Below are 501797 nucleotides of genomic sequence, written 5' to 3'. Positions count from 1 at the left end.
AGCGCCTGGCCATGTTCTCCCCTTTGAGCCCTTGACTGTGTCTGGGATGCTTTTCCCTCTACGCCTTACCTGCCAAATTCCTGGTTTTCAGCACCTCTAGTAACATTTTCTTTTGGCTGGGCATGGTAGCTCACACCTGTAATCCCAGCACTTTGGGGGATCGAGGTGGGAGGATCGCTTGATCCTAGGAGTTTGAGGCCAACCTGGGCAAGATGGCAAGATGACCTCTTCTCTGCAAAAACCTTAAAAAAAATTAGCTAAGTGTAGGCCAGGCGTGGTGGCTCACGCCTGTAATCCCAGCACTTTGGGAGGCTGAGGTGGGTGGATCACGAGGTCAAGAGATTGAGACAATCCTGGCCAACATGGTGAAACCCCATCTCTACTAAAAATACAAAAATTAGCTGGGCATGGTGGCGCATGCCTGTAGTCCCAGCTACTCGGGAGGCTGAGGCAGGAGAATCGCTTGAATCTGGGAATCAGAGGTTGCAGTGAGCCAAGATTGTACCACTGCACTCCAGCCTGGTGACAGGGTGAAACTCCATCTAAAAAAAAAGAAAAGAAAAGAAAACTTTTTGGCTGGGTGCGGTGGCTCATGCCTGTAATCCCAGCGCTTTGGGAGGCCAAGGCGGGTGGATCACGAGGTCAGGAGTTTGAGACCAGCCTGGCCAAGATGGTGAAACCCAGTCTACTAAAAGTACAAAAATTATCTGGGCATGGTGCCAGGAACCTGTAATCCCAACTACTCAGGAGGCTGAGGCAGGAGAATCGCTTGAACCTCAGAGGTGGAGTTTGCAGTGAGCCAAGATCGCTCCACTGCACTCTAGCCTGGGCGACAGAACAAGACTCCATCTCAAAAAAAGAAAAGAAAAAAAAAAAAAACTTTCTACAGTGCAATCAAACCGGAACTCAGGATGAAGAAACTCACTCAAAACCGCTTAACTGCATGGAAGCTGAACAACCTGCTCCTGAATGCTGAGACCACAGTGCAAACTTTCTGTTTGTTTTGTAGAGACGGGATCTCACTCTCTTGCCTGGGCTGGTCTTGAACTCCTGGGCTGAAGCAATCCACCCGCCTCTGTGCTGAGAGGTGAGTGATTACAACTCTCACCACCCAAAGTGCTGAGATTACAGGCATGAGCCACCATGCCCAGCCAGTACATTTTTTTTGTATGGCTAAGTTATATTCCACTGTATGACTAGAGCACCTTTTATGCATCTGCTCATCCATAGGTGAACATTTGGGGTGTCTCCTCCTTTTTGGCTGTTGTGAATGGTGCTGCTGTGAATGGTTGTGTGGTTGTGTGCCAATGTCTGAGAATGTGTTTGCATCTCTTGGGTAAATACATGGAGTGGAATTGCTGGGCTGTAGGAGCGTTTAGCTCCCTTATGCATGGAGTCCTCACAATGACTCCAGTAGGGAGGAATCACCCTCATTTTGGAGAGGAGAAAACTGAGGCTCAGAGATGCAGAATTGCATGTGGAGGGCATAGGGCTAGAAGGTGGTGGAGCCCAGGGTTTGTTCAGCTCTAGGCCAGGCCCCATCCTGCTGGGGCTCCACCTGCCACTGATCATGCCCCTTCTGGTGAGGTGACTACTCCCCAGGCAGCCCCTGCACCCCATAGTCCTCCTCATCTTCCTCTCGAAGTAGACAGGGGCTCACTAACCAGGCTCCTTTGGGGCAGCTTTGGGGAGTAGAGGTGAGCATGTGGGCTTGGATGGCTGGGAGAGGAAGCGCCTTCGAATCCCAGCAGTGTCTGGAGCAGCATAGACCCAGGAGCAAAGAGCAGGAGACAGGGTGGGGCTGAGGCAGGCTCAGCCAGGTGCATGGAGTCCCACGTGTCTCAGGGCCCTGCACTGTTTGCCTTTTCTGTGGGGCCTCTGGGCGGCACATGGGGGCTGAGGGCAGGGGCCAGCTCTGGGAGCCTGCATGTGTCCCAAGCCTAGGGGAAGCTGACAAACCGGGCACAGCCCCAACCCAGCCTGAGTAGCTCCTGCATTTCTGTGGGGCAGGAGGCTGGGACAGTGGTGCATGGGGGTCGATCCTCGGTGATGGTCCGGGCCCCAGCTCAGTGCTGTTGCAGGCAGCATCACAAGAATGAGAGGAGCCACGGCAGCCAGCCCATGGGAGGGCACGTTCCTCATGCCCATACCAGAGCTTTGGGGGCTTGGGGGACCACCAGGGAGCCCCTGAGCAGACACACAGCCAGTGGGCAGAGGAAGGGGCTGCGGGCTGGCTGGCGCACGCCGTACATCTGGGAAGGAGGCCAGCCCAGGCTGCAGTGAAGCCTCCGCCAGCTCCATTCCAGGCTGAGCCTCAGCAATTCTGCTGGCTCAGCGGCCCCCTCCCAGGATCATCCTTGGAGGCCTGACTTCCTGGAGGGCTGCCCGAGTCCCACACCTCTGCATCCTCATCCCCCAGCAGGAGCGGCCGCCTGCCCTGCTGCCCCCATCCCCAGGCTGCAGGGACCCCAGGCAGACACACATCTGTTTTCATGGAGACTTTCCCGTCAGCCCTAGGCTGCAGGCGGAGCTGCTGGCCCATTTCACAGATGAGGCAGCTGAGCATGGGGGACTCACCCAAGGTCACTGGTTACAGTATCAGATCCAAGGCTTCCGTGTCCCTCCTGGGCTTATCCTCACCTAGCAGAAGGCTCTGGTCCCCTCCTGCCACACTGCACCCCATGGGGTGAGGAATCTCTGAGGTCCTGAGCAGGAATCCACCTGGAGCCTAGGTGCCCCTTCTAGACCACACTCTGAACACCTAGGACCCTGGAGTTCCCTGCCCAAACAGCCCCAAGCCTACTTCCAGGATCCGCACGGCCCTCTGCCCAGTCTGTCCTCCTGAAGGTGGGGCACGCAGCAGGGTGCCCACCCTAGCTCTGAGGAGCGACTAAGGGGGTGCCTGTTCATGGGGTGTGGACAGTGCTGGAGCTGAGCAGAGAACAGGTGAGGTAGCTACAAATGGGGGCCAGTTCATCACCCAAGGAATCTGAGAATTCTCAATTCGAACTTGGGCTTTCAGACCATGATGAAAGTATATTTGTCAAGGTAGGAGGATAGAACATACTTAACAGGTTACTGGCGTGACTTGTAGCGTTTAAATATTTGAACATTTGGTGTGTGGGCCTCTGTTTGTGTGTTAAGCACAGGTCAGGGTGGTTTGCCTTAACATGTCCAAAACATAAAAATAATAGTAATGCCAGTAGCTATCTTATTTTTGGTTTTAGTTCTTCCTATGTGCTCTTCACACTGCAAGGTACCGTAGATACAAAGATGCACAAAACACAGTTGCTTCACAGGCAGAGAGGCCCAAGAATATCACAATATCTACAGCAGCCATTTTTTTTGAGCACTTACCAAGTCCTACCGTGAAATGCCTTGTGGACAGTATCACAATTTATCCTCCAGTAACCTAAGGGGAGGTAGCATGCATATTCTCATTTTACAGAGGGAAACAGACACTTAGTGGGCTGGATGTGGTAGCTCACGTCTGCAATCTCAGCACTTTGGGAGGTTGAGGTGGGAGGACTGCTTGAGGCCAGGAGTTTGAGACCAGCCTAGGTAACATACTGAGACCTCATCTCTACTAAAAATCAATAAAATTAGCCGGGCGCTACTCGGGAGGCTGAGGTGGGAGGATCGCTTGAGCCTGGGAGGTTGAGGCTGCAGTGAGCTATTATGGCGTCACTGCACCCCAGCCTGGACGACAGAGCTAGACCCTGTCTCAGAAAAAAGAATGACAAAGTGACCAGCTCATGGTCACAAACCACTAAGAGGGGAAATAGGACACATCCAGAGGTGTGGGTGCAAAGCCCAGACTCACAACCTCAAGACTCTGGGACCCCAGGTGAACCCCTTGGCTTCTCTGAGCCTCAGTTTCTTCATCTGCAAAATGGGGACAGTGAGTCCAACCTCATCTAGGAGGTGACCAACACAGTGCCTGACCCAGCAAGTACTCAACTGGTCGTTGGAAAGGGCAAGAGGAAAGGCCCTAGCATTTGGGGACCCCCTCCAGGAGTGCTGGAAGACCAAGGGCTGCTACTTGAACCTAACAGTAGACCCCACGGAGGGAACGGGAACAGCCAGCTGCCTACAGGATGCCGGGACCCCAGTGCCTGTCACCTTCCCTGTCCCTGCTCTCTGACCTCCTCCGTCCCCCTGGAACTGCTCAATGGTCTGGGGCCACACACAGTGGGGTGCCAGGCCACGCCTCATAGAATGGGTGCGAGCCTCCCCAAATTCTCCAAACGGCCTTGCCCGCTTGGGTGATGAGGGTAACGGAGCCTGAGCCGGGACTCAGACCCCCACTGATCTGCCTCTAGAATGCCGCAGGCCTGACGGGAGAGGGCCTGAGGCGCAGGGTGGCCCAAGCCTTCAGCCAGAAGCTCAGAGGGTGACAAGTCGGGGCCTCCAGCACCCAGGAAGCAGGACCCGCCTGCCTGGGCTGCAGGCTGGAGAGTGAGCAGACGTGGGCCGGGGTCGGTTGGTACCGGCGGGAGGTTCCAGCCCCATGTGGATGGAGATGGAGGCGACCCCCAGTCGGTGCCGGGAGTGGGGAGTTGAGCTCCCTCAGTGGGGGTGGTAGGGGCTACCTTGGGGTCGGGCTTCGGGCTGAGGCTGGGGGAAGCTGTGGCACCCGCATTATTTGCGGAGAGGAGCAGGAGGATGCTTGGGGGTTGGGGGTGCGGGTTCCCTGACACCGAATTCATTATTGGGAGATTCCTCTTCACAATCCCTCAACACCTCCCACGGGAACCCCGGGCCAGGAACGCCTGACAGCCTGGCGGGCCGGCTCCAGGGCCACTGGCGCCCGGGTCTCTCGGCGCCCGGTCCCCGCCCGCCCGCTGCCTCGGAACCCTCCCCCGCGGGTCCCGCAGCCTCTAGAAGCCTCTCTGGGCTCAGCCCCGCGCCGCCGCCGCGTCGGGGCTCCGAGTGCACCCCCGGCGGCCGCGTCCCCAGCCCGGCTAGCAGCCCCAGGCCGCCCGCGTCCGCAGAGGCCTGGCCTGAGCGCGCTGCGCGCACGTGGGGAGGGGGCGTCCCGGGGCGGGCGCGAGGAGGGCGGAGCCACGGGCCCGGGCGCGCGGCCGGCGCGGGCTGACGGAGGTCGGCGGCCCGGGAGCGGACCCCGGCGTCCGGGAGGCGGCGCCAGGTGCCGCGCCCCCGCCCCGCGCCCGCCGCGCGCCCCCGCCCCCGGGCCGCCCCCCGCCCGTGACGCGCTCCCCGCCCCCTCCGCGCCGGGAGCCCGAGCCCAAGCCGGAGCCCGAGGAGGGCGAAGGGGCGGCGGGCGGCGAGGAGGCGGCGGGGGAGGCGGCCGGTGCCGCGGGGCCGCCGCCGCCTCTGAGCCGCGCCGAGCGCACGAGCGCAGCCGCGTCGCTGCGGCCCCGGCCGCGCCATGGGGAAGGAGCAGGAGCTGGTGCAGGCGGTGAAGGCGGAGGACGTAGGGACCGCGCAGAGGCTGCTGCAGAGGCCGCGGCCCGGGAAGGCCAGTGAGTGCCGGGGGCGCGGGGCGCGGGTGGGAGCCCCGGGGGCCCCTCCCCGGCGCGGAGCCCCCCACCCGACCCGGCGCCGGGCGGGGAGAGGACGTTGTCGGGTCCCCGGGGGCGGGGCGGGGCCAGCAGTGCCCAGACCCTCGGTCCGTGCCACCCACCCGCTGCCCCCAGCACTGGAGATGGGTTGGCCCCGAGAGCCGGCCGTCACCCTGAGCTCCCCAGCGGGCATCTGGCGGCACCCGCCTCCCGGGCCGCGGGCGTTCGCATCCCTCTCTCCCTACCTCTGTCCCCCTCCCTTCCCAGGCTGCGGGCTGACAGCTGGAGGTCTCTGCTGGGGCCTTCAAAGGGCGAGGCGGATGCCCCCCCCACCACACGCACCGGGCAGACAGGGAGGGGGCCCCTGCGGCGAGGGGTGACCCGGGAGCTGACAGTCCCTGGCATACCCCCTCCCCGCCCCACGTTTAATAACACGCTTTGCAGGGAAGGTGGGGGCAGGACCACGCTGGGGGTGTGGCTGCCCTGGCATGGCCGGTGGGGGGCCATTTACTGATGGGAGAGCAGAGGCCCAAGGTCGCCCAGCCCAGGGCAGGCTGGACTCCAGGCAGGGCCGGCCTGGGGGCAAGGGCTTGAGGCCCTGCTCAGGCAGGCTCCAGCAGACTCGGGTCTCCAGCTTCCCTGCTGGGAAAGGAGGCGATGAGGGAGTCGGGGACCACCACTGGCCATCCCTAGCTTGCCCTATGGCCCGCCCCAGGAAAGGACTGGGAGCTTAGAGCCCTGATCCCAGCACTCATCCTGGCTCAGCGCATAGCCTCCCTGGGGGCCGCCGGAGATGGATGGATGGGCGTGTGGACCAGCGGCGTGTGCGGCTGCGCACGTATAGCCGTGTCAGTGTGTCAGGGCACCTGTGCGGGCACGGACAGGGCTCTGCAGGTCGGCAAGTGGGGTCTGGGCGTCCTCCCTCCTCCCTCCACCCCCACAGACTGTAAGCCAGAGAGTCCCCCTCCCCTTCCTCCAGGGGGATGCCAAGAACTGGGACTGGCTTCTGGGAGGTCGGTGGGGGGCACCTGGAGTCCCAGGAGGACCCACTCCCCCGCACTTCACCAGCGGCCCATGACTGGCTAGCTCCTGCCCACTGTGTGCAGTAAGAGAGAGGGGGCACCGGTGCCTTGCAGGCTGGCCCTGAGCTGATTTCTGGTCCGGGAGATCAGAAAGGGAGAGCTTGTGGGCAGAGGCAGCCTCAGCTCAGCCGGGAGAGCAGGTGCAGGGCTTAAGAGAAGGCAAGGTAAAGGCTTCCACCTAGTGGCCGCATGACCTTGGACACAGACAACTCCAGCTCAGTGGACCTCAGTCTCCTCGTTTGTAGGATGGGATGTCAGCCTCACGGTGGGGTCCTAAGACCAGTGAGCCTGGGCACTTGGAGCCCAGGCATTCAGTAAGTGCTCAGTAAATGCCAGCGATGACCGCAGCCTTAGACGGCCCAGGGCCAGGGGCTGGGGAAGTGGGGGCTTAGCTCTGGGGAGGTTCCTCCTCCCTTCTATTGTGGCCATTCTGGGGAGGTGTGGGGGCTTCCACCCTCACCTGCGTGTCTGCCTGTCTTGCCTGGCCTCTGGGGCAGGAGAGACACCTGCCCTGGCCCCGGCTCCTGCTCTCTGACTCACAGGGGCGGGTGTAATAAATCAGAGAAGAAATCCCTCCATGAATTAGCTCCGTCGTCATGGCAACGCTGGCCTGCTTTGGAGTAAGATGTATTTTGATTCAGTAAAGTACAGCTGAGTTTGGGCCACGAGGTGAGGGGTGTCCCGCAGTGTCCTCCAGGGCCCCATGAGCCTAGGGCTGTCCCCATGAGCTTTGCTTCCATGGTCCCCTCTGGGTGCCCGGTCCCTTCCCTCCACCCCCTGCTCCAGAGTTACCCCAGGCTCAGCCAGCCCCCCACTCGCCCTGCCCTAAAGGGAGCCTCCTGTGCCCGCATGCACACACTTAGCAGCTGTCCTTGAGGGGAAGAGGAGCCTGTCCTGGGGGAGATGTTGGGGCAGGGGCTGGCCTCCTGCTGGCCGGGCGGGACCCACTGTTCCCTCTGACCCGGACCCTATCCATGGAGGCCCCCTGTCCATGGAGGCAGGCCCAAGAATGCCCTGGAGGACACCCCTGAGCACCGAGGGCCAGCGCCCCATCCCCCTCTCACCTTCTAATAGCCCACTAGTAGCTCCCTTCTAGCCTGGGATATGGACTGGACCCCAGAGGTGGGGACAGGCTCAGGATAGAAGTGAGAGGGCTGGTCGGGGGTAAGGGCTTTACCATCATAGAGTCACAGGGCTTAGGGACCTCGTGGAGAGGGAGGGGGGCTCCTGGACTTTCATCCTGGCCCCGGCCCCCTCCAGCCATGCTCTGCTCCTGCTTCATCCAGAGAACCCGTTTCCAGGTGAAACAGCCCCCAGCCCCAGGCCCTTCTCAGTTCTGGGACCTTCCTGGGTACCCACTGTCCCCCACAGGAATTGGGGTTAGCGTGTCCCAAGACCTCAAGTTGCCTCCATCCAATTTCAGCCAGTTTCCCCCTTGAGGAGACCGTGGGTGGGGAGAGGGACGAGATGGCTTTAGTAAGGCACCCCTCCTCACATGGGAGTGGTCCCCTTCCTGAGGGAGACACCCTCCCCCACTGGCAGATGTTACTTTCTGGGTTTTGACCTCCAGCCCCTCCGATATTTCAGCCCATGCAGGTGTGGCTGGGTGAGAAGGTTTCCACGCTGGCTGCCTCAGCTGGGGGAGGGAGAACAGGGCCTGGCCTGGGCAGTCCTGGGGACGTGCTGAGGTCTGGCCACCCTGGAGCTGGGAAGAGCAGGGGTCAGCGTTCTGGGGGGAGAACCTCCTGAGTGTGGTCCTGGCGGGGATGCACGGGACAGTGACACCTGCGCTCCCTTTAGCTAATGGCAAGGGATGGTGGCAGGCTCCACGACATAATTCCCAGGTCCCCATGCAAAATGTAAACGTGGGACCCCTTGCTCAAAAAGAAGAATTTCAGGCCAGGCATGGCGGCTCATGTCTGTAATCCCAGCACTTTGGGAGGCTGAGGCAGTCGGATCACCTGAGGTCGGGAGTTCGAGACCAGCCTGACCAACATGGAGAAACCCCGTCTCTACTAAAAATACAAAATTAGCCAGGAGTGGTGGTGCGTGCCTGTAATCCCAGCTACTCTGGAGGCCGAAGCAGAAGAATTGCTTGAACCCTGGAGGTGGAGGTTGTGGTGAGCCGAGATCGCACCATTGCACTCCAGCCTGGGCAACAAGAATGAAACTCCGTCTCCAATAAAAAAAAAGAAAAAGAATTTCAAGATGGTGACAGGAGAGCATCCGCAGGCATGGGGTCCTTCTGAGCCAAGCACAGGCCGCACACCCATGAAGTCGCCTCAGCGGCCAGGCAGGGTGTGGGGGATGAGATCGATCCAGTCCGCAACTGAGCACCTCATCTGCGCGGGGCACCATTTTAGCCACCGAGGATTCCTCCGTGAGCAGAACAGATGACGGCCCTTGTCCACTTGGTGCTGGTAGTTGAGTGATGGAGATGGGTAGGAGCAAGAGCAGAAGGAGGTTGACGTGGCAGGTGGTGACGAGGGCTGCAGAGCCAGGCACAGCAGCTGCGGGGCGGGCAGGGCCACTTCAGATGGGGAGGGCATGCTGAGTGAGCAGCCTGTGGGTAAGGATCTGAAAAATGTGAGGGAGGCTGTGGGGTTGACTAGGGAAGAGGAGCCCACACATGCACACAGGGCATGTGGAAAGGCCCCGGGCAGGGCAGCCTATATGTTGGAGGAAGGTCTGGAGGCCTGTGTAGCTGCAGCAGGAATGAGGGAAGTAATGATAACTGAGAGCAAAACAGGAGCCCCACGTACGGCCACTGTCCAATCTCAGCCTCCCCTCCCAGCACAGCCACTGTCCAGTGTCGGCCTCCCCTCCCAGTGAGACCAGTGCTGCCAGGGGGTCTTCAGGAGAGGAGTGGCAGGATCTGATTCGTGTTCTCTCTCCCTTTTTTTTTTTTGAGACAGGGTCTTGCTCTGTTGCCCAGGTTGGAATGCAGTGGTGTGATCCCAGCTCACTGCAGCTTCAGCCTCCTGGGCTCAAGTGATCCTCCCACCTCAGCCTCCCAAGTAGCAGGGATCACAGGCACACCCCTCCGTGCCCGGCTAATTTTTTTTCCTTTATGTTTTGTAGAGACAAGGTCTTGCTGTGTTGGCCAGGCTGGTCTTGAACTCCTGGCTACAAGTGATCCTCCCACCTCAGCCTGCCAATATGCTGGGGTTACAGGTGTGAGCCACGGCACAGAGCCTGACTCATGTTTTCCCAGGGAACCCTGACAGGGGTGGGTGTGGAGGCTGGACCAAGGGATGTGGCAAGACCTTAGTGACACCAGTGGGGAGGGGATGGCACTTATCCTGCCAGAGATGCTGGCCTGGACCAGGTTGGTGACAGTGGCTGTGGGGAGAAGGGCTAGGGTTCCAAGTGTGCTCTGGGGATGTCTGGGAGGCAGAGCTGACAGACAAGCTATAGGTGTGCGGGAAAGGCCCCAGGGCTGGCTCCAAGGTTTTGGCCTGGACCATGGTCAGGAAGGATGGCATTGCCACTAACCAAGAGGGACACTGGTGCCAGCAGTGTCTGAGCAGAGGGGGAGGGGCCGGTGAGGCTGGAGACGCCTTTGCTTGCCAGGAGAAACCCCCGGCTGGAGAGAGCTGGGGGTGGGATTCCTGTACGGCTGATATTAGTAATCGCCATGCACCGAGTCCTGACTTGTGCCAGGCCGTACACACTTTGTGTCTGGGAATGCTCTCACACCTCCGGGAGGCCCTGTTAGCACCCACGGCTCCAGCTCAGGGAGGGCGCCAGCAGCCAAGGACGCAGGTTGGTGAGTGGCAGAGCAGAGATTCGAATTCACAGCAGTCTGGCTCCCTCGGCCAGCCTCGTGGGTCATCAGGGGACCCGCACCCTGTGTCCAGTGGCTGGGACCGGGGCCGGGGCAGCAGGGGCTGCTGTGGGTCACTGTGCAAGCCCTGCAGCCAGCCCTGTGCCTCGACTCCCTCAACTCCCCTGCCCTCAGCTCCTGCCCCCACCCTGTCCTGGGCCTGGACAAAGGGGCTTCTGTCCTGCCAGCTCCCCTCTCAGAGTGACTGACCCACAAATGGGTTATGTAACCACGGCCCAGATAGGCGGGGGTTTGGCCCAAGTCTGCTTGGACTAGAGCCCACTGGGAGGGCATCGGTGGGCTTCCCTCCTCTGGCAGCCGGCTGGGGGAGGCCAGGATGCGGGGGGCCCCAGGAGGACGCTGGGGCCCTGAAGGGAGGGCGTGGGCCCCTCTGGCCTCAGGTGCTCCGAGTCGCCAAGGAGCAGGCAGCCGTTCGCGTGAGGTTGCTCAGAGGTGCCAGCCCACTCGCCTGCCTCCCACTTCTGCTCATCCACACTGGCTGTGGCCCAGGGCTGGCAGTGGGGGTGCTGCACGGTGGAGACGCAGATCCTCCCCCAGAGATACCCCCATTTCCGGGTGTTCCAGCCTCCCTGGCCACCCCCGGCCCCATCTGGATCCTTCTGAGAGACAGATTGGGCTGGCTCTCTCCCTCCCACCATTGGCAGGTGCTCAGCCAGTGTCCCAAGGGAGGGGTGTGTGTGCACATGTGTGTGCCTGTGTGGGTGCACAGCCTTGCCTCCTATCCCCAGGTGGGGACAAGGACTCCAGGCCGGAGTCCTTAGTACTGTGAACCCCCACATCTAAGGACAATGGGTCACCAAGGCCCGAGCAGCTGGCACCTGGGGCAGGGTGTGGGGCAGAGCTGAACGCGTGAGTGCACGAGTGGACGAGTGAGTGCAGACTGAGAGCCCAGCAGCTTTGTGCCTGCCGGGGAGATGGCTGGCTCCCTCTCCCTGCCCGCAGGCCGCCTGGAGGGGCTGGCACAGCCTCCCCTCACCGAGTCTCCTTCCATCCCCAGAGCTCCTGGGCTCCACCAAGAAGATCAATGTCAACTTCCAGGACCCGGATGGGTGAGTTCTGAGCCGGGTGGTGCCTGCCTGGAAGGGAGGGTGGCTCTTAGGGAGGCCTAGGTGCCAGGGAGGGCAGGGTGCCGGGGAGGCCAGGGCGTCAGGGCCTCTGCTGTATGTGTCCTCTGCACATGCCAGCTTCTCGGCTCTGCACCACGCGGCCCTGAATGGCAACACGGAATTGATCAGCCTGCTGCTGGAGGCCCAGGCCGCTGTGGACATCAAGGACAACAAAGGCAAGACTGGCCGAGGGCCTCTGGTGGGGGCAGGGGCGGGGGCAGTGACGGGGGCTCCCCAGGGCCTGCATGGGTCCTTGGCTGAGGTCTCAGCCCAGGGTCTCAGTCCGATTTCAGGCAGGTCCTCCTGGGATCAGGGTCCTGGAGGCCAGGGGTGGGGTTGGGGTCAGGGGTCAGCTCCTAGCACTCCCCAAACCCACAGGGTTGGGCTTGGGGTTAGGGGTCAGCTGCCAGCATTCCCCCCACCTCCCAGGGTTGGGCTTGGGGTCAAAGGTCAACTCCCAGCAACCCCCACCCCCCAGGGTTGGGCTTGGGGTCAGGGGTCAGATCCTAGCACGCTCCCACCCCCTAAGGTTGGCCTTGTGGTCAGGGGTCAGGTCCCAGCACTCCCCTATCCCCCAGGTTGGACTTGGGGTCAGTGGTCAGCCCCCAGCATCCCCCACGCCCCAGGGTTGGGCTTGGGGTCAGGGGTCAGCTCCCAGTACCCCCCATCCTCCAGGGTTGGGTTTGGGGTCAAGGGTCAGCTCCTAGCATCCCCTCGCCCCCCAGGCATGCGGCCGCTGCACTATGCGGCCTGGCAGGGCCGGAAGGAGCCCATGAAGCTGGTGCTGAAGGCGGGCTCGGCCGTGAACATCCCATCTGATGAGGGCCACATCCCCCTGCACCTGGCGGCCCAGCACGGTCACTACGATGTGGTGAGGCCCGAGGGGGGGTGGGGGCAGGGGTGGGGCAGCAGGGGCGGGGCAGCAGGGCCTGAGGATATGCGGACCTGACTGCGCCCTCGGCCCCCAGTCTGAGATGCTGCTACAGCACCAGTCTAACCCGTGCATGGTGGACAACTCGGGGAAGACGCCCCTGGACCTGGCCTGCGAGTTCGGCCGCGTTGGGGTGAGTCTCCTGTGGAGCCCTGTGGGGTGGGGCTGGGGAGCCCCACATCAGGACCCCCTACCCTGACCCCTCCTTCAAGGTGGTCCAGCTGCTCCTCAGCAGCAACATGTGTGCGGCGCTGCTAGAGCCCCGGCCGGGAGACGCCACCGACCCCAACGGCACCAGCCCTTTGCACCTCGCAGCCAAGAACGGCCACATCGACATCATCAGGTACAGCCGGTAGCAGGGAGGGCCCAGCCTTAGGGTCCCCAGGGTTCAGCAGCAGCCGGGGGCTCAGGGCACCAGCTTCTGGCTTGGGGATAGGGCGGGAGCAGGCAGGGTCCCGGGTCCCTGGTCAGGCCTCTGGCATGGCCTCCGGGGCCCACGTACAGGATGAGCTGAGGGGCTGGGAAGGGGGCTTCTGCGACGTCTCTGTCCCAGCGCCGCCGCTCCTGGGTGCGCTCGAGGAGGTGCTGAACTTCCCTGAGCCTCACTTTCCCATCCGTAAAGTGGGGTTCACGGCAGCGCCTACACTAGCATCAGACAAGATAACAGCTGGGAAGTCTTAGCACAGGGAGGGCCCTTCGACAGTGCTCACTGTGGGCTGGGTGCCCCGGTGGCTCACACCTGTAATCCCAGCACTTTGGGAGGCCAAGGAGGGAGGATTGCTTGAGGCCAGGAGTTCGAGACCAGCCTGGGCAACATGTCAAGACCCCATCTCTACAAAAAATATAGAAACTAGCCGGGTGTGTTGGCACACACCTGTAGACCCAGCTACTTGGGAAGCTGAGGCAGGAGAATCACTTGAGCCCATGAGGTTGAGGCTGCAGTGAGCAGTGATTGTGCCACTGCACTCCAGCCTGGGTGACAGAGCAAGACCCTGTCAAAAAATTAGCTGGATGTGGTGACGCACACCTGTAGTCCGGCTGCTTGAGAGGCTGAGGTGGGAGGATCGCATGAGCCTGGGAGGTCGAGGCTGCAGTGAGCCAGGATGGTGCCACTGCATTCCAGCCTGGGTGACAGAGAGAGACCCCATCTCTACTTTTTATAAAAAAAGCGGCTGAGTGCGGTGGTTCAAAATGCTGCAATCCCAGTATTTTGGGAGGCTGACGCAGGAGCCCAGGAATTTGAGACCAGCCTGGGCAACATAGCAAGACATGGTCTTTACAAAAAATAAAGGCAAAAAAAAAAAGCTGGGAATGGTCACACATGTCTGTAATCCCAGCTACTCTGGAGGCTGAGGCAGGAGGAGTGCTTGAGGCCGGGAGTTTGAGGCTGAAGTAAGCCATGACTGTACCACTGTACTCCAGTCTGGGTGACAGAGTGAGACCCTGTCTTAGAAAAAGTAGGCCAGGCACAGTGGTGCACGCCCGTAATCCCAGCACTTTGGGAGGAGTTCGTGTCCAGCTTGGCCAAAATGGTGAAACCCTGTCTCTACTAAAAATACAAAATTAGCTGGGCGTGGTGGCAGGTGCCTGTAATCCCAGCTACTCCAGAGAGTGAGGCAGGAGAATCGCTTGAACCCGGGAGGTGGAGGTTGTAGTGAGCCGAGATCGCATCACTGCACTCCAGCCTGGTCAACAAGGGTGAAATTCCGTCTCAAAAAAAACAAACAAACAAAAAGACCGCTCAGCACTCAGTGAATGTCAGAGACATGGGGCAGGGCTGGATGATCCTCAGCCCCCAAGCTGACTGCTGGGGTACCTGGAAATGGAGGCCTGGCTTGGGGGTGCTGGGGCCGGCCTCCTGCTGGAAGGCCCCGCCTGTCCACCTTGCCTTCCCGCCAGGCTCCTCCTCCAAGCTGGCATCGACATTAACCGCCAGACCAAGTCCGGCACGGCCCTGCACGAGGCTGCGCTCTGCGGAAAGACGGAGGTGGTGCGGCTGCTGCTGGATGTGAGTGTGGGGCCCAGGGGCGCTGGGCCCAGTGGCCTGTAGGGGCTCCTGACAGAGCCTCATCTGTCCCATGTGCAGAGCGGGATCAATGCCCATGTGAGGAACACCTACAGCCAGACGGCCCTGGACATCGTGCACCAGTTCACCACGTCCCATGCCAGCAGGGAGATCAAGCAGCTGTTGCGAGGTGGGCCCAGGCAGGGCAGAGGGGCAGTGGCTGGGGCTGGGGCTGGGCCAGATCAGCCTGCAGGACTCGGGGGGCCCCCTCCTGTATCCCCAGAGGCCTCAGCGGCCCTGCAGGTCCGGGCGACCAAGGATTATTGCAACAATTACGACCTGACCAGCCTCAACGTGAAGGCGGGGGACATCATCACAGTAAGCATGGCCCCAGGGGCCGTCTCGGCAGGGAGGGGGCGGCACCTGGGCGTGCGCACCCCAGAACACCCTCCCACCGCAACTAGGGGGCACTGAGCAGGAGACTCTGCGAAAGGGGGCATCTCCCTGAGCGCCCCCCACCTTACTGGCCAGGTCCTCGAGCAGCATCCGGATGGCCGGTGGAAGGGCTGTATCCATGACAACCGGACGGGCAATGACCGGGTGGGCTACTTCCCATCCTCCCTGGGCGAGGCCATCGTCAAGCGAGCAGGCAAGTTCCACCCCACCCTGGGGGGCAGGCAGGAGCCATGCACCCTGGGCTTGGGGGCTGGAAGCAGCGAGCTTGCTAAGGGTGGGGGCCCAGCAGGGCTGGGTTTCTGGGTGCCAGTGTGGGGTTGAGTGGGGAGCATCAGGGTGCCCCAGCAGCCGTCTCCTCGTCCGTTCCCACACCTATTCCTTCGTGCGTTCCACCAAGCACTGTGTGCCGCCACATCTGGTTCTGAACTGGCCCCCAGGACAGATGGGGACCCAACTCCCAAGGAGCTCGTCCTGGGGCAGGAGGGGGCACGGGACAGCGAAGTAAACATGAAAGGACATGTACTAACCAGTGACCCGGAGCACAGGGAGGGCCTGCTTGAGATGAGGCAGTCGCAGAAGGCCAGAGAATGCTCTGAGAGGCAGGTGGCTTCCAGGTGGCAGGAGCTGTGCGTTAAAAGGGGGCGGCGCCAGGCGTGGTGGCTCATGCCTGTCATCCCAACACTTTGAGAGCCCGAGGCGAGAGGATTGTTTGAGCCCAGGAGTTCGAGATCAGCCTGGGCAACATAGTGAGATTCCATCTCTACGAAAAATAAAATTAGCCAAGCATGGTGGTGTGCGCCTATGGCCCCAGCGACTTGGGAGGCTGAGGTGGGAGGATTGCTTGAGCCTGCGAAGTGGATGCCACGGTGAGCCAAGATTGCACCAGCCTGAGTGACAGAGCAAGAGCCTGTCTCAAAAAAATAATAATGATAAAAACAAAGGCACTCAAGTGTTTGCTCTTGGTGAAGAAAAAAGGAAAAAACCAAAGGCGCTGAGGCAGGCAAGAGCTCGGCACATCTGAGGAACAGGAGGCTGAGGAGAGGGACTAGGCCAGGGGCCCAGGCCGTGAAGCCCCACGTGGCGGTTCCAAGGGACCAGGGGCCCGTTTACTTCTGATAGAGGACATGGAGGTTGACAGGCAGGGCCAGCCCCCCACCATGGCCATCTAGCTCCTGAGTGGGAGCCTTGGCTCCAGCTTGTGGGGGTTTCTTGCCTGCCCCTCACTCCCCAGTACAGAGACGTTCACACCGTCCAGCAATCTCTGGCCCCTGCCCGCAGGACCCCAGGGCCACGAGCAGGATGCCGGGGCTTGGCTGTGTCTGCCTCTCTCCTGCTCTAAACGTCTGAGGTGGGAGGGGTCTTCTGAGGGGCTCTCAGCTCCCTGGAGACAACGATGGGCAGAGAAGACCCCGGGCTGTGTCTGCGCCGGCCTCTGCCCCGCCTCCCCTGCGTCAGCACCCGCCCTCGCTGGCCCAGGACTCAGGAGGCTTTGCTTGACCCACAGGTTCCCGAGCAGGCACTGAACCAAGCCTGCCCCAGGGAAGCAGCTCATCGGGACCCTCTGCACCCCCAGAGGAGATCTGGGTGCTGAGGAAGCCTTTTGCAGGTAGGCAGGGTCCCTGAAGGGCAGAGGTGGCAGGACTTCCACAAGGCACCACTGTGGGGCCAGGCAGGGTCCGGCACTGGCCTCATTTTGCTCCCTTGTGCTGGCAGGTGGGGACCGAAGTGGCAGCATTAGCGGCGTGGCTGGCGGCCGGGGCAGCGGGGGCCACGCCCTACACGCGGGCTCTGAGGGCATCAAGGTAGGTGGGGTGGTGGCCGGGGCCAGGGTGGCCAGGGCTGGGAGCAGGCGACAAGCCGGTGTTTCTGGGTTGCAGCTCCTGGCAACGGTGCTTTCCCAGAAGTCTGTCTCCGAGTCCAGTCCAGGGGACAGCCCTGCCAAGCCTCCAGAAGGCTCTGCAGGTAAGAGCAAGGATGCTGCCATGCAGCCCGACAGAGGAAAGCAGCCCAACAGCCCTTGTCCCCCACCCACTCTCGTCCTCAGGTGCGGCCCGGTCCCAGCCTCCAATGGCCCACGCCGGGCAGGTCTATGGGGAGCAGCCGCCCAAGAAGCTGGAGCCAGCATCGGAGGGCAAGGTACAGGGCTTGGGGGTGCTCTCGGCGTGGGCTCCAGGGAGAGGCTGTAAGGCTGATGGGTTGATGGGTGCCTACACGGCCTGCCTGGCCTGGCTGCGGTGGGGTCGGGGGCATTGCCAGGCCAGACCCTCTCCTCTGTCTGTCTGTGTGTGTTGTGTGTGCGTCTGCCCGCGTGTACGGGTGTCGTTGTTGTGCAGGCTGTGCATGTGGGCCAACCTGTGCCTCCGTGTGTGCATGTGTGTGTGTGGGGTGCGTGTGTGATGGTGTGACTGCGAGCCGGGCACGCGTGTCTGTGTACAGGTGGAAGGGGCTGGGTATGAGGTGGTGCGGCGCGTGCATGGGCGCGGCGTGTGGTGTGTGAGTGCATTCGTGTGCCGGAGAGGTATAAGCTGCTGGCTGAGTCCTGCACGGTGGAGGAGGCAAGGCACCCCTGCCTGTGGGCACAGAGCCCACCTTCCGGTCCAGCCCGAGGCCCCTTTCCCAGAGCCCCCTTCCAAGGGGCCACACCACCTGCATCCCCAAGGTGGCGCGGGGCGTCCCTGGTGCGGGAGCAGGGGACAGTCAGGGAGGCGTGTGGCAGACAGTAGCAGCGGCCCCACCCCCCTCCCCCCACCGGTGGAGATCCCAGAAGGCGGCGGAAGGGTGGAGGATGCTCCAGGAGGCGCCTCGGGGACTGCGGACTGAGGATCACTCACGGGCCAGGCTCACCGGGGCCTGCTGCAGATGGAGCAGCGGACAGCGGACGCAGTGACTGCACAGCTGGCCGGCCAAGCAGAGAAGGAGGCGCTGTGGTGGCAGGGCGCGGCCGGGCAGGCGAGCCTGCAGTGGGTGCCTTGTGTCTTCCAGAGCTCCGAGGCCGTGAGCCAGTGGCTCACCGCGTTCCAGCTGCAGCTCTACGCCCCCAACTTCATCAGCGCCGGCTACGACCTGCCCACCATCAGCCGCATGACTCCCGAGGTGAGCTTTCCACACGCCGCCAGCGCCAGCTGCGTCCCACAGATGGGCCCAGCCCCTAGCTGACAAGCCTCCCCTCTGCCTAGGACCTCACGGCCATTGGTGTCACCAAGCCGGGCCACCGGAAGAAGATTGCGGCAGAGATCAGCGGCCTAAGCATCCCCGACTGGCTGCCTGAGCACAAACCCGTAAGGCCACCTGCACCCCAGGGGCTGGGCCCAGGACGGGCAGACAGACAGACAGAGAACCTGCCTCCCTGGCCACAGCCCCCACCCGCCCTCAGGGGCTTGAGGGAGAGGAGAGTGGAGGATGTCCTGCTAGCAGGGAGCCTCCCAGTCAGCCCCTGTTCTGTCACTGGGGCAGGGGCGAGGTGATGTTGTCCAGGGGTCATCGTTGCTGAGGGAGCCTGAAGTCAGGAGAGTCCCCTCCCTATGTCCATGCTCTCACCAGGACTCCCTCCACATGCAGGCTGCCCCACAGGGACCCCCAGCCACCAAGCCTCCAAGCACTGCCACTCACATGCAGACTGCAGGGGACCATGCTTGCTGCCTATGCTCATGCACCCAGGCACGTGCCAGCCACACGCACGGCAGGCGTGCATGGAACACCCTGCAGGCGTTCACCAACTTGTGTGTGTGCACACATGCTCCACCGCACGTGTGGTCCTCACCAATAGTTGACACCCCCGTTTTCAGCGATACCTGCACACGCCATGGCCAGCCGTCATTAACAGGGAGGTGCGGCCGGGCGCGGTGGCTCACGCCTGTAATCCCAGCACTTTGGGAGGCCGAGGCGGGTGGATCACGAGGTCAAGAGATGGAGACCATCCTGGCTAACATGGTGAAACCCCGTCTCTACTAAAAATACCAAAAATCGGCCAGGCGTGGTGGTGGGTGCCTGTAGTCCCAGCTACTTGGGAGTCTGAGGCAGGAGAATGGCGTGAACCCGGGAGGCGGAGCTTGCAGTGAGCCTAGATCGCACCACTGCACTCCAGCCTGGGCGACAGAGCGAGACTCCGTCTCAAAAAGAGCAAAACAACAGGGAGGTGCCTGTGCGGTGGGATGGGTTCTGGGCCTGAAGAAGGTGGGCCCAGGCCTAGCCCAACCGAACCAGACTCTCTGGGCCTCACACTGAGCTCTGGGCTCCCAACAGGAGAGGTGATCGGTGGCTGTGAAAAGCCACCTGGTGCGTGGGTCTACACTCACCCTGCCTTGCCTCACTCAACTGGCGGCTCGGGGGTCCTCCTAGGGGTCAGGTCCGGGTCCCATGGGCCTTGCCGCGCACCTGGGGGTGGCTGAGTGTGCGAAGAGCAGTTGCATGAGTGAATTCCAGCTGGGAGTGTGGACGCCTGGATGCCGCTCGGGGAGTGATCGGGTGTTTCTCGGTGCAGATTGCTGTGGGTGTTGGCACGTGTGTGTGTTGTGGCTGTGTGGCATGTGTGTGGCCCTGTGTCTGATGTGGGTGAGAGGTTAGAGTGTGAAACGGGACAGGGTGCTGGTGCCTGTGCATGGCTGGGAGCGCAGCGTGCAAGTCATGTGCGTGTTCCTGTACCAGGTGTGGCCCTGTACGTCTGTGTCCATGACTCTGGGGTGTGTCTCCCCATGGTGCTGTACTAGTGGCTGCCTGGCCGGGTGGGAAAGTGCCTTCTTCTGCGCCCCCCAACAAGGGTGTCCTGTGGATGTGGTCAGCCCTGTGTGTGTGCGCATGTGCTCGATGTGCGGCGTGCAGTGTCTGGTACCTGAGCCGAGGCTCTGCCTACATTTCTGGTGCCAACACCCTGGCCTATCCGTTTGTCCTCCTGTCTGTCTGTGCCCTGCTGGCCCCGTGACCCCTCCTCCTCCAGCTCCAGGTAGATGGGCAGGGTGCGGGCAGCCAGCCCAGGTGGCCCCTCTGTGTGTCTGCTCTGTAGGCTAACCTGGCCGTGTGGCTGTCCATGATCGGCCTGGCCCAGTACTACAAGGTGTTGGTAGACAATGGCTACGAGAACATCGATTTCATCACTGACATCACCTGGGAGGACCTGCAGGAGATCGGCATCACCAAGCTGGGTGAGGCCCCAGCCCCAGCCCCAGCCCCAGCCCCAGCTTCCAGCCCCAGCCCCAGCTTCCAGCCCCAGCCTTCGTCCCCAGCCCAACCCTCAGCCCCAGCTCCAGCCCCGCCCTCAGCCTCAGCCCCAGCCACCAGCCACCAGCCCAGCCCCTAGCCCCAGCCTGCAGCCCCAGGCCCAGGCTCAGCCCCAGCCCCAGCCCCAAGCCCAGCCCAGCCCCGCTCCTAGCCCGGCTCCTGCCCCTCTGCCTCCTGGTCCACCTGACCTGCCCCCTGCGCCCCACTCAGGGCACCAGAAGAAGCTGATGCTCGCTGTGAGGAAGCTGGCAGAGCTGCAGAAGGCTGAATACGCCAAGTATGAGGGGGGCCCCCCGCGCCGGAAGGCGCCCCAGTCTCTTGAAGTGATGGCCATTGAGTCGCCGCCCCCGCCTGAGCCCACACCGGCCGACTGCCAGTCCCCTAAAATGACCACCTTCCAGGACAGCGAGCTCAGTGACGAGCTGCAGGCTGCCATGACTGGCCCGGCTGAGGTGGGGACCACCGCCGAGAAGCCCTCCAGCCACCTGCCACCCACCCCGAGGGCCACCACGCGGCAGGAGTCCAGCCTGGGTGGTCGGGCACGGCACATGAGCAGCTCGCAGGAGCTGCTGGGAGATGGGCCCCCTGGGCCCAGCAGCCCCATGTCTCGAAGCCAGGAGTACCTCCTGGATGAGGGCCCAGCCCCCGGCACCCCGCCCAAGGAGGCCCGGCCCGGCCGCCACGGCCACAGCGTCAAGAGGGCCAGCGTGCCCCCTGTGCCTGGCAAGCCACGGCAGGTCCTCCCACCAGGCACCAGCCACTTCACGCCCCCCCAGACGCCCACCAAAACCCGACCAGGCTCTCCCCAGGCCCTTGGGGGACCTCATGGTCCAGCCCCAGCTACGGCCAAGGTGAAGCCCACCCCGCAGCTGCTGCCGCCAACAGAGCGCCCCATGTCACCCCGCTCCCTGCCTCAGTCACCCACGCACCGCGGCTTTGCCTACGTGCTGCCCCAGCCCGTGGAGGGCGAGGTGGGGCCGGCTGCCCCAGGGCCTGCGCCCCCACCCGTGCCCACGGCTGTGCCCACACTGTGCCTGCCCCCGGAGGCCGACGCGGAGCCGGGGCGGCCCAAGAAGCGGGCCCACAGCCTGAATCGCTACGCGGCGTCCGACAGTGAGCCAGAGCGGGACGAGCTGCTGGTGCCTGCTGCTGCCGGCCCCTATGCCACGGTCCAGCGGCGCGTAGGCCGCAGCCACTCGGTGAGGGCGCCCGCAGGTGCCGATAAGAACGTCAACCGCAGCCAGTCCTTCGCCGTGCGGCCCCGAAAGAAGGGGCCCCCGCCGCCCCCACCCAAGCGCTCCAGCTCGGCCTTGGCTAGTGCCAACCTGGCGGATGAGCCGGTGCCAGACGCCGAGCCTGAGGATGGCCTGCTGGGGGTCCGGGCACAGTGCCGGCGGGCCAGTGACCTGGCCGGCAGCGTGGACACGGGCAGTGCCGGCAGTGTGAAGAGCATCGCGGCCATGCTGGAGCTGTCCTCCATTGGGGGTGGGGGCCGGGCTGCCCGCAGGCCTCCTGAGGGCCACCCCACTCCCCGCCCTGCCAGCCCAGAGCCGGGCCGGGTGGCCACCGTGCTGGCCTCAGTGAAACACAAAGAGGCCATCGGGCCTGGCGGGGAGGTGGTGAACCGGCGCCGCACGCTCAGCGGGCCAGTCACCGGACTTCTGGCCACTGCCCGCCGGGGGCCTGGGGAGTCGGCAGACCCAGGCCCCTTTGTGGAGGATGGCACTGGCCGGCAGCGGCCTCGGGGTCCCTCCAAGGGCGAGGCGGGTGTCGAAGGCCCGCCCTTGGCCAAGGTGGAGGCCAGCGCCACACTCAAGAGGCGCATCCGGGCCAAGCAGAACCAGCAGGAGAACGTCAAGTTCATCCTGACCGAGTCCGACACGGTCAAGCGCCGGCCCAAGGCCAAGGAGCGGGAGACCGGGCCTGAGCCACCACCGCCACTGTCCGTGTACCAGAATGGCACTGGCACCGTGCGCCGCCGACCGGCCTCGGAGCAGGCTGGGCCTACGGAGCTGCCTCCACCGCCCCCGCCTGCCGAACCCCCGCCTACCCACCTGGCGCACCTACCCCCATTGCCCCCGCCCGAGGGCGAAGCCCGGAAGCCGGCCAAGCCTCCTGTCTCTCCCAAGCCGGTCCTGACGCAGCCTGTGCCCAAGCTCCAGGGCTCGCCCACACCCACCTCCAAGAAGGTGCCGCTGCCAGGCCCTGGCAGCCCAGGTAGGTGCATGGGCCCAGCCAGGGTGGGGCGAGGGGGCGACAGGACCCTGCTCCACCTCTTTACTCGGTGGTCTGAGGGGTTTTCCTTTTCTTGGGTTTGATGGAAGCCCAGGTGGGGGGGGAACCTGTCCCCAGACCCTCTCATCCATTCAGGGCTGGGGGCAAGGTGAACAGGGTCTTTCCCGGTCCGCTGGGGAGGAAGCCGCGGGAGGCTGGGGCAGGGGGCGCGGCGGCGGAACTCGTGCTCGCTCGGTACCAGCGTGGTCCTCCCCGCAGAGGTGAAGCGCGCCCACGGCACGCCGCCGCCCGTGTCTCCCAAGCCGCCGCCGCCGCCCACAGCGCCCAAGCCCGCCAAGGCGGTCGCGGGGCTGCCTTCGGGCAGCGCTGGCCCTTCACCCGCACCCTCGCCCGCGCGCCAGCCGCCCGCCGCCCTCGCCAAGCCGCCCGGTACGCCGCCCTCGCTGGGCGCCAGCCCCGCCAAGCCCCCGTCCCCCTGCGCGCCCGCGCTGCACGTGCCCGCCAAGCCCCCGCGCGCCGCCGCCGCCGCCGCCGCCGCCGCCGCCGCCGCCGCCGCGCCCCCCGCCCCGCCCGAAGGCGCCTCGCCAGGGGACAGCGCCCGGCAGAAACTGGAGGAGACGAGCGCGTGCCTGGCCGCGGCGCTGCAGGCGGTGGAGGAGAAGATCCGGCAGGAGGACGCGCAGGGCCCGCGGTAGGTGCGGGGCGGGGCCGGGCCTGGCGGGCGGAGGGCGGGGCTCGGCAGAGATGGGCGTGCCGTGAGCGGGGCTCGGCCGAGGTCGTCTTGCGGTAGGCGGAAGCCGACGGAGATGCGGGCCGCGGGCGTGTCCTGGTCGAGGTGGGCGTGGCCAGACCCGCCCCACCCGCTCACGCCCCGCGCCCGGCGCCCCGCAGCGACTCGGCGGCGGAAAAGAGCACTGGCAGCATCCTGGACGACATCGGCAGCATGTTCGACGACCTGGCCGACCAGCTGGATGCCATGCTGGAGTGAGCGCCGCCTGGCCGGGCCCGCCTGCGCCGCCCGGGCCCTCCCCGCACACTGACCTATACCTCAGGATGGGCGCGTCTGGGCGCGGCGCGAGCGGCCGGGCAGGGCCCTGCACAAGCACAACTCCGGCCCCTGGGCCCGGGCCGGGGCGCCCACCGGGGACCGCCTGGCTGGGGGCTCCAAGGGCTCTGGGCAGACCCTGCGCCCGCAGGTCCTCCCCACCTGCTGCTCCCCGTGCAATACCTGCTGGGCCTCCTGCCCGCGCGGGAGGGGAGGGCGCCCCGGGACCAGGGATGGGGCAGCGCACAGGCCCGGGCCCAGCACAGAACTGCCCATCGGGACGCCCGGCCAGCCGCTCGGGCGCAGCACAAGGGACAGGGGACCAAGGTCAGGGCCCCCCTGCCCCGCCGCACCCCCAGAATATAAGCTATCAAGAGTATTAATTTATTGGGAATGAGCTGAGGCGGATTTCCCCAGAGAAACAAAAAGGTATAACTTTAACAAATATATATTTAAAGAAAGAAATATTATTGATTCTATAGAAAACCATTTACCAACTGAAAGGACACGAAGTCTAGCTCCGGACAAAAGCTGTTAGAGGCCCAGGCTGTCTGCCTGCGGTCCTTCCTCCCTCCGGCCAGAGTGGAGGCCCCAGGCCGCTAGCACAGGTGGAAGGCTGGGGCCCCGGGGGCGGGTGCTCTGCCGGGGGCTCCTCCGTGCTTCTCTCCTAAGTTCTCTGCGCCCCAAGAACTCGAGGTTGTGCCTTGCTCTCGGCGGCCGTGTCCTCCTCCTGGCCTGGCTGCGTCCCAGGGCGCGGGTGGGTTTGGTGAATGTGGGTGTGTCAGCGTGGCAGCCACGTGGAAGCAGGGCATGTAGCAGGCCAGGCCACGGGCTTGCAGCTCCTGAGGGTGTGCCTGGCCCCCTCTCCAGGGGCTGCGCAGGCAGCCCGTCCACCCCAATGGAGTTCCCACGGACGCTTCTGCTCATGGTCCAAGGCTGTGTCGTGTGGTCATTCTTGCCCTCCCTTTTCCTCTCTCTCCCCCTGCCCCCTCCAAGAAGTACTGACTGGTCTCCTCTATCGTGTTTGCTGATCCACAGTGTTGGGCACAACTTTGACATTTCTTAAAAAAAAAATTTTAAAAAGGCCGAAAACCAGCGATTGTGCTGTGGGGCGGGTGGAGGCGGCTGGCGGAGGTGGCGTCCGGGCATGCAGGGCCCCTTCCTGCTGTCTCACCCAGTGTTTCCCTGCGAGTGGACGTGCCCAGCTGTCCCCCCAGGCCTCTCCTCAGAGGGTGGCCCAGGCTGGGCTCCAGCAGGTGGGCAGCGGAGGTCTGGGCAAGGCGCTGCCGTCAGCTGTCAATAAACAGCAGGAAACAGAGGTGCCTGGCTCACTTTTTGGGGGCACGTGTTGGGGGAGATGGGACTGGAGGCCAGCAGCTCGGGTGTGACGAGTTGCCTCCTAGCAGGGAGGGGAGGCCCCAGAGTGGGCCGAAGTCCTGGGGTCCACCAAAGGAAACCGCCCCATGCCCCTTCACTCACAGCAGCCACTGCCTGTGCACACCAACCTCAAGGCCACACACAGCCCCCTTGTCCCGAGGAGCTGTCCCCACTCACAGCCACAGTCTGTGGAGCGTTTATTTCAACCAGGAAGTAACCAAATCTACGTACAGTCTAAAAACAGTAGAAAAGGTGAGTAAAAAGGCCCTCGCTCCATCTAGGGTGGGGATGGAGGGTGGGCCGGGGCAAGCGTCGTACCTGGCACCCAGAGAGGGGCTGGGCAGCGAGGACAGTGCCAAGTAGAGGGAGGCTTGCCGAGCATGGGGCAGGGAGGGCACTGCCCGGCTGCCAGAGCCTGTCCACCTGTGCCCACGGGGCAGGCAGAAACCCCGAGACCACCCCACGTGGCCAGCCTGGCTCAGAAAGGTCCAGGGCTGGTTCAGGGGAAACCATGGCCTGGCCTGGGTCCTGTTAGCAAGTCCAAACCTGCAGAGAAAGGGGCTGCTTCACCAGGGTGTCCTGCGGCCGGCTGCCCTGCCCCAGCCACACCTGCCACACATACCTGCCCTTCACCACTTCCTGCTGGGGCTGCCAGCTCCTCATCCCCACCCACGCTCCGTCCTGCGCAGCCCCTTTGAATGGCCCGAGCCACGGGCACTGACCTTCACAGTGCTATCCACAGCCCCTGAGAAGAGTCGGCCCCGGGACACAGCCAGCGCGGTGACACTGCCCTGGTGACGCAGCAGGGTCTGCGTGCAGATCATGTTGTCCATACTCCAGACCTGGGGGCACATGGGACATGAGGGCCCGCCGGAGCTCAGCTGCCAGCCCTCTGAGCCTCCTGCCACCGCTGGGCCAGCACGCACCCTGAGGGACCGGTCGTAGGATGCACTGAAGACTTTGGTCTGGTCTGGCGTTGAGATGACCGCCAGGGCATACACGGTGCCCACGTGGCCCGTGAGGGTCCGCACCTGCTCCTTGGACTCAATGTCCCACACCTGGGAGGGGTGGGCACAGGCAGGTCAAAGACACTGAGCAAGGCGGGGGAGACGGGGCCACAGTCTGGCCCTGCACCCAGATGCCCAGGCCTTACGTGGATGAGGTTCTCGTAGGTGCCACAGACAATGTGGTGATTTGTCACAGCAATGGAGTAGACGCTGCCACCAGACGTCTGCAGGACGTGGATGCAGTCGAGGGTTCGGATGTCCCAGATCTATGAGTAATCGCAGGCCAGTTGGTCCCAGGCCAGGTGCCTCACCCCCAGGGACCCTGCACCCCCAGGGCTTCAGCACCGCTGGGCAGCCCACCCACCCAGCCAGGGCATGTGCGAAGGTAGGAACAGGGGAGATGGAGCCCCAGGTGCTGGCCTGGGAAGTGCTGGTAGGGGGCAAGGCCCTGTGGCCACCAGGTGTGCCCAGGTGCACCTTGATTGTCTGGTAGGAGCCACTGTACAGGTAGCTCTGGGCAGCCACCAGGGCCCGCACCCAGTGGTTGAGGCCTGTGAGCTCCTTCTTCAACTTCAGCTCAGTGCCCACGATGTCCCAGACCTGCAGGGATTGCTGCAGCTGTGGGCTGGGCAGGCAAGGGATGCCTCAGTGACTCACACACGCAGGCACACCCTCCCCCCGTACCTTGATGGCCTTCAGGGAGCCGCTGAAGAGCATGTTGTGTGAGGAGACCAGCGTGCACACAGGGTTGTCATGGGCCCGGATGGTGTTCACCTTCTGCAGGTTCTGGATGTCCCACACCTGATTGGGGAAGGACCGGAAGCCTCAGGGCACCAAGCCCTGCCACCTGGAGTCTGGAGTCTGGAGCCCAGATGGGGAGAAACACGTCCCTGGGGCACCTACATACTGGGGCAGGCCTGGGCCGCCTCCTACCCACCCGCCTGTAGGCCCCACTCACGATGATGGTGCAGTCTGCAGAGCCGCTGTAGAGTTTGCACCTGGGGAAGCAGAGGCAACATGTCAAGGTGGGAGAAGCTGTGTCCCTGCTGACGCCGCCCTGGCAGGGCCCGAGGTCCATGCCAGCCATCAGGAACCAGCAGCATGGCCCAGGACCAAGGCTACTGCTGTGTCCCTAAGCGTCAGCCTATTTTCCAGTCTCCACATGGGAACCTTCGAAGGGGTGGGCCAGCCCCTGATGCCTGCCTGGAAAGCGTTTGACAGCGAGCCGGGAGGTAATTACCCACCCGTTAGCCCTGAGTCAATCCCAGGGCCGGCTGCTGGCAGTCAAGCTGCCGCCTCCTGAAAGCGAGCATCTCTCACACACACGCTTACTTGCTCGCTCCCACAAAGCCTCACGACAGGAGACAGGAGGCAGGCAGGCCACCTGGAGGCAAGAAGATGGCCAAGGTAGTTGCTCCATAGTCTCTATGCCCTGGGCTCTGCCTGCAGACCAGGGAGAGCTGAGCTCCTGCCTTCACCCCCTAAGGTCCCCCCATCTTCTGGTTGCGCAAGGTGCACCGGGGCCAGGACGAGGTTCTGCTGGGAGGCTAGCTGCGCCAGGTATTGGGAACACACAACTTTGGAGATGGTGTAGGCCACACAAGGGCCCACACACTGCTACCCAGGGAACCAGTGCTGCTCCGGGTGGAGGGTGCCCTACAGGTGGGGCACACACATAGCTACACAGGCTCGAGCTCATGGCTCGTGGCCCACGGGGTGGCAGCGCCACGTCTCCTGTCCTGGGAATCACTGATCACACATGTTGCCTGAACTCACCCCTGGATGCAGAGAGCCAGCACGATGCCATCATGGCCCTCCAGTGTCTTCTGGCACTTGTAGGTGGTACATGTGTCCCACACCTGCAGAGACCAGGGCCACAGTGGGTCCCCGCAAGGTCAGCCCAGTGTCAAGGCGCAGCATGACAGGAATGAGTGAGGGAGCCCCGCCCATGGGAGAAGGCCCGTCCATGGGAGAAGGCCCCGCCCATGGGAGAAGGCCCCGCCCAGAAGGTCCCACCCATAGGCAGGCTGGCAGTGCCAGGCATGCAGCAGTGCCCAGCCCAGCCAGGCTGCGGAGACTGAGGTAGGACCCTGCCCACCTTGATGGTCTTGTCAGAGGAGCCGCTGAAAAGCAGGTCACCCATGGAGTAGACGCAGAGACACCACACGGGGCCCTGGTGACCCACAAAGGTCCCTTTGCACTTGAAGATCTGCTGAGGGTCGTAGGCTGCAGAGATGGGAGCAGTGGGTGAAGTCCCAGTTGGGGCCTAGGGGGAGGGCAGCTGGGAGCCACGGCGGATCCATACTCACAGCCTAGGATGCCCATGTTCAGCCGCGCGTTGATGTGGGACAGCTCGTCCTGCAGGGCCAAGGGCAGGGCAGAGGGCAGGTGGGCAGGGCTGCTGTGGGGCCAGTGCAGCCTCTCTGCCCCTGCTGCCCTGGGCCAGGGGTGGGCAGGGGCAACAGCAGCCCTGCCACACATATGACCCCTGATCTCGACTAGTGGGGCCAAGGCCAGGGGAGGCCTCCCTGCCGGGGCCGCCAGCCTCCCTGGGTCTCACAATCCAGCCCCTGCAGCCCCGCCCACTCACATTTAACATGGATGCGTCCCGCCGGAACTCCATGAGGTCCTCGCTGAGCTTGCTCTGGTTTTCGTCCAGGACGTCTGAGTAGCAGGAGGAGAGGGGGTGTCACTGGTGCCCAGAGCAGTGGCCAGGCTCCCGCCTGCCCTGGTGCCCACCCTCACCAAACTTGAGCTCCAGGCTCTTCTCTAGCTGGTCGATCTTCTCCGAGAGCTTTCCCAGCATGGAGCGCAGGAAGGCGATCTCCTGGTCCTTCTGGGCCAGCGCCACGTGCATCTCGTGGAAGCGGTCGTCCGTCTGCTGCAGAAACTCCTTCAGGCCCTCGAAGCGGCAAGTCTCCAGGTGGGTCTCGTAAGTGTCCTGGTTCCCGATGAACGTGCACCTGCGGGGACAGGACAGCTGCCTGCCTGGCGGGCCCCTGCCGGTGTCTCCCCATCCCCAAGAATCCCCCTCAAATGCTCCAGCCCTGTGGCCGCTGCACCCCAGGTCCAGCTGCCCCCACCCACACCTGCCGTCCTGCCCCTCCTCCCCACCCAGCTACCCCCGGTCTGCTTCACAAGTGAGGTCCCATCATGTCACCCCCGCAGAGCTCTTCAAGGGGTCCTCCCTTCCTGAGGATAAAACCCACGCTGCTCGGCAGCCTCCCTGCCCTGAAGAACTGGGCTCCTGTCCCTCCTCCCACCCCCACCTCCCTCTCCAAAGCTCTCAACCCCAGCATTTGCTCAAATCCGCCCATGCCGGGCCGGCTGCGGGGGCGTCCACGCCCACCTTCCTGGACGCCCTCGGCTACCCCTCTGGGTTTCCAGGGCCTTGGGCCTCAGAGAGGATTACAGACCCTGGTGTGGCCCCAGCTCCGGCCTACCTCCCCGGGACCAGCAAGCGGCAGCTCTCAGCGGAGCCTGTGGAGGGCCTGCGCCCACCCCAGCCCGCCCCCGCCCGCCCCCCACTCACCCGTACTTGGAGTGGGGGCATTTGATGTGCTCGCACTCCTTGAGGTGGGCCTCCAGGTTCATCCTGAGCAGCGGGGGGCAGCTGGGGTTGTTGGGACACCGCACAGGCCTGTAGTCACAGCTGCCCTCGTGGTCCCTGTGCCAGGGCAGGATGAGGGGAGGCCTCAGCCAGAGACCTGAGAGGCAGCCCCCAGGGAGGCAGAGGTGCCCAGGGAGGGGCACTTACTTCCGGGCGCTGAGCTTGATGGTGAAGGGGCACCCTCGGGGGTCCACCTCAAAGATGGGGGGCTTCCCGCCGCCCGCCACCCGGCAGCCGTGCCGGCAGTGGATGAAGAGCTCTCCGATCTGCTCGGCCACCGCGATGTTGTTCACCACCACGGTCAGTTTGACGTTGTCCACGGGACACTTCTCTGGGAGAGGAGGGCATGCTGACCCTCACGGCCTGCCTGGCACATGCTCCCTCACCCGGCTGGGCATGAGCCTCTAACGGGGGCCAGATCTGTCCATCTGCGCCTCTGAGGCACGCAACGTGGAACTGGGGCACAGGTGGGCCACCAAGAAGGAGCAGCAGGTGCTGAGGGAGTGTCACCTGTGACACTCAAGTGTGCCCGGAAAAGTGTGGGGTGGGGCCAAGAAGGCAGAGGGCAGAGTGTGGAGAGGCAGGCAGGAGCGGGCGCCATGCAGGAGGACGACAGCCTCACCAGTGAGAAAGGCCTCCCCAGAGGGTGCCAGCCCTGGCCTGGGGAGCCTCGGCCCACACCCACTGTGGGGTCTCTGAATCTGGACACACTGGAATTTGGGGTGTCCCCACTCTGCTCATGGAGGTCCTGAGCCTCAGCCTGAGCATCCCCAGGACTGCTGCAGCCCCATCCCAACCCCAGCAGAGGCCGAACAGGCACAGATGCTGTGCAGGGGACAAGGGAGAAGCCGCCCGCCTCTGCTTGGCAGCCAGGGGCACAGTCAGTGCCAGGCCTGGACCGGGGCACGAGCCTACCTGACTTCAAGGCACATCTTCTACAGAACGTGTGCTGTGGAGGCAAAGGGCGGATTTGAGGGTGGCCGCAGGGTCCTCTTTTTCCCGAGTCCGTGGCCATGGCAGCCACAGGCCTCACTGTACCCCAAGCCCAGGGCAGCCAGAACAGGCCTTGACCAAGGCCAGGGCGCCGCAGCCCTGGCCCCCGAGAGCCCTGGGGTCCTGTGGGGGCCTCCGGCAGCAGGGGGGCTGGGAAGGGCGGCGGGCTCACCCCACACGTGGTGATCACGGGGTCTTTGAAGACGCTGCAGCAGAGCTGACAGCACAGCTTCACTGAGGGCTGCTCCGCAAACACCAGTGGCTCCTGGAACCAAGCAGGAAAGGCAGGCGATGGCGGGAGGCCACCCTCAGCTCCGCCACCACCCAGGCACCCAGGCGCTCTTGCTCCAGGCCTGGCTGTCCTCTGAGGACAGGGTCACGTCCTGAGAGAGGCCTGCTTAGAGCTGGGGGGCTTGATCGGGGCCCAGGAGGGACAGCGAGGTCTGTGGCCCCAGAGGCAGGGCCCAACCCCGGAGGATGAGTCCAGCCACCCAGTCTCGGCCGCCCTCGCCCGCTTCCTTCCTGGGGTGAGACTAGAAAGGGCCCTGCTGGAGCCCTGTGCTTCCCGCTGCCAGTTCCCGGGCAGCCCTGAGAAGGGGCAGTGGGGGAACATGCCCAGGGGACCCGGCATGGTCCCTCGAGTCCCCACCACGGACCAGCAAGCACTGCAGTTCCTGTCAGGCCCCAGCCGCCCTCTCCCTGTGAGCTGGGCTAGCATGGCGGAGGGGAAGGTGCCTCCGTGCCACTGCTGCGGTGACAGCCCTGGAAGCCACTCTGCGCCGAGTCCCCCACACCTACCGGCTCCTCCTCCTCCTCGGGCAGTGAGAATGTGGAGCGCAGAGACATGCTGGACTCTGAGTGCAGGGAGCGGACGGAGATGGCGGAGTCGGAGCGGCGGGGAGTGCTGATGGGGGGCTGTGTGGAGGGAGAGGCGCCCGTCACGGGGCTCCGCACGGGGTCAGAGCCTCCGGGGAGGACAGGACCCAGCCCGGCGGAAGCGGGAGGGCAGCAGCGCCCCTGGGGCCACCCCAGTCCCCGTGGGCGCTCTCCTTGTCCACAGGGGCCGTGGGTGGGTGTGAGGAGCTGATGCAACCCAGGTCCCTGCCTGCCCGCCTGGGCGGCCTGGGCCAGGGTGCTGGGCTGCCCGCTCACGCCTGCCACCTCTCTTTGTGTAAATGGAGAGACTTCCTGCTATTCAATTCCACATACCCGGGCTGCTTCCTGCTTCCCGTGAGGGAATGTGGGCCGTGAGGGGGCACCTCCACCAGCCAATCCTGGGCAGCCGAGGCCGTGACCGCAGGATGGAAGGGCCAGGAATGCTGGCAGGGAGCGACGGCTGGGCTCCAGGTGCCCCCCGGGCCTGGCTGCTTGTCTGGCCTTGCTGGTGGGGGACACCAGGCCCAGCTGGGAGGCTCAGAGGGAAGGCAGGGCCAGGCCCCCAAAGAACCTCGGCTGCGCTTCCTGAGGGCAGGAGTGAGGGCTACAGGTGCCTGCCTCTGGCTGAGCCATGGACAAGGGAGCCTGGGGGAGGGGCAGACACTGTCCCTTCCTCCCCTCTGGCCTGGAAACCTCCAGAAGTTTCCAAGAGCCACACTGCCCAAGGCTTCTCTCCCGGCGCTCTGACCGCAGAGGGGCCCAGCTGCTGCTCTGCCGAGCCTCTGCCCCCTTCCCGGCAGCCTGGGTATGAAACCCACAGAGCACAGAGACAAACCAGTCCCAAGGCCAGCAGGGGGCATTCTGTGCCATGTGCCCACCTCCCTTCGGGTCCCAAGGGCTTGTCTGCATGGAAACAGCACGTGGGGAGCAGAAGGGAGTCAGAGAAAGTGAGTCACAAGGGCCCCACGGCAGCAGGGGGAGCCCCAGGGGCGAGAGCAGAGCAGGAGCTGGCACGGGAACCACTCTCCCCAGCCTGCCCACTGTTATCCCAGAGTCTCCCACCCTCTTGGGCATGGGGGTTGACAGCAGGCAGGCCTGGGGGACGGGGGGAGGGCAGGAGGGGGACTCCCTGTGTGGGCCTGTCAGCAAACAGAGAAGGTACCCGCCTCTCTTGAAAGCCACCGTGACCCATGGGGATAGCAGGTGATTATGGGAACCACAGGCATGGCGGACTCGTGGCCTTCGGGTTGTGGAGACCGAGGCAGGCAGAGGCCCAGGGGATGGGGCCCAGACATACCCAACTCGCCCTCGGCCTAGCACAGCGCCTGGCACACAGGTGTGTTTGTTCAATTAATTAAAAACTTCTTTTCTGGCCGAGCAAGGTGGCTCACACTTGTAATCCCAGCACTTTGGGAGGCCGAGGCGGGGGTCGGATCACCTGAGGTCAGGAGTTCGAGACCAGCCTGACCAACATGGAGAAACCCCGTCTCTACTAATTCAAAATAAGCCGGGAGTGGTGGTGCACGCCTGTAATCACAGCTACTCGGGAGGCTGAGGCAGGAGAGTCACTTAAACCCGGGAGGCGGAGGTTGTGGAGAGCCGAGATCATGCCATTGCACTCCAGCCTGGGCAGCAAGAGCAAAAGTCCATCTCAAAAAAAAAGAAAAAGGAAAAAAGAAAAGGCCTCGGTCCCAAGAGGGCCAGCAGGGCCGCCACACCTGGTGTCCAAGCACTGGAGAGAGGCAGCTGCCAGGGAGGCCCCACACGCCCCCACCCCCCGCTGGCTAGTCCTTCATGCCCAGGGCAGAGTTGGCCTCTGTCCCCTGGGTAAGCCCAGAGCTCAGCAATGAGCGCCATTGACCAGGATGGCAGGGAATGGCCATTGAGACCCTGGCTACAGGGCTCAGGTACCAGCAGCCAGCCCGACTGCCCTGAACCTTTCTGCACCTCACACAGCCAGCAACAGGGAATTCCCTGGCTCCCCCAGCACTTGGTGCAGGTTCCGCAGCCCCCACCCCATTGCCTGTGGTGTCCCCACAGCTTAGGTCCACACACCTTTCCCCTCCCTCCTCTCATCAGGACCCCTCCTCAAGCCCTGCCTGGACCCAGCAACCCCGCTCATTCCCTACCCAGCAGCAGAGCAAGCTCTCAAAGCATGCATTTTATTGTGTTATCCTCCCGACTGAACTTTCTGTGACTTCCACCTCCCTTAAGATGGAGCCAAATATGCCTCATCCTGGCCTGTAGGTGCCAGGCCCTCTGACCCAGCTGCCCTCACTGGCTGCCCCCTGCCACCCACAGTCCAGCCACAGGAGCCTCCTTTCTCACAGACTTGCCATGTCTGCCAAGGCCTCAGTGTATCCACAGGTGCTGTTCCTCTCCTGTGCCTCACCAGCTCACTGTCAGCTCCTCCTGGGACCTGGTCCCCCAGGAGGGAGGGTGAGGGGAGGCTGAAGCTCACACAGGCTCCTGGGGGTAGGGACCTACCATGCTGTCCTCCTCGTCCCGCGGGGAGTAGGCAAGGGTGCTGGAGGAGGAGGGTGTCCTGCAGTGCTGCTTGTAGGTGCTGGTCCCGTCAGCTGCAAGGCAAGAGGGCTGGAGTCTGAGTGGGGGCTCCCTCAGCAGATGTGGGGGAGGTGGGGCCCGTGCTGGACACCCGGCCCTGTGGGTCCCCTGTAGCTCACGGCCCTCCCCAGGGCCAGGCAGGCAGGAAAGCATGCAGGGATGGCGCGGGGGAAGCTTGGGTTCCCTCTCAAGGCCAAACCAGTGCCAGGAGCGTGGACGCTGGGCTCGATCTACATCTGGCAGCCCCTGCCCCAGCCCTGCCTACCCCAGGCAGGGTCTTCTTTCAGGGCCTCTACAAGCTCCCCAGCACCCCAGCTTGAGCCAGCTGAGGCCCATGGCCAACACGGAGCCATCACTCTGAAGGCTGCCTGGCAGCAGCTGGGGGTGCCATTTTATTTGCCTCTTGAGGCGCCTCTGCCAGGTGAGTTCCCTGACAGCCTCCACTCACAGAGGGGGAAGCTGCGGTCGAGGTGTGGGGCTGGGATGCAGAAGGGCCAGGACCGCATCCTGGTGTCCCTGGCACAGCCAGGACCAGGAAGTGGCCCCAGGCTTGGTGGCCTCCTCTGGGGCAGGAGCTGAAGTGCCCTCCCTCCTCCTGCCCACATGTCAACCCAGCTTGGCCAGGGCCAGAGGGCAGGACTACCCTGGGAGGGGCCGGTCAGTCCACGTGGGAGCCAGAGAGAGACACCTCCCGGACTCAGGACCAGCCAGGCTGGGATGTCACAACGAGTCCTGGGCTCGAGATTGAGGCCGCGAGAGGCTGCCGTGTGACTGGGCCTTGGTTTCCCCATCTGTCGTGAAGGGCCAGGTGAGGCACCTGTGGGCGCCCTGCAGCCTGGCTCTGCCCATCCCTGCCACCGAAGGGCTAGGCACAGCAGCCGTGCCCTGCCCCATCCTGGGCACCTTCTGCTGTGTGACAGGGGCCATGGGGCTTCTAAAGGTAGATGAAAAGGCACCATTTTTTGGGGGGTAGGATTAGAAAAAAAAAGAGGGCCCCTGGAGAGCCCCTGAGGGGGTCACTGGCAGCAAACAGGCGCTACTGTGAGCAGGTGTCCTTGGGGGCCCTGTGACCCCATGGCCAGGTTTATCAAAGCAATTAAAAAGCTAATTAGCAGCCAGTGTGCTTCTACAAAGGGCAGAGTGCCAGAAAGGAGAGAGAACAAAGTCACCACAGAGCGCCCCCCCCGGAACGAGGGTCCCTGGCCCTGCACCTCGGGAAGAAGGCACTGCCACTTCCCCAGGGTCTCCCTGAGCATGGCGCTTGCGTTCAAAGCGCAGCACTCTGGTTCTTAGGGGATAGGACTGAGAAGCAGCAGGGAAGCTTCAGGTTTCCGTCGTGTATCCCGCCCAGTGGTCTTGTGCAGGTGGAGATTTATTGGGCTTGGCTTGCTGGCTCATGCCTGTATTCCAGCACTTTGGGAGGCCGAGGCAGGAGGATCACTTGAGCCCAGGAATTTGAGACCATCCTGGGCAACGTGGTGAGACCTCATCTCTACCAAACATAAAAAAAATTAGCCAGGTGTGGTGGTGCCTGTGGTCCCAGCTACCTGGGAGGCTGAGGCGGCAGGACTGATCCCAGGAGGCACAGGTTGCAGTGAGCCAAGATTTCGCCACTGCACTCCAACCTGGGTGACAGAGTGACACTCGTCTCAAAAAAACAAACCAGACTTATGGATCTCTTCCACTCTCTCTCTCTTTTCCTATTAATATTTTACAACTGTAGCACTGTTACTGAAACCCTAGGGCCAAACTCGAGAGAAGACCTCCAGGCACACAGGACCTTTTGAAGGCTGGCCAGGAGCCTGAGACTGGGGACAAGCTGGGGGTCACTGTGACAAGGGACAGGGCTGTGTGGTGGTGCTGGAGATGTCAGGGCAGCCTCCCTAGAGGGGATAAAGAGGGCAGGGAGAGAGGGCACAGCACAGTCACCGAGGCACAAGGAGCAGCACACCTGACTCCCGTCCAGTGGAGAGGCCCAGGGCTGAGAGGCTGTGAGGACACAGGCTGGGGTGTGAGGCTGCCCGCGCCCAGCACTGGCACCCAACACCAGCTCACCGGGAAGCACCCTTCAGTCCTTAGCAGGGTGGGCGTGGGGGTGCCCCAGTTATTGCCAGCTTGGGCTGGCCTTGGCTTAAGGGCTCACCTTTTGTGATGGTGGTGACGGCCGAAAAGGCGGGTCCGAAGGTCGTTTCCATTCTGGTCTAGAGGGAGGATGGAGGAGACCTGGCCTCATTACCGGACAGAAGGAGGACATGCACATGTGGAGCCCACTCACATGCCTAACACGTGACCAGGCCAGGCCACGCAGCACTCACACACCTAACCATGCAATCAGGCCGCGCCATGCAGCACTCACACACTTAACCATGCAATCAGGCTGCGCTGTGCAGCACTAACACGCCCCAACCACACAGGCGCACGCACGCACGCACGCACGCGCGCACACACACATACACCCACACACCCCAGCTCCCCCAAGACCCAAGCTCGGGACGGGACTGCGCTGGGAGCTCTGCAGGCAGCACCAGATCCCTGGGGATGTTGGGCTTGCAGAGGGGCAGACCCTTACCCCTGTGGTGACGTCTGGGGTGGGAAGATTGCTGGGCCCCCCGGAGAAGCGGTTGTAGCGGGCACTCTTGCCTGAGCTCATGCTCTAGAGAGGCATCTAGGGTCCTTGGGCAGCATCTCCTGTGGGTGGAGCACACATGAGGGGCTTGAGAGATGGAGCCCAGGCCCCTGTGAGCCAGACGGGCTGCTGTAAGTGTGCAGACCTGCTCTGGGCCACCGTGGGGCCGCCGCAGCAGCCTTCCAGCACCAGCACCGGCTCAGGCAGGCCTCTAGGAGGCAAAGGTCCTTCACCCCGATCCCAGGTATGCAGAGGCCTGGGCAGGCAGGCGGCTCTGCGTCACCGTCCCTCAAGGCTTAGCCCTTCTGAGCTCCTGAAGAGCCCATCCAGCTCTTCCCTGAGGTGGAGGGACCCCTGCCTGGCTCTCTCTACTCCTCTGGGTCCTGAGTCACAGCCAGTCACCTCCAGGCTGAATGTCCCTGGGGCCAAGGCTGGGCCTTGGTGGGTAGGCCCAGGGTGTGGCCCACGTGGCGGGACCCAGTCACACAGGGACCAGCCAAGGCAAGATGAATGTGTTTCCTGCCATGGCAGGTGCGGTCAGGACGCAGCCAGCACCAGGCTGCAGAGGGGGAGACACCAGCCACACCCCAGAGAAAGAACCTGCAGGGTGAGTCACCGGAGCCCAACTCCGCACAAACTGCACTGCACGGAAAAAAGCGCAGGAGAGAGACGAGCCCGCCCCTGGAACCCGCGCAGGTCACCCCCACTCCCAGCCACGCCACAGGGGCTCAGGGGCTGGTGGGGGCAGGGGGGGGGCAGGGAGAAGGCATGCGGGAATCACCCTCCCCAGAAGAGAGGGGCTGGTGGGCCTGGGGGAGACGTGGCCCCTCTGTGGGTGCTGGGAGTGCTGGCCGGGCCCAGGGACACCTGCAGGGGCAGGTAAACATTAGAGGGAAAAAGAGACCCAGCCAACAGGTCACACCCAGGACAGAGCCCGGGGAAGGGGCTGTCCATGCCGGATGACGCCCACTCTCCCCCCGTGAGGCACCAGGCTCTGTCAGCAGGTGCCCCTCCTCCCAAGCAGGTCCCACTTTCAGGACCCGGGCAGCCTGGAAGCCAGGAGCCTGGCAGAGTGCAGCTGGGACAGCCCTGTCTCCTGCTGGCTGCGGATAGAGCCGCCAAGCCCCGGCTTGAAGCTGAGCTCCCTGTGGGGAGGAAGGCCACACGCCCAGGACTCCTGCCCCAGGCCCACCAGCACTGTCCACCTCGAGGCCCATGTGCAGCACCCCGTGAGGACACACCACGGGCTCAGCTCCCAAGGTAGGAGCCCTCAGAACAAGCTTGCTCTGGGGGCGGTGCAGCAGCAGGGAGCCCACTCCTGCAGCCCTGCTCTCACCCTGGGGAGGCCGGGCTGCAGACCAAGGCCCCAGGGGCCTGAGAGGAGTAGGACAGTCCCAGTCCCAGGCCAAAGTGGCAGAGCTGGTCTCTGCCCCCACCCAGTGGGAGCACGGCTCAGGGGGCATCTCTGAGCCCAGCTGGCTCCAGTACCTCCTCCATCAGTCCCTCCTGACTGGGCCCCTCTAGCAATGCCTGCCCTGCATGCGCCTTCAAGACGCCACTCATCACCCACCACCGTGGCCACAGTCTGGCCTGGGGCCCCCCAGCCCGGCCTACAGGTGTGTAGGGAGGGGCTGGCTCTCAAGCCCTTGGTTCCCTGCACCTGAGCTCCTGGGCTGTGTACCACTCCTGCTGTCTCCTCTCCCCTTCTCTAGGCTGCCCAGGCCCACCTGTCCTTTCCAATGCCACCTGGAAGGCCACCCACCCTGGAGCAACTCAGCCTTCAGGACTCGGGCTCAACCCGACATCTCAGCCCCTGCAGTTGGCAGTGCCACAAGCTACCTGGCCCCGCCTGATCTTTGCGTCCCGTGGTCTCGGGAGATGGGGCCTGGCCAAAGCCTTCCTCGGCCTCCCCCAGGCCCCACTGCGACTCGAGGGGCTTGGCCCTGTGTGACCCAGACTAGGCTCTCGGGGGACTTCTCTTGTGTAAGAGGCAGGGGCTCCTGAGTGTGGGCAGTGCCACACACCTGCAGCCAGGCTCAGAGGAGTCAGCCCTGGGACAGAGGTGTGGTCATGGTGTGTCTTGAAGGCTGCTCTGCCCTGGCACACGCCTATCCCGTCTCCAGCAGCTCCCGGCAGGAAGGTCGGGGAGAGCTGGCCAGGGCTTGCCTTTTGCCATTGTGCTTGGGGTGAGGATGTCCCAGCTGGGGTAAGGCCCCGATAGCCTGAACCGCAGGGCTCCACGACTCGGCACGGGAGGTTCGGCCCTTTTGGGAGCCCCAGGTTGGTTCTGGCCCTATGGGAGCAGGGAGGGGATCACCGGGCAGCCGCTAGGAGACACTGACCTGCATTTTACAAACCCATCAGCTCCCTGCATTACAAGCTTCCGGGGCCCCAGGGCCAGCTGCAAGCCCTGCCAGTGATGCCTGCCCGGGGGCCCAGGTGGCCAGGACCCCAGCAGGCACTCCCCCGGGATGGGTCGGGCTGACCTCAGTGCCTGTTGCTCACAGTCTGGGAGAGCAACTGTCTGGCTTCCCCCTCACTCTGAAGTGAGGTGAACAGAAAGGCACGCAGGGCAACGTGCAACTCAGCCAGAAAGTCCCAGCTGGCCAACAGCAGCTGGGCCATGGGGACAACACCACAGGATCTGTGGGGTGTGCACAAGACCCCACTGAGCGCCAGCTGAGAGGGACGGAGGGAGGGAGGGGGTGGAAGGAGGCAGGGACAGAGGGAGGGAGGGGGCGAAGGGAGGGAGGGGATGGAGGGAGGGACGGAGGGGACGGAGGGAGGGAGGGAGGGGGATACTCTGCACAGGAGGCTGCTTCCCAGTTCACTCGGGTTCAGTGTTCAGCCCCAGCCAGGGACACAGAGGTAGGCGGGACCCCAGGGCTGGAGGCCAGAGAACGTTTGTGTCCCGCCCTAAGACAGGATCCATCCCCCGCACCTCGGAATTGAGCAAGATGCCCAAGGCCTCCCCTCAGCCCAGTCCCCAGGGGCTGGGTTTTGCAGTAACAGTTTCCCCAGTAGGGAGAGGACCCCTTGGGCCACAACTGGGAAGCACAATAGCTCGGCATCCCCCGATGGCTGGGAGGCTGTCCTGGGGGCGTGCCCTGGCCCCACAGAGGGAGAGTGCCTCTTTCCCCACCCCACAGTCATCGAGGCTGGGGGATGGCCGGGCAGGAAGTTGTCAACCAGAGTGAGAATTCCCCTTCAACTCTCTGGCCTCTCTGCCTTCCAGTTCCCAGTGCTGGGGAAGTGGGGGTGTGTTCCCTAGAATCAGAGACTCTTCCCAAACTGGGAAAAGCCATGGGGCAGCTAGGGGCTGAGAAAGGGCTTTCCCCATCAGCCCCCCTACCCCTCCCTTCCATGTCCCCACCACGCCTGCCCGAGCACCACCTGCCCGTCCATACCGCCTGCCCGAGCACGCCGGGCGGTCCACACCACCTGCCCATCCACACCGCCTGCCCGAGCACCTCCCGCCCATCCACACCGCCCGCCCGTCCACACCATCCGCCCGTCCACACTGCCTGCCCGAGCACCGCCTGCCCGTCCACACCACCTGCCCATCCACATTGCCCATGCTGGATGCTCCAGGGGGATTCGATCTTTGAAAGAGAAAAGTCCTTGAGGAAGCGCAGCATCCACCCTGGGGAAGGTCAGTGCTGATCTTCAGGAACGAGGTGCGTGGGTCAGCACTGTGCAGAGGGGAAAGGCAGGATTGGCCCCCCACCGTCCCCTCCACCCGGGGCCAACGCAGGGCAGCCCCTCCCAGACCTCTCCAGAATCTGGGATTCAGGCCCCGGGTCTTTGTCCACCCCACATTCACATAGGAGGGATTCCGGGGCCCTGGGGGCACCCACTGCGCAATAAGGAAGCGGAAGTCTCCCTCAGCTCCTCTCTGCCTCCACCCCAGCCCCTCTTCGGCAAATCCCTCAGGAGCCCCTCCCTAGCTGCCACACGCTGGGCTTAGAGGGCTCTGCTGGGGCATCGCCCTGGGGGCATGTGGCATGCGGACACCCACCCCTTTCCCTGGAGACACACCTGGAGGGGGTCTGGGTCAGCGGTCCCCGCCCACTTGGCAGCAGCCCAGGGTGGCCCTGCTGAGTAGGGGAGATGGGGGCTTCCAGATGCAGCTCCCTGCTGGGGCCAGGCCCGGCCTCAAAGCAGCTCCTCCAGCAACCCGGAGCAGGTGGGGTGTGGGGGTCCCCTGAACATGTGTGGGGCGCGAGCCATGGGTGGGTGTGCCTGTGAGGCCTGCAACTGCCCTGGGAGGAGCCTGGGACGGCTCCTGAAGCCTCTGCCCCGCCTGCCACAGGGCTGTGTGTGGCTGGCTGGCTGGACTGTGGCCAGAGCTCTGAGCATGGCCCCTGGCATCATAGAGCCTGCCCAGGGCACCCACAGACTGCCCGCCCCAGCCCAGCCCCTGCCTCAGCCCCCTAGCCCAAGCCCAGGCCGCTAAATTCTATAGAAACAGGCCTGGTTGCCATAGCAAAGCCACACGCACTTCCGCTGCTGTTCCCTGACGTCCCTTAGAACGTTTTTTCCATCCCAAATAGGCAGGGTGTGACGTCGAAGGCTCCTGGGGTGCCCCTGGCCTCTGCCTGCCTTGGTCCTCAGGATCCCCTCAGAACCCCAACAGGCCCTGGTCTGAGGCCGGCTTGGCCCTGCTTCCCTCCTAGTACCGCGCCCCCCTTGCCTGTCCCTGCCCCCAACACCCACAGCCCCAGCTCTGTAGAGGCCTCTGAACTCCTCCCCCAGCTCTGCTCCTACTGCATCCACTCAGCCTCCAGGCCTGTCTTGCCCTGGCCAAGCCCTCCAGCATCCATAGCTCCCTCTGCTCCAGGGAGGGAGTCCCCCCAGCTCGGCCAAGGCTTTACCCCAACTTCACAGTAAGGATGCCTTTTGCTGCCCCTCCGACCCCTTGGGGGCCGGCAACATCTCTCAGTCCTTTCTTCCCCCGTATCTCATAGCTGTCTATTGTGTGGGGACCTGGCCCAGTCGAGGGGAAGTCCAGAGGGCTTCCTGGAGGATGAGGCTGCTGGGATCCAGAGTGGGGAGAGTATCCTGGGGCACAGGAAGAGACCCCGGCTTCACGGCCCTGGGCTGGGGAATTGCGTTCCTGGCTCTCACCCAAGTCAAGTGGGCCTTAGACTCTCAGAAACAGGTCGTGAGCTTTGCCCAAGAGCCAAGGGTGGCAGTGTCCGCCCCGCCGAGGCCACACTTCCCAGTGCCATGCTGTGTTCTCATTTGCTTCCTGTGTGGCTTGGTCTCCTGGGCTCCCTCCTTCCTTCTGCCCTGCAGCAGGTTGCTGACATAAACACTGGCCATATCTGGGCCCGAACAGGCAACAGGAATGTGAGGGCAGAGACCACTGACCCACTCAGTCACCCAGCGCCCTCATGCCAGCGTGCCACCGCACGGCCACCTCCTTTCCCACACCGTCCCACGGCCCTCAGTCCTGGCCCTCTGCGTCGCTGCCTCCCACTTTCCACCTGGGTGCTTCTGGGGTTGGGTCACCTCCACCCCGAGTTTCCAGACAGCCGGCCTCCTCCAGCCTGGTGAGGGTGTCCGGGTCTATACGTGACCAGCCCCAGCCTCCAGTGCTCACTTTCCCCTCTCACCTGCCCCATCTGGCTGCACCCTCCTCCTCCAGGGAGGACTAAGGGGTTGGTGGGTCCCTCTCCACAGGTTCCCCCCGCATGAGCCAAGCAGAGGGGCTGGTGAAGTCCTCGGTGCCCACCCACCAAGAAGGCCGGACTGAGACACACGCAGCCAACAGCTCTTGGCCCTCCCCACATGCCCTCCCTGACCCCGCAGGGTGTCCATCCAGGAGATGCTGTGACACCGTGGTCAAGGCCACGGGCACTGGGCTCAGACAGAGCTGGGTTCAAATTCCACTTCTAGCACTTCACAGCTGTGTACCTGCCCTCCCGGCCTCGGGCTTCTCGAAAAACAGAATAGAGCCAGACCCCCGTCTGGAAGGAGCCGAGAGAAGACGCACCCGTCAAGAGTGAAGGCACCCCAGACAGCAGCTCCTCTGCTGAGTGGACCATGGAGGCTGAGGAAGGGGGAGAGGCCGGCCCAGGGACACAGCCAGCAGACTGTGCTGCGGTGACCAGAGTCCCATTCCCTCTGCTTCATCCATGGCCGCCACACATCCAGGAGCCCCAGCAGCGCCTGAGCCAGTCCCATGCCAAGCCGGGTAGTGGCTGCATCCTAGAGCCAGGCTGCCCATGCCTCCTGGCCGGAGGCTCTTCAACTGCATCTTCCTCCTTTCCCCAAACTGCTCATTCCTTGTCCAACCAGCTGGCCGAGAGTCACACCAACCACGGGGTGCCAGGCCCCATGCGGGAGGGTGGGGACGTGTGATGGCTGAACACGAATCTGACCCGGGAGGAGCTAGGAGCCTGGTGGGGGACACAGGCAGACAGAGGGGCAGGAGCCCCACCAATCGCCACTCAATCTGCCAAAGGCACTTTTCGGTGAGTGCCAAAGACCCTGAACTTTTCCATTCACATCCAGAAATATCGTGATACTCGGCCCCAGTGGGCCACAGTGGAAGCCACTTCACCAGAGACCCTCAGGTTGGGGTGTCAGGTTGGGGTGCCGACTCCCAGCCCCTCCCCTCCTTCGGCCAGGCTGCCCATACCACTGCTCTCCCTCAGGACATGGGGCCCGAGGCTTCCACAGAGAACTATGAATGCCCAGAACGGTGAAGTCAGGATATTCGCAACAGAGAGGCACAGGGAAGGGGTCTAGGAAGGGAGAGGCCCAAAGAGAAGGAATGAGGAAGAGGGAGGCTCCTCACTTGGCGAGGGCTAGGGGGCCTGTGTGTGCCCAGGAAGGGGTCTAAGGGGTAGTGAGAAAGGTGGGCAGACAGGCTGGGCAGCATGAAATTCCTGAGCAAGCGAGCAGCCCCTCACCCCCAAGAGCAGGGTGGGCTCCAGCAGGCCCCTGCCCCTGGACTCCAGACTCAACCCCAGCTGACCACTCTGGCCTGGCTCAAGACAACCATATCTTGACAGCAGGACCCCAGTAGGGACTAGGAGACGATGGCCTAGCCTCGCTCTCTCCTGCTTCCCCAGTGAACTCCAAAGTCTGTGGTCCACACACAGTTAGAAAGCTCTTTACTGGACCTAGGTCGGACCGCCTCTCCAGTGCTTCCTCAACCCCAAGTCATCTGCCAGCACAATAACCCCCGCCCCACCCCGGCCATGCACCCTGTGACCCTGGTCCGGCCTCATCGACTTCACCTCTCCACTTGCCAGTGCTTGCTGGGGTGCGTCAGGCCCCTTCTCACCCCAGGCCTATGTACATCTGGCTCCCTCTGCTTGGAATGCTCCTCCTGCATGTCCTGGGACTGGCTGCTTCTCCATCAGGCCTTTGGCTAACGGTAGCGCCGCCCCTACCCCCGGCCAGTACTCACTTTTTCAGCACACTCTTTCTTTCTGTCACAGCACATACCGCCGCTCCCCATGATTTTAACTATCTATTGTCAATCCCACCACCCTGTCTGTTTAGATCGGGGATAGGAGGGAGTTGTTCCGCAGGAGACATTTGCCAATGCATGGAGACATTTGTTACCGCAATTGAGGAACGGGTGGTGTTTACTGGTATCTAGCGGCCAGGAGCCAGGCAGGCTGCTCCACATCCTACAATGTACAGGGCAGCCCCTCGCAGCAAAGAGCGACCCGGGCCGCGTGGTCGATGGTGCGGAGGTTGGGGAACCCTGCAGCAGACGTCGAGCACAGGAGAACTGGGACCGTGTTCTCCGCAGTCTCCCAGTGCCAAGAACAGTGCCTGGCACCCGGGAGTCTCGGGGAATGCAGGAAGAAGGAATGAGTAAAGAACGCGCGAGAAAAGGACGGAGCGAGGGACGGACTACTGACAGGCGGACGGACAGCGACGCGGACCTCGACCCCGACCGTCTCAGCCCCGCCCCCCGCCCCCGCCCCAGCCCGACTCCTCGCCTCGCCTCGCCTCGATCTCGACGCGCCCGATCCCTCCCCACCGCGCGGTCCCCAGGCGGGAGCCCCGGGCCGGGCGCGCCGCGGGGACACTCACCCGCCCGCGGCCGCCCAGGAGCGGCAGCGCCGCCAGCCCGCTTCATGATGCCCCCTCGGCCGCCGGCCGGGAAAGGGACTAGGCGCGCGAGCCGGAAGCGCTAGACCGCTGCGCCCGCCGGGAGGTGTAGTTCCCCGCCTCTCAGGGCCCGGGCGGCTGCCTCACGCGCGGCATTTCCGAAACTACGACTTCCGGCGGCCTTGTCGTCGCGGGGCGGGATTGGCAGCTTCAGAATCACTCTATGTTGCAGATCGAAGACTGATTGGCTTTGTTCATCCGTCACTCACCGTTAGGCTTCGCGGACTCTGCATAAGGGAGGAGCTGCGGGTCCGGGTCCGAGAGACCGCCTCCAAAAGAAATGCCACGGTACGATTGGTGGAAACAACGCGGCAGGGAGCGGAGCGTACCAGCGGCAAGGGAAGGCGGGCACTTCCGCCAGGATAGCCCAATGACAGAGGTGGGAGAGTTTCTATAAAAGCTTGAGCCTCGCCTGCTTCCGTCTTTTTGGGGTCGAGTCCGAGGCGGAAGAGGTTTGTTAATGCGTTCGCCATGTGCTACGATCCTGGGACGAACTGGGCCACGAGCGTGGCGTCGAGGGCGGTCCGAACGCTGCAGGCCGGCCAGGTCCCCGGGCGTCCCGGCCTGGCCTACGCTCCACTTTGTCCCTTAGCGTTTAAACGTTTCTTCCCGAATCGCAGGCCCCCAGCTACCTGCAGGTAAGACTCGGCCGGGCCTGGGTTCCCTTATTCTCCCAGTCTGTGATGAATTGCTTTGACTTCTGACACCTCGTATGAAAACTGCACGTGCAGTCTGATTATTTTGCAAGACTGAGGCTTGAGGGTGCGCACTCCTGACGGGGGGCTGAGAGTGGAAACAGGTGTTGCCCGAAACGAAGGAGTGGGGACTTATGTCTACATTTTGGCGCTGACTTTCAGGTTTCGTCGCGAGCCGGCTGCAAATTTTGAACCTAAGTAAACCTCAATCCGGAGGGCCTAGCGGTAAGGTGGGCGCTGTGTCTGTTGAAGTGCTTAGCAATAAAGCAAAGGTAGTGAGTTGATTCGGTTTTCTCTCAAGTGTCTTTATTTTCCTATTTTTCTGGCACCCCAGAGGTCTGGCTGATCCACAGGCAATCTTGGAAAAGGGTAGAGACATGAAAACGGAAGCTCGTTACCAGTGACTTTTCATCTCTTGGGATTGTCTTCTCCATTTCTGCCCGTGATTTTTTTTTTTTTTTTTTTGAGACGGAGTTTTGCTCGTTTCCCAGGCGGGAGTGCGATGGCACGACCTCCGCCTCAAGCGATTTTCCTGCCTGAGCCTCCCAAGTAGCTGGGATTACAGGCGCCCACCACCACGCCCGGCTAATTTTGTATTTTTAGTAGAGACGGGGTTTCTCCGCGTTAGGCTGTTCTCAAACTCCTGACCTCAGGTGATCTGCCCACTTCAGCCTCCCAAAGTGCTGGGATTACAGTTGTGAGCCACCACGCCCAGCCAAATACTGTTTTTCATGCCTTTTGCCCCAGGGTGAGTCCAAAAAGGCTTTTGAGATTTGTGGAGGGAAGTTGATACCACCTAGGGTTCCCATGTGCCTTCCTAGGGAGGCACCCACACACCTGCCGAGGGTTCTGGGCCTTGCTGAGTCTCTCAAACTCCAGCATCCTGCTCTAGAAGTGGATTTTTTCCAACAGATGAGACAGAGGCTCCAGAAAACACAACTTTATTCACTAGGACTGAAAACAAAGGCTTGCAATCAAAAGGCCAAGTTGAGTGCAAGGTGGAGCGTGCTCGGAAATTACAGACCTCAGCTGTGGCCAGGCCAGGCTGGCAGTTGTTGTTTCTGGTGTTTCTGTGATTTCTCACATTTTATCACAAGGCCACAGGCATCCTCCAAGGTCACTGAGGAAGACCCTATTGCTGTTTGAGCCAGAGCCTCCTAGAGGGTGGGCCGGGAGCAGGCGTCCTCCCTTCGCTGCCTGAGCAGCATGTGTGGCTGAAGACATGGCTTTTCTAGGGTTAGGCACTGTGCCTGGTGCCAGCCCCAGCCCTCCCTCACCTGGGCGTGCCCAGGAGGGGGCAGCAGAGCACCGTGGCAAAGTCTGTCCACTTGCCGCTCCCCCTCCCGTGCAGAAGGCTGCTTTTCCGCGGCGGCCAGTGTGCGGCCACGGGCTCTCAGAAGCCTGCTTGTTGGGACTGTTGCTGGGAGGAGGAAGGGACAAGGCTTGACCTGGGGCTCCTAAAAACAGACACTCAGGCGTTGGCCACTGGGCAACAAAGTCAGAAGGGCCTGGAGACCCTCTGTCCAGCCTTCTAGGGGCTGGGCGGCTTCCTCCAGAGGACTGAGCTCAGCAAGGTTCAAGGGCGGCAGCAGGAGGCCCTGCGACCCTCCCTCTTAACGTAATCGTGCAGCCGGAAGCGTGGCTCGCTGGGAGCCTTCATGGAGCGCTGCTTCAACTCCCTGTGGAGTGGGGGTGACAAGGGGACACGATGGCCTGGACTCCAATAAGAGGGTTCAGGCCCTGGGCTGGGGGAGTCCTGGTGACTGGCAGGACTTACTTTGCTATGGCTGTGAAGGCCAAGTCCACGTTGAGGCCCGTCTTGGCGCTGGTCTCCATGAAGGGCAGTCCATACTCCTGTAAACAGCTGCTGCCAGCCAGGTGGTGGCCTGGCGGGGACAGCTCAGGCTGGCAGCCTCCAGGGGCACCCCCTCACCACCCCCCTGCCCTGACTCACCTTGGCCAGCTTCTCCCCGTCCTCCCTCTTCACCACACGCTCATGGGCAGAGTCCACCTGGCCCAGGCACAGGGTCTTGGTGACAGCTGGCCCATGGTTGACCCCTGCCCCCTCACCTGCCCTGCCCTGTGGCCCAGGTGAGGACAGCCGGGCCTCCCACCTTGTTCCCCAGCAGCATGAGCGCCACGTCGTGCTGGGCGTACTCATGGATCTCGGTCAGCCAGGCCTGTGGGAGGCGGCAGACCAGGCTAGGGCTCCCTGCATGGCTTGCCCCATGCCCCAGAACTTTAGCTCTCCAGGTCACACTGTAGAGGGCACCTGTCTTTATCTTTTCTTTTTTTTTTTTTTTTTTTTTTTGAGACAGTCTCGCCCTGTTTCCCAGGGGGGAGTGCAATGGCTCCATCTCGCCTCACTGCAGTCTCCATCTCCTGGGTTCAAGCCATTCTCCTGGGGTTCAGAGAACCTTGGGAGGGTTCAGCCTCCCAAGTGGCTGGGATTACAGGTACGCACCACCACACCCAGCTAATTTTTTGTATCTTTAGTAGAGACGGGGTTTCACCATGTTGACCAAGCTGGTCTCCAAGTCCTGACCTCGTCATCCACCCACCTCAGCCTCCCAAGGTGGTGGGATTACCAGCCACCACGCCCAGCCCATTTTATTTTTTTGAGACAGTTTTGCTCTGTTGTCCAGGCTGGAGTGCGGTGGCACAGTCTTGGCTCACTGCAACCTCAGCCTCCTGAGTAGCTGGGATTACAGGTGTGTACCACCACACCCGGCTAATTTTTGTATTTTTAGTAGAGATGGGGTTTCCCCATGTTGGCCAGGCTGGTCTCAAACTCCTGACCTCAGGTGAGCCGCCATGCCTGGCCAGGATACCTGTCTTTGGAAGTGATAACCCACCGTGTACCACATAGGGAAGCCCAACTTACAGGTCCCTTACGCAAAGGTTCCTGCTGAGGGAGCTGGAATGGCACTCAGGTCCGCTTGGGCCACCTCCAGCCCAGAAGGCTGTCATTTCTCCCTCCCCGCTCTCAGCGGGGTCCTTTGGAACGCTAATGCCATCTACCAGAAGGAGGTTGGGATGGGTCAGGCCCTATCAGGGCCCTTTCACCCCACCAGGAAAGCCACTGACCTGGATGTTGTCAAAGGAGGCTTTGTTGGTGACGTCGTAGAGCAGCAGCAGAGCTGGGGACAGAGGGCAGTGAGGACATCCACCATCACCTGCACCCTCAGGTGCTCAGAACCCCGCCTCCCCACCCACCCAGCCCAGGTACCCAGGGGCTCACCATGAGCATCCCGGTAGTAGGCGTGGGTAACACTGCGGAACCGCTCCTGACCGGCTGTGTCCCACATCTGCAGCGACAGGCACTGGTCAGGCTGTCCAGCCCCTCCCTGGTGTCCCCTGTCTCCCAACTTGCCCTCTGCCAGTCACCTTACCTGCAGCTTCACCTTCACGCCATCTACGTCCAGAACTTTGTTCTGAAACAGACAGAACCAGGCAGCTCTGGCAAGGGCCCAGCCCAGCCTCTGGCCCCACTAGCTTCACTGCCTTCCTGTCCCCTAAGACCTCCCAGCTCCCAGGTCCAGCCCAGCCCCTGCAGGCTTCCCTTAAGCCAATTTGGCCTCACCTACACCTGCAAGTGCAGGCCTCTCCCCGCAGCCTCCGCACTATTCCTGCATAGAGCCTCCATGCTGACTTATTTGAACTCATGACCCCACCAGGCCTCTTACTGACACTGCCTCGGTTTCCCCATCTGCAAATGGGTGCAGTAACTAACAAGCTGCAACGCCTCAGCCTCCCCAGTAGCTCTTTTTGCTAATTCGAAAGACTCTCAGGATGGCTTGAACCCAGAAGTTGGAGGCTGCAGTCCACCATGATCACCACTGCACTCCAGCCTGGGCGACACAGTGAGACCCTGCCTCAAAAGAATAAAAAAGCCACTCCTTGGCTGGGATTGTCAGGGCTGGGCCTGGGCCTGTCTGACCCAAGGCAGTAACCACAGATCCCAGAACTGCCTGGCAGCCTCCCCAGCCGGGCCCTCCCAGTTAACGATTAGACATAAGGCAGGGAGTGGTCTAGCCCCAGTTCCATCTGCTGGGGTGGGGGTGGGGGGCTTCAGCCGCAGTCTGAGGCCCTGGGCAGCTGGAACCTGTGCCACCTCCCTCAGCCTGAGCTCCTGCTGTCAGAGTGCTTCTGGGTCTCCCGGGAACCAGGCAGGGCCATCTGCTGGGCTGGGGAGGATACCGCCTTCCCTGGCACCCTGAACAAGAGGGAGGGGGGGAAGTGGGGACCAGATAGGACTGGCTTGCCCCTCTCGGGCACTTCAGTCCTCACTCCATCCCAGAGGATTTGAGGGGACTTGGAACCCCCAGACGGGGTAGAGAACATCTCCCCAGACTGGAGGGAGCCCCTTTTCCTGTCCCTGGAACAGCCCTTCCTTCATCCTCCCTCTAACTGGCTCTAATTAAAGGGTGAGAAAAATGCAAATTTAAGATTTGCTGAGGGCAAGCCAGCACCTCAGCACGAAGAATTCCAGCTGGGGGGGGGGGGCGCTCCTCACCCAAGAGCAGGGTCCTCTCCCCTAGGCAAGCCCTGGAAACCCTGGCTCAGGCTCTGCAGGGAGCACGTGCTTCTAGGGCCTAGCAAGGCCTCTGTACCGAGGCAGCACTGCTGGCCCCAAATGGACGTGGCCCTTGACTTTCTCTGACCCACCACCCTGTGGGCAACAGTGTCCGCCTCCCCCAAGGCACAGGATATGGTCCCTGGGTAATGCCAGCCCCTGGCATAGGGCAACTAACTATGCTTGTCGGGTGTAGCCACCAGCCCAGATGTTGGAAGGTCGAGGTGGGCAGCTTGGTGGCTAAGGCGTTCCACCTGGGGTCCAGGCCTTGAGCCTGTCAGTACCACGGGGATCACAGAGAACGTGCTGCTCAGGGGTACCAGCAGGACTCGGTGGGCTGATGTGGGGCCAGGCCGGGGCCTCCACTCACCCGGAAGTCAATGCCTACGGTGGAGATGAAGGTCCCTGCCAGGAAAGCGCCGTCCTTGAATCGCACCAGCAGACAGGTCTTCCCCACGCCCGAGTCCCCCACCAGCATGACCTAGGACAAGGAGGAGGGTCGGGGGGAGTCTGGTCTGCCCTGAGCTGGCCTGGTCAGAAGGGGGCTGCAGGTGAGGAGCAGGAGTGGAGGGAGGCAGCCCAGGCCTGCAGGCTCAGTGGGGCCAGGGACCCTGATGGGCTGGACACCCAGCGTCTGCCTCTGAAAGGCTCGGGCTGCTCTGTCCTTCTGCACAGTGGCCATCTCAGTAAGTGGGGAATGAGGACAGCCACCTCCATCCTGGACCCTCCCTAACGTCCATACCCCCACACGGTGGACAGCATGCTTCATCTGGGAGGGGAGCAGGTGGGGTGGCAGCTGGGTACCTCCTAAGAGACTTGGAGAGGCCTCTGCCGGGGGCTTCTCCACATCCCAGTAGGGACATGACCCCAGCAAGGCTCAAGAGGAATTTGCCCCATTAGGATCAGATCTCGATCTGAGGAGGGACCTGGGCCAAGTCTGAGGTTGGGGGGAGGTGCAGGTGGGGGGCAGTCAGGCCTTCCCCCCGAAACCTGTGCTACCAAACCCAAAGATGGTCCTCCCAGCCCCCTGCCAAGTCCACACAGCCTCTGCCTTGGTCTGGAGTCCCAGGGTTCCCCATCCATCTGGCAAACCTCTTCCCCCCAGCAAAAAAAAAAAAAAAAAAAGGCCCACAGCCGCTGGGTTGAGGGAGGGCAGCATATGGTAAATGCTGAGACCCCGGGCGGGGGCCAGGGCATTGGGGCGCGGGACCCCTTGTGCCACCATGCCGCCTGGGGGTGGGGGGCAGGCCCTGCCAGCTGTTGGATACCCCAGACCTGGGAGGGACAGCTGTGTGTGCGCACGATGCACCCTGCAAGCCCCACGGGGTTCCTCCCGCGTCAGCTCCGCGCCCTGGGGTCGCGGGCCCTGCACCCCCTCTCCGACCCCCAACCCTTGGCTCAGGCCGGGCGCCACCTGCTGCGCTGGCCTGGGGGGCGGGTGCCTGGCTCACCTTGAAGGCGACGTCGTAGAAGTCGCCACCGCCGCCAAGCGAGGGCCGGCCGGGCTGCAAGGGCCCGTTGGGCGGCGCGTCGGGGCCGGAACGCGCAGTCCCGGAGTGCGCCGGTCGGGCCCCGTTGGCGGTGGGCAGCGTGGAGGCAGCGGGGGTGCTGGCCCCTTTGTTCTTGGGGGTCTTCTTCCTGGACATGGCCGGCGGGCGCTCAGTGTGCTCCCGCTGCAGCCGCCGTGCCCCGGGCCGTCCCGCTCCCCGCGCCCGCCGAGCCCGACCCGGACCCGAACCCTTCCCCTGGCTGCAGCGGCGGCGGCAGCGGCATCATCCCGGGCGCCCGGCTCGTGCCCCGCCCCCGCTGCTCCACGGGCGCACAGCCACTCAGGCCCGGCCTCCCGCCGCCGCCGCCGCCAATGCCGTGCGCGGGGTGGGGACATGCAAATAAATACACCCCCGCTCGGGGCGGGGTCAGGAGGTCCGGGTCCCGTCCCGCCCCCGACCACGACCCCTGCCCGGGGCCTGGAGCTCCAGCTGCCTCGGGGCCTGGAGCCAGCTGTGGGGTGGCGGGCCTGGGCCAGGAGTCACCCCGGGATCCTGAATCCCTTCTACTGGTTGCACACCACCCCAGCTCGGTGACCCCCAAACTGGACCGCCAGACCTGGGAGGAGGGGGTGTCCTGAGATGTGGGTGCTGGGGCAGAGGGCCCGCAAGGACGGGCTTCTGTCTCCTTAGCCCCAGATGCCTAGCGCTTGGCCCGCTGCCCTTCATTGCTCCATCCCCTCCAGGGTAGGCGGGTCCAGGAAGCTCCAGCCCTGGCTAGGCAAACACACCAGGCTGCTGGGGCAGGCGCCCTGGGCTCAGGTGACAGCTGGTCACCGGGAGGACACAGCGGGCACGGGGATCTCCCCCACAGCTTCTGCCTGCTGCACACGCCTGGGGATCTGCGGGAAGGGGGAAGTCGCTGTCACAGCCAGCCCCCGGCCCCCTCAGGGTCCCCTCCCACGGGACTCTGCCCTCAGGGTCTGAAATGTGGAAGGCAGGAGCCCCTGCCCAGGCTGTGTGGCTGGCCCCTTGTCCTTCCCCTCCAGGTTCAGACCTTCAGGTGGCCGGGGCTGATTCTCCAAATCCTAAGCTGGTCCCTGGCAGACTCACCTCTCCAACCTGGGCTGCACTGGAACTCTGTCACCCCTCTCACAGAGAAGATGGGACTGCAGTGGTCAGAGCTGGGGCACAGTGGTCCAGAGGGGTGGTGTCCTTGGCATGCGGGGGCTTCTTGGTGTTTCTCTGGGAGCTGGAGAGATGACCCGGCTGTCCCCGGAGACCTGACAGCTGTCACCAGGACCTTGGGCCCTTCAGAGACCTGAGTCCTCCCAGCTGGCAGTGCCCAGAGTCCAAACAATTGGCTACCTCTCGGGTCAGAGGCCTGAGAAAACACAGATGGAGGGGCATTGCCCAGCAGAGTGATTCCTCGAGAGGGCCTGGCAGAGGCCGTGGAAGCCTGCCCTACAGCAAGCACTGTTGTGTGCCAGGCACATGACCTCTTCAAAGTTATCCTGCAAGGTGGGTACTGCCCTCAGTGTCCAGATGAGGAAACCGAGGCCCAGAAAGGCAAGGAGTGCTGTGCAAGGTCAGCAGTCTAGGAAGGGCAGAGCTAGGATTTGTTCCTGGGAACTCCAGCTCCAGAGAACATAAACCGTCCCATGGCAGAAATCCCCGTAGACTTAATCCCCAGGAACCTGGCAGAGCTGGGGGGCAAACCGGGAAGCCCTCTCAGAACCCTTCCTTGTCTCACTCCTCTGGCCCCCCAGCTTTTCCAGACCAACCGCCAGTGTGTGTGCACTGGGCCTGGACAGAGGCATTTAGCTTCTGCAGCTGCAGCCCTGGGGACTCCAGGTGTCCACCCGCGCCACAAGGCCTCTTTCAGGATGGCTGGCCCAGGGTCTGAGCTGGGGGCTTCAGCAGCTGCTGTGCACTGGCCCCAGGGTCCTGGACAGTGGACTCCCAGTCCAGTGGACCCCGTCCTGCCAGCTGCTGCTCAAGTACCCCCAGGGCACGGGCAGGAGGAGGAGTTGGGTGCAAGTAGGGCATCCTGCAGGGGGAGGAGTGCGGATGGGGCCCCCAGGAAGAGAAGGAGGCAGGCGCGCCGGAGAAAGTGGGAGGCCAGGCGGGGAGGGGAGCCTTGAGAGAGCAGAGGAAATGGGCTTGCGCTGGCAACCTTTAAAATTAGGAGAGTTTACATAAAAATCCAAGTCTCTGGTTTCTCTTGAAAATGGGGAACTCTGGGTGCCTGCATCACAGACCCCTCTTCTCGGCTTCCAGCAGGCCTCGGAATCTTTGATCATTATGTCTCTTCGTTGCTGTGTTTGCCATCTGTTTCACCCTCTGGAGTGTAAGCTCTCTGGGCACAGGAAGCAGCTTGTCTTGGTCACTGCTGTCCCCAGCAGCCAGCTCTGGGCCTCTATAAGCAGTTATTAAATTGGTGAAAGAGGCCAGGTGTGGTGGCTCACGCCTGTAACCCCAGCACTTTGGGAGGCTGAGCAGGCAGATCACTTGAGGCCAGGAGTTTGAGACCAGCCTGGCCAACATGGTGAAACCCCATCTCTACTAGAAATACAAAAATTAGCTGGGCATGGTGGCATACGCCTGTAATCCCAGCTACTCGGGAGGCTGAGGCAAGAGAATCGCTTGAACCCAGGAGGAGGAGGTTGCAGTGAGCTGAGCTTGTGCTATTGCATTCCAGCCTGGGTGACAGAGCGAGACTCTGGGGGAAAAAAAAAAGAAAGAAAAATAAATGTGACTTAGGAACACAGGCCTCACTTCAGGAGGACATGTCCTTGCTAACAAAGATTTAAGACAAGTGTGATCAGTAGTGAGGGCAAGCCTTTTGGAGGAGGGGGGGTTTGCACTGGGCTTTCAGGATTGAGCTAGAGTCCGATATGAGAGACAAAGACAGTCGCCAGGTGGAGGGAGTCAATATGCATAGACTGAGAGCGCTAGGAGGTGGGCACTTTGCACCGAGGTGGCCAAAGTGTGGCCCAGTTCCTTGGAGGAAACGGGAGGTAATCAAGCTGGTAAGGTAGGACGAGGTCAGCTGGGAAGGGAAACCTGAGTGTTGTTCCTAGGAGCTTAGAAATTGTATAGCGGGAAGTAGAGAGCTGTGCATGGCTTTTGAGCAGAACAACAGAGGACACTGTGCTACAGGAATATTGGGGACTGGCAGGAGGGGATGGATGGTGGAGTCTGTAGGCCTGGAGATGAGATTGATGGGGGTTGCAGTCACCCAGGGGAGGGGCAATAAGAACAGAGAGGACCTTCAGGAAAGAAGCTGTAGGCCTGGAGACAGGGAAGGGAGGGTCAGAGTCCATGCCCATGGGCAGAGACCAGTGGGGTGCTGCAGTGGATTAAAGATGGATTAAACCCCAGCACTTTGGGAGGCCGAGGCAGGCGGATCACCTGAGGTCAGGAGTTCGAGACCAGCCTGGCCAACATGGAGAAACCCCATCTCTACTAAAAATACAAAATTAGCCAGGTGTGGTGGCCGGCACCTGTAGTCTCAGCTACTCGGGAGGCTGAGGCAGGAGAATCGCTTGAATCCAGGAGGCGGAGGTTGTGGTGAGCCGAGATCGTGCCATTGTACTCCAGCCTGGGCAACAAGAGCGAAACTTGGTCTCAAAAAAAAAAAAAAGGCCGGGCACGGTGGCTCACGCCTGTAATCCCAACACTTTGGGAGGCCGAGGCGGGCAGATCACGAGGTCAGAAGATCGAGACCCTCCTGGCTAACACGGTGAAACCCTGTCTCTACTAAAAATACAAAAAATTAGCTGGGTGTGGTGGCGGGCGCCTGTAGTCCCAGCTACTCGGGAGGCTGAGGCAGAAGAATGGTGTGAACCCGGGAGGTGGAACTTGCAGTGATCTGAGATCGCACCACTGCACTCCAGCCTGGGCAAGGGAACAAGACTCCATCTCAAAAAACAACAACAAAAAGTAAAACTAGAACAGGCGGCCAGCGAGGGCAAGGCGAGGGCCAGTGAGGGCTAGGTGGGGGCCAGTGAGGGCAAGGCAGGGGCTGGCATGGTGGGAAAGTTCAGCAGGGAGGTCTTGGGATGTCCAGATTATTGGCATCTTCAGACCTGGAGAAGAGAGGAGTCCTGTGGGCCAGGGCAGGTCCCTGAGACAGGGTCCGAGGTTGAGATGGGCCCTGGGAGCTGGGGGCGGAGAGTGAGGTCCGTGTTCCCCTAGGAGGGGTGCTACAGCCCTCCACCCTTCTGGGGCGGAGCTGGCTCTGCCAGGGAGGGGAAGGTCTCCACGGGTTCCTGTCCTCGAGGGGAGAGAGCGCCCCGGGTCTCCTTGGGGCCTTGCTCTGGGACTTTTGCTCCTGTTACCCTCTGAGAGCCCGGCCCCCTGGCACCCTCACACCGTGCCCTCTAACTCCTGCCAGTTCCTTCTGACTGTCCTGGGTGTCTGGAGGGATGTGTGCTGTGAGCCCCCAGCCAAAACGACCCCTGGGAGCCATGGATCAGGACAGTCTCTTTCTGGCCCCCATTTTCCAGCCTCTTCCCTACACTCTGCCCCCAGAGTGGGGCCCTCAGGCTGGCCCTTGTGTGCCAGGAGAGGGGGCGCAGGCACGAGTGAGGCCTCCTCAGGCTTCCAGACTCTGCCTGGAGCCCCTCCCTCAAGGGAGCCTGCCCTGGCTCCTCCTGTCCCACTTCTGGCTCCCTGGATGCTCTCCAGCCCTTCCCCAGCGGCTTCATGGCCGCTGTACCAGCCTGTAAGCCTCCTGAGGACAGGGCCCTGTCCTGCCTACTCCTGTTCCCACCAGGCACTCGAGGGAGAGCTCTGTGGCTGAGCAGCAGAGAGCTGGGCTGGACTTCAAGGGGCTCTTAGCAAGCCCGGGAGTAGCAAAGCCGTCACGGCCTGTGCCCCCAGGGCACCTCCCAAGACCGTCCTCTGGAGCTCAGCGGTCTGTGCCCTCTGCGGGGTCCCCGGCTTGTTATGTGCCCCTGGGCGTGTGGCATTCCCTGTCTGGGCCTGCTCCCCTCTCCATGAAATGAGGGGGCAGGACGAGCCGATCTCTGAGGTCCCTTCCAGCTCAAACACCTTATGTTCTATGAAATACGTGTGAATGTTGCCATGGAGACGTCGGAGGAACTGCGGCAGCACTGAACGCAACTTCCACCCGAGAGAGGAGCACTGAGTCACCCCAGCACGTGGGTGACATCACAGGTAAGCTCTCCCCGGTGTCCAGGTGTGCAGCAGTCTGGTGTCCTCCTGAGAGGTCACTCCCCTTCAGCCTGCTCACCATGGTGGCCCTGAGGCCCTACCGGGCGGGTCGTGACAAACAGGTGTCCATCCCTGCCCGAATGGGGACCCTTTGTCTGTTGCCTGCAGATGTGAGCACAGTGACTCAGGTACTCCCAGACGGGAAGGCGGCAGAGGTGATCTGCCACACAGAAGATGAGCTAACGGGGGAGTCATGTGCGCCTCTGTGGCTGTCAGAGCAGTATCCTCACTCCTACGGAGCCAGTTGCCTGCTCTCAGCAGTGCTGGCTTCCTGCGCCTGAGCTGAGTGAGGGCGTCCACTTAGCCATTGGAGGAGGCAGCATCAGGGTTCCTGGCTGCAGGCTCTCCCGGCAGCCTCAGAGTGACACACATGGCCTCACGGCAGGTGCAGGGATCCCTATCGATGAACAAAACAGACCCCTGCGTAACCATAACAATCACAGACTACCCCGGACTGCGCCAAGTGCTTTCCTTGCAATGTTTCTCTCTTTTTTTTTTTTTTTTTTTTGAGATGGAGTCTTGCTCTGTCACTCAGGCTGGAGTGCAATGGCGTGATCTCGATCTCTGCTCACTACAACCTCTGCCTCCCAGGTTCAAGCAGTTCTCCTGCCTCAGCCTTCCGAGTAGCTGGGATTACAGGTGTCCACCACCACGCCCGGCTAATTTTCGTATTTTAGTAGAGACAGGGTTTCACTATGTTGGCCAGGCTGGTCTTGAACTCCTAACCTCAGGTGATCCACCTGTCTCGGCCTCCCAAAGTGCTGGGATTACAGGCGCCCACCACCATGCCCGGCTAATTTTTTTTTTTTTTTTTTTTTTTTTTGAGACGGAGTCTGGCTCTTGCCCAGGCCGGAGTGCAATGGCGCTATCTCGGCTCACTGCAAGTTCCACCTCCCGGGTTCACACCATTCTTCTGCCTCAGCCTCTCGAGTAGCTGGGACTACAGGTACCCGCCACCACACCCGGCTAATTTTTGTTTTTGTATTTTAGTTGAGACAGGGTTTCACTGTGTTAGCCGGGATGGTCTGGATCTCCTGACCTCGTGATTCACCTGCCTCGACCTCCCAAAGTGCTGGGATTACAGGCATGAGCCACTGCACCCTGCCTTTTTTTTTTTTTTTTTTTTTTTTTTTTTTGAGATAGGGTCTCACTCTGTTACCCAGACTGAAGTGCAGTGGTGCGGTTCCGACTCATTGTAGCCTCGAACTCTTGGGTTCAAGCAATCTTCCCACTTCAGTCTCCCAGCAATTTTTTAGTTTTTTTATAGAGATGGGGGACTCACTATTGTCCAGTCTGGTCTTGAACTCCTGGGCTCAAGGGATCCTCCCGCCTTAGCCTCCCAAGATGTTGGGATTACAGGTGTCAGCCACCGCGCCCAGCCTTGTTTTCTAAGAGTCTAAATTAAATCACAAGTATCTGATTCTTCCACATTTGATAGAACTTGTCCACAAAAAGATCTGGATTAAATGTCTTTTCCTGACATGGCTTTTGATACGTTTTCAATGTGTTCTTTTGTTATTGGTGTATTTGGGCTTTTAATTTTTTCTAGAATTGGTTTTTACAGTTTGTAACATATAAGCATCCCATATAGATTTCAAAAATGTAGGCAAACAATTGCACATAATTTTCTTTTATAATTTTTAACTTTTTTCGTCTCTGTGAATAAACCTTCATTCTTCATCTGAATGTCCCATATTTTCTTTTTCTCTCTCCTTTTCTCTCAGTCACACTTACCAGAATTTTTTCCTAGAAAAATCTTAGCAACTATATCTATTAAATAGCTCGATTTTATTCATCAATTCTACTCTTTCTTTTCTTTTCTTTTTTTTTTTTTTGAGAAAGGAGTCTCTCTTTGTCGCCCAGGCTGGAGTGCAGTGGCGTGATCTTGGCTCACTGCAAGCGCCACCTCCCGGGTTCATGCCATTCTCTTTCATCAGCCTCCCGAGTAGCTGGGATTACAGGCATCCGCCACCACGCCCAGCTAATTTTTTGTATTTTTTAGTAGAGATGGGGTTTCACTGTGTTAGCCAGGATGGTCTCCTGACCTCGTGATCTGCCCGCCTCGGCCTCCCAAAGTGCTGGGATTACAGGTGTGAGCCACCGCGCCCGGCCTGCTCTTTCTTTTAAAGTAACTAATTTCTGCTCATTACTTTCTAATTTCCTTCCATCTTTTTTGGGGGGTTTATTTTACAGGTGTTTTTCTAGAATGTTGAAATAAATACTTAATTTATATATTGGTTTGATTCTTCATGCTGACTAATAAAAACAAGTGATGTTATCCATTTCTCTCCATGTATAACTTTGACTGCATCCCCATAGATTTTCTATGATGTGTGCTCATTACTATTCATTTCCTTTTTTTTTTTTTTTCTTTTTTGAGATGGAGTCTCGCTCTGTCACCCAGGCTGGAGTGCAGTGGCATGATGTTGGCTCACTGCAACCTCCACTTCCAGGGTTCAAGTAATTCTCCTGCCTCAGCCTCCCTAGAAGCTAGGATTACAGGCATGTGCCCCCACGCTCTGCTAATTTTTGTATTTTTAGTAGAGACAGGGTCTCACCATGTTGGCCAGGTTGGTCTTGAACTCCTGACCTCTGGTGATCCGCCTGGCTTGGCCTCCCAAAGTGCTAGGATTACAGGCATGAGCCACCCCATCCAGCCTATTCATTTCTATATGCTCTAATTTTTATTTATTAATTTTTTGAGCAGGGTCTCACTCTGTTGCCCAGGTTGGAGTGCAGTGGCACAATTTCAGCACACTGCAACCTCCCCATCCCGGGTTCAAGCGATTCTCCTGCCTCAGCCTCCCAGGTAGTTGGGATTACAGGCGTGCAACCCCACACCCAGCTAATTTTTGTATTTTTAGTAGAGATGGGGTTTTGCGACGTTGCCTAGGCTGGTCTCAAACTCCTGACCTCAAGTGATCTACCTACCTTGGCCTCCCGCAGTGCTGGGATTACAGGCGTGAGCCACCGCACCCAGGCATTTATTTATTTTATTTTTTGAGGGGGTAGACAGGATCTCTCTGCATCTGTCACCCAGGCTGGAGTGAATTGCACATATTTAAAGTATAGAATTGGATAAGTATTGACGTATCTCTACATCCATAAAACCATTGTGGGTATATGTCAATCAAGATAAGGTACACATCCATCACTTCCCTTTTTTCGTTTATTTCTATATTTTTTGAGACAGTATCTCACCCTCTTCCCCAGGCTGGAGTGCAGTGGTGTGATCATGGCTCACTGCAGCCTCAACCTCCTGGGCTCAAGCAATCCTCACGCCTCAGCCTCCTAAGTAGCTGGGACTATAGGTGCACACCACCATGCCCGACTAATTTTTCTGGTTGTACAGACGGCGGTCTCACTGTGCTGCCCAGGCTGGTCTCCCTGTCCTGAGTTCAAGTGATCTTCCCACCTGGGCCTCCCACAGTATTGGGATTACAGGCATGAGCCACCACGCTCAGTCCATGATTTCCATCTTTACCTTTCGGTGATCTGGGCTGTCAGGGTGTCCAGCTGTCCTGTGACCCGCTGCAGATGGTTCTTCAGGCCTCTCTACTCAGGTGGGAGTCCCTGAATTAGGGTGTGCTTGTGGGAGCTTCAGTTTTGATCTGGTTTCAAGATTTGATGCAGTGAGCAAGTGAAAGTACCCAAGAGAGCCTCCAGGGGGCGGTGGTGTTTAAGGCCACGGTTTTTTTTCTTTTCTTTCTTTTTTTTTTTTTTTTGAGATGGAGTCTAGCTTTGTCGCCAGGCTGGAGCGCAGTGGCGCCATCTCAGCTCACTGCAACCTCCACCTCCTGGGTTCAAGCTATTCTCCTGCCTCAGCCTCCCGAGTAGCTGGGACTACAGGCACACACCGCCACACCCAGCTAATTTTTGTATTTTTAGTAGAGATGGGGGTTCACCATGTTGGCCGGGATGGTCTCCATTTCCTGACCTCGTGATCCACTCACCTCGGCCTCCCAAAGTGCTGGGATTACAGGCGTGAGCCACCGCGTCCGGCCAAAGGCCACGTTCTTATCTAAGCTTTTCCTCTGACCTTGCCTAACATCTGTAATGCCAAAATAGTTAACAAGCCCTATTTTGTGTGCAATACAGCTTATTAACTGTGCTACTCAAAGTCTCTATATCTTTACTGACGTAAAAAAATTGTCTCTTTGGCCGGGCACGGTGGCTCACGCTTGTAATCCCAGCACTTTGGAAGGCCGAGGCAGGTGGATCACTTAAAGCCAGGAGTTAGAGACCAACCTGGCCAGCATGGTGAAACCCTGTCTCTACTAAAATTACAAAAATTAGCCAAATGTGGTGGTGCACGCCTGTAATCTCAGCTACTCAGGAGGCTGAGGCACGAGAATCACTTGAACCTGGGAGGCAGATGTTGTGGTGAGCTGAGATCATGCCACTGCACTCCAACATCCTGGGCAACAGAGCGAGACTCTGTTTCAAAAGAAAAAAAAATTGTCTCTCTCTCTCTTTTTTTTTTTTTTTTAGGCAGGATCTCACTCTGTCATGCAGGCTGGAGTGCAGTGGTACAATCATGGCTTACTGCAGCCTTGACCTGGGCTCAACTGAGCCTCCCACCTCATCCTCCCAAATAACTGGGACCACAGGCGAGTTCCACTATGCCTGGCTAATTTTTTGTTTGTATTTTTTGTAGAAATGGGCTCTCTTGGCCGGGCGCGGTGGCTCACACCTGTAATCCCAGCACTTTGGGAGGCTGAGGCGGGTGGATCACGAGGTCAGGAGATCAAGACCGTCCTGGCTAACACGGTGAAACTCCGTCTCTACTAAAAATACAAAAAATTCTCCGGGCGCGGTGGCGGGCACCTGTAGTCCCAGCTACTTGGGAGGCTGAGGCAGGAGAATGGCGTGAGCCCGGCAGGCGGAGCTTGCAATGAGCCGAGATCGTGCCACTGCACTCCAGCCTGGGCGACAGAGCGAGACTCCATCTCAAAAACAAACAAACAAAGAAAAAGAAATGGGGTCTCTCTCTGTTGTCCAGGCTGGCCTCAGTGATCCTCCTTCTTCGGCCTCCCAAAGTTCTGGGATTACAGGCATGAACCACTGTGCCCAGACAAAAATTGATCTGTAAACTTTTTGAGACAGCATCTCACCCTGTTCTCCAGACTGGAGTGCAGTGGTGTGATCATGGCTCACTGCAGCCTCAACCTCCTGGGTCTACTTGATCTGTAAACTTCAAGGGAAGGTGTAATAAACCCTCCCGCAATGTTTTTGTTTTTCAAAATCTTTGTATTTCACAGTTTAGCTTTGTGGGCTGATGTTGTATTTTGTTTTTGTGGTTTTTTTTTTTTTTTTTTTTTTTGAGACACAGTCTTGCTCTTGTTGCCCAGGCTGGAGTGCAATGGTGTGATCTTGGCTCACTGCAACTTCCACCTCTTGGGTTCAAGAGATTCTCCTGCCTCAGCCTTCCGAGTAGCTAGGATCACAGGCACCCACCACCATGCCTGGCTAATTTTTGTATTATTAGTAGAGACGGGGTTTTGCCACGTTGGCCAGGTTGGTCTCGAACTCTTGGCCTCATGTGACCCGCCTGCTTTGGTCTCCCAAAGTGCTGGGATTACAGGTGTGAGCCACTATGCCTGGCCAGGTTTTCTTGTTTCTTTTCTCCTCTTCTAGTTTCCCCCTTTTAGGCTAATAATTATTAACTGTTAATAAAAACCCTCAGGTCTGTATTTTATCAAGAAACATTTCCCTAATGTCTTCTTCCCTGAACCATAGAAGATCTCTGGCACATTTTATTTGCTCTGTCTCACCACATGGTTTTTGTTTTTTTGTTTCTTTGTTTTTTGAGATGGAGTCTCACTCTTGTTGCCCAGGCTGGAGTGCCATGGCACGATCTCAGCTCACTGCAACCTCCGCCTCCTGGGTTCAAGCGATTCTCCTGTCTCAGTTTCCTGAGTAGCTGGGATTACAGGTGCGTGGCACCATCCCCAGCTAATTTTTGTATTTTTAGTAGAGACGGGGTTTCACCATGTTGGTCAGGCTGGTCTCGAACTCCTGACCTTGTGATCTGCCCACCTTGGCCTCCCAAAGTGCTGGGATTACAGGCATGAGCCACTGCGCCTGGCCCACATGGTTTTTCAAATAGTTTAGAATTTCATTTCCAGGTAATTAATTTGCTTCTTTAAACATATGTCTTTTCTATTTAAGAAATCCTTTCTAAACAATTGCATTTTATTCCACAACCACCTTCAAACAATCATTGAGACTTGGTTAATCTGTTTTGCTTATTTGGCAGCAGTTTCTTGTGGCTGTTTCTTCCCTCCACTCGAGTCCTTGAATCTCACATCTGTCATTTGACTGCAATTAAAAGCTGGGTTTGGAATACAATCGCAGCGTTACCACCCACCTGCTGTGTGACCTGGTAAATTTCTTTCTTTTTTTTTTTTTTTTGAGACGGAGTCTTGCTCTGTTGCCCAGGCTGGAGTGCAGTGGCGCAACCTCGGCTCACTGCAACCTCTGCCTCCCAGGTTCAAGCGATTCTACTGCCTCAGGCTCCCGAGTAGCTGGGATTACAGGTGCCTGTCACCATGCCCGGCTGATTTTTGTATTTTTAGTAGAGATGGGGTTTCCCCATGTTGGCTAGGCTGGTCTCGAACTTCTGATCTTGTGATCCGACCGCCTCGGCCTCCCAAAGTGCTAGGATTACAGGCATGAGCCACCACTCCCGGCCAGTTCTTTTTTTCTTTTTTTTTCGAGACAGGGTCTTACTCTTGCCCAGGCTGGAGTGCAGTGGCACAATCACGGCTTAGTGCAGCCACTGCCTCCTGGGCTCACGCGCTCCTCCGGCCTCAGCCTCTCGAGTACCTGGGACTACAAGCATGAGCCAGTTTGGCTAATTTTGGCTAATTTTTGTAGAAACGGGGTCTCGCCATGTTGGCTAGGCTAGTCTCCAACTCCTGGGCTCAAAGTATCCACCTTCCTCGGCCTCTCAAAGTTCTGGGATTACCGGAGAGCCACTGTGCCCCGCTGGCAAATTTCTTAAACTATCTGTGCCTCAGTGACCTCATTTAATAAAGGGAATAATTGTAGCACCCTTTTCCTAGAGCTGTGAAGATTCAATGGAATAAATAAGGCAATAAATGAATGGATGGGGAATGAAGGATGTAGGTTTCCTCCCTCTTGTCTTTCAATAAGTTCTCACCATCAACCTCCCATTGCCTGTTCTCTCTCTTCCCCCTCTCTCCCTCTGTCTCTCTCTTAGCCGGGAAACCTGGGGTAGGGAGGCTTGGAGCCAGCGGGTGCGTCGGGAGGCTGTGGGTACTGACTGGGGACGCGCACGGAGATGGAGCCGCGGGAGAAGGATCAGGGTGGGGCCTGTTGCTGCTGCAGGAGGAGGAGCCCGCGGCCCGGCCCACACCACAGGAGAAGGGCGGAGCCAGATGGCACCCTGCCCACCGCTTCCCGCTCACGCACTTTAGCCTGCAGTGGGGCGGAGCGTGAAAAATACCTCGTGCGCCTCGGCCGACTCTGCAGTGCGGCGGGCGGAGCTTCCAGACGCCCCGCCTCCCGCTCCGCCCCACGTCGCATGCGACCCGGGAACGCGTGGGGCGGAGCTTCCGGACGCCCCGCCCTGCTACCGACCCTGTGGAGCGGAGTGTGAAGCCTCCGGATGCCCGTCCCCCATCGCTGGCCCGGTCGCGCTGTAGCGAAGGGGGCGGAGCCTGCACCCGCCCCGCCCGCCCCGCGCCGCGCTGGGAGGAGAAGGAGGAGCTGCGGCGGGGCCCGCACTGCAGCGCCAGCGTCCGAGCGGGCATCCGAGCTCCCGGAGCGGCCTGGCCCCGGGCCCCGAGCGGGCGTCGCTCAGCAGTAGGTCGCGGCCGCAGCCCCATCCAGCCCTGCGCCCGCCATGCCGTCCGCGGGCCCCGCCTGAGCCGCGGCCTCCGCACGCGGGCGGGCCTGGGGACGGCGGGGCCATGCGCGCGCTGCCCTAACGATGCCGCCCGCCGCGCCCGCCCGCCTGGCGCTGGCCCTGGGCCTGGGCCTGTGGCTCGGGGCGCTGGCGGGGGGCCCCGGGCGCGGCTGCGGGCCCTGCGAGCCCCCCTGCCTCTGCAGCCCTGCGCCTGGCGCCGCCTGTCGCGTCAACTGCTCGGGCCGCGGGCTGCGGACGCTCGGTCCCGCGCTGCGCATCCCCGCGGACGCCACAGCCCTGTGAGTAGCGGGCCCAGCGGGACCCGGGAGAGGCGGCGGGGCGGGCGGGCGTGGGCGCGTTGCCTGGCCCGGGACGGGAAGCAGGACGCGGGCCAGGACGCTCCCAGGGCGAGGCTCCGGCGCGGGACGGCGGCTCTGCTAAATAAGGAACGTCTGGAGCCGCGGTTGGCACGGCCCCGGGGAGCCGAAAAACCCCGGGTCTGGAGACAGACGTCCCACCCGGGGGCTCTGCAGACGCCAGCGTGGGCGGGGCGCGGAGGCCGCGCTCAGCTGGGAGGACAAACAGTCGCTAATTGGAGGAGAATTGGGATGCGGCCTGGGGCTGCGGGGTACTCGGAGAGGTGGGGATGGCTGTAGGGGGCGGCAGGGAAGAGTTCCAGGAGGTATCTGGACAAGGATTTGATGGGTGTGCAAAAATTGGGCTGATGCTTAGGAAGGGGCGGTGAGGTGGGTCCAGAAGAAGGGGGGGTGAACGGTGTTAGCAAAGACCGTGAGGCTGGAGTCTGGCCACGGGAGGTGTGAGGGGTAAGGGCAGGGTGGGAGGTGGGCTCGCGGGTGGGCTGGGGTCATGAAGGGCCTCAGGCGCTTTGCTATTGGGTTCCAAGGCTATCCTGAGAACAGGGGTGAGGGGGGATTGCCGTGGGAGGTTAAAGCCTTGTCATGTTCGCTTTCTGGAGTTAAAAACAACAGGTGGCCTTTATGGAGACGCTGCCCAGAGCCAGGTCTGTGCCAGGCTCCTGTTGGGGGTCGTCATGCGGAATCCTGACTCTGACCGTCCGAGGCATAGGGACCGTGGAGATTTGCGTTTCACGGATGAGGAAACAGGTTTGGAGAGGTGACACGACCTGTCCCACGCATCACAGCCAGGACAGGACCTGTCCCAGGCATCACAGCCGCGGTGTGCATAGCAGGGGTTTGGAACTGTGAGGTACCCAGGACCCATGGTTGGATTGAAAAGGGTGCAGGGGACTAAGATAAGCAGACAGTTGTCCCCAGCGCTGGGGAGAGTCTCGGGGCCAGTCTGATGCCTTGTATTTCCCAGGCTCCAGGCTCCTCGCCGGGACACTGTGTCTCCTTGGGTGCGTGCTGGATCCCTGGGGAACGTGGCACATCCCCAGGCTTGCTAAACATTGGGTGGGTCCTGGCTTTTGGTTTTGTAACGTTTCTGGGTCACTCCCGCCTGTGGCCACCCTTCCTTAGGGGAGCCATGTGTCCTTGGGGCTTTGCTGGGTGGTCTCGAGGGTGGGGGAAGAATGGGTTCTCCTGGACCAGTGGAGTCCATGCCCCTCGGGGCCACATTGCTCCTGCGCTCCCAGACTGCGGAAGCGTGTGTCTGGCGGCTGTCTCTGTGGAGATGGCCTCCTCCTGCCTGGCAACAGCGCCCACAGAATTGCATCAGACCTACCCCACCCGTTGTTTCTGATGCTGTAGCTGAGGGCTCCTCTGTCTGCCAGGCCGGTCACTGGGGGCTCTCTCCAGGTCCTGGTGGTTCCTGCTTCCCAATACCTGATGGTGTCTATGTGAGCAGCCCCTCAGGAGCTGTCCAGGAGAGAAGGGCGTTGGTGCCTGCTGAGCGGAGAACAAGGCCCGGGCTCTCCAGGCCCTCGGCACAGCAGTGGAGCCCCCGCCCCTGCCTTGTGTTGTCCCCTTAGGCTCTGGTCCTGGGGTTTGGAGGAGGGGGACCCTGGGAGTTGGTGGCCTGTCCCAGCCTGAGCTGGCAAGATTCCGAATGCCAGGCCCCTCAAGTGTGCAACAGGGCACAGGGTGACCTCGTGTGGGCAGGTGGGTCCTGTTCTGTACACACCTGGAGCCGCCGCTGGGAGAGTTCTGGAAGGTGGGGTGAGGGGACCCATGGGAAACTAGGGCCTTAGGAAGGATGTTAAGGCCCTGGCTGGCTCCCCAGGCCACCCTCTGTGCTGTGGGGGCTGCCCAGCCATTTTGCTGTCTACCCTGCAAACTCCTCCTCCGGGAGATGGCTGGGTTTTCCCCGGGGAAGAGGGGTCAAGCTGGGAGAGGCGAAGGACACAGATCACAGCTGCCGGCAGGTGTTTAAGGGCCCAGGAGCGTTGCTGTCTGGGTGTCACCAGCAGCCTTCCTGGGGGGCTCATGCAGGTGCCCCTCCACTTGTGGCTCCCCAGCTGCTGAAGCTCAGCAGGGACAGCTGTGTCCAGTCCCAGGTGGAGCACAGCCCAGGCTTCTGAGGCCACAGCCTTCCTTGGGTTAATGATGCTGCCGAGAGGTGGTGGCTTTTGGAAAAGATGGCATACTGCAATAATGTGCTGCTGTGTGTGGCTCGAAGCTTCGTGGGGAGACATGGGCAGAGCCGTGGCTGACTCACAGACCCCCCACCCCAGAGCCTGCCCTGCCCTCCCTGCCCCGACCCTTCTCCCTCCTGACCCATGTTTTGTTTTTTTTTTTTTTTTTTTTTGAGACGGAGTTCACTCTTGTTGCCAAGGCTGGAGTGCAATGGCACGATCTCGGCTCACGGCAACCTCCGCCTCCTGGGTTCAAGTGCTTCTCCTGCCTCAGCCTCCCAAGTAGCTGGGATTACAGGCATGCGCCACCACGCCTGGCTAATTTTGTATTTTTAGTAGAGACAGGGTTTCTCCATATTGGTCAGGCTGGTCTCAAACTCCTGGCCTCAAGTGATCCGCCTGCCTAGGCCCCCCAAAGTGTTGGGATTACAGGTGTGAGCCAACGTGCCCAGGCAAAAATATGTATGTGTGTTTTTAAGGCTGGTCAAGCAAAGCAGTGGGACTGGAGAAAGAACGAAGAATTCTACCTGGCTGTGATCAACTCGTTGTAAACACCACTGTGCTTGGACCAGCCAGCTGATGTCTTTTGTTTTGTTTTGTTTGAGACGGAGTCTGGCTCTGTCACCAGGCTGGAGGACAATGGTGTGATCCTGGCTCACTGCAACCTCCACCTCCCGGGTTCAAGCGATTCACCTGCCTCAGCCTCCCAAGTAGCTGGGATTACAGGCGCACGCCACCACGCCTGGCTAATTTTTAAAAATATTTTTAGTAGAGACGGGGTTTCACCATGTTGGTCAGGCTGGTCTCGAACTCTTGGCCTTAGGTGATCCGCTTGCCTCGGCCTCCCAAAGTGCTGGGATTACAGGTGTGAGTGATGTCTTTTATTTATTTATTTATTTATTTATTATTATTATTATTATTTGAGATGGAGTCTCACTCTGTTGCCCAGGCTGGAGTGCAGCGGTGCCATCTCGGCTCACTGCAAGCTCCACCTCCTGGGTTCACACCATTCTCCCGCCTCAGCCTCCCAAGTAGCCTGGACTACAGGTGCCCGCCACCACGCCCGGCTAATTTTTTGTATTTTTAGTAGAGACGGGGTTTCACCATGTTAGCCAGGGTAGTCTCGATCTCCTGACCTCGTGATCCGCCCACCTCAGTCTCCCAAAGTGCTGGGATTACAGGCATGAGCCACCGCCTGTCTTTTAAATGTCCGATGATGTCTAGGAGCTTCCCTTCCTCTCTTTTTCCTTGTGCAATTTGTTGAAGAAACTAGCTCCTGCAGCCTGGATTTCCCGCTGTGTCTTGGGGGTGCCACCTCCTTGGTGTCACCTCCGTGGTGCTGTGAGTGTGTCCTTTGTGTTTCTTGTAAATTGGTCGTTGGAGCCGACATCCCATTCTCCCAGAGGTTGTCCTGGCTGGCACTGATGTAGGTGTAGATGTCATTAGCTTAGGGTCCCCTACTCTAAAGGCCACTTCTGGTGCTGGGTGCCACTCACCCTGGCTGGGGGTCACCTGGGTCTGCTGCCGTCTCGCAAATGCTGGGGTCCAGTACTGGGCACATCGAGGGACTTGGTAGGTGCTTGGTTCACTGATGTAAAATGTAGGAGCACCCAGGGCCTTGCCCTTTCCCACCTGCATCCCTGAATGACAGGAGAGTGTGAGAGAGTGTAGGGGCAGGAGGCGCAGACCCCCGGGCCCCTGCCTGGGATTGGCGTCAGGGAAGACAGGCATTCTGGAGCGACCCCTAGGCCTGATGCTTTAGAGCGCAGCTGCCACAGACACAGCTTCCTTGGGGGCTGGCCAGGCCATGGAGGGGCCCCTGGCTCCCATTTCTGGTCCCTGGATCCTGAGAGCGAGGACTAGGGATTGTCAGCAAGGCCTCCATGAGCCCTCACAAGAAGGAGGGCCACCCCTGAGGGCTGCGTTATCACTGGAGCCTGCGTTCAACCAACACGCAGATGATTCTCCAAGGACAGAGATGGATGATGGGTAGGGGGCTGGCCTGGAAGGACCCCCAGTGCAGGTGACACTGAAACCAGGTTTCAAAGCTCTCACAGGGAGCTGCCCAGAGAGAGTCCGCAAGGGGCAAGGTGACTGGGGGGCAGGGGTAGGGCCTCTGTCAGGAGAGCCTAGGAGAGGCCCGTGTCTTCAAGGAAGAGCTCTGGCAGCCAAGCGGAGGCAGTGGTGAGGACCTGCATCCTGCATGTCCAGCTGGCCTCACCTGGGGTCCCTGAGCCGGGTCTCACGTGGCTCCCACACTCGGGCATTCAGAATGTGCCTGCGTGAGAAACGGTAGTTTCTTTATTAGACACGGATGCAAACTCGCCAAACTTGTGGACAAAAATGTGGACAGGAAGTCACACGCTCACTCCTGTATGCGACTGCCGGCAGGGGTGGGGGAAGAGATGGGGAGGCTTTGATTGTGTCTGCAGCAGTCGGGAATGTGGGGCACCTGAGCTCCCTCTGCAGAGGCGACTGTGGAGACAGTGAGCACCTGCAGGTCATCCATGCAGTATCGGCTTGCATCCAGATCATACAGGGAACACTATGACTCAACATCAGACAGGGACCCCGTTTAAACACGGACAAGGGGTCACTCACGCCTGGAATCCCAGCAGTTTGGGAGGCCAGGGTGGGTGGATCGCTTGAGCCCAGGAGTTTGAGACCAGCCTGGGCAACAGGGTGAGACCCCGGTCTCTAAAAAATAAAAGAACATTGGCCGGGCATGGTGGTGTGCGTCTGTGGTTCCAGCTACTCAGGAGACTGAGGTGGGAAATCACTTGAGCTGAGGAGGTCAAGGCTGCAGTGAGCTGTGATCACACCACTGCACTCCAGGCTGGGTCACAGAGCAAGACCCTGTCTCAAAAAAAAAAAAAAAAAAATCACAGGATCTGAACAGAGATTTCTCCAAAGAAGACGCACAGATGGCCAACAGCGCGTGAGAAGATGGTCGGCCTCATTAGTCATGAGGGAAACGCAAATCAAAACCACTGGCCGGCCGGGCGCGGTGCCTCACGCCTATAATCCCAGCACTTTAGGAGAGCAGATCTCTTGAGGCCAGGAGTTTGAGGCCATCCTGGGCAACATATCGAGACTAACAAATAGATATTAGTGGTGGCTCCTGTAGTCCCAGCTAGTTGGGAGGCTGAGGGGGGAGGATTCCCTGAGTCTATGAGGTTGAGACTGCAGTTAGCTGTGATTGTGCCACTGCACTCCAGCCTGGGCGACTAGGAAACGGTCTTTAAAAAAAAAAAAAAAAAAAACAGGATGGGTGCGGTGGCTCACGCTTGTAATCCCCAGCACTTTGGGAGGCCAAGGTGGCGGGATCACAAGGTCAGGAGTTCGCGACCAGCCTGACCAACATGGTGAAACCCCGTTCTACTAAAAATACAAAAATTAGTGAGGTGTGGTGGTGGGCGCCTGTAATCCCAGCTAATCAAGAGGCTGAGGCAGGAGAATCTGTTGAACCCGGGAGGCGGAGGTTGCAGTGAGCTGATACCACACCACTGCACTCTAGCCTGGTCAACAGAGCGAGACTCTGCCTCAAAAAAAAAAAAAAAAAAAATGCTGAGCATGGTGGCGCATGCCTGTAGTCCCAGCTACTTTGGGGGCTGAGGCAGGAGAATCACTTGAACCTGGGAGGCAGAGGTTGCAGTGAGGCAAGATTGCACCATTGCACTCCAGCCTGGGAGACAAAGCGAAACTCTGTCTCAAAAAGAAAAGGTCTGGGAAGAGCCCGCACCCTCTCCTCTGCGGTGGCCATGCCGGGCCCCACGCTGAGCCCTCTGTGTTCTTGTCTCTCCGTGCCTCATCATGGCGCTGCAGGGTTGCAGCCACTCCTGGTCCCATTTTACAGTCCTGGAAATTGAGGCTCTGAGAAGCCGTGGTGGAGGTGATTCCATCAGCACGCTCTGGGGCAGACCCCTGGAGCCGCACAGGGGACCTGGGGCCCACACCAGTGCCCTGGTTTGTAGACAGACAGAGGTGGCAGTGGCGCTTCCGAGTGGGGCTGGGATGTGCTTGCACTCCCCAAGGAGCCGAGGGGCCCTGCGCCCAGGTGCAGCTGCTTGGGTGCTGCCAGCCCCTCCCACGTCTGCCTCCCTGGCTCATCCCTGCTGGGTCCCTTCCCTCTAGTTTCCTGTTCAGTTTCAGGAAGGAGGCTGGGAACCCAGATGTAGGGAATTTGGGCCCTGGAGTCAGACCTGGGTTCACGTCCCAGTGCCTCCACTGCTGTTGTGACCTTGGTTCAGTCTCTCAGCCTCAGTTTTCTCACCTGTAAAGTGGGCTCCATGATTAGATGTACGCTGCAGGGCAGTGTAGCAGTGACCTGACTCAGCCACTGGCAGCCCCGACAATCATAACTTGTTAAAGTAGCTCCATCGGTTCCCTCAGGGGTTCCAGGGGCCCATTCCCCTGTCCTCCATGCACTGTGAGACCTGCCCTGCTACAGAGCAGAGTGTAACAGCCTGAGGGTGAGAGGCACCCAGAGCCAGGCACTGTGCCTGTGCTTAGACCGGACACTGGACGATGGAAGCCAGAGCAGCCTGGGTGGGTGGACTCCTATGGACCCCTCAGCACCCAGCCTCGGTGCCTTCAGCACAGGGCCGCGTGGCTGTGGGGGCTCACAAGACCCGGCCCACTCCTGCTTGCGCCTGCATCTGGGTGTTTGCGCATTGGTGCCTTTTGACGCGTTCTGGTGTGTGTGAGACTTGCAGGGCTGGGAAGCCTTGGCAGAGCCATGAGTGCCATCCTCACTCCTTTTGTTCTTTTGACGTAAGCTGGCGTGTGGCACTGCCTGAGTTCCGCTCAGTGCTCACCCCGACATGCGGACCCTGCTGCAGCCTTGCTGTTAGGTGATGGCGGTGTGCGCTGTTGCTGGTGGGCACCGAGGGCCTTTGGGAGCTTTGGGGAGGTTGTGCCAAGCCTGAGCCTCGACGTCCCCCTTCCCGGCTTTCTGTGGGCTCTTCTGAGGCCAGGGCGTCTCTGTGAGGGCCTCCTGCTGGAGCCGTCTCCGTGGATCTCCTCTGCCATCCTGGCCCACGAGCGGCTGATGCCCTGGCCACCATCTTGTGACAGTGGCCGGGCACCGCTGCCAAATGTGGGTCCCGCATCTGCAAGCCCCTCCCTGGGTCCCCTAGGGTATGGGGTGGTTCTGCCACTGCCCTTGCTCCCCCACCTTGGGGTGCCTCTCCCCCTGCTCATGGGAGAGACCCTGCCTGGGATCTGCTTTCCAGCGAGGAATACACTTTGGAGGGAGACACACGTGTTCTTTTCTGGAGCTCTGCAGTGGCCATGGCAGCCCAGCCCGCCAAGCGCCCTGGAATGAAAACATCCCGCTGCCGTCTGGGCCTGGCCTGCACTCTGCTGCCTGCGCTCCAGCTGGCTGAGGCCGGGCACGTCTGCGGGCACAGCGGCGGGGGCGCCACAGTCTCCCTGCAGAGTGAACGCAGCTGGAAAATGCAGCTCACGCCCTTTCCCAGAACACCTCGCTCTTCATGGCTTGGCAGCTGTCCTCGCCTAAGGGCCGGGGTGCCCAGGCACCGGTGGCAGGAGAAGGGCTACATCTGGGGCTGAGGCGGGCTGGGTCCTTTTCTCCCTGCATCTCCCAAGGCCCAGCCCTGGCCCAGCCTGGCGTTCTTGACCTTAGCAGCTCCATGATCTGAAGACAGGCTGGCTCCTGTGAGGCCACCTCAGAAAGGGCTTTGAGCCCAGGCGGGGCGGAAGCCAGCTCTTCCTTCTGGTTGAGGCAGGAATGAGGCCAGCGCTGGGGCAAGCCCATGCCCAGGGAACATCACAGCTGTGGGAGTACAGGGGCTCCGGGTTCTGAGCCCATCCACTGTGCATCGTGGCCTCAGGATGTCTCGTGCCGTCATTGGCTGTGCCCATAGCTGAGTGGGTGATGGGATTCCTGCTGCCCGGCCGGATCTGTGCTGCTGCCCTCTCCAGGGCACTGCTGCCAGTTTGCCTGGCCCCCCCCCCCCATCCTCTTTCTGCCTTGGCTTCCTCCATTGAGACACTGGACCCTGCTGGCTGCCCGGGGAGGTGTTTGGGGGATGGTGTTGGGGGAGGAGGAGGGCCCCTTGAGCCTCAGTGTGCCCATCAGGAACATAGGGCCAGTGCAGCACCTGCCCACACCGACTGTGAAGGGTGGGAGTGGAGAGGGATGCAAGGGGGTCTCAGCACCTGGCTCCATGTTGGCTGCGTGCAGGGTCACCAGGAGCCGGCCCTCATTCTCCCCTTGACCTGGAAGGGTGGCCCCGACCCCAGTGGCAGGTGGACGTACATGTGAAGCACCCTCCTTCCTACACCCCGCAGGTGGGCTCGTCTCCAAATGGCCCTTTTTGAGCTGGCTGTGTCTTTCCATCAGTGTAGGCAAGGACATCGCAGACTCCCCTTTCTCATCTCCCTCGTTCAGCCTCCGAGGCCGGAGTCTCCATCCCTGTGCCTGCCTGTGGGTTCCGGGAGGACCTGAGGCTGCCCATGTCACCCCCAGCGTCTCATCCCAGGGACAGTTCAGCCGTGGGAGGGATCTGTAAGGACAGAATGCCGCTGGGCCTGGGGCTCCCCGGCTAGTCTCACACCCCGGGACCGGGACCCAGAGACCCTTGTGCAGGGCTCCGTTGCCTGGGCCCTGGCAGCCTCGTCCTCTATCAGAGGCTGCAACCCCCACCCCTCGTGGGGCCAGGGTTGTGGCCGGCCTCCCGGGCCTTGTCCTCTATCAGAGGCTGCAGCCCCCACCCCTCGTGGGGCCAGGGTTGTGGCCGGCCTCCCTGGCCCTCCCCATGGAAGTGGTGGGTGGAGCCAGCAGCCGTCTGCCCAGCCCAGGGCTGCACTGTTTTCCTTCAAATGAGCACCATCCCAAACTGCAACCCGTTAATTTAAACAGGATCATTTCCGGCCCTGGAAGCCGCCTCACTCTCCTTAAATAGAAAGGAGCACAGCGCAGAGGGAAACAGATGAGGTCATGGCTCGGCTGGCCCAGCGAGGAAGGGGCCGCGGTGGGGGTGGCACTGCCGCCTGTCCCCTGTCCTCTCCAGCACCCGCACTGCAGCCCATTTCCTCACCCTGGGCCTGCTCTAGGGAGGGACGGGCCTGGGGGTCCTCTTGCTGGGCTGAGGGGAACTGTCTCCTCCAGGAGGGGACGGGGCCTGGCAGGGGGCATGGGGCCTCCCCGGGTCTGGCGTCCTGTCCTGCCCCTGCCGAGGGAGGAGCAGTTACATAAGCTCCGCAGGCCGCCCCTCCAAGCCGGTCCCCCCAGCCCAGTTTCCAGTGAGGCGGCCAGCGCGGGTGGGGGTGCCGGGCCTGGCGCACGCCCGCCGCTGACCACACGCGTCTGGAATGTGCAGATGTTTCTTTGGGGGCTCCGTCCGGCCCCCAGACCCCACTCAGCATCTGGTCTGGGGAGTGGGCGCCTGGGGCACTCAGCTCTGAGTGTGGGGCTCTGAGGCAGGTCCGGTTTGTCTGGGGCCGTTCCCTCTGCTGTGGGTTGGGAGGGCTCTGGGAGCTACCCCACACCCAGGGAAGTTCTCCTCAGTCCCACTGTTGCACATCCCCACCCCGGCTCCCCCTGCCCAGGAGCGCCTGTGGGGCAGAAGGCCCAGCCCCGAGACTTCCCAGCCCTGCCAGCCTCAGGCTTCACCCACCCTTGCACCATCTGTGGGCAGAGCCCAGGGGGAGGGCAGGAGAGCCAGCGCCTGGCTGGGAACACCCCTGAGGGGCCCAGGCTACAGGGCGAGGGGGCCCAACCTGGAGTTCACACGCCCGGGTGGCGGGCAGACCAGCTGCAGCATGAGACACGTGTCAGCTACCTTGGGCCGGCAGGCCGGCCCTGCTGCCCACAGCCCTGGGATGTGGCCCCACCTGCGACAGGGGTGTGGAGGGGCAGCCTCCAGGCCTGGCCACACCCTCTGCTGTTCCTGCTCCTGCTCCAGGATGGGCAAGGGTGCTGGGAAGGGGTGAAGACCCGCACTGTGGCCACACACCTGGGACTTCCTGCCACACACCTGGGACTTCCTTTTCCACCCAGTGGTGCCCCAGCAGCCGCTAAGGGGCCGCTGGGTCCCACGCTAGGATGGTCCTAACTCCTCCTGCCTTCCAGATCAGACATTCGGCGCTGGGGGCCCCTCGTGTCCCGGGGCTGGGGCACCGTCCTGCCCCCCCGTGGGGGTGCACTCCTCCCAACAAGCTTAGCTTCAGCTTCCCTGGGAGCACATCCTGGCCCTCGGGCACCCATCAGGCCGTCCCTGTGCACCTGGCTCCCACCCTTCCAGCTCACAGCAGGAACTGGGGTGAGGGGTGCATGGAGCAGCAAGGCCTTGGGACCCCAGAGGACCCTGCACTCCGCTCTGTGCTCTTGCCTGGGCTTGGGGCCGCTCGGTGGTCCTGCTGCCAGATGCCTGGGCCTTGCCGTGTCCCCCATCCTTGCAGGGAACCAGAACGTGGGGGCAGGGCATCAGACAGCGGCGATGATGTCACCTGGCGGGTGTAGAGGAAGCCCGAGGGGTAGGGTGGGGGGGCTGGCGCGAGGCTGCCTGGCTAGGCCTTGGCGTTCCCCCAGAACGGCGATGGCAAAAGCAGATGGAGACGTGGAAAAGTACGGGAGCAAGCGGGGTGAGGACTCCACGGGGACCCCTGTGCTGGTCCCTGTCCCTGAAGCCCACACCTGAGTCTTGCCCAGGGCAGACGCTTCCACACCCAGAGGGCACCTGAGTCCTGCCCAGGGCAGACGCTTCCACACCCAGGGGGCACCTGAGTCCTGCCCAGGGCAGACGCTTCCACACCTGGCTCCTGTCTGGGCCCCAGCTTCGTTGCACTGCCCTGGGCCCTGGGATCTCGGCTGAGCGGGGACCCCCAGACCTTGCTGCATTTCTGGGCCTTGGGCTGGGGTGAGGGCCGGGAGAAGGAGCCAGCCTGGAGCCTGGCATGCAGGGAGTGCGTGGCCAGAACCGGTGACAGGCGGGGCTGCCTGCTGGCGTGGAAGAAGTGTCCATGGCACCCCCAGGCCTGGTCCACACTGGGATGGGCGGGGAGCAGGGGGCCTCTGGGGTCCTCAGCTGACCTGCCTCCACCCCTGCCCTGGCTTGTCAGCTCCAACAGCAGCCACTCTTGATGGATTTTCCGGAAAATGAGGTGTGGCCAAACATCTTCAGGCTTTTTCTTCTTTCCTTTCTCCCCATGCCTGGGGGCACGTGCAAGAGCCTGTGCCCCTCCCCGGGGCAGTTTCACAGCTGTGTCCCTTCCAGGGGGCCTGCCTGTGTTCACCGTGGCCTCTGCAGCACCCCTCACCCCCTAGGGCTGCTGCGCCTCAGGTCCCGCTGCCTCATTTCTCCCTGAAGCATTGGTTCTGCTGCCGCCACAGCCGCTGGAAAGTCCCTCCTCAGGTCTAACTGCAGTTCCTCACGGCAGTGTTCTCCCTTGTGCATGGTGCTCGGGCAGCAGGTGTGAGTCCAGCTGCCTCACCCTGTCTCGAGAATGGCCTCTTGCTGGTCTCGCAGCCACCAGCCTGTCCCAGCCCACGGCGGGGATGGTGTGGATGCCTAGCAGTGTGGCTGTGGGCCCACCCATCCTTATGGGCAGTAGGGAGCACCTCAGCCCGTGTCCCTACGTTGGTGTAGAGGAAGGGACGGCAAAGAAGCTGGGTTCGGTTAGGGGGGAAGCGGTGGCCCTGCCAGAGGGGCCGTTCCCTGTGTGCCTGGCCCCCAGATCCTCTCCCCTCCTGGAGCCCAGGGCACTGGCACAGGCTCTCTGAGTGTCCCACAGCCCCTGGGGGAAGGGAGCTGCACCCCCAAGCGTGCCCCCCATCCGCAGATGGAACAAGAAGCTCTGGGAGCCAGTGCCCAGCGTCTCGTCTGTCTGGGCGCCCAGCCCAGGTGAGGGCCCGGCTCCACCGTCAGTGGCTGGTGCTGCTTCCTGGCACGGAGAAGGCCTCGGCTGCTGCTGTATCCCCTCAGCTGGGGTGGCCTCTGGTCCCCTTCTTTGTTGGTTCCCCTCTCAAGCCCTTGCCCTGGCCCCGGGCACCACTGGGCAGCCTGTGTGTGCGTCTCTCCTGCACTGGGTAGGCTGCTGCAGGAGCGGATCTCTGATAGGAGGAGCAGGGCTGGAGGCTGGCAGGGGCTGGGTGGGTGTTCAGGGATGGGGGCTGCCCCGGCCTGGGCCTGGCTGCCGGGTGCTCATTTCTGGGAAGAGCAAGTCTAGGCGTAGGCACCTGCTCGGTCATGCGTGGAGAGGGTGACACCTGGAGAAGTAGAGGCCTGTGGCAGGAGGCTAGGCCTCGGGGGCCTGGGGTGCAGGGGGGTGGTGTGCAGACCTGCCGGGGAGGGAGCCACAGTCCCTGTGCCAAGAGCACTACTGGGAGTGCGTGGGACCAGGAGGGGTGCCCAGGGTGGGCAGCAGGGTGACCCTGGAGGTGCTTGAGGCTGAGGGGACGTGGAGTTCTCGGTTTGCCCTGGCTTTCTGGCTTCTCACCTCTGCATCACCAGCTCCAGGACCTGGTTTGTAACTCGGGCAGCTCTGAAAAGAGAGACATGCTGCCGCCCTGTGGTTTCTGTTGGTTTTTCTTCACTGACTACTGACATGGGATGTCTTTCCCACGGCTGTGACCAATTGTGCTTCTTTTGATTGCCTGGTTTTTTTTTCTTTCTTTCTTTTTAGAGTTTTCTCTTTCTTTCCTCCCTCCCTCCTTTCTTTTTTTTTTTTTTTCTTTTTTGAGATGGAGCTTCATTCTTGTTGCTCAGGATGGGGTGTTGGAGAGCAGTGGTGTGATCTCAGCTCACTGCAACCTCTGCCTCCTGGGTTCAAGTGATTCTCCTGCCTCAGCCTCCTGAGTAGCTGGGATTACAGGTGCTTGCCACCACGCCCGGCTAATTCTGTATTTTTAGTAGAGACAGGGTGTCTCCATGTTGGTCAGTCTGGTCTTGAACTCCTGACCTCAGGTGATCTGTCCGCCTCAGCCTCCCAAAGTGCTGGGATTACAGGCAGGAGCCACTGCACCCGGCCCCTTCCCCTTCTCCTTTTCTTCTCTCTCTCTCTCCTCCCTTTCTTTCTTTTCTTTTCTTTTTTTTTTTTTTTGAGATGGAGTCTCGCTCTGTCACAAGGCTGGAGTGCAGTGGCGTGATCTTGGCTCACTGCAACCTCCGCCTCCCAGGTTCACGTGATTCTCCTGCCTCAGCCTTCCGAGTGGCTGGGACTATAGGCTCCCGCCATGATGCCCAGCTAATTTTTGCATTTTTAGTAGAGACGGGGTTTCACCCTGTTGACCAGGATGGTCTCGATCCCTTGATCTCATGATGTACCCACCTTGACCTCCCAAAGTTCTGGGATTATAGGAGTGAGCCACTGCGCCCGGCCATCTTTCTTTTCTTGCTTTCTCTTTCTTTTCTTTCGAGACCGGGTCTTGCTCTGTCGCCCAGGCTGGACTGCAGTGGCACAATCATAGCTCACTGCAGCCTCGACCTCCCTGGCTGAAGCGATCCTCCCTCCTCAGCCCCCCGAGTAGTTGGAACTACAGCTACACACCACCATGCCTGGCTGATTCTTTTTTTCCTTGTAGAGACGGGGTCTTGCTATGCTGTCCAGCCTGGTCTCAAACTCCTGGCCTTCCCAAAACACTGGGATTACAGGCATAAGCCACCACACCCAGATTCCTTTTCTTGTTTTTAACTGGAATAGTTGACTTTTTCTTCATTAGCTGTGTGTCGGGAGGGTATTTTTGGCCTTGAGTGTGTCATCTAAGTTGCTAGTGCTTTTCTCAGATTGTAGTTTGTTTTCTAATTTTATTTATATTTTGTGTAGAAGTTGTGTATTTTAGATGGAGTTAGGTCTCCTGGTCTTTGATGTTTTATGTATTAATTATGTATGTATTTATTTATTTTTGAGGTAGAGTCTCACCCTTTGACCCAGGCTGGAGTACAGTGATGCGATCTCAGCTCCCTGTAGCCTTGACCTCTCTGGGCTCAAGTGATTTTTCTCTCCTCTACCTCCCGAGTACTTGGGACCCCAGGCGCATGCCACCATGCCAGGCTAATGTATATTTTTTGTAGATACGGGGTCTCACTGTGTTGCCCAGGGTGGTTTCAAAATCCTGGGCTCAGGCGATCCTTCCGCCTCAGCTCCCACGGTGCTGGGTTACCGGCGTGCGCCCCAGTGCCTGGCCGTCTTGGAGGTCTTGTTTCTCTGGGTTTATGCCTCAAGGTGGCGCCTGCTCCCCTGTGCTCCCTGGTAGCCTGGTAGTGAGCCTGCTTCTCACACAGTCATACCTGGTTGTGGTCCCACAATGGGACCACCCTGCTGGGTTCGGAACAGGAGATGGGGGGCCCTCAAGTCTGTGTGGGGCCTGTGAACAGGGTTTGGAGGCCTTGGCTCTGTGGTGGGACTGTGGACAAGGGATGGGGGGCCTTGGCTCTATGGGGGACTGTGGACAAGGGATGGGGGGCCTTGGCTCTATGGGGGACTGTGGACAAGGGATGGGGGGCCTTGGCTCTTTGTGGGACTGTGGACAAGGGATGGGGGGCCTTGGCTCTTTGAGGGACTGTGGACAGGGGATGGGGGCCCTTGGCCCTGCGTGGGATGGGTTGGGGGTCCGTGCCCATCTTGGCCCTGGGTGGACAGGTCCGTGTGGCACTCAGCATAGGGCTGAGATGGGTGCAGAGGACTGAGGCCCCCAGGCCTCTCCTGGGTTGGTTTCCCCAGATAAGTGTTCATGTGGGTCTTTCATCAGAAAGGCCCCTCCTGACCTCTGGGAGTGGGGAGCTCAAGGGTGGGAGGCCATAGCTTGGGGGTGCTGGAAATGTGTGGGGTGGGCCCAGGGATGGCCTCCTGGCCTACTAGGGGCTCTGGCCCTGACCCACGGTCACTCACTCCTCAGGGACGTCTCCCACAACCTGCTCCGGGCGCTGGACGTTGGGCTCCTGGCGAACCTCTCAGCGCTGGCAGAGCTGTGAGTGTCCCCCAGCCGTGCCAGCATGCGGGGCTCACTCTGGGTGGGCCGGTGGCGCCGCCGCCTCTTGCTGCTCAGCTGTGGGGGCTTCCGTCAGCTTTGCCGAATTCCCCCTTTCTTCCAGGGATATAAGCAACAACAAGATTTCTACATTAGAAGAAGGAATATTTGCTAATTTATTTAATTTAAGTGAAATGTAAGTTGTGGTTCTTTGGGTGGGTGTCCTGGCTGGACCCCAGGCCCCCAATATCCCTTCTGCCCTCCCAGTTGGTCCGTGTCCCCTTCCAGGCTTGAGACCAGATCCTGGGGGCAGTTCACTGCCTGCTTGGAGCCCCCCAGTGCCTGCTTGGTTGGGGCAGGGGAGGTGGTGCTGTCAGGGTGGCTCCAGGGCCTGGTTGCCGGTGGGGGGCTGGCATAGACCCTTCCCACCAGACGTGGTCCCCAACACCTGCCCCTGCCCCGCAGAAACCTGAGTGGGAACCCGTTTGAGTGTGACTGTGGCCTGGCGTGGCTGCCGCGATGGGCGGAGGAGCAGCAGGTGCGGGTGGTGCAGCCCGAGGCAGCCACGTGTGCTGGGCCTGGCTCCCTGGCTGGCCAGCCTCTGCTTGGCATCCCCTTGCTGGACAGTGGCTGTGGTGAGTGCCGGTGGGTGGGGCCAGCTCTGTCCTTCCCAGCCAGGTGGGACCTGGGCCCTGCAGACACTGGGCAGAGCTCAGGAAGTCCTCTCTAGGGAGGGCCTCCGGGCCAAGGGAACAGCATGGGAGCCTGTGAGTGTGGCAGGCAGTTGGGGGGGCGTGGGGTGGAGCCAGAAGGAGCAGAACCCGGGGTCCAGCGGCTGCCTCTTCTAGGTGAGGAGTATGTCGCCTGCCTCCCTGACAACAGCTCAGGCACCATGGCAGCAGTGTCCTTTTCAGCTGCCCACGAAGGCCTGCTTCAGCCAGAGGCCTGCAGCGCCTTCTGCTTCTCCACCGGCCAGGGCCTTGCGGCCCTCTCGGAGCAGGGCTGGTGCCTGTGTGGGGCAGTCCAGCCCTCCAGTGCCTCCTTCGCCTGCCTGTCCCTCTGCTCCGGCCCCCCACCGCCTCCTGCCCCCACCTGTGGGGGCCCCACCCTCCTCCAGCACGTCTTCCCTGCCTCCCCAGGGGCCGCCCTGGTGGGGCCCCACGGACCCCTGGCCTCTGGCCAGCTAGCAGCCTTCCACATCGCTGCCCCGCTCCCTATCACTGCCACACGCTGGGACTTCGGAGACGGCTCCCCCGAGGTGGATGCCGCTGGGCCGGCTGCCTCGCACCGCTATGTGCTGCCTGGCCGCTATCACGTGACGGCCGTGCTGGCCCTGGGGGCTGGCTCAGCCCTGCTGGGGACAAACGTGCAGGTGGAGGCGGCACCTGCCACCCTGGAGCTCGTGTGCCCGTCCTCGGTGCAGAGTGACGAGAGCCTCGAACTCAGCATCCGGAACCGTGGTGGTTCAGGCCTGGAGGCCGCCTACAGCATCGTGGCCCTGGGCGAGGAGCCGGCCCGAGGTGAGTGTCTGCTGCCCACTCCCCTTCCTCCCCAGGGCCTTCCAGATGGGGCAGAGCCTGGTACCCCTGTCTCAGGCCCACACTGACTGTTGACACCCTCGTTCCCACCGGTCTCCAGTGGTGCACCCGCTCTGCCCCTCGGACACGGAGATCTTCCCTGGCAACGGGCACTGCTACCGCCTGGTGGTGGAGAAGGCGGCCTGGCTGCAGGCACAGGAGCAGTGCCGGGCCTGGGCCGGGGCCGCCCTGGCAATGGTGGACAGTCCCGCCGTGCAGCGCTTCCTGGTCTCCCGGGTCACCAGGTGCCTGCCCCCACCCCCCGAGGGGCCATAGGTTGGGAGATCTCCGAAGCACTGGGGCAGAGCCCGCGGCTGGGGAGTCTCAGGAGGAGGGAGGTGGGAGCTGGGCCGGCCCTGGTGAGCAGGTGGCGCCGGCCGGTGGGGCCGTTCCTGTCAGCTCTGCAGATACAGAGGCGGATGCAAGCTGGGGGCAGCCTCTGGACACTCCTGGGCACGCCATACGGGAGGTGGCCTGCACGGAGATCCCTGCCGGTGCCCACAGGCCCCGTGGGTGGGTGCTGCTGTGAGCCTGGGCTGGTGGGCCCTGCTCTCCGGGCTCTGAGCCTCAGTTTCCCCATCTGGAAAGGGGGACAGTGATGGGGCTCCCAACGGGCTACTGTGACAGTGGGATGATGGAGGAGTGCCCTGAGCCCCCTGCCGTTCCACACCCGCCCACAGGAGCCTGGACGTGTGGATCGGCTTCTCGACTGTGCAGGGGGCGGAGGTGGGCCCAGCGCCGCAGGGCGAGGCCTTCAGCCTGGAGAGCTGCCAGAACTGGCTGCCCGGGGAGCCACACCCAGCCACAGCCGAGCACTGCGTCCGGCTCGGGCCCACCGGGTGGTGTAACACAGACCTGTGCTCAGCACCGCACAGCTACGTCTGTGAGCTGCGGCCCGGAGGTGTGCGGGGGGCCAGGCAGGGGCCTGAGACGCTGGCTGTGGTTAGGGGCCTGCCGAGCGCCTGCGGTGGAGCCTGGGCTGAGGCGGAGGGGCTGGTTGGGGGGTTCTCAGGCGGCTCAGTCCCCAGTCTGTTCGTCCTGGTGTCCTGGGCCCTGGCCAGGCGCCTCACTGCGCACTCGCCACCCCAGGCCCAGTGCAGGATGCCGAGAACCTCCTCGTGGGAGCGCCCAGTGGGGACCTGCAGGGACCCCTGACGCCACTGGCACAGCAGGACGGCCTCTCAGCCCCGCACCAGCCCGTGGAGGTAGTCGGCCCCCCACGTTCTAGAACCCCCCCTCCTGCCTGCCCCTGGAGGCCTTGCCTGCCCTGCCCACTGTGGGTCTCACTAAAAAACTTGGGAGCCTTAACGTTGCTTGTGCCCAGTGAAGATGGTTGGGAAAATCCAGAGTGCAGAGAGGAAAGCGTTTACTCACATTACCCCCAGGCCTTTTCTCTGAGTGTATGTGAGTTATTCCTGAAAGGCAGGTCAGGGGTCCTCCCCATGGACAGTTTCCATTGGAGTCTTCCTCTCGAGCGACAGGAGCCAGGCCTGTGGGGGTCCGATGGCTCACTCTTCTTCCCTCCCCTCTTCCTGGGGAAGTTTCGGTGGGGGGAGTCTGGGCTTCAGGCTGGCGTGGGGTCTGTGGAGCTGAGGCAGCCCCCTGTCCACCAGGTCATGGTGTTTCCGGGCCTGAGTCCGAGCCACGAAGCCTTCCTCACCGCAGCTGAATTTGGGACCCAGGAGCTCCGGCGGCCCGCCCAGCTGCGGCTGCAGGTGTACCGGCTCCTCAGCACAGCAGGTGGGACTCGGGGGTGGTGGGCGCCACAGGACTTGGGGTGGCCTCTCTGAGCTCTCACGTCTGCTGGTCCTGTGGCCACCAGAGCGGTCCCCAGTCTTAGGTGGACAGAGCAGGGGTTCCAGAGACACCAGCTCATTCCAGGTGTCCTGGGGGTGGATTGGGTGGGGCCTGCCTTGGGGCCGGCCTGGGTCAGTCGGCTGGCCGGAGACAGGGATGCAGCACTGGGCTGGGAGTGCTGCCCGAGCGGGGAGACCTGTCCTCACAGCAAGGCCAGGCTTGCCAGTGCAGGCAGGTGGGCATCTCTGACGGTGGCCTGTGGGCGAATCAGGGCCCCAACACCCTCCCCTCCTTGCAGGGACCCCGGAGAACGGCAGCGAGCCTGAGAGCAGATCCCTGGACAACAGGACCCAGCTGGCCCCCGCGTGCATGCCAGGGGGACGCTGGTGCCCTGGAGCCAATGTCTGCTTGCCGCTGGACGCCTCCTGCCACCCCCAGGCCTGCGCCAATGGCTGCACGTCAGGGCCGGGGCTACCCGGGGCCCCCTATGCGCTATGGAGAGAGTTCCTCTTCTCCGTTCCCGCGGGGCCCCCCGCGCAGTACTCGGTGTGTGGCCCTGACCTGGGTCTGTCCCCTGCATCTCCTCAGGCCACCTTCCTGTGTGCTGCCCAAGGTCTGGGTCTGCTCACCAGACACACCCAGCCTGCAGGCCACTCCCATGTCCCTGCCACCTCTGACCTCCGACCTCCAACCTCCAACCTCTGCAGTGCCTTTGCCCCTCTCCCAATGGGAGAAGCTCTCGCCTGGGCCCTTGGCACGAGCTGTGCCTCCTCTTTCTCTCTCCCGGCACAGCCACTCCTTCCTGTCTGCCGGGTCTTGGCCTGTGTCCTCTCCCCGTGTGTCCCCGTCTGCAACTGTCCTGCCTGTCCCTGTCACGAGCACCGTGGGGAGGCTCCCTGAGGTGTGGCTGACGAAGCGGGGAGCTGTGCCTGTCCACCCTCATCCCCCGTGCAGGGGTCCACGGGCCATGACCGAGAGGACGTGTTGCAGCCCTGCCTCCCTCTCCGCAGGTCACCCTCCACAGCCAGGATGTCCTCGTGCTGCCTGGTGACCTCGTTGGCTTGCAGCATGACGCTGGCCCTGGTGCCCTCCTGCGCTGCTCGCCGGCTCCCGGCCACCCTGGTCCCCAGGCCCCGTACCTCTCCGCCAACGCCTCGTCATGGCTGCCCCACTTGCCAGCCCAGCTGGAGGGCACTCGGGCCTGCCCTGCCTGTGCCCTGCGGCTGCTTGCAGCCACGGAACAGCTCACCGTGCTGCTGGGCCTGAGGCCCAACCCTGGGCTGCGGCTGCCTGGGCGCTATGAGGTCCGGGCAGAGGTGGGCAATGGTGTGTCCGGGCACAACCTGTCCTGCACCTTTGAGGTGGTCTCCGCAGTGGCTGGGCTGCGGGTCATCTACCCTACCCCCCGCGACGGCCGCCTCTACGTGCCCACCAACGGCTCAGCCTTGGTGCTCCAGGTGGACTCTGGTGCCAACGCCACAGCCACGGCTCGCTGGCCTGGGGGCAATGTCAGCGCCCGCTTTGAGGCTGCCTGCCCTGCCCTGGTGGCCACCTTCGTGCCCGGCTGCCCCTGGGAGACCAACGACACCCTGTTCTCAGTGGTAGCACTGCCGTGGCTCAGTGAGGGGGAGCACGTGGTGGACGTTGTGGTGGAAAACAGCGCCAGCCAGGCCAACCTCAGCCTGCGAGTGACGGCGGAGGAGCCCATCTGTGGCCTCCGTGCCACGCCCAGCCCCGAGGCCCGTGTACTACAGGGAGTCCTAGTGGTGAGTATGGCCGAGGCTCCACCACCAGCCCCCAGGCAGGTGCCTGCAGACAGGGTGCCCACACAGGGCGTGAGGCCTGGCTTCCCAGTGAGGGCGGCAGCCCAGTTACTGGGGACGTCAGCCCCGGGCAGGTCCTGCTGGCTGGCTCCTTGGGCTACCTGGTGGGCTTTAAATTCCGGGAAAGTCACAGCTCTGACAGCGGCTCTGCTAACGCATTCCACTGTCTCATTTCACGAAATGAATTTAAAACTCTGCCCCCACGATCTCACGCGAGCCCCCGTGAGTCTCTCACGCCCTCTGCTGTGTTCTCGCCTGGCTCAAGCGAGTGGCTTTTGAGGTGGAGTCTGAACCCCTGATGGGAAACTGCAGGCTGCCCGCGGTGCCACCATGCTGGGTACATGGGGGACAGGGCTGTCTCCGTCTTGCGGCTACCTGCCTCTGCACCAGGGGCCTTGGGAGGAGCCGTTTCTGATGGCCCCGGTGTGACCTGTGCAGCCTGTCCTGGGTTCTGTAAGCCAGTGTGGGTGCTGTCCCTGTGAGGCCCGTGTGCCTCCCCTCACTGCTCCGAGCTCTCTGGCTGAGGAGCTGGGGCAGGAGCCCCGGGAGGGTCTGAGAGGACTGAGAGAGAGGTGGACTCTTTGTAGCTGGTACTAGGTTTGCTTTACAGATGGGAAAACTGAGGCACAGAGAGGTTGAGGCGTTAGTAGTACCACATGGCTGGCTGGAGAGCCGGACAGTCAGTGTCCCAGCCCGGGCTTGGCTCCCGTGGCACGCAGAGCCCCGGGCACCTCCTCTCCTCTGTGCCCCGCGTGGAACTCTCCAGCGCGATGGGAGGTGTGTCCAGGAGGCGACAGGCTAAGGGCAGAGTCCTCCACAGAGCCCAGGCTGACACTGGTACCCCCGCAGAGGTACAGCCCCGTGGTGGAGGCCGGCTCAGACATGGTCTTCCGGTGGACCATCAACGACAAGCCGTCCCTGACGTTCCAGAACGTGGTCTTCAACGTCATTTATCAGAGCGCGGCAGTCTTCAAGCTCTCAGTAGGTGGGCGGGGGGTGGGGAGGGGAGGGGATGGGGCGGGGCGGGGGGGTGGGGAGGGGAGGGGATGGGGCAGGGCGGGGTGGGGGCGGGCTCCACCTTCACCTCTGCCTTCTGCTCTGCTTCATGCTGCCCGAGGACGCTGCCATGGCTGTGGGTGAGTGGAGGGAGGGATGCCAAGCAGGGCCAGGCCTCTCACCTGCCACCTGGGCCCACTGACGCCTGTCCCTGCAGCTGACGGCCTCCAACCACGTGAGCAACGTCACCGTGAACTACAACGTCACCGTGGAGCGGATGAACAGGATGCAGGGCCTGCGGGTCTCCACAGTGCCGGCCGTGCTGTGCCCCAATGCCACGCTGGCACTGACGGCGGGCGTGCTGGTGGACTCGGCCGTGGAGGTGGCCTTCCTGTGAGTGACTCGGGGGCCGGTTGGGGGTGGGCACCAGGCTCTTGTCCCAGCCCCAGCCTCAGCCGAGGGACTCTACACCAGGGGGCTGCTTTTCTGAGCCTCGGTTTCCGTGTCTGTTGGGAGGTACTGGGTGCACAGGAGCCCTGAGGCTGCACGGGAGCCAGGAGAGGCCTCAGCACAGCCGGGTGGGCCCTGAATGGAGGCCCGGGGCGTGACTGCAGAGTGGAGCCTCGGCTGGGTCCCAAGCACCCCCTGCCCCGCCACCGCGCACCCCTGGCCCGCCACCACGCACCCCTGTCCTGGTCCACTTACTGCCTCCCACCGCCCCGGCAGGTGGACATTTGGGGATGGGGAGCAGGCCCTCCACCAGTTCCAGCCTCCGTACAACAAGTCCTTCCCGGTTCCAGACCCCTCGGTGGCCCAGGTGCTGGTGGAGCACAACGTCACGCACACCTACGCTGCCCCAGGTGAGGGATGAGGGGGTGAGGGGGCCACTGCCTTTCAGGCCCTGAGCATGGGCCCCCCCAATCCCCCAGTCAAGCTGCCCCCCTTCCTCCCCAACAGCCCTTACTGTGACCTCACCTGGGCTGATGGCTTAGGCCCCTACTGGGGTGAGGGAGGGGCCGGGCGTGGGGGGAGCGGACAGGGAAGCTGGGCCCCCTGAACTGCCCCCCAGCCTGGCTCTTGCTGCTCTGCTGCCCCGAGTGCAGCTGCACTTGGAGGCGGTGCCGTCCTCACCAGGCAGCCCTCAGTGCTGCTGCACCTGTGCTGCGTCCCGCATGTGGCTTGGGAGCCTGGGACCCTTAGGGCTGGGCCGCAGGTGCAGCCGTTCACCCCGGGCTCCTCAGGCGGGGACTTCTGCCGAGCGGGTGGGGAGCAGGTGGGGGTGCCGCGGCTGCCCCACTTGGGCCTGTCCCCACAGGTGAGTACATCCTGACCGTGCTGGCATCCAATGCTTTCGAGAATCTGACGCAGCAGGTGCCTGTGAGCGTGCGTGCTGCCCTGCCCTCCGTGGCTGTGGGTGTGAGCGACAGCGTCCTGGTGGCCGGCCGGCCCATCACCTTCTACCCACACCCACTGCCCTCGCCTGGGGGTGTTCTTTACATGTGGGACTTCGGGGACGGCTCCCCTGTCCTGACCCAGAGCCAGCCGGCTGCGAACCACACCTATGCCTCGAGGGGCACCTACCACGTGCGCCTGGAGGTCAACAACACGGTGAGCGGTGCGGCGGCCCAGGCGGATGTGCGTGTCTTCGAGGAGCTCCGCGGGCTTAGCGTGGACATGAGCCTGGCCGTGGAGCAGGGTGCCCCCGTGGTGGTCAGTGCCACGGTGCAGACGGGCGACAACATCACGTGGACCTTCGACATGGGGGACGGCACCGTGCTGTCGGGCCCGGAAGCCACAGTGGAGCATGTGTACCTGCGGGCACAGAACTGCACAGTGACCGTGGGTGCGGCCAGCCCCGCTGGCCACCTGGCCCGGAGCCTGCACGTGCTGGTCTTCGTCCTGGAGGTGCTGCGCATCGAGCCCGCCGCCTGCATCCCCATGCAGCCTGACGCGCGGCTCACGGCCTACGTCACCGGGAACCCGGCCCACTACCTCTTCGACTGGACCTTTGGGGACGGCTCCTCCAACACGACCGTGCGGGGGTTCCCGATGGTGACACACAACTTCACGCAGAGTGGCACGTTCCCCTTGGCGCTAGTGCTGTCGAGCCGCGTGAACAAGGCGCATTACTTCACCAGCATCTGCGTGGAGCCAGAGGTGGGCAACGTCACCCTGCAGCCAGAGAGGCAGTTTGTGCAGCTCGGGGATGAGGCCCGGCTGGTGGCATGTGCCTGGCCCCCGTTCCCCTACCGCTACACCTGGGACTTTGGCACCGAGGAAGCCGTCCCCGCCCGTGCCGGGGGCCCTGAGGTGACGTTCATCTACCGAGACCCAGGCTCCTATCTTGTGACAGTCACCGCGTCCAACAACATCTCCGCTGCCAATGACTCAGCCCTGGTGGAGGTACAGGAGCCTGTGGTGGTCACCGACATCAATGTCAATGGCTCCCTTGTGCTGGAGCTGCAGCAGCCGTACCTGTTCTCTGCTGTGGGCCGTGGGCGCCCCGCCAGCTACCTGTGGGACCTGGGGGATGGTGGGCGGCTCGAGGGTCCAGAGGTCACCCACACTTACAACAGCACAGGCGACTTCACCGTTAGGGTGGCCGGCTGGAATGAGGTGAGCCGCAGCGAAGCCTGGCTCAATGTGACGGTGAAGCGGCGCGTACGGGGGCTCGTCGTCAATGCCAGCCGCACGGTGGTGCCCCTGAATGGGAGCGTGAGCTTCAGCACCTCGCTGGAGGCTGGCAGTGATGTGCGCTATTCCTGGGTGCTCTGTGACCGCTGCACACCCATCCCCGGGGGTCCTACCATCTCTTACACCTTCCGCTCCGTGGGCACCTTCAACATCATCGTCACGGCTGAGAACGAGGTGGGCTCCGCCCAGGACAGCATCTTCGTCTACGTCCTGCAGCTCATAGAGGGGCTGCAGGTGGCGGGCGGTGGCCGCTACTTCCCCACCAACCACACGGTACAGCTGCAGGCCGTGGTCAGGGATGGCACCAACATCTCCTACAGCTGGACTGCCTGGAGGGACAGGGGCCCAGCCCTGGCCGGCAGCGGCAAAGACTTCTCGTTCACCGCGCTCGAGGCCGGCACCTACCACGTGCAGCTGCGGGCCACCAACATGCTGGGTAGCGCCTGGGCCGACTGCACCGTGGACTTCGTGGAGCCTGTGGGGTGGCTGATGGTGGCCGCCTCCCCGAACCCAGCTGCCGTCGACACAAGCGTCACCCTCAGTGCTGAGCTGGCTGGTGGCAGTGGTGTCGTATACACTTGGTCCTTGGAGGAGGGGCAGAGCTGGGAGACCCCTGAGCCGTTTACCACCCACAGCTTCCCCACACCCGGCCTGCACTTGGTCACCATCACAGCAGGGAACCCGCTGGGCTCGGCCAACGCCACCGTGGAAGTGGACGTGCAGGTGCCCGTGAGTGGCCTCAGCATCAGGGCCAGCGAGCCGGGAGGCAGCTTCGTGGCGGCCGGGTCCTCTGTGCCCTTCTGGGGGCAGCTGGCCACGGGCACCAATGTGAGCTGGTGCTGGGCTGTGCCCGGCAGCAGCAGCAAGCGTGGCCCTCACGTCACCATGGTCTTCCCGGATGCTGGCACCTTCTCCATCCGGCTCAATGCCTCCAACGCAGTCAGCTGGGTCTCAGCCACGCACAACATCACGGTGGAGGAGCCCATCGTGGGCCTGGTGCTGTGGGCCAGCAGCAAGGTGGTGGCGCCCGGGCAACTTGTCCATTTTCAGATCCTGCTGGCCGCTGGCTCAGCCGTCACCTTCCGCCTGCAGGTCGGTGCAGCCAGCCCCGAGGTGCTCCCCGGGCCCCGTTTTTCCCACAGCTTCCCCCGCGTCGGAGACCACGTGGTGAGCGTGCAGGGCAAAAACCACGTGAGCTGGGCCCAGGCGCAGGTGCGCATCGTGGTGCTGGAGGCCGTGAGTGGGCTGCAGGTGCCCAACTGCTGCGAGCCTGGCATCGCCACGGGCACTGAGAGGAACTTCACAGCTCGCGTGCAGCGCGGCTCTCGGGTCGCCTACGCCTGGTACTTCTCGCTGCAGAAGGTCCAGGGCGACTCGCTGGTCATCCTGTCGGGCCGCGACGTCACCTACACGCCCGTGGCTGCGGGGCTGCTGGAGATCCAGGTGCGCGCCTTCAATGCCCTGGGCAGCGAGAACCGCACGCTGGTGCTGGAGGTCCAGGACGCCGTCCAGTATGTGGCCCTGCGGAGCGGCCCCTGCTTCACCAACCGCTCGGTGCAGTTCGAGGCCGCCACCAGCCCCAGCCCCCGGCGCGTGGCCTACCGCTGGGACTTTGGGGACGGGTCCCCAGGGCAGGACACAGATGAGCCTAGGGCCGAGCACTCCTACCTGAGGCCTGGGGACTACCGCGTGCAGGTGAACGCCTCCAACCTGGTGAGCTTCTTCGTGGCGCAGGCCACGGTGACTGTCCAGGTGCTGGCCTGCCGGGAGCCGGAGGTGGACGTGGTCCTGCCCCTGCAGGTGCTGATGCGGCGATCACAGCGCAACTACCTGGAGGCCCATGTTGACCTGCGCGACTGCGTCACCTACCAGACTGAGTACCGCTGGGAGGTGTACCGCACCGCCAGCTGCCAGCGGCCGGGGCGCCCGGCACGTGTGGCCCTGCCCGGCGTGGACGTGAGCCGGCCTCAGCTGGTGCTGCCGCGGCTGGCGCTGCCTGTGGGGCACTACTGCTTTGTGTTTGTCGTGTCATTTGGGGACACGCCACTGGCACGGAGCATCCAGGCCAACGTGACGGTGGCCCCCGAGCGCCTGGTGCCCATCATTGAGGGTGGCTCGTACCGCGTGTGGTCGGACACACAGGACCTGGTGCTGGATGGGAGCGAGTCCTACGACCCCAACCTGGAGGACGGCGACCAGACGCCGCTCAGTTTCCACTGGGCCTGTGTGGCTTCGACACAGGTCAGCGCGTGGCAGGGCCGTCCTCCCTGCCCCTCACCCGTCCACACCCATGAGTCCAGAGAACACCCAGCGTGCCACCAGGGCTGGCCCGTCCTCAGGGTCTGGTGGGCCCCGTCCCAGCATGGGAAGGGGGTCTCCCGTGCCGTCCCCTGGGCCGGGATCTGCTTTGAAACTGGGTGGGGCTCTCACGCCACGTCTCCCCTTGTTCTCGGCCTGCAGAGGGAGGCTGGCGGGTGTGCGCTGAACTTTGGGCCCCGCGGGAGCAGCATGGTCTCCATTCCACGGGAGCGGCTGGTGGCCGGCGTGGAGTACACCTTCAGCCTCACCGTGTGGAAGGCCGGCCGCAAGGAGGAGGCCACCAACCAGACGGTGGGTGCCGCCCACCCCTTGGCCACATGCCTCGGACAGCCCAGCATCCCCGCTCATCTACTGTTTTCTGTATTTTAGTGCTTGTGGAGGCCGTACGCTCTCCGCTTTCTGTTTTTGATGCAAATTCTATTTAACACAACAGCCTGCTTCAGCTTTGCTTCCTTCCAAACCTGTCACAGTTCCATATACAGTCTTCAAGCCACATATGCTCTAGTGATTGACAAAAGCTACACAGTCCCCCAACGACACCAACAGTGAGGAAGAGCCCCTTGCCACCCCGGAGGCAGCCACCGTCCCCAGCCCATGTCCCTGTTGCTGGATGTGGTGGGCTGGTTCTCACCCTCACGCTCCCCTCTCTGGCCCGGCCAGGAGGCTTGGTGACCCTGAGCCCGTGGCAGCTGCTCCTGCTGCTGTCAGGCGGGGCCTGCTGGTGCCCCAGAGCGGGTGTCTGTTCCCCAGTCCATGCTTTCCTCAGCTGGCCTGATTGGGGGTCTGCCCAGAGGGGTCGTCTGAGGGGAGGGTGTGGGAGCAGGTTCCATTCCGGCTCAGCCTCCTTACCCAGGCCCCCGCTGAGGGCTGCAGGAATCTGTGAGTCAGGCCTGTGTGGCAACTGCGGTCCTCACGCCCACACATACGTCCATTCCCACACGCACCCCGCCAGGGGCCCTCAGTGAGCATTGCCTGCCTCCTGCCAGGCTCCAGCTGGGTCCAGTACACCAGAACACACACCCCAGTGTCCTCTGCCCTGTGTATGCCCTTCCGCCGCCCAGGTTGGGAGGTGGAAAACCGGATGAGTATCCTGGGAGGGGCTGAGCTCACCGGCAGTGGCCAGGCCCCTGGGAAACGCGGATTTTGGGAGCAGCATCCTCCACGGGTCCCCCAGACCTTCCAGCAGGCCAAGTAGACCTGTGTTGGAGGTAACCCCACTCCCACCCCAGGTGCTGATCCGGAGTGGCCGGGTGCCCATTGTGTCCTTGGAGTGTGTGTCCTGCAAGGCACAGGCCGTGTACGAAGTGAGCCGCAGCTCCTACGTGTACCTGGAGGGCCGCTGCCTCAATTGCAGCAGTGGCTCCAAGCGAGGGGTGAGTGTTGCGCGGGGCGTGGGCGGGGTGGGGGTGGGTCCCATGGCCGAGGGAATGGGACCTGCAGGCAGAAGTGGGGCTGACAGGGCAGAGGGTCGCATCCCCTCACCACCCCTTCTGCCTGCAGCGGTGGGCTGCACGTACCTTCAGCAACAAGACGCTGGTGCTGGATGAGACCACCACATCCACGGGCAGTGCAGGCATGCGACTGGTGCTGCGGCGGGGCGTGCTGCGGGACGGCGAGGGATACACCTTCACGCTCACGGTGCTGGGCCACTCTGGCGAGGAGGAGGGCTGCGCCTCCATCCGCCTGTCCCCCAACCGCCCGCCGCTGGGGGGATCTTGCCGCCTCTTCCCATTGGGCGCTGTGCACGCCCTCACCACCAAGGTGCACTTCGAATGCACGGGTGAGTGCAGGCCTGCGTGGGGGGAGCAGCGGGATCCGCCGACTCTGTGACGTCACGGAGCCCTCCCGTGATGCCGTGGGGACCGTCCCTCAGGCTGGCATGACGCGGAGGATGCTGGCGCCCCGCTGGTATACGCCCTGCTGCTGCGGCGCTGTCGCCAGGGCCACTGCGAGGAGTTCTATGTCTACAAGGGCAGCCTCTCCAGCTACGGAGCCGTGCTGCCCCCGGGTTTCAGGCCACACTTCGAGGTGGGCCTGGCTGTGGTGGTGCAGGACCAGCTGGGAGCCGCCGTGGTTGCCCTCAACAGGTGAGCCAGGCTGTGGGAGGGCGCCCCTGAGACTGCGACCTGCTCACCACCCCCCTCTGCTTGTAGGTCTCTGGCCATCACCCTCCCAGAGCCCAATGGCAGCGCAACGGGGCTCACGGTCTGGCTGCACGGGCTCACCGCCAGTGTGCTCCCGGGGCTGCTGCGGCAGGCCGACCCCCAGCACGTCATCGAGTACTCACTGGCCCTGGTCACTGTGCTGAACGAGGTGAGTGCAGGCTGGGAGGGGACCTCACATCTGCTACATGCGTGCTGGGGACCAAGACCTGTACCCCTGCCTGGAGCTTTGTGGAGGGCTCATCCCAGGCCCCAGAGACAAATCCCAGTGACCCTGAAGCAGCACCCTGACCCTCCGCTCCCAGCAGCCACACCCACCGGGTCCTCTCCGGTGTCTGCTTTCCACAATGCAGCCCCCACCCAGGAGGGCCCCTGTGCTTACCCTGTTTTGCCCATGAAGAAACAGCTCAGTGTTGCGGGTCAGTGCCCACGTGACGCAGTATCTAGCACGTAACTGCACCCCGGGAATCGTGGGCACCTGCTGGCCTCCTGCCGGCCTCCTGCCCTGCTGACAGTTTGCTGTGCCCCCTGCCTGCCCCAGTACGAGCAGGCCCTGGACGTGGCGGCAGAGCCCAAGCACGAGCGGCAGCACCGAGCCCAGATACGCAAGAACATCACGGAGACCCTGGTGTCCCTGCGGGTCCACACTGTGGATGACATCCAGCAGATCGCTGCTGCGCTGGCGCAGTGCATGGTAGGATGGCCCCACATGCTCACCCCACCCCGCATGCCTGCCAGGGCACTGGGTTCAGCCCCCCAGGGCAGACGGGCAGCTTGGCCGAGGAGCTGAGCCTCCAGCCTGGGCTCCTTCTTGCCGTGGCGTTCCTTGGTCTCTGACCTGTCTCAGTAGCCTCAGCTCTTTTGCTGTCCTGTGTGAACGCAGGTTGCCTCTCGGGGGACCCAGGGTGTAAAGAGGGGCTGAGATGTGGGGAGGGACCGAGAAGATGCTGCTCTGTGCCCTCCACTCTCCCCTCCCCTAGCCCCTCCCCTCCCCTCCTCCCTCCCCTCCCCTCCTCCCTCCCCTCCCCCCTCTCCTCCCCTTCTCCCCTCCCCTCCTCCCCTTCTCCCTTCCCCTTCTCCCCTTCTCCCCTCCCCCCGCCCCTCCCCTCCCCTCCCCTAGCCCCTCCCCTCCCCTAGCCCCTCCCCCCTCCCCTCCTCCCCCCCTCCCCTCCCCTCCTCCCCTCCCCTCCTTCTCCCCTCCCCTCCTTCTCCCCTCCCCTCCTTCTCCCCTCCTTCTCCCCTCCCCAGCCCCTCCCCCCTCCTCCTCCCCTCCCCAGCCCCTCCCCCCTCCTCCTCCCCTCCCCAGCCCCTCCCCCCTCCTCCTCCCCTCCCCAGCCCCTCCCCCCTACTTCTCCCCTCCCCAGCCCCTCCCCCCTCCTCCCTTCCCCCTTCTCCCCTCCCTAGCCCCTCCCCCTCCTCCTCCCCTCCTCCTCCCGCTCCCTCTCCTCCCCTCCTCCTCCCGCTCCTTCCCTCCTCCTCCCGCTCCTTCCCTCCTCCTCCCGCTCCTTCCCTCCTCCTCCTGCCTCCTCCCCTCCCCTCCCCTCCTCCCCTCCCCTCCTCCCCTCCTCTCTTCCCCTCCTCCCCTCCCCTCCTTCTCCCCTCCCCAACCCCTCCCCCCTCCTCCCCTCCCCAACCCCTCCCCCCTCCTCCCCTCCCCAGCCCCTCCCCACCACTTCTCCCCTCCCCAGCCCCTACCCCCTCCTCCCTTCCCCCTTCTCCCCTCCCTAGGCCCTCCCCCTCCTCCTCCCCTCCTCTTCCCTCTCCTCTCCTCCTCCTCCCGTTCCTTCCCTCCTCCTCCCGCCGCCTCCCTCTTCTCCCCTCCTCCTCCCGCCTCCTCCCCCTCCTCCCCCTCTTCCCACCTCCTCCCCCCTCCTCCCCTCTTCCACCTCCTCCCCCTTCTCACCTCTTCCTCCCACCTCCTCCCCCCTTCTCCCACCTCCTCCCCTTTCCACCTCCTCCCCTTTCCACCTCCTCCCCTTTCCACCTCCTCCCCTTTCCACCTCCTCCCACCTCCTCTCCTCTTCATCTCCCTTCCTCCCCTCCTCCTCCCCTTCCTCCCCCCTCCCCCTCCCCTTCCTCCCCCCTCCCCCCCTTCCTCACCCTCCCCTCTTCCTCCTCCCCTCCCCTCTTCCTCCCCTTCCTCCTCCCTCCTCCCCTCTCCTCCCCCTCCTCCCCCCTCCTCCCCCCTCCTCCCCCCTCCTCCCCCCTCCTCCCCCTCCTCCCCCCTCCTCCCCTCGCCTCCCGTCTCCTCCCCCCTCCTCCCCCCTCCTCCCCCTTCCTCCCCCTTCCTCCCACCTCCTCCCTCCTCCTCCCCCTCCTCCCTCCCCTCCTCCTCCCTCCCCTCCTCCTCCCTCCCCTCCTCCCCTCTCCCCTCCTCCCTCCCCTCCTCCTCCTCTCCCCTCCTCCCTCCCCTCCTCCTCCTCTCCCTCCTCCCTCCACTCCTCCTCCTCTCCCTCTTCCCTCCTCCCTCCTCCTCCCCTCCTCCCCTCCTCCCCTCCTCCCCTCCTCCCCTCCTCCCCCTTCCTGTCCCCCTTTCCCTCGTCCTCTTCTCCTCCTCCTCCTCCTCTACTCCTCAACCTCCTCACCTGTCTCCCATCACCCTCCCATCCATCCACTCCCCTCCTTCCTCTCCCCTCCCCCACCCCCTCCCGTCTCCCCTCCCCCACCCCCTCCCCTGTCTCCCCTCCCCCTCTCCTCTCCCCGTCCCTTTTCTCCCCTCCCCTTTCTTCTCTCTCCTCCCCTCCCCCATCCCCATTCCCTCTTCCTGTTCCCCTCTCCTCTCTCGGTCCCCCTTCTCTTCTCTCCTCCTGTTCTCCCTCCCCTTCTCTCTTCCCTCCCCTTCTCCCCTTCTGTCTTCCCTCCCCTTCTCCCCTTTTGTCTTCCCTCCTCTTCTCCCTTCCTCTCCTCCTTCCTCTTCTTCTCCCTCCTCCTCCTCTTCCTTCTCCCATCCCCCCTCCTCCTCTTCCTCCTCCCATCCCCCTCCTCCCCTCCCCCCTCCCCCCTCCCCTCCTTCCATCCCCCCTCCCCTCCCCTCCTTCCATCCCCCCTCCCCTCCCCTCCTTCCATCCCCCCTCCCCTCCCCTCCTTCCATCCCCCCTCCTCCCATCCCCTCTCCCTGTCCCCGTCTCCTCTTTCAATCCCCCTGCCCATCTCTGTCCCCTTCCCCCTCCCTGTCCCCCTCCCCTCTCCCCCTCCCCCTCTCCCCTCCCCCTCCCCCCTCCCGCACCCTTCCTCTTCCCCTCCACCTCCCTCCCCCCTGCCCTCCTCTCACTTCCCCTTCTCTCCCCTCCCCTCTCCCGTTCTCTCCCCTCTCCCCTCCCCTTCTCCCCCCTTCCCTTCTCTCCCCTCCCCTTCTCTCCCCTCCCCCTCTTCCCTCCCCCCCTTCTCCTCCCCCTTCCCCTTCTCTCTCTTCCTCTCCTCCCCTCCTCCCTCCTCCCATCCCCTTCCTCTCCTCCCCCTCCCATCCCCCTCCTCTCCTCTCCTCCCCTCCTCATCCCCCTTCTCTCTTCCCCTCCTCATCCCACTCCTCTCTTCCCCTCCTCATCCCCCTCCTCATCCCCCTCCTCTCCTCCCCTCCTCATCCCCCTCCTCTCCTCCCCTCCTCATCCCCCTCCTCTCCTCCCCTCCTCATCCCTCCTCCTCTCGTCCCCTCCTGCCATCCCCACTCCCCTTTTCCTCCTCTCATTCCCATTCTTCTCTTCTCCTTTTATCCCTTCTCCTCTTCTTTCCTCCTCTTCCTCCCTTCTCCCCCTTCTCTCTCCTGCAACCTTCCCTCTCCCCCCTCCCCGTGCCCCCTCCCCCTTCCCCCTGCTGTCCAACCTCCTCTCCCCCTCCCCCCTCCCCTCCCCTCCTCCCCCCTCCCCTTCTCCCCCCTCCCCTCCTCCCCCTCTTCCTTCCCCTCTCCCCCTCCCTTTCTCTTCCTTCCCCTCTCCCTTCCCTTCTCCCCTTCCCTTCCTCTTCCTTTTCCTCTCCCGTTTCCTCTCCTGTTTCCCTCCTCTTCCCTCCTCTCTTCTCTCCTCTTCCCCTTCTCTCCCCTCCCCTCTTCTCTCCCCCTTCTCTGCCCTCCCCTCTCCTCTCCCCCTTCTCTCCCCTCCCCCTTCTCACTTCTCTCCCCCGTTCTCCCCTCCCCTCTCCATTCCTCCCTTCTCTCCCCTTTCCTTTCCTCCCTTTTCTCCCCTTTCCTCTCCCCCCTTCTCTCCCCTCTCCTCTTCCCCCTTCTCTCCCCCTCCTCTCTCCCTTTCTCTCCCTTCTCCTCTCCCCCTTTCTCTCCCTTCTCCTCTCCCCCTTTCTCTCCCTTCTCCTCACCCCCTCCCCTTCTGTCCCCCTCCTCCTCCCCCTTCTCTCCCGCTTCTCTTCTTTCTCCCCCCTCCCGCTTCTCTCCCTTCTCTCCCCTCTCCCCTTTCTCTTCCTTCTCTCCCCCTCTCCCCCCTCCCCCTTCTCTCCCCCTCTCCTCCCTCCCTTCTCTCCCCCTCTCCCCCTCCCCTTTCTCTCCCCCCTCCCCCCTCCCCTTCTCTCCCCCTCCCCCCTCCCCTTCTCTCCCCCTTCCCTTCTCTCCCCCCTCCCCTCCCCCTTTTCTCCCCCCTCCCCCTCCCCCTTCTCTCCCCCCTCCCCCTTCTCTCCCCCCTCCCCCCTCCCCCTTCTCTCCCCATCTCCCCCCTCCCCCTTCTCTCCCCCTCTCCTCCCCACCCCTTCTCTCCCTCTCCCCCTCCCCCTTCTCTCCCCCTTTCCCCTCCCCCTTCTCTCCCCCTTTCCCCTCCCCCTTCTCTCCCCCTTTCCCCTCTCCCTTCTCTCCCCCTTTCCCCTCCCCCTTCTCTCCCTCTTTCCCCTCCCCCTTCTCTCTCGTGAAGAGGTGCCTTGTGTGGCCAGTGGGCTGCATCATGTGGTCCCCAGGTGGAGGCCCAGGGTCATGCAGAGCCACAGAAAATGCTTAGTGGGGAGGCTGTGGGGGTCCAGTCAAGTGGGCTCTCCAGCTGCAGGGCCGGGGTTGGGAGCCAGGTGAGGACACCCGTGTAGAGAGGAGGGCGTGTGCAAGGAGTGGGGCCAGGAGCGGGGCTGGACACTGCTGGCTCCACACAGGGGCCCAGCAGGGAGCTCGTATGCCGCTCATGCCTGAAGCAGACGCTGCACAAGCTGGAGGCCATGATGCGCATCCTGCAGGCAGAGACCAACACGGGCACTGTGACGCCCACCGCCATCGGAGACAGCATCCTCAACATCACAGGTGCCGCTGCCTGTGCCCCATGCCGCCCGTCCACCCCATACCGCCCTTTCCTCTGTCTCCCTCCTCCCCCCAACCACCTCGCCTTTGCCCCATCCCATCTTCGTCCCCCTCCCCTTCCCCCAATTCCCATCCTCATCCCCCTCCCCCAATTCCCATTCTTCTCCCCATCCCCCTTCCCTATTCCCATCCCTTTTCTCCATCTCTCTCCCCTTCTCCATTCCCCCCCATCCTCCCCATCCTTTTGTCCATTCCCCTCATCTCCCTTATTCCCCTCATCCCCCTGCCCCTCCCTTCCCCCTTCTCCTCTTCCTCTCTCCTTTCTCCTTTCTCTACCCTTTTCCTTCCTTTTTCCTCCCTCTCCCCATCATCCCTCTCATCTTCGTCCTCATCCCCATCCCCCATTCTCCAGCTTCCCCCTTCCTCCTGCTTGCACCTCCCTCTCTGTCCCCTCAGGTTCCCCCTTTCTCCCAGCCCCCACCTTCCGGCTCCCACTTTTTGCCCGCCCCCACCCTCCCTCTGCCTCCCTCTCCCTGCACTGACCTCGCGCCTGTCTGCAGGCGACCTCATCCACCTGGCCAGCTCGGACGTGTGGGCACCACAGCCCTCAGAGCTGGGAGCCGAGTCACCATCGCGGATGGTGGCGTCCCAGGCCTACAACCTGACCTCTGCCCTCATGCGCATCCTCATGCGCTCCCGCGTGCTCAACGAGGAGCCCCTGACGCTGGCGGGCGAGGAGATCGTGGCCCAAGGCAAGCGCTCAGACCCGCGGAGCCTGCTGTGTTATGGCGGCACCCCAGGGCCTGGCTGCCACTTCTCCATCCCCGAGGCCTTCAGCGGGGCCCTGGCCAACCTCAGTGACGTGGTGCAGGTCATCTTTCTGGTGGACTCCAATCCCTTTCCCTTTGGCTATATCAGCAACTACACCGTCTCCACCAAGGTGGCCTCGATGGCATTCCAGACACAGGCCGGCGCCCAGATCCCCATTGAGCGGCTGGCCTCAGAGCGCGCCATCACCGTGAAGGTGCCCAACAACTCGGACTGGGCTGCCCGGGGCCACCGCAGCTCCGCCAACTCCGTTGTGGTCCAGCCCCAGGCCTCCGTCGGTGCTGTGGTCACCCTGGACAGCAGCAACCCTGCGGCCGGGCTGCACCTGCAGCTCAACTATACGCTGCTGGACGGTGCGTGCAGTGGGCGGGGCACACATGGCCCCCTGGCCTTGTTCTTGTGGGGAAGGCGTTTCTCATAGGGCTTCCATGGGTGTCTCTGGTGAAATTTGCTTTCTGTTTCATGGGCTGCTGGGGCCTGGCCGGAGAGGAGCTGGGGGCCACGGAGAAGCAGGTGCCAGCTCTGGCGCAGAGGCTCGTATGGCCTTTCAGGCCTGTGGCGGAGGGTGGACTCAGGAGGGCCATCGTGGGTGTCCCCCGGGTGGTTGAGCTTCCCAGCAGGCGTGTGACCTGCGCGTGCTGCCCCCAGGCCGCTACCTGTCTGAGGAACCCGAGCCCTTCCTGGCAGTCTACCTGCACTCGGAGCCCCGGCCCAATGAGCACAACTGCTCGGCCAGCAGGAGGATCCGCCCAGAGTCACTCCAGGGTGCCGACCACCGGCCCTACACCTTCTTCATTTCCCCAGGGTGAGCTCTGCGGGCAGTCCTGGCAGGGCAGGGCAGGGCATCATGGGTCAGCATTGCCCGGGTTACTGGCCCTATGGGGACAGCAGGCAGCGAGGGGATTGGACCAGGTGTGGGCTCTGGGACCCTGACATCCAACCTGGCGGAGCCTGGGCTCACGTCCACTGCCCCTTCCCTGCCCAGGACCAGAGACCCAGCGGGGAGTTACCATCTGAACCTCTCCAGCCACTTCCGCTGGTCGGCGCTGGAGGTGTCCGTGGGCCTGTACACGTCCCTGTGCCAGTACTTCAGCGAGGAGGACATGGTGTGGAGGACAGAGGGGCTGCTGCCCCTGGAGGAGACCTCGCCCCGCCAGGCCGTCTGCCTCACCCGCCACCTCACCGCCTTCGGCGCCAGCCTCTTCGTGCCCCCAAGCCATGTCCGCTTTGTCTTTCCTGTGAGTGACCCTGTGCTCCTGGGAGCCTCTGCAGAGTTGAGAGGGCCTGGGTGGGCTCAGCTCTATCCTGAGAAGGCACAGCTTGCACGTGACCTCCTGGGCCTGGTGGCTGTGTTCTCACAGGAGCCGACAGCAGATGTAAACTACATCGTCATGCTGACATGCGCTGTATGCCTGGTGACCTACATGGTCATGGCCGCCATCCTGCACAAGCTGGACCAGCTGGATGCCAGCCGGGGCCGCGCCATCCCCTTCTGTGGGCAGCGGGGCCGTTTCAAGTACGAGATCCTCGTCAAGACAGGCTGGGGCCGGGGCTCAGGTGAGGGGCGCAGCGGGGTGGCAGGGCCTCCCCTGCTCTCACTGGCTGTGCGGGTTGCACCCTCTGGGAGTGAGTCTCATTGCAGGTGTCAGAACAAGGCAGTTTTTGCAGTGCTGTGTGAAGGGCTCATGTGTTAATCCTGGGAATGACCTCGTGGGCACTCACTGTCCGTGAGGACTAGGATGGCTCCTAGCTGGAAGTAGGTGCCAGTCAGTCAGGGTGGGCAGCCCACGTTTTGCACAGTAGCGTGGCCCCACAAGTGACGTGAGCATCGCTACCACTGTGGGAGACTGTCGTGATCCTAACTGCATAGCTCGTCTCTCAGACGGAGGCGTCAGCACCCTCCCCGTGGCTGTTTCTTCAATAACTCCATTTTCCTTTCATTGGAATTGCCCTTCCGGCGTTCCCTTTTTGTTTTTTTCTTTTTTTGGAGACGGAGCATCACTCTGTTGCCCAGGCTGGAGTGCAGTGGCGTGATCTTGGCTCACAGCAACCTCCACCTCCCGGGTTTATGCGATTCCCCTTAAGCAATTCTCCTGAGTAGCTGGGTGTACAGGTGTGCGCCACCACACCCAGTTAATTTTTCACCATGTCGGCCGGGCGAACTCCTGACCTCAGGTGATCTGCCTGTGTCGGCCTGCCAAAGTGCTGGGATGACAGATGTGAGCCACCACACCTGGCTGTGTTCGCATTTTTTATCTCTGTGCTGTGCTTTCATTTTCATTGGCCAGTTCTTTCTTTTGATTACCTACTTTTAAAAACTGTCGGCCAGGCACGGTGGCTCACACCTGTAATCTGAGCACTTTGGGAGGCCAAGGCAGGCAAATCACGAGGTCAGGAGATCGAGACCATCCTGGCTAACACAGTGAAACCCTGTCTCTACTAAAAAATACAAAAAAATTAGATGGGCGTGGTGGCAGGTGCCTGTAGTCCTAGCTCCTTGGGAGACTGAGGCAGGAGAATGGCGTGAACCCGGGAGGCGGAGCTTGCAGTGAGCTGAGATTGCGCCACTGCCCTCCAGCCTGGGCGACAGAGAGACTCCATCTCAAAAAAAAAAAAGAAAAAAAAACTCACCTGGGTCTGTCACTGGGAGAGAAGGAGGTGACAGAGCTTCACGCTTTGCAGTCTGCATGAACTGAGGGATGGGTGTGTGGTGCGGGTCACCGGTTGTGGTGTGACTGAGGCGTGGACGGGTGTGCAGTGTGGGTCACTGGTTGTGGTGTGGACTGAGGCGTGTGCAGCCATGTTTGCATGTCACAAGTTACAGTTCTTTCCGTGTAACTTAATCATGTCCTTGCGGCCCTGCTGTTTATTGGACAAATTGCAGTAACCGCAGCTCTCCTCGTGTATGGCAGAGCCGTGCAAAGCCAGGACTGCCCGTGTGGCTCCTTGAGTGCAGGGAGGCCAAAGCTGAGATGACTTGCCTGGGATGCCAGACGTGTTGGGCAGTAGACCAAGCCTCCCACCCCTCCCTCTTGCCCCCCAGGTACCACGGCCCACGTGGGCATCATGCTGTATGGGGTGGACAGCCGGAGCGGCCACCGGCACCTGGACGGCGACAGAGCCTTCCACCGCAACAGCCTAGACATCTTCCGGATCGCCACCCCGCACAGCCTGGGTAGTGTGTGGAAGATCCGAGTGTGGCATGACAACAAAGGTCTGTGCAGACCCTGCCAAGCTCTGCCCCTCTGCCCCCTCATCGGGGCGCCCTGCGAGCCTGACCTCCCTCCCGTGTCTCTGCAGGGCTCAGCCCTGCCTGGTTCCTGCAGCACATCATCGTCAGAGACCTGCAGACGGCACGCAGCGCCTTCTTCCTGGTCAATGACTGGCTTTCGGTGGAGACGGAGGCCAACGGGGGCCTGGTGGAGAAGGAGGTGCTGGCCGCGAGTAAGGCCTCGTTCCACGTTCCCACTCTGTGGGAGGTTGGGAAGGGTGGTCCTGCCCCGTGGCCTCCTGCAGTGCGGCCCTTCCTGCCTTCTAGGCGACGCAGCCCTGTTGCGCTTCCGGCGCCTGCTGGTGGCTGAGCTGCAGCGCGGCTTCTTTGACAAGCACATCTGGCTCTCCATATGGGACCGGCCACCTCGTAGCCGTTTCACTCGCATCCAGAGGGCCACCTGCTGCGTACTCCTCATCTGCCTCTTCCTGGGCGCCAACGCCGTGTGGTACGGGGCTGTTGGAGACTCTGCCTACAGGTGGGTGCCGTAGGGGTCGGGACAGCCTCTTCCTGCCCAGCGCTTCCTGCCCCTCAGCCTCACCTGCGTGGCCTCCTCTCCTCCACACAGCACGGGGCGTGTGTCCAGGCTGAGCCCGCTGAGCGTCGACACAGTCGCTGTTGGCCTGGTGTCCAGCGTGGTTGTCTATCCCATCTACCTGGCCATCCTCTTCCTCTTCCGGATGTCCCGGAGCAAGGTGGGCTGGGGCTGGGGACCTGGGAGTACTGGGAATGGAGCCTGGGCCTCGGCACCATGCCCAGGGCTGCCACTCTCCAGTACTGCAGCCAGAGGGAAAGGCGCCCACCAAAGGCTTGCTCTCGGGAAGGGTCAACACACTTGAGCAGCCTTAGCTAGACTGAGCAGGGAGAAAGAGAGGAGACTCAGATGCCAGAATCGTGAAAGAACGAGGGCACTTCACTGCCAACCCTGCAGACATGAACAGAACCTAAGCAGACGCCACGGACGGCTGCACAGCAGCACGCCAGCTAACTCAGAAGAAGCAAGCACGCGGCTGTGCACATTTCCGAAATGCCCTCCAGAAGAAAATCTCAGTACATCTGTAGCAAGTGAAGAGGCCGAGTTAGTCCCTTAGAAACCTCCCAGTGGCCGGGTCGGGTGTGGTGGCTCACGCCTGTAATCCCAACACTTCAGGAGGCCGAGGTGGGCGGATCTGAGTCCAGGAGTTTGAGACCAGCCTGGGCAACATAGCAAGACCCCATCTATGTAAAACATTAAAAAGGGCCAGGCATGGTGGCTCACGCCTGTAATCCCAGCACTTTGGGAGGCCGAGGCAGGCAGATCACTTGAGGTCAGGAGTTTGAGACCATCCTGGCCAACACAATGAAACCCCATCTCTACTACGAATACAAAAAATTAGCCGGGCGTGGTGGTGGGCACCTGTAGTCCCAGCTACTCGAGAGGCTGAGGCAGGAGAATGGCGTGAACCCGGGAGGCGGAGCTTGCAGTGAGCTGAGATCGCACCGCTGCACTCCAGCCTGGGCAACAGAGCGAGACTCCGTCTCCAAAAAAAAAAAAAAAAAAAAAAACTCCCACAAAGAAAAGCCCAGGCTCACAGCCTTCACCATAGAATTTCCCTAAGCAGTTAAGGAAGAATTAACACCAGTCCTTCACACACGCTTTCCAAGAGTACAGCAGGTGGGAGCTCTTCCCATTCATACGGAAACGGTAGCCTGCACCCCTTAGGAATACGCACGTGGGGTCCTCAAGAGGTTACATGCAAACCAACCCCAGCAGCACACAGAGAAGGCGCATATGCCGCAACCAGGAGGGGTTGCGCCCAAGTCCATGGCAGGAACCAGAGGCCACATGTGGCTGCTCATATTTAAGTTAATTAAAATGAAATGATGGCTGGGCGTGGTGGCTCATGCCTGTAATCCCAGCACTTTGGGAGGCCGAGGCGGGCAGATCACTTGAGGTCAGGAGTTCCAAGACCAGCCTGGCCAACACAGTGAAACCCCATCTCTACTAAACATAAAAAAAATTTGCTGGGCATCGTGGCAGGCGCCTGTAATCCCAGCTACTCAGGAGGCTAAGGCAGAACAATCGCCTGAACGCGGGAGGTGGAGGTTGCAGTGAGCTGAGATTGAGCCAGTGCACTCCAGCCTGGGTGACAGAGCAAGACTCCATCTAAAAAAAAAAAATAATGAAATTTAAAACTCTGTTTCTTAGTTGCACCAGTCTCCTGTCAAGTGCTCAGTGGCACACGTCGCGAGGGGCTGCCATCACGGACAGTGCAGATGTCCGATATATCCAGCATCTAGAACATTCTGTCGGATGGCAGTGGGCTCTGTCCTGTCTGCTGAGGAGGTGGCTTCTCATCCGTGTCCTGAGCAGGTCTGAGCTGCTGCCCGCTGACCACTGTCCTCGTCCTGCAGGTGGCTGGGAGCCCAAGCCCCACACCCGCCGGGCAGCAGGTGCTGGACATCGACAGCTGCCTGGACTCGTCCGTGCTGGACAGCTCCTTCCTCACGTTCTCAGGCCTCCATGCTGAGGTGAGGGCTCTACTGGGGGTCCTGGGCTGGGCTGGGGTTCCTGCTGCCTTGGGGCAGCTTGGACTCAAGACACTGCACCTCTTAGCAGGCCTTTGCCGGACAGATGAAGAGTGACTTATTTCTGGATGATTCTAAGAGGTGGGTTCCCTAGAGAAACCTCGAGCGCTGGTGCAGGTCACTGTGTCTGGAGTGCCGGGGGTGCGCGGGCTGTGTGTACTTGCTGGGTGTCTGTGGCTCCATGTGGTCACACCACCTGGGAGCATGTTTGCTCGGAAGCCCAGCGTGTCCATGCGTGACTGGACGGGGGTGGGGTACGTGTGTGACACATCCCCTGGTACCTTGCTGACCCGCGCCACCTGCAGCCTGGTGTGCTGGCCCTCCAGCGAGGGAACGCTCAGTTGGCCGGACCTGCTCAGTGACCCGTCCATTGTGGGTAGCAATCTGCGGCAGCTGGCACGGGGCCAGGCGGGCCATGGGCTGGGCCCAGAGGAGGACGGCTTCTCCCTGGCCAGCCCCTACTCGCCTGCCAAATCCTTCTCAGCATCAGGTGAGCTGGGGTGAGAGGAGGGGGCTCTGAAGCTCACCCGTGCAGCTGGGCCCACCCTATGCCTCCTGTACCTCTAGATGAAGACCTGATCCAGCAGGTCCTTGCCGAAGGGGTCAGCAGCCCGGCACCTACCCAAGACACCCACATGGAAACGGACCTGCTCAACAGCCTGTGAGTGTCCGGCTCTTGGGGGAGGGGGGATGCCGGAGGAGGGGCCGGGACTCGGGCCAGGCAGCCGTGGTCCCCGCCTGGGGTGGGGTGGGGTGGGGTGCCAGGGCAGGGCTGTGGCTGCACCACTTCACTTCTCTGAGCCTCCGTCGTCTGTGGAAAGAGCCTCATGGGGTCCCCAGGGCCCCAGAACCTTCCCTCTAGGGAGGGAGCAGGCTCGTGGGGCTTTGTAGGAGCAGAAAGGCTCCCGTGTGAGGCTGGCCGGGGCCACGTTTTTATCTTGGTCTCAGAGCAGTGAGAAATTATGGGCGGGTTTTTAAATACCCCATTTTTGGCCGGGCGCAGTGGCTCACGCCTGTAATCCCAGCACTTTGGGAGGCTGAGACAGGCAGATTACGAGGTCAGGAGATCGAGACCATCCTGGCTAACACAGTGAAACCCCGTCTCTACTAAAAATACAAAAAAATTAGCCGGGTGTGGTGGCGGGCACCTGTAGTCCCAGCTACTCGGGAGGCTGAGGCAGGGGAGTTGTTTGAACCCGGGAAGCGGAGGTTACAGTGAGCTGAGATTGCGCCACTGCACTCTAGCCTGGGCGACAGAGCAAGACTCCGTCTCAAAAAAAAAAAAAGAAGAAGAAAAATACTCCATTTTTTTCTTTTTGAGACCATTTTTGATTATATGTATTTTAAAGAATTTATTGGCTGGGTGCGGTGGCTCACGCCTGTAATCCCAGCACTTGGGGAGGCAGAGGTGGGCAGATCACCTGAGGTCAGCAGTTCGAGACCAGCCTGGCCAACATGGCGTAAACCCTGTCCCTACTAAAAATAACAAAAAATTAGCCAGGCATGGTGGCAGGCGCCTGTAGTCCCAGTTACTCGGGAGACTGAGGCAGGAGAATCGATTGAACCTGGGAGGTGAAGGTTGTAGTGAGCCAAGATCGCACCACTGCACTCCAGCCTGGGTGACAGAGTGTGACTGTGTCTCAAAAAAAAAGGCCGGGCGCGGTGGCTCACACCTGTAACTCCAGCACTTTGAGAAGCTGAGGCGGGCAGATCACCTGAGGTTGGGAGTTCAAGACCAGCCTGACCAACATGGGGAAACCCTATCTTTACTAAAAACGCAAAATTAGCCGGGCACAGTGGCTCACGCCTGTCATCCCAGCACTTTGGGAGGCCAAGGTGGGCCTCAGGGATCACCTGAGGTCAGGAGTTCGAGACCAGCCTGGCCAACATGGCGAATCCCCATCTCTACTAAGAATACAAAATATTAGCCGAGCGTGGTGGCGCGCGCCTATAATCCCAGCTACTTGGGAGGCTGAGGCAGGAGAATGGATTGAACACGGGAGGTGGAGGTTGCAGTGAGCTGAGATTGCGCCACTGCACTCCAGCCTGGGCAACAAGAGCGAAACTCCCGTCTCAAAAAAAAAATTCCTCAATTTCTTGGTTGTTTTGTAACTTATCAACAAAGGGTCATACAGAGGTTACCTTGTATGTAGTCACATACATGGCAGCTGGCGGCGGAGCACGCCCACGGCGTGTTCCCATGTGTGTGAGCCCGGACTCTGCCATGCCCTCGTATGCTCAGGTGTGCTGAGGTGCACACGGCCCTGCCGTTGCACTGCAGCTGCCTGCAGGATTCAGTGCAGTGGCATGCGGTTCAGGTGCGGTGCCCCGGAGCCATAGGCCACACCACAGGGCCTGCATGCACAGGGGCTGCGGTGTCTGGGTTTGGGTTTGGGTAACTACACCCTGTGACATTTGCACAGTGACAGAATTACCTAATGACCTATTTCTCAGAACATATCCCTGGCACTAAGTGGTGCATGACTGCTGCTTTTCCATCCACATCTAGTTTGATTTCTGTGTTCTCATTGTGCTTCTCATTGTTAAGCAACCAGGAACTAACGAGGTATGAACTGCCCCTGGACTCAAACAAAAAGGAAAACTTCCTGATTTATAAAAGGCAGATAACCATGACATGAGGGCATCTTTATGAATAAATTGCCAGTCGGTTTTAAAAATACAGAGTATGGGGAAACCCGGGGGTGGTCACTACACGCTGACCAGCCCCAGGTATCTCCGGCCCAAAGCTCTGTGAAATCCAGATTCAGTGCTTCCGCGGGGATTTCTGGCGGCAGCTCAGACTCCGCAGCCACACAGAGCGTGTGGCCCTCACCCTCCCAGCTTCCTCAACCCTTGGCCGTCCCTTGCTCAGACAGTGCTTTGGGCTGACCAGGTCAGAGGCTTGGGTTTGTCCTGGACCCCTCTGCATCCTTCCTCACTCCAGCCTCCAGCACATCCCGTGGCTCCTTTCTCAACGCAGAGCATGGCCTTCCCTGCGCCTGCGCCTGCACCTTCCGTCCTGGCGGTGCCTCTGCCCTGGCATTCCCTGCCACTCCATGCCTCCCTATCGGCTATTCTCCGTCTCTGCCAGCAAGAGCCCACTCCCTGAGTCAGACCCTGAGTCATTTGTGTTGCTATAAAGGAATAGTTGAGGCTGGGTTATTTTTTATTTTTATTTATTTTTTTGAGACGGAGTCTCACTCTGTTGCCCAGACTGGAGTGCAGTGGCATGATCTCGGCTCACTGCAAACTCTGCCTCCCAGGTTCAGGCAGTTCTCTGCCTCAGCCTCCCAAGTAGCTAAGATTACAGGCGCCTGCCACCACAGCCGGTTAATTTTTTGTGTGTGTTTTTAGTAGAGATGAGGTTTCACCATCTTAGCCAGGCTGGTCTTGAACTCCTGACCTCGTGATCAGTCTTGAACTCCTGACCTTGTGATCCACCCGCCTCGGCCTCCCAAAATGCTGGGATTACAGGCGTGAGCCACCACGCCTCACCAAGTTGAGGCTAGGTCATTTTTTAATTTTTTGTAAAGGCAGGGTCTCACTGTCTCCAACTCCTGAGCTCAAGTGATCCTCCTGCTTCAGCCTCCTGAAGCGCTGGGATTACAGGCTTGAGCCACCGTGCCCAGCCAAGAGTGTCTTTTATCCTCCGAGAGACAGCAAAACAGGAAGCATTCAATGCAGTGTGACCTTGGGTCAGGCCGTTCTTTAGGTGATGGGCTGATGAGGGCGCAGGTACAGGAGAGCGTCCCGGTGTGTCGCAGTTGGTCTCGTCCTCCCCCTCAATGCGTCTTCACTGCCTCTATACCTCTTCTCTAGCAGCTCTGGGACTGGGCACATCAGCATGGTGCCCTGATGCAGTGGTAAAGCCTCGGTGTTCACTGGCTCCTGGAGACACAAGCAGATCTCTGGCCTCAGGGAGCCGTACACACTGTTGGGATTTGAAAGGCGTTTATATGTTTCTTTGTCCAAAAGTTAATTTTAGGCCATAAAACTGCATGGGACAGACACACTGGCGTCTCTAGATTGTGGAATGCTTGTTGGATGGTTGAGACCCAATCATAGTTTGCAGGGTTGAGCGGGGCTCGTTGCACCCTGAGAGACTGTGCACCGCTGTAGGGGCGGCTGGTCAGGCTGTGGGCGATGGGTTTATCAGCAGAAAGCGAGCGGGAGAGGGACGCAGGCGGACACTGACTTTGGCGCCTGGAGTGGCTCTTGGTTCCCTGGCTCCCAGCACCACTCCCACTCTCGTTTGGGGTAGGGTCTTCCGGCTCTTTGTGGGGGGGACCCTATGACCCGAGAGGCTCAAGAAACTGCCCGCCCAGATTAACATGGGCTTGGCTGCCACTGCCTCCTGGAGGCCGGGATGAATTCACAGCCTACCATATCCCTCAGGTCCAGCACTCCTGGGGAGAAGACAGAGACGCTGGCGCTGCAGAGGCTGGGGGAGCTGGGGCCCCCCAGCCCGGGCCTGACCTGGGAACAGCCCCAGGCGGCGAGGCTGTCCAGGACAGGTGCGCTTGTGTAGCCCCGCGATGCCCCTAGCCCCTCCCTGTGAGCTGCCTCTCACAGGTCTGTCTCTGCTTCCCCAGGACTGGTGGAGGGTCTGCGAAAGCGCCTGCTGCCGGCCTGGTGTGCCTCCCTGGCCCACGGGCTCAGCCTGCTCCTGGTGGCTGTGGCTGTGGCTGTCTCAGGGTGGGTGGGTGCCAGCTTCCCCCCGGGCGTGAGTGTTGCGTGGCTCCTGTCCAGCAGCGCCAGCTTCCTGGCCTCATTCCTCGGCTGGGAGCCGCTGAAGGTGAGGAGGCTGCCAGGGGTAGGCTACAGGCCTCCATCATGGGGGACCCCTCTGAAGCCACCCCCTCCCCAGGTCTTGCTGGAAGCCCTGTACTTCTCACTGGTGGCCAAGCGGCTGCACCCTGATGAAGATGACACCCTTGTGGAGAGCCCGGCTGTGACGCCCGTGAGCGCACGTGTGCCCCGTGTACGGCCCCCCCACGGCTTTGCACTCTTCCTGGCCAAGGAAGAAGCCCGCAAGGTCAAGAGGCTACATGGCATGCTGCGGGTGAGCCCGGGTGCGGCTTGTGCCCCTGCCACCTCCGTCTCCTGACTCCCACCTCCCACCCATGCACACAGGACACTCCCGTCCCCCTTTCCTCACCTCAGAAGGCCCTTAGGGGTTCAATGCTCTGCAGCCTTTGCCTGGTCTCCCTCCTACCCCACGCCCCCCACCTGCTGCCCCAGTCCCTGCCAGGGCCCAGCTCCAATGCCCACTCCTGCCTGGCCCTGAAGGCCCCTAAGCGCCACTGCAGTGGCCTGTGTGTCTGCCCCCAGGTGGGGTTCCAGGCAGGGTGTGTGCTGCCGTTACCCTGGCCAGGTAGAGTCTTGGGGTGCCCCCTGCCAGCTCACCTTCCTGCAGCCACACCTGCCGTAGCCATGGCCCCAGCCGTTGCCAAAGCCCTGCTGTCACTGTGGGCTGGGGCCAAGCTGACCACAGGGCCCCCCGTCCACCAGAGCCTCCTGGTGTACATGCTTTTTCTGCTGGTGACCCTGCTGGCCAGCTATGGGGATGCCTCATGCCATGGGCACGCCTACCGTCTGCAGAGCGCCATCAAGCAGGAACTGCACAGCCGGGCTTTCCTAGCCATCACGCGGTACGGGCATCCGGTGCACTGGTCTGTCTTCTGGGCTTTAGTTTTGCCTTTAGTCCAGCCAGACCCTAGGGGACGTGGAAATGTGTAGATGCCTTTGTGGCTGCCAGAACTGGAGGTCGGTGCTGCTGGCATCAGTGGGCAGAGGCGAGGGACACAGCTCCGCGTCTTGTAGTGCACAGGATGGGCCCATGACAGACAACTGTCTGCCCCAGAACATCCCCAGGATAAGGTTGAGAAGCCCAGGTCTAGCCGTGGCCAGCAGGACACCCATGTTCCCTGGGTGTCTGGTGGCCACTCACTCCAGGCGGGTATGGGGCAGTAGGGGCTGGAGTGCGTGACTGTGTCTGATGCTGCGGCAGGTCTGAGGAGCTCTGGCCATGGATGGCCCACGTGCTGCTGCCCTACGTCCACGGGAATCAGTCCAGCCCAGAGCTGGGGCCCCCACGGCTGCGGCAGGTGCGGCTGCAGGAAGGTGAGCTGGCAGGGCGTGCCCCAAGACTTTCCTCTTGTTCAGAGAGCAGCCTTTAGCGGAGCTCTGGCACCAGCCCTGCTCCCTAGCTGTGTGACCTTTGTCCTCTTAACACCGCAGTTTCCTTCTCTGTATATGAGAGATGGTAATGTTGTGTAATTGACGGCTCCTGGGAGGGTTCCCTGGGGTGGCGCTGAACCAGAGCTCAGGCAAGCTGGCCAGCAGGAACCACCCCTGTTGGGTTTTGATGACGCCCTGGCCCCGGCCTGGGGCTCTGTGTGTTTCAGCACTCTGCCCAGACCCTCCCGGCCCCAGGGTCCATACGTGCTCCGCCGCGGGAGGCTTCAGCACCAGCGATTACGACGTTGGCTGGGAGAGTCCTCACAATGGCTCGGGGACATGGGCCTATTCTGCGCCGGATCTGCTGGGGTGAGCAGAGCGAGGGCCCCAGGCGTCTGTGCCAAGGACAAGGGAGTAGTTCTCCAGGAGTGTCCCGGCCTCCTGACCAGCCTGGCTCCGGGGTGCCGGAAGGGCTGGGGTGCGGCACCAACGCCACCCCCCTCCGGCAGGGCATGGTCCTGGGGCTCCTGTGCCGTGTATGACAGCGGGGGCTACGTGCAGGAGCTGGGCCTGAGCCTGGAGGAGAGCCGCGACCGGCTGCGCTTCCTGCAGCTGCACAACTGGCTGGACAACAGGTGGGAGATCCCTCCCCTGTCCTCTCCGGGGTGGCTGCAATCACCAGCCGAGAGCCCACCCTCACTCCTCCGGCCCTCGCTGGCCTAGGCGGCCTCCACAGCCCCTCAGCCACGCCTGCACTGCGCGGTCCCCGCAGCTCCCGCCCTGCCACCCGCTCCTACTGACCCGCACCCTCTGCGCAGGAGCCGTGCTGTGTTCGTGGAGCTCACGCGCTACAGCCCGGCCGTGGGGCTGCACGCCGCCGTCACGCTGCGCCTAGAGTTCCCCGCGGCCGGCCGCGCCCTGGCCGCCCTCAGCGTCCGCCCCTTTGCGCTGCGCCGCCTCAGCGCGGGCCTCTCGCTGCCTCTGCTCACCTCGGTACGCCCGCCCCCGGCCAGGCCCCGCTCCTCCCACCGGCAGCGTCCCGCCCTTCGCAGGGCCCCGCCCCTCGCAGCGTCCCGCCCCTCGCAGGGCCCCGCCCCTCGCAGGGCCCCGCCCCTCACGGCGTCCCACCTCTCGCAGGGCCCCGCCCCTCACGGCGTCCCACCCCTCGCAGGGCCCCGCCCCTCACGGCGTCCCACCCCTCGCAGGGCCCCGCCCTCGCAGCGTCCCACCTCTCTCAGGGCTCCGCCCTCAGCGTCCCACCCCCTGCAGGCCCCGCCCTCGCAGCGTCCCACCCCTCGCAGGGCCCCGCCCCTCACGGCGTCCCACCCCTCGCAGGGCCCCGCCCTCGCAGCGTCCCACCCCCTGCAGGCCCCGCCTTCGCAGCTCCCCGCCCGCCCTCCTGACCCCGCCCCCCACAGGTGTGCCTGTTGCTGTTCGCGCTGCACTTCGCCGTGGCCGAGGCCCGTACTTGGCACAGGGAAGGGCGCTGGCGCGTGCTGCGGCCCGGAGCCTGGGCGCGGTGGCTGCTGGTGGCGCTGACGGCGGCCACGGCACTGGTACGCCTCGCCCAGCTGGGTGCCGCCGACCGCCAGTGGACCCGCTTCGTGCGCGGCCGCCCGCGCCGCTTCACTAGCTTCGACCAGGTGGCGCAGCTGAACTCCGCAGCCCGTGGCCTGGCGGCCTCGCTGCTCTTCTTGCTTTTGGTCAAGGTGAGGGCTGGGCCTGTGGGCGCGGGGCTGTGCGCAGACCCCAGGGCTGCAAGCAGACAGACTTCTCGTCCACAGGCTGCTCAGCAGCTACGCTTCGTGCGCCAGTGGTCCGTCTTTGGCAAGACATTATGCCGAGCTCTGCCAGAGCTCCTGGGGGTCACCTTGGGTCTGGTGGTGCTCGGGGTAGCCTACGCCCAGCTGGCCGTCCTGGTAGGTGACTGCGCGGCCGGGGAGGGCGTCTTAGCTCCGCTCAGCTCCAGCTGCACGCCTTCACTGGTGTCGCCTTCCCCACAGCTCGTGTCCTCCTGTGTGGACTCCCTCTGGAGCGTGGCCCAGGCCCTGTTGGTGCTTTGCCCTGGGACCGGGTTCTGTACCCTGTGTCCTGCCGAGTCCTGGCACCTGTCACCCCTGCTGTGTGTGGGACTCTGGGCGCTGCGACTGTGGGGCGCCCTACGGCTGGGGGCTGTTATTCTCCGCTGGCGCTACCACGCCTTGCGTGGAGAGCTGTACCGGCCGGCCTGGGAGCCCCAGGACTACGAGATGGTGGAGTTGTTCCTGCGCAGGTTGCGCCTCTGGATGGGCCTCAGCAAGGTCAAGGAGGTGGGTACGGCCCAGTGGGGGGGAGAGGGACACGCCCTGGGCTCTGCCCAGGGTGCAGCCGGACTGACTGAGCCCCTGTGCCGCCCCCAGTTCCGCCACAAAGTCCGATTTGAAGGGATGGAGCCGCTGCCCTCTCGCTCCTCCAGGGGCTCCAAGGTATCCCCGGATGTGCCCCCACCCAGCGCTGGCTCTGATGCCTCGCACCCCTCCACCTCCTCCAGCCAGCTGGATGGGCTGAGCGTGAGCCTGGGCCGGCTGGGGACAAGGAGTGAGCCCGAGCCCTCCCGCCTCCAAGCCGTGTTCGAGGCCCTGCTCACCCAGTTTGACCGACTCAACCAGGCCACAGAGGACGTCTACCAGCTGGAGCAGCAGCTGCACAGTCTGCAAGGCCGCAGGAGCAGCCGGGTCCCTGCCGGACCTTCCCGTGGCCCATCCCCGGGCCTGCGGCAATCACTGCCCAGCCGCCTTGCCCGGGCCAGTCGGGGTGTGGACCTGGCCACTGGCCCCAGCAGGACACCCCTGCGGGCCAAGAACAAGGTCCACCCCAGCAGCACTTAGGCCCCCTCCCTGGTGGGGGTGGGCTGTGGAGTCAGAGTGGACACCGCTCAGTATTACCTTCTGCCACTGTCAAGGCCTCGGGCCCGGCAGAATGGCTGCACGCAGGTTCCCCAGAGAGCAGGCAGGGGCGTCTGTCTGTCTGTGGGCTTCAGCACTTTAAAGAGGCTGTGTGGCCAACCAGGACCCAGGGTCCCCTCCCCGGCTCCCTTGGGGAGGACACAGCAGTATTGGACGGTTTCCAGCCTCTGAGATGCTAATTTATTTCCCCGAGTCCTCAGGTACAGCGGGCTGTGCCCGGCCCCACCCCCTGGGCAGATGTCCCCCATTGCTAAGGCTGCTGGCTTCAGGGAGGGTTAGCCTGCACCGCCGCCACCCTGCCCCTAAGTTATTACCTCTCCCGTTCCTACCGTACTCCCCGCACCATCTCACTGTGTGTCTTGTGTCAGTAATTTATATGGTGTTAAAATGTATATATTTTTGTATGTCACTATTTTCACCAGGGCTGAGGGGCCTGCGCCCAGAGCTGGCCTCCCCAAACACCCGCTGCGCTTGGTAGGTGTGGCGGGGTTACGGCAGCCCGGCTGCTGCTTGGATGCGAGCATGGCCTTGGGCCGGTGCTGGGGGCACAGCTGTCTGCCAGGCACTCTCATCACCCCAGAGGCCTTGTCATCCTCCCTTGCCCCAGGCCAGGAAGCAAGAAAGCAGCGCCCAGGCCTGCTGGCATCAGGTCTGGGCGAGGAGCAGGACTAGGCATGTCAGAGGACTCCAGGGTAGTTAGAGGAAAAGTCCTCCTGGGGGCTGGCTCCCAGGATGGAGGAAGGTGAGCGTGTGTGTGTGTGTGTGTGTGTGTGTGAGTGTGTGCTGTGTGGCCCAGGCAGCCTCAAGGCCCTCGGAGCTGGCTGCGCCTGCTTCTGTGTACCACTTCTGTGGGCATGGCCGCTGCTAGAGCCTCAACAACTCCCCCCCCCAACCCCCGCACCAAGCAGACAAAGTCAATAAAAGAGCTGTCTGACTGCAATCTGTGCCTCTGTGTCTGTGCACTGGGGCCAGGACTTTATTTCACTGACATGCAATACTGTCCAAGGCCAGCGCAGCAGGGGGAGCCCCGGCCTCACACGAACTCGGTGAAGTCCTCCACGGAGGAGACGAGGCGCTTCCGCTGGCCCATCTCGTAGCCAGGTGTGGGCTCGGCTGGAGTCTGTGCAGGGGCTTTGGTATGGGACGGGGGGTGCACCAGAGGCAGGCTGGGGTTGGAGTAGGCGGCTTCCTCACAGATCTGAAGGCAGAGGCGGCTTGGGCAGCAAGTCTGGGAGGTGTGGCAACCACTCTGTCCACTCACCCGCCCCACAGCCTGGGCAGCCAGCACACCCCGCTGAGGGAGCCCCATCTTCCTACCCGCTGGCGGAGCCTCTTGATGTGGCGGAGCCGGGCAATCCACTTGGAGGGGTAGATGTCGGTGGGGTTGGAGCGGCTATGGTGCACCTGTGAGGCCATCTGGGGACATAGGCAGGGGTGAGCTCACTATCAGGTGGCACCTGGGCCTGTCCCACCAGCTCACGCCTGGACCCACCCCCACTCACATTTGCGTGCAGGGCCATCTGGCGGGCCACGAAGGGCAGGTTGCGGTCAGACACGATCTTGGCCACGCTGGTGTCCACAAGGCCCTCCATGTCTGGGGAGACTTGGTGGTCACGCCAGGCCCAGGGCCCTTGGCGCCACACTGCCGGGTCCCACCCGGCCCTACCTTTCCTGCACTGCAGGGCCCCACCCGGCCCTACCTTTCCTGCACTGCAGGGACACCAGGTTGCACTCATAGTCCAGCGGGGTGACGATCACGTGGACAAAGTTGAACTGGCCCTGCCCGGACAAGAGAAGGGGGGTCATCCCCACACACAGCATGTGCTGAAGGCTGCTCTCGGCCACCGCCTGGTTGCACTGCTAGACGCCTGTCGGCTCCACGGGCAGCATCTGCCCCTGGACTTGCCCTCCGGCAGCGGGGCTGTGTTTGTCTGGCCTCCCCCAAGCCAAGCCCCCTCCACATCTGGGCCCAGCACCCACATATGCTGCAGCCACACCCGGGGCACCTCTAATTGCTAGGGCACCTCCACTCACTGGGGCCCCCAGGGTGTCTGCAGCCACGTCCGAATCTGCCCAGCCATGAAGTGTGCCGTGCACCCCATCTCGGCACCACCACACCCTCCTCAGCCTCCCAAGTGCCCCCCAACTGGTCGTCTTGGCATCTGGCAGAGCCCACTTCCCCTATGCTCCTGCCCCTCCTGGGCTCTGACTAGCAGCCCCAGGGTTTTGGTTCAGTGGCTGCCTCAGCATCCTGGGGCCCTTGGAGTGAGGCCTCCAGCCCACCTGCCCTGCCTGGGCCATGCCAGCTCTCCCCGCCATGCTGGGGCTCACCCGGACCGTGCTCTGTGACACTGGCCGACCCAGCCCACCTCCAGGAAGAGGGTGACGCTGGTTGCTGCCTAGTGGTGCGTGGCGATAACCAAGCGAGCAGCCTGACAGCTGCCACTGGGGAGATTGTGGGGGCCCAAGGGCTGCGCCGGACAGACAGGAAGCACCAACTACACTGTGCCCAGCCTGCACACCCAGTCTGTACTTGCCAGTTACTCCTGACAAAAACTCAGCAGCAGGGGCCACAGGATCCATGGCTCAGATGACGAAACTCAGGCTCAGGTGTTGAAGCTCGTGCCCATGGGGCCCTGAGCACTGCGGCCTCTCCTCATGCTCCTCGTGACCGAAGCTCAGGGAGGAGGACCCACCACCAACCCAGGACACAGCAGTGGGCACCTGCCTGGGGCCCAGCCTCACTGACAGCCCCTCACTCACCTTGATGGTGCCGAGCTTAAAGTCCTCGCCGGAGTCATTGTAGACAATGGACACAAAGTCATTGCCCAGGTGGCGCTTCTTGTCGCAGCGGTGCCTGTCCACGTCCTTGGTGGGCATCAGGGTCGCGATGTGGAAGACGGCTGAGGGTGAGCAGGGCCGGATGGGTTTGTGGGGCCAGTGCTGAGGCCCTCTGCGCCTTGCACTGGGGCACCTCCTGATTACTCCAGAGGCTCTGGGGGCCTGCGGGGGCCACATCCTCTGGTGCCTGGCCAGTGGCCCTCGGCTCTCCCCAGGGGCAGGGCTTTGGGACACAAAGCCACCAGCCCCATCACTGCCTCCATGCCCATGCTCTGTTAAGCTCGGAACCTGAGGCGTGGGGAGCTGGAGCAGGTGGGGGTGCCGGGGGCCATGCCCCAGGGCGTGGGGTAGCAGGACTGGATGGGAGCCGTGCCCTGAGGCCTGGGGCAGCAGGAGCGGGTGGGGGCCAGGCCGTACCTTGCATGATGTCATCGTGCCAGCAGTAGGTGAACTGGCCATCCTCACCACACACGTCCAGGCCTCCCAGGTACACCTTGTCGGGCTGGCAGTCTTTCAGCTCGATGAGCCGGCCCAGGCCCGTCAGGAACTCCGTGTACCTGTAGGAGCCATGCTCGTTGGACAGGATGGCGAGCTCGCTGTTGCTCTGTGGGGAGAGGGCAGAGGCAGGGTGGCATCACTCTCGGGCCAGGCCCCGCCCCACAGAGGGTGGGGGTGCCCAGCAGGCTCTGCCGGGAGCCCCACTCTGATCCCTGAGGCAGACAGGACCATCCATTCCAGCAGCCACCCAGACCAGACACCGGGTGTCATCCTTGACTCCCTCTCTTCTCTCAGCCCCGTGTGTGCCTGGCGAGCAAAATCGGGGAGCTCCACACTCAAAGCACACCCAGGGCCCTGGCCCCTCAGCAGCCTGCCCCCAGGGGCCTACCCCACTCCCACAGAAACCATCACCACCCACCTCCACGAGCCACACAGCAGGAGGGACTCACTGAGACTGGGCTGAGTCAGGCCATTTGCCCTCTGCTCAGAAGCAGCCCAGGCCCTGCCCTTGCCCTTGGGATGAAGGTGCAGCCTCTAGGGCGCTGAGGCTGCCTACCCTGTCGGCTCCCGTGCTCGCCCAGCACCAGTGCTCAAGCTGGGCAGGGTGCCCCTGGCCTCTGCACCTGCTGCTGGTGTGTGGGATGCCCCCACCTCTTATGCAGGCTCCCCCTGCCCGCTCCCTCACCACTCAGCTGTCGGCTCACTGACCAACAGCACCCTCCCCAGCCCTGTGACCGGTGCCACCTGCCCAGTCCTTCCCACTCCTTGGTGTGCCGGGTGCTCCCATGCTGACCTCACTCGCGCCGGGGTCCCCAGCACTCAGAGCAGCACCTGGCATGGAGCTCAATGAGCACTTCATGCTCTAGGGGACCCAGCAGTGTTGAGCTCTGTGGGGCGTGGGGGAGCCCGGACTCCCAACCCTCTGCAGGCTGAGGCCCAGCTGGCCCTGTCCAGGCACCTAGGCTGGCCCCGCAGCCTCACCTGGCCTTCTCCAACATACAGGACGGCGATCTTGTGGGTGTCGTATGATGGGATCTGGTCGAGGAGCTGCACCGACCGCTCAAAGGACTGTGACTGTAGCACACAGAGTCCTGCCTGAGCCCCAGACGCCTGTCCACGGGAGGCCGCCCCACCCAGGCCGGTCACGGCAGGCTGCCACAGGGAGCCGAGGCCAGAGCCCTCTGCAAGCCTGAGCTCTGAGAAGCAGAGCTGGTCCCCCCACCATTCACCCTAGCCACACAGCTCCAGCAGACTGCAGGAGAGGGAGGCCACGCCTACCTCATTGGGCAGCAGGATTGGCTTGTTTGACTCGTCGCCAAAGAAGGGGGAATGGTAGAGCTGCAGGAACACGAAACTGCCCAGAGAGGGGACGGTGGGCACCCAGGTGAGGGCCTGGCCAGAGCAGCCACAGCCCACAGGGAGGAACACAGAGCCTGGCCATCTCCCACTCCACCGCCCTCCCAGGGGCTCCAGCCAGCCCTAGGGCACAGGCCACGAGGACCCTACCCCAGCCTGCTCGGCGTGGGGCAACTGAGGCACCAGGTTCTCGCAGGACAGGTGTCAGGAGCCCCACCCGGAAGCAAGAGGCCCACCTGGGGTTGATGCCCGGCACTTTCTCTGCATTGGAGGCTGTGGCTCTGCTCTTAAAGGCATCCCTCTCTACCCTCTTGCCCCTCCGTGATGGGGCCGAGTCGGAGATGGTGTAACCTCGGGGCCGGAGGCCACTGGGCGAGCGGGGGGAGCTGGAAGGCAAGGGACCCTCCGGCTGGCCCCGACTGTCTTCGCCCGAGGCTGACCAGGCAGCACTTTCCCCGTCCAGGGTCCCTGACTGTGACCGGGCCTTAACCTCAGGGCTCAGCCGGCCCACGTCGGCCTTGTCCCCAGGGTCCCCGAGGATGTCCTGCAGGGTCTGCAGCTCGGGAGAGGAGCTGGACTTGCTCAGGGGCTGCGAGGGCTGGAAGGAGAGGTCCACAGAGGGCCGGCCACCCTCCGAGGAGACGGCTCGCTCGATGGGGATGCCCCTGGCAACCAGCTCCTCCGCGTGGAGCGACTTCTCCTCCTGGCTGGAGACTGAGGACGACTAGAAAGGACCATCCCAAAGAGAACCCCCGTCAGCAGGCACCCTCGAGCTCACCTGGGGTTGACCTGGAGGTGGTGAGGCCCTATCTGTCCTCCGTCCCAGGGCCACAGACCAGCCCGAGCACCAGGCTACGGCCCCCACCCGTGACGCAGCACCACTGCCACCAGCTGTGCCCCACACTGCGTGAGCAGAGGTATCAGCATCCCCTGAGACCACAGGCTGTCCAGCAGCCGGGGCCGGCCCAGGTGGATGGCTGGAGAAGTGCAGATCGTCTGTGCACGAGGGATGTGGAAGAACATCCCACTCAAGTTCAGAGCCAGTTCCCAGGGTGCAGGCACACCCACGCAGAGCCCTGCCTCCCCTAAGGAACCCCCCAAGCTCAGGAGGGTCCAAGCTCTGAGCCACACTCACCCTGCTGTAGGCATCCGTGCGCCTGTCCATGCCTAGCGCTGCCTCAAAGTCCTCCAAGCCTGGGGGCTCCACTGGCACAGGAACCTCGCCAGGACTTCCCTCCTCCACGACCGCAGCGGAGTCTGGGAGGACACAGACGGGGTTGCTGGATGTGGGGCTGGGCCAGGCCCTGGTGCTGACGTGGCCTCCGAGAACCAGCCTTCTCCTGACCAGAGGGACAGCAGCCCTGCGAGCCCCCCCAGGGCTCTGCTTACTGCCGCCATCCACCGAGCGGGCAGGGAGGACGCTGGGAGGGCCTGGGCGTGACCCCGACACAGGCCTCTCCTGCATGAGCTCCCAGGGGTTGGGCAGGCAATCGGCTCTGCCCACTCTAGTGTCCACCAGCAGCCACCCCTGTGCCTCCAGGTAGGCAGGGGCAAGACACTCTCCGCCCGACGGGCCTCAGCTCTAAAAGAGCGAGAGCCTGAAACCAGCCCTCTGTAACCGAGGAGAGCGGCGGAGACTCCGTGACGTGAGGGAAGTCCCTGTTTGCAAACAGACTTGGGAGCCTGCTCCCAAGAGCAGAGGCTCATCCTCCAACTCCAAGCCAGACCCACAGCTGGGGACGCTAAGGAGAGAGGGTGGGAGGCCCCAAAGCAGCATTTCCTGTGCCAGTGTCAGGGCAGGGGAAAGGAAGTAGAAGCAGCAACAGAGGGGACCATCACAGCCCCCGGGCGCCCACACAGCCCTGCACACGCGCAGTCATCCGCCCCAGGGCCCGTCCCACGCAGCCCTTCCAAACCAGCTCCTGTCTGCACGTGGAGACCTGGCGGGGGAGCACCATGCAGGTCACAGCACTCCCCACCAGGGCTTGGGGCAACAGGCAGAGGTCGGTCTGCAGGGCCCCTGGTCAACCTGGGACGTGAGGCAGCCCCATCTGTGGGTGCCAGAGGCCAGAGGAGCCACCAAACGCCAGGGCAAGGCCCACTCGGCGGAGGCCCAGGGGCGGGCTTCCCCCTAAACAGCTGCCACCCATCAGAGTCTGCAGCTCAGCTGATGTCACCATGGAGACTTAGGCCACCCCCACCCCTCAGGCCTGAAGCTGGGCCGGGAGTGCTTGCACAGCGCGGGAACAGGGCTCAGCCACAAAGGGACCAAGTCAAGGGGATCCCGCTGGCCAAGCCAAGGCATTCTGCACAGACGTCCTCATGCGAGTCGGGACCTGCTCCCCAGGGCAATGGAGGCAGACGGACCACGGGGTGGGCGGATGAGGCGATGAGCACAGCATCTATGAGGCAGAGTGGCGCTCTGCAGCGAACCGCTTCCCTTTGAGAGGCGCGCCAATACCTGCCCAGGAAACGCTCCTGTGCAGCTGTCCTTGGCAGCTGGACTGGTACAAGGAGGAGAAAGAGGCCACTGCAAGGGAAGCCCGTGTGCGGCCACGTCAGCAGGAGGAGGGGCTACACACAGGTCGAGCAGAGAGCACAGGCCCCGTGCCTGCAGAGGAGAGAGGGGAGGGCCAGCGGCCGGCAGGGGCGCGCACGGGGCCCAGCGCTAGAAGCTGCTAGGGCGGACCTGAGGAGGGCGGTGCCTCCCTCCTCCCATGAATAGACGTCCTAGGCCGCTAAATGCCATCTGCAGCCACAGGGAAGAGCCAGAGGATCTGGCGAGAAGCACAGTGCCGAGTGGGGTGGGGGCCGAAAGTGCGGGCTCAGGTGTCCAAACCCGGTCCCAGGCAGGGAGGGAGACTGCCGCAGAGCCTCCTGGAGCCCGCAGTGCTGGACTCCCCACGGAGGGTGCTAGGCAGAGGCTCCACAGGGACCCTACTGCTTCTGACGCTGCCAGCCCCAGCTTCCTGAGCAGGGCAGACACCTCCCACGGGTCAGCCTCCTCCCAAACACCGGAGGACAATGGTGCTGAGGCAGGCCAGGGACCACTCCCAGCTGTGTGGGCGCCCTCAGCAGAGAGGAGCCACATTGCCGTCACCAGGAGCACCAGGCCAGTGGGAGCAGAGCCCATGCCAAGGCCCGCCATGCCACTCACCTGTGTTGGAGCGAGGCAGAGGAGGGGGTCTGGCCGTGCTGGCCGCCGGCACCGACAATGACTTGTACAGGGCTGTGTCCCGGTGCTCCTTGAAGCGCTCAGCCGCCATGAGGGCGTTGGACAGCTCCTGCAGGGGCATGTTGTTGATGTCCGAAGAGAAAGGGCTGAGCGGGTTCTCCAGGCTCATCAGCCAGCTGGTGTTCCCTGCGGAGGCGGCAGCACCTTTGGCCTGAGGCCAGCGCCTCCCCTTACCCATCCCTGGCCCCCCGGGAGGCCTCCTGGCCTGGGCCCTGGCTTTGCCCTGATGCTCCCTCCCACCATCCTCAGGACCACGATGTCAGAGCCAGCGCTACTCTGGCGGCCACCCACCCTGCTGCCCCCATCAGCCCCTGCCCCGAGGCCGGGCTCGGCCAAGCACCTCAGAGCAGCAGGCTCCAGCCCACAGCCTCACAGTCCGGACCCAAGGCCTCCACGAGGGCTAGAACCCCTACTCCTCGCACCCCTCAGCCACAGCACACCCAGGCGCCCCTGGGCTCTGGGCCTCTGCAAAGGCCTCCCTCTGTCCCTGGGCTCTGGGCCTCTGCGGAGGCTCCCTCTGCCCCTGGGAACAGGCTGAGCTGTGCCCCCATGTTGGTGTGCTTTAGTCCCAATCCCAGGAACTCAGAACAGGACTGTCTCTGGAAACTGGGTTTCAGAAAGGTAATTAAGGCTAGCAAGGCACCAGAGTGGACCCTAAGCCACGACTGGTTTCCTCCTAAGAGGAGATTAACATGCAGACATCCAGGAAAGACCCTGTGAGGACACAGGGAAAAAACCGTCTGCATGCCAAGGATTGAGGCCTCTGAGGAGCACCTCCTGCTGAGGAGCACCTTGATCTCAGACTTCCAGCCTCCAGGCGGGGAGGGCAACTCTCTGCCGTGGAAGCCACTTGGTTCGCCACAGGCCCCTGCCCCACCTCGGCCACCTGGATCGCCCCTCACAGCTCACCTCTGGAGACTTAAAAGTTACCCCCAAATGGCCGGGTGCGGTGGCTCACGCCTGTAATCCCAGCACTTTGGGAGGCCGAGGCAAGCAGATCACAAGGTCAGGAGATTGAGACCATCCTGGCTAACACGGTGAAACCCCGTCTCTACTAGAAATACAAAAAAATTGGCCGGGCATGGTGGCGGGTGCCTGTGGTCACAGCTACTCCGGAGGCTGAGGCAGGAGAATGGTGTGAACCCGGGAAGTGGAGCTTGAAGTGAGCCGAGATCAGGCCACTGCACTCCAGCCTGGGCGACAGAGCAAGACTGTCTCAAAAAAAAAAAAGGACCCCCAAATACCCCAAGAGGGCCAAATCTGCAATCGCCCCTGAGTGGCCACAGCTCTGTGGGTGACTGGCAGAGGGATGGGGCTCAGGCCAGCCCCGCCCAGTACCTGTGGGCCTCCGGACCAGGATCTCCGCCCAGCCCTGGGTCAGCAGGGGTACGTAGGCCGCCAAGTTCGTCTTCTCCTGCACAGGAACCCGGGTGCCAGCTGACGCCTTCTCAGGCTTCGCGGCTGGTGCAGTCCGTGGTCCTGGAGAAGTGGCACTGCCCAGGAACTGGGAGGCCGGCATGTCCAGGGCGCCAACTCGAAGACCATGGCCCCCTGAAGAGGAGGGCAGAGGACTGGTGACCACCACTTACCTGATGCAAAACCACCAGCCTAAAGCTGAATGCTCCCCCCAGGCCTGGCAGGCTAGTGCCACAGGGAGCCAAAGAGGGTGGCAGCTCTGCCCTCGGGGCACAGCTCACCACAGCGCTGGCCTCAGTGGACCCAGGGCCACAGGGAGGGACCCAGAACCTGTCCTGCAGTCAGACCACGGCTCGCTGGAGCAGAGAGGGGCTCCAGGACTGAGCCGAGCTGAAAACCCGCAGGCAACACCAGCTCCCAGAACAGGCCCCTCCGCAGCAAGAGGGCCACACTCCACCACTCCATGGCTGTGGGGTGAGCTGTGCAAGCCTCACCCCAGAGTCAGGACGTGGGCCGGGCCTGAAGCCAGCCACCCCGGCCCCTGGGCTCAGGGCCTTCCTGAACACTGGGACCAGCAGCAGCAACTGAGGGAGCCCTGGTGCCTGTGTGGAGATGGCTGGGGCCAAGGCTCACCCGACATGGAACGGACCCGGTCCCGGGCCCCACGGGACACCTGCTGCCCAGCCTGGGACTCCAGCTTGGCCGGCGCCTCCTTTGTCTGTCTCACATGCACGCCGGGGCTGGAGCTGAGAAGAGAATCCCACGCACAGGGTGGACTCAGTCCCCAGGCTGGCACGAGGGTGCCACGTGGGCGTGGGCGTGGGCGTGGGCTCGGGACAGCCGATGTCGAGGCCGGCAGGTGCGGAGGGAAGGAAGGTGCAGTCACCTCGACTCTGGGCCGGACTGCAACTCCCCCGAGTCCAGGCCTAGTAACGACCGGGTCCCGGTTCCCACGCTTGTCGTCACAGTGACAAGCTTGTTCCCAACCAGCCAGGTTTTGGTCCTGCCACCCGCCAGGAGGAACTCGCCCACAGGAGACCTAGAAGACAGGGAACGTGAAACCCAGCTCGCCCGTGGGGCTCCCGCAGGCCCGCCCAGCCCTGGAGTGCCGCCTGGACCTCTTCGGGACAGCCGTGAAGTTGGAGAAGACGTATCGAGCCATCATGTCCAGACAGGTTTCCGTGAGCTCCAGGTGGAGGTTTTTCAGGCTATCGTCAGCCTGGGCCACGGAGTTCTCGTCTGCAGACCCCAAGCTGGCACTGGTGAGGGACGTCTGTATCCTGCTGGAGGGAGAGGCCGTGACCAGGGTCAGGGTGCCAGGCAGGGCGGGCCGAGCCACCTATCACCAAGGGGCCAAAGCTCAATGCATGCACGGCCGAGGACCTCGCTTGGAAAGACCCCAACAGGGCGTGGGCGGCCCAGCGAGCCTCAGCTTGAGAATCACGTGGACCACATCGTCCCAGAGAACGGGGAGACGCTGGGTGGGGAAGACCAGGCCTATTGGTGGGAGCAGACTCAGGAGGCTAGAGAGACCGACATCCCCCTCACCGAAGCCCACGGGAGCACTAGGTTACGGCCTCGTGGCGAAACGGTGTAGTCATGCAGAGAGGCGGAGGCCACACAGACAGGCCCAGATTGCATTCTGCCCGCAGGCTTCCTCCGGCAAGCACACAGAGGTCTGGGATCCCCGCGTGGCCTTTCACCCTCACCCTCAGGCAGGCGAGCGGCTGCCTGAGCTCCACACCCAGTGACAGGGAAGAGGCTTATATGGGGTTCATTCTGATACAAATTTCACAGCCCCTAGGCAATATTGTGCTCATGATACAGAATGTGCTAGAAAATGGCTTTAAGCCTCACCAAGCACCCCTACCACCCCAACCCCTGGCCAAGTCCCACCCAGCAGAGGCCGGCCTGAGGTGAGGAGGTGGATGGACTCAGGGCCGTGGGACCCCTTGGCCTGCAAGGGGCTTCCAGGAGGAGACAGGTATCCCCTCTGCCAGTGCCAGCAGCGATGACCCACAGGCAGGTGACAGCCGAGAGCCCGAGAGCCCACACTTGCACCCAGACACTGCGGGGAGGACTAAGGCCGTGGCCTGGGGCCCGGGCCTATGCTCTGGAGGATCCTGGCCCCCACCCAGACCCTCCCAGGCTGCTCCACCCCAGCACCCTCCACAAATGCCCCTAGTTCCCTTTCAGCTACAACAAAAAATAAACCTTGTTGGGAAGAAAGCCCAAGGAAAAACGTCCGTTCTAGAGAATACGAAAAGGCCAAAACCAGGAGCGGTGTCTCCCCCAACCCGCACTGCGGCCCTTGGGGACAGCCTGGGGAGGCTGCTGCCCGGCACACCTGGCTCTCTCGGAGCGGCACCCCGAGGGGGCCTGGGGATGCGTGCAGCCAGCCCGTGCTCATACGGGGCCTGGGGACAGAATGCAACCTTTCCACCCCTCGTCACCGGCTCCCCCTGGGCTGGCCAGGGAGGACACGGGCAGACGATGAGGTCATGCAAGCAGCCCCATGCACTGCCACCCAGGTGCTCACGGGGCCAAGCTCCAGGGTCCGTGCCCCCCACCCGACAGTCCCGCTACCTGCGGACCACATGTTCAGACACACTGATGCTGCGGCACCGGAAGGCCTCGGCTGCAGAGCTCTCCTTGAATTCTTTCACGGGTGGAGAGTTATTCAAGCCTTGTTTGGGGGGTCTGGCTATCCTCAGACTATCGGGTGAGGAAGGAGCCCCAACGCCCCAGAGAGCCCAGCTCCCGGGAAGGGGAGAACAAGCCAGTGGAGGGGTGAGGAGGAAAGGTCCCAGGCCACAGGGTCAGGATGGAGAGATCCCGTGGGTGAGATGAGCAAAAGAGCCATGCCAAAGGGCAGTTAGCGGGGAAGAGACAGAAAACAAAAATGCATGATAATACGTCTGGTAAACATGACTGAGAACAAGTAAGGCTTCACGCATGACACCAAAACAAACAACGTCAGTGCAAATTAAACGTGTGTGGGTCACCCCCACGGCAGATTCCAGGCTGTGCTGGCCAGGCAATCCCACCCACCCGCGGAAGGCAGGCACCGCCCAGCTCTGACCGAGGAGGCACCGAGGCCTCAGTGGCCAAGCCCTGAAGGTCACTAGGAAAAGAGACCAAGACCCCAGATAGTAGTCTCTGGCCGTAATGGCCGAGCTTGGCCCCCGGCCCCCAGGGGCTGAAGAGAACAGCTTCCGAGTTGAGGTCACGCTGGAAAATGCCGTATTCCCATCTAGGGAAAGCCAGAATAGCTTGGGCAGGAAGGTGGGGGACAGGAGGAGAAAGCCGTTCAAATGAAATGCAAACAAGAACACAGAGGCCAGCTCAGCTCTTTGCGATCTGGCAAGGCGGCGGTGATGAAGCAGAGTCCCCGGCTAGCAGCAGGCTGGGGGCTGCAGAGGAGGGGGCGGCCCCAGACAAGGCCGGCTCCTTCGAGGGGCTCAGGCGCCTACAGCTTGCATCCCAATCCCCAATTCCACAAGTAGGTGCTTGCGGCACACGCGGCCAGGACCCAGGCCACGGTGCTACTGCGCTGCAGGCCACCACGGCCAACCTGCTGAGGGGCTGAGGGGTGTTAGCGGCCCTTGCAGGTCCTGCCCTGCCTCACATACTCCAGGGCACACAGGACCCAATTCCACTCACTGACTTGGAGGCACCGTCAGCCAGGCCACAGCCCCATGTCCTTCCCACCCCAACACCGACACCAGGCACACCCCCGCAGGCCGTACCTCTTGGGTCTCTCGTTGAGACTAGTACTCCGGGCCCTGAAGCTGTCCTTCTCGGGGGTGTCATCAAAAGACAAGAGGACATTGGACCGCAGGCCCTGGCAGAGTGAGCAGGCCCAGACAGTGAGGGGTGGCCATGGCGGGGTGGAGGCCCTCACCAGGCCTGCCGGGTGCCCCCTGGCCAGGGACGAGCTGCAGGCTAGGGGCAAGGCGGTAGCACCCAGCTCCCACCCCTCAACGCCCGCCGCGCAACAAACCCCTGCAGGCTGCCCAGCAGAGCCCCCAGCGCCACAGGCACAGCCCCAAACACCCTCCCACTGCCCTCTGCCTGCCTGTCACTCTGCCCTACCATGGACAGCCAAGTGCAAAGCAAGCCCTGGCCTACCAAGAGACACAGCCTTCACCGGCCCTGGGCCCACCTTAGTGATGAAAGGGACGAAATCCTTCCGGAAGGGCAGGCGGCACCTGATGAACCACATGGCTATGACGTGATGGGCCAGACACACGATGTACTGATTAAACCTGAGATGAGAAGGGGGTTGGCACTCCATCCTGGCAGCAGGGAAACATCCCCAGGGCATGAAGTGCAAAAAACCGAGGCACTCAGGCCTTGGGGACAAAGGCTGCCAGGGCTTTCTGCCGCAAGGCCTGGCCGGGGCCATGGCTGGGAGGCACAGGGCCTGGGGTGACCACTCACTTGGAGGGGTTGGTGTACGGCAGGGAGATGGCGAACACACTGGCATACTGCTCCGCGGCAAAGTTCCTGTAGAGGTGCGGCAGCCTGGCCAGAGCTGCGGTAACAAAGACGGTGGTCAGGGAGCCGGGGTCCCACGCAGCGCCTCTAAAGGCCAACAGAGCTGCTCTGCCCACGGCAGCGATGGGGTGCTGCAGAGGAGGGCGGGCCACGGCCACACAGATGTGGCTTTCCCGACCCTGGCCTCGGCTCTCCGGCCCATGGCCAGCCAACCACAGCTCCTGGGCCAATTCGAGCTGTGGCCTACCATTTGTGTGATCCGTGAGGAAAGGCTTCCGCACTTTTTTTTTTTGAGATGAGTCTTGCTCTGTCACCCAGGCTGGAGTGCAGTGGCGCAATCTCGGCTCACTGCAAGCTCCACCCTCTGGGTTCACGCCATTCTCCTGCCTCAGCCTCCCAAGCAGCTGGGACTACAGGTGTCCGCCACCACGCCCGGCTAATTTTTTTGTATTTTTAGTAGAGACGGGGTTTCACCGTGTTCGCCAGATGGTCTCGATCTCCTGAACTCATGATCTGCCTGCCTCGACCTCCCAAAGTGCTGGGATTACAGGCGGGAGCCACTGTACCCAGCCTCACTTCTTTTTTTTTTTTTTGAGATGGTGTCTCGCTCTGTCGCCCAGGCTGGAGTGCAGTGGCGTGATGTCGGCTCGCTACAAGCTCCGCCTCCTGGGTTCATGAGATTCTCCTGCCTCAGCCTCCCGAGTAGCTGGGACAACAGGCACCCACCACCATGCCTGGCTAATTTTTGTATTTTTAGTAGAGACGGGGTTTCGCCAGGTTGGCCAGGCTGGTCTCGAACTCCTGACCTCAGATGAGCCACCCACCTCAGCCTCCCAAAGTGCTAGGATTACAGGCCTGAGCCACCGCACCCGGCCAGGCTTCTATGCTTCTAAAGGGTTATAAACAAAACAGAAAGACTGACAGGACCCGTATGTGGCCCACAAAGTGCACAAGATCTAGTCTCCAGCCTCCACACCAAATGCTGGCGCAGCAGTGCCCTTCTGCCATCTAAACACTGAGGGCCTGCCCAGATGCACACTAGGCAGTGAGGGGAAGGGGCAGGCACCTGAGCTCCTAAAGTCACAGTCTGGGGGAAGCGAACAAAGCCCCCCTGAAGCGGCGTGTGCTCTGATGGACAGAGAGGAGGCCCGGAACCAGGGGAGGGCCACTGCTCGGCGGGGAAGAGGCTTCTTCAAGGAGGGACATTCATATGGACACTAGAGGGGTGAGAGGAGCCGCCCCTCAAGGCCAGGAGGGAGAGCACTCATGGCAGCCGGGCAGAGACGCCCAGGCCCTGAGGCAGCAGAAGGCAAGACACCCAGGTTCCCCAAGGAGTTCTGAGAGAGGGCACCAGAGAAGCCCGCACAGGTTACATAGCCCGAACCTCAAGGGTGCATGTGCAGGCAGGGTGGGGACTCACTGGACAGGAACTCCAGCAGTGGGACGGCCATGCTGGCTGTGGCCGAGATGTGTGTGAGCTTCACCACCAGGACGGGCAGCGCCTTGATGATGATGTCAGGCATCTCCACGCTGCAGATGGACAAGGCCACGACGCACTGGCTGGCACAGCGGTGGATGAGGCCCTGCTCCAGGCAGTAGACCATCTCGCGCTGCAGGAGACAGGACACCTCAGGCCCCACCCGCTCGCAGCAGAGGCAGCCTCACCTCCCCCTCACCAACCTCGAGTGCTCCACCGGGAGAACAGCCGAGGCTTAGGAAGTCCCTGAATGCTTGTGGGGCAGAGCCAGCAGCGCTGAGCTACCCAAGCAGACTCTGCACAGCAGACTGCTCCGGTCAGTTGCATTCCGACACGATCCCACAGGCCAACAGAACCCAGATACGCTGGGCTCTCATCCCCTGGTTCTGGGCCCTTAACAGGCTGGCTCTGTTGCAAGGGGCAGTGCTGCCTGAAGTGGCAAAGCCGCCAGATCACACACCAACCCTGGGCAGTGTCTTCTATGAGGACAGCAGAAGATAAGTGGCGCTCAGGCAGAGCCTGGGGCCAGATGGCCTGCCAGGCGGTGTCCGGGGAACAGCTTCCATTTCCCAAAGCCGGCCTCACCCCTCAGATACACTGTGGGCCAGTAAGGCCTCAGAACCTGCAGCCCAGCAAGGCTGGCTTTGCTTTGAGGCAAGACCCATGAGGACCCAGTGAGCCTCTCAGAGGGGCTGAAGGGGCCCAACAGGGTGGGGCTGAGCCTGAGGGATGGGAACCCAACATCAGCTCCCTACAGGGCCACCATCAGAAGCTGAGGCCCGGGGCACTGATGGGCCAAGCCTCAGAGTCAGCATCTCCTGGCGGGCATGGCCCTGAGCGGAGGCCAGAATCTCTAGGACACCAGCTCCACGTCCCGGAGGGCCATGTCAAAGAGAGGTGTGGAGGAATGCAACTGGGACAGGGGGCGTGAGGCAGATCGGAGGTGAAGGGACAGTTTCCGGCACCTGATGGTGGGTGTGGAGGGAGGCAGAAGCCAGAGCCTCTGGCCTGCCCGCCCTGCGCCTCAGAACCAGCCCAGCTCCATCAACCGGCATGGCCACCTGCCCTATGGGACAGCAGGGACAAGCCAGGCAACGCTCCACAGAGAGCAGAGACGCTGTCCGGGGTGGACAGGGAACACTGGACGGCTCCCAGGCCCCAGAGAGAGCTAGAAGCACCAGGGAATCAGACGCCCCTGCTCTGGGCATCTGGCAGTCACCCAGGGAAGCAGAGCCAACTCACTCATCCCTGGCCTGGCACAAACTCGTTTATGAGAAAAACGTGTGGCCTACCTGGGCCAGGCCCTCGAATCCCAGGCCCCTTCAAGCTCGCCTGTCCTGCTCTGACCTCCTACCTGTTTGGTTTTGTCCAGGTAGTTATGGTAAGAGATTAATGCTGTCAGCACTGGAACCACAGCCAGGTGCAGGTCAGTTCTGGAGAAGCCTTCTGGGGCGCCTCGGAGCCGCTCCAGTGTCTTTGGGCCTGAAAGCTGATGACCAAATCCAGGCATGAAACCCCTCCCCAGCGGCCAGGTCATGGGGTAGCCAGAGGGGCTGGGGAGGCCCTGGGAACGCAGGCCCAGGAAAGGGGGCCAAAGGGCTGGGGAACCTTCTTGCCTCTGTCCCAGGAAGGGCCTCCCTTTCTGAGCGGTGGGAGTGCCTGCCAAGCAACACACCAGGAATGCGATGTGAATGGCACGGGAGCCCCACTTAGGAAAAGGACAGATGGAAGACGTCCACATTCAGTGACATGCCCTTGGCTGGGGACCTCTGACGTCAGTCCCAAAAGCTGCGAGTCGGGGCAGGGGTCCCTCCACCCTGCCCGAGGCACAATCTGCACTCCAGAGTGCAGCTGAGTCTGAGGGAAACGGAGCCCCAGCCCAAAGGGTCTCACTCACTCTGCCCAGAGGCTCGCAGTCTTTTGGGGAAGAACCCTACTAGGTCCCCCACCCCAACCCCAGGCCGGCCACGATACCATGGAGCAGAGAGCAGAGCACAGCTGGTCCACACTGCAAGGGGAAGTAAAGATGAGCACTTTGTAGCGCAGGGACTCGGGCAGCCTGCCCAGAACCAGCTTCAGCACCTTCCAGTCAGACTCCTGCGAGGAGAGGAGGTGTCAGGACAGGGCCTTCTGGACCCTGGAGACAGAGGCGGAAGCTCAGCACCTGAGGCTCTGCTTGTGGCTGGACAGCGGCAAGGGCCATGGAGCCCTGTTCTCAGCCGGGGGAGCCTGCCTAGCGCAGGCCTCTGTCCCTGCAGCTGCTCAGGGAAGGGGGAAGGCTCAGCTCTGAGGGAGGGCTGCCCTCCACAGGCCAGACAGGGAGGGAGGCCCAGCAGGCAGGTGGCGGCTCCCTGTCTTCCTGGCCCAATGTGGGATGGATGGTCCCTGCCCGGCCCCACTCACCTGCTTCAAGCACTGCAGCAGGACACGGAAGAGCAGGGAGTAGGGCAGGGAACCCAGCCGCACGGCGGGACCTGCAGGCGCCGGGCCAGGCGGCCCTGAGGGAGGAGAAAGGGGGCCGCTGGTCTTCTTCTCAGAGCCTCTCTCTGGCTCCCTGCAGAAGCAAGAGAAGCAGCTGAGGCCAAGTCCCCGCAGCAGGAATAGAACAGAACAGAACAGACTTGGTTCCTCCCGACCCTGGGACATCCCTCACACATGCAACCAGTGCCACCACGGCCCCAGCGCCTCTGACGCCCCAACGCCCTGAGCCTCATGGGCCGTGGGGGAGGTCCCGCGTACATGTAGTCGCAGACGCAGTAGGGGCTGAACCGCACGACTCCATCCTTGTTGGGCAGGCCGAGGCGGTGCAGTGAGTCGGCCCGCAGCAGCAACAGGAAGTCAAAGGCCTGTCAGGGAGAGGACGGTGAAACCCAGAGCCAGGCTCATGCAGGCCCAGGACAGGCGGCGTCCCACCTGCTTGGACCCACGTACAGCACCACAGGCACTCAGAAAAGGCCACCTGCTGATGTGCACACAACCATGTCCCAACACAGACACAGGCTCTGTCCTGGTGACACCGGAGGCCCAGCACCCACAGCCTCCTCCCTCCCTTGCCTTGGAACTCACAGAGCCTGACGTCCCCACCACCACAGCTGGGCCCGCCTGGGATGGAGGGGATGGGCGCCTCGCTCCTCTGGCAGCACCACATGCTCCCAACTGCCAGAAAGCGGAGCTCAGCTCCCAGCCCTGCCACTTCTTCCATCGACAGGCTGAACAGGGCTCTGAGGCCACAAGGGTAGCCCCAGAGAGCACCTGCTCTAGGAGGGAGGGCTCTCATCCCAGTCACCTCTGCTCAGCCTGGTGCCGACATCCATAGCGCAAACTCAGCGCAACTCCTCCAGCCCTGTTCTGCCCAGCCCTGCCCTCTCCAGCCCTGCCCTGCCCTCTCAGCTCTGCCCTGTGCTGCCCACCTGCCCAGCCCTCTGCTGCAGGTCCTTCACAGATTCTGCAGCACCAGGAGCATTAGGGCCATGTACTGCCCCGGAAGTCGCCGTGCTTCCTTTTCTCTGCCCCAACCTATGCCACCGTGCGGCTTAGAGCGACAAGCCACAAATGTGTGGACTGCAGGCAGAGGAAAGGACACCAGGACTGGGGAGGCTGTGGCCACAGTGGGTGCAGAGGAGGGACAGTCAGCTGAGGCCCCATCCTGGGGCCGTCTCTGCAGCTTCCGGGAACCGCACCTGCCAAGATGGGGATACCTGGCTGGGCCCCCAGGAACTGGCTGCCCACCCCCGGCCACCATACCTGCAGCCGGATGCTGCTCGCAATTGGCAGGGTGTAGCTGTGCTTGTAGTGGAGCTGAATGTGGCTGACCAGCATCTCATACACGCGCGTGGCGTGGCTTGCAGGCAGGGTGTACAGCTTGGTCTGCAGAGAAAGGACGCAGCTCACCACGGAGCAGGAGGTGAAAACGTAGCCCTAAGACAGCACCCTTGCCCCGGAGCAGGGGCCAGGACAGCTTCTCTAGAGTGCGTGCTTCAAAACACATGACCTTCAAACCCAGGACCACCAGGGCTCTCTCTCCACAGCAGCAAAAAGTAAAACCCAACCTCGTGCCCATCTCATCATCAGGGCAGCAATCAACAGGCGAGGAAGAGTCCATTCAATGGAGAAGCTCCAGCTGCATGGCAGACAGGGCAGAATGGGGCGGGGAGTGTGCTCTGCAGGGCAATCCCAGGTGTAGGCAGCCCCTCCCGAAAGGTCAAGGGCACCTCCCAGACAGGTGAGGCAAGGTGTGAAGAGCATCCGGTGCCTCCAGCAACCTTGGGGCCGGGGCCAGCAGGAGCTGGGGGAAATCTGGCCTGAGGGCCCCTTCAAGGCATTCGGGAGATAAGTGGTTACACTATTATTCTTTTAAGGAAATGATTAACATCTTTAAATGATTAAAGAATCATTTAAAGAAATGACTGAGGCCAGGTGTGGTGGCTCACGCCTGTAATCCCAGCACTTTGGGAGGCTGAAGTGGGTGGATCACGAAGTTAGGAGTTCAAGACCAGCCTGACCAACATGGAGAAACCCCATCTCTACTAAAAATACAAAATTAGGCCTGGCACAGTGGCTCACGCCTGTAATCCCAGCACTTTGGGAGGCCGAGGCGGGCGAATCATGAGGTCAAGAGATCAAGACCATCCTGGCTAACATGGTGAAACCCTGTCTCTACTAAAAACACAAAAAAATCATCCAGGCGTGGTGGCGGGCGCCTGTAGTCCCAGCTACTTGGGAGGCTGAGGCAGGAGAATGGCGTGAACCCGGGAGGCGGAGCTTGCTGTGAGCCGAGATCGTGCCACTGCACTCCAGCCTGGGCGACAGAGCAAGACTGTCTCAAAAAAAAAAAAAAAAATTAGCCAGGTGTGGTGGCGCATGCCTGTAAATCCTAGCTACTCGAGAGGCTGAGGCAGGAGAATGGCTTGAACCCAGGAGGCGGAGGTTGCAGTGAACCAAGATTGCGCCACTACACTCCAGCTGGGGCCACAGAGCGAGACTCCATCGCAAAAAAAAAAGATGATTAAATGATTAACAGTTTCTCCTCGTCTCAAAATATTATGACATAAAAGCAATATCCCTTCCTTGGACAAAAAAGAGGTGGAGGTGGGGGTTCACACAGTGCCTGGCACCCCCCACTCCGGGAAGGCCACATGGGACCAACAGCAGCTGCCGCCCTACCAGGCCCACTGGGCAGGCAGGAAAACGGGAATCAAACTTGTCACCGTGTCCATTGTGCAAACTCTCTGACCCTCGAACAGCACGAGGCTGGCCTTCATGGGTCACTTATATGCCAATTTTCTTGTACCTCTCCCACCCGAGAGAGCAAGACCATGTGTCTCCTCTCCTTCCTCCTCAGTCCCCTCAACATGAGGACGACAAGAATAAAGACCTTGGTGATGAGCCACTTCCACTTAAGGAACAGGAAATGTATTTTCTCTTCCTTATGATTTTTTTTTTTTTTTGAGACGGAGTCTTGCTCTGTTGCCCAGGCTGGAGTGCCGTTGCACGATCTCAGGTCACTGCAACCTCCACCTCCCAGGTTCAAGTGATTCTCCCGCCTCAGCCTCCCGAGTAGCTGGGATTACAGGTGCGTGCCATCACATCCAGCTAATTTTTGTATTTTTAGTAGAGACGGGGTTTCACCATGTTGGTCAGGCTGGTCTCAAACCCCTGGCCTCATGATCCGCCCGCCTCGGCCTCCCAAAGTGCTAGGATTACAGGCGTGAGCCACCATGCCTAGCATCTTAATAGCATTTGCTTTTCTCTAGCTTACTTGACTGTAAAAACACAGAATACATAAAACACACGAGCTGTACATTAATCGACTGTTATCAGCAAGGCTTCTAGTCAACAGAGGGCTGTTGGTAAAGTTTCTGGGGAGTGAAAAGTTAGATGGGGATTTTCACCTGCACAGGGGCTGGCGCTCCCAGCCCCATACTGTTCAAGTCAACTGTGTTACTTTTCAATTATAACAAAAGAAAACATGCCAGGCACGATGGCTCACGCCTGTAATCCCAACACTTTGGGAGTCTGGGGTGGGTGGATCACTTGATGTCAGGAGATCGGGACCAGCCTGACCAACATGGTGAAAAAATGTCACTACTAAAAATACAAAAATTAGCCAGGTGTGGTGGTGCGAGCCTGTAATCCCAGCTACTCGGGAGGCTGAGGCAGGAGAATCGCTTGAACCTGGAAGGCGGAGGTTGCAGTGAGGTGAGATCGCGCCGCTGCACTCCAGCCTGGGTGACATAGTGGTTAGACTCTGTCTCAAAAAAATAAAGAAATGAAAACAGCCAGAACCAGGACTCTGCCTCAACTAGGAAATATCTCAGTTCTGCAGCCCAGACCCTCAGGCCTCCAGTGCTGGAGTTCCAAGTAAGGGCAACAGAACCTCTTTCCTTCCCTCTGCAGAAGCAGGAAGGTTCTCAGTTCTTCCAGGCCATAGGCTCCCACAGCCCAGCACACCCCTTCCCAACCAGTCAGTAAAGAGCATGGTGCTTGTGTGGATGAGACACCAAGGAGGTGATGCCTGTCTTTGTTTTGTTTTGTTTTTGAGACGTTGTTTCATTCTTGTTGCCTAGGCTGGAGTGCAATGGCGTGATGGTGTGATCTGGGCTTACTGCACCCTCTGCCTCATGGGTTCAAGTGATTCTCCTGCCTCAGCCTCCCAAGTAGCTGGGACTACAGGCATGCGTCACCACGCCTGGCTAATTTTGTATTTTTAGTAGAGATGGGGTTTCTCCATGTTGGTCAGGCTGGTCTTGAACTCCCAACCTCAGGTGATCCACCCACCTCGGCCTCCCAAAGTGCTGGGATTACGGGCATGAGCCACCACACCCGGCCGATGCCTGGTTTTTAATCAAACACCACGGCCAGGTGTGGTGGCTCATGCCTGTAATCCCAGCACTTTGGGAGGCTATAGTGGGAGAACTGCTTGAGGCCAGGAGGTTGATGCCAGCCTGGGCAACATAGCAAGACCCCATCTCTATAAAAAATGAAAAAATTAGCCAGGTGTGGTGACGTGTGCCTATGGTCCCAGCTACTCGGGAGGCCAAGGCAGGACGATCACTTGATCACAGGAGTTCAAGGCTGCATTGAGCTATGATCACAGCACTGCACCCCAGCCTGGGCGACAGAGTGAGATCTCGTCTCAAAAAATTAATAATAAAAAAAAATCAATCACCGCTTTAAACTTCCATGGCAAGAAATAAAAACCCATGACATATAAACATTACAGGAAATTGTTCTACCATCCAACATCTTAAGGATGAGTTTTTGAGCAAACTGATTCACACATTATATTTTACACGATACTGACACCGACAGTCACACGTAAGTGATGCTGTGAGGCTTTGAAAACTAGAGGCAGGCTGGGCGTGGTGGCTCACACCTGTAATCCCAGCACTTTGGGAGGCCAAGGCAGGAGGATCACCTGAGGTCAGGAGTTTAAGACCAGCCTGGCCAACATGGTGAAACCCAGTCTCTACTAATAATACAAAAAATTAGCCGAGCGTGTTGGCAGGTGCCTGTAATCCCAGATACTCAGGAGGCTGAGGTAGGAGAATTGCCTGAACCCAGGAGGCGAAGGTTGCAGCGACCCAAGATCGCACCACTGCACTCCACTCCAGCCTGGGCGACAGAGTGAGACTGTATCAAAAAAAAAAAAAAAAGATAAATCAGAACCCTTACATGCTGCTCGAGTGGATGGAAAATGGCACAGCACCGGTGGAAAACAGCCTGGTATCGCCTGGAAACATCAAATGCAGACTAAACCTAGGGCCCAACAATCCACTCCTAGGTGCAGACCCAGAAGTGAAAATGCAGGCCCGGCGGAGCCCTCATAGGAGAAGGTTCACAGCAGCACTACTCACCGCAGCCCCAAGGTGGACACAGGCCAAATGTCCACCAATGGAGGAGCAGACAGACAAAATGTGCTCCTTCCAGATGATAGACTACTCAGCCATGAAAAGGAGGGGAGCACCAACAGCTGCCACAACCTGGATGAGCCTGGACACATGGCGCTGGGTGGAACAATCCAGTCAGGAGACAGGAAAGTGTTCTACCATCCAACATCTTATGGATGAATTTTGTGTGACTCCACTTCCATGAAATGTTGAGAGTAGGCAAATCCAGAGACAGGAAGCAGCTTGATGGTACCCGGGGGTACGCGACCAACGGGGGATGCGAGCGTGTGCTGCTGGCATGCTCAGGAAGTTCTCAAGCTGACTGTGGGGATGGCTGCAGAGCTCTATGAATTTACTGAAAACCACTGAGCTGTTCAGTGTGAATGGGTAAACTGCATGATACGTGAATTAAATCTCAACAAAACAGCTGCAGGGCGGGAAAGGAGGGCCACCCTTACTTCCCAGGTGCTGTGCTGGGTGCCGAGGGCAAGCGCCACGCTGAGGATGGTACATGGTTCCGGCCCTGACTCAGGAGCACAGAGACAGGCTCTGGTCAGGGCATACAACAGGGCCTCTCGCATCCCTGCTGTGACCAGGAGAGGCAAGCCACGGAACCTCCTTCCATCCCTCCACAAGACCAGGAGGAAGGTTCCGCTGCCTGCCGGGACCACCGCACCTTCAGCAAATCCAGGGAGGCTGCGGGTCCCACTGGGGAACAGACTCCAACACAACGCAGATGCAGCTGGTGGACACTAGCCACGCGCGCCCCAGGAGCAGAGGCCTTGTGCAGAACACCTACCTGAAGGATGACCAGAAGACCCAGGACAGCTGTCTTCACATCCTCCAAGGAGGCTGAGTGTGCGGCCGCATCCCTTTCTTCCAGCTCTGGGGGTGGGGAGAGGGAGCGGGCCGCCACCTTTGAAGGGAAAGCCAGGGCTTACACACGGGCTCACGGTTCTCTGAGGCAGTAGCCGTGAGAACACTTCCTACCACAAACACCTTCTCTTTTTTTTTTTTTTTTTTGAGACCGAGTCTTGCTCTGTGGTCCACGCTGGAGTACAGTGGCAGAATCTTGGCTCACTGCAACCTTCACCTCCTAGGTTCAAGCGATTCTCCTGCCTCAGCCTCCCGAGCAGCTGGGATTGCAGGTGCCTGCCACCACGTGTGGCTAATTTTTATATTTTTAGTAGAGACAGGATTTCACCATGTTGGCCAGGCTGGTCTTGAACTCCTGAGCTCAAGCAATCCACCCGCCTCAGCCTCCCAAACTGCTGGGATTACAGGCGTGAGCCAGTGTGCCCGGCCTTCATCTTTATTTCTCAAAAGCAAAGATGCCCTTTATACCTGAGTGACTGTGCAGAAACCAAAATGCATCTGAAAATCAAAGAGCAAGCTCTTGGCTGGGCAGGGAGGACGGCAGGCCAAAGCCCCGGCCCCAGGTCTGGGCTCCAGCATCGGTACAGGAGGCCCAGCCCAGCTCCCCCAGAGTGTGGCAGGACACCCATGTCCAGGACTTTCAGTCAGGACACAAACCCAGCAGTGGCAGGCCCGTCACAGGCCTCGGGACACCCATCCTGCAGGGAGGGGAGCCTCACCTACGGACACAGCCATCCGGTCACTCAAAGAAGTGGACAGAGGGCCCAGAGGCCATTTCTGCCCATGGAGCTCTGGCACCCTAGCACCCGGCCCTGGGTGCAATGGCTCTCACCTTCTCGATGATGTCCAGCAGGCTGTTGAAGTGGTGTGTGTGGCAGCCCTCTGCCAGGTCCACCAGCAACTGGGTGGCCAGCTTTCGGACCTGGTGGTCTTTATCCTCGGGGATGTGGGAGAGCTGCGAGATGACCACTGAGTTAATCAGCTCCTCCTGCACAGGCATAAGGGAGGCCAATGAGCACCAGCCCAACGAGGGCCACATCTCATGACACTTCCAATTCCTCAGGAACCGACCCGGAAGCAGCGGACATGTCCCTCAGGACTTCAGCACAGCTGGGCACGGAGCACAAGCACCCGCTGAGCACAACTCAAGAGACCCCAAGGCCCTTTCCCAGGGATCCTGTCCAGTTCCTCGTTCAGAAGGCTGGTGAGCACCGCAAGGCGGCCTGGCACAGGCACAGGGCCCACGACTCACAAGCAGCAGCCGAGGTGAGGCCCTGCCCTTCACTGTCACAGCCGAGAACCCTCCCACATGGTGCTGCGCATGTGTGCGTGAGAGCGTGTGTGGCTGTGTGCACGCATGGGCACGTGTGAGTGTGGCTGTGTGCGCGCATGGGCACGTGTGTGTGTGGCTGTGTGCGCGCATGGGCACGTATGTGAGAGTGTGTGTGGGTGTGTGCACGCATGGGCATGTGCACGTGTGTGTGAGTGTGGCTGTGCGCACATGGGCACGTGTGAGTGTGTAGCTGTGTGCGCGCATGGGCACGTGAGAGTGTGTGTGGCTGTGTGCGCGCATGGGCATATGCACGTGTGTGTGTGTGGCTGTGTGCGCGCATGGGCACGTGTGTGAGAGTGTGTGGCTGTGTGCGCGCATGGGCACGTGTGTGTGTGTGTGGCTGTGTGCACTCATGGGCATATGCACGTGTGTGTGGCTGGGCGCGCATGGGCACGTGTGCGAGAGTGTGTGTGTGGGTGTGTGCGCGCATGGGCACGTGTGTGTGTGGCTGTGCACACATGGGCACGTGTGTGAGAGTGTGTGACTGTGCGCGCATGGGCACGTGTGTGAGTGTGTGTGGCTGTGTGCATGCATGGGCACATGTGTGAGTGTGTGGGTGTGTGCGCGCATGGGCATATGCACGTGTGTGTGTGGCTGTGTGCGCGCATGGGCACGTGTGTGTTTGTGGCTGTGTGCGCATGGGCACGTGTGTGACTGTGTGGCTGTGTGCACGCATGAGCACGTGTGTGAGAGTGTGTGGCTGTGTACGCGCATGGGCACGTGTGTGAGAGTGTGTGTGGCTGTGTGCGCGCATGGGCACGTGTATGAGTGTGTGTAGCTGTGTGCGCGCATGGGCACGTGTGTGTGTGTGTGGCTGTGTGCGCGCATGGGCACGTGTATGAGTGTGTGTAGCTGTGTGCGCGCATGGGCACGTGTGTGAGTGTGTGGCTGTGTGCGCGCATGGGCATGTGTGTGAGAGTGTGTGTGGGTGTGTGCGCGCATGGGCGTATGCACGTGTGTGTGGCTGTGCGCGCATGGGCACGTGTGTGAGTGTGTAGCTGTGCGCACATGGGAACGTGTGTGAGTGCAGCTGTGCGCGCGCATGGGCACGTGAGTGTGTGGATGCGTGCGCATGAGCATATGCACGTGTGTGTGAGTGTGTGGCTGTGCACACATGGGCGCGTGTGTGTGGCTGTGTGCGCGCATGGGCACGTGTGTGAGTGTGTGTGTGGGTGTGTGCGTGCATGAGCATATGCACGTGTGTGTGTGTGGCTGTGTGCACGCATAGACACGTGTGTGTGCACAGCTGTGTGCGCGCATCGGCACGTGTGTGTGGCTGCGCGCAAGGGCACGTCTGTGAGAGTGTGCGTGGCTGTGTGCGCGCATGGGCACGTGTGTGAGTGTGTGGCTGTGTACGCGCATGGGCACGTGTGTGAAAGTGTGTGTGGCTGTGTGCGTGCATGGGCACGTGTGTGAGAGTGTGCGGCTGTGTGCGCGCATGGGCACGTGTGTGAGTGTGGCTGTGTGCGCGCATGGGCACGTGTGTGTGTGGCTGTGTGCGTGCATGGGCATGTGTGTGTGTGTGTGGGTGTGTGCGCGCATGGGCGTATGCACGTGTGTGTGGCTGTGCACGCATGGGCACGTGTGTGTGCGCGCGCGTGAGGAAGTGTGTGGCTGTGGGCGCATGTACACGTGTGTGAGTGTGTGGCTGCGCACATTGGCACGTGTGTGAGTGTGGCTGTGCACGCGCATGGGCACGTGTGTGTGGATGTGTGCGCGCGCATGGGCATATGCACCTGTGTGTGTGTGGCTGTGCGCACATGGGCACGTGTGTGAGAGTGTGGCTGTGCGCGCGCATGGGCACGTGTGTGTGTGTGTGGCTGTGTGCGCGCATGTGCATGTGTGTGTGTGGCTGTGTGCGCGCATGGGTACGTGTGTGAGTGTGGCTGTGTCCGCGCATGGGCACGTGTGTGAGAGTGTGTGGCTGTGTCCGCGCATGGGCACGTGTGTGAGAGTGTGTGTGGGTGTGTGCGCGCATGGGCATATGCACGTGTGTGTGGCTGTGTGCGCGCATGGGCACGTGTGTGAGAGTGTGTGTGGCTGTGTGCACGCATGGGCACATGTGAGAGTGTGGCTGTGTGCGCACATGGGCATGTGCACGTGTGTGTGTGTGGCTGTGTGCGCGCATGTGCACGTGTGTGGCTGTGTCCATGCATGTGCACGTGTGTGTGTGGCTGTGTGCGCACATGGGCACGTGTGGCTGTGCATGCATGAGTATGCGTGTGTGTGCCTGCTGTGCTGGGGACAGCATGAGTTTTCACAGAAGCAGGTAAAAGGTTCCACAGGAACAGAGACCAGGACAAGACCAGCCCTGATGAGAGAAGCCAGAGGACCCAGAGGAACTTCTGGGAGGCCCTTTCCTCCCTCAGACGGAATGCGGGATCGCAATGCCCAGCAAAGGGCAATTCAAGGAGAGTGGATGATGGGGAGAGGAGCAGAGCAGCAGCTCTCAGAAGGGCAGGACTGCGAGGCTGCGGGGAGGGGTGCGGTGGGAAGGGACAGCCTCAGAGCCTAAGCTGCGCCTCCTGGGAAAGGGGTATGGCTGACAGGCACACAAGTGTCTCTCAAGGAAGGTGGACCTGGGGCCACAGAGCTCCCAGAGGAGGGAGTGGAGAAGGAGAGCCCGCAGAGGAGAGACCAGGCAGGGCTGGCGATCAGGTAGGTGCACGGGGTGAACGTCATGACAGAAACGGAAGACAATATCCCCATGCAAGACTGGTCTAAATGAACTTGCACAGAATTCTTAAGAGGCTCCTGTGTTCGGTGACAACCTGGCCAGAGCTCCCTGACGGCAGGCACTGTGCCTTCCTTGCTACTTGGCCACGTGTCAAGGCCTGGCAGAGGCACCCAGGACGAGCAAGCCAGTGAATGAACAGGCGTAAACAGACCACGCTGGGGGCTGCAGAGGGTCTGGCAGGACCGAAGTCCCAGGCAGAGCCCGGCTCTGTGGGAGCATGTGCACAACGGAGACAGCCCGCCCCACGGAGAAATAGCCCTGAGCCCCCAGCTGCGGCCGCCCTGGACACGCACCTCATAGAACTGCCTGTTGATGAGCAGCACAAAGGACAGCACGTCCAGCACCTTGATGCGCACGGCGCCTCGGGACTCGCTCCTGCGGGACAGCAGCCTGCTGGGGTGGGTGGGGAGTGCCCGGCCACAGCCCCACACCAGCCTGTCTGCCTGGCGCAGACCAGCCCAACTCTGGGTCCTCCCGCGGCCAGGCACACAGGGCACAGAGCTCTGCCTCCCAGGGAGCATCTCTCCAGACGACCCCCCAAAAGAGGGAGCCCAGTGGCGTCATGAGAGGACCTGTCCTGCTGGACTGGAAAGCAAGCCAGCACCTGCTCACCCAGAGCCAGGGCTCTCCAGAGGCAGAGAGGAGGGCCCTGCTCATCGGGCATCCTGAGACCCAGCCCGGGTGGGCCCCAGACAGAGACAGGGCCAGGCTCCAGGTGCCAGGCAAGGCTACAGAGGACCCCCTACCTGAAGAATCTCTCCATCAGCGCCTGCAGGTTCTGAATCCAGCCGTCCTTGGCCGGGTGGATGGACTGCGCTCTATAGGAGATCAGGTTCAGGAGGGAGGACTCCTGTCAAAAGAAGAGCCGGTGTTGCCCCTCTGCCCCTCCAGCGCTCTCCTCCACACTGGGCTGCTGATCGAGAGGCTGGTTTGCTGTCAGAGCCCAGCCGCCTCACAGCCTGCAGCCCACAGCCCAGACACAAAGGCACTCCTGGCAGCGGGGAAGACTTGTGTCCAAACCTATGGAAAAGCCGGGGCCCTAAGCTGAGTGTTCCAGGCAAAATGACTGCGGCCGCCTGGGAGCCACAGGACTCCACAGAGCCGGATGGAAGCTTCCTCCACACAGGTGGGAGGAAACCGACGGGTGGGCTAGCACTGAGCTTATTAGCAAACACGCGCTCTGCCCACCAGCGCCCTGGCAGCCTTCCCTGCCCGAGTGCAGAAACCTGGAAAGCAGGCGCCCACCTGGCCCTTGGCTTCTGAGGCTCAGAAAGCTGCACTTCACCCAGCACCCGGCCCCTCCCCACCAGCCAAAGCCCAAAGGCCCCACCCAGGAAGGGGTCTCACCGGCCTCTGGTCCGCACATCTCTCCACCAGTTCAAAGTATCTCTCCTGAGACCCGTGGAACTCGTTCTGGTCACACAGCTCCTCCACCGTGGTCAACAGGTCATGGACAACGGTCCTGAGCTCCGGGCTGTCCAAGGTCTGCAGTACCAGGCACGACACATGCTGACTTCCACTCCCCACATGGACTCGGCACCAGAGGCGTCGCTACACACCCACCGCATGGAGACGCCCCCAGCCCTCTCAGGCCGCTCTGGGCCGCATGGGGACAGACGCCCCCAGCCCTCTCAGGCCGCTCTGGGCTACACGGGTTGAGACACCCCCCAGATCCTCTCCAGGGGCCACCCTGACCCGCATGGCCCATGACACTCCCAGATCCTCTCAAGGGGCCACAGTGGCTGTGATGGTAGCTGCTGTTCCTGCCCGTACCCCACCCCCAGGGAATCTTGGCTGTGTCCATGCAGCTGGGCTAAGAAGGAAGCTTGGGCAGGAGGGCCAAGAGTAGCCACAACTACAAGCCTTTCTTGCCTCTCCCAAGTCCAGCCTCTTTTAGAAGCCCCAGGCTATGGCCTCTGCCATTTCCACCAGCGGTCAGGGGCAATGCTCTGGCCCAGCGACAGACTCTGAGAGGACTTCAGTCCCTGCTAAGTCCCAGCCAAGTCCCGGCCTCCCTTCTGCTGCCTGGCCTCCTGTACATCGCCCGCCCCAGGCTCCAGGAAAAGGCACAGCCCTGAGGCTGCTGGATACCAGCCTCGCCTCCCCAGGGCCCCTGTGCTGATGAGCTTGTGTGGCTGTGGAGTCCTCCTTAAAGCTGTGGTTAACAGACTCGAGCTAATGCGGTCCTCCAAAGTCATGCCGAAGCCACACTGGCATCCCTCTGGGAACTGTGCCGGGACCCACTTAGGCCACGAAGGCAGCCTGCAGGTTGCTCTGCAGACTGTGGGCAACCCTGGCCCAGCCCCGGCTCACCTACTGCATATTCCTGTCTGGGGCCAAAATGATGCACCACGTCTGGAAAAATCAGATCTGTCTCCGGTGGAAGGTGGATGAGCACCACTGTGAATCACCAGAGAACACGGTTCCGGCAGTCTCTGCGGGACCCCCAGAGATGGGGCCCAAGGTACCATCTTCCGAGTGGGCCAAGCCTGCCTGTCTGGGGTCCCGGTGCTCCCTGGAGCTCCTGCCCCCACCCCACCTGGAGCTGCTGAAGGAGCCGTTCGATGATGTTCAGCAGAATGTCCCACGTCACCACCTGGAGCTCCTTCCTGTACTTCTTGATGAGCCTGGTGATGGACAGGACGATCTCATAGGACACCACCTCGTTCGGACATACCATGGCCTGGAACACGAGCCCGGCCAGCACACAAGGTCAGAGCTGCTTGCTTGCTGTGGGACGCCCTCCCAGTCACCCTTGGGACCGGGAGTAGCACGCCTGAGCCCCCAGTGCCCACCACACGTGCATCGGGGTGGCAGAAACAGCAGGTGGGGCACCCAGGAGGGGTTTCTACACGCTCCAGCACGGTCAGGACCCAGTCCGGCCCCACCCCCATGCCTGCTTGCAAAGTCCCTGACTCGGACAGACCAGCAACTGAATCCTGGGCACCCGGCGGGCCAGCCCAGCAGCACCTGAAAACTGCCCTGAGTTCTGTTGCAAGCTGTGCACAAAGACAACATCCCCCCACCGCCCCTACGGGGAGGGGTGTAGCAGGAAGAGCAGAGGATCAGGAGAGCCCTGTGACCCGCACCGCAGCTCATCACTATAAAACCAGGATGACGCAATCGCCCCACCCTCCAGGGAGCTGTGAGCACAGAACGAGGACGGACACGAAAAGCGCTCTGTCATCATGGGGCACTGCGGAAACTAAAGCTGTACCACCGGCATCTGTGCCACGGCGTCATTGCAGAGACAGGGCAAGATCAGCACTTGACAAAACAGAGCCGCCAACAGCAAGAGAACGGCTACCCCAGAGGCGGCGTTCACCCCTCCACTGCCAACTCCAGAAGGTGAAACTCCCAAGATGTAAGGTTTGCTTGAGAATAAAGCCTTTGGGCCGGGCACAGTGGCTCACGCCTATAATATCAGCACTTTGGGAGACCAAGGCGGGTGGATCACCTAAGGTCAGGAGTTCAAGACCAGCCTGACCAACATGGTGAAACCCCATCTCTACCAAAAATAGAAAACATTAGTCTTGGCCGGGCACGGTGACTCATACCTGTAATTCCAGCACTTTGGGAGGCCGATCACCTGGCGGATCACCTGAGGTCGGGAGTTTGAGACCAGCCTGACCAACATGGAGAAACCCCGTCTCTACTAAAAATACAAAATTAGCTGTGCGTAGTGGCCCATGCGTGTAATCCCAGCTACTCAGGAGACTGAGGCAGGAGAATGGCTTGAACCTGGGAGGCGGAGGTTGTGCTGAGCCAAGATCGCACCATTGCACTCCAGCCTGGGCAATAAGAGTGAAACTCCGTTTCATAAAACAAAAAACAAAAAACAAAAAAAAAACCATTAGCCAGGCATTGTGGCAGGCACCTGTAATCCCAGCTACTCAGGAGGCTGAGGCAGAATGGCTTGAACCGGGGAGGCAGAGGTTGCAGTGAGCCGAGATCGCGCCATTGCACTCCAGCCTGGGCAACAAAAGTAAAACTCTGTCTCAAATAAAAAAAAGAGAGAAAAAAGCCTTTGGCCAGGCATGGTGGCTCACGCCTGTAATCCCAGCACTTTGGGAGTCTGAGGTGGGTGGATCAGTTGAGGTCAGGAATTCGAGACCAGCCTGGCCAACATGGCGAAACCCTGTCTCTACTAAAAACACAAAATTAGCCAGGCATGGTGGCAGGCACCTGTAATCCCAGCTACTCACGAGGCTGAGGCAATAGAATCACTTGAACCTGGGAGGCAGAGATTGCAGTCAGCCAAGCAGGAAGAGCAGAACTCCTTCTCAAAAAAAAAAAAAAAAAAACTAAAGTCTTCACAGGGCCCCAAACCTCACCTCCAGCTGCAAAGCAACTGCCTGGAAAGGCCTAGAAATGCCACCGCAGCCCCCGCAGCAGGACCCCCAGTGGGGTGGGTGGGCAGGCGTGAGGGGAGCTCTCCCGTTCCTGCCAGCTCACTGTGCACAGAAACCGCCTTACCTGGTAAAATGATGGTAGCACAGATGTCGGCGAGTTCCTCAGAGAATAGAGCCGGTGGGCTCCCCAGAGAGCCATGCCCACAAAAAACACGGCTCCTCTCAGCAGGGGCGCGTCCTCCATGTAGGCTCTGAAAGTGTTCCCCAGAGAGACGGAATGTGAGCAGGGCCCTGGCCCAGGGTCCGCCATGGATGTGTGAGGTTGCCGAGGCTCCTGCAGCAGCCTCGGAGGTCCCTGTGCGTGGGGGGCAGGAGCACCGCTGGGGAAGGGCAGGGAACAGAGGCCAGCAGTAATGCTCTCGTTCACTCTCATGCACGGGTGGCAGCCCATCACTGCTGACCACACTGTGAGCTACAGGTCATGCCAGGGACAGGAAGCAGGCAAGAGGGATGGCCCACAGCCTCGCAGTCTGGGGGAGACAGGCGCCAGCCACACAATCTCCCAGGTAAACGCAAAATCTCTTCCTCCAATCACAACCAAGAAGGAAAGCCACAGCAAAAACTACTCAGTGAGGTGGGGGAGTTAGTGACCACGCTAAGACCTCAGTAAACAGAGTAACTCGGCAGAGGTGGAAGAACCTGCTGGCAAGGGGAATCAGGGCATGCACAAGCCCTTGGTGGATGGGAGAAGGCAAGATGGAGAGGAGAGATGCAGGGGTTGGGGCAGGGCTGGCCCCCAGGGCCTGGTTCTACGGGAGGAGGGAGGGAGAGATGCAGGGCTGAGGCAGGGCTGGGAGAGATGCAGGGCCGAGGCAGGGCTGGGAGAGATGCAGGGGCTGAGGCAGGGCTGGGCCCCAGGGCCTGGTTCCATGGGAGGAGCCTACATCCCGAGGGCACTGGGAACCACCTGGCTTCTGGCAAAGGGTGACACGGACATATCTGTGTCAGAAAAAAGCCACCCGGGTGCTGCACGGAGTGGGCTTCAGGAGGCACGGATGGATACAGGAGAGCAGGAGGAGGGGGAGCTGGCAGCACGGGTGGGAGGCCAGGGTGTGGGCAGAGCTGAGCCATCTCTAAGGGCTAAAGCAACTGAAGTGGCCACAGCCTGGCTGTGGGGGTGAGGGCAAGGGCAGCGTCAAGGCCAAGACCTCGAGCCTCGCCTTGTAACAGGCTAAGCAGATGCGGAGCACCGCTGGAGGACGTCCGTGGGGCAGGCACTGAGCTGGGTGTGGATATTCTGTCGAACTGATAGAGGAAGGAGAGGACAGGGCCTCACTCTAGTGGCAGCCTCTGGAACAGCTGCCCGAAAGGACAAGGACTCTCTAAGCCAGTGTGTGCTCGGGAAGGGACACTGGGGCTGCCCCGAGGGCTGCGCTGGCCTCCGCTGCCCTGCGCCCCGCCCACCACACTCACCTGTCCTCCATGAGGTGGCACATGTTATAGATGGCGCTGTGGCCCAGGTGGGTGCCAAGGAGGTTCCGCATCAGCTGCGAGACACGATGCATGTCAGGGGCTGGCAGGCACAAGCCCTGCCCCCAGCCCCAGTCCCTCTGCTGGCCCCGCCTGGCTGCTGCCCTATAGCCACCATCTCCTCCCAAAGACAGAGGCAGCAGGGTTCTCAAAATGCCACCAAAACTCTGACCTCAGCTCAACTGCCTGGGAAAATGACACTGGCCGTCCCTCAACGGGCCATTGTGTGGCCACCCCAAGAATCAGACAGCCATTCATGGGAGACAAGATGGCCCTTGTCCCATCCATGTGCCCTCAGGAACCTTCCAGAGCAGTTTCAGAGACCCCACCTTCCAGCAAGGCTCGCAGAGCTCCTTGACGTTGATGGTGCGACAGAGAGTAACGATGAACAGCGGGAGGCTCTCAGCCGGCAGGCAGTTGTAGCAGACCACAGCGTCCAGCACCTGCAGGGAGACCTGGTGGAGAGGGAGACAGCTCACGCCCGTCCTACCCCAGCTCCTCCCCACAGGAGAGGACACCCAGGCCTCCTTCCCACCTCCTTCAGCCTGCGCTGCCACCTCTCCCCGCTGCCATGGCAGCCTCTCTCCAAGCCACAGGGCAAGCGGGCATGTGGGAAGCATCTGACGTCCCTGTCACTGTGGGTCATTGATGCTGTCATCCACCCTGAGCTACATCTCCACATGGAGGCGCCTGGCTATCCTGACTTACATGGGGGACTCCTGAGGCTCAGAGAGACCGAGCAGCTTGCCCAGGGCTACACAGCCAGCAGGTGGCACACAGGGCTCAACCCCCAAGCCCCAGCCTCCCAGAAACCAGGGTGAAATGGGCCGGCCCTGGGGAGGGGAGGCACTGACCTCTATGTCCACAGAGGATGCGGTCCGGACGCAGAGCAGACAGATCATCCTGCAGGGAGCACCGAGCTCAGTCCCGGCAGCACTGCCTGGATGGCCGAGCCACCACGGGCTGTGGTCTAGTCACTCTATGACATCAATAACACGCATGGCTCATCCTCCCTGGGGGTCCCACCCACCCAACAAGCACTCAGGTGCCTGCTGTGCGCCAGCCACTGCTCTCGGTGCTGGGTGTTCAGCATGAGTGAGACAGAGCTCACGCAACGTTCTGAACAAACAACAACAAAAAGATAACCAAGACATCAGATGAGAGCTAAATAGAAGACAGCTATGTACGTCTCTTTTTTTTTTTTTGAGATGGTGTTTTGCTCTTTCACCCAGGCTGGAGTGCAGTGGCACGATCTCCGCTCACTGCAACCTCTGCCTTCCGGTTTCAAGCAATTCTCCTGCCTCAGCCTTCCGAGTAGCTGGGATTACAGGCTCCCACCACCATGCCCGGCTAATTTTCCTATTTTTAGTAGAGACAGGATTTCACCATGTTGGCCAGGCTGGTCTCGAACTCCTGACCTTGTGATCCGCCTGCCTTGGCCTCCCAAAGTGCTGAGATTACAGGCATCAGCCACTGTGCCTAGCCCAATCTCTATTTTTTTGGTGGTTTCAACTTTATTCACTGCGGAGCTGAACTTAGGACCATTATCAGAACAGGATCTCAATTCTTTTCTTACTGAACCATCCTTGCGATGTACTCGTCGAGGTAACAGCTATTGAATTTGACCAAGTTCACCAGCACCAGAAGGAATTCCGAGGACAAGCCAACATCCATCCACTGCAGGACAAAGTCAGCTGGGGGAGAAGCGGCGGCAGTTTGTGAGGACGCCGAATCTACATCTCCCACTCACCTCCCTGTCCCCACGCAGGACAGTGTGTCCAAACCCGTCACTGCCAGAAACCACATCATCAGTCCCCCGGCAGCAACAGACAGATCACACACTTGGCCCGAAGAGGCTCAGGGGAGCCCAGGCAGGCCGGCTACGCACGGACGGTAGGATCTACCGCCCCTGGGGCTGCACAGAGGGTCTGAGCCGAGGCGGCAGCAGAAGTGTGTATGCCGTACACTCAGGGCCCAACCCGAGGCTGGGAGACGCCGACATCACCAGACTCCTGGGCGTTCCCCACCCCCACCAGAGAGCAGCTCAGAGGAGACGTGTGCACACTTGGCTGCCGGCCACGTCACCTCAGACAGGAAACCTGATGGTAGGCACCTGGCCGGCACCTGTCCTGCAGGCAGCCCAGCCCCTGAGGCCCTTTTCTGGGCGACAGAACAGCACAGCGAGAGTCAGACTGATCTCTTCCTCCTCTTTCTCTACTTCCCAGAATCATGACACAGAGACCCAAGACTAATGGAAACCTCCCACCGCAGGATGGCAGGAGGAAGGTCCACAAAGTGGAGAATGGAGGAGGAAGACGGGACCACTGCGCTCTGGTTGAGACCAGGTCAGCAGCACCACCTCCCAGTGACAGAACTCGCCCAGCTCCTGCCGCTGCAGAGGTGTTCGTAGGCCCCAAGCCCCAGAGACTCACCGTCAGCAGGACTGGGGTGAAGGCCAGGACTCTGCATTTTTAACACGTGCCTCAGGGGCACTCCGGCCACGCAGGTGAGCCCAGGTGCATGGAGCAGCAGGGGCATACCCGCTGCAGGCCATCCCTGAGAACTGCAGTCCCACCCCAGCTCCAGGTCCTTCCCACCCCAGGTTACACTTGATCGTCAAGGCCAGAGAAACCTCAAACCCAATGTGGCACCCACCCAGCTCTTCCTCCAAGTAGGTGATGTGTCTCCCATTGTCTGTGAGGGCCTTGAAAACTTCCAGCCTTTCGTGAAGGTCTTCATTGGAAGGGTAATCCTTGATGACCTTAAAGAAGAGGGCTCTGAGGACCCCCAAACGCTCGCCCTAAAGACAAAAGCCACAGGATCAGCAGAGCCTGCCAGCGTCACCCACATGGCTGCCAAGAAGTCCCTGAAGTGCAGGGGTGCCTGGACTCCAGCCCTGGACCCCTCTCCTTCCCACAGAGGTGCCCTGCAAGGGACAGGTCTGCAGCATCGGTGGTGTACAGGGCAGGGGGCCGGATGCACCGGCCAACCATAGCGCGGCATATGGGGAGCAAATGCTGTGTGTCGGGACCTGGCACAGTGGGTGGCGCAGAGCAGGGGACGACACAGCTCCTGCATGACCCCTGCACTCGGTGCGGGGCAGACAGCCTTGTGCTCAGAAACTGAGGACAAAGCCTGAGTGGGGGAAGCCCAGGAGAGCCTGTGAGAGTGGATGGCCCTTCTGAGCAGCTGGGACATGAAGAAGTAGAAGTGGCTGACCAGGGGAGGCAGGAACACCAAGAGGTCTGGGTGTTCAGGGTCAGCCAAGACCAGCACAGCTGGAACGCAGTGAGTAGGGGAGCAGCCCCGAAAGGGTGCAAGGGCAAAACAACACTGTAGCCCCACACCAGCTGCCAGGTACGGTATCAGCACTCTGCGAGAACTGCCTCATATGATCCCCAGAACATCCCATAAGAAGAAGGTGCAGTGACTCTCTGTTTACAGGCGAGGAGGCAGTGCCCACGGTCACACAGACCTCATGACACCAGGAGACCCCACAGGCCGTCCAGCTCCAGAGCCCATCAGCCCCTAGACCCTGTGCCCAGCAACTCACCGAGGCAGGAGTCCAAACATGGCCCAGCAGGGACAGGACAGTCAGTGGGCGGCCTGACATCACCCATCCCAGCGTCGCCCCGGGCCTTACCTGTCCCTGCACGATGGCCTTCAGCAGAGCCAGCACCGCGTGCCGGGCCTCCAGTGGCCGCTCCGGCTGCAACAGATCCGCGACCGCCTTCCAAAGTGCTTCCACTGCGTGCTGTCACCAGCAGAGGGGACAGCGGTGAGGATGTGCTCTCCAAGAACCCTGGCCCCAGCAACTGGAACAGTGCCATGAGCAGAGGACAGGGCGGAACAACGGGGGCTTGTGACTGAGAGCCCCACCTCCAAAGCTCATATCTCCTGTGTCTCCTGCAGCCCGAGATGACCACAGGCTTCATATGGGGAATGGCTCAGAGCTGCCTCAAACCCCAGCAGGCCCCTTTAACCCCCACCAGGCGACAGACTGGGGGCTGAGAGGACAGCAGCAAGCCAGGGCAGCAATGCTGGCCTCACCTGGACCAGCCAGGGGTCCCATTAGAGCTGCCAGAAAGCTGGCAGAAAGTCATGGGACAGTCTCAGAACCACAAGCGCACACTAAGCCCTAGGCCTGCACCTGACCCAGAATCCCTGCTTGTGGCTTTCCTCTAGTGAACACATCAGCATCGGGCCCTCAACCCCACGCCCCTGCCCGACCTTTGCTGTCTGCCTGACCTGCTGAGAAAGAGCGCTGCGTGGCCTTCTGAAATCTGCCTCCTCTAACTGCCACCCAGCCTGTGGGGTACTCATCCCTGCTCCCTAAAGCTGCCAGAATCAGTCTCACTCGGCAGGGGTTTTGGGCTGGCTCTCACCACCTTCCCTTCTCCACATTAACCAACAGCCACGGCTTTCGGACCACAGGCTCATTCCTGGCCTTACTCCTCTAAGGAGGGGAACTAAAACGGCCATGTTCTGGCCAAGTGCAGTGGCTCACGCCTGTAATCTCAGCACTTCGGGTGGCAGAGGGGAGAGGGTCGCGTCAGCCCAGGAGTTTCAGACCAGCCTGGGCAACACAGTGAGACCCTGTCACGACAAAAAATACAAAACTTAGCCAGGCGTGGTGCTGCATGCCTGTAGTCCCAGTTACTTGAGAGGCTAAAGTAGGAGGATCACGTGAGCCTGGCAGGTTGAGGCTGTAGTGAACCATGATTGTGCCACTGCACCCCGGCCTGGGTGACAGAGTGAGACCTTGTTTCTAACCAAATAACAACAAAATGGCCATGTTCTTTTAGATGTCATCTGACTAACATCCCAACCAATTCAGACAACTGGCACTCTCACCTCCTTTGTCTCACTGACAATACTCTTACCGTTGCAACCTGAGCTGCTAAGATCCGTGGACACAGGGCCCGGGACCATCCCAGCCTCGGAGGCCTATTCATCTACTCACAGGCTGCCCCGTACCCACACAAACAACTTTCAGAACAGGACACAGGACGCTTATTCTTTTTTTTGTTTTCTGAGACAGTCTTGCTCTGTTGCCCAGGCTGCAATGCAATGGCACAATCTCAGCTCGCCGCAATCTCTGCCTCCTGAGCTCAAGCGATTCTCCTCCCTCAGACTCCCAAGTAGCTGGGATTACAGGTGCCCGACACCATGCCCAGCTAATTTTTGTATCTTTAGTAGAAACGGGGTTTTGCCACATTGGCCAGGCTGATCTCGAACTCCTCACCTCAGGTGATCCATCCACCTTGGCCTCCCAAAGTGCTGGGATTACAGGCATGCGCCACCACGCCCAGCTCATCATCTTTTAGTACAGACGGGGTTTCGCCATGTTGACCAAAGTGGTCTTGAACTCCTGACCTCGTGATCCACCCACCTCGGCCTCCCAAAGTGCTAGGATTACAGGCACAAGCCCCTGCACCCCCGCTCGGCATACAAATCCTTTCTGGTGTGGCTAGAAAAGCCTAATTCCTTCGCTCCCCATTTCCACGCTTGATTGGCCCCTCAAGGTTGTATTCAAGGCATTTCCAGTAGTTTCCCCATCACTACGATGACAACTAAATTTCCCTAAAACAGTGCAAACTGGCCAGGCGCGGTGGCTCACGCCTGTAATCCCAGCACTTTAGGAGGCCAAGGCAGATGGTTCACAAGGTCAGGAGTTCGAGACCAGCCTGGCCAACATGGCAAAACCCCGTCTCTACTAAAAATACAAAAATTAGCTGGGTGTGGTGGCACGTGCCTGTAATCCCAGCTACTCGGGAGGCTGAGGCAGGAGAATTGCTTGAACCCGGGAGGCAGAGGCTGCAGTGAGCCAAGATTGTGCCAGTCTGGGCAACAGAGAAAGACTCCATTTCAAAAAAAAAAAAAAAAAGTGCAAATCAGATCATCAGCAGTCAGCTGTCAACCATGCTCCTAAAAAAGGCAAACTCAGGCTCTGAATAGTTTACGTGCCTCTCTCTAGTAGCTCAACTGGGTAAACCTACCTCTTCAAATTTCTTGGTTTTTGCAACTTCACAAATCTGCCCTATCATCCGGATGCGATTGTTGAGGCCACATTCCATGCTCAGTTCCTGGAGAGAGATTAAAGAAGTAAAAGGGGCCAGCGCTCAGGCCACGGTCTCCTTAACTGCAAGTCACAAACCACCTAAAGACTCCCACTGCATTTTCCAGACTAGAGACTTAAAACAGATCTTTCTGAAATCAAGATTCACGTGACCGGCCGCGGTGGCTCAGGCCTGTAATCCCTGCACTTTGGGAGGCCAAGGCAGGTGGATCACCAGAGGTCAGGAGTTTGAGACCAGCCTGCCCAACATGATGAAACCCCGTCTCTACTAAAAATACAAAAAATTTGCTGGGCGTGGTGGTGGGCGCCTGTAATCCCAGCTACTCGGGAGGGTGAGGCAAGAGAATCCCTTAAACCCAGGAGGCGGAGGTTGCAATGAGCCGAGATCGCGCCCCTGCACTCCAGCCTGGGTGACAAGAGCGAAACTCGGTCTCAAAAAAAAAAAAAAAAAGATTAACTGAGGGGCTTTACTGCTCTTTCCCGAGGAGTTGAGAATGTGCAATTTTTTTTCACAACTGCAAATGTTGTATTGAGATAAAACATAACATGAAATATAATTTCAAACTGCACAAATTTTTTTTGAGATGGAGTTTTGCTCTTCTTCCCCAGGCTGGAGTGCAATGGCGCGATCATGGCTCACTGAAACCTCCGCCTCCCGGGTTCAAGCAATTCTCGTCTCAGCCTCCCGAGTAGCTGGAATTACAGGCACCCACCACTATGCCCGGCTAATTTTTGGTATTTTTAGTAGAGACGCGGTTTTGCCATGTTGGCCAGGCTGGTCTCAAACTCCTGACCTCAGGTGATCCGCCCGCCTCGGCCTCCCAAAGTGCTGGGATGACAGGCGTGAGCCACCGCACCCGGCCCGGATGGACTATATTTTATTCATCAGTTGATGAACGTTTTAGTTGTTTCTAAGTAGAAAACTTTACAAGTGCAAAAATTCAGCATTTACTCATGGGCAAAACACAATGCCAGGCATGTGTGACAAAGACACAAACACACATAAAAGATAAGCACCTAGCCCACGTGCAATGGCTCATGCCTGTAATCCCAGCACTTTGGGAGGCCAAGGCAGGCAGATCACCTGAGGTCAGCAGTTCGAGACCAGCCTGGCCAAGATAGTGGAACTCCGTCTCTACTAAAAATACAAAAATTAAATGGGTGTGGTGGCATGTGTCTGTAGTCCCAGCTACTCAGGAGGCTGAGGTAGGAGAACCACTTGAAACGGGGAGGCAGAGGTAGCAGCGAGCAGAGATTGTGCCACTACACTCCAGCCTGGGCAACAGTGCAAGACTCGTCTCAAAAAAAAAAAAAAATTAGCCAAGCTTGGTGGCAGGTGCCTGTAGTCCCAACTACTCAGGAGGCTGCATTAGGAGAACTGCTTGAACCCCGGAGGAGGAGGCTGCAGTGAGCAGAGATCATGCCACTGCACTCCAGCCTAGGCAACAGAGCAAGACTGAGTCTCAATAAAAAAAATAAAATAAAGAACCTACTTCTCCCAGGAACTCATATGTTATCATGTAACACCTGACCATATCCTTACCTGTGGAGATGATGATACTCAGGCCTCATCTATAAAATGGGCTTTCTTTCATCAACATCTGAATAGTAACTCAAGTGTGCCCGAACCAGGTCACCAAGATCCTGACTTTCGAAGTCTCCTGAGGAAGGACATGTCGGCCTCCAAGTACTGGAGACAGCATTCCTGTGCAGAAAGTCGCCAGCAACCCATCTCCCACAGAACCTGGTGCAAGACCAAACCCAGCCTTCTCTACACTTCCCTCTAGCCTAGTAAAGACACAGGTAGCTCACTCACTCTCAGTATTTCCGCGGTGATGATAAACTCCGTCTGTTTACCCTCTGCAGACCTGGGATTTGGCCTCGGTGTTCCCAGTCCCAACAGAATCTTAAACTTCTCCTTCAAGCCTGAATCTTTGCTTGTTGGTTTGGCCATGGTGGACCAGGACGCACCAGAAAACCCCTCTGTGCAAACGAAACAGGAATGGGGACATCTGAGCAACACCTCTGCCCACCTTCCCCACTGCAGACCTCCAGCCGTCAGGACCCTGGGTCTCTGGTGGGCATAACCTTTCCTCCCACAGTCCCTGGGAGAACTCAACTACAGCCCAGCTGACCAGGTCGCAAATAGGCACCTAGGAAAGCCCGGGAGACACCAGGCCTGGTCTAGGGAGCTCTCTGCTCAGACGCTGCCGCCCGCCCCGCCCGATTCAGTGCACGGGTTAGGACTGCCACCGCGAAGTCCTGGGAGCCCCGACGTTTGCCGTCTCTCCTCTCCCCATGTGGAGCAGGAGCTGTCACGGAGCCGCCTGCAGCAGAGACCCATTCGCACCCGCCATGACTTAAAACTAAGGGATGCTCGGAGCTCCGGAGTCGGGTTACAGTGGGCGCGGGTGAGGGCCCGGAACCCGGACACTGCGGGGTCCGCCTCTCTAGGCCGCTGCCCCACTGCCCCGTGGGGACCGCCACTCACCCCGCGCCGCGCCACCGGGCGCCGGGCCGCCCCGACGCGAAGAAAGGCGCACCCCCCTGGCCCCAGGACGCCGCCGGAAGCGCGACCCGCGCTTCCGGCAGCGGCATTGCGCGGAGGGCCGCCGTGGGGCTTGCTGGGAGTTGTAGTTCTGGGCCGCCCTCTGGCTGAAAGGCCGGCGATCCTTGCATCACGTGACGGGGCCGCATGGGCCGCCGGGATGTGTAGTCCGCAGGAGTCCGGCATGACCTCCTTGAGCGCGAGGATGCTGACCCGGAGCCGGAGCCTGGGGCCCAGGGCTGGGCCGCGGGGATGTGGGGAGGAGCCCGCGCCTCTCCGGAGGAGAGAGGCTGCAGCAGGTAGCGCCGCGCCGTGGCTGGAGCGTGGGAGGAGGCAGGATAGAGGCTGCAGGCTGGAGTCCCGGGCCTACTCCTACGGCTCCCAGCTGCGCGGGCAGGGGCTGCAGACCCGGCAGCCGCGAACGGTTCCCACGTGCGGCCCAGCGTTCCCACCTTGCGCCTTTTTCCCAAAGATTGCGGTCCGCAGGGGCTGGGTTTCGGGCGCTCCGCTCGGCTGCCCCCTTTCGCCCCAAGCAAGAAAACGCTTCCTTTCCCACCACTGTCCGGGACTCTCCACTCCAGGCTCTGTGGGTCCCATCCCCGCACTCCTGCAGTGAACTTGCTTCCCTCAGAGAGGCTGGGTGCCAAGGACACACCCAGCCAGAAGCCTGCTCCCCCAGCTCGGGGAAGGGTGCCTCTGAGGGAAAACAGGAAAGGGCATGGCACTCATTATATTTATCCTGCAGCCGTTGAGGACCTGCTGGGGGCCCAAGCACTGCAGTGAGCAGTGAGGGACACGGACAGGGCCCCTGCGCTAGTCCCGCTGGGACTTCTGCAGAAGTGGCCAGAGCGGGATTCCCATAGGCACCCAGGGACCCCAGGGGTAGTCCAGACTATGGCAAGAGGAACTGGTGCGGCTGGGAGCAGGCAGGGGGTGATGCCAGCCAGGGGGGCAGGAGCTTTGATGCCAGGATAGAGTTTGGAGTCTATTAGGACAGCAAACGGAAGTCAATTAGGAGGTTTTGTTTGTTTTGAGGTAGAGTCTTGCTCTGTCACCCAGGCTGTAGTGCAGTGGCGTGATCTCAGCTCACTGCAACCTCCGCCTCCCAGGTTCAAGCAGTTCTCCTGCCTCAGCCTCCCAAGTAGCTGAGACTATAGGCCCCTGCCACCACACCTGGCTAACTTTTGTATTTTTCGTAGAGATGGGGTTTCGCCATATTGGCCGGGCTGGTCTTGAACTCCTGACCTCAAGTGATCCACCCACCTCGGCCTCCCAAAGTGCTGGGATTACAGGCTTGATCCACCGCACCCGGCCGGCCAGGAATTTTTAAAAGGGAGTGACACAACCTGATGTGGGTGTTAGCAGATTGTCTCTGGTGCAGTATAGAGAATGTACTGGGGGCACCTTGGTACAGGCTGTTGCTAGAGTCCTCATGAGCTAACATGGACCTTGTCAGGGTCCCTGGCATAAGGAGGGCCCACATACCCCAGACTGCAGAGGGCAGAGCACCCCAAATGTATTAGATGATGGAGAGTTGTGGCATGAACGACTGAGGGGTAAGCTAGCAGGCGGGATGGCACCCCTACCCTATCTTCACCTGTGGCCCCACCAGAGGGACTGCGTGGTGTTTTTTGCAGAAGCGAGGAAAAGCCACAGCCCCGTGAAGCGTCCGCGGAAAGCACAGAGACTGCGTGTAGCCTATGAGGGCTCGGACAGTGAGAAAGGTGGGGGGGCTGAGCCCCTCAAGGTGCCAGTCTGGGAGCCCCAGGGCTGGCAGCAACAGCTGGTCAACATCCGTGCCATGAGGAACAAAAAGGACGCACCTGTGGACCATCTGGGGACTGAGCACTGCTATGACTCCAGTGCCCCCCCAAAGGTAGGCAGGGGCCCCATCTGCCCAGATGACCCCCCCTCTTAGCAAGGTACTTGTTTTCTTTCTATCCGGTGGCTCTTGGCTGGCACCCTCCCCTGCAGACAGCACCTTGGGAGGATGGACACCCGGTGCCCCAGAGCATCACCTGCGTCACTGTAGCCACTCAGCAGGTCAAGACACCAGTGGTTTAGGGCCTCGTGCTCAAACTTCTGCCCAGTGCAGGCGTGACCTGGGCTTTGTGTGGTATCAGGAAGGAAGAGTTCCTTTTGCTTCACAGTCCCAGGGCCTGGAACCCTTAGACCAAGCTGAGTTCTAATCCCTATTCTGCTACCAGCTGGCTTGGATACAGGCCTCTCTGAGCCTCAGTTTGCTTGTCTGTAAAATGGGTAGTATGGGTCAGGCATGGTGCTTCAGGCCTGTAATCCCAGCACTTCGGGAGGCCAAGGCAGGTGGATCACCTGAGGTCAGGAGTTCGAGACCAGCCTGGCCAATGTGGCGAAACCCCGTCTCTACTAAAAATACAAAAATTAGCCGGGTGTGGCGGCAGGCACCTGTAATCCCAGCTACTTAGGAGGCTGAGGCAGGAGAATCGCTTGAACCCGGGGGGGCAGAAGTTGCAGTGAGCCGAGATCACGCCACTTTACTCCAGCCTGGGTGAAAGAGAGAGACTCCGTCTCAAAAAAAAAAAAATTTTTTTTAAAGGGTAGTGTGATCATTCACGAAGCAATCATAATAGTAGTGGCCAATGGCTGTTCAGTAGTGATGGGCCAGATACGATTGTTTTGGGTTTTTTTTTTTTGGAGACCAAGGTTTGCTCTTGTTGCCCAGGCTGCCGTGCAATGGTGAAATCTCGGCTCACTGCAAACTTCGCCTCCGAGGTTCAAATTATTCTCCTGCCTCGGCCTTCCGAGTAGCTGGGATTACAGGCATGCACCACCACACCCAGCTAATTTTTGTATTTTTAGTGGAGACGGGGTTTCACCATGTTGATCAGGCTGGTCTCAAACTCCTGACTTCAGGTGATCCGCCTGCCTTGGCCTCCGGAAGTGCTGGGATGACAGGCGCGAGCCACCGTGCCCGGCCACATACGATTCTAAGCACTGAAATAATTCATTTAAGCTTCACATTACTCCAGTGAGTCGGGTACTATTATCGTCCCGGTGTTGTAGATGACTAAACACACCCAAACCAGACCTCCCCACCCCACCGGGGGAGGTAGATGGCTCAAATGTGGCCCAGAGTAACAAACGAGGGTGTGTCGAGGGCGGGGTCGGAGCCTGGCCCAGGGAATCACCCAGGACCCACCGCCACCCTGGTCCCTGTCACTGCACAAGCAGGTACGCAGGTACCAGGTGCTGCTGTCACTGATGCTCTCCAGCCAAACCAAAGACCAGGTGACGGCGGGTGCCATGCAGCGACTGCGGGCGCGGGGCCTGACGGTGGACAGCATCCTGCAGACAGATGATGCCACGCTGGGCAAGCTTATCTACCCCGTTGGTTTCTGGAGGGTGAGCCCTGCTTGTGGCAACCGGGGCCGGGTGGCAGTGGCCTGAGAGAGACTTCAGAAGGCTGAGGGGTGGCAGTGGCCTGAGAGAGACCTCGGAAGGCTGAGGGGGGTGGCGACGGTGCAGGAGGTGAGGGTCAAGCATCTCAGGCTCGGGGGTCCCCCTGAAGCCTCCATCCCAGGCCGTGGGGCCCTGGGGCCTGACGCCGAGTCCCAGCAGCTCCTTGGCCTTCCTGTTCGCATCCTCCCTTCCTTCCTCTGCCTCCCCGCCTCGCCGCCTGCCCACCCTTCCTCACCACCAAGGCTGCCTGCCCGCCCGCCTTTCCCTTTGTTTACTGCTAGCCTCTCCCGGTGTGTCACCCCCTCCTGTCCAGAGCCCCTCACCCTCCGGGAGCCCTGGGGAGGCTGTTCCCCAACCCCGCCGAGCACTGGATGGTGGTGGGCGGATCTGTTGAAAGCAGCTTGGTGGGTGGGGCCGCTTCCCCTTTGCACCCGCGTGGGCCGCAGTTTCTCAGATGAGTTTTAAATAGCCCTCTCCACTCAGGCACAGGATGGGAACCACCCGGCAGGCCTGGCAGCTGGTGGGAAAGCCCCAGCTCCAGCCCTCCTTCCTGAAGGCGCAGGTGCAGCCAAGCCCCACTCCTGGGAGCGGCTGGCCTGCTTGGCCTGGCCTGGGTGCTGGCAGGGAATGACAGGCAGGGGAACCCAAGCCAGACCCCTACACACGCGTCATTGGCCCACATGGGTGGGAGGAGGGGGTCAGGCCTACCTTGGGCCTCCCTGCTGCCCTCCGCTTGTTCCTGCCTCCTGGGGGGCGGGGGCTGAGCTTGCACATGTCCTCAGCAGGTGCAGGTAGCTCGGGCTACCTGTGGGTCTCCTGGGGGCTGCGTCCTCCCAGGTTGGGCTGTGCCCCTGCCTCCAAGGCTGAACCCACCCCTGTCTTTCAGAGCAAGGTGAAATACATCAAGCAGACCAGCGCCATCCTGCAGCAGCGCTACGGTGGGGACATCCCAGCCTCCGTGGCCGAGCTGGTGGCGCTGCCGGGTGTTGGGCCCAAGATGGCACACCTGGCTATGGCTGTGGCCTGGGGCACTGTGTCGGGCATTGGTGAGTGGCGCACACGTGCAGGAGGGCGGGGCTGGCTCCAGCTCACTGGCTGCTCTTGGGATTCCCCACATCCTTGTGACCTGTGGCTCCACTTCCAGCATCCTGATCCTCCACCCAGCCCATAGAGTCAGAAAGGTGCTCCCAGGGCTGAGCCACGCCAGCCCCACTCGCAGACAGGTGCTGGGGCAGGAGCTCACATGGGCTGAGCACCTGCTCTGTGCGGGGCTCTGAGAGAGGCCCCAGAGCTGGACTCCATCTGCGTTGTATTCGGGACAAACGTGGAGCGAGGAATTCCCCACTCGTGGGGTGGCAACACTGATGGTTGTGCAGGGTGCTGCTGGGGCCTGGCCTGGGCCCAGGGCCTCTGGGAAGGCCCCCAAGGTCATCCTTCAGCTGAGAGCTGCAGGGCAAGGTGGGGTGAGCCAGGCCAAGAGGAGGAAGTGTGTTCCCAGCAGAAGGAACAGCATCTGCAAAACCATGACGCGAGAGAGAGGACCAGGAACAGGAAGTTCTGGAATGAGATGAGGGCAGAGTGGGGAGATAACGGCTGAGGAGGAAGGAGGAAGAGTATCCCCTCAGCAGGTGGGGTGGGGAGGGAGGTGCTGGGGGGAGAAAGGGGGAGGGTGGGGAGGGAGGCTCTGGGGGGGACAGGAGGGGAACGGTGGGGAGGGAGGCGCTGGGGGAATGGCGGGGAGGGAGGCACTGGGGGGATGGGGGGAGGGTGGGGAGGGAGGCTCTGGGGAGAGAAGGGGGGGATGGTTGAGAGGGAGAAGAGGGGAGGGTGGGGAGGGAGGCGCTGGGGGGAGGGCCCTCCTTGAATCCTTTTACCAGGTCCTGGTGTGTCTTCCTAGCACCGGAGACTTCTTGGCAGTTGGGTGAAGACAGACCCCTGGGTTTGGGGTGGGGCTGCCTCCTCCTCGGCTTTGTCCAGAGGATTTGGGGCTCCTAAGGCCACACGCAGCCGGGCCCAGCCAGTCCAGAAACCGGGGCTTGGCCCTGCCCTCTGTGTGCCCCCATCCCAGGCCCCTTTGGGACTCCTGCAGGGGGCCTGTGCTGGTGGGGGGGCCTTCCAGCACCTTCTGGTGGACAAGAGGGCCACCAGGGGCTGAGGGCCTCTGTTCTGAGCAGGTGGCCACCTGGTGAGGCTGAACAGCCGCAGCAGCCCCAAAGAGCCAGAGCCAGAGCCAGAGCCAGGCCAGGTGCGCCAGGGCAGGGCCTCCTCCCCACTGAGACTCCCAGCGTCACCACCTGCCAGCCTCTCAGTGGACACTTGAGCTTATCTGGGCGGCTGTCCTCAGCTGCCCGTGTCCCTGGAGTGCTGCATCGTGGTTGGGCAGGGCTGTGGGGGAAGGTCCCTGCCTGCAGCCATGCAGGGAATGGGCTTTGGGAGCAGCGGACACAAGAGACAGGCATGCGGGAATACCTCCCTCTCCAGGTGTCTGTGGGCCTCACCACCTGCAAGGAGACCCCAGGGCTGCCTCCTAGGGGTTCCCCGAAAGAGAAACACTCTCAATTAAAACGTCAGAGCTGGCTGGGTACAAGGGCTCAAGCCTGTAATCCCAGCACTTTGGAAGGCCGAGGTGGGTGGATCACCTGAGGTCAGGAGTTCGAGATCAGCCTGGCCAACATGGTGAAACCTCACTACTAAAAATACAAAAATTAGCCGGGTGTGGCCAGGCACGGTGGCTCACGCCTATAATCCCAGCACTTTGGGAGGCCGAGGCAGGCGGATCACAAGTTCAGGAGATCAAGACCATCCTGGCTAACATGGTGAAACCCCGTCTCTACTAAAAAACACAAAAAATTAGCCGGGCGTTGTATCGGGCGCCTGTAGTCCCAGCTACTCAGGAGGCTGAGGCAGGAGAATAGTGTGAACCTGGGAGACAGGGCTTGCAGTGAGCCGAGATCACGCCAGTGTACTCCAGCCTGGGCAACAGAGCATGACTCCATCTCACAAAAAAAAAAAAAAAAAAAAAAAAAAAATTAGCTGGGTGTGGTGGCAGGAGCCTGTAATTCCAGCTCCTCGGGAGGCTGAGGCAGGAGAATCGCTTGAAACCCAGAAGCGAAAGTTGCAGTGAGTTGAGATCGCACCATTGTCTGTATCCAGCCTGGGTGACAGAGCAAGATTCCGTTTAAAAAAAAAAAAAAATGCCACAGCTATAGATTGCTGGCTCCGGTCCCAGCTCTGCACCTCCTGGCTGGGTGACTCTGGGCCAGGCCCTTGGCTTCTCTAAACTCTGGCCACAAAGTGGGTGAGGCAGTCCTCCTCATTCACTGTCCAGGTGGGCAGGAGGCTCACACAGCATGACGTGGCCTGACTCAGCCTTGAAGCATGGCCACTTCCGTGTTACAGAGGAGGAAACTGAGGCTCAGAGCCCCAGGGATGTGACCCCTCAGGTTTTGTGGTCTCTCCACACCCTCGGACACCTTTTTCCAGGCAGCAGCGAAGGAGCTGGTGCAGGGCTCGGCTTATCTCTTTGGGAAACACTGGAAGAGGAGGCAGGGCTGGGGCTGCAGCTGGCCGGGGCCACCGGGTGGGAGAAGGGAACCCCGATGAGCAGGCGCCTGGAGTGGTCAGCTGAGGGGAGCAGGAGCCAGAACCCAGGTGGACAGCAGCTGTGGCTGGCCAGGCCATGCTCCCGCTCTGTCCCTGACGGCTGCAGTGGCAGGTGCTGGGTCTACAGGCAGTGACCTCATGCCAGCCTGCCGGGCAGAGCTGTTGCCACCCAGCCTGGTGCCCAGAGCCAGTGCTTATGCCGAGAGGAGCCTCAGGCCACAGGAGACAGACAGAGGGAAGCCTGGATGGACCCTTCCCGGGACGGGGCCACATTCCTGGGGAGGCTGAAGGCTGAGAGGTGCTTCGGAATCGGGATCCTGCCAGGCCTAGGTTTCGGCATCCGTAGGACCTCGTGAGGACTCACTGAGCTGGCCAATCTCTCTGGCAGGGTTTGGCCCCCAGCAAGTGCTTGTCCAAGCAATCCAAGCGAGCTGTCGCTGTTATTGTGGGGAATAGAGCTCCAAGCAGAGCCGAGTCATCACCCCCACGCCCTGCCCAGAGCAGAGACCCCACCACCCACACACCCATCTGGCAGTGTTGGCAGGAGTGGGCGGCCCAGAACAAAGCCCCCCCAGGCTGGCTCAGGTGATGGGAGGGAGGCCTGCACCCCAACAGACGGTTCAGCCCCTACCCCAGCACCTCAGGGGCAGCCAAGATGGTCACATGTAGTCTTGCAGCCAGGGCTTTGCGGTTCCAGTGTCTAACTGGAGGGCCACGGGGTGGTGGCAGACTCGCCTCTGGGCGGGGAGGGGCACGGGCTGGGCTGGTGGAGGGTGCCCGTTCACCCCGCTTGGCCTCCCAGCAGCAGTGGACACACACGTGCACAGAATCGCCAACCGGCTGAGGTGGACCAAGAAAGCGACCAAATCCCCAGAGGAGACCCGTGCCGCCCTGGAGGAGTGGCTGCCCAGGTATGAGCATGTGGGGGGCTTCCTAGGGGAGAAGAGCTCACGCCGCCCTCCCTCCGTCAGCACTGAGAGACCTCCCCACCCCCACAGGGAGCTGTGGCACGAGATCAATGGACTCTTGGTGGGCTTCGGCCAGCAGACCTGTCTGCCTGTGCGCCCTCGCTGCCAGGCCTGCCTCAACCAAGCCCTCTGCCCAGCCGCCCAGGGTCTCTGATGGCCGCGTGGCTCCGCCGAGGTGCCGCTGTGGCCAGCGTCTGTGAAGTGCCTTTACGTTTCAGGAAGCTACGCCTGTTAAATAAAGCTTTGGTGTGTTTGCAGATGGGACCTGGCTGATGTCTGTCCCTGAGGGGGCAGAGAGCCTGGGAATCGCATACAAGGGTGTGTGCGTACACACCCGTGCTCGCGTGTCTGGAGCAGGGCTGCCTGGGAGGCTGGCTGGGGACGTGACAATCTTTGCTGTGTACTCAGGGAGGGGGAGGGGGTGTGCATGAACGTGGGAGGGAGGAAGTGGGGAAAGCCAGCTGCAGCCAGCTGTTGGAAGTCCGCTGGGGAAGCAAGCAGCCCCCGGGCAGCTGGCTGAGGACCCTGGCCCCTCATGCTATCCATCACCAGCCCCCCAGCTTCCCAGCCCGGACACCGCCAGCTCCTCAACTTTCATGCCCTCAAAGCCCAGCCTCTGCCAGGGTCCCACCCCTGTTTACAGAGCTACCCGGCCTTGAAAGGGACACTGGGGACCCAGGCAGGGCGCCACAGGGTACAAAGCTTGACCTGTGACTGCTACGGGTCGCAGGGTGAATTGGGCAAAGGGTGGCCCGTGTGGGTGTTGCGTGGAGCCAGATGGCTTCACAGGGAAGGTGAAGGTGGGAGACTGAGTCTGCCAAATAGAGAGATGGGCATGGGCCCAGGATGTGCCACAGGGCAGGGGGTCCCATGGGGGCCGGTGGGGGAGATGGAGCAGGGCTGGGAGCAGATGGATGCAGGGCACGGGCTTAGGAACGAGACCGTTTCCAGCTGCTGAGACTCGGGGAGGGGGCTCCCTGGAACAGCCTCATCCCTCCACTCCTCTCACCCCTCGGGGAGGAGGCTCAGAAAAGACAGAGGCGTGTGGGTCCCAGGCAGGGCCTGTTTATTCTGAGAGCGCGCATGCGCTATGGCTTATGAGGCAACAGTGGTGCCGGTCGATCGGTGGTCGGTTCAGGGGTGCAGGGCTCGATCGGTGGTCGGTTCAGGGGTGCGGGACTCGATCGGTGGTCGGTTCAGGGGTGCGGGGCCCGGGAGGGAAGTGCAGTCAACAGGGTGTCCACGGGGGAGCCTGCCAGGCAGGGCTGAGCCAGAGGCCAGGAGTCCTTCCCGGGTGCCGCTCTCACACACCTACGTTCTCCAGGCCTGGGAGGTGCCGTGCAGAATGAGGGGCCTGTCCAGAGGCCGCCCTCCTTGGGGACGTGGGGCCTCCATCCTCGGGCCTCTAGGAGAGCCCAGGTCCTGCGCTTCAGACCCCCAGCAGGGCACAGACGCACAGGGTAGCTGGGTGGGGAACAGGGTGTAGCGTAGGGACCCCCACACCAGGGCAGGTGGGGAGGGGCAGCTCCTACGGCCACATCAGGCCTCCCTGGCCTTACCCAAGGTCCCCACGAACAGGCTGGGGGCCCCAGCTCGGCCACTGGGAAGTCCCAGGGACTCCCACTCAGGACGGCTGCTGCTGAGGGGAGGGGGTGGGGAGGAAATGGTTTGCAGAGAAAGGTTTGTTTTATTACAATTATTTAGAGCGCGTCCCAAGGGGGAGGGGAAGTTGGCGGCGGGGGGGGGAGGGGGGGCTCTGGTATTAAGTGGAAACATGTGTGGAGCTGGAGATCTTTTTGGAAAAAAAGCAAAAACACAAATTCCTTTCAGTCACCAGGCCCCGGCAGAGCAGCAAAGGCCTTCACCCTGCGGCCGCCGCGCTCTCTCTCTCTCTCTCTCTGTCTCTCTCTCTCTCTCTCTGTGTCTCTGTCTCTGCCTTTCTCTCTCACATCTCTGGGTCTCTCTCCCCCCATCTTGCTGCTGCAGGCCCCCAGTACCTGGCGGGCAGGGACAGGATGGGGGCTCACGGGGGCTGGGGCTGATTTCTGGGCAATGGCAGGACCACCCTCCAGTCCACTGAGGCTGGGGCAGCTCGGGGCAGGCTGAGGCCCAAGGTCTGTGCGGGAGGGGTCCCAGGGCCCCGAGACAGGCAGGAAGGGGCTCAGAAGTTGCTGAAGATTTCGCGCTTCCTGTTCCAGTCCATCTGTGGCGCGCGCTTGTTGACTCGCGTGGCTCGAGCCTTCTCTTTGGCCTCGGCCGCCGTGGGGCTCAGGTGGAGGCCGCTCTCCTGGAAGGGATCTCGCTTCCAGGCACTGCCATCCTGGGGTGAGCACGGTGGGTGAGGTGTCTGCAGTGAGCCCTAGTCCCACACCCCAGACGGTGGCCCCTCCCAGGGAGCAACCAACAGAGGCTGCCTGCTGAGGCTGGGGCTCACGAGGGCTTCCTAAGCAGAGACCCCACTGCCCGGGCTGACATCTCCACAGACGCCCACCCCAAGGCCCCTGGCAGCCCTACGTGTGAGCTCAGGAGTGGAGGAGGACATCCATACCTCAGTGTCCTTGTCGGAACCAGGCAGGTCACTTCGGGACGAGCACGCAGAGCCACCAATGAGCTGGGAAACCAAGGGCAGGTTGTGGCTTCACAGACAGACACGACACCTGCACGCGCACACACGTGCACAGAGGCACACGCCCCACCAGTGTGTGCTCCTCCACTCAGCAGGGGGCCTCAGGCCTCTGGTGGACTCCAGATGTGGCGGGGCAGGCACCGGGCACCTGGCAGTGACAGGCAAGTGGCCTGGCCGGCTCATGGTGCAGAGGGGGTTCGGGTGCAGGAATGGCCGGCGTGAGCAACGCCTGGGGTGAGGCCACCGCCAGCTCCCTGAGGAGGCAGAGACTGGAGGGCAACTCCTTACCAGGTGGTGCCCAGGAGAGGACGGAAGGCAGTGGCCCCGACCCCAGGCACCCCATGTGGCTTGTGTGTGGCACTGACCCAGGACGAGACCCACAGGGGCATTAAAGGGAAGTGACAGGGCCAGAATCGGATGTCACTAGCACACCTCGAGGATGGATCTCCAGGGAGAAGGGGGCCTCCGTCGGGCCTCAGTACCCCCAGAGGCACCCTGTGTCTCATGGGCACCCACCCTCTCACCTGGGCAGGGCTGGTTCCATTGGTGACGGGTGACGGCAGAGGACCTGTGGGGACAGCGTGTCAGTGGCTGCTCAGCCACCACACCGCACCCACCCTGTGCCCTGGGCCGTGGCCCACCTTCCACGTGCTCCTCGGTGGGTGTGACCCGAAGCCGCTTGAAGTGCTCATCTGTCTTGGGGTCCACCACCAGCAGCCGGGCCTCATCCTCCTGTGCCTTGATGCTGGCCACCACATCAGCGTGGCGCAGTCCCTCCACATTCTGCCCGTTCACCTGCCACCACCAGCACTTATCAGCCCCACCGTGGGCCCAAACAGCCCCCGACGCCGCATGGCCAGGTGTGGCATCAAATATTCATCACAGCCACCGCCCACCGAGGCAGCAGGAGGCGCACCAGCTCAGGTTCCCAGCGTCTCCCTCCTCCCTGCAAGGACCCAAGGCCCCAGCGTGGACAGGCGCGGGGCACCCAGCACCCTGCAGCCCTGGTGGGCCGGTACCTCAATGAGCCGGTCCTGGGCGCGGAGGCCAGAGCGGGCGGCAGGTGAGCCCGGGTCCACGGAGCGGATGTACTGGCCAGGCCGGGACTTGTCGCTATGCAGGTTGAACCCATAGCCCTGAGGTCCCTTTCGCAGGTGGCAGAGCCGAGGGCGCAGCTCCCTCAGGGGCCCACTGACATCCTGCAGGCCCGATGGACAGGGTCAGTCTCTGGCTCCAGCCTCCCGCCTCCAGAGTCCACTCCCCGGTGGCGCCACCACTGCCCAAACTCGGTACCATGCCCCCCACAGGCAGGCCTAGGTCTCAGTGGCAAACACTCCAGGCACCCAGGCTGCCTGGGACAGAGCTTTAGCTGTGGGAACTTGGGCAAAGCCTGTTTTCAAACCCAGAAGCCTCCCCGACGGGCCCAGCCGCCTTCCTGGGTTGCTGGGAGAATTCCTTTGGCTCCAGGCCAGCGTGGCACACAGGCAGGGTGGGAGAAAGCACCAGGTGGGATGAACTGTCACTGTCGGCCTCCTGGGGCGGTTGTCCCTGAGGGCTCTGCCTGTGCGTCCCCCTGCCCCGGGCTCTCCTCCAGAGCGTGGGGCAGGCGCTCCTAGGCCAGCAGTTTTGTTTTCTCTCCAGAGGCCTCCGTGAGGCTGGCTGCGGTGGCGGCTCTGTTTGCTTTCACATTCCGGGAAAATGAGCCGCCCCACCCCCGTGGGCCCAGCAAGCAGGGGCTGGGGCAGGAGCTTAGCGTGGACGGGGCACAGAGGACCTCCTGGTGCCCGGAAGGACCCCCTGTACCATCCCAGGCCCTGCCCCATGTTACCTCCGGCATCCTGCAGTAGGGCTCTGGGCCAGGGGACCATGCAGGCAGGGCCAGGCCCAATGACCACCTCCCAGCCAGGGGGTGGGCCAGGGTGCGGAGGCGGTGGCCAGCGGCTGCCCGTGCTCAGTTAAACATGGCGGTGGCCGGAGCAGGCGGGAGGCAGCTCAGGTTTCCAGGGAGCGCCAGGCTTGAGGGCGTGTGCAGGGGAGAGTGTGCAGGCGGGCTGGGGGCTGCCAGGGCCCTTCCCTCACCTCCTACCTCCCTGTGTGTCCCTGAGGGACCACAGGCCAGGCCAGGGCTGGGGCGGCATGGCAAGAGGGGCGCTCAGACCTCAGGAGGGCAGGTCTCCAGGCCTCAGACACCCCAAACCCCTCCAGCCACCCACCTTCAAGCTCACTCCAAACCCCAATGGACAGGAAACGGCCACATCAGTGAGGGGGGGGCCGCCCCGCCAAGGGAGCACGGGGGTCCTTCTCCACACAGCTAGTGCTCTGTCCCCTGGGCTCAGGACCTGCCCTTGGTCTGGAACACCCTTCTCCTGTCCAGCCTGCCAGATGCCTCATCTGGAGCCTCCTGCTCACCCTCTGAACCCTCTCTGCGTGGCCACCACTCAGCCCCTGTCACACCAGAAACTCCAGGGACAAGGCTGTGGCTCCCTGGCCTCACAGGAGCTCAGCTGGGCCACATGGGCTGAATTGGAGGGTGCAAGACCCCCAAAATCTCCAGGGCCCCACCACATAGACCCACTCCTCCCCCAGACACACCTGGTGGCACAGGCATGGGGCTTCGAGGCTGACCCTAACACCTGACACTGAAGTGCCCCTCAGGGATGCAGTCGGAGCACAGCCCCCAGGCTGGCCTGGGACGGAGGGAAGGTGTGGGGACAGGAGCCCAGTTCAGGAGGGGAGGTGGAGCACAGCCCCCAGGCTGGCCTGGGACAGAGGGAAGGCGTGGGGACAGGAGCTCAGTTCGGGAGGGGAGGTGGAGCACAGCCCCCAGGCTGGCCTGGGACGGAGGGAAGGTGTGGGGACAGGAGCTCAGTTCGGGAGGGGAGGTGGAGCACAGCCCCCAGGCTGGCCTGGGACGGAGAGAAGGCGTGGGGACAGAAGCCCAGTTCAGTGGGGGAGATGGGAGCGTGACATGGGCCCAGGCGGCAAAGACACATCACACAGCCACCGACACAAGACGTCCAAATACACCTGCAAACATACACAGCCGCCCACACATGCGGCCAGCCCCACAGTGCTGGCCCGGCAGCCCTTCCCACGCCTGCACAGCAGCCTGCAGGGCAGGGTTTCTCAGGGCACCAGACAGGAAGCAGGATCTGGTGGGTGTCTGGGGCCCTGAGGCCAGGCCAAGGACCCCTCAGTGTTCTCAGGGTCATTCTGGCCACCCCTCTGCCTCTGTCCAGAAGCAGCCTTCTTTCACTCTACAAGGCAAGAAGTTCTGCCTATCATCAAGCCTAAACCCCTTCATTGTCAGCAGGGTCCCGGTGGCGCCAGGCACGGCACTAAACCCTCAGGTGGAGGGGCTGCAATGGAGGGGCCAGGGTGGGCTGCTGGCAGCACGTGGGCTCATGGGGAAGGGGGGCCCAGAGAGCCGAGGAGCTCGGGCGGGGTTCATAGCTCACATACCTCCTCCCTGCCCTGGCACTTCCTGCCGCCTCCCACCAGGCCCTCTGGCTCCCACGGGCTCCAGGCTCCCTCCCCGCCGGCGGCCAGCACAGAGCTGGACCATCCCTGGTCCCCCAGCCATGCCTGTGTCCGGACAAAAAGGCTGGCATGGGGGTACCCTGGGCACCCCCCCAGATGGTGACGCACCAGCCCTGGCAGAGAAAGGCCTTCATTGTTGCTCAGGGACCAGCCTGCTTACATCAAGGTCCCGGAGTCCCCTCCTTCCACCCCGGGAGGCTGAGCGGCTGCTGGTTCCTCCTAGCCCTCCTTTCCTCCCACCCCACCTGACCTGTACCAGCCTCTGGGGCGGGCTCCGTGGAGGGGCTCCTGGAGCCCGGGCAGGTGGCGTGGCACTCCCGGAGCGCGCCATGACAGCGGCACAGCAGCAGCGAGTGGCAGGCGTCCGGCCGGGGTGGCCTGAACTCTCTGGCCGACCCAGGCTGCCACCCCACTTATCTACCTTCCTCTGCGTCTCTGGCTCCCCGGGGATGGGTGGGGACGTGGGGGCTGAGTCACTCTGGGGAGCAGGGTGATGACTGAGCCCACTCCCCTGCGAAGGCTCCAGCCCGGCGCCCCCCACCCAGCTAGGTTTCCGTCCCAAGAAAGGAAGGAAGGAAGCTGCTGGAAGGCCCTGCCCTGCCCCAGGACCCAGGGCTGAGGGGACAGGGAGGAGTCCCGGCCCCAGAACACAGGACAGTCCTGCTGAGGCTCCAGAGGAGCAAGAGCCGGGAAGCCCGGAAGCCCCCGCAGGCACTGCGCCCCAACCACACAGCCACCTCCCGCAGAACTGTCACCTTTCACCTGCTCTTAGCCCCCAAGGCCCTCCAGACGGGGGTGGAGACATGGGCTAGGTGGCTCAGGGTCTGCCACCACCTCTAGGGCCTGGCACCGCTGGCCACCCCATCTCTGTTTGGGGGCTGTCCTTTGTCATCACTACTAGGATCAGCTGCACTGCAGCTGCGGCCACCCCCAGCCTGGTGTGGCCCAGGGCTGAGTCATCACTAACTAGGGCTTCACGGCCCCCAAAAGGAGGGGCCAACCACATCAGTGTCCTCCTCTGCCCACCTCCCCTATCCCCAGCCAGGACAGAGGACACCAAGAACCACCCTTAGTTCCCAGGGGGCACCCAAAGTTGGGCCCTCTCCATCCTTCACCAAAGACAACCTACACACATCCCTCCCAGGGCTCTGCCTCTCTGCCACCAGCGCCCCCACTGGAGCCATCCCCTCAAGGTAAGCTTTGCCCTCCTGGGCTCCCTGACCATCTGAGGCATGCCCTGAACCCAGGCTGAGAAGGGCAGGATCTGAGCCTGCTCTGTGGAGGTCAGGTGAGTCCCAACTCTTCCTGCCCATGCTGGGAGCTCAGGTGAAGAAACCTCAGGTCTTGAGCCAGGCGCAGGGGCTCACGCCTGTAATCCCAGCACTTTGGGAGGCTGAGGCAGGCGGATCACTTGAGCCCAAGAGTTCAAGACCAGCCTGGCCAACATGGCAAAACCCTGTCTCTACTAAAAACACAAAAATTAGCCAGGTGTGGTGGTACACGCCTGTAATCCCAGCTACTCAGGAGGCTGAGGCATAAGAATTGCTTGAACCCAGGAGGAGATTTCAGTGAGCCGAGATTGCACCACAGCACTCCAGCCTGGGCGACAGAGTGAAACTCCGTCTCAAAAAAAAAAAAAAAGAAAGAAATGAAACCTCAGATCTCGGGGGCCGGGTACAGTGGCTCACACCTGTAATCCTGGAACTTTGGGAGGCCGAGGAGGGCAGATCACCTGAGATCAGGAGTTCGAGACCAGCTTGAGCAACATGGTGAAACCCCGTCTCTACTAAAAAACACAAAAATTAGTCAGATGTGGTGGTGCGCGCCTGTAATCCCAGCTACTGGGGAGGGTGAGGCAGGAGAAGCGCTTGAACCCAGACGGCGGAGGTTGTAGTGAGCCAAGAAAGAAAAAGAAAAAGAAACCTCAGGTCTCGATGCCAGAAGAGAGAAGGGGAGACCCTGTTCCTTGGGTGCCCCCTGACCTCCTGGAGCCCCTGTCCCCAGCCAGACTCATGCACAAACGGACCTGCCACTCAGGCCACCCTTTGTTCCTCTAAAAATACACCCAGAGGAAGCCCCTCCTAGGGCTTCCTGCAGCCCCCAGAGCCTGAAATAGCAGTGGGGGAAGGTCCCACCCAAGGCAAGGTGCCTCGGCCACCGCACCCTCCAGATAAAGTCCGAGGGCCGGATTTTTCCACAGGAAGGTGAACCATGCATTTGTGTCCAAATCAATGGACAAACGCCTGATGCAGAGGGGGAGCTTCCTCCTGGGGGTGGGAAGGTGCCTGGGAAAGAGGGAGGCCCCAACCCTCAGCCTGGAGACAGGGGCCTGGGACCAGCCAGCCCCCCTGCAAGGCCAGCCCCCCCACCAGCCCTGGGCTGGGCACCTTGGCCCTGAGCACCACCGTGGCCTGCCCTCAAGCCCCAGGAACAAAATGGGTCCCACAGGTCCCATGGGCAGGCCTGTGCCCAGGCTGGGCTCCCCACAGGGAATGCTGTCTCTCTGCTAAGCCGTTCCCCCCGGACTCAGCTCCCAGGGGCAGCCACCTTCAGCAGTGATGTCTGGGAAAGGGAGAAAGTGGAAGTGTAGATCCCCTGCACCCTCAGAAACTCCAGATCCCACACTCCGTGAATGGGTAGATCCCCTGCACCCTCAGAAACTCCAGATCCCACACCCCTGCCCCAGGTGCGGTTCTCACAGTGGGGTCTGGCCAACCCCTGGACTTATATCCCCTGAAGGGATTTCTTTCTTTTCTTTTCTTTTCCTTTTTTTTTTTTTTTTTTTTTTTGAGACAGTCTCACTCTGTCGCCTAGGCTGGAGTGCTATGGCAGGATCTCGGCTCACTGAAACCTCCGCCTGCCGGGTTCAAGCGACTCTCCTGCCTCAGCCTCCCAAGTAGCTGGGATTACAGGCATGCACCACCACGCCCAACCGATTTTTGTATTTTTAGTAGAGACGGGGGTTTCACCACATTAGTCAAGCTGGTCTCAAAATTCCTGGCCTTAGGTGATCCGCCCACCTCGGCTTCCCGAAGTGTTGGGATTACAGGCGTGAGCCACCACACCCGGCCAGGGATCTCTTTGAAAATGAAAAAAAAAAAGGAGAGAGAGCGTGGAGATAATGCCATCAGGGCCTCCAGGAAGACAGGACAGCTTCAGGCTGTTCCTCCTGGCCCCCAAGGCCTGCCAGGCCGCCCCTCCCAGTCGGCCACCTAGCAGGAGGTGGAGCAGGCCGCCCCTGTACTTTTCTGGGTCTCCTGGCTGAGAGCAAGGGCAGAGAAAGGAGGAACTGCTACCCAGCAGGAGTCCAGGAGGAACAGCAGACAGGGTCCCAGGGCCCTCCCTTGTATCTAGGGGGAAGAGTGGGCTCACCCTGGAGCCTCCTGGACCCCCAACTCCACTCCCATGCTCCCAGCTCCACCCACGCCAGGCCTGGCAGAGTGGCCTCCTAGGCTTCCCCAACCACGGCGCTGCCTGCGGAGGCCGGCCGTCTCCCAGGCCTTCCCAGCACGCAGGCGCCTTGGACAGAGACAAGGACAGAGCCACGGATGACACCCAGCACAGGCACAGAGCTGGGCACACACAGACCTGGAATGCCTCTTCCCAGGGTTCCTCAGCCATGAGGCTGGGGGCTGCGGAGGCGGCAGCTTGTCAGAGTGACCCTTCGATAGGGCAAGTGGCTCTGGAGCATCCTGGTGAAGAGGAACAGGCCAGGCTGCCCTGACCCTACCCAGTTTAAAACACAGGCTGAGGGTAGAAAGAGTGGCCCCCAATGGCCAACAGGATGGTCCCTGGGGCAGAAAAGGAGCCCCAAAAGGCAGAAGAGACCAAGACTTCTGGAGGTGACCAGAGGCAAAGATCGTCGTCAAAAGTTGAGAGAGCCTCTGGGAGAGGCTAGGGTGGTCCCTGTGGGCCGAGCCCGCCATACCTTCTTGCCAGCATCGGAGCTGCGGCCGCCCGTGTGTGCCCAGTCCGGCTTCGGCTCCCAGGGGTAGTGGGCGGGTGGGAGCCCTCGCTGGGCCATCTCCTCCGTGCAGGTCAGCTGCCGCCGGCGGAGCTCTTCATCTGTCTCCTGGTCCACCACCAGCAGCCGGGTCTGCCCCTCCACAGCCTTGATCCTTTGCACCACCTGGGGCAAATGGGCGGCAGGAGCGGGTCAGTGGCCCGCATTCCAGGCAGCACATGGGCACTGGCACCACTCTGGGCTGGCCCGGGTGTGCAGGCAGGCGGCTGGTCTGCATGGGCGGGTGGCTGCACCAAGAGGCCTGCCGGCCCCGCCCCCCACCCCCGGACTCCAGCGGCTCCCTCCCTCTGCACCCGGGCTCCGGACACTGAGGCCCAGGCTGTGAGGGCTTCAGGGTCCTCCCAGAGCCTTGCCCTTAGCCCAGGGTCTTCTCCAGGCGGGGCTGGGAAGGGGCTGCAGGGTAGGGCCACTGGGTAAGTCCTGTCTGGAAGTGACAAAAATGGTGCACAGTGGACCTTCAGGTTTTCAGTCTGCCTGTCCCTGTGCGTGCATGCATCCATCTGTTTCAAAGTCAGTGTCTCCGTCCAGGTTTGAAGGAGAGGGGTGTCTCCCTGGGCCCCAGTTTGAGTGTGTCTGTGCCCATTCCTGTCATTCTCTCCTGTGCAGCGCGGAGTCTAAATCCCTGACCCTAGGTCTTGTATCTACCTCCAGGCCATGGCCATGGGCCCATTCCCACTGGACCTGCAGAGAGGGGAAGGGCTGGGCTCCTGGCTCGGGCACCCACACACAGCCAGGGAAGCAGGATTCAGGTGCAGCCGGCGAGGGGGAGGGGCAGGTGCACCTGTGGACAGCTGTGGCATGGTGGCCGTCGGCGTGTGCGTGCGGGTGCCTGTGAAGTGTCTGGACCAAGCGGGGGGCCAGCACACACCCGCAGAGAGAAAGCAGTGCCCACTGGGAAGCAGGCAGGAAGAGGGGCAGCCCTACTCCCACCTGCGACCTGGGGGAGGGTGGACAGGGCTCCCCACCAGCTGCCGGGCTCAGCAGGGGTGGTGAACAGATAGGAGGGACTGAGCCAGGCCCATCTTCCTCCAGCCCTCCTCTCTCCCCATGACCCAGAGTGAGACAAGAGGAACCCAGTGTCCAGCTGCTTCTTGACTATGTGTCCCAGACAAGTCACCCTCAATCTCTGGCATCAGTGTCCTCAACTGTCAAATGGGGCAGTAACTGCCCCTCGCCCTCCTGGGGCAGTGGGGAGAGTCCACCATGGTCTGTGTGTCCAGTCCTCAGAGACCAGCACCACAGGGCCTTGGAAAAGCAGGTGTTCCCAGGGCGAGGCTGGCAGTGACTATCCAACAGCAGCCTGGACCCGGCCCTGCCAGCCCTACCCTCAATCCCTCAGGTCCAGGCCCCTGGCCTGATCCCCACCTTCTTCAGCAAACAACCTTACCCAGCGGACACTCTGGGTGGAAGGCATGGGGCCGGCCCACAGAGGGACAGACAAGGTACCAGGTAAACAGGAGACCAGCTCCAGGCCCAGCTGAACCAACCTGCTAATCTCTAAGTTCCAGGACCAGCCATGTAGACAGGTTATGGATTCATCGGTGCTGTGAGGGACAGGGGACCTGGAGGACAAGGGGTGTGTGGACGCTGGACCCCAACCAGGGTCTGAAGGGAGTCCCTGGCCTGTGGGAGACAGACACACCTCAGGGGTCAGAACCCACAGAGAAAAAGCTCTGTTCTCCTTAGCCAGGAGGCAGGAGGCTCCGGCCAGTAACCCCAGCCGGGCTAGGCAGCCTCTGAGGAGGGGCAGTGCCTTTGTAGCTAAGGAATGTGGTTGCCACCAATGGCCAACTCAGCCTGGTCCCAGACACACCAGCTGGGACACACTAGAGTACAGACACACAGACTCACCGGCCTGCAGACACACAGTGATGAGTACACTAGCCAGGCGTGCACACACACAGAGCCCAGCTCTCACACGCCCAGGAGTCCAGACCTGTACACACACGCACACGTGCAGACCTGTATACTCACACACACACTACAGCACACACACAGGTGCAGACACACTGATGCCCTTACTGCGACCTCTCCTGGGTACACACAGGCAGGCGCGTGCACACATGGCTGACCCCAAAGGGACCTGCACACACACGCCCAGCTGTGTTCACACGCACACGTGTACACGCACACCCAGGCAAAAGCACCCAGGTCTTCACCTTTCCGGAGGGGCTCCAGGCTGCCCAACACCCTCTTTCACGGCACACTGAGGCCAAAACGCGACCAAAGAGCGAGGCCAGCGGCCAGGAGCCGCAGTGCGGGCCCCTCCCTGCCAGGATGCCCCCCCAGCCCCGTGCAGGACTGAGCTTCCTGCGCCGGGACTCCGAAGGCGCCGGGCCGCTGCCTCCCGACAACGTCCGCGTCCTCCCCGCGGGAGCCCCCTCAGGCCCCCGTGCGACCCCTGCTCGCCCCAGGCGGACGCGCTCGGGGAGGGGGCGGCGGGCCGGGGGCGAGCGCTGGCCCCCACCTGGTGGTGCGTCTCGCCCTCCACGTTGACGCCGTTGACCTCGACCAGGCGGTCCCCAGCGCGCAGCGCGGCGGCCTCGGCGGGGGAACCGGGTTCCACGCGCCGGATGAACTGCCCGCGGCGGCCCTTCTCGCCGTGCAGGTGGAAGCCGTAGCCCTGCTCTCCGCGCACCAGGCGGCACAGGCGCGGCCGCAGCGGCTCCGGCGTGGCCATGGCGCCCGCTGCCCACCGGCCGCCCGCGGGCAGGGGCGCGGGGGAGCTCTGGGGCGGCGGCGGCGCTGGGCACCCGGCGGTGGCTTCGGCGGCGGCTCCGGCGGCGGCTCCTGTTCGGCTCCCGTCGCTTCGGGATCCGGCTCGGGCTCGGGCTCGGGCTGCGGCACCGCCCCCGCGCCCGCCCCTTCCCCGCCCCCGCCGCCCGGCCGCCCCCGCCTCCAGTCCCAGCCATCCCGGCCGGGCCCCTACCTCCGAGCACGGCCAGCCGGAGGCGGGGCAGGGGGAGGCGGCAGGGCTAGGGGACCCCCTAACCACCGGGACCTCTCTGTCTCGCCCCTACTCTGGGCAGCCGCCTTGGTGCCAGCGCCTTTGCCTTCTAGCCCAGGAACATTTATTGGATACCTACTGTATGCGCAGCATCGAGGCAGGTCTTGAGGTGGGCGACGGGTTGGACAAAGGGTCTCCAGGCTAAGGGACCCCGTCAAAGGGGCCAAAGGGTAAGAACAAGGGCCACAGCCCTCCCCACCCTCCCCGGGAAGCCCTCCCAGACCCCCTTGCCTGTCTCCTCTCGGCTGTCCCTGATCTGGATCCCTCCTGCAGCCAGAGCTGCCCTGGCCCAGGGCAGAGTCTCAGGAGGGCCCAGGAGGCAAAAAGGGCTTTAAAAGTGACACGCAGCAGCCCCTCCCTGCATCCTGGGGGCCAGTGGCTGGGAGACTCCCTGGCCTACCCGCCGTGTTCGGGCTATCTGCACGGCGTCCATTCCCGTTCCCTCCTGCCATTCTTTCCCTTGGCCGGGCCGGCCCCCTCACTTGTGTTCTAGCCCACCCCAGGCCTGGACTGTGACTTTGCAGGGTGACAAAAGGATATGAGCCTCGAGGGTCCCTGCTGCCCCCCTCCTGACATGGGCTACAATCCACTGAATTATTTGGGCTCTAAGCTCTGGGTGTGCACAGGCGCTGCTCCACAGTGTCCACAGGCCGGCAGCAGGCCTCCCCTCCCCTGCCCACAGCTGTCCACGTCCCTCAGCCTCTACCTGAAGCACGAGTGTCCCTCCTTCCCCAACAGGACAGTCACCACCACGGTGAAATCATTTATACCTGAGTGCATTTTACCTGGAACAACCCTAGGGGACCAGCCACTTCACAGACCTGCAAACAGGCCTGGAGAGGGAAAAGACCCACGAAGCTTCCTCAGCTCCATTTGGGCCCAGGGATGTGAGATTCGGAATCCATGCTCTTCACCACCCAGCTCTTCCTCTGTCTCCAATATAGGAAGGTAGCTGAGTCCAGGCACAGCCCCAGTCTGCCCTCCTCCCCAGCCCAGCCAGGCCCCCTGCACATACCTGGTTCCCAGGGGTCAGGCACAGCCAGCCCAGGCAATTCCCCATGTGAGCCGTAGAAGCAGGCTTGGCGCAGTCCTCCTCTCCCTCTCCTCTCTCCGGGGCCCTGGCCTGGGCTCCCCGGCCCCCACCCAAGCACAGGGCTCGCCTCTGGGCAGCCTCCTGGGCCATGGCCCCCTGGGTGCCCATATCCCGGCAGCTGCCCCTAAAAGCCACTTAGGCTGAGGCGCCATGGCTGCTCGCCACCCCCACCCCTGCGATTCCTGGCTAAGGCTGCCTCAGGCTCCCGCCCGGCCAGCCACTTCCATCTATCTGTCTGCATGTCCACAGGCTGCCTGTCTGGCCTATGGCTGGCCTCCCTGGACACAGCCTGATGCTGCCACCCTTGGAGTCTATGAAGATGGCTGTGGGCAGTGTGAACCACCACCACGCACCCCACATACCACACCTGTTTGGGCTTAGCGGTCATCCCACACCAACCAGGTCTACCCAAAACCTGGCAGGCTGTAGCTTCGTGACCACACTAGAGTCGAGGGAGGTGGCTGGATACCCCCTGGGTAAGGGGGCTTGCAGACCTTACCCCCCCTGGGTGGGGCAGACTCCTGATCAGCCTTGGGCATACACCATCCTTCCCTGGCCCAGGACTCAGCTGATTCCTACTCCCAGTGACTGAAGATGGGATGGGGGGCCGGGAGCAGTGGCTCACGCCTGTAATCCCAACACTTTGGGAGGCCGAGGCGGGTGGATCACCTGAGGTCAGGAGTTCGAGACCAGCCTGGCCAACATGGCGAAACCCTGTCTCTACTAAAAATACGAAAAAAAATAGCCAGGCGTGGTGGTGGGCACCTGTAATCCCAGCTACTGGGGAGGCTGAGGCAGGAGAATCGCTTGAACCCAGGAGGCGGAGGTTGCAGTGAGCTGAGATTGCGTCACTGCACTCCAGCCTGGGCGACAGAGCTAGACACCGTCTCAAAAACAATAAATAAATAATTTAAAAATAAATAAAAAAATAAAAGATGGGATGGAGAACAGCATGGCGGAGGGAAGGGCCACAAGGGACATGAGGTCACAACCAGGGGCAGAAACCAAGAAAATATCACCAGACACACTGCTGCTACAGAGTAACAAAAGAGTCCCCAAAGCCACGAAGGAGCTGAAGAAGGGCTGAGGAGAGTAACAGAGTAGCAAAGGGCCGGGCAACAAAGGAAGTGGGCCTCGCAAAGCAGGGAGCAGGAGGAATGAAGCAGCCGGAGAGGAACCAGAGGTCACAATTTCAGAGGAGGTGCAGAGTCAGTGAGAGGGGACAGTGAGTTCAGGGGCCTGAAGGAACAGGCAAGGAAGGGTGACCTAGAAGCTCTGGGGGGCAAACCCTTCCAGGCCTCTTCTCCAGCCAGCCTCCGGAAGCTCTCAGCCCTGGTCTGAGGCTGACCTTGGCCCCCACGGGTGCTGCACTAGAGGCAGAGAAAGGCGAAGGGAAGCACTTGGGCAAAGGTGTTCAGGGGCCGCCAAGTGCTTGGTGTCTTGAAGAGAGGGCTAGGGAGGTGGACGGGAGGGAGTAGGGCCGGCATTGAGAGGAGGGTGGACTTTATTTTCCTGGTTCTGTGGGGTGCAGATGGCGTGGGGGTGACGTGGGCTCCCAGGGCAGCAGCAGGAGGGAAGAAAATCAAGGCAGGGGCAATCAGAGGCTTGGGAGATCCCCCAACTCTCCACCCAACCCCCTTAACCCAGGCCTGCCAGCATGCTACCCAGGCGTGAGTCCTATCCAGCAGAGGGAGAGCAGGTCTCAGCCGTTCCCCTGGGCTGTCAGTGGGAGGGTCCACCGGGGTGGGGGCCGCCCCTGCACTCCTGTTTCGGCAGGATTTTCCTCCGGGCCTTGAACCCGCATCCCTCCACCAAGGTCCCAGCGATCTCAGGGAGCCCGAGCCTGGACCTGGACGGGGGCTCCGGGGTGTAGCCGTGGCCTGGGGCCCTGTCTGGGGGTGGGGCCACTATTCCGACTCCCGGTAATGGTCCAGAGCTGCTCAGGCAGGCGGGGCTTCCTAATGGACATTAATGGCCCTGCAAGCATAACCAGACCGCGCTTAGGGCCTCTTCCCTCAGGCTGCACCGAGCCTCTCTTTACATTTCGAAACTGGAGCAGGCGGAGCCAGCGCGACAGAAGGAGGTGACCAACAGAGACCCACAGACGAGAGGGAGAGAGAAGGCGGGGGAACTGCGACGACCCAAGAGGGAGGGAGAGGCAGGAAACCGCTGCCGCCGACGGGGCGGCCCCGCCCACCCTCCGTGGCCCCGCCCACTGCGGCTCTAGCCCCGCCCGTTGCTGGAGGCGCGGGTCGGACGCTACCGCCCGGAACAGTAGCCGCGCAGCGCCACCTGGCCGGAACTGGTGGCATTGCATCGTGCGAGGAGTTGCCCCAGGATCCTGCCCATCTGGCTTCCTTCCACTCGATCCAGTCCTGTGGGGTGGGGACCGGGGTGAGGCTGGCGCCCTAGGCCTGGTTGCGCTGCAGGGGAATAAGGGTGTGGAGTGGGGGAGGCAGAGAAGCCCCTTATGGGCTCTGCCTCCTCATCTTGGACCAGGCAAGCACCAGGGAACATCACTGAACCTCCCCCCCGCCCTGCGAGAACAGAGCTTTGAGCACCTTCGCCTGCGCAAGGGGAGGCCAGAGCTGAAGCAGCCCCAGGAAGAACACTTAACCCAGCCTGGGGCCCTGGAGTCCTCCTTCGGGGAGGGACGTCCCGGGCTGTCCTGGAATCTGCAGTCTGGAGCAGGCGGTGGGGAAGGGGGAGGAGGCAGTGGGAGGGGCGGTGAGAGCAGACAGGGCCAGCCCTGCCAGAGCACGGGTATCGTCCCATAGGCAGTGCGCAGCCCTTGAGGCGTGCTGTGCGGGTGACGAGGTCAGGACATCCATGTTCTTAGAGGTCAGGTTCAGTGAGGAACAGGGGCAGGAGTGGGAAGGAATGAGCTCGCAGGGAGGAGAATGAGTTGCCCTGTGAGGTGTGTGACCACCTCTTCACCCAGCACAGAGCCGGAGGGAGGGCTAGATGGAACCAAGGGCTCCATAAGAATTGGCTGTTGGCCGGGCGCGGTGGCTCACGCACTTTGGGAGCCAGCACTTTGTAATCCCAGCACTTTGGGAGGCCAAGGCGGGCGGATCACGAGGTCAGGAGATCGAGACCATCTTGGCCAATACGGTGAAACCCCGTCTCTACTAAAAATACAAAAATTAGCTGGGCGTGGTGGCGGGCACCTGTAGTCCCAGCTACTCGGGAGGCTGAGGCAGGAGAATGGCGTGAACCCAGGAGGCGGGGCTTGCAGTGAGCCGAGATCGCACCACTGCACTCCAGCCTGGGCGACAGAGCAAGACTCCGTCTCAAAAAAAAAAAAAAAAAAAAATGAATTGGCTGTTGAGGCGGGGCACGGTGGCTCAAGCCTGTAATCCCAGCACTTTGGGAGGCCCGGGCGGGAGGATCACCTGAGGTTGGGAGTTCGAGACCAGCCTGACCAACGTGGAGAAACCCTGTCTCTACTAAAAATACAAAATTAGCCGGGCGTGGTGGCCCATGCCTGTAATCCCAGCTACTCGGGAGGCTGAGACAGAAGAATGGCTTGAACCTGGGAGGCAGAGGTTGCGGTGAGCCGAGATCGTGCCATTGCACTCCAGCCTGGGCAACAAGAGGGAAATTCCGTCTCAAAAAAAAAAAAAAAAATTGTCTGGTGGGCCGGGTGCTGGGTGCATGGCTCATGCCTGTTATCTCAGCACTTTAGGAGGACAAGGTGGGCGGATCACCTGAGGTCAGGAGTTCAAGACCAGCCTGGCCAACATGGCAAAACCCCATCTCTACTTAAAAAAAAAAAAAAAAAACGCAAAAATTAGGCCAGGTGTGGTGGCTCACGCCTGTAATCCCTGCACTTTGAGAGGCCGCGGCAGGCAGATCACAAGGTCAGGAGTTCGAGACCATCTTGGCTAACATGGTGAAACCTCTTCTCTACTAAAAGTACAAAAAATTGGCCGGGCGCGGTGGCTCACGCCTGTAATCCCAGCACTTTGGGAGGCTGAGGCGGGTGGATCACGAGGTCAGGAGATCGAGACCACCCTGGCTAACACGGTGAAACCCCGTCTCTACTAAAAATACAAAAAATTAGCTGGGCGTGGTGGCAGGCGCCTGTAGTTCCAGCTACTCCAGAGGCTGAGGCAGGAGAATGGCGTAAACCCGGGAGGCGGAGCTTGCAGTGAGCCGAGATCACGCCACTGCACTCCAGCCTGGGCGACAGAGCAAGACTCCGTCTCAAAAAAAAAAAAAAAAGTACAAAAAATTAGCCAGGCATAGTGGCAGGTGCCTGTAGTCCCAGCTACTCAGGAGGCTGAGGCAGGAGAATGGCGTGAACCCGGGAGGCGGAGCTTGCAGTGAGCGGAGATCACGCCACCGCACTCCTGCCCGGGCAACAGTGCAAGACTCTGTGTCAAAAAAAAAAAAAAATACAAAAATTAGCTAGGCGTGTTAGCGGGCACCTGTAATCCCAGCTACTGGGGAGGCTGAGGCGGGAGAATCATCTGAGCTGGGGAGGCAGAAAGGTGGAGGTTGCAGTGAGCCGAGATAGTGCCTCTTCAGCATGGGCTGGAGACTCTGTCTCAAAAAAAAAAAAAAAAAAAAAGAAAAAGAAAAAGAATTGAAGGGGTGGAGATAAAAAGCACCCACATTTGCGAGACAGACACAACTTGGAGATGGAAAGGACCTACCAGCGAGGGGAGGGGGGCTTCCGAAGTGGGGGTGGGGAGCTGGTTCCACAGGGCATCCTGGAGCCAGGCCCAGGACCACCTCTCCCCCAATCCTTGCTGGGTGGCTCCAAGGGGGGACCCTGCCACATGGCCACAGGAGGGCTCCAAGGGTGGGCTGCATCAGGGCATGTGACCTTGGTGGTTTGGGGTCCAGGACAGTCGTTGGAGTCGCAGAGAAGATTAGAGAGGGTTGAAGAGGCAGCGGGAGGGAGAAGAGGCCCAGACCCTTGGGAGGGTAACTGGAGGGGGCCTGGTGGACGGAGGTCCTCGGTGTTCAAGATGGCAGGGCACATTTATGTGGGGGGGCTGGAGCCGGTGACCAGAAGCGCATGCAGAGGGGGATAAAAGGCAGAGCAGCAGGCCGGGCCCGGTGGCTCACACCTGTAATCCCAGCACTTTGGGAGGCCGAGGCGGGTGGATCACGAGGTCAGGAGATCGAGACCATCCTGGCTAACACGGTGAAACCCCATCTCAACTAAAAATACAAAAAATTATCTGGGCGAGGTGGCAGGCGCCTGTAGTCCCAGCTACTCAGGAGGCTGAGGCAGGAGAATGGCGTGAACCCCGGAGACGGAGCTTGCAGTGAGCCGAGATTACGCCACTGCACTCCAGCCTGGGCAACAGAGCGAGACTCCGTCTCAAAAAAAAAAAAAAAAAAAAAGGCAGAGGAGCGGCCGGGCGCCGTGGCTCATGCCTGTAATCCCAGCACTTTGGGAGGGAGGCTGAGCTGGGCGGATCACCTGAGATCAGGAGTTCAAGACCAGCCCGGCCAACATGGTGAAACTTTGTCTCTACAAAAATACAAAAATTAGCTGGGCATCATGGTGGGTGCCTGTAATCCCAGCTACTCAGGAGGCTGAGGCAGGAGAATCGCTTGAACCTGGGAGGTGGAGGTTGCAGTAAGCCGAGATCGCGCCATTGCACTCCAGCCTGGGCGACAAAGAGAGACTCCATCTCAAAAAAAAAAAAAAAAAAAAAAAAAGCAAGAAGCAAGGTGGGGCTCAGGTGGAGGGGCCCCTCCTCCCGGGGCATGACCCAGAAAAAGGGGACCAGGGGTTCTTAATCCTCTGCGGAAGCCTTTGGCTAAGGGAGGGAGGGGGTGCCGGGAGATCCAGGTTTGAAATGAATGCTGAGTGCCCCGCGCTTCCTCTGGTCGGCGAGGGAGGGGCCCCTGACATTTGCCAGGGCGTGGGCGCGCCTGTCTGCGCCCTGAGCTAGACGGCAAAGTACACAAGCAAACGAAGGGGTCGCATGCGGGGGCGCAGAAGTCAGGCGGATTTTATTGACCGGACGGCAGGCCGGGTCTGTGAGCGGCTCCTGGAAGCGCGCGGCCACTCCTCCTGGGTCAGGCGCGGAGGCGCCGGGGGCGGGGGACGCTGTCAGAACGGTCCGGGGGCCAGGCGGGGCAGGCCAAGGCGGTTTGCTGCGGGGGCCACGGCTGGGCGGGAGACGTCTCTCCGAAGTCTCTAGCGAGAACACAGCAAGGCCGTGGGGAGGAGGCTATGGCCCTCCACCACCGCCCCCGGGTGCCAGGGTCGAGCCTGCCCAGGGAAAGCTTTTCTGGGCGCGGAGCAGGGGATGGAAGGGCCCGAGGGTGCCACCTGAACGCGCGGCTCCGTGCTCCGGCTCAGACCTCCCGAGACCCCCTTGCCCGCGGCGGTCCAGGCCTCCTCCCCTCTCACGTACCTGGCCGGCTCCGCTGAAGTCCAGGGACTCCGGTTCCAGCGCAGGCTCTGGGGCGCGCGGGCTCCGGGGCGCACGGACGGGGATCCCTGCCTGGGAGCTCCTGCGTCGCGTCTCCCACAGCTCCTGAACCCACGAGGGCAGCAGGAGAGGAGCCTCGCGGGCGGCGGGTTCGGGGGAGAGGGTGTCCCTGGCCAGGGGCCCGGCGGCCGCGCGCAGCGCGCGGCGCCACAGATAGGGTGAGCGACGCAGCCCCATGAGCAGGCCAGCGGCGCGGCCCACCGTGTGGTAGCGGGGACTCGCCACGTGCTTGTACCACGCGCCGGAGGGCAGCGGCAGCAGGAGCAGGAGCAGCAGCAGTGCCAGCCGCGGCCGGCTCGCGGGAGCCCCCCGCTCCCCTGGGCCCCGCGCCAGGGCGCTCGCGTCGACGGCCGCCCGGCGGGGCGGGCCACAAACCGGCTCGGCTGGGTTTGGGCGCGCAGTGGAGTTGGGACGCCCGGGTACCGGAGCGCAGGAGGCTGGAGGCGAGCCGTGGGTCCCCTGCAGGCCCAGCTATAACCGCTCGGTGGCCCCGCCTCGTTCCGCCCCCTCAGTACCGCTGGGCTCCCCAGATGGGGGGAGGGACGGAGGGAGGAGAGGGAACCCTGGCAGCTGGCGGGGGACGTGGGTACTTGAGCACCTCACTGAGTGGGCCGCTGGCTGGAACTGGGCTGGAGGCTCCTCTGGGGGGACACGTCCCATTCTCTGCCTGCTCAGCCTCCTCCCCCCAGGAGTGGAAGTGCCAGGGAGGGGGTACTGGGAACACTGATGAGGGAGTAGGGCTGAGGGATGCCCCTTTAGCCAGACTCCTGCCGGTGGGACGACAGCAGAGCAAAGGCCCAGGTGCAGGCAGAGCTACAGTGGCTATAGCAGGAGGGCTGTCGGGGGCCTTCAGCACCATTCAAGACCCCTCTGGGTGACTCCCCCCAAGAGTTGTCCCTTGTCCTTGCCTAGCACAGCTCCCAAAGCTGTCCCCACACCCTGTCCTGTCCACTGCCACCCCCAGCTTCTCCCCACCAACCCATCTCCCCGCAGAAGCCTTAGAAGCCTCATGTTGGCAACACCAAGCCATCCCTGGGGTCTGCGGTTCTGTGAGGCTTCCAGGAGAAAGAGTCAGCCCCTCCTGGAGCCTCTACCCCTGGAGGGGCAGGACAAGGCCTTGCAGACCTCCAGCGCCTCTTCTCTGGTGATGGTCCCCCAAGACCACTTTATCCAGCCAGTCTCAATTTTTGCCTAAACCAACAGCCTGTGGCTTTGCCTGCCTCTGTGTGTCTGTGCCTAGAGCATCATTCCCTCCTTCTTAGCCTGGCTAACGCCTCCTTACCCTTCAGCACTCCACTTAAATGGCCCAGATCCTTGGCCGGATGTGGTGGCTCACACCTGTAATCCCAGCACGTTGGGAGGCCAAGGCAGGCAGATCACCTGAGGTCAGGAATTCAAGACCGGCCTGGCCAACATAGTGAAACCCCATCTCTACGAAAAATACAAAAAATTAGCTGGGTATGGTGGCAGGCACCTGTAATCCCAGCTACTTGAGAGGCTAAGGCAGGAGAATCGCTTGAACCCGGGAGGCAGAGGTTGCAGCGAGCCAAGATTGCGTCATTGCACTCCAGCCTGGGCAACAAGAGCGAAACTGCATCTTTTTTTTTTTTTTTTTGAGACGGAGTCTGGCTCTGTTGCCCAGGCTGAAGTGCAGTGGTGCAATCCTGGCTCACTGCAAGCTCCTCCTCCCGGGTTCACGCCATTCTCCTGCCTCAGCCTCCCGAGTAGCTGGGACTACAGGTGCCCGCCACTATGCCCGGCTAATTTTTTGTATTTTTAGTAGAGACGGGGTTTCACCATGTTAGCCAGGATGGTCTCGATCTCCTGACCTCGTGATCCGCCCGCCTCGGCCTCCCAAAGTGCTGGGATTACAGGTGTGAGCCACCGCGCCTGGCCGCAACTGCATCTTTAAAAGAAAAAAAAAAAAGGCACAGGGCCAGACAGTCCCTCAGAATATCCCTCTGTGCCCACCTGGGCTTAACAACCCCCTCCCAGAGGGCAGAGCCTGACGCAGTCTTTCGTGACCTCCCAGCAAGGGTGAATCCAGCCCTCCCTCAGCAACCATGCCAGTCATGGGGCAGCCCCTGGGTCCCAGACACCAGGGATCTCGTTTTGGGTCATCATGAACTATCTCATCTTGACCTCCAGATAATGCCATGAGTGGAACTATTATTGACTCCACTCACCAACGAGCAAACTGAGGCCCAGGGAGAACTGACCTGCCCCAGATCATGTTGGGTAAATGGTGGAGGTGAGATACATCCTAGCATCTGAGCCCAAGAGCCTCGGCTTGGGGGAACAGGGTACCCCTGTCCAGAGGGGCACAGAAAGGCTGGGGGTAGGCTGGGCACGGTGGCTCATGCCTGTAATCCCAGCACTTCAGGAGGCTGAGGCAGGTGGATTACTTGAGGCCAGGAGTTCAAGACCAGCCTGGCCAACATGGCAAAACCCCATCTCTATTAAAAATACAAAACTCGCCAGGCACAGTGGCTCACGCCTGTAATCTCAGCACTTTGGGAGGTCAAGGCAGGCATGTCACGAGGTCAAGAGTTTCAGACCAGCCTGACCAACATAGTGAAACCCCATCTCTACTAAAAATACAAAAATTAGCCGGGTGTGGTGGCACTCGCCTGCAGTCCCAGCTACTCGGGAGACTGAGGCGGGAGAATTGCTTGGTCCTGGGAGGCAGAGGTTGCAGTGAGCCAAGAATGCACCATTGCACTCCAGCCTGGGTGACAGAGTGAGACTCCACCTCAAAAACAAAAAACAAACAAAAAAAACTTAGCCGGGCATGGTGGCACACGCCTGTAGTCCCAGCTGCTCGGGAGGCTGAGGGAGGAGAATCACTTGAACTCGGGAGGCAGAGGTTGCAGTGAGCCAAGATGGGACCACTGTACTTCAGCCTGGGCGACAGAGCAAGACTCCATCTCAAAAAACAAACAAACAAACAAAACAGAAGGTCTGGGGGCAGAGCCAGACTCCCACTCCTGAGGCATGAGGGTCCCCAGTGGGGCTGGTGAGCCTGAGGAGGTTTAGAAGCAGCAGCCCTCCCCACGAAGGCCACACTGAAGTGGTGAGACGCCAGCCCTGCTTGATAGTCGCAGCTGAGGGGAAGAGGATAAGGACCTCGGCCTCTCCTGCCTCAGTTTCCTCATCTGTAAACGGGGTAAAAACAGTGGCCACTTGTTGGCATTGATAATCCACTGGTGGGTCTGGGAGCTGAACCGTGCCTGGTACCCAGTAGGCACTCAATGAAAGCTGTGGTTAGGACCTATCCTTGCTGCACCAGAGGCTGACCACCCCCAGCCTGTCAGGAAAACACTTGACGGGGGCAGAATGGGGGATGCAGATGGAGTCTGCGCCGCCTGGAGGACCACGGGGACCAGAGGCCCTGCAAGAAGCTGTCCCTGCCGCGCTCCCCCGGGGCCCCTTGTCCTTGACAGCTGCCTGGAGTGTGTGGTGGGCGGGCAGTGCAGCACGACATGGGCCAGAGCCAGGCCCCATTAGGGTCCCTTGGCACTGCCACCCGCTCCTGGCTAAGAGGACGTGGGCGTCTCTGGACCCCTGGGGGGACTCCAGCCAGTCAGGGGAGGGTCCAGGACGCCCCCTGGAGGTGGCCGGGGGAGCTTCTGCAGGGGGAACTGTGGAAACTGATCAATGAAACTCTATGCTGAGATGGAAGTCCCCGTGACAGAAAATAGAAGTAGTGGAGATTGCGCCACTGCACTCCCGCCTGGGCAACAGAGGAAGACTCCTTCTCAAAAACAAAAACAAAAACAAAAACAAAAAAACCAGCTGGACGTGGTGGCTCATGCTTGTAATCCCAGCACTTTGGCAGGCCAAGGCAGGTAGATCACGAGGTCAGGAGTTTGAGACCAGCCTGGCCAACACAGTGAAACCTCGTCTCTACTAAAAATACAAAAATTAGCCAGGCGTGGTGGTGGACGCCTGTAGTCCCAGCTACTCGGGAGGCTGGGCAGGAGAAGAGAATCACTTGAACCTGGGAGGCAGAGATTGCAGTGAACCAAAATCACACCACTGCACTCCAGACTGGGTGACAGAGCGAGACTCTGTCTCAAAAAACAAAACAAAACAGAACAACAACAACAAAAAAAACCAGCAGTGGCTCCTCTACCTTGTTTATTGCCATGGCCCAAGGGAGTGAGAGTCGCAGGACGCAGGGAAAGGTCACTGGGAACAGAGGCACGGGGAGGCGTCTGTTGGGTGGGGTGTCCGGAACACAAGGCAGGGGTTAGAGGAGCAAAACACAGAACCTTAAGGGTGTCTGTGGGCTCCCTTTTCAGGCGGCAGGAGGAGGGCCTCTGTGTCCTGCCCAGCCTGGTGCCCAGGGAGGGGACCTGGTGACAAAGGCTTCCTTCCCCCCACCTCCAGGGGTCTGGAGCCACAGCTCTCCTTGGGGAGGAGGTGATGAGAGCCAGCCCTGCTTCTTGAGGCTCACCTCTCAGTTCCTTGACACCAGTGTCCCGCCTAGAAACCCATGAGACACTTGCTTAAGGCCGGGACCATGCCTGCCGCAGGCACAAAGCCTGGCCCCGAACAGGAACGCCCTGGTAAGGAGGAGATTAATGAGCAAATCTGTTTTGTCATCTTTAAAATTATTGGCCAGGGCATGGCACAGTGGCTCACGCCTGCAATCCCAACACTTTGGGAGGCTGAGGCGGAGTTAGAGACCAGCCTGGGCCATATAGTGAAACCCCATCTCTACCAAAACAAACAATGACAAAAAATATATATATATTAGCTGAGTGTGGTGGTGTGTGCCTGAAGTCCCAGGTAGAAAGATCCCTTGAGGCCTGGAGTTCGCAAGGCTGCAGTGAGTGTCGATCGAGCCACTGCACTCCAGCCTGGGCGACAGACCCTGTCTCAAAAAGTAAATACACAGCTCGGGCTCAGTGGCTCATGCCTATAATCCCAACAGTTTGGGAAGCCGAGGTGGGCGGATCACTTAAGCTCAGGAGTTCAAGACCAGCCTGGCCAACATGGTGAAACTCCATCTTTACTAAAAATACAAAAAAATTAGCTGGGTGTTGTGGCGCACGCCTGTAATCCCAGCTACTCGGGAGGCTGAGGCATAAGAATCGCTTGAACCTTGGATGTGAGGGTGATCTGGCTGCGACATCTGTCACCCCATTGATCGCCAGGGTTGATTCGGCTGATCTGGCTGGCTAGGCGGGTGTCCCCTTCCTCCCTCACCGCTCCATGTGCGTCCCTCCTGAAGCTGCGCGCTCTGTCGAAGAGGACGACCATCCCCAATAGAGGAGGACCGGTCTTCGGTCAAGAGTATACGAGTAGCTGCGCTCCCCTGCTAGAACCTCCAAACAAGCTCTCAAGAATCGCTTGAACCTAGAAGGCGGAGGTTTCAGTGAGCTGAGATTATGCCACTGCATTCCAGCATGGGTGACAGAGTGAGAATCCATCTCACAAAAAAATGAAAAAAAAAAAAAACAGTAAATACATTAAATAATTGGCCAGGCTCAATGGCTCACACCTGTAATCCCAGCGCTTTGGGAGGCCGAGGTGGGCGGATCACAAGGTCAGGCGATCGAGACCATCCTGGCTAACACGGTGAAACCCCGTCTCTACTAAAAATACAAAAAATTGGCCGGATGTGGTGGCTCACGCTTGTAATCCCAGCACTTTGGGAGGCCGAGGCGGGCGGATCATGAGGTCAGGAGTTTGAGACCAGCCTGGCCAACACAGTGAAACTTTGTCTCTACTAAAAATACAAAAATTAGCTGGGCGTGGTGGCAGGCACCTGTAATCCCAGCTACTTGGGAGGCTGAGGCAGGAGAATCGCTTGAACCCGGGAGGCGGAGGTTGCAGTGAGCCAAGATCATGTCACTGTACTTCAGCCAGGGCGACAGAGCAAGACACCACCTCAAAAAAAAAAAAAAAAAAAAAAAAAAGAAAGAAAGAAAGAAAAGAAAAAGAAAAAAGAAAATAATAATAATAATAATAATAATAATAATTAGGGCTGGGCCCGGTGGCTCATGCCTATAATCCCAGCACTTTGGGAGGCTGAGACAGGCGGATCACAAGGTTAAGAATTTGAGACCAGCCTGGCCAACATGTTGAAACCCCATCTCTACTAAGAATACAAAAATTAGCCAGCCATGGTGGTGCATGCCTGTAATCCCAACTATTCGGGAGGCTGAGGCAGGAGAATTGCTTGAACCCGGGAGGCAGAGGTTGTAGTGGGCCGAGATGGTGCCACTACACTCCAGCCTGGGCAACAGAGCAAGACTCCGTCTCAAAAAAATAAAAAATAAATAAATAAGTAAATAAAATAAAATAATTAATGTTGTCAAGGCAGTATACATTATAAATGAAAGGCTGCTTGCTGTAAGGAAGAGAACAAAGCTATCTCTGCCTGCCCTTCACATGCTGCTCCTACTCTCCAGAGACAGCTACTTCCAACTCCTTTAGCTGTTAGCTGTTTCTTCTAGTATTTATCTCCAAATGTTTGAATCATCAGCGTAACTACTATTTTGTTTTGTTTTGTTTGTTTTGTTTTTGAGACAGAGTCTCACTCTGTCACCCAGGCTGGAGTGCAATGGTGCGATCTCTGCTCACTGCAACCTCTGCCTCCTAGGCTCAAGAGATTCTCCTGACTCAGCCTCCCGAGTAGCTGGGATTGTAGGCGCCTGCCAAAACGCTCAGCTAATTTCTGTATTTTTAGTAGAGACAGGGTTTCGCCATGTTGGCAGGCTGGTCCCGAACTCCTGACCTCAGGTGCTCCACCCACCTCGGTCTCCCATAGTGCTGGGATTACAGGCGTGAGCCACCACGCCTGGCCAGAAACAGAAAAACTCTTAGCTGCAGCACTACTGACCTTTGCCATCCTGTGCACTGAGAATGTTTAGCAGCATCCCTGGCCTTCACCCATTTGTGTATGCAGAATAGTAGCCCCCCAAAGATGTTCGCCCCCAATCCCTGCAACCTGTGAATATTTATGCCACATAGTAGGAGGGAATTAGGCTGTAGATAAAATGTTTTATTAGAGGCAGGGTCTCACTATGTTGCCCAGGCTGATGTCTAGTGGCTATTCACAGGTGTGATCCCACTACTGACTGGCACAGGAGTTTTGACCTGCTCTCTTTCCAAACTGGTCCAGTTCACCCCTCCTGAGGCAACCTGGTGGTCCCCTGCTCCCAGGAGGTCACCATGTCAATGCCAAACTTAGTGCAGACACCTGACTGACATAGCCCAGTATATCCTCAGAACTCCTGGACTCACACAATCCTCCTGCCTCGGCCTCCCAAGTAGCTGAGACTACACGTGTGCACCACCACACCCGGGAATATAAAATTAAGGTTGCTAATTCGCTGGCTTTTTAAATTTTTTTTCTTTTTTTTGAGACAGTCTTGCTCTGTCATCCAGGCTAGAGTACAGTGGCACGATCTCCGCTCACTACAACCTCTGCCTCCCGGGTTCAAGCGATTCTCCTGCCTCAGGTTCTCAAGCAGCTGGAATTATAGGCGCCCACCACCACGCCTGGCTAATTTTTGTATTTTTAGTAGAGATGGGGTTTCACTCCATCTCTACTAAAGTCATTAAAGTCAGGCCAGCTGGCTTTAATAGAAGGAGATTAGCGGCTGGGCGTGGTGGCTCATGCCTGTAATCCCAGCACTTTGAGAGGCTGAGGCGGGCAGATCACTGGAGGTCAAGAGTTCGAGGCCAGCCTGGCCAACATGGAGAAACCCCGTCTCCACTAAATATACAAAATTAGCTGGGCGTGGTGGTGCATGCCTGTAATCCCAGCTACTCAGGAGGCTGAGGCAGGAGAATTGCTTGAACCGGGAAGCGGAGTTTGCAGTGAGCCGAGATTGTGCCATTGCACTCCAGCGTGGACAAGAGTGAAACTCCACCTACAAAAAAAAAAAGCCGGGCGCGGTGGCTCACGCCTGTAATCCCAGCACTTTGGGAGGCCGAGGCGGGTGGATCATGAGGTCAGGAGATCCAGACCATCCTGGCGAACACGGTGAAACCCTATCTCTACTAAAAATACAAAAAGAAATTAGCCGGGTGTGGTGGCGGGCGCCTGTAGTCCCAGCTACTCGGGAGGTTGAGGCAGGAGAATGGTGTGAACCCGGGAGGCAGAGCTTTCAGTGAGCCGAGATCATGCCACTGCACTCCAGCCTGGGTGACAGAGTGTGACTCCATCTCAAAAAAAAAAAAAAAAAAAATTCCAAAATTTAGGTTGGGCACAGTGGCTCATGCTTGTAATCCCAGCACTTTGGGAGGCTGAGGCATGCTGATCACCTGACATCAAGAGTTCGAGACCAGCCTGGCCAACCTGGTGAAACCCCATCTCTACTAAAAATACAAAAATTGGCTGGGCACGGTGGCTCACACCTGTAATCCCAGCACTTTGGGAGGCCGAGGTGGGCGCATCACTTGAGGTCAGGAGTTTGAGACCAGCCTGGCCAACATGGTAAAATCCCGTCTCCACTAAAAATACAAAATTACCCGGGTGTGGTAGCACATGCCTATAGTCCTAGCTACTCAGGAGGTTGAGGCAGGAGAATCACTTGAACCTGGGAAGTGGAGGTTGCAATGAGCCAAGATTGTGCCACTGCACTTCAGCCTGGGCGACAGAGACTCCATCTCAAAAAAAAAAAAAAAGATTGGACCACTGGCCTCCCCCAGAGTCAACTCTGGAAGACAGAAAGCGGCCATGAGCCAAGGACTTCAGCAGCCTCTAACAGCTGGAAAAGGCAAGGAAGCAGATTCTCCCCTGGAGCCTCCAAATAGGAACGCAGTGATCCTGACACCCTGATTTTAGCTCAGTGTGACCCATGTTAGAGTCTGGACTCCAGAGCTAAAGATAATACATTTGTGTGTTTTAAGCCAAGTTTGTGGCCTTTTTTTTGAGATGGAGTCTCACTTTGTTGCCTAGGCTGGAGTGCAGTGGCGCAATCTCGGCTCACTGCACGCTCCACCTCCCGGGTTCATACCATTCTCCTGCCTCAGCCTCCCGAGTAGGTGGGACTACAGGCGCCCGCCACCACGCCAGGCTAATTTCTTTTTGTAATTTTAGTAGAGGCGGGGTTTCACTGCATTAGTCAGGATGGTCTTGATCTCCTGACCTCGTGATCCACCCGCCTCGGCCTCCCAAAGTGCTGGAATTACAGGTTTGAGCCACCGCGCCCGGCCCGTGGCTTTTTTTTTTTTTTTTTGAGATGGAGTTTCACTTTTTGTTGCCCAGGCTGGAGTGCAATGGAGCAATCTCAGCTCACCACAACCTCCGCCTCCCGGGTTCAAGTGATTGAACTCACTTGCCTCAGCCTCTCAAGTAGCTAGGATGACAGGCATGCACCACCATGCCCGACTAATTTTGTATTTTTAGTGGAGACAGGGTTTCTCCATGTTGGTCAGGCTGGTTAGGCTGGTCTCGAACTCCCGACCTCAGGTGATCCGCCAGCCTCGGCCTCCCAAAGTTCCGGGATTACAGGTGTGAGCCACGATGCCCGGCCTCCCATGGCCATATTTTACGGCAGCCTTAGGAAACCAATACACCATTAGATGCCAGGCATGCCCCGCTGTGGCAACCAAACATGGCTCCAGACACTTCCAAACACCTCCTGGGGACAAAAAATGCCCTCTCCTCCATTGAAAATTGCTGACTTACATTATAAATTGCTGTTTCTTGATTTAATCATCTCAGGCAACATAAAATAGCTTCCCACTAAATGAAATGAAGCTTTGGCTCTCTTGAAACCCAATCACCTTATTTCTCCTCCCTGAGCCCTCCTAATATGACTTCATCGCAATGTTTGGTGGCTCATAACTGTAATCTCAGCACTTTTGGGAGGCCGAGGTGGGAGGATTGCCTGAGGCCAGGAGTTCGAGGCCAGCCTGGGCAACATGGCAAAACCCCAGCTCTACAAAAAAATGTTAAAAATTAGACAGGCAGAGTGGCAGGCTCCTGTAATTCTACCTACATGGGAAGCTAAGGCAGGAGGATCCCTTGAGTCCAGGAGTTCAAGGCTGCAGTGAGCTATGATCATAGCACTGGACTCCAGCTTGGATGACAGAGCAAGACCCTGTCTCAAAAAAAAAAAAAAAACCTGAAAGATTAATATTTATATAGAATTAGCAAAATCTATGTAAATATTTTCTACTGAACCAAGTAGTGTGCTATTTACATTTCCTTTCTGATTGACAGCTGTCTTACTTTCTTTGCTTGTCTTTCTATATACATTTGTTATTTTTCCTAAATGCTCCAAGAGATGTTGAACTTTTTTTTTTTTTTGAGACGGAGTCTCGCTCTGTCACCCAACTGGAGTTCAGCGGCACGATCTCAGTTCACTGCAACCTCCATCTCCTGGGTTCAAGTGATTCTCCTGCCTCAGCCTCCTGAGTAGCTGGGATTACAGGCGTGTGCCACTACGCCCAGCTAATTTTTGTATTTTTAGTAGAGACGGGGTTTCACCATGTTGGTCAGGCTGATCTCGAACTCCTGACCTTGTGAACCATCCGCCTCGGCCTCCCAAAGTGCTGGGATTACAGGCATGAGCCACCGCGCCCAGCCAAGATGTTGAACTTCTACCATCCTTACAATAACTTTTCCCAGTTTTCTTTCTTTTTTTTTTTTTTGAGATGGAGTCTCACTCTGTTGCCCAGGTTGGAGTGCAGGGGCACAATCTCTGGTCACTGCAACCTCTGCCTCCTGGGATCAAGCATTTCTCGTGCCTCAGCCTCCCAAGAAACTGTGACTACAGGCGCATGTCACCATGCCCCGTTAATTTTTGTGTGTTTTGGCCAGGCGCAGTGGCTCATGCCTGTAATTCCAGCACTTTGGGAGGCTGAGGCAGGTGGATCACGAGGTCAGGAGATCAAGACCATCCTGGCGAACACGGTGAAAGCCTGTCTCTACTAAAAATACAAAAAAAAATTAGCAGGGCGTCGTGGCGGGTGCCTGTAGCCCCAGCTATTGGGGAGGCTGAGGCAGGAGAATGGCGTGAACCCGGGAGGCGGAGCTTGCAGTGAGCCAAGATCACGCCACTGCACTCTCGTCGTGTGAGTGTGTGTGTTTGTTTTTTTTTGAGATAGAGTCTTGCTCTGTTGCCAAGGCTGGAGTGCAGTGGCGTGATTGGCGTGATCTCGGCTCACTGCAACCTCTGCCTCACGGTTTCAAGCGATTCTACTGCCTCAGGCTCCTGAGTAGCTGGGACTACAGGCACGTGTCACCACGCCTGGCTAATTTTTGTATTTTTAGTAGACATGGGGTTTCACCATTTTGGTCAGGCTGGTCTCCAATTCCTGACCTCAGGTGATCCCAACCTCCCAAAGCGCTGGGATTACAGGCATGAGACACCACGCCCGGCCTAAAATTTTTTTTTGTGGAGATGGAGCCTGACTATGTAGGCCAGGCTGGTCTCAAATTCCTAGGCTCCAGCAATCCAGGCCACCCAGCCTCCCAAAGTGCTGGGATTACAGGCTTGAGCCACTGTGCCTGACAGCTTTTTTCAAGTGGCAAAATTGGGGTTTCAAGCCCATATGTGTCTGTTTCTAAAGTCCAAGCTCACTGGGCATGGATCACTTGAGCCCAGGAGGTTGAGGTCTCAGTGTGCTGTGATCGTACCACGGTGTTACAGCCAGAGCAAGACCCGGTCTCAAATAAAGTAAGTAAAGTTCAGGCTCATTTATACAGTTTACTGCCTCTTTTCCAGTAGGGTTTAGATCTGGACCAGCCTTCTGGATGGCAGAGGGAGGGAGGTCCTGAGTGTGCCTGGCCCTCAAGGGTAGGGAGGAGGCCCTGCTACTGCAGCATCCATCCAAACACATCCCGTGCTGGGGCCAGCGTAAAGAGGACGGGTTCTGTTCCTGCCTTCCAGAGGCCCCTTCTGGGCAGGCCTGGCGAGACTGCCCTGGGCTGCGAGATGGACGTCACCACGTGCTGCCTTTCACGTTGTCTTTCATGTAGGGATTTAAACAGGGCATTAGGGAAGTGGAGGCAGGACCAGGCTTGTGTGTGTTCCAAATACCAGAGACCGGTTTCCTAATAAGGTGGCCAGATTTAGCAAATACAAATACGGCAGGTCCAGTTAAATGTCACTTTCAGATAAGGAGCAGCATTTTAGTATGAGCCTAGCCCGTCAATATTTGGGCTATACTTACACTAAGACATGACCCCTTGTTCATCTGAGATTCAAACCAGTTGTCCCGTGTTTCATCGGACAACGCCAGTCCGTGGAGCCCGGCGAGGGCTGACATGACACGCGTGGCCCAGAGGAGCCCGGGGCTGGCTGCGTGGCCGCGCGCGCCGCGCGGACCTCCGAGCGGTCGGCTCAGGCTAGAGCGGCCTCTACCAAGGCCACCGCTCTAGCCGGCGCCTCGCTGAGGCGGAAGTCGCGACGCGCACTTCCGCCGGGCGGGCCCGTTACTGGGCGGGGCGGTGACGTTTGCCCGGAAGGGGCGGGCCCGCCGGGAGCGAGGCCGCGCGGCGCCGCGCCGGCCGAGAGGGGGCCGGATCCTGGACCATGGCGGCGGCGGGGGGTGCCGAGGGGCAGCGCGCGGCCCTGGAGGCGGCGGCGGCGGCGGCAGCTCCTGAGCGGGGAGGCGGGAGCTGCGTGCTGTGCTGCGGAGACCTGGAGGCCACGGCGCTGGGCCGCTGCGACCACCCGGTGTGCTACCGCTGCTCCACCAAGATGCGGGTGCTCTGCGAGCAGCGCTACTGCGCCGTGTGCCGCGAGGAGCTGCGCCAGGTGCGAGGCGCCGGGGGCGCGGCCTGGGGGCAGCGGGGCTCCCGGCGACCGGATGGGGACTTTGCCTCACTGAGGTCCGGCCGTGGGCCCGGCGGCACCGGCTTCCGAGAGAGGCCTGGTGGGGCCACCCAGGGCGGGGTCCCGGCCGTGCGGCTGACGGCGGGGCGTTGGGGCTTGGAGGCCGGAGGCGGCCGAGCGGGTTGGAGGTGGGGGCAAGCCCTGTGGGGACAGCCTGGGGAATTCCCTCGTGTCCCGGGGGTTCCTGCTGGGCCTCAGGAAGGGGCCTGATCAGATGGAGAACTCGGTGACCTGCTCGTCTTCGGGAGTTTATTTTCCAGGGGCCTCCATTCGGGTCGAGGAAACAAGACAAGGGGGACTCTGCGGAGGCCATCCGTCCTGGAAACAGGGCGTCAAACTTCGGGCATTCTCAGCCCAGCTGTGTTTGTGGGCCCCCATTGGATGACCCTGAGCAAACTCCTTCCGAGACTGACGTTTACCTCTGTGGAGTGGAGGTGACACTAGACTCGGAAGGAGACCTGCCCGTCAGAGGGGAAGGCCCCCTCCCGCTTCTTGGCGGGAAGGGAGAAAAGTGTTAGGAAGTTTTCCTCCTCCTCGCCGCCGCCCCCTTTGGCGCTCATCTGCGCAGTGAATGGGAGACGTTTTTGACTGTACAGGCTTGGAAGCCTTGGAGGGGTCAGAGGATACCATGCAGCGTTCCTCCACCCTCACTGCACTGCCAGCTGCTGGCTGTGGGCACCGGGCTGGAGCCCGTTGGTTTGCTGATCTTAGAGATTTGTTTGATTCCAGCATTGTGAAATTCCCCCGGTTTGTTCATAGAAGGCTTCGGCTGGTGACATCTGCTAGGAATCTAACTTTATTCTCCCCAGAAGTGATGCAGAGCACTATTGAGGTATAGGTTCTTTCTTTTTTTCCTGTTCTTTCTTTTTTATAAGTAGACATTTACATCGAAGGAGTTGAAGAGACGCTGCAATTTTCTGAGCAATTTGTGGGCATGTACTCTGTGCCATTTTTGGAAAAAGACATTTGGAGTTTCTATCAGTCTGTCATGTGACGGGAGGAGGCTGACGCAGACCCCGGGGAGATCTGGGGTGCAGGAACAGTCACAGAGGACCTTGGCCCGTGGCTTCCTCAGGGCGCTTCCTGGCTTTGCCAGGGCCGGCCTTGCCAGCCAGTCCTGCGTAGCATGACCTCATTCTCCAACAGCTAGGTTTCCCAGCACACCTGTAGCTTCCTTCCGGAAAGAAGACGCTAAAGAGTTCTTGGCACGTGAGGTCCCGACCCAGGCTGCAGGTCTGATGCAAGACATGAGCGACCATCTGCATATGCTTACTCCGGCGGCCTCTGCCCGCTCTCATTCTTTGTAGGCTCCACACCCTCCAGGAGCTCTGTGGCCGGGGGCTGTGGACATGAGCTGTCAGCCGGGGTGTGGTTTGGCACTGGGCGCCCCCAGCCGGCTTCCTCTAGGGCCTGCCCCGCCTTACTGGGCTGGAGGGGCTCCTGGGAAGTTTGCTGTTTGTTGGTCTCCTCTCCTTTGCATTCGTCCTGTTTTCTTCCCATCTTGAGCTTGCCGCCTCACTCTAGCCTTCTTTTTCCCTTACTGAGTTCGGCACTATCCCCTGAGTATATTCTGTGTCCCATGCATGCTCAGGAATTCCCACTGCACCCCTCAACTTCTGAACCCTGGCGTTGCCTTGGCCTCCCATATGGGACTAAGGTTTTGCGAAAATTATGAGGAAAGTGTCCAGGATGCCATGTGGAATCAGCTGGCTCCATGTGCTTGTTAGTTTCACACACCTGGACCCAGGCCTTCCCTGTGGAGGCTGCAGCTGCTGCTCAGGCCAGGAGCCAGATGGGCCTGACCCCTGGCAGGTGCTCAGGGTGGAAGCCGAGGCAGGCTCCCCTCCGTGGGAGGCGGGGGCGCTGGTCTCGGCCATGGCTGACAGAGGTCCTGGGGTGGTGGAGCCCCACGTTCTGGGCCTCTTTCCTGGCTGTGTCTTTCTCAAGGGGCGGTTCCTGCTGTTTGCATCTTGCTCTCCAGCTTGCTCTGGTCCCTGGTGTTACTGCAGGAGTCCTGATGAGGCTGCAGGCCCCACAGGGCAGTCCACCTGCACCTTACAGGCAGGCAGTGGGAGGGGGCGCAGAGGGCCAGCCCACAGTTACCCAGGGTCCCAGGTCAGGAGGGTGACATGCTGGCTCAGGTCATGCTTTCCTACTCCTCCTGTCACCCCCCCCACCCCGCTCCCATCCCCCGTGGCCCTGGCCCTCTCTGTAAAATGCTCCCTGCTTCTGCTGTCCCCCCACCCCCTCCTGTCCCCCGTGGCCCTGGCTCTCTCTGTAAAATGCTCCCTGCTTCTGCTGTCCCCCCACCCCGCTCCCGTCCCCCGTGGCCCTGGCCCTGTCTGTAAGATGCTCCCTGCTTCTGCTGTCCCCCCACCCCGCTCCCATCCCCCGTGGCCCTGGCCCTGTCTGTAAGATGCTCCCTGCTGCTGCTGTCCCCCCACCCCGCTCCCGTCCCCCGTGGCCCTGGCCCTCTCTGTAAAATGCTCCCTGCTTCTGCTGTCCCCCCACCCCGCTCCCGTCCCCCGTGGCCCTGACCCTCTCTGTAAAATGCTCCCTGCTTCTGCTGTCGCCCCACCCCGCTCCTGTCCCCCGTGGCCTTGGCCCTCTCTGTAAAATGCTCCCTGCTTCTGCTGTCCCCCCACCCCGCTCCTGTCCCCCGTGGCCCTGGCCCTCTGTAAGATGCTCCCTGCTGTTGCTGTCCCCATCTGGGCTCCTTGGAGGTCTAGGCTCTCTAGATGGCCCTGGGAGCCATCCTCAGGGTCCCCCTCCCCATGTGTGGGCGGGCCCTCACCGCTGTCCTTTTGTGTGCCCATGACACGCTGGGGCGTGTAGAGCAGCAAGGCCCCAGGCAGACACCACACTTGTCCCTGTGGGGGGTCCTGGGGGCCTCCTGTTCCTAAGCAGGCCTCACCCCATTTGCCTCTCACTCTCCTTGGGGCCTAGCCTGGCTGTCTCCAGGGCTCACGTAGAGTGCCCTTCCCCCGATCATTTGCTGCATAGCCCATCCCCAAGCCTCTCCTCATGGGTTCTGTACTTCTGTCCTCAGACACGTGACCCTCTCGTGCTGGGGTGACCTAGACCTGTTGTCTCCCTCTGTAGCACCAGCCATCTCCCCCCGGCCCCCACGTCCCCCCCACAGCCATCTCCCCCCGGCCCCCACGTCCCAACCCAGCCATTTTCCTCCAGCCCCCAAGTCCCACCCCAGGCATCTCCCCCAGGCCCCCAAGTCCCACCCCAGGCATCTCCCCCTGGCCTCCATGTCCCCTACGTCCCCTACTCCCAGCCTGGCTGTGCTGGAACCACCAGGCAGGGGGGGGTCTTGCTGTTTGGCTCCTTAGTGGACCGTGCCTGACTCCAGCCTGGCCACCGTGCTGTGGGGCACAGCCTCGTCCAGCCCCCTCCTCACCCTCAGGGAGGGCGATGCTGGCCATGCCAGGCTGCACTGCTGTCCCATTGCCCGCTCCTGAGGTCTGGGCGGCCAGTCCTGGTCTCCCTGCCTGTCTGAGGTTGGGCAACTCAGGCCCCCACCAGCAGGTGGTATTTCCCACTCCGGCCCTGGAGCCCCAGACCTGCACGCCCTCCTGCTCCAGTGATTGCGGCCTTGGGCCCACCTTGCTCGCAGCCATTGTTCTTTCACAAGCCTCTTGCTGTTCCTGAGCCCGCCCAGTGTCTCTTTTCCCGTCTTGTTGCTCCGCTCAGGTGCCCTGCGTGGCTGACCCCTCCCAGCTGTTCAGGAGGGATGAATACCCTGGGTCTTGCTGCCCCTGGCGCTCAGAGCAGCTGCCCCAGCTGCTGTGCAGATGGACGCCCATCTAGACTCCACATGGGGCATGTCGCCCTCCCGTGCTGGCCCACCCTGGGTCCTTCATCTGGGTGCTGTCAGTGCACCTGGGACCCGCCCAGCCTGGCCCTGCCTCTGCCCAGCTCCCCGCAGCTCCTTCACCCCCGGCTGCTCCCTGGCCTCAGAGAGGCTGCCTTGACCGAGTCCGCCAGCCCCACCAGTGCCGTCCCACATAGGTTTCTCGGGACTTGCGATGTGCTAGCATTGCATGGGGCGTTGGTGTCTCCAGGCGGCAAGGACAGAGGAGTCTACGTGCTCCTGAGCGGGGTCTGGCCCTGTGCCCGCACATGGGTGGCACTCGGGACGCACGACTAGAGGCTGGCTACATGTTAGGGGTGCCTGGGATGCCCCTGTGCCCGCAGTCTGAGTCCCTGCCACCCCGGGTGGATGACAGCATGCGGCTGAAAGGAGGGGTGCCAAAGTGGGGAGGTGGGGCTGGGGACGCCCCTGGCACAGGTTTTCTCTGGGGAAGGAAGTCGTTTCTTCTTGGAGTCTGATGGGCTCGGATGCTTTTTGGCAGCCTTGGGGGCTTCCCTCACAGGCTGCTCGCCTGGCCGCCTCACAGGCAGACACTGGCTTCCTTGCCCGCCTGCTTGCTGCTTCAGGAGCTGTGGTGGGGGAGTGGCCCTGTCTGGTTCCCGGGAGTCCCGGTACTCAGCTCCCCGAGGAGGCTCGTGCTCTGCGTCCCAGCAGCACCGAGTGGCTCCACAGATGGCGCCTGTGAGGGTCGGGCTGGAGAGGCTCCCTTGGGAGTCAGTGGAAGGCAGGGCTGGGTGAAAAGAGACCACACGAGGCCCAGGGCCTTTCCCCGTGTTTGGGGTGTGCAGAGAGGCTGCTCCGGAGGAGGGGAGCCAGGGGACAGGTCAGGGTGGTGTGGCCCGCAGTGACTGGTAGCCTTTGTAATGGGGCTCTGGGTGGGGCTGCGACTCCCATCTGAAGACGTCGTGCGTGGGAGGCAGCTGTGATGAAGTGCCCACCTGAGCCCAGCATGTTGACGGGGACACAGGGGCGGCCAGGTTCATCCTGCCCAGCCTTGCCTGATGTGACCAGGGGAGGAAAGGCCTGGGCTGCTGCTCTTGCAACCCGCATGGCCCACCCCGCCCTCGTGGAAGCGGCTCCTGTCGGTGGCGTGGGGGCACCCTCCTCGCAGTGCAGCAGCCTGTCCTGGCAGAAGTGGAGGCTGAGCTCTTCTGGCGCTCCAGACCCTCCTGGGGAGCCAGATTTAACCACCTGCTCTGGGGGACAGAGACCACCCCAGGACCCCCTGAGCACGTGTGGGACTGGCTCTCCCTGCCAAGCCTCAGGTTTCCCAGCATCACGGCCGTTCCAGCCCGACATTCTCTTTGGCTAAGGCTAAACTTAACATGACCTTGGCGTGACCCTTGTCAAGGTGAGGACATCCCCCTGCCCTGGATGTGTCCTTGAGGCCTTGAGCTGCTCTAAGGGCCCAGAGCCGAGGCAAGTGACCAGTGCCAGGCTTGGGACAGTGATGGAGCCAGAAGGGGGCTTGACCAACCCAAGGGGTGGGTGGCACCAATCTCTGCTGGCGTGGGGGCAGCGAGGGTCCTTCCCAGCAGAGCTTCGTGGAGAGCAGGGGTGCTGAGCTGAGCAGGGATGCCGGGGCCATCTGGAGGCACAGGGCAGACAGGGGCAAGTCCTTTGGCAGCCAGCTTTGCAGGTGCGAGGCCCCTGGGAAGGGGCCCACGCAGAGGCTCTGCAGCGCCTGCTGAGTATGCACGGAGCTGAAGTGGTCGGCTTGAGCCTCGTGCCGTGGAGGCGCCGTGGAAACGTGGGGGTGGGGCGCCGGACAGGGTAGCTGGGACTTGTCACCTGATGTATTCCCGGCTGGCAGCCATTGGTATTCCCTTAGCAGCTGCTTGGAACACGTTTCTTCTCTGTCCTGGAAAGCTCCGCAGAGCGACAGCTGCTCTGCTCCCCGCAGGGTGGAGCCACCGGGTGAGGGCCCCGGCAGGTGGGGCGTGGCCGCTTCGGGACTGGCCTGGCCGCCCCCTGGTGGAGAGGCCGGGCGTTGTGTCTCTGTCCTCTGTCCTTGGCCCTAGGCAAGCGGGTTGGGGTGAGGAGGGGAGGCCTAGGCCAGGGTGCCAGGGGCCGCTGCCTGCTGGGGCCTCCTAGGAGGACTCTTTATGCCTCACTCCTACTCAGAGGGGCCATGAGGGCTCCCTTGCCTCTGAGCCTCCGTTGCCTCCCAGGTGGGGGTCCCGTCCCAGTCCTGCTCACCACCCCTCTGGTTTTTGGCTCTAGGTGGTCTTTGGGAAGAAGCTTCCTGCCTTCGCCACCATCCCCATCCACCAGCTGCAGCATGAGAAGAAATATGATATCTACTTTGCAGATGGAAAGGTGTATGCATTGTACAGGTGAGCAGGGCCTCTCCCTGGGTCCTGGCCTCCCTGTGGTTGTGGCCCTTCACGTCCCACTCTCCTCACAACCGGAGGCACTTCGGGGGCCACGTTGTGCACCAGTGCTGGGGCCAGGCGCCTGGGTTTCCATCCTGTGACTGGGGAGGCTTACCAGGCCCTCCTGGGGCTAGAGCTGGCGGTTGCGCTGGGGAAAGGCATGCCCAGGTGGCACATCACCTGCCTCAGGGGCACCTTGAGGGGCACACGAGCTTGTGTGAGCCAGGCCCGTGGCCTGAAAATCCTGTAACGGGCACAGCTGTCCCAGGGCTGGCCTCAGGGGAGGGGCAGCCCATGGGCTCAGGGCTAGAGCCAGGCTTCTGACCCAGGCCATGTGCAGACTCCACCCCACCCGTGGCCTTGCATCTGTCCTGGGTCACGGGCCTGGGGCCTGGTGAGTGGCCCCACTCCCAGCGGTGACACTGAATGTCCTGGGGCCGTGGGCGGCTCTCGGTGTCTTCCTAGGCAGCTGCTGCAGCACGAGTGCCCGCGGTGCCCCGAGCTGCCGCCTTTCAGCCTCTTCGGGGACCTGGAGCAGCACATGCGGAGGCAGCATGAGCTCTTCTGCTGCCGGCTGTGCCTCCAGCACCTCCAGGTGTGCCCCCCGGCGACCCCGGAGACAGCCTAGGTGGTGGGTGGTGCAAGGGATGCGGCCACACGGCTGGGAGGGACTTGTCCACCTGCTGCTGGCCCTGGATGGCCCCCTGAGGGTCAGGCTGCACGTGGCAGGGAGGCCTCTGGTGGCTGGCGGGGCCCTCTCCTGCCCCTTGCTGCTCCGCCACTGGCCTGTGGGAAGAGGCAGGAGGCCCGGGGTCCCCCAGCCTGTGCCCAGCCCCCTGTGCTTTGTAGATCTTCACATATGAGCGCAAGTGGTACTCGCGCAAGGACCTGGCCCGGCATCGCATGCAGGGTGACCCCGATGACACGTCGCACCGTGGGCACCCGCTCTGCAAGTTCTGTGACGAGCGCTACCTGGACAATGATGAGCTGCTTAAGCACCTGCGCCGCGACCACTACTTCTGCCACTTCTGCGACTCGGACGGGGCCCAGGACTACTACAGGTGGGCCGGGCAGCAGACAGACAGATGACCCTCCCTCCCCCAGGGCGTGGGGCTAACCGGGCTGCAGCCCTCCTACCGACACCCCATCTCCTGCCAGCGACTATGCCTACCTGCGTGAGCACTTCCGGGAGAAGCACTTTCTGTGTGAGGAAGGCCGCTGCAGCACGGAGCAGTTCACCCACGCCTTCCGCACCGAGATCGACCTCAAGGCCCACAGGACGGCCTGCCACAGTCGCAGCCGCGCCGAGGCGCGCCAGAACCGCCAGATCGACCTGCAGTTCAGCTACGCGCCACGGCACTCGCGCCGGAACGAGGGTGAGCGGGCACCTGGCCTGGATGCCCACAGGTGGGGCCACGTGACCATGCCCTGCTCTGGAGCCTTAGACCGAGCTGTGGGTGCAGGAGCTGACCTCCCACCCTCCGGCCAGGCTGGAGCGCCTGAGCACCCCTTGTGTGCCAGGAGCTCTTGCTCCCTCAGGGTCTCGAATCTGCTGCCCTGGGTGCCCGGGGCCGTTCCCTGGACCAGGAGGCTTTTACTGAGCATCTGCTGTATGCAGATCCCACCTGGGGCTCGGGGACCCTCCTCCTCTCCCTTCCCACTGCTCCTGTGACTTGGCACCCAGGTCGTAGAGGCCCGTGGCTGGCGTGGACCCTGCAAGGCTCCTGTGCCATCCGTGGCTGGCGTGGACCCTGCAAGGCTCCTGTGCCATGCCCGGGCTCATGTGCGCTGTGGGTAGGAAAGTCTCTGCTGTCCAGGCCTGAGCATTGGCCGGGTGTGGCCTTGACGGCAGGCCTGTTCCTCCTATTGTCGTCCCGGGGTCCCGGGAAGTGACAGGCTGTCTGCTGGCCGCAGGGGTCGTTGGTGGCGAAGACTACGAGGAGGTGGACAGGTACAGCCGCCAGGGCCGAGTGGCCCGGGCCGGCACTCGCGGAGCCCAGCAGAGCCGCCGAGGAAGCTGGAGGTACAAAAGGTGGGGGGCCTTGCGTGCCGCTGACATTCTCCTGTGGTGACCGTGGCCAGTGGCCAAGCTGGGAGTAGGGATGGGGTCAGGGATTGTGGCCAGAGTTTCTGGGGTCCTCAGTGGCAGTAGGGTCTGTTCAGTGTCCTTGGTGAGCAGAAGTTTCTTCCTCTTTCTTCCAGGTCTAGCCACAGCCACAGATCCCAGGGTTGGGGTGGGTGAAAGAGGCCTGTGTCAATTGGGCAGTCACCGCAACTGTACGAGGAAGCACTGCCCTGGCAGTCCTGCAGGGCAGAGGCATCAGACCCCAGATAATCGCCCTACACACTGGGCCCAGGCACTGCCCGCCTGAGGCATTGGTCTCGGGCCATGCTCAGCCTGAAGGCTGGCGTCCTTGTCCCAGGGAAGAAGAGGACCGAGAAGTAGCAGCTGCCGTCCGGGCCTCCGTGGCCGCACAGCAGCAGGAGGAGGCTCGCAGGAGTGAGGACCAGGAGGAAGGTGGTCGGCCCAAGAAGGAGGAGGCAGCGGCGCGGGGTCCTGAGGATCCCCGTGGCCCCCGGCGCTCACCCCGGACTCAGGGCGAAGGCCCAGGTGAGTCAGCCCTACTTGGTGGCAGCTCTGCCCAGGCTAAGAGGTCAGTGGCCAGCTCTTTTTTGTTTGTTTTGTGAGACACAGTCTCACTCTGTCACCCAGGCTGGAGTACAGTGGCGCGATCTCGGCTCATTGCAACTTCTGCCTCCTGGGTTCAAGTGATTCTCCTGCCTCAGCCTCCCAAGTACCTGGGATTACAGGCGGCTGCCCCCACGCCTGGCTAATTTTTCTATTTTTAGTAGAGATGGGGTTTCACCATGTTGGCCATGCTGGTCTCAAACTCCTGACCTCAGGTGATCCGCCCACCTCAGCCTCCAAGAGTGCTGGGATTACAGGTGTGAGCCACCATGTCCAGCTTAGTGGCCAGCTCTTGACGGGCACGGTGCCTGGGACGCTCCAGGCCTTCACCTGGGAGGTTGAAGAGCACCCTGCACTCCCAGTCCCCAGAGGGCCTGTCCCCACACCCTGACCTGACCTGGGGGCCTTGTGTTCTTCATAGGCCCCAAGGAAACCTCGACAAATGGTCCTGTAAGCCAAGAAGCCTTCTCGGTGACGGGCCCAGCCGCCCCAGGGTGTGTGGGGGTACCAGGGTGAGAGTATGGGTGCCCAGGGGTGAATGGTGCATGGTGGGTGGGTGCGGGCGGCCACAGGTGGGTGCCGGGAGGGCAGATGTGGAGTCACGGGGCCTGATAGCTGTTGACCAGCTGTGCATCCCTGCACCCAGCACCCTCCCACCACCCAGCCCGAAGCTCAAGGACGAAGACTTCCCCAGCCTCTCTGCCTCCACTTCCTCCTCCTGCTCCACTGCAGCAACCCCGGGCCCTGTGGGGTTGGTGCTGCCGTACGCCATCCCTGCCAGAGGCAGGAGTGCCTTCCAGGAGGAGGACTTCCCTGCCCTGGTATCCTCGGTGCCCAAGCCTGGCACCACCCCCACCAGCCTCGTCTCTGCTTGGAACAGCAGCAGTAGCAGCAAGAAGGTAGCACAGCCCCCACTCTCGGCGCAGGCTACCGGCAGCGGCCAGCCCACCAGGAAGGCTGGGAAGGGGAGCAGGGGCAGCAGGAAGGGCGGCCTGCCCCTCACACAGGAGGAGGAGGGCGGCAGCCCGGCCGTGCAGGAGCTTCTAAGCACACGCCCCACGGGCTCCGTCTCCTCCACACTGGGGCCGGCCTCCATCCAGCCCTCTAAGGTTGGCAAGAAGAAGAAAGTGGGCTCGGAGAAGCCGGGCACCACACTGCCACAGCCCCCACCCACTACCTGTCCCCCAGGGGCTTTGCAGGCCCCGGAAGCTCCTGCCAGCAGAGCCGAGGGGCCAGTTGCCGTCGTCGTTAATGGACACACAGAGGGCCCGGCCCTGGCTCGGAGTACCCCCAAGGAACCCCCAGGGCTCCCAAGGCCTCTGGGGTCCTTCCCCTGCCCCACGCCACAGGAGGACTTCCCAGCGCTCGGCGGCCCCTGCCCGCCCCGGATGCCGCCGCCCCCAGGTACGCGTGCTGGCTCAGGCCTGCTCCCTGGGTGTCAGGAGGGGCCGGGGTCAGGCTGGAGCCGCAGGCACAGTCTGCATCTGGGTGGTGGGGAGCCCTGTGTGCCGCCATCGGCCACCCACGTGACCTCCAGCCTCCCCTTAACCGTCCTGTGTTCCTTGCCTTTGTGAGACCGGCCCTCATGGTGCCTCCCAGGTCTGAGGGTGCATGAGCTTGTGTGGGCTGGGCCTGCCACACCAGAAGCAATGGTGTGGGTGCTGGCCCTGCACCTGCCCTGCAGGGAAGGGGTGGCTGTAGACAGAAGCTGGCCCTGAAGGCCAGGCAGCCCGCAGTCAGCGAGGGTCCTCTCTGGGTCTTGTCCTGCCACCCCTCAGGCTTCAGCGCTGTGGTGCTCCTGAAGGGCACGCCTCCCCCACCCCCGCCGGGCCTGGTGCCCCCAGTCAGCAAGCCACCCCCCGGCTTCTCTGGCCTTCTGCCTAGCCCCCACCCGGCCTGTGTCCCCAGCCCTGCCACCACCACCATGACAAAAGTGTAAGTGTGGGCGGGCTGCCTGGTGTCCACTGGGGGTGGAGGAAGGGTACCCTCCCCTTGGGCCACTCCAAAAGCTGAAGCCTCCATCTCCTGTTTACCTTCTGACCCCCAGACCCAGGCCGCCGCCTGCCCCACGGGCCTACCTAGTCCCCGAGAACTTCCGGGAGAGGAACCTTCAGCTCATCCAGTCCATCAGGGACTTCCTGCAGAGCGACGAGGCCCGCTTCAGCGAGTTCAGGAGCCACTCAGGGGAGTTCAGACAGGTCAGGCGGGCCCGGGGCGGGGTGGCCAGCCCATCTTCATCCAGGGCCCGGGCCAGAGGGGATGACTGAGTCCGGCTCTCCGGCGGCAGGGCCTGATCTCCGCAGCCCAGTATTACAAGAGTTGCCGGGACCTGCTGGGGGAGAATTTCCAGAAGGTCTTTAATGAGCTGCTGGTCCTGCTGCCCGACACGGCCAAGCAGCAGGAGCTCCTGTCTGCACACACGGACTTCTGCAACCGCGAGAAGCCTCTCAGCACCAAGTCCAAGAAGAACAAGAAGAGCGCGTGGCAGGCCACCACCCAGCAGGCGGGCCTGGACTGCCGTGTGTGCCCCACCTGCCAGCAGGTGCTCGCGCATGGCGACGCCAGCAGCCACCAGGCGCTGCATGCTGCCCGGGACGACGACTTCCCCTCTCTGCAAGCCATCGCCAGGATCATCACGTAGCTCCCGCCAGCGTGGCCAGAGCCGTCACACCATGAGCGTCTTTACTCTTTCCTTTCCGGGCTGCCAGGCAGCCAGGTAAGGCCCGGTGAGGCCACCTGGCCTCTTGGTTGGCCAGGCCCACCAGGAAGTCCCCAGGACGGTCCACCCGCCCTGTTGGCACACTCAGGCGGGAGTCCACCCCTGCCTCAGTGGTGGGCCAGTCTCGGTTTGCATTCTTGTGCTTTTGGGAGGCGCCAGGGGAGGGAAGGGCTGGGATGCTGGGACCTGTTGTTGCTGGCAAAGCCAGAGGTCACAGTGGCCTGATCTGGGCCCTCCCGAAGCTGAGGGCTGCAGCCTCTGCAGCCTCAGAGCTGAAAGCTGCGGCGCCACTGGTGCCAGAGTCAGATGTCACAGATGTGTGTTGTGTAAACAGTTGGCTGTTTCGTGCTTCAAGAATGTTCAGGATTAAAAGCAGACAAGAAATTGTGCTACTTGAAGTTGAATCTTTTTATGAGACAAGCTGAATCTGGGATCTCAAATTGCCTCTGACCTTTTATAAGACAGTTTATCTTCAAATAAATTTATTTTGCAATACCATGCATAGCTGGTGTTCTGAGCTTCTCTGTCTTCTGAGTACTCCCTGAAGCCAAATTTAGAAACAGGGTGGTAGGGACATCTGAAATACTGCAGCAAAATAATTTGAGTGTAATTATCTGGATCTAGGGTTTTTGGAGGGAGACCAGACACATACGGTAATCACGTTCTGCTTCCAGCACATATAAGTAGGAAAAAAGCTCTAAACACAGCCACATTCAAATAAGGCCAAGAATATGTCCTCAGATCAGAGAAAGTGGGGATATTTCTCTAAAGCAAGCGAAAAGGGGCTCCCATGGTGATGAAGAGCAAAAGTCAGTGGCTGCAGAGGGGCTGGGTCAGCCACGCGGTGGCATTGGCACTGCCTCCCTGAAGCTGAGGACTTGGACAGTGGGACTCAACTGTGTCCCCTGGGTGATGGCCATGCTGGGGCCAGCTAGGAGATGAGAGGCTGGGTAGGGGCCACCTGCATTCCCCCCACACCAGAGGCGCCTCACAGCTGATGCCCACTTGGCAGGGGGGATGGTAGTTTTCTAAGCAAGACCAGCCCCACAGAAGAGTAGAGCAGTCTGGGAAATGGGCTGTTTCCTTAAGGTTATTGGAAATAACTTCTCTTTCTGGGTCTGGCCCTGTCCTGTCACCCAGGCTGGAGTGCAGTTGTGTGATCTCAGCTTAGTGCAGTCTTGACGTCCTGAGGCTCAGGTGATCCACCTCAGCCTCCTGAGTAGCTGGAACTACAGGTGGGCGCCACCATGCCCAGCTAATATTTTTTGTAGAGAAGGGGTCTTGCTATGTTGCCGAGGCTGTCCTTGACCTCCTGGGCTCAAACAATCCTCCTGCCTCAGCCTCCAAAGTGCTGGGTTACGGGAATGAGACACTGTGTTCAGCAAAAAATTACTTTTCTTTGAGATGGAGTTTTGCTCTTGTCGCCCAGGCTGGAGTGCAATAGCATGATCTCGGCTCACCACAACCTCCGCCTCCTGGGTTCAAGCGATTCTCCTGTCTCAGCCTCCCAAGTAGCTGGGACTACAGGCATACGCCACCATGCCTGGCTAATTTTTTGTACTTTTAGTAGAGACAGGGTTTCTCCATGTTGGTCAGGCTGGTCTCGAACTCCTGACCTCAGGTGATCTGCCCACCTCGGCCCCCCAAAGTGTTGGGATTACAGGCATGAGCCACCGCCCCTGGCTAAAAAATGACTTCTTAAGGAGCAAGAACTAGAGGAATATGAGGCAACACTTAAGTGGCAGTTGCTGTGACAAGCACTGCTGCAAGCTCCACACGCCTCACCACAGTAATCGTCACCCTCCCACGCCATAGGAACCACGATGACCCTTTTACAGAAGGAGAACCTGAGGCACAGACAGGTTGAGAAACTTACCCAGGATGACTGAGCTAGAAAGTGGCAAAGCCAGCATTTTGGCTCCAGAGATGGTTCTTAGCTGTGCTTCACTCAACCAGGAGGTTATGAAAAAAAACCAGTTAAAAATCCTAGGAATGAGGTTGGGTGCAGTCACTCATACCTGTAATCCTAGCACTTTGGGAGGCTGAGGCAGGTGGATAACCTGAGGTCAAGACTTCGAGACCAGCCTGGCCAACATGGTGAAACCTCATCTCTACTAAAAATACAAAAAATTAGCCAGGTGTAGTGGTGCATGCCTGTAATCCCAGCTACTTGGGAGGCTGAGACACAAGAATTACTTGAGCCTGGGAGGTGGAGGTTGCAGTGAGCTGAGATCTCACCACTGCACTCCAGTCTGGGTGACAGAGTGAGACTCTGTCTCAAAAATCCTAGGAGTGAAAAAGTAATTGAGATAAAAACCCCAAAAGATGGGGCCGGGCGCTGTGGCTCACACCTGTAATCCCAGCACTTTGGGATGCCAAGGCGGGTGGATCACGAGGTCAGGAGATCGAGACCATCCTGGCTAACACGGTGAAACCCCATCTACTAAAAATACAAAAAATTAGCCGGGCGTAGTGGCGGGCGCCTGTAGTCCCAGCTACTCGGGAGGCTGAGGCAGGAGAATGGCGTGAACCCGGGAGGCGGAGCTTGCAGTGAGCGGAGATGGTGCCACTGCACTCCAGCCTGGGCGACAGAGCAAGACTCCGTCTCAAAAAACAAACAAAACCCTAAAAGATGGGTTCAACAGTAAACCCAAGCTGGGGGATGTAACTGCAAAAGGTAGCGGTGAGAAGTGGGGAAGATCGTGGCCATGGAAGGCCATGGAATAGGGACCTGGCACTGGAGGCTTCACGGCAAATCTTACAGGAGTCCCAGGAATAGAAGGTGGCGAGAAGAGGACATGCGAAAAACTGTGACTGCTCCCCCCGACAGCAAGAGAGAAAACAAACCATCAAGGACCAAGCAGGATCAATGATAAGCAATTCTTAACTAGACGAGGATTTACAGAAAAGAACCCTACAAATCATTACCAACAAGATAACTTATAAACAATGCAAATGGTACCATTAGCATCACTCTCGTCAGCGTTATAGAATGCTAGCTAGGACATAAGAGTGAAATCATCAGGGTCGGACGCGGTGGCTTATGCCTGAAATCCCAGCATTTTAGGAGACCAAGGTGGGAGGATCACTTGAGTTCAGGAGTTCAAGACCAGCCCAAGCAATATAAGGAGACTCCATCTCTACAAAAAACTTTAAAATTAGCTGGGCATAGTGGCACATGCCTGTGGTCCCAGCTACTCAGAAGGCTGAGCGGGGAGGATCACATGAGCCCAGGAGGTGGATGTTGCAGCCAGCCAGAGGTTAAAGTAAGCCAAGATTTCGCCACTGCACTCTAGCCTAGGCATCTGTTTATTTATTTATTTTTCCCTCAAAAAACACAAAAAAACAGGTTCACTCTGGGCCGGGTGTGGTGGCTCACGCCTGTAATCCCAGCACTTTGGGAGGCCGAGGTGGGTGGATCACCTGAGGTCGGGAGTTTGAGCCTGACCAACATGGAGAAACCCCATCTCTACTAAAAATACAAAATTACCCGGGCATGGTGGTGCATGCCTGTAATCCCAGCTACTTGGGAGGCTGAGGCAGGAGAATCACTTGAACCTGGGAGGCAGAGGTTGCGGTGAGCCGAGATCACGCCATTGCACTCCAGCCTGGGCAATAAGAGTGAAACTCCGTCTTAAAAAAAAAAAAAAAAACCGGCCGGGCGCTGTGGCTCATGCCTATAATCCCAGCACTTTGACAGACACCAAGGTGGGTGGATCACTTGAGGTGAGGAGTTTGAGACCAGCCTGGCCACCATGGCAAAACCCCGTCTCTACTAAAAATACAAAAATTAGCCGGGCATGGTGGCGGGCACCTGTAATCCCAGCTACTCTGGAGGCTGAGGCAGGTGAATTGCTTGTACCTGGGAGGCAGAGGTTGCAGTGAGCGGAGATTGCACCACTGTACTCCAGCTTGGGCGACAAAGTGAACCTCCATCTCAAAAACAAAAACAAAAACAAACAAAAAAAACAAAGGGTCTCGCAGCATTTTAGAGAACCAGACTAGTGGGATACGTGGTGGTGGGGACCTATGGACCTGGAGCCCCCAGAGCCTGGGGGTCAGCCTGGCCTCTACCTCCCTGTCCCCTCCTGTGGGGCCCTGGTGCCTCTCAGATCCCAATCCCTGGCACCAGAAGGGAAGGGGTAGAAATGATTCCAGGAGCATCCAGGTCACAGTCAGCTCAGTTACAGTCTTTATTGTAAAGAAGGTGCAGTCGGAACATGGGACACTGAAAATACACAATCTCTGGTCTTTCAGGAGAGGGAGAGAGTGATATATACAAAAATTGTAAACATGTTCACTTAAATATCCACACAGAATTGGTCTAGGCTACAATGTAACAAGGTTGTCACTCAACTGCATCTCCAGAGGGAGGTGTCTGTCTGATGAAATGTGGCAACCACGTTTGGTGTTGACTTAATGTGAAAAACCAGCTTTGAGCAATGCATGAGTAGTCAGCTACGCAGAGGGACTCCAACCTGGGACTGGGCCAGGAAGCGGGGTGCAGGTGGAGAGGCAGGGACTGGGCCAGGAAGCCAAAGTAAAGGGAACCACACAGGGGCCATCTCGTGGGGCACGGTGGCCAGCTGGAGCCTCTGGGCCTCTCTCCTGCTGAGGGGCTTGTCTTGCCTGGCACCCAGGCATCCTTCTCCTTTTCTGGCAAGGTCTTACTGAAGGGCTGGGACAGGGCTGGTGTCTTGGCCCACAGCTACCTTGTGCCTTCCTGGCCAGAACCACCCACACCTGGGCAGGGGCCGGGGCCACAGACAGAGGAGCAGCTTGCGGAGTACTAGGAGGTGAAACCCGAAGACTGGACCATGATCACAACACTGACAGGGCCGGGCTGTTCTAGGAGCCTGTGAGAGAAAGTGGAGAGTGGCTCCGAACGGGACGCACCACCATGACAGAAACGAGACAGTCACTACCCACAGGGACATGAGATGGGAACAGTGGCCAGGATCCCCAGGCTCGGGGCGAGGGTGGTGTCTTTCCCCTGCCCCCGCTTTGTCCTGGGCAGTCCCTGCACCTGATCGTAGAGGGCAGCTGGACCCCCCACCCGAGTGAGCAGGTGTGGCGCAAGAGGGGAATGCCTTCCCCAGGCCAGTCCATTCCAGGCTAGGGACACACGTCCTGGGCAGTGCTATCCCCTTCTCAGGACCTCAGTCCTGGGGCCAGGTGCTGAGGGACTGGGGGAACTTGGCAGGGGACAGCCTAGACACGCGAGGGTCCACCCCCTCTTGGCCCCGGATGGCCCAAAGCGGCTACCCACTCTGTCCCTGACGCTGAGCTGGAAGGACCCTAGGGAGGTCCTGGAGACCCTGGGGCCTGCGTTGGTGGGGTGGCCTTGGAGCTCTGGTCTGTGCCTGCCAGCCGCTAGTAGGCGGGCACCTGGTACCCTTTGGGGCTGGTGTCCAGGGTCTCGGTGAAGGGCGGACTCTGGTAGGTCTCGGTGCCCTCCACGCCGCTGCCCACCGGATAGCCGGGGTAGGCCTGGCTCGCCCCGGTGCTCAGCTGTTCGGTGGCGAAGAGTGACATGTCGGTGCCCAGGCGGAACCGCTGCAGGGCCTTCACGGTGAGCGCCACCTGCGCGGGGCGGGGTCAGCGGGGTCAGCCGGGATCAGCAGAGCGCCCGCCCCTTCGCCCCGCCCTCCCGGGCCCCGCGCTCACCCAGCTGAGGATGGAGAAGAAGCTGAAGGCGATGGCGGCCCGCGCCGCGTCCCCCGCCTGCGTCGTGGCCGGCCCTGGCGCCGTGCGCTGCCACTGATTGGTGAGAAAGCAGAAGCCCACGAACCACAGGAAGGACCAGAGTCCTGCGAACAGTGCGGCGCGTCAGGGCGACGCTCCACGCGGTGGCCCACGGCGGCCTCGCCCGGAGGAGGAAAGGTCGGTGGGCCCGAGGCTCGGGGCGCCTCGCCTGGGCTCGCCGCGTGGCGCGAGGTCCCGCCTCCGTCCCCTGCGCTGACCCGCCCACCCAGGAGCGCCAGACCCGGGCCCCGCCTACCTAGAAAGTCCCGCGGCGCTCCCCGTCCGGGCTCCGCCCCCTCCCCGCCCACCCGGGAGGCCCATTGACACGCCCTGCCTCAGTCCCCGCCCCTCGGCATGGCCACGCCCAGCTAGAAACGCCGGCGGTGTTCCCCGCCCAGGCCCCGCCCCCTCCACGCTCACCGCCCCAGCCCCCAGCTCCGCGTCCCGGCCCCGCCCACCTGAGAAGCTCAGGTCCAGCAACACCGCGCGCCGGCGGTCGCGGACGCTGCTGATCTGCTGGAAGCGCACATCGAGCAGCAGGAAGGCGGCGCAGGCGAGGAAGGCTCCGAGGCCCAGCGCGACGCCGAAGCGGCAGGCGCCCGCGTTCCCGTTGAACACGCAGCGCAGCTCGGGGCCGCTGTCGGTGTTCACGTAGCCCTCGTTGACGATGGGCCCGAAGACGGCGATGGAGAACACCTGCGTGCGGCGCGGCGCTCAGGGCCCTGCGGCGACCCGACCTCTGCGAGCCCACCTCGAGCGCCCACGCCCCTGGGCCTGTCCCTGCGTTCCCAGGCCCGTATCTGGGTGGGGGGCGGCGTCACCTCTTCCTTTCCCAAACCCTCGCGTATTTAGTAATTATTGACAACACGGCCCGTTTAGTGAGCATCTACTATGCCCAGACATTGTGTTAAACAGCCACTTTACATGCGTCCCCTCACCAAATCCTCAGAAAGTCCCCGTGGGATCGCCATTGTTCTTCTTCTCTTTATAAATGGGGACATTGGGACCCCAACAGGTGAAGTGACTTGTCCGGGATCACATGGCTGACAAAAGCCGGGGCTGATTCAAGCCAGGTACTCTGCACCGCGTAGGCCCGTGGGGTCCCCTCAGAGCCCACTCAAGAGTGTGGGAACAGGAGCCTTCACCTGGGCCCGCGATTCCCACGCAGGAGCCGGCAGGGCGAAGGGGAGGTGAGAGTGGAGCGGGCAGAGCGGGGCGGGAGGGAGGGTATGGAGGCAGCGGAGCTGTTGCTTCCTGCGCGGTTGGGAACTGTCTGGCCTGTTTTCTAGCATGCAAATAGGGTGACGGGCACAGCTCATCGAGTGCTGGGACAGACATGTCCATCCAGCTTCCTGCATTTGGTTGGTACCCGAGGGATGACAGCCCCCACGTGACTGATTATTAATATCACCTGTAAGTGTTTGGGCTGAAAAGATGACACGGTTGACCTCTGGGGTTCCGTCAAACCTCAAGGCCTCCTGCCCACCAGTTCGGGGAGACAGGCATGAGGGGGACCGCAGTCATTTTAACCAGCGCTGCACGGGGCAGCCCTGTGTTTCCAAGAAAATAATTCCAGCCTCAACCTCATCCCTTCGCTCCTTTCCCGCTCCAGCTCCGAGAGACCGAGCCGAGGGGGAAACCGGGACATGCACTTGTCCCCAAGAGTGGGCCACAAGTCGGGACATGCGCTCGGACCAAAACGCAGCGTCCTGCCTCCCGGTCTGGTCAGAGCCACTCCTCAGGGGAGGCCAAAGCCCCTGCCCCTCCGTGGGCACCGCCCTCCTCCAAGACAGGCGCCGGGTTGCGGATGGCCCAGAGGTTGCCACCTGGACAAAACCCAGAACTCGGCACCCAACTGCCACCTCCCCTGCCGGGGGGAAGGAGCAGCAGGGCCCTCCCAGGGACGCCCCAGTGGGCTAGGCTGCCCCCAAACCTGCCTCCCACACCTCCGCCAGGAAGCTCTCCCAGCCCAGAGCCTCTCCTCCTTCAACTCACAGCTGGAACTGGGGTCCAGGGGACAGGCTCCCTGCCGAGGAGCCCCGAGGGTGTGTGTGCGGGGGAACGGGAGGCGCTTTTCGGTTCCCGTAGCCCCCTCCTGCCCCTCGGAGAATCCCGTCCCCACCCCGTCCCTGCTTCCAGGTCACGAGAACAGGAAAAACGGAGTAAGGGCTGCGGAAAGGGGCTGGAATTAGACCCGGGGAGGAGGTAGGGGTAGGGGCGACCGGCGGTGACCTCTCAAGGTCCCTCTCCGGCGCCGCCGGCCCCTCCCCCGCCCGCAGGTGGGCGCGCCCTGCCCGGTGACGTCACCCCAACCTGAGGCCGGCGGGGGAGGGGCCGGCGAAGAGGAGAGTGAGTGAGGTTGGGGGGCGAGAAGCAGGGGGCAGGGGGCTGGTAGGGGCCTGAAGGTCGCGAGGCAGGGGCGGGAGCGGGGGCCCGGGCAGGGACCACTCACCCAGGACGCGACCCGGAGCAGGGTCTGGGGCCGCCGCGCAAAGCTCACGGGGTCCAGGGCGGCCCCCGCGCGGCCCGCGCCGAAGGAGGCGCCTTCCATGGCCGGCCCGGTGGGGACGCGCGCCCCCGGCGCCTTCTGTCCGCCTGTCCGTCCGGCCGGCCCCGCCCGAGGCCGGTGCCGCTGCCGCTGATGCTGATGCTGATGCTACCGACGCTGCAGCCGCTGCCGCCTCCCGGGAGCGCGCGCCGGCCGCGGCGGGGACGCGCGGGACGGGGCGGGGCCGCGCCCGCGCCCCCCACTGGGTCCATGCGCGCGGGGCCGGGTCCCTCCTCTCCCTTCGCCGCGCCCACCTACCATCCCCTACCCTCACCTGCCTGCCCCGGTCCCGAGATCGAGACCATCCTCAGGAACCCGCCAGCCAGGTCCCCGGGGGCAGGGTGGGGCGCGGGCGCTGGGCGCAGACTTTGCTATAGCCGGGAGAACAGACAGGAGTCGTCCGCTCCTCTGGGAAGGGCACTTGGGTGAGGGAGTAAAGGGGTAGGAGATCCACAGGCTGCAGCATCTTTCCCCAACCCACGGGAGAGGGGACCGGCTCCCTGGCCCTGGTCCCAGGAAGACCAGATGGATAACTGGTGTCTTTCTCATGGCCCCCCACTGTGCTCTAGCTGCTATCAGCAGGTTCTAGCCTCTGGCGGGGAGGGTCTGGTGGGAAGAAAAGCGTCGGCCCCAGGAGCACCTGTTGAGGGAGGGGCAGAGCCACCGTGGCCAGCGCCGCTGGGAGTGTTGGTTTCGGTGTCTCTGCTCCTTGCCAGTGGCCAGGTGCTGGTGCTCCCAATGCCCTCCCTACTCCTGGGTCTCCCCAGGGCACTTGCGGCACCTAGTCTGGAATGAAGGGCAGGGAGAGGCATCAGAGACTAGGAGTCGGGTGGGGGTGGTGCCTGGCTGCCCTGTGTCCCGCTGAGTCCCCTCCACAGACGCCAGCCTTGGGTGCAACAAGGTCCCTCTCCTCATGTTCCTAGCAGGCTGGAAGTTCAGATGACTCCTAGGTTTCTGTCTAGAACACTGAGATGTCTGCACTGACTGAGCATTTACAGCGCCAAGCGCTTTACCTGTATAGTGGCAGAGACTTACCACCCTGTTCTTCAGATAATAAGCAACCCAGGTCCCTGCTACACCAACCGGGTGCACAGATGGTGCTGCTTGGCCCAGTCCCCCTGGAACTCATTGATTCCAGTCTGGAGCTCATTCTTCAGCCTTGCTGGGCACAGGTGGGCAGAGCAGGTGTTGCCAGAGGCGCTACTCACTGTGTTCCAAGTCCACCACACTGTGGGTCCGATCACAACCCCTCTCACCCGCTGGCCACAGACCTCCCCTCTGTGTCATTCATTCTCCTTTACTTCATCACTAACATCAGCACCCAGACATGCTGCACGTTCTCCTAAAAGCCAAACACTGTTGACCCCACCTCCCCTCCAGCTGCCTTACATTACTGCTTCCTTTAGCAGCAAACTCGTTTTCCATCCTCTGCCTGCAACACCCTCCTCTTTCTCTGAGACCTGGCAGAATCAGCTCCCACCGCCACCTAAACTCAAGGATGCCACTGACCTCTCCGTGCCAATCCCAAGGGCAAGTCTGATGCTGCTGTTGACTCATTTATTTATTTACTTATTTTTTGAGTTAGAGTCGCACTGTCACCCAGGCTGGAGTGCAGTGGTGCAATCTTGGCTCACTGCAAGCTTTGCCTCACGGGCTCAAGTGATTCTCCTACCTCAGCCACTGGAGTAGCTGGGATTACAGGTGTGCCACCACGCCCAGCTAATTTTTTTTTTTTTTTTTTTTTTTTTTTTTTGTATTTTTAGTAGAGATGGAGTTTTGCCATGTTGACCAGGCTGGTCTCGAACTCCTGACTTCAAGTGATCTGCCCACCTTGGTTTCCCAAAGTGCTGGGATTACAGGCGTGAGCCATTATGCCCCACCTGGAGGTCCTCCTCCCTCCTGGTGTTCCTCCTACGTCATCGGTCCCTCCTCTGTGACCTGTGAGCCTTAGGAGCCCAGGGCGCGATCCTGGGGGGAGTCTCTCCCTCTGTGCTAACTCCTTTGGTTTGCGTGTCAACAGCTCTGGAGCACCAGCTCAGGCCAGAACTTTTCTTTGCACTAGAGTTCCACTGGCCTGGATAGCCTTCAAAAACAGGCTCTGGCCTTGCGCAGTGGCTCACGCTTGTAATCCCAGCACCTTGGGAGGCTGAGGCGGGTGGATCATGAGGTCAGGAGTTCAAGACCAGCCTGGCCAACACAGTGAAACCCTGTCTCTACTAAAAATACAAAAATTAGCAGGGGGTGGTGATGGACACCTGTAATCCCAGCTGCTCAGGAGGCTGAGGCAGGAAAAATTGCTTGAACCCGGGAGATGGAGGTTGCAGTGAGCTGAGATTGCTCCACTGCACTCCAGCCTGGGCGACAGAGTTAGACTCTGTCTCAAAAAAACAAAACAACAACAACAAAAAGAAAAACAGATTCTAAGGCAAAGTGAAGTTTTATTCAGGAATGAAACTTTAAGGAAGACAGGGAAAAAGGGAAGGCAGTGGGGAGTGCGGGGGGGGACAGCAGATACAGGCGGTATGTTCCTAAGCTGAACACAGCCTTACCAGAGGACCCAGCTGGTTCCTGAGGCACTCACAGACCTCGGGAAAGGCCAGAGAGAAGCGTGCTGTGTCTGGGCGAGGAAGGGACACCTCCTCTCCTGGCTGCCCCCCATCTCCCCTCTCTTATTTGTGCCACCTGGCCCCTCTGGGCAGCCTCTACAGAAGCCAGCAGCCCCACAGGGCCAATCTGGTGGGGATATAGCAGCTCCTTCCATGGAGGCCTGAGGAGGCCATGCCAAGGTGGGCCTGCGCCCAGGGAAAGGCTGAGACTCCTAGAGGATAGAGGTCCCTGGAGTTTTATGACCACAGGACACACTGTTGCTGGGCTGCTCTGGCTGGGGAGGCCCAAAGGCTGGGTCCCAGTCACCCCCCAACTTGGTGCACTCAGCCTTCTCCATCTCTGACACGCACGGCGGCTCCCAGCAGTCTCCTCGGACTCCATCCTCACCCCCTGAGTTCTCTGGCTCTCCCTTTAATGTACCCCGCATCTGTCCCCGCCGTGGGGTGGGTCTTCCTCTTGGTGGTCACTCGGTGACTGCCCCGGCTTCCTCACCAGCCCTCCTGTTCCACCCTTACCTGCCTCATCCCAGCTCAGCAGCCAGAGGACCCTTCAAAGCCACATCACTCCATGCCATCCCCTGGCTCCAAACCCACCAAGAACTTCCTGTCAGGGGAACTGGGGGTAGAAGCCACGGCTTTGCTGGGGCCTTGGAGACCTCGTGCCATCTGGCCTCCCAGTACTACTGGGACCCCCACATCAGCTACTCTGGCCCCCCTGCCCCAACCAATCAGCGTCCTTGCTGTTCCTGGCTCACTCTCACCTTGGGATCTCTCTCTCCTGAGGAACCAGGACCCCAGCAGGAAATGCAGCTGAGCACAAAGGGATGGAACAAGCTCTGTCCACTGCTTTATTAAGCCCCAGCAGAAAATACACTGAAGCCAGGTTCTCAGTCACTTCAACGTTTCATCTGGGCTTCAAACTCTGAGGAAGCGAGCCCCACGAATCCCCTGTGGACAGGCATGACAACGCTGGCAGGCGTGTGCCAGGCAGGGAGAGGATAGGATGGCTGGTGGACCCTCAGAAAGACCCGACCTGAGCTTTCCCTGTAGGGACTGAGCAGAGCGGAGAATTGAGCCCCTAAAGTGAGCAGCACAGAGCCACGGGGGGCAGGGGCATCCCTGGCTGCATAGTGGGAAGGCAATGGCCTGGCCGCCAGGGACAGGCACAGGGACGCCCAGCCAGGGCCCACTGTCTTCCCGTGTGAGGAGTGAGGCGCCAGGGTATGCGGTGGGCAGGAAGCCACATCCTGAATGTCAAGGGGCAGCCCAGGCTGCTCCTCCTTCCCTCATCTGCAGTTCAGCTGCAGCTCCTTGGGGCCTCCACTGAGGAAGAGGCCAGTGGGTGCCTGCTGTGGGCACCTCCACTTCTGCTCCAAACCTAAGAGGGGCAGGGCAGGTCCCCACGGGCAGTGTCCTGGGGACCACCCAACTGAGACAGAACAGGCTCTGGCTGTGATGCACTTTAATGAGTGCCCTGCCCCTATCCAACCATGCCTGGCTAGCTGTCCCATGGGCTCTGGCTGACCACCCTCTAGTCACAGGAGCCATCCTTCCAGCCGTCGCGCCAGCGCTCATCCACTTTTGAGCAGTCGAAGTCAGGCTTGCCCAGCTTGCGGTTCACTTCATTGTGCAGGTGGCATAGCCACTGTGTGAAGCATGCCCGGGTGCGGGTGTCTGGCTGGTTCCTGCACAGCCTGTGTAGGGAGAGCATGTAAAGAATGGGAGGACGCAGTGGCTCCACTGCCCCTGCCAGTTCCTTGTCTGCTCCCAAGGAAGGAGAGCTGGGGCACTGCTGTGAGCTACACCTGGGAGTGCCCTTATGCTCCAAGAGACAGGCATTCCCAGAACACGGCTAACCCTGCAGCTCCCCGGGTGTGATAAAACTCCCAGGGCTGCTCAAACACCCACCTGGAGAGCTTGGCAAACTCCGACGAGGCCTCAAGGCAAGACATTATAGCACAGACCTGGCAATTTTATAAGCTCCTAACACCCAGGAAGCAGCATCCAGTGTCCCTGGCCTCAGGCAGAGTGTGGCCTGGGTGGGGCTGGGCACAGCCTTGTAACTGAAAACTGGACTTGTTTCTTAGCACCTGAGGGCAGGCCCTGGTGCGTCAGTTCAGCAAGAGACTTCATTCTAACTGACCAGGCTTACAGCAACAATGGCAGCTCTGCCCTACACATCTGGCCTAGAAACACCTACAAGGGCCAGTGCTGGCTCTTGGATGCCTCAGTGAGGAAGAGATGGCTCTTGGGAGCAAAAACAGTGGATTTCCAAGATTTTAAAACCAGCAGCCCTGCTCTAGAAGTCAGGCAAAGTGGAGTCCTCCCTAACTTGCGGGGAGCCGCCTTCAGTGCCAGACAAGGCAGGGAATCCCTTCCTGGGAGCCCTGTGGCTGTGGCAGGAGCAGTACCCAGCAGCAGATCCCGGCAGCTTGGCTTCTGAGACGAGAGGAGGAGGCTCAGATAGCCCCAGTCCTCACCTGTTGGAGGTCCCTGCTCCTCAGCAAACTTCTGCCACCTCTGCATCCGGTTCTCTACGTTCCCCGCTATAACGTCAGCCAGGAGCCCCAGGCCCAAGCTCCAGTGCAAAGCTCTGCTGCGTGCAAACACATCTTACCTTTTCCTTAGGTCTTCGGCACACTCCTCACAGGGGTAAAACTTAGAAAATAAATGTATGAACTGGGCCATGTCTTGCTGCTGTTCTGGGGTGGGCAGGTCGGGGTAGTAGGCGGCCAGGGTGTGGAGGACAGCCCAGCTGTGGCGGCCCAGTTCCTCGCGATCCGGTGGGCAGTCCTCCCTAAACTTGGTGTCCCGCTGCGGAAGCAGGCCGACCGAGAGTGAGTTCATTCTCCGAACAAAAGCGCCCAAAGCTCCCCCCTGTACGGCCCAGCCGGTGGCCCACTGGACTCCGGCCAAAGTGCTGCAGACGATCCAACCCACGCGCGGATGAAGGCTGTAAGGCCGGGCCTACCCGGGGGGCAAGGTTCAGGGACAGGCAACCCTGGGGAGCTCTGCCGGGGCACCTGGGCGGGGGCGGGGGCAGGGGCTGCGCGGGGCTGGGAGAAATCGGGCAGGGATCTGCACCTTCTGCTGCGTCCGCATCCACGTCTTGAAGTCGACGCAGGCCCGGCACGGCCGCCTCCGGGAGGCGTCCTCGGCGACCGGAGAATCGGAGGTCGGCGCCTGGGCTGGCGTCGAGGCCGAGGCGGCCGCGTCTCTCCGCCCCGCGCCCCGGCCCCGCGCGTCGGTCGCCAGGTCGTTCATCATCTCGGAGCGCGCGCCCCCCGGCAGGAAGAAGAGGTTCCCGCCGTAGAAGCGGCTCCGCTCGCCGGGCGCCGCCATGTTGCCCGCGCAAGGCCTGCCGGGTCAGCTCCGCCTCCAGATGAGCCTCCAGGTCAGCCTCCAGGCCAGCGCGCGGCCACAGGAGCCGGAGGCGCGCGCCGTGCTCGCGGGGGCCGGGCCCGAGCGGGGGCCGGGCCCGAGCGGGGGCTGGGGGCGGAGTCGGGGGCGGTGGCCGGCCCGCCGGCCCGTGTGGAGGCGGAGCCAGAGGCCGCGGCGCTGGCCTGGGCGGGGGCGGGGCGGGGGGGGCGGGGGCGGGGCGGGGGGGGCGGGGGCGGGGCCGGCCCCGGGGACAGAGGTGGGGACGGAGCAGGAGGGCCGGACCCTGCTGGCGCCCTCAGGCCTCGATCCGCGGCACACGCCGGGGTTGCGCCGTCCGTGGCGGCCCTCTCGCTTTCTCCAGTAAAAGAGCAGTGTGTGGCGGAAGGTGCGCCGCGGCCGCGCTGTGGACCCGAGCTGACATCCAGGCAAAGTCCGTGTTGCAGCCCGCGACATCCCCATCGCTCCGCTCTGAGTGTCCTGCGTGCCTGCGGCCAGGCTCTGTGCCCTCCGCTGAGGGGCGCGTCCACCCGCTGGCTGCCAAGCGCCCTCTCAAGGCGGGCTGGGCGTGACCGCACAGATTGCGGCGCGCGCTAGGGTCCTGGGCTCTTGTCCCCTCCCCGGCTCCATGGCAACGGGCGTCTGGCAACGCAGGGCGGGGCGCGGCCGCACAGGGTTGGTGCGTGCCTTGGGCTCCCCGGCGCCCCCCGCCGGCTGTCGCGGATCCTAGAGCCTGGGATGAGGGGTCGGGCTCCCGGTTGGAGCGGCCTCTGAGATTCCTGTGCCTCCTTGCGTTCATTTATCCATTCCGCTATTATTTGTGCAGTGACCGCTCTGTTCCAAGTGCTGGGCAGAGCAGGGAACACAGTTCTGTTCCCTGACCTTCTCTGTTCATAATCCAGTGGTCAAGACAGGAAAAAAAAACAAGGACTCATACTCATAAATGTTCACGTACAAACTGGTGGGTCCATGCAAGGGTGTAGTAAATCTGGAAGGCCTCCTTGAGGAGGTGACCCTTTCTGAAGGATGAGGAATCAGCTGAGGAGCGCCTTCGAGACCAAGCCCAAGGTGGCAGGGTCTTGGCATTTTGCAGGAACAAAAAGGCCAGTGGGATGCTAGGGAGGGTTGAAAGGTGGGAGGGGAGATCCAGGGACGGGCAGGGGCCCACCAAAGACTTGGTCGGCAGCTGCGGGGATTGGGAATTTATTATAACGGTAGGAGGGAAGATGCTAGACAGTTTTGGGCAAGGCTACCCAATCTGATCCCATTTCAGTTTGCTGCAGATTCCTCTGGCTATCATATGGGGAGTGAATTTCTTTTTTTGAGACAGGGTCTTGCTCCGTTACCCAGGGTGGAGTGCAGTGGCACGATCTTCTTCACTGCAGCCGCGACTGCTTAGGCTCAAGTGATCTCCCACCTCAGCCTCCCAAGTAGATGGGACTACAGGCACGCACCACCACGCCCAGCTAATTTTTGTATTTTTTGGGGGCATAGATGGAGGTCTCAACATGTTGCCCAGACTGGTCTCGAACTCCTGAGCTCAAGCAGTCCCCCTGCCTCGGCCTCCCAAAGTGCTTGGATTACAGGTGAGAGGCACCGTGTCTGTCCTTGGAGTGGATTTTGTAGGGGCAAGTGAGGAGTATACGGATGGAGGGTGCGGTGCTTGTACTATTCAGGCAAGAAAAGAGGGTAGGGGAGGAAAAAGTGGAAACCATGCAGGGCTGATGGGGTGTGGGGCAGGGGCTGTCAGCTGGGGTAGGCAGGTGGCCTCAGAATCCCTTTAGGCCTCTGCTTTTGAATAAATCCTCCCCAGCTTCTCCTGTCTTCCAGGGAAGCAAGGTCTCCCCTGGGTTCACACGCTGGACCCCACCAGGTCAGCTGGGCCCTCAGCTGAGACAGGGAGAAGGTGATAGCTGGCTGGGGGTACCCTGCAAATCAACCTTATGTGAGCAGGTGTTCATTGCCCATGCCAAGACCAGGGACAGCTTGAGGGCCTCAGAGAGAGTGCTGGTGGGACAGACACACAAAGGCCTTTTGTTGCAGCCAGGGCAGCTTCCTGGAGGGATGCCTTAGAGGTTGACCACTCCCTGAAGGGGCTGGAGTAGGGGCATCCCAACACAGAACTGGTGGCCCCAGCACCAGGAAGAACTATTGTGTGCCAGGGTTGAATGTGGCTTCTGAAGCCCAAACTATAAGGAAGGAGCCAGAGAGGTGGAGCACCTGGGCGAGCCTCTGCCCAGGCCATGTTTGCAGTAAGTCATGGTGGTTCTCAAAACAGCCCTAGTGGCCACTTCCGTGACCACCACCCCACCCACCAAATGCCAGTGACTGCACAGATGGGCCCTCTTTCTCCTACCCCAAGTCTCCTCACTGCAGGGGAACCCCTGGGGTGAGCCTGTGAGGTCTGCCCTTCCCCCAGCGTGTACAGAAAAGCTCACAATAATTACGCATTGAACACACATTTCCTTCTCTATGAGTTGGGGACATTAAGAGACCTTTTCTCCAGCATTAGGATTAAGTCAGACAAAGCACTTAAAGCTGTAAGCACTGAGTCCTTGGTTCTGCACAGAAATCCCCAGGCCAGTTCAAAGACAGAGTTGTTGGGCACACCCTGGCAGGGCAATTACCTCACAGGGTAGGGGAATCCAGAGAGGTGAGCAGGACAGGCGGCGCTTTGATTAGCCCTGCCTTCTCCTCCCTCCTCCTATGGCCAGAGGCAGGCAGGAGGGCCCCAGGCAGCAGTCCCGCCTGCCCTTCGCCCCTTCTTCAGTCTCGCACCCCTCCAAGGCTGGAAAGCTCATTCTTCTTCTTCCTCCCAGCAGCTCTGCCTGGAAGTCCCCCAATCCCTGTGCTCCAGCCCCCAGATCGTGGGCTTGGGGGACAGCAAGAAAGCTGCAAAGGACTCAGCTGGGGCGGCTCCACAAGGACCCCACAGGCTTGAGGCGTTGCCAGGATTCTATCCCAGGCGGTTTTCTGGGTCCCCCAGAGCCCTCTCAAGCACAGGGAGGCAGAAGGGTCCTCGCCCATTTCAGGAATCTGCAGCCTGGAGGCCACAGGCATGGCAGGCCCGCGATACCCAGTTTCAGTGCAAGGGGCAGCCCTGGTGCAGATCAAGAGGCTCCAAGTAAGACCTGGCTGGGTCCCTAGTGGCCCCAAGGCATAGGAAGCGGGTGCCTGGACCAGCACCTCCAAGGCACTCCCAACTTTCTGTCCCCCAGACGTTTGTCTTCTCCGTGCGCTGGTCAGACAGCAGCGACACCTTCGTGCGCAGGAGTTGGGACGAATTCAGGCAGCTCAAGGTGAGTGACCCTGGGCCACCCTGATGTCGCGGTGGCGGCTTCCCCACCCGGCTGCGTCCCATCGGTGACTCCCACTGGAGGCCCTTCGTCCCCGCTGAAGCTCCCAGCCCCTGCCATCCGGGTGAGGGACTCCGCCCTCTCAAGGGTGCACAGTGGGCTCTGGAAGACCAATGCCCTGGTTCCCGCCCTCAGAAGACCCTCAAGGAGACCTTCCCGGTGGAGGCGGGCCTGCTGCGGAGATCTGACCGCGTTCTCCCAAAGCTTCTCGGTCAGGCCAGCCTGGGTGCGGGGGCGGGGAAAGCGGTGGCTTGCCTGGGGGCGCCAGGGACCAGTGAAGCCCAAAGCGGAGTATCACACACAGTACGTGTTTGTGGTCCTTTAAGATGCACCACTGTTGGCACGCGGGGGGCGCACAAGCCGCGGCCTGGCGCGCCTGCAGCTGCTGGAAACCTATTCTCGGAGGCTGCTGGCGACGGCAGAGCGCGTGGCACGGAGCCCGGCGATCACTGGCTTTTTCACACCGCAACCCCTGGACCTGGAGCCCGCGTTGCCACCCGGCAGGTGCCCGACTCTCCCCAAACTCCCAGCCTGCAGCGGCGTGTGGAGCTGGGAGAGGTCCAGGGTTGGGGGAAGAGCCAGCGAATAGGGGAAGAGAGTGGGAGGCTGGCGGTCTTGCCAGGGTGGCGCCCCCAGTTTCACCCTCCCCATCCGCCTACCTCTCACTCGGATGGGCTGCCCTTCCCAGCCGGGTGATCCTGCCCACCCCAGAGGAGCCGCCTCTCTCTCGCGCTGCGGGCCGCCTCTCCATCCACAGTCTGGAGGCTCAGAGCCTGCGCTGCCTGCAGCCCTTCTGTACCCAGGACACGCGGGATCGGCCTTTTCAGGCGCAGGCCCAGGAGAGCCTGGACGTGCTGCTGCGGCACCCCTCAGGTAGGGCCCGCCAAGAACCCAGGGATTTGCCCCTCTGCTCCTGGACCCGAGGGAGCCTCGAGTCCCTGCCCGCTTCTTGCGCACAGGCTGGTGGCTGGTGGAGAACGAAGACCAGCAGACGGCCTGGTTTCCAGCGCCCTACCTGGAGGAGGCGGCCCCGGGCCAGGGCCGGGAGGGAGGCCCATCCCTAGGGAGCAGCGGTATGCGCCTAACCCCACCCCTCATGCCACCACTACGGCTTGACCGTGTGGCAAGACTGGGCCAGAAGCACCGCGGGCAGGGTGGCCCAGGAGCCCGTGCTTGGTCTCCGCACCTAGAGGAAGCCCCGAAGCGGTTTTAGAGCGGCCCCGCCGTCAGCAGACTCAAGCAAGGAGAATGTGGAGAAGGGTGCGGGCGGGCCTTGGCCTCTGTGGCCCCGCGGTGACTCCAAACACCCACTCCCACCAGGTCGCCAGTTCTGTGCTTCCCGCGCCTACGAGAGCAGCCGCGCAGATGAGCTGTCCGTGCCCGCAGGGGCGCGCGTGCGCGTGTTGGAAACGTCAGACCGCGGCTGGTGGCTGTGCAGGTACGCGGGAGCGGGCATGGGCAGGGCAGGCTAGCCGAGGCGGGCGGGGCCCTAACCACACCCCGCCCCTCGCAGGTATGGCGACCGGGCCGGCCTACTCCCCGCGGTGCTGCTGCGGCCGGAAGGGCTGGGCGCGCTCCTGAGCGGGACGAGGTTCCGCGGAGGAGACGACCCGGCGGGTGAGGCCGGGGGCTTCCCCGAACCCTCCCAGGCCACCGCCCTTCCCCCCACCGTGCCCACCCGACCTTCGCCGGGCGCCATCCAGAGCCGCTGCTGCACCGTCACACGCAGGGCCCTGGAGCGGCGCCCACGGCGCCACGGCCGCTCTCGAGGGTGCGTGGACTCTGTGCCGCACCCCACGACGGAGCAGTGAGCGCGAGGATCCCGATGAGGGGATGGACCGCGCCATCCCAGGGCTGGGGAGGAGCGGGGAAGGCGGATCTCCCTGGCCAGCAGGGATGGGAGGGGGTCATTGGCTGTTCCTCTGAGTAAAGCTTCTTCTGAATGACCCCCACCGTCTAAGCGTGCGGAGCCGCGGGCTGTATCTCTACCAGGCCAGGGTGCGGGATGGGCGTGACAGGGCCGAGACCATCAGCTCCAGTGCACTTCTGGCTGGCTAGGTAGGGTGTTGGCCACGGTGGGGGCTGGACTGGAATCCAGAGAGACAGAGCCGGCTAGGAGAGCGGCCTTTATGGGTTTTCCAGGGGTTCAGGATGGACTGGAGAGAGACCGGACCGGCTAGGGGAGAGCGCCTTTATGGGTTTCCCAGGGGGTGGGGGCAGTGGCCAGCACAGGGAGCTTCATGTTGTGCCACAGGAAGTCCAAGAAAGTGGCGGCCTGGAGGGTCCTGCTGAGCCGCTGAAAGTGCCGCTCTGGGGTTGGACAGAGGGAGGTTAGGGGGGTGGTCCACACGCCCACTAGGATCCCCCAACCCCAGGCTGTGCCCACATACCAGTGTAGGGCAGCAGGGCCTCAAGCGCTGCCCGCACGCCTTCGTAGGTCAGCAGCTCCTCGGGGGCCTCACGCCGCAGGAGCACACCCAGCACGGCCTGGGCCTCGTGGCAGTGCCGCGAGTTGGTGTTCCACGTGACGCAGAACCGCAGCAGGGCCTCTGTGGGCAACAGGACCCTCATCGTCTTGCCCAGACAATCTGCCATGACTGGCCCTTGCCCACCGGGCCATCCACCCTGACTGGCCCCCAACCTTTCTGGTCGCGCCGCAGTCGGAGCATGGTGGCTTCCAGCTTCTCGCAGGCCTCAGGGTCCCTCCGGATGGCTGTGGGAGAAGGGAAGGCTGAGCTGGGGAAAGCAGAGCCCAGTGGTCCGAAGACCCAGCCCCTCGCCCCCAGGGTGAGCACTGACCCTGGATGACAGTCAGCACGGTGTGGGGCCGATCCAGGAAGATGGCCAGGCCCAGCGCCCGCAGGTACCGCTTCTCATGCAGCAGGTTGTCCAGCTCTTGCTGCCTGTGGGGAGGCGAGGAGAGGCCACTGAGGGCCGCTGGCTGGGGCTGCAGGCAGAGCCATCGGAGTCAGCAGGCAGCGAGCCTGGCACTCGGCCTCGTTTTCCCTACGGTACACAGCAGGGTTGATGTGGGGAGGGGCGCCACTGCCCTGGCCTTACCTGACCACCTGTTCCTCTTGCCTGGCCTGCTCCTCTGCCTGCTCCGCCTCGGTCACATCCTGGGGTTAGACTGGGGTCAGATGGGGCCTCCACTCCACCCCGACTCTTCCCTGCCCTTGGGGCCCACAACCTTCCAGAGGATGACTCGGGAGTCACTGGCCCCAGTGAGGGCGCGGTCGTCCAGCCGGCTGCAGTGCAGCCCCCAGACCTTGTCCTCGTGGGCATCCAGCGTCCGCACACACTCGTTGTTCTTGATGGTCCAGAGCTTCACGAGGCCATCCGAGCCGCTGGGTTTGGGGTGGGGAGAGGCTCAGTGTCAGGCAGGTCCCCCCGCCACCCCCCACTCCATCGCTGCCCCACCCCAGCCCACTCACCTGGACAGCAGCTGCGTGCCACGGCTCACAAAGGCCACTTTCAGCACAGAAGCATCGTGCCCCTCAAATGTCTGCAAGGTGGGGGGTAGGGCATGAGATGTCACCAGGGCAGGAGGTGGGGAGGGCCTGGAGCGCCGCTTACCTTGAGACAGCTGAAGTCCTGGAGTGCCCAGAGCTTGATGGTGCCGTCAGCTGAGGCCGTGGCCAGCACCTGGTCCATGGGAGAGAACTGGACGCACCAGAGGCCACGCCGGTGGCCTGAGAAGACACCCAGCAGCTGGCACTGCGGCAGGGCCCAGAGCTTGGCTGTGCGGTCCTGTGAGCCTGTGGCCAGCAGCTTGTCATTGGGGGCAATAGCCACGCTGTTGATGTCCTGGCAATGGGAGAAGGTGGTGGCTCAGCAACGCCCCATCTTCCCCCAGCAAGGGCTCGGCCACACGCCCACCCCAGTGGCTATCAAGTCACCTTATCATGGCAGCGCTGAGTGGTCCGGGCCTGCAGGAGGATGGGGCCGTTGTCTGGGGCTGTGTTCTTGGACAGCAAGGCTTTGGGAAGAGGCCACAGCTTCACAGTGCAGTCCTGGCTGCCTGTTACCAGGAAGGACTCCTTCAGCCTGTGACCCAACAAGAGAGGAGGAGACACAGCTGAGCCCAGCCAGCCCTGATGGCCAGCTCCCCACAGGGCCAGCCTGGGAGCCCACGGTCCAGACCGTGGGGCCTGTCCCAGGATGCGGGTTGGCCTGGGTCACCCCCAGGCACCTGTAGGATCAAGCCCTGTCTACACTGTCCACCTGCAGCACCGGGTGGCTCAGCCCCAGCCACAGGACCCCGGGCCTACATGCAGGGGTCACCTCTCCACCTGGGCCTACATGCAGGGGTCACCTCTCCACCTGGGCCTACATGCAGGGGTCACCTCTCCACCTGGGCCTACATGCAGGGGTCACCTCTCCACCTGGGCCTACATGCAGGGGTCACCTCTCCACCTGGGCCTACATGCAGGGGTCACCTCTCCACCTGGGCCTACATGCAGGGGTCACCTCTCCACCTGGGCCTACATGCAGGGGTCACCTCTCCACCTGGGCCTACATGCAGGGGTCACCTCTCCACCTGGGCCTACATGCAGGGGTCACCTCTCCACCTGGGCCTACATGCAGGGGTCACCTCTCCACCTGGGCCTACATGCAGGGGTCACCTCTCCACCTGGGCCTACATGCAGGGGTCACCTCTCCACCTGGGCCTACATGCAGGGGTCACCTCTCCACCTGGGCCTACATGCAGGGGTCACCTCTCCACCTGGGCCTACATGCAGGGGCCACCTCTCCACCTGGGCCTACATGCAGGGGTCACCTCTCCACCTGGGCCTACATGCAGGGGTCACCTCTCCACCTGGGCCTACATGCAGGTGTCACCTCTCCACCTGGGCCTCGTGCAGGGGTCACCTCTCCACCTGGGCCTACATGCAGGGGTCACCTCTCCACCTGGGCCTACATGCAGGTGTCACCTCTCCATCTGGGCCTCGTGCAGGTGTCACCTCTCCACCTGGGCCTCGTGCAGGGGTCACCTCTCCACCTGGGCCTACATGCAGGGGTCACCTCTCCACCTGGGCCTACATGCAGGTGTCACCTCTCCACCTGGGCCTCGTGCAGGGGTCACCTCTCCACCTGGGCCTACATGCAGGGGTCACCTCTCCACCTGGGCCTACACACAGGGGTCACCTCTCCACCTGGGCCTCGTGCAGGGTCATTCTCTCTGCCTAATGCCCTTCCCCCTTTAACCACTTTGCCGGGGGCTACTTCTGAGGACTGACCCCGAGGCACCTAGGGACTCTCCTGTCCTGTTCTGTTCCACATCTCTGGGCTGGAGCCTCAGAGCAAGACAAAGCTGCCCCTGCCTCCCCAGCTCCCTGAGCGGCAGCCCCTGCTGGCAGGCCTGGGCCTCCACCTCCCTGACACCCCTGGGCCCAGCCCCGACTCACTACCTAGAGCAGCAGACAGTGCCCACGCTGTGTGTGTGACCGGAACCCTGAGCCACGCAGATCACCTGGCCAGCCTTGTTCATTCTCCAGATGCGGACGCTCTGATCCTGGGGACAGGGAGTTGAGGAGAGAGGCTGGTCCGTGGGCCTACTGTGCGGCCTCCCCGCCTGGTGCCCCTGCCCCTACCTCTCAGGGTGCCTCACCTTGGCACAGCTGGCAAAGAGCCACCCCTTCCGGAACACATCCAGGGCCAGGACGATATCTGAGATGTTGTGGGGAGGTATAGGTCACACAGCAAGATGGGGGAAGGGAAGCAAGCAAGGGACCCAGGCGGCTCCCAGGGTGTCAGGTGGGCTGGCCCCACTCACCCGTGTGGCCATGGAGGATCTGGCAGGCTGACGTCTGCAGCTCAAACACTTTCAGGCAGGGGCTATTGGAGGCCACGACAACGTGGGAGTCCTCGGGCCCAAGAAACCGGACATCCAGAACCTCCTCACTGTAGCCAGCAAACTGCAGGGAGGCAGGGGGCAGATGTGAGCCGGGACCTCTGCAAGAGGAGGGCTGGTACCCGCAGCCTCCAGACTGAGCAAGGGCAGGTGTGCACCTGTTTCTGCAGCCGTAGGGAGCGAGCCTCATAGAGCAACAGGTTGTGGTCGGCGGTGGTGGTGAGGACCAGGCCGGCAGTGCGTGCCAGGGTGCAGTGGGTCAGCTCCCGCCCAGGGCCCGGCGGCCGGGCCTGCGTGTACACACACTGCCCAGAAGCTGCCTCCCACACGCGCAGAGTGCCTATGTGGGTAGGGACAGGGCTGCTGAGACTCTCAGGTCCACAGGCGTTCCCCAGCCCCTACCGCCTGCCCATGTCCCGGCCCAACACACCTTGGTCGCCAGCTGTCAGAAAGTACAGGCCTGGGGACTTCACACCCAGCTGGGACACCGGCTCCTCTGGCAACAGCACAGCAGCCTCCACACTCTGGAGACGAACTGGGTCACAGGCTGCTGTCATGCCCTCTCCCCACCCAACTCAAGCAGCCCTGGCCTCCAGGCATCCCCACCTCAAACACAGGCACGGTCCTCGCGGCCTGGCAGCTCTGAAGGTCCCAGATGATACAGATCTTGTCACGGCCGGAGCTGGAGGAGCAACAGCAATCTCAGGTCAAGTCTTAGCCTCAGCCCCCACTTTCCAAGCCTCCCCCTCCTACCAGCGCCCACTGCTGACCTGAGCATGGTGTGGCCATCGGTGCTGAAGGCCAGTGAGGTGACGGCGCTGTAGTGGGCAGTCAGCACAGCCAGGCATGACCGGTCCTGCAGTGACCACACGCGGATGGCGGCATCTGTGGCCGAGGAGAAGAGCAGCAGGCGTGTAGGGTCCGGGTGGAAGGCCACTAGGCTGCGGGCGGACGGGACAGGATGGGTGAGCTGTGCAGCCTGGGCGGTGCCTCTGCCCTCCCCCTCCACCCTCCAACTCACTGCACGACACCGGGCGAGCCTCGGAAGTGGTGTGTCCCGTAGTGCCGCACGATGTCCCAGACGCGCACGGCCCCATCACAGCCACCTGCGGGGAAGCAAGGTGAGGGGGTGGAATGCCCAAAGCCCCTGCATCTGTGCCCACTACCCACCTGCACGGCAGGGCCCTACCTGTGGCTAGCAGAGTGGAGGTGGGGTCGAAGGCCATGGTGGCCACGGGGGCTGTGTGTATCGCCTTCCACAGGCGGGTAACGCTGCCCTCTTGCCAGGCCCACTGAGCCAGCAGCAATGCCCGGCTGGCTGTCACCAGCACCTGGAGGAGGGTACAGGTCAGCAGAGGGGCAGCAATACCCTGCTCACATCTTCCTGGACTCAGTCTGGGAGGGAGGCGCTGGAGCGGGTCACCTCCAGGCCCCGCCCCACATACCTCGTCGTCAGGGCTGAGGTCAAAGGCAGTGATGCTCTCCTGGTCCTCCTATGAGAAAGAGTGGTGTGTGCAGAGCACGGAGTGAGTGGGCGCCCTCTCCACTTACCCCTCACCCACCCAGGCTGCCCTCACCTGCTCCAGACTCCGCAGCACGGTCCCCGAAGCCACTTCCAGAATGTTGACTCTGGTGCCACAGACGCAGAAGAGGTGCTGGCCAGTCTGGTCCAGCTGGGGACAGAGAGGTCTCAGCCAGGCAACATTCGGCACCCCCTGTGCCCTCTGGCTGCCCGACCCCTGCCCTTCCCCAGGCTGGTACCTGTGCTTTTCCGCCCTTGTAGAAAGGCTCAATTTTGCGCTCCACAGCATAGCTGGAAGGAGAGCGGGGGGCGAATGAGCACCACCCACCCCCTCAGTCCCCAGGGCCCAGCCCTGTGCTGGGTGCTCCTCTCGAGGTGACCCCAATGGCCCCTGCCCTTGAGTTTCTGGGCAACAGCAGGGACAGGGCATGGGGTGGAACCAGCAGTACTGCAGGGGGCTGTAGCTACCCCTGTCACTGAGAAGTAGAGACCCGGAGCTGGCTGGTGATCCCTGAGGCAGTAGGGGGTGGGCCTGTGTCAGGTGGAGTCAGCCCAACAGCCCAGGGCTCCAAGGGATTCCCCAGTGAGAGCCGGGGGGGTCCTTGGGGACACCCCTGCCGGCAGTGGGTGGCCAGGCCTTCGTAGCCAGCCCAGAGCACATCGTCCCAGTGTCTTCATCCCTGAGGTGTGGCATACCTCTTCCCCTCCCTGACTCTTCCCTCCATCCCCAGGCTTGCCCAGAGCCCGGGTCCCACGAGCACCTGTCATTTCTGTCACCTCACTCGTGCCCCTTCTCCTTTCTTCTCCACTGACTACACCTGGTCCAGGCCATCACAGTCTCTGGCCAGCCACTCTGGCCTCTTCACTGGGCCCCCTACCTACCTCTTTTAATTAATTAATTTATTTTTTGAGACGGAGTCTCGATCTGTTGCCCAGGCTGGAGTGCAGTGGCGCGATCTCAGCTCACTGCAAGCTCCACCTCCCCGGTTCACGCCATTCTCCTGCCTCAGCCTCCCGAGTAGCTGGGACTACAGGCGCCCGCCACCACGCCCAGCTAATTTTTTGTATTTTTAGTTGAGACGGGGTTTCACCGTGGTCTCAATTTCCTGACCTCATGATCCACCCGCTTCGGCCTCCAAAAATGCTGGGATTACAGGCGTGAGCCACGGCGCCCGGCCTCCCCTACCTACCTCTTAACCCTGCTGCCAAGTACCTTTCAGAACATAACTGAAGATGTCACTGCCCTGCATCAGCCCCTCCCTTCTGCCCACACACCTCCCAGACCTTGCCCAGAAGAGCTTCTGCCACCCTTGCCTCGGCTTTCTTTCCCTCTCGTGGCCCACAGTGCACCCCACTGGTCCTGTCCCAGCCTCTGGGACGGGTTTCCTATCTTCCCCCGTTCCCTGTATGCGGCCTGGGCTTCTCTTTCCAGATGTCAAGACCTGGCTCACTTCGCTTCTGGAAGCCTGACTGCCAAAACGAAAGCGGCCCCTCAGCCCCCGCACCCAGTTGACCCTCTCACGGCGGTGCTGCCAGCCTGGGACCTTCCTTTACCAGTGCTTGGCACAACCAAAGCCCCACAGCCGCCAGTGGAAACAATAATCCCATGAGGCTGCGCTGCCAGGGCGGGGGCACCAGCACTGCTGTTCGGCAAAGGCTTGGGGAGTGACGGGACACAGCACTCAGGGCCTCCTGGGCTTCTGCGGACCCGCCCCTCTCCTGCATTCTCCCTGCTCCCTGGAGAAAACGGATCGCGGATGAAAGGTCCCCAGGCCGACTGCTCAGAGGTGGTTCTTCGACCCCGCCGCCTCCCGGGACCAGCCCCGACCTAGGCTCAGCCCTCTCCTCCCCTCATCGGGACTTCTGGTCCTCACTCCACCCCATAGCCGGCTTCTCGATGAGCCCACGCTGCTGCTCCCGGCGGCCGGGCTCCGATCGCCGTACTCCCCGAGAGCAGTCGGGGCCGGCTCTCCCGCCTGGTATCACCGCAGCCTCTGCGACCCCGCGGCCCGGCGCACACATAGCCTCTCGCCTCCACGGACCCCAATGCGTGCTCGCTCCACGCGCACCTCCGCTATGCCGGCTGCAAACCCAGCTCCCTCCCCGCGCGGCCCCAGCGCTCCGGGCTCACTTGGCCTTGAAGCGGCCCACTCCGGTCGCGGTCTCTGCCATGTTGCCGCCGCTGCCGCTCCAGCTGAAACCTGCTAGGGTTCCGGCAGCCACCGCCGCATGAGGGAGGTTAGCACGGAACTCTTCACAGAACGCCACACTCCCGGCGCGCTGCGATGGCGTCACCGCGCGCGACCACTGTGACGTCCCCGCCGGCGCCGCGCGCTTGGCGCCATCTTTGCTTGGGGCAGTGGCGGCTGCATCGGGAAGCGGAAGCGGGCGGAGACGTTTCCGGCCTGGAGGGAGGGCCGTGAGCTGTGAGGGTGCTTCGCGGGCCGGTGGGGGTAGACCGGCGGGTGTGGCATCGCTGGTGGCGTGGCTCTTTGATACCAGTATAAAAAGGCATTCCTAGGCAGCGTTCACGCCTGCTTTTCGGCGTTCTGGGATTTGGGGGCACCAGCTGTCGGGTGCAGTCCGTGCGTAGAGCCGTCAACCTGACCCTGCCCCTGGGCTCGCAGTGTGGCTCTTGATAAATAACGTAGGTAAATAAGTAAACCGGGAAATCTCAAAGGCATTCATGTATTGAGCACCTTCTGTGTGCAAAGCACTGTAATCGGCACTTGGCGGACGCCAGAGAAGAAACAGAACGGGCGAGGACTGATAGTTGCTGAGAGCGGTGGAAAAAGGAGGAGGGCCGGGCGCGGTGGCTCACGCCAGTAGTCCCAGCACTTTGGGAGGCCCAGGCGGGTGGATCACTTGAGGTCGGAAGTTCGAGACCAGCATGACCAACGTGGAGAAACCCCGTCTCTACTAAAAATAGAAAAAAAAAATTAGCTGGGCGTGGTGGCGCATGCCTGTAATCCCAGCTACTTGGGAGGCTGAGGCAGGAGAATCGCTTAAGCCCAGAAGTTTGAGACCAGTCCGGATAACAGTGAAACCTCGTCTCTAAAATAAACACAAAAATTAGCCGGCAGTCGTGGGGCGTGCCTGTAGTCCCAGCTACTCAGGAGGCTGAGGTGGGAGGATTGCTTGATCCCAGGGAGGTTGAGGCTGCAGTGAGCCTTAATCACGTCACTGCACTCCAGCCTGGGTGCCAGAGTAAGACCTAGTCTCAAAAAAGAAAAGGCTATTCTCTCTATGGAGTAGCCATTCTTGTATTCCCTTTATTTATTTATTTATTTTTATTATTATTTTTTTTTCAGACGGAGTCTCGCTCTGTTGCCCAGGCTGGAATGCAGTGGCGTGATCTCGGCTCACTGCAAGCTCCGCCTCCCGGGTTCACACCATTCTCCTGCCTCAGCCTCCTGAGTAGCTGGGACTACAGGCGCCTGCCACCACGTCCGGCTAATTTTTTGTATTTTTTAGTAGAGACGGGGTTTCACCGTGTTATCCAGGATGGTCTCAATCTCCTGACCTCGTGATCCGCCCACCTCAGCCTCTCAAAGTGCTGGGATTACAGGCGTGAACCACAGCACCCGGCCTCGTTTTTTGAGACGGAGTCTCGATCTGTTGCCCAGGCTGGAGTACAGTGGCGCGATCTCAGCTCACTGCAAGCTCCGCCTCCCGGGTTCACTCCATTCTCCTGCCTCAGCCTCCCGAGTAGCTGGGACTACAGGCGTCCGCCACCACGCCCGGCTAATTTTTTGTATTTTTAGTAAAGACGGGATTTCACTGTGTTAGCCAGGATGGTCTTGATCTCCTGACCTTGTGATCCGCCTGCCTCGGCCTCCCAAAGTGCTGGGATTATAGGCGTGAGTCACTGCGCCCGGCCTATTTATTGATTCCTTTTTATGAGATGGAGTCTCACTCTTGTCACCCAGGCTAGAGTGAAGTGGTGCGATCTTGGCTCACTGCAACCTCCATCTCCCGGGTTCACACCATTCTCCTGCCTCAGCCTCCCGAGTAGCTGGGACCACAGGCGCCTGCCACCACACCCAGCTAATTTTTCTATTTTTAGTAGAGACGGGATTTCACCATGTTGGTCAGGTTGGTCTCGAATTCCTGACCTCAGGTGATCCACCCACCTCAGCCTCCCAAAGTGCTGGGATTACAGGCATGAGCCACCCGCGCCCGGCCTCCTTCCTTTGAAAAAGAAAAGATGAAAGAGAGCAGGCAAATGCCTGGAGAGGGCGGCAGGGATGCACTGGTGACAGTTGTGAGGGCCGCAGGCACAGACGCAGGCAGGCCTGGGCTCCGCTTTTATTTACCTATTTACAAGGTACGTTGGCCCTGGGCTCCCCCACCACCTCAGCCCCAACGTTGCCTTCTGGGGCGGCCTCGGCCTCCTCCTGTGGGGCACCCTCCAGCAGAGCAGTGTCTTCCTCCAGGAAGTTGCTGAGCTCTGCCAGCTCTCTGCGAACGACGCTGGTGGCTTGGTGCAGCCAGCGCACACGCCGCAGGAGGCACAGCAGCAGGGTCCGACTGCGCTCCTGGCGCGCGCTCCAGGCGTTGTGCAGCTCCCGGTAGCAGTTGTGGCGAGCACGCTCAGCTGGGTCCAGGGTGGCCCCGCAGCCCAGCGGGCAGCGCTGCTGGGACCCTTGCTGGCAATGCTGCTGGTGCTCTGCCAGGGTCCCACGCGGCACCTGCGAGGTGCAGCCCTCGTTGGGGCAGGCCATTAGCTCAAAGGGGCATGAGTCCTGGTGCCCCTTGCGATGGGCCAGGGGGCACGTCACTATGCAGCCAGCGTCAGCATTCTTGCACTGAGGGTGAAGGAGAACGTGTGAAGAAACCGGGCAGGACACCCACGGAATCCCCCACCCGTGGCTTTCCATTCACCACGAACCAGGGAACCGGGAGTCTCCCACACTTTTCTGACTCTGGTGAGTTGGTGGAGAGAACACTGGGGCAAATGCCTGGAAGTGGGAAGAAGCTAGAAGTTCCAGGGGAGGGTGTGAAGCCTGAGTCTTGGGGAATGGAAGGTACACAGTTGGGTTGGTCTGGTGAATGGTATGGATGCCAGGCTTTCCTTTTTAACCTCAGTTTACCCATCTGTAAAACTAGGGGACTGGAGTGTAGTGGCCGGCACACCGGGCACTTGATCCTCTAAAAATCCTGTATTATCTCCATTTTACAGCTGAGACCCCAGGGGCTCGGAAAAGTTAGGTGACTTGCTTAAAGTCACACAGCAACTAAGCAGTAGAGCCACGATTCAAACTCAGCTATGTCTGGTCGTCCCAAGGCTGCACTTGTTTCTCTCTGAAGATGGGACTCTCCTGCCCTCTCTCCTGGCCCTGCCCCACCCCTACAAGGGTGAGAAGGGTTGAGGGTTGGGGGAGTGGGTATTTTGAGCTACCTTGACTTCCAGGCGGCCAATGGTTTTCCGGAGTTTATTCATGTGGACAATCTTTTTCCTTTTCACCTCTTTCCTACAGCACGGACAGGTCTTTTGTCTGGAAGGAGGCATGAGTAGGGGTAAGTGTTGGGAGTGGGGAAGGGAGCCCTGGTCAAGCCCTCACTCGGTGACCCAGGTGTTCCCTTCATCAGCTGGAGGAGGCATTAGGGCATATTACAGGGCGCTCTCAGCTCTGAGGCTGGGGCCGGGGTGTGCAGATGCTACTGAGTGAGGGTACGCACATTTTAGTTTAGGGATATTTGGTGGTTGAGTCTTCTGGCTGACTTTCCCCTCTGTTGTGGGCCACAGCAATGGCCCCCAGTCTCACTCCTGCCCTCCCAGCCCCTTGGGTACCCGGTGGCACCTGGCTAGCCACTGGAGGATGCACTTTTTGCAGAAGATGTGGCTGCATGGCAACCTTGCTGGCCTCTTGAGAACCCCATGGCAGACGGAGCACACAAAGTTGCTGTCAGGAGGGCTGGCGAAGAGGTTGAGATCATACCCGCCACTCTGCAAAGGCCAGGTGTCAGCACCTGGCTGGGACAGTGATCCAGTCCCTGGTCCACATACCCAGCAAGAGAGCCCAGCAAGCTTTGGGCAGGGAGGTGGGCCACAGAACTTGGCAAGTAGAGGGGCTGGCTCAGCACCCACTTTGAGGGGGCAGCTGTGGGGGTTAGGGCCCCCCACCCCAGGACTACTAATCCCTGGCTGGAGACAGGGGCCTTAGCCTGGAATTAGACCTAGCCAGAGCCTTCCAGAAGGTTTCCTTGTACCGTATGGGGGTCTGCAACCCATTGCCCACCCTTTCCGAGTGGAGTGGGGTTGATCCCTGGACAACTGGGCAGGTTTCTGGAGTTGGGCACACATCTCAGGGCTGGAGGCAAGAGGGCCCCAGGCTCACCATGATCTGCGTCTAGACAGCAGCTCCACAGGCCCCCCCGAGCTCAGGAGCCTGCATTTCACAGTGGGTGTGGGCTGACATCACAATAGCATTGTCCAGCTCAAGCCAATCATAACCCTGGTTCAGGACCCAGAGACCCCATACAGCCCAGCCCTTGCCCCCTTCGCTGAAGGATTACAGGTAGCCGGGCGCGGTGGCTCACACCTGTAATCCCAGCAGTTTGGGAGGCCAAGGCAGGAGGATCACTTGAGCCCAGGAGATCAGCCTGGGCAACTCAGTGAGACCCCACCTCTTTAAAAAAAAAAACCACAGGGCTAGGTGCAGTGCCTCATGCCTGTAATCCTAACACTTTGGGAGGCTGAGGCGGGCAGATCACTTGAGGTCAGGAGTTCAAACCAGCCTGGCCAACATGGTGAAACCCCATCGCTACTAAAAATACAAGAAAATTAGCCAAGTGTGGTGGCAGGTGCTGGTAGTCCCAGCTACTTGGGAGGCTGAGGCAGAATTGCTTGAACCCGGGAGGCGGAAGTTGTAGTAAGCTGAGATGGTGCCACTGCACTCCAGCCTGGGTGACAGCGAGACTCCGTCTCAAAAAAAAAAAAAAAAAAAAAAAAAGGAGGACAGCTCCTGACCTGAGATAGGTCTATGAAGCGCGTGGGGCTTGAAGGTGGCTGACAGCGTTTCCCTAGAAGCACTGGGTCAGAACCAAGCTTCATGGAGCTGTTTCCCCCAGGCCAGGACTTCAGTGGGATCACAGGGATTGCCACCCTCTTCTCTCCAATAGTGCGGCCCAGGTGGCTGGAGATCCTAAGGCTTAGGGGCTTTAGGCATTGACCCACTGGGGGTCTTCACTTACGATCTGATACTCAGGTGCTAGCTCCACGGCAGTGAGAACTAAACTCCCGGGTAACCTGCCGCCCCAGAGCAGGGGGCCCAGCTTCCCAAACCAGGTGTCTGATCCACTCCAGCCTAGCACCACGGGGTCGCTGAGTTCATCTAGGCCTAGTTGGCCAAATCCTGTAGAATCTCACCTGGTCTCACAAGGAAGCCACTGGAAGCCTCTGAACTTCCCATCCTTGCTAGTGCTCTGCTGGCCCCACCTGGCGTCCTTTAGACCAGGGCACTTTACCTGCCAGCGTAGTTCACCTGAGGCGCGCATGGCCACAAGACTGTTCCCAATCTGGCTCCGCCACTTAAGAGGCATCGGACCTTACACGTCACTTACCAACCTCTCATATCCTACCCTGGTGTCCAAAGCCAGGAAAGACGAGGAGGCATCTCGCTAGGGTTCTCCCTGCCACAGCGTGAACAGATGCACTTGCCAGGCTGATAGGCGGGTCGGGGCCCCAAGAACACCCGCACGCGGTAAGTTAGACAAACAGCTTTATTTGAAAGACGGGGGACAGGCAACTTCCCCCGACCCCGCGGTCCTGGCGACGTCGGTGTCACGCGTGGGAGGACGAGTGTCCTGCGGAGAAAAAACAGGGTTAGGGGTCTGCAGTCGAGGCCAGGAGTCAGGGGCCAGACCTCGCGAGCGGCCGCACCCGGGGGGAGGCCGCGGCGCCTGTCGGGGCCTGGGTTTCACCGCCGCACATGGGGTAGCGCGCGGTGAGCTGAGGCCCCCGGAGGCTCTGGGCGCCGAATCTCACCCGCGGCCACGGCCAAAGCCGGGGGTGATTTTCAAACAACGCCGGTCTCGAAGACCACCAGCGGGATGCCAGCGGTCAACGCGGCAGGACCTACCTAAGTGAAGAGGAGAGCACAGTGGAGGCGCGGGCGTTTATAGCCGCTCTTCGGGTGACGTAGATTCCCGAGCCGCGGCTGGGGATGGAGGCGCCGGCGTTTATAGTCGCTTTTCGGGTGACGTAGATTCCCGGGCCGCGGCTGCGGCAGGACGGGCAAGAGCACTCAGAGCCCGGTGAGGGCGGGGCACCGCGGAGCCAATCACAAGTTGTCTTATAGAAGCTCGGCAAGCTCCCGCCTGGGGCGGGGCTGCGGAGATCTCGCGGCGCTTGGTGTGCTATAAAAGCTGCTTCCCAGGAGGCCTCGCTCTTCTTTTCCGAAAAAACACGTGAGTGCTGCTGGTCGCTGTAGCGGGCCTCGGCGTGGGCGGCGGGAATCCGCGGACATCGGGTTGGGTCTAGGCTCCCGAGTCCGCGCTTCTGGGCGGGATCCCTTTTCTGGGTCTCGCGGGGGTCTGCCAGATGCGTAGGTCTCACTGACTGGTTCCTTGTTGCTCTTTCCAGCAAATGGCGGATGACGCCGGTGCAGCGGGGGGGCCCGGAGGCCCTGGTGGCCCTGGGATGGGGAACCGCGGTGGCTTCCGCGGAGGTTTCGGCAGTGGCATCCGGGGCCGGGGTCGCGGCCGGGGACGGGGCCGGGGCCGAGGCCGCGGAGCTCGCGGAGGCAAGGCCGAGGATAAGGAGGTAGGTATCAGCCACGCTCGGGGTCGGACCCGTGGGGGGCGCCGGAGAGCGGCTCTGGTCACTCGCGCCTTTTCTCCCTGTAGTGGATGCCCGTCACCAAGTTGGGCCGCTTGGTCAAGGACATGAAGATCAAGTCTCTGGAGGAGATCTATCTCTTCTCCCTCCCCATTAAGGTATGCGTCGGTCGTTGGGGCGTTGAGCAAGTGCGACCCCGGAGTCATTTGGGCTGGGGTTGGAGGGTTAGCGTCTGCCATTGACCCGCATTAAAGGGCCCAGCGTCTCGTTTGAGAGGTTGAGGTTGTGTTGAGGGCTGGTTGAGGAGAGGATTCCACTTGGAGGTTGGATGGATACCTGAGCGAAGTAAGAGCCACAAAAGGCATTTCAGCGTGTCTTACCGCTTTCGCAGCGAATTCATCCGCAAAGTACTGGAAGAGAAGCAGCGCTTGGTTCATGCCATCCGAGAGGATGATGAAGTTCAGGTTGTGGGAGGACACTGTAAGGGTTAGCAAACTGTCCTAGTCCGCGTGTACGCGATAGCTGTCATCTGCGTCCAGCGGGTACAGTGGGGAAAGGCTAATGGCATATTTGTCATGTGAGCGTTCGCCTTAGCAAGGTACGGTGGTCGTGGCTAGGCCAAAGCTGGACAAAGCAAGGCCAAAGCTGGACAAAGCAAATCTGAGTGGAAAGCCACATCTTACCAAACGAGAAAAAGGGCAAATAGGAAGAAACGATTGAGATGCAGAAATATGGTAACCTTACATACAAGTCTCCAAAAACGAAGGTGACAGATGGGGAAGCCAGGTGAGGGGGTTCATGACTTCGGTGTTTTTTTGGTTTTTTGGGTGTACGGGGCCAGCCCTGTCGCCTAGGCTGGCGCGATCTCGGCTCACTGCAACCTCCGCCTCCCAGGTTCAAGCGATTCTCCTGCCTCAGCCTCCTGAATAGCTGGGGTTACAGGCACACTCCACCATGCCCGGCTAATTTTTTGTGTCTCTAATAGAGGTGGGGTTTCACCATGTGGGCCAGGCTGATCTCGAACTCCTGATCTTGTGATCCGCCCACCTCAGCCTCCCAAAGTGCTGGGATTACAGGCGTGAGCCACCGCCCGCGGCCATGACTTTGGTTCTTGAATAGCATAATGGTATTGTTTCTCCCTATAATTCTCTTGTTTGTTTCAGGAATCAGAGATCATTGACTTCTTCCTGGGGGCCTCTCTCAAGGATGAGGTTTTGAAGATTATGCCAGTGCAGAAGCAGACCCGTGCCGGCCAGCGCACCAGGTTCAAGGTACCCTGTCCTGGAGGGGGCTGTCCTGGGCTGGGCTTGCCGGGACTCTCTCAGCTCTGCATAGTTGCACTTGGCTTCACCCGTGTGACTTTCGTAACCGGGAGAGAGAGAAAAGATCTCCTCAGGACCTCAGATGGGCCTTATCGTGGCCTCTCTTTCCTTGAGGGGCGCAACAGGCCTTGGGCGGTGGGCAGTGATTGGGTGTAGGGCCACCAGCTGCCTCACGCACATCTCTCTTCACAGGCGTTTGTTGCTATCGGGGACTACAATGGCCACGTCGGTCTGGGTGTTAAGTGCTCCAAGGAGGTGGCCACCGCCATCCGTGGGGCCATCATCCTGGCCAAGCTCTCCATTGTCCCCGTGCGCAGAGGCTACTGGGGGAACAAGATCGGCAAGCCCCACACCGTCCCTTGCAAGGTAGGCTGGTGGCAGGTGATGGGCCTGCCGTGGGGCAGGCTCCTTCGGGCCCCCGTCTCCTGACTCCTTCCCTCACCAGGTGACAGGCCGCTGCGGCTCTGTGCTGGTGCGCCTCATCCCTGCACCCAGGGGCACTGGCATCGTCTCCGCACCTGTGCCTAAGAAGCTGCTCATGATGGCTGGTATCGACGACTGCTACACCTCAGCCCGGGGCTGCACTGCCACCCTGGGTAACTTCGGTAGGTGGTCCACACATGGGGCATAGCCATGGTCTCTCAGCTCCGCTTAACCACACGGGCCTAGTGTGTGCTTGGCGTGTTTTCAGGGAGGCAGAGAAAGGCTCTCCTAATGCACGACAGACCTGCCCAGAATGGCCTCTCTGTTCCTAGGAGTGCGACAATTTTTGGGTTGGGGGACTTGCCTCAAGCACACCACTGACCCCCCTGGGGTTCTTTTGTTGTGCAGCCAAGGCCACCTTTGATGCCATTTCTAAGACCTACAGCTACCTGACCCCTGACCTCTGGAAGGAGACTGTATTTACCAAGTCTCCCTATCAGGAATTCACTGACCACCTCGTCAAGACCCACACCAGAGTCTCTGTGCAGCGGACTCAGGCTCCAGCTGTGGCTACAACATAGGATTTTTATACAAGAAAAAATAAAGTGAATTAAGTGTGTTACTGTTTTTTTCCTGTGTCCTGCATGGTTAGTGGTGGTTTGAATCTGGGGTGTGGGGCCAATACATCACACCAGACACACGGGCAGGTTGCAGGGCTTTATATTTCAGCAACAGTCATACAGAGCTACACAGCCTCAGGAGGTGGCAGCGGCGGCCTCTCTTGCAGCTTTTCTCTCTTGCAGCATCCTCTGCTTCTGTTTGGCCAGGCACTTCCTGGCAGAATAGTAGACCCCCAGGTCCTGATCTGGGGAAGCAATGGAAACAAGCTGGGAACCGAGGCCTCTGCTACATGCAAAGGAGGCAAAGTCAAGTGAGCAGAAGGGAGGGGAGGGAAGATTCGCAATGGTTCTGACCCCCAGGCCTCAGAAGGATGGGGGGGTTTCGAGGGTGGGGGGTGGGGTACGCACAGCGGTCCTGGTAGGCCTTGGCCACCTGGGTGAACTGCTCCACTTCCTTGGCACAGTTCTGCTGGTAGTTCTCTCCTTCCCTCACCTGACAGGCCTTGAGCCGATCCTGCATGATGTTGATAATTTCTTGGTCGACTTTGCTGGGGGAGAAAAGGAGCGAGAGAAGCTAATCACAAGGAATCCTTTCCCTGTACCCCGTGAGAACAATTGAAAGCAAGAGCCCTGGGGTCTGGCTCCTCCCATGCCACCCCTAAGATCTGGGCATGCCACCCTGTGGCATCCCAGGGACTGGTGGCCCAGCAGCACACAGTGCAGATCTCCACACTCCCAGCATGGCTCACGTACTAGTCCCTCCTCCACTGCATTTCGGCCTCATACATGCACATGATGTCCTCCTCCTTGCACTCAGTGATGTCCGGCACGCGGCGGTACTGCCGGTGGTAGTAGTAATACCTGTTCTTTGCATGCTGCCGCTCTACAAATTCTGCAAAGACAAAACCACACACTCAAAACGCCTCATCGGTTTCGACAGGCTTTTAGCTTTCTTATTTCTCATGAGCCCTTTGGAGGGGAGGGAGGAGAACTTCCTGAGTGTTCCAGCGTTTAGAAAACACCCAATTCGTCTCTCTAAGAGATGTGGCCAGCCAGGCAGGCCTGTGAAGGCCTACGCTGCAGCTGATGGAGAGCTCCCGCGTACCAGGCATCATCATCAGAGTTCCACATGCATTACCTTACTCCGTCCCCCACACAAGCCTACAGGCAGCTGCTTCTCACAGATGGCACTGACTGGGACACAGCTCTGCCAGTGCATCTCCCCCAGCTGCACAGGGACCCCGCTGGGTGCGCAAAAAGGCTCCAACAGGGAGCCTCCAGCAAGCAGAACTTAACCACCTTACTGCCTCAGCTTCCTCACTGGGAAATGAACAAACTAAAAAGAGAGCTTGAACATCCAGACACATAGGACAGACATACTCTATGACTGCTACAAAAGACAGGGAGCTGGGTCCGCTGTTGCACCGTTTCCAGATCTTTGGGGGTTTGATTTGGAGACTTCATCCTCTTACGGAAGAACCACCAGAGCATGCTATGCACCCCAAGTGTTCAAAAAGAACTGAACCTGGCTGGACGCGGTGGCTCAGGCCTGTAATCCCAGCACTTTGGGGGGCCAAGGTGGGAGGATCACCTGAGGTCAGGAGTTCGAGACCGGCCTGGCCAACATGGGGAAACCCCGTGTATACTACCAGCTAATATAAAAATTAGCTGGGCACGGTGGTGGTGCGCCTGTAATCCTAGCTACTGGGGAGGCTGAGGCAGGAGAATCGCTTGAACTCGGGGTGGAGCAGAGGTTGTAGTGAGCCGAGATCGCACCTCTGCACTCCAGCCTGGGCAACAGAGCAAGACTGTCTCAGGAAAAAAAAAAAAAAAAAAACTGAACTAGGCATTTTCCTGGTTCGTTCCAGAGATGGTGAATTTGGGCATCTCGGCCATCACCCCGACACTTGGTCATCCGGCAGAGAGACATGTGAGAGAGGCCTGAGGCCAGCGGTGCAGTGAAGGGGTTCCCGGGGCGGCGGGGGCGTAGAGTAATGCGGGGTCCTGGGGCAATGGGCGCTGGGTGCGGCAGGGAGGGAAGAGTCCTGGGAAGAAGCGAGGCGTCCCGGGGTGCAGGGGAGAGTAAGGGATCCTGGGAGGTGAGGTCCGGGGTGCAGTGGGAGGCCAAAGGAGGCGACGGAGCTCGGGGGTCTCCGGGGGTGGGGGATTGTCCCCGGGGTGCAGCGGGGGGCGGTCTCAGGGAAACGGGACCCCGGGGGCATTGGAGGATCCAGGCAGGGTGTGGGATCCAGGGGTCCCCAAAGGCCGGAGAGGGAGCCCGGGGCTGGGGCCTCGTACCTCTCGCGAGGGTCACGGGTCGGTCCACGATGAGGTCGAACGCCTTCATCATGTAGACGATGGGATTGGGCAGCACCGGCGTGCGGCGCGGGGGCTCAGGGTACACATCCTTGTCCCAGCTGTCCGGCATGGCGGCGGGGGGCGCAGACTCCGCTCCCAGACGCGCTGCCCTGGCCTTTACCTCGGTCCCGGTCCCGCGGCCTAGGTCGCCCGCTACAGAGGACGCCGAGGGCGGCTGCGTCTGCGCGCTGGCGCCCGCGATGCACCATGGGACTTGTAGTTCCCCGGCTCCGCCGGGCGCGGCCGGGACCCGCCTCGCCGCAGGGCGCCCCTGTGTGGGGCGTCCGTTCTCGGTCTGTGCCTAGCGCCTGCGCGGTGCTGGTCGCTGGTCTGGGCGCCTGGGAAGCAGCCGCGAACCGGACAGATTCCCGCTTACGGTGAAAGAAACAGACAGTAGGCAACTGACATAAGGAATAGGAGGGGGTCATTCGGTTCCCACTGCGCGCCAGGCACTGTGCTGAGGGCAGCAGGGAATAAGATAAACTGTGATGGAGAACACAGGACGTTAGAGCACACACAACAAAGTGAACAAATAACACGCGATTCCAAACGCCCTACTCCTCCAGGAAGCTTTCCTGGATTGCCTAGCCCCTACAGACTTCTCTGGGCCCCGCTCGCTACCAGGGCCCCTCATGGACTGGCTGGTGCCAGTGAACTTGGGAGACTGTCTAGGGGAGGGCAGGGAGCAGGCCAGGAGGCAGGGCTTGCCGTTAGGCGGCTCATAGGGAGAAGGCACCTACCCTGGGCACAGGGCCCTGTGGCCGGCTTTGATGGTTCCATCCTGGCCCTGGGCACTCTGGTGCTTATAGGCAGCTCCACTGAGCAGGGCCCTGCTGGCCCCATCTTCAATCTCCACACCTGGCACGGCCCCTGGCTGGTATCCAGGGGGGACACTGGTCATGTTCTGTCCTGAGGCTGAGGCCAGCGACACAGAACCATCAACCCTACAGACAAACAGTGAGAGGTGACAGCGTGCTGGCAGTCCTTACAGCCCTCGCTCGCTCTCGGCGCCTCCTCTGCCTGGGCTCCCACTTTGGCGGCACTTGAGGAGCCCTTCAGCCCGCCGCTGCACTGTGGGAGCCCCTTTCTGGGCTGGCCAAGGCCGGAGCCGGCTCCCTCAGCTTGCGGGGAGGTGTGGAAGGAGAGGCGCAGGCGGGAACCGGGGCTGTGCGCGGTGCTTGCGGGCCAGCGCGAGTTCCGGGTAGGTGTGGGCTCGGCGGGCCCCGCACTCGGAGCAGCTGGCCGGCCCTGCCGGCCCCGGGCAAGGAAGGGCTTAGCACCCAGGCCAGCGGCTGCGGAGGGTGTACTGGGTCCCCCAGCAGGCCGGCCCACCGGCGCTGCGCTCGATTTCTCGCCAGGCCTTAGCTGCCTCCCTGCGGGGCAGGGCTCGGGACCTGCAGCCCGCCATGCCTGAGCCTTCCCCACTCTGTGGGCTCCTGTGCGGCCCGAGCCTCCCAGACGAGCGCCGCCCCCTGCTCCAGGGCTCCCAGTCCCATGGACCACCCAAGGGCTGAGAAGTTCGGGCGCAGGGTGCGGAACTAGCAGGCAGCTCCACCTGTAGCCCCTGTGCGGGATCCACTGGGTGTAGCCATCTGGGCTCCTGAGTCTGATGGGGACGTGGAGAACCTTTATGTCTAGCTAAGGGATTGTAAATACACCAATCAGCACTCTGTATCTAGTTCAAGGTTTGTAAACACACCAATCAGCACCTTGTGTCTAGCTCAGGGTTTGTGAATGCACCAATGGACACTCTGTATCTAGCTACTCTGGTGGGGCCTTGGAGAACCTTTGTGTCTAGCTCAGGGATTGTAAACGCACCAATCAGCGCCCTGTCAAAACAGACCACTGGGCTCTACTAATCAGCAGGATGTGGGTGGGGCCAGATAAGAGAATAAAAGCAGGCTGTCCCAGCCAGCAGGGGCAACCCGCTCGGGTCCGTTGGACCCTGTAGCAGCTTTGTTTTTTTCTCTCTTTGTAATAAATCTTGCTGCTGCTCACTCTTTGGGTCCACACTGCCTATAAGAACTGTAACACTCACCGCGAAGGTCTGTAGCTTCACTCCTGAAGCCAGCAAGACCACGAGCCCACCGGGAGGAACGAACAACTCCAGACGTGCCGCCTTAAGAGCTGTAACACTCACCGCGAAGGTGTGCAGCTTCACTCCTGAGCCAGCGAGACTACGAACCCACCAGAAGGAAGAAACTCCGAACACAAGCGAACATCAGAAGGAACAACCTCCGGACACGCCGCCTTTAAGAGCTGCAACACTCACCGCGAGGGTCAGCGGCTTCATTCTTGAAGTCAGTGAGACCAAGAACCCACCAATTCCGGACACAACAGGATCTACAGTCACAGAAACGTTCGATCTTCACATTATGAACTTTTATTTATTTATTTATTTTGAGACAGAGTCTCGCTCTGTTGCCCAGGTTGGAGTGCAGCGCGTGATCTGGGCTCACTGCAAGCTCCGCCTCCCAGGTTCAAGTGATTCTCCTGCCTTGTAGGGACCAGCCCCAGAGGGTCGGTGGGTCTCTCCCCGTGTGCGGAGACGAGAGAGTGTAGAAATAAAGACACAAGACAAAGAGATAAAACACAGCTGGGCCCGGGGGACCACTCCAACCAATGCGCGGAGACCGGTAGTGGCCCCGAATGTCTGGCTGCGCTGTTATTTATTGGATACAAGGCAGAAGAGGCAGGGTAAAGAGTGTGAGTCATCTCCAATGATAGGTAAGGTCACATGGGTCACGTGTCCACTGGACAGGGGGCCCTTCCCTGCCTGGCAGCCGAGGCAGAGAGAGAGAGAGGAGACAGAGAAAGACAGCTTACACCATTATTTCTGCATATCAGAGACTTTTAGTACTTTCACTAATTGACTACTGCTATCTAGAAGGCAGAGCCAGGTGTACAGGATGGAACATGAAGGCGGACTAGGAGCGTGACCACTGAAGCACAGCATCACAGGGAGACGGTTAGGCCTCCGGATAACTGCGGGCGAGCCTGACTCATGTCAGGCCCTCCACAAGAGGTGGAGGAGCAGAGTCTTCTCTAAACTCCCCCGGGGAAAAGGAGACTCCCTTTCCCAGTCCGCTAAGTAGCAGGTGTTGTTCCTTGACACTTTTCGCTACCGCTAGACCATGGTCCGCCTGGCAACGGCCGTCTTCCCAGACGCTGGCGTCACCGCTAGACCAAGGAGCCCTTCTGGTGGCCCTGTCTGGGCATAACAGAAGCTAGGACTCTTGTCTTCTGGTCACACCTCACTGTGTCCCTTCAGCTCCTATCTCTCTGTATGGCCTGGTTTTTCCTAGGTTATGATTGTAGAGCGAGGATTATTATAATATTGGAATAAAGAGTAATTGCTACCAACTAATGATTAATGATATTCATATATAATCATATCTAAGATCTACATCTGGTGTAACTATTTTTGTTTTATATTTTATTATACTGGAACAGCTCGTGTCCTCGGTCTGTTGCCTCGGTGCCTGGGTGGCTTGCCGCCCACACTGCCTCAGCGTCCTGAGTAGCTGAGACTACAGGCATCCGCCACTATGCCTGGCTAATTTTTTGTATTTTTAGGAGAGACGGTTTTTCGCCATGTTTCTGGTCTCAAACTCCTGACCTTAGATGATCTGCCCACCTCGGCCTCCCAAAGTTCTGGGATTACAGACGTGAGCCACCGCGCCCGGCCAAAGTCTTGGAAAGAAATAATGAACCATGAGACCCGAACAATCTTGACATTTTAGTAGCCTAGAATCTTAGTATCTATTGATGTAAGAGCCACAGATCTTAGAGATGTCGTAGGCCTGAAAAACTCTAGAATTCCACTGCTATAGAACTTTACAACCGGCTGGGCAGGGTGGCTCACGCCTGTAATCCCAGCACTTTGGGAGGCCGAGGCGGGTGGATCACCTGAGGTCAGGAGTTTGAGACCAGCCTGGCCAACATGGCGAAACCCTATCTCTACTAAAAATACAAAAATCAGCCCAGCATGGTGGTGTGCACCTGTAATCCCAGCTACTAGGGGGGCTGAGGCAGGAGGATAGCTTGAACCCGGGAAGCGGAGGTTGCAGTGAGCCGAGATTGTGCCACTGAACTCCAGCCTGGGCAACAGAGTGAGACTCCGTCTCAAAAAAAAAAAAAAAAAAAAAAAAAAAGAACTTTACAACCATAGAATCTTTGAATTGAAAGAGATTTTGAGGGGCGCAGTGGCTCACATCTGTAATCCCAGCACTCTAGGAGGCCAAGGCAGGCAGATTGCTTGAGCTCAGGAGTTTGAGACCAGCCTAGGCAACATAATGAGATCCCTGTCTCTATAAACAATACAAAAAATAGTGAGGCATGATGGTAAGAGCCTGTGGTCCCAGCTACTCTGGGGGATGAGGCAGGAGGATTGCTTAAACCCAGGAGATTGAGGCTGCAGTGAGCTATTACTGTGCCACTATACTTTAGCCTGGGCACCAGAGAGAAACCCTGTCTCAAAAAAAAAAAAATAAAATAAGAAAAATAGATTTCAAGCCCCTTTTCATTCAAAACTTAAGTTCAAAATTTAAATTTGGCCAGGTGCTGTGGCTTATGCCTGTAATCTCAGCACTTTGAGAGGCTGAGGCAGGAGAACCACTTGAGGCCAGGAGTTTCAGACCAGCTTAGGCAACATGGTGAGACGCCCACCTCTACAACAAAATACATTTAAAAATTAGGTCCTGCTGAGGCAGAAGGACCACTTAAGCCCAGAAGGTTGAGGCTGCAAGTGAGCTATGATCACACCGCTGCATTCCAGCCTGAAAAATGGAATGAGACTTTGTCTCTTAAAAATAAGGCCAGGCGTGGTGGCTCACGCCTGTAATCCCAGCACTTTGGGAGGCTGAGGTGGGCAGATCACAAGGTCAGGAGATCGAGAACATTCTGGCTAACGCAGTGAAACCTCGTCTCTACTAAAAATACAAAAAATTAGCCAGGCGTGGTGGCGGGCGCCTGTAGTCCGAGCTACTTGGGAGGCTGAGGCAGGAGAATGGCGTGAACCTGGGAGGCGGAGCTTGCAGTGAGCCGAGATTATGCCTCTGAACTCCAGCCTGGGCAACAGAGCGACTCTGTCTCAAAAAATAAAATAAAATAAATAAAGCTAAATTAATAAAAGTATTTCAATGCTTGTGAATGACAGGAGTCAGATCTTGATTTTTTTTTTTTTTTTTTTTTTGAGACGGAGTCTTACCCTATTGCCCAGGCTGGAGTGCAGTGGCACGATGTCGGCTCACTGCAACCTGGAAACTCTGCCTCCCAGGTTCAAGTGATTCTCCTGCCTCAGCCTCCCAAGTAGCTGGAATTACAGGCCCACACCACCATGCCCGGCTAATTTTTATATTTTTAGTAGAGATGAGGTTTCACCATGTTGGCCAGGCTGGCTTTTTTTTTTTTTTAAGACAGTGTCTCGCTCAGTCGCCCAGGCTGTAGTGCAGTGATGCAGTGAAGCCTGACATCCTGGGCTCAAGTGATCCTCCTGCCTCAGCCTCCCAAAGTGCTGGGATTACAGGCGTGAGCCACCGCACTCAGCCAGGGATCTCAATCTGGAAGCACAGCTCTGGTGATCCTCAAGGTGCAGTCAGCCCTCCCCCTTGTCTCTCCCGTCCCCAGCCCTGCTCCCCACTGTTTATTCAGCTGTCTCCCAGCCCTCAGGACAGGAATCCTCTCTGTCTCCAAGTCAGCAAACTGCTCCAGACCCCTCTTCTTGGCCGCTGCCTGGGAGAAGGCCCCCACCAGGCTACCTTGGCTCCCACCTTGCCTGGCCAGTCCTGTCCTGGAAGGGTAATGACCCAGTCCCAGGGCCATCGAGGAAAGGAGTGCCAGCCCTGGCTCCGGGTGCCCCACTCAGGCTGTCCATCTGATGCCCCCAACACTGCCCCACCCCTGCCTGCTCCTGGCACCGGAGACCCTGCTGACTGTGCCAGGGGCTAATCTGGGAGCTGGCAGCTGTGAGTCTTGGCCCTGCCACTCGACCTCTGGCGGCTAACGGGGAGGCCCCTTCCTGACCTTCAGGGATCGGCCACCATGGTTGGTGGGACCAGGGTGAGGGTGGGCTGGGGTTGGAGCTGGAACTCTGGGGGGATGGGACAGCTGGGTTTCTGGATGCTCCCTCAGAGGGACAGTCTCCCAGCCTGTGAGGGGATGGGAGGCTGGAGGGGGAAACAAGGGGAGGAGGGCTGGGCTCCTGGGTCTAGGAGGGCCCTGGAGATGAACAGATGGCAGCGGCCACCCGCCCCAGGAGCCCTTGGCCGCAGTATGGGTGCGACCCTCCTGGGCCCCAGGCTGAGCCCACAGAGGCAGGAAGCCTGTGGCTACGGAGACCCCATCCCAAAGACGCTGCGCCTTGGCGAACCTTCCTCTCCCCTCCTGTAGGCAGACAGGGGAGGTGCTGAGCACCGGCTTCAGTCTGAGGCCTCTAGTCCATTTCTCCAGCTATGGGTTCTGGGACCATCCAGCTCTACCACCAGGGACACCCCAGGTCTGACCTTCTTCCTTCCTGTCCCCCAGTCCCACCGGAAGTTTTCCGCCCCTCGGCACGGACACCTGGGCTTTCTGCCCCATAAGAGGAGCCGCCGGCACCGGGGCAAGGTGAAGACGTGGCCGCGGGATGACCCCAGCCAGCCCGTCCACCTCACAGCCTTCCTGGGCTACAAGGCGGGCATGACCCACACCCTGCGGGAGGTGCACCGGCCGGGGCTCAGTGAGTCACAGTTGGGACCCTCGGGGGACGGGAGGGCTGAACCTTCCAGATGCTTGGAGCCAGAACTCATGCTCTTGGTCCAGGCGGGGCCACAGTCCCAGGGAGCACCAGGTCCCACCCCGGGAATTGTGGTGGACGCTGAGCACAGGCGGGGCTTCCGGGCGGGTTCTGTCATGGCCCCAGCTCGCGGATGAGGACATTGAGGCACAAAGCAGTGAGGAACCTGGTCCAGGCACCGGGGCGGTAAGCGCAGGAGCTAGGATTCAAAGGCCGGCGCCCCAAGCCCTCGGTTCAAACCACTTGCCAGGACATCTGCACTTTTTGGCCATTTTGGGTCTATTTCATGTACCATTATTTCGTATGTACGCCTATGTGTATAGTTTAGTTTTTGTTGTTTTAATCGTAGATTCACAAGTAGTTGTAAGAAATAATGCAGGCCGGGCGCGGTGGCTCACACCTGTCATCCCAGCACTTTGGGAGGCCGAGGCAGGAGGATCGTTTGAGGCCAGGAGTTGTAGACCAACCTGGGCAGCATCGTGAAACCCCGTCTCTACAAAAAATACAAAAATTAGCTGGGCGTTGTGGCGAGTGCCTGTAGTCCCAGCTACTTGGGAGGCTGAGGTGGGAGGATCACTTGAGCTTGGGAAGTCAAGGCTGCAGTGAGCTATGATTGCACCACTGCATTGCAGCCCAGGCGACAGAGTGAGACCCTGTCTCAAAAACAGAAAAAGAAATCCATTGTAATTATTAGAACAACAAATGCTCATTTGGGCTCAGCCCCACCCTCTGGGGGACGCTGTCCTGGCTGGCCCCACACTCTCCTGGCCTGCCCCTGTGTGGGCGGCTCTCCACTCCCTCCCCGACATGCCTCAGGAGGTCCCCCTTCATGCCCCATCCGTGTGTCTCATCCAGAAATTTCCAAACGGGAGGAGGTGGAGGCGGTGACAATTGTAGAAACGCCGCCCCTAGTGGTGGTGGGCGTGGTGGGCTATGTGGCCACCCCTCGAGGTCTCCGGAGCTTCAAGACCATCTTTGCAGAACACCTCAGTGACGAGTGCCGGCGCCGATTCTACAAGGACTGGTGAGCACCGCCCTTGGCTGGGCTGTCCAAGGGCTGCTGGGACCACAGGAGTTGGGTGCCTGAGGCTCTAGCTCTTGCTGAAATGATAGGTGTGGGTGAGTAGGAAGAGAAGTCTCAACGGTGTGTGGGAGGTAGGAGTGTCTGTGTGTGTGTGTGTTTGTGTGGTTGTCTTCATTTCAATAAAAGATGAGTAGGCTGGCGCGGTGGCTCACGCCTGTAATCCCAGCACTTTGGGAGGCCGAGGTGGGTGGATCACTTGAGGTCAGGAATTTGAGACCAGCCTGGCCAACATGGTGAAACCCCGTCTCTACCAACAAATACAAAAATTAGCTGGAGGTGGTGGTGCGCACCTGTAGTCCAGCTACTCAGGAGGCTGAGGTGGGAGAATCACTTGAACCCGGGAGGCGAAGGTTGCAGTGAGCTGAGATCGTGCCACTGCACTGCAGCCTGGGTGGCAGAGTGAAACCCTGTCTCAATCTAAAAAAAACACAAAAAACAAAAAACATGAGTACTAGAAGACTGGAGATGAAATCAGGATGGAGGAAAAAGAGGAAACAAATATTCTAATCCTCAGGGTTAATTAAAAGGCTAATTTGGGCGGTTTGTGGTGGCTTACGCCTGTAGTAGTCCCAGCACTTTGGGAGGCCGAGGCGGGTGGCTCATTTGAGGTCAGGAGTTTGAGACCAGCCTGGCCAACATGGTGAAAACCCATCTCTACTAAAAATACAAAAAAAAAAAAGAAAAAAAAAAATGAGCCAGGCGTGGCGGCAGGCACCTGTAATCCCAGCTGCTTGGGAGACTGAGGCAGGAGAATTGCTTGAGCCTGGGAGGTGGAGATTGCAGTGAGCTGAGATTGTGCTGCTGCACTCCAGTCTGAGTGACAGAGTGAGACCCTGTCAAAAAACAAACAAACAAACAAAAAACCAAAAGGCTAATTTGTTGGAATGTTAGCATTGGCTCTGAGTTTCCTAGCAGCTATGGTGAAAAGTGAAATAGCCGGCTGAGAAGCTCTTACACATAGAAAGAAAGGTATTCTCGGGTCTCAAATCTTCCCTGGCAGTAAGTCCTGAAAGAGACCTTGGTTTCTTCACCTACAGAATGGGAATAATAGTAATAATAATAATGATAATGTCCACCTCCCAGAACTCAGGTGAGGGTTAGAAACTGTGGCTTCTGGCTGGGCACACTGGTTCATGCCTATAATCCCAGCACTTTGGGAGGCTAAGGCAGGCAGACCGTTTGAGCTCAGGGCTTCGAGACCAGCCTGGGCAACATGACAAAACCCGTCTCTACAAAAAAATACAAAAAATTAGCTGGGCATGGTGGCGCATGCCTGTGGTCTCAGCTACATGGCGGGCTGAGGTGGGGGGATTGCTTGAGCCTGGGAGCTCCAGGCTGCAGTGGGCTGTGTTCGTGCCACTGCACTCCAGCCTGGGAGAGAAAGTGAGACCCTATCTCCAAAAACAAAAAAGAAAGGGTGGCTCCCAAGCCCGAGGTGCCTGGCCACGGCACCCACTGCACCCTTGAGAAGTGGGACCAGCAGTCTGAGCCATGTGGCAGGCGGGGGCGTCTCTAGGTGCCTGGACTGCAGGGCTGGCCAGCCCCCTTCTCTGAGCTTCTGCACCTCTGCACTCGCTCTCAGGCCCCGGGAGACAGGGAGGGTACCCACTTTACAGAGGAGGAAACCAGGGCCTAGAGAGGGAGAGACGGTCTATGTTCAAAGACGGTGGCTGGAACCAGCTCAGAGGCCTCCGGGTGGGGGGCGGTCCCAGCGGTAGGACCCCTGCTTGGTGGGCTGGGGGTGAGGTGGGGGCAGGATAGGTCTGGGGAGCTGCCCCGGTTGGGGGCTTCTGAGCACCCTCCTGTGCGTGGCTCAGGCACAAGAGCAAGAAGAAAGCCTTCAGCAAGGCCTGTAAGAGGTGGCGGGACCCAGACGGCAAAAAGCAGCTGCAGAAAGACTTCGCCGCCATGAAGAAGTACTGCAAGGTCATTCGCGTCATTGTCCACACTCAGGTCAGCCCCCGGCCCTCTGCTGTCGTTCAGTCCCTAGGCCCACGCTCCCTCACCCCAGCTTCCAGGAGCTGTGGCAAATGTCAGCCTAAAAATACCTGAGCCTCGGCACAGGCCCAGAGGAGCGGCTGACCAGCCTCGCTGGCCACGTGCGGCCCCAGGCATGGCTGCTGAAAGGCCTCGGTGCCTTCTTGGGGTGCCAGGGGCATCAGCCACGCCGGCTAGTCAACTAAGACCCTGGCACACCCTGAAGAGCCGGGTCCCCAGCCAAGCGTGCTGTGTGGAGGGCTGGTCACCTCCCTTCGGTTTCCAGCGTAAGTGTGCACAGGAATCCGTGTTTGTACATGGGTCTGGCTTGCTGTAGGCTGACAGCCAGGCAGCACCCTCCAGCTTATTCTGGAACACTCTTTGGCATCTTTGTCCTCAGGGAAGGCTTCCCGAGGTCCTAGAGCAGTGACCCCGACCCTGAGCTTCCCGCAGCCCCCACACTGCCCCCAGCTGCTCACACACTTGCACGCCATGCCAGGGCCAGTCATTGGTGCATGTTCATCTCCCCGGATAGACTCCAGACAGGCAGAGGCCCTAGGCGGGGCCACAGCTGCCACCAAGAGCCTGGTATGCAGGAGGTGCTCTGTAAATACCTGCCCCATACATACCTGCCCCGTACATACCTGCCCCGTACATATCTGCCCTGTACATATCTACCGCATACATACGTACCCCGTACATACCTACCCCATACATACCTGCCCCGTACATACCTGCCCCGTACATACCTGCCCCATACATACGTACCCCGTACATACCTGCCCCGTACATACCTGCCTCATACATACCTGCCCCATACATACCTGCCCCGTACATACCTGCCCCGTACATACCTGCCCCGTACATACCTGCCCCATACATACCTGCCTCATACATACCTGCCCCATACATACCTGCCTCATACATACCTGCCCCGTACATACCTGCCCCATACATACCTGCCTCATACATACCTGCCCCATACATACCTGCCTCATACATACCTGCCCCGTACATACCTGCCCCGTACATACCTGCCCCGTACATACCTGCCTCATACATACCTGCCCCATACATACCTGCTTCATACATACCTAGGGGTCACTATGTGTTCCCTGCTGGCCTCTCTGTCTCCACCTCTACATCGCACAGCCTGTGCTTCACACAGCAACAGTCAGAGACCTTACAAAAAAAAAAAATCAAGCCAGGCATGGTGGATCACGCCTGAAACCCCAGCACTTCGGGAGGCCAAGGCAGTCGGATCACCTGAGGTCAGGAGTTCAAGACCAGCCTGGCCAACATGGCAAAACCCCATCTCTAGTAAAAATAAAAACAAATTAGCTGGGCATGGTGGGCGCCTGTAATCCCAGCTACTTGGGAGACTGAGGCAGGAGAATCACTTGAAACTGGGATGTGGAGGTTGCAGTGAGCCAAGATCGCACCATGGCACTCCAGCCTGGGCGATAGAATCTCAAAAAAAAAAAAAACCCACAAAAAATAAAAAAACAAAAATCAGGCCCGGTGGCTCACACCTGTGATCCTAGCACTGTGGGAGGCCAAGGTGGCAGCCCGGGCAACTTAACGAGACCTCGTCTCTACAAAAAATTTAAAAATTAGCTGGGCATGGTGGTGCATGCCTGTAGTTACAGCTACTTGGAGAGGGGTGCTGAGGCAGGAGGATTGCTTGAGCCCAGGACTTCAAGACCAGCCTTGGCAACATAGGGAGATCCCTTTCTCTACAAAAAATTAAAAAAAGAAAAAGCCAGACGCGGTGGCTCACGCCTGTAATCCCAGCACTTTGGGAGGCCGAGGCAGGCAGATCAGGTCAGGAGATCGAGACCATCCTAGCTAACGCGGTGAAACCCCGTCTCTACTAAAAATACAAAAAATTAGCCAGGCGTAGTGGCACGCGCCTGTAGTCCCAGCTACTCAGGAGGCTGAGGCGGGAGAATGGCATGAACCTGGGAGGCGGAGTTTGCAGTGAGCCAAGATCGTGCCACTGCACTCCAGCCTGGGCGATAGAGAGAGACTCAAAAAATAATAATAATAATTCCGATCAGATCACATCACAGCCTGCACTTGGAAGAAAGTCCGAGCTCCCCACTCCCAGGCATTGCCCCACGCCCCTTGCTCCCCACCGTCTGCCCACACTGGTCTCCTCTCTGTCCCACCAACTTTCTAAGACATCCCCTGCCACCAGGCCTGTGCAAATGCGGGGTCCTGCTGCCCAGAGCCTCTCCAATGTTTGCCTCGTGGCTCCTTCTTGTTAGCAGCGGCACCTCCTCAGAGAAGCCCTCTCTGCCCTGACCACTGTATCTGAAACACCAGCCCCCATAGCCCAGCAGAGCACTCTGTCCTCTCCAGGAGTTACTTGGCTTCCTTCTGTCCCCTAGTGAGATGGTGGCTCCTGAGGTGTGGGACTCGGTCTGCCTCATTCTACACCGGATCCGCAGTGCCTAGCACAACACATGGGTTGCAACCTGATCCTGGGAACACCTGTGAATGAATGCATGCGTGGAAGGCGGCAGGGGTCACTGCTGGCCATGCCATGTTTCAGGTGGGGGTGTGATCCCGTGGGCAGTGGTGTGACCTCCGGCCATGTCCTGCAGATGAAACTGCTGCCCTTCCGGCAGAAGAAGGCCCACATCATGGAGATCCAGCTGAACGGTGGCACGGTGGCCGAGAAGGTGGCCTGGGCCCAGGCCCGGCTGGAGAAGCAGGTGCCCGTGCACAGCGTGTTCAGCCAGAGTGAGGTCATTGATGTCATTGCTGTCACCAAGGGTCGAGGCGTCAAAGGTAGGGCTCAGTGAGGATGGCAGCTCCAGGGCAGGCTGCCTAGAGGCAGTGGGGACCAGCCTGGCCTCTCAGCCACCAGCCCCTCTCACTCACAGGGGTCACAAGCCGCTGGCATACCAAGAAGCTGCCGCGGAAGACCCATAAGGGCCTGCGCAAGGTGGCCTGCATTGGCGCCTGGCACCCCGCCCGCGTGGGCTGCTCCATTGCTCGGGCCGGGCAGAAGGGCTATCACCACCGCACAGAGCTCAACAAGAAGGTGCGTCCTCACCTGGGGTAGGGGGACACCATGTGGTCAGACCCCAGCCCTCAATACTGGCCTCAGTGGGTGAGGTGCATGACCCAGACGCTGCCGGGGACACAAGATGCCCCCACCAGCACTGAGTCTGAGCATGCGGGCGGATGGGCCTGGATGGGCTGCTGGCCTCAGAGGCCACTTCCTGCCCCTGGCATGCACCCCCTTCTGGCAGATCTACCGCATTGGCAGGGGGCCGCACATGGAGGACGGGAAGCTGGTGAAGAACAATGCATCTACCAGCTACGACGTGACTGCCAAGGCCATCACACCGCTGGTGAGGTCGGGAGGGGGCGACTGCCAGGCCCATCACACCGCTGGTGAGGCCGGGAGGGGGCGACTGCCAGGCCCATCACACTGCTGATGAGGGCTGGAGTGGGGTCAGGCTGGCCGAAGGGGCCTGGTATACATGTAGGGGACATGCCCCAGCCTCAGCTGGATGCTTCCTGCCCCAAGGGCTCAAGATTTTTGCCCCACAGCTGGACGCTGCCCTGCCAGGCACACTGGACAGAAGACCTTGACAGATGGGCAGTGATGTGGGACCCTTGCCTCAGTTGTCCAAAACATTTGGATGCAGTCACAAGCAAGAAATCCCTGCTGCGTCCCACATCCTCCGAGCCTCCTCTGGAGGCAGCTTCCACTCCAGCTGCTATCATGTGGGTGTGGAGTGCGGCAGCTCCTACTGTGGCCTGGGAGTCAGGCCACCTGGGCTCAAACCGCATCTCCAGGACTTAGGAGCTGTGGAGCCTGGAGCAAGTGACTCCACTCCTCTGATCCTCAGTCTCCCCCAACAAAAATGCAGACTGTTAAGTGAGATAATGCATGAAAAGGACTTAGCTTGCGACTCAGATGCTGCCCTCAGTAGGGGTGGCGTGATAGTCACCCCTACACCTGGGGGCTGGGCATGGGGCTCCTGCCTATCACTGCCCCCTGTGGGGGTTCTCCTAGGGCCCCCAGCCACCCGCTAACTCAGAAGCCCTTTCCGGGCCTGGTCCCTGACCTGTGTCCTCTGCAGGGCGGCTTCCCCCACTACGGGGAAGTGAACAACGACTTCGTCATGCTGAAGGGTTGTATCGCTGGTACCAAGAAGCGGGTCATTACGCTGAGAAAGGTTGGCAGTGCTGGGTGGGCTGGGGAGTGGGTGCCCGAGGGCTGCCAGCCTGTCCTGCCCTGCGGCCTGCTACGAGGGGGATGGAGTGGTGGGAGCAGAGGGGAGGGCTCTGGTAGGAACTAGGTGAGCAAGACCTTCCTGGTGGGGCTTGGAGGTCACAGCAGGGTGTGGGGGATCCCCACCCTTGATGTCTACTTTACCATGGATTCCACAGTCCCTCCTGGTGCACCACAGCCGCCAAGCCGTGGAGAATATTGAGCTCAAGTTCATTGACACCACCTCTAAGTTCGGTCATGGCCGCTTCCAGACAGCCCAAGAGAAGAGGGCCTTCATGGTGAGCTCACCGCCCCCATCCTTGTTCTTCTCTGGGGCTCCGGCTCCACATCCAGCCTGCCCGAGTAGGGAGCTGGAGCTGGCAGAGACTCCCCTGAGCTCACCTGCAGGAGAGACTCTTTTTTTTTTTTTTTTGAGACGGAGTCTCGCTCTGTCACCCAGGCCGGAGTGTAGTGCCGTGATCTTGGCTCACTGCCACCTCCGCCTCCCGGGTTCAAGCGATTCTCCTGACTCAGCCTCCCGAGTCGTTGGGACTACAGGCACATGCCACCACGCCAGGCTAATTTTCTGTATTTTTAGTAGAGATGGGGTTTCATTGTATTAGCCAGGATGGTCTCTATCTCTTGACCTCATGATCCGACCTCCTCGGCCTCCCAAAGTGCTGGGATTACAGGCGTGAGCCACCGTGCCCGGCCTGCAGGAGAGACTCTTAAGGGTCTATCCTGGGCACTGATTCTTTAGAAGAGAAGGTGGGGGAGGAAGCAGCCTTGCGGGGGCAGCAGGGCCGGCCCTGAGTGATCTAGAGCCTGGCTGGGGGAGGGCATGTTTCTGGCCAGACTCTTGTGACTAAGGCTCCTCCTGCACCACCCCCTCAATCAGGGCCCCCAAAAGAAGCATCTGGAGAAGGAAAAGCCGGAGACCTCGGGAGACTTGTAGGCTGCATGGAGTGGATGAGCCCTGAAGCGCACCGCACTGTCTGCCCCAATGTCTAATAAAGGCCGGAGGCGATTCTTCCTGCCATGTCTCAGAGCGTTGTGTAACCGCCCAAGGGGTTCACCTTGCCTGCTGCCTAGACAAAGCCGATTCATTAAGACAGGGGAATTGCAATAGAGAAAAAGTAATTCACGCAGAGCCGGCTGTGCGGAAGACCGGAGTTTTATGTTTTATTATTACTCAAATCGATCTCTTTGAGCATTTGCGGAGCAGAGGTTTCTTTTTTTTTTTTTTTTTTTGAGAGAGTCTTGATCTTGTCGCCCGGGCTGCTGGAGTGCCGGGGAGAAGAGTTTTTAAGGATAACTTGGCGGGTGGGGGGAGCCAGTGAGCCAGGAGTGCTGATTGATCAGGGATGAAATCACAGGGAGTAGAAGCTGTCTTCTTGCGCTGAGTCAGTTCCTGAGTGGTGGCCACAAGATCAGATGAGCCAGTTTATCGATCTGGGTGGTGCCAGCAGATCCATCAAGTGCAAGGTCGGCAAAATATCTCAAGCGCTGATCTTAGGAGCAGTTTAGGGAGGGTCAGAATCTTGTAGCCTCCAGATGTATGACTCCTAAACCATAATTTCTAACATTGTGGCTAATGTTAGTCCTAAAAATGCAATCTAGTCCCCAGGCAAGAAGGAGGTCTGCTTTGGGAAAGGGGTGTTACTGTCTTTGTTTTAAACTATAAACTGTCTGGGCGCAGTGGCTCACGCCTGTAATCCCGGCACTTTGGGAGGCCAAGATGGGCAGATCACCTGAGGTAGGGAGTTCAAGACCAGCCTGGCCAACGTGGAGAAACCTCGTCTCTACTAAAAATACAAAATTAGCCGGGCGTGGTGGCGCATGATTGTAATCTCATCTACTCGGGAGACTGAGGCAGGAGAATTGCTTGAACCAGCGAGTTGGAGGTTGCAGTGAGCTGAGATCGCGCTACTGCACTCCAGCCTGGAGACAGAGTAAGACTCCGTCTCAAAAAAAAGAAAGAAAAAAACAAAAAACTATAAACTGAGTTTCTCCCAAAGTTATTTCAACCCACCACCAGGGATGAACAAGGACAGCTTGGAGGTTAGAAGCAAGATAGAGTCGGTTGAGTTAGATCTCTTTCACTGTTTCAGTCATAATTTTGCAAAGGCGGTTTCACCTGGGCGCCGAAAGGCTGCATGATCTCCGGCGGCTCCGGGCTTAGCACCAGGGACTGGACTGGGGGGACACGACCCTACGGGTTCGCGCCGCCGCCTACCTGGCCAGGCCCCACGGTCGCCCCTAGGCACCAGGGCGAGCGGGGCGGCAGGGGCGGGGCCTTGGGGAAGCGGCCCAGGGGTGGTCCCTGGGAGTTTCCATGGGCGGGGCCTGCTGGGGAGATGCGATTGGACTGGCACGGGGGGCGGGGCCTGGGGGAAGTGGCCCAGGAGTAGTCCCTGGGAGTCATCGTGGGCGGGGCCAGCTGGGAAGATCGTATTGGACCAGCCCTCAGGAGGGGCGGGGCCTCCCGGAGGCGGAAGCCGGGATTCGCACTCCGGGGAGCGATTGGTCCTCGGGAGGGGTGGGGAGGCGGACGCGGGTCCCGGCGGTCGTCGGGTCGGCAACCTTTGGTCAGTTGGCAGCGGCAAGCGCGCTGCGGTCCCGGTGGCGCCATGTCCTTCTGCAGCTTCTTCGGGGGCGAGGTTTTCCAGAATCACTTTGAGCCCGGTTGGTCCTGCGGCCTCTCGCTGGGAGGGCAGCGCGGCAGGGGGCGCGCATTAGAGGGGGCGCCGCCATCCTCCGGGGGTGATGTCTCTGCCAAGCCGGGAATGGGGGCGAGTGTGGCTGCCGGGGAGAAGCGAACAGGGGTCAAAAGAACTGCGGAGGAGTGGGGAGCCTGGGGGCGAGGAGAGTGGGGTACCCGAGGAGAGGGGGCCTTGGGGCTCACCGTCCTGGAGGAGGCAGGCCTCGAGTGTGAACGTGCCGTTTCAGGTGGGGGTTTAAGGGATCGGGATACGTGGGGGTGGTACCCCTTCCCTGACCCCTACACTCCAAAGTGATGGCGCTGGGGGAATTCGGGTTAGGGTCGGGGCTTCGGAGAGGCCAGGTTCTTGTCCAGGGCCAGCTCCTGTGGCCGGGGCGCCCCTTCGCGGGTAATCCTCCAGGTATTACCCTGGCCCTTCCCATTCCCCCGAGTCCGGGATCTCTGGGAGGAGTCCGGCAAGCATAGAATGTCCCTTTCAGATCCTAATGTGCCGGCCCAGGTGCCTCCCCACCTGCCCAGGGACTCCACATTGGGGAACCAGGAGTGCCACTAGGCACCTGCCAACAGCCAGTGAAGTTTGACCAGGCAGACAGGATGGGGTGGTTTGGGGCATGGCCAGCCCTCCACACTGGCCCTGATGAGTCCCGTTCTGGGCTGGGCTCGCCTGGTAGTGGACTAATTTGGTAAAAACACATCCACAGGCAAGTCTGACTGCACTGGTCTTCCTTGGGCGGATCTGCTGGGTGGCACCCCTGTAGGGGGCTGGGCTGTGACACAGGACCATCCCGGCAAAGCCTCCCCCAACAAGACTCTGGCTGTGGACCCCAGTTGTCCTCAGGCTGCTCTGCCAAGCCAGAAACTCCACTTCCACGGCAGCTGCTGGCTCCTCTTTGCTTTTTTCTCCAGTTCCTGGAAAAGGCTGGGTAGCTTACAGTCTCCAGGGGAGGCTGTCCCCAGGTGATGGGTGAGAGGTGACTCAGCACCCCTGGAGGTTCCTGTTTTCAGTCCTTAAAACAGTTCTGCAAGTCAGTTTTGCAACTTTCCCACCCCCTCCACTCCCAAGTGATCCTTTGTGGGTAGGCTGAAATCTGTTGTCCCCAGCCCTCTTTCTTCCTGGGCTCCTGTGTGGCCTGGAGGCCTTTTCTCTGGGACTGTTCTCTTCCTGCCTGGAGAGCAGGGCAGTGCCTGGGTGTCCAGCTTAGGGCCTTACTGGGCAGCAGGGAGGGCCACTTGAGAAGGGAGAGGGACCAGGTGGTTGGGCCACATCAGGGCCCCTGCCCTGTATGTCCCTGGGGGAACTAGGGGGGCGAGGGGGAGCTCCGTGTCCTCATCGGACTGCCCAGGTTCCTTCACGCTGCACACGCTGTAGCTGGGTGTCTTTACATCACCAAGCAAAGATGGAAATGTTAGGAGGTGCCCCATCACGGGGCTGTGAGAAGAATCAAGGAGATAATTGTGAAAGGTGACTCCCCTGGTCTCTGGCACATCTACTAAACGTGAGCTCAGCACAGCGCCTCCCGTGGCAGGTGCATGGGGAAGGAGCACAGCCCGCCCTCGGAATGGGGGCAGCGCTGTCTTTGCCTGGGTCTGTGGATTTGGGAGCTTGACCCCAGAAAGGCAGGAGCTGACGACGCCACATTTGCCTCTCCTTCCACCACAGGCGTTTACGTGTGTGCCAAGTGTGGCTATGAGCTGTTCTCCAGCCGCTCGAAGTACGCACACTCGTCTCCATGGCCGGCGTTCACCGAGACCATTCATGCCGACAGCGTGGCCAAGCGTCCAGAGCACAATCGAGCCGAAGCCTTGAAAGTGAGAGGCCAAAGGGGTGTGGGAGGGACGGGGGCGGCCAGGGAGAGCAGAGAGCCAGTCCCACCTTCCTCCCTCTGCTTGCCGCACAGCTCCAGGGGCTTAGAGGCGTCTATTCCAGGCCTATTGCCTCTGCCAGGGAGCTGCCACCCCAGGCTATCCGGAGAGCCTAGCCTTCTGGTGCAAATGTGGGAAACAGGACAGGTTTCCTGTACGGGCTCCAGGACAAAGGTCAACCTCTTATGTCGGCGGTCAGCTTGGGAAATGGGCGTGCGGGAAGAAACACCATCTGCCGGCCCCAGTAAGGGTCTTCACTGCGGCTGTTTCGTGGCCAGAAGCTCACCCAGCTGCCTTGTGATCTTTCCAGGTGTCCTGTGGCAAGTGTGGCAACGGGTTGGGCCACGAGTTCCTGAACGACGGCCCCAAGCCGGGGCAGTCCCGATTCTGAATATTCAGCAGCTCGCTGAAGTTTGTCCCTAAAGGTGAGCTTGCTTTGCACAGCTGGGGCCAGGCCTGTTGGTCTTTGAGCCCAGGCTGGGGGGCCCAGTGTTTATGCTTGTCCACTTACCATGACAAGGTATGGGGCCACCAAGTCACGCTGCCTGGGAACTGTCCAGGATCCCCCTGAAAGGTGGCTGCAGCACAGGGGCAAAGGAGCTGGTGTTCCGCTTCCTCGCTCGGTTGATCATGACTGTCCCAAACAGGGGCTCTGGAGTGAGAATGTGGCAAATGGTTTTCCTCAGAGGCCTGGCCTTTCCCCGAGGCTAGAGTCAGGGGTGGGGCAGGCAGAGCCTGAGGCCCCAGTCTGTGCGGCTGTGTCTCCCACTGGCTGGGACTGTGGCCTTGCTTCTCAGCCGCTCAGAGACTGCCTCCTCCTCTGCAGAGTGGCCGTGGTAGCAGGGCTGGTGAGGACAGCTGCGTGTCATGTGCACCTGGGCCTGGCACACAATAATAGTTTGATGAATCCTCATCCATTTTTTTTTTTTTCTGAAATGGAGTCTTCCTCTGTCGTGTAGGCTGGAGTGCAGTGGCGTGATCTCAGCTCACTGCAACCTCTGCCTCCTGGTTCAAGCGATTCTCCTGTCTCGGCCTCCTGAGTAGCTGGGATTACAGGCATGCATCACCACGCCCAGCTAATTTTTGTATTTTTAGTAGATACGGGGTTTCACCATGTTGGCCAGGCTGGTCTTAAACTCCTGACCTCAGGTGATCTGCTCACCTTGGCCTCTCAAAGGGCGGGGATTATAGGCGTGAGCCACCACGCCCGGCCCACACCTGGTTAATTTTTAATTTTTTTTTTTTTTTTGGTGACAGAGTCTTGTTCTGTCACCCCAGGCTGGAGTGCAATGGCCGATCTCAGCTCAATGTAGCCTCTGCCTCCTGGGTTCAAGTGATTCTCCTGCCTCAGCCTCTCGAGTACCTGGGATTTCAGGCTCCCACTACCACGCCTGGATAATTTTTGTTGTTTTAGTAGAGATGAGGTTTCACCATGTTAGCCAGGCTGGTCTGGAACTCCTGACCTGAGGTGATCTGCCTGTCTCAGCCTCCCAAAGTGCTGGGATTATAGGCATGAGCTACCGTACCCGGCCAATTTTTAAAATTTTTATAGAGATGGAGGTCTCACTATGTTGCCCAGGCTGGTCTTGAACTTCTCTGGGCCTTGGCCTCCCAAGGTGCTGGGATTACAGGCTTGAGCCACTGTGCCTGGCCTGAAATGGGGTTGTTAACAACACACGCTCACGGCCATCACCGTGCTGTGGGGTTGAGCGAGCAGCCTGTCGGGGCCTGGTGCGTGGTAAACCTGCGATATTTTCGTCCTTTTGTTGTTATTTGTCCTCCGTGTGAGTGGAGGGAGAAGAGATTCTGGGTTCTCCTGTGGATCTCAGAACAAAATGGGGTACACGGACTCCCCTGAGTCGGGCATCTGGTCTTTTCAGCTCCCCTGTGGCCTGCAGGCCAGGGCAGAGTGTGAAAGCGCAGGGAACGGGGTCTGAAGCTCTGCCTTGCAGTGACTTGCTTTCCGCCCCTCCTTGCTTTCCGCCCCCACCCTGGCTTTCCACCCCACCCCCGGCCCCCGGCTTTCCGCCCCCGCTTGCTTTCTGCCCCCGCTTGCTTGCTTTCCACCCCCTCTCCTTTCTTTCAGGCAAAGAAACTTCTGCCTCCCAGGGTCACTAGGCAGGCAGCCCACACCCACCTCAGACGGCCACCACACCGAGGCCACACATTGGCCATTCCACCTTGGAGTTGGAACGCTGGGTGTTGAGACAGGAAGGCAGGGCGCAGTGGTTGAAACATCAGGACGCTCCCAAGGCTCCAGCTCCGAACAAGACCTTCTCGTTTCTTGGAAAAGACACTCATTTGCTGATGGTTCATGCCTTCTGCTGGGACAGGCCTGGGCTGTGCAGCCACACTGTCGGCTGGCTTAGCCCCCTGCTTACTCTAGGTGCCTCCAGGAGGTGAGCCCTGGGTGCAGCTGGTCTCTGAATGACCTTACACCCTCACCTTCTTTTCCTGGTCCTGTGTCTGGACTCTCCCCTGTGAGGCCCAATTCCAAGACAGACTCTCGTCCTCACCGAAGCTTAGACGCACATCTCTGGTCCTGTGTCTGGACTCTCCCCTGTGAGGCCCAATTCCAAGACAGACTCTCGTCCTCACCGAAGCTTAGACGCACATCTCCCAGGCTGCTTAGGAGACAGAATGGAAACAGAGGCCGCCCCTGCCAGCCGCCCTGGCCCTGGTCACTGCATGATCCGCTCTGGTCAAACCCTTCCAGGCCAGCCAGGGTGGGGATGGTCTGTGACCTGCTGGGAAGGCAGGCTGATGGGGCAGACCCTCGGCCTCTCGTCCACGAGGGGAGAAACCTAAACCCTGTTTCACAATCTGTGCGGAAGTAGCTTGCCTCACTCCTGCTTAGGAAAGCGGCTGTTGCTCCATAACGCTAACCACAGGGCTGAGGCCTGCAGTTCACACTTGCAGGGAGGCCCTTCCCAAGGTGTGGTGACTGTGCCTTACTGTACATGCTCGGAGGCCTGGCCATATAGGAGGGTGGGTGATGCTGAAATCACCCCCTATCTTAAGTAATTACTTTCTGGAGTAATCAGGTGGAAATCCATAAACAAATGAAACATTCAGATGTACTGTCTTTTTTTTTTTTTGAGATGGGGTGGGGTCTTGCTCTGACATCCAGGCTGGAGTACAGTGGTGCAGCATGGCTCACTGCAGCATTGACCGCGCAGGTTCAAGCGATTCTCCCACCTTAGCCTCCCAAGTAGCTGGGACCACAGGTGGGCACCACCATGCTGGATAATTTTTACATTTTTTGTAGAGATGGGGTCTCACTATGTTGCTGAGGCTGGTCTTGAACTCCTGGACTCAAATGATCCTCCCACGTTGGCCTCCCAAGACGCTAGGATTACACGTGGAAACCACCTTGCCCTGGCCCTGCTGTCTTTATTAACATCAGAGATGCCAGGACATGAGTGTCAGGCTTTTATATAGTTAAAAAAGGCAGGCATGGTGGCTCATGCCTGTAATCCTAGCACTTTGGGAGGCCGAGGCAGGAGGATCACCTGAGGTCAGGGGTTCAAGACCAGCCTGACCAACACGAGGAAACCCCATCTCTACTAAAAAAATATGAAAATTAGCCGGGAGTGGTGGCGCACACCTGTAATCCTGGCTACTTGGGAGGCTGAGGTGGGAGAATCGCTTGAACCCAGGAGGCAGAGGTTGCAGTGACATGAGGTCCTGCCACTGCATTCCAGCCTGGGCAACAGAGACTGTGCCTCCAAAAAAAAAAACCAACCCCCCAAAAAACTTTTTTTGCAAATATTTACTGAGTATCCTTTTCCTTTCAGTAAATATTTGCAAAAAAAAAAAATATGGCTGGGGATGCAGCTGTGAACAAGATAGGTGAGGCCCTGCGCTCAAGGTCTCACAGCATAGCTGGGGAGACTTGGTAGTGAGGTAGTGTCAGAAGATGATAGGGCTGGGAGCAACCGCAGCAGAGTAATGATGCTAGGATGTGTGGAGGAAACTCCAGGGGTCAGGGAGGGGGACTCAGGAGGGTTTAGCTCAGCAGTGATGAGCACAGCATGTGCACAGGCTCAGCACACGTGGAGCCTGCCCCAGGCCCTGGAGGGCACGGAACAAGGCTCCATAAGAAATGCACCATTTTCCCAATTTATACCCACAGAAATCCGGGGAGCATGTGGGAGTGGATTTTAAGGGTGGATGTTTCACCCTGCAGAACCCACAGCTGGCATCGCCCCAAAAGTAGTGGCCAGGAGTGCCCCAAAGGGCACAGGATGGCCCCAAAGCATGGCAAGACAGGGCCAGTTGGGATCTGAAGTAATGGAACGCTGAACACCAGGGTGAGCAGTCCAGAGCATTTATTAGGGGAACTTACAGAAGGCCGCAGCGTATCCTTGCAACAGAAGCGAGAGAGAAGGGGTGCCCTGCCTCGATATCTCTGCAGCAAGGGGACACGGTGTGGAGTGGATATGGAAGTTTAAGGGATTTGGCTCAGGGTTGGGCCAGTTTCTTTCAGTGTTTTAGTCAACAACCTAGATTTTTTTTTTTTTTTTTTTTGAGACGGAGTCTTGCTCTGTCATTTAGGCTGGAGTGCATTGGTGAGATCTCGGCTCACTGCAGCCTCCGTCTCGCGCCTCCCGGGTTCAAGCAATTCTTGTGCCTCAGCCTCTTGAGTAGCTGGGATTACAGGTGCTTGCCAGTATGCCTGGCTAATTTTTGTATTTTTAGTAGAGATAGGGTTTCGCCATGTTGGCCAGGCTGGTCTCGAACACTGCACGCAGCCTAGAATTTTTTTAATTTAATTTTTAAAAAATTAGAGATAGGGCCTTACCATCTCTTACCAAGACAGGGTCTTACCAAGACCCAGGCTGGTCTTGAATTCCTAGGCTCAAACAATCCTCTTGCCTCAGCCCCCCAAAGTGCTGGGATTACAGGCTTGAGCCACATGCCTGGCTGCACTTTGTGATTCTTGGTCAGGACACAGAAAGAAAGCAGGGGAGGCCGGGTGTGGTGGCTCATGCCCGTCATCCCAGCACTTTGGGAGGCTGAGGCGGGCGGATCACCTGAGGTCGGGAGTTCAAGACCAGCCTGGCCAACACGGTGAAACCCTATCTCTACTAAAAATACAAAAATTAGCTGGGTGTGTGGCGCATGCCTGTAATCTCAGCTACTTGGGAGGCTGAGGGATGAGAATCACTTGAATCCGGGAGGTGGAGGTTGCAGTGAGCTGAGATTACACCACTGCACTCCAGCCTGGGCGACAAAGCGAGACTCTGTCTCAAAAAAAAAAAAAAAAAAAGTAGGGGGAACCAGGAGACCCTACAGTAGGGATAATGGGGAAAGGAACAAAAAATTGGGTCAGGTTGCATTTATTGATACGGGTCCACTAAGCAGAGGTTCTGGACCTCATGTTACCACTGCTGGGGTTTGACTGGTTGGTTGGTGAGCTACAACACAGACCAAAAGGGGACCTACACAAAGTGAGGCTGAAATGCCAGGCCTGCCTCTGTGCGCGGCAGAGGATGGGACTCAAAGGCTTGGGGAGGTTGGAGTGTCAGAGTGCATTTATCTTTTGAGACCTACTCACCCACCCCGGGAGAGGAGAGAGGACACACCTCTTACCACCCCCACAAGAAATAAATTTGTGAGGGGAACGCTCCTCCTTCAAGAGCTCTGCGATGGATTTCTCCAGCAGATCTGGAATTACAGTGGCAACTTCAGTCCCTGGGTTGGGAAAGCTACGTGCAGGGGAATAAGTGGATCCCAGGGGGCAGGGGCCAGGTGGCAGGGCTCAAAGTCTCAAAACAAGGTGAGCGTGGCTGCAGCAGTGCACAGCAGAGGTCAACCAGCAATCACAATAGTCTGACTCACAGAGACCCACAGCGTTGACTTGTGGATCATGGTGTTCCCACAAGTGAAAAAGACAGAAGCTGACTGAACTCTTTTTTTTTTTTTTTTTCTGGAGACAGATTCTCACCCTGTCACCCAGGCTGGAGTGCAGGGGCACGATCTTCGCTCACTGCAACCTCCGCCTCCCGGGTTCAAGCAATTCTCCTGCCTCAGCCTCTGGAGTAGCTGGGACTACAGGAATGTGCCACCACGCCCGGGTAATTTTTGTAGTTTCAGTAGAGACGGGGTTTCGCCAAGTTGGCCAGGCTGGTCTTGAACTCCTGACCTCAGGTGATCCTCCTGCCTCGGCCTCCCAAAGTGCAGGGATTACATGAGCCACCGCGCCAGGCTGACTGAATCTTACTTAATCTGTGTAAGCAGAAGAGTTCTAGGTCAAGTGAACAAAAGTCTAAGACAAATAAAAAACCCAGAGTCAGGCTGGGCACGGTGGCTCACGCCTGTAATCTCAGCACTTTGGGAGGCCGGGGAAGGAGGATCACTTGAGCCCAGGAGCTCCAGACCAGCCTAGGCAACATACTGAGACCCCCACCCCCACCATCTCTACAAAAAATACAAAAATTAACTAGGCATGGTGGCACACACCTGTAGTTCCAGCTACTCAGGAGGCTGAGGCAGAAGAAATGCTTGAGCCCAGGAGGCTGAGGCTGCAGTGAGCCTTGATCATGCCACTGCAGTCCAGCCTGGGTGACAGAGTGAGACCCTGTCTCAAAAAAAAAACCCTCCAGCCGGACGTGGTGGCTTACGCCTGTAATCCCAGCACTTTGGGAGGCCGAGGCGGGAGGATCACCTGAAGTTAGGAGTTCTAGACCAGCCTGGCCAAAACGGTGAAACCCCGTCTCTACTAAAAATACAAAAATTAGCCGGGCGTGGTGGCTGGCGCCTGTAATCCCAGCTACTCAGGAGGCTGAGGCAAGAGAATTGCTTGAACCTGGGAGGCGGAGGTTGCAGTGAGCTGAGGTTGCGCCATCGCACTCCAGCCTGGGCAACAAGAGCGAGACTCCGTCAAAAACAAAAACAAAAACAACAACAACAAAACAGCCAGGCGCAGTGGTTCACGCCTGTAATCCCAGCACTCTGGAAGGCCGAAGCAGGTGGATCATGAGGTCAGGAGATCGAGACCATCCTGGCTGACACGGTGAAAGCCTATCTCTACTAAAAATACAAAAAATTAGCTGGGCATGGTGGCGGGCGCCTGTAGTCCCAGTTACTCCGGAGGCTGAGGCAGGAGAATGGCGTGAACCTGGGAGGCGCAGCTTGTAGTGAGCGGAGATCGCGCCACTGCACTCCAGCCTGGGCGACAGAGCGCGACTCCCTCTCAAAAAAAAAAAAAAAACAAACAACCAAACAAACAAAAAAACCCATCTCCCGAGAAAAACCCAGAACCACGGCCCTCAGTGAATTCCCAGACTGGAGCCAGGTCACAGACCCAAAACCTCCATTCACACCCACACCGCTGAATGGAGGGGGGCCAGGGTGCCTTGAGGAAGGACCCCCCAAATTTATCCTGTTCGTCTTTTCCCAGCCTTCTCCAAAGGGATCTGTATGGCTGTGCACTGGGGAAAGGAGATCGTGAGACCTTCTGGGGCCTCCTGGATGCTGGCTCTGAACCCATGCTAACTCTGGAGTCAAACGTCACTGGGTGAGAGTAGGGGCTTATGAAGGCCCAGTGACCGAGGGAGCGTTGGCTCGGGTCTGATCCCAGTGGGCCTCTCCCGTGGTCATCCTCGGTTCCGGGTGTACAATTGGAAGAGGCACCCTCAATGGAAGGCAGTGTCCCCCCACAGGAGGGATAGTGCAGACCAGGGAGGGGCCAGCTGTGCTGCTAGCCCCTTCAGCCTGCTCACCCCTCACGGAGCTGACTCTGTCACCTGCCGGCCCCTCCCCAGCCCGGTCTAGCAGTCCCTGCTCTGATGTGGAGTCAGCGGCCGTTGCAGAGGCTGCTGGCTCCCTTGCTGGCCTCGGACTCCTTGTGTGACCCTGATTTTGGGCGGGACATTCAACCTTCCTCGCTTTGTGCCTCCCTTAGTGGCACCCAGCCTGTCTCCCTGTTGGATGAGGGCACAGGAGAGCCACCCGGGGCGGGCAGGGGATGCTACAGATGAATGGGTGTTGTGTGCATTGCCCTGTGGGTCAGAGGCCTGACTCCTGGCACTGCTGGCCAGTGGGCTCTCGGTCTAGAGGTGGGGATGCGTGGGGCGGGTGTTGGGAAGAGTCAGCGTTGATGAAAGCACCAAGGGCCCCTCCGGGAGGACCGTACCCAGAAGGGGCTTCCTGCTGCTTGCCCCTCACCCACCATGTGCTGTGGCAGCCTCCTGTTCTAGCAAATGTCTCCATCTCTGCCCTGCTGGGGGCCAGAACTGAGGCTAGCTGCCAGAATCTCCCTGGAGCTGCAGAGAGCAGGGGGGTGTCTCTCAACCCCTGATTCCAGCTCCCACCCATGCCCTGACTTTTTTACACCTGGACCCCAGTGTGTCCAACTCTGGCCACCGGCTAAAGTGGAGCCCGCTCTGGGGCTGCCCTGGACACCCAGTGTCTTCATTGGCTCTCGGGCACTGTCCTAGCCCAGCCTGTGGCCTGCCCACCCCCTAGTCCAGCAGGTGAGAGCAGGCCCGCTGCAGCGACTGACCCCAGTGCAGCAGGTACTCTCCTTAGCCTCATTTTTCTGGGGAGACAAGAGGGACTCAGAGAACGCGGTGATTAGTCTGAGGCCACACAGCTGGGAGAAGCCCTATGTCCTCTGCCGCCAGGGACCTGAGCCACTCCAGGCCACATGTGGCCGGCTGCCAGTGGCCTCTGATCAGGGTCCTTGTCCTGCCATGCCGAGTCATTTGGTGATGGCGGGTCTGGCAGGGGGTGCACAGGGTTCCCAATACTGTTCTAGGCAGCCAGTTCAGGTCCTCTATGCCCACACCTGTCCCTTTCTGCTTCTCCCTGCAGGAGGAGCAGTGGCTCTGGGAAGGGCTCTGTGGGCAGGTCCTGTGGAAGGTGGCTCTGCTTTGGCAGGGAGGGAGCTGCTGAGTGGGCAGCAGACTTCCCAGGCACAGGGCCAGGCAGGGGCCTGGGCTGTGCTGCCTTCTCTGAGCACTCCCAGCTCTGCACCTGGGGCCAATGTTTCCCCGAGAGTGGACTCAGGCCCAAGAGCAGACTGGCCTTCGCCTGCAAACTGGGCCCCTGTGTGCAGGGCTGTGTCCCCAGGGCTGTCTACCAGGCTCAGGCCGGTAGCTGGGTGGCTGGAGGCCTGCTGGCACCTGGGGATCTCAGCCACAGCAGTCAGGGGTGGTGATCCTGGTGGGGGCTGGGGAGTAGTGCCTCCTGCCTGCATCCCAGGGCCCCAGGCTCATCTGAACATCCACGTTAAGGTGGAGGGCCGGACGCAGTGGCTCACGCCTGTAATCCCAGCACTTTGGGAGGCCGAGGCAGGTAGATCACCTGAGGTCATGAGTTCTACACCAGCCTGACCAACATGGAGAAACCCCAACTCTACTAAAATACAGAATTACCCGGATTACCCGGGTGTGGTGACGCATGCCTGTAATCCCAGCTGAAGGGGAGTCCTGCCCCTCCACACCTGTGGGTATTTCTAGTCGGGTGGGACGAGAGACTGAGAAAAGAAATAAGACACAGAGACAAAGTATAGAGAAACAACAGTGGGCCCAGGGGACCGGCGCTCAGCATACCAAGGACCTGCACCGGCACCGGTCTCTGAGTTCCCTCAGTTTTTATTGATTATTATTTTCATTATTTCAGTAAAAAGGAATGTAGTAGGAGAGCAGGGTGATAATAAGGAGAAGGTCAGCAAAAAACATGTGAGCAAAAGAATCTATGTCATAATTAGGTTCAAGGGGAGGTACTATGACTGGACGTACACATAAGCCAGATTTATGTTTCTCTCCACCCAAACATCTCAGCGGAGTAAAGAATAACAAGGCATTACTGCAAACATGTCTCACCTCCCGCCACAGGGCAGCTTTTCTCCTATCTCAGAGTTGAACAAATGTACAATCGGGTTTTACACCGAGACATTCAGTTCCCACGGGTAGGCAGGAGACAGTGGCCTTCCTCTATCTCAACTGCAAGAGGCTTTCCTCTTTGACTAATCCACCTGAGCACAGACCCTTTACAGGTGTCGGGCTGGGGGACGGTCAGGTCTTTCTCATCCCACGAGGCCACATTTCAGACTATCACATGGGGAGAAACCTTGGACAATACCCCGCTTTCAAGGGCAGAGGTCCCTGCGGCTTTCCACAGTGCATTGTGCCCCTGGTTTATTGAGACTAGAGAATGGCGACGACTTTTACCAAGTATACTGCTTGTAAACATTTTGTTAACAAGGCACGTCCTGCACAGCTCTAGATCCCTTAAACCTTGATTTCATACAACACATGTTTTTGTGAGCTCCAGATTGGATCAAAGTGGTTGGGTCAAAGTGGCTGGGGCAAAGCTACAAATTAACATCTCAGCAAAGCAATTATTTAAAGTACAGGTCTTTTTCAAAATGGAGTCTCTTATGTCTTACCTTTCTACATAGACACAGTAACAGTCTGATCTCCCTTTCTTTTCCCTACACCAGCTACTCGGGAGGCTGAGGCAGGAGAATCGCTTGAACCTGGGAGGCTGAGGCTCAGGGAGGTTGTGGCGAGCCGAGATCACACCATTGTACTCCAGCCTGGGCAACAAGAGCAAATCTCCGTCTCAGGAAAAAAAAAAAAAAAAAAGGTGTGGTAGGGAGGTGGGGGTGGGAGGGGGCAACTGGGCTCAGGAGGTGGGGGGGTCGGCAAGCAGACTGCTTGGGTGGAGAGACGGGCGAACCCCAGGACCCCAAGACCCCCTCACATTGAAAGCCCAGGGAGGGATGGCTGCGGGCAGGGTCTGTATGCCAGGTCACTGGAGGAGAGGGTGGTGTTTCCAGCAATGGAGCGTCTGGTGTGGAATGAGTCACCTTACCCTCCCGCTCCTGCTGGGTGACACCCCATCCTCAGGGCTGCCCCCGCGTCTTCCTTGAGGAACAGAAGACTCTGAGGGGGCAGCACCTTCCTCCCCAGGGCACGGCCTTGCCCCTCAAGGGTTGGGTTCAGGGGCAGCGGGCAGGCCTGGGCACGGCTGGGTGGTCACCTCAGGCGAGGGACGGGGAATAAAAAGGAGCTCTGTCTGAGACACCGTGATCCCTGGCCGGGGCCCAGGCCTGGCTCAGAACAGCCCCCAGGAAGCGTCTGTGGCCCGTATGGGGGAACAGACCATACTTTGGACTCTTGCTCAACCACCGCTTTCCGCTCTCTCAGTGGCAGGTGCCGCGCAGAGCCTGGCCCTGGTGGGGCTGTAGCCCCTGGTGGGGGTGGGGGCCGTGGGCAGCTCCCGGGAGCCGCCTACCCGCGGACGGGCCGGCAGGTGGGAGGGGGCGTCCGGAAAGGTCGGCGAAGGCACCGCTGCCACGTGCAAGCCCGGGCCCTCGAGGCGGCCTCCCGGGCCCGGGCGCGGGACCGTGTGCAGGACTGACCAGCAGGGGGCGCGCTCGCTCCGTGCTGCCAGGCCGGGTGGTCTGAGTGCGCAGGCGCGGGGGCGTGCCGGCGCTGCAGTTCCCCGGGTGGCCGCGCGGGGCGCAGCGCAGGCAGCGAGCGGTCCGCGCAGAGAAGCCGCCTCGGCCACGCCCGCCCTTGGGCCGGTGCTGGGGACCCAGGCCGAGGCCTCTGGTCGTCTGAGGGTACCAGGGGCAGCTGCAGGGGGTTTGCTGGCCTTCACGAAATGACCACTACAGGGAGTGCAGTCGCAGCCACGGGCGCCCTTTCCAGGGTCACCGGAGGACAGAACCTGGGGCGGGGGTGGCGCGGTCGGTGGGAACGGCAGGCGTGGTTGGGGGCGCGGGTGGAGGCAGGACGCCCCCAGCCCCTTCTTCAGGGCAGCTGCGTGGGACCCAGGGTGCCCGGACCTGGCCCGCCCTCAGGGCTAGATCCTAGGGTTCCACCTCCCAGGCCTCTTTCCTCCGCCCACCTCTCCCCGCTGCAACCCAGACAGCTCGTAGCTGTCTTCCCCCAACCAGAGTCCTCTCTGCAAAATAATAACCAGACTAGGTCCCTCCCTCAAAGGTTCCCACAGTCCTTGCCTGCTCTGACCTAGGCTGACCCCACCTCTCCAGCTTGATGTCCTACTCCGTAAATGAGATCGGTGTTGTTTATCATAATTACAGTTTGGGGTTGTTTCTTTTTTTTTTTTTTGAGACGGAGTCTGGCACTGCCGCCCAGGCTGGAGTGCAGTGGCGCGGTCTCGGCTCACTGCAACCTCTGCCTCCCGGGTTCACGCCATTCTCGTGCCTCAGCCTCCCGAGTAGCTGGGACTACAGGTGCCCGCCACCACGCCTGGCTAATTTTTTGTATTTTTGGTAGAGTCGGGGTTTCACTGTGTTAGCCAGGATGGTCTCGATCTCCTGACCTCATGATCCACCCACCTCGGCCTCCCAAAGTGCTGAGATTATAGGCATGAGCCACCGCGCACAGCCTGGTTGTTTCTTCTTGAGAAGGGGGTCTCTTTGTTGCCTGGGCTGGAGTGCAGTGGCATGACCATGGGTCACTGCAGCCTTGAATTCCTGGACTCAAGCAATCCTCCCAGCTCAACCTCCCAAATAGCTAGGACTACAGGTGTGCTACTACGCCCTGCTAATTTTTGTATTTTTAGTAGAGATGGGGTTTTGCCATGTTGTCCAGGCTAGTCTGGAACTCCTGGGCTCAAGTGACACTCCCGCCTTGGTCTCCCAAAGTGCTGGGATTACAGGCATGAGCCACTGTGCCTGGCTAATTGTTTTAAAACAATTTTTGTAGAGACGTGCTCTGGCTTTGTTGCCCAGGCTGGTCTTGAATTCCTGGGCTCAAGAGATCCCCCGCCTCGGCTTCCCAGAATCCTGGGATTACAGGTGTGAGCTCCTCAGCCCAGTCAATTATGTTGTTTTTATTGCCCGCATCACCTGAACCCAAACCCTTTCCCATGCACCTCCAGGCAAACCAGACCCCATTCTAGAAACACATCCTTGCATTCCTAGAGTTTGTTTTTCCTTCTTCTGTTTTGTCCTTCCACACACGTCAGAACCCTTCTAGAAGCTTTTCTTGGGGGCTCTGCCCCAGTGTTCCTCTCCTTCCCCCACAGCAGGGGCCTGGGTGGGCCTCCTCTGTGCATGCATAGACTGGGCCCCTGTTACCCTCTTGCGGGCCTCACCCATCCAAGGTCAAGGAGCTCCTCAAAGCCATCAACCACAGCACCTTCATCTCATTCTCTCTCTCTTTTTTTTTTTTTGAGATGGAGTCTCGCTCTGTCGGCCAGGCTGGAGTGCAGTGGCACGATCTCGGCTCACTGCAACCTCCGCCTCCCAGATTCAAGCGATTCTCCTGCCTCAGCCTCCTGAGTAGCTGGGACTACAGGCACGCACCATCACGCCGGCTAATTTTTGTATTTTTAGTAGAGAGGGGGTTTCACCATGTTCGCCAGGATGGTCTTGATCTCTTGATCTCGTGATCTGCCTGCCTTGCCCTCCCAAAGTGCTGGAATTCCAGGCGTGCGCCACCATGCCCAGTCTTTTTTTTTTTTTTTTTTGAGTTGGAGTCTTGCTCTTTTGCCCAGGCTGGAGTACAGTGGCACACTCTCGGCTCACTGCAACCTCTCCCTCCCCCAGGTTCAAGTGGTTCTTCTGCCTCAGCCTCTCGAGTAGCTGGGACTACAGGCATGTGCCACTACATCCAGCTAATTTTTTTTTTTTTTGTATTTTTATTAGAGATGGGGTTCGCCATGTTGACCAGGCTGGTCTTGAACTCCTGACCTTAGGTGATCCGTCTGCCTCAGCCTCCCAAAGTACTGGGATTACAGGCGTGAGCCACCACACCCAGCCCCAAATATATTTTAAATGTCTCCTTTTCTCTATCACCAATGCCACCTCCCCAGCCCAAGGCTCAGTCATTCCTCACTTTCAGTACTGTGATAACCTGGCTTAGAACCTAGTTGATTCGGGCCAGGCGCAGTAGTTTGGTCTCCCAAAGTGCTGGGATTACAGGTGTGAGCCACCGTGTCTGGCCCTCATTCTGTTTCTTAAACGCCGAGCCCTCGGGGTGCTGCATACAGCAGCAGCAGATGAACAAATGTTCATCCACTCACACCACCTGCTCCCCACTCCCTTGCAGGGTTGCACAATCTTGGGAGGGGTGCCAGATGTGTACCCCACATCTGCATGGATGTGTTGGCAGTCTGGGGAATACAGGGTCCTCAAGCCACCTATCACCCTCTCCAGGCCCTGGGCACTAAGGCTGTGGTTAACAGAGCTTGGGATAAGAAGCCCTGGGAAGAAGGTTTGGTGGGGCTTCAGTGACAGAGGGCCAGGAGGCGGCTGGGGGAGGGGCTCAGGGTTCCTGTGGATAAGCTTTCTCCACTTCCAACCCGTCACGGCCCCCCACTCCCTGTCTCCTTGTAAAACCTTGGAGGTTATTCGTGGTTCAGCCCCTGACTTCCTGTCTTACCAAGTTTCATCTCCAGGACATTTACAAGCTACTCTTGGCTTCAAAAAGGGTTTGGTGGCTGCAATGCAGGAGAGGGGAGGAGAGGGTGGCCAGAGCCAGGTGGGCTGGGTGCCAGGGCCCCTGGGGTCTGCTTCCAGCCATGGACTAGGCCTGCTGGCCCTGGGCTTCCCCTTCCACCTCAACTCCAGGGCCTTTTTGGTCTCGAAGTCTCTCTCGGAGTATGATTCTTTGCTGGGCCCTGGAACTCCAAGCCGGGAAGCCCCTGGTGTGTATCCAAGTCTAAGGCGAGGGAGGGCAACTGGAGTCAGAGAGGACAACAGTGACCAGCCTGGGAGATGAGGGATGAAGTCCTGGCTCTCGGCCAGAGGGGTGGGGGGAGGGGTGGGGAGAGGGGTAGGGGTTGAGTTTGAAGGCTCTGAAGCCTAGGAGGGGTGCAGCAGGGGTCGGGGTTGGGAAGAGGAATTTAGAGCTCTCGGCCTGGCTGCAGGTTCTGAGTCCTCTTGAGCATTGAATCGAGTAAGACAGGCCACGTGCCTGTCTGGTCCACTGCGGGGGTGAGGTGCTGCCCCTGGAAGTAGGGCAAATGGAGGTGCCCTTGGTGGGGATCCTGTCTGCTGGCCGGGGGGACTTGCTCTTCAGAAGGGGCTTACAGGCTGCCGGGCATGGTGGCTCACCCCTGTAATCTCAGCACTTTGGGAGGCCAAGGCGGGCGGATCACCTGAGGTCAGGAGATCGAGACCGTCCTGGCCAACATGGCGAAACCCCGTCTCTACTAAAAATACAAAAAATTAGCTGGACGTGGTGGCACACGCCTGTAATCCCAGCTACTCGGGAGGCTGAGGCAGGAGAATCGCTTGAACCTGGGGGGCAGAGGTTGCAGTGAGCCGAGATCGCGCCATTGCACTCAAGCCTGGGCGACAGAGCGAGACTCCCTCTCAAAAAAAAACACAAAAAAACAAAAAAAACACAGAAGGGTCTTACAGGCTCTGAAAGTGGTGTGGGGTGTCATTTGGGGCTTTCCACACTGTGTAAAAGTGCCTGGGGCCTGGCTGCAGGCCTCTGAACCCGCCTACACCTGTGCCCACGTGCATACTCACAGAAGATGTGCACACTCACCAGGGTCCACAGACAGGCACACAGAGTCCCATGCAGCGCATGGGACTCCAGGGCCTGTGTCCAGTCCCCTTGCTCCTGACAAACATGCTCCTGGTGGCCTTCCAGTCCATGGAGACCATCGACAGGGCTGGACAGACCTGGCCACAGTGGACTCGCTTGGGGTTGATTGAACGCTGCTCTGCCCTCCCCACAGGGCTGGTAGACTTCCATGCCCAAAGGCCTGGCTTAGGGCTATGAAACTGGAGGAGATGGGGCTGGGGGAGGGCAAGGAAAGCCCTGTTTCTGTGGGACCCTCCTCTTGTGCTGTCCAGATCCACCCTGGAGATAGAGGCAGAAATGGGACTACCAGCCTGGAAGAAGGATTGCTACATTGTTTTTTGTTTTTTTTTTTCTTTTTTCTTTTTTTTGGAGACAGTGTCTAGCTCTGTCACCCAGGCTGGAGTGCAATGGTGCAATCTTGGCTCATTGCAACCTCTGCCTCCCAGGTTCAAGCGATTCTCCTGCCTCAGCCTCCCAAGGGGCTGGGATTACATGCACGAGCCACTGTATGTAATTTTTGTATTTTTAGTAGAGACGGGGTTTCGCCATGTTGGCCAGGTTGGTCTTGTACTCTCGACCTCAGATGATGACCTGCCTCAGCCTCCCAAAGTGCTGGGATTACAGGCGTGAGCCACTGCACCCGGCCTGATTGCTACATTTTTATAAATTGAGCTGGGCCAGGCTGGTGGGCAAGAGGCAGTTTGCGGGGCCCAGTTATTCAAGGGGGTTGGGGGAGGGAACAGGAAATAGTAGCAAATCGCCTTCTCTCTGTGCTGATTCCTCCAGGAAGACCCAAGGGAGAGGATTGAGGGTGGCTGGAAACAGGCTGGGGCCACCCCTCTGCAGGAGAGGAGTCTGGCTCCTCTGGCAAACCCTGCAGCCCCAGGCAGGCTCCCAGCAGGCAGGGGGCTGAAGACAGTGGGGAAGCATCCTTCCCGACGCTGGGAATCCGGTCTGCCTTGGCAAATCCTGGGAAGCCCCACAACCTTTCTCTGTCACAGTGTCCCTGGGTCACCAGGAACAAGATCCTGGATTCAGCAAGCCAGGCTTGCTTGCCACCGTGAGGCCAGTGATGCCTTTCTGCCCCAGCCTTGTCTGCAGGGAAGACGGAATTATGAGATAGGTCCTCAGTTTCCCCAGGGCGGGAGCAGCCTCCGAGCACCCCTTCTTCTGTGGTCCCTGCCGCACATTCTCTGGGTCCTTATCATAAAGAACATTCACCAAGCACTTAGGAGCTGGGTACAAAGGGAGGAGGGGGTGAGTGTCAACTTTGTTTAATACAGTAAGGAAGTGAGGATCACAGGATCACAGGCCTGGATTCCTGCTAAGTTCACCTGCTAGGAGGGGGCAGAGCTGGCTTTTTTTTTTTTTTTGAGATTGGGTCTTGCTCTGTGGCCCAGGCTGGAGTGCAGTGGTGCAATTATAGTTCACTGCAGCCTTGACCTCCTGGGCTCAAGAGATCCTCCCACCTCAGCCTCCTAAGTAGGTGGGACCACAGGTGTGCACCACCATGCCTGGCCAATTAAAACGGTTTTTTTTTTTAGAGATGAGATCTCCCTATGTTGCCCAAGCAGGTGTCAAACTCCTGAGCTCAAGGAATCCTCCTACCTCAGCTTCCCAAAGTGCTGGAATTACAAGCATGAGCCACCACGCCCTGCCACAGAGCTGGCCTTGAATCAGCTTTGAAGGTCCCCACAGCCTTTGCTGTTAGCGTTGCCCCATCCTAGCAAGGGGCTCCTGCCTCGCCTCGGTCCCCACCAGGGTGAACTGGGAACTGCGGGCCCTCGGGGAGGGTAGGATGGGGGACTGGCCTCTCTGAGGGGCCCCTCCCTGGGAGGGAACCACACCCTTTATGAGCTGGGGCAAATCAGGCATCTGAAGTGGAAAAACCCCACACAAATCAAGGACAGCTGGGCCCGCCGTCTGGCGGCAGCCCCCCCGCCCCCGCTCCCCTCGCAGGAATCCTGGCAGGAGGTGCGGAGCGGGGCAGAGCGGGTCTCAGGGATGAAGGGTGTGGTTCTCAGGGAGGGAGTTCCTGGAGCTCCTCCACGCTGTGTGAAATCTACCCTAGCTGTCTCTCGTGGAGGGCGGGGCCGCTAATCACTTTCCAGAGTGGGACCGCAGTCCTGCCCTTGCCTGTGAGGGCCCAGGCTGGGAGAGGCCACCCCGGGGAGGGGACAGACTGGGAAAGAGGTGGAGAGGGGTGTCAGGGAGGGACACACACACACACACACACACACACACACACACACACACACACACACACACACACACACACACACACACACACACTTAGTCGCTCAACAAACATGAGCTGTCACCCTGGTCAGGCGTGGAGCCACAAAAGGGATCAAGACTGACCCCGCCTCTGCCCTTGTAGACATCATGGGTAGGTGGAGACAGGGATCAAAATCACCCACAAAGAAATAGTTACAGACTGTGAAGGGGGCACAGATGTAGCCAGGACGCTGGTTGAGGATCTGAGGCCGGGCAGGGCCTTCCTCCCAGCACAGTCTTGCTCCCCAGGACTCCCCGCCTCTTCCCCTCTCCATCCCCTCCTGCTCTGGCCCTCCTTGTCACCTCTCCAAGGGACATTTACTGGGCCCAGCAGCTAGGGCAGCACAGACCATCTCCCCTCCCAGATCCTGTCCTCCCAGCCACTACATCAGGCCGACCATCCACATGTTTGACAGCTGGAGGGTGGACAGACCATCTGCCTGGCTGTCTGGCTTATACAGGGGTCAAGATGAGCTCGGGCAGTGTGGACCCTCAAAACCCCTGGGGCTGTGGGAGATCCGGCTAGGCAGAAGGAACTTGTTGATGTCTGTTTCTTGGCGGAGGAGGACATTCAGACAGAGAGCAGGAGGCGAGGGACCCTCTCAGGGTGCAAGGACAGCCCCCACCCTTTGTCCTTATGGTCTGGTTGCTCAGGTGTCCTGGGGCAGAGGGAAGGAAGTTTGTGTGTGAGGAGCACGGAGAAGTTCCTGAAATTATCAGATTTAACCTTCATAAGGCACTCAACACAGTTACCATATGATTGAGCAATTCCACTCCTAGGTATATTCCCTAGAGACATGAAACGTATGTCCACTCAAAACTGTATACCTGAATGTTCATGGCAGCGTTATTCATAAGAACCCCACAGTGGAAACAACCTAGATATCCATCAACGAATGAGGGAATCAACAAAAGGTGGTCCATCCATACGATGGAGTATTACTCAGTCACGAAGATGTACACATTACACATGCCACAATGTGGATGAGCCTGGAGAACATGCTGAGTGAGAGACCCAGACACAAAAGGACGAACATTGTATGATTCTCTTTCTTTTTTTTTTTTTTTCATTTTAGAGATGGTGTCTCACTCTGTCTCCCAGGCTGGAGTGGAATGTTGCAATTTCAGCTTCACTGCCTGCCTCCCGGATTCAAGGGATTCTTGTGCCTCCCCCTCCCAAGTAGCTGAGACTACAGGCGTGCACCACCACAACTGGCTAATTTATTATTATTATTATTTGAGATGGAGTTTTGCTGTTGTTGCCCAGGCTGGAGTGCAATCGTGCTATCTCGGCTCACCACAACCTCCGCCTCCTGGGTTCAAGCCATTCTCCTTCCTCAGCCTCCCAAGTAGCTGAGATTACAGGCATGCACCACCACACCCGGCTAATTTTTTGTATTTTTAGTAGAGACAGAGTTTCTCCATGTTGGTCAGGCTGGTCTCGAACTCTCAACCTCAGGTGATCTGCCCACCTTGGCCTCCCAAAGTGCTGGGATTACAAGCATGAGCCATGGCACCCAGCCCACACCTGGCTAATTTATGTATTTTTGGTAGAGACAGGGTTTCACCATGTTGTCCAGGCTGGTCTCGAACTCCTGACCTCAAGTTATCCACCTGCCTTGGCCTCCCAAAATGCTGGGATTACAGGCATGAGCCACTGTGACTGGCCATATTTCTTTCTTTCTTTCTTTCTTTCTTTTTTAGAGATGGGCTGTCACTCTGTTGCCCAGGCTGGAATGCAGTGGTATGATCATGGCTCACTGCAGCCTCATACTCCTGGGCTCAAGCGATCCTCCCACCTCAGCCTCCTGAGTAAGCTAGGACTAAAGGTGCATACCATCACGATTGGCTAATTTTGAAATTTTTTGTAGAGACTGGTACTCCCTATGTTGTCCAGGCTGGTTTTGAATTCCTCGCCTCAAGTGAACCTCCTGCCTCAGACTTCCAAAGTGCTGGGACTACTGGTGTGCGCCACTGTGCCTGGCTAAATTTAAAATATTTTGTACAGACGGAGTTCTCGCTTTGTTGCCCAGGTTGGTCTTGAACTCCTGGCTTCAAGCAATGATTCTCTTTTTGTGAAATGTCCAGAATACGCAAACCCGTAGAGACAGAAAGTAGATTCGTGGTTGCCAAGGGGCTGTGGGAAGGGGAGAAAAGGGCATCATTGCTAATGGACACAGGATTTCTTTTTGGGATGATAGAAATGTTCTAAAATTGATTGTGATGATTGCACAACTATGAATACACCGAAAACCATTGATTTGCACGTGACAAATGGCTGGATTGTATGGTGTGTGAATTCCATCACAATAAAGCTGTTACTCTTCAGAGACTCTTGCGAGTCATGACTGAGGTCTTCATTTTACAAAGGAGGGTCTGGTGGCTCAGAGTTGGTGGGAGCCTGAGGAGGAGGCGGGGCTGGAGCAGCCTCAGGTCAGACTCTAAGCTCCACCCCTGTTCCTGCAGGGCCTTAAGCTCCACCCCATCCTCTCCTGCCCGGGGCTCTCTGCTGCTGAGCCTTCCCCCACGCGGTTCCTTGGCCTGGAGGGCTGTTCTCCCCCTCTTCACCTGGCAGCCACCTCCAGAAAGCCTTCCCGACCTCTCCTCCCAGCATACCCTTCCACTGAGCGACATTAATGGAGTGTCCACCGCGTGCCAGGCTCTGTTAGGTGCTGGGGATCCACTGGTGAATGAACAGCCCCAGTGCTGCCATCCTGGGCGCCCCCAGGTGTGCAGCCACCGTCAGCCGAGTGCCAGATGGAGGGAGGGGTCAGCTTCCAGGAGAACGCTCCGAGCCGACTCCTGGTCCCTGCATCTCTCTCTCCCTGCCCCCAGTCCATTCCACATCCTGCCGTTCTGGTCAATTCCTCCTGGAAAGTCCTTCTGCCCTCAGCGGGGACTAAGGATAAAGCATCCAGCAGGGAGACGGCAGCGGAAAGGCCGGGAGATGGAAATGACCATGCTGGGCTGGGCAGGGGGCTGGAGGAGCCGTCAGGGAACCAGTGCTGGAATTTCAAGTCCTGAGTAGGGACGGCTGAGACCGCGGGGACGGCTGAGACCGTAGGAACGGCTGAACCTGTGGGGACGGATGAGACCGTGGGGACGGCTGAGACCGTAGGGACTGCTGAGACCGTGGGGACTGCTGAACCTGTGGGGACGGCTGAGACCGTGGGGACTCCTGAGACCGCGGGGACTGCTGAGACCGTGGGGACTGCTGAACCTGTGGGGACGGCTGAGACCGTGGGGACGGCTGAGACCGTGGGGACCCCTGAGACCGTGGGGACTGCTGAGACCGCGGGAACGGCTGAGACCGCGGGGATGGCTGAGACCGCGGGGACTGCTGAGACCGCGGGGACTGCTGAGACCGCGGGGACTGCTGAACCTGTGGGGACGGCTGAGACCGCGGGGACGGCTGAGACCGTGGGGGCTCCTGAGACCGTGGGGACTGCTGAGACCGTGGGGACAGCTGAGACCGTGGGGACGGCTGGGACCGTGGGGACGGCCGGGACCGCGGGGACTCCTGAGGCTGTGGGGTGGATGCTGCAGGGTGGGACCCCCGCCCCGAGCCAGCCCGTCGGGAACAATGCCATTTCAAGCTAGAGCAGAAGAAGAACTTCCTGTGACCCAGCATGAGCCGGCATGCTCTCCTCACAGTGTGCCTGCTGCCCGCCCATGGGGCTCCTGCGGACTTGCCCTGACGAGCAGGTGCAGCCCACATGTCTGGAGCCTGGGCTGGGGGACTGGTCAGTGGTCTTCACCCCGTCAGCCCCGTATGGCCCGCTCTGGCCAGGGCTGCTGCTGGGTAGGAGCTCTGGAATGTCTGTGGGTCGTGGAGGCCCTCGGCCCCTTGAGGCAGCCTGGCTGCTGGGACTTGTCCAGATGCCATCAGGGCTGGAACGGCTCATTAACGAGCAGAGCCCAGGACGGGGGCCGCAAGCCCTTGGCTGGGAAGAGGCTGGGCCTCTGCGGGGAGCCTGTGCCTGCCTGGTGCCAGCCCTGTGGCCAGGAAGGCTGGGGCAGAGGCGGAGAGAGGACCCGGGTCTCATACCACCTTTGCCTTGGGATGGGGCAAGTTGCTCGCCCTCTCTGAGCCCGGATCGCATCCCCTGCCTTCCCTGCAGGCTGTTGCTGGGCGTTGGGGATGTGAAGTTCCTGCAGTGTCCAGTGCCCCACAGGTCCCAGCCGAGAGGCCCCTGAATCTCATGCCCCTCAGAGGCAGCCCCTAAGGGAGGTCCTGGGCTCTTTCTCTTCCCCAGCACAGGGCTCCCTGAGTCCTTCATACTCCAGTGGGGTCCACTTTGCATTCCGAAATGCATCACTGATGTCTCAGGGGAGTGCCAGGTGGACTAAGGCTGGGCAGATGGGGTGACTTAGTAGACAGAGTATGTCTCAGGCCTGAATTCAGTTCACCACTGGGCCCCTGGGAGGGAAGCCTGTTTTCTCTGAGCCTGTCCTCTCCATTCTAAAACAGTAACCAGAGGTGACTTGACCTCTGAGCGGCCAGGCTGTGACCCCAGTGTGTGGCAAGGCTGACTGTCAGCTGGGAGTGCAGGACGCACGCCATTCCCGGCCGCAGACTCCCCCCACACGTTCTGGGACCCCTCTCTGCACACTAGGGTACTGGCCCGGCCTCTTTCTCCCTTGGCAGGCCGAGTGCCCAGATCGAGGCGCTTCCTCGGTCCCCTTGGCCTGGTGATGAGGCTCCCGCTCCTGCAGGCCAGGGCTTGGCCTATGCACCTGCGGCGCACGTCCCGGTGTGGGGAGGGGGAAGGGGATCGGCCTTCACACAGAGGGTCCTGAGGCCCGCGCGCCGCCCTGTCCCTGCCCTGCGTCCCGAACCGCCGCCGCCGCCGCCGCATCCTCCCCGCGCAGAGGTGAAGATGCCGCAGTCAAGAGAGCCAGGGCCTGGGATCTCGGAGCAGGAGCGTCCTGGTGGTCCCGGCAGCTCGAGTCGCGCCCGGGTGGTGGCGGCTGCCGGCGGGTCCAGCCCAGGCAGTGGCCTCGGAGGGGGCGTGGGTGGGGGAGGGAGGGCGTCCCGACCCCGCCCCCGGTCCCGCCCAGCGCCGGCTCCCAGGCTGCGGGACCGTAGGGGCGCAGAGCAGAAGCCGGGCACCCACGGGCTCAGCGGCGCGCGGGCCGAGATGCGCGCCCGCCTGCTGCCCCGGCTCCCGGGCCTGGGAGCGGCGCGACCCCATGGCAGGTAGCGGCGGCCTGGGCGGCGGGGCCGGGGGCGGCCAGGGCGCAGGGGCCGGGCAAGGGGCCGCTCTGCGGGCGTCCCGCGCGCCGCTACTGCTCGTGGTCCTGGTGCTCGGCGCCTACTGCCTCTGCGCCCTCCCTGGCCGCTGCCCGCCGGCCGCCCGCGCCCCCGCGCCGGCCCCAGCGCCCTCCGAGCCGTCCAGGTCCGTCCGTCGCCCGGGAGCACCCGGCCTGCCCGTGGCCAGCGGTCCCGGCCGCCGGCGCTTCCCGCAGGCGCTCATCGTTGGCGTGAAGAAGGGCGGCACGCGCGCCCTGCTGGAGTTCCTGCGGCTGCACCCCGACGTCCGCGCGCTGGGCTCTGAGCCCCACTTCTTCGACAGGTGCTACGAGCGCGGCCTCGCCTGGTACCGGTGAGCACCCTGGCCCGTCCGCCCTGACCGGCGCCTTACCGGGGAGGGTATGGTGCGCCCCAGGGAGCAGCGGGGCGAGGTCTCCGGGCCGTGGGGTTGGGACCGCCCTGTGGGGGGCCCAGGCTTGACCTGGGGTCGCGGCTCCGGAAGAAGGAATGATACTTGGCTAGGATTCCCTGAAACTTTGAAAACTTTGGGGAAAGCCCCGGTTCCGTTTTCTCTGCTGAGGGACCCAGCAGGACTGGGGGAGGCGGTGCCATCCCAGCCCGGAAGTCGTTTCCAGCCCGTGGGATTACCTGACAGCGTTAGAAATGCCTCTTCCACCCGGTCACTCTGGGCACGCAGGTGTGACCGACCGCTGGCCAGGTACCGTAGAAAGGAGCCTCCAGGTTCCAGGCAGCCACCTAGAAAGCGTCCTTCCTCCCCAAGACCCCTGAGTCTGCGCACAGGAACCCTTGTTTGTGGTCCGGGGGGTCCGGAGAAAGTCTGGGCTTTGGAAAGGAGGAGACTGCCTTTAGGTGAGTGCCCAGGGTGAGTCCAGCCCCGTGCATGGGGCTCTGTGCCTGTCCTGCCTCTACCCCAGGGTGGACATGGGGGTGCGGCAGTGGAATGTGGGGAGCACGCAGCCCCAGCTGAAGCAGCCCGCCCTGGTGGCTGCTCATCCCCAAGCTTGGACCGAGCCCCTGCCAAGAGGACCCTGCCCAAGGGTCCACTGACACCTGGGGAGTCAGTGGGGGCGGCAGGACCCAGACGCTTCTCCAGGTGCTCCAGTTTCTCGGTTCCTGATCCTCTAATCCTCTTCCTCCCCCGACGCCTACCCCTATTTGTTAACTTTGCCTTTTGTACTAAAACTACTCTTGGGTTTGGAGGGCAGGCAGGAAGGGGCTCCGTGAGAATAGGGGGGCTCGCTTCTGATATCTGAAGGGCTGGTGCCAGTGTGGGGTGCTGGGGAAGTCAGGTGGTGGCTAGGGGACGTGGAGTCCATCCCGGGGCTCACCTGGCTGAATTGGGCATCCTCAGCTCAGGCACCAGGGAGAGACCTCACTCCCCTGACGGCAGGCAGGGGTCAGAATGCATCCCTAATCCCTGCTGCAGGGAGGAGGGGAGGAGGGTGCTGCCAAGCTAGAAGAGGGGGAGGAGGGGAGTGGCGAGAGGAGGGAGGAGGGGAGAGGCGGGAGGGAGAAGGGGAGAAAGGGCTTTGGGTTAAGGATGCACAGTTAACTGGAGTAAACACTTCAGAGCCACCCCTGAGCCCCATGAGCTTTGACAGCAAGAGACTGGGGATGGGATCTGAGCTGGGCCGTGAGGAGCCACAGGGGAAGCTAGGGTTGGGTTTAGCCCTAGAGGGTTCTGGAAGAGCCCAGGCTACTGAGGCCAGTCCAGGCCCGCCCTGGGCATGTGTCCAGCACTGGGGGATCAGTCTGGGGAGGACGAGAGGCAGCCAAGGCCAGGCCCAGCCTGGGGGTCAGCTCCTTAGCCTGGGGGTGGGGTTCCGGGGACACTGATGTGCCCAGGGTTGGAGGGGAGGTACAGGAGAGTGACTGCTCTGGTAGACTCTTGACGTCCTTGTTTTTTAGAAGGGGGAGGGGTGGGTGTGGAGAATTCCAAGGGGTCAGTCCTGTGGCTTCTGCCCCATTAATCTGGGGTTGTCCCTTGGACCAACCGTGCTGACCCCTCACTGGGTGGTGGAGAGCCAGTAGAGCTGGGCCCGCTGAGCTTCCAGACTGCGGGTGTCCTCGTGCTCTCCCAGGGGCCGTGGCTACGTGGGGCTGGTGTGCTCCTAGATGCCTGTGCCTCCGTCCTGTCAGCCTGCTACGAGCCTGCAGTGAGCCTCTGAAAGTTCTCACCCTGTCTCAGTTTCCCCAATTGCAAAGCAGCATTGTTTGCTCTTGAGACCCTGGGCTGGGCCCCCAGTGCCTGCAAGCTCTGTTCTGGGTGTCGGCTGCGGGAAGGTGAGCAGAGTAGCCAGGGCCCCCAATTGAGTCTCTGGGCCACTGCTCCCACTGGGCTGTGACCGACCTAGTTCCAGGCGGTGACCCGGCCTTCCTGTGGCCTCGGCAGGTGGGTCCTGGGTTGACCTTGGCCATAGGCCTTCCTTCCCTCCTTTCCACCCTCAGTCAGCTCATCCAGGCTCTTGAGGGGCCTCCCACTTGGGGACTGTAGCCTGCAAGTGCCCCCGAGCTCAGCACATGCTCAGCCGTTCCCCCACTAGTGAAGCACCTGTGTCTGCCAGGTGTGGGGGTCACGCAGACTCCCCAAGGTCTCGGTCTGGGAAGGGTGCCCTGTCTGGGGGCAAATGGGGGCTGTACTTTGACCATAGTCTTTTAGAAAAGCAAGAGGAGGGTCGGGCACAGTGGCTCACGCCTGTAATCCCAGCCCTTTGGGAGGCTGAGGCGGGCAGATTACCTGAGGTCAGGAGTTTGAGACCAGCCTGGCTAACATGGTGAAACCCAGTCCCTACTAAAAATACAAAAATTAGCCAGGCGTGGTGGTGGGTGCCTGTAATCCCAGCTACTTGGGAGGCTGAGGCAGGAGAATCACTTGAACCCGGGAGGCAGAGGTTGTAGTGAGCCGAGATTGCGCCACTGCACTCCAGCCTGGGCGACAAGAGTCAGCTGGAGTGCAGCTCTGTCTCAAAACCAAACAAAACAAAAGAAAAGCAAGAGGAGGCAAGGAGCGGGGTGGGTAGGGGAACCCCTTAGTTCCTGGTTTGCTAGAGCAGTGGGTGCAGGGAGTGGGGTCTGAGTATGTAGCGGGGGGACCCGGGCTCCTGTGGGGGATGCAGTCCCCCTGCACTTTCTGGCTTTGGCATCTGCCAGGCCCTTTTGGCATCTGCCAGTCCCAGGGCAGGAGGAGGGAGGCTGAGACAGAGGAGGGAGGGTCGCCCAGGGCTGCTGGATGAAAGCCGCAGGGAAATGCACACCAGATGAGGTGGGCTCCGCAGGGAGGGGGGGTCCTCAGAGCAACTTGTCAGATGTTTGTCACACGGGGGTCCAGTCCTGCTCCTCTCCCTCCTCCCCCATCTCTCCCACCCTCATCCACACCCGGGCTAGGACAGGCTTCGGATGCCTGGGGAGGGAAAGTAATTGATCCCAAAGATCTCCGATCTCTGAGCTGGTCTGTGCAAGAGGGGGCCTCGAAAACCCTTGCCGCCTCTGTGTGTTCCCACTCCCCTTCCACGGCAGGGGGTCCGGGAACTCCATTCCCCTACGGAGCTCTCTCTGACTCTTTGGAGAGAAGGCCTGGCAGGGCGAACATTCCTGTTTTGGTGCTGGTTCCTCCAGCAGCTCCAGCAGGCGGGAAGAGGAGGCTATTCAGAGTCACTGGTGTGCTGTCTGGGAAAGGAAAGGGGTGGGCTCCTGGTCTCGCTTGGTGCCTGGGGTCAGGTACGCCCGAGATGGGAGGGAAGGGCCTGGGGCTTCCTTCCTGGCCGAGGGGAAAGGCAGGCAGTGACTTCTGATGAGGCCTGGGGTCTTTCCCCTCCCAGCACTGGCCTGGTTTCTCTCTGTGGGCATTGTCAGCAAGGTCCCGTGGTGGTGGGGGGGTGCCTCCCCTTCTTGACCTCTCTCAGGGGCGGGGGTGCCCCTGAGCTGCCAGGCCTCAGACCTTGGTACCGCCACCACCCGAGGCCTCTGTGTTTGTCCCTGGGACGCTGGGTGCGGTTCCCACTCCGGTTCCAGCTGCGGGAGGCGGGGCGGGGAGTGCAGGGGCTCTGGGACTGACACCGCCCTTCCAGGTAGGCTGGAAGGAGGCAGCCCCCCAGGGTGGGAAGAGGGAGGGCTGAGCCCCATGCTCATCCCCAGCACCCCTGCCCCTCCCAGTCTCCGTGTAGCTGCTTCTGAAGTGGCAGCGGGTGGGTGGAGGGAGTCCCAGCTCCCTCTGTCACCAAGATGGAGGAGGACTTGTCCGGTAACGTCTGTAGGCCAGCTCTGCCCAGGGCCTGGTTCTGCGGGGTGGGGAGGCTCCCGTGCCGCCCACCCCTACTCTGCACCGCTCATGGTGGGTGTTGTGGGGGAAGCCTGGATTCTCTCCCGCTGCCGTCCTCACACATCCTCCCTCCCACCTCCAGCGCTCTCCACTGAGCACCCCAGTCCAGGGGTCTGTGCAGCTGCCTCTGGCCCAGCCTGCGTTTCCCTAGAGGTCTGAGCAGGAAAAGGGGACTCAGGACCTGCCTCCCAGGGGCTCGAGTCTGGGGTGGTCACTCCTGGCAGGTCAGCCTCCTGTCAGGGGCCGGTCCTGGGGCTGTCAGCAGGGGTGGGGGAAGCCCCCTCAGAGGGCAGGAGGCAGGGCTGGGCGTGACCGGCAGGGCATCCCCTCCCTAACACAGTTCCTGTGTTTCTGTTGACCTAGTTCCCAGCCCTCCCCAGCTCTCCCTCGGAGCTGTTTGCTCAGCTGACCTGACACGCCCTGCCCTGCCCGACCTCACACTGCACTACCTGGCTGGCAGGTGCTGCCCGGAGCACTGTTGGGGGTGCCTGGGCCTGCCCGGGCTGGGCACCCAGAATGGGCTCTCTGCCCAGGTGGGACAGTCCTGGGCTGTGGTCGGCTGATTCCCCCAGGGACCTTGGGACTGGGTCAGTGCCCTCCTCCCCTGTGTCAGAATGAGGAGAATCTCAGAAAGGCCTCCTCCCTGGCCCGGCACCCTGGCAACCTGCAAGATCTAGGGAGCCACAGCAGGCCAGGGTCTTGGGAAGGATCCTCAGGCCGGCGCCGCCACGTCTCCGACTTTCCTCAACTTGTGCTGGGCTCTGCTGGTGACTTTTTGGCCTCCTGAGTCCAGGCCCAGGCTGATGAGAATTCACAGGGCTACCATTAAAGACGGGGAGAGAGGCCAGCTGCAGTGGCTCACGCCTGTAATCCCAGCACTTTGGGAGGCTGAGGCAGGCGGATCACCTGAGGTCAGGAGTTCGAGACCAGCCTGGCCAACATGGCGAAACCCCGTCTCTACTAAAAATACAAAAATTAGCCGGGTGTGGTGGCAGGCGCCTGTAATCCCAGCTACCCTGGGGGCTGAGGCAGGAAAATCGCTTGAACCCAGGAGGTGGAGGTTGCAGTGAGCCGAGATTGCGCCACTACACTCCAGCCTGGGCGACATAGCAAGACTCCGTCTCAAAAAATTATTAAAGATGGGAAGAGATGTAATTACATCAGGGGAGGGAAGGAGCAGGGAGGACTACTTTTTGTTGAGGACACACTGTCAATAATTGGTGAAGGGCTGATTTAGGGGATGCTGTCAGCCACTGAGTGAAAGGGTGACCTCGAGTGATCTAGGCCGGCGGGCCTTGGGGTACTTGGTCTGGGATGAGAAAGGAGCTGGGGGCAGCCTAGTTCTAGGAGACTGTGGGTCCCATGGGAGGGAGCTGGCTCTGGAAGCAAGGACGGCAGGGATTGCACAGGGAAGATATGTGGGTGATGAGGAGCATGTTGGGCCTCCCGGCCAGCGACCATCACCCTAATCCTCAGTGCAGCAGCAGGTGGGGCAGGCAGGCAGGCGGGGCAGGCAGGCGGGCGGAACAGGCCCGGCTGCAGTCCGGTGCTGGGCTGGGCACCCTCACAGTCCATGTTCCAGGCCGCCCAGCCGCCCACGTTAGGAGGGGTGGGCCCGAGCAGGGAGGAAGGCTTGCCGGCCCTAGAGGCCTGGGCTTCCCGGGCATAAGGGATCCTTGGTCCGGGGCCCCTGGGGGCCGGTCTAGGGCTGGGGAGGCTCAGGCCCCCTCTCCTTGCACCCATCCCACAGGAGTCTGATGCCCCGAACCCTGGATGGGCAGATCACCATGGAGAAGACCCCCAGCTACTTCGTGACGCGAGAGGCCCCCCGCCGCATCCACGCCATGTCCCCGGACACGAAGCTGATCGTGGTGGTGCGGAACCCCGTGACCCGGGCCATCTCCGACTACGCCCAGATGCTCTCCAAGACCCCGGGCCTGCCCAGCTTCCACGCCCTGGCCTTCCGCCACGGCCTGGGCCCCGTGGACACAGCCTGGAGCGCCGTCCGCATCGGCCTGTACGCCCAGCACCTGGACCACTGGCTGCGCTACTTCCCCCTGTCCCATTTTCTGTTTGTCAGCGGGGAGCGTCTGGTGAGCGACCCGGCCGGAGAGGTGGGCCGCGTGCAGGACTTCCTGGGCCTGAAACGGGTCGTCACGGACAAGCACTTCTACTTCAACGCCACCAAGGGCTTCCCCTGCCTCAAGAAGGCCCAGGGCGGCAGCCGTCCCCGCTGCCTGGGCAAGTCCAAGGGCCGGCCACACCCGCGCGTGCCCCAGGCCGTGGTCCGGCGCCTGCAGGAGTTCTACCGGCCCTTCAACCGCAAGTTCTACCAGATGACGGGCCAGGACTTCGGCTGGGGCTGAGTGGTGCCCTGGGGATGCTCAGCACCTTGATTGACATCCGCTCACCTGGCCAGAGCGGGCTGCGTGCACATGCTGGGCAGAGAGGAATATTTAAGAAATAAAGCTTGGACCCAGATTTTTCCACAAACCTCGAGGTTGGAGGGTGGAGGCGCTGCCCCAGGGATGTGGTAAACATACCAGCGAACTCCACTGGGCACTGACTGTGTGCCTCGTGTCGCACTTTTTTTTTTTTTTTTTTTGAGACAGAGCCTCGCTCTGTCGCCCAGGCTGGAGTGCAGTGGCGCGATCTCGACTCACTGCAAGCTCCACCTCCCGGGTTCACGCTATTCTCCTGCCTCAGTCTCCCAAGTAGCTGGGACTATAGGCGCCCGCCACCACGCCCGGCTAATTTCTTTTTGTATTTTTAGTAGAGACGGGGTTTCACCGTGTTAGCCAGGATGGCTACGATCTCCTGACCTCCTGATCCACCCGCCTTGGCCTCCCTAAGTGCTGGGATTACAGGTGTGAGCCACCGCTTCCGGCTTTTTTTTTTTTTTTTTGAGATGGAGTCTTGCTCTGTCTCCATGCTGGAGTGCAGTGGTGCGATCTCAGCTCATTGCAACCTCCACCTCCCAGGTTCAAGCAATTCTCCTGCCTCAGCCTCCCAAGTAGCTGGGATTACAGGCGCGTGCCCCCACACCTGGGTAATTTTTTTTTTTTTTTTTTTTTTTTAGTACAGACGGGGTTTCACCGTGTTAGCCAGGATGGTCTCTATCTCCTGACCTCGTGATCCGCCCGCCTCAGCCTCCCAAAGTGCTGGGATTACAGGCGTGAGCCACCGCACCCAGCCAATTTTAATTTTTTTTTAGGACGGAGTCACCCTCTGTGGCCCAGGCTGGAGTGCAGTGGTGTGATTTCAGCTCACTGCAGCCTCCACCTCCCGGGTTCCAGCGATTTTCCTACCTCAGCCTCCCAGGTAGCTGGGATTACAGGCACACGCCAACATGCCCAGCTAATTTTTTGGGGTATTTTTAGTAGAGATGGGGTTTCACCATGTTGGCCAGGCTGGTCTCGAACTCCTGACCTCAAGTGATCCGCCCATCTTGGCTTCCCAAAGTGCTGGGATTACAGGCATGAGCCACCACGCCTGGCCCAAAACTCATTCTTTATACACCCTCAGAGGTGGGTGGTGTGCCTGGTCAGGTCTAGCCTGTGAGCTCAGAGAGGCTTAGGCCCCGCCCAGCGACATGCAGTTTAGCCCTAGTGATGCTGGGGGCTGTGCTCAGGCTCTCTTCTCAGCCCTGGGAGGCTGGGCAGGGCTGTCCTCATGTTCAGGATGAGGAAACTGAGGCCGCAGGCCGCTCTGTGGAGTGGTGGGGCAGGATTAAAGTCGGGTCCGCACCCACCACCTTGGCTCATCCGGAATCCAGGTGCGCAGTGGACGCTTCCTTCCGGAGCCTTGTGGAATCGCCTGAGTGTTGGTGAGGTCAGCGAGTGTTGGGTGTGTGCACAGGGCGATGGATTAATAGCCTCCTAGCCTTCCCTGTAGAGGACCACCCATTCAGGCCCCACCCACTCCCCCAGGCCCCTGCTGCCCCAGTTCCGAGGTATTTGTTCTGTGCCCTCCCCTGGGGACGGGGCTGGAATCAGTGGCCATCTGCAGTCCAGCTGCCCGCTCATAACTGAGGCCAGACTCAGGCAGGCTGGGGTGCCCTGTCCGCCCCTGTGTCCTGGGAGCGGGAGGGTCCCCTCAGTAATGACCCTCACCTGCTCGTGGCCACGTGCTGTCTGCTAGGTGCCCACCGGCTGCCCTGACGATGACCTCCGGGGCTGCTTGGGCTTAGCCCCAGGCCTGTCGCAGGGCCTAGCTGTGGTCTCCACAGCCCCGCTGAGTCCCACAGGCCCTGATATGGTCTTTCTGCCTCTCAGCTACTTGGGGCCCAGGGATGCTGGCAGTGAGGAAGGATTTGCAGGAGGGGCTGCGTCTGGATGCCCACCCCGCCTCCTGCTGGTTTCTGGGCCCAGTGGACACTCTGCTCTGCAGCTGCCCTGAGGGGCAGGCACTTCCCACAGGCACCTCCATCCCAGGCCAGGACAGAGGCAGGGTTGGAGGCTGGTTCCGAGCTCCCCTCCAAGCACCCACCCAGAGACTGCAGTGGCAATATGGTGGACAGATGTGGGCCCAGATACGGACAAGTCATAGGCACAGCCTCCGTCCTGCCTCGAAGCTCTGATGTGGGTGGAGGGGAAAGGGCCCCTCCGACTGACAGCAGCTTTGGGAAGAGGGAACAGACTCCACCTCGGATCCCTGCCAGGAGGGGATCACTGGGCTGGGCTGCTCTGTCCCCACCCCCTGCACGGGTGCCCTCTGTGAAGACCGGGCCAACTGCCTGCCCCGGGCCTGGGGGTGGGAAGGAAGACAGGACAGCCCCTGGCCCCTGGTGACCCAGTTCCCAGCCCAGTGCATGTGGATTTCTTCTTCCTGGACACACCCTTCTCGTGCCTGGGCCGTTTCAGGGGCTGCTCACCATCGTCCCAGCACCTCTTTTGTTCTACAGTGAGCTCTCCGGATGGCAGCCGGAGGGCCGTTGCAGGATAAACCAGATCCTATTGTTTTAAAACTCTGATCCCCACCTTTCCCCCTTATTGCTTCTAGGATGAAAATCAAACTCCAGATCACAAGCTGTTACAGCCCTCTACTGCTTGCCCGTCTGTCCTACATGTGCTCCTCATTCCAGCACTCCCGCCACACTGGCACCTGCCAGCTCCTTCCACCTGCCGTGGCCTGTCCAACCACATGGGCTTTGCATGTGCTGTTCCCTCTGTCTGGAATGCCTTTCCCTGCAGAAGGTGCTGATGGGATGGAGGCAGCCTTTGAGGGGCAGCTGCTCTCACTGAGGCTCTGCTACTTTCTTCCCTCTGTTTAGAGTTCCTTTTCTGAGTCCACCAAATGACCCCATTGTTTCCTTCCCGACACTGACCTGTGAGGGGTGGGGCACTGGTTTGGCTGGTTTGGGGCCTGAACCCAGGGCCTGGGGGGGCAGACTCTGGAAGCAGCGAGGGGAGAGGGTGGGCTGGCGTATTCTGCACCCCCTGAGCGGGAACTCCGCCTAACCGCCAGCACTCGGTGCGGGTGAGGTGCGCAGCTGGGCCTCCGAACACACGGAGGGCAGATGTGGGGGGACCTACGGGCTGCGTGCAGGGAGGGGCTCCCTGGGAGAGTCATCGGCCTTTAATTAAAGTCCCTAAATTGCTTCCCCAGCTGCTCCATGGGTTTTCCATGTTGGAATGTTCCAGATGGGGTGAGAAGTGCTGATTCAATTACCCTCTTCCTGTTCCGCCCAGTGGAGGGGAAGGGGCCTGAGAGCCCGTCTCCAGCCCTCCTACCCCAGCCAGACCAGGATGGTATGGGCCATGGGTTGGGGTCCTCACAGCCCTGGGAGTCCAGGAGGGGGCTCAGAGAAGCCTGGGGAGGAGGCTGCTTCCGCCTCGAGGGTCCTCACAAAGCCCCGGCCCTCCTGGCCCACCGGGATGGGTGGGTGGGACAAGGTGGCCGTGCTCTCTGCCCTGAGCCTTGCACACACGGGCATGGAAGCCCTGAGCAGGCCCTGGCCCCAGCAACCCAGCCCCAAAGGGGAGACAGGGAAGGGTCAGTCCCTGGGCCCACCCTCTCCACAGGCCTGAAAATATTTATGAAGCCGCATCATAGAGGAAGAGAGGAGACTAGACAGGGCCAGCAGCTTGCCCGCCTCTCACTGCACCAGCACTTCCTTCGAGGCCCAACCCTGGGGAGCTCTGAGATCCCCTGTGTGCAGGGAGTCGGCGTGTGGGGGGAACCTGGCTCCCTCCCTCCCCTGGGGCAGGGGTCCTCACTGGGTTGATCGCCTGACCCGGGGGTCCTCAGAGCTCAGTTGGGGCTGCTGACCCCTGCCCTCCATGGGGGGACAGGCCTGGGGCCCCTGGTTCTGGACGGCCTCTCTGCCCAGGGCTGGGCCCCCCGCCCTGTGGTCAGGGCATGGGGCTGGAGGGTCAGGGTGAGGCGGGCTCTGGCTGCCTCCCTCCCAGGTTCCTCAGTGTGGCCGTGCAGGGCAGAGCTAGAGAAGGGAAGGGGAAGCTGGCCTCCAGGGGTGAAGCCTGGATTATGGGGTGCCGTCGTGGGCAGCGCCTGTGAGTCCCCTTTGTCCAGGAGGTGGGGTGCTTTGGGGAAAGGCGTGTTCCCCCTAGGCCATGTGGCCAGATCTAGAGGCCCCTCGCAAGCCTGAGATGGTCTGGATCCCGGGCTCCAGGAGGGGGCTGGGCCACAGGTGAGAGGGGCTTGAGTGACTTAAAATGAATTGAGTCCCCTTGGAGCTCCTGTCCTCACCCCTTTCCTAGCTCCCCAGGCCTGAGCCCCTTCTCCTATCTGCCAGACTGTCCTGGGCGCCTTGTTCCCCTAAGGAGCTGCGGGGTTGTGATTTCCACGCGGGTCCCTCTGCAGGGGCTTGGCCATGGCCCAGGAGAGGCCGGGGACCCCATGAAGGCCTGGGATGCTTTCTCCAGGGCGGCCACAGCAGCCCGCTGCTACACTAGTCTCCTCTGTCCCTGCAGAAGCTGTGCGGGGACGGGCTGCAAATTTGCTGACCTCAGGAATGTGGTGTTTCATTTCTGCGGGACGCTCCCTTTCTAGAACGTTCCTCTCAAACTGGCAAGGGCTGACTTCTGAGGTCTCTGTCATTGGGACCAACACTTATGCCGGAGGGTGGAGTGGGAGGCGGGGGTGCAGGAGCAGCCTCGGGTTCCTGGATGAATCTGTTTTATTCTGTTTTATCCATTGTAGCCCTGGGGGCAGCTCTGGGCAACCGGGAAGCCATCAGTGCCCCTGGGCAGGGCCAGCGCCAGCGCCCCCTGCAGGAAGTCCCCACTCCTGAGGCCCAGACTCCTTTCGTGTCCTCAGGGGCTCTCGGGTTCTGAGCTTTGCCCTTCCTGTGTCCTGCATGCCTGCCTTATTCCCTTGGCCGGCACATGGGCCCCTCCTCCGTCTGTGCTCCCGGGTGCTCCGTCTGTGCTCCCGGTGTGGAGCCCGACTGAGGGTCTGGAGAAAGAGGAGGAGGCTCAGGGACAGTGGCTGAGAGAGCCCCACAGTGGATTTCCTTCCACAAACAGGCACCCAGGGCTAGAGTGTGTGCTTCTGAGAACTCACAGGGCAAGCTGGGGGGACCACACGGAGGCCCAGCGTTGGGGGAGATGAGCGAACCACCCAGCTGCCAAGAAAGCAAAGCATGAACTGCAGAGGGACATGGCCCAGGGCTGGGCGGGAGCTGAAGCTGGGGAGAGCCCCGGCAGGAGAGCCTGGTGCAGAGATGACGTTTACCTGCACCCTGGAGTGGGACCAGCCATGCCAGTCAGGCAGACTGCCAGTGCCTCAAGGTGTGGGGGAGACAGACAAACGGGGTGGGGTGATGGAGGCTGGCTAAGAAAAATTCTGGGCTGGACGTGGTGACTCATGCCTGTAATCTCAGCACCTTGGGAGGTTGAGGCGGGTGGATTACTTGAGGTCAGGGGTTCGAGACCAGCCTGGCCAACATGGTGAAACTCCCTCTCTACTAAAAATACAAACATTAGCCAGGCTTGGTGGCATGTGCCTGTAATCCCAGCTACTTGGGAGCCTGAGGCAGAATCGCTTGAACCCAGGAGGCAGAGGTTGCAGTGAGCCGAGATCGCACCACTGCACTCCAGCCTGGGCAACAGAGGCAGACTCCATCTCATAAAAAAAAAAAAAAAAAAAAAAAAAGCAAAGTAGGGACCGAAGGGCTGGCCCAGGTGGCATAAGGGACCCACTTTCCCAGCACACTGGATAGGGCACATCTGAGCCCCACTGGGCTGCTGGGGCACTTAGTATTTCTGAAGGCAAGAGTTTTGTTTCCTGACTTAGAATTCTCTCCAGATACTGCCTCAGATGCTTCTTTCTTAGGACTATCCATCTGACAGTGAAGATCCTGGGCCCGAAATGAGGGAACGAGGGCCAGAGACCTAGGTTAAAAACCAGCCATCTCAAAATGCACCCTCCAGATTTTAATTTATGTAGCCAAGGTGTGTAGTAGGCTATGCCATATAGGTTTATCTTTTCTTTTTTTCTGAGAAGGAGTTTCGCTCTTGTTGCCCAGGCTGTGAGTGCAGTGGTGTGATCTTGGCTCACTGCAACCTCTGCCTGCCAGGTTCAAGTGATTTTCCTGCTTCAGCCTCCCGAATAGCTGGGATTACAAGCGCCCACCACCATGCCCAGCTAATTTTTGTATTTTTAGTAGAGACAGGGTTTTGCCATGTTGGTCATGCTGGTCTTGAACTCGTGACCTCAGGTGATCCACCCACCTTGGCCTCCCAAAATGTCGGGATTACAGGGTGAGCCACAGAGTCTGGCCTTTTCTTTTTTCTCTGTAGAGACAGGGTCTTGCTCTGCCACCCAGGCTGGAGTGCAGTGGTGCTATCACAGCTCACTGCAGCCTTGAAGTCCTGGGTTCAAGCAATCTTCCTGCCTCAGCTTTCTGAGTCGTTGGGGCTACAGGCACGTGCTACCACGCCTGGCGAATTTTTTCTATTTTTTTCTTTTTGTAGAAATGAGGTCTCACTCTGTTGCTCAGGCTGGTCTCAAACTCCTGCCTGGGCTCAAGTGATTCTCCTGCCTGAAGTCTCTCCCAAAGCGCTGGGATTGCAGGCGTGAGCCGCTGTGCCTGGCCATCTAAATTTGTGCCAGTGAACTCTGTGATGTTTTCATGACACAAAGTCACCTCATGATGTATTTTTCAGACTATAGCCTGGCGTTAAGTGAGGCACTTAATTGGAGGAGGGTGCGTGCTGGGCTGGGCTGCCCGGGGCTGGTGCAGGGAGCTCCAGGGCTGGTCAGGAGCAGACAGGAGCGAGGCGAGCCAAGCTCAGAGCCTTTCCATGGGTTTCCAGGGGAAAGGCAGGGCAGGGTGGGGGAATGGCTAGGGGCTGGTCAGTCTGAGTAATTCCTGTGGGCTCTGGGACCTCAGATCTCCCTAGTTGTTTGGCGGTTGGTCCTTGGTGACTGAGGGCAGGGGACATGAGCTTGTGGTGTGAGAGTTAGATAAGGAGGTGGTTCAGAGGCAGGTTCTGGAGGGTGGGGAAGATTAATGGATGCCAAATGCACAAATGCCGCATCTGAGAAAACACACAACACCAGCCTTGTGTCCAAGGCTGTGTGCCGGAAGCCATTCCCTCTGTAGCTCCGGCCTCTTGCCAAACCATGGACCGCAGTCCCCGTCCCGGGGATGCGTCTCAGATGTGAACTGTGCTCAGGTTCATTCTGGTCCAGGGCTGGGCCCATGTTGGAGGGGGGTGGCCCCTCCCCGAGCAGGGCTGGTCCTGCCATACCCCATCCCACTGGTGGTCTCCCAGGGTGGGAGCAGGGAGTCCAGGGAAGACCGTGGGTGACTTGGGGGCATAGCTTGTGCCAGGCACACTGGCCTGGGTAAAAGAGGTTTGGTCAAAACCCTGGGTGGGTGAGGATGGATATGCCAGGCAGGGCCCACGGTGGCCCCTGGAGGCCGCCTGTCTGCTGGGGTTCACAGGCAGGGCCCCACCCTCTGGACCAGGGTGCCAAGCCCTGCATCTCCAGCTGGGCTGGGGGTAGGTCTTGGCTCTCAGAGGACTCTGGCATGGCGGCCACCGGGCAGACAGGACAAAGAGCAGACCACCGAGGCCACGGAGACCCTCAGGTGCATGTACCACCTGCAGACGACACCCTGCTCCGAAGCCCTGGGGCCTGGGATGTTCAGCCCCACCTCTTTTTTTTTTTTTTTGAGACAGGGTCTCACTCTGTCGCCCAAGCTGGAGTGCAGTGGCGCGATCTCGGCTCATTGCAACCTGTGCTTCCTGGGTTCAAGCGATTCTCCTGCCTCAGCCTCCCGAGTAGCTGAGATTACAGGCGCCCGCCACCATGTCTGGCTAATTTTTGTATTTTCAGTAGAGATGGGATTTCACCATGTTGTCCAGGATGGTCTCGAGCTCCTGACCTCAAGTGATCTGCCCACCTCGGCCTCCCAAAGTGTTGTGATTACAGGCATGAGCCAGCCAGCCCCACTTCTTGAGGAATGATGAGACTCTTCTAATGCAGTCGCCAACAGCGAGCGCTGCTGAGGCTCCCAGGGACATACAGGACAAGATCCTCCCCCTCAAAGCCAGGCTCTGGCTCGGAGGCAGAGGAATTCCTTTCATGCTGCCTAATCTCAGCCACATTGTGTGTGCTTTTCGCTGGAGGAGCCGCCGAAAACAGTTGGTCAACCAAAGCAGTTAACGCAAAACTATTGCCAGCAGGATGCCATACACAAGTGTTCTGATGACAGGGAGGCAGGCTCCACCGTGGGGCTGCAGAGAACACTCATGATCTGATGACGGGAAGCAAGCTCCACCGTGGGGCCGCAGAGAACACTCATGATCTGATGATGGGAAGCAAGCTCCACCGTGGGGCTGCAGAGAACACTCATGATCTGATGACGGGAAGCAAGCTCCACCGTGGGGCTGCAGAGAACAATCGCGGATCTTGTTCTCCTGGTCTCTGCTGCCAGCACTCCGTGAGTGGGCCCCGCGTGCAGGGGGATTGCCGGCCAGACCTGACAGCCTCGCATGGTCAGATACTATCGTCTTTTCTGTCTCCCACGAGGGAGGACGACAGCTTATCTGATGGAAAGCCGGTCTCCTGCTGAGGATGGATTCGCAGCTTCACAGCAGGGGAGGGGACTCCTGCCAAGCACGCGGGGTTTTTGGGGAGAAGCATCTGGAGACTGTCTGGCCCCTGGTTTCACTGTCTGGACTCCGGTTGGGAAGGGGGGCAGCCCCCTTGTGCGGGGGTGATCAGGGGTTCTAGGGCGTCCATCACTGGCTGGCCCTGTCAGGGTGCACAGTTGGGGGATGCATGCAGGCTTGGGGAGAGCACGGCAAAGGGCCCAGAATTGCTGGCAAGCCTTGGACGGGTCAAAGGACGCATATTCAGAACTGCCCTGTTCCCAGGGAGGTCACTGCCCGACTCTCGGTGAGCTCAGAAAGAGCCCAGAACGGCCAGGTGTGGTGACTCACGCCTGTAATCCCAGCACTTTGGGAGGCCGAGGTGGGAGGATCACTTGAGGTCAGGAGCTTGAGACCAGCCTGGCCAACATGGTGAAACTAAAAATACAAAAATTAGTTGGGCGTGGTGGCACGCACCAGTAATCCCAGCTACCTAGGAGGCTGAGGCACAAGAATCACCTGAATCTGGGAGACTGAGGTTGCAGCGAGCTGAGATTGTGCCACTGCACTCCAGCCTGGGCAACAGAGTGAGACTCTGTCTCAAAAAAAAAAAAAAAAAAAAAGAAAAGAAAAAGAATTACTGAAAGCTCCAAAGAGCTTTTGTGTGTGTGAATTATATCCAAGGCTGGCTACATAAATAATTTTCAGGGCTTAGTGCAAAATGAAAAATCAGAAAAAAAAGTGCTGTGAAAGGTACTAACATAGAAAGCTTTGCCCTTTTCCACCATCCCTTTTTCCTTCTCTCCTTCCTCTCTCAGCTTGTCATGGTGGTTCTGTTTGCTACTTAATGTCATTTTAAGTAAAGAAAAATAAACATTTAAAATATTAACATACATTTTACAATTCTTTTTTTTTTGTTTTTGAGACTGAGTCTTGCTCTGTCGCCCAGGCTGGAGTGCAGTGGCACGATCTCGGCTCACTGCAGGCTCACTGCAGACTCTGACTCCCAGGTTCAAGCCATTCTCCTGCCTCAGCCTCCCGAGTAGCTGGGATTACAGGTGCCTGCCACCGCACCAGGCTAATTTTTGTATTTTTTAGTAGAGACGGGGTTTCACCATCTTGGTCAGGCTGGTCTCGAACTCCTGACCTCATGATCCACCCACCTCGGCCTCCCAAAGTGCTGGGATTACAGGCATGGGCCACCGTGCCCGGCCCTTTTTTTTTTTTTTTTTTTTTTTCTGAGATGGAGTCTTGCTCTGTTGCCCAGGCTGGAGTGCAGTGGTGTGATCTCGGATCACTGGCTCACTGGCTCACTGCAGGCTCCGCCTCCCAGGTTTACGCCATTCTCCTGCCTCAGCCTCCCGAGTAGCTGGGACTACAGGTGCCCACCACCATGCCCGGCTAATTTTTTGTATTTTTAGTAGAGATGGGGTTTCACCGTGTTAGCCAGGATGGTCTCAATCTGCTGACCTCAGGTGATCCACCCGCCTTGGCCTCCCACAGTGCTGGGATTACAGGCGTGAGCCACTGCGCCCGGCCCATCCTTTTTTTGTTTTGTTTTTTTGAGACAGGGTTTCACTCTGTCGCCCAGGCTGGAGTGCAGTGGCTCAAACTCAGCTCACTACAGCGTCGGCCTCCTGGGTTCAAGCGATCCTCCTACCTCAGCCTCCTGAGTAGCTGGGACTACAGGCACATGTCACCACGCCCAGCTCCCATTTTTTTTTTTTTTGAGACGGACTCTCACTCCGTTGCCCAGGCTGGAGTGCAATGGCGTGATCTCGGCTCACTGCAACCTCTGCCTCCCCGGTTCAAGCGATTCTCCCACCTCAGCCTCCCATGTAGCTGGGATTACAGGCACCTGCCATCATGCCTGGCTAATTTTTGTATTTGTAGAGATGAGGTTTCACCATGTTGTTGGGCAGGCTGGTCTTGAACTCCTGACCTCAGGTGAACTGCCCACCTCGGCCTCCCAAAATGCCAGGATTATAGGCGTGAGCCACTGCACCCCAGCCTGGCTACTTTTTAATTTTAATTTTTATAGAGATGGGATCCAGACAGCCCAGGCTGGTCTGGAACCCCTTGGTTTAAGTGATCCTCCTGCCTTGCTCTCCCAAAGGGCTGGATTTACAGGCGTGAGCCACTGTGCCTGGCCATCGGGTCTGAATTAACCCTGGGCTCCATGCCACAAGGCCACGGGTGACCTTGGCCTGTCTGTGGCTGGTTTGTGGCGTGAACGGGGGCTGGCTGCTGGGTCTGTGTGTGAACACAGGCTGTGGCTGCTCCCTGCAAAAGCCCAGGGTGTGGGGCTCCATGAGGCTCATCGTCTCCTCCCCAGCCACACGCATGCTACATTTGACTTCCTTTTCTAAAGTGTTCACCTGTGCAAATATTTGTGGTCGGCCCAGCCTGCTGCTGCCATGTCCCTTCGGCCGCCTGGGGTTGTCGCCGGGGCTGCGTTCTGGAGAAGAGTGTGTCTCTCAAACTCCGAGGTTTAATTCTTTTGCTCTCCCCAGGGACAGGCACCATCTATGTTCACCTGCAGAGCACGCACACACAGGTTGTATTTACAAAGCGATTAAGAACAATACAATGCAATTGTGAACACATCACAACTGTCAGGAACGGTTCACAGTCAGTCGTGAGAGTGTGCATTTGCCAGCTGGGAGCTCTCGGTGCACACACAGGTTGCAGCCTCACCCAGTGCTTCCAGCCAGCAGCATGGCCACCTGCTGCCCCGCCCGGTGTTCCGATGCTCACAGGCCTCCAGGGCTCAGGCCCCCAAAAAATGGCAAAACAACCCTCCTGTGATTCCCTGAGATCCTCTTTGGACCAAAGGTGCTTTCACCCTTTCTTTTCTTCTTTTTCTTTTTTCTGAGACAGGGTCTCACTCTATTGCCCAGGCTGGAGTGCAGTGGTGCGATCTCGGTTTACTTCAGCCTCCGCCTCCCAGGTTCAAGCAATCCTCCCACCTCGGCCTCCTGGGTAGCTGGGACCACAGGCTTGCACCACCACGCCTGGCTAATTTTTACATTTTTGGTAGAGATAGGGTCTCACTATGTTGCCCAGGCTAGCCTCAAACTCCTGGGCTCAAGCAATTCACCTGTCTCAGGCTCCCAAACTGCTGGAATTACAGGCATGAGCTGCTGTGCCTGGCCTCTTTCTTTTTTTCTTTTTTTGAGATGGAGTCTCAGTCTGTTGCTAGGCTGGAGTGCAGTGGTGCAATCTGTCAGCTCACTGCAACCTCCGCCCCCTGGATTCAAGCAAATCTCAGCCTCCCAAGTAGCTGGGATTACAGGCTCCCGCCACCACGTCGGCTAATTTTTTTTTGTATTTTTAGTAGAGACGGGGTTTCATCATGTTGGCCAGGCTGGTCTTCAACTCCTGACCTCAAGTGATCCACCTGCCTCGGCCTCATAAAGTGCTGGGATTACAGGCATGAGCCACCATGCACGGCCTTTTTTTTTTTTTTTTTTTTTTTGAGATTGAGTCTCACTCTATTGCCCAGGCTGGAGTGCAGTGGTGCAATCTTGGCTCAGTACAACCTTCACCTCCCAGGTTCAAGCGATTTTCCTGCCTCAGCCTTCCGAGTAGCTGGGATTATAGGCACACGCCACCATGCCAGCTAATTTTTGTATTTTTAGCGGAGACGGGGTTTCACCATGTTGGCCAGGCTGGTCTTGAACTCCTGACCTCAAGTGATCCACCCGCCTCAGCCTTGTAAAGTGCTGGGATTACAGGCGTTGAGCCACCGCGCCCGGCCTTGCCTGGCCTCTTTCTTGGAAGTTACACTGCACCGGAATACGATTCACTAGGGAGAGAACGTTTCATCCACCCTGGCTGGGACCAGTGCTGGGAGGGGTTCTGGGTTCCGGGGCTGATCCCTCCAGTTCTGACCCTGGCCGCCGGCAACTGGTCAGTTTGTGCCCTGGACGGATGGGCAGAAAATCAATGCTTTTGCTCTGCTGACAAAAGTGGTCCTGACAACTCCTGTGCCGGAGACCAATAAAGCCCCATGGACACAATTATTTACTACAAAGATGTAGCTATCGATTGAGCAGTTATGAGGATGAAGTGCAGGAAGGCACTGACATCAGGTGGCCTGCTATCTCCAGAAGGTGATGGGAAAGCCTAGCTTTTTAAATTTCTCTTTTGTAAACATTTTGAAACCTTTTTCTGGCCAGGCACAGAGGCTCACGCCTGTAATCCCAGCACTTTGGGAGGCCAAGGCGGGCGGATCACCCAAGGTGAGATCTTCAAGACCAGCCTGACCAACATGGGAAACCCATCTCTACTAAAAATGCAAAAATTAGCCGGGCGTGGTGGCTCACGCCTGTAATCCCAGCTACTCAGGAGGCTGAGGCAAGAGAATCGCTTGAACCTGGGAGGCACAGGTTGCAGTGAGCTGAGATCACGCCACTGCACTCTAGCCTGGGCGACAAAGCGAGACTCCGTCTCAAAACAAAATCAAAAAACCTTTTTCTTATGAAATGCAGTTGGCCCGTGACCAACACAGGTTTGAACTGCCTGGGTACACTTAGACACAGCGTTGTTTCTTTTCTTTTCTTTTTTTTTTTTGAGACAGTCTCGCTCTGTCATGTAGGCTAGAGTGTAGTGGCATGATCTCGGCTCACTGCAACCTCCAACTCCCGGATTCAAATGATTCTCCTGGCTCAGCCTCCAGAGTAGCTGGGATTACAGGTGCCCGCCACCATGCCCGGCTAATTTTTGTATTTTTAGTAGAGATAGATTTCGCCATGTTGGCCGGGCTGGTCTTGAACTCCTGACCTCGGATGATCTGCCTGCCGTGGCCTCCCAAAGTGCTGGGATTACAGGCGTGAGCCACCGTGCCCAGTCACACTTTTTCTTTTCTTTTCTTCTTCTTATTTTTTTTCTTTTTTTTGAGACAAGATCTCCTTGTTCCTCAGGCTAGAGTGCAGTGGCGCAGCCTCAGCTCACTGCAGCCTCGACTTCCCTGGGCTCAGGCAATCCTCCCACTTCAGCCTCCCAAGTAGCTGGGACTATAGGCGCCTGCCACCACACCCAGCTCACTTTCGTATTTTTTGTAGTGACAGAGTCTTGCTACATTGTCCAGGCTGGTCCTGAACTCCTGGCTCCAAGCAATCTTCCTGCCTCAGTCTCCCAAAGTGTTGGGATTATAGGCATGAGTCACTGTGCCCAGCCTCAAAGAAGATCAATCTTTTCTTTTGTTTGTTTTTGTTTTGAGACACAGTCTTGCTGTGTCGCCCAGGCTGGAGTGCAGTGGCGCAGTCTCGGCTCACTGCAACATCTGCCTCCCGGGTTCAAGGGATTCTCCTGCCTCAGCCTCCCGAGTAGCTGAAATTACAGGCATGCGCCACCACGCCCAACTAATTTTTGTATTTTTAGTAGAGACGGGGTTTTGCCTTGTTGGCCAAGATGGTCTCGAAATCCTGACCCCAGGTGATCCGCCCACCTCAGCCTCCCAAAGTGTTGGGATTACAGGTGTGAGCCACTGCGCCCAGCCAGATCACTGTTTCTGTTTTGATACTTTGGTATCAGGTGCACATCCTGTTTCTCCTTGAACTTGAGCCCACGATCTTAGCATTCACTGGTGGATTGAGTGGTTGAATTCCAGAAGTTCTCAGAATGGCCTTGTTTTCCTTGTCTACAGAATGAAACTCCAGCTGCTGGACGGCTTCAGGCAGTCATCCTATGGAGCATCATGATTTAAGGGACCCAGGAAAACTGTCACTATGTGGCTACCTCAAGGTGGTACAATTAGGTGAGCTGCTCCAATAAGTCACCCATCCAGACATTCCTGGAGGAGAAGTGACCTTTGGGCTCCTCTCTGTCTTAGGTTCGGGTCACAAATGTGACCTTAGGCATAGATCGAAAGGCACCCTTGTCTTCAAGCCCACGTTGCTGCCATCAGCATGTCACTTTCGTCAAGAGGAATATGTGCAATTAATAAAGGAGACAGGGCTGGCGGGAGCCAATTATAACAAACACATCAGATGCCAATAGCGCCGCACAAACACGCTTTCCCATTGATTCCTGACAATCATTTTTGGCGTCTGTGCCTCTCAGGGCCTGTTTTCTGCCCCTTTAGGGACCTTGGTAAAATGTCAGTTCCTGCGCCTTTCCCGAGCGTGCACACTTTCACCGTGTTTGCTCTGTGATACACCTGGGTCGTGTGTACAGAGAAACAAGGGGGTGCTTTCTGCTGCTGATTTTGCTTTGTTTGACTCTTCTCTGGTGCACAATGTAAGACTTAAAAGCCGTGTATGCCGGGTGCAGAGGCTCACGCCTGTAGTCCCAGCTACTCAGGAGGCTGAGGCAGGAGAATCTCTTGAACCTGTGAGGAGGAGGGTGCAGTGAACTGAGATTGCGCCACTGCACCCTGCCTGAGGGACAGAGCGGGACTGCCACTAGCACACCCTCAGTGATGGGTCCCTCACTCCAGAACTTTCCAAGGGGGCCCATTGATCCCATGACAGAACAGACTGAGTGAACCCACTTTTTGAATGTGCCTCCGACAACCCAGGCTCTGCCCACCAGGCACAGGCAGCACCAGTTCGTTCTCTGCCCCACAGCAGCGACCCCCTGTCTGTGAGTTTCCTCCCTGATCCCCTCGCGGGGCCTGACCCAATCTTGTGCTCAGTGCAGCTTTGTTGAGTCACAGCAGGTGCTTGGGGAGAGCTCCTGGCACAGAAACACGGGTGAGCCCCAAGCCCTGCCAGCTTCTGGAATCTCTGGAATGTTCTCCAACAGAACAAACAGCTCCGCGCCTGATGTTGAGTCTGATGTCACTCAGCTGTGTTCCAGGTCAGTTGTGCATCTGGGTCCACAGTGCCTTCCGGGTCGGGGGCGTTACCTGTGGGGCCAGGGCAGGCCAGACGCAGGCCCCACGGGAGGGAAACCGTTGAGAGCAGGACGGGCTGAACACATGGGTGCGGATTCTTCCCCTGCAAATGTCAAAGGGAACTCTTAACAGCGGTTATTCCAGGGACTAGGACACTTGCAAGTGTCCTAATCTAATTAGAGCAAATGGCAGATGTTCTTCCAGGGGGCTTTCAGGCGAGGGGCCAGAACGTTTTTCTTTTCTTTCTTTCTTTTTTTCTTTTTTTTGAGACGGAGTTTTTGCTCTGTCGCCCAGGCTGGAGTGCAGTGGTGCGATCTCGTCTCACTGCAACCTCCACCTTCCGGGTTCAAGCGATTCTCCTGCCTCAGACTCCTGAGTAGCTGAAATTACAGGCATATGCCACCACACCCAGCTAATTTTTGTATTTTTAGTAGAGATGGGGTTTCACCATGTTGACCAGGCTGGTCTCGAACTCTTGACCTCAGGTGAGCCACTCACCTCAGCCTCCCAAAGTGCTAGGATTACAGATGTGAGCCACCGCACATGGTCCAGAACGTTTTTCGAATTAGTGCTGGGATGGGTGTGGAGGGAGAGCTGTGCCCCTCCCCTCCGTAGACTGGAGAGGCTCACGGCAGAGCAGGCCTAGAACCCAGCTAGGCCATTGTGGTAGCAGCCACTGCCAGAGTCTACTCACTGCAATGGGAGCCCTCCTTCACCAGGTCGGGCCCAGTTGTCTGCAGCTGAACCAAAGCATGTTGCTGGCCAGAGCTCCTGAGCTAATTTCAGGACCACCAGAGTAAAGGGTCACTTCTGTCTTCAGCTCTCCTTGGACCCTGGCTCTTCTGCCTCCTTCCCACTGATAAAGGCCTACCTTTATGGACTTTATAAAGAAAGGAAATTCCTTTCTTTCTTTTTTTTAAGATTGGCTCTTTCTCTGTTGCCCAGGCTGGAGTGCGGTGGAGCAAACACAGCTCACTGCAGCCACCACCTCCTGGGATCAAACAGTCCTCCTGCCTCTGCCTCCCATGTAGCTGGGATCACAGCACGTACCATCGTACCCAGTTAATTTTTAAATTTTTTGTAGAGATGAGGTCTCCCTATGTTGCCCAGGCTGGCCTTGAACCCCTGAGCTTAAGTGATCCTCCCACTCTGGACTCCCAAAACGCTGGGATTACAGGTGTGAGCCACTGTGCCCAGCCCTAATTCCTTCCTTAAACAATTCCTTGTTTCAAGATCAACTGAGGGGTATGTAAGCAACAGAAATGCCTTTCTCACGCTCTGGAGGCCGGACACCCACACTCCAGGACAGGCAGGTCTGTGTCTGGTGAGGGCCCCCTCCTCGATGGCCATCTTTTCACTGTCCTCGCATGGCAGAAGGGGCAGATGACGGCCCTGGGGCCTTTTTTTTTTTTTGAGACGGAGTCTTGCTCCGTCACCCAAGCTTGAGTGCAGTGGCACGATCTCAACTCACTGCAACCTCCACCTCCCGGGTTCAAGCGATTCTCCTGCCTCAGCCTCCTGTGTAGCTGGGACAATAGGCGTGCACCACCACACCGGGCTCATTTCTATGTGTTTTGTAGAGATGGGAGTCTCACCATGTTGCCCAGGCTGGTCTTGAACTCCTGGGCTCCAAGTGATCCACCTGCCTCAGCCTCCCAAAGTGCTGGGATTATAGGCATGAGCTGCGGCACCTGGCTGTGATGAACTGCTACAGTGAATTTTACCAACGGGTTTGGAGACATCAGATGCCGCCAATACTTTGTAAATGTTGTGCATGAGAGACACCTGTGACCTACTTCATCTCACACCAGTGCTGGGTCCCACCCCCAGAAATTCTGGTTCTATTGGTCTGGGGTGTGAAGGCGGGGGCTGGGGGGGGGGGTGGTGGTTTAAAGCTCCCAGGTGATTCTAATTTGTAGCCAAGGCCAAGAACCTCTGCCCTGGAGCCTCCTCCTCAAAGTCTGCTCCTGAGAGTCCTTGGAGGGCGGAGAGCAGGCAGTCAAGGAAGGCTTCCTGGAGGAGGAGTGAAGAGGTGGCAGACAGTATTCCAAGCAGAGGGCAGGGCTCAAGAGAAGGCACAGAACAAAAAGCATCAAGGGGCTCAAGAGAAGGCACAGAACAAAAAGCAGCATTAAGGGGCAGGAAAGAACAAGCTTGATGTTCCTGAATGTCATAGCTGGGATACTGTGTGTGCAAATTGGAGAAGACCCAGCCTAAACAGGCTTGTGTGCAAAGGGAGTTTACTGGTGTCAGCATCAGCCCCATCTGGGAGCTGGTTTGAAAGGCAGGACCTCAGGCTCCTCCCAAGCCCCTTGAATCGGAATCTGCATTTTAACAAGACTCCTGGGCCATTCGTCTGCTCACTAATGTTTGAGAAGCATGGCTTTAGAAGATGAGAAATGGAAGCTAAAATTTAAGCATGTCTTTTTCATTTTCTTTTTCTGAGACAGAGTCTCGCTCTGTTGCCCAGGCTGGAGTGCAGTGGCACGATCTTGGCTCACTGCAACCTCCACCTACCTCCTGGGTTCAATTGATTCTCCTGCTTCAGCCTCCCGAGTAGCTGGGATTACAGGCACTCGTCACCACGCAGGCTAATTTTTGTATTTTTAGTAGAGATGGGGTTTTGCCATGTTGGCCAGGCTGGTCTCAAACTCCTGGCCTCAGGTGATCTGCCCACCTCGGCCTCCCAAAGTGCTGGGATTACAGATGTGAGCCACTGCACCCAGCTATTCTGTCTTTTTCTACAAGCCAACACAGCCTGTACTGTATCTGCACATCACATCTCCCAGGCTTTCTCATCTTTGCATACAAGTCCCGGGAATGCTACTTGTTGCTTGATAATGGGGCAACCCAAATTTTCCCTGCTTTACCCTCTGATCAGTAAGACCATGTCTTTTTTTTTTTTTTTTGAGATGGAGTCTTGCTCTGTCGCCCAGGCTGGAGTGCAGTGGCGCAATCTCGGCTCACTGCAACCTCTGCCTCCTGGGTTCAAGTGATTCTCCTGCCTCAGCCTCCCAAGTAGCTGGGACTACAGGCATGTGCCACCACGCCTGGCTAATTTTTTGTATTTTTAATAGAGATGGGGTTTCACCGTGTTAGCCAGGATGGTCTCGATCTCCTGACCTCATGATCTGCCCATCTCAGCTTCCCAAAGTGCTGGGATGACAGGCGTGAGCCACCGCACCCAGCTGAGACCATGTCTTATTCATCTTTGTACATCAACATAGTGTGTTGCAAGAATCCTGGAATGAGTTGGGTATAAAATCAGTATAGTACCCTAAAACTTAAAGTATAATAATAATACAATAAAATAAATAATAAAAAAAAGAAAATACTGATAACCAAAAAAAAAAAAAATGAAAATCACTGGCCAGGCGCGGTGGCTCACGCCTGTAATCCCAGCCCTTTGGGAGGCTGAGGCAGGCGGATAGCAAGGTCAGGAATTCGAGACCAGCCTGGTCAATATGGTGAAACCCCATGTCTACCAAAAATACAAAAATTAGCCAGTCATGTTGGCGGCTGCCTGTAGTCCCAGCTACTTGTGAGCAGGAGAATCGCTTGATCCCAGAAGGCGGAGGTTGCATTGAGCCGAGATTGCACCACTACACTCCAGCCTGGGCGACAGAGTGAGACTCCATCTAAAAAAAAAAAAAAAAAATCAGTTTGCAATTGATCATGTGGAATTCGAAATCATGGGCTCAAACGATTCTCTCACTTCAGCCTCCCAAGTAGCTGGGACTACAAGTGTGCACCACCATGCCTGGCTAAAGTTTTAACTTTTTTTTTCTCTTAACTTTTTTTAAGAGATGAGGGCTTGCTATGTTGCCCAGGTTGGTCTCAAATTCCTGGGCTCAAGTGATCCTCTTGTCTTGGCTTCCCAAGGTGCTGGGATTACAGGTGTGAACCACCATACCCAGCCTGATTCTTATTTTTTAATTTTTTAGACCGAGTCTTGCTCTGTCGCCTAGGCTTGAGTGCAATGACGTGATCTTGGCTTGGCTCACTGCAATCTCCGCCTCCTGGGTTCAAGCGATTCTCCTGCCTCAGCCTCTTGCATAACTGGGATTACAGGTGTGCGCTACCACCCCCGGCTAATTTTTGTATTTTAGTAGAGACGGGGTTTCACCATGTTGGCCAGGCTAGTCTTGAACTCCTGACCTCAGGTGATCTGCCCGCCTCGGCCTCCCAAAGTGCTGGGATTACAGGCGTGAGCCACTGCACCCGACCTCCTGATTCTTTTTTTAAGGGATGATTAGTAAAAAAAAACATGTCAGCAACTTGGGAGCAGTGCTAAACCAAGCCCTGTTTTTGCTTTACTTCCTAACCCCGAACCAAATGTAACTAAGCCATTGGGGACGTCCACTGCGTGGACACTCCCCTCCCTTCCACTTGTGAGCTCCTCAAAGATGAGGGCAACGCCGGCTCCAAAAAGCACATAACGCATGAATGAATTTGTGAGTGGGTGCAGACAACCTGTCTACACAGGTGTCAGCTTTCCTACTAGTGAAGCAAACTCCAACAAAAGATTTTTTTTTTAAGGCAAAGAAAAAAGAAAAAAGAGAAAAAAGCCTCCCATAGGTTGCTTGCCTCATGTGTCCCCAGAAGATAATGGATTGCATTGAAATCCAGGAGCCTTTTCTCTGAAACCCAAGGTCTGTGAGCAGCGGAAAGTGGATGGTTGGAAGATCTGATAAAAGAGTCTAATATTCAAAACAGCGTGGTTAAATGTGCACAGCCTCGAATGGAGACGTGAGCCACATGCTCTCAGGATGCACTGACATTATTTCGTTATCGAGATGAGGCACTCATGTTTTAGAAGAGTGATGGTGGAAGACAGCTGAAGATTTCCTGTCATTTGAGTGTTTATTTATAATCCCTCCCAGTCTCAGTCATTGCTCCTAAAAGCGTCCGCATCAAGATGATGATTAAACGCAAATACTTCATCAGGTGTCCCCTAAATCCCAGGGGTACAGATGGGCAGTCTGCAGGTACCTTCCGCCCTGCGCAGAGGGAGCATCGAAGCTGCAACCCAGGCTGGACCAAAGGAGGACACGCCCAGCGTTCTCCTCAGGGATCCCTTGATAAGGAGGAACAAGATCCGTTCATAGCTGAGTTGAGCTTTTCCTCAGGAATTCAGCTCCATCCACCTGTAACAAAAAACCCAATTTAGGGCTGGGTGCGGTGGCTCACGCCTGTAATCCCAGCACTTTGGGAGGCCGAGGTGGGTGGATCACTTGAGGTCAGGAGATTGAGACCCGCCTGGCCAACATAGTGAAGCCCCTGTCTCTACTAAAAATATAAAACTTAGCCGGGTGTGATGGCGCATGCCTGTAGTCTCAGCTACTCAGGTGGCTGAGGCAGGAGGATTGCTTGAGCTTGGGGGGTTGAGGCTGCAGTGAGCCAAGATCGCGCCACTGCACTCCAGCCTGGGTGACAAAGTGAGACTCTGTCTCAAAAAAAAAAAAAAAAAAAAAAAAAAAGGAAAGAAAAACAATCAAGCTATTTAGAGGAAATAATACACACTTTATTTATAAAAGTCTGAAACCAGGCTGGGCGTGGTGGCTCATGCCTGTAATCCCAGCACTTTGGGAGGCTGAGGCCAGAGGATCGCTTGAGCTCAAGGGTTCAAGACCAACCTGGGCAACATGGCAAAATCCTTTCTCTGCAAAAAATACAAAAATTAGCCAGCTGTGGTGGTGTGTGCCTGTAGTCCCCGCTACTTGAGAGGCTGAGATGGGAAGATGGCTTGAGCCCAGGAGGCAGAGGTTGCAGTGAGCCGATATCACACCAGTGCACTCCAGCCTGGGCAACAGAGCCAGACCCTGTCTCAAAAAAAAAAAAAAAAAAAGAAAGAAAAAGTCTGAAACCAAATTGCAACCTGTGCATCTTATGCAAATTGTACAGAAGTTGTATGCTAGTGATTACACTGAGTTGCTTTATGCACTCACTGTAGGGTTACCCTTGGGAATTTCTGATTCGAAACCCACCGAGGCAGCTCTGATTTCGCTGATAACTCCATCGCTCTTCTCCACCTTCTCCACCATGGATCAGCAGTTGGCCCATCCGTACCTGGCTGCACAATGGCTTGACTTTGACACGATAAACGGGAACTCGTTCATAATGAAGCCATCTCACACCAAATCTATGTGTTCTACAGTGATTTCAATGCTATTCAGGGAAGAAAAGTTTAACACAGACTTTACAAAACAGGAGATTGCCAGAAACAATATTTAGGTGTTTCCTTTACCATGAATTCATGTTGGAAGGTTCTGGATGCCTAGGAAAATATAATTCCACATAACTTAATTTTTTTGTTTGTTTTTGAGATGGAGCCTTGCTCTGTCACCCACGCTGGAGTGCAATGGTGCGATCTCGGCTTACTGCAAACTCCGCCTCCCGGATTCAAGCGACTTTCTGCCTCAGCTTCCTGAGTAGCTGGGATTACAGGCACGCGTCACCACACCTGGTTAATTTTTGTATTTTTAATAGAGATGGGGTTTCACCATATTGGTCAGGCTGGTCTCGAACTCCTGACCTTGTGATCCGCGTGCCTTGGCCTCTCAAAGTGCTGGGATTACAGGTGTGAGCCACCGTGGCTGGCTGACATAACTTAATTTTAAGAATGTAATAGAGGCCAGGGGCGGTGGCTCGTGCCTGTAATTCCAGCACTTTGGGAGGCCAAGGCTGGCGGATCACTTGAGGTCAGGAGTTTGAAACCAGCCTGATCAACATGGTGAAACCCCATCTCTACTAAAAATAAAAAAATTTGTCGGCATGGTGGTATGCCTGTAATCCCAGCTACTTGGGAGGCTGAGGCAGAAGAATTGCTTGAACCTGGGAGGCGGAGGCTGCAGTGAGCCGAGATCACACCACTGCACTCCAACCTGGGGCTCCTTCTAAAAAAAAAAAAAAAAAAAAAATTACATTAAATTTTATTTTGTTTTTGAGATGAGGTCTTGGCTGAAGTGAAGTGCAGTGGTACAATTACGGCTCACTGCAACCTCAAATTCCTGGGCTCAAGTGATCCTCCTGCCTCAGTCCCCCGCGTAGCTTGTACTACAAGTGCTCGCCAGCATGCCTGGCTAATTTCATTTATTTTTGTGTTTTTAGAGACAGGGTCTCACTAAGTTGCCCAGGTTGGTCTGGAACTCCTAGCTCATGCGATCTGCCTACTTTAGCTTCCCTAAATGCTGAGATTACAGGCGTGAACCACCATACCCAATCCACATGCCCTTCTGGTTTTTTTTTTTTTTTTTGAGATGGAGTCTCGCTCTGTCGCCCAGGCTGGAGTGCAGTGGCACAATCTCGGCTCACTGCAACCTCCGCCTCCCGGGTTCACACCATTCTCCTGCCTCAGCCTCCCAAGTAGCTGAGACTACAGGCATCCGCCACCACACCCGGCTAATTTTTTATATTTTTAGTAGAGACAGGGTTTCACGGTGTTAGCCAGGAGGGTCTCGATCTCCTGACCTCGTGATACACCCACCTCGGCCTCCCAGAGTGATGGGATTACAGGCGTAAGCCACTGTGCCTAGTGTGTTTTTTTTTGTTTGTTTGTTTGTTTTTTTGAGACGGAGTTTTGTTCTTGTTGCCAGGCTGGAGTGCAGTGGCGCAATCTTGGCACACCACAACCTCCGCCTCCCAGGTTCAAGTGATTCTCCTGCCTCAGCCTCCCAAATAGCTGGGATTACAGGCATGCGCCACCACGCCCGGCTTATTTTGTATTTTTAGTAGAGACGGGGTTTCGCCATGTTGGTCAGGCTGGTCTCGAACTCCCGACCCCAGGTGATCCACCCACCTCAGCCTCCCAAAGTTCTGGGATTACAGGCGTGAGCCACCATGCTGGGCCTCGCATGTTCTTCTTCTACAGCATCAGCCGTTGGCGGCAGAGCCTGCTCGAATCCAGCACGTCCTCGTCTTCACTAATTACAGCCAGTCCTCACTATAGGCTTTTGGAGACTGCAACTTTAAGCAAAACGACGTGTAACAAAAACTATTTTTTCCTCATTAACATTACAATGAAACAACGAACAACCTAATTTGAAGACCCGTTTTACTTCGTTTTGCTTAAAGTCAGTTTCCAAAGGTCCACTGATGATGTTAAATGAAAACTTCACATCTTATTTTGTAGAGATGCGGTCTCGCTATGTTGCCTAGGTTGGTCTCAAACTCCTGGGCTTAAGTGTTCTCCCCGACGTCGGCCTCCCAAAGTGCTAGAATTACAGGCGTGAGCCACCTTGCCCGGCCCTTTTTAATTTTTAGTTAATTAATTATTATTTTTTTTAGAGACAGAGTCTCGCTCTATCACTCAGGCTGGAGTGTAGTGATGCCATCATGGGTCACTGCAGCCTGGAACTCCTGTGCTCAAGTGATCTTCCCGCCTCAGCCTCCCAAGTAGCTGGGACTACAGGGGAGCCACCACAGCTGGCTCAGGAGAGGGCGTTCTAAGGAGGAGACATTCAAGCTGAAACCTCGTGAGTGAGAAGGAGCCAGGCGTGTGAAGAGAGTTGCAGCAATATAGAACATGCTGCGCAAAGGACCTGGGCCGGGAAAGAGCTTGAATTGTTCCCAGCACTGGAAGAAATCCAGAATGCTGGGCTTGCTGAGCTTTGGTGAGGAAGTCACAGAGGCAGGGTGTCCCAGGTCTTGCTGGGGGAGGTCCTGAGCCCAGGTTGTCAGATAAAATGTAGGGCTCCCAGTTAAATTTTTTTTTTTTTTTTTTTTGAGACAGAGTCTTACTCTGTCAGCCCAGGCTGGAGTGCAGTAGCGAGATCTCGGCTCACTACAACCACTGCATCCCAGGTTCAAGCGATTCTCCTGCCTCAGCCTCCCAAGCAGCTGGGATTATAGGCACCCACCACCACGCCTGGCTAATTTTCTGTATTTTTATAGAGATGGGGTTTTGTCATGTTGATCAGGCTGGTCTCGAACTCCTGACATCAGATGATCCGCCCGCCTCGGCCTCCCAAAGTGCTGGGATGACAGGCGTAAGCCCCTGTGCCTGGCCCACACTAATATGTTGATAATAGGGGAAACTGGGCGTAGGGCATAGAGAAACTCCCTGAACTAGCTTCTCAATTTTTCTATAAATCTAAAACTCTTCTAAAAAATAACATCTATTTTAAAAATTCTATTAGATAATTCTCATATCAACTTTCTGTAAAGGACTGACTAAGATTCTTCTATACTACATTTTTATTTATTTATTTATTTTTTTGAGACGGAGTTTTGCTTTTGTTGCCCAGTGGAGTGGCACGATCTCGGCTCACTGCAACCTCCGCCTCCTGAGTTCAAGCGATTCTCCTGCCTCAGCCTCCGGGTAGCTGGGATTACAGGTGTGAGCACCATGCACCACCACTCCTGGCTAATATTGTATTTTTAGTAGAGACGGGGTTTCTCCATGTTGGCCAGGCTGGTCTCGAACTCCCGATCTCAGGTGATCTGCCTGGCTCAGCCTCCCAAAGTGCTGGGATTACGGGCATGAGCCACCGTGCCCAGCCCTTTTTTTTTTTTTTTTTTTTTTTTTTTTTGAGACAAGGTCTTGCTCTGTCACCCAGGCTGGAGTGCAGCGGCACAATCACAGCTCACTGCAGCCTCAATTTCCCTGGGCTCAGGTGATTGTCCCACCTCAGGCTCCCAAGTAGATGGGACTACAGGTGAGCCACCACGCCTGGCTATTTTTTGTAGAGATGGGATTTCACCATGTCGCCCAGGCTGGTCTCAAACTCCTGAGCTCAAGCAATCCACCCACTTCCACCTCCCAAAGTGCTAGGATTACAGGCATGAACCACTGTGTCTGGCCCATTTTTACATTTTCAAAAAATGTATTGAATATTACACACATAGAAAGAAGTGCCCAAGCCATCAGTGTACAACTCAATGAATTTTCACAAAGGGGACCATTTACCATTGCTCAGACCAAGGAACAGAAGGTAACCAGCACCCCAGAACCCCCCTCACTCCCCTTCCTCTGCCTACTCCCTCCTCAGCAAGAGTAACCACGACTGGAACTTGTAAAGCTATGTATTCGTTTTGCTTATTTTTAAATCTTATATAAATGAATCATAGATGATCTCACACTGCATTTTAATAGACACCACAATTCTCGTTCACCTCTCTAGGGCTTTCAGCACTTCTCAAATCTTAGAAGTTGTGAGAAAAATGTATCATTCTTTTACACTCAACTGTGTCAAACATCCTAAATAAAGTTTCCAAACCCAGGAAAGCCAGGGACTGTCTGCGATTTGCTGTGGCTTCACCTGTTTGCGTCCAGGTTGCTCACGCCCACCTGTTCACCCTTATGAGACCCCCATCACATTAAGAAGATGGAAAACAGGCTGGGTGCAGTGGCTCACACCTGTAATCCTAGCACTTTGAAAAGTTCAGGCCAGGATCACTTGAGACCAGGAGTTCAAGACCAGCATGGCCAACATGGCGAAATTCCGTCTCTACTGAAAAAACAAAAATTAGCCGGGTGTGATAGCACATGCCTGGAATCCCAGCTACTCGGGAGGCTGAGGCAGGAAAATCGCTTGAACCCGGGAGGCGGAGGTTGCAGTGAGCAGAGATCGCACCATTGCACTCCAGCCTGGGCCACAAGAGCGAAACTGTCTCAAAATAAATAAATAATAAAAGTTTATCATATTTTATTATTTAGTCATAGCTTATTTAGACGATACTTGTATTGATTTGCCCACAGAGTCACTCTGGGTTGAAACAGAAAGCAGTCAGAAGCAATTCGTTCTCTCCGTTGGCATTAGAGCTAAGAATAAAATAAGTTAATACAGTCACTTCTACAGTATGACAAAACGTTCCCTCTTGATCAGTCATTTTCTGACCCAAGGTCACAGCTCTTGCAAAATTTTATTGTAGCTTGACAAACTCTCCATATCAACTCCACATTGCAAGATCTTTCATTTCTTCAATTAAACAACTGGAAATGGATACCATCCGTGTTCTCAGATTTACGGTGTCAATAAAGCCCATTATGATCACACCCTGCTGTTGAAAAATGGGATGGCAGGGAACTGACAGGCTGTTTTTAGGTCACTGTCTTACACAATACCAATCGCCGATCAGGTTGTTTCAAACGCTTTCAGCCATCGACCAATAGAAAAAGAGACTGCATACAACGTTTCATTCATGTTTTGCCAGGCTCCCAAATAAGCAAGATACATTTGTTGCAGCGGTCTCATATTTGTAAGTCTGTGGAAAAACCTGAAAATGTTTTTTTCTTGAAAATTTTTTGGAAAAAAAAGGTATTCTTTGTACAATAACTATAGAGAAAAGACGTTAAAATGTCACATATAAAGTGATTCCATATAAATTCAGTTTCTTTTTTTTTTTTTTTTTGAGACAGGATCTCATTCTGTTGCCCAGGCTGGAGGGCAGTGGCACAATTTCAGCTAACTGTAGCCTCAACCTCCTGGGCTCAAACGATCCTCCTACCTCAGCCTCCTGAGTAGCTGGGACTACAGACAAGCTACACCACACCAGGCTAATTTTTGCATTTTTTAAAATAGAGATGGGGTCTCACTCTGTTGCCCAGGTGGAACTCAAGCTCCTGGGCTCAACTGATCCTCCCTCCTCGGCTTTCCAAAGTGCTGGGATTACAGGCATGAGCCGTCGCATTCAGCCCAAATTCACTTTGTTTTTCTTTTTTCTTGAGTTGGAGTTTTGCTCTTGTTGCCCAGGCTGGAGTGCAATGGCTTGATCTTGGCTCACTGTAACCTCCACCTCCGGGTTCAAGTGATTCTCCTGCCTCAGCCTCCTGAGTAGCTGGGATTACAGGCACGTGCCACCACGCCCAGCTAATTTTTGTATTTTTAGTAGAGACGGGGTTTCACCATGTTGGCCAGGCTGGTCTCCAACTCCTGATCTCAGGTGATCCACCCACCTCGGTCTCCCAAAGTGCTGGGATTACAGGTGTGAGCCACTGCAGCTGGCTCAAATTCACTTTTAAAGTATTATTTTATGATGGGAAATATTGATAGAGGGTACATGTTGCATTTATAAGTTTTAATATAATTTTTCATTTATTAACCCATTGGACAACCCAGTAAAATGTCATTAGGAGTGAGAATCAGGAATGATGGATTCAGGGTCTAGTTGCAAGACTCATCACGGGCCATTAACCTCTGAAAAGCCTTTATCTGCTTCGGTTAGTGCTTCCAGAGTTTGCAGCACGAATATATGTTCACGAATATATGTTTGATATGATACTGAGAGTCCGCCTATTCAGAAGAAAAAGTTGCCCAGCTGGATTTAGTTTATCTTCGTCTCAGTGTTCTTTGTTTTAATTTTAAACTATTTGAGTATTAAAGATTGATTCTATTTGGGATGGTGGAAACATTCTGGAAATATACAATGATGATGGTGATACAACCTTATTAATGTACATAATGACACTGACTTACGCCCTTAAAAATGGTTTCGGCCGGCCTGGCGCGGCGGTTCACGCCTGTAATCCCAGCACTTTGGGAGACCGAGGCGGGTGGATCACCTGAGGTCGTGAGGTCGAGACCAGGCTGGCCAACATGGTAAAATCCCGTTTATACTAAAAATACAAAAAATTAGCCAGGCGTGGTGGCAGATGCCTGTAATCCCAGCTACTCGGGAGGTTGAGGCAGGAGAATCGCTTGAACCCGGGAGGTGGAGGTTGCAGTGAGCCGAGATCACGCCACTGTACTCCAGCCTGGGTGACAGAGTGAGATTCCGTCTCAAAAAAAAAAAAAAAAAAAGTTTCAGTGGTACATTTTGTTATGCTTTTTTTTTTTTTTTTTTTTTTGGTAGCAACAGGGTCTCACTAACGTTTCCCAGGCTGGTCTCAAACTCCTGGGCTCAAGCATGTTAGCATATTTTATCACAATTTAAAAATAAAGGCCAGGTGGCTGGGCATGGTGGCTCACGCCTGTAATCCCAGCACTTTGGGAGGCAGAGGCAGGTAGATCACCTGAGGTCAGGAGTTCAAGACCAGCCTGACCAAGATGGTGAAACCCTATCTCTACTAAAAATACAAAAAAATTAGCTGGGCGTGGTGGCGGGCACCTGTAATCCCAGCTACTCAGGAGGCTGAGGCAAGAGAATTGCTTGAACCCAGGAGGCGGAGGTTGCAGTGAGCCAAGATCACACCATTGCACTCCAGCCTGGGCAACAGAGCGAGACTTGGTCTCAAAAAAAAAAAAAAAGGAAAGAAAGAAAGGATCCTTAGATTGTTTGTGAATCAGTGGTCGCTTTGGCTCCTGTGGGGTTCGTTTTAGTATTCTATTTCTCCCCCACATCACTACCTTCTCCCAACAGCCGCTGCATCTGCCTCACAGTTGGCAGATACAGGATGCCAAGGCCAGGCGCAGTGGCTCACGCCTATAATCCCAGAGCTTTGGGAGGCCGATGTGGGAGGACTGCTTGAGCCAGGAGTTTGAGACCAGCCTGGGCAACGTAGCAATGCCTTATCTCTACTAAAAATAACAATAACAGGCCACTGCAGTGGTTCACACCTGAAATCCCAGCACTTTGGGAGGCCGAGACAGGCAGATGGCTTGAGCCCAGGAGTTTGAGACTAGCCCAGGCAACATGACAAAACCCTGTCTGTACAAAAAAATACAAAAATTAGCCGGGTACAGCCGGGCGCAGTGGCTCACACCTGTGATCCCAGCACGCTGGGAGGCCAAGGCGGGCAGATCACCTGAGGTCAGGAGTTTGAGAACGACCTGAGCAACTTGACGAAATCCCCTTTCTACTAAAAATACAAAATAATAATAATAATAATAATAATAATAACTGAGTGTGGTGGTGCATGCCTGTCGTCCCAGCTACTTGGGAGGCTGAGGCACGAGAATCGCTTGAACTCAGGTGGCAGAGGTTGCAGTGAGCAGAGATCGTGCCACTGCACTCCACCCTGGGCGACAGAGTGAGACTCCATCTCAACTAAAAAATCTTAGCTGGGCACAGTGGTGCATGCCTGTAATTTCAGCTACTCGGGAGGCCACGACGGAAGGATCACCCGAGCCCAGGAGTTCAAGGCTACAATGAGCCATGTTCGTGCCACTGCACTCCAGCCTGGACAACAGAATGAGACGCTGTCTCAAAATAAAAAGACATTTAAAAAAGGAAATGATTTAAGGGACCTAGCAGAGACTACAATTACCTTTTCTCTTGTTTAATTAATAAAGAGATGTCTAGAACATTTTACTGTGGCTAATATTCCTAGAGAGAATCAATTCTTTATTTGCTGATAACACAAATACAGGGTCCCAAAAGCATCTAACAATTCATAAAGTAATTTTTTCAAGATTAGCACCATGTTCCCACGGGAGCTCATGTTGCTTTCATCCACACTGCACATGTTGTAGGCCAGAATTTTATTCACCTGTTTATTCTGCCTCTTAGAAAATCTATTTTAATTCTTTAGGAAACATTACCAAGTAAAATTTTAACCTCAAAGGTTGATCAAAGTCACATTATAAAGTTGTTTTGCCTCATGTGCTGGTGAAATAGTTTAACACTTGTCTACACTTCAAACGAGAATTTACAAGTGAAATGAGAGGACTTGTAATTTAATTTTTTTTTTTTTTTTTTTTTTTTTTTTTTGAGGCGGAATCTCACTCTGTCGCCCAGGCTGGAGTGCAATGACTTGATCTCGGCTCACTGCAACCACCTCAGCCTCCCGGGTTCAAGCGATTCTCCTGCCTCAGCCTCCTGAGTAGCTGGGACTACTACATACTGAGGAAGATTTTCTGGTTTTTAAGAAAAAATTGGTTGGGCGTCGTGGCTGACGCCTGTAATTCCAACACTTTGAGAGGCTGACGCAGGCGGATCACGAGGTCAAGAGATCGAGACCATTCTGTCCAACATGGTGAAACCCTGTCTCTACTAAAAATACAAAAAATTAGCTGGGCGTGGTGGCCCATGCCTGTAATCCCAGCTACTTGAGAGGCTGAGGTAGGAGAATGGCGTGAACCCAGGAGGCGGAAGTTGCAGTGAGCTGAGATCGCGCCATTGCACTCCAGCTTGGCGACAGAGCAAGACTCTGTCTCATAAAAAAAAAAAAAAGAAAGAAACAATTGAGATGCCTCCTGAAAAAAAGAAGAAAAAGGTGGAGAAAAAAAAATATGTATTATATATATTTTATGAGACAGGATGTTGCTGTGTGGCCCAGGCTGGAGTGCAGTGGTGCGATCACGGCTCACTGCAACCTTGAACTGCTGGGCTCTGGGCTCTGGGGATCCTCCCACTGCAGCCTCCCAAAGTGCTGGGATTACAGGCACACACACCACACCCAGCTGATTTTTTGATTTTGTGGAGACGGTGTTTTGCCATGTTGCCAAGGCTGGTCTCGAACTCCTGGGATCAAGCGATCTTCCCGCCTCGGCCTCCCACAGTGCTGGGATTACAGCACTGGCATGCCTGGCGAAAATGTGATGTTAAAAGTGTTAGAAACCAATACAAGGGAAAGAATTTCCCACTTTGTGAGCTGTGGGTGTGCTTAATTCAGGGAAAATACGAACTGAAAGAGGGGAATGAATGGTAAAGCCAGTTCAGCAGGTGCACTCTGATGCACGTTAGTAACAGTTATCCACAGAAGGTAGCCTTTCATATTTTCCCATCCATTATTTCAGAGTATGCTAAATTTGACCTTTATGAGCTTTTTAAGGGAGTCATGTTTATCTACATTTTACACATTGTTTTAAGGTTCTAGAGAAGTAACTTCTAAGATCTTACAGCAAATTATTATTACTTTATTTATATTTATTTTTTTGAGATGGAGTTTTGCTCTTGTTGCCCAGGCTGGAGTGCAATGGTATGATCTCATCTCATTGCAACCTGTGCCTCCCAGGTTCAAGCGATTCTCCTGCCTCAGCCTCCTGAGTAACTGGGATTACAGACGTGGGCCACCATGGCTGGCTAATTTTGTATTTTTAGTAGAGACGGGGTTTCACGATGTTGGTCAGGCTGGTCTCGAACTCCTGACCTCAGGTGATCTGCTCACCTTGGCCCCCCAAAGTGCTGAGATTACAGGCTCGAGCCACTGCGCCTGGCCAAATTATTATTACTGTTATTTTTTCAGACAGGGTCTTGCTCTGTCACCCAGGCTAGAGTTCAGTGGTGCGATCACAGCTCACTGCAGCCTCAACCTCCCCAGCTCAAGCGATCTTCCCACTTCAGCCTCCAGAGTAGCTGGGACTACAGGCGTGCACCACCACGCCTGGCTAATTTTTTTTTTTTTTTTTTTTTTTTTTGTAGAGATGGGGTCTCACTGGGTTGTCCAGGCTGGTCTCAAACTCCTGGGCTCAAGTCTCAGCCTCCCAAAGTACTGGAATTATAGAAATGAGCCACCACACCCAGCTGATCATACAGCAAATTAAATTAAGGGCTAAAACTAGCAGCAAGCGCTATGGTACCAATCTGCCGGTCTCCCTGTCATAGCATGCAGCAACCTGGATATGCCCTATTAAGTGAATTTAATGCCCTCTCTCCTTTTTTTTTGCAGCTTTGTTACATATCAGACACGGATATTACTTACAAGTATTGAATGATCCACTCAGTAAACACCAGCTATGCAGGAGGTGCTACCTTAGCAATGGGAGCTTCAGTCTGGGAGGAGAGCGGGACGTATAAGCAAATAAATACATCACGTTTCCCACAGGGCGTGCATTTTGTGTTCATCTTCGTCCCGCTGGATCTGTCCAAACTTTTCATTTGACAGATAAGGAAAACGAAGTTCAGACGCTTGAGTGACACAGCTAATTAGTGGCAAGGCTGAGACTTTTGACCAGACAGCCTGACTTTTAGTTTCTACAATGCATGTGAACTCCTCCTAAACCCCATTTATTTTCTCATTTCAGACAACTGCGCAATAACACTGCTAAGATAAAAGCGCTCTGATTAATGCACACTGAAATTAAGCAGGTTGAGAAATATCTATTGTCCTTTTCTCAGAGTGATAATTTTAAAAATTGAAATCAGTCTTTTGTACTCGCAGTTTTCTCTTGCTTCCTTAAACATTTGCAAAATATGAGAACAATATAAATAGGTTCTCAAGCTCTGAGCAAACCCTTAACCATGTAAATAAGCCCCATAAAGAACAAAGCCTGGCCGGGTGCGGTGGCTCACGCCTATAACACCAGCACTTTGGGAGGCAGAGGTGGGAGGATCGCTTCAGCCCAGGAGTTCGAGACCAGCCTGGGGAACCTAGGGAGATCCTGTCTCTACAAAAAATACAATAAATTAGCTGGGTGTGGTGGGGGCACGCCCGTAGTCCCAGCTACTCGGGAGGCTGATGTGGGAGGATCGCTTGAGCCTGGGAGGTTCAGGTTGCAGTGAGCTGTGATTACATCACTGGACTCCAGCCTGGGTGACAGAGCAAGACCCTGTCTCAATAAATAAATAAATACATAAATAAATAAATACATAAAATAAATAAAAGTAGAGTAGAGTTGGTTCATTGCAACAGATACTGTCTGGCCCACAAAGCCCTTTACATATAGCAACTTACTGAAGAATTTGTGCCCCTGTGATAGACAGCATTGGAGGTTTCCACCTAGGGAAAGCTGTGGGGCAGCCCTGAGAGGCGTCATGTGGTAAGATTCATCCCTCTGAGGGCATGAGATGGGCTGGGGCAGGGGAGATGAGAGCCGCTGCAGCGTGCCGCTCCATCCCCCAACAACACTGCCAGAGCCCCGGGAGGGTGGCAGCAACAGATGTGGAGAGACAAGGGCAGGTGCTAAGGAAAAACAGAACCTGGCGCCTGATGATGAAAGTGGAGGAGAAGGCAGGATTCAAGGCTGCCTTTGAGGCTCTGCGCTTCAGTTACCAGGTGTTTTCCATAGAATTGGAAGGTGCTGAGCTGGCTTGGGGTGAGCTTAGGAGCTGAACTTTAGATACTTGGCAATGCTGCACACGGCTGGCAAGGTGGAGCTGGAACAGCTCGGTCAGGGATGTTCTTAATGGCCATGTAGGTGGCAAAGGTACACTGCAATGATTTAGGAGGGTTTAAAAAATTATATATGTTTATGGCCGAACGCGGTGGCTCACGCCTGTAATCCTAGAACTTCGGGAGGCTGAGGAGGGCAGATCATTTGAGATCAGGAGTTTGAGAGCAGCCTGGCCAACGTGGTGAAACCCTGTCTCTGCTAAAAATACAAAAATTAGCTGGGTGTGGTGGCGTGCACCTGTAGTCCCAGCTACTTGGAAGGCCAAGACAGGAGAATCACTGGAACCCGGGAGGTGGAGGTTGCAGTGAGCCAGGATTGTGCCACTGCACTCCAGCCTTTGTGACAGAGCGAGACTCTATCTCAAAAAAAAAAAGTGTGTGTGTGTGTGTATGTGTGTCTGTGTGTGTATGTGTGTGTGTCTGTGTGTGTATGTGTGTGTGTGTCTGTGTGTGTCTGTGTGTGTGTGTTTTATATAATGGTGCTGAAACATGGCCATGACAGCACTCCCAAGACATGGGCCCTTCCTTCTGTTATCACCTCAGTAAATTTCCCGTGGGATAGGCTTCCAAAGGTCAAAGCCTGTGCCTTGTGTGCTCATGCCCTCTTCTGCTCCCTCTAGTACGGGGTGCCAGACATGCAGCACGCAGGAACCACTCCAGGTCCCTGGGCACGGACTACGGACGCTGAGTTATTTCAAGCCCAGCGCGTTACTCACTTCAGCTCAGCACCTCTCACCTTGTCCTGAGGCTTTCAGTTCCAGTTTCAATTCACCGTTCAAACTTTTTTTAAATTTTTTAAATATTTATTTATTTATTTATTTATTTTTTGAGACGGAGTCTTAAAAAGCTTAGGAGCTGAGCTTTACATACTTGGCAATGCTGCAAATGGCTGGAGCGCAGTGGCACGATCTCGGCTCACTGCAACCTCCACCTCCCGGGTTCAAGCAATTCTCCTGCTTCAGCCTCTCGAGTAACTGGGATTACGGGTGCCTGCCACCACAACATATTTTTGCGTTTTCAGTAGAGACGGGGTTTCGCCATGTTGCCCAGGTTGGTATCCAACTCCTGACCTCAGGTGATCCACTCACATTGGCCTCTCAAAGTGCTGGGATTATAGGTGTGAGCCCGGCCTCCAAAGCTCTTAAACTGCTTCTTTTTGGCCCTAAACACGATTTCCACATCTAGTTCTTCCAGTACCTTTTTCAGGTTACCTCACTCCTCTTCTCTAGATAAACTTCTGCAAAAGTTTACAAAAATATCTGTAAATGTTAGTGTTATCTACAACCTATTTATTTATTTATTATTATTTTTTTCTGAGGTGGAGTTTCACTGTTGTTGCCCAGGCTGCAGTGCAATGGTGTAATCTCGGCTCACTGCAACCTCCGCCTCCCGGGTTCAAATGATTCTCCTGCCTCAGCTTCCCAAGTAGCTGGGATTAGAGGCACGTGCCACCATGCCGGCTAATTTTTGTATTTTTAGTAGAGATGGGGTTTCACCATCTTGGCCAGGCTGGTCTCGAACTCCTGACCTCAGGTGATCCACCCACCTTGGTCTCTCAAAGTGCTAGGATTACAGGGGTGAGCCACCACGCCTGGCCTACAATCTATTTAAAACATGATTAGGCCAGGCACGGTGGTTCATGCCTATAATCTCAGTGCTTTGGGAGGCTGAGGCAGGAAGATTGCTTGAGTCCAGGAGTTCAAGACCAGCCTGGGCAATATAGCGAGACCCCATCTCTACAAAAAATACAAAACTTAGCCGGCGTGGTGGTGTGCATCTATGGTCCCATGGGAGGCTGAGGTGGGAGGATCACCTGAGCCCAGGGAGGTCGAGGCTGCAGTGAGCTGTGATCGCGCCACTGCACTCCAGCCGGGGTGACAGAGTGAGACCCTGTTTCGGGAGAAAAAAAAAAAGATGATTAGTCCTTTGATGGAGTGAGGAGTGGGGGTGAGACTAATTATGCCAGTAATTGATCTATTAGTATTTCAGCTCCTGGGAGGAAGACTGTAGTCACGGGATCAATGTTGGAAAAGTTATAGTTTTGTTAAATAAATACAAGCTTATCTTGTAATTCATTAAAATAACTGTCAATTTTTTCCTACTGATTAGAACGTGTAAAGTTTATCACTATATATTTTGCCTGTCACTCCTTTGTGACAGCTCCTAGATGTTTTGACAGCTGGCATGCTCTGGGGAGCTGACCATGTAGCCAACTACCATTTCTTTAGCCAGACACGTGAGCTATTTCACCTCTGACCCTTGTTCACTCACCGTTGACTTCTGCATCAAGCGGCAAGGGCAAGCTAGCATTTCTAGTCCTTATTTCTGTTCGTGTACATCCAAAATATATTGACAAGTTAATTCTATTGTTAAGAGCAAACCAGTTTCACAGAGCTGCTATAAAAAATGGAAGAAACAAATTCTTTACACAACAAGGGAGCCTTAATTTCACGAACGTGAAGCAATTCCACTCTTTTAGGCTTGTATTTTGAAGCGTCATGGCTTATGAGAAGCCTGTTGTGTCCTGGCGAGTCTGACACTGTTTGCTTAACCTTATGTAGCTTTCTGCAAAAATTAATTTACTAAAACATGACAAAATTTAAAAAATTTTAAAATATTATTGCTTCACTGAGGCTCAAATGAAAAATGCATGGAAACTATTTTTATATTTTTTCCTCTCCTTTAAGATGGACTTGAAATGCTAGTTTATTTTATTTTGTTATTTTGCTATTTTTTTTGAGACAGAGTCTCTCTCTGTTGCCCAGGCTGGAGTGCAGTGGCCCGATCTTGGCTCACTGCAACCTCCACCTCCTGGGTTCAAGCAATTCTCCTGCCTCAGCCTCCCGAGTAGCTGGGACCAAAGGCGCATGCCACCACGCCTGGCTAATTTTTTGTGTTTTAGTAGAGACGGGGTTTCACCGTGTTGCCCAGGCTGGTGGCCAACTCCTGAGCTCAGGCAATCCGCCCACCTTGGCCTCCCAAAGTGCTGGGATTACAGACGTGAGCCACCGCCCCCGGCCACTAGTTTATTCTTTTGGAAAGATAAAGATAGGTTCTTTTTTTTTGAGATGGAGTCTCCCCTCTGTCGCCCAGGCTGGAGTGCAGCGGTGTAATCTTGGCTCACTGCAACCTCTGCCTCCCAGGTTTAAGCAATTCTCCTGCCTCAGCCTCCCGAGTAGCTGAGATTACAGGCTCCCGCCACCATGCCTGGCTAATTTTTGTATTTTTAGTAGAGATGGGGTTTCACCATGTTGGGCCAGTCTGGCCTCGAACGCCTGAGCTCAGGCAATCCGCCCTCCTCGGCCTCCCAAAGTGCTGGGATTACAGGCATGAGCCACCACCCCCGGCCAAAAATATGTTCTTTTAAAGGCAGAGACTGGAAAGGAATAGGGACGATTTAAAAACCCAACTCTTCCCATTATATTTGAAATGGTGAAATGCAGGTACTTTATTTTGCTTCCCAGTATTATTTGGGAAATTAAAAAAACAAATGAGGAAAAGAAAAACTGTATTTTATTTTATTTTTTTAAAATTATTATTATACTTTAAGTTTTAGGGTACATGTGCACAATGCGCAGGTTAGTTACATATGTATACATGCGCCATGCTGGTGTGCTGCACCCATTAACTCGCCATTTAGCATTAGGTATATCTCCTAATGCTATCCCTCCCCCCTCCCCCCACCCCACAACAGTCCCCAGAGTGTGATGTTCCCCTTCCTGTGCCCATGTGTTCTCATTGTTCAATTCCCACCTATGAGTGAGAACATGCGGTGTTTGGTTTTTTGTCCTTGCGATAGTTTACTGAGAATGATGATTTCCAATTTCATCCATGTCCCTACAAAGGACATGAACTCGTCATTTTCTATGGCTGCATAAAAAACTGTATTTTAATAATAACATAAAACTTGGTTCTACAGTGGTATTTTTCTTTTATAATATGTGTGTGTTATACGTACCAAAGTTGTTCTTCTCTTTTTATTTTGTTTATTTTTTTTTACTTTTTTTTTTTTTGAGACCGAGTCTCGCTGTCGCCCAGGCTGGAGTGCAGTGGTGCGATCTCGGCTCACTGCAGGCTCTGCCCCCCGGGGTTCCCGCCATTCTCCTGCCTCAGCCTCCCGAGTAGCTGGGACTACAGGCTCCCACCACCACGCCCGGCTAATTTTTTGTATTTTTAGTAGAGACGGGGTTTCACCGTGTTAGCCAGGATGGTCTCGATCCCCTGACCTCGTGATGCGCCCGCCTCGGCCTCCCAAAGTGCTGGGATTACAGGCGTGAGCCACCGCGCCCGGGGTGTTCTTCTCTTTTTAAAGACAAACTTAAATAATGCTACATGTGGACAGTAGTAGGTAACAAATTTAATGGACTTAGTTTTTGATCTTACTTGCCCTGGGTTGGTACTCTGTTAACAAAACTTAGTATAAGTCATTAGACTAAAAAGATTTCTAAATGGAAGTAATTAAAAACATGAAGAGCTGAGAAAATTTTTGTCAGATTCGCCTAAGTCCAATCCTTAGCACATCTAATTATATATATATTTTTCATATGTAGATATACACATCTAGGGTTTTTTCTTTTTCTTTTTTCTTTTTTTTTGAGACGGAGTCTGGCTCTGTCTCCCATGCTGGAGTGCAGTGGCGCAATCTCGGCTCACTGCAAGCTCCACCTCCCGGCTTCACGCCATTCTCCTGCCTCAGCCTCCGGAGTAGCTGGGACTACATGCGCCCGCCACCGCGCCCGGCTAATTTTTTGTATTTTTAGTAGAGACGGGGTTTCATCTTGTTAGTCAGGATGGTCTCCGTCTCCTGACCTCGTGATCCGCCCGCCTCGGCCTCCCAAAGTGCTGGGATTACAGGCGTGAGCCACTGCGCCCAGCCATGCCAAATCTATCATTAGATGTAGATATATTATATTATATTAATTAATTTATTTATTTTGTAGAGACAGGGTCTTACTCTTGTCCAGGCTGGAGTGCAGTAGCGCCATCATAGCTCACCACAGCCTCTAACTCCTGGGCTCAAGCGATTCTCCCCCCTCAGCTTCCCAGCAGCTGGGACTACAGGCACGCATCATCATGCCTGGCTCATTTTTTTTTTTTTTTTCTTGAGACAGAGTCTCACTCTGTTGCCCAGGCGGGAGCGCAGTAGTACAGTCTCGGCTCACTGCAACCTCCCTCTCTCCTGGGTTCAAGCGACCTCTCCCGGGTTCAAGCGATTTTCATACCTCAGCCTCCTGAGTAGCTGGGACTACTCGGGTGGGCGGGCGGCGCCACAAGACAACCAGGCACTCACCACCACGCCTGGCTAATTTCTTTCGTATTTTTAGTAAAGACGGGGTTTCACCATGTTGGCCAGGCTGGTCTTGAACTCCTGAGCTCAGGTGATCCGCCCGTCTCTGCCTCCCAAAATGCTGGGATTACAGGCGTGAGCCACCGCGCCCGCCCTTCATAACATTATAGATAGATAGATACGTTTATTTTTTTCCGGCGCACCGTCTTTTGTAATCCAGCGACCACAGAGCCACACGCGGCTGTGAGAGCGCACGGAGACCCCTCCCCGCGCCTGCGGCTGTCTTGCTCCTCTTGACTCCCGCGAAGGAAGAAACGGGAACCGGGTTCCCCTCCCCTTCCGCGAGGGCTGAGTCGGAGCGCGACGGGGGCGGAGTCAGTGAGCGGTGGGGGCGGAGTCAGTGAGCGGTGGGGGCGGAGTCAGTGAGCGGTGGGGGCGGAGTCAGTGAGCGGTGGGGGCGGAGTCAGTGAGCGGTGGGGGTGGAGTCAGTGAGCGGTGGGGGCGGAGTCGCTGAGCGGTGGGGGCGGAGTCAGTGAGCGGTGGGGGCGGAGTCGCTGAGGACCGGGCGGGGCCTCGGGCTAACGGTCGCGCGGCGGTCGCACCTGCACGAGGCTGTGGCCCGAGCGTCCTGTGGAGAAGCCGCGAAGCGCGGGCGACCCGGGGCTCCGGCGGGCCAGGTCCGCGAGGCCCCGGCTGCAGCTGTGCAGGCCCGGGGAGCAGCTGGCCGGGCGAGCCTCGGGTGAGCAGCGACGTGGACGGCCAGGTGGCGACGCGGGCCCGGCCTCCAGCTGTGGGGCGGCGTCCGAGGAAGGGAGCCCGCGCGGGTCAGGGCCCGGCGTTCGGCTGGCGGAGGCCCTGAGGGAGCGGCGGGCGCGCGCGTGCGGGGCGGGGAGCGGGCGGAGCCGCGCAGCGTGTGGGGTACGTGCCTGCGCCCCACGCGGGGTCGGGTCCTGGCCGCATCCTCGGCTCACCGCGGGGTTGGCGGGGCCAGGTTGTCCTGTGGCGCCGCCCGCCCTCCCAGCGCCTCCCGCGGCCCCCGAGCTTTGCCCCTCCCGGGGTTTCTCGCGGCCGGTGCCGGAGGACACGCGGGAAAGCCCCTCGCGGAGCTGAGAGCGGCTGACGTGTGGGTCTTACATTGTGTTTTCCAAGCCCCGACCTGTGAGTTAAAAAGTGCAGTGGCGGCTCACGCCTGTTATCCCAGCACTTTGGGAGGCCGAGTTGGGCAGATCACCAGAGTTCAGAAGTTCGAGACCAGCCTGACCAACATGGTGAAACCCCGTCTCTACTAAAAATACAAAATTAGCCGGGCGTGGTGGCGCGCGCCTGTAATCCCAGCTACTTAGGGAGGTTGAGGCAGGAAAATCGCTTGAACCGGGAGGCGGAGGTTGCGGTGAGCCGAGATCTTGCCACTGCATTCCAGCCTGGGCGACAGAGCGAGACTCCGTCTCACCGAAAAAAAAAAAAAAAAAAAAAAAAAAAAAAAAAAAAAAAGGCCGGGCGCGGTGACTCACCCCTGTAATCCTTTGGGATTACCTCAGCTTTGGGAGGCCGATGTGACCAGCCTGGCCAACATTGTGAAACCCCCATCTCTACAAAAAATACAAAAATTAGCCAGGCGTGGTGGCGGGCGCCTGTAATCCTAGCTACTTGGGAGGCTGAGACAGGAGAATTGCTTGAACCCAGGAAGCGGAGGTTGCAGTGAGCCGAGATCACGCCACTGCACTTCAGCCCCGGCACCAGAAAAAAAAAAAGTGCAGATGTCTGCTGGGTGCAGTGGCTCATGCCAGTCATCCCAGTGCTTTGGGAGGCCGAGGCGGGAAGATCACCTGAGGTCAGGAGTTGGAGACCAGCCTGACCCACATGGTGAAACCCTGTCTCTACTTAAAAAGAAAAACAAACAAACAAACAAAAAACAAAAATTAGCCGAGCTTGGTGGTGGTGCCCCTGTAATCCCGGCTACTTGGGAGGCTGAGGCAGTAGAATCGCTTGAACCCGGGATGCAGAGGTTGCAGTGAGCCAAGATCACGCCATTGCACTCCAGCCTGGGCAACAGAGCAAGATCCTGTCTCAAAAAAAAAAAAAAAAAAATCATGGGAAATCATGGGAACCTCATCACTGAGCTCCCTGGAAACTTCTTCATTTGTCTACAATAGCAAGATAGAAATCACACTTGTTCCCATAACTTCAATACATGTTATAAATGTAGAATTAGCTGTTAACTAAAATTCTATGTCTCCCCAAAAGGCTAATTGTAGCAATATTATCCTCAGTTTACAAATTAGATAGCTTTTAAAAGGGCTCATGTATTCATTTAGCACATACCTGGCAGCTGCTGCCTGTGAGGCCCGGAACTGCGTGGTCACTGTGGGGTGCAGTGAGGACGTGGCTCTGTCCTGACGAACTACCGTGTCATGAAGGAGAAAGACAACACAGCAGGCAACTAGCAGTGTCCCCGGGGGAGTTCAGAGGCATGGCTGCGTGAGGCAGGGTGGCAGGAAAGGCCTTTCCTGAAGACCTGAGGAGATCCTGTCCTGGGAAGGCGGGGATGCTCGAGAAAGAGGCGCTACTACATCTGCGAAGGCCCGAGGCCCAGGCTGAGGAAATGCAGCCAGGGTACCGGAGAGCGGTTCTCAGGGCAGAGGCCAGGTCAGCTGGGCATGGCACGCTGCCGCAAGGAGTCTGGATTTGAGTCAGGGTGCAATGGGAAGGGTTTTTTGTTTGTTTGTTTGTTTTTTGAGACAGAGTCTCGCCCTGTTGCCCAGGTTGGAGTGCAGTGGTGCAGTCTTTGCTCGCTGCAACCTCCGCCTCCCTGGTTCAAGGATTCTCCTGCCTCAGCCTCCCGAGTAGCAGGGATTATAGGTGTGCGCCACCATGCCTGGCTAATTTTTTGTGTTTTTAGTATAGAGGGGGTTTCACCATGTTGGCCAGGCTGGTCTCAAATTCCTGACCTCGTGATCCGCCCACCTCAGGTGCAACCCCATCTCTACAAAAAATACAAAAATTAGCCAGGTGTGGTAGCAGGCTTCTGTAATCCCAGCTACTGCGGAGGCTGAACCAGGAGACTCGCTAGAACCTGGAAGGTGGAGGTTGCAGTGAACCGAGATCGCACCATTGCACTCCCGTCTGGGCAACAGAGCAAGACTCTGTCAAAAAAAAAAAAAAAAAAAAATTGGCTGGGCGCGATGGCTCACGCCTGTAATCCCAGCACTTTGGGAGGCCGAGGTGGGTGGATCACAAGGTCAGGAGATCGAGACCATCCTGGCTAACACGGTGAAACCCCGTCTCTACTAAAAACACAAAAAATTAGCCGGTCGTGGCGGCGTGCGCCTGTATTCCCAGCTGTTGGGAAGGCTGAGGCAGGAGAATGGCATGAACCTGGGAGGCGGAGCTTGTAGTGAGCCGAGATTGCGCCACTGCACTCCAGCCTGGGCGACAGAGCAAGACTCGGTCTCAAAAAAAAAAAAAAAAAAATTTTTTTTTTTGTAGGGTAAAAGAGACAGTAGTTGTTGATGAATGAAGTCATCTCTGAATTCTCAGATTGAGCTCTTTAGTTCATGTTAATTTTGTATCTGTTAAAGTGGCCAGGTAGAGAAGCAAGTCATGTTTTTTGTGGGCAGGCACTAACGTCTATTACCATATACCTCTAACGGTAGCAGACAAATAAGGGAATTCAGAGAGATAATAGGATACCATGTCCCACCAAGAGATGCTAAGGGGTAAAAATGTGGAGAAATCGCTTGGTGTGTAGGTAGTTGTGTTTGTACAGAAAATTCAGCCAGTGACTCAAATGTCTGACTCATCCTCTCGACTCACATGTCTGGCACTTTGGGCTGTAAATAAATATTAGTTGAATGGTTGAATGAGTGAATGAATTTGTCACAGTTGGGCAAGTGTTTTAGATAGCAATGTTGCATTGTAAGCCACATCAGACCAGGCCAAAGAATGAATGAAAAACTTGACACAACTTAATTCCCAAATGTTTCTTCTGGCACTGAAAGGCCTTGAATACAAAAACTGGTACATTGGATAATATTGACAAGCAGTGCCATCATTGATTGTGAGCCTGTGAACATCCAGGCATCTTGTATACACTGTTTCTATTTTTCACTGCAAGGTTGATGTTATCCACAATTTAAGGATGAGGAAATTAATGTTTAGTAATGTTAAAACACACGACTACAAACTAGTGGTGCTGCAATTCAAAATCATATTTGACTAACTCCACAGGCTGCCTGAAACTCAGGTGTCATGAGACACATCCTTGAACTGGAGCCTGTGGGTGTGGGCATTCCCAGAGTTAAAGAGGCCCTGGATTATAAAGTGAAGTCAAGTCAATCTGTTTGGTGTAGCTTACAATTTTTCTACAATAGAACCTTTTAGAGTGATGATATTGAGGGACAAACCACCGTTTCGTTCATCTGATATTTATGGTTTTCAGTAATGAAATACATATATAAAAATATATAAGATGCTACCTCTGCCCTCATGGAGTTTTACTATGTAGAGGTGTGTTTAAAATCAATACTTTTCCTGGGCTGGGCTCAGTGGCTCACGCCTGTAATCCCAGCACTTTGGGAGGGCAAGGCGAGTGGATCATGAGGTCAGGAGATGGAGACCATCCTGGCTAACACAGTGAAACCCCATCTCTGCTAAAAATACAAAAACATTAGCTGGGCGTAGTGGCACATGCCTGTAGTCCCAGCTACTCGGGAGGCTGAGGCAGGAGAATCGCTTGAACCCGGGAGGCAGAGGTTGCAGTGAGCTGAGATCGTGCCACTGCACTCCATCCTGGGTGACAGAGCGAGACTCCGTCTCAAAAAAAAAAAAATCATACCTTTCCCTTCACACAGTATAATCAAATGCTCAATTTGAGGTGTTTACAGTAGATTTTTGTTGTATTTTTTGAGGTAAGCTTGATGCTAATATATATTTAAATCCTTAAATGTCCCATTGAGGCTGGGCGCGGTGGCTCATGCCTGTAATCCCAGCACTTTGGGAGGCTGAGGTGGGTGGATCACGAGGTCAGGAGATGGAGACTATCCTGGCTAACATGGTGAAACCCCATCTCTACTAAAAATGCAAAAACAAAATTAGCCAGGTGTGGTGGTGAGCGCCTGTAATCCCAGCTACTCTGGAGGCTGAGGTGGGAGAATGGCATGAACCCAGGAGGTGGAGCTTGCAGTGAGCTGAGATTGCACCACTGCACTCCAGCCTAGGCAACAGAGTGAAACTCCATCTCAAAAAAAAAAAAAAAAAAATGTCCCGTTGAATCATCTTGTATGTAAAACTCTAAATTTGGCTGGGCTTCGTGGCTCACACCTTTAATCCCAGCACTCTGAGGGCGGGCGGATCACTTGAGATCAGGAGTTCGAGACCAGCCTGGCCAACATGGTGAAACCCCGTCTCTACTAAAAATACAAAAATTGGCTGGGTGTGGTGGCAGGCACCTGTAATCCCAGCTATTCGGGAGGCTGAGGCAGAAGAATCACTTGAGCCTGGGAGGTGGATGTTGCGTTGAACTGAGATTGTGTGAGACTGATGTCTCAAAAAAAAAAAAAAGTTAAAAAAAATTAAAAAATAAAACTAAATTTACATGGTGCTCAAAAACTACTAAATTTTACATGGTTTTAGAAATGAAAGTTAAAAATTGAAACCTCTAATAGCTATATCATTCAAAATTATAAAAGGACATTCTGAACATGTTTTCTATAGGTTGAATCGATATTAATTTACATTTTACCATTATAATAAAAATTTTCCAAAGCAGTAAACTATCCAGTGCTTTCCTAAATAATATTTTATTTTATTTTATTTATTTATTTTTTGAGATGGAGTCTCGCTCTGTCATCCAGGCTGGAGTGCAGTGGTGCCATCTCAGCTCACTGCAAGCTCCACCTCCCGAGTTCACACCATTCTCCTGCCTCAGCCTCCCGAGTAGCTGGGACTACAGGTGCCTGCCACCACACCCGGCTAATTTTTTGTATTTTTAGTAGAGCCGGGGTTTCACCATGTTAGCCAGGAGGGTCTCGATCTCCTGACCTCGTGATCCGCCCGCCTCAGCCTCCCAAGCTGGGATTACAGGCATGAGGCACCGTGCCTGGCCAATAATATTTTATTTTATTTTATTTTATTTTGTTTCATTCATTTTTGAGACAGAGTCTCGCTCTGTTGCCCAGGCTGGAGTGCAGTAGTGCGATCTCGGCTCAGTGCAACCTCTGCCTCCCAGGTTCAAGCACTTCTTCCTGCCTCAGCCTCCTGAGTAGCTGGGATTACTGGCGCCTGCTACCACATGAGGTTTTGCCATGTTGGCCAGGCTGGTCTTGAACTCCTGACCTCAGGTGATCCACCCACTTCAGCCTCCCAAAGTGCTGGGATTACAGGTATGAGCCACCATGTCTGGCCCTAAATAATATTTTAAACTCTTGGAATTTTTTAAATGATTTATTTCATTTATTCAATTTATATATCTAAATTGTATTTTCTAAAATGCAGATTAAAAAAATGGCAAACTCCTTTGCAACGAGGACCTTCACTACCCTTTCAGATCTGCAGCCAAATATGGCTAATCTGGTAGGTTTCAATGATGTGGTGATTTGCTTACTAATGACATTTTATGTGATAACTTTACATTAACGTTATTGATTCATTCAACACCTGCTTTTATAATTGACAAGTATATAGATACTCATTGCATTGGTATAATTGTTAGATATTAAGTATACCTAAATTTCTTTGTATTTATGCCACCTAGATGAAAATTAATCTTTATTTGTGTGTAGAGTAGAAGATATGATTGTAGATATGACTAGTAATTGTTCAAAATGATCAATAGACGTATTATTTTACTTAATATTTTATAAAGTGAAAAATTTAATAAATGCTCAAATTTAGCATTGTAAAATTAAACCAGGCCAGGCACAGTGGCTCACGTAATCCCAGCACTTTGGGAGGCCGAGGCAGCTGGATCACCTGAGGTTGGGAGTTCAAGATCAGCCTGATCAACATGGAGAAACCCCATCTCTACTAAAAATACAAAATTAGCTGGGCGTGGTGGCTCATGCCTGTAATCCCAGCTACTCAGGAGGCTGAGGCAGGAGAATCGCTTGAAGCCAGAAGGTGGTGTCAGTGAGCCGAGATCGCGCCATTGCACTCCAGCCTGGGCAACAAGAGCGAAACTCTTCTCAAAAAAAAAAAAAAAAAATTAAACCATTTTGTTCAGCGGTAGTAATTTTCTGACCAAATTATCCAATTTATGGTCTAAGTACTTGACATTATGCTGCTTTTATGATATAAGGTTTATAACAGGTGTGTTTTCTAAAATGATTATGTGAAAATTGACTTTTTGAGTAGGAGTTATAGGGGAATTCAGTGATTTTGAATACACCTCGACTGTTACTTATTTAAAAGAAAACTAGGTGGAATCATTTTATAAGTTAAAAAACTTATTGTAAAGTAGCTACCACACACCCTTACCTTCCCTGCCCCGAGCAGTCTGCTATTTATATTTTGCTTTTGCAAACTAGATTTCTTACAATGGGATACATTTACATATAACTTTAATAATTTAAAATTTAAAAATATTTAAAAATAACAATTGTTATAGTTTTTCTTGAAAGGTAAACTATTTGCTAATAATGGTCTCTTCAGATAGAAAGTTTTACTCAACATTTCCATTAGTTGGATTTTCCAACAAAATTCAGTGAGATCTGCGTGTATAAGGAATTGAAGAAATAATATCAATGTGTCTAAATAAGCAATAAGGCTAGCTAATAGCTCAGCTAGAAAGTAGGAGTCTTAAAAGCCTGATTGTAATTTAAATGTCAAGATTATTGTAAGGTTAAAATGAGTTGCTGCAATTAGCAAAATAAGTTTAGTTTTTTCCTTTCAGAAAAGGTATTCATTTTTATTTTTTATTTTTTTATTTTTATTTTTTTTTTGAGATGGGAGTCCTGCTCTGTTGCCCAGGCTGAAGTGCAATAGTGGGATCTCAGCTCACTGCAACCTCTGCCTCCGGTTTCAAGCGATTCTTCTCCCTCAGCCTCATGAGTAGCTGGGATTACAGGCACCCACCACCACACCCGGCTAATTTTTTGTATTTTTGGTAGAGATGGAGTTTCACCATGTTGGTCAGACTGGTCTCAATCTCATGACCTCAGGTGACCCACCCACCTCAGCCTCCCAAAGTGCTGGGATTACATGTGTGAGCCACCACGCCCGGCCCATTTTTATTTCTTAAAACACGTTTAAAATTTTTCTTCAGTAGTCACTAAAGAGAACATTAAACATTTTAAGGAGATGTTAATATCTCTAAGGTTTAAGATCTAGGACTTTAGAATTTAGATTTATTAGCAGCAAAATATAAGTTTTGTTACAGTCTAATTTATATTACTGTCCAGCATGTTTAAATTAAGAAGCTAAGTGATTTTATGTGGATTGTTAGAAAATCCTATATAAAGGAAAGCTTTGAAGACCGTGGCAAATTAAATTGCATTATACATGTACTTTGGATGAATTCAATAAGGATTGATAGCATAGGGCAGTTATTATGCTCCATCTGGTGACTGAAAATAAAGTAGAAATATGCTAAGTATTAAATGATTATATTTGTAATAGTAGTTAACTTTTGGATTACTTTGTACTATTCCTTGTGGAATTGAACATTTATGAACTTCTTTTAGATGTTTGCCTGGAACAAATACATTTAAATGGCTCCTAGTCAGAAATGTTTGTTAGAGCCAATAAAGTATAACAAGCCCATGAAATTAAATTTACCAAGTACATCTGTGTTTAATATTGGTCTTCTGTGACCTTTTTGTTTTTCAGAAAGTTATCGGTATAGTTATTGGGAAAACAGATGTCAAAGGCTTTCCAGACAGAAAAAGCTGAGTTCTGTTTAACTCTTTGTTTCATTTTTCATCAACTTTGGCTTATGACTACAACAAAGTATATTTAAGTGATTAATTTTTCTATGCCTGTTTAACTCCTTAAGAGCAATGGTTATGCTCTCTATTGGATGGTCAAGTACCTGATTCAAGGCTCTCTCTCTCCCTCCCTCCCACATTCTCTCTCTCTATATATATGCATACATACGTATGTGTGTATATATGTATATTTGAGCACATGTGTTCTCTCTCTCTCTCTCTTTTTTTTTTTTGAGATGGAGTCTCGCTCTGTCACTTAGGCTGGAGTGCGATGGCACAATCTCGACTCATTGCAACCTCTGCCTCCCAGGTTGAATCGATTCTCCTGCTTCAGCCTCCCGAGTAGCTGGAATTACAGGCACATGCCATCATGCCCAGCTAATGTTTGTATTTTTAGTAGAGATGGGGTTTCACCATTTTGCCCAGGCTGGTCTTGAACTCCTGACCTCAAGTGATCTCCCTGCCTTGGCCTCCCAAAGTGCTGGAATTACAGGTGTGAGCCACCATGCCCAGCCCCTGGCTGATTTAAAAAAAGAAAAAAATTTGTAGAGACAGGGTCTTGCTCTGTTGCCCAGGCTGGTCTCAAACTCCTGGGCTCAAGTGATCATCCTGCCTCATCCTCCTAGAGTGCTGAGATTACAGGCATGATGCTTTTATCTTTAACGTAAATAACCAAGCTGTCATCTGTTACCCATATCATTTGTGCGTGCACTTTATTTCATCTTAACTAACTAGATCAGAATTACTAAATAAATAGTTTGAGGAAGTCTATATATCTTTTTACCAAACTTCAGAAGGCATCACTTAAAATGTGTGAATTAGAAAAAAGTAGTTATTAAAATACTTGCTAAAATTATAAAAATGAAATATACGGTTTTTCACCAGGCACAGTGGTCACGCCTATAATCCCAGCACTTTGGGAGGCTGAGGTGGGCGGATAACCTGAGGTCAGGAGTTCGGGACCAGCCTGACCAACATGTAGAAACCCCCTCTCTACTAAAAATACAAAATTAGTCAGGGATGGTGGCAGGCGCCTGTATTCCTAGCTACTCGGGAGGCTGAGGCAGGAGAATCGCTTGAACCTGGGAGGCGCAGGTTGCAGTGACCGGGATCATGCCATTGCACTCCAGCCTGGGCAACAAGAGCGAAACTCCGTCTCAAAAAGAAGAAATTCACAGTTTTTCACCTATCAGACTGTGAGGGAAGGAGAAAAACTTCTGTGTTGTTTGACTTCTTTTTATGATGACATCTGTGGTATTCCTTTTTTGGAGGAAGTTTGCTTACTGACTTAAAACATTGTACATACAACATTATATTTTCATCAAAAATTCCAGTAGTACCAAAGGTCATAGAGTTGAAAAGTGAAATTCCCCTTTCAGCTCCTCACTCTTCCCATCCTAGTCCTCTCCCCAGAGGCAGACACTAATAGACAGTTCAGAATATGTCTATAATTTACATGTATGTTGGGTTATATTACTTTTTTAAAAAATTTGAGATAGGGTCTCGCTCTGTCACTCAGGCTGGAGTGCAGCAATGTGAATACAGCTCACTGCAGCCTCAACCCTGGGCTCAAGAGGTCTTCCTGCCTCAGCCTCCCATGTAGCCGGACAGGTCCATGCTACCATGCCTGAATAATTTTTGGAGTTTTTGTAGAGACAGAGGGTCTCACTTTGTTGCCCAGGCTGGTCTCAAACTCCTTGGCTGAAGCAATCTTACCCCCTTGGCCTCCCAAGGTGCTAGGATTATAGGCAGGAGCAACTGCACCCAGCCAGGTTGTAATTTTTAATTAGCAAAACCAATATGAAATTTCTATTTTGGAAAAAAGTATTTGCTGACCCCTAGTGGTCCTCATTAAGTAGCACATAATTTGTTTTGAAATAACTTAATTATTTTTAAAATTTATTTTATTTTTTTTAGAGACAGGGTCTCACTCTGTTCTTCCCCACCTCTACTAAAAAACGTTGTCTCGCCAGGCACGGTGGCTCACGCCAGCACTTTGGAAGGCTGAGGCAGGCGGATCACGAGGTCAGGAGTTCGAGACCAGCATGGCCAACATGGTGAAACCCCGTCTCTACTAAAAGTACAAAATCAGCTGGGCATGGTGGCAGGCGCCTGTAATCCCAGCTACTTGGGAGGGTGAGGCAGGAGAATTGCTTGAACCCGGGAGGCAGAGGTTGCTGTGAGCTGAGATCGTGCCATTGCACTCCAGCCTGGGTAACAAGAGCGAAACTCCGTCTCAAAAACAAACAAAAACGAAACCCATTTTTACTAAAAAAAAAAAAAAAAAATACAAAAATTAGCCTGGCATGGTGGTGTGCGCCTGTAGCCCCAGCTGCTCAGGAGGCTGAGTCCCAGCTGCTGGGAGGCAGGGGTTGCAGTGAGCCGAGAGATGGCGTCACTGAACTCCAGCCTGGGTGTACATTTCATGAATACCCTGAACTCATTCTTCCCAGGCTGGAGTGCAGTGGTGCATTCAAAGCTCACTGCACACTTAAACTGGGCTCAAGCAACATTTCCTCCTCAGCCTCCCAAGTAGCTGAGACTAAAGATGAGTGCCACCACTAATTTTAAAATTTTCTGTAGAGATGGTGTCCCTCTATGTTGCCCAGGCTGGTTTTGAACTCCAGGCCTCAAGTGACTCTCCCACCTCGCCTCCCAAAGTCCTGGGATCACAGGGGTAAGCTGCTGTGCCTGGCCAATTTTTATTTTTATTTTATTATTATTTATTTATTTATTTTTGAGACAGAGTTTTTCTCTTGTCACCCAGGCTGGATCTCGGCTCACTGCAACCTCCGCCTCCTGGGTTCAAGCGATTCTACTGCCTCAGCCTCATGAGTAGCTGGGATTACAAGTGCCCACCACCACGCCTGGCTAAGTTTTGTATTTTTAGCAGAGACAGGGTTTCACCATGTTGGCCAGGCTGGTCTTGAACTAACCTCAGGTGATCCACTCGCCTCGGCCTCCCAAAGTGCTAGGATTACAGGCATGAGCCATCGCACCCGGCCTATTTTTATTTTTATTTTTGGGACTGGGTCTTGCTCTGTTGCCCAGGCTGGAGAGCAGTGGTGCAATCGCAGTTCACTGAAGCCTTGAACTTTTGGGCTTAAGCAGTCATTCTGCTTCATCCTCCTAAGTAGCTGGGACTGAAATAACTATTTAGATCTGAATTATGACTTAGGTTCAAACAACAGTAAGATAGAAAAGGAGAACCTAAGGTAATACCTGGATGGCTCAAGTTTACATGTTTTTCCCTCCAAATACACAGATCACCAGGGAAAGGAGCAAGGGGGCAACCTGTTACCACTTCAGTTTGAAATTCCTAGAAGCATGATGTTATAGAATATACATCTGAAAGAACATTTTGTACCATGTATTTGAGTATTTTTATTATCATAATCAATAGTTATTTGATTAAACAAATAATCATTTGTTTATAATTGAAATGAAACTTTTCATGTAACACTTATCAAAAGGCAGAGAAGTGATTGAAACTCTTCATTTGAAAAATAAAAGCATTGGTTTTCCGTTAGATATTGGATCAGAAAGGTACACTTTCAGCTTCACCATTCGGGATTCACCAGCACATTTTGTAAATGCAGCTTCCTGGGGCAATGAAGATTACATCAAGTCTCTTTCTGACAGCTTTAGGGTTGGTGACTGTGGTAAGTTGGCATTGATTCTTAAACTTTTTCCATTATAGTGTTATTCCTGTGGCATGTTTATAGTAACTATACTGACGGAGTTGAAATGAGACACAGTTCATAATTCTCAAGAACTTTATCAGAAAAAGTCAAGTGTTAAGAGTATAATGCAGTGGGGCACAGTGGCTCACGCCTGTAGTCCCAACACTTTGGGAGGCCAAGGTGGGTGGATTGCGTGAGTTCAGGAGTTCGAGACCAGCCTGAGCAACATGGCAAAACCCCATTTCTACAAAAAATAGAAAAAATTAGCTGGGTATGGTGGCGTAGGCCTGTAGTACCAGCTACTAAGGAGGCTGAAGCAGGAAGATGGCTTGAGCCCTGGAGGTGGAGGTTGCAGCGAGCCAACATCATGCCTCTGCACTCCAGCCTCGGTCACAGAGTAAGACCCTGTCTCAAAAAAAAAAAAAAAAAAAAAAAAAAAAAAGGCTGCAATGTGAGGCATTCAGAATGTTACTTGAAGCATACAAACGTGATAGTGATAGCTATATTTTTACTAGATAACCTTACTGTCTCTGTTTTATTACATATTTCAATTTGCATCAACCCATATTATTGTTATAATTGGTTATCTTTCTATAGACATATAATATGGCCACTGAATATATTTTGATAAAAGTTGACATTTGACCACCGAATAGATTTTGATAAAAACTGATATTTAAATTGTTAATGGGATTTTAAGGAACTTTACTTTTAGTTGAAATACCAACTCTTTTACATCTACTCACCCCAGTATCTCTTTGACAGAACAGCCTCATGTAGTAGAAAGAACAGGAGACTTTGAAAACACAGAGGTCTAGATTCAAATACCAGTTCCAACATTTACTTACATTATGGCTTTGAGAAAATTTCTTAATCTTGTTGGGTCTCAACTATGAAATAATACCTCATTAGGTTCTTGTAAATATTAAATGAGATGGTGTACCTAGTATAACATGTGGAACTTAGTCACTCAACAGATAACTTTTATGAGCCGTAGCCTCATAAAAAGAACAAGAAAGCATGTATACTAGTTCTTCATGATAGGAAAAGAGAAAAGAGTAACGCAGGTAATGAAAACACTCCTCTTTAATACGGTGGTCTCAAGCAGCCCACTCCCCATACCGGTTATTTAGATCCTAATCATATATTGCCTTGTATTGTTAACTTTCAGGACAATGTATGGTATCTCTCTAGTTGAATAATAGGGTCATTGAACATATGGACTATGAAGGCAGAAAGCTTCACAAACTTCATAGGGCCCAGTATAGCTATAGACATCCCTTGAATAAATGCTGGAATATTAGTTACATATGGAGATAAAGATTTCAATTTTGACATCTCAGTATCAAAATATGTTATATGTTGATGATGGAGAAGATGAATGAGGTGAGGAATTTTTAAAGCCTAGAGTCGATGGTGATCATAAATTAAACAGGATGTTATTTAGGATGTTAGTGTTTATCTTGTTACTGTTTTGTAATATCATCATACTTTGCCCTCTATTTTAGTGATAATTGAAAATCCTCTGATCCAAAGAAAGGAAATAGAAAGAGAAGAAAAATTCAGCCCTGCAACTCCTAGGTAAGCATCTGTCTAGCACAGAGATTGTGCCAGAATGATCATTACTAATAATGTTGTATCAGATTAGCAGCGATCTTACTAAAAATGTTGTTTCTATTTCAATAAAAATGAGGAGTTTAATTTTCTCTTACAAAATTCATCTTTGATTATGACATAATTTACTTTGATACACAGTCACATGAAAAATGGCTTTGGTTTTAGTACTTTGATTCTCATTCTTAGATTTACAAAAATTTGACTTGTCATGTTAAAACTGAATGAGAAGAAAAGATAAACTTTGGAAATTACATCTATCTTTTTTCATGTCAAGGTATCCTTTTACTCACAGGCTTACCATCTTAGGGCAGGTTCCTTCGAAGCAGAGCTTGAGAGGAGGACTCTTGTGGGAGTGGTTGGTTGAGGGTGAACTCTCGGGAACCCTGCAAGGATAGGCAGGGAAGAAGCTGAGCAGAGGAGTGGGCTCACCTGGAGCCTCAGCAGGAGCCCTGGAGGGAGCTCTGGAGTGGGAGTGGCCCCTTAGAGCAGTGCCCTGGCTGTGGTCCATCCACTCCCCAAACCCCCAGGGTGGGGCGGGGCATCAGCTCAAAGGCGGGTCTGGCAGTTCTGGAGAGAAGGGTGTAGCTGTGCCCCTGTACCAGCCTGTAAAGGGCTCTTGGTGGGCACAGCAGTCTATGGCATTTACACTCGCATCAATTGTGACCCGTTCCCACCTTCTTTTCTGACCTCATCTTATTCCAGATTCTCAAGCCTCATTTCTCTGCAGCCACAGTGAATTTCTTTCCATTTCATGAACACCGTGAACTCATTCTGCACTAAGAACTTTTGTATTTCCTTTTATTTTTATTTTTATTTTTATTTTTTACTGAGACAGAGTCCACTCTGCTGCCCAGGCTGGAGTGCAGTGGCACGATCTCGGCTCACTGTAACCTCCACCTCCTGGGTTCAAACGATTCTCCCACCTCAGCCTCCCAAGTAGCTGTAATTACAGGCACACGCCACCACACCCAGCTAATTTTTGTATTTTTAGTAGAGGCGGGGTTTTGCCATGTTGGCCAGGCTGGTGTCGAACTCCTGACCTCAAGTGATCCGCCCGCTTCGGCCTCCCAAAGTGCTGGGATTACAGGCGTGAGCCACCCCGCCTGGCCAAACTTTGGTATTTTCTGTTCTCTCTCTGCATAGAACATTCTCCCATCTGTTTGACTGTTTGCTTCTTTGGGTTATTGACTCACAACTTAAATGTCATCTTCTTCAACCTTCCCCATCTACTCTGTTTGTGGTAGCGCTAATGGTCAATTACCAGGATTTTGCCCTGGCTTTTGTCACCATAACCCAAGTCACCGTCTGAGATTGTTTGATTCATTGTTCTTGGGTCTCCCCCTCACATATGTGAGCCTCATGAGATCAAAGGTCTTGTCTGCCTTCTTCACCACCATATCCCTTGTGCCTAGCATAGGGTCTGACATATAACAGATTCTCAGTATTCATGGAAGCGATGGATGGATGGTTAGTTGGAGAGAACATTCTTGGTAGAGGGAAGAAACAGGAAACCTCCTGTCTTTTCCAGAACAGTTAATATTAGGTTGAGCCATATGAAACTGCTGATATTTTACTATTTTTCATCTAGAAGTACCAGTTTCATAATGTAATAGTCTGATGCGGCTGGAATGCAGGGCATGGGCAGGAGGAGAAGCTTAAGGTGGAAGCAGAGATATTTCACAGACAGCTTTGCTTTCATACCGAGTTATTTCCTTTGTGACTAGTAGCCACAATGACGGTCTTTGAGCTGGGAAATAATATTTTCATATTTGTGATTTAGGAAGATCACTTTGCTTGTGGAGCATGGACTGTAGGGGAATGAAGCTTAGTTAGGAGAGCAAGGCAGTGGCTTGGGAGAGAAGTGATGAGGTAGGTAAGTGAGGCCGAGCAGTGGGGAGGAGGAGGGGCTGGGTTAGAGGACTGCTGGTGCACAGAATCCAAGGGCCGGGAGGGTCTCGGTGCAGGAGGGAGAGCACCTCAGTTCGGGCTCACTGTGCCAGTGTTCTGTGTCTGCTCCATGCAGAGCTCAGCAGGGTAGGAAAAACACAGTCCCTGACCTGAGGCACTAAGGCGGAACAGCCAGGTCCATAAGAGAGAGAAACAACCAGTCCTTGGGTTTGTATAACCCCTGAAAGTTTCAGAGTGCTTTTATGCTCCTATTTTTTTGGAGAAGGAAACAAGCGCAGAGTTTGGGCAAGATCAGACAAATGGTATGCTTAGAACCCCGACACAAATCAATTCTCAAAACATTTCCTTAATGAAATTGCACTGTAAACAAAAAATGTTTTGCCGTATTATTCAATGTTTCTAAGAGTAAAAAGTATATATTAGTATTGTCTAAATTTCAACGAAAAATGTAGTTTAAATGTGGACCTGGAAATATTTTTCTATCCAAAAATCACTTTCATATAACTTTCTTGTGTTTTTGCAATTTAGCAACTGTAAACTGTTGCTCAGTGAGAATCACTCAACAGTAAAAGTTTGTTCCAGTTATGAAGTGGACACAAAGTTACTTTCTTTGATACATTTACCTGTTAAAGAGTCTCATGATTATTATTCACTGGGTGACATTGTTGCAAATGGACACAGTCTTAATGGGAGGATTATTAACGTGCTTGCAGCTGTGAAGTCGGTAAGTTAAGTCGGTAAGTTAAAACCCCAACAAAGCCAAGTGCAATTTGGCAGGGGAGGTGCGGTCACTTGATTTGTGTTTGGGATGGAGTGGTCACGACCAGCTGGGGTAACTTTTCTTCTCTATCTTGGTAGTATGTTGAATTAAGAAAACAGTAACACTCCTCATTAAAGGGAAAGTAGCATTTTATCTGTGGATGAGTAGTAAAATAAAATTGTATTTGAATGCTAAATGCAGTGTTCCACTCTGCTCCTAAATGATCTGCTAACTATAGGAGAACTTTTTATACGCTGCTTAAACAAAGATGTAAATGGAAAGGGTAAGCTTATTGATTCGAAAATCTCCGTGACCTTCCTTGAAGGGGCATAGTTGAATAAGTTAAGGGATCAGTTCTGTGCCTTTGTGTTCAGAGCTGCCCAGAAACCGGGGAGGGAGTGGGAATACACGCTGCCCTGCTGTAGGGCTCCATGGTCTAATAGGTGGAGTGGGACTGTGCTGGTGAGGTGCAGGGGAGGATGGCACTCCATGGGGCACCAGGGGGGTGTTCCCTTCTGGTGCATCAGCATCTGTCTGAATTACTGTAGCCAGTTCTGAGCTCTGTAGTTGGACAGACCAGAGCCACAAGGCAGAGATTGAGATGTAGAACTCAACAGTAAAGTTTCACAAAATAAAGTACATGAAAATTAGTCCAGGCACAGTGGCTTACACCTGTGATCCTAGCACTTTGGGAGACCAAGGCAGATGGATCACTTGAGCCCAGGAGTTCAAGACCAGCCTGGGCAACATGGTGAAACTCCATCTCTACAAAAAATACAAAAATTAGCTAGATGTGGTGGTGTGTACCTGTAATCTCAGCTGCTTGGGAGGCTGAAGTGGGAGGATCACCTGAGCCTGGGAGGTTGAGGTTGTAGTGAGTCAAAATCATGCCACTGCATTCCAGCCTGGGCAATAGAGGGAGACCCTGTCTCAAAAAAAAAAAAAAAAAAAAAAAAAAAAAAAAAAGTCCTGGCGCGGTGGCTTATGCCTGTAATCCTAGCACTTTGGGAGGCTGAGGCAGGTGGATCACAAGGTCAGGAGTTCGAGACCAGCCTGGCCAATATGGTGAAACACCATCGCCACTAAAAATACAAAAATTAGCTGGGTGGCCAGGCGCGGTGGCTCACGCCTGTAATCCCAACACTTTGGGCAGCTGAGGCAGGAGGATCATGAGGTCAGGAGATCGAGACCATCCTGGCTAACACAGTGAAATCCCGTCTCTACTAAAAATACAAAAAATTAGCCAGGTGAGGTGGTGGGCTCCTGTAGTCCCAGCTACTCAGGAGGCTGAGGCAGGAGAATGGCGTGAACCCGGGAGGCAGAGCTTGCAGTGAGCCGAGATTGTGCAACTGCACTCCAGCCTGGGTGACAGAGCAAGACTGCGACTCAAAAAAAAAAAAAAAAATTAGCTGGGCATGGTGACAGGTTCCTGCAGTCCCAGCTACTCCGGAGGCTGAGTCAGGAGAATCACTTGAACCTGGAAGGCAGAGGTTGCAGTGAGCCGAGATCGTACCACTGCCCTCCAGTCTGGGCGACAGAGCGAGACTCCATCTCAAAAAAAAAAAAAAAAAAAAATTAGCTGGGCATGGTGGCAGGTACCTGTAGTCCCAGCTACTCAGGAGGCTGAGGCAGGAGAATTACTTGAACCCAGGAGACAGAGGTTGCAATGAGCTGAGATGGCGCCACTGCACTCCAGCCTGGGCGACAGAGCGAGATTCTGGGTTGATAAATAAATAAATAAATAAAGAGGCAAGAGTAATTTCTTAATATAGAGAGGGATGATAGTCAAGAGACAAAAAAAAAAAAAAAAAGGAAGAAACACACACGCTTATGATAGTTCATGTAAGTAAATGTGAATTGCTTGTCATATTAAATGGTGACTGACTGAGAGAACGTGACCCTTTCAGATGGCAGGTCCCTTGCTGTGGAGGACATGCCCGCCACCTGGGGAGCATCTGTATACTTTAGGGAGAAGGAATAAGCCTGCTATATGATCATCTTGAAAAACAGGAGAAGTCACTTTGTAGGCAGTTTATGTTCAATCCTATTCAGTTGTTCAAAGGAGTGCTCAATTGTTTGCGATTTCCCCAAGTTCTAGACAATGCTATTACATTCATAATGAAGTAAGAATTGTCTACAACCCTGAATGAATATAGTAGTATAAGCAGGAAACTGTGGCAGCTTCCCCCCTCCCGTGAGTCTGGAACCTTCCATGTGTCACGTCACTTATTCTCATGCCTTTCGTCTTCCCTTTGGCTTTCAGCCCTCTTACATTTTCTTTTCTTCATACTTTTTTTTTTTTTTGAGATGGAGTCTTGCTCTGTCACCCAGGCTGGAGTGCAGAGTGCAGTGGCGTGATGTTGGTTCACTGCAACCTCCACCTCCTGGGTTCAAGCAATTCTCCTGCCTCAGCCTCCCGAGTAGCCAGGACTACAGGCGTGCACCACCATGCCCAGCTAATTTTTGTATTTTTAGTAGAGACAAGATTTCACTATATTGGCCAGGCTAGTCTCAAACTCCTGACCTCGTGATCCACCCGCCTCGGCCTCTCAAAGTGCTGGAATTACAGGTGTGAGCCACCACACCCGGCCACTCTTCACACTTTCATTTAACCTGTTGTTTCTTCCTCTCACCCCCACTGGCGTTTCACTTTAAAACTCCTTTTTAATACAGTGTTCTCCACCTCCCCAACCCCAGATGTTAGGCTGACCTCTCAGCCTCTGGCTGTCCTTTCTAGGTCCCTTTCTCTGGGCACCACAGATGCAGTGGTGGCAGAGGTGGGGGCGGCCAGTGACTGTCTATGCTGGGCCTGCTGCTGTGCATCTCTCAGAGGTGCCTGCCGTTCCCACATGAGAAGCCACTGGGTGGAGAGAAGGGTCCTAGGTTCAACTCTTCTCATTTTTTGTACTTGCTTTAATGGGCAAGAGCATTTCCACTTCTTTGATCGTCTCACCCCACAATGGACAGAATTGGACAGTGTCAAAGTTTCCTGTGTGTCTCGCATGTGGCTCTCACTGTGGCAGCCCTGGGGAGAAGGCAGAGGACGTTTCCTATATTTGTTTGTTTCCTGTGGACACTTTTTGTACCACAGATATGCTATATTTGATGTTCACTAAGAAGACGGAGATGCTGAGCCCCAGAGAGCCTGAGTCCATTCAGTCACATGGGTTCCACGCTGAGCCGTGGGGATACACAGGTGCTGGAAACACACTCCCTGCCCTCGAGGAGTCCACGTAGATGCCCCAGAGGGGCCTGTCCTGGAGCTTTGTTGTGACATGTTAAAAAGACTTTCAGTCTCTACTTCAAGCACCTGTCTCTCTGTGTCTCTTCAAAGTGTTGTGTGACTTACAACTTCAGCTACGTAAATGTAGTTTAGAGATAGAAGATGCTTTAAAATAATCAACTATATATTACCGGTTCTTGCTATTTTAATATTTCTAATTTGGTGTTTAAAAGGTGAACATTTGAGTATTTTCATCAACAAATACTTAAGTACTTCTACATACAGGTGAAGAGTAATGATTTCTTTCCATTTCTAAGGTTGGAGAGCCAAAATACTTTACAACTTCAGACCGGAGAAAAGGCCAGAGGTGTGAAGTTAGACTCTATGATGAAACAGAGTCTTCTTTTGCAATGACATGGTAAACACTGACGTCTTTTCCAAACTGTGAAATCCCTGTTATTATCACCAGGACATTTTCATTTTATCAAAAATGTGATGGACTTCATATCAAGAGAGGATAATGATAGGAGATGAATGATATTTTAAAAAATAAATCTCACTCTTGAATGTTGAGTTGTTATGGACACCACCTTAAAATGAGATCTTTAGATGGCATGTAATTGCTTAGGAGGACTCCACCGTGATCAGTTTTATTATTGAATGCTGTTTTATAACAAATGGTGTTTTATTAGGTCCCATGGAACAAGCCAGACTTTCCCTCTATGCTTCCTGGGAAGTATCCTGGAGCAGGGCAGGACACAGGGGCACGTGGGCCAGGGTGGGGACTGCACCCTGAAGTACTCCCAGGTACAACAAGGCATTGTCTAGACCTCTGATGCCTGGGTACCAAAGGAAATGATTTCAAAAATGCCTTCAACCCATCAAGGCCCCTGAGCAGTTTATCCACTGGGGGACACTTACCTTCATGGTCTGAAAGTGTGACTTTAAAGTCTTTAGGCTCTAGTTCTAACTAGCCTGGAGTGATTAAGTGTTGGAAAAATAAATAAAGAATTGGCAGAGTAGAGTATTACTAGAGGAGAGTGTGTGTTGAAGGAATGTTCTCTCATGGAGATGTTAAGTTCTCCCTAGGAGGAAGCTGGCATCCTTAAGACCAAGGGGATGCCAGCTTGGGGATGGCTGACCCCAGCCACTGAAGCTTTCTTTTATTGTTGTAAATAATATGTCACTATCAGTTTTTTCTAGTGTATTCAATTGGTATTACTTCTTTTTAAACAAATGCAGTTGGGATAATGAATCCATTCTACTTGCACAGAGCTGGATGCCACGAGAAACAGGTATTATCATTCAATGATTGTGTCCAATATTTGTCATTTTATATCCCCCCATGTAATAATTTTAAATGGCTTTTTTCCCAAACAGTAATATTTGCCTCAGATGTAAGAATAAGTTTTGACAAATTTCGGAACTGCATGACAGCAACTGTAATCTCAAAAACCATTATTACAACAAATCCAGGTAAAAAACTTTGTGAAATTTTTTATCCCTTTGGAAATGACTGAACACATTTCAGTATTTCTACAGTATATTTAAGAATGAAAATTCAGCCTGGATTTAATTCAAATTAGAAGTAAAAATTGCTTTATGTAACTTTTTTAAAAACTTACAATGAACTTTGATATCTTTTACTAAAGAAATGTGAGGCTGGGCGTGGTGGCTCATGCCTGTAATCCTAGCACTTTGGGAGGCCAAGGCAGGTGGATCATCTGAGGTCAGGAGTTCGAGACCAGACTGGCCAACATGGTGAAACCCAGTCTCTACTAAAAATATAAAAATTAGCTGGGCTTGGTGGTGGGCGCCTGTAATCCCAGCTACTCGGGAGACTGAGGCAGGAGAATCACTTGAACCCAGGAGGCGGAAATTGCAGTGAGCTGAAATTGTGCCATTGTGCTCCAGCCTAGGCCACAAGAGCAAGACCCCGTCTTAAAAAAAAAACAAGGCTGGCGCAGTGGCTCACACCTGTAATCCCAGCACTTTGGGAGGCCAAGGCAGGCTGATCACGAGGTCAAGAGATTGAGACCATCCTGGCCAACATGGTGAAACCCTGTTTCTACTAAAAATAGAAAAATTAGCTGAGCACGGAAGTGCGTGCCTGTAGTCCCAGTTACTTGGGAAGCTAAGGCAGGAGAATCACTTCAACCCAGGAGGTGGAGGTTGTAGTGAGCTGAGATTACACCACTGCACTCCAGCCTGGCGACAGAGCGAGACTCCGTCTCAAAAAAAAAAAAGAAAAACCAGATTAATTTTTAAAGTATAATTCATTGTGATAATTTTTGAGAGACCGATTTTATTGCTTGGATGGTAAATTATTGACTAATAGGTAATTCAGTTTTGCTACATTCAAATAACTTTTACTGCTAGGACATTGATAACACATGCATACGCGCGCACACACGCATGCGCGCACACAGTACTCTCTGTGTAGTATTATTAGCTCATAACTGCACATTAAATGCCCAGATGATCCCCTGGAGTGGTTGTTGAAGGAGTTACGGTTTACTACAGCATGAAATCAAGGGAGCCAGATTGGGGAGATGAGGGGTTAGTGCCTGTGAGCATTCCCAGGGTGCTTTATAGTGCAGACATAACCGTCAACCCAGTACTGCCAAAGAAATGGAGTAATCAATCCTTTGCCATCTCATGAAGCTATGAGTATAGTATGTAGTGTATCATTTAAAACATACGCTCACTCTGCTGGTCTGTAACAAAGTATCAGCAGTGACAGAATTATAAAGCAATGTGTGCTTTTGACCAAACCATTATCAGCATTTTTAAAAGATAGAATTACTATGAGGAATGGTGTAAAATATCAAGACTCTGGTTTTTATATGAGTACTCTGAATCTTGCACATCCAACACATGGATGTTGTCTCCTTGAAGGCAGCACCATGGGAGGGGACGTGCATGCCCCGAATTGCTCTTCACTGAACTAATTTACTGAGCACGTGCTGTATGCTGGGTGCTGTTCTGGAGTGCAACGACAAAATGGATAAATATTTCCACCCTCATGGAGTTTACACTCCAGCAGGGAGAGACAGAGAATAAATAATGAAGATAATATGTCTGTGAATTATGAAATATTTAAGGAGAACAGGTAGAACAGAGTCAGGAGGACCTAGAGAGCCACAAGGTGGTCGGGCACGCTGCATGGGAGAGTGACGTTTGAGCAAAGACTTGAGGAGGAGGCTAAAGGGATAACCAAGGGAAAGCCCTGTGCCTATGTGTGGGAGGAACACCCAGGGGCTGGTGTGGCTGGAGCCCAGGAGTTCAAGGCCAGCAGGAGCTGTTCTGAGAAGAGATGGGGCACCCAGGAAGAAGGCCTTGGAGGCTGTTAGAGTGCACTGGCTTCTACTCTGGATGGGGTAGCAGGTTGGGGTTTGGAGCAGACTGGTGACAGCATCTGACTCAGCTCTGAGAGGTTCGCTCTAACTGCTTTGTTGGAAATTGATGGTGACACATGATAGTCTATTATCAACACTTAGGACAATACTGGGACACTCTTCAATTTTTTCTTTCCTGGAGGGAGGTACTATGTATGGTTTATTTATTTTTATTTTGTTTGATTTATTTTTTTTTTTTTTGAGACAGTCTCACTCTGTTGCCCAGGCTGGAGTGCAGTGGTGCAATCTCGGCTCACTGCAAGCTCCGCCTCCCGGGTTCATGCCATTCTCCTGCCTCAGCCTCCTGAGTAGCTGGGACTACAGGCGCCCGCCACCACGCCCGGCTAATTTTTTGTATTTTTTAGTAGAGATGGGGTTTCACTGTGTTAACCAGGATGGTCTCAATCTCCTGACCTTGTGATCCGCCTGCCTCGGCCTCCCAAAGTGCTGGGATTACAGGCGTGAGCCACTGCCCCTGGCCTATGTATGGTTTATTATTAGAAATAACTTATTAATAAAAATAGTTTATTATTATTATTATTTTTTAAATGGAGTCTTTCTCTGTCCCCAGGCTGGAGTGCAGTGGCACAATCTCGGCTCACTGCAGCCCCCACCTCCTGGGTTCAAGCGATTCTCCTGTTCCAGCTTACCGGGTTGGTTGCCCAGGTGCCTGCTACCATGCCCGGCTAATTTTTATGCTTTTAGTAGAGACGGGATTTCACCATGTTGGCCAGGCTGGTCTTGGAACTCCTGGACTCCAGTGATCCGCCCGCCTCGGCCTCCCAAAGTGCTGGGAATACAGGCATGAACCACCACGCCCGGCCTATTATTTTTACATTTAGTAATACCAGTGATAGTAAAATCTTCATCCTCTAAGGGCAAATTTGAGCTGGAAAAGTTTCTAAAAGACAGATTTGTCTGATGGAAAAGATGATCAAGCTTGACTGTACAATGGTGTAAAAAACTCAAGATCTAATTTAATAAGACAGATATTTTAGGATGTTGTGCATTTGGCTCTGATGACAGATTCAAAGAAAAAAATGTCAAAGTATTTTGAGCAATAACCAACATCATTAGAAAAAATGCCTTCTTTCTCAAGGAGACACATTTTTAAAATTTATTATTTATTGGTTAACTTTTTAATTGACAAAAAATTGAATACATTTATTTTATACAATATGTTGTTTTGAAATATGTATACATTGCAGAATGGCTAAATCAAGCTAATTAACATATGTGCTACTTCACATACTTATCATTTTTTTTGTGGTGAGAACACTTAAAATCTGTTCTCTCAGTACTTTTCTAGAATGTAATACGTTGTTATTAACCATAGCTACTATGTTGTACAGCAGATCTAGATTTCTTGGATTCATTCTGTCAAGGAAACAAATTTAAAGGAGAATACTCGCAAGAATGCATGAATTTGTGTGCTTGTTTATATCAGCTTTACTTTTTTTTTTTTAGTTTTACTTTAAGTTCTGGGATACATGTGCAGAACATGCAGGTTTGTTACATAGGTATACATATGCCATGATGGTTTGCTACATCTATCAACCTGTCATCTAGGTTTTTTTTTTTTTTTTTTTTGAGATGGAGTCTCACTCTGTTGCCCAGGCTGGAGTGCAGTGGCGCGATCTTGGCTCACTGCAAGCTCTGCCTCCTGGGTTCACAACATTCTCCTGCCTCAGCCTCCCAAGTAGCTGGGACGACAGGCGCCCGCCACCACACCAAGCTAATTTTTTTGTATTTTTTAGTAGAGACAGGGTTTCACCATGTTAGCCAGGATGGTCTTGATCTCCTGACCTCGTGATCTGCCTGCCTTGGCCTCTCAAAGTGCTGGGATTACAAGTGTGAGCTACCGCGCCCAGCCTTTTTTGTATTTTTAGTAGACATGAGGTTTCACCATGTTGGCCAGGATGGTCTCAATCTCTTGACCTTGTGATCCACCCACCTTGGCCTCCCAAAGTGTTGGGATTACAGGCGTGAGCCACTGTGCCTGGCCTAATTTTTGTACTTTTTGTAGAGACGGGGTTTTGCAGTGTTTCTCAGGGTGGTCTCAAACTGCTGGGCTCAAGTGATCCACTGGTCTTGGCCTCCCAAAGTGCTGGGATTACAGGCATGAGCCACCATGCCCCGCCTGAGCATCTTATGTACCTTTTGCCTATCTGATGGGAGCTTATGACCCTCTCCCCAGAGAAGTGCTATTCCCATGTGTAGAATTTGCATAAACTGTCATATTCCTGGACCCCAAATCCATGAAGCCTAGGCTGAGGCTCTTCTTTTAAAAGGATTCTGCTGGCTAGGTGCAGTGGCTCATGCCTGTAATCCCAACACTTTGGGAGGCCAAGGTGGGCGGATCACTTGAGGTTAGGAGTTCAAGACCAGCCCGGTCAACATGGTGAAACACCATCTCTACTAAAAATACAAAAATTAGCCGGGCGTGGTGGTATGGTGCCTATAGTCCCAGCTACTAGGGAGGCTAAGGCAGGAGGATCGCTTTAGCTGGGGAGGCGGATGTTGTAGTGAGTCGAGATCATGCCACTGCACCCCAGCCTGGGCAACGGAGTGAGACTCTGTCCCCCCCGCCAAAAAAGGAGAAAGGATTCTCCTTATTGCTATTGCTGGCTTATGCCAGACATGCGGGAGGGACCAGGAAGAAAAGAGGGAAATTTTAGATCACTCCCTGAAGGCATGTTCTGTAACAGTTCTAGGAGATGAGTTACCTAGTCATCGTAGATGATGCTTAATTCACCTGAAGAGAGTAACAATGGAATTTAGCATGAAATAATGTATTCTGCAAGCCACATTACATTGTGTGGAAGAGGAATTTTGCTATTGCTTTTGTGGAGGATATTTAATGTGTTTAATATCCGTAGCAGTCACTGATAGAAAAAGATACTACTGGATCAAAATTTATCATCTTTTTGCTTACAAGAAGGGATAAGCCATAAGTGAGACTCCATCTCTACAAAAAATTAAAAAAAAATAGCTGGGCATGGTGGCACGTGCCTGTGATCTCAGCTACTCAGCAGGCTGAGCTAGGAGGACTGCTTGAGCCCTGGAGGTAGAGACTGCAGTGAGCTGTGTTCATGCCACTGCACTGCAGCCTGGGTGACAGAGCAAGACCCTGTCTCAAAAAATAATAATAAAATAAAGCCATGATTGTTACTTTGAAAACATTTTTTAAAATGTTGGGTCATTTGTAGATAATGCCATTTCAGGAAACTTGAGAGAGCACACAGGCATTCAGCGAGCTGTGAGGTAAACTTGATAGAGTGTATTTCAGTCCCTGCCCTGCCACTCAACCCTAAAACGGGGACAGGAATGACAGTGTCTACAACCGTTTTTAGGCTACTCAAGGGCAGCCCGATTTATATGGGAAATTTTTTTTTCTGATTAGTAGGTCATATTAATCATAAAGTAGTTCCTTCTTTCTCTTTCTTTCTCTCTCTCTCTTTTCTTTCTTTATTTCTTTCTCCCCTCCCCTCCCCTCTTCTCTTTTCTTCTTTTCTTTTTTTGGGGTCTCAAACTCCTGACCTCAAGAACTCCTCCTGCCTCAGCCTCCTGAAGGATTACAGGTGTGAGCCACCTTGCTCGGCCCAAAAATAGGCTTTTTTTGTTTGTGTTTTGAGATGGAGTCTTGCTGTGTCACCCAGGCTGGAGTGCAGTGGCGCGTGCTCAGCTCACTGCAACCTCTGGCTCCTGGGTTCAAGCAATTCTCCTGTCTCAGCCCCACAAGTAGCTGGGATTACAGGTGCGCACCACCACACCTGGCTAATTTTTACATTTTTAGTAGAGACGGGGTTTCACAATGTTGGCCAGCCTGGTCTTGAACTCCTGACCTCAGGTGATCCACCCGCCTCAGCCTCCCGCAGTGCGGGATTACAGGCGTGAGCCACAGCGCTTGGCCCAAAAATAGCTTTTTTTCTTTTTTTGAAATGGAGTCTTGCTATGTCACCCAGGCTGGAGTGCAGTGGCGCGATCTCAGCTTACTGCAACCTCTGCCTCCTGGGTTCAAGTGATTCCCCTGCCTGAGCCTCCTGAGTAGCTGGGACTATAGGCGTGTGCCACCATGCCTGGCTAATTTTTTGTATTTTAGTAGAGACGGGGTTTCACCATGTTGGCCAGGATGGTCTTGATCTCCTGACCTCATGATCCGCCCGCCTCAGCCTCCCAAAGTGCTGGGATTATAGGCGTGAACCACCACGCCCAGCCCATCATCTAGGTTTTAAGCCCCACATGCATTAGCTATTTGTCCTGATGCTCTCCCTCCCCTCACCCCCCATTCCCCAACAGGCCCCAGTGTGTGTAGTTCCCCTCCCTGTGTCCATGTTATCTCATTGTTCAGCTCCCACTTATGAGTGAGAACATATGGTATTTGGCTTTCTGTTCCTATGTTAGTTTGCTGAGAATGATGGCTTTCAGCTTTATCCATGTCTCTGCAAAGGACATGATCTCATTCCTTTTTATGGTTGCATTGTATTCCATAGTATACATGTACCACATTTTCTTTATCCAGTCTACCACTGATGGGCATTTGGGCTGGTTCCATGTCTTTGCTATTGTAAATAGTTATATCAGTTTTACTTTTAATTTCCTGGGCTACAACTGCCTTATAGAAATTAAGAAGCTTTAAATGGCTTGTGTTCATCCTAGGCAGGTGTCCAGATTCCCTTGTTTCTTTCTCTTCCCTGAGAGTGCTTATCAGATAGGGAGGGCACAATTCCTGCCTTTCTCTGACAGTCAGGATAACCCTATTGTCAGTGAGGACCTGCAGTGCTGGTACCCACCCATCCCTGCCAGCCCCCATCACAGGAAGCTCGTTGGGTGGATTTCTGTGGCCTCGCTCCAGCAGATGCTCCCATCTGAAGCACAGCAATTCATGGTGCATATCTCCCCAAGTTAATAGAGTTCTGCATTCATTCATTCGCCCATGACCTTATCAGTATTTTTGAATGCCTTTTACCTGCCAAGAATTGAGATAATATAAATTTCTGGAACAAGGAAGGAGATGAGTGGTTGGTCAGATGTGAGGATAGTCATCACGTGGGACACTGCGTGCCGGCAAGGATTTGACAACCTAGTTCTGAGAAAGAACAGGTAGAAGACTTGTATTCTGGGAGCAAGGAGGAAGAAATGCCCAGATCTTCCCAGGGGAGTTAGAAAGTACAGACATTGTCAGGACAATTTGTAGAATATTCAGGGGGGGCCTGGGGTACTTAATCATATGCCGGAGGCTGGCGGCCTGGGGTCCAAGGGCATCATGGGGGAGCTCTTTCCAAACTTGCGTTCCTGCCCTCTGGCACAGCACCCCTGACCCTTGAGCACACTCATGTGCCAACGTGGGGAGCTAGGCTTTTTATAGAGCCTATTTTATATATTTCAATTGCCTTTTGAAAACCTTTTTTTTTTAATGATGAGTAAAGAAATACATATAAAATTCAGAAAAAATATATAAAAACATAAACAAGGAAAACAAAGATCACCTATAATCCAACTGTCTAGAGAGAATCATTTTTTCATATATATTCTTCCAGATAATTTTGCATTTATATATGTATTTTTTTTTTTAGACAGAGTCTTGCTCTCTTGCCCAGGCTGGAGTGCAGTGGTGCTATCTCAGTTAACTGCAAGCTCCACCTCCCAGGTTCATGCCATTCTCCTGCCTCAGCCTTCCAACTAGCTGGGACTACAGGCGCCCACCACCACGCCTGGCTAATTTTTTTGTATTTTTAGTAGAGGTGGGGTTTCACCATGTTAGCCAGGATGGTCTCCATCTCCTGACCTTGTGATCCACCCGCCTCAGCCTCCCAAAGTGCTGGGATTACAGGCGTGAGCCACTGCGCCCGGTCCCTTATATATGTAGATTTTTTAATTAAAAGGGTAGTGAACCACATAGGTTAGTAAGCTGCTCTTTTCACTAACATCTGTTTTAGATGTAATATGGTGTACATCTATGTTTACAGAATTCTACATCACATTGTTAATGGCCATGTAATATTCTATTTGATTGTATTCTTACGTGTCTTCACTTCTTACTATTAAAATGATTTTGGATGATTTAAATGTGATTTAAAAGATAATCAGTTTGCTTTTTACTTATTGTGCATTTTCAATTTAAGATACACCAGAAGCTAACATTCTACTGAATTTTATACGAGAAAATAAAGAAACAAATGTTCTGGATGATGAAATTGACAGTTATTTTAAAGAATCCATAAATCGTAAGTGACCCTTTAAATATATTTGGATTTTTTTTAAAGGCCGAAATTGGGCCTGTAAAGGTTTGTTTGACATGTTAAAAGATAGCAGATTCCTATTCTGTAACTACTATATTTCAGCTTTTCTAAAGGTAGCTTAAAATAGTGGGCATCTTTCTCTTTTTCTTTTTCTTTTGAGCCCAGGAGTTCATGAGACCAGCCTGGCCAACATGGCAAAATCCTGTGTCTACTAAAAACACAAAAATTAGCCGGGTATCATGGGATGTGCCTGTAATCCCAGCTGCTCAGGAGGCTGAGGCAAGAGAATCCCTTGAACCTGGGAGGTGGAGGTTGCAGTGAGCTGAGATCCAGCCTGGGTGACAGAGCGAGGCTACACTCCAGCCTGGGTGTCAGAGCAAGACTGTATCTCAAAAAATAAAAAAATAAAAGAAACACAATACAGAATGCTTGGCCAGGTGTGGTGTCTCACGCCTATAATCCCAGCACTTTGGGAGGCCGAGGCGGGCGGATCACGAGGTTGGGAGATGGAGACCATCCTGGCTAACACGGTGAAAACCCGTCTCTACTAAAAATACAAAAAAAAATTAGCCGTGGTGGCGGGCGCCTGTAGTCCCAGCTACTCGGGAGGCTGAGGCAGGAGAATGGCATGAACCTGGGAGGCGGAGCTTGCAGTGAGCCGAGACCGCGCCACTGCACTCCCGCCTGGGCGACGAATGAGACTCTGTCTCAAAAAATTAAAAAAAAATAAAAATAAAAATAAAAAAAATCGAGTCACTGTCTTTTTTTTTTTTTTTGAGACGGAGTTTTGCTCTTGTTGCCCAGACTGGAGTGCAATGGCGCCATCTTGGCTCACCACAACCTCCACCTCCCGGATTCAAGCGATTCTTCTGCCTCAGCATCCTGAGTAGCTGCGATTACAGGCATGCACCACCACGCCTGGCTAATTTTTTTTTTTTTTTTTTTTTTTAAGTAGAGACAGGGTTTCTCATGTTGGTCAGGCTGCTCTCGAACTCCCAACCTCAGGTGATTTGCCCACCTCGGCCTCCCAAATTGCTGGGATTACAGGCATGAGCTACCGTGCCCAGCTGAGTCACTGTCTTTTTCTAATTGATATTTAAGAATTCTTTAGATAATTCTGGATGAGTCCTTTATCTCATTGTAGACTGCTAGCATCTCCCACTCTGTGGCTTGCCTTTTCACTTTTTTAATGGTGTCTTTTGACGAACAGAAATTCTTCGTTTTAATGAAGACTAATTTCATTTCCTTTTTTTCCTTATGTTTTGCTTTTATGTCCATTTATAGAATCAGTGTTTATATAGCCAACATAGTAATTTTTCTGTTACTTAAGCTACTTTATGTTCTCATTTGTCATAGCTTTCTATTCGGACATAATCTTTTATATTTTTTAGAATATATACAGAACTGTAATACTTCTTTCTATTTTTAGTAAGTACAATAGTTGATGTCTATACAGTTGAACAATTAAAGAGAAAATCTTTGAAGAATGAAGGAAAAGCTGATCCTTCCTATGGCATCCTTTATGCCTACATTTCCACACTCAACATTGATGATGAAACTACAAAAGTAGTTCGAAATAGATGGTAAGGATCCGTGTCACTTTTAGCAAATTCATTTTTGTAAGAAATAATTATTGTTAATAAATTTTAAGCTCTCTAAAAGTTAAAGCTGTTTGTTGATGTAACAGGGGTTATGTATTTGAGATAAATGTATAAAAAACTATACTGAAAAGTTTCCATAGCAAACTAGATTAAAATATTATAATTGCCTTTTAAAATATAATCTATATTTCCGTAATTCTAACATGTAAAGATATAAAGTGAGAAACTTTTGACAAACTTGTCTAATGATTTGGCAGAAAGCTATTTTGGTTGCTAGGCCCTATAGCAATGTAGTGACAGCATTAAAAAAAAATTATTTTCAAGCCAGGTGCAGTAGCATGCACCTGTAGTCTCAGCTACTCAGGAGGCTGAGGTGGGAGGATCAGTTGAGCCCAGGAGTTTGAAGAGTTTGAGTCCAGCCTAGGAAACATCAAACCTCTTGTAGATCGAAGTTAGTATTTATTTGCATAGAAAGTAAACTCCAGGCCGAGCACGGTGGCTCACGTCTGTAATCCCAGCACTATGGGAGGTCGAGGCAGGTAGATCACCTGAGGTCAGGAGTTCGAGATCAGCCTGGCCAATATGGTGAAACACCATCTCTACTAAAAATAAAAAAAATTAGCTGGTTGTGGTGGTGGGCACCTGTAATGCCAGCTACTTCGGAGGCTGAGGCATGAGAATTGCTTGAATCCAGGAGGCGGAGGTCGTGGTGAGCTGAGATTGCGCCATTGCACTCCAGCCTGGGCGACAAGAGTGAAACTCTGTCTCAAAAAAAAAAAAAAAAGAAAAGAAAAGAAAGTAAACTCCAGTAGATTTAATACTCTTAGCTAAAAGATGCTTGGCAAGAAATGTGTAATATTAGGAAAGTCTCTCTATGGATTTTTATAATTGAATTTTCATTGAGATAATCCTAGATTCACGTGGAAGTATAAGAAATAATAAGAGGGCTGGGCGCGGTGGCTCACGACTGTAATCCCAGCACTTTGGGAGGCCAAGGTGGGTGGATCACGAGGTCAGGAGATTGAGACCATCCTGGCTAACACGGTGAAACCCTGTCTCTACTAAAAAATACAAAAAAATGAGCCGGGCATGGTGGTGGGTGCCTGTAGTCCCAGCTACTCGAGAGGCTGAGGCAGGAGAATGGCGTGGACCTGGGAGGCAGAGCTTGCAGCGAGCCGAGATTGCGCCACTGCACTGCACTTGAGCCTGGGCGACAGAGTGAGACTGTGTCTCAAAAAAAAAAAAAATAATAAGAGAGATCCCTTGTGGCTTTTGCCCCGTTTCCCCCAGCGTTACCATTTTGCAAGTGATAGTACCATGTCACAGCCAGGATATCAACACCATTCAGTCCACTGGTCTTATTCAGATTCCTCCAGGTTCACATGCAGTCGTGTGTGTGTCTAATTAGTTTATCACACTTGTAACACTTGTAAGTTTGTGTGTCTATTGCCACAGTCAAGATATTGACCTCTGGATTTTTAAAACATTTTATGATGTGGTATTAAAGTGGAAAAAACTAATGTAGACAATGCTGTGTAAGGCCTTGTGTTCATTTTTTGAAAAATAGTTTTCAAAAATTGAAAAACTAATTTTTTTCCCTGTACATTTATTATTGATATCTGAGGAAAAGCATCTAAAATTTGCTAGACCAAGTGATCTGTGGCTAGACAAGAAACCACAATCTTCAGTTCGTTTCCCCTATTTGAGAAATTTGAGTTAGGTTCCCTGTTTAAAATTGCTAAAGTAAGGCTTGCTTCAGAAATATGGAATAGCATAAATCACTGAAAGAGAGGAGAGTGTATCACCAGCAGTGTTAATAGCATCTGGGTGCTACCCGGCCAGCCTTGCAAGGCTTTCTGTATTTGTAGAGAAGGCCCCGTGCAGGCCCATCCAGTGAGCAGCTGTTGAACTCGTGCTTTCCAGGCACAAGACACAGTTCCTGCCCTCAGAACTCCCAGCCGGGGAGGTGAGAATAAGGAGCTGATGCGACAGCACCAGTCAGTCCTGAGGCGTGCACTCTGCTGCTGTTCCGAGAGGGAAAGGCTGCGGGCTGGGATACCAGAAGGGAGGGCCCCAGCAAGGAAATGAGACTGGGATGGACCTCGAGGGCTTGGCAGAGGGAGGGAAGAAAGGAGGGCAGGCAGAGGACTGGTGTATGCAGTTTCAGATGACTCCTGAGAATGGCTGCGTGAAAGTGTGTTTCACTGTTTTTTACGACTGTCTTGTAGACTGCATAGCACTGAGCACTCAGTAAGTTTTCCACACACTGACGTAGAGTTTTTAGTGATAATTCTTTTTCTGCTACAGATGAAATTTGTGGCTTAGGGCATCACATTTTATCATTGTCTTTGTTTCTTTTCAGTTCCAGCTGTGGTTATATTGTAAATGAAGCATCTAACATGTGCACAACTTGCAACAAAAACTCCTTGGACTTTAAATCTGTCTTTCTCAGTTTCAATCTGCTGATTGATCTGACGGACCACACAGGCACCCTTCATTCCTGTAGTCTCACAGGAAGTGCTGCTGAGGAGACTTTGGGCTGCACGGTAAATAGCAAAAAGGAAGAAATGTTTAGAATATTTCCAAAGTGAATGCTTTTTCCCAAAAAAATATAGGTTGTTTTGTCAAACATTTGATAGAAATTAATTCACTAATAAACGGCCTGGGAAAAAATCATCTTGCTTTAAACACACATTGCTTTGATGAACAAATGTTACATATTTTATGTTAAAATCCTAGTTAATATTTACTATTATGAGTAATGACTGAGGCCATTAGCCTAAATGGATAAATAAACCTGATGTTTTAGGGCTGGGCACCGTGGCTCACGCCTGTAATCTCAGCACTTTGGGAGGCCAAGGAGGGCAGATCACTTGAGGTCAGGAGTTTGAGACCAGCCTGGCCAATATGGCGAAACCCCATTTCTACTAAAAATACAAAAATTAGCTGGGTGTGGTGACGTGCACTTGTAATCCTAGCTACTCAGGAGGCTGGGGCACGAGAATCACTTGAACCCAGGATGTGGAAGTTGCAGTGAGCCAAGATCACGCCACTGCACTCCAGCCTGAGTGATAGAGCAAGACTTGTCTCAAAATAATTAAAAAAAAGAACACCAAGGAAACATGATGTTTGATATAGTCAAGTAACGATGGGTAAAACAACAAGTCAGAGATGTTGATCAGTCATAAGGTGGTTTTTCTAGGAAGATTTGGCTGTGTTTCACCTACTCAGTTACATAAAGTCAGCTACACGTTTTCTCCTTGGTTTGCAGCTATACAACAGCAGCAGATACTTAGGGATTAGCATGTGCACTTGGCAATAGGCACCTGTTTTTTATTGTTAAAACCAGTTCATGAAATTTACCATTAGACTTTAGTTCCAAATTCTGCTTCCACTTTATTGAGGGGATTTTTCCTTGCTGAGATACCTGATTACCTTTAGAGATTTTGCTTATATAGCCTTTCCTGCCTTATCTTCTCTATCAAAACAATTGAGTTGGCTGGGCATAGTGGGTCACACCTGTAATCCTACCACTTTGGGAGGCTGAGGCAGGAGAATCACTTGAGGCCAGGAGTTCAAGATCACCCTGGGCAACATAGTGAGACCCTGTCTGTACAAAAAAAAAAACATAAAACAATTAGCCAGGGAATAGCAGTGCATACCTGTAACCTCAGAAACGGGAAGCTGAGGGAGGATTGCTTGACCCCGGGAGTTCGAGGCTGCAGTGAGCTGTGATAGCACTGCTGCACTCCAGCTTGGGCGACAGAATGAGACCCTGTCTCTACAAACAAAAACAAACGATTGAGCTGTAATTACTGCAAATAAAATTTCATTTCTAATGAAAAAGTTTGTTTCACACTGTTGTCAAAAAATGAATTTTCTTTGTAAACTTCAGATATATTTGTCTCATCTTTTTTTTTCTAACCAGGTAAATGAGTTTCTTGCAATGACAGATGAACAGAAAACAGCATTAAAGTGGCAATTTCTCTTGGAAAGAAGCAAAATTTATTTAAAAGTTAGTGCATTTTATAGTGCAATATTATTCTATATATTTATTATTCTGTATATTCAAACCATAAGAAAAACCTAGATAAATTCGAGAATTTTTTATTTCTAATGCCCATTTCCCAGACGTGCATAAGGATTCAGCTATCCTAAAAACAAAGGAAATAGCCAGGGTTTTTTTCATATTGTATGAAGGAGTTACCAAAGACATCAAAGAAAATAGACCAACAAGGAAAATATCCTTTAAGGTTAAATCCAAAACAGGGGAAAGGGCTTTAAAATCAGAGCTGCTGGGTGCAATAGTGCACACCTGTAATCCCAGCTACTTGGTAGGCTGAGGTGGGAGGATCGCCTGAACCCAGGAGTTTGAGGCCAGCCTGCGCAACATAGTGAGACCCCTCCCTTGGCCCCTGAACCTCAAAAGGTCAGACTAGGTTGTCCCCACCCCCACCCACCCTGTGGTGTTCCCTTGAGTTAGTGAGGCAGTGTAAGATGGCACAATTAAGTGCCTGGATTGTTGGGGGGAGACAGATTTGGTCTGAATCCTAATCCCACCACATCTCAGCCTGTGAGACCCTGGAGAGGTTAATTAAATTTTCTAACCTGCAAAATTCCATGATTCTCCAACTCTGAAGGGCCACAGTTGCCTCCTGAGGCACTTCAGTGTTGGAAGATCCTCGAGTCTTAGTGTTCAAGGTGTCAGAGGAGGAAAAGTGCAGTGAGACAAACTCCCCTGTTGCTGATGAGAAAAGTGGGACCAAGAAGTGTAGCCACTTGCCCTGGGTCACAGGTGAGACTGGACCCAGCCAGCCTCATTGCTTCACTTCATGGTTCTCAACTCTTTTCTCTTGTATTCTCCCGCAAGTTAATGTGCTCCCGTTTGTGTGGGTTATATCTACTGATACTTGCTGTACTGGAGCTTAATACTGAAAAAATTTTAAAACATTCTAGAGCACACATTCCATTTGTGTCAGACTAATGGTATCATGGAGCTTCTAGAAAACATCGCGTGCTGATGAGAGAATTAGTATTATTATGAAATTAGTTTTCATCTCATGGACATCCTGCAGGAGCATCTGTGAAGGCTGCATCTCCTCCATTTCAGCCTCATAAGCAGGTTTTCCCATTTTCCATGGCCACCAACACATCTGAATAGTTTGCAGACATGGAGTCTCCAGTGGCCTTACCAATATTTCTAGGACCTAGGCTTGAGGCCTCTTCACTACCAGGCCAAAGGCAGAAAAGTTGCAGTAAGATGCTGCATCTCTTCAATGGTTAGCATGGGCCCCTAAATACTGTCTCTTTGCAAGTCAGGGCATGCTCAGGTCCTTGACCGACCCTGTATACTTTCCCTCCAGACAGGAGGCACCACTTGCTAATGAGTCTGATCAATGTAAGTTCATGGGAACTTAAGAGTTTTCTAAATTTGATTCAAATACAACAATGAATGACCCTCAAGTGGATACTGCACTTTCCCAGAGAATGTGTGTAACAGATGTTCCAGGTGGCTTTAACAAATATTCACAATTATGGACAAGCTGCTTCGTGCATTAGGTAACATAGTATTTTACAAATAAAAAGATGTAAAATCCAAAACCAAAATCCAAAAACCATGATGCATACAAAAATAACAACATGTTGAAGATTTAATTCATTAATTAATGAGGGAACCAGTAAGATATAGGGGAGAAGAAGGATTCAAAGGGGAATTGGTTCATGACCAGCCTGTCCAAGATGGTGAAACCCCGTCTCTACTAAAACTACAAAAATTAGCCGGGCATGGTGGCAGGTGCCTGTCATCCCAGCTACTGAGGAGGCTGAGGAAGTAGAATTGCTTGAACCTGGGAGGCAGAGGTTGCAGTGAGCCGAGATCTCACCACTGCACTCCAGCCTGGGTGACAGAGTGAGACTGTGTCTCAAAAAAAAAAAAAAAAGGAATTGGAAGAATAGATACATAGGCAGGCAATGCAAAATGCTGAATGGGTTTGCTTGTAGATGAACCACTGGGCTCCTCTATAGGGCAGAAGCACTGCATCTTCACTCAGACAGACTTCATGGGGATTCCATGAGCAGGGTCATTCGAATCACTGTCAGCTTTCTACAACCTAGTTCTAAAACAGCTCAGTCCGTGCAATGGGAGGTGTAGCCCCTGTAGAATCAGACAGCTCTGAACGTGTTCTAGCCAATGTCAGACTACCACAACATTCCGTTGAAAGGGTACCCACTTATTGTTATTGCCCATTTAAAGTCTTTCACAGTTTTCCCTGATGTTGGTACTTTTTTTTCTCTCAGTCTTGAAATTAAAGTGGTTTATATGTCTTTCCACTCTATATTAAATAAAATGTTGGTTAAAGTGCTGTATAAATTATAAAAAATAAGACTATTAAAATAAGACTTATTAAATTATGTCATCATATCGCTGTAGTCTCACAGATTGAGTCCCTGCTACGGCTTAAAGTCTATCACAGTTGGTAGTTTGAATACACATTAAGTCCTTTTTCCTATGTTATACTTTTTTTTTTTTTTTGAGACAGAGTCTCACTCTGCTCGCTCTGTCACACAGGCTGGAGCACGTGGTGCAATCACAGCTTACTGCAGCCTCAACCTTCCCAGGCTCAAGTGATCCTCCCGCCTCAGCCACCGAGTAGCTGGGACCACAGGTGTGCACCACTATGCCTGACTAATTTTTATATTTTTAATAGAGACAGGGTTTCACTTTGTTGGCCAGGCTGGTCTTAAACTTCAGGTGATCTTCCTGCCTTGGCCTCCCAAAGTACTGGGATTACAGGCATGAGCCACCTCACCCAGCCCTGCATTAGACATTTTTTTAGTGGGGGGGGGGGGTAGGGGGGACAGAGTTTCGCTCTAGTTGCCCAAGCTGCAGTGCAATGGCGCAATCTCTGCTCACTGCAACCTCTGCCTCCCGGGTTCAAGCGATTCTCCTGCCTCAGCCTTCTGAGTAGCTGGGATAACAGGTGTGTGCCACCATGCCCGGCTAATTTTTTGCATTTTTAGTAGAAATGGGAGTTTCACCATGTTAGCCAGGCTGGTCTCAAACTCCTGACCTCAGGTGATCCGCCCGCCTTGGCCTCCCAAAGTGCTGGGATTACAGGCGTGAGCCACTGCACCTGCACCTGGCCACATTAGACTTTTAATCCCAACTTTCCTACCTGAGAGAAATAGCATGAAAAGTGACAAAATTTTTACAAAATCATTCAGAAGCTGGGCCTGTAAATTAACTGTACTCTGAGACTGGAACTCTTCCCATCATGTTACAGCTCTAATGGAAGTTTATATTAATATCTGTAAACAAAACTTTCATTGCAGTTCTCTATTTGTGATCATTGATTTTTCAACTTGATATACAAGGGGATTTTAAAAATTAACTTTTTGTCTCTTTCTGTTTCTCCTCACAGTTTGTTCTATCACACAGAGCAAGGAGTGGATTGAAAATTAGTGTACTCTCGTGCAAGCTTGCAGATCCTACTGAGGCAAGCAGAAACTTGTCTGGACAAAAACATGTTTAAAACGGTCTATCATTTTAAACTCTGGAAAAGTATATGAGTTTTAACTCCCTTTAAAATGGAATATTAATTTGAAAATTATGGGGAAAATTGCATTTTGTTTACATGTGGTGAACATGTTTCTAGAAATTGTTATGGTGGAGGTGGTCTGGGTGAGTCTGAAGGCCTCTCTCATCTGACCTCCCTTCTTAGAAGGCCTCCTACTGTCTTTGCCTTGTCTCCTCCCAAGTTGGAAAATGTTTACATGAATTAATAAACAGATTTAATCTTCTACAGATGTGAATGATTTATTTTCTTTTCCATGTAGTTGAGCGGCTTTGAGTGAGTTTCTTAACCCTGAGTGAATGATTTATTTTCTTAAGCCAGTTTATTATTTGTCTTGGTTCCCTGGAAAAAGAGTAGGACCTCAAGGGCTGGGCATGGTGGCTCACGCCTGTAATCCCAGCACTTTGGGATGCCAAGGCAGTCAGGAGATCGAGACCATCCTGGCTAACACAGTGAAATCCTATCTCTACTAAAAATACAAAAAATTAGCTGGGTGTGGTGGCATGTGCCTGTAGTCCCAGCTACTCAGGAGGCTGAAGCAGGAGAATCTCCTGAACCTGGGATGAGGAGGTTGTAGTGAGCTGAGATCGAGCCACTGCACTCCAGCCTGGGCAACAGAGCGAGACTCTGTCTAAAAATAATAATAATAAAAAAAAGGACCTCTAAAGACTACTTTCTGAGAGCTGGGTGGTGACTCGTCATCTGACAGGATGAGGGCAAGGGGCTCTCGGCGCTGGGTGGGAATAGCCGAAGTCATGGGCAATCCCGTGCGACTGCTTTGAGCACCTGGAGCTTTTCTAGTCCCTGGTCTTCTCTGGTGACACACTGGAGTGCCCAGTGCTTGTGGAGGCTTGCTGGCTCAGGGCTGACATGACTGAGTCTGAATCAACTGGGAGGAGACCAACTTCAAAAGTTTCATGAGCGTGCCCAGGTCTCAGAACTCTGAGGGGGACCTACTCAGGACATGAGGACAACAGCTGCCACTTTATCTGTTTGCTTTGCAGCAGCCACAAAGTAAACTGCTCAACTCCACACCATTGAGAGTCACTTGCTTCAGGGCACAGACTCCAGCCTATGAAGACCCACCACTAAGGTCAGTGTTGACCCACAGCCTGGGAGGTTTGACCTGGTACTTTAGAAGGCTACACACCCTCCATCACGGGATTGATAAAAAAGGAAAAAGTGAGTATATGAAACTGTTTCCTAAGGCTGGTGTTGGGAGATAAACTATCTTGTCAGTCATGTTTTATCTGGCTTTTACCATGTGCAGCCACAGAGGAGGATGCAGGTTCACCCCTAAGTGTCCAAATTGTGGCGATAAGGTAATGAACGACTTGACCTAGTTGTGCAGAACAGGCCTTCCATCCTCCCTTGGGGAGAACTGGGGGGCTTGTGAAGCCAGGTGAATGGGGTGGGTGGACAGGGAAGGAAGGCGAGGAGACAAGTGAGGGTGTCGTGGCTGGTGCTGGCTTGGCTCCCACTGTTGGTTCAGCAAGAGTGGGTATGGTGCCCCCTCCACTGAGCCCCGCGTCCAGGAGCTCAGGAGATGCCACCTTACTCGGTTAATTTTAAAACATTTTGTAGAGACAGGGATCTTGCCATTTTGCCCAGGCTGGTCTTGAATTCCTGGGCTCATGTGATCCACCCGCCTCAGCCTCCCAAAGTGCTGGGATTACAGGTGTGAGCCACCACGCCCAGCCGACACTTATATTTTTAAGAAAAACAGGAAAATAGGCCAGGCGCGGTGGCTCACGCCTGTAATCCCAGCACTTTGGGAGGCCGAGGTGGGTGGATCACGAGGTCCGGAGATGGAGACCATCGTGGCTAACATGGTGAAGCTCTGTCTCTACTAAAAATACAAAAAAATTAGCCGGGTGTGGTGGCAGGCGCCAGTTGTCCCAGCTACTCGGGAGGCTGAGGCAGGAGAATGGCATGAACCCGGGAGGCGGAGCTTGCAGTGAGCTGAGATCGCGCCACTGCACTCCAGCCTGGGCAACAGAGCAAGACTTTGTCTCAAAAAAAAAAAAAAAAAAAAAAAAAAGAATGACCATAGCCATGATGCCCAGCGTTAGCTGGGGTGTCGGTGTAAAGGTATTCTTAAACAGTCTTGTCAAGTGCAACATGGTAGTTTTTTTCCCTCTGCAGTTTGGCAAAAAGTGTCAAAATTCCAAAGTGCAAACCATTTCATTGATTTCACTTCTAAGACTTCCCTAAGGAAACAAACAAGTGCCAATGATGTAGAGCAGCGGCCCAAACTTTTTGGCACCTGGGAATGGTTTCGTGGAAGACAGTTTTTCCACGGATTGCTGGGTCGGGGGGCGGGGGTGGTTTCAGGATGAAACAGTTCCACCTCAGATCCAGGCATTAGATTCTCATAAGGAGTGTGCAACCTAGAACCCTTGCATGTGCAGTTTACAATAGGGTTCATGCTCCTGTGAGAATCTAATGCCACCACTGATCTGACGGGAAGCAGAACTCAGGCGGGAATGCTCACTTGCCTCCTACTGTGTGGCTCCGTTCGTAACAGGCCACGGGCTGGTAGTGGTCAGTGGCCTGGAGGTCGGGGGACCCTTGCTGTAGAGTATATGGAGGATGCTCCTTGCGTCATTGTTTCTAATAGCAGAGCATCTGAAACGTGTGCAACCTGTTGGGGATGCTCCACCCAGAATCTCTTCACTTGCTGAAGTCCCTCAGCTTCTATGAGGGTCAGAAAATTACCTGAGGAAGCTATGGAAGGGGCGGGGAGAGCAGATTCTGGTGCCAACAGACTCCTTGCTCCAGAGCTTCCCCTTGGGTTCACCAGCTGACTGAAGCTGATATCCAGCCCAGAGACCACTTTCTTCCTTGGAGTTTGCTCCCTGCCCTTTCTGCTTCATTACACTTGTCTTCTCCTGAGAGCACTCCTTCAGCAAATCACGGGAACAAGAATCCCCATCTTAGGCTGTGCTTCTGGGGTACATGATCTAAGATACAGCCATTAAAAAGGGGTACCTGTACTTATATTCACTGACCTGGAAATATGTTCGTAATATATTAAGTGGATGTGTAATACTCATTTTTTTTATAAAAGCCCAATGAACATGGTTTAAAAACACAACAGAAGAACAAATGTCAAACCATATATTCTGTACAGACTAATACACTGTGGAATTATTTTCTTAAGTGTGATAATGGTCTCATTTCCATGTAGGAGAATATCCTGATTCTTAGGAGATGTATGCTGAAAGGGCGGAGTCTTTCTGCAGTCACCATCCCGACACATTTCCAAAATATGGGTGTGTGTGTGTGTGTGTGTGTGTGTGTGTGTGTGTGTGTGTGTGTGTCTATATATATCTATATAGAGAGAGAGAGGTGCATGTGTGCATATATACACATATATGGTGGGGAGGAAGGGAGAGACATAGGACCAGAGGACAAACATAGTGAATGCTGGTAATTGTTGAAACTATTAAAGGGCATATGGAATTCATTGTATTGGTTTTTCAACTTTTTCATAGGTTTAAATGTATTCAAAATGTGGAAAAATGTTATCTTCTGAATGCTAGGATTACTATGATTTTAGCAATATCAGGAATTGTCGGACTTGGTGTCTCTGTTTTTGATTCTTGCATCTAAGGACTTTGTGTGCCCACACCTGCAACGCTGATGTCGATGTTTGTGACAAAGCTTGTTCTACCACTGTGGTGAGCACTGACCCCAGGGGCACTGTACTCGGTGCTGGCTTGTGCCACCTACTAGGGCTGCATGTGAGCACTGCTTCTGCTTTATGCCTTTGACTTTAATAGTCTGTCAACTTGGTAGCGGTATCTCAGCTGAACCGTGTACCTGGTAGCTAGACTAATAATACACTTCCAGCATGAGCACACCCTTTGATCCAACTCTTCCACTTATGGGAACCTAGCCAAAGGAAAAAACAGCACATGTGCTGATACTACTAGCAAATCATTAGAGACAATCTCAAGGTCCAAAAATGGAGGCTTGACTTCAGAATCTTATGCAATCCATGAAAATTGTACTGCAGAAATGTGTCAGCTAACAAGGAAAAAGATGGTCACAATATACAGTGAAATAAGCAAGTTAAATAATTGTATGGTATAGCCGGGCGCGGTGGCTCATGCCTGTAATCCCAGCATTTTGGGACGCCCAGGCGGGTGGATCACTTGAGGTCAGGAGTTCGAGACCAGCTTACTAACATGGGGAAACCCTGTCTCTATTAAAAATACAAAATTAGCCGGGTGTGGTGGCGCATGCCTGTAATCCCAGCTACTTGGGAGGCTGAGGCAGGAGAATCACTTGAACCTGGGAGGCAGAGGTTGCAGTGAGCCGAGATTGCGCCACTGCACTCCAGCCTGGGCAACAAGAGTTAAACGCCATCTCAAAAAAAAAAAAAAAAAGAAAAAAAAAAGAAAATGGTATGGTATGAGCAAACTCTATTTAAAAAATTACAATTATATCCACACACTTGGAAGAACTTGCACTAAATGCTTAACTTTGGCTGTCTCTGGGTAGATGAAATTTTTGGTGTTTTGTTCTAATTGCTAATCTCTATTTTCTGACTCTTCTGTAATTACATGCATTGCCAAGCAATGAAAAAAATAATACTAAAAGTAGTTAAGATAGCATGATATTTAATAAAGAAATCAAATTATGGCACTTCCTCATACTAAATTATAATTTAAGCATGGGGTTGCAACATACCTAAATGTCTGATTCTTCTTACGTATCTACTTACAAGATGCAGCCCGCATTGTGGTCAAAACTTCAGGTTCTGGTCTTGGGGGAGCTGGGTTACATCTTGGCTCTGCCACTAAGCTGAGTGACTTTAGCCAGCTTTCCTAGCCTCTAGATCTGTCTTCATCTGAGTAATGGGGATGCTTGACATGATGCCTAATAGTATTGTGTTCAATAAATGGTGACCATTATTACTAAATTAGATGTCCTAGGCTTTCTTCAAGGGGCCAGCAGATGATGTGAACACTAACAGGAACTCTTGCCAAAGCCCAAAGGACTCCTCCAGGCATTGATAGCTATGCTGTGCATCTTGCCTGGATTTTGTTTCAGAGAAGGGTGCAGGCAAGAGCAAAAAAAGCAGTCCCAGGCTATTCAACTTCCACAAAGCCTCCTTATCTCCGGTTGGGAAGTACAGTTGCTGATTAACTCTGTTAACACAGCATAGTGCTCAGAAGGCCAAAGGTCAAAGACTAAGGTCTAAAGCCCCACAAGGAGGAAATATCCCTCCTCGTCATTACTGGGGGGAAAAAATTACACTTGTAAGCCACTTAGAAGGGAGCACCTTTATTTGGAAAACAATAATTTCAAAATCATCTCCCGAACTCAGAATCGATGGGTCTGGGTAGATACCCTAAGTAAACAGGTGAAATCTTCATTAATTGTTCACTTATTAAGTAAAATTTTAAATTAACTGATTATGTACAGGAGTGTTTTTCACATTTCCTGATAAGAATCACTTGGAATGCTCTGTAAACACAGCTTCACTGGAGATTAATCCTATCAAATTGATTCAGCGAGTCTGGGATGGGTCAGTAATTTGGAAGTTTTTATTTTTACAAATGCTTCCTGATGATGACCAAGTCCAAGAAAATTTGGTAAACAACGGAAAGTTATCTGGAACATAACTTTCAGTTTTCTCTGCAGTTTTAAAGTGTTGAACTACTGATCATCCTAGAGATAACCCACTGAAAAGTCTTCTCTAATCCAGTTTTACAAAAGGAAACTCTTTTTAACATTTGGTTTGATAAAATGTTTTCCGAAGAAATACTTTACTTTGGCTGTTTTCATTTCTGGCCCATCCGTTCCACTTCACGTTTTCTTGAAGAGTCCATCTTCTATGAGTTGAAGCATAGCAATCTAATCATTTTTAAAATAAATGGTTTCTTTTTTTTTTTTTTTTGAGACGGAGTCTCGCTGTTGCCCAGGAGTACAGTGGCGCAATCTCAGCTCACTGCAAGCTCCGCCTCCCGGGTTCAAGTGATTCTCCTGCCTCAGCCTCCAGAGTAGCTGGGACTACAGGCGCCCGCCACCACGCCCGGCTAATTTTTTGTATTTTTAGTAGAGACGGGGTTTCACCGTGTTAGCCAGGATGGTCTCGATCTCCTGACCTCGTGATCCGCCCGCCTCGGCCTCCCAAAGTGCTGGGATTACAGGCGTGAGCCACCGCGTCCGGCCAATAAATGGTTTCTTATTAAAGGATTGTGACATTTAACAGCCGTTGCTTGCTCTTGTCTTGCTCCCTTCTCTCTCGAAACTTGTTAAGAAATAACTCAATATTCTGGCTTTTCCACTTTAAATCTCATACTGACCAGTCCGTGTATGCCAGCCTCGATCTCATCGTTTTCTTTAACCGGTCCAACTCCCTTTGGCGTCCCAGTCAAGATAATATCTCCTTCTTCCAAGGTTATGATCTTAGAAACATAGCTGATGATGTAGGGGATGGAAAAAATCATGGAGGATGTCTCACCCTCCTGTCTGAGTTCGCCGTTGACCTTGAGCCAGAGCTTCAGCTTGTGAGGGTCAGGGATCTTCTCCTTGGGCACGAACGCACTGACCGGGCAGGACGCCGTGAAGCTCTTCGCCAGAGTCCAGGGCAGCCCCTTCTTCTTGCACTCGTCCTGCACGTCCCGGGCGGTCATATCCAGGCACAGGGCATAGCCGCCCACGTAGTCCATGGCCGCGGCCTCGGGGACTGCGCGGCAGCGCCTGCCCATCACCACGCCCAGCTCCAGCTCGTGGTGCAGGTTGCGAGTGTACGCGGGCATGAGGATGGGCGAGCCCTCGGGCGCGTAGGCCGTGGACGGCTTCAGGAACAGCACGGGCTCGCTCAACACCGCGCTGCGCATCTCCCTGACGTGGTCCGCGTAGTTCCTCCCCACGCAGACGATGTTCTTTCCCCACTCCCAGAAGCGGGACAATGGCCTGGAGGCTGCCATGATTCCCATCAAGTGCCGCTATAGTCACGTGGGCTGGGCCGGTCAGCTGATGCCTACGGCATCCCGGAGAGGACCAATTGCCTCGGAACGCTGTCCTCCGCAGCGACAGCCCGTTCCACCTCGCGATCTGCCGGATACCCGGGCGGCGCGGCGCTCGGCCTCCAGGGATCGGCTGTGCGGTGCCAAAAAAGAGGCGGAGCCTCGCGGCACAGCTCTCCCGGCGCAGTTCTCGGGCCGCCGCCGCCGCTCCCAGGCCCGTCTCCCGGCCCGTGGCAGTCGGGGCTCGCGTAGAAAACAAGTTGAGCGCGAGCGCGTTGATTGGTTGGCGGACAGGGCGAGGTGAACGCTGATTGGCTGAGGGCAGCACAAGGCGGGCGCTGATTGGCTGCGACGCGCCGACGCCGGTGTTTTGCAGCCCCGGGCAGCCCGGCAGTCCAGCCCGGCCCGGGTCATGGTGCTGGGCCGCGGACTGCTCGGCCGCCGCAGCCTTGCCGCGCTGGGAGCCGCCTGCGTCCGCCGAGGCCTGGGTGGGTGCGGCGGGGCGGTGCGGGCCGGGGGACGCGGGCCTGGCGGGGCGGGCAGCGGGCGGCGCCGGGCCGTCGTTTGGCGACCGCTGACGCGGTTTCTGTTGCGCAGGTGCCTGAGGCCGCGCTGCCCGGCTCGAGCGGAGGCGGCGCAGGCGCTAAGGCGGGCGCGGAGCGGGCGCGGGGCCGCGGGTGCGGAAAGCGCTAGGTAAGCAGGGCCAGGCCTGCGTCCGCCGCGGCCTCCATGCTCGGGCTGGGCCGGCCGCGCCCCTGACGCCTCCAGGGCATCGCGTCCTGCCCGGGCCGTCGCCGAGGAGAGCCTGAGGCGCGGCTCTGAGGCGCAGCGGGCAGGGCCCCGGGACGTCCGGCCCACCCCGCACCTGCTGCCCCGCTGCAAGGACCGCGCTCTCGCGGCGCCACTTGCGGTGGTGGAGCTGCCCGCCCGGCGCCGGAGCCCGCCTGTCTGGGGACCCGGCGTGTCATTCGCCCGAGGTGGTGGCGAGGCCGGGCCGGGCCAGCGCCCCGGGCGGGTGCGCAGCGCAGGGCACTGGGCGGGCGGAGGCGCAGGCGGGGAAGCGTCGCTGGCGGTTTCCAGATCTCGCCGAAAGCTGTCAAGGCTTTGCAGGGGATAGAATGTCGCCATTGCTAAGGAAAGGACGTGGATTTTGAGGTCCTCAGAATTACAGTTTTAGGGACATTCATAAGGGTCCAGGCAGAGAGTTCCAGCGGGACTGTGTGCATCGCGAGGGCCTGCGTGTCCCATTCTAAGGGAGGACCCAGCCCCCGTATTTGGTGCCGCCCAGTTCAAGGGAAGCAAGATGCTGTGAAACTTCCTGATTTAAAAAAGAAGTGCAGTGACGTACGCCTGTCATCCCAGCACTTTGGGAGGCCGAGGCGGGAGGATTGCTTGAGTCCGGGAGTTCCAGACCAGCCTGGCAACATGTTGAGACCTCATCTCTACAAAAACTAAACAAAATCAGCCGGGTGTGGTGGCACACAACTGTAGTCTCAGTCACTTTGGAGGCTGAGGTGGGAGGATCGCTTGAGTCCAGGAGGTCGAGGCTGCGGTGACCCGTGATCACACCACTGCACTGTAGCCTAGGGGACAGAGTGAGACCATATCTCAATTTTTTTTTTTTTTTTTGGGCCAAACCAAATATGTTTCTGGGCTTGGCCCAGGCCCCAGGCTGCAGGTCCTTGACCTGTTTGTACAAAGTATTACAGTTACAAAACAGCAAGCCGGGAACATTTTCCAGGCAGTGTTGGGCTGAGTGATATGAAAAGGGAATAAGGTTTCTGCTGGTGCTGGCACCAGCTGCGTCTTTCCTCAGAAATAAAGGCACCTCCCTGGGTTGTCAGCTTCTTCAGGAGGCTGTGATGGTCCCCAGGGGAGGCTGAGCACCAGTTGTAAATGACATTTTCTTCACCTGGACAGTGCAGTGGCCAATCTTGGCTCACTGCAACCTCTGCCTCCTGGGCTCAAGCGAGTCTCCTGCCTCAGCCTCCTGAGTAGCTGGGACTACAGGCACTCACCAACACGCCCGGCTGATTTTTGTATTTTAGTAGAGAAGGGGTTTCACCGTGTTGGCCAGGCTGGTCTCTTAACTCCTGACCTCAAGTGATCCGCCTGCCTCGGCCTCCCAAAGTGCTGGGATTACAGGCATGAGCCACCACACGTGGGCAGTATTTTTGTTTGTAATGTTCTGCTCCTTGTTTGTAATGGAACTCCTTTCCAGGAGGACGCCCGGCACTCAGGAAATTCTGTCGCAACCCTTCTGCACCCCACCTGCAGCCCCCAGCACCCACACTCTGCTTGGTGTGCTCCTTGGGCTGGGGTGGTACTGAGGCTAAGGGGAAGGAGAATATCGCAGGAAGCTGCTCATATAGAAATCTCGGTATTATTGTTCCTGAGAATGATCTGGAAAATGCCCAGCTGGTTGCCAGGCAGGTAATAGGATATCTTTGTGCAGTGATTGAAACTATAGTTTGGGCAGTTTCCCCGGCTGTGGAAATAAGGTCGGATTCTGCATTTCGATGGGCCCTGGAGACGCGTGTGTCTGTCAGTTGGTGGCTGCTGCCCATTTCTGGATCCCTTTTGGGAGAAGCCCCTGCTGTGGCACCTACCCCAGGACTGCACTGTCCTCTGCCACCTTCTGTGGTTTCTTCCCCGTGTAGAGCGGAACTGAAGGTATTGTTGGGGACCCCCATGTATTTTTAGATTTAGTAGGAGTTTCATGGCTGAAAATATTTTTGCATTAGTTGACTGGGTGGCAGACACTTTTGTCCCTTGGTCACCCACTCCTCCCAGCTCCTGGGCCCCTGTGGCAGAGTCCTTTGGGTCAGTTGGATGGTGGTTTTGTGTCCTCCACACTTGAATCTGGGGCAGTTGTGGCCAACTTTCTGTCTCAAAGGAACTGCTGAATTTTGTGCATATCTCACATTCGTGCTGTTCAAGAGCAAGTATTGGTTTTTTTTTTTTTTTTTTTTTTTTGAGACAGTCTCACTCTGTTGCCCAGGCTGGAGTGCAGTAGGGCGATCTTGGCTCACTGCAACTTTTACCTCCCAGATTCAAGCGATTCTCCTGCCTCAGCCTGCCGTCAAGTATTGGTTCTTTCTGGCTAGAGGTTGAGAAGGGCTGTGAGTAACTGCATGGAACGCAGGCTCGCTTAGTCAGTGGTGGCAGCACAGCTTGCTGGAGGGCAGATGGCCAGGCTGGGGCACCCCCAGTCTGCGTTCCCTTCTTCACGTTCTGTCCCTGAGTCCAGGGTGTGAATACCCCAGAACTGGCAGTGGTTTGCCTCACAGTCACAAGCTGGCCATCCTGTCCTTTTAGAGTTCTCAAAAAAGAAAATAGAGATCATAAGTCTGAAACAATTGATTTCTGTGAATGTGAGCATGAGTCAGTTCCTGTGTTCTCCTTAGGGATATATGAAGATATTCCTTTTTTTTTTTTTTTAGGGAACAGGTTATTGTCTTGTCACCCGGGCTGGAGTGCAGTGGCACAGTCAGCTCACTGCAGCCTCGAGCTCCTGGGCTCAAGTGATCCTCCTGCCTCAGCCTCCGGAGTAGCTGGGACCACAGGCATGTACCACCATGCCTGGCTAATTTTTAAATTTGTAAAGACAAGGTCTTGGCCGGGCGTGGTGGCTCACACCTGTAATCCCAGCACTTTGGGAGGCTGAGGCGGGCAGATCACAAGGTCAGGAGATCGAGACCGTCCTGGCTAACACCATTAAACCCCGTCTCTACTAAAAAATACAAAAAATTAGCCGGGTATGGTGGCGGGCGTCTGTAGTCCCAGCTACTCAGGAGGCTGAGGCAGGAGAATGGCGTGAACCTGGGAGGCGGAGCTTGCAGTGAGCTGAGATCACGCCACTGCACTCCAGCCTGGGTGACAGAGCGAGACTCCGTCTCAAAAAAAAAAAAAAAAAAGGACAAGGTCTTGCTATGTTGCCCAGGCTGGTCTCAAACTCCGGCCCTCAAGCAGTCCTCCCACGTCAGTCTCTTAAAGCGCTGGAATTCCCGGCAAGAACCACCATACCTGGCCAGAATATTCCTTTTCAAAGGAACCTAGAAAGGTTGGGAAGCACTGCAGCTTGCGCGTCCTGTCGTGGAGGGCCTGGTGCGGACGCCTGCTGAGTTGTGCTCTGTGTCTGCAGGTCCAGCCCTGCTGGGAGTTCTCTTCCACCACACAGATTTGCGGAAGAATCTGACCGTGGACGAGGGCACCATGAAGGTGGAGGTGCTGCCTGCCCTGACCGACAACTACATGTACCTGGTCATCGATGATGAGACCAAGGAGGCTGCCATCGTGGACCCGGTGCAGCCCCAGAAGGTGCGCATGGCTGTGCCCGGCTCCCCCGCCCTCGTCACCCAGCTCGGAGTCCTCACCCCTGATGGGTTTCCTAACCGCAGTGTCCTTGCAACTTTGCCTAAGCTAAATGGAAATTAGTCTCCGGCCACTCTGTTAACAGGGCCCCAAGAAGGGTGGAGGCAAGAGGCAGTGACACAGAAAGCGCTGTGGCGTAAAATCCCGGGCACTTGACTCTTCTTGGGGGCTTTCTGCCCCTCCACGCTGCCTCTGGGGGTGGTGCCCTCAGAGCTAGAGGGGCTTGGAGCGGTCGTAGGTGGTTGCAAGAGTGTCAGGCTGAGCAGGAAGGAGAAGGTGCTTTCACCGGCTCTCCTGGAGCACGGCAAGCCGGCAGGGTCAGGACGGGCCACGTCAGCAGCCCCTCATGGCGTGTCCTGGGTTCCGCTGGGCACCCTACCATGTAGGCCGGCGGGCCAGGCCTAGGAGTGTGACAGGCCTTTGTCCTTCCCCGGGGCCACTGCAGGTCGTGGACGCGGCGAGAAAGCACGGGGTGAAACTGACCACAGTGCTCACCACCCACCACCACTGGTAAGTGCCGGCGCCACGGGGGCCCGCGTGTCACCTGGGGGTGTGGCACCTGGCTCACTTCTCGCCCTGGTGGGTTTAGGGACATCAAGGCCTGTCTCCCCAGACGGCTCTGTCTGCTTTGTGAGGACAGGCCCCCAGCAGACTTCTGAGAAAGACCCGGGACTCACTGTAGTCCCCAAGGGGCAAGTCTGGTGCTCAGTGACTCTGAGGCCCCGAGGGTGAGGGGAGAAGGCTACAGCCTTACCCTCAGGCCCCACCCCCCTGCTCTCTCCTGGGCCATGTGGGCTTGTGCCTTGGCACGGTGGCCTCAATGTTGGGGAGGAAATGAGTCTACAGGTGAGTGTTTTTCTAAAAAAAAAACAAGCAGCCGGCCGGGCACGGTGGCTCATGCCTGTAATCCCAGCACTTTGGGAGGCTGAGGTAGTTGGGTCACTTGAGGTCAGGACCAGCCTGGCCAACGCGTTGAAACGTAGTCTCTACCGAAAATACAAAAATTAACTGGGTGTGGTGGCGGGCGCCTGTAATCTCAGCTACTCGGGAGACTGAAGCAGGAGAATCACTTGAACCTGGGAGGCGGAGGTTGCAGTGAGCCAGGATCGTGGCATTGCACTCCAGCCTGGGTGACAGAGCGAGACTCCGTCTCAAAAAAAAACAAAGACAAGCAGCCATATCTGGAGAAGTTGGGTTTTAAACAATCCTTGAAAATGGATGAATAAAATGCCCTGTCTGGGTTCTAGGGCTGGCATTGCCTGCTCAAGGCCCTTGTTCGGCTTTTGGAAATTTTTGAGGCTCTTCAAAGCTAGAGAGACTTACTTCTTTTTGCCAAGCAAGTGCCCGAGGGCAACCGGCACCTTTCTCCTGAGTCAGTACCCGTCTGGCACTGCCCTAGGGCCTCTCAGCTGTGGCTTCCCTAGCCTCTGTGTTGGGGTGAAATGAAGCCTTTCGTCCTCTCCTTGGTGGTGGGAGCTGTGTGCTGGTGGCTTGGTCAGGGTTTGATGGAAGTGTCACGGTTCACATGCAGCTGGACTCAGGCCTGGAGAGTCTCAGGCTCTGTGAGTCGGGCCCCACGAGCCTCTTCAGGGTCATCAGAGGTGTCTGTGCAGGGACCTGGGCTTGAAGGGCGGTGCCTGCAGCCTCCCTGGCCCTTGTCGTGTGTGGCTGAGCTGCTGTCTCTCAGCACATTCGCCTGCCTGTCGGTGCGAGGCCCCTGCCGCCACCATGCCTCCTCCTGGGGACCCTGGTGGTGGCCTCCATGTGGCTGCCTGGTGCATCACAGCTTGCTGCAGCTCCCTGCCTCTCCCGGCTTCGCCGCAGACGTCTCTTTCTAACACTCTGGTGCTTTTTAGTTCCCTGGCCCCTCTAACGTGCATGCCGGCAGGTGAAGTCCTAAGCCAGGCCCTAGCTTCAGCGGGGTGGGGTTTGCTCACCGATGGTGGGTGGTGATGGGCAGACCAAGGCCTGTGGTGCCGCGCCCTCTTTAAGGGTGGGAGGGGCAGAGGGCAGCGGCCACCACTCCACCCTGTTATCTTGGGGCCCAGTGGTGCCAGGGTAGGCGGTTTCTGTTGTGGTCGCTGGAGTTTTCACAGGAGGCACACGAAGGAGTTTGTGATATCATGTGAGGCTCGGGAAGGGCCCCTTCAACCGCCCCTTTCTGAAATGCGGGTCAGGCAGGTTCCCCTGGGGAAACCTGGGCACGCAGGAGGCACCTCCACCTGCTGGAGCTGGCCCAGGCTGGCTTCCCCTGCAGACAGACCGTGTCTAGGGCCAGCTGCTCATCCCAGACGCACCCCAGGTGATTCCTATGCTGAACAGTTTGACCTCCTGCCAGAGTGTCGGGTCACAAACTGGGCAGCACATCAGGATCACCTGGGGGCCTTCAAAAATCAAAAATCCACCCTCAGGCCCCTCCCCAGACCCACTGCACCTGGACAAGAAATCCACCCCAGGCCTCTCCCCAGCCCCACTGCACCAGGACAAGAAAATCACCCCCAGACCACGCCCCAGACCCACTGCACCAGGACAAGAAAATCACCCCCAGACCACGCCCCAGCCCCACTGCACCAGGACAAGAAAATCACCCCCAGACCACGCCCCAGCCCCACTGCACCAGGATGTGGGGGTGGGAACCAGGTGGTGCTTTGTGAAGACGTCTAGGTGGTAACCCCAGGCCCCCACGCTCGGAACCCTGGCCACAAGATCATCCAGGTGTCTGTGATTTGCTTCCTCAGCTTCCTTTGTGAGTGCAAAATAAGCGTCTCGTTTGACCAGGGTTTAAGAGCAGCAGGCAGCCCCCTCAGCTCAGCAGGCAGCCCACGTCTCCTGTTTGACTTCCAGGGACCATGCTGGCGGGAATGAGAAACTGGTCAAGCTGGAGTCGGGACTGAAGGTGTACGGGGGTGATGACCGTATCGGGGCCCTGACGCACAAAATCACTCACCTGTCCACGCTGCAGGTAAGGAGTGAGCCCTGGAGGTGCTCCAACGTGGCCCTGCCAGGAGCGTGAGGTGGGGGGTGGTCCCTCCCCACTTTCTCTCTGCTCCCTTACCCCAGTGACCCGGGAGTGCTCTCAGTGGTCCTCTGCGGCAGCGTGGATGGTCTTCTCTGTCTAGGCACAAGGAGAGGAGTGTGCAAAACGTGGCTGTGTGCGGGGCTGTGAAGCAGGGCTCTGAGACCCTGGGGAGTGGGCCATGTAGGCAGGGTCTTGGTGCGAGAGCGCAGCACACAGGTGGGAGGGCGCTGAGAGGGGGTCTTCAGCCTTTTTGAAGGTGTGAACATTTTTGAAGTGAAGAATTGGGGCAGATGGGGACAGAGGAAAACAAAAGGCCACGTGTGGGAAGGAAAGCCGTCTTTCCTAGCCAGATACCAAGCGTGGATTTGACCCAGTTTTGAAGGAGAAAACAAAACAAGCCCCTTGGTTTTTTACACGCAAGCGCTCGTTCCAGGGCGGCCCCGCACTTGGGGCGCACCCATGGAGTGAGTGAGTCCCCCAGTCTCGTGGCGGGGAGCACCTGCCCCACCTTCACGGGCATTTCCCTTGGAGGTGAGGAGGCCCCGTAGGGCCCAGGCGGCACGCCGTGACCCCGGGAGACGTTCTCCAGGGTGTCTGGGAGCACGCGTGGTCGACTGCTTTGTTTAAGGTGGGGTCTCTCAACGTCAAGTGCCTGGCGACACCGTGCCACACTTCAGGACACATCTGTTACTTCGTGAGCAAGCCCGGAGGCTCGGAGCCCCCTGCTGTGTTCACAGGTGCGTGTTCAGGTGTCGGTGGGGGCGGGGGTTCTTCGTGAAGACCCTGTATCTCCTGCCAGGCAGGCTCACGGGGCAGCTTCGTGGCCTTCTCTGTTGCCCCGGTGTGAGGGGGCTCGGGGTGGGTGCTGGGGAGCCTCGTGGTGGGGCTGGCTGATTCCTCCCATGATGGGTTTGGATCGTGGTCTGGAAGGAAGTTACGCCTGCAGCAAGGGCTGTGCTGGCGGAGACTGCTGGACAGCGGGGGTCCTGGCGGGTCCCACGGGAAAGGAGTCACTTTCTTCCAGCAGGGCGAGGGGTGGCTCAGCCCTGGGGCCGTGTTCCTTGCTGCCGTAGTGTGGACTCAGGGACCTGTACCAGTTTAGGGGCCCTGCCTGCCTCCCAGGGTGGTTGCAGACCCCTGGAGCCACCTGTGGAGGTCATATGGCCGGGGGACGGCCTCACTGTAGGCGGGGCCCTTCATGGCTGCCGCCTTCTAAGGCAGTGTGGAGGCTGCTGGTGGCGGGGGCTGCCTCCCGTGCTTGTTACTGTCGCCTCGTCCTGACTGGCCTCACAGTTCGGGGTTTCACCCAGTGACTCAATGTGGGCCTTGTACGGCTGGGAGGCCTCCTGGTGGGAGGTGGCAGCCCCAGCCTTGAGCCCAGGTGGGAGTGACCCAGGGCCATACTCGGACCTCTGGGTGGAGTCAAACCAGGGGTGCAGGGAGGAGGTGTGGCCGGGGAGCCCCAGAGGAGGGCAGAGGGCGTGGCGGGAGGGACGGGCACCTCGCTGTGAGGGATAAGGCGCTTTCCAGCTGCGGCATGCAGGACTGGGGGATGAGCCTGGGTAGTGCCGCTGTGGGAGGGATGGAGTTGGGGACCTCAGATTTAGGATTCTTCTCAGGGCAGCGAGCACTGAGGCCCTGGGTCTCACCTGTGCCTCCTGGGCTGTGTGCCTGGCGCAAGGACAGCCCCGTGGAGCAGAAGCCCCAGGCCCCAAGTTCTGTCTGCCCTGCCCTTCCGTATCCCTGGGGACTCCATGGCCTCTTGCTGGTCCTGAGACTCGAGGTCTAGGGCCCTTCAGGGGACCAGGCTCCCCACCGTCCATTCCCATCTCTCGTGCCCAGGAGGACTCCTGGCCTTGGCCCGTGCCCAGCACCGCTGCATGCTTCTCTGCCCCGGGCGGTGAGGAGAAGTGGGGCGGCCTCCGCTGTGCTGGGTGCTGGGCACCCTCCTCTCAGGGGATGGCCCTGTTTCTGGGGCCGATGGCCGTGTGGGGTCAGCGAGGCCAGGACAGCCACGAAGCAGCAAGAGGAGGGCAAGCGGGGACAGAGGCCTGGGCAGTGATGGGGTGGGGATGCCGTCCTGAGGCCGAGGCTGGAAGGAGCCTGGGTGCGCCTGAGGTGCCCAGCGGTGTCGGCCGCATCTTCCGCCAGGGGTGAGAGGTGGTCCCGGTCAGCTCAGCCGGGGTGGTGAGACCTTGGGCACAGGGTGGCGCTGGCTGCTGGGGCCAAGGGAAGATGGGAGCCAGGCATGGGCCTGAGAGGGGCTGCTGGGTGTTCGGGGAGAGGGCTGGGTCTGTGAGGGTCTCAGAGCCACAGCTGGTGGGACTGGGGCAGTGAGGGAGGAGTGACTTGGGTTTCGGGTCTGCACGGCCAGTCGGGTGGTTGGACTGTCAGCTGAGACTTGGAAGGAGGTGTGGGAGCCGGAATGCAGGGGGGCTGAGTCTGGGCAGCCGTGGCCGGAGGGCAGCCAGGGTTCGGGGCCTGGGCCTTGCTGGTGAGTGTCACCCTGCTCCTGGCCCCCTCCTGAGTCCCAGCCACCAGCCTTGAGTGGCCCCCACCTCGTGGCTGTCCTTGTTTCCAGGTGACACCTTGTTTGTGGCTGGCTGCGGGAAGTTCTATGAAGGGACTGCGGATGAGATGTGTAAAGCTCTGCTGGAGGTCTTGGGCCGGCTCCCCCCGGACACAGTAGGCAGCGCCTCCCTGCAGGCCGGGGTGTGGGAGGCCTCAACCAGGGCGGGGCTGCTCTCCCTCCTGGCACCCACTCACCGGACACCCCCCCCGGGGGCATCCAGATCCTGTCCCTGAGGACTTCCACAGGTGGTAACAGCCTTCCGAGCTCACCTGTCACCTCTCTCCTCAGAGAGTCTACTGTGGCCACGAGTACACCATCAACAACCTCAAGTTTGCGCGCCACGTGGAGCCCGGCAATGCCGCCATCCAGGAGAAGCTGGCCTGGGCCAAAGTGAGTGGGGCCGTCACTGCACAGTGCCTTCCTGTGGGTTGCTCAGGGCCGCTGTGCACAGCGGGGTCGCCAGAGTGGGTAGACACTCACACCTCCGAGCCCAGAGAGCAGGCCTGGGATTCAGGCCAGTGTGGCCCAGCTCGCCCTGCACGGCGAACCCAGGGGTTCTATCGAGATCCCTCTGCCTCGGAGGGTCTGGAGTAGGCCTCAGATGCTGCGTGTCTAAAAGTGCCCAGCCTGTTCCCACATTCTGAGCAGTAGCGTCAGGCTGGCACCACGTGGCTCTGCTGGCTCTCCAGGCCACAGAACGTGGCTCTGTGTCCAAAGGACTCTCATCTCCACCATGGCCTCCCAAAGTGCTGGGATTATAGGCGTGAGCCACCACGCCTGGCTGAGATATATATTTAAAAGATGTTTTTCTCTCCCAGCTCATGGCCTGCCTTTTCATTTTCTTAACATTGTCTTCTTTCTGGAAAATAGTTTATAGTTTTGGTGAAGTTCCATTTACTTATTTTTTGTTTGTTTCTTTTTTTTTCTTTTTTTGAGATGGAGTTTCACTCTTGTTGCCCAGACTGGAGTGCAGTGGTGCGATCTCAGCTCACCGCAACCTCCACCTCCCAGGTTCAAGTGATTCTCCTGCCTCAGCCTCCCGAGTAGCTGGGATTACAGGCATGCACCACCACGCCCAGCTAATTTTGTATTTTTAGTAGAGATGGGGTTTCTCCATGTTGATCAGGCTGGACTGGAACTCCTGACCTCAGGTGATCCGCCCACCTTGGGCTCCCAGAGTGCTGGGATTACAGATGTGAGCCACTGCACCTGGCCTACTCATTTTTTCTTTTATGTTTCTTGTGCCCTTTCTAAGATATCTTTGCATACCCCTAGCTCACAAAGACTCTCCTGTGTTTCTTCCTAGAAGTTTTAAAGTCTTAGCTTTTATATTTACAAACAATTTACAGCGTTCCCTTTCAAGATGGTGTTTGTGTGTGGTGCGAGGTGAGGGTGGAGGTTCACCCTCTCGCAGTGTGATCCCGACGTGTTCAGTGCTGTCTGTCGAAGGACTGTCCTTTCCTCCCTGGATTGCCTTGGCACCTTTCTGAAAAGAATGGACCCTCTATGCCCGAGTCTGCTTCTGGTCTCTGCTCTGTTTCGTTGGTCTCTATGACTTGCCATGGTGTCCAAGGACAGCACCTTGATGACTGTAGCTCTATGCTGAGTCTTGGCATCAGTATGTGTAAATCCTCCAATGTTCTTTTCCAAAATGGTTTTAGTTGTTTTAAGCCTTTTGCATTTCCGTTTTTAGAATCATCTTGTGAACTTCTACCAGAAAAGCTAGCTTGGCTTCTGATTGGGACTGTTGTGATAACTGATGTGGAGAGAATTGCGATCTTAACATGGAGTGTTTCTGTGAGCTTTCCATCTATTAAAGTCTTTAGCTTTTCTCAGCAGTGTTTTGGAATTTGCATGTTCAAGGTCTTGCACGTGTTACTAAATGGGTCCCTAAGCACTTCTGGTCATGATTATTTGTTGATACTAATTAGAAATACAGTGGATGCATATTTTTAACTTCCTGGGTGTCTTAGTCTGTGTGGTGTTGCTATAAAGGAATACTTGAGGCTGGGTAATTTATAAAAGGAGGTTTATGTGGCTCATGGTTATGCAGGCTATATAAGCAGCATGGCCTGGGCGTCTGCACCTGGTGAGGCCTCAGGCTGCTTCTGCTCATGGCAGATGGGGAAAGGAGCTGGTGGGTTTCGTGAAGCATGTGGCCAGAGGAAGGAGAGTGGGGGAGGCACAAGGTTCTTTTAAACAACCAGATCCTGTGGGAACTAACAGCAAAAACTCGCACTTGGAGCAGGGCACCAAGCCGTTCACAAGGGATTCCCCCCATGATCCAAACACCTCTATTAATTGGGGATCAGATTTCAGCATGCATTTGGAGGGATGGACATCCCAGCTGCAGCCCTGTGCGAACACCCAGGAGAAGGGAGTGGCTGGGCTGGACGGGAGGTGTGTTTGACTTTTAAAGAAACTGCCAAACTCCCCTTCCCCGGTGCTTGTGGTGTTTGTTTTCCTGCCCGGAAGGCGTGGGCGCACCAGCTGGTCTGTGTCCTCTTGGCACGCGGCGGAGCTAGCCTTTTGGAAGGAGGTGCTGGAGCCCAGTCCCTGGTGAGACGCCGCCTCCTGCAGAGCTCCTCCCATTCCACAGCCTCTGGTTTTCTTAGCAGTATCTTTTCAGCAAACATTTTTAATTTTGATGAAGTCCGATAGATTCTTCTATGCTTCGTTCTTTTTTGTTTTCCATCTAAGAAATCTTTGCTTATCCCAAGGTCAAAAAATTTTCTCCTGTATTTTCTTTTTGGAATTTGTATAGTTTTAAAATTTAGATCAGTATGAACTCCCACCCCCTAAATGTCTGCTGGATCTGTAATGATATTCCTGCTTTCATTCCTGATTTTGACAATTTGTGCTTTTTTTTTTTTTTTTTTTTTTTTTTTTTTTTTGGAGACAGCGTTTCGCTCTTGCTGCCCAGGCTGGAGTGCAATGGCGCAATCTCGGCTTACCGCACCCTCTGCCTCCCGGGTTCAAGTGATTCTCATGTCTCAGCCTCCCAAGTAGCTGGGATTACAGGCATGTGCCACCATGCCTGGGTAATTTTGATATTTTTAGTAGAGATGGGGTTTTACCAGTTGGCCAGGATGGTCTCAAACTCCTGACCTCGTGATCTGCCTGCCTCAGCCTCCCCAAGTGCTGGGATTACAGGCGTGAGCCACTGTGCCTGGCCTGTCATTTTTTTTTGTTTGTTTAGGGAGAGACAGCGTCTTGCTCTGCCGCCCAGGCTAGAGTGCAGTGGCACAATCTCGGCTCACTACAACCTCCGCCTCCTGGGTTCAGGCGATTCTGCTGCCTCAGCCTCCCGGAGCTGGGACTACAGGCCTGTGCCATCATGCCTGGTTAATTTTTGTATTTTTGGTAGAGGGGGGGTTTCACCATGTTGCCTAGGCTGGTCTCGAACTTCTGGGCTCAAGTGATCCTCCTGCCTTGGCCTCCCAAAGTGCTGGGATTACAGGCATGTGCCACCACGCCTGGCCTCATTCTTTTTAATAGGTGTAAAATATACTGTTGCGTGGGTGTCACCCATAAATCATTTTACCAATCCCAGTAGGAGGGACGTTGAGAGTTTTCAACTCCTTTTGGACCCTGGAGTCCAGAACCCACATGAGGTGGAGCTCTTCTGAGCTGTGCTGCAAGGACTGACCTTATTTTTATTTTTTTGAGGCAGAGTCTCACTCTGTCACCCAGGCTGGAGTGCAGTGGTACGATCTCGGCTCACTACTGCAGCCTCTGCCTCCTGGGTTCAAGCAATTCTCCTGCCTCAGCCTCCCAAGTAGCTGGAATTACAGACATGTGCCACCACGTCTGGCTAATTTGTGTATTTTTAGTAGAGACGGGGTTTCACCATGTTGGCCAGGCCGGTCTCACACTACTGACCTCAGGTGATCCACCTGCCTCGGCTTCCCCCAGTGCTGGGATTACAGCATGAGCCACTGTGCCCGGCCTGTCGTTCTTTCTTTGGGAGACAGTGTTTTGCTCTGCTGCCCAGGCTGGAGTGCAGTGGCGTGGTCTTGGCTCACTGCAGCCTCCACCTCCTGGGTTCAAGTGATTCTCCTGCCTCAGCCTCCTGAGTAGCTGGGATTACAGGTGCCCGCCACCACACCCGGCTGATTTTTTGTATTTTAGTAGAGATGGGGTTTTACCGTGTTGCTCAGGCTAGTCTCAAACTCCTGAGTTCAGGCAATCTGCCCACCTCGGCCTCCCGAAGTGTTAGGATTACAGGTGTGAGCCACTGCGCTTGGCTGACTGACCTTATTTTTGTCTTTAAATGCTTCGTACTTTGTAGGAAAAATAGCTAGAACATTAAAATTCGTTTTAATAGGTAACCCAAAAGCTTATGACAATTTGTACTTCCTCTGTTTTAAAGTTATCCTTGGAAGTGTTAACTTTTCTTCCCTCATAGGAGGTAGAGGGAGATTTCTTAGGATTGAGAATGTTGGTGGGAACACAGGGAATATTTTAAAACATTCTCAGATTCTTTTCACCAGAAGGGAAGAACAGATTAGTGAGAAACCATCTTGGCATCTGCCAGACCCCCGCTCGGTGGAGCTCTACCAGCTGAAGAGTCACTCACTGACACCACTGCCCATAGAGGGTGGGGACCCTTGGGGGTGAGGCGCGGTGGTCTTGAGTCTGTGTGGGCACCAGCAGCTTCTGTCAGAGCTCTGCCCTGAGGCCCTCCTGGTACGGCTGCGGTAGAAGGTCCAGGGCTGCGTGGAGACCCTGCTGTTGCCGCCCTGTGTTTTCCTGCTAACTGTTGTCCCCGTGGCTGGGTTTGCATTCTCCCCCCGCCCCCACCCCATCTGCCTTGGTCAGTGTTGGTCAGAAGGGAGACCATCTCCGTCTCGAGTGGAGGTGACCAGCTGCCTGCCTGGAGGGGCTCGGGTGGCCTCCCCTGCTGCTGGTCCCCGTGCTTGCTGTGAGGGTGCAGCTGTGGTGGTTTCTGTGTCTCCTGCATTATTCTCACCTCCATAACGTGAAATGTAAACCATGTGAATGAAAACGAAGCTCCGTCCCTGTTGTCCTCTCCACGCTGGTGCGGGAAGGCGGATGTGTGGCTCATCCTGGACATTGGCTTCTCTTCCCTCTTCCACACGCACACACCCGCCGGGCTCTGCTCACCTTGCCTTCTCAGTCAGTCGGGCGGTGTCCTAAGGTTACCAGGAGGTGTTCTGAAGCATCTTTTTTGAGACGTGATGTCGCTGTCACCCAGGCTGGAGGGCAGTAGCACAGTCTTGGCTCACTGTAGCCTCGACCTGTGCTCAAGCGATCCTCCCACCTCAGCCCCCCGAGTAGCTGGGACCACAGGTGCCCGCCACCACGCCCGGCTAGTTTTTTGTATTTTTAGTAGACACAGGGTCTCGCCATGTTGTCCAGGCTGGTCTCAAACTCCAGGGCTCAAGTGATCCATCTGCCTTAGCCTCCCAAAGTGCTGGGATCACACGGGGGTGTGAGCCCCCGTGCCTGGTCTGCCATCCTGTGAAGTTCCCGTGATAAAGTGGCGCGTTTCTCTTGCAGGAGAAGTACAGCATCGGGGAGCCCACAGTGCCATCCACCCTGGCAGAGGAGTTTACCTACAACCCCTTCATGAGAGTGAGGTGAGGCCCAGGGCAGGTGGTGGGCACGGGCCCCTCCCCTCTGGCAGTCCCACTGCTACACACACAGCGGGTACGTCCGAGACCCCAGATGGCTGAGGCTGCCCTGGGGAGCTGTCGCAGGTGCAGCCGCAGAGCCCGAGCACGCTATTTGAGGGGGGTCCGGCCTTTCCTGGCACCTTGGCCAGGGTGTGAGTCCTTCTGGACCCTGGAGTTCAGAACCTGTCAGAAGGGGAGTGGCTGCCGCCTCCCTGCCCTCCGTGTCCCCTTAGGGCTGGGCTCAACCAGGACGAGTCGCCTTCCTCGGCAGTGGCCCTGGCTCCTCGGGTGGGCATGGGCGTGGCTCGGCGCAGCCTGCAGCCCGGTGCTGGCCTCCGCAGGGAGAAGACGGTGCAGCAGCACGCGGGCGAGACGGACCCGGTGACCACCATGCGGGCCGTGCGCAGGGAGAAGGACCAGTTCAAGATGCCCCGGGACTGAGGCCGCCCTGCACCTTCAGCGGATTTGGGGATTAGGCTGTTTTAGGTAACTGGCTTTCCTGCTGGTCGTGCAGGAAATTCAGTCTTGATTTAACCTTAATTTTACAGCCCTTGGCTTGTGTTATCGGATGTTCTAATGCATATTTATAAGAGAAGTTTAAAAAGTATTTATTCCCATAGCTTCCACTTGCAGACTGTATTCTTCTGGCCTTGAGGCCTCCGCTTGTCCCCTCGGGCCTTCTTCCTCCTCCGTGAGCCACTGCAGTCCCCCCACCCACGCTTCAGGTCAGGACCCCGGTGAGGGGGGGCTCTGCCCCTGGGTTTCCTGGCTCTGTAGGAGAGGGGATGCCCGGGGTGCCCTGGGTTCTTCCGCCTTCCCTTTGCCGCCACCCCCACCCCGCCCCGGAGGAACTGACACCTTTCCCACCGTCACAATCTGTGTTGACATGAGATGAGTGGGCTCGGGCCCTTTGAGAGCAGAACCCCATCCCACCAGGGCTACGGGGTCTCCAGCATTGCTGCTGTCCTGGGCTGGGGAAGGTGGCTCGGTGTTTGTGCCCGAAGCAGGCAGGGGCTCCTCACCAAGTCTCCTGCCCATGCCTGGGGGCCCTGCCTCAGCTGGAGTGGCCGCTGTGGCTGCACCTGTGCTGTCTCCTGTCCTGAGCTCCCAGCATGGGGGTGGCCGGGGCTGCAGGAAACCCTGCCCCAGAGCCTCTGCCTCTTGGCAACGTGGCACTGGCACCACGCTCATCTCCACGCCCCATCCCGCCCTCGTCCCTTCACAGGCTGCCCTCACAGGTCTTCCTGGGGAATCCTGAGGGTTGGGATGGCACCCTGTCTTGTATCACCCCCGGACTCCTGTCTGGGCGTGAGCCGGTGCCTTTGCTGTGGCCTTTGCTGGGTGCTGATGCGATCATCAGACCCACTGCTGCGGTCAGTACCTTGCAGCCTGTGCTTGTGGTCTGATCTGCTCAGGCCCCCGGCAGGGAGAAGTGGCCATGTCTTCTTCCTGGAGGCGGCCAGATCACGCGACCTCCAGGCAGTGCTCCTGCTCGGCAGCACCCACCTGCCTCTGCTTGAGAAAGCACGAACCGCCCTCTGGGGAAGCAGCCAGCTGGGGAGTGCTCTCGGCCTGTGACCCCGGGAGAGCGGGGTAGGTGGCCACATGTCCTGCCCAGGCTCTGGGTGTGACTGGTGGCAGAGGGTCTATGAGGGAAGGGCAGGAGGAGGCAACCCCTAAGGTTAATCTCTAGGGCTAATCTGAAACTTAAGAAATGTATGAGGGCCGGGCACGGTGGCTCACGCCTGTAATCCCAGCATTTTGGGAGGCCGAGGTGGGTGGATCACGAGGTCAGGAGATTGAGACCATCCTGGATAACACGGTGAAACCCCGTCTCTACTAAACATACAAAAAATTAGGTGTGGTGGGCGCCTGTAGTCCTGGCTACTCGGGAGGCTAAGGCAGGAGTGGTGTGAACCCAGGAAGCGGAGCTTGCAGTGAGCCGAGATAGCGCCACTGCACTCCAGCCTGGGCGATGAATGAGACTCTGTCTCAAAACAAAACAAAACAAAACAAAAAAACAGTCGTCTTCGACCAGGCGCAGTGGCTCATGCCTGTAATCCCAGCACTTTGGGAGGCTAAGGTGGGCAAATCACATGAGGTCAGGAGTTTGAGACCAGCCTGGCTAACATGGAGAAACCCGATCTCTACTAAAAATACAAAAATTAGCTGGGCATGGTGGCATGTGCCTGTAGTCCCAGCTACTTGGGAGGCTGAGGCACGAGAATCGCTTGAACGTGGGAGGCAGAGGTTGCAATGAGCCAAGATCATGCCATTGCACTCCAGCCTGAGTGACAGAGCGAGACTTTGTCTCAAAAAAGAAAAAAAGTACAATTCTACCTTAAATTAGAAAGAAGAACAAATGAAACCTAAAGAAAGATTAGAGAGGAAATTAGTAAACTAGAAAGCAGAAAAACCAAAAATTAGTTCCTTGAAAAGATCAACAAAATTGGCAAACTGTTAGCTAGACTACCAAAAGCATGAAAGAGGGGACATCACTACCAATCCTACACAAATGAACAGGACTTGGCCAGGCGCAGTGGCTTATACCTGTAATCCTAGCACTTTGGGAGGCCGAGGTGGGTGGATCACGAGGTCAGGAGATCCAGACTCATCCTGGCTAACATGGTGAAACCCCGTCTCTAGTAAAAATACAAAAAATTAGCTGGGCGTGGTGGCGGGTGCCTGTAGTCCCAGCTACTCGGGAGGCTGAGGCAGGAGAATGGCGTGAACCCGGGAGGTGGAGCTTGCAGTGAGCCGAGATCGCACCACTGCACTCCAGCCTGGGCAAAAGAGCAAGACTCTGTCTCAAAAAAAAAAAAAAAAAAAAAAAATGAACAAGACTTGGAATACTAGGAAAACTGTACCAACAACAAATTAGGTGAAACTGACAAACTCCCAGAGGGACACAAATCACTTAAATTGACTCAGAAATAGAAAATCTGAATAGACCTATAACAAGAAATTATAGTAATGAAAGTCCTGAGTCTTCCTACAGAAAGCCTGTGCCACGTGGTTGCCACTGTGTACTGTCAATAACACCAACCATTCACAATCTTCAGAATGTGGAGGGCGAGACACGCCCATCTGAGTCTTAAGAGGCTAAAGGCAGCGAAAGGCATCATGATCCCCGCCCCCAGCCCACAGAACAATGTCCATCATGAACACAGACATAAAGATCCTTAACAAAATATCAGCAACCCAAACTCGGCAACATCATACACCATGACCACGTGGGTTTATCACAGCAAAGTGAGGTTGCTTAAACATCTACAAAGCACTTAACATCATAAGCCACATTAATAGAAAAACAGATGCCTGTAATCCCAGCACTTTGGGAGGCTGAGGTGGGCGGATTGCTTGAGCCCAGGAGTTCAAGACTAGCCTGGGCAATATAGCGAAACCCTGTCTCTACCAAAATAAACCAAAAAAAATAAAAAACCAAAAATTAGCCAGGCATGGGAGTGCATGCTTGTGGTCTCAGCTACTCACAAGGCTGAAACCAGAGGATCATTTGTGCCCAGGAGGCACAAGTTCAGTGAGCTGAGATCGTGCCACTGCACTCTAGCCTGGGCAACACAGCCAGAGCCTGTTTCCAAAAAAAAAAAAAAAAAAAAAAAAGCACCCACGAGATCCATCTCAATCAACGCAGAAAAAGCACAGGACAAAAGTCCCACACCTGTTCTTGATAAAGAATCTCACAACCCAGGAACAGAAGGGGAAGTCCCCAGCTAGAAAAGGCCGTCTGTGTTAGGTTCCAGTTGCTGCTGGGATAGGTTACTGCCACCTCAGTGATTTAAAACAACACAAGTTTAGGCCAGGTGTGGCTCACACCTGTCATCCCAACACTTTGGGAGGCTGAGGCGGGTGCATCACTTGAGGTCAGAAGTTCAAGACAAGCCCGGCCAACATGGTGAAACCCCATCTTTACTAAAAATACAAAAATTAGCCAGGTGTGGTGGCACATGCCTGTAATCTCAGCTACTTAGGAGGCTGGGACCAGAGAAGTGCCTGAACCCAGGAGGTGGAGGTTGCAGTGACCCGAGATTGCGCCACTGCACTTCCAGCTCGGGTGACAGAGCAATACTCCATCTCAAAGAAAAAAAAAAAAAACCCAAAAACCAAAACCCAGGTGTACCTTGTGGTTTGGAGGTCGGTAGTTTGACATGGGTCTCATGGACTAAAAGGAAGGTGTGGGCAGTGCTGCGTTCCCTGCAGAGGCCCTGGGGGAGGCTCTGTATCCCCATCCTTTCCACACGCACCCTTGGCTCGTGGCCCTTCCTGCCATCCTCAAAGCCAGCAACAGCAGGTCGAGTCCTCCGTGCCTCAAGGCAACTCCTCCTCTGCTTTTAAGGACCGCGCAATTCCCTAGGTTCACCTGGAAAAGCCATGCTACTCCGTTTTGGGGAACTGACCTGAAATTGGCACCTCCTCTTGGTGGTGTGGCCTCACATCATCCCAGGCCCAGGGGTTAAAATGTGGCCATCTTTGCGGTGAGCACTGTTCTGCCTCCCATAGCATCCGTGAGAAACACAGCTGGCAGCGTAATTCATGGTGGGTGACGATGGTTCCCTCCAAAGGCAGGAACAAGGCGTTTAATAAGATGCTAAAAATATATATATATTGGAAAGGAAAAGGTAAAAGTGTCTATTCATAGCACGAGGATCCTCTACAGAGCAAGGCCTATGGGACACACACAACCGGAACAAGTTCAGCTGGGCCCCGGGATCCAGAGTTAACAGATTCATCGCCTTTCTATAGACTACAAACAGTCCAAACAAAACTAAGATGCCATTCACTAGCATCGAAACTAGAACACACACTTAGGAACTACCTTGGTGAAGGAAACTGAAGATTTATACACTGAAAATACAAGACATTGCTGAGAGAAATGGAAAGACAGCCCACGTTCATTGGGTAGGAGACTCCTATTAAGATTTCTGTCTCCCCAAATGGGCCCATAGATACCATGCAGTCCCTATTAAGATCCCAGCAGGGGCCAGATGCGGGGGCTCACGCCTATAATTCCAGCACTTTGGGAGGCCAAGCACTTTGAGAGACCATTCTGGCTAACACGGTGAAACCCTGTCTCTACTAAAAATCCAAAAAAAAAAAAAAATTAGCTGGGTGTGGTGGTGGGCGCCTGTAGTCCCAGCTCCTCGAGAGGCTGAGACAGAATGGTGTGAACCCGGGAGGCGGAGCTTGCAGTGAGCCAAGATCGTGCCACTGCACTCCAGCCTGGGCAACAGAGCGAGACTCTGCAAAAAAAAAAAAAAAAAAAAAAAAAAAATTCCAGCAGGTATTTTGGAGAAAGTGACAAGCAGATTCTAAATTTATATGGAAATACAAGAATCTAGACAAGCCACAACAGGTTTGAAACATGATGAGTTGGAGGGCTCAGGCTGCCTGATTTCAAAACTCACTATAAAGTGTGAGTGGCAGGCCAGGCGTGGTGGCTCACACCTGTAATCCCAGCACTTTGGGAGGCCGAGGCGGGCAGATCACGAGGTCAGGAGTTCAAAACCAGCCTGGGCAATGTGGTGAAATCCCGTCTCTACTAAAAGTACAAAAATTAGCCAGCTGTGGTGGCGGGTGTCTGTAGTCCCAGCTACTCAGGAGGCTGAAGCAGAAGAACTGCTTGAACCCAAGAGGCAAAGGTTGCAGTGAGCTGAGATCATACCACTGCACTTCAGCCTGAGTGGCAGAGCAAGACTCTGTCTCCAAAAAAAAAAAAAAAGTGTGGGCCGGGCATGGTGGCTCACACCTGTAATCCCAGTACTTTGGGAGGCCAAGGTGGGTGGATCACCTGAGGTCAGGAGTTTGAGACCAGCCTGGCCAACATGGTGAAATCCTGTCTCTACTAAAAATACAAAATTTAGCTGGGTGTGGTGGTGCATGCCTGTAATCCCAGCTAATCGGGAGGCTGAGGCAGGAGGATCGCTTGAACCAGGAGGTGGAGGCTGCAGTGAGCTGAGATCGCGCCACTGCACTCCAGCCTGGGCCACAAGAGCGAGACTCCATCTCAAAAATAAAGTGTGACAGTGGTGCATGAAGATCAACGGGTCAGAGTCTAGAATAAATCCTTGTATTCATGGCCATCTGATTTTTCAACAAAGATGCCAAGACATTTCAGTTAGGAAAAGGAGAGTCTAACAGATGGTGTTGGGACAATTAGGTATCTGTGCAAGAAGTGACTCGAGACAGAGTAACTCAAAACAGATCACAGACCTAAATGCAATAGCTGAAGCCGTCAGACTTTCAGAAGCAGCTGCAGGAGAACATCTCTGCCATCTTGGGTTAGGCAAAGAGTTGTTAGAGGAAAGAAAAAATCAGTTGGAACTTGTCACAGTGAAAAACTTTTGTACTTTAAAAAGACAACTTTTTTTTTTTTTCTTTTTGAGATGAGGCTTTGCCCCGTTACCCAGGCTGGAGTGTAGTGGCACGACCATGGCTCACTGCAGCCTCAAGCAGTCCTCCAGATCCAGCCTCAGCCTCCCGAGTAGCTGGGACCACAGATGCATACCACCATGTGTGGCTAATTTTTGTATTTTTTGTAGAGATGGGGTCTTGCTGTGTTTCCTAGGCCAGTCTTGAAATCTTGGGCTTAAGCAACCCTCCAGTCTCAGCCTCCCAAGGTGCTGGGATTACAGATGTGTGCCACCACACTGGGCCAAAAGACACCTTTTTTAAAAAAAAAACAGAAGCCACAAGCTAGGAAAAATATTTGCCAGTCTTTTTTTTTTTTTTTTCCCTTGTTGATCCATCACTAAGAGTTATAATACACAAAGTCTTACAACTCAAGAATATAACCCAATTAAAAATGGGTAACCAGCAGCTTTGTACATGTTAAAAAAATAAAAACAAAAAGGGTGACTTAGATTATGTCACCAAAGACTGACATAAGAATGGCCAATAAACACATGAAGAGTTTTGACATCACTAGTTAACAGAAAAACATGAGTTGGAATAGCTTACAGGAACATACTAAATGCTGGTGGGGATGTGGGACAACTGCAACTTGCATACTTTGTAAAACAGTACACTCGACCGGGCGTGGGGGCTCACACCTGTAATCCCAGCACTTTGGGAGGCCAAGGTGGGCAGATCACCTGGGGTCAGGAGTTCGAGAGCAGCCTGGCCAACATGGTGGAACTCCGTCTCTACTAAAAATAAAACAATTAGCTGGGCATGATGATGGGCACCTGTAATCCCAGCTACTCAGGAGGCTGAGGCAGGAGAATCGCTTGAACCCAGGAGGGGGAGGTTGCAGTGAGCCGAGATTGCGCCACTGCACTCCAGCCTGGGCGATAAGAGTGAGATTCTGTCTTTAAAAAAAAAAAGTATGGGAGCCGGGCATGGTGGCTCATGCCTGTAATCCCAGCACTTTGGGAGGCCGAGGTGGGCAGATCACGAGGTCAGGAGATCAAGACCATCCCGGCTAACACTGTGAAACCCCGTCTCTACTAAAAATACAAAAAATTAGCCAGGTGTGGTGGTGGGTGCCTGTAGTTCCAGCTACTCAGGAGGCTAAGGCTGGAGAATGGTATGAACCTGGGAGGCAGAGCTTGCAGTGAGCCGAGATCACGCCACTTCACTCCATCCTGGGCGACAGAGCGAGACTCTGTCTCAAAAAAAAAAAAAAAAAATAGTATGCCCACACTGGAAAACAGTTTTTTAAAAGAGATACAACACTATGAACCAGCAACTCCACTCCTAAGACTGTACCCAAGAAAAATGAAACCTGTGTCCAAAGACTTGCACACAAATAGAGTAGCATTTTTCACAGTAATCCCAAATGGAAACAGTCCAAGCCTCCACCAACTAAGGAGGCGCCATGAACAAACGTGGCCACGGAGTGGAGCATCGTTCAGCTGCAAAGCACAAAGCATTGCTCTATGCCACAGCACGGATGAGCCTCCAAAACACCGCATCCAGGGAAGAAACCAGATGCAGAGTGCACGGCTCGTGTGGGAAAGGCGGAGGGCAGTGCTGGCTGCACAACACGCGTTTCCTGTCACCGACCTGCACACTTACAGTGAGGGAATTTTATGCTGTATAAATCAATAAAACTGTTTTAGAAACGGAATCATAGGGTAAACAGAACACATTATTTCATACTTAGTTATCCTAGCCTGTCTAGAAAACAATTCCAGCCCTGACAAACAGCAAATGAAATTGAGGAGGGAAAATGATAATGCATAATAGTACCAAAAGCAACAATCATATAGGAAAAGAACCTAAAAAAATACATGCAAGAGCACAACATAGAAAATCTACAAAAACACGAGAGATGCAAGTCCTAGGTAAAGGAGGAAATACTGCATGTCCCCAGGTGGGAAGACTCAGTACAGGAAGACGTCACAGCCTGCAGCGCTAGTCAGAATTTGGTTTTGTTTTAGAGACTCAACAGCTGCTTCCAAGGTTTATATGGAAACACAAACGACTGGGAAGAGTCAAGATGCTCTTGAAGAATGAGGCCCTACTCTACCAGATGTGAGAATTTCCTGAAAATAACAGGGAGACCCCATCTCTACAAAAAAATAAAAATTAGCTGAGCATGGCGGCACACACCACACCTGTAAGTCCCAGCTACTTGGGAGGCTGAGGCGGGAGGATCACCTGAGCCTGGGAGGTTGAGGCTGCAGTGAGCCAAGATGGCGCCACTGCACTCCAGCCTGGGAAAGAGAGCAAGACCATGTCTCCAAAAAGAAAGAAAGAAAAAAAATCTCCAGCTTACCAAAAAGCCACCACTGTGCAGAGAGCGTGGCAGTGGACAGACAGAGGGGGCCAAGAATCCAGAAAGGGGTCCAGGCTTAGATGGGCTTGGTTTATGATGGGAGTGACAGCCCTTCCACTAAATGGCACAGAGGCTGATGGTAACCCCCACACGGGAAGAGTTAACCCTGAGCCCGGCCTCTCCCTCTTAGGAGGCCGATTAGAAGGGAAAACAGGACAGTGTTGGCACAAAATAGTACTTGAAACCATAAAAATAAAATAGAGGACATGAAGAATTTTGCCATTTTCCCATCTGTATTAGTCCATTCTCACATTGCTATAAAGGACTGCCTGAGAGCGGGTAATTTATAAAGAAAAGAGGTTTAATTGACTCGCAGTTCTGCAAGGCTGGCAAGGCCTCAGGAAACTTACAATCATGGTGGGTAAGGAAGCAAACACATCCTTCTTCACATGGCAGCAGGATAAAGAAATTAGTGCCCAGTGAAGGGGGAAGCCCCTTATAAAACCATCAGCTCTGATGAGAACTCACTCTCAAGAGAACAGGATGGCAGGAACCACGCCCATGATTCAACCGTCTCCACGGGGTCCTGCGCACAACACGTGGGGATTATGGGAACTACAAGATAAGATTTGGGTGGGGACACAGCCAAACCATATCATTCCACCTCTGGCCCCTCCTAAACCTCATGTCCTCACAATTCAAAACACAATCATGCCCTTCCAGCCGTCCCCCAAAGTCTTAACTCATTCCAGCATTAACCCAAAAGTCCAAGTCCAAAGTCTCATCTGAGACAAGGCAAGTCCCTTCTGCCTATAAGCCTGTAAAATCAAAAGCCAAGTGAGTTACTTCCTAGATACAGCGGGGGTACAGGCATTGGGTAAATACACCCATTCCAAATGGGATAAATTGGCCAAAACAAAGGGGCTACAGGCCCCATGCAAGTCTGAAATCCAACAGGGCAGTCAAATCTTAAAGCTCCAAAATGATCTCATTTGATTCCATGTCTCACATCCAGATCACACTGATGCAAGAGCTGGGTTCCCAAGGCCTTGGGCAGCTCCACCCCTGTGGCTTTGCAGGGTACAGCCCCCCTCCCAGCTGCTTTCACAGGCTTGTGTCGAGTGTCTATGGCTTTTCCAGGTGCATGGTGCAAGCTGTTGTCGGTGGATCTAGCATTCTGGGGTCTGGAGGATGGTGACCCTTTTCTCACAGCTCCACTAGGCAGTGCCCCAGTAGGGACTCTGTGGAGGGATCCAACCCCACATTTCCCTTCCGTATTGCCCTAGCAGAGGTTCTCTGTGAAGACTCTGCCCCTGCAGCACACTTCTGCCTGGACATCCAGGTGTTCCTATACATCCTCTGAAATCCAGGCAGAGGTTCCCAAACCTGAATTTTTTTTTTGAGATGGCGTCTTGCTCTGTCACCCAGGCTGCAGTGCAGTGGCATGATCTTGGCTCACTGCAACTTCTGCCTCCCAGGTTCAAGTGATCCTCCCACCTCAGCCTCCCAGGTAGCTGGGACTAGAGCGTGCACCACCATGCTTGGCTAATTTTTGTATTTTTAGTAGGGACAGGGTTTCACCATGTTGGCCAGGCTGGTCTCAAACTCCTGACCTCAGGTGATCCCCTTGCCTCGGCCTCCCAAAGTGTTGGGATTACAGGCGTGAGCCACTGCACCCAGCTCCCAAACCTCAATTCTTGACTTCTGGGCATCTGCAGGCCCAATAACACATGGAAACTGCCAAGGCTTGGGGCTTGCACCCTCTGAAGCAACAGTCTGAGCTGTACCTTGGCTCCCTTTAGCCATGGCTGGAAGGCAGGGCACCCGAGACTGCACAAAGCAGCAAGGCCCTGGGCCTGGTCCACTAAACCATTTTTCCTCCTAGGCCTCGGGGCCTGTGATGGGAGGGGCTGCCCTGAAGACCTCTGACGTGCCCTGGAGACATTTTCCCCACTGTCTTGCTGATTAACATTTGGCTCCTTGTTATGCAAATTTCTGCAGCCAGCTTAAATTTCTCCTCAGAAAATGGGCTTTTCTTTTTTACGGCATCATCACGCTGCAAATTTTTCAGCCTTTTATGGTTGGCTTCCCTTTTAAACATAAGTTCCAATTCCAAACCATATCTTTGTGAATACATAAAACTGAATGCTTTTAACAGCACCCAGGTCACCTCTTGAACACTTTGCTGCTTAGAAATTTCTTTCACTGGCTGAGCACAGTAGCTCACACCTGTAATCCCAGCACTTTGGGAGGCCAAGGCAGGCGGATCATGAGGTCAGGAGATCAAGACCCTCCTGGTCAACATGGTGAGACCTTGTCTCTACTAAAAATACAAAAATTAGCTGGGCGTGATGGCGTGCTTCTGTAGTTCCAGCTACTCAGGAGGCTGAGACAGGAGAATCGCTTGAACGTGGGAGGCAGCGGTTGCAGTGAGCCGAGATTGCGCCACTGCACTCCAGCCTGGGTGACAAAGTGAGACTCTGTCTCAAAAAAAAAAAAAAGAAAAAAAATTTATTTCACCAGATGCCCTAAATCATCTCTCACAAGTTCAAAGTTGCACAAATCTCTAGGGCAGGGGCAACATGCCACCAGTCTCTGCTAAAACATAGCAAGAGTCACCTTTATTCCAGTTTCCAACAAGTTCCTCTTCTCCGAGACCACCTCAGCCTCGACTTTGTTGGCCATATCACTATCAGGATTTTGGTCAAAGGCATTCAGCAAGTCTAGGAAGTCTAGAAGTACCAAACTTTCCCATATCTTCCTGTCCTTTTCTGAGCCCTCCAAACGGTTCCAACCTCTGCCTGCTACCCAGTTCCAAAGTCACTTCCACATTTTTGGGTATCTTTACAGCAGTGTCCCACTGTAATAATAATTATTACAGTAATAATTTACTGTATTAGTCTTTTCTACTGTATTAGTCTTTTCTATTAGTCTATCATGCTGCTGATAAAGACATACCTGAGACTGGGTAATTTATAAAGGAAAGAGGTTTAATGGACTCACAGTTCCACATGGCTGGGAGGCCTCACAATCATGGCGGAAGGCAGAGGGTCTTACACGGCAGCAGGCAAGAGAGCGTCTGCAGGGGAACTCCCATTTATAAAACCATCAGGTCTCAGCCAGGCGCGGTGGCTCAACGCCTGTAATCCCAGCAGTTTGGGAAGCCGAGGCGGGTGGATCACGAGGTCAGGCGATCGAGACCATCCTGGTTAACACGGTGAAACCCCATCTCTATTAAAAATACAAAAAATTAGCCGGGCGTAGTGGTGGGCACCTGTAGTCCCAGCTACCTGGGAGGCTGAGGCAGGAGGAGAATGGCATGAACCCGGGAGGTGGAGCTTGCCGTGAGCCGAGGTTGTGCCACTGCACTCCAGCCTGGGTGACAGAGTGAGACTCCATCTCAAACAAACAAACAAAAAACAGAAACAACCATCAAGTCTCATGAGACTTTACTACCACAACAGTGTGGGGAAAACCGCCCCCATGATTGAGTTGTTTCCACCTGTCCCTGCCCTTGACACATGGGAATTATTACAATTCAAGGTGAGATTTCGGTGGGGATGTGAGGCCAAACCGAATCATCTTTGTTGTTGGTATCTGAGGAATCAAGCCCAACATTTAAGGGATATCATCTTAATTAAAATTAAGAACTCTCGACGGCCCGGTGGCTCACGCCTGTAATCCCAGAGCTTTGGGAGGCCAAGGCAGGCAAATCACCTGAGGTCAGGAGTTTGAGACCAGCCTGACCAACATGGAGAAACCCTGTCTCTACTAAAAATACAAAATTAGGGGCTGGGCACGGTGGCTCACGCCTGTAATCCCAGCACTTTGGGAGGCCGAGGCGGGCAAATCACCTGAGGTCGGGAGTTTGAGACCAGCTTGGCCAACATGGTGAAACCCCGTCTCTACTAAAAACACAAAACATTAGCCAGGCGTGGTGGCTCATGCCTGTAATCCCAGCTACTTGGGAGGCTGAGGCAGAAGAGTCGCTTGAACCTGGGAGGCGGAGGTTGCAGTGAGCGGAGATCACGCCACTGGACTCCAGCCCTGGTGACAGAGTGAGACTCCATCTCAAAAAATAAATAAATAAAATAAAAATTAGCCAGGTGTGGTGGCTCATGCCTATAATCCCAGCTACTTGGGAGGCTGAGGCAGGAGAATTGCTTGAACCTGGGAGGCAGAGGTTGCAGTGAGCTGAGATTGCACCATTACACTCCAGCCTGGGCAACAAGAGCAAAACTCCATCTCAAAAAAAAAAAAAAAAAATCTCACCAGAATCCTAACGAGAGGACGGAAAGGCCACACACCTGGGTGTGCGTGCTGAATGCTTTTGTTTTTTCTTGTATCTTGCAAATGAGAAATCAGCCAGCTAACTAGAAAATCAGCAAGAGACTGAAACCAGCAGTGGCTGAAGCCGGATGACCCTGTGGCTGTGTGCCGGACAAGATGCCCGGTCTCCCGGGTGACGGCCACCGTCCACTCGCCACTGGCCTGAGTGTAGGCAGGTGTGCGCCCACAGGATGCGGAGCCACAGGGCTCGGTGTCATTGCTGGAAACAGTGAGAAGGACAGGGAGAGATGTATTCCAGGACGTGACCTAGACATGGACTCACCTCCCTCAGGTCCTGTCTTACAGAAAGCCAGGCCCTGTGCAGCCTGAAGACAGGCAGAATGCGGCTGATGGAGGAGCCTGGGAAGCCACCAGCCTTGAGCCGGGAGAGGCCTCAGCGGGAGTGGGGCCATTGGGGGTGGTGGCAGTGATGGGGGCCTCTGGAACTCAATGGGCTGAATGTGTGTGTGTAGGCCTCTGCGTTACCACAGGAATCAAAGAGGCCTGGAGCCCCCTTACCCAGCTGCCGCAACCCTGGTGAGGCTCTGCCCGCCCGCGACACCCGGCCCCTCCCAAAGGAAGAGAACACGGACAGATTCTCCCTTCCCACCTGGAATACGCGGGGCTCCCAGGTGGGGTGCGCGGCCTGACACAGGCCGGGGCCCCCACGGGGACCTCTCCTGAGAGGAGGCCGCCCAGGTCTGCTGGCCCCAGGCCCCAGGCCCCTGCTGAGTCTGCGTTTTCTGCTGAGTAAACGGATCGTGGGTCTTTCTGGGTGTGGACTTTCTCCCCGTGGATCTATAATTTCTCAGAAGAGGAGCCGAGACACCACCTGGAAAATGATCAATTCTTGATAAAGGGAAGACGATGACAGTGGGCCGGCGGCTTCCCACAGCTGTGCACGGGGCCTGCCAGGTGAGCCTGGAGCTGCGGATGGGGTAGGGCCCTGGAAAGCTGCGGTCTCCCCCAGCCCCGGCTCTGTCCCCACCTGCACCCCTTCCGGCCGCTTCCCTGCACACTTTCCCACTGCCGAGGGACTGGTGGGCAGGCCCCGCTGACAGCCAGGGGAGGGGCCTGCAGGGACCTGGAGGGGAGGGGCTGCACCTGCTCAGGCCCTGGTGGAGAGAGCGACTGGCTGGGAAGTGGTTTGAGCAGGTGGAGGGGAACCAGGGGCCTCTGGAGGCAGGTGGAGACGGAGCCCAGGGGTGGCCTCGGACATGGCTGGGCACACGTTCCTGTGGCCTGTCTGCACACAAGCGGTGACTGTGGGACGGCCAGGCCCCTACCAGAGCCTTGGGGGACAGCAAGGGGCAGGTGAGGCTTGTCTGGGGCACAAGATCTGGCTCCCATGGCCAGACCACCCCCACACACTCCCCGAGGATGGTGCAGGGCAAAAACAAACAGGCGCCTGCGGCCCTGCCAGGCATTCCTAGAAGAGGCTGGGGGCGGGGCAGTGGCCAGATACCAGCACCCCTGGGCTCACGGGAGAGGCAGGGTGAGCTTGGGCCCTGGACAGCGCCGTGGGCCTGAAGCCCAATGGCAGCTCCCACCCAGGCTGTAGGGAACCCCGGGAGGGCGGGTGGACGGCTGGGTGGGGTACGGGGAAGGGGGGGCAGCCCCTTAGCCCCACACGGCTGGCTGCTCAGGCCAGGGGTGGGGTCAAGACCCCAGGAGCTGCCCGAGGGGCCCCCTGCCCGCAACAGGACCTGGTAAAGCCCTGGGCTCCCCAAACCTGCCTCGAGCCCCAGCCCCGCCCAGGCTGCTGCAAGGGGTCCTCACCCCGACCTGGCTGCCCAGACCTCCCCAGTCAACCCTGCAGGGGGCCTGGGCACTGGCCATCAGCCCCCAGGGCCGCATTACGGCCACCTCGGGCCCCGACGGAAGCTCCCTCACCCCCTGCACTGTCTGCACCCCAGGGCTCTGGGCTGATGCCGGCCGCCCGGCACGAGGGGGTTAACAGAGCCAGGGCCAGCTGGGTTGGGCCAGCCAGGTGACAGGCGCGGGCTGCCCCGCAGTGGGGAAATCCAGAGGGCAGGGGTGGCCGGCGCGGCAGACGGACCTTCCCTCGCTGCCTGCCTGCGGCCTGCCCTGCACGCGGGATGGCCCTGAGGAAAGGTGAGGCCCCTGAGTGCCCTGCCACCCACTCTGGGGGTGGCCAGTCTGTGACCCTGAGCCCGCTGGGGAGAGGCCAGGGGTGATCCCCAGGGAAGCTCTGGAGGGCTCCGCTCTGGGGCTCTGCGGGGGACTCTGGGGAGCCCACAGTCGGAAATGCGGCTGCTGGGGTTGTCAGGGGGACACAGCTGTGCCTGGCACCAGAGGGTCTCTGTCTCGTCCTCCACCCTAAGGGCGCTGGCGGAGGCACAGGGGAGGAGGGCCAGGTACAGGCGGGAGCCTTCAGCCCCCAGCACAGCGGGCACAGCGACGGGAAGTGCCCCTCACGGCCCGCGTCGTGAGCCCGGCCCAGGCAAGAGACGTTGGCTCACACCCCATTGTCTCTGTAGGGGGGGGGGGGGTGACCCCTTGCAGCTTCGGCCATCCCCAAGCCTGAGCTGAGCTCCAGAGCTGGCTCAGGCCACCCCCAACCCATCGTGACAGAAGGGCAGTCGGGGGGCCCACCTCGCTGCCCCTGCCACCATCCCAGCGATTCCACACTCTCTGAGGATGGGGGGCCCCACAGTAGAGGTTCTCGGTCATCACTGCTTGGGAGGCTGCTGGCCGGATCTGCGGGGCCTGTGGCCCCTTGTCCTGAAAGGCAATGTGAGCTTTGGTGGCCGACGGTCCGGGGTTCCTACCTGTCCCCCGACGGCGGTGCCCCGGTCCCCTCCCACAGCACCCGACCAAGGCCTGGATGCAGGCAGGTGAGACCCCGCTGAGGGGGCCTAACTGGGGCAGGAGGTGCCCAGGTCCCTGTCCAGCCTCTGAGGGCAGTGAGTGAGTGCCCACCAAGACCTGCTCCAGAATATTCTGAAAATGGCCGGACCTTGGCCAATGGCTCAGTTCCCTCCCCTTCCTTTAGGCCAACGTGGCAGACTGGCCTGGCTCAAGCGCCTGCCTTGGGGGTGCGGCTGCCACATGGCCAGACGGCCGAGACCCAGCCTGGCCGAGCCCACGTGGCCTGCGCACAGCTGGAGAGCCAAGCCCTCAGCGTCTGTGCAGCGGGGCGGGGCGGCCACTCCTCTGTCCCACGGGGTGGGAAGCGCAGCGTCAGCTTTTGAGCCGGAGGACCTGTGGGGTTCACCGGCTTCTTCGCATCTCAGCGGGTGACCTCGAGCCTCAGTTCACACCTGAGCGCCGCTCCCGGCTGTGCTGGTATCAGGCTCACTCCGGCCGCCTCCCCAAGCCTCTACCCCCGCAGGAGGCCTGGCCCTGGCACTGCTGCTGCTGTCCTGGGTGGCACTGGGCCCCCGCAGCCTGGAGGGAGCAGAGCCCGGAACGCCGGAGGAAGCCGAGGGCCCAGCGTGCCCGGCCGCCTGTGTCTGCAGCTACGATGACGACGCGGATGAGCTCAGCGTCTTCTGCAGCTCCAGGAACCTCACGCGCCTGCCTGACGGAATCCCGGGCGGCACCCAAGCTCTGTGGCTGGACGGCAACAACCTCTCGTCCATCCCCCCGGCGGCCTTCCAGAACCTCTCCAGCCTGGGCTTCCTCAACCTGCAGGGCGGCCAGCTGGGCAGCCTGGAGCGACAGGCGCTGCTGGGCCTAGAGAACCTGTGCCACCTGCACCTGGAGCGGAACCAGCTGCGCAGCCTGGCAGTCGGCACTTTTGCGCACACGCCCGCGCTGGCCTCGCTCGGCCTCAGCAACAACCGCCTGAGCAGGCTGGAGGACGGGCTGTTCGAGGGCCTCGGCAGCCTCTGGGACCTCAACCTTGGCTGGAATAGCCTGGCGGTGCTCCCCGATGCGGCGTTCCGCGGCCTGGGCAGCCTGCGCGAGCTGGTGCTGGCGGGCAACAGGCTGGCCTACCTGCAGCCCGCGCTCTTCAGCGGCCTGGCCGAGCTCCGGGAGCTGGACCTGAGCAGGAACGCGCTGCGGGCCATCAAGGCAAACGTGTTCGCGCAGCTGCCCCGGCTCCAGAAACTCTACCTGGACCGCAACCTCATCGCTGCCGTGGCCCCGGGCGCCTTCCTGGGCCTGAAGGCGCTGCGATGGCTGGACCTGTCCCACAACCGTGTGGCTGGCCTCCTGGAGGACACGTTCCCCGGTCTGCTGGGCCTGCGGGTGCTGCGGCTGTCCCACAACGCCATCGCCAGCCTGCGGCCCCGCACCTTCAAGGACCTGCACTTCCTGGAGGAGCTGCAGCTGGGCCACAACCGCATCCGCCAGCTGGCTGAGCGCAGCTTTGAGGGCCTGGGGCAGCTTGAGGTGCTCACGCTGGACCACAACCAGCTCCAGGAGGTCAAGGCGGGCGCCTTCCTCGGCCTCACCAACGTGGCGGTCATGAACCTCTCTGGGAACTGTCTCCGGAACCTTCCGGAGCAGGTGTTCCGGGGCCTGGGCAAGCTGCACAGCCTGCACCTGGAGGGCAGCTGCCTGGGACGCATCCGCCCGCACACCTTCGCCGGCCTCTCGGGGCTCCGCCGGCTCTTCCTCAAGGACAACGGCCTCGTGGGCATTGAGGAGCAGAGCCTGTGGGGGCTGGCGGAGCTGCTGGAGCTCGACCTGACCTCCAACCAGCTCACGCACCTGCCCCACCGCCTCTTCCAGGGCCTGGGCAAGCTGGAGTACCTGCTGCTCTCCCGCAATCGCCTGGCAGAGCTGCCGGCGGACGCCCTGGGCCCCCTGCAGCGGGCCTTCTGGCTGGACGTCTCGCACAACCGCCTGGAGGCATTGCCCAACAGCCTCTTGGCACCACTGGGGCGGCTGCGCTACCTCAGCCTCAGGAACAACTCACTGCGGACCTTCACGCCGCAGCCCCCGGGCCTGGAGCGCCTGTGGCTGGAGGGTAACCCCTGGGACTGTGGCTGCCCCCTCAAAGCGCTGCGGGACTTTGCCCTGCAGAACCCCGGGGCCGTGCCCCGCTTCGTCCAGGCCATCTGTGAGGGGGACGACTGCCATCCCCCCGCGTACACCTACAACAACATCACCTGTGCCAGCCCGCCCGAGGTCGCGGGGCTCGACCTGCGGGACCTCAGCGAGGCCCACTTCGCTCCCTGCTGACCAGGTCCCCGGACTCAAGCCCCGGACTCAGGCCCCCGCCTGGCTCACCTTGTGCTGGGGACAGGTCCTCAGTGTCCTCAGGGGCCTGCGCTGTGCACTTGCTGAAAGACGCAAGGGCCTGATGGGTTGGAAGGCATGGCGGCCCCCCCAGCTGTCATCAATTAAAGGCAAAGGCAATTGAATCTAACAGGCACAGTGCCTGACTGCAAGCGTGAAACCAGGGAAGGGGCCGGGTGCTCGGGGCGCAGCTGTGGTCTCAGAGCTTTGGGAGGCCGAGGCGGGCGGATCGCTTGAGCCCAGGAGTTCAAGAGACCGTCCTGGGCAACAGGTCTCTTCAAGAGAGACCCCATCTCTACAAAAAATTTAAAAAATTAGCATAGCATGGCGGCCCGTGCCTGTGGTCCTAGGGAGGCTGAGGCAGGAGGATCGCTGGAGCCTGGGAGGTAGAGGCTGCCGTGAGCCAAGATTGCACCACTGCACTCCAGCCTGGGTGACAGGGCAACACCCTGTCTCAAAAAAACCCACCTGGCTTAGGGCAGGGGAGGATGGTGTTGCCTGGGTACCCCTGTTGGTCTCCTCACCTCTCTCCTCCCTGGCTTGGCCACGCCCAGGGCCCCCACCTGGGTCCTGCCCCGCCACGATCCTGCCTCCCTGGCTTGGCCACGCCCAGGGCCCCCGCCTGGATCCTTTCCCGCCACCGCCCTGGCCAACTGCCGCACACCCACGTCTTCCTGGTCCCCGCGGCTGCCCCTCGGGCTCCCCGCAGGACATCCCCCAGGAATGATGGCACCAACTCGAATCCCCAGGAGCTCTGCGTCTCACCCCTCCTCTTCGAGGCATCGCCCTGAGGACCAGGCAGTGTCCCCGAGGGGTGTGGTCCAGGCAGCCAGGGCGCGGCTGAGGTGGGGTGGAGTGAGTGCAGGGCGGGCCGTCGGCCTTGCGTGGGAAGCCACACCCCCTGCAGATGCCCCGGGCGTTTGTCTTCTCTGCCCCCTCAAGGCATCGGCATCGTCAGCCCAGGTGCACCTGGTGCCCTCCCACCCACCCAGGGGCCGCCCGGGTTGGTTCCCGGCCCCCACCTCCAGGGTCCTCCTCTGCTGAAGGCTGAGCTCTTCCTTTGGGAAAAATGGCGCATTCTGCTTTCTGGAACGGCTTTCCTTTCGGGTCTCACTGGGAAGAGGTGCAGGGGGCCCCTGGGATCAGAGCTCCCTTCTCAACCTGACTCTGGTCTCAGTCCCGGGAGGGGCCCTGTAGAGTCCCAGGGAGGCCATTCTTCCACGGTGAAGGGGCCAGCTCTCAGGTTTATCACAAATCTCCCCAAATTCCCACCAAATAAGATGCAAACACATCAGCACCTGGGCCCAGGGGCTTGTTGACAACGGAGCTAACTAACCTGCCGGCCTGGCCCAGTCCAGCCCAGGAACTTACAGAAGCAAGTGCTGTCTGACCCCGAAGGACAGAAGACTCTAGAAACATCAGACTTGTCACCACAGCAGCGGACGCGTTTAATGGTAGGGTCCTCTACAGTTAAAAGACATGCCTGAGATCAGTTCGCCCCCTTAGGGGGCACTCCCCGAGCTTAACACAGATGACAGCGACCCCAGGGTGCTGGAGGCCCGGGGTCACCTGAGGACTGCAGAAGTCCTGCGCTCTGCTGTGTGGACACGCGGCTACCAGGGGCACAGGTGGGAAACATGATGGGAAGAGAGCCCAGGCCGCCCCGTCTCACAGCTGCAGAGCACGCAGGCCACGGCACTAGGGCCCGAGCTGTCCTCTCAGCCACAGGCCAACCAGGCAGAGCTGCTGGTGCGACACATCCTAGGGCTGGGCTGGTCGGGGAGACGCTCTCCCGCTGATGCTGCCTGGGCCTGCTCCTGCAGGGCCCGGGAACCGAACCTAGGCCTCTCTGTTTCTCTGAGAGGCTGGAGCAGAGCCCTCGGTGGCCCTGGAAAGCGGCTGCAAGGTGGCCTTAGGGGAGGCAGGCGGGCGTCGCGTCCAGAATCTTCTGGGCTATGGAGGTGAGTGCAGCGAAGGCGGGGCTCCCGGGGAACTCCTGGATGAAGTCGTGGCCCTCCTCCAGGCTCCTCATGAGCGCAGGGTCCAGGGGCACGGAGCCTGCAGGGCACAGTGGAGGCGGTGGCGCCATGTCCGCACCTTCCACTGCCACCATTGTCTCAGCTGGACGCACCCGAACCACTCGTGGCCATAGAGAGGACTGAGGCACTGCCAGACGGTTTCCACCTCCAGACCCGCGGCCCTCCCAGCAGGCCGGGTCCTGCCACCCAAGAGGGCCCTGAGAAGGGTGTGGGTGGAGGAGCCACAGGTCGCAGCAGCGTGGCGTGTGGCCCGAGAAGAGAGGAGGAAACCGCTCCCATCCCCTCCTCTCCCTCAGGCACTGGGGGCACGGAGGTCAAACCCGCCCAGGGCAGAGATGGAACGGGAGGCCGGGACCCCGGCACCAGCTCGGGACACTCACCTAAGAAGGGCACCCCGGCGAGCTGGGCCAGCTCCTCTCCACCGCCCCTGGAGAAGACGCTGGTGCACTCCTAGGAGACGGTGGTGAGCCCAGCGCCGTCCAAGGCCCCCACCGGTCAGATGCTGCCTCGCCCCCTCTGCAACCCCCAGGACTCACTGCGCAGTGTGGGCAGGTGAAGCCGCTCATGTTCTCCACGACTCCCATCACCCGCAAGCCGGTCTTCCTGCAGAAGGTCAGCTCGCGCCTCACATCCCCCACGGACACCGCCTGTGGGACAGGAGCCAAGGCCACGGTCGGCCAGGCGCACAGGCAGGGACACCCACCCAGCCCTCTGGGAAGCCGCCCGCAGGGACTCGGGAAGGCGCCGCGGTGGTACCTGGGGCGTGGTGACCACGAGGGCCCCCGGGGGCGGTACCTGGGGCGTGGTGACCACAAGGGCCCCCAGGGGCTGGTAGGGACGCAGGGCTTCTATGGCGGCCATGTGCTCATCGGAGGTCCCCGGGGGCGTGTCCACCACCAGGTAGTCCAGCTCCCCCCAGGCCACGTCGGACACAAACTGCTTTATCAGCGCTGCAAAGACGGGGCAGACGGGGCGGTCAGGGCAGGGTAGGTCTGCACACGTGGCCCTGCGCCACTAAGAACCAGCCAGGTCAGGCCGAGGGGCTGCAGTCCATCAGGTGTCACTTGCCGCCAGCCTCCATCACAGGCTCTCGGGAGGCCCTGGGCCGCTGCAGGAGTGCAAAGATGGGGCCAGGACCATCTAAGGCGTCCCTTTCTGCAGCGTCCAGCCCCTGCCCACAGAGCCCCCGCTGACTCCCCGAGGCCCCACATGAGAACACAGAGCCAGGACCCTCCAGGGGTCTGTACCCACACATGGGAGCACCCACACTCTCCGTGGTGGATTCCCCACTGGTGCACCCAGAGCCTGCGCCTCACTCCCACCAGCCTCTCCCTGCGTTTGGGGGCGTCTAATGCCACCTGCTCCAGAGGCATCAGAACCCCCTCAGCTCTGCTCCTACGACCTGCCACACTGGGGCTTCAGGTCCCTGCATGCCGTGGACAGGATCTCAGCAGACCCCACTCCCTCCGACCGGGAGTTGGGGACAGCTGTGTGGCAGCGCGGACCCAACTCGAGACACACCGCCAGCCAGAGCCCTGTGCCTGGTCGTGGGTGTCATGTGCAGGTCCCCAGGAACAGGCCTGGCTGCCGAAAGGAAGCATTTCCACAGCAAAGGCTGGCACCTATGCTAACCCCATTCACCAGGACAGCGGACATGCCGCCCAGCCGTTACCGTTTTTCTTGGGGCCTCTCCACACCACGGCCTCGTCCGGCTTCTCCAGCAGGAAGCCCACAGACATGAGCGAGATGCTCTGCTCCCGGTCCAGGAAGACGGGTGCCCAGCCGCGGTCGCACTGGTGCACGGCCCTGCCCTGCGCCCCGAGCATGCGGGGGATGCTGGGGCCACACAGGTCCACATCCAGGATTCCCACCTGCAAAGAGCGGCACAGCCTAGGCCAAGGGCACCGCCAGGCCTCCGCCGGGATGTGGGCAGCTGCCCGGGGCTCCGCCCAGTGAGGGGCAGGGCGCTCACCTTCTTGCCCGCATGGCGCAGTGCCAGGGCCAGCTCTGTGGAGACGGTGCTTTTCCCAACGCCCCCCTTTCCTGAGAGGACCAGGATGATGTGCCTGACGCCAGCCAGGTTTCCGGGCTCTGGTCAGAAACATGACAGAAAAGGTCAGGGCTCCTGGTGCCCACGGTGCCCACACACATGGGGTCACCCACCGCCTCTTGCACCCACATTCTGAGCGGGGCAGTGGTGAATCGCCAGACCCAGAGGCAGCCCCTGCCCTGCTTCGCCCCGATGGAAAGACCTCCAGGCAGGTCCCCTGCAGCCCCAGACCCAGGGGGGACCCTCTAAGACCATGGCACTCCCTGCACCTGCCTGAGGCCGCGCTGCTGAGAGCGGAAACTGCCCAACTCTCCTCTCGCTGCGTGCAAGGGGGCGTGCGTTCCTTCATGTGCAGGCGTGTGCAAACACACACGTGAGTGACATGATCATGAAACTGCCAGCCCCCTGCTATTTCTAATGGGAACCAAATAGACTCCACTCTTTCCTCAGCCCGTGCACCTGGGCTCGGCAGAGGCAGCAGAGGGCCCAGGGTGGGTGGCAACAACCACGCGTTGTCGCACACCAGCGTCCCCGGCTCTCGGACCCTGCAATGTGCGGTAGGTGAGGGCAGCCGGCTGCTTCCGGCACAGCCCCAGCTCCTCTTCCTTCCAGGGTCCCATCCTGTCCCTCCCACGCGGCACGGGCTGCTGTGTGCAGATACCTTGACAAAACCCCTGCATTCTCACCTCAGCGCCACCGCTGAGGTCATGCCCCTTGTCTCCAGCAAGCTGCTCCATCCCTGACAGGTCCTTGGAGGGTGCATGTGAAGGACTGAACACACGACGCGTAAAACCTGCCCCCTCCTGATCCGCCTCTCAAGGGCAGGTTCAAAGGCTCCCAAGTCCAAAGCCTCCCAGGAGAAGCTGGCATGCAGCCAGGTCCTCAGACCTACAGAGGCTGCCTGAGGTCTCCTCCAGGGGACGCGGAAAAGGCAGCCCCAGCCCCACACTCCTGCAAACACAAAGCCCCGAGACCACGGCCTCGCGGTCACCCCTGGGGCAATAAAAGGGGTTCTGACTTAAATCACTTCAACACCAAGAGGTACTGGAAGTGACCTGTGCAGAGAGGGAGCATGCACTTCTGTAGCTGCCGGGGACGCTGTCAGGCCTGGGTCCTGACTGCCATGCTGCCATCAGTGCTGGCACCAGCGGCAGTGTTAACCCCCAGGGGCTTTCCTCATTGGCAGAGGTGGGAACAGTGCCTGTCTGGTGTGTTGGGCTGAGCACCATGCTAAACGCAGGCCCTAGTGTCAGGGAACTGGGACAACAACCTTGAGGGTTCCCCCAAGAACATTTCACTTCTCAGCAAACTGAGGCAGCTCCTAAGCAGATTCTCAGCAAAGCACAGTCAGCATGAGCCTGCCGGGTGGAGCAGTGGGGCTGGAAGTGCAGGAAGGAGGCTAAGCACCATCTCCCCGTGGAAGGCGAGGGTGCTCTCCATGGACAATGAGTCCTGGTCAGCCTTATGGGTTACGAAACCCAGATCATTCCACGCGCTGGGCAAATATATTTTTACAGTAAATTTATATTTTTGAGTGGGAGTCTCATTCTGTCGCCCAGGCTGGAGTGCAGTGGCGCAATCTCGGCTCACTGCAACCTCCGCCTCCTGGGTTCAAGCAATTCTCGTGCCTCAGCCTCCCAAGCCTCAGCTTCCAGAGTAGCTGGGACCACAGGCATGCGCCACCATGCCCAGTTAATTTTTTTTTTTTTTAGTAGAGACTGTTTCGCTATGTTGGCCATGCTGGTCTCAAATCTGACCTCAAGTGATCTGCCCGCCTTGGCCTCCCAAAGTGCTGGGATTACAGGCATGAGCCACCTTGCCCAGCCTAGGCCTTCTGAATTTTTATGTGCATATATTCCTCGTTTAAAGAAAGCCTGGGGCCAGGCGCGGTGTCTCATGCCTGTAATCCCGCACTTTGGGAGGCTGAAGTGGTGGATCACCTGAGGTCAGGAGTTCGAGACCAGCCTGGCCAACATGGCGAAACCCTGTCTCTACTAAAAATACAAAAAAATTAGCCAGGCATGGTGGCATGTGCCTGTTATCCCAGCTATTTGGCAGGCTGAGGCAGGAGAACTGCTTGAACCTGGGAGGTGGAGGTTGCAGTGAGCCGTCATCGAGATTGTGCCACTGCACTCCAGCCTGGGCAACGGAGTGAGTCTCCGTCTCCCCCCACAAAAAAATGAAAGCTTGGACTAGGTGCAGTGGATCACGCCGGTAATCCCAGCACTCTTGAGCGGCCAAAGTGGAAGCATCACTTCGGTCCAGGAGGAGTTCCACACCACTCTCAATAACGCATTCAGACCCCATGTCTACACATTAAAAACTTAGCCAGGCGGGGTGGTGCATCCTGTGGTCCCAGGTGCTCAGGAGGCTGAGGTGGGAGGGTGGCTTGAGCCCAGGAGGTCAAGGCTGCAGTGAGTTATGATCGTGCCACTGCAATTCAGCCTTGGCGACAGTTAAGACCCTGTCTCAAAAAAAAAAAAAAAGTTTCTATCAATCTCAGTAATATCCTTACTTTGTAGTAAATCCGTCCTGATAATAAGGACAGGCTTTTCCAGGCTTCTCCTCTGGAAAAAGACTCCAGCACTGGGCCAGGCGCGGTGGCTCACGCCTGTAATCCCAGCACTTTGGGAAGCTGAGACGGGCAGATCACGAGGTCAGGAGATCGAGACCATCCTGGCTAACACGGTGAAACCCCGTCTCTACTAAAAATACAAAAAATTAGCCGGGCGTGGTGGCGGGCGCCTGTAGTCCCAGCTACTCGGGAGGCTGAGGCAGGAGAATGGCGTGAACCCGGGAGGCGGAGCTTGCAGTGAGCCGAGATCGCGCCACTGCATTCCAGCCTGGGTGACAGGGCGAGACTCCGTCTCAAAAACAAACAAACAAAAGACTCCAGCACTGGGTTTCTAATCTCTCAGAGTTGTGCTACAAGACCTTGCCGTCCGAGGAATGTCCTCCTTTTGGTACCGGACTGGAGGTCTCTTAGAAGATAAATGCGGCTCCCACTACTCAGGAGGGCCCACGGCGCTGATCTGGCGAACGGATCGTCCCCACTGGTGTGAATTCTGCCCCGCGCAACTTACACTTTTCTGAACACTGAGAGCGCCACTTCCACAAAGAACTTAAAAGCATGTGAGATTCTGGCGTCCGTCTTACTTTCATGACTGGGCGCGTGTGATTTATTTAGAGACAGGGTCTCGCTCTTGCCCGGGCTGCGGTGCAGTTGCGACCGCGACCTCCAGGATAGCGGGGCCCAGAGGCGCCACCGCGCCCGCCTACAACGCGGTGCTCAACAAAGTTTCCTTTAAAAGCTCCCCCAACTCCACGACTCAGGTCCTCCGAGGTCACGGAGCTTCCACATCGAAGCAGGAGCACGCGCGAAACGACCCTGTTTAGAAAATGCCCGCGCCGCGGCCTCTGGCCCGGCCCGGCCACGCCGGCCGGTGATGGTCGCACCGGAGGCGCGCGACGCAGCGAGGCCGCCCCGGGAAGGGACGCGGCGGGGCCCCAAGCGAGGCCCTGGCCCGGCTCCGCACCCTGGACCGCCACTCACCGGCCGCCCCCTCCATCCCGCCGCCTCCAGGAGCTTTCGGCTGCAGTGCGCATACGCCCGCGGGCGGTCAGCCTCCCGGCTAGAGCGAAGGGCCTTCCAACCAATGGGCAGTGTGTGCCCGCCCCTGGCTCTTCTTGACAGGCCTAGTCCTGCTGTCCCAGCCAATCAGATTGCCGAAGGAGCTCTCGACCCGGTCCCGCAGGTTCCGGCGCAGAAGATGACACGGACCTACTTTCGGGTCAACGCGACCTGCGGTACCGCCTCCCGCCCGGGTCCAATGTGCGCGCGGGCTTTGTCTCCAACCGCTTGGGAACTGACCAATAGGAACGTTGGATTAGGATTGACAGTTCCTGAAACCTCTCGGCAATAGCTTTGTCACCCGACTCCCGCCCCCTCTTCCGGAGCTCCGAGACACGTGTGCCCGCCCCTCGCCGCCGGAGCCAATGGGCGCAGGGGGCGGGGATTGTTTACGTCTCGCTCCGGGGCGGAAAGTGGGTCAGGGCCGGGCCGGCGGAGCGCGCAGCGGGGGCTGCAGGTGAGCGGCGGGGCACGGGCCGCGGTCCCGGGCTCTGGGCGGGCGCGCTGACCTTGCGGGCGCGGCGGTAGCAGCGCGGCCAGGGCGCCGCCTTTGTTCCTCTCCGGAGAGCCGCGCCCGAGAGAGGCTTCCCCGGTGCCGCCAACTCCGGAACCCGCGCGCCCGCGGGAGGGGACAGCCAGGCCTGGCGGCTGCCGGGGAGGCCGGCTCCGGCTGCACCCGCGCTCTCTTGGGGCTGGGCAGGGTTCGGCGGTCCGGGCGCCGCGATCCGCCCCGGCCTCCCTGGAACCCCACCCGGGGCCCAGCGGGCGTTGCCAGCCGCGAGCCCGGCGCAGGGGTCGGCCCTGGAAGGCTAGGCGGAACCCACGGGGCGCAGGGCGGGAACCCCGGAGCTGGCGAGGGAGGTGCCAGGCAGGTGGCCTGGGAAGCGCAGACCTGGCCCTCGCAGCCTTTTGCATTTTATGCGGTAACAGCGGCCAGCGCTGAGCAGGTTTTAAGATTTGTGTTTCACGAGGAGCCCTGGCGGTAGCGAGCGGAGGGGAAGGCGAGCTGCGCGGCCCAGGAGATGGTGGCGGGAGGAGGATGCAGGCGGGTGCGGCGGTCGGGCCGGGCATGAGGGGAAGGTGTCGGGGAGGGGTCACGGTGCTTCTGGCATGAGGAACTGGGAGGCCGGAGATGCCATGTGTCAAATTGGACGACAGAGGAGGAGCGAGTGGAGGATTTAGATGCCTGCGGGACAGGCGAGCGGGGCAGCCAGGTTCGTGAGGTGGAGCCGGAGAGAGGGGCTGGGATCGCATTCCGGAGTCATGGGTGTCTGGGTGGCGTTTCACAGGATCTACCTAGGTTTTACTGAGTTGCTCAGATCCTGGAGTGAGGTACGGGCTCCTGAAGCGTTCTAGAGTCCTGGCTGGGCACCGGTGCGGCCCCTGCAGGCCCCACTTTGAGTGGGTCCGTGGCCCAGCCTGGAAGCTCAGGGCTGGGAGTGCTGTGAGTCTTCCTTTGCCCAGAGCCTGTGTTTTCTTCTAGATTCTTTCCACCATGGCCAGACGCCCCCGGAACAGCAGGGCCTGGCACTTCGTCCTGAGTGCAGCCCGCCGAGACGCAGATGCCCGGGCCGTGGCTCTAGCAGGCTCCACCAACTGGGGCTACGACTCTGATGGGCAGGTAGGTCCCAGCGGGCGAGGCGGACGTGGCTGGCCTAAGGTGTGGAGATGCCCTAGGCAGGCAGGCAGGCATTACCTGAACAGGGAATCAGTCGGAGGGAAAGATGCTTCTGAGGCCAGAGGCCCAGTCCAACCCTGGGCCTGTCTCCTGGATGCACCACATTCTGTAAGACTCCTTAATTTGGCAGAGGACACACACAGCCTCAGGGGTGACAGGACCTCAGAACACACTGCATATTTCACTGTGCTTTCTCCTCTGAAACACATGGTATGGAGAGGTTCACAGTTGTTTTGGTTCATTCAACAGAAATTCTCCACTATGGGGCTGGGCACTGTGGCTCACACCTATAATCCTAGCACTTTGGGAGGCTGAAGCTGGAGGATCACTTGAACCCAGGAGTTTGAGACCTGCCTGGGCAACATGGTGAAATGCTGTCTCTACAAAAATTTAAAAAATTTGTCAGGCGTGGTGGCACGTGCCTGTAGTCCTAACTACTCAGGAGGCTGAGCTGGGAGGATTGCTTGAGCCAGGGAAGTCAAGGCTGCAGTGAGCCGTGATCACACCGGTGCGTTCCAGCCTGGGTGACAGAGATAGACCCTGACTCGAAAAAAAAAAAAACAAAAAAATTCTTTGGTTTACCCAGTCCATTTCTGGAGGTGACCATTGTTAACTTGCTGGTTGTCCTACCAGACGCTTCTTCTGCCAGTACAAACACATACTCTTTGTTCACATATATGTGTGTTAAAAAAAAAAAAACAAAAAAATCCTGATCCTTGAAAGTAAAAATTTCTGCACCTGCTCAGGGAGGCCAGGAACCTGAAGGTGTTCAGAACAGCTCAGGTGTTTGTCTGTCTGCAGCCCAGGTGATCTGATGTGCTTGTGGGCTCTGCGGGCAGAGTTACCTGCACTCATGGCCCCTGACCCCCACCTTGGCAGAACCTGAGGGCAGCTGCCTGGCCTGACGGGGCACAGTGAGGCTGGGAGGGGTGGGGGTCCCTGTGGGGGGTGATTTCCCAGTCGGTTTCCTGAGATCTCCCTCGGACCAGAGCAGGGTCCTTCCTGCCTCACTTCCAGCCGCCACAGGTCATGCGCCCTGGAGCAGTTTCTCCTCGCCTCGCAGGGTCATGGCTGTGGGATGCGGGCGTGTCCACAGGCCAGGCCAGTGTCTGACACAGGCATGCTGCTTGTCCTCTGTCACCATGGGCCAGGTCCTTCCGGGGCGGCTGCTTGTGTGACCTAGTGTTGCTCTCTGCTGTCACAGCTCCCCTGCGCTGCTGTTCCGGCTCAGCCAGGTGTCCTGGGAGGGGTGGGCTCCTCTCTTCCGAGTGAGGACTCTCTGAGCCCGATGGGTCCATTAGGCCTTGGGGGCAAACTGGGAAACAGGGTCCTTACCCACCGGGTGGGGGCCGTCCTGGGGTCTCCTGGAGCTCCCTGTTCCAGCCAGGGAGAGGCCCCGACCTGCCTTCCCGCCCGCCTCCAGCTCCTGCAGGTCACATGCCTGAGCCTCACAGGCTCATGGCTGTGGGATGTAGGCGTGCTTGCAGGCTCGGCAGTGTCTGACATATGTGCTGCTTGTCCTGTGTCACCAAACAGGCCTGCAGCCGTTGTGGGCAGGAGGTAGGCAGTGGCGATCAGGCTGTCTCCTTCTCCAGGGAGCCCGGCCCTGGGCCTGCAGTGCAAGTGCTCAGTTCTGTGCCTGGGCTCCTGACTCGGGGTCTACCCTGGCTTTGGGGACCCACACTTCTAGGCAGTGGGGTAGAGTCGTCTGGGCCTGCTTTGTCTGTGGGGTGGGGCCATCCCCTCCAGAGACGACAGTGTCCTGCCCTGAAGCTGGCTTTGGATAGGTCCATGTTCACCTGGAAGCTGGTGGGTCCCCTGTGGCTTCTCCTGGGGGTCACATCACCTCTCTGGACCAGCCCTCAACCCTCACTGTCACAAGGCCTCTGCCACAGGCCCCCCCCACCCCGGCCACTTAGCACTCTCCCTGCTGACCCCTGGGCCCATTCAGGCCCTGGGTGGCCCCCACACAGCCTGTGACAGGGAGGAGGCTGGGAGGGGTACCGCCTCCCACAAGGAGCTCACATTCTGGTGGGAGGAGGCCAAGAATCAGGACCAAGGAGAACTTCAGTGAAGCAAAAAGAGAAAAATGGAACAGGGATGAAGGGGCTGAAGAAGCCTCAGGGAAGCGACAGCTGAAACCTGCACCAGGAGGGGTGGGGCCTGTAGTGGGCACTGGGCAGTAGGACCCTGTGGTGAGCCAGGTCTGTTCAGGTAACAGAAGGTCATTGGGCCACAGTGTGGTGGGGACTGTCCTGAGGCCAGGTGGCTGCAGCTGGGCCTGGTGTGGGGGTGGTGGCCTTGCCTGGGGGCCCCTGCAGGGCTGGCCTAGCAGGAAAGGTGTCCACACCATCTCAGCTCATCCACCATCTAGAAACCACTTGGAGGCCAGGCGGCCTTGGCTGTTGCTCAGTGCCTGGGCCTCCAGGGCCCTCCTGGTCATGCAGAATGGGGCAGAGCCAGAACCCGTTGGGAAGGAGCCTGGGCCATGTGCTCGGGGTACTGTGAAGTCCCTGGAGGCCTGGACTCCCATCCTTTCCTGGGTGGGTCAGGGACAGGGGAGGAAGAGACTCAGGTTGGGCTGGCAGAGGGCACGGGTGAGAGGGCAGAGAGCGGGCGACAGGCAGGAACAGCCGGCCCTTCTCTCCCAGCACAGTGACTCGGACTCCGACCCCGAGTACTCCACGCTGCCGCCATCCATCCCCAGTGCGGTGCCCGTGACCGGCGAGTCCTTCTGTGACTGTGCTGGGCAGGGTGAGGCCTCCTCCTGTAGCAGCCTGCACGCGGCCCACCGGGGCAAGGACTGCCGCTGCGGAGAGGAAGACGAGTGTGAGCGTGGGGCCCAGCCCCTGCTGGGACTGCACTGCGGGTGGGCCTGGGAGCGGGCAGGGCAGAGCCCCATGGAGCTCTCGGGGCTGCCCCAGCCTGGGCCTCTCTTGCAGATTTCGACTGGGTCTGGGATGACTTGAATAAGTCATCAGCTACCCTGCTGAGCTGTGACAACCGTAAGGTCAGCTTCCACATGGAGTATAGCTGCGGCACAGCGGCCATCCGGGGCACCAAGGAGCTGGGGGAGGGCCAGCACTTCTGGGAGATCAAGATGACCTCACCCGTCTATGGCACCGACATGGTAAGTTGCTTCGGCCCAGGGTGCTTCTGGGGAACCTGGCTCCAGCAGCCCAGCCCTGCGCCCTCTGCCTGGCCCCTGTTCCTAGATGGTGGGCATCGGGACGTCGGATGTGGACCTGGACAAATACCGCCACACGTTCTGCAGCCTGCTGGGCAGGGATGAGGACAGCTGGGGCCTCTCCTACACGGGTGCGTGAGGCCCAGGGTGGGGCGGGGCTGAGCCTGGAGCTCCTGGGCTCACTGCAACCCCGGCTGCCCCCAGGCCTCCTCCACCACAAGGGCGACAAGACCAGCTTCTCGTCGCGGTTTGGCCAGGGCTCCATCATTGGCGTACACCTGGACACCTGGCATGGCACGCTCACCTTTTTCAAGAATAGGAAGTGCATAGGTGAGGCCGCCACAGGACTTGAGCTCCTCTCAGCTATCACCCTGAGCGAGGCGGCCACCCCACCCCAGCCCAGTGGACACTGAGGTTTCCTGAAAGGGTTCCTCCCAGAAGCCTGAGGCCCCAGGGTCCCAGGAAGTGGGACAGTGAGGCCAGGCTGGAGTGGCAGGGCCAGCGCATGTACCCTGTCTTGCCTCAGCTGTGTCAGCTGCCCACCCAGGTGACTGTAGCATGAGGTCTGAGGGGCTGTGCCCAGTAGCTGGCCCCTTCCCTGCTTGGGGTTCAGGCTGGGCCCCTCCCTTCCAGGTGTGGCAGCCACCAAGCTGCAGAACAAGAGGTTCTACCCGATGGTGTGCTCCACGGCGGCCCGGAGCAGCATGAAGGTCACCCGCTCCTGCGCCAGCGCCACCTCCCTCCAGTACCTCTGCTGCCACCGCCTGCGCCAGCTGCGGCCAGACTCGGGGGACACACTGGAGGGTCTGCCGCTGCCGCCAGGCCTCAAGCAGGTGCTACACAACAAGCTGGGCTGGGTCCTGAGCATGAGTTGCAGCCGCCGCAAGGCTCCAGTGTCCGATCCCCAGGCAGCGACCTCGGCCCACCCCAGCAGTCGTGAGCCTCGGCCCTGCCAGAGGAAGCGCTGCCGTCGGACCTGACTGACTTCCCAGTGGAACTGCCTTCTCAGGCTGGGACAGCCGTTTTCTCTATCCCTTCCTTCCAGCCACACTCCAGGGCGGAGTTGGATGAGGCCCGTCCGGAGGGAGCCATCTCTTGCTCCCAAGGCTGGGACAGTCCTTTCTGTGGGGGCTCTAGGGCCCCTCTGCTGCTGTGCTGGGTGGGGAAGCGGCTGCCCTGAGCCCCAGGTCTTGTGGGAGGCCGCGAGGAGAGCCTGGCTGGAGCCCGCGTTGCTGTTCCCACAGGGCCTCGGGTTTTTCGTAACTTGCTCTGCATGCTGTCAGCGGCTGCCCCGCCGTCATAGACTTAAAGGACTGCAATAAATGTAGAATTGATGTCTGATACCCACGTGGCGTGAGCTGAAACGTATCCATGCAGAGGCCGGGCTTGCGAGCATCCTGGGCCTTCTCCCAGGCCTCACTGCTCCTCCACATCCTTGGCAGTCCCCTACTGCTTCTGGCTGAGGGTGCCACACCCCAAGCCTCCAGGTGGCAGTGCGGCCCTGGTGCTGCCTTCTGGTCCCTGCCGAGTGTGTGTGTGTGGGGGGGGACACACAGCCCTACTGCTGAGGTCCCCTGTGGCATATGTGTTCAGGACTCAGCACAGAAACCACCGGCCATCTGCCAGCCAGAAGCCCCTCTTCTCATCCCAGCTACCTAAAAGTTCCCCTGCAACCACCCACCCTCCCCCTAAGGTCAGACCTGCTCAGCCAGAGAACCCACCCAGGCTGAGGGTCCTCCCCCACCACCCAGGGTGTGTGGTCTGTCCCCAAGGCTGCATGCTGTCCTGGCGGTCCCACGTGCGGTCAGGAGCCCAGGTCTAGCAGGAGATCAGGGTTGGCTGTGGTCAGGAAGAGGCAGATGCGGCGGGACAGGTCAGGCCCCACCCTGCGGGGACTCCCGCCTTCACGGGGCAGCACAGGAAGGTCGGCCAGGAGGCCCATGCGCTCCCGCTCCGTGCTGCAGGCCTCGAGCGCCTAGGAGCAGGCAAAGGCATGAGAGGGCGCCTGGGGACGGGGCCTCTGCACCTGGAGGACTTCGAGGAGGGAGGGGCCCACCTGCTGCAGAAGGCGGGGGGAGGGGAAGGCTGTGACAACTGCATCAGCCACGGCTGGGCTGACCCGACTGAACTGCCTGATCTGCCTCCGCCAGGCTGCCTGCAGCCCTGTGCCGTCTCTTGCCACTGGCTCGCCGGCTGCCCAGTGCCCTGCTGTGCAGAAGGAAAAGGCCTGCGATTCCCGGTACTGCCTAGGAACAGGGAGAAGCCTTTTAGAACCTCATCTGAATAGCTCCCCAGAGGCTGGGGAGGCACCACCACCTTGAGGTGATCCTGCTCCCCTTCAGCCCTGGCATCACACACTTGAGGGGATACTGGGCGAGTGCCTTGGTAACGGCGCACACGTGCCGACTCAGCTCCTGCCACGAGGCCACCAGTAGCACGTCCAGGTTTGCCCAGAGCTGCAGGAGTACCAGGGCCTGGGGAGGAGGCAGGCTGGTGGGTACGAGCCAGAGGAAGGCTCCCTGGGACACACAGCTGATAGCTGCCCCATGTACCACGCTGGGAACCAAACCCAGCCAGCAGCCCAATCACTGGGACCCAGGCCACCCGACTCACCCAGCTCAGACAGGCCCTCACCTCTTCCACCTCCGGCCAGCCGACGGCCACCTCGGCACCGGCCACCTTCGGGCTCTCTGGCTGCTGTGTCCTCCGGGAAACGTGCTGGCGAGACCTGAGCAGAGGTGACCGTTCCTCCCCGCTCCCCATGGGGCCTGCCCTGCCCAAGCTTGGCCTCTGTCAGAGCTCACCTGGGGAAGTGGGATCAGCTGTGCCACAGCAACCCCAGAAGTGTGCCCACCTCCCCTGAACCCCCGTCCCAGCCAGCCCTGCTGTGGGCATGAGAGTGAGCGGTACCACAGGTAGGCATCCAGCCCGATGACAGCCAGGTGGGGCCGGGCGGTGGTCTCGGGGGAGATCCAGGGCACCCAGCGGGTTGGGCCAGAGATCTGAAGATGAGAACGTGTGGCACAGTTCACAGGAGGCTACGGCCTACGGCCATGGGCCACCAGGCCATAGCTGGTTTGCAGAACAGCAAGCCTGAAAAAGAGCCAGTGGTGCCGAGAGGAGCCTCTGTTCCATTACCTATTCTGAGAAAACCAGCTCTGTGCCTCCCACGAGGCCAAGGAGGCTAAGGAGACCCTGGAGTGGCTGCTTGGGCACATCTCAGTTCCACCGAGCCCCTCATCCTGGTCCACCTCTGTACTCCAGCCTAGCTTTGACCTAACACAAAGCAGAGGCTTGAGAGACACTAATCCTTGGACACAGGGACCTGGCAGGGGGTCTAGCCTAACCCCACGCTACCTGGCGCAACAGCACCTGAGCGCTGCTCCTCGCAGGCAGGGGCCGGGCTGTCTGCTGTTAGAGGACGAAGCCTGCAGCCTACCGCCCGGACCCTGACCTCCTGACACTTCTCAGGACTCTCTAGGAGCAGCTGTAGCCTCCGCTGGTGCCCAGGAGCTTTCTCCATCTCACCCTAGAAACCTCTACGGTTTTAGATCAGAAAGGAGTCCTGGCCTGCCCCATGCCCCCCCCAACCCTGTCTACAAAGGCAGAGACCGGCGGAGCAGGCGCCTCCCGGCTGGGAACCCACCCCTCCTGACTGGAGAGCGACTACTGCCACCACCCGAGCACCTGGGTCAGTGTGGCGACGCCCTGCAGAAACTCCTCGGGCTCCAGCAGCAGCAGCAATTCCTGTTCACCTGCAGCCCACACTTCAGGAGGCAGCTGTGGGGACATGGGGACGCGCTGCTGCCTGTCTCAACCCCGGGTGCCCCAGGGGCCCTGCCTGGGCAGTCCAGCAGCAACGCGGTTCGTGCCCCCAGCCAAGCCCAAGCCCTGACAGGCCTGCTCTACAGAAGCCCAGTGTTCCCTTTCCCGCCAAGGCCAAGCTCAGGCCAGGTCTCTGGGGCCGGCAGGAATCCTGCCCACAGCCTGACTGGAGACGGAACCTTCTCCAGCCACCTCGGCTCTATACCAGCAGAACGGCTTGGACACCTCCACTTCCCGTTCTCCATCCTTGGTGTACTCATCCGCGAGACGCGCACGGCCCAGGGCAGCTGCCTCAGGGACAGCTCCAGGGCTGAAATCATGGAAGCAAAACAGCCAACTCGGGGCTGGCCCTCGGGAACCCGCGACCACTCACGCTGCGGGGGCAGGGGTCGGGACTCGCTCGGGTCCACCGCAGGCTGCGGGCCGGGCGCTGGGGCTCGATGCGGCACTCGCAGCCCACGGCCTCCAGGGCCTCCATCAGGACGTCGGCACCGGCGTCTTCCAGGATGGCTGGGACCGGGGGAGAGGAGCGCGGTCACTGCTTCCTTCCACCCTCGCGAGCGCCCTACCTGGGCGAGCGCCCTCCCTGAGCGGGTAGTCTGCATTCGGCACAAAGCCCCGACTGGGAGGCGGGCCCGACCCCAGGCCCCTCGGCGCGCGCGCCCCGCCCAGTCGGACGGAGGGCGCCGCCTGGCGGAGAAAGGCCTTTCCTACCCCGAGCAGCGCCCGTGCCCTCCGCCGCACCTGGGTCCACGCACACCGCGAGGCGCTTCAGGACCTGCTCCGGCCGCAGCAGCCGCAACGCCTCGGCAGCCGCCCTGCGCTCACCCGCTGGGTCCCGGGCTCTCGTGGCGGCCTCCGAGCCGGCGGAGCCCTCAGCGTCGGAGTCTGAGATCTCCCAGGTTGGAGGTCGCCGCTGACCGCTCCCGCCCCGTCCCCGGCCCCGGCCCCGGCCCCGGCAAGAGACCCCCGCCCTCCCGGGTCCAACCCGCGCCATGGCCGGACCGACCTCTTCTTCGCTTCCGGCCGCGCCCGAACACTTTAGCCTGGGACACCGGCCTCTTCCGGTGACTTCCGGCCGGACCGCTGAGGACGTGGACCCACCATGGCGCGGAAGAAGGTGCGTCCGCGGCTGATCGCGGAGCTGGCCCGCCGCGTGCGCGCCCTGCGGGAGCAACTGAACAGGCCGCGCGACTCGCAGCTCTACGCTGTGGACTACGAGACCCTGACGCGGCCGTTCTCTGGACGCCGGCTGCCGGTCCGGGCCTGGGCCGACGTGCGCCGCGAGAGCCGCCTCTTGCAGCTGCTCGGCCGCCTCCCGCTCTTCGGCCTGGGCCGCCTGGTCACGCGCAAGTCCTGGCTGTGGCAGCACGACGAGCCGTGCTACTGGCGCCTCACGCGGGTGCGGCCCGACTACACGGCGCAGGTGCGTGCACCCCGTCCGCACCCCGCCCCTGCAGCCGCCTGGTCTCCCCGCCTCCCCTCCTCCCTGCAGGTTTGCGTGGCTGAGGCTCCCACCTCCTGACCTCGGGGGCCGACAGCTTTGCGAGCTGACCCCGCTTCCTTCTGGCTTTGCAGAACTTGGACCACGGGAAGGCCTGGGGCATTCTGACCTTCAAAGGTAAGGCTCGGGAGAGCGGGTGCCCGGCAGTTCGATGCTGAACACCGACGGCACAGCAAGTGTGTGCAGCACGCCTCTTTTCCTTCATCAGGGAAGACAGAGAGCGAGGCGCGGGAGATCGAACACGTCATGTACCATGACTGGCGGCTGGTGCCCAAGCACGAGGAGGAGGCCTTCACCGCGTTCACGCCGGCGCCGGAAGACAGCCTGGCCTCCGTGCCGTACCCGCCGCTCCTCCGGGCCATGATTATCGCAGAACGACAGAAAAATGGAGACACAAGCACCGAGGAGCCCATGCTGAATGTGCAGAGGACACGCATGGAACCCTGGGATTACCCTGCAAAACAGGAGGACAAAGGAAGGGCCAAGGGCACCCCCGTCTAGAATGCCAGAACCAGCGGGTGGCCTGAGGGGCTGTGAGGCAGTGGGGACCTTGTTGATGAAAGAAACCGCCTTCGCGTTACACCCGAGTCTGCCCCTCGGAGCAGGGAGCTCACCTTCCGTGAGGTGTTCTGAGGGTCTGCATCTTAGTGGGGAGGGCTGGGGCAAATCGCCACCTGTGCCTTTTCTCTGGCCCTGCTGCCCCCACACCCAACTCCGAGGGCCCACGCTGGGGAAAGCGGGAAGCGCTGGCTCCCTTTCCCCCGTTAGTGCTCTCTCTGCCTGGATCCTGGTAGAAGTTATGAAAGGGAATAAAGAAAAAAGAAGTACCCCGTGTTGTGGTGTCTTTGCGCGCTGTCTTTAGGACCGGGGAGAGAAGGGCTGACGCTGTGGTCGTGGCCCCGGCCGGGGGGCGCGGGGTGGGGGTTCGGGCGGTGCGGAGCAGGGCGCCGCGTGGGTGGAACCACCTGGGCGGGTTGTGGGGGATACAGTTAGTGTCCGAGCTACTGGAGGAGACTTGGCCTCCGCAGCTGCCCTCCGGCCCCCTACGGCTGCCGGGTTCCGGGGTACAAGTGAAGCAGCTTCTCCGCGGGCGGCCGCGGAGGCCGCCGCGCCCGGACCAGGCCTCTTTAAGCGCAGGCCCCGCCCCGGGCGCCACCGCCCCGCCCCGCGGATCCCGCTCCCGCACCGCCATCATGATCTGCCTGGTGCTGACCATCTTCGCCAACCTCTTCCCGGCGGGTGAGCGGCGCGGCGCGGCGCGGGCCGGGGGCGGGTGGCCGGTGCTGGGCCGGCCTGACGCCCCGTCCCCGCCTGCCCCGCAGCCTGCACCGGCGCACACGAACGCACCTTCCTGGCCGTGAAGCCGGACGGCGTGCAGCGCCGGCTGGTGGGAGAGATTGTGCGGCGCTTCGAGAGGAAGGGCTTCAAGTTGGTGGCGCTGAAGCTGGTGCAGGTGGGGGCGCGGTGAGCGAGCGGGGGCGCGGTGTAGGGGGAAGGGGGGCGGGGACCTGGGGACGCCTGGGTGCCGGGTGCGGGCGCCGGCGGCCTGACCCTTCCGCAGGCCTCCGAGGAGCTGCTGCGTGAGCACTACGCCGAGCTGCGTGAACGCCCGTTCTACGGCCGCCTGGTCAAGTATATGGCCTCCGGGCCGGTAGTGGCCATGGTGAGTACCCGGGAAGCGGGCGGGCGGCCCCGGGACCCCACCCCTGCGTGATACCGCGCCCGTCCCTCCGCACAGGTATGGCAGGGGCTGGACGTGGTGCGCACCTCGCGGGCACTGATCGGGGCCACGAACCCGGCCGACGCCCCGCCCGGCACCATCCGCGGGGATTTCTGCATCGAGGTTGGCAAGTAAGGCCCGCCCCGGGGACGGTCCCAGCCCCGTCCGGCCTCCCCCAGTTCGGCCTGCGTGGGACCCTTGCCGGAGGTCTCTTTCCCACGCTCACGCGCGCCTCTTCCGCGCAGGAACCTGATTCACGGCAGCGACTCGGTGGAGAGTGCCCGCCGCGAGATCGCGCTCTGGTTCCGCGCAGACGAGCTCCTGTGCTGGGAGGACAGCGCTGGGCACTGGCTGTATGAGTAGACCCGGCAGGTGCGCGTCGCAGAGGCTCTCACACGCCAGCCTCCTCCAGGGCCCAGGTGGCCGGGGTTCTGGCCCCACCCCACAGCGCTTGGAACATCCCTTTGGATGGGATGCTGAACATCCACCTGTCAGGACGTTGCATCCAAGGTGGCGCGGGCCTCTCCAATCCCTGGCGTACAGGGCTTCTGGCCCGAGGAGCTGCTCCAGGAGCCTGCGCGGCTCGCCTGGAAACGTGTCAGGACACTGTCCTGGTGCCCAGCCCAACGTGGTCCAACGTTTCTTTTTATAATAAAGTGAAGTCCTCATTTTCGTGTCGGTTTGGGCCCAGGAACAGGCAGCTACGATGTTAAGACGTTTATTACATACAGAGCAGATACGTGGGTTTGCTTGCAGGGCCAAAGCCTGAGGAGAATCGTCACCCCTCCCCCAGCCGCCCCACTGCTCAGCCCGGAGTCACTTCGAGATCCTGGGGGAACAGACGAGGGAGCGGACATACATCACAGTGGAGGTGGCAGGGTGGTGGGGAGAAGCCGGCAGCGCAGCGGCTGCAGCCTTCGGTGGCCAGTGGAGCTTGTGGGGCAGCTCCCCAAGATCTGTGCTTCTCTGGTTGGGGGTGGGCGTGGGGGCTGGGCTGCCCTCTTAAGGGCCTCCCAGACAGGAGTGCAGTGGGCCTGGAAGGTAGGAATAGGCCAGAGAGGCCCAGCTGGGCAGGGAGAGCAGTCCAGGGTGGCATCTGCCCTCTGCGGGCTTGGAGTCGGCTGGGGGCGGCTCCATCCTCAGCCCCACGGGCCTCTGCTTGGTGGCCTCTCTGTTGCTCCCTGGGAGCAGGCCACAGCGGGCAACCCTAGGCACTTAGTAGCGTGTCTGGGAGCTGGGCTCCGTCGAGCCCCGTGCAGGAGGCAGGCCCCGGGAGCACATCATCCCCCATCAACCTGAGGCTAAGCCTGCGTCCTAGGACTGATCCCGGAGAGGCCAGGGGCCTCCCCTTCTTCCTGAGGCCTGGGCCTGCCCTGGCAGCCTGAGAAATCTCACCCTGGGGGCTTCTGGGAGGGACAGGACTCCAGGGTCCGCTCCTCCAAGGTGAGTCTTCTGCCCAGGCAGAGCCTGGGGGGACACGGGTCAGAACGGGGCTGGCAAAAGCCTGCCTGCATGGACAGGATGGGGTAGCAGTCTCTTTTCTCAAGCAGCTGCCCCAGGGAGCCGGGCCTCGTGCTTTCATGCCAGCTCCCTGGGCAGGGGACAGCTGGGGTGAGGACAGACAGGATAGAGGCTTGAGGACGGGGAGGCTCCAGAGAAGGCCGGCTGGGGTGCAGGCACCTGGGCAGCCTGAGGTCCACCACCCTGGGCAAAGGCTAGTGCCTGGCCCAGCTCCCCTAGGCAGAGTGAGGGCCCAGGAGGCAGGGTGGCCCCATGAGCAGCATGCAGAGGTGGGCCCAGGGCAGGCAGCCTCGGCGGCGGGGAGCCCCTGCTTCCTCCAGGGGTGCTGGGGAGTAGGAGGCACAGGGTAGTGCCAGGACCACCTCGGATTCTGCCTGCGCTGGGCCCAAGGTGCCCTGGACTTGAGGACTCTGGGCTGGAAGCTGGCCAGGAGCTGCCCGGGAAACTGTCCCGAGAGCATCTTCTCCTTGGGTGGAAGCACCCCTCCCCTCCTCCTCCCAGCTGATCGGCATCCTGGCACTCCCTGCCCGCTAGAGGGGCCAGACTCAGGTGAAAGCTGCAGGTTGAGAGGTTAGAAGAGGGGCGGTGGCGCCTGGCTGGCTACCCCACGGGGCGGGCGGGGGTCAGGTGGTCGGGGGTCCTATGTACAGGTCGGGCCAGGCAGGGCAGCAGCTTCACTCGGGGGTGTAGGACACCTGCCACACGATGATGTGACTGCGCTCTGCCTTGGACAGCACGGGCTTCACCTGGCTCATGTCCCCCGCGCCCTCCTCTGTCTCGTCGTCCTCTCCGTCTCCTGCGGGCAAAGCAGCAAAGTGAGGGTCAGGCTCCCCCTGCGCCCAACCTCCGCCTTGTCCCTGGGCCCTGCTCACCAATGCGGAAGTCGATGTAGCCCTCCCCGCCGCTCAGCACCAGCACATTCCGCAGCTTCTGGCCCTCGACCTCCGAGGCAGGGGCAGCTGGCCCAGGGCCCTCGGCTGGGCTGTCCAGCACGCTCCCGTTCAGGGTGGCCAGCACATTCCCTGGGATGGCAGAAGCGATTCAGGACAGTGGCCTCCTGGGGGAGGCGGCGGCCACCGGCATGCAGGGATGTGGATGGCAGGAGGGGCCCAGCCTCACCTGGCACCGAGACAAAGAACTTCACGGCATCGCGGTGCCCGTGGAAGCATAGCTGGGCCTGGGCCATGGAGCAGTAAGGGATGAAGCTGCTGGCCGCCCTGTCACTGCTATCATCACCATACACGTGGATGATGCCCCCGGGACGGGCGCCCTCCCCAGAGGTGGGGGATGTCTTATTGGCTGCAGGGAGAGAACCCAGAGGCGCTGAGCCCGCGTACAGATGGAGGGTGGGAGAGGCTCCCGTGGGGGGACACGAGGTGGCTGGGCTTACCTCGGAGCCCCAAGAGCTGGCCTCGGTGCAGGACCACAGCTGGGGACATGGGGGGAGCGTGGGAGAAGAGGAGAGCGGTCAGCATAGGGGCAGCGAGGCACCCTCCCCAGGTGGCCCTGCAGAGCCACCCCCTGTGAACCCACGTACACCTCTGGCAGCACCACTGTCCCTGCAGGGGTGCAGGCCACTCACTCTCTGTCAGGGGGATGGAGATGACCACTCCGTTGCCGGTGCCCACCCAGAGCCGGCTGCCCGCAACAAGCAGGGCCGTGATGCGTACGAAGGAGAAACCCAGCTTGCCAGTGCCTGTGGGGGAGAGCGGTCAGGGCGGCTGGCCTTGAGCCCCCCACCACCCCACCTGGCGTGGCCCCTCACCTAGCATCTTGCTGACGTACGGCTCGATGTCCACGTCCTGTAGATGCTGGTGCGTGTGTGCGTGGTAGAGCCGCAGGGTGGAGTCCAGGCGGATGGACACCCATACGCCATCGCCGATCCATGCCAGCTGCCGCACCTGGCTCTCCCGCCGTGGGTGGGCGTCAAATGACTTCTGTGGAGTCATGGCTGCCCATCAATAGGGCTGGGGAGAGAAGAGGAAGTGGGGAGCCCCAGGGCCACCTGCAGCTCCCTCAGACCTCCCAGGCCAGCGCCTGCTTTGCGCCTGTTCAAGCCTGAGTCATAGGTGGTACGGGGGAGATGGGACCCACATAGGAACTCATGGACTTCTGTATGGAAGATGCGGGAGAGCTGCTGGCCGGCAGGAGCCTCTTCCCCTCCCCGGGGCCCCTGGCCAGCACTCGCCTCAATCTGCATGGTCTTGGGCTGGATGACGTGCACCTTGTTCTTGTAGCCACACCACACGCGGTCGTACACAACAGCCATGCAGCGGATGGAGTGGTGCGGGTGGCCCAGGTCCATTAGGTGATAGTTGCTCAGATCCCACTGGCCATCTGGAGGGAGCCCCGGACACCTGCTCAGGCCTGGCCAGGCCCCACCTCTGCTCAGGGCATCGGGTTGAGACACCCACTGCCAGGCTAAGGAGAGGCCTGGAACCCTGGGAGCCCCTTGGCTAAAACGCTGCCAGGGCCATCAGCTGCCACCCACACACCCCCTGCTGCCAGGCCCCACCTTCACCACGGTGGAAGATGGCCAGGGTCCCGTCCGCCAGAGCCACTAGCACACGGCCTTTGACATGCCTGAAACAGGAATGCAGTGAGCCTGGTTTGGGCCAGGCTGTGCCGGCCCCCTCCGCCCCGTTCCCCCACGACGCCCGGCCCTCAGTCTGGGGTCACCCACACCAGGCTCAGCACGGAATCCTTCAGCTTGATGGAGTGCAGGCACTTCTTCCAGTTGGCCACAGCAGAGTGCACATAGAGCCTAGAGAAGGAAGTGGCGATGGGCGAGGGGCTCACCCAGGACCCTCCCTCCACCTTGCCCTGGGCCCTTCCTACCAGCCGTTCTGGGCTCCCAGCCACATGGTGGGTGCAGCACTGCTGCCTGCTCCCGTGGGGTCCTCGCTGGGCTCTGGCTCTGGCTGCGTGCTGCTGCTGTCAGGCTCTGGCCCATTCTCACTGCAGGAAGAACGGTGGCTCCAGGGGGGCCTCGGAGCACGCACCTGCCGCAAGACCCCGAGGCCCTTCCCACCTCTGCAAGCCTTCCCTCTGCTCCTGCCCCAGCCCAAGAGCTCACCTGCCAGGCTGGGGGCCAGAGGATGGGGTGGGGGCTGGGTCAGTGAAGACGTGCTCCGTGAGAGGCCCGGGCCGCAATGTGGCCGTCTCTGGCTCGCTGGGCCCAGGGTCTGGCACCTCCGTGGCCTCTGTGGCCTCCTCTGTGGACTGGGACGGGTTGACCTTCCCGTTGGCGATGGTGGCCACCTCCCCTGTGTTAGGAGAGGTGAGCTTGGGCTGGGCAGAAATGTGGGAATGAGGGGATGGGGGAAACTCGCCCAGGACTCACCCTGCCCCTTGTCTAGCACTGGGGTGTCCCCTCGAGAGGAGCAGTTGCTCCGCGGCACGTTGCAGCGGGTGGCACAGCCCACCAGGGTGATACCGGCCAGCACACCGTCTGCGCCCGGGTCCTCTGGGTTCACGTCGCTGTCTAGGAACATCTCCCCGGGGGGGTAGTCGCTGTCGCTGGCCGCTGGGGAGAGGGACGGCCCATCAGCCTGTGCTGGGGAACCCACTACTGCAAGGGTGTGCCCAGCACTCATACAGGGGCAGAGGGAACCGGGGCTGGCCTTCCACTTTCCCAGCAGACCCAGCTTCCACACATGGCTCCACTCACAGCCCACCCATGACCCTCTGCCTGGAGGCCTGGGACTCCAGCAAACCTGCTCTGTTGGGTGGGCCCCTGGGCTAAGGGGAGCTGAGTAGTAAGACTCTGGTCCTGGGAGCAAACAACCTGTGATCCTGTGGCAGACCCTCAAGACCCCAGACGGCCCTGTGGTTTCACACCAGAGACCTGGCAGAGCCCTCGACACCCCTTCGTCCTCCCAGTGTTGGGGCTGGCCCAGAACATCACCAAGGCTACTGCCCACAGGGGTGACACGAAGCTCCTCACCCACACCCCCTTAGCCCCTGGTGAGGCCGTGAGATTTCGGCCCAACTGGAGGTTTCACATTCAGCATGAGGAAATGTTTTCCTGTGGTCTCCGAGTGATGCTTCAAGCTGCGGGCCGTGCCCACCCGTCGCCCTCTAACCAGGTGAGCATGGGGTCCCAAGTAGGTAGGGAGAAGAGGCCGAGGCCGCCGCGAGCTTCCTCTCAGAAACAGGGCCCAGGGCCTCACTTGACTGGGTGCTGCCCCTCCCACCATCCACTGCCATATTCCCGTGTCCACAGGACACCCCGAGAAGGCGGGTGCTGTGTCGCAGGACTTTTACTTAGCTTGCTAGTAAAAGGGAGTGGCGCCCGAGTGGAAACGCCCACTCTGGCTGCTCACCGGGGATGCTGGAGATACACAGCACATGCGCGTTACAGACGGTGAACTGGTCCACTACGGTGCCCGGCTGGTTGGCGTCGATGATCACCACCTTGCTGGTGGTCAGGGTGCTGGTCAGGATCCACACCCGGCTGGAGGTGGCGTCCATTTCAGGGAGCTCCTTGGCCTGTTTCAGGGCACGGGATCAAGGTCAGAGCCCGAGCTTGAGGCTCCCGGCAGCAGCACGGGGCCATGGGGCTCCCAGAATCTGTCAGGATCCAGCCTTGCCTGCAGCTTGAGGGAACATGGCTGTCCTCCCCCAAGGCCAGAACAATGCGGACTCAGGACTGCACTCTAAAGCACTCACAGACACGGTTTCGCCTCCACAGAGGAGGCCCCTGAGCTCCAAGAGGCCCAAGCTGGGCCATAAAACTAAGCCTCCCACCACTGGGAAGCAAGCTCTGCCGCTCCTGGGCTCCTCTGTGCCTGCTGCCTGCCTGACCCCTGCAGCCCAGTGCAGGCCCACTCCAGGCCACCTGGGGGGTGAAAACTGAAAACCCAGAAGGCGGCTCAGTCCTGGGGAGGGAGGGAAGACACTGCTTCCCGCAGTCTAGGAGCCCCTGCGCTGCCCTGCTTCTGGGTGCTGTCCCCAGCTGTCCTGTGTCTCACTCCCAGCATGCTCTGCAGCTGAGCTGTCCTGAGACTAAGCCAGGGAGGGTGCCCGGTGGCCTCGGCCATGCTCACCTTCTTCTTCTCGGGAGACGTGTGGGCGCTCTTGGGCTCGCCGTCTCCTTCACGGTCGCAGGTCAGGGGGTCGCGGCCTGGCGCTGGCTTGACTCCATTCCCAGCGTCGTCCTCATTGGGCCTCCACCCGCTCAGGTTGACGCCCGCGGCACACCACAGCTGCAAGGGCAGGGCCGGGGTCGGGGTGTCACTGGCGCTCCCCAGCCTCCTGCTTGCCCAGCCAGCCTGAGCAGGGTCCTCGCGGGCTCACCTTCATGGTGGGGTCCTTCTCCACCAGAGGGCGGCAGTACACGGGCACCGGCACGTTCTTCATCCGCGTGTCCTCCTGGCCCCCGTTGGGACTCAGCTGCAGGGAGCAGGGAGGCGCCGTGGGCACGAGCCCTGGCTCCTACCCATCCCTCCAGAAATCTGAGTCAGGTAGAGCTGCCAGCTTCTGGCGGCAGAGCCACTTCAAGACTGGAGGCGGGTGGGGGCGTGGGAGCCGCGGGGCTCCTCCTCCGACCCTCCAGACCCCTGCCCAGGAGGCTCACTAGGAACCTGCCAGGCCCCGCCCCACCTGCCGTCCCCTCCCACCCCCTGGCACTGCCCAACCTTCGCCCCGCCCTCACCCAGCCCCACAGCGCCCCGCCCCTTACCCGGGCCCCGCCCGGTCCCCGCAGCGCCCGCCCGCACCTGCTTGTACTTGGCGGGCAGGCTCCAGCCGCAGGCCTGCAGACGGCCGTCGTCGTTACGCACGTGCTCACGCACCTGGCGGTACTGCTCGCGCTTCTGCTCTCGACGGGCGGAGGACGTGCAGTCGCTGAGTGGAAGAATGATGGGTGATGTCTCTGTCCAGGGTGAGCGGCACCCACAGTGCCCCAGGCTTGCCCTGGGGGAGGTCACGGCAGGGAGGCCCGCCTGGGCCCATCCTCGCCTTTTCCCGGCCACCGGGTGCCCAGCTAGGAGGGGTGGCTTTCCTGGCACCGTGTATGCCCCTGGACTTGGAGGCCACAGCTGGCACCTGCTCGACCCAGAGGCTGCTCTGCTGCCACAGTCACTGAGGGCTCCACAGACCGGGACCTGGAGTGCCGCCGGGGCACAGGCATGGCCAGCGACTCCTTGCCGGACATACACCTGAAATGGCTCCTTGCTGCAGAGGCCACCGTGGAGCCCAGCACAGCCCCCTGACTGTTGGTGGGCACAGCCTCTGCCAAGGGACATCCTGAACCAAATACTGTGGAGCCAAAGCAGCCCAGCTCCCCGCTGCAGGGAGGGGCAGGTGGTGTGCAGGGAGAGGTCACGACCCCTGGCATGTGGCCAGCAAGGTGGAGGCTGCCCTCAAAGTCTGGCTTCAGGGCCTGGAGGGGAGGAGCCTCAGGACAGGGCCTCCCCAACCCCATTGCAGGCCACAAGTGGGGGCTGCGGGACACTCACTCGTCAGGGAAGAATTCCAGGGGCCGGCTGCCCGCCGAGATCGGGCACATGGCATGGTTGCGGCGCTGGCTGAAGCCGGCAGTGGTGGGTGACTTGTAATGGATGTTCACCGAGGGGTAGGGGCGCTTGGCCGGAGGGGGGCTGGAGGAGGAGCTGAAGAGGCGGCTGAAGCTGCCGGAGGTACAGGGAGGTGAGGGGTGGGCAGAGGACCAGGGAACCTCCCCGCCCCTTCCCCTGCAGCCGCTGCCCACATCCCCCAGGGGCCCCCAGCTTACAACTGCCAGATGGTCGACTTCTTCTTCTCCTGGACGGATGGGTGCTCTCGGGATGCTCTGCAGGGGAGGGCACAGGGAGCAGCTGCTAGTGCCCTCACGCCTCCCTTGCCTGCGACTCTCTGGCTCCCACCGGGAAGCGCCCAGCGCACTTCAGTCCCCAGAAGACAGGGAGGTGCAGAGGAGGGAGCCGCAGTCCTGCCGTCAGGGATGATCCCACAGCCCCTCCTGGGGTGGCCACAACTCCCACCTGATCATCTCAGTCCACCGCACAGCCTCCTGCAGCTCCATCAGCCGCTCCTTGTACTGGTTCCGCTCCATGAGCACACGGGCCATCTCCACCCGCGTGAAGCGGCGGCGCTGGGCCATGGGGATTTTGTCCTGCGGAGGGAGAGGCACAGGCTCAGCCAGCCCTCGGAGGCCGGGTTATACCTGCTTCCTCCTGGGGTGCCTCCACCGGGGCAGGGGTGTGGCCTCCAGGTATAGGTGGATCTCAGTGCCAATTTCCTTCAGATCCTCAGGCAAGAAGCAGTGTGGAGGGGTGTCGGCAAGCGGGGAGGGGAACCCGGAGTCGGCCTGACCCTGCCAGGGCTGCCACGACACACGTGAGGCACGATGTGGGTGATTTTCCCTGCATGTCCGTGGAGGCCCCAAATGCCTCAGGTGAGGTGCAGGTGGGACTGGTCCAGTGTGAAATGAGCAGATGGGACGCTCTAGGAAGGGTCCAGCTGGCTGAATGCTTTGGGTTCTGACAGACCCATGTGGGGCCTGTGGTCTGCTCCCCTACTCAGGGCTGCTCAGCAGAGCTGCCAGGGAGCGGGGAAGTGCGAGTCCCCACAGGGCCCCTGGCACTCAGCACTCCGTGCTTGCAGGTGCACGTCCAGCCTCAGGCCGTGACAAGGGGCAGAGGCCCAGGACCAGTGGCACCTTCAGCTCATGTAGGAGGGGCTGTGGGGGGGACATCACTCGCCTTCCACTTGTGTTTCTCCTAGACCATGGGGGGTGCAGGGTGCACGGGATGGCCAGAGACATACAACCTCACTTTATTGTCACCACGGCCCCCAGGTGACTGAGCTAGTGCAGGTGAGGCCGGCATCCTCCCTGCAGCTGGGCCTGCTCTCCTTAAGGAAGGAGGCCGGTGGCCAACTGACAGGCAGTGCTCTCTCTGGCCTCTCCCCTGGAGGAGTGGTGGTTCTAAAGGGGAGGGCCTGCAATGCCTAGGCAGCAGAGAGCTTGCCCTGGGGCCTCCCGGGCTCCTCAGGGGTGGGGTAGGTCCTGAGAAGGGGATAGCAGGTGACTGACTTGGAGCACTGGCCAGGCTGCAGAGCCAGGGAGACCCACTTGTGACCGTACAAAAGGCATGCACCAGGACTTGGGTGCTGACAGGGGACCCGGCATCCTGCCAGGGCTGGGGTCCTGCCCAAGGGCCTGGTTCTGTCTCAGGAGTGGGGTGGCAGATGATGCCGCTGGGGTCAGGTGTCACCCAGGAGGGGTGGGAGAGCTGTCGGCCCGTAAGAGCCGGCGAGTCCCCAGGAGCCCGCCTGGGCCCCCTGCCCGTGCCCACCCCAGCCCTGTATGTGACTAGTGGGATATACTGATTCTGTACAGAAACAGAAGGGCCGGTGAGTCCCCGGGAGCCACCCCGCATGCCCGTGCCGTGTGAATAGTAGGGTATACTGTGTGCCAACGGCGAATGGTGAATGGTGAATGGTGGCCGCCCCGCCTGTGAATGGTGAATGGTGGCCGCCCCGCGTGTGAATGGTGAATGGTGGCCGCCCCGCCTGTGAATGGTGAATGGTGGCCGCCCCGCCTGTGAATGGTGAATGGTGGCCGCCCCACGTGTGAATGGTGAATGGTGGCCGCCCCGCCTGTGAATGGTGAATGGTGGCCGCCCCGCCTGTGAATGGTGAATGGTGGCCGCTCTGCCTGTGAATAGTGAATGGTGGACGCCCCGCATGTGAAGAGTGAAGAGTGGATGTACCGATTCTGTACAGAGATAGCTGCTTACATCCTCCGCCTCTTCTTTGGGTTCACGGCGGGCAATGATGGCCTCAGACTTCACTCTGTGGGAAGGGGAAGGAGCCAGGGAGGGTGAGGGCCTCCCAGGGGCCTCGGGAACACATAGCGGGCAGTGCCTGCCCCGAACTTGTGTCCTTGCCTCTGTGCAGGGCTGGGGGCTCTCCCCACAGGGACCCCTGCAGTAGCCGTCTGGTTCAAGGCCCTGAACGCTTCTGCCACTTCCCTGGGGACAGGTGGCCCTGAGCCACTGCTGCATGAGTGCCCTGAAGCCCAGCCTTCCATCCTGGCTGCCCAGGAATGCGGAGGGGGGCAAAGCAGAGGGGCTCTGGCTTTGGCAAACCCAGAGCAGATCTGGGTCCCTTCTTGGGAAGAGGCATGGTCTCGGGGCCCCCACACCTTCTCTGTCCATCAGAGAAGGGCTGGAGCCCTAACATACAGCTCTCCAGGGGCTGTGGCCAAACCTTGCCTGATCGAAGGGCTGGAGGAGTGGGATGGTGGGAGCTGTGCCGAGCCCCGCACGATGCTGTGCAGAGAAGGAATGCGTGAGACAGGCCCAGCGTGCGCTGTAGGAGGCTCAGGAGGAGACCACGGCCCCACTCGGCTGGTCGGGGTGGAGTGGCTGTGAGCTGGAGCTGGGGGTAGGCAGGCTGTGCACAAACCCACTCAGGCTGGAGAGCAGGCACTGGAGGAGGCAGCCACTCCAGAGCCCTGAGGCCGGGGTCCCTCTTTGACCAGCTTTCCAGGCCCTGCCCTCACCTTTTCAGTTCCTCTTCCAGCTCCTTGATACGGTTTTCCAGCTTGACTTTGGCCTGCTTGGCAGCCTCCAACTCGCCCCTCAGCACCTCCTGCTCCCCGGACAGCTGGTCGACCTTGGCAATCAGGTCGTTCTTCACCACGTTCAAGGCGTTTCTTTGAAAAAGCAGAAAGATGGGAGTGCCACGAGCGCGGCACACAGGGATGTGAAGAGATGTGAAGGGACGTGAAGGGACGCCTGCACTTCCGTCCTGGAGAAAGCACAGCCTGGTGAAGAAGGTGGCTGAATGGGAGACCCCATCCCTATCTTAGCTAAACTCTATAGCACCCTTGTTAGAGGCTCCTGGAGATAAGCTTCCTAAAGAAACCAGGCAGAGTCCTGCTCCAAGTTCCTCCCGCCAGAGATGAGGACAGCTGCTGGCGTTGGAGCCAGGTGCTCCCCAAGGTGCCCTCTGGCCCGGCTCACTCTCCCAGCCCTGACGAGGAGGGCTGCCTCAGCCCCACCACACAGGAGAAGGGCACTCTTACTTGGTTTCCAGAAGCTGTGAGTTTTCCAGTAGCAGATTCCCCACTTCTTTGCCCATTCCTGAAACAGAAGGTGTGGAGGTTTCACCTGTGCCCTTCAAGACAGGACCCTGATGCTGCCGCACCTGCCTCAGGGCAACAACGCTTCCAAAGAGGGTAACCTGGCTGGGGGTGACGCCCGATCTACAGGGAGCGGGGGCCGTGAAGGGTGGGGCTCATGCTGGGCCCGCAGTCTGTGCACAGAGCAGGCTCCCAGGCCTTGGGGTGGTTCTCATGTCCGACCAATGTCACAGGCCGGCTGGCCGGACGCAGGCCCCTGAATGGCCACTGTGCTGCCATCTCAGTGCCCCCAGCAGGTCCGTCACCAGGCAGGCCCTCTCGGAGCCACCACCCCAGGCGAGTGATGTTGGAGCTGCGGTGAGGGGACAGGGGGGCAAGGAGAGGCCTGGCCCTCACGGCAGGGCCAGCAGGGCTGGGGTGCGGCGATGGGGCGCAGCTGTGAGGACAGGGCTCCCTGGCTCCCTGGCAGGACTGATGGCTCCTCTACCACCAGGCCCCAAGTGGACCTGGACTGAGCTCCCTGCAAGCATGCCCCAGAAACCCCAAAAAGATGGAAAGAAACTCCAAGGTCCTGCCCTCCCAAACACTCCCCCACTGTCTATGCAGTCATGAAACAGCATCACACGCCTCTGTGCCTGGGCTCAGGGGTCCTGCCTGCTGTGTCTATTATGACCTCCCTTGCCTCAAACTTGGGCCTTTCTCCCCACAGGCAGGGTCTGCCCTGCGCTTGTGGGGGTTCAGAGAGGCTGGGGTCGCCCTCCTCGGGCCTTCAAGTCTGTCCCTTGGGGGAAGTCGCCACCTCCCACAGCCCAGAGGCAGCCTGGACAGAGCGAGCTTCACTCAGGGCTGCCCCCCGTCCCCGGCGGCCCCAACACTGTCCCCATCATGCAGAACAAAGCAAACGGCTCATGAAGCAGGAGACCACGTCGGGGTGGAGGAGCGACGCACGCTGGAACGGGGCCTCAGCCTTACCAAAGAAATCATCGCGCACTAGGGAGCCGTCCCCGTCCCACAGGAGTTGGGCAACCAGGACGGGAGGAGAGGGAGAAAGGGAGAGAAGAGAAGCGCGTTAAGCCCGTGTGGACAGCAGGCTGGGAGGAATTCAGAGCGGGGTCTGCTGGGTTAGGGTGGGCACAGGAGGGAGTTAGGAGGGCAGGAGATGGGAGGGAGCCAGCTACTCCTTCTGGAAAGTTTATCCTTGGGGTTACATGAAGACTACCAGGCCAATGTCACCTTGTGGAGCAGGCAGCTAACATCTCACCCCAAATTCTGGGCTGGGTGGGGCTGAGGACAGAAGGCACCCCTGTGGGGATGGGCTGCACCTGGACAGCCTCTGGGTGGGGCCTCAGAGCCTCCTGCTGTGCAGCCAGAGAGCAGGACTCGGCCTGTCCACCCACGTGGGGAGGGGACCCGGGGCTGGGCTTCGTAGGGGCCTCAAGGACCCCTGACTTCTGGGGCGTGCCTGACAGCAGAGGAGGCCCCAGAGCTGGCCTTGGCCATGTCCAGTCACTGCCGTGCGTGGCTTAGGGCTCCGCAGGGCCTTCAGAAATGGCCCACGGGGGACTCCTCAGGATGGGGGGGTTGGATATCCAGGTCATTGTCAAGTGGCTGGTGAAGCAAACTGAACAAGCTTCCGAGCGGCGGTGGCTGCGAGCAGAAGCACAGGCGCTGCGGCGACGTGGGGGGCAGTCCACACAGCCACGGTGACGGGATAGCTCGAGGCATCGCCCGTCCACCCACTCCCCGCCTCACACAGAGGGGAGACAGACAGGAGAGTGAGATGCTCACCTGAGAACTCCCCTGGCGTGTCCAGCGAGGCACAGAGAGGCAGGGGAAGGAAGGGACAAAGGTCAATTAGAGACTCGAACCAACAAAATAAAGAAATTCTTATTACAGAAAACCCAGAAATGATTTGGCCGCTCCTAGGTTGCAGGGCAGGAGAGAGAAGGAACAGCCTCCAGCAGGTCCGGGTGCCCCATGCGCCCAGGCAGAGGCCTGCAGGGAACCAGGCCCAGGCGCCGTGGTTCCAGCCCAGGGCTGCGTTGCCGAGCCCTGACCCTGAAAGCCTGCTCCCCTCTGCTCCCATCGCCCATCAGGAGGGCAGGCCCCCTGCAGCCCCCATGATGCAGGCCTGTGAAGAGAAGAGTGTGTGTGGCAGGGTGTGGCAGGTGCCCAGCCTCCAAAAGCCCCCCAGCGTGGGCGAGGGAGAGAGCGGCGAGGGAGACACCGCAGACGCAGGCCTGGAGCTGGACTCCTAGGCTCCTGGGTCAGCCCGGGTAGGGCAGGACCTCGGTGAAGGATGACTGAAGACACAACGGGAGCAAGGGCCCCACTGTGGAGGGCGGAGAGAACATGCCAGAAAGCAGAGGAGGGGTGGGGAGTGTGGGGCAGGCGAGGCATCCTCACTGGGTCCTGGCCCCTCCCTGCACGGGAGGCTGGCAACGGAAACGCTCTGCGGGAAAACATCGCTTCCTCCAACAGAGGTGAGGACGCGGTTCTCTTCTGCTTGGTTGCTTCACACAGAAAGGAAAATGGCATTAAAAAGTCACTTGAGCCAGGCGCGGTGGCTCACGCCTGTAATCCCAGCACTTTAGGAGGCCGAGGCGGGCGGATCACAAGGTCAGGAGATTGAGACCATCCTGGCTAATGCGGTGAAACCCCGTCTCTACTAAAAATACAAAAAAATCAGCCAGAGGTGGTAGCGGGCGCCTGTAGTCCCAGCTACTCGGGCGGCTGAGGCAGGAGTGGCTGAACCCGGGAGGCAGAGTGTGCAGTGAGCTAAGATCGCACCACTGCACTCCAGCCTGGGCGACAGAGCAAGACTCTGCCTCAATTAAAAAAAAAAAAAAATCACTTGATTTCGATGACAAAACGGCTGTTTGTTATAGGAATTCCAATAATAAAGCAATTCCCAATTAAAGAGCGGATGTCCCTCTCTCTCATCTCGGCTTCCCAGGGCAACCACTGCTAACAGCCACTGTCCTCTCAGGTTTCCTTCTAGATAAGCAACAGGTTTCAAAGAACAAAAATGGGACCCCATTATCCATCTCTCTGGGAGGCTTCCTGTGTTCCACTCAGCACTGTTAAAGGGACTTTCCTGTGCCAAGGTTCCTGGATGCCTTTATTTTTTGAGATGGGGTCTCACTCTGTTGCTCAGGCTGGAGTGCAGTGGCACTATCATAGCTCACTGCAACATTGACCTCCCAGGCTCAAGAGATCCTCCCACCTCAGCCTCCTGAGTAGCTGAGTCTACAGGTACATGCCACCACGCCCGGCTAATTTTTGTGTGTGTGTGTTTTTTTTTTTTTTTTTTTAGTAGAAATGAGGTCTCACTATGTTGCCCAGGCTGGTCTTCAACTCCTGGGCTCAAGCAATCTGCCCACCTTGGCCTCCCAAAGTGCTGGGATTACGGGTGTGAGCCACTGTGCCTGACCCCGGTTGCTTTTTTTTAGATGGGGTCTCGCTCTGTCACCCACGTTGGAGTGAAGTGGCACGATCCACCTCCCAGGCTTAAGCAATCTTCCCCGTCAGCCTCCCAAGTAGCTGGGGCCATGGGTGTGCACCACCATGCCCAGCTAAGTATTTGCTAGGGACGGGGTTTCGCCATGTTGCCCAGGCTGGTCTTGAACTCCCCAGCTCAAATGATCCACCTGCCTTGGCAGGCATGAGCCACTGCCCCTGGCCTGGTTGCTTTCAATGCCCTGTAGTGTTTCTCCATGGGAATATCTCATCATCTGTCACTGTACCTGCTCCCCCCAGACTTGGTGTCCCTGTTTGAGGGCTTGAGGTACTTTTCAGCCCTGTGACTGCCCGACTGCTCCCTCGAAGGTTGCATCTCCAGCTGCTGCTCCACCACCACTACCACCCGCCAGTGCTCAGTGGGGCTGCACCCATCACCTCTGGCTGGCGTGTAGGGCAGCACCTGCTCCACCCTAGTCAGCCTCGATTGTCTTCTTTATTTTCAATCTTTTAGGGAAACAGTTTTCTTGATTTTCTCTTTATTTCTTTATTATTTCTGAAATTGAGCATCTTTTCAGATGTTTATTGGTATAGCCTATAAATTTCCTTTTCCTTTTTTTTTTTTTTTTTTTTTGAGAAAGAGTCTCACTCTGAGTAGCTGGGATTACAGGCACATGTCACCAGGCCCAGGTAATTTTTGTATTTTTAGTAGAGACAGGGTTTCACCATGTTGGCCAAGATGGTCTCAATCTCTTGACCTTGTGATCCGCCCACCTTGGCCTCCCAATGTGCTGGGATTACAGGCATGAGCCACCGTGCCCAGCCAAATTTCCTGTTTTATCTTCTGACAATTCCTATTGTACTTGGCTTCTTTTCTTTCTTTTTTTAATCGTCAAGGACTTGCTTTGTTGCCCAGGCTGGAGTGCAGTGGTGCGATCACAACTCCCTGCAGCATTGGTCTCCAGGGTTCAAGCACTCCTCCTGCCTCAGCCTCCTGAGTGGTTGGCATGATTCTCAGGCTACACACTAAACTCAACTTGAGCTAAAATTCACTTCAGCTATGTCTGTGGCTGCTACATGTGTGCACCACAATGCCCGGCTAATTTTTGTACTTTTTTGTAGAGAGGGGGTCTCCCTATGTTGCCCAGGCTGGTCTTGAAGTCCTGGGCTCAAGCGATCCTCCTGCCTTGGCTTCCCAAAGTGCTGGGATGACAGGTATGCGTCACTGTGCCGGCCTTTATTTTGATTGTAATGGTGTCTCCATCATTAGCCACGGCCGTCATTATGTTTTTTTATGGCTTTGGTCACATAGAGAGGCCCAGATTATGAAAATAATCTCCAATATCCTTTTCCAGTTATTTTTTCTTTTTTTAGACAGAGTCTTGCTCTGTCACCCAGGCTGGAGTGCAGTGGCATTATCTCGGCCACCTGGGTTCACGCGATTCTCCTGCCTCAGCCTCCTGAGTAGCTGGGATTACAGGCGTGAGCCACCACGCCCAGCTGTGGGCGGCAAGCCACCCAGGTGCCAAGGCAAGAGACCGAGGACACGAGCTGTTCCAGTATAATAAAATGTAACACAAGAATAGTTATACCAGATATAGATCTTAGAGATAATTATATATGAATATCATTAATCATTAGTTTGTAGCAATTACTCTTTATCCCAATATTATAATAATCCCCGCTCCATAATCATAACCTAGGAAAAACCAGGCCATACAGAGACAGGAGCTGAGGGGACACAGTGAGAAGTGACCAGAAGACAAGAGTGTGAGCCTTCTGTTATGCCCGGACAGGGCCACCAGAAGGGCTCCTTGGTCTAGCGGTGACGCCAGCGTCTGGGAAGACGCCCGTTGCCAGGCGGACCATGGTCTAGCGGTAGCGAAAAGTGTCAAGGAACAACACCCGCTACTTAGCAGACCGGGAAAGAGAGTCTCCTTTTCCCCGGGAGAGTTTAGAGAAGACTCTGCTCCTCCACCTCTTGTGGAGGGCCTGACATGAGTCAGGCTCGCCCGCAGTTATCCGGAGGCCTAACCGTCTCCCTGTGATGCTGTGCTTCAGTGGTCACGCTCCTAGTCCGCCTTCATGTTCCATCCTGTACGCCTGGCTCTGCCTTCTAGATAGCAGTAGAAAATTAGTGAAAGTACTAAAAGTCTCTGATATGCAGAAATCATGGCGTAAGCTGTCTTTCTCTCTGTCTCCTCTCTCTCTCTGCCTCGGCTGCCAGGCAGGGAAGGGCCCCCTGTCCAGTGGACATGTGACCCACGTGACCTTACCTATCATTGGAGATGACTCACACTCTTTACCCTGCCCCTTTAGCTTTGCATCCAATAAATAACAGCGCAGCCAGACATTCGGGGCCACTACCGGTCTCCGCGCATTGGTGGTAGTGGTCCCCCGGGCCCAGCTGTGTTTTATCTCTTTGTCTTGTGTCTTTATTTCTACACTCTCTCGTTGCCGCACATGGGGAGAGACCCACCGACCCTGTGGGGCTGGTCCCTGCACCCACCTAATTTTTTTTTTTAATTTTTAGTAGAGACAGGGTTTCACCATGTTGGCCAAGATAGTTTTGATCTCTTGACCTCGTGATCCGCCCGCCTCAGCCTCCCAAAGTGCTGGGATTACAGGCATGAGCCACCGCACCTGGCCCCTTTTCCAGTTCTACTATCCTTTGTTGATGTTCTTATTTTTCTGAGACAGGGTCTTGCTCTGTCCCCCACGCTGGAGTGCAATGGCGCAATCATGGCTCACTATATCCTTGAACTCCCAGGCTCAAGTGATCCTCCCGCCTCAGACTCCCAAGTAGCTGGGACCACAGGTGCCAACACACCTGGCTGCGTTCTGCTGTCCTCGTAATTGTGTGCTTAGATCTTTAATCCACCTGGAAATCATTGCTGTTTACAGAGAGGTCAGGCTTAGACTTCATTTTACACGAGCAGCAACTAAGGCAGTACATTTACTAACTCATCCGCCCGTTTTCCACTGTTTGAGATGCCATACTTGTCATACATAGATGGATTCCCCATGGCTCCAGGTCTGTCTTGGCTCTTGGCCCTGAGCTCTTGAGCTCGTATCACAGGTTTGTTGCTGCCTGCCTCAACTGCCGCAGCTTTATGTGGAATCCCGCAAGCTTGTTCTCTCCCCACATTTTCTGGGATATTCTCACACGTTTCCTCTACTGGATCAACTTCAGATCCATTCATAGAGTTCCAGAAAAATCTCCAACAAGCATGTGGGTATTTTTACCGGTAATGAACGGATTCCCGTGGGAACAGTGGGCTGCCTGTGACGTCAGCAGACAGCTCACAGGGCGTGTCTTCAGGTCCGGGCACGTGGCAACACCCTCTGCGCGTACGGCTTGTGTCTTTCAATGGCGCTTCCGAATCTCACACAGGCTTGTCTTTTCTCAAGGTTATTTGTGGATATTTTCTTCTTCTTTTTTTTTTTTTTGAGACGGAGTCTCGCTCTGGAGTGCAGTGGCATGATCTCAGTTAACTGCAACCCCCGCCTCCCAGATTCAAGTGATTCTCCTGTCTCAGCCTCCTGAGTAGCTGGGACTACAGGGCCTGCCACCACACCCGGGTAATTTTTGTATTTTTAGTAGAGACGGGGTTTCACCATGTTGGCCAGGGTGGTCTCGAACTCCTGACCTTGTGATCCGCCCACCCCGGCCTCCCAAAGTGCTGGGATGACAGGCGTGAGCCACCGCGCCCGGCCTATTTGTGGACAGTTTCTACGTCTGGCTACTACATCGGTGGAATCTCTCCTGAGGGCTGCCTCATCCATGCAGAGCAGAGCGGAGAGAAAGATCAGCTGTGTGGATTCCAGATTCCAGCTCAGCAATGCAGGACACGTAGTGTAACTTCTCTGAGTGTTAGTCATTGTAAAACAGCAAAATAAGTTCCTCAGTGAATATTTGCTGTGAAATTCCCACCAGGTAGTGCGGTAATAGCTGGTACAGCTCCCAGCACCAGCGACGTGCTCAGTGAGTATTAATTCCCTTACTCCCTATTAGGCCAATTTTTTTTTTTTGAGACAGAATTTCACTCTTATTGCCCAGGCTGCAGTGCAGTGGGGCAATCTCGGCTCACTGCAACCTCTGCCTCCCAGGTTCAAGCAATTCTTCTGCCTCAGTCTTGCGAGTAGCGGGGATTACAGGTGCCTGCCACTGCGCCCAGTTAATTTTTTTTGTATTTTTAGTAGAGATGGGGTTTCACCATCTTGGCCAGGCTGGTCTCGAACTCCTGACCTCATGACCCACCCACCTCGGCCTCCCAGAGTGCTGGGATTATAGGCGTGAGCCACTGCGCCCAGCTGGTCCTATTACGCCAATTCTAAGACGTACATTTTTTCCTCATGTTAACATTTCTGAAATTTCAGTAGGGCTTAAACAATCACTGTCACATTATAGTTTAATTTGCAGCAATTTTTTATTTCTTGAAGATTCCTAAAATAATGGTATGTGGGGTTGGGCGTGGTGGCTCACGCCTATAATCCTAGCACTTTGGGAGGCCGAGGCAGGTGGATCACGAGGTCAGGAAATCGAGACCATCCTGGCTAACCCAGTGAAACCCCGTCTCTACTAAAAAATACAAAAAATTAGCCAGGCATGGTGGCGGGCACCTGTAGTCCCAGCTACTCGGGAGGCTGAGGCAGGAGAATGGCGTGAACCTGGGAGGTGGAGCTTGCAGTGAGCTGAGATCATGCCACTGCACTCCAGCCTGGGCGACAGAGCGAGACTCCGTCTCAGAAAAATAAATAAATAAATAAATAATGGTATGTGGGCTGGGTGTGGTGGCTCACACCTGTAATTCCAGCGTGATTTGGGAGGCCAAAGTGGCAGGATCACTTGAGTCTAGGAGTTTGAGACCAGCCTTGGCAACATAGCAACAGCCCACCTCTATAGGAAACAAACAAACAAACAAAAAAGTCTTAAAATTGGTGTTGTCTGAGATTTGATGGAATACAACAGATGCCCAACCTGGGCTCTTTTTATTTCTCCATCACCAAAAGAACTCAGAGTAAAAATAGAGAGGTGCAGGGCCGCCCACGCAGACGCTGGACGGAGGGACGTCGCTCTCCACCTGCCGACTTTCGGCAGAAGCACCCTCCCATCACGTGCAAAGCGGACGTGTTTCTGAAATGATGCTCTTTCCCAGATCCGTGCAGGCTCCAGGCTCTCCCCTGCTTGGCAGCCACACAAGGGTGTGCTCCTTTTCCTGCTGTTTTCAGGAGTTCGTGCCCATTCTGCAGCTGAGCTGGACATGGGGCAAGTTGATTAGGGCAGAGGGGCGCAGGTCCCAGCTCATTCGTCCATCCTGGTTGCCAGAGAGCAGGCTCCTCTGTTTCAAAAACCTTCCATCAACAGAGTGCAGCAGCAGGAGGTCCCCACTCATCAGGACTGCCTGACTTTTTCTTTTCCTTTTCTTTTTTTTTTTTTTTTTTTTTTAAGAGACAGGGCCTCACTCTGTCACCCAGGCTGGAGTGCAGTGGTGTGCTTACAGCTCACTGTAGCCTCAAACTCCCAGGCTGAAGTGACCTTCCCACTTCAGCTTCCCAAGTAGCTGGGACTTACAGGTGCACACCACCATACCTGCCTAATTTTTTATAAAATGTTTTGTAGAGATGGGGTCTTGCTATGTTGACCAGGCTGGTCTTGAACTCCTAGGCGCAAGTGATCCTCCTGCCTTGGCCTCCCAAAGCTCTGGGATTACAGGTGTGAGTGACTGTGCCTGGCCTCCCTGCCTTTCTTATACACATTATGTTTAAGGCTCTGGAAAGGCACCAAAAGGTCTGTTACTCCCAAGAGCAGCCTGTCGTGCCAGCCTGAGCTCGGCAGTGCCCAGATGACCAGCACCCTGCAGAGTAGGGTGGCAGAGCCCAGAGCGCACAGAGAGCATGGAACGCACAGTGACTTGTGGCCTCATCGTGGAGCACACCGTGACTCACGGCCTCCATCGTGGTATGAGAAAAGGACTGCCTCAGGGTCTTGTGGGAAAGCAGGCTCCTGGCCAGTGCCCTCTAGGTGGGCGCTGCAGGGGGTGGCTGTGCAGCAGGGCGAGGCAGCACAAAGGCCACGGGTTGAGCATAGGGTACCACAGCCAACAGAGTGGGCGGATGCGCAGGCCACAGAGTCCCTGGTTGGTGAGGAAGCTGCCAATCCTGGTCATCTCTTGGAGCTGGGCGGGGGTCAGAGTGTGGCTGGAGCACGATTCACAGTCCCCCAAAGGTGGAAAGCACCAAGCAGGGGCCCATCAGGGCAAACAGATGAGCACAACGTGGTCTGTCCATGCGACAGGCACTACTCAGCAGTGAAAAGCCAGGAGGCACTGACACGCTGCAGCTGGGATGGACCTTGAAGACGTGACGCAACTTAAAGAAGCCAGGCAGAAAGGGCCCATTGCTGTGAAATGTCTGGAACAGGCAAATCTACAGAGACAGAGCGTGGATTTGTGGTTGCCTGGGGCCGGGGAGGAGGGGGAGACAAAGCAACTGCTAATGGGCATGGGGTTTCCTTGTGGGGGTGAAAACAATGTGACTCTAAACATCGAGCATGCTAAGACCCACTGGACTATACACCGTAAGTGAATGAATTACACAGTGTGGAAAACACATCTCAATAGAGCTACTGAACAGCACAGACCTTGCTCAGAGTTAGGGCTGCTGTTCTGGGTTGGACCTGCGTTCAAGTCCGAGCTCTCACCGTCATCTCACCCTCCCTGACCTCAGTTTTTTTTTTTGAGACAGAGTCCCTTTCCCTGTCACCCAGGCTGGAGTGCAATGGTGCGATCTCGGCTCACTGCAATCTCCGCTTCCTGGGTTCAAACGATTCTTCTGCCTCAGCCTCCCGAGTAGCTGGGATTACAGGTGCCCGCCACCAGGCCCAGCTGATTTTTTTTTGTATTTTTAGTAGAGATGGGTTTCACCATGTTGGCCAGGCTGGTCTCAAATTCCTGACCTCAAGCAATCCACCCGCCTCGGCCTCCCAAAGTGCTGGGATTACAGGCGTGAGCCACCATGCCCGGCCTCAGTTTCTTCATCTATAAATGGAGACACTGGCAGGAGGATGGCTTGACGCTGCAGTAAGGACTGACGGTGGCGGTGCCCGTCAGTGCTGCCACCCACGGAAATAAGATACCGCCCACAATGAGAAGGGCAGCTGCGACCTGACACTGTGTTCTGCGTACACATGTGTCATACATCTGTGGGCCATGGGCCATGGTGTCTGGTAGGGTGTCACCAAGACATTAAAACAATCGACCAGGAGCGGTGGCTCACGCCTGTAATCCCAGCACTCTGGGAGGCCGAGGCAGGTGGATCATGAGGTCAGGAGATCGAAACCAGCCTGACCAACACTGTAAAACCCCATCTCTACTAAAAATACAAAAATTACCTGGGCATGGTGGTGCATGCCTGTAATCTCAGCTACTCAGGAGGCTGAGGCAGGAGAATTGCTTCAACCCGGGAAGGCAGAGGTTGCAGTGAGCCGAGATCGCACCACTGCATTCCAGCCTGGGCCACAAAGTGAGACTCCGTCTCAAAAAAAAAAAAAATCATCATAGCATGGTGGGGAGGTTCCCTCTGGTTTTTACTCTCTTCTTGGCATTTGCTGATATTATTTAAATATTATTATAAGCATATATAATTTTTTCAAAAAATAAAAAAAAAGCTAAAAAGTATACATTATCGGCCGGGCATGGTGGCTCACACCTGTAATCCCAGTACTTTGGGAGCCTGAGGTGGGTGGATCACCGGAGGTCAGGAGTTCAAGACCAGCCTGGCAAATATCGTGAAACCCCATCTGTACTAAAAATACAAAAATTAGCCGGGCGTGGTGGCGCATGCCTCTAATTCCAGCTACTTGGGAGGTAGAGACCTGAGAATTGCTTGAACCTGGGAGGCGGAGGTTGCAGTGAGCCAAGATCGTGCCACTGCATTCCAGCCTGGGGGACAGAGCGAGACTTTGTCTCAGAAGTAAATAAATAAATAAATAAACATTATCTGAATTATGTAGAGTGGAAGGATATCAAAATATTAAAAGAGATTACCCCTATTTAGCAGAATTTTTCTGAAGATTAATCTCCTTTGGATTTTTTATATATATTTTTGCAACACATGAGAAAAGTTCCATAGAAAATTCACAGCACCAAAGCGCACCCTCACCGCCTTCCTGATCGCAGGGGAGCATTCCATCTTTCACCATCGAGTATAGTGTGTCCAACACTGCTGAACTGAACACTTCAACTCGGTTAAGATGGTAAATATGGCCTCTATTGGGGCACTTTCTGACTCAAGCCAGGCTGAGACAGGCCTCCCTGTCAGGGTGAGGCCCTGCTGGTGCTCAGCACCCCACATTACTCTGCTCCCTGGAGGTCCCCCTGCCCCGGATAAGACAGTCAGCTCAGGAGTACACCAGGAGGCAGCCTGGGATCCAGGAGCTTCTCACCCCGTGGGCTGGGGGAAGCAAGGCCATGGCGAAAGGCTCGGACCCTGACACGTGCAAGGGGACAGACTGGGCTGTCCTACTGCCTGCCTGCCATGCCTGAAAGCCTGGGGCTCAGAGCCACATGGCCAGTGCTCAGCTGCCAGCAGACACCATGAGCACAGGAGACTCCACGTGCTGACAGGAAGCAGGTCCTGATGTTTGCAGCCGCCACAGACCTAGGCACAGAGGGTCCGGTGTAGACCTGTGGCGCCGAGGTGAAGCCAGGGCTGTCTGCGGAGGAGTGGGCAAGTGGGCACCCTGCCAACCTCCTCCAAAGTCAATGGTCCTAGGGCGTGTGGCAAGGCTAACAGGCACAGAGCAGAGAAGCGGGCACCCTCCCAACCTCCTGGAGAGTCGACAGCCCTGAGGGTGTGTGCAGAAGATGGGGCGAGGCTAACAGGCATGGATTTCTTTTAGGGATGGCAGAACATTCTAAACTGAGATAGTGTGGGTGGCTGCACCACCTGTGAGTATGCTATAAACCACTGAACCGTGCACTCGAAGGGGGTGAATTTTATGATACAGTCAACCCTCGATACCTACGAGTTCCGCATCTGTGGATTCAACCAGCCTCATGGAAAATGTACAGGCCTGTGGTGGCCGCATCTGTACTGAAGTGTACACTTTTTTCCTGTCATTATTCCCTAAACGACACACCGTAACAGCAACTACTTACACAGCATCTACAACATAACCTAGAGGTGATTTAGAGTACACGGGAGGGTGCAAACACTACACCACTTCAGAGCAGGGACTTGAGAAGTCTCAGATTTTGGCATCCTTGGGGCAGTCCAGAAACCAATCCCTTGTGGAGATGGAGGGACAATTCCATGTGAAACATAACTCAATAAAGCTGGAAAAAAAGGGTTCCTAGCTCACAGCTGACAGAGGACTTTCCTTTCATTACAAACAAAACCAACAGCAGAAAGCCCCAGCATTGTGCAGGCACGGCGGGGTTGGGGAAGGCTTGCGCTTACCTAGGAGGTCGGCCCCTTCGTCCACATCCCCGATGACCTCAGACCCTGCCGTCGACAGCTCGTGGTACAAGGAGTCAGTGTTGATGCCGAAAGCTTTGTTCACGATGCCCTGGGTTGGGCTGTTGGGATGCATAGGTCGGGGGAGAGAGCAGAGTCAGTGGGCAGCCCGGAGTGGCTGCATCTGCAGACTCTTCCAACACCTCCCACCATTCAATGCCCACACTGCCCTGAAGGCCAGTCATGGATGGAGGCAGTAGGCCACAGCCTTGATGGTTCTCCCAGTGGTGGCAGAGGAAGCCTTCACCAAAGACACCGACTTGGATAAATACTGAGCCCCCAGGACCACAGGGCCTGGGCTGAGCCAGTACCTGCTTCCTGTGCGGTCCAGGCGGGTCTCTGGACACATGTCCAGCTCTGGCGTGGAGTCAATAATGTCTTGAACATCAGACCACTCGTCACTGCTGCCCATGCCTAGGGGAGAGCACAGGGGCACCTGAGGTCAGGAGAGGGTCTGGCAGCCTCTGCCCTGCTCATGGCTGCCCCCAGAACCTGAGTCTGGTGGGCTGGAGCTGGACCACCTGCTAGGTGGGGATGATCAGAAAACGGCTCTTCCCAGCCTGGCTGGGCAGAGGTCGAACCCCAGCACAGTGGGTGTCTGAGGCGGGGCCTGGAGTGGGGTGGGTTGCAGCAGCCTCTCTGCATGGGAGTGTCAGCAGTAAGCCCAGTCCCCAGAGATCCCGCGTCCAAGCAAGCCAGTGGCTGGACCTCCTCTCGGCCCTCATTCCCCTCTTCTCTTTCCCTCACTGGCCTGCGTGCTGTGGGGCAACGCAGGTTACCGGTTAGTGGGGCTGTGTGCCGTGGGGCAACGCAGGTTACTGGTTAGTGGGGCTGTGTGCTGTGGGGCGACGCAGGTTACTGGTTAGTGGGGCTGTGTGTTGTCGGGTGACGCAGGTTACTGGTTAGTGGGGTTGTGTCTTGTCGGGTGACGCAGGTTACTGGTTAGTGGGGCTGTGTGCCGTGGGGTGACGCAGGTTACTGGTTAGTGGGGCTGTGTGTTGTTGGGTGACACGGGTTACTGGTTAGTGGGGCTGTGTGCCGTGGGGTGACGTAGGCTACTAGTTAGTGGGGCTGTGTGCTGTGGGGCGACACAGGTTACTAGTTAGTGGGGCTGTGTGCCATGGGGGGATGCAGGCCCAGCCTTAGTTATGTCTCCCTAAATCCATATGTTAATAGATACCCCCTAGCATGACTGTATTTGGAGGCTGGGCCTTTCAAGAGGTGATTATGGTAAAATGAGGTCACGTTGTGGCTCTAATCCAATGGGGCTATGTCCTCGTAGGAGTTGGAGGTGAGGACACAGACACACCCAGGGGATGACCATTGAGGACACAGGGAGAAGGTGGTGTCTACAAGCCAAGGAGTGGCCGCAGGAGGAACCCACCCTGCCAGCGCCTTGATCTTGGACCCCAGCCTCCGAGCTGTGAGGAACACGTCTCTGCTGCCTGCACTGCCCGCCTGGCACATTAGTTTCACATCCACCCAAACCAAGTCCTGCCTCCTGCCCGAGGGAGCCCAGAGTCCCGGAGGTGGGCACCCACCTATACTGACGTTGCGCATCTCCTGGGTGACCTGGACTTCCATGTTGCGGCTGTCGCGCTTCTCCCGGGCACGCTTGCTGTTCTTGGAGCCCACGCCATAGTCCCCCAGGGGCTGCAGGCTCTCGTTGAGGGGAGTGACGGCGGCTGAGGGCACGGAGGATGTGGGCGTGTTGGACTTGGTGCCTGTGGTGCTGGGTGTTGCGGCCGCCGAGGACTGGCCTGACTCAGACATTTCATCCTGTGGACACTAAGGCCAAACACAGGGAGGAGGGAGAGCGAGTCACTGCAGGTCCCTGGCCTGCGGCTCCGGCATGGCTGCCTGAGGAACCGCACACCAATGCCTTGCACTTTGCCTCGCTCAACACCTTGCGGGCCAGAGCTCCTCTGCCGCCCGCCGGGCTAACCCTTCCGGGCCTCACCACTCCTGAGTGGCTCTGCTCATCCGGCCGCTGACTCTGGCTCCTCAGAAGCAGTGCCACCCTCCTGAAATGGCTTGGAACGGGGCTCTCCACTGGCGCCCTCCCCAGACAATTGCTTGTAATGGGCCAGCGCCTCGCCGGCGACACAGCGGCGGCCCCCTGTAGCTTGTGGCTGTTCAGAAACAAGTCCAGCCCAGGTAGGGCAGAGGGCTCTGACTGGGGACCCAAGAAGGGCTGGCTGTTCCGCCACCGCTGCCCCGTCACCATCACTGTGCTGAAGAGCTTGAGGCTGGGCCCACCTGCGCCTGCCCCACGTTCCTCCCTGGGCTCAGGTCAGGGCCAGGGAGTGACCAGAAGGTGCTGACCCTGCGGCTTGACTGGACCAGAGCTCAGCCCTGAACACCAGTGCAAGAGCAAAGAAACCACAATCCCCTTCTCACAGAATGGGACGCCACCAAGATATTCTGGAGGGTGGGGGCAGCCCAGATTATGAGAAACTGCAACCAGCTGTCTACCTCAGGAAGCTCACTAGGGAGGAGCACATTCTATGTGACTAATATGGAACGCGAAACAAACATTCTTTCCGATGGTCTTTCCTAACGAAGATACTGAACCAGCCCGAGAAAAAGAGCCCCAAACGTTCTCCTCTTAGCTGACCTGATCACCCCCTGTAGCAGAGCCTGCCCGTGGCCCCTGGCCCTCCTTGAGGTGTAGGAAAGGGCAAGGCCTCAGAGGCACCCAGGTAGCTCCTGTGCCTGTCCCAGGCAGCCACTGGGGGGGTCCCGTGGTCTCTCAGAGGGCGCACCGTGGGGGACTCTAATGCTAAGGATCTCACCCAGGGAGGAGCTGTCGAGGGGGTATCCAGCCCTCTCCATAGCTGACTTATACTGGCCTTTAAGTGCCCAGGGCAGACAGGACTTCCAGAAGTCATGGCCAGTTCTGACCTCTGCCTCTGCCCAGCCTCTCTGGTCACCGCCAGGCTCAGGGCACAGGGCCTCTCAGTACCAGACACGGCCACTCGCTCAGAGGACAGATTTCTGCTTCATCTACCAGGCTCCTAAGTTTCTCTAGAAGGAATCTCAAAATGACACACCTTCCTCTATAGTAGCCATTCTCAGTTGGGCTGACTGCCCCGAGGGGATGCTTGCAAAGTCCAGAGACATTTTTGTGGTCACAAACGAAGGGAGTGCTCCTGGCATTCGTGGGTGGAAGCCAGGGATGCTGCTCCACACCCACCGCGTCCCAGCGGCCCAGGGCCACGCATGTCCAGCCCCAAAAGGTGAGTGGTGCCTAGGGAGAGCCCTACACGGGCGCAGCCCGCCTCCCGGAGTGCCTTTGTAGAAATGTCTGAGACGGGCTGTGGCTCTGCAGCTATGCCCAGTTTGAGAGGAAAACTCTTGCTCTTCATGTCACTACCCACGCTGGAGGAAGCGAGTACCGCTCATGCAAGAGTCTGCGCTGACGCTCTCAAAGAACCTGTCTACCCAATGCATCACAGGCACCTGGTGTCCCACCGACTCTGCCACCACCCGGCAGAGAGAAAACAGGGAACCCCATGTGGCCAGGCAGGGTGTAGCTGTGCACATCAGACAAACGCTTCTGGGTCCCCGGCCTACTCCTGGCCCTCCTGGAGGCTGTGGGGAATTCTGCAGTCTGACTGCGCCTCCCCTAGCTCTCTGTCACCCTATGGGGCCACCACTTACCCATGGGACACTCCCCCTGGCCACAACTTACCTAAAGGCAAACCTCTCAACCTCCTAAACATCAACGTGTAGCAGTGACCTCCAAATGCATTGAAAGAACCCAAACTCTTAGCGGTCATTCCTCACCATGAGTAGCCACAACTGTTTGGTTAAAACACTGAAAATACAGTACATAAAAACAAAAACAAAACAAAACAAAAAACAACAAAAAAATTAAGAAATTAGAAAAACTTCAAAACCTAGAGCATAAAATAAAAAGAACTTAAATGTAATAATTTAAAATAAAGAAAAATCAAATAAAACACACCTATGAACGAAAACATAAAACGCTACAATTTATGAAAAGAGAGACGATGTCAGACAACGCAGGAGGTGAAAGGAAAGACATCATGAGAAGAAGAGCGGGCCCAGAGCGGGCGCGAGAGGCAGCCCGGAGGCCAGAGAGCGTCAAGCAAGGGCTCCCCCTGGCTGAGGCTGACATGTCTTCAGATGCCTATGGGCAGGTCCCAGCTCCAGGCCCGGGGAGTGTGAGCCAGAGAGAGTGAGAGGAGGTGGGCCCAAGTGGCAGGGCTGGGCCCAGAAGGCCAGGGGAGCCTGCAGCCCCGCCGCCCTCTCTCCAGCCCTGAGCACGGGGAGGACAGGAGAGCGTCCCAGATGCCACGGGGGAGCTCGCTCCCACAGCAGCGCAGCAGCAGGTGGGCTGACGGAGCAGGAGCCTGCAGCAGCCCCCACAGGCCCGATGGACACTCAGAGGTGGCAGGACAGTCGGCAAAGTGTGCAGCAGGAAGTAAGCTCCTGGAGAAGTCCCAGACCCCACATCCACCAGCCCAACCCAGCCCACAGGCCCCAAGGGCTCTGCCTCTGTGGACATCCTCCGACGGCCCCTGTGGGAAATCCACCAGACCCAGGGTCACCTCCTCTTCCCAGGAAGGTGGCTGTCCTTACCTGGCACTGAGGCCAGTGAGCTCACAGGCCAAAACCGGCAGCAAGCGACCTGGGGCCCTAAAGGAGTGGCCTGGCTCTGGGCCCCCGCGCTCTGAGGTGCACTCACTGGCTGGCTGTGAGAACCTGTTGGGGCCCCCGCGCTCTGGCTGTGAGTACCTGCTAGGGCCCCCGCACTCTGGCTGTGAGTACCTGCTGGGGCGAGGCTCTGCTTTCTCAAACTCAGGACCCAGGAGGCATTACCAGGGACAGGCAGGGAGGGGCCCAGAGAAGAGGAGCTTTCTCCTCACCTTTCTGCCAGCGGAGGGCAAACCCCACACTCTAGACACTGACGTTCCTCTGAGAGCAGAGGCGCGGCTCTCAAGGGCAGGATGTGTCTGGCTGGAGCCCGGGTGAGTGTGAGGCTTTATGTGGGGGTGTGGTTTGAGAGAGGATCACTAAGCTCAACCCTGACAGGCACTGTACACCCCTGGCTACAGAGCGGTCTATCCAAGGGCAGGGAGGTCTAGCCTGTACTAGCAGGTGCCAACGCGAGGCCGCGTGGAGCAGCCACAGCCACACAGGGCCTGCTGGGCAGCGCAAGCCCCTGATACCCTGGCTGGCTTTCTCCATCCTGCCACACACAAAGGGAGAGGGCGAGTGGCCCAGAGAGCCGCGAAGGAGCTGCCTGCAGACGAGGTTCCCGCCCCAGTGAACGGGGAACACCAGCAACAGGGAGGAGCCTCTCACTCCACAGCACGGCTACAAAACCTGGTAGCTGGAGCTGGACTGCAGCTGGCCGAGGTCACTCAGGTGCCAGTGGTCCCCCGCAGGCACGAGCTTGCCCCCGATCTGTGCACGTACCGTGCCGTCAGCCAGGGGGAACACGTTCAGGGAGGTGGGGCGCTCCTTCCTGCTGAAATGAGGGGCGAGAGGAGAGGAAGCGATGGTTAGAGGGTGGCCGTGAAGATTTCCCAAGCCCTCCCAGGGCAAGCAGACCTCGAGTGATGGGGCCGCTCCACGCCAGCCCGCAGCCCAGCTCGAGCATCTATTCAGTTACGATCCTACATGGCGCTTCCCCTCCCATGATGCTGCAGTTTCTCATTTTTATTAAGTTCAATTTTAAACAGACACAAGCCGGGTGTGCTTAGATGCCCCACAGCAGAGCCAGCCACGGGACTCAGCATCACGGTCAGCGCTGCAAGGCCACTGTGAGCAATGCCTTTTAGGCCCATGGTCTTATGTGTGTCCAGCCCTGCCTCCCTGTGGTGTTACTGCCAGCCCTGCCTGTTGCCCTGGCGCCAGCAGAGGGAATCCAGCCTTCCTGCCCCTGTGCCTTGTTCCTTGGCCCCTCCTGCCCATCCTCATTGCTCCTGTTCATGAGGCTGCCTCACTGCAAAATATCTGAACACAACACATCCAGAGTAAGAAGTGACCCTGTCACATCTGCTGGAGCTGGAGCCGGAGCCTGAGCCTAAGGGGCATCTTCTCCCTCCCCATGCATCCTCTCTGCTGTCCGGGAGCCCTGAACCTGAAGACGGACCCTGAGACAGCCTGGCCTCTGACAGCCTGGCAAGAGAGTGGGAGCACCTGAGAGCTGGAGCTGTCAGGACAGTGCTCAGTGCCCCCTGCTGTGGGCTCAGTGCCCCTTGCTGTGGGCTCAGTCCCTAGGGATGACCTCCTGTGGGCCGTAAGCAAGAGCAGGGACGGAGCCCAAGGTCTCCCTTCACATCCTCCTCCGCGGGAGGTTTCCAGTCAACAGCCCAGAGGTCCCAGAGGCCAGGCTGGCTCCTCACCTCCTTAGGTCTCGGGGGCAGGCCATGCGGTCAGATGCTGGAGCCCACAATGCTCAGGGCTATTCAGGACAAGAATTAAGAGACTGCTTGCACCACAGCCTCTGCCGCTTACATCTCAGCCCTGAGACTGTAGGAGGGAAGGGAGCTTCCTCAGGGGTCCAAGGAACCCGCTCTGGCCATTCTTGGAGGATGCAGACGGCGACGGGGGAGAGCAGCAGCCGCCGCTGACCAGGAGCTCCGCTACCTGGGTGGAGAGCTATGAAGAATGACCCTGGGAAGGGGTCTTTGTGGGGTGCATACAGCTCTGGGGACTGGCCGCTTGCTCTGTTACATTCAGGACAACACCGTATCCTGTAGCACGAGGGAACCAGAGCCGGCTAGGACTGGGCTGTGCCAGCTTGGCTGCTGGTTCATGGCACTCAAGCTGTTCTGACAACAGCCATGAGGTTCCCTGGCCACCGTGAAGGCAGCCAGCCACCAGGCCCAGGGAGCATGATCCAAGTGGGAGGCTGGGCCTCAACCACCCTATCTGCACCAGGGGCCTCCTGGCCCCACTTCCACTGGGCTCCCAACGCTGGTGCAGGGAGCACCTCTCCTGAGGCCCAGTTCTGACGCCATCAGACACGTCTCAGTCCCTAGACCGAAGCCAATGCGGTCCCGGCTGTCACCATATGCTACAGGGGACAGCAGGGACAGAGGGGCCTCTGGTATCCCAGGAGGCCAAGGGAATGCACGTACGGCTCTCCCACCCACACAGCTCCATGCTGGGGCGCGGCTCAGCCAGGCTACCACCTCCGACGGAAATCACCCAGGATCAAGAGCTGCCTTCACTCTTTCCTTTGCTCCTCCCCACCGGCCCCCAGACCCTGGCCTCAGGCTCGTGAGCGTTTGCCGACTGACCCCGTCCTCCCAATTTGTCCTCGCAGCTCTCTCAGGGGATGCAGATGCTCCCTAGTTCAGAGACCACCACTCCCAGGGGTCACACCACCCTCGGGGGTCACGCTGCCCTTGGGGGTCATGGGTGTGTCACCGGCTCTGACACAGGCTGGTGAGTGAGGGAGCTGGGCTACGAGTCCAGGTCCGACTGATGCAGAGAGGGGCCCTTCCTTGGCCCGTCGCCCCCAGAGTCAGCACCAGCCCCACCTGAGGCACATCCCTCCTTAGCAGGAGTCAGCGCCGTGCCTTCGTCTGTGACCAAGGCGGTGCTTGTGGAGCGAGGGCAGAGTGTGGGCGACCTGGACGGCGCTGCCCAGCTTCGTGACTGTGCAGGGGACCCGGCGGTTGCCACCTTCTCAGTGTCAGTCTCATGAACGTGGCCAGACGGCCCTTCCTACCTCTCACATCTGCCACAGGAAACACCTCACAGCAGACCAAGCAGCCGTCTTGGGCTGGTAACTGATGCCCTAATGTGCCTGCTGGTCGGCCCCCAGCACCACAGTGGACACACCTCATGGGTTTTACCTTTTCCTCCACGACTGACGAGGACTGCAGGGCAGCGACAGACACGGCAGCACACGGCAGCAACAGCACAGAGGGTGAGACAAGGAGACAGGCGTTAGAGAGCGTGGGCAGCAGCGTGCGCACACGCCACACGGATGGTCAGCATGTGGTGATGGCACAGAGGGCGAGACAAGGACACAGGCGTTAGAGGGCGTGGGCCACAGCGTGTGCACACGCTCACATGGAAGGCCACACGCTCACACGGACTGTCACACAGATGCTCACACGGACGGTCAGCATGTGATGATAAGGAGACAGGTGTTAGAGGGCGTGGGCAGCAGCGTGCACACACGCTCACATGGACGATCACACGCTCACACGGACGGTCACACGGACGGTCACACGCTCAAACGGATGCTCACAAGGACGCTCACACGGTCACACGGATGGTCACACGCTCACACGGTTATGCGGACGCTCACACGGATGGTCACATGCTCACATGAATGGTCACACAGATGCTCACACGGACGGTCACACAGATGCTCACACGGACGGTCACACGGATGCTCACACGGATGGTCACACGGACGCTCACATGGACAGTCACGGATGCTCACACGGATGGTCACATGGATGCTCACATGGACGGTTACACGGATGCTCACATGGACGGTCACTCTCACATGGACAGTCACACAGATGCTCACATGGACGGTCACATGCTCACATGGATGGTCACACGGACACTCACACGGTCACACGGACGCTCACACGGACGGTAACACAGATGCTCACACGGACGGTCACACGGATGCTCACACAGATGGTCACACGGATGCTCACACGGACGATCACACGGATGCTCACACGGACGGTCACATGGATGCTCACACAGATGCTCACATGGACGTCACACTCTCACATGGATGGTCACACGGACGCTCACATGGACGGTCACACGGATGCTCACACAGACAGTCATGGAGGCTCACATGGATGGTCACATGGATGCTGACATGGACGGTCACACTCTCACATGGACAGTCACATGGATGCTCACACGGACGCTCACACTCACAGGGATGGTAACACGGATGATCACATGGACGGTCACACGCTCACATGGACGATCACATGGATGCTCACACAGACGGTCACACGGATGGTCACATGGATGCTCACAAAGATGCTCACACGGATGCTCACATGACGTCACACTCTCAGACGGTCACATGGACAGTCACACGGACGCTCACATGGACGCTCGGATGGTCACACGGATGCTCACACGGATGGTCACAGGGACGGTCACACAGATGCTCACACGGACGGTCACATGCTCACATGGACGGTCACACGGACGATCACACAGATGCTCACACGGACAGTCATACGGACGGTCACACGGATGCTCACACGGACGGTCACACAGATGCTCACACGGACGGTCACACAGATGCTCACATGGACGTCACACTCTCACATGGACGGTTACACGGGAGCTCACACGGACGGTCACGTGGACGCTCACACGGACGGTCACATGGACGCTCACACGGACGGTCACAGGGACGGTCACACAGATGCTCACAAGGGATGGTTACATGGATGCTCACACAGACGGTCACATGGATGCTCATACGGTCACACGGATGCTCACACGGATGCTCACATGGACGGTCACACGGATGCTCACATGGACGGTCACACGGATGCTCACACGGATGCTCAGACAGTCACACGGATGCTCACACGGATGCTCACGTGGATGGTCACACTCTCACACGGACGGTCACACGGACGCTCACATGGATGGTCACATGGTTGCTCACGCAGACGGTCACACGGATGCTCACAAGGGATGGTCACACGGATGCTCACACAGACGGTCACACGGATGCTCACACGGACGGTCACACAGACGCTCACATGGATGCTCGGACGGTCACACGGATGCTCACACGGATGCTCACAAGGATGCTCACACGGACGGTCACACGGATGGTCACACGGATGCTCACATGGATGGTCATACCCTCACATGGATGGTCACACGGATGCTCACACAGACGGTCACACACTCACACGGACGCTCACATGGATGGTCACACAGACGCTCACACGGACGCTCACACGGATGCTCACATGGACGGTCACACGGACGGTCACATGGATGCTCACATGGACAGTCACACGGATGCTCACACGGTCATACGGATGCTCACACGGACGGTCACTCGGACGGTCACACGGATGCTCACATGGATGGTCACACTCTCACACGAATGGTCACACGGATGCTCACAGACGGTCACACACTCACACGGACGCTCACATGGACGGTCACACGGATGCTCACACGGATGCTCACATGGACGGTCACAGGGACGGTCACACGGACGCTCACATGGACGGTCACACGGATGCTCACACGGATGGTCACACGGTCACACGGACGGTCACACGGACGCTCACTCGGATGGTCACATGGATGCTCACACAGACGGTCACACGGATGCTCACATGGATGGTCACACGCTCACACGGACGCTAACACAGACGGTCACACGGACGGTCACACAGATGCTCACACGGACGGTCACACGCTCACACGGACGCTCACACGGATGCTCACACGGACGCTCACACAGACGGTCACATGCATGCTCACACGGACAGTCACACACTCACACGGACGGTCACACAGACGGTCACACTCTCACATGGACGGTCACACGGATGGTCACACGGATGCTCACACGGATGGTCACACGCTCACACGGACGGTCACACGGACGGTCACACGGATGCTCACACAGACGGTCACACGGATGCTCACACGGACGCTCACATGCTCACATGGACGCTCACTCACACGGACACTCACAAGGACACACACGGACACATGGACGGTCACATGGACTGTCACACACTCACAGAGATGGTCACATGCTCACACGGACGCTCACACGGATGGTCACATGGAGGCTCACACGGACGGTCAGCATGTGGTGATGTGAGACACGCGGGGCGGCCATACCCCGATGAGAAAGACAGAAGCCACACACAGGCACCCATGAGGGACAGACACGCGACATACGAGCCCTCTTGGCTTTGACAAGAGGCCCTGGAACGGGGCTGTGTGGCAGTTCAGCCAGTGCCACGTGTCCCCAGTGCCGTGCACTGTGCGAATGTCTCAAGACAGCGCCTGCCATGTGTGTACACGTGGCACGTGGTGACGGCACACACGCGGCCACACAGACACACACACACTCCGCAGCAGTGGCCCGAGAACACTGCCTGGCGTTTGCACTCACACCGACTGCATTCCAGACACACACTCACTAAGCCACGCCAGGCGTGAAGGAAAATATCCGTCTGGGTCAGGAGGGAGGGCGCCCAGCGCTGAGGATGGACGGCGCCTTCATGGTGAGTCAAGGGGTTTTGGCTGAGCAGATGGGACTGACTCAAATATGTGTCCCCCAAGGGACCAAAGGTTGTGGCAGGACAGAATCCACACCAGAGAAGAGAGAGCAGGTGTCCAGCAGGGACGGCCTCCTTCCAGCTCAACTGCCCAGCAGCAGCATACATCACCAAGGCCTGTCCCACCACCCCTGACCCCACAAAGGCAAGCACTTGGGACAGGGGAGGGGGCCATGCCTTCCTCCTTTAGCCGGCTCATGCCTTCAGAGGCACAAGGCTGTGGCTGGCGTCCACGTCTGCAGGCAGGTGGCAGACAGCACGTGAGGCCCACCGTCTCCTTCCCGGCCAGGGTCTTGGCCTGGGGAGGCAGGGGACACATGAGCCCGGAGGTGGCTCTTCATGCCACCACTGCAACAGCAGGCGTGACCAATTCCGTGCGCTGGTGATGCAGCTCAGCACCACCGCAGGCCAGGGAGGGAGGCAGGGGTAGCCCAGCCACAGCCCTGCTCCTCCTGTCGACCCCATGGAGCACGCTCCTCTCAGGGCCACAGCATGCTCAGGGAGACTGGGCCGCCAACTCCAGTGCCTTCTTCCCGCAGGGCCAACATCTTCTCACATGCTGTGGAGATCTGGCAAGGAGGCCCAGGGGCCAGAGTGATGCAGCTGCTCAGACCCCACTGCAGGGTGCCTTCTGGCTGGATCCAGTCATGGCAACCAAGGCTTTGGCGTAAATCTGGATAAGAGACCCCCTCCCCCTCCTACAGAGGTGCAGGGGTCTTGTTTCACAAATGGAGGCCTCCTGGGGTCCGTGGCTGGGGAAGGCCCCTACCACACAGCCACTGCTGCTGGCGTTGCTCCCACGGCCGGTGCCAAAGGTCCTGTGTGCCCAGAGGAAGTGAATGGCTGGGGCCAGGTCAGGCAGAAGGACCTGGTTGTGGCAGCGCTGACAAGAGAGCACCCCAGATCCATCCCTTACAAAATGATCGAGGGGCTTCTTCCAGAGGGCACCGTCTGGTTCCCTGAGGGGAGTGCAGCAGCCCTGACATAGCCTTCAGGAGCCGTGGCAGAGCTGCAGAGGGGACCCCAGCAGTGGTGCCTTGACAAGGACGAGGTGCACCACCATGGGGCTTCCCACTGAACTCTCAGCGCCAGGACGAGCCAAGGGACGGGCGTAGTGCCCAGCCCAGACTCAGCTCAGGTCCCTGGGTCCCGCGGGGACACCTCGACAGCAGGTTCCTGGGCCACCTTCTGCCTCACACCATGAAAGAAACACGCAGGAGGAAGTACTCCTTGCCCCGCAGCCATGCGCCTCTTCCAGGTAGGCCTGGCCTGGCCCATGACGACGGCAGCGTCAGGCGGCTCTGGAGCTGGGGCAGCCTCTGCTCTTGGCTGAGCTCACGTGGCCCTGGGGCTCTCAGGACCTCTCGGGTGTTGTGTGTGGGCCTGGGGTAGGGATCACTGCGACTCGGAACCTAGGCTCTCGGCCGGCGTCCTGAGTTCACATGTCACACCTCTGGGATTCGGGATGAGCTGGGCACACTGTTGCTGGGCTCCTGCTGCCCAGGCGCCCTTCGACACAGACTCTGAGGCGCTCCTCTCTGAGGCTGCACTGGCAGGGAGGCAGCTGAAGGTTCTGGAATGCTGCAGCTCCCAGGGGATGGCCAAACTGCCTGCCTCTGCCCCCAGCCCCCGCGAAAAACAACACAAAGATCCCGGGTCCAGGTTTGATTTTAATTCCAGTTAGCTTGGAATAATCTTCCGACTGCCGAGAGCCAGAGGTGAGGATGTCCCAGCGTGCGTGCCATGAGGCGGGAGCTGCGCATGAGAATCTCCCACTTTGGGATCCGATGGAAACACCTGCAAGGCTTTCACAGCTTGCCAAGCTGGCATCCACACGCCCTGGCGTAGTTCTCATGGTGCTCCAGGTGGGCGGATGGCTGGCGCCACCCGTTCTCGGGGCAAGCTGGCATCCACACGCCCCGGCGTAGTTCTCATGGTGCTCCGGGTGGGCGGATGGCTGGCGCCGCCCGTTCTCAGGGCAAGTGCTTATCACAGGACAGCTGCAGGTCCCTGCTCCAGCTGAGAGCAGCAAGACTGCCTGAGGACCTGCTGCTGCAGGCTCCACGGCACCCCCTGGCCAGCTGGGCCTTCATGCACACCGTGCGTTTGCTCTCACGTCCAGAGACTCGGAAGCAGAGTCTGACAGCTTCTTCTGTATCATCCAGAACGTGACCCATGAAGCCCAGAGCTGGACGTTCTGACCCTTCTCGTTTGCAGGTGTAACCCCCAGAACAGGCAGGCACGAAGCAGCTTTCGCAGCTGGCCAGGCCTTGATGGGGTGTGAGGGACGCTTTTGCCATCGCAGCCCTGGCTGTGGGAGGCTTAGGGGCAGAAACAGGCTTCCCTCCTTCCAGCTGCCCCAGCTCTGTGGGACGGGAGCTTCTGACTTCAGGCCCTTCCTCCCCGCTGCTGGAGACTCAGAACGAGAGCACCAACCTCCCCAGCCCAGGTCACGTCTCTGGTCTCCCATGGCCGATCCCCTGGAGCTGGCAATACCCTGGCAAGATCTTTGATGCTCTGCTCCCTGGGGCCTGCAGCCCGGCTTTCTCCTGACTCAAAGGGCACAGAAAACGGAGAGGAACCCAATCTGGGCAGGCTCCCCTCACTCTCCGAGGAAAACCAGCACCGAGCCCTGGAAACCCACTGGTACCCCCACCCTGTGGAAGGAATAAGACTCAGTCAAGGGCTGGCCAAGGCTCCTGGGCTCATCCACACAGTTATTTGAGGCAGTATGTTCTAGAAAGTCCCTCAAACACTAAACCATTGCCCCTAGGGGAAATATGTACACATGCAGGTACGCGTATAAGATTGTGATCTCAAATCCTCAAAGCAATGCATCCCGGTCAGTTCTATTTCCTTTATTTTACAAAAACGAAAAGGAGGTTGGAAATATAGGGTGGCTGGCTACCCCACTAACAGGAAATCCTCAAAGCAATGCATCCCGGTCAGTTCTATTTCCTTTATTTTAAAGGAGGTTGGAAATACAGGGTGACTAGCCACCTCACTAACAGGTGCCACAGCTGGGCTTCGAGCCCCTGGAACTGACCCTAGAAGTGGCCTCATGCGTGACACGTGACACTGCCTGGCCCTCCTGTCTCCTCTCCAGGCATCTGGTTAGGAGGTGAACAGAAGGGCAGAGCATCGCCTTGTCCCACCTCTGTGGGGAGCCAGCACAGGGACTCCCGTTTCTCCCTACCGTGTGCTTGTCTGCAAAGGACTGTGAAGTGCTCTGAGTACTGATTCCCTTTCTTTCTTTTTTGAGACAGGCTCTCACTCCACCACCCAGGCTAGAGTGCAGTGCGCGATCTCGGCTCGCTGCTACCTCCGCCCCCGGGGTTCAGGCGATTCTCCTGCCTCAGCCTCTAGAGTAGCTGGGACCACAGGCATGTACCATCACACTGGCTAATTTTGTTATTTTTATTATTTATTATTTATTTATGTATTTATTTTTGAGATGGACTCTCACTCTGTCGCCCAGGCTGGAGTGCTGTGGCGTGATCTTGGCTCACTGTAGTCTCCGCCTCCCACGTTCAAGCAATTCTCCTGCCTCAGCCTCTCTAGTAGCTGGGACTACAGGCATGTGCCACCACACCCAGCTAATTTTTGTATTTTTAGTAGAGACGGGGTTTCACCATGTTGGCCAGGCTGGTCTCAAACTCCTGACCTCAAGTGATCTGCCGGCCTCAGCCTTCCAAAGTGCTGGGATTACAGGAGTGTTTAGTAGAGACGGGGTTTCACCATGTTAGCCAGGATGGTCTTGATCTCCTGATCTCGTGATCTTCCCACCTCGGCCTCCCAAAGTGCTGGAATGACAGGCGTGAGCCACTGAGCCCAGCCTAATTTTTGTATTTTTAATAGAGACGGGGTTTCACCACATTGGCCAGGCTAGTCTCGAGCTCCTGACCTCAACTGATCCACCCACCTCGGCCTCCCAAAGTGCTGGGATTACAGGCGTGAGCCACCGTACTAGCCTCTTTTTTGTTGTTTATTCTTTGACCTCACATGAGCAGATGATTTTCTTTTTTTATTTTTTTAGAGACGGGGCTCATTCTGCTGCCCAGGTGGGAGTGCAGGGGTGCGACTGTAGATCACTGCAGCCTCCAGCCCCTGGGCTCAAGCTATCCTCCTCTCTCAGCCTCCTGAGTAGCTGAGACTACAGGCAGTTATTTGAAGCAGTATGTCCTAGAAGTGCCACCCCATGCTTAGCTAATTTTTAAACAATTTTTTTTTTTTTTTTTTTTTTTTTGTAGATACAAGATCTTGCTGGTTGCCCAAGCTGAGCTTGAACTCCTGGGCTCAAGTAATCCTCTTGCCTTGGCCTCCCAAAGTTCTAGGATTACAGGAATAAGTCACTGTGCCCGGCTGAGGTCACAGATATATTTTAGCGAGTAGATACATTTGCAAACACAGAATCTGTGGATAGTAAGGGTTAAATGTGTGCAAGCTGCCCGGGGCCTCCCTGACTGAACTGTGGACCAAGCAGAAGGGACACAGGGGCTCAACACATGCCCGTCGCCCAGGGCCGCCCCCCCACATCCCTGCTCAGCCACGCTCCAACCAGCTCCCTCCTCCTTGGTCTCCAGAGCGCTCCCTGTCGTCCTGAGCCCAGAGCGCGGGCCATAACAAGCACTACGACCCTGGCCCGCGCCGCGTCCTGCGTACTTCCACCCCCCGCGCCCCGTGTACCTCCTGCGTTACCTCCACCCCCCACCTGCGTACCTCCACCCCCCGCGCCCCGCATACCTCCGCCCCGGCAGGCTGCTCTCAGTCTGGCTGTTTCCTCCGACCTGCTGCATCTTGGACCTCTCAATGTGCTCCACGTAGGTCTGTATCATCTGCGAGGAGGGAAATGCCTGCGTTAGCGTTGCCGTGGGGGGCTCTCTCCGTCCCCTCTCTAACCTGTGAGGCTTTTCCGGCTGCCCTATGCAGGCAGAAATCAAGACAGCGTCCTGGAGGGGAATCTAACCAGCCTGGGGCTGACAGCCTTCAAGCCTGGCAGCAAATGCTAGAAAAGGGACATGCTAGGGAAGAAAACCACGGTCCGCAAGAGTCGCAGGCGTCAGGCCGCGGCCCTGTCTCCAACCCTCGTCTCCGCGCTTGCCTCTGGGCGCCCACCTCTGTGTGCCGCTGGTGCAGGGCGTTGTACTCCTTCTTCATCTCCGACTCCCGCTCCTCCAACCGGGAAACTGGAAAACACAATCACTGTCTGAGCCGCACAAACCGCTTCTCCATGGCCCTGAACTCTGGGTTGTAACCGTAGAGGGAGGGGGTTCCAGGACAAGGCTGACTCTGGGGCCTGGGGCAACCAGCAGCAGCCTGTCAAGTGCAAGGCCGTCTGGGGGGCTGCTGTGTGCGTTGTGTCATGGGAGAACACTCAGCTCTGTTAAAGCCGTCTGGGGGGCTGCTGTGTGCTGTGCCATGGGAAAACACTCAGCTCTGTTGGGAGTTAAATATGGGGGTGGGGAAACCCATAGGCGCTCTCTGTGCTAAAGTCAGCCACAAGCTTCTGAGATGCAGGCAAAACCCAGGCACGCCAGGTACAGGCAACAGGTGCACAAGAAGCTTGTGGGAGGAGGCGGGATTCAAAGTGAGTAACCTCCTGGACACGTCAAAGGGACGTGTCTGGCAGAACAAGCAGCGGGGTCCCTCACACACGCCGAGGGCTGGGGAGGCCAATCATGACTCTGTGCCTTCTGGGCTGACAGTCACGTCTCCCTTAAACGGGAGGCCCCCCACGACACCAACACGGGCCCCTCTGGCCCCAGACGTGATCTGCCCAAGAGACTCAGAAGCAACACGACAGGCCGACGGGCAGCCGCAGCCAGGGGACCCCACTCTATGTCCCGCCAGTGGTGCATGCGTGCCCCTGGCCTGATGGCCGCCTCCACAGCTGTGTTCAAACCTCAGCTCTGTCCTGCAGCCCACCAAGGGGGAGGGCTGACGCGGCGAGGTGAGAGACAGCCCCGGGGAGCGCGTGGCCGGGACTCAGCTGGCAAAATGCTCCACCAGCTTGTGCCCTGTCCTCGGTGTGGTGCCCTCCCTGGCTTTCTGGTGTCTGTTTAGAAATGACTTCACAGATTATGTGGCTCAACATCTCACTTTGGCCATCCTGCTCTGTGACCTGGGGGGTAACTGGCCCGGCACATCCTTGGAGGCCGCGGCTGCCTACGCTGGGCTCTCGCATCTCTACCAGGCACCCAGGGAGGCTGCACTGCTGGCGCGGGGATCTCACCCCGAAGAGCAGCATAGGCGTCAGCACCATCAGTCAGTCTGGTCTTCCCTAAGGAGCCTGAGGTGCTTACAGACATCACACCTGACACGCAGGACTCAGACACAGCCCCTCACACGCACGACTTAGACACAGCACCTCACACACATGACTTAGACATAGCACCCAACATGCATAACTTACAGACGTCGCACCTGACACATGACGTACAGACACCGTGCACAACACAAGACTTACAGACATGATACCTGACACGTGACTCACAGATGCTGCATGCAGCAAATGTGACTAACACACATGGTAAATAACACACGGCTCGCAGACACTGCACAAAGCACACAACTCACACAGACGCCGCACACAGCACACAACACTCACACAGACGCTGCACGCAGCACACGACTCACAGACGCTGCACACAGCACACGAGTCACACAGACCCGCACACAGCACACGTCACTCAGACGCCGCACACAGCACACAACTCAGATGCCACACATAGCACACGACACAGACGCTCCACACACCACACGACACTCACAGACACTCCACACAGCACACAACTCAGACGCCGCACATAGCACATGACACTCACACAGACGCTCCACACAGCACACAACTCAGACGCCACACACGGCACACAACACTCATAAATAGCACACAGCACACAACTCACACAGATGCCGCACACAGCACATGACACACAGATGCTGCACACAGCACACAACACACAGACACTGCACACAGCACACGAGTTATAGATACTGCACGCTACACACATGTAACTGGCTGCTGGAGGAGGGAGCCAACCAGCCATCCCAGGCTTGTGCTGACCCCGGCAACGGCTGTGGCCCCAGGGGAGGCTACCTGTCTGTGTGAGGTCAGAGCCTCACAGCCTCTCTGTGAGCTCCCGCTGGGGCAGAGTACAGCCACCACCTGGAGGGAGCCTGGGGCCTACTCTCTGCACTCATCTGGCTCCAACTCCTAGTGCTGGCCCAGTGAACAGCCTCAGCCTGTAATTTGATTTTATTTTTTTTGAGACAGGGTCTCACTCTGTCACCCAGGCTGGGGTGCAGTGGCATGATCAAGGCTTACTGCAGCCTCTGCCTCCTGGGTTTGAGCAATCCTCTACCTCAGCCTCCCGAGTACCTGGGCCCACAAGTCTGTGAGCCACCATGCCTGGCTAATTTTTGTATTTTTTGTAGAGATGGCGTTTCACCAGGTTGCCCAGGCTGGTCTTGAACTCTTGAGCTCAAAGGATCCTCCCACCTCGGCCTCCCAAAGTGTGGAAGTTATAGGTGTGAGCCACTGTTCCCAGCCTTGCCTGTAATTTGAGCTTATGTTTTTCTCCTTCTAAGAAGAGAGCTGAGAATGTTTCACACATGAAACGTACTGAAAGCCGAGGGACCAGGAGAGACTCTGTCATTATGGAAAGGCATTACCTAGGTATGCTCAGCACGGGCCTTAGGTTTGCTTTGCGTTGTGAATGCCAGCGTGTTTCCATGTGTGTGGAAGCTGCCACCGTGGTCACCCTCTGGCCCCCAGACTCGTCAGCAGATCATTGTCAGCACAGCAGCCTTTAGGCCTTGGCTGGGAATAGGAGTAAGTCTAACATATCAAAACAGTTTCTTTCCCCAATTTGATCTTAACTTTTCAGAGATGAAGGAATCTGCCGTTGAGGTAGCTAGGGAAACCGCAGCCAGATTGGTTTCAATCATTAAAACATCTGGGGCCAGGCGCGGTGGCTCACGCCTGTAATCCCAGCACTTTGGGAGGATCACGAGGTCAGAAGATCGAGACCATCCTGGCTAACACAGTGAAACCCCATCTCTACTAAAAATACAAAAAATTAGCCAGGTGTGGTGGTGTGCACCTGTAGTCCCAGCTACTTGGGAGGCTGAGGCAGGAGAATCACTTGAACCCGGGAGGCAGAGGTTGCAGTGAGCTGAGATCGCACCATTGCACTCCAGCCTGGGCAAAAACAGCGAAACTCTGTCTCCAAACAAAACATCTAATTACAGAAAAGGAAAATTACACAGGAAATCATCACTTCTTCTTTTTTAAAATTTTTCTTTTTTTTTTTTGAGACGGAGTCTCACTCTGTCGCCCGGGCTAGAGTGCAGTGGCACGACCTTGGCTCACTGCAACCTCCGCCTCCTGGGTTCAAGCGATCTTCCTGCCTCAGTCCCCCGAGTAGCTGGGACTACAGGCGCTGCCACCACGCCCGGCTAATTTTTGTATTTTTAGTAGAGACGGGGTTTCGCCATGTTGGCCAGGCTAGTTTTAAACTCCTAAGCTCAGGTGATCCGCCCGCCTTGGCCTCCCAAAGTGCTGGGATTACAGGTGTGAGCCACCACGCCCGGCCTTTTTTTTTTTTTTTTAAGAGAAGAGGTCTCTCTGTGCCCACACCGCAGTCTCAACCTCAGCCCAGCTGAGACCACAGGCGCATGCCATCATGCCTGGCCTATAACATTGACAGTAGAGTTTAAGCAAAGACTTTTAAAGGTAAGTAAACCAATTGTTCTTATAATAATAATAATAATAATAATAATAATAATAATAATAAACCCCTTTTGCCACTTGGCCTTGCAGGGGACAGACACCCTGATCAGCTGTGCCCCCCACCTAGGTGCTGTCACTTCAGTGGGGCTATACCAGCAGCCCACCCTCCTGCCTGAGAAGGAGCCATCACTCCTCAGCAGTGTGAAGAGGTGGGGACCCCAGGGGCTGCAGGAGCTCTTTTCAAAAGGTTCAGGAAGGACCTTCAGGACCACAGACTTGTGATCTGGGGGTCAAAATTCACTCTGAAGCAAAAGTGCTGTGGGGCCACAGTGGCCTGATTTACTTATTTCCACATACAATTTGGGGCCCATTACAGAAACAGGCAGCAGTGCAGAGTTGGAATACATGGCTGAGGCTCCCACTGGGCTTCCTCTCGTCCCCTTGTGTGGAAGGCGCTCCATGTCCACCCCAACCAGAGCCGTCCCAGGGCAGCGCCCATCAAGTGCGCCTCCAGGCTCTCGCCAGCCACTTACTCTGATCAGCATAGTTCTTGGCCTTCAGCTCCAGCTGGCGCGTCTGGAACTCGTAGTGTTCCACCTGGATTTGCAGCTCTTTCTTCTCTTGTTCCAGAGCATCTTCAAACTCAATGAATTTCTGTGCATGGAAGGGAGGGAAAGAGCAGTCATCATGAGTGAGTGTGGAGCAGCCACCTTTCACTTGAAGGGCCGCAGGCTTTGAGGGCCCAGGGGCCAAAGATGTCCCCAAGGCCACAAGCTGGCCCGTGGCCAGGCCGGAATGGGGGCTTCCCGCCGCGTGGCTGTGGCCACCACCCTCCTCAGGCACAGTGAGGAGCCCTGAGGGCAGGGCGGGAGAGCCCTCCAGGACTGCATGATTGCACCCTCCTCTCCCGGGAGGATTTGCTGTGAAGTGAGCCTGTTGTTTCCAATTATGGCTGCCTTAGTGGCTGCATGAGACTCGGGCAGCAATGAGGGGCCCTGCACTCAGAAGGCCCCATGCTTGGCTTGGCTGCTGCCATCTTGAAATGTTGCTAATTTTTGAACATAGAGCCCTGTGTTTCCATTTTTACACTGGGATCCATGAGCATGCAGCCAGTCCTGTTTGCAGTGGAGTCATCTGACTCCTCTCAACTCCACGCCTAAGAACAAGGTTGAGCCTACTTTTCTGCATCTCAGTTGCAGCTCAGCTCAGGACACCATCGTTACTGGGATAACCAGCAACACAGTCTTGTTCCTAGTCCTTAAATAAAAAAGGCAGGGGGATTGGTCTAGGTTTGGAATCTTAAACTTATGTGGTAAGTTTCACGACAAAATTATTATCAAACCAAGTGAAAAGAAAACATTTTGCAAAATAAAAGCAGCTCATAAAAGGTCTGAGGAGCAGAGAGGCCAGTGAGGCCCCAGGTGTGGCCAGGCATCGATGCCATAAGTGTAGTTCCTACAGCAGCCCAGAGAGGGAGCTGTTAACACCTCGTTTTTACAGAGTAGAAAACTGGGGAATATTATCAAGAAATTTCATTGGAAGAAGTATAAATATTAACTGCGCTTTTTTTTTTTTTTTTTTTTTTTTAAGACAGAGTCTCGCTCTGTCTCTGAGGCTGGACTGCAGTGGTGCGATCACAACTCACGGCAGCCTTGAGCACCTGGGCTCACATGATCCTCCTGCCTCCACCTCCTGAGTAGCTGGGACCACAGGCATGTGTCACCATGCCTGGCTAATTTTTAAAAATTTTTTGTAGAGGCCGGGCTGTGAGCCACCAGCCTGAGTGAGTGTTTGAGACCAGCCTGACCAACATGGTAAAACCCTGTTTCTACTAAAAAATACACTGCAACCTCCGCCTCCCAGGTTCAAGCGATTCTCCTGCCTCATCCCAGAACTTTGGGAGGCCGAAGCAGATGGATCATGTGAGGTCAGGAGTTCGAGACCAGCCTTACCAAACATGGTGAAACCCTGTTTCTACTAAAAAATACAAAAATTAGCCAGGTGTGGTGGCACACACCTATAATCTCAGCTACTTGGGAGGCTGAGGCAGGAGAATCGCTTGAACCTGGGAGGTGGAGACTGCAGTGAGCCCAGATCACCCCACTGTACTCCAGCCTGGCAGACAGAGCAAGACTCCATCTCAAAAAAAAAAAAAAAAAAATTGGCCAGGCATGGTGGCTCACGCCTGTAATCTCAGCACTTTGGGAGGCCGAGGCAGGCGGATCACGAGGTCAGGAGATCGAGTCCATCCTGGCTAACACGGTGAAACCCCGTCTCTACTAAAAATACAAAAAATTAGCCAGGCGTGGTGGCAGGCGCCTGTAGTCCCAGCTACTTGGGAGGCTGAGGCAGAATGGCGTGAACCCAGGAGGCGGAGCTTGCAGTGAGCCAAGATAGTGCCACTGCACTCCAGCATGGGCGACAGAGCAAGACTCCATCTCAAAAAAAAAAAAAAAATTTTTTTTTTTTTTAGATGGGGTCTTGCTATGGTTCCCAGGTTGGTCTCAAACTCCTGGGCTCAAGCGATCCTCCCACCTCAGCCTCACAAAGTGCTGGGATTATAGGCCTGAGCAACTGCACCCAGCCTCAGCTGGGTTCTGAAGACAAAAGAGTTTCTCAGAAGATGGGAATATAAACTGGGCGGTGGATTTCATCTTTTGGGATCTGGAAGATTAATGGGTAGTGGCCACAGCTGTGTTCCCTATAATAACTCTACCCACTCTGCCACCCGGATACTGGGCCCCTCGACGCTTCTTCCTACAGCAGCAGCTTCTAAAAAGGTCTTTGTGTTGAAACCACTGGGGCTCTGCCCAAGAGGTGACTCATTCTGTGCAGTTACTGAGAGGGCAGAAAACTACAGAGGAGGCGGGAGGGGCAGGCAGGGAGCAGGAGGCAGCAGAAGAGTCTGTGTTATGGGCATCACATGCAACTTAAGGAAAAGGAAGAAAAACAAACACTCCACAGCTGAGAAAATGCATGACATTTTTGTGCAGTGGTACAAAAAATAAAAATACGTGATTTTGAATTAATTGTGGCTACAACTAGCATATGAAAGAACACACACATGCTATTAATTGACTGATAAGAATTTTTAACAAAAAGTTGTCCGGGCGCGGTGGCTCACGCCTGTAATCCCAGCACTCTGGGAGGCCGAGGTGGGGCGGATCATGAGGTCAGGAGATGGAGACCATCCTGGCTAACACGGTGAAACCCCGTTTCTACTAAAAATAAAAAAAATTAGCTGGGCGTGGTGGTGGGTGCCTGTAGTCCCAGCTACTCGGGAGGGCGAGGCAGGAGAATCACTTGAACCCGGGAGGCGGAGGTTGTAGTGAGCTGAGACCGCCGCTGCACTCCAGCCTGGGCGACAGAGCGAGACTCAGTCTCCAAAAAAAAAAAAAAAAAAACAAAACGAAAAAACAAAACAAAACAAAATGAAAAAACAAAACAAAACAAAACGGAAAAACAAAGTTTTTATAGGCCCGGAGCGGCGGCTCATGCCTGTAATCCCAGTACTTTGGGAGGCCGGGCAAGTGGATTGATTGACTCTGGGAGTTAGGTGCAACATAGCGAAATCCCGTCTCTACAAAACAATTAGCTGGACACGATGGCATGTGCCTGTAGTTCCAGAGAGCTGGGAGGCTATGGTGGGAGGATCACCTGAGCCCAGGAGGTCAGTGCTGCAATGAGCCCAGGAGGTCGGGGCTGCAGTGAGCCCTGAGGCTGGCACCACTGCACTCCCAGAAGACAGTGAGATCCTCTCTCTAAAAAAAAAAGGTTTTGTAGAGATAGGATCTCACTATATTGCCCAGGCTGGTCTCAAACTCCTGGGCTCAAGCAATCCTCCCGCCTTGGCTTTCCAAAGTGCTGGGATTACAGGCATGAGCAAAGGATTTTTTTTTTTTTTTTTTTTTTTTGAGATAGAGTGCAATGGCACAATCTCGGCTCACCGCAACCTCTGCCTCCCGGGTTCAAGCGATTCTCCTGCCTCAGCCTCCCAAGTAGTTGGGATTACAGGCATGCGCCACCACATCCAGCTAATGTATTTTTAGTAGAGATGGCGTTTTGCCATGTTGGTCAGGCTGGTCTCAAACTCCTGACCTTAGGTGATCCGCCTGCCTCGGCCTTCCCAAGTGCTGGGATTACAGGCATGAGCCCCCATGCCCGGCCTTGTTTTGTTTTTTTTTTTTGAGACAAAGTTTTGCTCTTGTTGCCCAGGCTGGAGTGCAATGACACGACTCAGCTCACTGCAACCTCCGCCCCCTGGGTCCAAGCAATTCTCCTGCCTCAGCCTCCCAAGTAGCTGGGACTACAGGCACCCACCACCACACCCAGCTAATTCTTTGTATTTTTAGTAGAGATGGGGTTTCACCATGTTGGCCAGGCTGGCCTCAAACTCCTGACCTCAGGTGATCCGCCCACCTCGGCCTCCCAAAATGTTGGGATTACAGGCATGAGTACGGCCTGGATATTTATTTATTTATTTAGAGATGAAGTCTCACTCGGGCGCCCAGGCTGGAGTGCAGTGGCGCTATCTTGGCTCACTGCAAGCTGCGCCTCCTGGGTTCACGCCATTCTCCTGCCTCAGCCTCCCGAGTAGCTGGGATTACAGGCACCTGCCACCACGCCCGCCTAATTTTGTTTTTGTATTTTTAGTAGAGATGGGGTTTCACCGTGTTAGCCAGGATGGTCTCGATCCCCTGACCTCGTGATCCGCCTGCTTCCACCTCCCAAAGTGCTGGGATTACAGGCGTGAGCCACTGCACCCGGCCTGGCCTGGATATTTTTTAAAGTAGGTAATTTTATTTCCTGTTATATAAAAAATGAAAATAATTATATAAACAATATATGTTTTCGCAGGAAAATCAGTGTTAGGTAAAAACAGAAAAAATTTTAAATTATGAGGCTCGGTCTACAGGGTCAGTTAAAATTGTGTGACGTGCTTCTGGATTTGTGTGTGTGTGTGTAGAGCAGATGTATGCTCATCCTGTACACAGTGTTTTGTAACCTGATTTATTCACTGATTTATATTGAAATGCCTTTCAACAGCAACAGGCGTATTCTGCCACTTCCATGTTTGGCAGGTGTGTGTTCTGCTGGGAGTGTGTGGGTAGAGCACAGTTTTGCTCAATCCATTCTCTCTTTACGGACTTTCAGGTTGCTTTAAAATGTTTGCTATTATAAAAAGCTGGCCGGGCATGGTGGCTCACGCCTGTAATCCCAGCACTTTGGGAGGCCGAGGCGGGTGGATCACCTGAGGTCAGGAGTTCAAGACCAGCCTGGCCAACACGGTGAAACCCCGTCTCTACTAAAAATACAAAAAATTAGCTGGGCGTGGCGGCGTGTGCCTGTAATCCCAGCTACTCAGGAGGCTGAGGCAGGAGAATTGCTTGAACCCAGGTTGCAGTGAGCCAAGATTGCGCCATTGCACTCCAGCCCGGGCAACAAGAGCGAGATTCCATCTCAAAAGAAAAACAAACAAACAAACAAAAGCTGTGTGCACACACGTCTTTGTATATTCACCTGCTGGCTTCCTGCTCTCCGAGGCTGTGGTCACGCACTGCTAAGTGACTCTTCAGAGGGTGTCCCAACTTACACTTCCCCCCAAAAAGTGGGACAGTGCCCTTTTGTAGAACTCTCAACATGTCTTTCTTTTATACTTTTTTGGTTTGTTTTTGAGGCTTTTTTTTCCTTTTATTTTTCCATTTTTTGAGGACAGGGTCTCCGTCTGTCACCCACTGCAGCCTTGACCTCGCGGGCTCAAGCGATCCTCCCATCTCAGTCTCCTGAGTAGCTGGGCCCACAGGCACGTGCCACCACACTGGGCTAATTTTTTTGTGTTTTTTTTTTTTGTAGAGATGGGGTCTCCCTATGTTACCCAGGCTGATCTCAAACTCCTGGGCTCAAGCGATCCCCCCTTAGCCTCCCAGAGTATTGGGATTACAGGCATGAGCCACTGTGCCTGGCTACATTTCAGTCTGTTTCTGAGCCAGCACCACAGGTTTTTAAACTGGTGTTGTGGTGTTATGTTACTTTCTATTATCTAATATCTGCTCTCCCTCTTACATCTTCCTTTTCAACATTTTCCTGCTTATTCCTAATTTCTCCTTCTAGATTAATTTGAGAATCATTTTGAATCACCTACATACATATTTATTTTTTGGTTATGCATTTCACCTGTCAGAAAGCACCAGGTCTCTGTCCCTTAGGAAGGGGCCTTTTTTTTTTCTTTTTAAAGATTGGGTCTCAGGCTGGGCACAGTGGCTCACACCTGTAATCCCAGCACTTTGGGTCACTGAGGCAGGAGTGTCACTTGGGGCCAAGAGTTCAAGCCCAGCCTGGGCAATATAACAAGACCTTACCTCTACAAAAAATAATTAGCTGGGCACAGTGTTGCATGCCCATAGTCCCAGCTACTTGGGAGGCTGAGGCAGGAAGATTGCTTGAGATGGGGTCTTGCTCTGTTGAGATGGGTCTTGCTCTGTTATCCAGACTGGAGTACAGCAGCAAGACCAAGGCTCACTGCAGCCTTGACCTACTGGGCTCAAGCAATCCTCCTGCCACAGTCTCCTGAAGCACAGGCACTACGGGCGTGACCCACCTTGCCCAGCCCCCAATGTTGAGTCGTTTCAGTGAGAAGATGCTCAGGGCTAGACTTGGGGTGAGAGAAAACTCATCTTGAGGAAGTGAAGAGTCCTCTGATGGGGCTTCTGGGGCTGGACGCTGGAACATTCTTTTTTTTTTTTTTTTTTTTTTTTGGAGACGGCTCTGTTGCCCAGGCTGATGTGCAGTGGTGCGATCTTGGCTCACTGCAACCTCCATCTCCCAGGTTCAAGCGATTCTCCTGCCTCAGCCTCTGACTAGCTGGGATTACAGGTGCCCACCACCATGACCAGCTAATTTTTGTATTTTTAGTAGAGACGAGGTTTCACCACGTTGGCCAGGCTGCTCTCGAACTCCTGACCTCAAGGAATCCACCTGCCTTGGCTTCCCAAAGTGCTGGTATTACAGGCGTGAGCCACTGCACCTGGCCCAGAAAATATTTTTATTTAAAGATCATTGGCTGGGCGTGGTAACTCATGCCTGTAATCCCAGCACTTTAGGAGGCCAAGGTGGGGGGAATCACCTGAGGTCAGGAGTTCAAGAGCAGCCTGGCCAACTTGGTGAAACCCCGTCTCTACTAAAAATACAAAATTAGCCAGGCATGGTGGTGCATGCCTATAATCCCAGCTACTCAGGAGGCTGAGGCAGGAGAATCTCTTGAACCCGGGAGGCAGAGGTTGCAGTGAGCCAAGGCCATGACATTGCACTCCAGCCCGGGTGACAAGAGTGAAACTCTGTCTCAAAAAAAAAAAAAAAAAAAAAAAAAAAAAAAAAAAAAAATCATTTACTTCTGATTTAAGAGAACTAAGAATTTTCAGCTGGGCTTGGTGGCTCAAGTGTGTAATCCCAGCACTTTGGGAGGCTGAGATGGGCAGATCTTGAGGTCAGGAGATCGAGACCATCCTGGCTAACAAGGTGAAACCCCATCTCTACTAAAAATACAAAAAAGATTAGCCGGGCGTGGTGGCGCATGCCTGTAGTCCCAGCTACTCAGGAGGCTGAGGCAGGAGAATGGCAGGAACCTGGGAGGTGGAGCTTGCAGTGAGCCAAGATCGCGCCACTGCACTCCAGCCTGGGCGACAGAGCGAGACACCATCTAAAAAAAAAAAAAAAAAAAAAAAAAAAAAAAAAAAAAAAAAGAGAGAGAGAACCAAGAATTTTCAGTGGTGGGGACTTGGGGAATAGAGATGAATTTAAGTCTATAAAGCACGATTACAAGATATAAATGGAACTGAGAAAAATAACGTTGTAACGATCAGCATTCTTGCTGAATGGGCCTGCATAGCACTAGATTATAAAAAATAAAAGAACTACCCGGAAGACAGCACGGTAGTATCTTGGTCCCAGAGACCTACTGAAGGTGTGACGATAGCAAAGTGAGAGGTTTCTGTACACGTGCTCGTGATCCATGCTGCAGGGCAGCGTGTATTTGACACGACTACCTATCTAACCGAGTCTAGTGAAATGCCGTGTGGCATCCGGACATGCGAGGCCACCTATGGATCACCTTTGAGCATCCCAAGGAGCAATGACTTGAGATTACAAAATGAAGGAAAACATGGGTGTCGTTCCTCAGTCGAGACACGAAACAACTCTCACATCTAGGTACCAATATGCCACAGGATTCCCTTTTTAGACATGTTTTTAAGATGTACTTCCTCATCCCTCCCACGACCAAAGGGCTCTGCTTGAAAATTAAATTCAACTTATGTTTTCAGAATTTGCTTTTCGGTGAATTTCTTTCTTTCTTTCTTTTTTTTTTTTTTTTGAGATGGAGTTTTACTCCATCACCCAGGCTGGAGTGCAGCGGCACGATCTTGGCTCACTGCAACCTCCGCCTCCTGGGTTCAAGTGATTCTCTTGCCTCAGCCTCCCAGTCCCCCGAGTAGCTAGGATTATAGGCACCCACCACCACACCTGGCTAATTTTTATTTTATTTTTTTTTGAGACGGAGTCTCACTCTGTTGCCCAGGCTGGAGTGCAGTAGCACAATCTCAGCTCACTGCAACCTCTGACTCCCAGGTTCAACTGTTTCTCCTGCCTCAGCATCCCGAGTAGATGGGATCACAGGCACCCACCACCACACTCAGCTAATTTTTTTTATTTTTAGTAAAGATGGGACTTCACTGTATTAGCCAGGATGGTCTTGATCTCCTTGACCTCGTGATCCGCCTGCCTCGGCCTCCCAAAGTGTTGGGATTACAGGCGTGAACCACTGCGCCTGGTCATACCTGGCTAATTTTTGTATTTTTGGTAGATACAGGGTTTCGCCATGTTGGCCAGGCTGGTCTCAAACTCCTAACCTCAGGTCATCCACTCACCTCAGCCTCACAAAGTGCTGGGATTAGAAGCGTGAGCCACCATGCCCAGCATTTTCAGTGAATTTCAAGATACATATTGAAATAACCTGGCTGGGCACAGTGGCTTACTCCTGTAATCCCAGCATTTTGGGAGGCCGAGGTGGGCGGATCACAAGGTCAGGAGTTTGAGACCAGCCTGACCAACATGGTGAAACCCCATCTCTACTAAAAATACCAAAATTAGCAGGGCGTGGTGGTGCATACCTGTAATCCCAGCTACTCAGGAGGCTGAGGCAGGAGAATCTCTTGAACTTAGGAGGCAGAGGTTGCAGTGAGCAGAGATCGCACCATTGCATGACAGAGGGAGACTGTCTCAAAAAAAAAAAAAAAAGAAATGACCTGAGAGCATAGGGTCTTCGAAAATCTAGTAATCCAAGTTAGTTTTTTCAGTATTCCATAGAATGATATCATCCTTCCTTTTATATGTAAACAAAGTTAACGCAGTGACTGACTTTTAACATCCAATATAAAATCAAGATGACAGTATCCTGGACTCAGAATGTCAGAGCAATGGCCAGGTAAGTTCTTTCACAGGGCGATCAACAGGCTTTTGGTAACTTTCACAACCCATGGACACTTTCCTGCTGAGTAAAGTAATACATTAAATCCAAACCTCGGCCGGGTGCAGTGGCTCCCGCCTGTAATCCCAGCACTTTGGGAGGCTGAGGTGGGCAGATCACGTGAGGTCAGGAGTTCAAGACCAGCCTAGCGAACATGGTGAAACCCCCATCTCTACTAAAAATACAAAAAATTAGCCGGGTGTGGTGGTGGGCGCCTGTGATCCCAGGTACTCAGGAGGCTGAGGCAGAATCGCTTGAACCCGGGAGGCAGAGCTTGCGGTGAGCCGAGATTGCGCCATTGCACTCCAGCCTAGGCAACAGAGTGAGACTTCGTCTCAAAAAAAAAAAAAAAAAAATCCAAACCTCCCCTCTCATACGTTCGTTAGGCCAGGCCAGGCTCACCAGCGAGAAACAATTCAGCTCTGGCTGGTTGGTTAGAAACAAATCTTGACACGAATCAAAGATCTCGTTCTTGTGCAATACCGATCAATTTATTTCCTTCCCTGGGAATGAGGGGGTACTATGAATTTCCAAAGGAAAAACGCTCATTTTTGGTCTTTTATCTTAAGCAGGCAGACAGGCGCTGGGCACATGCCTGGCGGATGCCGTTCACGGCTAGTTCCCAGGTACGGGCAGGGACCTCGCATGGCTGTGGTTACCCAGGGCTGGCAGGGGGCAGTCAGAGCTCTTTCCATTTCCCACAACTGCCTGGCCACCTAGATCTAAAACGCAGAGAGAGAGGACGTGCAGGGGGTGGCTCTGGAGTTACAAAGCTGCCCCCGAAGCCTGCTGGATAGGACACGGGTCTAGGGAAGGACATTTCTCCATTCAGGTATTACATGTGGGGCTGAGAGATCTGGCCATCATCTCGGGAATCCAAAAATCAGGTTGAAAAGCAAGGTTTCCTCACGTTCTGTGAAAGGGACTGCTGGGTTCAGTGTCCACGTAAAACAAATCTCAACTGGTTGAATACGCACTGATTTTCAAGAACGGGTAAGACAGATGGGAAATATATACATATCTATTTACCATCTGTCTTACTAGTACATATACATTTGTATTGGGAAATATATATATATATATATATATATATATATACATAAATTTATATGGTTGGTACCGGCGGAAGAAAAATGAAGATAAAACTAAAACCCCAAGTTAAATGTCCCATCCTATGAAACATCTCCCTGAGAAAAATTATTCTCAAGTTAACTTTTATTCTCTGGTGCACTCTTAGGAGTTTACATTGGCTTCTGAAACTTCCTAATCAGCCCCAGCCTCCAACTCCCTCTGGTTCCACTGAATGAGGGGCCTGCTAACCGTGCCTCAGTTCACTCTTCTCAGTAGACAAAGGGTCCCTGCTCTCAAAACATGAATGCTCTAACCTGAGGCAGGGACACAGAGACACACGTGTGCAAGGGCCTACCGGGACTGTGCGTTTATCTGGGAATTCATTTTCTGGGGCGAAGGAAAGGTGATGGGCAGGCTGGCTGGGGAAAGATTAGGGAACAGGAGCCCCAAACTCCCCAGAGGCCTGGGGAGGAAGGGGCACCCAGAAACTTTAACAAAAGGCAAGTTTTGAATCTGGTTGTTGATAACAAGAATCGAAATGTCCTAGGCCCTGTGTGGGAAACGTACCGCACGGAGGAGCGGTCTTGAGGAAAGGCCCTGTCGCGTTTCACGTGACATGCCCCGGATCTCTTGCCCTAACAGTGGCTCAAAAAAAATGCAACAGAGTAATGATGTTGTGGGCTCTAAGGGTCTCCGCAAAGCCTCATCCGCCTCATAAGCGGATTCTAGTCTCTGGGTTTCACCGCCAGCCTGCCACGGGGTGAGCCAGCTTACAAAGCGCTCATGCGTGAAGGTTAGGTAAAAGCAAGCTGCCCAGCTCCCCTGCAGGCAGGCGGATGGACAAACAGCACTGCTGGGACCCTGCTCGGCCATGGGGGAAGGACACACACAGCCTGGGTGAGTCGCCGAATCACTGTACCGAGTGGAAGATGTCAGAGGAAACCACGTACGCACTGCAGGAGGCCATTATGCAAAGCTCTAGAAGATGCAAATTAACCTACAGTGACTGAAGGCAGGTCAGTGGTTACCTGGGGACAGGTGGGGCAAGGAGGGGTCGGAGGGGGGTTACACAGGACACAGGGAACTCTGGGGTCTGGGCATCTACACTGCTTGGACTGCAGGGATGGCTTCAGGTGTTTATACGTATTTCAAAACTCATCAAATTGTACTCTTTAAGTATGTACAGTTCAGTGTATGTCAATGATACTGCAATAAAATTGTTACCCACAGAAAGGAAACAAAAAGCAGCCCAACGCGAAAAAGTCGATCCTGTGCCCTGAGTGAGCACAGGCAGTCCTGAGGTGCGAGCGGTTTCCCACCAGGCTCTTCTTGGCCTTTAGAGAACTTCAGCCCCTCTCTGCTGTTTCCTGTCGCTGGCATCCACTTTCCCATCTCACAATATTTTCTCCTGTCTGGTCTCCTGTATCTGAAATCCACTGCTACGGGATCTCCCCTCTTTCTGGAAAATGTTCATTAAACAGGAAACAAACCCACCCTTTAAGCATCTTCCTTTCTCGCATGAAGCTGAGTAACTCACCATCTGCCCTTGCTTGCAGGCAGCTCAGCTAGACTGCCCAAAGCCACACTGTCCAGTATGGAAGCCCTGGCCACATGTTTACATTACTTAAAATAAAACACAGCCGGGCATGGTGGCACGAGCCTGTAGTCCCAGCTACTCGGGAGGCTGAGATGGGAGGATTGCTTCGGTCCAGGAGTTTGAGACCAGTCTGGGCAACATGGCGAGACCTCATCTCTGAAACAAGTAAATACAACTAAAAACCCAGTTCCTCAGTTCCATGAGTCACGCCTAAAATGCTCAACGGCCCTCTCTCCATGAGTCACACCGAAAATGCTCAACAGCCCTATGTGGCCAGCAGCTACTGAAGTGGACAGCACCAAATACAACATTTCCATCATCCCAGAACGTTCTGTCAGACAGAAAGGCTGCTCCAAAGAGACAGTCCTTGACCTTCAAGAACTGCATAGTTTGGTGAGATGTGTGCAGAGGCAGAGGAAAGCTGGCTTCCCCTTATCCACACACACAGATGGCCAGCATCTCCGGGTGTGCCGAGAAAGAGAAACAACAGGCTCAGGCTGAATGAACCAGAGGGTGCCGGCCCCTTGTTGGCAGGGAGCAGCTTAACTTGCGGAAGCCGGGAGAGAGGCCTGGTGGGGGCCTAGCTCCCCAGGCAGGGGCGGCAGAGTGGGTGATGGGGGCTTCTCTGCAGGTGCACTGGGGAGGCAGACACCAGCGAATCAGGCAGAGACGGGAACTGGCCAGGTGAACCCCAAGGGTGGGGTGGGGGCAGGTGCTCTAGGAGGCAGGAGCTGCAGGTCTGCAGAATGGGGGCGGCCAGAAGACCAGAGGCAGATGAGGCTGGTGAGAGGTGGGCCCAGCGGGGGGCCACCTGGGGGAGACAGCCTCACTCTGTCCACCCGGTGTCCTAGCCCACCTTGTCACTCAGATCCCCTCATGTTATCACCATCTGAGATGTCCAGTCTGCCCCAGGAGAGCAATCAGCTAATCCCCCTGCCTGGAATTCAGCCTAGCACTCAGAGACCAGACATGCTTTGTGAGGGTTCTCTGGGCTGGCAAAGTGGCGGGGGTGGGAGTGGCCGGAAGACCTTGGGTTGGTGGTGACTGGAAGCAGAAGGCAGCAAAGGAGATGAAAAGTGGGGACATTAAAGAACTCCTGAGGTTGGCCGGGCGTGGTGGCTCATGCCTATAATCCCAGCACTTTGGGAGGCCGAGATGGGCAGATCACGAGTTCAGCAGATCGAGACCATCCTGGCTAACACGGTGAAACCCCGTCTCTACTAAAAATACAAAAAATTAGCCAGGCGTGTTGGCGGGACCTGTAGTCCCAGCTACTCGGGAGGCTGAGGCAGGAGAATGGCATAAACCCGGGAGGTGCAGCTTGCAGTGGGCCGAGATTGCGCCACTGCACTCCAGCATGGGTGACAGGAGCAAGACTCCGTCTCAAAAAAAAAAAAAAAAAAAAAAAGAACTCCTGAGGCCAAAAGAACACCAGGACCTAGTGGCGGCTGGATACTCGGGGTGACAAGGGGAGCTCGGGACCCCAATTTTCTTTTTTTTTTTCTTTTTTTTTGAGACAGAGTCTCCCTCAATTGCCCAGGCTGGAGTGCAGTGGCGTTGCAATCTCGGCTCACTGCAACCTCCACCTCCTGTGTTCAAGCGATTCTCCTGCTTCAGCCTTCCAAGTAGCTGGGATTACAGGCGTGTATCACCATGCCCAGCTAATTTTTGTATTTTTAGTAGACACGGGGTTTCATCATATTGGCCAGGCTGGTCTCGAACTCCTTACCTCATGATCCACCCGCCTCAGCCTTTCAAAGTGTTGGGATTACAGGCGTGAGCCACTGTGCCCGGCTTTGGGACCCCAACTTTCAACAGGGCAAAGGAAAACAAGTCTGGAGAGCCGGCACCCCATGCAGCTCCTAGCAAGCTTCTGTAGTGATTTTCATGTACTAACAGCTCATCCTCCTACCCTGGTAATAAATGGGAACCTGGGAAAGGGGCCCATCCAAAAATCTTGCGCCCCTCACCTGATGCCCGTCTGGCACAGATTAAGGATCTAGCAGGCTCTGCACGCCATGGGTCTTCCTGCTGAGGCCTGAGGACATGCCCCGTGTCTGGTCCCCAGGGCCCATGAGCCAGACTGAGGCACAGCTGCAAAGTGACTGACTTGTGCTGTCGCAATGGTCAAGGTCACAAAGAGCAGAGAACGAGGGGCCACCCGCAGAACACAGGACACAACAAGGACAAAGGGACCCCTGAGCCCCTTACACAGCCAGAGAAAGAAGCGTGGGAAGATGCCCTCACTTGGGAAGTTGGGTGAGGAGTGTTAATTCTGCAACCTTTCTGTACGTATTTCAAAATGGTTTTTAAAAACTTAAAAATGAAACAGATATTTCATTTAGAAATCTTAATTTTGGAAGAACTGACTTCTCTCAGCTCTCGGCCCTGTCTGACTGCTGCTAGCGTGGCCCGGGGGCTCCCGCGGCGGAGCGGCAGAGGGGCAGGCTGCGCCCAGCAGCCTCCAGGCCACTTCTGCCTCTGTCCCGTGTTCTCTCTGGGGGACAGGTACCTCCTTCTCCATGGTTCCTACATGTATTTGCTCCACTTTTTAGGGAGACTGCTGTACTCCTGGTGAGTGGTACAGCTACACCAGGCCAGCTTTTAGAGGCACCTAGGAAAGGCAGCTCTGGCAGCCCCGTCTTGATAGCTTCATTTAAAAAATATTTTTTAAAAAAACTGTTCTTAATATCATAACATGGCAGGAAAAGAAATCACATACTCTGGCCAAGCAGTGGTGAATTTACTATCTGTCATATGAAAAACAAAAATAAAAATTTCTGATTCAGCATCTTAATTCATTTATGGAAAAGACTTCCTGCAGATCGTCTGGGGCAGAGGAAAAAAAAGAAGAAAAAATGGCAGACTGATAATCTCTGTAGAGTGGGATTATGGTGTTTGTTTTCTCCAGCTGAATCCTACCCAAATATTCTATGAAATGGATGACATTTATTTGTTTATTTTTTATTTTTTATCTAATTATTTATTTTGAGACAGAGTCTCACTCTTGTCGCCCAGGCTGGAGTGCAGTGGTATGATCTTGGTTCACCACAACATCCACCTCCTGGGTTCAAGTGATTCTCCTGCCTCAGCCTCCTGAGTGTCGGGACTACAGGGGCCTGCTGCTATACCTGGCTAATTTTTTTTTTCTTTTTTTTTTTTTAAGTAGAGACAGGGTTTTGCCAGGTTGGCCAGGCTGGTCTCAAACTCCTGACCTGAGATGAGGAGGTCAGGAGTTCAATGTCAAATGTTGGGAGGCTGAGGTGGGAGGACTGCTTGAATCCAGGAGTTTGAGACCAACCTGGGCAACATGGCGCGACCTCATCTCTTGCCTGCCTCAGCCTACCAAAGTGCTGGGATTACAGACGTGAGAGCCACTGCGCCTGGCCGGTAACTTTTATTTAACTCGGAAAAAATACGTTTTGGATAAAACTGTCTTCCCTTGCATCCTTTCCTTACATAGCATCAAATGCCGAATGATCAGCAAACATCACGATTTGGTCTTGTTGAGAGAACACCCACTCCAGCTGCCTGCCATGAGCCTGGGGGGTGTTACCAGCAGCAGTTTCTTTAGGGTTAAGAAGATTTTAAGGCAAATAATGACTACTAATACTCACATGTCATCTCTCACACCTTATTTTTCCTCTTGTAAGCTAAGCAGTTGATCACTACAGGAGAAGGGCTCTTTGCTGCCCGGGTAAGCACGGCAAACGTGGTGGCTCTGCCTCGCCCTCCTCTGGAGCTGCACCGGATGGTGCGTGTGGAGGCAGCATCTGCTTCTTGCCAGCCCCCACCCCGTTCAGCTGCTGTTTCCCACCTTCTTCTTTTCCACTGGGAAATAACTTGAAGGTTTTAAAAAACTTTGTATAAGAACCTGCACAACCAGAAACTGCACTGTCTGGTAGGCGGCTAGCAATGTCCGGTGCCTGCCGTCCACGGCGGCCCTGAGAACCCGTCAAGGGCTCTGCCCTGACTCTGCTACATCTGCCTGCCCACAATTCTCCAGGCAACCAACAGCCAGTGATGGTGCTTGGATCTTGAGATAAAACTGACTTGCAAAGTCTGCGGCCACTGCAGCCCAGCAAGGGGAAGAGGATGGACCCAGGGTGTGTGGCTCCCGAGGGCCGGGCTGACACTCAGGCTGGGGTCTGCAGACTCCACGGCTTGGGTCAGTCTCTCGGGAGACCCCACCCTCTCTAGCTCCTGTCACTCCCATACACTCAGCTGCCTGTTATCAGAGCACACTGGGAGTCACTGTGGTTATGACTGGCAAGAAGATGGGAACAGGGATGTCTGCTCTGCTCAGGCTTTTATAAAACCCTGCGGATTCTGTCTGCTCAGAGGCTGCAGTGGCTCAGGTTACCCATCTCTGACTAAGCCTTCTTGAGCAGAGTGGCTGGGGACGGAGCTTCTGCTGACAGCTCACCCAGGAGCTCCTCTGCAACAAGACACGCCTGCAGCGTGTGACGTCCCGCTCCCCTCTTATCAGATACACGTCTATGTGATCACAAGTCCCTGCTTAGAAAAGACACCGACCCACAGGGCACAATGGTCTACAAAGTTGGAAATGAAGGTCTGCTTGATTCAGTAGAGGAGTAGGCATGCCAAATATTGACAGCATCGATCCCTTTTCCTTAGTTGTAAAGCCCTGAGGTCTTTCCAAGGGCACCCTGTTAGCGTTTAATCACAGCCTCCATGCTGGCCAAGCATTGGCTGGCTTTGGGGCTCGGCTCCCAAAGCTCTTGGTGCAGCTTCTCTAAAGCACTGGGGCAATGGTGGGTCTCAGACTAAAGGTGATAGCTTTGCAAACCACATGCACACCCGCCAGCTCGGTTCAGCGGGAGCCCTGTGGGAGGGCAGATGCACTCAGGGCAGCTTGCATGTGAACCGCACAGAGCCGGGCAGCGCCTATCCTGTGCAGAGCTCATTTTTAACAGGCAAGGTTATAATTCCTAGCCTTAACGTTGTCCATCTTGATTTTCTCCTTTCAGTACCTTCTCGTCCACTATACTGACCACACAGGTAAAAGGTGAAAAAAAGAAACCCACCCGAAATCTAGGTCAGGTCACTGAGTGTGGGAGAGAAGTGGAGGGCGCTGCCCAGCAGAGGGGGCAGCCACAGCTCCACAGCTGAGCGAGGGCAGCCCTGGCACTCCAGGCTTCTGGGGAGCAGCGCTCCGGTGCCTGCAGCTGCCTGACATGGAAGCAAGTGCCAAGGCTGGCGTCGGGTTCACGCTGCACCCTGGCTGGGCACTTCTGGGGTGGGTGACCTCGGTTCAGCCCCTCCACTTCTCAGGACAAGTTTCCTTCCCAGTAAAACGCCTACAGTCACCCTGAGCTCCAAAATCCATGAACCTTTGCGTTTCCTCAGGTTGACAGCTTTAACTCAGTTTTGCTGGAACCGGGGCATTCCAATCAATGCATAACCGCCTCCCGACAGACACGAAGCTCAAACGCAACAGAAACCGCAGGAAAGGAGGAACGATACAACATACTGTTATGATTTTTATAAACACGCTTTAAACCAAACTAGGCCATAAATCACCTTGGTTTCAGAAAAAGCCAAAATACTGACACAGTCTTGTATTTTCCTATTAAAGTCAAGAATGTGTTAAGCTGAATTAATTGAAAAGGAATTGAAGCTCATTTCCTAAGACACTTGTATTCGTAAGCCAAACAGCATTACCTAACTCCTAGAACGAGAGAATTTCTGGGCTTAGAGATCGCCTAGTGCAATTCACTCCTTTGATGGAAAATCAAACCCCAGGCAGGCGACAGCCCAAGGTCACAGAGGCAAAGCAGGGATGGGAACCAGCCTCCCTGAACCTGTTTGTGACAAAGGGTGAGGCTCTGGGCCCACACACAGGCAGGCCGAGCTCAGTATCTGATGGTGAATGAATGAAGCTAAGTGGTGCTCCCCACAGGGCCCGGCTCTTGTAACTGCTTCACAAATAAGCGATTTCCAGGTTATGGAGACATCCTAGCACAGAATTAAACGCTTCAAACTCAGACTTTTAACTCCTCAGAAGCCAGAGTGGAGTTTCTCAGCCCTGGCTACATCAGCTAACAATCTCGCCAAGCAAGGAACCAAGGCGGCAAAGAGATCACCTCCAGAAACTCGAGTGTTCCTTCTGCTGACAGAGGAGCAGCCCGCCTGCGGCCTTGTTCTGTGTTTACATCAACCACCCAATTCACCCATGTCACAGACCTTCAAAATACGGGATTAGGGACAAGGGAAAGGTCTCCAACATCATCCACAGACGGCTGCAGCCCCTAAGAACACCAAAAGATTCCTTTTCTAGATGGGTTTAGAATGGCAGCCAACAGAGGTAGCACTTGGGGTCGGGAAAGGGTTTTGACTAAACACACGCACGAAAGCAAAGGGAATTGGCATGCAGAGGTGGGTGGGGAGGGGAGAGTGAGGCCTGGCTTTGAAGCTGAGCTCCCCGGGGATGACGCCAGGCACATCGGGTTTGGGGCTGAAGGTTCAGGGCTGGGGGCCCGGAGGAGGGGGCCAGGGCCCAGGCCTGGGCGGAAAAGGGGGTCCCCGGGAGTCGGGGTGGGGTCCCGGGGCAGGCGGGGGGGTGCTCTAGGGAGGTGTCTCACGGCGGGCAGAGGGGGTGGGGAAGTCCCGGGGCGGGGTCCAGGGGGTCCAGGCGGGTCTCGGGGCGGGGTCTGGGGGTCCGGGGGTCGCGAGGTCCGGGGTGCCGGAGCGGGGTCTGGGGTCGGGACGGGTGTTGGGTCCGGGGCCCGGGGCTGACTGGGGGTCCGGGACGGGGATGCGGGCGGGTCCCGCGGCCCACGCACCTCCTCCGCCTGCCTGCGCAGCGCCTTCTCGCGCTCGTACTGGGTGAGCAGCTGCTCGTTGTCCTCGCGCAGCAGCTCCAGCTCCACCTCGTGCTCCTGGTTCTCGCTGAGCACCGAGTCTAGGTTCTCCAGCACGTTCACCACTAGCGGCATGAGCTCCTTGACCACCTCCTCGTCGTAGCAGTGGATGAGGCGCTCGAACTCGCGGTAGATGGAGCCCGCCAGGCCCGACACCCGCTCCGACATCACCGAGCCGGAGCAGTAGTCGTCCTGGTACACCACCACGCCGCCGCCCTCGTCCATCTGGATCTCCATCATCGCGGCCACCGCCGCCGCCAGCGCGGCTCGCTATCCGGCCGGCGCGCCCGGCCCTCCCCGGCTGCCTCAGGTTCCGCAGGCCGAGGCCCGTCGCCTCCCGCAGCTGCTGTCGCCTCAGGGCTCCACCGCCGCCGCTGCCGAGGCTGCGCCCGTCACTCACTCGCCGGAAGTCCCGCCCTCCAGCCGGAGGGGGCGGTGCCCGCGCGTCCCGCCGCAGCCGCGCCGCCAGGGGGCGCAGGGGCCGTGACGTCAGAGGAAGCCGGGCTTCGGGCCGGAAGCGCGGCTGAGCGTGGCAGAGGGAGCTCTCGGCCAGGCTGGTGGGATCCGCGGGGCTGCAGCGGTCGCTTCCCCCAGCGCGCGGTAGCTTGATCACGTCCCCGCCACCCTCGGCTTCCAGTGACCTCGGTCGTGTCTCCAGGCTCTGCACACTTCGGCGGACTTGGGTGAAGGCTCAGCGCCTGCGCCTCAACCCCGGCCGCCCTGATGAGCCTACGTTCCCAACAGCACCGCGCCCCGCTCAGTCCGCGCTCAGCGCCTCCCCTCTCCTAGTGCCTTCCCCACTCAGCTGGCTCCTCCTGGGATTCTGTGAATGCACCCTCAGCGCCCATCTCATCCTGAAACCCAGCAGCGCGGCCTCCTTCCTTTCGCTCACTTCTCCCTACTGCACTGACTGCTTCAGATTTTTTTTTTTTTTTTTTTTTTTTTTTGAGATGGAGTCTTGCTCTGTCGCCCAGGCTGGAGTGCGGTGGCGCGATCCTGGCTCACTGCAAGCTCCGCCTTCCGGGTTCAAGTGATTCTTCTGCCTCAGCCTCCGGAGTAGCTGGGATTACAGACCAGCTAATTTTGTATTTCTAGTAGAGACGCGGTTTCGCCATGTTGGCCAGGCTGGTCTCAAATTCCTGATCTCAAGTGATCCGCCCGCCTCGACCTCCCAGAGTGTTGGGATGACAGGCGTGAGCCACCGCGCCCGTCCAGATTTTCGGTTTCTTTTCAGCTATGTGCAATCTGTTTAACCCATCCACTGGGTTATTAATTGCAGCGATTTTTTTTGAGACGGTGTTTCGCTCTTGTCGCCCAGGCTGGAGTACAATGACGCGATCTCGGCTCACTGCAACCTTCGCCTCCTGGGTCCAAGCGATTCTCCTGCCTCAGCCTCCTGAGTAGCTGGGACTACAGACACGCGCCATTAACGCCCGGCTCATTTTTTTGTATTTTTAGTAGAGACGGGGTTTCACCATGTAGGCCAGGCTGCTCTTGAACTGCTGACCTCAAGTGATCCACCCGCCTCCCTCGGCCTCCCAAAGTGCTGGGACTACAGGCGTGAGCCACTGCACCCTGCCAATGATTCTATTTTTTGTCCTATTTGATTTCTTATATTCTAGCAGTTTTGATAGGCTCTTATACTTCCAACCACATATTTATCTTTAAGCTTTGTGTGTGCCTCATAACTACAGTATCTGCAGCCTTTGCAGGTCTGATTCTGCATGTCATCCTGGTTGACTCTTGGCTCAGGGTCTCCTTTCCCCATTCTGAGCTAGTGTCCTCAGGACTTTTGTCTCTGGAAGTACTTGAGGCCTGAACTTAAAATGTGTTGCTCCGTAAGATTTGCACTTTATTTTGCTGGGCAAGGGGGACACCATGAACCCAAGACTTTGAAACTTAATTTGGGAGCCACACATGTATTGTGAATTCTGATGAAACCACATCAGTGACTATTTAATGCTAATAAAAATGGCCACTTACCGTCTTTCACCTACTGAAATGCTCATCAGTTCAGATCCTCTCATCCTAATCTGATTGCACCTAAACAGTAACTCCCATAGCTGACACCCTACTGATTTTTTTTTTGTTCAGTTTTTAGAGGCAGGGTCTCACCCTGTTGCTCAGACTGGAGGCACTGGCATGATCAGGGCTCACTTGAACTCTTAGGCTCAAGTGATCCCACCTCAGCCTCCTAAGTAGTTGGGTCTACAGGTGTGCGCCACCACTGCTCGGCCAATTTTAAAAACATTTTTGTAGAGACAGAAGTCTCACTGTTACTCTGGCTGGTCTTGAATTCCTGGCCTCAAGCGATCCTCCCCCTTGCCCTCCCAAAGTGCTTAGATGACAGGTGTGAGCCACCATGCCAGGCTCTATTGTGGTTTTCACATTTTCTCCTTGCAACATAATTTGCAGTATAGATGTTCAACCATCCCACTAAGAGGTTTCAGCCTCAGATTCCAATTTCCTGGGATCCCAAGTGACTTAATTTTGCCAAATCTCCATTTCTTTCTCTTTTTTTTTTTTTCTGAGATGGAGCCTCAGTCTGTCACCCAGGCTGGAGTGCAGTGGCGCCATCTCAGCTCACTGTTACTTCTGCCCCCCGTGTTCAAGCCATTCTCCTGCCTCAGCCTCCCAAGTAGCTGGGACTACAGGCATGTGCTACCACGCCTGGCTAATTTTTGTAATTTTTAG

General features: G+C 57.5%; 29 protein-coding genes, 3 long non-coding RNA genes and 4 other non-coding genes across 149 annotated transcripts; 20 read left to right on the top strand and 16 right to left on the bottom strand.

Moving 5' to 3' along the window:
- The first annotated feature begins 5231 nt into the window (after window positions 1-5231).
- On the top strand, window positions 5232-24764 carry CASKIN1 (CASK interacting protein 1). Of its 2 annotated transcripts, XM_054454797.2 has the most exons (20): window positions 5232-5486; window positions 11452-11503; window positions 11639-11736; window positions 12286-12431; window positions 12529-12624; window positions 12704-12834; window positions 14391-14499; window positions 14578-14686; window positions 14780-14874; window positions 15028-15145; window positions 16457-16558; window positions 16666-16754; window positions 16830-16914; window positions 16997-17088; window positions 17935-18045; window positions 18129-18230; window positions 19952-20090; window positions 20377-22383; window positions 22660-23092; window positions 23293-24764. In XM_054454797.2, the coding sequence occupies exons 1-20, from the start codon at window positions 5393-5395 to the stop codon at window positions 23387-23389; spliced, it is 4305 nt and encodes a 1434-aa protein (XP_054310772.1). In that variant the 5' UTR covers window positions 5232-5392; the 3' UTR covers window positions 23390-24764. The 2 variants fall into 2 exon arrangements, with proteins under 2 accessions (XP_054310772.1, XP_054310773.1); XM_054454798.2 differs by lacking the exons at window positions 17935-18045; window positions 18129-18230 and having other exon boundaries at window positions 5244-5486.
- Window positions 23879-44715, bottom strand: TRAF7 (TNF receptor associated factor 7). Of its 5 annotated transcripts, none has more exons than XM_054454799.2 (21): window positions 44562-44715; window positions 36444-36562; window positions 36018-36075; window positions 33797-33888; window positions 31232-31348; window positions 30606-30698; window positions 30356-30389; window positions 29588-29771; window positions 29363-29497; window positions 28576-28793; window positions 28421-28494; window positions 28140-28188; window positions 27929-28056; window positions 27607-27689; window positions 26789-26828; window positions 26515-26631; window positions 26308-26430; window positions 25977-26096; window positions 25750-25881; window positions 25546-25665; window positions 23879-25369 (listed from the first exon to the last, which is right to left on the bottom strand). In XM_054454799.2, the coding sequence occupies exons 2-21, from the start codon at window positions 36522-36524 to the stop codon at window positions 25355-25357; spliced, it is 2013 nt and encodes a 670-aa protein (XP_054310774.1). In that variant the 5' UTR covers window positions 36525-36562; window positions 44562-44715; the 3' UTR covers window positions 23879-25354. The 5 variants fall into 5 exon arrangements, with proteins under 5 accessions (XP_054310774.1, XP_063511393.1, XP_063511392.1 ...); XM_063655323.1 differs by having other exon boundaries at window positions 29369-29497; XM_063655322.1 differs by lacking the exon at window positions 44562-44715 and adding an exon at window positions 40057-40193.
- Window positions 44716-44788: 73 nt separating this feature from the next.
- On the top strand, window positions 44789-45618 carry LOC129015972 (uncharacterized). The gene is made up of 2 exons (XR_008494701.2): window positions 44789-45277; window positions 45497-45618. It is a non-coding gene; the product is annotated as an uncharacterized LOC129015972 (long non-coding RNA).
- On the top strand, window positions 45315-45397 carry LOC129016394 (small nucleolar RNA SNORD60). Its single transcript, XR_008494796.1, has one exon. It is a non-coding gene; the product is annotated as a small nucleolar RNA SNORD60 (small nucleolar RNA).
- Window positions 45619-46249: 631 nt separating the features above from the next.
- On the bottom strand, window positions 46250-51623 carry RAB26 (RAB26, member RAS oncogene family). 5 transcript variants are annotated; one of them, XM_054454794.2, is made up of 9 exons: window positions 51362-51623; window positions 50281-50391; window positions 48727-48768; window positions 48576-48642; window positions 48422-48474; window positions 47449-47514; window positions 47289-47345; window positions 47112-47198; window positions 46250-47013 (listed from the first exon to the last, which is right to left on the bottom strand). In XM_054454794.2, the coding sequence occupies exons 1-9, from the start codon at window positions 51554-51556 to the stop codon at window positions 46948-46950; spliced, it is 744 nt and encodes a 247-aa protein (XP_054310769.1). In that variant the 5' UTR covers window positions 51557-51623; the 3' UTR covers window positions 46250-46947. The 5 variants fall into 5 exon arrangements, with proteins under 5 accessions (XP_054310769.1, XP_054310768.1, XP_054310770.1 ...); XM_054454793.2 differs by having other exon boundaries at window positions 47112-47188; XM_063655326.1 differs by having other exon boundaries at window positions 46875-47013; window positions 47112-47220.
- A 12740-nt stretch (window positions 51624-64363) lies between these two features.
- Window positions 64364-115317, top strand: PKD1 (polycystin 1, transient receptor potential channel interacting). 7 transcript variants are annotated; one of them, XM_054454766.2, is made up of 46 exons: window positions 64365-64810; window positions 79928-79999; window positions 80124-80195; window positions 80465-80634; window positions 80848-81519; window positions 81638-81821; window positions 82257-82477; window positions 82666-82781; window positions 83190-83316; window positions 83672-83919; window positions 84384-85139; window positions 86046-86177; window positions 86410-86585; window positions 86919-87052; window positions 87508-91127; window positions 91347-91496; window positions 92435-92578; window positions 92706-92985; window positions 93079-93292; window positions 93359-93518; window positions 93909-94061; window positions 98444-98588; window positions 99146-99766; window positions 100062-100218; window positions 100399-100651; window positions 100775-100970; window positions 102457-102627; window positions 102714-102857; window positions 102952-103162; window positions 103253-103379; window positions 105079-105195; window positions 105284-105333; window positions 105558-105742; window positions 105820-105913; window positions 109648-109766; window positions 109845-110047; window positions 110120-110314; window positions 110764-110903; window positions 111263-111375; window positions 111660-111801; window positions 111942-112067; window positions 112251-112425; window positions 112851-113141; window positions 113217-113351; window positions 113436-113741; window positions 113832-115317. In XM_054454766.2, the coding sequence occupies exons 1-46, from the start codon at window positions 64596-64598 to the stop codon at window positions 114297-114299; spliced, it is 12900 nt and encodes a 4299-aa protein (XP_054310741.2). In that variant the 5' UTR covers window positions 64365-64595; the 3' UTR covers window positions 114300-115317. The 7 variants fall into 7 exon arrangements, 6 of the variants coding, with proteins under 6 accessions (XP_063510960.1, XP_054310741.2, XP_054310740.2 ...); XM_054454765.2 differs by having other exon boundaries at window positions 105281-105333; XM_063654890.1 differs by having other exon boundaries at window positions 64364-64810; window positions 105281-105333; window positions 113436-115317.
- TSC2 (TSC complex subunit 2) lies at window positions 115309-157129 on the bottom strand. 19 transcript variants are annotated; one of them, XM_054454771.2, is made up of 42 exons: window positions 156988-157129; window positions 156313-156479; window positions 154417-154503; window positions 152061-152171; window positions 151073-151217; window positions 149994-150111; window positions 149272-149320; window positions 148747-148872; window positions 148361-148434; window positions 147012-147138; window positions 145075-145218; window positions 143883-144020; window positions 143282-143385; window positions 142829-142910; window positions 139298-139453; window positions 138389-138505; window positions 133445-133567; window positions 132440-132546; window positions 132104-132254; window positions 131675-131797; window positions 131055-131189; window positions 129644-129833; window positions 128167-128260; window positions 127889-127991; window positions 127473-127567; window positions 126310-126438; window positions 124842-125006; window positions 124610-124762; window positions 124357-124469; window positions 123646-123858; window positions 122230-122433; window positions 121534-121602; window positions 120208-120329; window positions 119309-119796; window positions 118995-119070; window positions 118698-118790; window positions 117636-117822; window positions 117141-117280; window positions 116078-116156; window positions 115880-115971; window positions 115695-115793; window positions 115309-115575 (listed from the first exon to the last, which is right to left on the bottom strand). In XM_054454771.2, exons 2-42 carry the CDS (start codon window positions 156448-156450, stop codon window positions 115411-115413), a joined length of 5424 nt encoding a protein of 1807 aa, XP_054310746.2. In that variant the 5' UTR covers window positions 156451-156479; window positions 156988-157129; the 3' UTR covers window positions 115309-115410. The 19 variants fall into 19 exon arrangements, with proteins under 19 accessions (XP_054310746.2, XP_054310747.2, XP_054310752.2 ...); XM_054454772.2 differs by having other exon boundaries at window positions 124842-125003; XM_054454777.2 differs by lacking the exon at window positions 156988-157129 and adding an exon at window positions 156040-156201 and having other exon boundaries at window positions 156313-156393.
- A 23-nt stretch (window positions 157130-157152) lies between these two features.
- NTHL1 (nth like DNA glycosylase 1) lies at window positions 157153-165310 on the top strand. Of its 9 annotated transcripts, none has more exons than XM_054454787.2 (6): window positions 157153-157343; window positions 158682-158920; window positions 160255-160425; window positions 161369-161528; window positions 164891-164996; window positions 165084-165310. In XM_054454787.2, the coding sequence occupies exons 1-6, from the start codon at window positions 157205-157207 to the stop codon at window positions 165205-165207; spliced, it is 939 nt and encodes a 312-aa protein (XP_054310762.2). In that variant the 5' UTR covers window positions 157153-157204; the 3' UTR covers window positions 165208-165310. The 9 variants fall into 9 exon arrangements, with proteins under 9 accessions (XP_054310762.2, XP_054310761.2, XP_063510971.1 ...); XM_054454786.2 differs by having other exon boundaries at window positions 157183-157343; window positions 165057-165310; XM_063654901.1 differs by having other exon boundaries at window positions 157183-157343; window positions 160252-160425.
- Window positions 165311-166102: 792 nt separating this feature from the next.
- Window positions 166103-178078, bottom strand: NHERF2 (NHERF family PDZ scaffold protein 2). 3 transcript variants are annotated; one of them, XM_054454792.2, is made up of 7 exons: window positions 177711-178078; window positions 175148-175348; window positions 168699-168878; window positions 168321-168474; window positions 168204-168247; window positions 167602-167664; window positions 166103-167373 (listed from the first exon to the last, which is right to left on the bottom strand). In XM_054454792.2, the coding sequence occupies exons 1-7, from the start codon at window positions 177921-177923 to the stop codon at window positions 167215-167217; spliced, it is 1014 nt and encodes a 337-aa protein (XP_054310767.2). In that variant the 5' UTR covers window positions 177924-178078; the 3' UTR covers window positions 166103-167214. The 3 variants fall into 3 exon arrangements, with proteins under 3 accessions (XP_054310767.2, XP_054310765.2, XP_063511259.1); XM_054454790.2 differs by lacking the exons at window positions 175148-175348; window positions 177711-178078 and adding an exon at window positions 171470-172786; XM_063655189.1 differs by lacking the exons at window positions 166103-167373; window positions 167602-167664 and adding an exon at window positions 167671-167827 and having other exon boundaries at window positions 177711-178058.
- A 76-nt stretch (window positions 178079-178154) lies between these two features.
- LOC134738607 (uncharacterized) lies at window positions 178155-180917 on the top strand. The gene is made up of 2 exons (XR_010124469.1): window positions 178155-178420; window positions 178989-180917. It is a non-coding gene; the product is annotated as an uncharacterized LOC134738607 (long non-coding RNA).
- Window positions 180918-185296: 4379 nt separating this feature from the next.
- NPW (neuropeptide W) lies at window positions 185297-186467 on the bottom strand. Its single transcript, XM_063655124.1, has 3 exons — window positions 186411-186467; window positions 185730-186278; window positions 185297-185509 (listed from the first exon to the last, which is right to left on the bottom strand). The coding sequence occupies exons 1-3, from the start codon at window positions 186465-186467 to the stop codon at window positions 185423-185425; spliced, it is 693 nt and encodes a 230-aa protein (XP_063511194.1). The 3' UTR covers window positions 185297-185422.
- Window positions 186468-198241: 11774 nt separating this feature from the next.
- ZNF598 (zinc finger protein 598, E3 ubiquitin ligase) lies at window positions 198242-210784 on the top strand. 21 transcript variants are annotated; one of them, XM_054454759.2, is made up of 12 exons: window positions 198242-198538; window positions 204723-204835; window positions 205340-205469; window positions 205724-205935; window positions 206033-206250; window positions 206789-206906; window positions 207298-207485; window positions 207985-208057; window positions 208210-208967; window positions 209342-209498; window positions 209611-209761; window positions 209851-210784. In XM_054454759.2, the coding sequence occupies exons 1-12, from the start codon at window positions 198314-198316 to the stop codon at window positions 210202-210204; spliced, it is 2697 nt and encodes an 898-aa protein (XP_054310734.1). In that variant the 5' UTR covers window positions 198242-198313; the 3' UTR covers window positions 210205-210784. The 21 variants fall into 21 exon arrangements, with proteins under 21 accessions (XP_054310734.1, XP_054310732.1, XP_054310728.1 ...); XM_054454757.2 differs by having other exon boundaries at window positions 207985-208075; XM_054454753.2 differs by having other exon boundaries at window positions 206003-206250; window positions 207985-208075.
- Window positions 210785-214451: 3667 nt separating this feature from the next.
- On the bottom strand, window positions 214452-218766 carry SYNGR3 (synaptogyrin 3). Of its 2 annotated transcripts, none has more exons than XM_054454751.2 (4): window positions 218480-218766; window positions 216486-216723; window positions 215950-216092; window positions 214452-215865 (listed from the first exon to the last, which is right to left on the bottom strand). In XM_054454751.2, exons 1-4 carry the CDS (start codon window positions 218576-218578, stop codon window positions 215656-215658), a joined length of 690 nt encoding a protein of 229 aa, XP_054310726.1. In that variant the 5' UTR covers window positions 218579-218766; the 3' UTR covers window positions 214452-215655. The 2 variants fall into 2 exon arrangements, with proteins under 2 accessions (XP_054310726.1, XP_054310727.1); XM_054454752.2 differs by lacking the exon at window positions 218480-218766 and adding an exon at window positions 216966-218334.
- A 2230-nt stretch (window positions 218767-220996) lies between these two features.
- Window positions 220997-224707, bottom strand: GFER (growth factor, augmenter of liver regeneration). The gene is made up of 3 exons (XM_054454750.2): window positions 224266-224707; window positions 223799-223995; window positions 220997-222875 (listed from the first exon to the last, which is right to left on the bottom strand). The coding sequence occupies exons 1-3, from the start codon at window positions 224521-224523 to the stop codon at window positions 222713-222715; spliced, it is 618 nt and encodes a 205-aa protein (XP_054310725.2). The 5' UTR covers window positions 224524-224707; the 3' UTR covers window positions 220997-222712.
- Window positions 224449-229862, top strand: NOXO1 (NADPH oxidase organizer 1). 5 transcript variants are annotated; one of them, XM_054454745.2, is made up of 10 exons: window positions 224449-224575; window positions 226054-226145; window positions 226603-226811; window positions 227382-227683; window positions 227778-227858; window positions 228051-228126; window positions 228242-228788; window positions 228875-228988; window positions 229236-229353; window positions 229429-229862. In XM_054454745.2, exons 3-10 carry the CDS (start codon window positions 226803-226805, stop codon window positions 229724-229726), a joined length of 1545 nt encoding a protein of 514 aa, XP_054310720.1. In that variant the 5' UTR covers window positions 224449-224575; window positions 226054-226145; window positions 226603-226802; the 3' UTR covers window positions 229727-229862. The 5 variants fall into 5 exon arrangements, with proteins under 5 accessions (XP_054310720.1, XP_054310719.1, XP_054310724.1 ...); XM_054454744.2 differs by having other exon boundaries at window positions 227379-227683; XM_054454749.2 differs by lacking the exon at window positions 228875-228988 and having other exon boundaries at window positions 227379-227683; window positions 228242-228419.
- Window positions 229863-230028: 166 nt separating this feature from the next.
- Window positions 230029-237659, bottom strand: TBL3 (transducin beta like 3). 2 transcript variants are annotated; one of them, XM_054454743.2, is made up of 22 exons: window positions 237423-237659; window positions 235531-235582; window positions 235347-235442; window positions 235215-235262; window positions 234959-235100; window positions 234791-234875; window positions 234540-234710; window positions 234376-234451; window positions 234200-234293; window positions 233928-234109; window positions 233692-233833; window positions 233527-233585; window positions 233327-233430; window positions 231815-231962; window positions 231492-231722; window positions 231350-231420; window positions 231106-231262; window positions 230976-231034; window positions 230715-230818; window positions 230557-230628; window positions 230306-230464; window positions 230029-230225 (listed from the first exon to the last, which is right to left on the bottom strand). In XM_054454743.2, the coding sequence occupies exons 1-22, from the start codon at window positions 237461-237463 to the stop codon at window positions 230092-230094; spliced, it is 2427 nt and encodes an 808-aa protein (XP_054310718.1). In that variant the 5' UTR covers window positions 237464-237659; the 3' UTR covers window positions 230029-230091. The 2 variants fall into 2 exon arrangements, with proteins under 2 accessions (XP_054310718.1, XP_063510956.1); XM_063654886.1 differs by lacking the exon at window positions 235531-235582 and having other exon boundaries at window positions 237423-237560.
- Window positions 237660-239547: 1888 nt separating this feature from the next.
- Window positions 239548-243493, bottom strand: RNF151 (ring finger protein 151). Of its 2 annotated transcripts, XM_054454736.2 has the most exons (4): window positions 241633-243493; window positions 241096-241241; window positions 240693-240789; window positions 239548-240099 (listed from the first exon to the last, which is right to left on the bottom strand). In XM_054454736.2, the coding sequence occupies exons 1-4, from the start codon at window positions 241633-241635 to the stop codon at window positions 239608-239610; spliced, it is 738 nt and encodes a 245-aa protein (XP_054310711.1). In that variant the 5' UTR covers window positions 241636-243493; the 3' UTR covers window positions 239548-239607. The 2 variants fall into 2 exon arrangements, with proteins under 2 accessions (XP_054310711.1, XP_063510958.1); XM_063654888.1 differs by lacking the exon at window positions 240693-240789 and having other exon boundaries at window positions 239961-240641.
- On the bottom strand, window positions 243195-243321 carry LOC129016434 (small nucleolar RNA ACA64). The gene has a single exon (XR_008494823.1). It is a non-coding gene; the product is annotated as a small nucleolar RNA ACA64 (small nucleolar RNA).
- A 227-nt stretch (window positions 243494-243720) lies between the features above and the next one.
- RPS2 (ribosomal protein S2) lies at window positions 243721-246445 on the top strand. Of its 2 annotated transcripts, XM_054454734.2 has the most exons (6): window positions 243721-244058; window positions 244142-244231; window positions 245237-245344; window positions 245588-245761; window positions 245841-246000; window positions 246227-246445. In XM_054454734.2, exons 1-6 carry the CDS (start codon window positions 243882-243884, stop codon window positions 246397-246399), a joined length of 882 nt encoding a protein of 293 aa, XP_054310709.1. In that variant the 5' UTR covers window positions 243721-243881; the 3' UTR covers window positions 246400-246445. The 2 variants fall into 2 exon arrangements, with proteins under 2 accessions (XP_054310709.1, XP_063510957.1); XM_063654887.1 differs by lacking the exon at window positions 244142-244231 and having other exon boundaries at window positions 243820-244058.
- On the top strand, window positions 245389-245522 carry LOC129016392 (small nucleolar RNA SNORA64/SNORA10 family). Its single transcript, XR_008494794.1, has one exon. It is a non-coding gene; the product is annotated as a small nucleolar RNA SNORA64/SNORA10 family (small nucleolar RNA).
- Window positions 246031-246163, top strand: LOC129016393 (small nucleolar RNA SNORA64/SNORA10 family). Its single transcript, XR_008494795.1, has one exon. It is a non-coding gene; the product is annotated as a small nucleolar RNA SNORA64/SNORA10 family (small nucleolar RNA).
- Window positions 246446-246522: 77 nt separating the features above from the next.
- NDUFB10 (NADH:ubiquinone oxidoreductase subunit B10) lies at window positions 246523-250430 on the bottom strand. Of its 5 annotated transcripts, XM_054454740.1 has the most exons (6): window positions 250352-250398; window positions 249537-249740; window positions 248737-249167; window positions 247192-247330; window positions 246847-246986; window positions 246523-246683 (listed from the first exon to the last, which is right to left on the bottom strand). In XM_054454740.1, the coding sequence occupies exons 3-6, from the start codon at window positions 248864-248866 to the stop codon at window positions 246574-246576; spliced, it is 519 nt and encodes a 172-aa protein (XP_054310715.1). In that variant the 5' UTR covers window positions 248867-249167; window positions 249537-249740; window positions 250352-250398; the 3' UTR covers window positions 246523-246573. The 5 variants fall into 5 exon arrangements, with proteins under 5 accessions (XP_054310715.1, XP_054310714.1, XP_054310717.1 ...); XM_054454739.1 differs by having other exon boundaries at window positions 248737-249670; window positions 249786-250398; XM_054454742.1 differs by having other exon boundaries at window positions 247225-247330; window positions 248737-249670; window positions 249786-250398.
- A 4350-nt stretch (window positions 250431-254780) lies between these two features.
- RPL3L (ribosomal protein L3 like) lies at window positions 254781-264014 on the top strand. Of its 3 annotated transcripts, none has more exons than XM_054454731.2 (10): window positions 254781-254841; window positions 255322-255514; window positions 256427-256595; window positions 258473-258608; window positions 261242-261428; window positions 261524-261684; window positions 261896-261997; window positions 262736-262831; window positions 263046-263165; window positions 263765-264014. In XM_054454731.2, the coding sequence occupies exons 1-10, from the start codon at window positions 254839-254841 to the stop codon at window positions 263819-263821; spliced, it is 1224 nt and encodes a 407-aa protein (XP_054310706.1). In that variant the 5' UTR covers window positions 254781-254838; the 3' UTR covers window positions 263822-264014. The 3 variants fall into 3 exon arrangements, with proteins under 3 accessions (XP_054310706.1, XP_054310707.1, XP_054310708.1); XM_054454733.2 differs by lacking the exon at window positions 254781-254841 and adding an exon at window positions 254842-254856 and having other exon boundaries at window positions 263765-263904; XM_054454732.2 differs by lacking the exon at window positions 263765-264014 and having other exon boundaries at window positions 254790-254841; window positions 261896-262040; window positions 263046-263166.
- A 1322-nt stretch (window positions 264015-265336) lies between these two features.
- MSRB1 (methionine sulfoxide reductase B1) lies at window positions 265337-270525 on the top strand. 3 transcript variants are annotated; one of them, XM_054454727.2, is made up of 4 exons: window positions 265337-265551; window positions 267249-267397; window positions 267762-267876; window positions 269538-270525. In XM_054454727.2, exons 1-4 carry the CDS (start codon window positions 265497-265499, stop codon window positions 269567-269569), a joined length of 351 nt encoding a protein of 116 aa, XP_054310702.1. In that variant the 5' UTR covers window positions 265337-265496; the 3' UTR covers window positions 269570-270525. The 3 variants fall into 3 exon arrangements, with proteins under 3 accessions (XP_054310702.1, XP_063510959.1, XP_054310703.1); XM_063654889.1 differs by having other exon boundaries at window positions 265341-265551; window positions 267762-270525; XM_054454728.1 differs by lacking the exon at window positions 269538-270525 and having other exon boundaries at window positions 265360-265551; window positions 267249-267365; window positions 267762-267874.
- Window positions 270526-290338: 19813 nt separating this feature from the next.
- Window positions 290339-297430, top strand: HS3ST6 (heparan sulfate-glucosamine 3-sulfotransferase 6). Its single transcript, XM_054454726.2, has 2 exons — window positions 290339-290861; window positions 296599-297430. The coding sequence occupies exons 1-2, from the start codon at window positions 290449-290451 to the stop codon at window positions 297212-297214; spliced, it is 1029 nt and encodes a 342-aa protein (XP_054310701.1). The 5' UTR covers window positions 290339-290448; the 3' UTR covers window positions 297215-297430.
- Window positions 297431-317602: 20172 nt separating this feature from the next.
- On the bottom strand, window positions 317603-351004 carry LOC129015951 (uncharacterized). The gene is made up of 3 exons (XR_008494696.2): window positions 350494-351004; window positions 318743-318923; window positions 317603-317902 (listed from the first exon to the last, which is right to left on the bottom strand). It is a non-coding gene; the product is annotated as an uncharacterized LOC129015951 (long non-coding RNA).
- Window positions 336507-375129, top strand: MEIOB (meiosis specific with OB-fold). 4 transcript variants are annotated; one of them, XM_054454717.1, is made up of 15 exons: window positions 336545-336713; window positions 342201-342354; window positions 342467-342544; window positions 344798-344855; window positions 348426-348557; window positions 350087-350159; window positions 352632-352827; window positions 356404-356504; window positions 357329-357381; window positions 357467-357562; window positions 365610-365711; window positions 367156-367309; window positions 369690-369873; window positions 371256-371342; window positions 374749-375129. In XM_054454717.1, exons 3-15 carry the CDS (start codon window positions 342476-342478, stop codon window positions 374857-374859), a joined length of 1416 nt encoding a protein of 471 aa, XP_054310692.1. In that variant the 5' UTR covers window positions 336545-336713; window positions 342201-342354; window positions 342467-342475; the 3' UTR covers window positions 374860-375129. The 4 variants fall into 4 exon arrangements, with proteins under 4 accessions (XP_054310691.1, XP_054310694.1, XP_054310692.1 ...); XM_054454716.1 differs by lacking the exon at window positions 342201-342354 and having other exon boundaries at window positions 336507-336713; XM_054454718.2 differs by lacking the exons at window positions 342201-342354; window positions 374749-375129 and adding an exon at window positions 373896-373992.
- A 5051-nt stretch (window positions 375130-380180) lies between these two features.
- Window positions 380181-381857, bottom strand: FAHD1 (fumarylacetoacetate hydrolase domain containing 1). The gene has a single exon (XM_054454724.2). It carries the CDS (start codon window positions 381855-381857, stop codon window positions 381183-381185), a length of 675 nt encoding a protein of 224 aa, XP_054310699.1. The 3' UTR covers window positions 380181-381182.
- Window positions 381858-382246: 389 nt separating this feature from the next.
- Window positions 382247-398110, top strand: HAGH (hydroxyacylglutathione hydrolase). Of its 4 annotated transcripts, XM_063654642.1 has the most exons (10): window positions 382273-382375; window positions 382485-382580; window positions 386032-386207; window positions 386707-386771; window positions 389106-389223; window positions 389909-390017; window positions 391862-391965; window positions 392141-392242; window positions 397376-397455; window positions 397833-398110. In XM_063654642.1, exons 3-10 carry the CDS (start codon window positions 386103-386105, stop codon window positions 397930-397932), a joined length of 783 nt encoding a protein of 260 aa, XP_063510712.1. In that variant the 5' UTR covers window positions 382273-382375; window positions 382485-382580; window positions 386032-386102; the 3' UTR covers window positions 397933-398110. The 4 variants fall into 4 exon arrangements, with proteins under 4 accessions (XP_054310696.1, XP_054310698.1, XP_063510711.1 ...); XM_054454721.1 differs by lacking the exon at window positions 382485-382580 and having other exon boundaries at window positions 382247-382375; XM_054454723.1 differs by lacking the exons at window positions 382485-382580; window positions 389909-390017; window positions 397833-398110 and having other exon boundaries at window positions 382247-382375; window positions 397376-397448.
- A 14485-nt stretch (window positions 398111-412595) lies between these two features.
- IGFALS (insulin like growth factor binding protein acid labile subunit) lies at window positions 412596-415901 on the top strand. 2 transcript variants are annotated; one of them, XM_054454715.2, is made up of 2 exons: window positions 412596-412672; window positions 413913-415901. In XM_054454715.2, exons 1-2 carry the CDS (start codon window positions 412657-412659, stop codon window positions 415712-415714), a joined length of 1818 nt encoding a protein of 605 aa, XP_054310690.2. In that variant the 5' UTR covers window positions 412596-412656; the 3' UTR covers window positions 415715-415901. The 2 variants fall into 2 exon arrangements, with proteins under 2 accessions (XP_054310690.2, XP_054310689.2); XM_054454714.2 differs by having other exon boundaries at window positions 413898-415901.
- Window positions 415902-417195: 1294 nt separating this feature from the next.
- On the bottom strand, window positions 417196-423820 carry NUBP2 (NUBP iron-sulfur cluster assembly factor 2, cytosolic). 11 transcript variants are annotated; one of them, XM_063654882.1, is made up of 8 exons: window positions 422944-423406; window positions 420547-422324; window positions 419783-419901; window positions 419483-419681; window positions 418567-418760; window positions 418347-418457; window positions 418191-418260; window positions 417196-417874 (listed from the first exon to the last, which is right to left on the bottom strand). In XM_063654882.1, the coding sequence occupies exons 4-8, from the start codon at window positions 419634-419636 to the stop codon at window positions 417684-417686; spliced, it is 720 nt and encodes a 239-aa protein (XP_063510952.1). In that variant the 5' UTR covers window positions 419637-419681; window positions 419783-419901; window positions 420547-422324; window positions 422944-423406; the 3' UTR covers window positions 417196-417683. The 11 variants fall into 11 exon arrangements, with proteins under 11 accessions (XP_063510952.1, XP_063510951.1, XP_063510948.1 ...); XM_063654881.1 differs by lacking the exons at window positions 420547-422324; window positions 422944-423406 and adding an exon at window positions 423414-423820 and having other exon boundaries at window positions 417196-418007; XM_063654878.1 differs by lacking the exons at window positions 420547-422324; window positions 422944-423406 and adding an exon at window positions 423414-423820.
- A 64-nt stretch (window positions 423821-423884) lies between these two features.
- SPSB3 (splA/ryanodine receptor domain and SOCS box containing 3) lies at window positions 423885-429699 on the top strand. Of its 4 annotated transcripts, XM_054454708.2 has the most exons (7): window positions 423885-423948; window positions 424975-425112; window positions 427821-427998; window positions 428112-428299; window positions 428385-428487; window positions 428561-428686; window positions 428990-429699. In XM_054454708.2, the coding sequence occupies exons 2-7, from the start codon at window positions 424987-424989 to the stop codon at window positions 429334-429336; spliced, it is 1068 nt and encodes a 355-aa protein (XP_054310683.1). In that variant the 5' UTR covers window positions 423885-423948; window positions 424975-424986; the 3' UTR covers window positions 429337-429699. The 4 variants fall into 4 exon arrangements, with proteins under 4 accessions (XP_054310683.1, XP_063510945.1, XP_063510944.1 ...); XM_063654875.1 differs by lacking the exon at window positions 423885-423948 and having other exon boundaries at window positions 424981-425112; window positions 428094-428299; XM_063654874.1 differs by lacking the exons at window positions 423885-423948; window positions 424975-425112 and having other exon boundaries at window positions 427611-427998.
- EME2 (essential meiotic structure-specific endonuclease subunit 2) lies at window positions 427861-433308 on the bottom strand. Of its 7 annotated transcripts, XM_054454705.2 has the most exons (9): window positions 432926-433193; window positions 432555-432691; window positions 432044-432136; window positions 431267-431358; window positions 430991-431084; window positions 430715-430830; window positions 430413-430602; window positions 430078-430331; window positions 427861-427978 (listed from the first exon to the last, which is right to left on the bottom strand). In XM_054454705.2, exons 1-8 carry the CDS (start codon window positions 433176-433178, stop codon window positions 430161-430163), a joined length of 1146 nt encoding a protein of 381 aa, XP_054310680.2. In that variant the 5' UTR covers window positions 433179-433193; the 3' UTR covers window positions 427861-427978; window positions 430078-430160. The 7 variants fall into 7 exon arrangements, with proteins under 7 accessions (XP_054310680.2, XP_054310681.2, XP_063510938.1 ...); XM_063654871.1 differs by lacking the exon at window positions 427861-427978 and having other exon boundaries at window positions 430080-430331; window positions 430713-430830; XM_054454706.2 differs by lacking the exon at window positions 430715-430830 and having other exon boundaries at window positions 430991-431358; window positions 433191-433308.
- Window positions 433163-434512, top strand: MRPS34 (mitochondrial ribosomal protein S34). The gene is made up of 3 exons (XM_054454712.2): window positions 433163-433607; window positions 433760-433802; window positions 433894-434512. The coding sequence occupies exons 1-3, from the start codon at window positions 433287-433289 to the stop codon at window positions 434184-434186; spliced, it is 657 nt and encodes a 218-aa protein (XP_054310687.1). The 5' UTR covers window positions 433163-433286; the 3' UTR covers window positions 434187-434512.
- Window positions 434513-434577: 65 nt separating this feature from the next.
- On the top strand, window positions 434578-436073 carry NME3 (NME/NM23 nucleoside diphosphate kinase 3). 2 transcript variants are annotated; one of them, XM_054454701.2, is made up of 5 exons: window positions 434578-434924; window positions 435008-435138; window positions 435247-435348; window positions 435424-435536; window positions 435651-436073. In XM_054454701.2, the coding sequence occupies exons 1-5, from the start codon at window positions 434879-434881 to the stop codon at window positions 435766-435768; spliced, it is 510 nt and encodes a 169-aa protein (XP_054310676.1). In that variant the 5' UTR covers window positions 434578-434878; the 3' UTR covers window positions 435769-436073. The 2 variants fall into 2 exon arrangements, with proteins under 2 accessions (XP_054310676.1, XP_054310677.1); XM_054454702.2 differs by having other exon boundaries at window positions 434787-434924; window positions 435424-435528.
- Window positions 436074-436107: 34 nt separating this feature from the next.
- On the bottom strand, window positions 436108-499512 carry MAPK8IP3 (mitogen-activated protein kinase 8 interacting protein 3). Of its 8 annotated transcripts, none has more exons than XM_063654862.1 (32): window positions 499026-499512; window positions 480565-480685; window positions 476416-476486; window positions 476044-476135; window positions 467836-467859; window positions 465350-465494; window positions 461536-461782; window positions 460306-460408; window positions 459938-460056; window positions 448805-448816; window positions 446960-447017; window positions 446435-446587; window positions 445641-445722; window positions 443910-444040; window positions 443663-443719; window positions 443388-443558; window positions 442647-442773; window positions 442225-442320; window positions 441975-442133; window positions 441252-441417; window positions 440270-440452; window positions 440003-440192; window positions 439765-439884; window positions 439610-439690; window positions 439442-439509; window positions 439115-439263; window positions 438692-438863; window positions 438509-438622; window positions 438317-438355; window positions 438046-438225; window positions 437799-437948; window positions 436108-437722 (listed from the first exon to the last, which is right to left on the bottom strand). In XM_063654862.1, exons 1-32 carry the CDS (start codon window positions 499341-499343, stop codon window positions 437601-437603), a joined length of 4020 nt encoding a protein of 1339 aa, XP_063510932.1. In that variant the 5' UTR covers window positions 499344-499512; the 3' UTR covers window positions 436108-437600. The 8 variants fall into 8 exon arrangements, with proteins under 8 accessions (XP_063510932.1, XP_063510934.1, XP_063510933.1 ...); XM_063654864.1 differs by having other exon boundaries at window positions 445668-445722; XM_063654863.1 differs by lacking the exon at window positions 448805-448816.
- Window positions 499513-501797: the final 2285 nt, after the last annotated feature.

Source organism: Pongo pygmaeus, chromosome 18, assembly GCF_028885625.2.
Source record: "Pongo pygmaeus isolate AG05252 chromosome 18, NHGRI_mPonPyg2-v2.0_pri, whole genome shotgun sequence".
Lineage (NCBI taxonomy): Eukaryota > Metazoa > Chordata > Mammalia > Primates > Hominidae > Pongo > Pongo pygmaeus.
Note: the sequence above shows the minus strand (reverse complement) of the source record. Positions and strands in the feature narration are given on the sequence as shown.

Bases quoted from the DNA above. Each gene is read 5' to 3' on its own strand.
- FAHD1 (XM_054454724.2), bottom strand. From the start codon at position 381,857: ATGGGAATCATGGCAGCCTCCAGGCCATTGTCCCGCTTCTGGGAGTGG.
- NUBP2 (XM_063654877.1), bottom strand. The intron at 418,761-419,482 runs GTAACGGCTGGG...CCGTCTTTGCAG, and splicing joins GAGAGGCCCCAAGAAAAACG to CGCTGATAAAGCAGTTTGTG. The intron at 418,458-418,605 runs GTACCGCCCCCG...CCTGTCCCACAG, and splicing joins TTGTGGTCACCACGCCCCAG to GCGGTGTCCGTGGGGGATGT.
- TBL3 (XM_054454743.2), bottom strand. From the start codon at position 237,463: ATGGCAGAGACCGCGACCGGAGTGGGCCGCTTCAAGGCCAA. The intron at 235,583-237,422 runs GTGAGCCCGGAG...CTCTCCTTCCAG, and splicing joins GTGGGCCGCTTCAAGGCCAA to CTATGCTGTGGAGCGCAAAA. The intron at 235,101-235,214 runs GTATGTGGGGCG...ACCCTCCTCCAG, and splicing joins ACCTCAGCCCTGACGACGAG to GTGCTGGTGACAGCCAGCCG.
- RNF151 (XM_054454736.2), bottom strand. The intron at 240,790-241,095 runs GTGCCACCGGGT...GCCTCCTTCCAG, and splicing joins ATCCTCCAGTGGCTAGCCAG to ACAAAAGACCTGTCCGTGCT. The intron at 240,100-240,692 runs GTAGCTCAAAAT...CTTCACCCTCAG, and splicing joins TTGGCCGCCTGGAAGTCAAG to TGCAAGAATGCTGACGCTGG.
- NME3 (XM_054454701.2), top strand. From the start codon at position 434,879: ATGATCTGCCTGGTGCTGACCATCTTCGCCAACCTCTTCCCGGCGG. The intron at 435,349-435,423 runs GTGAGTACCCGG...CCCTCCGCACAG, and splicing joins CCGGGCCGGTAGTGGCCATG to GTATGGCAGGGGCTGGACGT. The intron at 435,537-435,650 runs GTAAGGCCCGCC...TCTTCCGCGCAG, and splicing joins TTCTGCATCGAGGTTGGCAA to GAACCTGATTCACGGCAGCG.
- RPS2 (XM_054454734.2), top strand. From the start codon at position 243,882: ATGGCGGATGACGCCGGTGCAGCGGGGGGGCCCGGAGGCCCTGGTGGC. The intron at 244,232-245,236 runs GTATGCGTCGGT...TGTTTGTTTCAG, and splicing joins TCTTCTCCCTCCCCATTAAG to GAATCAGAGATCATTGACTT. The intron at 245,762-245,840 runs GTAGGCTGGTGG...TTCCCTCACCAG, and splicing joins CCCACACCGTCCCTTGCAAG to GTGACAGGCCGCTGCGGCTC.
- MEIOB (XM_054454716.1), top strand. From the start codon at position 342,476: ATGGCAAACTCCTTTGCAACGAGGACCTTCACTACCCTTTCAGATCTG. The intron at 350,160-352,631 runs GTAAGCATCTGT...TTTGCAATTTAG, and splicing joins TTCAGCCCTGCAACTCCTAG to CAACTGTAAACTGTTGCTCA. The intron at 367,310-369,689 runs GTAAGGATCCGT...GTTTCTTTTCAG, and splicing joins AAAGTAGTTCGAAATAGATG to TTCCAGCTGTGGTTATATTG.
- RPL3L (XM_054454731.2), top strand. The intron at 258,609-261,241 runs GTCAGCCCCCGG...CATGTCCTGCAG, and splicing joins GCGTCATTGTCCACACTCAG to ATGAAACTGCTGCCCTTCCG. The intron at 261,685-261,895 runs GTGCGTCCTCAC...CCCTTCTGGCAG, and splicing joins GCACAGAGCTCAACAAGAAG to ATCTACCGCATTGGCAGGGG.
- RAB26 (XM_054454793.2), bottom strand. From the start codon at position 51,556: ATGTCCAGGAAGAAGACCCCCAAGAACAAAGGGGCCAGCACCCCCGCT. The intron at 48,769-50,280 runs GTGAGTGGAGGC...TGTCTGTTTCAG, and splicing joins CCGTAGGCATTGACTTCCGG to AACAAAGTTCTGGACGTAGA. The intron at 48,475-48,575 runs GTGAGCCCCTGG...CTCTGTCCCCAG, and splicing joins CTACTACCGGGATGCTCATG to CTCTGCTGCTGCTCTACGAC.
- PKD1 (XM_063654890.1), top strand. From the start codon at position 64,596: ATGCCGCCCGCCGCGCCCGCCCGCCTGGCGCTGGCCCTGGGCCTGGGC. The intron at 81,520-81,637 runs GTGAGTGTCTGC...ACCGGTCTCCAG, and splicing joins GGGCGAGGAGCCGGCCCGAG to TGGTGCACCCGCTCTGCCCC. The intron at 93,293-93,358 runs GTGAGCCAGGCT...CTCTGCTTGTAG, and splicing joins GCCGTGGTTGCCCTCAACAG to GTCTCTGGCCATCACCCTCC.
- EME2 (XM_063654868.1), bottom strand. From the start codon at position 433,178: ATGGCGCGGGTTGGACCCGGGAGGGCGGGGGTCTCTTGCCGGGGCCGG. The intron at 432,692-432,925 runs GTGCGGCGGAGG...CCCCGGTCCCAG, and splicing joins CGCGGTGTGCGTGGACCCAG to CCATCCTGGAAGACGCCGGT. The intron at 430,603-430,990 runs GTGAGGGCCTGT...CCCTGTTCCTAG, and splicing joins GCTGGCCGGAGGTGGAAGAG to GCAGTACCGGGAATCGCAGG.
- HS3ST6 (XM_054454726.2), top strand. From the start codon at position 290,449: ATGGCAGGTAGCGGCGGCCTGGGCGGCGGGGCCGGGGGCGGCCAGGGC. The intron at 290,862-296,598 runs GTGAGCACCCTG...CCCATCCCACAG, and splicing joins CGCGGCCTCGCCTGGTACCG to GAGTCTGATGCCCCGAACCC.
- MSRB1 (XM_054454728.1), top strand. From the start codon at position 265,497: ATGTCCTTCTGCAGCTTCTTCGGGGGCGAGGTTTTCCAGAATCACTTT. The intron at 265,552-267,248 runs GTTGGTCCTGCG...CTTCCACCACAG, and splicing joins CCAGAATCACTTTGAGCCCG to GCGTTTACGTGTGTGCCAAG. The intron at 267,366-267,761 runs GTCCAGAGCACA...TGATCTTTCCAG, and splicing joins TGCCGACAGCGTGGCCAAGC to GTGTCCTGTGGCAAGTGTGG.
- TSC2 (XM_054454771.2), bottom strand. From the start codon at position 156,450: ATGGCCAAACCAACAAGCAAAGATTCAGGCTTGAAGGAGAAGTTTAAG. The intron at 144,021-145,074 runs GTGGGGTGGGGG...CTGGTACTGCAG, and splicing joins GGCTCCTTCAGCAGCTCCAG to ACCTTGGACAGCCCGGAGCT. The intron at 142,911-143,281 runs GTAGGGGGTCCT...GCTGTCCCGCAG, and splicing joins CTGATGGAGAGATTCTTCAG to GAGCGAGTCCCGAGGCGCCG.
- HAGH (XM_063654641.1), top strand. From the start codon at position 382,300: ATGGTGCTGGGCCGCGGACTGCTCGGCCGCCGCAGCCTTGCCGCGCTG. The intron at 389,224-389,908 runs GTAAGGAGTGAG...GCTTTGTTTAAG, and splicing joins CTCACCTGTCCACGCTGCAG to GTGGGGTCTCTCAACGTCAA. The intron at 391,966-392,140 runs GTAGGCAGCGCC...CTCTCTCCTCAG, and splicing joins GCCGGCTCCCCCCGGACACA to AGAGTCTACTGTGGCCACGA.
- GFER (XM_054454750.2), bottom strand. From the start codon at position 224,523: ATGGCGGCGCCCGGCGAGCGGAGCCGCTTCTACGGCGGGAACCTCTTC. The intron at 223,996-224,265 runs GTGCAGATCCCT...CTGCTTCCGCAG, and splicing joins GGATGCGGACGCAGCAGAAG to CGGGACACCAAGTTTAGGGA. The intron at 222,876-223,798 runs GTAAGATGTGTT...CTCCCTACACAG, and splicing joins GCCGAAGACCTAAGGAAAAG to GCTGTGCAGGAACCAGCCAG.
- NDUFB10 (XM_054454737.1), bottom strand. From the start codon at position 248,866: ATGCCGGACAGCTGGGACAAGGATGTGTACCCTGAGCCCCCGCGCCGC. The intron at 247,331-248,736 runs GTACGAGGCCCC...TTGTCTTTGCAG, and splicing joins ACCCGTGACCCTCGCGAGAG to AATTTGTAGAGCGGCAGCAT. The intron at 246,987-247,191 runs GTACGTGAGCCA...TTTCTCCCCCAG, and splicing joins ATGCAGTGGAGGAGGGACTA to CAAAGTCGACCAAGAAATTA.
- NPW (XM_063655124.1), bottom strand. From the start codon at position 186,467: ATGGGACGTGTCCCCCCAGAGGAGCCTCCAGCCCAGTTCCAGCCAGCG. The intron at 186,279-186,410 runs GTGAGGTGCTCA...GAGCGGTTATAG, and splicing joins TCCAGCCAGCGGCCCACTCA to CTGGGCCTGCAGGGGACCCA. The intron at 185,510-185,729 runs GTACGTGAGAGG...TGTTCTCGCTAG, and splicing joins ACTTCAGCGGAGCCGGCCAG to AGACTTCGGAGAGACGTCTC.
- MAPK8IP3 (XM_063654862.1), bottom strand. From the start codon at position 499,343: ATGATGGAGATCCAGATGGACGAGGGCGGCGGCGTGGTGGTGTACCAG. The intron at 467,860-476,043 runs GTATGCGGGGCG...GCTGCCCTGCAG, and splicing joins AGCAGCCTGCCGGGGCGGAG to TCCTCGTCAGTCGTGGAGGA. The intron at 442,134-442,224 runs GTGAGCCCGCGA...CTGCCCTTGCAG, and splicing joins AGAAGGACCCCACCATGAAG to CTGTGGTGTGCCGCGGGCGT.
- ZNF598 (XM_063655050.1), top strand. From the start codon at position 198,314: ATGGCGGCGGCGGGGGGTGCCGAGGGGCAGCGCGCGGCCCTGGAGGCG. The intron at 206,907-207,297 runs GTGGGGGGCCTT...TCCTTGTCCCAG, and splicing joins GGAAGCTGGAGGTACAAAAG to GGAAGAAGAGGACCGAGAAG. The intron at 207,486-207,984 runs GTGAGTCAGCCC...TGTTCTTCATAG, and splicing joins GACTCAGGGCGAAGGCCCAG to GCCCCAAGGAAACCTCGACA.
- NOXO1 (XM_054454744.2), top strand. The intron at 228,989-229,235 runs GTATGCGCCTAA...CACTCCCACCAG, and splicing joins CCCATCCCTAGGGAGCAGCG to GTCGCCAGTTCTGTGCTTCC. The intron at 229,354-229,428 runs GTACGCGGGAGC...CGCCCCTCGCAG, and splicing joins CGCGGCTGGTGGCTGTGCAG to GTATGGCGACCGGGCCGGCC.
- TRAF7 (XM_054454799.2), bottom strand. From the start codon at position 36,524: ATGAGCTCAGGCAAGAGTGCCCGCTACAACCGCTTCTCCGGGGGGCCC. The intron at 26,829-27,606 runs GTGAGTTCAGGC...CTGCTTCCCCAG, and splicing joins CTGGCTCTCTGCATCCAGGG to GTGCAAACTCTACAGCGGCT. The intron at 26,431-26,514 runs GTACGGGGGGAG...CAATCCCTGCAG, and splicing joins GCTCCCTGAAGGCCATCAAG to GTCTGGGACATCGTGGGCAC.
- NHERF2 (XM_054454792.2), bottom strand. From the start codon at position 177,923: ATGGCCACGCCGGAGCCGCTGCGGCCGCGCCTGTGCCGCCTGGTGCGC. The intron at 168,879-175,147 runs GTATGGCGGGCT...TCGGGCCTGCAG, and splicing joins GCTCCGATGCTGGCAAGAAG to GATGTCAGTGGGCCCCTGAG. The intron at 167,374-167,601 runs GTATGGATGTCC...TGCTCACCCCAG, and splicing joins GTTCCGACAAGGACACTGAG to GATGGCAGTGCCTGGAAGCG.
- CASKIN1 (XM_054454797.2), top strand. From the start codon at position 5,393: ATGGGGAAGGAGCAGGAGCTGGTGCAGGCGGTGAAGGCGGAGGACGTA. The intron at 12,625-12,703 runs GTGAGTCTCCTG...CCCTCCTTCAAG, and splicing joins GCGAGTTCGGCCGCGTTGGG to GTGGTCCAGCTGCTCCTCAG. The intron at 23,093-23,292 runs GTAGGTGCGGGG...GGCGCCCCGCAG, and splicing joins GAGGACGCGCAGGGCCCGCG to CGACTCGGCGGCGGAAAAGA.
- NTHL1 (XM_063654899.1), top strand. From the start codon at position 157,205: ATGTGTAGTCCGCAGGAGTCCGGCATGACCTCCTTGAGCGCGAGGATG. The intron at 158,921-160,251 runs GTAGGCAGGGGC...TCACTGCACAAG, and splicing joins ACTCCAGTGCCCCCCCAAAG to CAGGTACGCAGGTACCAGGT. The intron at 161,529-164,890 runs GTGAGTGGCGCA...GCCTCCCAGCAG, and splicing joins GGGCACTGTGTCGGGCATTG to CAGTGGACACACACGTGCAC.
- SYNGR3 (XM_054454751.2), bottom strand. From the start codon at position 218,578: ATGGAAGGCGCCTCCTTCGGCGCGGGCCGCGCGGGGGCCGCCCTGGAC. The intron at 216,093-216,485 runs GTGGGCGGGGCC...CACTGTTCGCAG, and splicing joins GCTGGACCTGAGCTTCTCAG to GACTCTGGTCCTTCCTGTGG. The intron at 215,866-215,949 runs GTGAGCGCGGGG...CGCCCCGCGCAG, and splicing joins TCTTCTCCATCCTCAGCTGG to GTGGCGCTCACCGTGAAGGC.
- MRPS34 (XM_054454712.2), top strand. From the start codon at position 433,287: ATGGCGCGGAAGAAGGTGCGTCCGCGGCTGATCGCGGAGCTGGCCCGC. The intron at 433,608-433,759 runs GTGCGTGCACCC...CTGGCTTTGCAG, and splicing joins GGCCCGACTACACGGCGCAG to AACTTGGACCACGGGAAGGC. The intron at 433,803-433,893 runs GTAAGGCTCGGG...TTCCTTCATCAG, and splicing joins GGGCATTCTGACCTTCAAAG to GGAAGACAGAGAGCGAGGCG.
- SPSB3 (XM_063654873.1), top strand. From the start codon at position 427,611: ATGCAGAATGGGGCAGAGCCAGAACCCGTTGGGAAGGAGCCTGGGCCA. The intron at 427,999-428,093 runs GTGAGCGTGGGG...GGGCTGCCCCAG, and splicing joins CTGCGGAGAGGAAGACGAGT to CCTGGGCCTCTCTTGCAGAT. The intron at 428,300-428,384 runs GTAAGTTGCTTC...CCCTGTTCCTAG, and splicing joins CCGTCTATGGCACCGACATG to ATGGTGGGCATCGGGACGTC.